The sequence below is a fragment of the Molossus molossus genome, unplaced genomic scaffold (assembly GCF_014108415.1).
Source record: "Molossus molossus isolate mMolMol1 unplaced genomic scaffold, mMolMol1.p scaffold_m16_p_13, whole genome shotgun sequence".
NCBI classification, from domain to species: domain Eukaryota; kingdom Metazoa; phylum Chordata; class Mammalia; order Chiroptera; family Molossidae; genus Molossus; species Molossus molossus.
This window is the reverse complement of record NW_023425348.1, coordinates 8,289,605-8,774,988: the sequence shown is the minus strand read 5'-3', so window position 1 is coordinate 8,774,988 and position 485,384 is coordinate 8,289,605. Positions and strand designations below refer to the sequence as shown.

At 48.4% G+C, this 485,384-nt stretch overlaps 1 protein-coding gene across 6 annotated transcripts; it reads left to right on the top strand.

Annotated features, from left to right (window-relative positions):
* The first annotated feature begins 63,228 nt into the window (after window positions 1-63,228).
* Window positions 63,229-421,238, top strand: CADM1 (cell adhesion molecule 1). Of its 6 annotated transcripts, XM_036259080.1 has the most exons (12): window positions 63,354-63,486; window positions 353,372-353,518; window positions 355,265-355,417; window positions 362,105-362,242; window positions 364,130-364,288; window positions 375,671-375,770; window positions 378,670-378,842; window positions 383,561-383,638; window positions 393,433-393,465; window positions 400,588-400,641; window positions 412,492-412,623; window positions 414,500-417,281. In XM_036259080.1, the coding sequence occupies exons 1-12, from the start codon at window positions 63,354-63,356 to the stop codon at window positions 414,616-414,618; spliced, it is 1,419 nt and encodes a 472-aa protein (XP_036114973.1). In that variant the 3' UTR covers window positions 414,619-417,281. The 6 variants fall into 6 exon arrangements, with proteins under 6 accessions (XP_036114972.1, XP_036114971.1, XP_036114969.1 ...); XM_036259076.1 differs by lacking the exon at window positions 400,588-400,641 and having other exon boundaries at window positions 63,351-63,486; XM_036259081.1 differs by lacking the exon at window positions 383,561-383,638.
* Window positions 421,239-485,384: the final 64,146 nt, after the last annotated feature.

Sequence of the window (485,384 nt, the reverse complement as noted above, 5' to 3'; positions counted from 1 at the left end):
GGAAATTTCACATTTGCAACAAATATCGATTTTCTGCACTAATGCCCCTCGCCAGGTTGTAAGACACACCACACACACACACACACACACACACACACACACTCGGCCACAGGAAACAGAAAGCTTCTGGAAGTGAAGGAGGTGAGAAAAGGAAAGTCACAAAGCAAAAGAAAGAAAAAGGCTTCTGGGCAATGTGGCCGCTGCTGTGCTCTGTCTCTCCCTGGCCCTGGCACCAAGGCTCAGGTGGGCTGGGGCGTGTTCACAGAGAGCTGTTTCTAAATTTACAAAGAGAGAGAGAGAGAGCGAGCAGGACTGGAACCGCCGCATTCTGTGGCCGAGGCTCCAACTCATCTCCGGCCGGCCCCTCCCCCACTGCCTTTTCCCTGGGCTAATGAGTAATCCTGAGAAGGTTTGTGCACTTTGCTTATTGTGTTTGGCTCAGAAATACATTCTCTTTATCACCCCCAACCCCAGGCAATTGCTTTCTGATATCCATTTGTGTGCCTGAACACATACAGCGATCGGGTTTAATGTCATTTTCTGGGTAACTGTAGGAAGAGGAAGGTCACCGGGCACAGCGAGAACTTGGCTCCTCAGAGGGGACTTAGATGCCCAAGGCCTGGTCGGTGTCTGTCTCAGTCTCCTTCTCCCGGCCCCAGCGACAGGCCCGTAAGACACCTGCCTAGTCCCACACCTTCATCCTGCTCCCCCACCAGGATGATTTCTGAACCCACCGAAGACCACGCTGACACTCCACGGAATTTACGTGTAATCCATGGAAACTTTAATGGAGCAGAATAACCCACTCAGAAATTACCTGCGTCTTGTTTTTCTCTGCAGAAGGGACAGCACAGGCATGAAAGGTATTTCCTTCCATCCTCCCCTTCCCCCCCTCCCTCCCTTCCCAGGCTTTTGTGTCCTTGAGGCCTAAGTTTCTTCACTTGGTTAATAACGTTTGCCTCCATCTCACAGCGCGAAGGAGAAGCTGCCAGCTGCCATTATTCTGGCTAAAACTCAGGGACAATCAAGCGGTGCGCTAGGGTCTGTCCTAGAGGGAGGAGCTTGGCGGCTCTGCAGCGCAGGGTCTGGAAAGGCTGGTGGAGGAGGCCTGCCTCTGCCCAGGTAAGGATGGCTGGGTCCCAGGAGGGGGTGGGGGGGAAAAGGCCTGTAACTTCCAGGGAGACAGAGCCCCTCTGAGGAGGGAGGACGCGGGCGGGCAGAGCTGCAGGGGTGCCCGTGAGGACTGAGCACCCTGGCCAGCCTTGGGAAGTCCCGTGAGTGAGCTCACACTGACAACATGCGCTTGCTGAGCAAGGAGCACAGCTAAGTGACCCCCACAGACTGAGGCCCAGCCTGAGCACACCTCACCTCCTCCCTCTGAGAACCAACGAGCCCGCCCAGTTTGTTACTGGCTGGGGGGCGCTCGGAAAGCACACCCCATGGACATCTTCAGGGTCTGTGTGGACATGCTTCCACACGTGTCCACCAGTCCGCTGGTGGGGGCGGCTGTTCGACTCCGGAGGGCTTAGCCACAGTGGCTACCCTCCGGGGACAGGGTGGGCTTTCAAGAGCTCGTTCGGGCTCCCAGGAGCTACTTAAGGATGGCGGCAACAGGCCATCAGGTGTTTAGCTGGGTCCTCATTAGTCTGATGGCCTCGTCCAATTACTGAACTCCCCTGCCTATTTCCTGACTCTGTCCTGTTGCTTTCTCCGCTTTGCTGTTCTGTGATCCTCGGCTCATACTGGTGTCCACGATCCAGTGACTCCCCGCTAAGTCTTGGCGTCCTCCCTCCTGTGCCTGGCTTCAGACTACTTGCCTTTAGGATTGAGCACGTGCTTTCGGTCCTTCCTGTTACGTTTCACCTGCTCTCGTTTTCAGCCTTTTGGGGCCTCGCTTCCTGTTGGAACAAACAGATGTGCTCACCTCTCCTCCTCTTTTGAGGCTTCTGAACACGTCCAACTGGGCACCCTCTTGCCTCGCTCTGCACCCTCGACAGCCCCTGTGCTCTCCCAGACGCACCAGGGCTCTGACCCCTGGCACGTACGCCGTCTCCCCGCCTGAACCTGTCATCCCAAATGGCTTTCGTCTTCAAGTGGATGACTCATGTAATAACCTCGAAGGTTCTTGACTTCCTTTACGTCAACAAATGCAAACTCCGTTCCAATTAAGTGACCCACTTCCATGGCAACACCCTGGGACTTGTCATCACCGAAAGCTGTTCCACTGCCACACTCACGTTTGGAAAGCCTGCTGTCCACACCCAGCTCCTCCCCTCCCGGTGGCTCGCCAGGCCGCTCACGCCGTCCTCATCCCTCCGTCCTCCAGCGTCCCAGCGTCTCTCAGCCCGTCTGCACGACTTTCCCTCCTTCGCCGCCCTGAGCCACGCACTCACGGCTCTCACGAGAGTGGCAAACACGTGGCACTGTTCGTGCTCCGTCCCACAGAAAGCCCTGCCTGTACGTTAGCTTTCTTCTCCGCCATCTGTCTTCATAGGAAGAAAACAAAGTGGAGCAACGTGCCCGGTGCCTCAGCCAGAGCCAGCTCCACACCACGCAGGGCCCGGGACAAAATGAAAACGCAGGTCTTTTGCGCAAAAAGCAGGGGGGAAATGCCCTTGAAGTACTAATAGAGAGAGCTGCTTCCTTTACAAATATTTTATTACTTATGCAACATAACAGGATAAGTCATCATTCTAAGTCAACATTTTAAATCCTTAGTATAAGGTACTGTTCATCTCTATATTGTGCAACCGAGTCTTAAGTGCAAATAAATACAAGAGCATTAGCTTGCACAGGCCTTTGGGTTTTATTTTTACCAGGACAGTGGGAACACTGTGCAAAACCAGTTGTTTTTATTTCACTCTTTGTGATGCACCCCAACACTCCTTGCTGCCAGCAGGCTGGTGAGCAAAGGAAGACTGAAGGAAACAGAACCATGTGTTGCCCTGTTATTTTCCTTTCCCTGTGAGTCATGATTTTCAGCGTCAGCCGTTGGCTAACATAGGAAAGCAACGCCAGTAAGAAAGGATATGATAGGCCCTGGCCGGCTTGGCTCAGCGGTTGGAGCATCGGCCTGTGGATCAGAGAGTCCCGGGTTCGGTTCCCGCTAAGGGCATGTCCAAAAAAAAAAAAAAGAAAGAATATGATAGGGTCCTTGGTTGTTTATGTTTCTTAAACTGCCTTTTTAAAAAATGTATTTTTTGGTTGTTTTTTTTAGAGAGAGAGGAAGGGAGAGAGACATAAAAACATTGAGGAGAGAGAAACATCAAGCACCTGCCTCCTGCACGCCCCCCACTGGGGATCGAGCCTACCACCCAGGCGTGTGCCCTGACGGAATTGAACCGGGACCTCTCAGTGCATGGGACACGCTCAGTCTACTGAGCCTCCCTGGCTGGGTGCCACGGACTTTTTCCTGTGTTCGAAGCAAGTTCTGGTCGAAGGGGTATCGGTGCCCCCGGACGCAGTTAGAGATGTGCCCGGAATTCGGCGGACCCACAGCGCCTGACGGTTCAGCGCGCTTGGTGCACACTGAGTGCATCATGGCAGCTGCACAGCCTCCGGAACACTCCCTGCGCCCGCGGCTGCGAGGACGGGGGGTGAGCATCTCCGCTGCTTGGTCCCACCAGACCGAAAAAACGCACGTGCAAAGATAACACTATGCAGAGCTCCAAGAGCGTGGGTGTCAGCAGGTCTGTTAACCAAGTGCCCGGCCTTCGAAGAGCAGACTGTCCAGGGGGCTGGTCACACACCCAGAGCGCCAACTCTGCCCTTCATTCATAGGGGCGGTGTCAGGATTTGAACCCAAGACCTTGCTTCCAGAGTGGAAGCTCTGAACCACTACAAACACACTCCTCTCTTGAACAGCACTGGTTTTCTTACTATTTTCGTTCTGTCTTCTTCACCACTGCGTCTGTGTCAAAGTTGTTGGCGATGGTCACATGACTGGCGGGTTGGGACCGTCGGGCCAGTGGGCGTTCCCTTGTCGGACAGCGGTCGCTTCCTCGCCTGTTCCCATTCTAGCCATTGTCGGGCCTCTTCCCAGGATGCGGTCTCCGCACTCCCACTAAGTCCTGGTTTTCTAGGTTGATACATTGTTTTCTCAATTATCATGTATTTTCTCCAAATGACATATCAGAATTTACTCAGTCATTTATCTATCACTGCACATTTAAGCTCTTTTTAATTTTTCCCGTAACATTATAACACTGCGATGAAGAGCATGGGTCCCTTATTCTTACAAAATGACTTTGCCTCCAATGTTACAGAAGAAATTAGAATGTGACAGGTATGAAGTCCTTTTTTCCCAAATGTAGATATATTTCCACCTCAGTTCAGACTTTCTGCCACAGGTCAGGATCCCGGGGAAGCAGCCTCTGAGAAGCTCAACCTTCAGGAAATGTGCTGGGGATGCTCTCGGGAGTAACACCCGCGTGGGCGGGACGGGATCAGGATTGGCCACTGGGCCACCCAGCGAGGTCTCGGCCAGCCATGCAGAGAGCTGTGCAGCTGGGAGGACCCTCCGAATTTTCTGGAGTAGAAGATGGAACCGGACCTTCCCATCTGGAGTGAACCGGTCTTTGGGGAACGGACGTCCCAGGAAAGGGTATGGGCTTACTTGAGTAAACCATTTTCAACTGAGGCCGTTCTCAGAAGGTGGAGAATGCGCAGCAAGGAGGGCGAATCGTACACCCTGAAGGGCATCTGTGGGTAGCTCACCCCAGCATCCAGGTCACCCCCAGGGAAAGAGCTGATCTCCTCTCTTCTAGGATAAACCTCGTCATCAGCCCACGGCCAGTCCTTCTACAAATGCTCTTTATTTTTTTCTCTTCGGTGTTCCTCGGATCTTGTCCAATTAATCATACCCACTTTTCCTCATCTCTTCAATTTCTTCTCTAATAAGCCTAAAAACATATTCATTTCCTTCCATTAAAAATATCTCATTATTCAGCTCTGCTCCCACAGCTACTGTCCTCTCATCTTCCTTCCCACCGGGATCCCCCAAACAGCAGTCCCCAAGCACAATCTCTGATTCCTCCCTGCGCATGCGCCACCCAGCCCAGCACCATCTGCTCTGCCTCCCAAGCTCTCCCCTGCGCTCCCCGGCCCCGTGCATTTCATGCCCATCGACTGCTGCTCAGCCTGACTTCTGTCACACACAGCACGGCGGATCACCTCTTTCTTTAAGACGTCTCTCTGCTCTGACCCTTGTCACAGGACACTGCTGCTCTCGTGCCGCCGTCATTTCTCCTCCATTCCTCATCAGACCCCTTCGTTCACTCCCCGCCATCAATTCCACAAAGACTGTTACTGTCCAGGACTCAGTTCCTGGTTCTTGTCTACTGTTCTTCTGGTTGATTTCATCCATCCTCATCTAGGAGCCAATGACCCTCAGTTCTTTCTTTATTGGTGTTAGAGAGAGAGAAGAAAGGAGAGGGAGAGATAGAAACATCGATGAGTGAGAGAAACATTGATTGGCTGCCTCCTGCACGCCCCCTACTGGGGATTGAGCCTTTAACCTGGGCATGTGCTCTGACCGGGAATTGAACCCAGACCTCTCAGTCCACCACACGACCCTCCATCCACTGAGCCACACCAGCTGGGCTTGTAAAAATAATCTTGATCACCCACCCAAAAAGTCAAATTTTAAGTTACTTTTTAAAATTACACAAGTAAAAGATGCTTTCTACAGAAGACTGGAAAACACAGGTAAGCAAGATGAATACAAAATGCAAAAACATAAATTTCAAATTTCCAGAGAGAGTCACTATTGATACTCTGATGTCTACAACACTGCGGTGGATAGTTGGGGTTCCCTACTCTTACAAAATGACGTGGCCTCCGATTTTACAGAAGTTAGAATGTAACAGTTATGAAGTCCTTTTTCCCCAAGTGTATACATATATATCCCCAAATGTATATATCCCTAAATTTATAAATATCCCCAAATGTATATATTTCCAAATTATACATATACACACACACATGCACACACACACACGTATATGCGCGTACACACACACACACACATACCTTTTGGACTTTTCTTTTAGTCTCATACTTTATGAACTTTTCTGTGTTAAGTATTGAATTTTTTTTAACTTTCTAATATCATAATTTATTTTGGCTCAGTAAAATAGTTATTTAATTTTTTTATATAAAATTTCTTGTTTTCAAAAATGTTGATTATGCTTTACATATGACTTGGTAATCCTTTGTATTTTTTCCTTTCAAATCAGTAAATACAATCCTCATTTTAATGGCCGCACAGCATTACAGAGTAGACTGTATCAAAACTCTTTTAAACATTTCTTCCTATTTTCATTAGACTGGTTTCAACATTTCCCACGACAATCAGAAGCATGACGATGAGCATCCTGTGGCAGAATCGCTGGGAGCATGCACACAGCTGCTCTTAAGGTTGTCCGCTGATGTCGTGCGATGGCCCTCACACAGCATTGCACCAGGTACGTGCCCACCAGCAGTGAAGGAGGTTCTGGTTTCCCTAAACCCTTGCCAAAAATATATAGCATTATTTTTTATTGTGCCTATTCAGTTTTCTTACCCTTTTAATAGAGCGTCTTTATTTTTTCCATTTGCTTGTTGTTCATTTGTATATCTTTCTTTGAGAGCTGCATTTTTGTTTTGTTTATTTTATTCTATAAGAGATATTCTTTTAGTTATTGATTTGTAAATACCTCTAAGTACTATTTCTAAGTACCTGTGAGATGACTACAACCAGATTTCCCTACAGAATTTTAAGATCAAAATTTCCAAAGCCAAATTGATTATCTTCCCCTGAGAACACCAGGTACTCCTATACCCCTCTCTCAGTTAATAGTAACACCATCCAAATTAGCTAAGGCAGAAACCTTGGAAATAAGCACATCATACCCACTCTTCTCTTTTAGTCTAGGTGCAAAGTCTTGTCCATTTTCTCTCAAACAGCCCGCAAGTGTGCCCCATCCTCTCTGTTCTCCCGGCCACTGTCTTACTTGGCGGTAGTCATAACCGCATGTCTTCATTGTATCATCTTTTGTTTGAACCCATGCAAAGCCTCCCAGTGATAGCCAGATGCCTCCCTGCTATTTCATCTTCCATACTAACCAGGACTAATTTTCTTATTCTGATACAGAATAGCAAAGGACAAGTCCGGAGTGCCAACCCCTCCTTAAACACGGCTGTGGTTCCCCGTCACTTTCAGTGTGACCTGATCATTCCTTAGCCTACGTGCCGTCCAGCGTGGTTCTAGTTACTGTTCACATTCATCTACATTATTCTCGTTTTCGCACCTGCAGCCAGTCTTACTGAACACTGTTCCCCCCAAAATGTCATGCTCTTATGCAACTTCATGTCTAATCTTTTTTGCCTGAAGCCGCCTGGTTACCACTCAAGACTTACAGCGTATCTTGCCCCTGGAAATCCCTAAGAAATAAGTCAAACATACAAGCTTTGGATCTTTGGCTAGCTGGGAGCTGGGCTAGAAAGCTGACCACTTATAGCTGGAAGCCTGACTCAGAAAATAGCTGAAGGCATTCCCCTCAGTCCAGCGCACAACATAAAAGACAAACTGCCTGGGTCCAAATCCCAGCTCTGGAGTTCCTGGTTCTGTGATCCAGGGGAAGTTACTTAACCCCCCTGTGTTTTAGTTGCTTCGTCTTTGAAATGGTAATCACAATTACGACTCCTTACCGGTTCTCATAAATTCATATATGTAAAGCACTCCGGAGAGTTAGCCATTATTCCACGATACTGAATAGAGGTTCCACGTGGGGCAGCCGGCGCCGGCGCCCTCTGGCTGTACGAGGAGTGGGTCATTGGGGGAAGTGGCATAATGCAGATGTAAGCTCTTCAGAAAATTGAGAGCACTGTGAACCGTCTGGTATTACTACCACTCCAGTTTAAACAAGTTAAGACTCTATACTTTCAAGTATATATCATGATCTAACTCGCAAGATCATTATACAGGACTAAAGAAGATTTTTTTCAAATTATGTATAGCCTATCGCATTCCGAAATGACTTTGAGTGGTTAAATTCAACCCTAAAACTTAAAGAGAAGCAGGATGATGTAGGAGTAAGAACACTTAAAAATTAGACCCACTGGGGTGTAAATCACGGTTGTCCCCCTCGTTAGCACGGTGACTTCTCCAAGGCCCAAAGACATCTGTGAAGCACTGGGCATTGAGAGACCATCATCGTTATCATTGGTTGAAAGAAGACCACATCAAGGCACTCGGGCAGGAGGAGGAAGGCAGACATGCAGAGGAAGGGATTAAAGGGTGATACTTAGTTCAGAAGAGCTAAAGGACAAGAGCCCCCCTTCTCAGACAGCCAGAAGCTCGGCCCAGATCACACAACAGCACATCGAGTCTCCAGGCAGCAATCATTTCAAATGCTTCTATTTAGCCCTTGTTCCGCCAGGCCTTCTATCACAGCTAATTATTTCTGTGTGCATCTCCTGCATTACATTGTATCTTCCTTGAAGTCAGTGACTTCATCTTTGGAAACCCAATAGTGCACAGACAACACGTGGCATTCAGTCAGGTGTAAGTGCACATGGAATGAATGCAGGAAAAATACCATCTGTCCAGTGAACTCTTAGACATGTGTTAAGGCCCGGTTCTCTCTAAATGAACAGAATTGAGAAAAGAACACAGACTTCTTTCAGAGAGAAGTAATGAGGGGCCTGGATGGAGACCCCAACCCTGGAGAAATGTTGCCAGAATCGTGGGGATACAGTAAAGGTCTGCCAAGCTGACCTCCACATGGATACCTTCCTTACCAACCCATGTGCTGTTCTACATACAGATTGTGACATAGTCACCAAAGGTGGCCAGGCCTTGGGAAGCTGTGGTCGGAACTTCCCGGGAGCTGAGCAAGGCCCATGACCTCAGATAAGGGCCTGCACAGGCAAAGCTACAGTTACACCACAGGGCTGACCTGGAGAGCTTGTCCCCTGTCCACACCAGTCCCACAATCCATCACGGCGACAGTCTCAAATCCACCAGATGCGTGTCAGGTTCCTAGAGTTGCCAAGGAATGTTGGGTCTCTGGGCCTGTGTCCTTTCTTCCCGTGTCCCCTTTCCTTTGCTCGCCACCAGCCCTCTTCAGCCTAACACTCGTCCTCAAAAAAACTGGTCAGTGGTCAGAGGCAGAGGTGCCTAAAAACAACAGAGCAGAGTGGCAGAAGGTCCCCACGCTCTGGACCCGCAGGGATGAGAAGGGCCTCCTCTCACCCCACCACCGCCCGGCGTTGCTCCCTGCTTGTGCGGCTCCTGAGCCAAGGCTGAACTGGGCCCGCAAAGGGGTCACCCCAGTCTCTGAGCTGTAGAAGGGAAGGGTCCTCCCGGGTTTCCCAGTGATTTCTCAGAGCCACATCTGCCCAGGAAGCCTGGTGGAGGTGGGCCTGGGTGCAGACATGTGTTCAGAAAGCAGCGAGCTGCGGCAGTTGGCCTGGTCCAAACCCATGCCTCTGTGCCTGTTTTCTTCTCCCTTTTCTTCTTTGTTTCTTTTTCCCCTGTGAATGTTTTCTTTCCTGGACCCCGGGAGTGAGAGAAACCAGCAAATTGTTATTTCCTTCAGTATTGTAGCAACTTGTGCTCAGATAAGCCCTGCTGGTTTTAATCGAGACATTTGCAATTCGTGAAGCAGTCGGGTCCTTGGAATGCCAACCCCAGATAGCATCTCTGTGGTCGGCCTGGAGTGTGTCACAGACAGATGGGGGCAGGGAGTGGCCACAGAGGGGGAGCGGAGGAGGGAGTCACACACAGAGGACTTTGTCCCCGGGACTGCCCTAAAGCAAGTAGTGTGAAATCAAAGAAGAGATAGAAGGGGGAGGCGGGCCTGTGTCCCAGTGTGAAGAAAACACCCTGCTCAGAACTTATCACGTCTCGGAGTACAATGTAATTTCTTCTCGGGCAGCGCTCTGATAGCCTGGCCAGCAGGAAGGGCCGCGCGCCCGCAAACCTGACGGAGGGAGGAAGGCGGGGAGCCTGCTGTCGCGGTTCCGGGCTGTGCGCTCGGGTTTCTGCAGGATCTCATTTGGGGCACAGACAGCGCCGGCGTCTCCACGCTGGGCTGCGACCCAATCTCCCTCCGAGCCTGCTTCAAGCCTGGTCAGACCTTCCTCCCCTCCCCCTGCCCTTGCGTTCCAGCAACCCTCCCCTCTGTGGTCAGGACCGTAGAGGGTCCATAAGGCAACAGAGGTGACATGGGCACCTGAAGGTAGAAGAACATTCCTGCCAAGAATTCCGCCATGCCCGGGACCAGGGCACACAGCACGTACCCCGGCAGCTCTCTGGCCCTGGGCAGCCTCCGCCTGTACCCTCCTGGGGTACGACTGACTCCCCCTTGCTTAAGAAACCTCCCAAGAACGATCCATCACCCCCCTCTGCACTCAGTTCTAGAATCCACCAGCCCCGCCCCCAATTCCTTCCCACCACAACTTGGTGCCTCCCTGGCCTCTGGCCCCAGCAGGTGGGAGCCGCAGCCTGCACCCCAACCCTTTCTGCCGCTCTGGTGGGGCCCAGAAGTCTGGGGAATCGGAACCAAGTCAGACTAGGCTGGCTCGGGAAATCCAGGCACAAGAGAGGGGTCACCCCAGTCATCTAGGTCCTTGTGCCCAAGCGGCCTTGGGCTCGGCGCTTGCCTCTCCTTCTGCCAAGACGTCAGGAGAGAAAACACCCGCTGGCCGTGTCTCCGGGTGTCTCCGGGTGGACACCTCTCCGCCAGAGGCCCGAGACTTGGAGGAGGTGACCAGCTGAGGCTATGACATGCCTGTTTTTCAGTAGGAAGAGACTTGAAACTCCTTCTAGGGATAGAGAGAGGGTCCCCTGCAAGCCGCGGTGGAGTGAGGGCTCCGTTGTGGGGTGAAGGACTGTGGGCTGAGCTAACGAGAAACCACGGGCTGGCTGTGGGCAGTCCACAATTTTTCTTAATTAGCCGTGGCACCTTGCCCATCGCTGAAATAAATAACAGGTGTCCCCTAAGGACACCTCATGAGAGGCCCCATTTATCGCCATTCTGAGAGGAAACTGACAACAGGAGGGAGACCCGGCAGAAATAATGAAGAAAAATGGCAGCGGGCAGGGACAGGGCTCACCGCGGAGCCTTGCAGGCTGTCCCCAAGGGGAGGCCCCCTGCCCGCTGCTCCCCTCGGGACAGCAGCACCTCCCGGGGTGGCCCCTTTCTCCTGGCAAGTTTTGCATCTTCCATCAGTGCCAGGCAGCGCCGTACGGCAGCGTTTCAGGGTCACCGCCAGTCCCTCCTGTCCCATCCGGGGTCACAGAGGATGTAGGTCAGAGCCCCTGAATGTCACTTTGGGAGGTGCATCATTTTAGATAGTTTAAGTTCAAGCAGCTCTGATTTGTCTGTGTGGGTGATCTCTGCCCCATGTAGACGGTAGGCACCGTCTGCCCCGCCAGCCTTCTGCCCATCCCCGCCTCTAGGAGTGGCTGCTACGTCCAGTCTGCGGGCAAAGGCAGGGCCTCGCCTGTCGAAGTGCGTCCCAGAGGCACTGTGCTTGGCACCCGGGCCCGCTGCCTGCCCGGACTCTCCCTGCTATCCCCTCTCTAACCACGACATTAGACTCCCTCTGTCCGTTCCCTCAGGACTTAGAATACCCAAGTCTCTCCCATTACAAAGGAAACAACCACGCTGGGCCTCCCTGGAGTCTTCGTCCCAGCACCCTCCCACCTCCCACCTCCGGGCCGGTTTGCCCAAGCATCCTCACTTCTGCCATTGACTCCAAAGCCCATTCTTGGCTTCTGCCCCAGGGCCACCGAGACAGCGCTTCCCAGAGTCACCGGTGACATTCAGTGACTAAATCCAATACTCACTTTCAGCCTTTATCTGACTTACCATTTCTCTTTCCTGAAATTCTTTTCCCTCTTGGCTTTGGGGAGATCACGCGTCTCAAATCCTATTTGTGTCCTTCGGCTGCTTCTCAGACACCGCTGCGGCTCCGTCTCACGGCCCGTGCCGTCAATGTCGGGAACTTCAGGGCTCGGTTCCCCTTCTTCTTCTGCAGCTGCTCCCGGGCAGACACGCCCATTCAGCGACCTACACGCCTCGATTTCCAAAGCAGTGTCCGTGACCCAGACTTCTCTACCCTCATACACTCAATCACCTACCGGAAACCTCTCTGTGTATGTTTTATAAGCCCCGCACTTTGAACACATTCAAAACTGAATTGAATCCAGCCGGTGTGGCTCAGGGGTTGAGCATCGACCCATGCACCCAGAGGTCGCTGGTTCGATTCCTGGTCAGGACACATGGTGGGCCAGATCCCCAGCGGGGAGCATGCAGGAGGCGGGCCAATCGATGTTCTCTCTCATCAGTGTTTCTCTCTCTCTCCCTCTCACTTCCTCTCTAAAATCAATAAAGGAAAAAAATTTTTTTTAAACTGAATTGACCTTCTCTCTTTTTTTACTCACACACATGCACACACATATACACTCAGCCAAAACTCCTCTTAGGAGCAACACCTTAACCCAGCATGTTAAGGAAACAATAGGAACAGAGAGGTAGCAGCCACCCAGCGTCCCCTGCTTCATGAGCCCTCCGTGCTCTGAGAAGACTGGGCAAACGTTGTTGGCTAGGACCTTGGGATGACCCAAAGAGTCTACTGTGTACGTGTGTGGGCAAAGGCAAACACGAGCCTAAGGGAGCCCAAAGGTTAGAGGTCAGGTAAGGCCGAAGAGAAGGCTACGGCACTGACAATCTATCTACACACAGCAAGACGCAATGGGCAGAGGGCCTAGAGATGTTTTAGCCCCAGAAAGGAAGACAAACGAGAACTCTTAGACATCCCACCATCGATAAGTTCCAGCGCAGTGGTCTCAGCTGCAAGGGGCTTGGTCGTATTCGACCAGGAGCCCAGAAGATTATAGACTGGGAGAATTCCAGAATGGGGCATCAGAACCAAGGCCCTGGCTATGGACTGAGCAATGGTCGAAGCACAGAAAATGCTCGGCCTGTCAGGCCTCTGGGTCCCAAGGGCTCATATAAGCACACCAACGATAACACAGCAGTTCCAGTTCCACCAGATGATCACACAAAAGCCAGTGCCCCATTGGAGACCATCTTGGAAACTAGGGAGGCACAGGCTCACCTGTAGATCCCTGTGGAAGATGGACAGATGGGAGAAAACTAAGGCAGGATGAGTTTGGGGGCCTGATACCCCGTGTTCCATACAACGGGTCACTTGTCTGCATTCATCACGGTGGCGTCTGGAGGTCAGCTCTGTCTGGTGAGCTGGCCCTTTCTCTCCCTGGTGCAGTTTGGTTTGGTGCTGCATGTTTGGAGAATGAGCAGATCGGGGTGGCTGAGGCCGCTTTCTATAGACGGCAACAGTAGTGTGTTGTCCTGTGAGAAGTTTGGATCTCCGATTCATTGAGGAGCCAGAAGAGGTTTTCTAGTGTTTCAATTGAGTCTATTGAAGACAACTGCAGGAAAAAATAGCCTTGGTGATGCAATACATGTAAGAGCCAAATGCCGGCTAAGTATAGATACAGCGTGGCTTATGTGTTGATCGAGGATGTCTTTTGTATGGGGATGAGGCTGCACTCCAGCCCCCAGATCGGGGAGGGCCGAAGAGAAGGATACAACACTGAATATCTATCTCCACACAGCAAGACTCTTGCAGCGGGCAGAGGGATAGAGAAAGATGGTAGTAACTTGAAGCGGAGTCTGTACAGGCTCAGGAGGAAAAATGAGAAATAGGCAAGAGAAGAATAAGTGATACTTTCTTTTCCTTTACACTCACTAGGCTGCCACTGGATGTCAGGCTACTGGGTAGGTGCCGGAGGACGAGCCTCTTCTCCGAGAGGTCCCAGATTTGGGGGAATGAATATGTAAATGACACATTCTAATATTATAATACTGTGTGGCAAATACAGTAGTAGGGGGACGAAGACACCTGACATGGAGTGAGCGCTTACTACATAGCAGGTATTGTGTGAAAGGCTCTGACTGCAGTATAGTGTGCAAGCCCTAGGAGAAGACATCATTAGTGTATCCACGTTACAGATAAGGAAGTCGAAGCTTCCAAAGGTCAAGGTGAGGTAACTCATCTGGACCATTCAGCCTCAAGGTGAAGAGCTGAAATTCAAACCCATGATATGTGTGCCTAGAGCTCCTACAGTTAACCCCTCCACCAGCCTCTGCTTCCCTGGTTGAAGGCGGAGAAAGACAGAAGAGAGAATAATCAGTTCTTCCCGACTGATCTGAAAAGATGAGGAAACGGAGATGTTGGTCCAGGGTCAATGGATTTGTGTCCAGAGACTCAGAGGATCAGTAACCGGCCCGATTCCAGGCCCATGTCCTTCCCACTGGCCACACTAGCTCCCTGCCAGCTTTTACCGTGTTCCTCGGCAATAGTCACCCTGGGTGCTTTTTATTAAGGTGCACGAGCAAGTATGAGGGCTTGAATGGCTGACGTGTACGACTTTGTGTTGTTTCTCTGCTTTGCCCTCATGCTCATGGTGCCGAGTGAGGGCATGAAGAGACCCCACCTGAACAGATGGCCCGGCTGGAGCCCAGAGAGATCAGCTAGAGCAAGAAGCTTAGAATAACATCTTGAAGACCGGATTCCAGACCTCTTCTGTCCCAGATCCGGTCCTGCCAGGTTGGTGCAATCTTTTCTCTTTCATGTTACTGCCTCAAAAGATCATTTTCCTTCGTCCCCCAACTTTCTGGTTCTCACACCTCAGGTCTGTACCCTTTCTGGGCACCTGTCTCCCTGCTTACGGTGTCCCCTCCTGGGTTTTCCCTCTCCGCACTGAGCTGATTCATAGACCAGAGTCCTCCCCGGGCTGGGCAGGAAAATAGCAGGAGACAGATGCATGCCCCCTTCGGCGGTGCCCAGGAAATGCCAGGACAGGAGTGAGGCTGTGGTGGGTGGGAGCCGGAGAACCTGCCTCGGCCCCGCGTGCGGCTGCAGAGCGCGAAGCCACCGCTCATGCCAACGCCAGCATTCAGGGCAGGAGGGAGGGGAGCATACTCTGCCCGTCTACGCCAGCTCTGGCTTCCCCTCACTGCTAAGGTAGAGCAGGGGACCTGGGGGCAGCCGGGTGAGGTGGAAAGAGGGAATGGTACAAAGGGGTTCCCCAGAGGCTCTGTTCTCCCAAACTTGACACGGCTTCAAGTTTCCAGATAAACTCACCTGTTCTCCCTTGCACTCCTCTCTGAAGCACAACACATCATAAATCCATAGCTGTAGTCATGCACATCTTCACATGCCCTCTCTCCCTCTCTCTCTCTCTCTCTCTCTCTCTCACACACACACACACACACACACACACGCATATTTTGCTATACACATATCTACACCAAAGCCTGTGTTCCCGGCCTTGGGCCCTGCCTGTGTGTGTGTGTGTGGGGGGGGGTGCTGTGGTTGGAAAAGAGGACAGACACTAAAACCTTTGCGTCCCTGCATCCCCAGCACACAGTCCCAGCTCCCTGTAGAGCCCTGGTGGGCAAGGGTGGCTCCCCTCCTTCCTCCTTTTCTAATCATGACAGGCCCCAGGGGGCGGGACAAAGAGAAGGAACCGCTGAGTGGGGAGGGCCAGTGGGAAAGAGGGCACGGGAGGGGGGAGGGGGGAGGGAGGGAAGGGCAGGGGCGGGGCAAAGGGAAGGAGGAGAGAGATAAGGGGAGAGAGAGGGCAAGGGAGGGGGGAAGGAGGGAGGAAGGGGGAGGGAGGGAGGGAGGGAAGGAGGGGGAGGGAGGGAGGTAGGGAGGAAGAGGGAGGGAGGGAGGGAGGGAAGGGTAGGGGCAGGGTGAAAGGAAGGAGGAGGGGAAGGAGGAGAGAGATAAGGGGAGAGAGAAGGCAAGGGACAGGGGAGGGAGGGAGGAAAGGGGGAGGGAGGGAGGGGGAGGGAGGGAGAAAAGGGGGAGGGAGGGAGGGAGGGAAGGGGGAGGGAGGGAGGGGATAGGGAGCAGCTGGAGCAGAATTTTGTTCTGGGGGAAACAAGGACATGGCCAGACACAGAATGGCCAGGCCTCCCCGTCCCCGCATCCCCAGGGAGGTGACCCCACAAGAACCCTGAAGGTCACTTTGGGACGAGTGCAGTGGAAAAAGGAAACACTCTGTAGGCTGGTTTGTCTTGGAACCAAAATATAATTGAATGTCATTTATTCTGCTGGGCCCTGGGTGAAGCTGGGAGACCCGAAGGGTTTCTGTCATCACTTGCACGAAGGGCACCTGAGTTGCTAAAACCACTCAGCTCGTTACAAGGTGCAGGGCTCTGCCCCGGCACGGTGCACCTACTGCCCCGGCTCCTTGGAGAGGCCCGGCTTGCTCTTCCCTCCTTGGAGTTCGAGGATATTAATCATGTTAGATGATATTAATAGTAACGAATACTAAGAATATTAATAATGACAAATGAGCGAACAGAGATGTACAGAGTAAGCCCTCACAGGGGCCAGCAGCAACTCGCAGTCTTCTGCTCTCATCGCGCCGCTGGTTCTTGAGGCCCCGCTATTTGCGGGGGGCTTTGCCCAGTAAGCGTGGGGTGAGGTTCTGGATCAGCCAGAGGAGTTTCTGGTCTCGCAGAAGAGGCTAAACGAAGGGGGACACCTGGTTATGTCACGCACCATCCTAAGGACCATGGGAAGGAGGAACCTGCTCGCTCAGCAGCGACAGAGAAAGATGGGCTGGTGAGGAGGGTTCTTCAGGCATCAGCTTCGGTCTTTCTCAGCAGCTTCGGGTTAAGCCGGTTCCCCAGGCCCCCGCGCCCCCCAAGGCTTAGAATTAAGTGACAGTGTCACGTCCTCTCCAGATGACAGAAGTTCCTCTCTTTCCAGATCTGTTTTGTTGTGGTCATGAAGACCGCCCAGCCAAAGATTTGGAAATCGCAACTATTCCAATTATGTAAAATGTGATGAAAAGAAATGTCACGGCCCCTCACACGCGCCTTTCCCCTAATTCATGCCTTGCAACCCTGGCTTGGGCTGACAAGCACAATAGCTCTCCTTGATGCAGCCTGTGCTAAAAAAAGTCTAGTCAAAAGTGCTCAGAATCCCTCAAGGCTGGAGTTGGCTAATGATGTCATTACTGCACAGGGCCTGGCATTATTTGGGGGATGGTCATTTCCTCCCACATCCAGGCTCATTAGGACTTTTTTCTCTGTAGTACTCTACCCACACAATAGAGGTCACACACGGAGATGAGGCCTGGTCTGGGCCTGAGGCAGGTCACTCACTCTTTCTGGACAGCTGAGTTCCAGATAAGGCCGTTTGAACTCGCAGGAACTTTTCTTGAAGGGCGGGAGACCAGCCCAAGGTCAAAGCTGTCTGGTCTGGGCTTATATCAACACAGCCTGCGTGCTGATGCTGACACGGCCAGGTTGTCTCGACTACACTCCACTTACCCCTTGTCCCTCCCACCTCTCAGCTGCCACCAGGGTGCGACACTTGGAGCCCAGCGCAAATCCTACAGCTAAAATAGCCTCGCCAATATTCCATCAGCCACCAGACAACTTCTCCGGACGCCCAGAGTGAAGCAACCTCTCCCACGCAAGGAAAAACATATTTACCAGCGTACCCTTTGCCAGCAGATGGTTCTGGGTTCAAACCCCGGGGTAGCCCTTTACCGGCTGTGTAACTCAGGCAAGTTTCTCATTCTCTCTGCGCCTGTTCCTCCTTATGGCTGAAAGGAAGCCAACAACACCCAACACACAGGTCTTGTTAGAGAACAAGTAAGAGAATGTATGGAAGGCACTTACTGTCCCTGGGCCAAGGAAAACACTTATTAAATGCAACTGTTGTTATTATGTATCATCCTCTTCGGTATTATTCTGAGCCAACAATCTGTGATTTTGAAATCAGAGAGGCTCTGAATACTGACAGATTTCTCGTAGCCTTCTGGGCAGCAAGACCTGGCCTGGCCTGGCCTGGTTTACCCCTCCTGGGGAGAGAACGTGCTGAGAAATCTGAGCGGTTCTCCCACACGAGCTCCAGACTGCTGGGCTGTTGCATGATGTCACACCACTTGGTAAATCTAAAACATCCTGAATTCTGGAGCACATCTGGTCCCAAGGGGGTTTGATGAAGGACTGTGGCCAGTGTTCTTTCTTAAACCAGACAAATCTCGCCGTGCAGGACCCAAACCACTGCTCCTCCCTACCTGACTGGCGGCAAGGCCCGTCACCTCAACAAATCCCACGGAGCCCCAGGCAGGAAAACTGGCCCTTTTCGCCACTCCCTGGCCAAATCTGTCACTCAACCTAGATTGTTGATTCTTGGCAAAGCTAAACAAAAAGAACAACAAAAGTAGCCTAGAGAAATATTTCTCTGAAGGTTTTTTGCTCCCATATAAGTAGCATTTCTGTTTATTGAACATCTACTATGTGCTAAGCTCCCTATAAACGCCCTAAACATCACAGCAAGAACCAAGAAGGTAGGTATTAGGATCCTAATTTGTAGATTTGCAAGGGGGGACATGGGGATGGTGGGAACTCAGACACAGGTCAGTGCGATTCCGAAATCGCTGCCTTTGCCCCACGGCACGGCTGCGGACTCTCATAGAACCATGGGAAGAGAAGAGCGGGAACGCTTATTTTAAATTTATTTCAGTGTCGTTGTTATTATATTCTAAGTGGGTAGCATTACTTCTTCTAAGACCCAGGCCATAGATAGGGGGTCCATTTGCACATTTTGGAAAGAATGACTTTTCCGACTGCCAAACGGTCCGTGAGAACTGGTGTCCTCAGACAATGACAGCCCTGTGCCGCTCAGCTTCCTCTGGTCACCCCGCGGCAGCGGACTTGCAGGGAGTGCTGGGCTGCGGCAGGATGGCGGCGGATGTGGTTTTCTTGGAAGGCGTTGTTCTGTAGCTGCGTTCCTTGTTTGATCTGATGAGATCATCTGAGCACGAAGGCCAAGAAAGGAGATCTGGTACCTTGGCCCCGAACCGCCTGGTGAGCTTTCAGAGCTACTACCCTCCTCCAGCGCAGACTGATAAGCCAGGCACGAGGCTCTATCCATGACAACCGCCTTCCCTGGAGCCAATGTGAAAATCAAAGGCAGCACAAAAGATTAAAAAGCAAGTGTCCAAAACCTGAGAGAGCAGCTCCCCCTCGCTCGTGACCCCGGATGAGACAAAGACCGGGACGGAAAGGTGTCGTGCAGCCGCCGATTAATCTCCACTGTGCCCGAGTGGTCGAGTCGTCCGCCCCCCACAATGGGCCGCCCAGGGAGCCTCCCAGTGAACGCGGCAGCCACCAAGATAGCGAGGACTCAGGCTGGCCGCGCCCTGCTCACGAGCCACCGCGGCTTTGGGTTATGAAAAGATGTCTGGACGAGACCGCGTCACCTCATTGTGCTTCTGAAGTCACCGCTCAGCTCTGCCAGCGGGGCTGCGCCTCTTCCGATCTCTGACCTTCGATTCGAGGACACGATTGTTGCTTATGCTGACAAGAGGCTCCGAACCCGAGGGTGGCCGCAGGGCCCCTGGTCGCCTGCAGATCGAGGTGCCGCCGGGGCTTCGGACAGGCCCTGGTGAATTCCGGGCAGCCCGCCAGGTGGCACGGCTGTCAGTGATCCCTGAGGGCACCAAGGTATGAATCCATGTTGGCAGCATCCATGGTCGCATCCGTAATATAGATGGTTCATGTAGCAGGTCACAGGCCGATGACACAGCAACTTGTCTTTGAGGGCGCTCTCTCTCTCTCTCTCTCTCTTTCTCTCTCTCTCTCTCTCTCTCTGTCTCATAGTCCCAGGGGCAGAGAACGCAGTCATCCAAGAAATGGAGAGTGTGAGACAGAAAGACCTGCCCAGGTGGGACACTCCGCAGCTCTGACATGTGGCCTACATTCCGGCCACTCTGTCCCAAAGTGTAAAGAAACTCTGATCCCCTTTCTTCCCCACCCTACATACCCACGGCCGTCACCCTGCTCTGCTTTCTCAGGAGCTGCTCACAGACCCCGTGAAGATTTAGTCTTATAACCACATTTTAGAGATGGGGAAGCTGAGGACCAGAGGAAAAGTGGCGTTTCCAAGGCCCCAGAGGCCAGGGTGACAAAGCCTTCTCTCCCGATCCAGGCTAGCGTTTGCCGAAGCACCCTCACTCGGAAACAAAGCCCCTCCGCTCTTCTGATCCCGAGAAAGAACGGCGGACGCCCGAGAATGTTGTAACTTAAAGTGAACACCTGCTCCGGAGCGCTGCTGGGGACTGACAGGCGCACAGAGAGCTCGGCGCTCATTAGAGCCAGCGCTGCCGCGTGAGCACGTGTGATGTCAGCAGGCGGGTCTCCACACTACGTTCTCCGGGAGCAATGAGAGGGGATGAAATATATATGATGGAAGCCAGTGCTCGGCAACCCGACATCCTTGGCGTTGTCTTCCTATGCGCCTGGAGATCGCATGATTCTATGAACCTCGAAGTCGGCTCCAAACTTTTCACAAAAGCAACTGAGGGTCCGCCCCCACTCCCACGGTCCCCGCCGCACACACACCCACGGAAGGGTGGCTTCAAAAGAGATGCCAGTGTTTTTGACAAACTGGTGCGCAGTGAGAATTCCCTGCTCCGACGCCCTGGCTGGCTTCGCTCTGCCTTGGCACCCTGCCCAACGCACCGCCCTCCCTCTGCGCCCTCCCTGCGCACCCACCCAGCCTCTCGAGGTTTCCAAAGCCCTGCGAAGAGCTGCCGGGTGCTGACCGCCAGCCAGAACTCCCCAGGGGCTCCACACCCACTCCCACCCACTCCTGAGGCGAAGCCCTGCACGGCCCGGGGGGCGGTGCCAGTGGTGGGCACAGCTCCCTGCCCCGAGGAAGCAGTTAGATGATACTAACACAGAGAATTCTTCCGTCCGATGAGAGTTAATGTCTCTGGTCAGAGGACTCCCAGAGATGTGCAGTGACTAGGTCCTGAGTGGAGACACATTCCAAGGACAGAACACGGCGGCCAGTCCCCCCCTGCAGCTGACCCTTCCCGAGAGCGGGAGGGACACAGGGCGGCGGCTGGGCATGCGTGTACTTAGCTACTTGGCTGCAGTTATTTATTTATTTATCTATTATTTATTTTCCTTTCCCGCGCTCCTTGGCAGGCCTTCTCGGAAACTCCATTCATTTAGAAGGATGACATGAGAGGTGCGCAGGCCTTAGCCACTCGGAGAAGCACGTCTGTCCGCTGGAGAGGGACGGCCCAGGGGACTGCCGTGTTGGTCTGTCCGCCGATCCCCCAGGAATCCGCTTTGGGTCGCGACGGAGGAGGAAGCTGCGGGGAAGAAGGACCGTCCGCCTCTGCCCTGCTGCCTCCAGGCGTGCACGCAGGGACAGGTGAAGGACACCCCGTCCAGAGACAGCGGACATTCTGCATGGTAGTCTCACCGAGCAGGAGTCGCAGGGGAAGCGGGGGCTGGGCGGTAGACCCACTGGGACGTGCATTCTGGCTCCACAGTTTACATCTGGGTGAACCTGGATGAGTCCCGGACTTCTGACAGCTCGGTTCCCTCCCCAGAAAAAGGCCGTCATTCTGTGGCACACGATCTGAAGGAGCCTGGCCACGAGGGCCCCTTCTTCTCCCGCCTTTGGGACCTACTAAGAGAACCGTCCTCCGGCTGCTTCCTGAGAGACATCGAGGCTGAACAGTCTCCTACTGGCAGGCAGGGGGCAGAGGGAAGGGCTGCTTTTCCTCGTCTCTCCGGCTGCCCGGTCCCTGCCCTCCATCCGCCTGTAAACTCACACTGAGTGCTCACCCAGGACCAGCCGCGGAGGAGCTGTCCAAATGTGATGCTCCCTTCAGCCAGATGCCCCTGCTCCCCACGAAGAGTTACCAGTGCCAGGGCATTTGCTGAGAGTCTGTTTTGTGCCTGGTTCCGGGCTCGGCCCCCAGCATGAGGAGACAAGCTCTCTCCCAAGGAGTGCGCAGCGTATTGATGGGACGAGCCGGCTGCGGCCTGGGGGAGCTTGTTCAGAGGTTAGGCTGGGAGGGCCCAACACTGCCCTCCTGAACGGGCCGGTCCAGATGTACAGCTGCAGTCAGCACGCTGCTAATGGGGCTTTGGACGGCTCTGCTTCATTCGGGCCTCCGGGAAAGCCGATTTCAGCGCAAATGCCTTCATTGCCTCCCCAGCAGAAATGGCTAATACCTGCTTTCTGGGACACGCTCATGGAAAGGAGATTCTCAAAGCCCCATCAGCAGTGTGCTGACGCTGGCTGCACAGCCGCAAAGGGCAGAGTCCAGTGCGGTCAAGGAATCCGGCCTGTTTGTCAACACTAGAATGAATCAGAGCGCCCCACGCCATCCCAGCTCCCCCGGCCCCCCTCTTTACTCCCTCCCTCTTACCTGGGGGCCTGAGGGATCACGATTTCTCAGCAGGTGGCTCTGTAGTCCTACACCCCACAGGCTTCCCCCCGCCTTTCTCTAGCTCACCATCCCCCATACCTGCCAGTCTCAATTAATTCCACAGCCCTGCAGAAGCCTAAACACCAGCATAAACCTGTCCACCGAGGACTTCCCCAGTCCATCATCATCTGACCACCTAGACAAGCCCTGGGGCTCTGCTCTCCTGATCACCTTCAGTGCTACCCAGGCTGCTAGAATCTTGAAGCTGACCCAACCAATTCCTCGCTCCAACGTGTGCTCAGATGGTCTCCCAAGGGCGAAGATGACTGTCATCAGAGAGCCTTGGGAGGGGGACAGGCCAGCACAGAAGGTGTGGGACCTTGCTGGCACACATCGGGTTGGAAAGAAGGGCAGGCGCCACTGTCCAAGACACTGCGAGCACCAAGATGACCGGGCCTGGGATTTCCACCATCCAGCGCTTGCCCCTCCCCGGACGTAACATGACCTCATCCCAACTTCCCCAGCAGCCCGAGATCCTGAGGGAAAATGCCCAGTATCAGGAAGTGATGGCCTCGCCTTCTCCTTGGGCTCCCAGAAAATGAAACGTCAGGACAGGAATTGAGATTCTCTCAACTTTATTGTTCCATTATTCCAGAGACAAGCAGGTGATATAGACCAGGAAGAAACAGGAGTCCGTTAGAGAGTCGAACAACAAATACAATGTTTCAACACCACCGAGCAAGCCCCACTATGCTGCAGCCCGTGCAGGCCCCTGGGAATACACGGCTGAATAATAAACTCAGTCCCTTACATTAGGGCTCATGGTTTAGTGGGTGAAGACAGACATAAACAGGAATTATATGTAGCCTGAAACATGCTTTATTAGCCCGAGGAACAAATGGCTTTACTTTATTCCTTATCTTATTTGATGTTGCTATGGCATTTGTCATTGTTGACCACTACCCTTTTCTTGAAATTCTCCACTTCTCTGGCTTCTGATTTCACCTTCTCCTGGGTCATCTTTACTTCTCAGTCTCCTTTATTGTATCCTCTTCCTTTGCTCAGCCCTGGATATTGGTTCTCCTTAAGAATTCATTTCTTCCCTCTTTGCCACCCATTCTGCAACTTACATTCTCCCCGGAAAATATCTGTCCTAGCCTACCTACTGACAGCTCCCAAATCCATCTCTCTTACCCAGAATCTTCCTGAATGACACCTCTATAACATATATTTGTTAAACAAACATTTCTTTAAAATACCATCTCTCAGTGATATTCTGAGTGCTTTGCACATAGTGATGTATTTCCTTCTCCTAACAACCTAACGGCCCTATGAGATGGGTGCTGTTATTATCCCTGTCTTAAACATGAGGACAGCAAGGCATAGAGAGGTTAAGAAACTTTTCCAAGCTCTGGCCAGTTTGGCTCAGCGGTTAGAGCGTCAGCCTGTGGTCCGGAGAGACCCGGGTTCGGTTCCCGCTAAGGGCACGTACTTCGGTTGCAAGTTTGTCCCCGGCCCTGGTTGGTCGTGCGGGTGGCAGCCACTCGATGTGTCTCTTCACGTCGATGTTTCTCTCTCTCTCCCCCTCCCACTCTATCTGTACAAAAAATGGAAAAATATCCTCGGGTGAGGATTAAAAAATAATAATAATAAGAAACTTGTCCAAGATCAGAGAGCTAGGGAGCGTGAGGCTGAGTTCCAAGCACCCGTGGTGTGGCTCTAGGGAGTGATATAGCTTGCTGCCTCATCACTGCATGTTACAAACACCGGGTGCATACTATGGCAAACAGAAACTTGGCTACTGCCCAGCCCACGTGGCTCAGTGGATTGAGCACTGTCCCAGTTCAATTCCTGGTCAGGGCACATGCCCGGGTTGGAGGCTCAATCCCCAGTAGGGGGTGTGCAGGAGGCAGTAGATTGATGTTTCCGTCCCTCTCTCCCTTCCTCTCTCTCTAAACAATCAATAAAACCATATTTTTTTTATAAAAAGAAACTAGGCTTTTGAGAAATTTTATCAAATGAAATAACTTCTTCTCCCAAGTTTACTCTTTCAGTTGTATAACCAAACCTTCCACTTCTGCTAATGGCGTCGGTACCTCTTCAGTCTGAGAACGGCACTGCCTGGCACCTCACAAATGTGCAGTGAAGGCTTCTGAGTTTTATTGAATTGAACTGTTCTCCGCTGAATTGAACCGAAGCACGAAAGGATATCAGAGTGTGAACCTCCACTGGAAAGCTGGGGAAGATTTCGAGAAGACCTGACGTTTGCCGAACCAGGACATAACACATGACGTGGGCATTGCAGATCTGCACTGAAAGGGGCTGAGGGATCAGGCCGTTCCACACACTCCCTTTACGTATGGTGAGTCTCAGGTAGATCAAAGGAACCAGCAACAGAAACAAGTCGGGAACCCAGTGGGAGAGAAGCCTTAGAACTCCAAGTGTGGTCTATGGGGGGGGGGGGGGGACCTGCTCAGCGGGAATCTGCGAGGTAACAAGACCTCCCGGTGATTTGCCTGCCCGTTACAGGCGGAGGAGTACTGGTCTAGGATTGTTTCTACACTGGCCAAGGGGACCAGATTATAGTAGCCAACTCAGAACCCTCATGATTTCATTCTCTCTGGGCCCCTCTAAGTTTTGGTAACCACGTCTGTCCTCTGGCCTGCACCCTGCCCCTGACAAGCTCATGCAGATGAATTCCATGGAGGTGAAGAGGAATATGTTGCACGTACATATATCTCTACTGTAGAGAGAAGGCTTCCCCCTCAGCAACTCAAAGGAGACACCGCTGAGGATGGTGCTGGTGAATGTCCAACAGCTGGTCTTGATGAAGGAGGGACAGGAGGAAAGAGGGTGGTTTTGTCCAGTCGCAAGCACTTTAGTTAATGAGGACACTGGGCCTGCCACACGTTGGTCAGATGTGCTGGGAGGGGAGAGAAAGATACTGTTAGAACACTCTTGCTTGGTTAACGTGATCCAGGGGGGTGTTGGTTAAAGTCCAGGAACATGGAAGTACTGGGTGATCTTGGCCTCAGAGTAATGACAGGGCCTGGATGGGGACTTGAGGCCAAACTATGTGGCTGAGGCTCAGTGAAAAAGAAGCTCAGGTCGTGAGGCCCGGGTTAGCAGGAGAGGTGGATGCCATCAGACAGAAGGGATGATATGCCAGATAAAACCAACGACGGAGGGTGACAAACAAGGTCGGAAGCTGAGAAAAGTATCAAGCACATATAATGGTGAGGAAACAGTCAATTCAAATAAAACAAGCTTCAGCCACGGCTGCCATGGCTGAGGGTCATTTGATGGGTGGACACAGGATGGACCCTAGAGGAGGGAGCTGTCAACGGAAGGGGGTCTTCTAGGCAGCTCTTCGCCCCGAAGTTACTCTGCTCCATGGAAGACAGCGAAGGCCTCCTTCAACAGCTGGCAAGGACGTTCACAGGCATTGTGGAGGCAGTTTGTTGCAGAAGGTATTCATGGAACCGGTTTACACTGGAAGAGAATTGCATCTCCTGAAATTTCTGCATTTGCATGAATATGTGTGGTAGCGAATAGGAGCCGAAATAGCTAAAGTAGAAGAAACACAGACACCTGGAGTGAACAGTTGGAGACCAACTCCAATTCCCCCGTTGGCCTCTCAGCTCCGCAGCAAGGGAGGGGTTGGCCCAGACTCCACTGGTAGGAGGTGAAGACGGGGACTTGTGGCCAGAGGATAAGGGGAGGGCGTTCGGAGGGCCTCAGGACAAAGTGTGTAGGGGCCTCTAGCGCAGGACCGAACCAGCCATCTAATGGTTCACTAGGTAGAGCAGTTGAATGAAAGTAAAACATGTTACTCATTCCACAGAGTGAGTCCGGAACCGATCCCCTTGTTGCTGTCCTGACAGAGTTCAAAGAGACCCTTCAGGGTTATCGGCAGGTGGATGTGGTCTCCGGGAGAGAGCGTCAGGGAGGCTGCACCCCTAGAGACGCTGCCTGTTTAGCTGTCCCTTCCCTCCCTTCTCTCCTGCACAGGTCTCCAGTCTTCTTTCTTTTTCTCCTACCACCATCTTCTCTCCTTTTCTTGGCCTTCTTCTCACTGTTCTGGCTGGAAAATTTATCTTTTATGATATATTACAGAGGATTAAATGTTTCCTGGTCTTGGTTTAGAAAATGCACAAATGAAATAGCTTTCTTTATTATGCATTTAAATAGACTAAACTCACTTGATTTTCGTGTTTTATGTACTTACCTCCCCCACCCTTTGCCCTAAAAGATGGCACTGTCTATGCCAAAATGGCATCTACCCAAGTCTGTTACTATCACAGCCTCTGCAAAGGACGTTTACAGAGAACAGTGCTGTGGGTGCCTCTGAGCTGTCCGGGGACCCCACCCCTTCAGAGGCCAACATGAAACCTCTTCTCTAGCTCAGAGAGCTGAGGACAGGGCCAGGACATACAGACGGACAAGGCAGGTGGCAATTCGACTGTGCCACCGATTCCAGGGATATCTCTGTTTGAAGGTCACAGAATTCCTACTTGCTCACCTCTGAAATCATCTGCTTTGTCTGCAGGTGGTGACAGAGACTCCAAAAAAAACCCAAATAGTCATCTTTTAGGGTTAACAAGGAGCTGCCTAGAAGCCCCAGCCCGACCGTCAATAGCCAATCAAAGGGAGCTGTCGGCAGCTCCCCTAAGGAAGGGCTTCAGTTCATGCGAAGTCAAGCTGGGAGGACACAGATGGAGAAGAACCAGCTGTTTGGCTTTCTACGTGGGAACCCACAACTGAAGGTGAAGAGAAAGAGTTTTGCCGGTCCCCCAAGCAGAACACACCAGAATGGTCCTGGTGAGATGTCTGCATCCAGGGAAAACGTGTCCCCAACTGGGGCTCGTTCAGTGAAATCCATTGTCCTCTCCCCACACAAGGGGTTCTCAATTAAATGTCCCCTGAAGTCCTTTTTCTCCCCTAGTGACCTGTTTCTTGCAAGACTTTTTCTCAGATACTGCAAGGTCGATCCCAAGGAATGCTATCGTTCTAGTATGGGGCCTGCTTCGTGGCATGCCATTTTCTGAACACAAGCCTCCGTTTCCTTATTTGTAAATGAGAGCATATGCAAATACAATATTTAGTAACACAATAACTCAGCCTCATAATAATGCCATCAGATTTTTTTAAAGAGCCTTATTGAGACTAATGACAATTAAGAAGTTTTCCTCCAGACTCCTCCGTAATCTTCCCCTTCAAGTTCAGTGCTTGGGCAGGTGATGCATGGATAGAGAGAGAGAGAGAGCTTCTCAGCTCCTTATACTTCTACCTTCTCTACCGAGGAGACTGATCTGCAGTCTGGGAAGGGACGATAAACTCAAGTAGGAACAGACTGAAGCCTGTGATGGGTGGAGAGATGTCAAAGAGTTGCCTGTGAATGAGTCCAAGTTTGCAAGCCCAGACACACTGCCTCCCAGACAGGTGGAACTGGGGAACTTCAGTCTGTAACCTTGGAGAAATGGTGTAAAGGAAGAGATGCCAAGCGACTGGACAGCAGCACCTTCGTCCCGATTTTCAAAGAGAGGTAAAAACGGCCTCATGGAAACCATTCACTGGCGAGTCCCGCAAGACTCTCGATTGTCCTATTTTAGTAAGGAAAACAGGGACCCGCAGAAGCTGGCCTGGAGCCAGTCACGCAATCATCTTGGGAACAGTTGGTCTGGTACAATGTCAGGTTGCGAGAGGAAAGCAGGATATTTTTTTTTAAGTATCTTTTAATGAAGACTGTGTTTAAAATATTTTTCATTTATTCATTCATTCATTCGTTTGTTTATAAAGCTCTACTAGGCTGTAGGCTTCACACAGGCAGAGAATTTTTTTTTGTGGGGACGGGAAATTGTTCTTTTGTTTAGCGCTGCTAAAACAATGTTTGGCACATCGAAGACACTCAATAAAAGTGCTGAATAAGTCAATATATGTGCATAATAAAAGACTAGAAGAAGACATGGCAAAAGTTAACGGGAATTATTTCTGGGTGGTTAGATATCAGGTGGTTTTAATTATCCTCCTTATATTAGTTTTTTGTTTTCTCTATTTTCCATATTCTCTAGAATGAGCATAGATTACTTTTGTAATTACAAAAATAAAATACTATCCTCTTTGAAAAACTTACTCATGACAAATTAGCCTTATTTTTCCTTTGAAATGTTACCAGACTGGGGAAACAGGAAGACGTGGGTCTCCAGGGAGGGCTTCCCGAACCCTCTCTGGTTATCCTTTGACCCAGAGGAAGAGTTGTGGCTCAGTGAGGGCTGAACAGGTGCATCTGTTGAATGACTAAACCCAGCACTGATGATCCCAAGGGAAGTCTCCAGGGGTCGATGCCAGGATTGGTCTCACTCAGCACGTTCTCCAGAGACTTGGATCAACACGTTCCCTAGGAAGGTCCACTTAAGTGATAGACAGCAGGTGGCTGGGAAACCTAGCTGATACCTTGGACGATTCAGATAAAAAGATCTCAACAGTCATTAACCATGGGCCAAAACCAATAAAGATAAACTCGATAGATCCAGAACTCATTTCCAAGAATGTCTATAGACCAGATTCTGAATGGGAAGACCTGCTCTGGATGGTTCGTGAAAAAAAAAAACCCAGGGGGGTAGCTGCCGCCTGCCTGTGGGAGCCAGCAGGGTCTGCGGCGGCTCGCACAGCTGAGCCCATCGGTAGAGTTCTCACACCCAGATTCAAGGTCCCTTCCAGATGGGCATTCTGTGATCACCGCATTCCCCAGTGTCCTCTGGAATATTCCACGTGAAGTGGGAGTTTGGTGGTTGTATATACTTAGGAATCTCTTTGGAGCTGTTGGGGGTCCCCTTTTAGACGTACACTGTGCCTATTAGCATATTAGACGTGGTGAGAAGACTTGAGAAGGACTCCTCGGAGTTCATCAGGGAGTGTCTTCTGTCCTGGGTTTGGGACGCCTGTCAACAATCAGCACCTTCTTCAGGAGGCTGGTCTACCATGCGCTCGTCTAAGCCTAAATGACACCATGTACACATGGGTGGGCAAAGGTAGGTTTACAGGTGTGAGAACACGAAACACAGGCCGCATTGTTATACTATTGGTTATTAATTATTGTGTTATCTTCCGTATGAACAACGGTACGCCTACTCTGCCCACCCCTGTATGACTGTCCTCCACGGCGAATAATGGGCGGGCGCACCGCAGGGGCTGAGCACATGCTTCTGGCGTGGACAGAAACGACCGTGCCAGACACTGCAGACCTTCTGACTGCATTCTGTGAATGGGGCACGGCCACCGGACACGGGTCCAGAGGACAGATGACCGTACGGTAGACTTGGTACCTTCGTTGTCTAACGGGGGCTTTGCCTGAAACAGACAAGAGCTACTCAGCACTAAGCCCTGACAGGAGGACGATGGGCCAGAGTGACCTGCCTGGGACCTGGCAATGAGACAGTCCTGCCAGGAGAGGGGAAGGCATCATTAGTGACACATTGGCAAAGTCCTCCGGGTACACTTCTGGGCAAGAGACCCCGAGACATCATTTAGTCCAGCAATTATCAGCCCTGGTCACAGGTCTTAACGCCCTGCATAGTTCTGTCAAACCACCAGCATCTGGACCTCTCCCTGGCACAGGAGACCAGATGCCCGGAGTCGGCCTTGGTGCCTGGGCAGGACTCGGGTGAGGCAAGCCAGATGCCTGGGGTGTGAGTGTGAGGGGACTGTGCTCGCGGGGTCCTCCAGGTGCCTGGCTTGCCTTCCCCTTGTCCCTGGCCCGGCTATTGGTACTCTGTCAAGTGTCTCCTGGGTGATTCTAAGATGTGGCCAGTCATAATCACTGATATGCTCGAACTCCTTCAGTGTATAGACTGGAAACCAGGAAACCAGAGTCATGCAGGAAGTTACCGTCAAAGGCAGGGCCAGGAAAGCCCAGCGGAGGCTGGCAGGAGGCTGAGGCAGGAGAGGGATGGCAGATGCCTTGGCATCAAGTCCTGGGGCCTCGTCCACAGGGAGAGGGGGTTGGCTTCACTCCTAAAGGCCTTGTGATAGAAGACAAGGCCCCAATTCGAGGTACTGGGTCCGATCAGAGAGCTGAAGCCAAAATCTAGGCGTTGGAGAATAAACATGGTCCCGGTCACACAACTTGGGCCACAGGGCTCACTGGGTCACCATAAGCAGAGGTGACCTGGTGATGGCGATGGCTGTGAGGGTAGCACAGGGCAGCGGCCTGCGATTCGGGCTCTCCGGGCTCCTTCCTGCGGTCCCAGGGCCTGAGCAGAGCTGGGCTGGCCGGGCGGGGCACTGAGCCACCGTGGGAAACACAGCACTGGAGCGGAAGACAATCGTATGGAAGGAGTCAGACTTCTTCCAAAGGGCTTTGAAACTAGGACTCGGACCAACCAGAGAAATTATACCTTGGCCCAGTGTCAGGCATGTCTACCAACTGGAGATTCACAATAAGGGAGAAAGGCGGTGTGTGATCTGACGGGAAGGATTCAGGAGTGTTTGCAGGGGTGAGCTCCAGGGGGGCGGGCTCCAGGGGGCGGGCTCCAGGGGGATGGGCTCCAGGGGGGGCGGGCTCCAGGGGGGTGGGCTCCAGGGGGGAGGGCTCCAGGGGGGCGGGCTCCAGAGGGGTGGGCTCCAGGGGGGCGGGCTCCAGGGGGGCGGCCCACTCTGTACAAAAGGACTGCTGTTGCCTTCCAACCACAAAATTCTAAGTCCCTTGTCTTTATTTTATTTATTGTTTTCCTACCTCAAGGAGCTCCCCTGGGATTCCCCCAAAAGCTCTATCCATCAGGTATACAAGATAGCCGGGAAGACCACAGGGGCATTTGCATATAATTAGGTTACAAACGACTGAGGCTTGAATAAACTGTGTAGTCCATTCACAGCTAATTTTCAGGTTAAAAATCGCATCACTGCTCCCCTTATAGTCATCATCTTTAGATTTCTCTCTTCTATATCTCCTCCTGTACCTATTTACATTGACCCAGATCAAATCTAATCGAATCAGCCTGCGTTTGTGGAGTGCTTACTGTGAGCCATTGTCTGTGCTAGACAAAAATCCTCACCTCCAAAGTGTGGGACAGAGAAGATGAAGCCACGGCGGCAGGGTTGAGGGAATAAAGACCGCAAGGGCCTTGGATGAAGCTCCTGGGGCCACGGGCCCTCACGTGCATCTCCTGCCCAGTGTGAAGAATAAGGAAGCAAATGCCCCGTGTGCACTGCCTACGACTCTCATTCCACCCCCCAGAGCCAAGGTCAAGACGGGGGTGGACCCTTGAATTCCGGGTTGTATCCTCAGGGTTTTCACGACGTAGTACAAAAGAGAAAGTTCTTGCAACAAAGAAGCCAGGCAGGCAGTTCCTGGTTAGACGGGGTGGGCAATGTCAGCCGGGAGGAAAGACGTCACGTCACAGGCTCCTGCCTGCCCCAGGACCTATGCCCCTGCTGTTCCACGGAGGTTCAGGCCCCCTGTCGGCCTGCACCCGCCTCCCCAGCCTTCCCCTTCTTCCTAAGTCCCTTCCTCTGGAAAGGGCTCCACACGCACCAGATGACGTCGGTCGTCGTTCCGTGACATCTCCAAGTTTCCCTGGGTAACCCTTTGTCACAGCTGTAAAAAGTCCCCTTTGTGTCATTGTCTTCGCTCTAGCCCAGTGATTTCCAGCCGGTGTGCTGCGAGGGTTTTTCAAACAAGCGATACCCACGGAGTCGGGGGCGCTGACCTCTTTTCCTTCAGACTGTCAAATTAAAAGATGACAACAGCCAACACAACAATAGCCGTCCGGTGTGAATGAATCAAAATTATACCTATTTTTTTGTGTGTGTCAGATCAGGAGAAAGTCTATTTCTTTGGTGTGCCGCAGGATTTTGGTAATTAGTTTCTGTGTGCCATGAGGTGAAGACAGTTGAAAATCGCTGCTCTAGACTATACGCTTCTTTGGATCTCAAATGAATAGACCAATGAATGACAGAAGTCGAGGGACAGAAGCCACAGCAGCAGCGAGCTGGAAGCAGCAGAGACAGGCCAGTGGAGGCACCCAAGCCAGAGGCGTGGCTGGAGCAAACAGCAGGGCAAAGCGTGGGCCAGGCCCAGAGCAACGACAGAGGATCAGGGGCTTCGGGCCAGGACCGCTAGCACCAGGCTGGCAGATGCTGTTTCAACAGCATCCCTTGGAGGGAAGGTTTGGTGCCCCCTGCCTAGAAGCTTTAGGAGGACGGCTCCCACTGGACACTCTTGTCCCCAGCACAGCAAGATAACCTTCCCCTGGCAGAACTAACCATCCAGTATAAATTAGGCTGCACACGGGTCTATGGGACATCTGTCCTCAGACCACAGGGATTTGAGATCCCTACTTAGCAAGGCTGCCATGTCTCACTTACAGCTGCCCTGGCCTTCTGTTGGATTTTTTTTTTTCCAACGATAGCTAAAGGGACTCCATCAGCCTCTCTCCCCGTATCATAGCTCTCTGATGCCCCGAGGACCTCCTGATTACCCAGCTGAGACATCTGGGGGGACAGAAAAGACAGCAGGGGTTCTGAGATCTAGAATTAGACTCATCTATTCAGGCAGGGCAAGCAGCGGGGGAGAGATGAACAAGCCATCCCGTGGGAGGGACACAGAATTCCATAGAATAATAGGCCACGTGGGCGTGGCCACTGGCAGTCAGCTCTGGGGGTCACCTGCTGGCGTCGGGCACAGAGATACAGTGTAAGTTAAATATAGGCAGTAAGGAGTCGCAGGAGCAGAAAGCCACCCCGGGAATGTCTTTTTCAGGTAGTGATATCAAAGCGCAAGACATAGACCCCCAAGAACTGGAGGCCAGGGCAGGACACGTAAGCAAGGAATGTCCTCAGCCGCTGAGGGCCTGAGTACCAGAAGAATGACCACGCAGCTGCTTAGGGACAGAGGTATGTGTCAGACTATCCACTTGTCAGAATGAGTCGCAGATTAGGGACAACAAGCCAGTAACCAAGGCGACAAGAGCAAATCGGCGCCGTGGACAGCGGCGGCTTGCACTCCAGCCTGGTGAGAAGTGCCCTCGGCGCGAGCTGAGCCTGCAGACCGGCCAGGTGGGCTCAGCTTCCGGCCCGGTGCGGCGGCCGGTGCGGCCTGGCGGTCGGAACGTGGGCGCCGCGGGCCTGCTCCCGAGCTCCCGAGCGCCCGCCCCCTCGGAGCTGCAGGGCCAGTGCATGCAGCGCCCGCTGCCCGGAGCAGGGACGGGCATGTGTGAGTGGGTGGCGGGCATCTCGAGGCGTGAGGGGTGCGGGGCTGGGTCAACTTCGAGGAGGACTGGGGTTCGGACTCCAAGAGGAACTGAGTCCTCCACCTGCAGCAAGAGTCTGGCTTCTGTCCGGCCGGTGTGGCTCAGTGGTGGAGCGTCGACCCTGCACCGAGAGGTCGCCAGTACGATTCCTGCTCAGGGCATGCGCCCAGGTTGTGGGCCCGATCCCCAGTGGGGGGCTTGCAGGAGGCGGCCAGTCGATGTTCTCTCCCATCGATGTTTCTCTCTCTCTCTCTCTCTCCCTCTCCCTTCCTCTCTCTCTCAAACCAATAAAGGAAAAAAAAATATCTTTTGAAGAAGAGTCTGGCTTCTGTGTAGACGGAGAACGCCCCCCGCACTGCGAGCGACGGTTTTACGTGTGGTTTTCACTGTGTTCCGTGTCTTCCCCGCTGGGAGGCGGCCAGCGTTCTTGGCTGGTCCTCTGTCACCTCAGGCCCGGAGCAGGGGCCCTGGAAGGACTTCCCAGTGAAGGGATGACAGCAGGCAGGAACCCAGCGGGCCGGGCCGCCGTCCTGGTGAGACTGCCTCCCGGGGGGGTGGAAGGGAACTCTGTCCCTCTTTCCCGGAGTGCCCGGGCCCCACCAGCCTGCCCGGCCTGGGAGTGCGGGTTCTGCGTGGCTCCGTCTCCCGCTCGTGGGCATGAGGGCAGCAGGGCCCAGGTCTGCGCAGACCCCTCCCCGCAGGGCTCACCCTGGGCTGTCCAGGTGTGTGTGCAAAGCCAGAGGGAGGAGCCCTGACCCGGCCAGGAATGCCGGCTCTCCACGGCCCCCACGGTCAGTGGGCAAGCATGCGCCAGCTCGGGGATCCCGAGTGAGGGCCCCAGGCACAGATCACCAAGCCGGTAACTGGGCTCGCAGTGGGGGTGGGGGAGGCAGGGAAGGGGATGTTGACCACTTTAAATGAAATATTTTAAGGAAACCAAAAACAAAAAGCAACAATAACGACAAGACAAAATCAGGTTCCGTGATGGAAATTCATTGATTTCCCTGTGGGTACAAGTCTCTGCTGGGGCGAGGAGAACAAGGGGTGATGGAGCTGCTGCTCCCTGGCTCCCCCGTCACTGAGGGCCAGCTGTGGCCCGGGCGCGGTACCGGGTGCTGGTGAGCCCGCTGCCGGGGGCCAGAGACAGCACGCGCAGCACCGACATCTGCAAAGGCACGAGTCCTGTGGAGGCACAGAGGGGCGCACCTACCTCAACCCTGAGGGCGGGGTGAGCTCAGGCAGGCTTCCCAGAAGGAATGATGCCGGGTTGAGATGTAAATGAGAAGAGGACTCACCACGCAGGGAGGAAGGGGCCTCCCAAGAGGCAGGAACTGCGTGATGACGCCCCGGGTGAAGAGCAGGGGGCATCAGGGACCCGCAGGGCGTCAGGCTGGTTGGAGTGTGCGGAGAACTGGGGGAAGCAGAGGCCAGCTCCTGAAGGGTCCTACACATTCGCTTCAGAAATGCCAGGTTATCATTTTGTCATTGGCGGGTGGGAATGTAGGGAGGGAGACAGAGCCGATGGAAGGGCTTTAAGAAGGAGAGTGTGTTCTGGAACAATCTCTTTCCCTATGACTGCTTAGAAAGCACCCCTGGTAATGTTTGGGGAAGAGGTGTTTTCCCATTTCCACCAGGTTGTTCCAAACCCTCCTCTTCAGGGACACTGTTTGCCACGTGGCATCCCCTGGCCTGGCACATAAGAGATACTAAAAAACAAAAAAATGTCAAAGCCAAAGGTTGTCCCAGCCTGGGCACCGAGTCCCATTTCCTTCCCTCCGGGGCAGACTCCCCAGCCTCCCTTAGAGGGAGGTGTGACCACACGGCTGCATTCCAAACACGGACATACCTGGCCCGGGGAGCTTCTTCCCATGCTCCCAACCTTCCTTCCCTTCTTCCAGTTGACTGAAGGGAGTCTGAAGAGCTGCCAAGGGGAGACCACAAGACAGAGGCCTCGGATCACACAGAAAGCCACTTGATTGCGAACAGTCTCACTGGGGACAATGTGAGTAATGGACTTCCCTCGTGTTGCCCTCTGAGATCCAGTGGTTTATCTGGTCTAGCAGCAAGTCTTGTCTATCCTGCTGGCATGTGGTGTTCTTGGCCCCGTCTCCCCCAAACTCATTCCAAGTGCCCCGGAGGAGGCTCTGTGGCAGGCTGAGCTCATTTAGGTGACAACAGGCACGGCAATGCAGAAAATGCTCGTTTCTCTCCGAACCAAGTTCTCCTGCTAGAGGAACGCAGACCTTCCCCCTTGAGCGAGTCTAATACCTCTTCTGGCACATTTGCTTGGCTGGTTCTGCTGACCGTTTGTGGAGGTCAAAAGAAAATCTCTGCTAGAAATAAGCCACCAACTCACTCCTTTAACTCTGTGTTCTTGCTGCACATACATGTTCACATGGACACGAACATGAACTTGTTCAGTAAAGAGCACCTAGAGATGAAGCAACACAAGGCATAATGTGTAGTCAATGAGTTTTACATGGTGAGGAAAACTTTTCCGGTTACTACTAAAAGGAGGAATTATTCTCTCCTTAATCGCCCTCCCTCCCCAAAACTCAGGGACTATAAAACTCCTCCCAGTGCCCCACATTAGCTCAGAGGGCACGCAGCTCAAAGACTGTACCGCTATGTACTATGAAAAGACAGCGTTCTGGGGGCTATGGGTCATCTCATAGGAAATTCAGAGTGAATATACAAATGTTCGGTATGGCATGGCTCTGCACAGTAGCTATTGTAAACAGCGATACCTAGAGCTACAGAAACACAGTTGATGGAGATTCTGTACTTGGAGGGAGAGCTTGAAGAAATTGCTGTCAGAGAAACTGAGAACTGTTTACAGTTGGTATAAAAGGAAACAACCATTCAAAAGTTGGCATCGTCTATAGTTGCAAGGGATATAGTCAAAGATACAGATACAAGAAGATAAAAAAAATAATTCAAACAGAAACGAGACTTGCTTGGCTAAAGATTTTTAAAATTCCCTAGTGAGTCAGAACCTTATTATATATGATATACCGCTTGAGGTATGTGTACAGTTTAATCCATCGAATAGCATTCAAGATGCTACCTGAACCAACAGACCCTGGCTAATCACTGCAATCACGTTTCTCGTGTCCTTGAGTAGGGAGAGCAAACCCACACACTCTAAAATAATGAAAACCCAACCAGGTTTTACTCCGTGAGTGCGTTACACATATTATATGGTTGGTGTCTTAGAAAGCACCTCCAGCTCATCAAAGCTCTTCCCCCACAAATAACCCTTGTGGGGTTCCAGTTATGTGCTTGAGCAACAGGTCTGATTCCGGCAGTGCAGTTGGTAGGTGTTGGTGGAGTCAGGAAAGGCCAGCTCGCAGCGCTCACTTCCTCTGCCCTCTTCCCCTTTGGTCCCCAGCCCATCCCCTTCTCGGATGCCCCCCCATTCTCTTCTCTCGGGGGACTCCTTAGCTCTCCTTGCCTAGAGCCGAATCAATCAACAGTCCGTTGTCCCATTGACTGCGTCCTGTCTGCCTGGCCTGATCCAGCGGGAACACCATCCCCCGAGAAGGACCCGGACCTGCTGCTGCAAGTGACAACCATTCATGATGGCCCCGCCTCCCGTCTTTGGCCTCAGGGCTGCTGGAGAACACCTCTGCGTCAACACCCAGGGATTTGGCAGCCATCCCAGGAGACGGAGGAGCTGAGGGGCAGGAGGAAAGAACGGGGGCAGGTCCAGAGGCAGAGAGATGGGGAAGGCGTCCTGGTGCTGGGGACGTGGAGAAGGAGCTGCCTGAGCCGAGCTGGGCCCTGCCTCTGGGTCAGGAAGGCAGAGGACGCACTGGCCCTTCCTCTAGGAAGAGTGATTCCAGCGCTCGATCCCAACGCATTCCCTCCGCCTGACTGCCATAGACGTGCATTCGCTGGAAGGCTGCCACAGCTTCTTTTATTTACTTATTTAAGAAAATTTTTTTCCTTTATTGATTTTAGACAGAGGAAGGGGGAGAGAGAGAGAGAGAGAAACATTGACGAGAGAGAACATTGTTTGGCCGCCGCCTGCATGCCCCCCACTGGGGATCGGGCCCATCACCTGGGCATGTGCTCTGACGGGAATCAAACCGGCGACCTCTGGGTGCATGTGTTGATCAATGCTCAACCACCGGACGAACTGCAACAGCTTCTTACTACTTACTCTACTACCACTTGGGAAAGCGACTCTGAAGAGGAAATGCAGTTGTGTCCAAGGTGGTGGGGGAGTGGATAGGGAGGCTGGAAGGGCTGATGCTGGCCCTCAGAGCATCGGCAAAACAAAACAAACAAGATCTTGTGAGCAGAAGCACAATTAGCTGCTCACTACACGCTACAAAAAACTACTTGTCCACTTTCACCCCCTCCCCCGCCACCCTCCAGCTCCTCAGAACAGCTCTCCTAAGAATGCGCCAGACATACAACCAAATACATGATTCCATTTATATAAAGTATCTAGAATCGGCAAATTCAGAGACAGCGAGCAGCCTAGAGGTTATCAGGGACCGCGGCGGGTGATTACTCAATGGTTACAGTGTTTGGGAAGATGCAAACATTTTGGAAATGGACAGTGGTGATGGATGTACATTTTGAATGTAAGTAATGCCACTGAATTGTACACATAAATGGTTACAATGACATATTTTGTGTTATCTATGTTTTACCATAATTTTAAAAATTAATAATGTAATATATTAAAACCCACTGAATTATACACCTTAAAGAGATGAACTGTGTGGTGTGTGAATTATGCGTCCACAGAGCTGTTAGACAACAACAACAGGTAGGCCTGTTAATGGCCCTCACCTGCGGGCAGAATGAGACCTGCTGTAGCAACTTCCTGCCTCGTTCATTAAGACTTTTATTTGCCAGCTACTCTGCTAGGCATTGATGGTGGAAGAGACATGGCCGGGTTTGTTTAAGCAGCTTACATCTCCCCCTTGCAGCCATCTGATGCTTTCGTGTTAAGTGTCCGTTTGTGTTATTATTCAGGTCTTTTCCCTGATACTATACTGAGCACAGCATGGTAAGGCTTCATTTCTGTCTCAGCTGACCAGCAGCGCCATAGTGTTCTAGAGGCCTCTGTTCATCTCTGCCCTGAATTCCTACTCCCCCGGCCTGACCAATCTCCAGGTTTGGTTTTAATCCTCACCCAAGGATATTTTTCCATTTATCTTCAGACAGAGAGGGAGGGAGGGAAAGAGAAACATCAGCGTGAGAGGGATCCATCGATTGGTGCCTCCGGCATGACCCTGACTAGAGCCGGGTTGTGCTGGGGACCCACTGCAACTGAGGGACCTGCCCTTGGCCAGAATCGAACCCGCAACTCATTGGTCCGCAGGCCGACTCTCCACCTCTGAGCCAAACTGTCCGGGGAGAGAAGGCTCTGCTTTGTACTAGCAAGTCTCTTTCTAACCATCCAAGGTCAGTGGTTCTGATTTAAGCTCCATCCCATTTATGTCTGGAGCCCAGATCCTTGGTAGAGAGTCCTCACTGGTGCCCACAGCCTCCCTGTCCGAATTTCTAGACACCACACCCCAATTCACTGTCACCATATTTCTTTCCTTCCTGGCAAGTTACTTTCTAACTTTCCCAGGGACCCCCTGTTTTGACATCATATCTGCTCTCCAACTAAAACCATTATTCAGTTAGTTTGCAAATGGGTTGGCTACCCCATCCCGTGGCCTAGAAAGTGGATCCTGGTACCACCTCCTCTCCAGTGCCCCACTATGTGGGCTGAGAGCAGCTCAGAGCCATGGCCAAGAATCTCAAGATACGGCAATGACATCCAGTGCTATAGCTGAAGCCCAAACGTGGGACCCCCTACGCCGGGAGATCACCTACAAACACAAATGCATCTAGAAGGGGAGCGGTCAAGCCTTGCTCACATTCGAATCACACCGGGGACCTTTAAACAATACCGATTCCCACGCTGCAGATTTTGGGTTTGCCAGCCTCCACAATCACCTGAGCCAGTTAAAAATATAGACTGATTCCTAGACCATGTCCCCAGAGATTCTGATAAATAGTCCGGAATAGGTTTCAGGGATGGGAGTATTTTTAAAGTGCCTTAGGTGATTCTAATGTGTAACCAGGGTTAAGAGCTCCGGATCGAAGGAGACTCGATAATATAGGAATATATTCTTTCATTCCCCAAGTATTTATTGAGCGCCTACTGTGCACCAGCCATAGAGTCTAAGATGCCAAGAACTCATCAGTGAAGTGTCCTGTTCTCATGGAGCTTCCGATGGTGGGTGGGGAATGAGGCAGAAAACAAGGATCATGGTATAGCTGGAGCTTAGAGAGTGTCAACCACTCAAAGTGGATTTCTGCACTATGGACGCAGGACTCAGGAACCCTGGATTTAGGTTTCAGAACAAGTGGGCAGAGGACCAGCATGGGGGACTGGAGGCAAACTGGGATCCTCCAGAGTCAGACACGGGGCAGGGAGCCATTCTTCCTGTGCTTCAAACGCGCCTGAAACCAGGGGGGCCCTGGAGACAAGCGGTTGGGTTTCCGTGGGGGAGGGAGCCAATGGCCAATGGCAGGGCTCCCCTTGGCACAGGGTTTGGAAGGGAAACCGGACCGACAGGTTTGATGGCAGCTGTGGGAGGCATAGGCGGAACGAGCCTTCCTCTTCGGCCTTTTCTACAATGGACTCTTTTTCTCTCGTTTCGAGCTGCTGAGAAGGAAACAATATGGGGAGGGCGGGTCCCCTCAACTCGTTCTCTCTGTCCTGAGCCCAGCAAGGCTCTGACTGGGGACCCCAGGAGAGCCAGCCCGACTCACACCTTGCCAGCCCCGTGCGCGCCAGGCCCGGCCCGTCTGCACTGGGATCCGAAATACAATCCGGGCAGCAGTTGGGCGGTGCACCATCCCACGTGCCCAGCACCACCTTGGCCGTTTGGGGGAAACCCGTACCCTGGGGCGCTCACATTCCGCTGGGGGACTTGGACAATACGTGCTGAACATGCAAACAGGCTCTCCGTGCCGGGAGGTGGACAGAGCCACGTAGGGCACTATTTAGGGGTATTTGAAGGAAGTTCTTTTGAAGGAAGTGATATTTAAGAAGAGGCCTGAGTGAAATGGAAGAATAGACTGTGAATTCCTAGCAAATAGGAAGCCCAGGCTCAGCTCCTCCCTTTACTAACTGGAATGTCAAAGTCTGCCCTCCCCAGCAGCCCCAACCCCACTCTTCCCTAGAACTGCTTCCCCGGGTCCAGGGGCGAGCCGTCCGGGCCTGGGCTCTTGCTCTGCTTCTCTTCAGTAGCGGTCTTCGTGTGAACCCGGCTATGGTCCCGAGCGCCTGCAGCTGAGTTCAAGTTTCTCATCAAGTTGTAACCCTTCCCTCCACTCGGGCCCTCCGAGGCCTGAAGGCCAGCTCCTACTCGTCTTCATAGACAGAGCTGAACCCCCTTCCAGGCGCCCAGTTTCCTCACGTTTCATGTGATCTGGGGGAGGCTGGTTTCCCAAAGGTGATCACAGCTACCGAGACATCAACCTTGATGCGCACCGTCAGCCCTGTTAGCTAGAAATGGGAGAACAGGGCGCCCCCCAGAGACAGCCCCCTCCGCCCAGAGTCCAAGGCAGGTAAGGCCATGGTCTTCTCTGTCCCCGGAGAACAATCGCTGGAACATTCTTCCACGTACTTAACTTCAGTCTTTCTCGTTCTAGCATCACCTCTTCTGTCGCTTTTACTTGTGTTTCAGCCACGAGCTAGATGAGAAAGGGACAGGCCTCGCCCAGCCCAAATCCACCCCTAAACTTCTGTGTCTTCTTTGGGTGAGGAATAGACCCGAGCAAGTGCTAGAGGAGAAGAGAGGGTGGATGGAGGCCTCTCCCTGCAGTGATGAAGTTCAGGGCCGGTGGGCATGATGTAGACAAATTGAACAAAACTCAAGAAAGAGCAACACGCCAAAAAAAAAAAAAAAAGATGATGAAGAGGCTGGAGGGATTGAATGATGAGGAGAGATTAAAAGAACTAAATATGGACAGTCGGGCTAAACGCCGATTAAAAGTCGCGATCAGACTGTCTGCGGGTATCTGAACACCAGCCGGGAAGAGGGGCCGCACGAGCAGGTGCAGGGTCAGGCAGGGGGGAAGTGAGGTAGACCGAGAATAAATGAAGGAGAGTGTTCGCGGCACACTGCTGGGTGGTGAACGGGTCTATATTAAGGGAAGAGGTGGGGGGTAGGGAGAATAGAGGGGTACTGGGCAGAGAAGAGGGGGACAGTTAACATATGGATCTCCCTCTGAACCTTCTAAATATATACCCAACCATTCTAATCAAACCCCGGGGGGAGAGAGGGCATGCCCCAGAAGCCTGTAGGTGTGTCAGAGGGGCTGCGTCCTTCTCTAACATCTAAAGCCACAGCCGTGAGTTCCTGCAGGCCTGGATCCAGAATGGTCAGAGGCCAAGAAGGACCATCAGACGCAGCCTTGGTTCAACACAAAGATCAGACCGTGTGATGGCCCAACTGACACTGACCCCCTATGACCCTTTTTGTTTTCAAAGTAAAATCCTGAACCAGAAATATTCCCCCTTCTGCAGAGCGAGAGGCAGCTGGTCAGCTTGACAAGCGGAAACTGCAGCTTTCTCGTTAATGTGCAATCCTGAACGGGTGATGTATGGCTGGTGATAGATCATGTTGGGTTTCCAGAGAGCAGGGAAGGCGAAAGCCGGAGCCTAATTCATGATGCATGAACGCATTGATCTTCCTGGTTCTGAAAATACAGTGTAATGAACCCCCGCTAACACATCATTTTTATTCTGCTGCCCCTCGCTAATATCTAATGATTTCACCTTCTACTGTGATCAAACATAATTGTATGGGAGTTTCAACTTTGTTCTTTGATACGGGAACATCGTTGCCCTGCGCTGTTTAGCTCTGTACTGTTGGTAGAGCAAGTCTGGAACTCACACATGCAATGGCTAATCCTACAGAGGAGTCATCCTATGGTCTTTTGAGGAGCCCTGTGTGTTCACATGTGCATGTGTGTGTGTGTGTGTGTGTGTGTGTAAGTAAGCACAAGAATGTTGTGCTTATGTTGCACCAAAAGCTAATTGAAGGGAGGTTAAGATATTCAGAGACATCTGAATATCCCTGGGGATGGTTATACCCTTCCGACCAATTGGCTCTTGGACAATGGCAATGACTTCGCATGGAGATTACATTGTAGTGTTGTTGTTTGTGGAATCTCATCTGCTGACGGAAATCACTATAATAACTTGGTTAAAGCCCATGAAGCTTCCTGTGGGCCTCTCGCCAGCCCGTCCCTGAGAGCACCATGTCCCCTGGGCACCGCTCTCGGGTTTCTGCGACAGGGCTTCCAATGGATCGCACCCTTCTCCGTTTCCAAAAGAGCTTTTGGGGGGAAATTGACATTCATTTTATAATGTGCCTTTGTGCCGAAGGCAGTTGGTTTTTGATGAAGGACTAGGCACTGACAGCCCTTCTGTGGCTGAGTGGACTGCCCTTGCTTGGAGTCTAGGCACCAGGGTGTGAGGTCACTTCTGACGGGCCCCCGCTGTGTGTGTGACCTTGAGTAAATCACTCAGCCGGTTACCTCACGGGGACCCCGGTTTCCCCCAGATTAAAGATAAGGCTGTTTCCTCTTCTGAAGGCAGTTGACGGAGCCAGACGATGTTTTAATGTCCCCCGCAAGCTTTCTCCCTCGTGTCTGTCTGCGAGTCTGCATGTCCCCGAGCTCCCCGCCCTTCCCACAGCCAGAGTTGGATGGCAGTAAGTGATAACCTCCCAACCTGGGTGAAGAGAGAAGCCTGCACTTTGGGTGGTTTTTTTTTTCCTAGTCTTGTTTTATAAAAAGGAGAATGACAAAACAAGAGTAAATTAAGTAGAATGGTTGCCCAATTATTTAGATTCTTTAAAAAATCTGTAGCAATATTAAGTTAATGCAAAACTCAGTTCTCAAGGCCAAGATCCTGCACAGCTTAATAGGTAAAACTTTGACCCCGCGCGGCCTCCGCACTCGGTTGCACGAGCAGCTGCTGGAAGGTTAATACATAAAGAGCCGGCATTCCAGAGAAATACAGTCCAGAGCTTGTGATGCAGGTCAGGGTACAGTATCTGACTGCAATCAATATGCACTTAAATGTTTAGATCATCTAAACCTCCACTTGGCACAAAGAATCTCTAGAGGGAACTTTCTAAGGAGCAGAGAAATTGCTATTCCGGAGCGAACCGCGGGTCTTCTTGGCCATTTGTGTTTCAAGGGAGATGCTGGTGACAGGGGCAGGGGAAGTCCCTGTGGGATGAATTAGCTTCAAAGTAAATAGGCTCTTGCCCTGGCCGGTTTGGCTCAGCGGTTAGAGCGACGGCCCTCAGACCAAAGAGTCGCGGGTTCCTTTCCGGTCAAGGGCACGTACCTTGGCTGCAGTCCTGTCCGCGACCCTGGTCGGGGTTGTGTGGGAGGCAACCAATTGATATGCCTCTCTCACATCAACGATTCTCTCTCTCTCTCCCCCTCCCACTCTATCTGAAGATAAGTGGAAAAATATCCTCGGGTGAGAATTTTTTAAAAAATTTAAAAACATAGTCTCAGAGGTGGAGAACATTGACTTTACTTCTGACCACCACTGCCCAGGACAACGTGGCCCAGGTCCTGATCATTGTCTCTCAGTGTCTGCCTTTGTAATGGGCGTGATTCACAGAGAGGTGTGAACAAAGTATGTTGAGGCCACTGGAGAGAAGGGAAATATCAGCATCATTGTTTATACTCACAGACTTGACAGAGCGCAAAGAGAAAAAGCTTTGAACTTTCAGCTATCACATTGTTCTGATGCTGCGACTGCAGGGGAATGCAAAATGTCATTTCTTCATTTCCATCTCTGGGCTCCCAAACCTTATAAGCTGCGTAACCCAAACTGGGTTCAAATTCTTTATATTAGTTGGCAGCGAGCACACACCTGAGCTGGGTTAGAACTATAATCTACTTTTTAAAATGACTTTGCCAACTTTTTCAGAGGTGTAAGAAATGGAAAGTGGAAAAGTAGATGGACTTCGAGAAGCTTGGAGTCATGGCCACGAATGGGGACAGCAATGCCGAGCTAGCCTCGGGGTTGAAGGAGGGGTCCATGCTGGTTCTGCTTCGAGGAGAAACAGGACGGACCTGTCATGGGATGGATACAGACTGCACCTGGTACATATGGATGTCCATCCAAACATGTCCTTCAGAGCTGAGTGGTATTATGGGAAAGATCTTCGGTCGGGAGTGAGATTTAATGACAGGCAATGTCCACAGTCAGAGCAATGGGGGTGGGGGGTGTTTTTGAAGGGCTGGGGGTAAATGAGAAGGTTGGAGACAAGGCCTGAAATTGTAAGGCAAGAGTTCAGAAAGACACAAGGCAGAATTCATTGGTCTTGCTCAGAGACGGAAAAACAGAACAAGCAACTGTAAAAGCTGGATAGCCCTGGCCGGTTTGGCTCAGAGGTTAGAGTGTCGGCCCACAGACCGAAGGGCCTCGGGTTCAATTCCCAGTCAAAGGCATGTACCTGGATTGCAGGTTCAATCCTGGGCCCTGGTAGGAGTCATGTGGGAGGCAACCAATCAATGTCTCTCTCCCATCGATATCTCTCTCTCTCTCTCTCTCTCTCCCTCCTTCCCTTCCATTCTATCTAAAAATCAATGGGGAAAAAAATTCTCCAGTGAAGATACACAACAACAAAAAAGCCAGAAAACCTCCTTCCACAAAAAGTTTGAAAATGTGACAGACTTTCCTGAATGGTTTGGGTGTGTTCCCACCTAGAAACTGGTGCCTGACCAGATGGCCTGGCGAGATCCCTTGCTGGTCTGGACGTAAGCGAAGGAAGCCCCGGCTTAGCGCGTGGATCGGTGGATTCCCATCCCTTCATTATTTGGCTTTGTAGGGCTTCACCTCATAGGAGTATTAAATATATTTTTAAAAAGCACTTAAATGTTAATGCCAGACCTGGAGGAGGGTGAAGGATGTCAAATATATGAGCAACGTTCTAAAGGCATGATGTTCTACTGAAAGGTTTGACCCCGGTAATCCACCTTGCTTTACATTTTGAATGACCCTTCATTCCCTTGTGATAAGGCTCCATGTCTTTGGCTCATAAAGATTACAATTCCTTTTCTTTCACTTGCAATAAATCCAGTCAAGCACCCTCTTGACTTGAAGTTCATCACAACAAGGCGCAGAGGGCAACACACCCCATGGGCCCCTCGGGACGGGCACCATCTCCTCCTCGGAGAGAGATGCTGCAAGACTGTGAATTCAGTCTCTCCCTCCCCCATCCCCCCACCTCTCTGTAATCTGTGAAAAGAATACTGTGTCTAAATTATAGCCGATTCCTCATTATCCGGCAGTAAAAAGGTTAGGCGAAGCCAAAGAGCCAGACTGACGGCAGCTTCACATTTTATCTTTTCGCCTGGGAACAGTTCAGTCTCTCAAATCCATTTGAAAACACTTCAGCCCATTCCATCCAATCTAGGGATTTTAACCTTTTTCTTCCTTTTTTTTTTTTTTTTAAAACTGGCAGCTTAGACTTATAACTGACCAGCCTCTAGCCTGCATATCCGTCTATCTGTCTATTGATCAGTCAAGGGTCTAGTGTCTTACAGCAGAACTTGACTTTTGGATAACATTTGGTATTGATTCAGAGCTAAATTGGTTGGATCTTTGAAGGACTTGGTTGTACTATCAAGGGTCTTTTGAGTGATAAATCATCCTAGTAATTATAGCACTTGGTATGAACTTAGTAATTATAGGGTCTCTGTCACCCAAAGATATTGTTTTGCCAACCAGTAGCTATCCTGATCTAGATGGGAAACCTGAGCTCCCAGCTGCCAGGATTTATTACATCAATTAATATAAACTGAAGGAAGCCAGGCTCTGTGGTAGGGCTGAAGACGGGGAGCAAAGACCAGGAAGGAATACTCCAGAGAAAGAGTAGCTCTAAGCCGGACAACACTGTTAAGTCTACAGGCAGAGCCGTTATTAACAAAGGAGATGATTCTCAATGACAGACTTCTCTGTCATCCACATGACATATATGGGCGGCAGGGGGATGTGTACTAAGATACTAGTCAACAACAATTGTGACCAAAACAATGTTTAATGCTAACTAAAATAAAAATATATCTAAAATAACAAAGAATGTGTCAGAAAACATTAACTGTGCTGTGTCCCTCGGGCCAGGGCAAGGAAGGGGGAGAAGCAGAGTTCATGGTGGAGGGATTGAAGGAAGTGGGGAGAAGAGATTTAACTCCAGAGTGGTTCTCAGTGTTGGCTGAGCATCAGAAACATCAGAGGAGCTTTTAATATAACATTGTCCTTCCCAGACACTCCCAGTTGAGCGGTCTGGGGTGGGATCCAAGAAAATCTCCCTCCCCTAGACGTTGTGGTTCGTATCCAGGGATGAGAATGATTGCACCAGACTGTACGTTTCATGAAAGAAGAACAACGTCCTGCTCATCACTGTATCTCCAGTGACCAGCTTAGTGCCTGGCTCATACATAGTAAGTGCACATAATGTCTTTTTTTTTTCAACGGGCTGACCAAATAGCAGACTGATGATTGGGATGAATAAATAAGCATTTAGTAAGTGTCCACCCCATGCAGGCTCTTTATCTACAGTTTCTCTATCATCCAGATCACCCCCAGCGAGGGAGATGTTATTCCTTCTTCAAAATTAGGGTATCTAAGACCCTGGAAGGCTCAGTCATTTGTCCCCGTTCATGTGCGGGACTGGAGGAAGGAGCCTGATCTGTATGAAAGGGAGGAGGGACGAGAGAGGGTCGCAGACCCTCACCATCCCAGAATGTCTGTAAAGAAGGAGCGAAGGGACGGCAAACTGGCTGAGTGGGGTTGGAATGCCCGTCCTAACATCCTGTTTGTATTCAACACATGGATTTTTCCTGCATGTTTACTTGGGGAACTGGGCAGGGGTACGGGTAGCAGAGACTCTGGGGGGCCCCCTCCCACCTCATCCTGTCCCATTCCCCAGAAGTCACTGGCGTGGAGGAAGGAATTGGACAGTTCCCAGTTCATCCTTCTAATGTCTCAGAAAGACAGAGAAGATGTCCCAGGGTTCTCTTAACCTCCCTCATTTTTCTCTGTCTGCCTGCTCATGCCTGAAATGTATGTTAATGAAGAAAAAGTTTTGGTTCCCATAATTAAATAGCAAAGACCTAAAATACAAATGCAATCTGATATTAAAACTCATTCACACTCACATCAATCTGCCAGCAGGGTGGATGGCTGATAGCAGACCCCCACCTATTTGGGAAGAAACGGGAGGAAAGAGGACACCTGGCATTGCCACCGAGGTGGACCCTCTTTACAGATTTGCCCCATGAGCCTTATGTACATTCGACTGGGAGGGGACACACAGGAGCTGTGCTCAGAGGTATTTCTGTCACGGGAGCTGTGAATACGAGCCGCTTTTCTTCAGATGATTTATGAAGGGTTTTTGTTTGCCTTTAAAATGCGGAAGAAAAGTGCTTCCTCCCCAGAGGCATCATCAGGGGAGACACCACCCCCAAAGCTGCCTGTGGGATCTGCGGAGGGCTGGAACCACCCACCCCGGATCTGGCTCAGCTCTGTCCCCTCCAGGGTGGGGTCCTTGAGCAACTCTCTTGTCCTTTTCGTGCCCGGAGAAGGATCAGAACCAGGGCCCCTGTGTCCATGGAATATTGAGCGGTGTCAGCCCCCCTGTGCCACCTCCACTGACCCTCACGACACCGCACAGCACACACCCACACCTTCGCTTTTTGAAGTGAGCCCTAGAGAGCGCCGCGCGGGTGCCTAGGGCAGCACCGCTGGGCACTGCAGTGGAGGGCATGTGCCCCAAGGCCCGTCGGACCTGAGCGCTCCTGCCTTGGACACGCTGGGTCGCGATGCTACTTCAAGGGAAGGTCTGAGGGGAAGACGATCTGGGCGGGATGCTTTGGACAGTCACGTACACACACTCGCACACCTCGTCCACTCCGCACTGCCATGCAGCCAGCTCGGCTGTATTATTTCGTCGGAGTCCGTCTGCAAGCCCAGTGCTCACACAGCGGTTCCGCGCGTGGCTTTCCGAGCAGGAAGGCAGCTCTCGATCCGGCCCCAGGCTCCTCACTCAGAAGGTCCCGGGCGTCCCCGCCGGCTGCGCTGCAGCCAGCCGCGGTGGCCCCAGGCCTGCCGAGGACTGTGAGCCCCCGAGTACTGTGCAGCCACAGGACGGGTAGTTCCCAGCCAGAGACTAGGAAGGCGCCCACTGCACGCACTGGTCCACGGAGCTCCCCGTTGTCCTCCGGAGAAACCTGATTCCGCATCCTGCCTTCGCCTGTATTCTGGTTTTGACTCTTAATGACTGAGAAAAAAATTTGCAAAGAGTAGCAGTGAATTTACTTTGGGGAAAGAGAGAATGAGTATTATGCTGGGTGTTAAAATAAAGGATCAAGGTGTGTTCAAAGATACTGGTGCAGGCCCGGCCAGCGTGGCTCCCGTTGAGGGTTGACCCATGCACCAGGAGCTCGCTGGTTCGATTCCCGGGCAGGGCACATGCCCAGGTTGTGGGCTCCGTCCCCAGCAGGGGGCGTGTAGGAGGCCGCAGATGGATGTTTCTATCTCTCCCTCTCCCATCCTATCTCTGAAATCAATTAAAAAATAAAGACATGGTGCAAGAATGAGAGAATTACAGCTAGGCAGATACTGTTTACATCGTGGAGAGCATGTATGAGAACCATCATTGCAATCCTGGGACAGTTGATCAACATTTCTTGAAAAAGGTAGAAGAAAGAACTGGGTCGAAGGCATGTCCTGACATGAGGGGATTTGAAGAAAACCAAAGAGGTATTGCAGAAAGCAAGCTCCGGAAGGGTGACACTGAAGAAGGTACACGCGTGTGTGCACGTCTGCACGGACAACTGCAGTATTTACCGTGCATCTGGCAATACAACATGGAGCTTAAATCCAGTTTCTTTACCAGATCTACCACTTGCTAATGGTTACCTTGGGCAAAGAACTTACTATTTCCAAACCACGTTTTCCTTATTTGTGAATGAGAAGCTGGATAAGAATAGCATCTCCTTATTACAGAGAGTATAAAATTAGATATATGGCTGTTAGCATTGACCCTGGTTGTGTATATGGTAAGTGTTCAATACATTTTATTTTTTTTGTAAGTTGGAATTTAATTTAATTTTTTAAATTTTTTTATTTTTATTTTTTTATCCCCACCCGAGGGAATTTTTTTCATTTTTTTTTCTTTTTTTGTTCAGATTGAGTGGGAGGGAGAGAGAGGGAGAGAGAGAGAGAGAGAGAGAGAGAGAGAGAGAGAGAGAGAAACATCAATGTGAAAGGGACACATCGAGAGGCTGCCACCTGCACGACCCAACCAGGGCCGGGGACAAACCGCAACCAAGGTACATGCCCTTAGTGGGAACCGAACCTGGGTCTCTCTGGACCCCAGGCCGACGCTGTAACTGCTGAGCCAAACCGGCCAGGGTGACAGTTGGAATTTTAATTAATTAATTAATTTATTTTGGTAATCCATTGATTACCAGGTGGATTTTTTTCCCCCCACTGATTTTTAGAAAGAGAGGAAGGGAGAGAAGAAGAAGAGATGAGAGAGACACATCAGTTGGTCGCCTCCTGAATGACCCAGACCGGGGCCAGGGATTGAACCTGCAACTCAAGTACGTGCCCTTGACCGGGAATCAAACCCGCAACCCTTCAGTGTGTGGGCCAATGCTGTAATCAATGAGCAAAATAGCCAGGGCTTTTTAAAAAAAATTTTAAATTGATGAGATATAGATAGACAGACAGACAGACATCAGTTTGTTGTTCCACTCATTTATGCATTCCTTGGTTGATTCTTGCATGTGTCCTGACCAGGGATCGAACCTGCAAGCTTGGTGTATTGGACGACACTCTAACCAACTGAGCCACCTGGCCAGGGCATATTTTAATTATTATTATTAATAGACATAACAGCACTATTAATATTGTTTTATTAAACTAGGAAGACTTCTTGGAAAAGGTGAGGTTTCAGTTGAGTCCCCAAGGAGAGAAGGGTGGTACCTAATAGAACCCAGTACCAGGCCCCAGAAGTTTCTATCAGAGTTTGTTTATGGCTGATTATTGTTTTTTCTTTGGGAGAGGACATGCTGTCTTTTTTTTAAAAAAAATATTTTTAAAAATTAATTTTTAGAGAGAAAGGAAGAGGGAGGGAGAGAGGAATAGAAACATCAGTGAGAGAGAAACATCAGCATGAATCGGCTGCCTCCTGCACACCCCCTGTTGGGGATCCAGCCTGGAACCAGGGGCATGTGCCCTGACCTAGAATCGAACCGGCAGCCTTTTGGTTGCATGGGTTGATGCTCAACCACTGAGCCACACCAGCTGGGCAGAGGACATGCTTTTTAGTCCTCTTTTTCTCCTCATCTGTGGATTGCTGAGTATGGTCCCTTCTCCCCAGCCTTCAGTCTTTACTTGACTTACTTGAGACTCCATCCCTCTCTCCCTTTCGAAAGTTTCCTCTTTGTTATTTGGTTTGGTTTTGCCTCCGCTCATTGATCTTCAGTTCGGTTGTTTGCGATCATTCAGTCAGCAGAGATGAACTGTCTCCTGCGGCTTCTTTTGTTTCTCTGTTTGTAGTTTGGGGATGCTTGTGGCGGCATCTCGGTGAGTGTGCTTTGGTAGGAAGCTCTCCTCTAGAAGTTTCTTTCCTTTCTCCTGCAGGAAGAGTGAGGTTGAATCCACTCACAGCCCTTTGCTGCTGCCTGGGCCCCCCGTGGAGTGGCTCGCTCCTTTGACGTCATGCTAACCCTTGTTACAGTACAAAGCCTAGCCAGTCGCATCGTATACAGCAGGTGCTTCGTGGATGTTTGCGGCGTGCGGTGCTTCGTGATGCCAACCATGCAGAAATTTATGTTTTCATAGAAAAGAAAGAAGAAGGTGTAGAAAGGTCAGCCGTAAAGCTGCAGAAGGACTCGGGCAGCACGTAGCTCAGTGAAGAATGGTGAAGGCGCAAGAGGAAGGCGACAGAGGACCCTCCCACTCCTTTGCCGATGTCACAGGCGCGGGCCTGAAGAAGGAGTACCGTCCGAGAAGACAATGCTGGAGTCCGAGCATCCTTGTCCAGACCTGGTCCTGCGGAAGGCCTCTAGACCCGAACACAGGCTGGGACTTCTCGGGCAGCTACCGGTGAGCAATGCCCCAGGGAAGACGTGTTGCGACAGAGCACACCCTCCAGTCTGCAGAGGGAAGGCAACAGCTCTTCAGTCTCTGCCAGCGGTGTTTGGGCAGCTGGAATCCCCTCCCACCAGGCTGTGTGTTTACCCAACTTCAAAGGCCAGGGCAGCCATCAAAGGGAAGAAGAGGAAAGAGAGACAAAATTAACTGCTCTTCCCATCTTGGCCCCTCTTCTTTATTAGAAAGGGTCCTTTGCCAAAATGGGAGCTAGCAGCACACAGTGTCATCATCAGACGTGTGTGTCTGCAGCCCTAGCCAGGAGCAACTTTTCAGTCTGGGGCTAAGACATGACTCCCCGGGCCGGCAGGAGCTAGGCCACAGGGCCTGTTCCGTAGGTGACTCCTGGTCCCAAATCCCTGTCATGTTCCCCAGCAAGAAGGCAGTGGTGTTTGGTTTGGTCTTGTGTGTGTGTTGTTGTTGTTGTTTTTTTATTCTCACCTGAGGACATTTTTCCATTTTTTGTTCATATAGAGAGGGAGGGAGAGGAAGAGAGAGAGGGAGAGAGAGAAAGAGAGAGAGAAACATCGACGTGAAAGGGACACATCGAGTGGCTGCCACTCACACGACCAACCAGGGCTGGGGACAAACTGCAACCAAGGTATATGCACTTAGCAGGAACCGAATCCTGGTCTCTCTGGACCGCAGGCTGATGCTCTAACCACTGAGCAAAACCGGCCAGGGCTGGTCTTGTGTGTTTTAAACGAAGTTAGGAGCTGAGTGTGTGTGTTGGATTGGAACCGAACCTGTGGAACAGACAGAAGGAGAGAAATCGACACGAGTACTGTTGAAGCTGGTACATTTCACATCGGGCTGGGTTATACCAACTTGACACAAGAATGACTGCCAGTCAAGGAAAATGAAGGTGCTGAGAAAATATGGCATGGTGTGAGGAGCAGGGGCTTTTGAAGTCAGATAGCTCTGTGCCTGTTTGTTACTTAGCCTTCCTGAGCTGCAATATTCTCACCCGTATAATAACAACAATACTCAGTGTCGCAAGAATTAAATGAGATGTCTTATGTGGAGTGGCTTGTGGTGAACATTCCATAACATTAGTGTCTGTATTGGTTTCTTTCTTTCTTTCTTTCTTTCTTTCTTTCTTTCTTTCTTTCTTTCTTTCTTTCTTTCCCTCCCTCCCTTTCTCTCTCTTTCTTTCTTTCTTTCTTCATTTTTAAATAGACAGAGAGAGGAAGAGAGAGAGATAGAAACATCGATTGGCTGCCTCCTTCATGCCCCTCCCTGGGGATTGAGCCTGCAACCTGGGCATGTGCCCTGACCGGGAATCCAACCAGGACCTTTCAGTCCATGGGATGACACTCAATCCACTGAGCCACACTGGCTGGGCTCTTCTTCTTTTTTTTTTATCCTCACTCGAGGACACCTTTCCATTTTTTTGTTCAGATAGAGCGGGAGGGAGAGAGAGGAAGAGACAGAGAGAGAGAAACATGACATGAAAGGGACACATCGAGTGGTTGCCACCCGCATGACCAACCAGGGCCGGCGACAAACTGCCACCGAGGTACGTGCCCTTAGCAGGAACTGAACCCGGGTCTCTCTGGACCGCAGGTCGACGCTCCAACCGCTGAGCCAAACCGGCCAGGGCTGGGCTCTTCTTCATTTTTATCCTTACCCAAGGACACTTTTTTTTTTTGCATTTATCTTCAGACCGAGCGGGAGGGCTAAGGGGAGAAAGAGAGAGAGAGAAACATCCATGTGAGAGAGACACATTGAGTGGTCACCACCCACAAGACCCCAACCCGGCCGGGGACAAACTGCAACTGAGGTACATGCCCCTAGCGGGAACCGAACTGGGACTCTGGTCCGCAGGCTGACGCTCAACCGCTGAGCCAAACTGGCCAGGGCTGTATTGGTTTCTTGAGGCTGCTGTATCAAATCACCATAGACTTGGAGGCTTAAAACAAGACGCATTTATTCTCTCGCAGTTATGGAGACCAGGAGTCCAAATTCAGTATCGCTGAGCAGGAGTCAAAGTGTTGGTGGGGCTGCACTGTCCCCACGGCTGCAGGGGAGAAGCGATCGCTCCCCGCCCCAGCTCTGGTTGCTGCTGGTGTGTCTTGGCCTGCGGCAGCATCACTGCAGTCTTCAAGTCCAGTATCTTTAAATCTCTCTCTGCTCCGTCTTCACATCCTCCTCTGTGTGTCAAATCTCGCTCTGCCTCGCTCTTCTAATGATAATTTTGATGGTATTCAGGGCCCACTGGGATCATCTCCCCACCTCCAGACCCTTACGTTAATCACATCTGCAAAGACGACATTTCTACATAAGGTCAAGTTTCCTTGTGAAGGAACATGCCCAGTTCCAGGGGTTAAGACCTTGGTATTTTTGGTGGGTCATTAATCCGTCAGCTACTATGTCCTCCGGGTTTTTGAATGGCAACAATGAGGTGGGAAAGAGCAGGAAGGAGAGGACATCTTTCCGTAGGAAGTAAATTGACCTGCATACTGAGCACCCAGTTCTGGTTCGTTTTCAAGCTGGCAACTCAGAATAACAGGGCATCAATATTAGTAAGTCTATCATTTGGATGTATAAGTAGAGTCATGTTTTTTTGAAATTTGGTTGTGTTTATAGTTAATTATGCTACATAAGATTTTTTTTTTGTTTAATTTGCATAAGGGACCCAAATTGGTTCTGTAAGTAACTACATCTGTACAATAAGATATCATTTAGTCCTGTCCGGGAGCCAGTTGGTTGGAGGGTCATCTAGTTCACCAAAGGGTTATGGGTTAGATTCCTGTCAGGATACATACCTAGGGTGTGGGTTCGATCCCCAGTTGGGGCACGTACGGGAGGCAACCCGTTGATGTTTCTCTCTCTTTATCCCCCTTCCTCTCTTTCTAAAAGTTAATAAAAAAAAGAAAAGAAATCATTTAACAGGATTTTAATATATCTGCCTAGTTCTTTCCTTCTGAATACTACATGCTTCTCATATACTGCCTTGAGTTGTTAGTTAACTTTTCACAGATCTTGCCTCTTTAACGCAATTATAAATTCTTTGAGATAAGAAATCATGTCTTGTTCAGCTTTGTATCTTTCTTAGTGCCAAACACAGTATATTGGTCAATAAGTATTTGCTTGACTGAGTAATTTTGAAATACCCAAGAAAGCAATTGTAAAGGAAGTTGAAGACAGATCTATTCAACATTTGAGCTTCATGGAGAGAGATATTAGAAAAAAATATCTTAAACCTTGAGGGAAATATTGATGCCTCTCTCCCTCATTCCATACTTCTCAGCTCTCATTAAAATTTGTATACCTCTGTCAAAATGCATTTCAAACTGACCAAAGAAAACTAGCAATAAAGCATGTGAATACTGATTCCATCTTCATTATTCCTTTTATCCAGTGAAGTAGTTTGACAATCTGGATCCCTTCAGCAAAAATTCAAATAGTGTCCCCTTAACCTTTTTTAGGATAAAAATAAGCTTATTTCTGCCAGAAAGGGCCTTTATATGATATGCTTATCAGAGGAGGAAAAAAAGAGAGAGCTTCTAAAAAAGAATGCATTATGCATGTAAGACAAAGTAGCACACACCCTGGCACATGATGTTCTAAAATATTAATTGCCTCCTGTTCCCCCTTTTGCTTGTTCACCTTAATAAACAAACTTCATAGTCAACAAACTGAGCGACCATTATAAAGAGGCTAATTCCTTCAAGAGCAGAGGGTTCAACTGAAATGCAAAGTGTCTGTGAATGATGTATTTTATGGGGTTTAGAGACCTATAAAGACATACTGTAAGCACTCTGAAATTACAAGGCTGTTTATTTGTTTTTGTTTTTTAAAATATGTTCTTGTTGATTTTTTTAGAGAGAGAAGAAGAGATAGATTTAGTAGTGAGTAGGGGGGCTGTGGTCCTTGTCTTCCTAATGTGACTTCTAGGTCATTCTACTAGTGCCCTTTCCTTGACCCTGAGTTTGTGGCTTTGCAGGAGTGATAGGCAATAAAAAGGTTAAGATATCCTTAAGGCTGAGTCTTCCCAGAAAGAAGGTGGGTTCTTTTTTCTTTTCTTTCGCGCGCGCACGTGTGTGTGTGTGTGTGTGTGTGTGTGTGTGTGTGTGTTTATTTGCAATGCCTTTCAGAGGAGAGGAGCAATCTTTTGAAAATGATGAGAATATGGAATTGGCCATTGTAACCTGATTTAGCAAACCGGTTCCATTTGGGTGGTTTTCAGCCTGCCTCCGAGAAACAGAAGTGGGGAGGCTGGAGGCCCCCAGACCCGATGCTCGCGCATTAGCGGCAGCCCTCTTGCCCTCTGCAAAACAGATTTCTTTTCTCAATTATTCCAAATAAATCAATGATATAGTTTTAAAAAAGAAGAAAAAAAAACACCTCCCCTGGGCTCCCATATGGAAAGTGCACTCTAAACTCCAGTGATTTTAAAGCCAATTGTAGTGAGGAGAGAGAGTCCATCTGTGTGGCTTGGCAAATTAATTTTGAACATTTGAAGATAAAAAGGCTGAGTTCCTAGGAACTGGCTTTAAAAGTCACAAATCCATAGCAATCCGAGGTATTCGCTGACTACGGGCTCCTCTGCTTACTCCAAATACCCCATTTATCACTGGTTTCAGAAGAACGGAAGCACCGCCGATCGGGGGATCAGATAATGGAGTGATGCCACCTTTAGGTCCCCAGCTGTCTGTTCATCAAGAGACTGTTCTACCAGTGCCGTCAGGGGAGGAGGTGGAAAAGAAGGAGGAGACCTTTATGTTTTTTTACTTCCATCTTCAGAACACAACACATAGTTAGTAACACCCCCCCCCCCCCCGATGAGCCATAGTGCAAACCCAGAGGGTAGAAAAGATCATTCTGTAAGTTATAAATCAGAAATTCTATTTGCAGTAGATGCTGAACATATGTAATTGCCCACATCACGTTGGATCTGGAATACAAGAGTGATGGATGCCTTCCTTGTAAGTTTGAAAAGAAGGGACAGAGTCATTTAAATATCAAGTACGAAGTGTCTAGGTTCTCTAGAGTTTTGCCCTCCTTGGGAGATCCCTTAGGGGCAGGACATAGACCCACTGGCATGGCTGGGGACAGGGGGCTGCACAAGGAGCCCCTCTCTCGGGCTCGTTTCATGCTCAGACAGGAGTGAAATCTGACGAAGTAAGTTGGCGGCATTTGATGTTAAGATGATCTTGCTGTACAAAGTGCCTCTTTAGGAAACTAATATGCCAGAGACCTTACCAACTGGGGATTCCTAACCATTCTTAAGTCTGAATCGACTTCATGAGATTTTTCTCCTCCTTGGCATTAACAAGCAAAGTGTGCTCCTCAGGTTGGCGGCAGGAACTGAGAAGCCAGGTAATTGACTGTGGTGGGAGGACATGAGTGGATGTCACAGCAAAATAAGATCAGTCCTAAGTCCCATGGAGTAGCTCTCCAGGAAGAGTCGTGGGCTCTAGAGTCCGGTCCTGGATTTCTCGTCCCGCCCACGCGTGGTGAGCAGCCGCCGCACACCCCACTGGAAATGCTGTCCCTGGGCCAGAGTTGACACAGACAAGAGGAACGCTTCGGATGAAAGATAAATAACAATCACTAGAAATCAGAAGGGCTTCTTTTTTGGTGGCTGAAGTCATGAACTGTACTAATTGCCTCTGAAACTATATGTTATTTACCGCATTTTATTAACTGCAGTGTAAGACGGTACGCCTGGTCTGTGTATTGGCAAATGGTAGATACAGCGCGATTTTTGCATAAATGTGTTATTCATCTCAGACCAAGCCCCATAAATAAAATATATAGAGAGATATTAGTACAGTAACGAAAGTCTTAGAGAAATAGCTTAGCAAGTGACAATGCTGTCAGCGAACATGAAAGACTGAAATTAAGCCTTGCTATTCTTCAAAACGCAATCTTGAAACAAACCGAACTCCGGTTTTCACAGTCTGGGGACCGGTAAAAGAAAATATTCAAAGGAGCACACGGGGTTCCTGCTAGCTGATAGAAGGGTATCCTTGGAGAGCTAAAATAACTTTTAAAACAGAAAAAAAATCTAAATCTGCAGAAGAGTAAGATGATTATTCCTCTTCTGGAGCCCTTCTGAGGAACTCCTGCGCTTTCAAAGAGTGACGTGGCGTTGAGCAGGCATCGACTTTAATGTGAGTGGCATTGCTAAGCTACATGCAGGCCTTTGGACGTTTAGGGCTTGGTGTTTGCTATCACTCAGACAGTGGTTCGATTGAAGTTGACAGAGTTTGAAGAATGAATAAACATGGGCACTTTGGTGTGAGAATACAAAATCTTTAAGTAGTCCACTACTCATGCAGGGATAACCAGAAAGAAGAAACGAAAGTCGAATATCCAATTCAGGGTGCAGTTGAGGGATCTGAGTGTCATCTGAAACCATAGGGCCATCATCAGACCCCAAGGATGGGTTTTTGAGACCACTCTCCTAAAACCTTTTCCTGTTTGGGACTGCAAGATACATTATCAAGACAATTTCTATTCAGAACGTGTCCTGTTTACAACACATATTACAAAAAGTTATATTACCATTGTCATATTTTAGCAGCATGAGTGATATAATCTCATATTCATAATGTGGCTATTTTATATTTGCAGCTTTATGAAAATCTATAGATATCAATGTCTGTTTTTAATGGATCTTGCTGAAATCCTGCTGCCTGGGAAGCTGTGCTGTGTTGCCGTGGAATTATCACAAAGCCGGATCTGACAATTATGATATCATATCAGAGAAATACAACTTTTAAAGTGCGGGAAAAACTTTTGCAGCATCATGACCAATCATATTTGAGTTTGGAAGTAAAAACTAAGGTCTAGATGTGATAATTAGTTGAGTTACCTCAGTTGCAACAATCCCTCTATGCCACCCAAGGCTGTCTGTCAGTGTCAATGGAATTGAATGTCACATTGAAAGACTCTGAAGCTATTTCTTCCGTATTAGAAAATCACTAGCAAATCACATCTTCCTGCCCTACTGGTGAGATAAGTAAAATTAGCACATATCTCTCACCTTGTTTTGTCAAACTTTAATCAAACTGTTTATACCGGAATGGAAGGCTGGTCACATACCGAACCTCAGACATTTTATCTGTAGTGTCAACTCTTCATAACTTTTGTGAAATGTATTTATTTGGCTGTTTTGTAGCAATCGACATGGTTAATCACCTCCTCTTCCTTGCTCCCGACTCCCAGCTTAGGCACTTTTGCTGAGTTCTAAACCAGCATTTCAGATGACTTACTGCCTGGCCGAATATTTCATAGCCACCAGAAAGCCAACATTCCCAAAGTAAAATATAAATTAGTCTTCTTGTGTACCTAGATCTATGCCTGAATATCTGATTGGAAGCAGCTATGGCGCGGTCCCTCTGGCAAACTTCCTTTCCAGGGGCTCTGGGGCTGCTCCTTGACCCAGTTTACATGCAGTTGCTGCCACCTATGCCGCTACTTCTTTCCTTCAAACTGACCTTCAACCCTCCACATTCAAGAGTTTCCTATCAACTCCATGATGCTAGAAGAATACACCTGTGCGCAAAGTGTTCGAGTGCTTATTTAGGAATGTGGATTCAGCTGGCTTTATATTTCATAAAGATGCATGGTTTGTTTCCCCCAAAGATGAATTGCTTCGTCTTAATCTAAGTGCAGATGAGCTGTTTACTAGACACACCAAGGGTCTACCCAGCCCGATGTGCTAACATCCTATTAACTCACTTTACTTTATGGAAGACTTGCTATTAAAAAAAAACACGTGTATTATAATTTTAATACACCTTTGACAACGGAAGCTGAGGCTTAGGGATAATTTTAGTTATCTTGGGTTACGTGACAAAAGACCATGACTGGGTGGCTTAAGGAACAGACGCTTATTTTGTGGCGGTTCTGCAGGCGGGAAGTCTGCGAGCAGGGCGCCAGCAGTGGGTTGTGGCGAGGGCCCTCTTGCTGGCTGGCAGAAAAGCTGTCCTCGAGCTGCGTGCTACATGGCCTTTCGTCAGCGCCCGCACGTGGAGGGACAGAGCTCCGGTGTCTCTTCCCGGGCATTAATCCCACCACAGGGTCCTCGTCGTCACGTCCCCTCCAGATCTAATTACTTCTCAAAGGCCACACCTCCAAACATCATTACATTAAGGTTAAGGCTTCAACACAGGAATTTAGGGGTGGGTGGAGGACAAAAACATTCAGTCTGTAAGCTGATTAAACCACTGTCCTATGGGTACTCAGATAATCCAGTCGCGGGGCAAACCCTGACTCCAAGTAGTGGTTTCTTTTCCCTAATAATTTGTCTTTATTGCTTTTTATACATAGGTACTCCAGTACTTGGCATTTTAAAAAGCAAAATGTGACTAGTTTTCACTGATTATCTTTGATGTATTCCCTAAAACAAGAATCTCCTCTTGGTGCTTATTTCTTATATATGTTTACCCACATTTCTCAGCTGTGTTACTGAAGGCAAACAATCGAAGGGCTCTCTGCCTCCCATTCTTTAAAGTTTTCCCGGGGAAGGAAAACGGAACCGAGCTCTAGGTGCTTCTGGCCGTTTTATTTTAACACAAGTAGCACCCAGATTGCAATTCTGATAAGTATTTCAGTTCTTCCTTGAAAAATTAAATTCACAAAACAATTGATTATCAGTTATAAATGGCAAAAACACCATCTGCTTTTCAAAATTGGATAAATCCATGTAGCAAGGGGAATAATGTTGGAACTTAGAGTTGGCCAGGAGTTCTGGTCCACAAAGCAGAAATGACGCGCTTTACTATGAGAAAGCCAGAGTAGTCATAACTTGCATTTAGCGGCTGTGGGAATTTGATACGCTCTTCACATGTTCCATATGTTAAATCACTTGGCGATATCTTGAGTGTGAAAGAGCTGGGGGTGCGAGAAGAGCGCGGCTAGTGGAGAGGGTAGCGACAGCTTAGTCCTAAATACTCAGCTCGGGTTCTTTCCATGGAGACGCAGTGACAAAGATGTCCCCTGACCTGGGAATTTGGAGGTGCAAGTTCCTTAAACTTAAGGCACAGGGGCCGTGTTTTTGGTGGAAATTTCTAAAGCTATTTGCATTCCTCTGGGGAGGTAAGTCATACAGCATTAGCATTTCCTACGAAAATGTCCCATGTTGTTCTTTGCCAACTGGAAATCTGAGTAGGTGTTCATTTGATGTGCCAAGAGAATGAAGGGATCTGAAACCACTCCGCATTATCCAGTGTCTCCATACCGTGTTCCTAGTGTGGGAGGGCTGGGGCCTGACAGAATCTCTTGGAGATGCAGCTTCATGAGGAATGTTTTTCCTTAGGAGTATAATGCAATCCTGTTATTTAAAAAAAAATGTTTCTGAGCTGCTGGCATATTTTCACCTTATGTTAAAAATGTAGCTATGGTTATTATTCATGTATTAGAATGTGAAATGTATTCAACCACTTAACAAATATTTATTGAGGCACAGTATAGCATAGTGGTTAACTGCATAAGCTCTGTTTGCACTTTAGACACTTTGACCTTGGGCCAATGACTTAATCTTCCTAAATATGTTTAAAAAATATAAAATGAGAGATAATAATAGTATTACTGTGGGGATAACCATAGTATGTACTATATTATCTCCAATAATTAAATGAGATTATACATGCAAAACACTTAATAGGAATTCGATAAATGCAAACATAGTAATAATAATAGTAGCACATAATGTTATCATGTGCTAGGCTCTGTGCTAGGATGCTAGCGTTCCTGACGTATAGGACCTTACCTGATGGTTTACACACTTTTCAGAGTTCATACGGCCTCCGATTGTTTATCCTGATTTTGTTGGGATTCTGCTTTGCATTTGGTTTGATCCAGGCAGCTTTACTTTCAGAGGCAGAAAGAATAGGTAGGATGCTGCCGGCTGGACATTACCTTGGTGACCATGTGGTGATGGTTTCGTCCTCACGTAGAGCTGTTTGCCTGCTGGAGGTTTCCCCACTTTGGGAGGGCTGCCTGCAGTTCACGCGCGTGGCCTGCGATTACACAGCAGAAATTCCAGGGCTGTGAAGGCAGGGCAGTCTCGAAATTAGTTTATGCATAATGGATAATAGAAGGTTGTTTTCAAGTGTAACTCATTTGGTGGGTGTGCAGATCTTGACTTCCTTTTTGATTTTATTTATTTATTTATTCATTCATTCATTCATTCACTTATTTATTTATTAATAACAAGATGAGGACAGAGGGCCAGGCCTGTCATTTGGTGCAGTTCCACTAGACTATAGCTCCGATTTAGCAATTTATATTCAGTAATCTCTTGGTCATTTAGCCACAGATAATTTGTCATGGTTTGTTTTAGCTGTTGTGATATTGATATTTATTATGCAAATTGTATTTCCTACATCTTATTGTTCTGCATTCTATGAATACTTAAATTATTATAAACCGTTACACTTAATATGGCTCGTCCTTCAGTTTGATGCTTGGGCAACAGAGGGTCAGAGCGCACACGATCTTCTGGAGGAGAAGAAAATAAGTAATTAAAAAACAAACAAGAGAGCTCGGCTCAAAAGAAAGCAAAGGCAATTTCGAGGAGGGAGCCGGAGTCGGGAGAAGCGAGTCTCTTAGCCAAGAGCCTCGCCCAGGGACAGGGGAAGCTCAGAGCACCTGTTGTTCCCCGCTTGCCCGAGGGGAGACTGAGGCGTGGAGGAGGGGGAGGGGGTTTGAACCCTTCAGGAGGAAGACGGGCAAACTCGATCTGCACACGGGCGCCGCCCCCCTCCCCGCCTCCGGACTCCACCCGGAAGCCTTGACGGAATAGATTTTTGGGTTAATGGGTGTCATCGTAAATATCTATTACATATGGTCATGTACATTCAACACACACACGAATTAAAGCCAGGAAGGCGACCTTCACCAAGCCGGGGGGCCCGGCCGACCCTCCGCGAGCTACGGTTCCCGAGAATCTATCACAAAGACACGGACTGAAATCCCAGAGCCCGACTCAGGCTCCCTTCTCCCCACTATGCCCGGGTCCGCCGCTAGGCTGCCGGGCGGGCTCTCCCGCGGCGCCGGACGCGCAGAGCACGCATGCACTCTCCCCAGATTGTTTTGTCAATCCGGGGACCTGCATTCGCACTCCACGCCCGCGCAGCCCCCGCTCCCGAAGCCCGCTTCCTCCGGTGCAAGGTGAGTGGCGGACACCGCAACGTCTGGTTTCCAGGCCGCTGCGTCCGGGAACCTCCGAGGGAGATTCTCCAGGCGTGGGTCTCGCAGAGCGGCTGCCATAAACATTCCTAATAAAGGTGTACGCAAAGCTGGAACCGCCCCCTGGAGCCCGAGGCCCCACGCACCAGGCGCCGGGGAGAACACTTTTCCTAGATGCCGAGGAAGCGAAGAAGAATTTTAACATAAACACATTTGCATACGCCCCTCCCCTCGGTCCCGCCCCTAGGTGGCGCGGGCGCGTCGCCGAGCACCAGCGCCAGGGGGCGGGGTGGGGGAGGGGGGAGTCCTCGGAGAGCCGGGGCGGGCTCTCAGCGCTGTGATTGGGCGGTTCGGACTCCGCCTTCAGTGCATGTCATTAGCATCTCATTAGTTGTCCGCTCTGGCTCCGGAGGAAGCCACCGCCGCCAGTCTGAGGCAGGTGCCCGACATGGCGAGTTCCGTGCTGCCGAGCGGATCCCAGTGTGCGGCGGCGGCGGCGGCGGCGGTGGCGGCGGCGCCTCTCGGGCTCCGGCTCCGGCTTCTGCTGTTGCTTCTCTCCGCCGCGGCACTGATCCCCACAGGTAGGTGTGGGCACAGGCTGGTCGGCCCCCTAAATCTCCTAAGGCACCCCAGTAGCCGTAGCCAAGGGGGGTGGTGGATACGTTTCCATGACAACCGTCCCCCACTTCCTAAATCCGAAGCGCGGGGAGTGTGGAGAGGAAACTCCGGGCTAAGATGGAAGGGGCTGAGGGGATCGGTCATCCCTTCTCCCTTGTCCAGCTGGGTGTGAATAGTCCTTAGGGATGGCTGCACCCGCACCTTCTCTCCCCGGCTAGGCGCGGAGTGGAGTGAGAATGGGGACCCCGGGGGGAGCTAGAGAATTTCGGGGAAGGGGATCGACCGTAGGCACCCTGCAAACCGCCCAAACTCGCTGTTGTCCCCGTAACTTGCAGCCCTCGCGTCTCCCTGGGCTACCCATTCACCACCACCTCTCCGGCGGGCCCCCCAATTCTCCATCCCCGAATCCTCCCCATGGCTGACTAGCAGCCCCCTCCAGCGTGATCCCCCACTGGTCCACAGGACATCCTCAGACTTGTCTGATCGCTCTTGCCCTCCCCGCGCTCTGCCTTTCTCCCCGGTTACCCGAACTGTGTGCCCCTAGTTTTCCCTCCAGCCGGACCACTGCCCCTTCGCCCCCTCCGCTCGGCTGCGGGTCTCCTTGGCCAGGCGCCAGGCAGGGAAAGTTACCCGGCCTGGCCCCGCGGGGCGCGTTTGCTATCGCCGCCTCTGCGGGTAGGAGCCGGGAGCCTGCAGTCGGCCTGCCCCGCGGCACCCTCCGCTGCGAGTGGGGACACCGGATTTCCAGGCTGCCCGTCCTTTGAGCAGCCCGGGGGTGGTGGAGGAGCGTCCGCGGCCTTTGCGGCCAGGCTGGCACCCTTCCGGCCTCCGGGCGCCCCCTGTGTGCAGAGCTGTCTTGGGAATTTGCCCAGGGGCGGCTCTGCACGCCCCGCGCTTTCCCCGAGGACGCTGAGCACTCGGCAGGAGCACGCCGTGTGGCTGCCCGAGTGCCGGGCGCGTTGGCGCGGTCGGGAAAGAAGAGGGCAGTGTTTGCTTTTGCTAACAAAAGGGAGCTGGAGCTCTTCCCCAGCGGAGAGGCCGGCCGCGCTGCACCCAGCCTCCCGTTCCCGCCACCGCCGCGCTCAGCGGTCGCGCGGCGTCCCCGCGCCCCTGGCTCCTGCTGCGGGCTTGGCGCGGGAGCCGGGACCGAGGCACGAGGCCGCGGGGGGTTGGAGGGGGTGAGGAGGTGCTGGAAGGAATGCAGCAGGGTTGGCGCCTGCAAAGCCCCTCCTTGCAGCTTTGGAGCTGCAGGACCCACGAGCAACAAGTGGCGGAGGACAGCGAGAGCTCAGACCCCACCTGCAGAGCCCTGGGCTCGTGCGGGCGCAGCGCCGGGGCTACCGCGCGGTTCCCGGGGCTCCTCTCCGCCTGGGCTGTGCCTTTTGTTTACACGCTAGAGGACACACAGTTACGTAAACACCGCAGGAGACACGCTGTTTGAAATGGGGATATGTAGGGGTGCTAGCTTCGGATTTGGGGGATGCCGATTTTGTTGTTTGCTCCCCCAAACAGGCTTGCTCGGGAGCTCGGCTCGGGGAGCATATTGGGGACGTAGAGGGGTGGGAATCTGGCCAGCAGCTTCAGTTCCAGAGCTGAGGATTTTTTCTTCCATGCCACGGTCGGTCTCTCCGGATGTTGTTTATGTGTTTTTCCTCTGTGAATTCTTAATTTATGAGTTACGAGATAATTGGGTTCAGCCGATGCCGGTGTGGTTACAACTTCATTCCGGGTAATGTCTCTGACTGGATGGGTTCAATAAAATGTTCCTGAAAGAGATTCTTCGTGCTGCTGCATTGTAAAAAGCGCCAGTGTCAGTTAAACGTGAGCGTGAGTAAAGGCTCGGTAACTGGCGCATAATAGAGGCAACAATAGACTTGTATTGGCTGCAAAAAAGGGGGAGGGGGAAAGCGCTGGTCGGGGATATTGCCTTTCGACTGAAAAATGGGAGCCGTGCAATGCCGCTTGGCAGCAAAGTAGGATTAGATTATACCTCCTCTGTCAAGCCTGCTCATTGAAGGCACCGAGTAGTAACAGCAGTACTATATTTGTAACTATCTCGCGGTAAGAAAGAAGTTGCCTTCCCAGCCAGGGATATGTGCTGACTTAGAAAGGAGCGGTCTGGAACTCAACCGTGCATGTCAAAGCTACAAGAAAATTCTGTTGCCAGTTACCATGGAAGCAGCTTCTTGCTCTTGTGTACATCCCTGTTTGTACTCTGGTTATCAGATTGTGTACAAATTAGAAAGTAATTGGGTTTGATTTGTAGTGTGTGTTTGGGGGGGGGGGTTTCTTCAAATCCTTTTTTTTAATGCCCCCCCGCCCCCCTTTTTGGTGTGTGTGATCAGTTTGAGGAGGGGTCTTGGTCTAGCCCCAGGTCCTCGACTACCAGGGTAGATTTCATCTGGGCACTGGTGACTTTTCTTCCTTAGTCTTCTTAGTTTCAGCTTTCGCGGAGGCCTCCAGTCTGCACTCCCAGGGTTAGAGAAACCTGTTGGAGCTGTCTTCTAACTTGATGAGGCTTGTTTCCTTTACAGCCTTGTTGGGATAGCGATCTCGGGCCATTGTGCGGTGGGTCCTGGTAATGTCTTCCTCGTAACCGAATCCAGCCATCCCTTGGAGAAAATCTCCTAGCCCTCCTGTGGTGTTTGGATGGAATGGATGTTAATGAAATGCAGCTAAAATGGGGTTTTCTGAGCTCACTCCAGTGTAAATCACGCCTGCTAGGTTTTAGGGCGTGCATGATGCTGTTTCTGACCCCAAGTAGACCAGTGGTTGGTCACCCTCCTCTTACCTTTTTCAGCTTTACAGGGGGTGGCCGAGGCGTGGGGGTTTGTGGTAGAGCTGGCAAGCCCAGAGGCTGAGCTTTGCCTGTTGTGGCCTGTTGGGGCTTGAATACTAGGGATAGGGACTTGACAAAAGTGCCGCCCTGCTATTGTTGCCTTTCCGTGCATCAAATTGAATAGCCACAGGAGGGACTTGCACTCCTCTGCGATAGCTTTGATAAAATATCCCTCATTAATGCCACTTTATATTTACAGTGTGTCACTGGAGATGCACAAGGCTTCATTTAGTGACTTGTGTGACGAGACAAGCTTGCATTATTTGCCTGGGACATTTTGGAGGAACAAGAGACCCATTGAGCAATCTTTTGAAATGAACAAATACGGAAAAAGGGGGGAATAAAAGAGGAGGCAGTTCCCTGGAACAAAGAGCTTTATTCATATGGATGTTGTACATGCTTCATCCAGTTTTCTCCAGCGGCCCTCCTGGTGACGGGAGTGCGGCCTGGAAGCCGCCAGCAGGCAGGACACTCGCACCCTCTCTCACTTCCTGGCTTCGTGTTCTCATCTGAGCTGGTCCTCAGCTTCCCGACTGACTGTTCATCTCCCTCCACATCCTCTAAAACCTCAGAAGGTAACAGGGTCCCGGGGCCAACAGGGGGATTTGGAAAGCACTTCTCCCAGCTCTGAATTTCAATCGAAGAAAATGCTAGCTACCTGTCGAGATTGATGGTCGTTGGGGGGTGTATTGGTTGAAGGGAAAGAGATGTCATCTTTCTATGACATGAATCAGGAAGTAGTTGATAGCGAATGTCAGACTGGAAAGGTGTCTTGTAATTATAGTATTTGCCTGGCTATTTATTTTCAAAGAAATGCTGTGAAAATCCAAATCCAAAATTTTCATTAATGGTGCTCTTGAAGTTTTTGGTGACTTTTGCCCACACTTGCTACATTTTGGCCTCATACATACGTGAATTCTTATTACTCTTTGGCCTATGTTGCTAATGATTTTCAGGCTTTAAAAAATTGATAACATTGCTGTGAATATAAACTGTCTTATTCTCTGGGTTTCTGTATGTGTCTAATCAGCCACTCAGAATTTACATTTTGAAAATGGTTTTGTATGTGTGTATGGTTTTAACAAAGGCCCCTTTTCACGTGAGTGACCTTCTTAAATTGGACCAAACTAATAGATGCTGTGATTTGAATGGGAATTTACCAGCATATAAAGAAAATGTATAAGAAGTAAATCCAAAGTATTCAGATGCTCTCTCTCTTCCTTAGGAAGAATAGTACTGACCATTAAGCTGGGCATTTTTAATGGAAAGTCCGGCACAGAACGGAGAAATCACACAGCGACATCTGTTGCAGAACTGAAAATTTGCTGCTTTGAGTTGGAAGCAATTAGTCCCGTATAAGCACCTAATGGTATCAGTTATTGTGTGTGTGTACTCATATAAATATGTATATATACACACATATATACATATATGCACACAGAGAAACTCACCCAACACAATATTTATATTCACATTGTAAAAGTATTTAATAGAAAATGTATAATTTTAGCACCAAAGCTTTTTTTCTTGATAGCACCTGTTGAGGAATTGGAGATTTTTATAATCATAGAATTTTTGAAAGGGGAAGGACATTATTAGAAACCATCTGGTGAAATCCCATTATTTTGCACTGAGGCAGGCGGAGCCCAGAGAGGGAAGACCTTGCTTACTACTGAACCGAGGCTACGCTAGCTATGCTTCCTGGACAGGAACAGGTCCAGGTCCCTTGATGTCCAGCCAGTGAAACTTCTCTTCCGCCTCCCAGAAGGGATGCCCAGGGAGGGAAATGGATCATGGGTAGACAGTATCCTGGCTAGGAATAGTTTGTATTCTGAAGGCAGCAAGATTTATTGCTGTTTTAAGTAATAAGCCCATGGATCAGAGGAGTGACCTCTGGGAGAAAGGACCAGTTCTTGGTAAGGTTGTCTTTGGTGTTGACAAATGATTCCGAAACCTCTGGACTTTATTTGGCAACCACGACATGAATACCATCCAAAGCACCTTCACAGGGGAGAGCTGCGGATCTGTGTTGCTGTAGTAAGTCAAGTGCATGAAAACTAGCTTTCAGAATCCTCAGCTTTAGGTTTTTAAGCCTTCGACCTGCCTTTTCAAGGGTTGATGTTAACCATAGACCTCTTTCCACATAACAAAGGAAAAAAAGATGGATCCTTAAGTCAAGAAGAAGAACACGTCTTGGTTTTCTTACCGAGTACTCGTCTCTTTTTGTTCAGCAGAGGAAAAGCTGAGTGTGCTTTGTTTTTTTAAAGAAAAAAAATTATAATTTTGCAGAATGACTTTTTTACATTGATCATATTTTCTTTATTTTTCCATTATGAAAAATTTCAAATATGCACAAAAGCAGAAAGACCATGATTAACCCTGTGTGCAAATCACTTAGTTCAGCAATTATCCACCCCATGGTCAGTTCATCTGCATTTCCTCCCCTCCCCAGATTATTTCAGACAAATCCTGGACATCCTATTCTTTCTTCTGTAATTTGCTTTTGAATGAATCTCTGTAAAATACAGTCCCCTTTTCCTCCCACTCTCATAATCACAGTATCATTAGTTGATTATACATCTTCCCAACTGGGCTACAGCATTTTTGCCCTCCCTGCCTTGTGGAGGGGAGGGCGTGAGTGCAGGCTTGGACGGGGCCGAAGCGGAGGCAGGAAGAAGCCAGAGAAGCCGGAGTTTGATTACTGCCTGTACTGAGGAGACCTTTTTGCGTGGTTTGGTTTATTTTGAGCATGATTTTGTTTGGATCGGATAAGATGAGTTTTATTGTTGTGTAAATATGGTTGTGTAAATATGCCATAATTGTAGCTAATCCTTCAACTGTGGTGTGCTATGAAAAGTACCCGTGGTGAGATTGCATTTCTGGTTCTCGTAATGAGTACTTCCATCTGAGGACTTCTGTGAGGATGGCGGGAGAGAGAGACCTCAGTCGTATATTTATCTTTAAATGCTTCCATGGTATATAAATGCCTTTGCGTTGTTTGGTTTTTTTTTTTTGTTTTTTTTTTTAATATAAGGCTTAAAAGAAGAAAGTCCTTTTCTGATTTCTAACTGGCATAGTGCTAATTTCAGCCTGTATGAAGTGATCACAAAATCCTTCTGCACCGTGGGAAACCCACACAACAAGCTGTGAGTATTTGGGCCTTATTTTTGTAGGATAGGGGCACTGGGAAGGGAGAGAAACAGTTACTATTTTTACTTCTCAGTATTTGCCACATTGATTTAAAATATGAATTTTTTATTTTAGCTAGAAATGTTGAAATGCTTCATTCAGTATTAATTTCGGATCGTCTTTGGTTTTTTGGGAAATAGGTTGGTTCCATTTTCCGAGGTTCGTGAAATGGGAAGCCGTGTGTGTGTGTGTTTAAGAGGTTCTTTCTCAAATGTATTTAATGTAGACTATAAATCTGAAGCATTTGGTTCTTTGGTTTCCAGCCAAACAAGCAATTACACATGAGATGGTTTGGAGGGGTCTGAGCAGCCCTGGCCAGGTAAAAGCACAAAGGCATGCCTCCGTTGAAGGTTTGGGGGTACCACCAAACAGCCTTTGTTTGGAAACCATCAATGAAGGAAGGAACCCGCTGGAATGTTTGTAATTACAAGTGGCACCTCCTTGTTTAAATTTCAGAAGCCACAGTTTCTTTTTCAGAGACTGAAATTGCAGGCTCCAGCCAGCAGCTGCTGTGGTGGTTAATGGGCAGTTTCTCTTTGAAGGTCTTCCAGGGCTGGTGCTCCAAGGTTGGTGCAGCTGGCCTTGACCTAGGGTTAGAAGCATAGGCGATGGTATTTCTGTACGCGCACAGCAGAGGTGACGTGTGGCCTTGGCCACCAGGAGGGGAAACCTGGTGGGAAGGGTGATGGAGAGTTGGCCCTGAGATCATCTGTTACGGCTGGCAGGTGTCTTGAATCTCTTAAGAGAGTTGTGGGATGGGGAAAATTTTTTCTTTTAGTGGATGTTTTACTGGAATTTAGTCATTTGACCCAACATTTTGATCTAGATATTTCAGAAATGTTAAATAGGCTCGAAGTGAAAGTGCTGTGATATATATTTAAATGCTACTCAGTGCTTGAAGTTGGTATTCCAGCGACATGGACCTTTAAAAATGCCTAGAATAAGTGTGTTGCTCGTGGCCGTCTTCTTGGTAAGGTGGGCACTCATTCCTCTCCAGCTCCCCAGCGCCGGACTGTCGTGTAGGTTGGAGTGAAGTCAAGGGGGCCCTGGAGGGGCGGAGGAATCTGCCTGGAAACAGAGGGGCCCTCGCCCCATATCTGCCATTGTCTGCCCATCTCCACTTGGCTGGGGTTAACCTCAAAGTTAACATGTCAAAAATGGTGGAACCTTTCATCTTTTTATGTCATTGCATGGGATACCATCGTCACCTTGGTCTCTAAGGCCCCTTCAGTTCAGAGTCTTTTTTTCCCTCCTTAACTTTCGCTCTTGGCTGAAATAAAATGGGCTGATTGTTTCCCCACAACGGTCTCTAGAAGCTCCAGCGTCCTGCCTCTCCGAATCCTGGTTTACTAGCAGAAGCTTCCTAGGCAGTTCCCCTGACCCAGCCTGTGCAGTCAGAATAGGAGGCTACCCCCCCCCCCGCCCCCCGCAGTTCTGATTCTCTTCTGGCCGGGATCCTGCTGCTTCCCCTTTCAGATCCCTGATCTCAAATTCCCGCTTCTTGCATCAGATTCAAATCCAGTCTTGTCTTCAGGTCATTCCTTCCTCGGTGTTGCCTCACTCCCCCTCTAGTTGCCCCCATTTCTTAGCGCGTCTTAGCCCCGTTCTGGTGGTGGTTCTCCAGCGAGCCACAGGAAGAAGTGGGCCCCCTGACCGGGCTTCAGCTGGTTGCCTTTGCGTAAAACTGCTTTCTCCTTGGCTTTCCTCTTAGCTTTTCGGTTTATAGGTATAGGATGGCTGAGTCTCCCTCCCACCCTCATTAACATCTCGCAGTTCAACTGACACATCCTTATCTGAAACATAGACATTCCCTTTTCTGCTTTACAGACACATAGATGTTTCTTTACAGTAAGCCAACATGGGTAGCTATTATGGCCATTATATTACTGACAATTTTAAACTTTAGAATGCTGAAAAGTATCACACCTGTTTGGGGGTACATATTTGAAGAAAGCCAAAGTACAAGCTGGCAAAGCAAGACTTTCAGACCAAAAGGTAAGTCCTTTAGGAGTAGGAGGGCTTCGGGAGGGTCAGAGTGAGAGGGCCTGGTCCGAGCTGCTGACGTGGGTAAGTGAGATCCGCCCCCTGACGGTGCTGCAGAATCGGAAGCGCCTGAGAAGAGGGCTTGGCGCTCAGGTTGGGCGAGTTCGGTTACCAAGAAGCAGCTGCCTGGGGAGCCAGGAGGGAAGTGTGCGGATGGTGCGGACTTGGGGAGCAGTGCTCCCTGATGAAACACCGCCATCTCCAGCGTCACCCAGATCGCCTTTTAGCTGATGACATCGTGTGTGAATTGTCCCTGGCTTAAAAAAACGCAACCTGTATTTCTCGGTCTAATCGCTAAACTTGTTATCATAAGGATCTTTTCAAAGCCTTTCTCTGGTAATAATATCTGCCACAGTTCATCCCTGTTTTCCCCCTTGTCTGGATTCTTCCTCTGCATCGTCCAGTTCTGGCTGGTACACAGAAGGTTCCATAGCACGAGAATTCGGTGATAAGAAATCTTGACGATTAGGCAGTATTCGGGGACAGTCTTGGGGACAAGGTTCGTCACCATGCGGTGTGTTCTGGCCCTTCGCTGTGTGTGCCCGTCGGAAGCCAAGCTGCCCGGACCCCACTGCCGGCAGCAGCTCGTGGTCTGAGGAGGAAAGCAACCTTGCCTCATTTCTCTCCAGGAATCCTCACTTCAGCAGAGAAACTTCAAAGATAGGGAGGGAAAAGTTCATTTAGTGCCAAATTACTGCTCAAATGGCTTTATCTCTTAAAAGGCTCAGATGGAGATTAGCTTAAGTGACACCAACTTCACTTTTCCTTGTGCCCGTGCAGCAGGCACGTGCCATCCCGGGACGGCTGTTTCCTTTCTTTCGGTTTGGTTCCTAATCACACGAGTGTTCCTTGCTGTTCGTTTCCCTTTTCTGAAGCAAATCTCTCCATCTCCGGGCCAAGTTGGCCAGCGGAACACCCAGTTTAGGTTACAGAATGATAGCAGCTAGTGCTGTTCTCACGAGTCAGAAACAGCAGAGACAGCCTGCCTTCCAGGGGCTTAGAAATGACATAAGATCACATGTATGAACATACCTGAAAAGGAAGTAACAGGTATATATGGCTTTTATTAAAACAGCTACCACTTAGCGATGGGGATTGTGTCTCAGGCTACTGCTCATCACACTCACGAGCGCGCACATGTCTGGCAGTGCTGAAACACAAACACGGTCCGGACAGGACTCATTCGGGAGGTGCTGTTTCTGAGGTGGAACTGGAGAATGAAGGCTTGAAATTCATTTGGTAAGAGAATGGAATCATTTAGTACTGACAGTGATTATAATCTCACATTTCTGGGCCTTTTAACACGGAGAGGACTGTATTATTTTACCTAACCTTCTGTATTTTACTACACTATGTTTAAATAAAGACTTTGTATTTCTGTAGCTAATCCATAAGGCACGTGGTAGAAAAGTGAGCATTGAAAAGTGATTTTTAAGTTGACTACCTGCTTTTATATTGGGCACTGTGTGAGGTGCATTCATGGCTGGGTTGGTCAGTCTCTGTCTTCCAGAAGTTCACAGTCTATATTTTTCAACTTTTTTGCCCTCTGTTTATTGATTTTAGAGAGAGAGGAAGTGAGAGGGAGAGAGAGAGGGAAACATCGATGAGAGAGGACATCGACTGGCCCCCTCCTGCATGCCCCCCACTGGGGATCAGCCCCACAACCTGGGCATGTGCCCTGACCGGGAATCGAACCGGTGACCTCTTGGTGCGTGGGTCGACACTCAACCACTGAGCCACACCGGCTGGACTATATTTTTCAACTTTTATTTTGAAAAATTTCAAAACCACAGGAAGACTGGAAGAAAAGTACACTCCTTCCCTAGGTTCATCAACTGTTAGAGTTTGCTCATTTGCTTTTTTTTTTCTATCTAAATAATGTGGACGTACATATGTTCTTCTTCTTCCTGAGCCACATGAAGACAAGTTGCAGAAGGCATAGTGACGTCTCACCCTTGAACAAGGACATTTACCTGCGCAACCTCAGTACCATTCTTGCAATCAAGAAATTTAACATTGACCTAGTATCTAGTCCATATTCAAACTTCCCTAGTTGTCCCAGTAGTATTCTTTATAGGTTTCCCTGTCCTCTCTGATCTAGACTTTGTCAGAGATCACGCATTGAATTTGGCCTTCCTGTCTCTTTCTTAATCTAGAACTGTGCCCCTACTTAGTACCTTGTCTGTGAAGGCTATTTAAAGGGGCTGTGCTTCCTGGCGTCGACGTTTTGCAGTTGCACAGAATGGCCCCCAGTTCTGCAGACCGTCTGATTGTTTCCTCGTCGTTTGTTCAGATGACGGCGCAGCTCATGTTGCCGCCTTCTTATAGAATCACATCAAAAGGGACGGCACATCAGTGTGTCATATTATTGGTGATGGGAATGATCTAAGCTTAGTTACTTAGTTTTGTTGAATTTACAGATTTCTCTATGTGTCTTTATAATTGATAAGTAATTTGTGGGTAGAGACTGAAGGGCCTGTTCTCTAATGATATTTCACCTAGCATTTTTAGCAGCATTGATAAATCTTGTCTGAATCAAATATTATACCTGTAGGCCCTGGCCGGGTTGGTTGGAGTGTTGCCCATACACCAAAAGGTTGTGGGTTCAATTCCCTCCTGGTCAGGGCACAATACCTAGGTTGTGGGTTTGGGGCACATATGGGAGACAACCAATTAATGTTTCTCTCTCACACTGATATTTCTCTCTCTCTCACCTTTCCTTTCTCTCTAGAATCAATAAAAACCCATATCCTCGGTGAGAATTTAAACGATATATTGTACCGGTGGTTACAAAATGGTGGTTTCCTGCCTTGGGTAGAGGCAGCCTTGCACGGGGAGCTTGCCTGTCCTCCTTGTAAAACATCACAATGGCTCAGAGATGAAAAAAATGCAGTGTGATTATATTTCATTACCATCAAACTTGGCCAGTGGGAATCCCTTTAGTCTGGCTCTGTACCCTTTTGATATATCTCTGTTAATTTTTAAGAACTTTCTTATTTTATGTCACAAGAAGATGTCTAAGCTCACATTGTATTTTCTCCGCCCCAGACCTGGAATCCACTATTTCTCCAAGATGTCCTGGTTCCTTTTAGTATTTAAATATCAAAGAGGTGTGCTCATGGCTATGCCGTGGCTTTTCTTCAGTGGCCAGAACTAGGGTGTATATGTATGTACATAGTAATCTATGTTAGTGTAAATAATTTGTTTTTATATAAATTCATCTATATACTTTTCTTTATCTTTATTCATTTAAATCATGAGTTCATACTGATGCCTTCAGTCCCAGTCTAACACCCAAGATTCTCTCTCTCCTGCTATTCCTTATTTGTATCGCTCTTCTCCCATGGTGAGAACCTGGTTTCCCAGCCACACCAGTGTCTCACAGTTCATACAAAATAGTTTTAGAATTACTCACCAAGATCACTGTAGACAATGAATCTGTAAAGTAAAGCTCAAGCTTTTGTGCTTTTTTATTTTTGCCTTAAAATGAAATCCCACTGAGGGTAGACAGAGTACTGTGTTCACAAGTTCACAAATAACAAGCCTCAGAAATCAAAACTTTGTGAGGAAGTCTCACTTCCTTCCCGTACTTTCTGGCCCGTTCCCACCCTTCTTCTACAGCAGCCAACTTCATTCCTTTCTCATGTCCTTTCTGCTCGTCCTTTCGAGAAAATAATAGGTTGTATCGTTCTTTCTTTCATGCATTCCACAGGCTGTGTTAACTTCTGCTTTTATTCTGTCTCCTGATTCGACAAGTCTTCAGTTCTCTTTACTTTGATGAACTTTCCCCATTTGGCTTTGGCTTTCTTTTCCTTTAGAAGTCTTTTTTACCTCTTGTCTTTCTTTTCTCTAGCTTCATGTCTCTTACATTTCCTTCTTCCCAGGGTACTATTTCTCTTTGGGTAGTCAGAAGAATTCTGTATCTATTTTTTTTCATTGAATTCACCAAATACTTATGTGAAAGTAGAGACTGCTCCTTTCCATCTGATGCAGTGTGTGTCTGCTGGTTAGTAGCGGTGCCTCACTTTGTTTCTCGTCGGACATCTCTACCCTCTTCTCGTCCACTAAATGGCACATCTGTTTCACAGGCCTCACTGCCCGACCCCACCCCTCCTTCAAGTTGTGGTGTATTTAGTTGCTGTGAAGTACACACCCTTTTGCATCTAAACCTGACTATGTTCTAAAAGTGTCTATTGGACGGTTAAATCGGATACCTCAAATAACATTACTGACAAAACAAAAATCATTTATTTAGTGTCGTCATTCATGATCTTATTTAATTCCCAGTCACCCTATGAGTAGTTACCCCTCTTGCTTCATTTTCCAGACAAGGAAGCTGAGAGGATGATAGATCCCTCGTCCAAGAGGCACAAAGAATAAGTAGCAAAAACAGGTGTATTTTCAAAACTCATAGTTTTAAACACTTAACTGTATTTTCCTAGAATTCCACATGCCTAGAACGGAATTTAACATCTTTCCCCTCAAACTCAAACTTTCTTCTATCCTGTATTTACTGTTATTTACTGTTGAGTAGAAAGCTAACACCACTGACCGGTGAATGAGGTAGATCTAGGAGACGTTTTAGTCTTCCTCCTTTGCTACCCTTTACCCTCTGGTAGTTACTAGTCCTGCCTGTCTCTTGCACTCACTCCTGTCTGTTTCACCACCACTGTTTTAGTTCAGCCTTATTCCCATCTTACAGATGATGAAAGATTTAAATGGATATAACAGACCCTTAACTGGTCTGTTTACCTCTAGTCTTGTCCCTTGTAATGCATCCTTAATACTGCTTCTAGACGGTTCTTTCCATTGGTTTGTTTTGTTTTGTTTTGTTTTGTTTTAGAAAGAGAGAGAGAAAAAGAGAGAAACATCCATGTGAGAGAGAAACATCGATCAGCTGCCTCCTGCAGGCCCCCTACTGGGGACCAAGCCCTCAAACCTGGCATATACCCTGACCCCTGGCCTGGAATCGAACCAGGACTTCTCAGTCCACTGAGCTACATTGGCAGGGCTAGATGGATCTTTCTAAAATACGCATTAGATTGTCACTTTTTTGCTTAAAATCTTTTCATGTTTTCTCGGCACCTTAAAGGTGAAGCTTGTCCTGTTTCTACATGGCCCGCAGTTCCCTTCCCCACCTGACTCCTGTCTTCCTCTCAGGCTCATCTGCCATCTGTACACACCATGTACTGGCTTTAGGACTTGCTTTGGGTGCTGTGCACTCTTCTTACGTGTTCTACACAAGCCGTGCTGTCACAGGCCTCTGCTTTATGTCGCCGCCGCCTCCTGAAACACCCTTATTTACATGGCTGGTTCTACATGTCTTTGAGATCCAACTCAAGATTTTGCAGAGCAACTTCCATGACCTTTCAGGTTAGTTAGGTGCCTTTTCTTTGTGCCCCTCTTCTGTACGTCCCTAAAGACTTTTCCTGACGTATCTTCTTCCTTCCTTCCTGTCAAGCACCCTTCTCCAAATTGCCCCTAGTTCCTTCTTCTGCACTTGTTTTTACCAACAGAACGTCCCACCCTCTGGTCTTCCATGTCGGCATGTTCAAATCCTGTGCATACATGAAGACTCAAGTCCAGTGTTTCTTTTTGAATCTTATCTGATTGCCAGCCTGAATGTACTGTTTTTTTCTTTCAACTTCCATTACAATTTCTCTAGTCCTTCCATGACATTTAACACCTTAATACATGTTGACGTGTGTCCATGGATGTATGTCCCTTAGCCTTTCTATATAGGAGGGACTATCTTTGTTTTCTTAACAGCAGAGCACTACATAGTGTGTGCTCAATAAACATTTTTTGAAGCATTGAATGAAATGCAAATTAGATATCCATCACCATTAAATGATCTCTAGCCCTTTCAGCATAAATATGAACAGAGAACATAACAAAGACTAGTAGTATAAAAATGAATCACTCACCTGGCCGATGTGGCTCTGTTGGGTGTTGGCCCCTGAACCACCGGAGATCGCCTGTTGGATTCCTGGTCATTGGTTTGATTCCTGGTTGTCAGAGCAGGTGCCTGGATTGCAGACTCCATCCCCAGTAGGGGGCGTGCAGGAGGCAGCTGATCGATGTTTCTGTCTCACATCTATGTTTCTCTCTCTCTCTCTCTCCCTGTCTCTCTAAACACAAAATCAATAAAAATGTTAAAAGCAAAAAGAATCATCCAGTGTCGTGTATTCCCGTTTATTTATCACCGTTTTCCTCTTGTACAATCTGATACTCAGTGTGCATGTAGTCTCTCCTTTCTCCTTTTGTTCTGCATCCTGGTAGTTGGGGCTAGAATTTGCACTGGGTCTTTTTCTATTTATGAATTTAACTTAGTGGTTGTCTCATTATCAGCTTTTAGAACTATAATTGGCAGGCGTTGTTTATTCTCATTACAGATGAAGAGCGATCAACATGCCTGAGTTTTTCATAGCTTGGAGGACTGAGGTTTAGTGTGTTTGTTCATACTTGGCTGTTGGGCAATCGCTGGAGAGATTTTAGACCACGGGCCCAGATAAGAAAACCTGTTTCCATCTATTTAATCACTCCACAGCCCTGGGATGGCTGGTCCTTGACTTACTGCTGAGGCCATATTGACACCTTCGAGCTGAAGCAACAAAGCAAGAGACTGACCTCGGAGGCCATCTGCTCCTCTTGGCCTCAGTTTACATGAGAGTCTGTCCTTAAAGCGGACAGAGCTCCGCGGGAGAGGCGGGCGCACCGGGAATCAAACCTGGGGGAACCGTTTCCCTGTACCTAAGACAATGGAGTCAGGGGCTGCAGCACCCACAGACAGATCACAGTGGTGGGATCAAACACGGGAAATGGCTTGCTGCCATGTTTTGTTTTATTTTACTTTTTGGCAATATGTTTTATTGATTTTTAGAGAGAGAGGGAGAGAGAGATGGAAAGATGGATGTGAGAGAGATACAGCCAGCCCTCGTTTATCCCGGTTAATCAGTTCCAGACTCTACCGCGATCGATAAATTTCCACAAAGTAGGATTCTTTAAAAACCGCAGCCAACTGAAGCCAGGAAAGTCCCAGCAGGGAGCCTGTGCATCGCTCAGCGGCCTCGCACGCCCCCTGCTGGGGACGGAGCCCGGAACCAGGGCACGTGCCGACCCCATCCAACCGGACCTCTCAGTCCACGGCCACGCCCCTCCACTGGGCCACAGCGCAGGGCTTGTTGCGTGTCTTCTTCTAATGGGATGGGTTAGGCAGTCTGTTTCGTGGGCATGCGTCCACTATTTGTGTGACCGTAGTTGGTGCTAAATTAATGGTGGCAAAATTAAGCTTATAAAGTTAATTGCTTGCTGCCAATCTAGTTTTCCACGGGAAGATGGGAGAGATTTCATATTTCGGCCGAGGGAGAGAGTTTGTTAACATTACCTTTTAATTTAGAAGTTTGGAGTTTGTTTTTTCCTGTGACTGTAGAGGTGGGACCCCCTGTAACCAGAGTTTATTGCTGCAACATTTTTTAACTGCTTTGGTAACACCGACGAGCCTGTGACCTGGTGGGAAAGGCGGTTTGCAGGGGAGGCGAGCCAGGCTCCTCGCTGTCCTCAGTGCTGTCTGCTCAGTCACTAACTTCCTGACTGTACGGGGGCGCGAGGGGGACCCATCATACCTTGTTTTCATGCTCATTTCTAAAGTGTGCCCTTCACATCCTCATCCATCCACTTAGAATTCTCTTTTTCCTGCCTAAGGCACGCACGCAGCCTCAACTGGATGCTTTGGGTTACGGGAACCGCAGCCTTCTCCAAGCGGCCCTTGCAGCGGTGTGGCTCAGCATTGTCTTCCACAGTTTGCATGTCTTAGATGTTGTGTGTGAATTACTGCAGTTGGTTGAGGTTTTGAGTGGAATGACATATCTCCCATGTACCATTTCCCCTTTTTTAGGGGGGTTTGCTTTCTTACGAAATCCTGCAAGGTAGAGGCATTAAACCCTTTCCACCAGAAACCTTGGTAAATATATCCTTATCAGCATGACCTACTGTCAAGTACTGTAAATGATTTGATAGTGATATTCAATAAAAATTCTATCTTTTTTTTTATCCTCACCTGAGGACATTTTTTGCATTTATCTTCAGAAAGAAAGGGAGGGAGAGAGGGGGGAAGAGAGAGAGAGGGAAACATCAATGTGAGAGAGACACATCGGCTGGTTGCCACCCACATGACCCCATCTGGGGCTGGGGACAAATGGCAACCGAGATACGTGCCCTTAGCGGGAATCGAACCCAGGACTCTCTGGTCCACGAGCGGATGCTCTAACCGCTGAGCAAAACTGGCCAAGGCAAGAAAAATTATGTCTTTGAAACACAAATTATGTCTTTGAAAATTTTGTCAGTTTGTTAATATATAGTATATGATTGGTATTCCCCAAGAAAAAGAAGAGATTAGTTCATCAATTTCTTCTCGAATTAGGTAGGTAATGTTTCAAGCATCCTGATGAAAAGCAATTGCTTCTTGGTCCTGCTTATTTCATTATTCTGGTCATTTGCATGAAAACAGGTTGATGATTCTTTAAATAGCAACCCCATTCAGTTTTCCTTTCCTCGTGAAGTGTCACTCATCAAGTAGTGTATTCCATTCATGTATACATGTTACTAAGTCACGTCTGTCCCATTCATGCAGTAGCATGAGTCAGGCCTAGGAAGTTATAATTTTAGGCTAAGTAGTAACAGAACTTTTCTTCACCTTTTTAAACCAACTCTATAAAACTCCCTGTTTTATTTAGATTTATTTACCTATAATTACATCTCCTTTTTTTTTTTTTTTTTTGTACAGATAGAGTGGGAGGGAGAGAGAGGAAGAGAGAGAGAAACATCGACGTGAAAGGGACACATCGAGTGGCTGCCACCCGCACAACCAACCAGGGCCGGGGACAAACTGCAACCGAAGTACGTGCCCTTAGCGGGAACCGAACCCGGGTCTCTCCGGACCGCAGGCCGACGCTCTAACCGCTGAGCCAAACCAGCCAGGGCTATAATTACATCTCTTTATTCTTGTTTCATAAGGTGAATGCATACAGAGTTATACTTTAATAGCACACTTTTCAAGGTATTAGGATTTTTTAAGATATCCTTGAAAATTTTGACCTGAACTTTTCATGAACTAAAGGAACAAGAAAAGGACAGACTCATTAAAACAAACAAACAAACAAACAAAAAAACATGTATCTTGTTCTAGTTCCCAAAGCTCTACCATTTCAACAAGAGAAGGTCTCCATTTATGTATTGGATCTCCATAGCGTTCCCTTTGAAACAAGTGTTTAACTCTTTTGAAAAAGGTTTGAAAACCAAGTGCCTAAGCAGAAAGAGTCCTTTTAGGTTTCAGACAAGGCTGGAGAGAATGACAGTTGACTGAGAGCCCATCAGGGCCGAGGCCAAAGCCACCCGTGGTAAAAAGGCGTGAGACCTGAGCCACAGCAGAGAGCTAGCTGGATATGGAGCTGGGATTTCAGGTCACTGTCATTTGTCTTTTCATCAGAGGGATATAAAGGAAAGAGCTAACATGGAGTTGGAGCGTCTAGGAGGCTTTTCATGTAAATGAAGTCTTAAAAAGATGGGCCAGATATGCACCGAGCAACATGGGAATAGGACTTTCCAGGTGAGGGAGAAGGCAAGCTGACGTGGCCAGTGAGAGATGGGATTAGCAAAAGGCAGCTGGGGTCCAGATTGGGAAAAAACTGAATGCCAAGTTTAGATTTAACCCCAGCGGTCATGGGGAACCATTGAAGGGATTTTGAACAGTGAAGTAACATTGGATTGGTGCTTTAGGGATGTGAATCTGGCAATGGTTTGTGATCAGACAGAAATGAGAGATTGGTTAGAGGTGTAATAATTCAAGTCACTAGGGCAGAGGAGGAAGAAGGGAGGTAGAATTGATTGGATTTGGTGGCTGACTGGAGAATGGCGATCGAGAAAAAATAGAGTGTGAATGAAGGTGTGCTTTGAATGTGAACTTGGGTGGCTTAGGAGAATGGCTGTTCTAATGAACAGAAATGCAAGTATGTGGTAGTTTTAATAAGGGGAGACAATGAGCTTGGTTTTGAATACACTAAACTTGAATTACCATCAGAACAGGGTGGAAATGTTTGGAAGGCAGTTTGTGAAATGTGGTGCTAGAGTTTAGGGGAGAAGTTGGGAGAAGAGTAGAGATGACGTTTGAAAGTCATCTGTAAAGAGTTAATAGCGGAAGTTCTACATTATGCATTGATTCAATTATTTATTTGATATAAATGTGTTGAAATGCTCAGTGTGTGACAAGCCTTGTGTTAGGTGCTGGAGAGGAGTGTGTGTGAGACCCTGAAGGGGTGGTGCAAGGAAGCAGAACCTTAAGGAAGGTGTGTTTTTAGGGGACAAGATAAGGAGCTCTGTGGATGACCACCAGGAAGGACTCGCCAGAGGGTGGAGATTCATGTCGCAGAGGAGGAGGGAGGAGGGGATGGAAGACAGCTGCGCAGTGTGGGAAGGAAGTTTGCTAAGTTGCTGGAGTCAGGAAGTGGGGCGGTGAATGAGTTCTCTGGGAAGGGAATGAGTTCTGGGGAGGAGGTTGTGTACGAATGAAATTAGACTTAGGTAATAGCCAGTCCCGCCTCTAGGACGTGGCCACAGTGGAAGCCGAGTCCAGATTTCCGGCCTGGGGTCATGCTGCGGTGACCCCAGTTCGCATTGGAGTGGCCCAGCACACCACACTGTGCCTCTACACGGGACAGGGAGCTGCAGAGAACCTGTTCAGCCGTCCTGTCACGTAAAATGTTCGAAACTTCTTGAGGTTGTGACGTTGACTAAAGAACACATCGACGCTCACCACTGCCCTTGTATTTTCTGGGATGAACTGCAGTGTTGGCAGGCAGAAGCAGGGCGGCAGGGTGGATGGAAGCTGTGTTTTCTGGAAGTGTGCTTCCTTAACAACTCCCACCAGAGAACAAAAACAAACCTTAGTGTAGCACAGGGAACACTTTCAGGATGGCAGGAAGAATCTAGGTCAACTGACTGGCAACTCTTATTCTTTAGGTAGATGAATGTTTGCATCCTGGTTTTCAACATGCTGTGCAAAGGCCAGAAAGACTGGCCGTGGTTCCTTAGTCAGCAGGGGGTCACGGATTAAACTGATGCGTGGGAGCATTTTGATTTACGGTGAAGTGGTGAGAGTGTAGCTCAGGCCTAATACGGTAGCCTGCATTTCCTTAACTCTTCCATGTGAAAGATGCATCCTTGTGGGATTTTTCCATATTGTCTTTAGGAAATGACTGGTCTTCTATAAGTAGTATGATCAGGAAGTAGCTCCGTTGACCAGTGAAGCTCTGACACTTGAGCTGGCTAGTCTAGCATCTTTAGCATCGTTTTTTTCCAACCAGGTCTCTCCAGTGCTGTCCAGTAGAATTTTCTGTGATGGTGGAAATATTCTGTATCTCTACTGTCCACCATAGCAGCCACTAGCCACGTGTGACTACTGAGCACTTGAAACATGACTAGTGCAACTGAGAAGCTGAATTTCTAATTTTGCTTATTGTTAATTTAAATCAAAGTGGCCACAGATGGCTAGTTGCTACCAAATTGGGTGGCATAGCTCTCGACTAAAAAGTAGGATGGCAAATTGTCATGCTCATCAATGGCATTAACTGGTGAGAGGAGGTTAGAAGAGGGGTTGAGTTAGGATATTGACATTCATTCCAAGTTCAATAGATTTGTATTGAATCTTGAACTCAGCTTTTGTGGGTATCCAAATTGTGTATTTTCCTCTACTTTTCTCTTGCTTTTCATGTCTAAAAGCTTCTTGAATATCTCAATTGTCCTTCCTTCATTTGAAGAATTATCCCCTTTGGCCTTAGAGGGGTATAGCTCATCTCATGCACAGATGACTAACTCTAGCTTTGTCTGGAGGAAGTTAAATCTTGAAGGTTACTGTTCCGTAACTGTGCCACCGGATGTCTATTCACACTGTTGTCTGTGTGTGATACTGAAGGTTAAATCTTGAAGGTTACTGTTAGGTAACTGTGCCACCAGATGCCGATTCACACTGTTGTCTGTGTGTGTGATGTTGCAAGTTAAATCTTGAAGGTTACTGTTATGTAACTGTGCCACCGGATGCCGATTCACACTGTTGTCTGTGTGTGTGATGCTGAAAGTTAAATCTTGAAGGTTACTGTTAGGTAACTGTGCAACAGGATGCCGATTCACACTGTTGTCTGTGTGTGTGTGATGCTGAAAGTTAAATCTTGAAGGGTACTGTTACGTAACTGTGCCACCGCATGCCGATTCACACTGTTGTCTGTGTGTGTGTGATGCTGAAAGTTAAATCTTGAAGGTTACTGTTAGGTAACTGTGCCACCGGATGCCGATTCACACTGTTGTCTGTGTGTGTGATGCTGAAGGTTAAATCTTGAAGGTTACTGTTAGGTAACTGTGCCGATTCACACTGTTGTCTGTGTGTGATACTGAAGGTTAAATCTTGAAGGTTACTGTTAGGTAACTGTGCCGATTCACACTGTTGTCTGTGTGTGTGATACTGAAGGTTAAATCTTGAAGGTTACTGTTAGGTAACTGTGCCACCGGATGCCATTCACACTGTTGTCTGTGTGTGTGATGCTGAAAGTTAAATCTTGAAGGTTGCTGTTAGGTAACTGTGCCACCGGATGCCGATTCACACTGTTGTCTGTGTGTGTGATGCTGAAAGTGAGTGCAATGTGCAAAGAGCACTGTTCATTGTAAACAGTTTTGACAGCCAGGTGAACGTGACTCTTGAGTGGAGCTCCTTGACGTCTGGCCACGGTGACTGCTTCTCACTTGATGTGAGTCCTAGACGTTCGGAATTGCTTCACCTGATCTTTTCATAGTGGGTGTACAGTGTTCAGGCTCTTCTTTATTTTCAGATCTCTAACTGACAGCGGCTCAGCACCTCATTGAAATAGTTTTAAGAGTTTTAGAGAAAAGTTGAGACAGACTGGATTTACTGACATCAGTTGGAAGGAGATAGAATGGATTTAACGGCGATCGAGAATGAGAGAGAAAATGATGAGATAATGGTTGCATGTTTACTGCTTGCCCAATAGCAGCGATTCAAAGTTTAATAACTAACAAAACTGAGAGGAAGCAAAAGGACCCTTGAGTTAACTTTCAAAACTCAACATAAGAAATGAATAATTCCTTTGAAATAAAGTTTTTGTGTGTGGTCCCGTTTGTTTAATTGAATTTTATACCGTATTGATGCCCAGAAATGCATATATATGTATGTGTATATACACATACACATACATACACACACATATATACATACCTTACAATAAATCTTTTCTTGAAATAGGTTGTACAGATTCTATGAGACTATAAGCTCCTTGAAGGAGCTAACTTTTTAAATATATTTTTATTGATTTTCTTAGAGAGAGAGATAGAAACATTGATGTGAGAGAGAAACATCGATCAGCAGCCTCCTGCACGCCCCCTATTGGGGATCAAGCCCGCACCCAGCCATGTGCCCTGACCAGGACCTCTCAGTCGTCTGCTGAGCCACATCAGCCAGGCAAAGAAGCGAACTTTTTAAGGGAGTCTGTGATGTCTAGAGAACAGCAAATATTTCAAATGAAACTGACCATTTTATAAGAGAAATAAGGTCATAGTTCTTCTACCTCTACCTCTACTTCCAATGACAAATGAAACTACTCTGTGACTCAACTCAAGATAGAGAACATAGAATTTCTGTAGTGCTATAGAGAAACTTCAGGGTGTAGTGTTTGTCCAGGAGTTAAAATTAATGTGACTGTATATTCTGTCCTCAGCCTCTGAGTAAATGCTGCATGCATCTCCCTCCCTCCCTCTCTCTGTATGTCTGTGGGTATGAGAATCATGTGCTATGTGTTAGACACTGTGTTAAGTACTAGATTTGCAAAGATGAATTATAGGGTCTCTTCCTTTCACGGACTTATATTTTAGATTCTTGTGTGGGAAAAGTAAAAAAAAAATTGCTATGTGCTAGGAACCATAATATCATAGTTTGTGAGTACTGCAGAAGCATAGAAGAGGAGTATCTAACTCAGTATGGAGATTTACAAAAAATATTCTTACTGTTTTTTTGGAGGGGGAGAGAGAGAGAGAAACATGGATGAGAGAGAGAAACTTCGGTGGGCTGTCCTTGCATGCCCCCTACTGGGGATCCATCCTGTGATCTGGGCATGTGCCCTGACCAGCAATCGGACCGGTGACTTTTTGGTTCCTAGGATGACACTCAGCCAACGGAGCCACTTCAGCAGGGCTCAGTGTGGAGACTGAGTCAGGAACGACTTTTGGGGCATCCGTTGAGTTGGATTTTGGAAGATTGTTTGGGGATAGCCATACAAATGTTTTAGGTGTGTTTCCAGCTAAAGATACTATGTGGACAGACATGGACGCATAAAAAGCATGGGGTATCCTGGGAGCTGCAGACAGTTTAGCACAGCTAGGGGGAAAGATTTTGTGAGAACGGCAAAAGGTGGGAGTCAGTGGTGAAGGCAAACATGGTGATGATCAGGACTCCCATGGAGCGTGTCAGTAGCAGGTGGGGACAATCAGATGGGCTGGGAGAATGGAGACCGGACAGCAGGTCAGTTAGAGGCTGCGGAAGCCTGGCCGAGACAGCGCCTTGCAGGTACTTACTATGCAGTTTGGGAGGAGTTGGTTCCATGATGTGTTTGAGGGTGGAGTTTCACGACTGCGCGTGAGAGTGGGAGACGGAGCAGTTAGGGTAGGTCACGTTCTGGCCCAGCCACCTCGGTGGGTGCTGGGTTCACCCACTGGCCAGGGTGGGCGTTCGGAAGACGAGCCTTGGAAGAGGTGGCACACCGCCTGGGGAACATGGCTCCTGCTGGATCTCCGGGGGGACTGGACAGAGCCTCAGGGAACAGCAGCAGTCCCAGGCGGACACTGCAGGGGCAGGAACGAGGAGGGAACTGCCAGAGGTGCGGAGCAGCAGGAGGGAAGGCGCTTAGTTTTGGGATCCAGGCAGGACCCATGGGTTCCGAGACAGGAAGGAGCCCCGCGGTCAGGCGCCGGGGGAGGGCGCGTGAGCTAAAGGAGGCCGGTGGCGGGCAGCCCGCAGCCCCGCAGGGACAGTGTGCCTGCCGCGTCGGTGCCGGCCGTGTGGACCCACGCGGGAGCGGAGAGGAGGGTCGAGCCGGGCGTGTGGACCCACGCGGGAGCGGAGAGGAGGGTCGAGCCGGGCGTGCGGACCCACGCGGGAGCGGAGAGGAGGGTCGAGCCGGCCGTGTGGACCCACGCGGGAGCGGAGAGGAGGGCCGAGCCGGGCGTGTGGACCCACGCGGGAGCGGAGAGGAGGGTCGAGCCGGCCGTGTGGACCCACGCGGGAGCGGAGAGGAGGGCCGAGCCGGGCGTGCGGACCCACGCGGGAGCGGAGAGGAGGGCCGAGCCGGGCGTGCGGACCCACGCGGGAGCGGAGAGGAGGGTCGAGCCGGGCGTGCGGACCCACGCGGGGGCGGAGAGGAGGGTCGAGCCGGGCGTGTGGACCCACGCGGGAGCGGAGAGGAGGGTCCAGCCGGGCGTGCGGACCCACGCGGGAGCGGAGAGGAGGGTCGAGCCGGGCGTGCGGACCCACGCGGGAGCGGAGAGGAGGGTCGAGCCGGGCGTGCGGACCCACGCGGGAGCGGAGAGGAGGGCCGAGCCGGGCGTGCGGACCCACGCGGGAGCGGAGAGGAGGGCCGAGCCGGGCGTGCGGACCCACGCGGGAGCGGAGAGGAGGGCCGAGTGGAGGATTTTAGGAGGCCCGGCCGGGAGCGCGCGGCCAGGGGGAAGGAGTGGACCGAGGAGGTGTAGGACTCGGGGATCTTTGCAGCGTGCTCAGTTTTAAACTCGGAGACTGCAGAAGGTTCGTGCGTGTCAACAGGAGGCAGCTCAGGGAAGGTGGGAAGATCGAAGAGCAGGCGAGGACCACGAGGAGGCATTTGCCTGCTAGAGTTCAGGAGGAAGGCTTTGGGAAGGAGGCTGGATGTCAGTTGACTGTAGCAGGAGGCGGAGGGCTCTGGGAGGGAGGACCTCGGGAAAGCAGGAGTGTGTGGTACCTGCTGACTGTCCCTGGAGCGGCAGGTGGTGGGAACAGGAGGAGAGACCCCCTGCAGGAGCGCAGATTATAGGCATCCAGCTGAGGTTGGAAATGACGTGGTCGTGACCACAGTGTCCTAGGCTGTTGCCGATTGGCCTCCTTGGGCAGTTGACTGAGTGCTCCTCTTTCCCAGGCAGGTACTTTGCTCTTGAGCTGTCGTCCTTGATACCTTTGCCCCTCTTAGAGGGAAGGCAGGTTAGCATATCACAGACATTTAGAGCTGAAGGGACTTTAGGGATGATAGGGACCAACTGACCTCCTCATCTTGTAAAAGAGGAAGCGGAGGCCCAGAAAAGCGAAGTGACTTATTGAAGTAAATCCAGGCCAGGGCCAAGCCCCAGCTCTTTTGTGTGTCTTGCTCCCTCCTTGATGAGGACTATGGACGAATCCCGTCATTGTAAATGCTCTGAATATCCTGCTTTGGAACTTGGAATCCTCTACCGTTTTCTTTCTTGTCCAACTTGTTTTCCTCCTCTGTGTCATGTCCAGGCAGGCCTAGCCGTATTATAGGATCATAAAAATAAGTAGGCTTATCTGTTCCTAAGTGGACATGATTTTTGATTAGATGAGAGTGTTATTTGGGACTTGTAAAAAAGTAGACCTTTAGTGGTGAAATGTTTGGAATTTTTTATATCATAAACTATCTAATTTTAAAGATAGGAGATTTACTCATTTTTGCATCTATGTATTCTAAGTTTTTTTTTTTAATGTTAATCCTTACCCGAGGCTATTTTTCCATTGATTTGTTTTAGACAATGTGGATGGTGGGAGGGGAGAGGGAGAAAGAGAGAAATTTTGATGTGAGAGAGATGTATTGATTGGTTGCCTTCCGCATGACCCTGACGGGGGCTGAGGATTGAACCTGCAACCTAAGTATGTGCCCTTGACCGGAAATCGAACCCAAGACCCTGTGGTCTGAGGGCAAATGATCTAATCACTGAGCCAAACCAGCCAGGGCTTATTCTAAGTTTTTAAATATTTATTTTAATTAAATTTATGGGGGTGACATTGATTAATAAAATTATGTAGGTTTCAAGTGTACAGTTCTCCTCACCTGTATATTACATTGTGGGCCCACCATCCCAAATCCAGTCATCTTCTGTCACCGTATATTCAGCCCTCTTCACCCTTTACTACCCCCCAAGGCCCCTTTCCTCTAGTAACCACCATACTGTTGTCTGTGTCTGTGAGTTTTTGGTTTTTCATTTGTTTCTTTCAGTTTTATATCATACGTATGAGTGAGATCATATGATTCTTGACTTTTCTGTCTGACTTATTTTGCTTAGCATGATAGTCTCAAGATCCATCCATGTTGTCATCAACGGCAATATTTCACCTTTTGTAATGGTGAGTAGTATTCCATTGTGTATATGTACCACATCTTTATCCAGTCATCTATTGAAGGACATTTTTATGATTGTCCCCATGATTTGGCCACCTTGAATAATGCTGCAGTGGACATACGGGTGCATATGTCTTTGCGAATAAATGTTTTCAAGTATTTCACGCAGGGATCCAGAAGAGGGGTTCATGGCTCATGTGGTAACTCTATCCCTAATGTTTTGAGCTGCTTCTGTACTGTTTTCCACAGTGGCTGAACCAGTCTACATAGAAAAAGGGTTCCCTTTTCTCCACAACCTCTCCAATACTTACTATTACTTGTCTTGTTGACAATAGCCATTCTAACAGGGTGAGGTGGTATCACATTGTAGTTTTGATCTGCATTTTCCTAATAGCTAGTGATGTTGAGCATCTTTTCATATATCTGTTGGCCATTTGTGTGTCTTTTGGGGAGAAGTGTCTGTTCAGGGCCTCTGCCCATTTTTCAACTGGGTTGTCTGTCTGTTTGGTGTTGAGTTGTGTGACTTCTCTATATATTTTGGATGTTGACCCCATCAGAGCTGTTGTTTGCAGGCATCTTCTCTAGTTTGGTGGCTGCCTATTCTCAGTTTTATTTATTCCACATTTTGCAAGTAAGTTCCTACTAGACTCCAGGCATTGGGATGATGGAGTAGCACAGAATGCCCTTGTCTGTCCGAGGCCTGTTAGAACTGACTCTCAGACTATACCTCTCCATCTAGAATATCCACTGTAGTATCAGTGATTGTGTATGCCTCGTGGGATCGGCATCTACGTCCTTCACCTAGACAAGGACTAAGGAGCACGTAATAGCATGTCTGTTGGATTGATTAGTGTGGAACAGGGGACTCTTATTAATTATAATTGTTTCTAATACATTTTTCTCTTTTGTTTTTAAGAATGAGACTAATTCAGTAATATAATTGATAAAACATAAAAGATCAGTTATGGTTGCCCTGGTAACTATATTTTTCAGCAAGTATTTTGTTTGCCATGAAGTGTGTCCTGGGCAATTTACTAGAAATCAGACTCTGAATGTTATGACTTTTTGTATGTGTGTTTCTTATGCACTTATTTAGGAGTGACAATTTTATAGGGTTTTGGGGGGTTGGATTTTGAAGCTATAAATGTGATAGGGGATCCTTTGTGTTTTTTTCTTTCTTTGGAAGACAAACAGGAAAGTGATTACGGTGAATCTATTTGAGTTAAAGAAGAATGTCCAAGTCTAATGTGGAGTTTAAGAGTATTTGAATGATTTTGGGGATATATAAAATTTCTTAAAACTGGAATATTTTTATACAGAATGGAGACAAAGCATATTTTCTAATAAGTGATCAGGAATGTGTTGATTTGATTCCTATGAAATTAATTTTGAGTAGAATAAATTATTCTCGAATAAAGTATTAAAGATGAAAATAAAAATAATTAAGCAGTAAAGCAATTGCTACCTTGAAGGATTTTGGTAGTATGAAATAAAGTTAAATGAATGAGCCGTGGCCGGTTTGGTTCAGCGGATGGAACGTCGGCCTGCCGACCAAAGAGTTTTGGGTTCGATTCCAGTCAAGGGCACATACCTCGGTTGCAGTTTGATCCCTGGCCCTGGTCGGGGTCGTGTGGGAGGCAGTCAGTTGATGTGTCTCTCTCACATCAATGTCTCCCCCCACACACACACACTCTGTCTGAGGATGAATGGAAAAATGTCCTTGGGTGAGAATTTGAAAATAAATAAATGGATAATTTAAAAAAATGTTTAGCATATTCTGTGGCCCTAAACAAAAACCTACTTCAAGGAATTCAGCTTACAGAAATAATTTAAATATATAGACATAAGGATGTAACTGCTAGATTGTTTTTAACAGCAAAAAATTGGAAACAACCCAAATGTCCATCAGTCAGACTGGTTAAATAAATGTTGGTCTTTCCTTATAATAGAATACTTGGCAGCCATTAAAATAGTGATGTAGATCTATGTCTAGGTACAGAAGGAGATTCTCAAGATAAATACCAGTAGGCTGAAAAAAAGCACCTTGCAGAAGATTGTATATGTGGAATGGTCCTGTCTTTCTGAGAAACTTGTATTTTATGTATAATTTGTCTATAATTCATACTATAATTAGTATGTTCATTTAAAATTTGAAGAGTGGACATAAAGCTATTAACAATGGTTATCTCTGGAGAGTAGGATTATGAAGTATTTTTACTTTTAAGTTATATTTTATTTGCATATTGTTTGAAATTTCTATAATGAATGTGTTATTTTTGTGATTAGAGAAAAAGAAATGATACAAAGCCTGCTATTTAAATATGTTTTGTTTTTTTTAATTGATTTTTTAGAGAGAGAGGAAGGGAGAGAGAGAGAGAGACATCGATTGGTTCCCTCCTACAACCTGGGCACGTGCCTTGCCTGGGAATTGAACCAGAAGCTCTCAGTCCATGGGATGATACTCAGTACACTGAGCCACCTTGGCTGGGCCCAAGCCTGCTATGAGAGGTCTGAAAAGCCCAGCGGGTGTGGCCCAGTGGTTGAGCATTGACCCCTGCACCAGTAGGTGGCTGGGTTTGATTCCCTGTCAGGGCACGTGCCCAGGTTTCAGGTTTGATTTCCAGTAGGGGGCGTGAAAGAGGCAGCCGGTTGATGGTTCTCTCTCAGATTGATGGTTCTCTCTCACATGGATGTTTTTATCTTTCTCCCTCTCCTTTTCTCTCTAAAAATTAATAGAAAGATATTTAAAAAATAAATAAAAAGTCTAAAAAAGCATTTGAAATAGGTGCTGCATGTAAATTATTAGGCTTTATAGAAACCTTTTATTTACTGTTTGTTTTTGTCTAGATACCTTGCACTTTGAAGAAGTGTTTACACCCTGTATACTGACTGATTTTTGACTCTTTTCTAGGTATCTACCAGCTATTTTTTTTCTCACATTTCAGTTGTTTTCCAACATACCTTTTTCTCTAGCTTATCACTTTGCAAGGTAACCTACTTTGTTTCTTTTATTATTATTATTTTAATATGTTTTTTAAATTGATTTTTTTAGAGAGAAAGGAAGGGAGAGGGAGAGAGAGAAACATCAATGTGAGAGAGAAACATGGATTGGCTGCCTCCTGCATGCCCCCCACTGGGGATCGAGCCTGAAACCCACATGTATTGCCTGACCAAGAACCAAGCCAGCACCCTCTTGATGCGTGGGAAGATGCTCAACCAGCTGAGCCACGCCAGCGAGGGCTATTTCTTTTATTTAATTGCACCAATTATGCTTTGATGGACTTTTACTTTTGTTAAAAGAATTGTTGGTGGCTCCAGTACTGGAGTTCTTTTATGTTAAAGTTTTGTGAACTCTATATACTGGGGAATTGAGGAATGGAGTGGGTGCTCTTCAGGGTTTATCTGGTTTTGGTTTGCTAGATCCTGACTGTTGTTTTGAATGTATAGGTGTGTGTGTGTGTGTGTGTGTGCATGAGCACAAGTGTGTGTGTGTGTGTGTGTGTGTGGTCCCAGTCTCCGCCTGGACCCCATCTGCAACAGCAGTCTGGAGAAGATGCTTCTCTAGACGGGCGTCTTTCGGAGAGGAGTCATCACTGCAGATAGGATTAGGAAGCAAATACACAGGGACCAGCCCTTTGTTGCCATTTTCAGTGCATAAGCTTAGTTTGTTAGCACACAGAGTGGAGTAAAAGAGAGACACTATTTCAGACCCTTGCTGTAATGCGTTTGACTGTTTGTGTATATTGATGCTCTGTATGAGGATGAAGCTGTTGGGGCCAGTGGGAAGGGCACCAGGTGTTAGACCTGTGGGGTCAGACTGGACCTGGGTTCCGCAACCTCAGTACTTGAGTTCTGGCTAGGAAAGAATTCAGGGTCTAGACTCAAACTATAAGAGAGCATTTATTAAGCAAATCACAGCCCTGGCCAGTCTGGCTCAGCGGTTAGAACGTCGGCCTGTGGTCCAGATAGACCCGGGTTTGGGTTCCGCTAAGGGCATGTACCTCGGTTGCAATTTATCCCTGGCTTGATCGTGTGGGTGGTGGCCACTCGGTGTGTCTCTTTTACATCGATGTTTCTCTCTCTCTCTCTCTCTTCCTCCCACTCTGTCTGATCAAAAAAAAAAAAAGAAAGAAAAAGAAAATCACAGAGGTAGAAGAAGTAATTCGTAGAATAAATGGGCTTCGGAAACAAGTTATAGAGGCAAAGGAAGGGCCCTTGGAGCTTAGAAGTGAGGAAGGTAAAGGTGAGGTCCTGGGGGGATGGGGAGGGGGGGAGGGAAGGGAAAGGTAAAAGCTCCGCTGTGCTCCTGGGAGGGAGAGCCCGTGGATCCTGGCTTTGAGGGTGGAGATTTGAGGGGAGGTCCCAGGGGAAGATCTCAGTAGAATATTCTGCAGCTTTCCAGGCTTGTCCTTCCAGGGACTAGGTCTTCCCCGCCAGGGCAGGGTTGTTATCAATGCAGCTGGTCCTGAGGTCAGCCATGGGGTCACTTGTCTGGTTTTGCTGCTTTTCTGGGCCTGGAGCTGAAATACAACTGAAGCCTAGATGTTATCTCTAGGGAGGGAAGGACAGGGGTCCACACCGAATGACGAATGACCAGGGATATGCGAGGGGAGGAAAGGTCAGCCTGGGGACCGGGTCCCACCCTGGTTGTCCTCTGCTAGGCACCTGGGGATCCCCCTCCCCGCGGCCTCTGTGCCTGGCCCATTGTCCTTGCTCTACTCATGTCTGTCTGACGCCCACCACGAGGCTACATCTTATGAGATACACCGTAGGTCACAGTGCTGACACTGTGGGTATATTTTATGGATCTGGCGACAGTACACATTTGGAAAACAGCTCATATTGTATTTTCCCCTCTTCTGCCTTGGTTACATAAAGCTGGATAGGTGATTCCTTTTTCTTGGAAATAACTATTAGATTCTTGTCCTTTGGAAGAGTATGAAAACATGTTTTTAAAGAGGTTTTAGATAAGAGATTACTATGCCTTGGGCTAAGATGTAAAGCAATGTTTTCCAAAAAATTCTTTGACCGTGACTTGTGCGACCATATATGTACAATAAATGACTTCGTGAAGTGTGCCTTGATTTTTTTCTTTCTATATGCTTTCATACTTCCTTCCTTTCCCCTTGTCTGTCATTCCAAACCTGTCCACTCTGTCTTGTTCTTCATCGATCCATTCATGGTGGTGTCCTAGCCTACCTTACTGTACCTCCCCCATTTCTAGTCTTGTCCCTTTAAACAAATGCTGGGTGGGACCCCTTCAATTTATTTTAAGACCCACTATTTGAAAGTCATTGATAAGAAGGATGAAATTGTAGTACATGAACTTACTAAAATGTTGTATTTATTTCTTGAGTGTTGTGTGTCTCCAGAGGTTGTTCAGTACGGTGTGTGTCCTAGGGCGTGCTTCCTGGCGTGGTGGGATGCCAAAGCTAAGCCACCTCCCAATGACATGAATGCAGTTGTTGATTTCGAAGCCATCCTTTTTCCCATGAGAGTTTTAAACCAGGACATCTTTATCATTCTCATTCCCTTATGGTGTAAACGTTGAGTACTCTGAATATTCAAGGATGCTAATAAAGTCTGCGTTTTCTCCGGGTGGATTATGCACGGCGGAGTGTTCAATGCTAGGACTGCTTTCTCAGACCACCCAGCGTGCCCGGTCCCCTCTTCTACCATCTGCTGGTGACGCCTAGAGGGCCCAGACGCGCTGCAGACTGCCCGAGCCTCTGGGCCGGCCGCCACGTGAGGGACACACAAATCACCTGTCGCCCAGTACACGGAAACCACCCGGAAATGCTCTCGGATTAGCTGCCCTTGGCCATCTTTTTATTGATTATTTATGTTGACTTTGCTCCTAAATAATTTTATAACTGAATTTTAACCTTAACTTGTAGATTTATAATCAGAACATAAGCTACCTTCTTGAGACTCTTGAGCATATAGACACTGAATGTCTTATATTTACTATAGAAACCAGCTCTGTGATGATCCTTGGTAAATGTATTGATTTAATTTTAATATCAATTGCATGCTAAAGACTATAATAATATAAAAACTTATCGAGTGCTTTACTACGAGCACATTACATTCATCTCAATGAATTCTCACAACTCTTCTATGAGGTAAGTACTCTATTTCTAGTGATAATTTTGTTCAATTGATACCTTTAGGAATTTGCTTTTAAATTTACATAAGCTAAAATTTACTTTTTTTTATCCTCACCTGAGGACATTTTCCCATTTTTTGTTCAGATACAGTGGGAGGGGGAGAGAGGGGAAGAGAGAGAGAGAGAGAAAGAGAGAGAAAGATCGACGTGAAAGGGACACATCGAGTGGCTGCCACCTGCACTACCCAACCAGGGCCGGGGACAAAATGCAACCGAGGTACATGCCCTTAGTGGGAACCGAGCCCCGGTCTCTGGACCTCAGGCCGATGCTCTAACCGCTGAGCCAATCCGGCCAGGGCTAAAATTTACTTTTTGAGGGTACTGTTCTGTAAATGTTGCCTGATGTATCCCTAGAATCCTGTAACTATTCTGTGATGTTTGACTACAATAACCGGTACCCTGTTCCCTCACTTGTCCAGACCCTACCCTCTTGCCTCCCTTTTTACCCTTTACATTTTTTTAATGGTTTAAGTTGATTTTAAGAGAGATGTATGGTATTTCAATGAAATAACTTGTAAAATAAACCTTTCATTTTGAATGTAAATCCAAAATTTTGCAATGATGCAAAGTGTATATATAAAGGAATTATTAAAAAGTCACATTTAACATCCAGAAGACTTACCTGTTAAAAAAAATCCGTGTGCTGTGCTTTTATTTTGTTCTTTATGCAGAGGGTTTAGTAAATTTGCCAAGACTACAATGCAGAAAGAAATTTCACAAATATTCTTTGCATCTTTTGAATTGACACAGGATCTATTGAGATGTATGTCTGCAGCTCTTCTCAAGAGAATAGAAAATGTACTTCTTTCCCTGGCCGGTGTGGCTTAGTTGGTTGGGCATTGTCCCCTGCCCTGAATGCTCTGGGTTTGATTCCTGGTCAGGGACATGCCTCAGTTGATCCCCAGTAGGGGACGAGGGGACGAGCAGGAGGCAGCCGATCTGTTGCGTGTGCGCTCTCTCCCTCCCTCCCTCTGCATCTCCCTTCTCTCTAAAAAAACAATAAAGATATGTAAAAAAGAAAGTCTGCTTCCTTTAGTGTTAAATTTATTCATCTAAGTTCTTTAGTATAAACTTAAAGAATACAATTGAGTCCACCTAACTTTTAATTCATGAAGCTCTGAAACAAGTAGTCACCAATCTGTTCCTCATTCCTATAGTTTTGTGTCTTTTCCAGAATTTCCTATAAATGGAATCATACTGCTTGCAGTCTTTTGAATCTGGCTTCTTTCACTTAACATATTGCATCTGAAGTTCACTATTGTTGTTACATCGATTATAGTTCATTCCTTTATATTGCTAAGCAATATTCTATTGTATGGATGTACCACAGTTTATCTGCTCATCTACGATAGGACATTGAGGCTGTACCCAGTTTTTGACACTGAGTACTGCGGCTATAAATATTTGTGCAGAGGATTTTTGTGGACATAAATTTTCATGTCTCTTGGGTATATGCCTGCAGGTAGGATTGTCAGGCCATACATTAAAATATATGTTTAACTTTTAAAGACACTGCCAAGTTAATTTCCAGAGTGGCTGTGTTCTTTTTCATTCTGCTGCAGTGTGCGGGCATTCCATGTGCTCTGGGTCCTTGATAGCACTTAATGTTGGCAGCGTGGGTAATTTTGGTCCTTTTGATAGATATATTGTGACATCTTCTATGGTTTTATTTTGTGCTTTCCTCATGACTACTGTTGAACATCTTTTCATATGCTTATTTGCCATCTATATATCTTCTTCGGTAAAGTGTTGTCTTTTTAAGTATTTTGTCATTTTAATTTTTTTTAACTGTCGAATATTGAGAGTACCAGGTATATGCCCTTTGTAGAGGTGTGATTTGCACATATTTTCTCATGGTCTATAGGCTGTCTTTTCATTTTTTTAATACAGTTGACCCTGAACAACACGAGTTTGAACTCCACCGGTCCACTTATAGGTGTATGTATTTTCTGTTTCTTATGATTTTCTTAATATTTTCTTTTCTCTAACATACTTGAGTGTAAGAACACAGTATATAACACATATAATATAAAAATATGTTAATAGACTGTTTATGATTATCCGTGATGCTTCTGGTCAACAGTAGGCTGTTAAGTTTTGGAGGATTCAAAATTGGTAAGTGGATTTTCGACTGCTCCAAGGGTTGGCTCCCCCAACCTTGTGTTGTTAAAGGGTCAGTGATAGTCTTTCACTCTGTCTTTGGTTTTTACGAAGTTCAGGTTAACAGTTTCATCTTTTATACATTGTGTTTTGATGAGGTAGTGAAGAGCTTATTGCTTAACTCAAGGTCATAAAGATTCCGTCCTGTTTCTTTTTAAAACTTTTATAGTTGTACATTTTGCATTTAGGTCTGTGATACACGTTGGGTTAATTTTTGTACAAGGTAGTAGGTATAGATTGAAGTTTATCTTTTTGGCATATGAATGTTCAGTTGTTTCAGAAACATTTTCTGAAAACACTGTCCTTTCTCCTTTGAATTGCCAGTGTATCTTTGTCAGAAATCAATTGGTCATGTTTGTGTGGTTCTCTTTTTGGACTTTCTGTTTAATTGATTATGTCTATCTTTAAGCCAGTTGAGGTACATACTTTTTAAACCTCCGATTTTTGATGAGGAAACTGAGCCTCAGTTGAATTAAGGACCTTGGCTGCGGTAACTCAGCTAGCTGACGGCTGGACCAGGACTCACACCAGGGCGCTGTGCTGAGGTCACGTCGCCACCGATCCTCATCTCAGTCACTTTGCTCCTGGTTGAAATATTCGGCTTTACGTAAAAGTTTAAACAATGTATTTTTGGAAGAGTGGATGTGACAAGTCGATCTCACTGAGTTATCTGAAATGCATATTTAGGGTTGGTTTCTTTCTCTTTTTTTTGCTTACTAAACTATTATGAGATGATAATTGTCAGTATCTTTAACAAGGTAAAACATTTTTCTAAATCCAGAGAGCCGTACGCAATTTTTCTTTATTGTAAAGAGAGCAGTAGAAATGTATGTTCCTTGTATGGCAAGAACTAATGTTTAGGATTTGCGAACGTGGGAACACAGATGGGCTAAGAATGGCTGGCATCCAGATAGCTGTATGCAAGGAGCTGGGGAGAGTGAGAGATGGTGCCAGTGTGCATGATGAATTCACACTGCAATATGGGCAAACTGAGGACTTTTGAAGAACGTCATATTTAGTTAACTTCTGATTTTTAAAAACTAAGCTTGTACATTGATAGCTTAAGAACTAGGCAGGCACACACACACGCACACACACACATATAGTTGCTGTTGTTTTTGAGCGTCATCTCTAATGACTTCAACCTAGGGACTTAAACATTTTATTTGATTTTTTTTGAGGTATAATTGACATACACTATATTCGTTTTCATTTGTGCAACATAATGATTTGATATCTGTATACATTATGAAATGATCACCACAATAAGTCTAGTTAACATCTGTCACCATATACAATCACACAATGTTTTTCTTGTGTTTAGGACTTTTAATATGGGGCTCTGAAGACTATACTTTCAGAGGTCATCTCTGTGTTTTCTGTTTGAGAACCCATTAATTCACTTTTTTTGAAAGACAAATGACCCCCAAATCCAGATCTATATTCCACCGTTAAGCTTCCCTTTGCTCTATGGGTTCTGATGTCTACTTACCTATGGAATACAAGTACTAGGATCACCTTTAAAATTTTATTTATTTACTATTTAGTTACTTTTAAATTATAGTTGACATATAATATTATATTAGTTTCAGGTGTACAACATAGTGACTAGATGTTTATATAGCTTATGAAGTGATCACCGTAAGTCTAGTACCCATCTGGCACCATTCATAGTTATTACAATATTATTGACGATATTCCCTATGCTGTACTTCATATCCCTGTGGCTAATTTTATAACTGGCAATTTGTACTTCTTATTCCCTTCACCATTTTTTCCTCTTTCCCCTTACCCCTTCTTTCCCAATCTGTTTATTCTCTGTATCTGTGAGTTTGTTTCTGTTTTGTTTTGCTTTATTTATCTAATTTTTTTTAGATTCCACGTATAAGTGAAATCATATGGTATTTTTCTTTCTCTGTCTGACATGTTCATTTAGCATAATACCCTTTTCCATTCATGTTGTCGTAAATGGTGAGATTTCATTTTTTAAGGCTGGGTAATATTCCATTGTATATATGTACCGTGTCTTTATCCAGTTGTCTATAGATGGACACCTAGGTTACTTCACATCTTGGCTGTTGTAAATAATGCTGCAATGAACATAGGTGTGCCCATCGTTTTTTTGAATGAGTGTTTTCAGTATTTAAGATAAATACATTGAAGTGGCATTGCTGGATCATATGGTAGTTCTATTTTAATTTTTTGTGGAATCTCCATACTGGTTTCATAATGGCTGCACCACTTTATAATCCCACCAATAGTGCATGAGGGTTCTTTCTCTCCACATCCCGGCCAACACTTGTTATTTGTTGACTTTTTAATAACAGTCATTCTGACAGGTGTGAGGTGATATTTCATTGTGGTTTTAATTTGCATTTCCCTGATGATTAGTGATGTTGAGTGTCTTTTTCATGTGTCTGTTGGCCATCCGTATGGCCTCTTTGGAGAAATGCCTGTTCAGGTCTTCTGCCCATTTTTAATTGGATTTGGTTTTTTTGATGTTGAGTTGTGTGGGTCTTTATATATTTTGGGTATTAACCCCTTATCAAACATATCATTTGAAAATATCTTTTCCCATTCTTTAGGTTAAATTTTTTTTTTTTTTTTAGTCAGTGGTTTCCTTCGAAAGGTTTTTAGCTTGATGTAGTCCCATTTTTTTATTTTTGTTTTTGTTGTCTTGGCCCAAGGAGACATGTGGGGTGGCCTTTTGTTACTGGAAGCTTATATACCAAACACCCGTTTCCTCTTTATCCTCACAAATAATCGACCATTCTCAATTTCCTCTTTATTTTCTATAAGATAGACTTGCTTTTTGGAACCTCAGAATCATTTCTGACCTCTCTTTCTCTGGCCCCTGATGGTATGATCGAGCCCTTAGCTGACTTCTGATTGTTTCTACATGGTTGCTTTGGCCCTGGCGCCTCTCTCCTGATAGTGCCTCCCACGGTCTCTGGCTCTCTTCCTTCTCCCTTGACTTAAATCGTCAGCTTAGCTCGATGCCTTCCCAGCTCCTGTGCACGAACCCCATGCATGCTGAACCCACCTTCCTTGTTTTATTACCACCTTCATGCTCTTTATTCCATCCAGAATGCTTCTCCCCCGGCTCTGCAGATTGAAAGCAAGGGCACAACTCAACTGTAATCTCATCTTTGAAACTCCTTTTCTGTCTCCTGAAACATAGCCTGCAAGGTGCCCAGTCCAGCAGCATCAGCATGGCCTGGGAACCTGTCACAGGTGCATTTCTCAGGCCCAACTCCAGACCTAGCAATTGGAAACGTAATGGGGAAAGAGAAGGACAGCCCCCTGTGCTTAGCAAGCCCGTGAGACCATTCTGATGCTTGCTGTGTGATCGCCACCACCCTGCGTATTCACAAGTGGTGAGGAGGCTTACCCTGCTTCTTGGCCCGCTTCTATTTCTTAGTATCGGTCAGGTTTTTGTTTTGAATCCCCACTGTCTCTTTGGCAGGTACTTCTACTTCCTCATTTACAACATCAAACTCAGAAGGTACTTCCTCAAGAAAAGCTTGGTTTACTCTGAGTAACTGGGTTCAGTTTATACTGTGCTCATTTCTCCTCACTGGGCACGCTACTCTGGACGGCTTGGTTCATTGCTCTACGTACGTTCCGTCTTCTCAACAGGCAGAATGGAACATGTGTTCCTTCCAACTGGCACAGCATATATTTGGTACATATTTTTGGTATGTCAGTTTTACTAGAAGATTTGAGGAAAAAATGCATTTAAATAGTGTCAAAACAATAAGGATATATTACCTTGTGGAATGCGAACTGTGCATGTATTTTCAAGGTTGACGACATCTGTCCTCAGGTAACTGCTGACTATGTCTTAAGCTATCTCGGGTATTGATTAAGTCCCTCTGCTCTGCTATCGGGAGTGGGTGCCGCGGGGGTGCCGCGGGGGCAAGGGGCACGCGCCGCGGGCAGCAGGGCCGGTTTGCTTTCTGCGTCCCCCACGGTTCCAGCGATGATTCGCACGTGCGGCCTCGGTTTTCTCATTGGAGAGTCGGGGCCTCCCACTCCAATCGGTTGTAGTGCGAGGATTCAGTGGGATTTGTTGGGTTATGTTCTTGTTCAGTCCCTGACCTGCATCGGGCTGTAAAAATGGGACTTTTTTTTATTAACTCAACTAAGACAAGGCATTTAAAGAAAAAGTGAGCACCCCACAGCCGCAGGTGTGTTCTCTGCACAGTCGGCGCTTGGCGAGTGTGCGGCCAGTCCGCGGGGTTCCTGGGTCCCTGGGCGCAGGCTTCCTGGCCTGGTCGGCCTTGGAGGTGGCAGCGCTTAGCATCGCCAAGGAACGGGAAGAAATATCACTTGACTTCTTGACAAATCTATTGCATTTCTCCAATTTTTTTTATTCAACTTTAGTTTTAATGGATGATAACTTATTTTCTAATCGAATCTGAAAGGTTTTTATGGTTTTCCCAGCAGAATAAATTAAGCCAGCGAAATGGGCTTCTTGACACAATGCCCTACCAAGAATGTTGTTTCGTTGTCCGTGGCTGGATCAGTCAGTATTATTCGAAGACAGTTTCAAACTACTTTGGTACTTGGATTTCTGTTTAGGTTTTATTCTTTCCTTAGCACTTCCTATTACTTGAACTGTACTGTGGTCTAACATGGAGAAAAGGTGAACAGATGACGTGAAAAGTGGAATCATTACAGTGGCATTTCAGACAAATGTTACAGTTTACAAAGTACTTTGATATGCATTGTAGCCTAGCTCCCAATATCATATGAAGTGGGCATTGTTGTTATCATCATTATTCTATTTGCTGATGATGCTCAGGTTAATGACTTGTCCAAGATCATAGAACCAGAAGGTAAACTGAGGATAGTAGGGTTACGATGAACAGCTCCACTTTCTCATGGGTCAATACATGGCTTATAGTTTCATGCCATCCAAAAGCGCTGTCTCCTTCAGTTTATTGACGTGGCACAGGAGTCGACACTTGGAGTTCAAATCCTGGCTCCTCAACTTCCTTTCTGTGTGACCTTTGGCAAGTCATTTAACCTCTCTCTCAAATAGGGAGAATAATTGTATTCATCTCATAGAATCGTTGTACTAAAATAAGTTAATGAGCCCTGGACCATTTGGCTTAGCAGTTAGAATGTCAACCCGTGAACTGAAGGGTTGCGGGTTCGATTCCCAGTCAAGGGTACGTTTTGATCCCTGGCCTCGATTGAGGTTGTGCAGGAGGCAACCAATCAATGTGTCTCTCTCACATGGATGTTTCTCTCTCTCTCTCTCTTTCCCCGTCCCTCCCTTCCATTCTATCACCCCCCCCCCAAAAAAAAAATCAGTGGAAAATATCATTGGGTGAGGATTAACAACAAAAAAAAGTTAATGAATATAAAACTATTAGAACAGTCCCTGGGACATACTAGTAAACACATGTAAGTGTTAGCTGTTATTATTGTTGTTGTTGTTGTTGTTGTAGTGGAGTGGTTGAAGTGTTTTACATGAAAGGCACTTAAGTATAACTAAAATTTATAGAAATGGAAATTAGGACTTCCGTAAGAGTTTGTTCTGGCAGAACTAGTTCATTCTTTTTTTCTTTTTTTTTTTTGAATTTTAGTTCTCACCCGAGGATATTTTTCAATTTATTTTCAGACAGAGTGGGAGGAAGAGTTAGAGAGAGAGAAACATCGATGTAAGAGACACATTGACTGGTTGCCTCCTGGACGACCCTGACCAGGGCCAGGGACCAAACCCAGCCAAGGTACGTGCCCTTGACCAGAATGGAACCTGTGACTCTTTGGTCCACGGGCCGGTGCTCTACCCATGAAGGGCTCTTTTTTTAAAAAAATCTTTTTTCTTTATTAGTTTTTAGAGAGAGAGAGAGAAACATCAGTGAGAGAGAACATCAATCGGCCGCCTCCTGCATGCTCCCACTGGGAATCAGGCCCACAACCTGGGCATGTGCCTTGACCTGGAATCAAACCTGCGACCTCTTGGTGCACGGGCAGATGCTCAACCATGGAGCCACACTGGTGGAATTATTTCCTTCTTAATCCAGCCTTGTGCACCTCCTTTAGACTTAACTTCACTTACTGCCCTGGGATAAATGAAAACTGTAGCATCTGATTTCTGTTTCTAAAGCCGCCAACGTTTGGCAAAACGACAGTAAGGCGCCGACTCACCGCCACACTGGCTGGCTTTTTGCCTTTCGAAAGCCACGCCTATGCCCCCACGTGGACACACACACACCTTGCTGGCCTCAGGTGCAGTGACTTTTCCAGGATCACGAAGTTGTTCATTTCTTTCTTTAGAAATTGCAGTCTTGCTTTTAGAACTTCACATGTGAACCAGATATCCTGCTCATGAAGTTTTGTCTGCTTTTCTTCCGGACTTGGCAGACCACCTGTTCAGAGAACCTTCCTCGCTGGAGAGAAGGCGCCGCCCGGCTCCTGGGGTGGTCGCCCCCGCCTGCTGTCCCCGTGCACAGTGTGAGCCGGGAACAGACGCAGGGCGCGGGCGGTGCGTCCGGTCTCTGATTTTCCGTGAGACTTGACTATTTTTCTCCAGTGAACATATACCTGTTTTATGAAACATGGAAAACTCTTAAAAATTAAAATTCCGGTAAATGTTGGAAATAGGGAATTAAAATTTGTGAAACTGCAAATTATTCTTAAAATATATACTTGCCTTGCTTACCGATAGCATATGCAGACTATTTCTGTAATTGTCTCTTTGTGTTTGCAATCCAGAAGCTGAGTGGTTGGGAAATGAAGTACTTATAGAAACATATTCACTTTTAATTTATTAATGGCTATAATCAAGATGAAAAGCTTTTCTTAATAATTAATGTCAAGAGAAGTGTAAACTTAAGACAACTTTATGACTTCTCTCCAGAGGATGTATAGATGTGACTGGGGTTGTGAGCAAAAAAATTTTTTTTTAGTTCCTTTGACTTTTTTTCTTTTGTCGAAGGTCTTAGGCTTCAGCCATGGCTTGCTATAGAGTTAGGAACCAAACCCTATGTGTCTGTAAACTCATTCACTCCTAAAATTAGGAGCGTATTTTTTATTTCGTTCCTCCTGTGAAAAAATCGTAAGATGACAGGGTACTTGGGCCCGGTGTCCCCTGCTAGGGCTCCCCTTTTCCATGCTGACTCAGCCTTTGAGGGGCTTAGAGTGTTTATTTCTTTCTGCCTTGATCCACCTAGAAAGACTCGAAGTGGAAATGCCCTAGGGATGGGGCTGCTTCTCAGCCAGGTGCCCACGAGCATTCGGGAAGCACTCTGTGCTGGCTCCGGGACCCGCCACTGTTGGGGGTCACCACTGTTGGGGGTCACCGCTCTTCAAGCAGTTCTCCCTTCGGTCGGTTACTGAGCGCTTCCGTGCCTCGACTGGCCGCCTTGTGTTGGGCGCCCACTCTGCGGTGTCCCACATCTTTGAAAAGGTCAGAGTTGTCCTCAGGGACCGAAGCCTCGTCCGGGTTGGTACACTGAAGTCCTGTTGAAGAAGGCGGGTCTCACGTTGCTCAGCCTCCTAACGGTGTGCCGCAGTTCATTTCCAACCAGCGCATTACAGTGAAAACTACTGAAAGGGTCCGAAGTGGAAGGCGGCTCTTGAAATATTGCCCTACTGAAATGATAGAATTTGGTCAGGCTGGTCTGTGGAAAGGAGCCGTGTTGGCTTCCTGGGAGTTCGGGAGGTGCCCTCCGCAGTGAGTTGTGCAGAATCTGGGTCTAGCGATGGAGCTGGTTGCTCCTTGCGTCCTCACGATCCTATTTATATTTGGTGAGCGTCACGCTCTTTGACATTTCCGATCTTTATGAAGCATGACATGTGTTAGAAATCTGTTGGCCTTCAAGACTTCCGCAGTACAGGCCTGGGATCCTCTCTAAAAGAACTGTCAAGAGTATTTCATTTAACCCCTTTCTTCCCAGTCCAAGTTTGATCTCACAGTAGGAAAGATAAATGGACACTTTGGTGTTGGTGCAACGTCTTGGGATGAAGACACGCAAAGCTTTTGAAATTCTTGATTTATATTTTCATCGCATTTTTTCTTTCCTGAAAAATCTCACCGAAGAAGGAAGTCGTTGTATTAATGGATGTTTCTGTTGTCCTGTGACAGCTGGCTTTGCTAATTTGTTTTTACAGGGCAGTTTGTAGTAAATGAACGGCATGCTGAATATTTTACTGAGATTTCAGATTATCTAAAGAATATTTTCTGGTTTACTAATTGGTAGATAATACTGAGTACATTGATGTTGACATGAGCAAATGGGTTTAAAACGATCTGAAGTGAGCGTCATTAAAAGATGCTCTAATCACAGTCAGCAGGAAATGTCAAACTAGTTCTGCCTTCATTCACTGGTGGACCAGAACCCTTGAAGACTTAGGGTGCTATAAGTCTTTGCGGCTCTGGTTTTAGGGTGGCCCGGGCTAGGGGAAATGATGGAGGCTTTTTCATAGCTTGGTTTTTTTTTTTTTTTTTTGCTCTTAAAGTCTTTACCAGAAAGTAAATAACATATAAATTATTAATTACCTGTATGGTTGAATGAACATCTCTAAAATCACGGTCGTACTGCTGGAGTGTCCCATGCTGCATTATGGATTAGATACATGGGCATCTTGTTTGCTGCCTACTCTGACCCGAAGGCGGTAAATTACCTGGTACCCATTCCAGCAGAAATCTATTTTAGAATTAAGGCTAATGTGCTCATCCAAAATATCAGGAAAAACCTAGCCAAATGCATTTTAAATTCCCAGGTTAAAGCTTACAGCATTCGTTCTGCTTTTCATTCCTGTAAAAAGTTACAGAGACGTGCCCCGGCTGGTAGCTCAGTGGTCAGAGCGTCGACCCGTGAACTGAAGGGTTTGATTCCTGGTCAGGCTCACGTAACTGGATTGTGGGCTCAGTCCCCAGCCCCGGTTGGGGTCCTACAGGAGGCAAACAATCCATGTGTCTGTTTCCCTCCCTCCCTCCCTCCCTTCCACTCAATCTAAAAAAAGTCAATGGAAAAATATTCTTGGGTGAGAACTAAAATAATAATAATCATAAAAAAAGTTATAGAGCCTGTTTGATCAAAATTGACCACTTGGTCCTGGCTGAGTGGCTCAGTTGTTTGGATCACTGTCCGTACACCAAAAGGTTGTGAGTTCCATTCCCAATCAGGGCAAATACTTAGGTTTCGGGTTTGATCCTGGGTCCAGGTGCATATGGGAGGCAACCGATTGATGTTTCTCTCTCCCTCTCTCTCTTTCTCTTTCCTTCTCTCTGAAAAAAAATTTTTTTTTAATAAACATATCCTCTGGTGAGGATTAAAAAAATTGGCCACTTGGGAACAAAAATCTGAGGATCTCAAACACAGTAAGTAAATATAACAGTGAAGACAGATTCTGGAGTAAGACCTTTCAGGATTCAGATCTCACTTTTTGCCATACCAACTGTGTGGTCTGCGCAAGTAACTTGACCTGCCTGAGCCCTAGTTTTCTTATCTGTAAAATGGGGATAAGAATACCTCCTCTGTGAGGTTTTGGGAATGTCTGTCTAGGTCTGTGTTTATATTTATTGCTGTCACAAATTTATCACAGTACATGGCACCGGTGTTAGCTTTGTAACCAAAGGACATTTATTTCCTCTGTTGGATACCTGTGGGCTTCATACGCCAAGGCCTTTAGACATCTTATTTTTACTGATTTTAAATTTTATAAATTTAAAACATAGCTGCCTAGAATCATTAAAAGGTTCCTGGTGAGGATCTGATATTGGGTATGTTGAGCCCACCCTCAAATTCAGGCAGTAGGTTACTGGGGATGTTTGCTGCAGTAATCTTATTTTTCTCCTTGAAGCCCATCAGAATGCCTTTTTCCTTCTAGCCTCGACACAGTATGCTGAGGCAGAGCGCTCCTAGACAGAGATCAAGGGCTCTGTTATTTCTCAGTGAGAATAATAGGATGCAGGACTGTATACTGCTGAGGAAATCTAGCTACATGGCAAGCAACCTGCTCTTTTGTTTCCTCCTAAGCATCAGACTTGCCCTGCTAAGTGGTCTTCCAGTTCGGATCTCTTTTAAGGAGCATTCCTGTGGGTCAGCCTGACATTGCAACATTGTGAGCACCGTGCTTGATGGTCATCACTTAAAGCATCCCATTGGATTAGGAGATTGATCAAGTGTGCTGATAGTGGCGGAGAAGGTTCCGGATCGCACAGACAGCACTCTTACGTGGCCGAGTGTTGGATCTAAGCTTCTGGCTGTATTGCATGTGAGCGGGCCTGCGTGCTGGCGTCGAAAGTGTCCAACTCGCTCCTCCAGGGTGCTGCAGGGCAGCCGCGAGTTGGTCCCCCCTCCTTAGTGCCACAGTGGGTTTTTAGGGGGCGGGCAGGGAAAAACCAACCCCAACCTCTCCTGGAATGACCCTATTAGCTGTTCACTGCTTCCTATAACCGTGTGGAAATGTGATAGCTGTGGTGACTTCGAGAGGACACCGGCTCTGCTGGCAACACCACATGGAGAAAGTGGCACACCGGACGAGCGGTGGCCGAGGGCTGGCTGCACTCCCCTCGCGGGGGGACGGCTGGAGGCAGGCTGAGGAAATGAGAAGAATGCTTAGGGGACGTGACTGATGTCTCCAGTGCGCACTCCGCCACATAAACCCATTATGTGCTTTAATTCAATGTTCTCCAGAAAGATTCAGGACCTGTCAGGAGAAGGAAAGAAATAAGCCATCCATCTTCTGTGAATTGTGAATAGATTTTTATATTTTTTAAAATACACATTCACTAAAACATACTTTTCCCTTCATTCAGTTCTCTCCTGGCTTGCTGCATGCCCGGCTGGCATTGGGACTGCCAGCCTGCTTGGCATTGTTGTGTTCGGTGAAGTCAGACTAATGTGTTCATATTTAACACTGTGAAGTGAGTCCATGTGCAGGAAGGGGCAGGGAACGCGGTGCCCGGAGTCTCTGCCAGCGGCCGTGGGCACACCTCTGCAGTGTGCAGTGGACGGGCTCAGAGCGGCAGGCCTGTGGGTAACAGATTCCTCCCAGCGGTGATGGGGCCCTAGGGGGGGGCGGTTACTGCACCTGAAGCTGGAAATCTGAGCATCTCTTTCGAGAAACGGGACTGGCCTCTTGCTTTCCTCCCCACTGATTGCTCCCAGGCTGCAGGTGTGGACTGGGAGTTGCCCAGGTAGCTGCTGCATTTCAGCGGCGTCTCCTCCTTTGCCTGTTGGGGGCGTTGAAACACTTACCTGTACTTCACTAAAGCAAGCTGAAATTTGCTGATGATTTTAATTGATGAGTGAGGAACTAGAAAACCCAGTGGGTCAGTGAGAATTTTCCATTATCAAAACATAACCTTTCAGGAAATAGTACCCGTGGCAGAGAAATGTCAGGCACTTGGATTTTTGCAAAGGAAAGGAAGGCAGAGCTGTATTAGGTCTCCTGTGATACGATTAGGAAACACACATGTGCGCCTCATTCTCTTCTGAAGCTGTTTTGCTGGCTGCTGGGTGGAGGTGAAAAATGACTGTGGGCTGGGATTAGCGTCCTTATAAAAAGGGAGGCACACTCCGTGCCTTTGCCACATAAGGTACAGAAGAAGACACTTGTCCAGGGACCGGGTTCTCATCACATACCTGCTGCAGAACTAAGGAAACAGACTCAGGAGGCCAAGTGGGTGAAAATTACACAGCCATACTTAAAGCCCCAGTAGTTTGATTCCGCAGCCTGCTCTCTTTTTTTTTCTTTATTGATTTTAGAGAGAGAAAGGGAGAGGGAGAGAGAGACAGAAACATGGATGAGAGAGAACATCGAGTTGCTGCCTCCTGCATGCCCTCCACTGGGAATTTGGCCCACAACCTGGGCAAGTGCCCTGCCCGGGAATCGAACCGGTGACCTCTTGGTGCATGGGTCGATGCTCAGCCACTGAGCCACACCGGCCAGGCCGAGCCTGCTCTTAACCACCGCACAGCACAGAAGTCTCCCGCTGCAGAGCCTGGGCCGCGTGGTCTCCTTGCGAAGCTGTGGGAGGCTCTGAGGAATTCCAGGGGACTGTCTGCAGTAGCACTTGGCAGCCTTGGCCAGTGTCAGGCTCCAGAGGTAACTTCACTGGCCCAACAAAGTGACTTACATACATCACTGGAGGACAGGACAAGTGTCAGTCCTTGCGGACCCCTTCCTCATGAAGCTGCCACCCCACAGACAGGGAAGAGAAGTCCCCGGAGCAAGGCCCTGACCCACTTCAAGGCATAGACAGGTCTCCTCCTTTCCAGTTAGCCTGGGACAGAGAGCCAGAGCCGCAGTAGAGACCTGTTCCTGAGGGCCACAGTGCGTGGGGGAGGGGAGGGGAGGGAGGAGCAAGGGTAGGTGCTAACTCTTTAAAAGGAAAAAGCTATGTTGACGGATAAAGGTACATTCTAATCTTCCTTTCTTCTGTTCTTAGTGGTCCATAAACTCCTAAACAAAATTGACAGTGATATAATTTTTCTTGGAATTGATTTTTTTTAAATCGGAGGCTAATGGCATGTTAAGAAATTACCTAAAACCAGGAAATATATAGTGCAAACGGTGATATTGGGAGTAGTCTCAGCGACTCCCTTTTCCGGAGGAGGGCGTGAGGAGGCTGAGGCAGGACGGCCTGGGCGGGTGGCCTTGCTCCCTGGTAGTGGTCAGCGTGTGGACGCCAGAAACGTAGGTTTGGTGAGATAAGGCGGAAGCCTGCCATGTGGGCTCCATGAGCCCCTCAGGAGAGCCACCCTGAATTCCTGCCACGTTCCGTGTGGTTTCTGGAAGGATCCATGTTTGAAGCCGTCTTGAAGGGTTGAAAAGAGCAGTCTGAACTCAAGCTCCTGCTCGTGATGGAAGCAGCTTCTCTGCAGGTTACCACGAGCTGCTCTGTGTCAGTCTTCCCTCCCCTCCCTGTCACCCTGCCCTTCTGCAGATCACACGAGGTCCCCCGGCCACGGCCGCTCCCTCTCCCTCCCCACTGTCTCTTGTGTGTGGAACCTTCAGGAAGGGATGTTCCAGGTGCCGGCCACGTTGACTGGCACACACCCGAGGGGCCTTCCTTAGCTCGTCCTCGCTGGAAGGTCAAGTTAATAGACTCCCAGACTCTGCTGGGACAGAACAGTTAAATCTTGTCTGATTGAAGCCCTACCTTGTTGATACCCCGATACTTTCCAACACAATGGTGGTGTTCTGACATCCCTTTCTTTCCTCTCCCCTCCCCCACATGAAAAATAGATGACATGGAGAACATGTACTAGGTTCTTGGGGCTCTGCTTGGAGTTATCTGTTCTCATTCTTGTGAGATGAGATGCGCCGCTTGTCAGCAGAGGCCGCTGCTGGGGGCAGCCCCTTGCTGGGCGCAGGTCATGGTGGCCTGCGAGCCTAAATGGGGTGGCTCAGCAGACTGGGAGGGCCCCGGGTGCCCACCGTCAGCCTCGGGATGTTGCGCAGGTGGCAGGCCAGGCTGCTTCCTCCCCGGTCTGTGCCGCCGGAGCAGGCAGCTTCCTGAGCGAGCCCTCCCGTGTCGCTTCTGCCCCTCCGCCGCGCAGAGACCGTACTCCGAGGCCACCGGTGGCCCTCAGTGAGCGCCGCCTTCCTTGCCTGCCCTGCAGCATGGGCTCCATGCTCTCCCGAGGACTTGGAAAAGGTCCGCACTTCTCCCGGAGCATCGCCTCTGCCTTTGGTGGCTGGTTCTTCGGGTCCCACCCCTGTCCCCCGGAATGTTTCCCGAGTCGCGTCCTCGCTGGGGTTCGGATCCCTCTCCCTGCACAGCTTCGAGGTTGCGTCTCTCTCCAGTCTGGCCTTTTCTTTGTAATTCCTGAAATGCATTGTCCCGCCTAGAGACCTCGCCACCCTTGGAGTCCCACTGTCCCCTCAAACTTTTCTCATTTAAAACAGAACTCATCTCTCCCTGGTGCCCGTTTCAGCTACCAGACAAGCCCACGGTGAGAGAGGCGCTGCCTCTGCACCTGCACCCACAGCGCAGCCACTAAAGCAGCTGGTCCCGCCACGTGCTGGGCCTCGCGCCGCTGCGTCCTCCTGGGGCCGGCCTGGGCCTCCGGCCGCGCCTTCCTTGCCTGCGCTGTGCAGGCGCCGGCGGATTTATTGTCCCTCAGGACTGTTCTCGGCCCCGCGGCTCCACAGCCTTCATGCTTTAAAGGCGAAGCCCTTCGGCCTGCTGGGCTCACCCACTGCTCACCTGTGTCGGTCAATTGTTCTAACTTGTCATCATCCATGGTTTGCACTTCCTCACTATTATGGATTAAAAAATATATATCTTCCAACATATTCATATATACCAGCGCTCTTCAGCTGGTGTGGCCGAAGAATCGTTAAACCTGCAGTACCTGGCTATTTAGTCAGGGGCACTAACCTCTTTCCTTAGATTGTCCAATTTAAAAAAATATGACAACAGCCAACACAACAATAGCCGTCTGGTGTGAAGGAATCAGGAGTATACATACCTATTTTTTGTCAAATTGGCAACAAATATAATGTATACTTTATTGGTGTGCCACAGAATTTTAGTAATTAGTGTGTGTGCGCGCCTGAGATGGACAAGGTTGAACATCGCTGTTATGTAGAGATACTGTTCACCCTTTACATTTCTTTGTTTTTTTAAAATATGTTTTTATTGATTTTATGGAGAGAGAGGAAGGGAGAGATAGAAACATTGATTCGAGAGAAACATCGATCAGCTGCCTCCTGCATGCCCTCTACCGGGGATTGAGCCCGCAACCCGGCCATGTGCCCTGATGGGGAATCGAACCGGGACCTCTCAGTCCATGGGAGGATGCTCCATCCACTGAGCCACATCGGCTGGGCTCACCCTGTACATTTCTATATGAAGAGGAAGCCTTTCCTGATCACCTTGGCATATGTGAACTACTGTTATTATTCAGGATCATATATATATAAATAAAATCATATATATTAAATTTTGTATTCTACCCAGCACAGTATCATCTACATGTTAGGGGTCCAGTGAATGTTTATTGAATGAATTAATGAACTTCTACCCTGAAATTCAACTTCAGGTTAGCAGTTGAACCCAAAATTAATAAAGATCTCTTCCTACTAAAGATCTCTTGTCTAATTGTTTTTGGAACCTTTCTACTTAGTCATGCAAATTAGTGTGGGTTCATAGGCTCAGGACCTGACATAAATTAATCTATACTTGAAAGAAATTAGGCTGTGGCTAAGTAAGGATTTTAGTAAAAGAAAAATGGGGAACAGAGAGCCAGTGACCAGTTGTCAATATAAGTGACGTGCTTTTCTGGTCCTGGTTCTGGGACGTGGACAGCGGGGGGGCTTTCACCTCCGGTAACCCAGGCAGAGCCAGGCGGTGCAGGTGAGAGCCGGGATGAGGCCGAGTGAGACGCGGGAGCCAACAGCACAGTGCTGTGCTCAGTAAATACGTGACTTTATTATTATCGCTGTTACCGTTCTGTTTTCACCACATAGCGTCACTTTAAAGAAAAAGTGAGTCCATCGTCCGGGGTGGGGGCGTGGGGGGCGGGATACGAGCACCCAGTAATGAAAGGTGAGCGCATGGTTTTAGGCCTTCACATGTATTTTTCTGGCACTTGAGTGCTTGTGGGGAGAGGATTTTGTCAAGCTTGCAGGTAAAACTGTGTAGCTAAGTTGTATTGTTCCAGGCTGTTTGTAAGTGTTGTGTCCCACGCTTCCAGCCCCTGGGCAGCCTGGCCTTTGGGACCCGCGCCGCAGGGAAGAGGTTTGCCTGGGAGTAAATGGAAGGCAGGCGTGCAGCTGGCCTAACCCTGCGTGGCCTGGCCGCTCCGCAGCCCCCGCTGCCGGGCAGAGGACAGGCCTCAGGACGCCGGAGCCCTGGAGGGGGCTTTGCAGCTGGCCTAACCCCGCGTGGCCTGGCCGCACCGCAGCCCCCGCTGCCAGGCAGAGGACAGGCCTCAGGACGCCGGAGCCCTGGAGGGGGCTTTGCAGCTGGCCTAACCCCGCGTGGCCTGGCCGCTCCGCAGCCCCCGCTGCCGGGCAGAGGACGGGCTTCAGGACGCCGGAGCCCTGGAGGGGGCTTTCTCTAGGGACAGTCTGTGAGCCCCCGTGCCAGCTGGGGAAGAAGGGTGCCCGGGGTTCAGGTGCTGCTTTGCAGGTGCCAGAGCACCGAACTGAGCTCATGTGTGTGTTCAAAATTTCAATCCTGTTTGTCGGAAACCAGTGGAGGGTTTAATAGAAGGTTAAACAAATTACTCATATGCACCCCGAGATAGTATGGCCGGAGTATGGGGATGCCAGGAAGTCTACTGTTATGGTGGAGTACTAGGAGGTAATTTCTTTTTAAAATTTATTGAACCCACTAAAGCATAAAAGTGAGGATAAGAGAAACCGTGTGCATATATGGTCCAGAATTAAATTCTTCCGATTTCTGAGATGGTTGCAACCAGTGACTAAGCCATTTTGAATTAATTTTGTGTGTGAAAGTCTTTTCAGTTTAATCTCTTTAGGTTCCCTAGTGGTGGGAAGACAACTGGTCAGTGCTCCCGTTAGATGCTGCTTCCAGGAGGAGATAGGCCCTGTCCGCCCTTGCTCGGAGCTGGCTTTCCAGCCGGGGAGAAAAGTGGAGCAGGGAGGAGGACCTCTCTGCATTGCTTTTCTGGAGAGAGGCAGGTTTGAATGAAATTTTACTCATGGCTTTGGGTTTCTCCCGGGAAAATGTAACTGTGACCTTGCAGTCATAAATTTTATGGTTAAGAAGTATAAAACTATAAAAAGGAACATACATTATTGTGGTGTTAAAGTTGTGCCCTTTGTTGGGTGGGAGAGTCCATGGGGTACGCACACTTGTTGGAGAGGGTGATCTGCAGCGAGATCTAATCAGAGGCAGAACCGAAAGACACCCGACCGGAGACAATCTCTGCCTGGGACACAGGCGCGCATTGTGTGGAGTAACACTCCTTTCCATTCATGGTTGCAGTTATAATTATGGAACCCAACATGTTTAATTGGCACGGTGTACTCTTCCCTCCTGAATAGATTGCATTGTTCTTGTTTAAAATAACCCTTATGCATCGGGAATCCATGCACATGTTGCTTTTTGGCTCTCGAGAGGTTTCTTTGTTTCCATGATGAGTGATTAACTGAATTGTGGAGCCTGCCTCCGCTTCATTGGCAGAGAGGAAGTACAATCGGGTATCTGCTCTGCTCCAACTTTGAAGAACTTCGATTAATTTAAATAGTCTATGAGGTCTTTGTGAGCATGTCTTAACTTAGAAATATGGAAATGGAAATATCAATTGAGTTTGATATCTGGGCTAATCTTTGTATGTGATTGCAGAGGACTTGTTAAAGGAAATGCTGTCTGATAGGAAGCTATTGGTGTGTGTGTAAGAGTCGAGTTTCAGAACGTGTTGCTGCAGAGGTGTGTGAACGGGACCTGCTGAGCGGGTGGGGAAAGGGACCTTCAGCGCCTGTCGGTGAGTACCAGAGACTCTTCCACCTTGCAAGATGAAGTGCATGTGTGGACAGGGCAGGGGAATAACATGATAATACTGATAATAATAGTAATAATAATTATTATTACAGCTAACGTTCATGAGCACATATTGCCTGCCAAGCACTGTGCTAAGCATTTTACTTCCTTTGTGTCATTGAATTCTCACAGCTATTCTAGTGTCTCCCGTTATGTCCGTTTTACTGATGAGGAGACCTAGCCTTGGCCGGATGAGTTCACTCGCTCGTCTGCAGACCGCACAGCTCACTCGGCTGGGACGGGATCCCAGTGCTGCTCACTGTTTGTGTTTGCTCTTTGCTGTCACACACGCTAGAAAGTGTGGCTTACTGTTTTAAAGCCTTTACAGTTTTGGTCATATTGCTCCTTATTACATATATAAGCATTGATTTTTTTAAAACAAATCCTCAGCCGAGGACATTTTTCTATTTATCTTCACATAGAGTGGGAGGGAGCGAGAAACGTCAGTGTGAGAGGCACATTGATTGGTTGCCTCCTGCATGACGGACTGCAACAGGAACAGTGCCCTTGACCGGAATCCAACTCGAGACTCTTTGGTCTGGGGGCCGACCCTCCAAAGGCTAAGCCAAACCGGCCAGGGCTGTATTTTTGAAAATGAATCAGAGCTCGACAGGTTGGAGATCTCCCCGGAGACGTGGAGGGCACTTCAGTGCTGGGCCACTGGCGTCCAGCTGCCCCGGCTGTGACGGGAGTCGCCTCCCTGGCTGTGAGCGCCACAGGTTGTCCTGCTGCTCTTGTCTTGGATGCAAAAGGTTCTGGTTCAATTTCTTGCTGGAATGGGCTCTTCACACATCAGGGCAACCTTCATTGGATGCTCACTCCCATGGATTCCTTCTGTGTTCTGTCCTGTCCACAGTAGGCTTTGCAGCTTTATATATTCCTACCAGCATACGCTTATTCATTAACTGTTTGTATTAATGTTACGGTCGAGATGATGTTTTTCCATTCTAAATTCCATTTTTCGGCGGCTGTTGATTTTACAAAACAATGAGCTATCAGGCTGAGACTGACAGGCTGGCTCTCCTCCGAGAGAGAAGGTTCGGGGGGTGGGGGGCGTTCAAGTCTCCCCTTTTCTTGGCAGCCTAGACATGTAGGTTCATGTAAGTGCTCTTTAAATAAAGTTGCAATTTCTTAATTATTTAAATAAACTGGAGCTGAATTATTTAAGGATTTCCTGGCAAGACAGAATGTTCCAGATTTTCTCTCCTACCCCTCACTCACACTTTTCTGTCCTGTTTTGGGCCGGCCAACTGAACATGGCTGTCTCAGCTGTGTTTTGATGTCTGCAGGTTCGGGCATCGCTTTGGAGATCTTACCCAGGCTGAGCCCATGGGTCTTAAAAGCCAAGTTTGAGAGTTTATACTCGAACGTGTCCTTTATGTTTCTCTGTAACGCGATGGGCAGAGTGAAGACTCGCCTGAGACTCGGCTTACGGCACCTGCGACGTGAAAGGGAGAGGGGCAGAAGGGCAGGAACAGCTCTGGAGCCCGAAAGACCTGGGTTCGGACCCTGCCTCTGGCTTCCATGGGGCTCTGTCCGTCACAGTTATTTAGCGTTCTGAGCACCCTTTTCTCTTCTGTGACCCGCCTCGGAGGGGTGAGCGGATGCCGAAGCCACACAGGACCTAGTGTCTCAGTGAACGCTCAGCAGGTGACTGCATCTGTGCCATGCACCGTGCCCGCTTTTTGGAGTTCTGAGGTGGGTAACACAGCGGAGCCTGTGTTTGCGGAACTGGTGGTCTGGCAGTGGCAGAGCTTTTTTTTTCTAATCCGTACCCCTGAGGATATTTTTCCATTGATTGTTATTTTTATTAATTAATTAATTAATTTTTGTTACAGATGTTTCTCCTTTTCCCCCCAGATTCCCTCCTCCCTCTCCCTCCCTGCCCTGTCCCCAGGTTTGTTGTCCATGTCCATTGTTCATGCATACATGCAGATAAGTTCTGTGGTTTATCTCTCCCCCACCCCTTCTTCTGGGGATTGTCAGTCTGTACCCCACTTCCACATCTCTGGGACTATCCCATTCCTCAGACTGTTATGTTCATTATATTCCACAAATAAGTGGGATCATATGATACTTGTTTTTTTCTGTTTGGCTTATTTCGCTTATGATAATACTCTCCAGGTCCCTCCATGTCGTCTCAAAGGATAAGAGATCTTTCTTTCTTACAGCTGCATAGTACTCCATTGTGTATATGTACCACAGCTTTTTTATCCATTCGTCTACTGATGGACACTTGGGCTGTTTCCAGATCTTAGCTATTGTAATTAGTACTGCTACGAACATGGGGGTACATATATTCTTTCTGATTGCTGTTTCAGGCTTCTTAAGGTATATTCCTAGAAGTGGGATCACTGGGTCAAATGGCAGTTCAATTTTTAATTTTTTGAGGTAACACCATATTGTTTTCCATAGTGGCTGCACCAGTCTGCATTCCCACCAGCAGTGTACTAGAGTCCCCCTTTTCTCCACACCCTCAGCAACACTTGTTGTTTGATGATTTGTTGATGGCGGCCATTCTGACAGGTGTGAGGTGATACCTCATTGTTGTTTTAATTTGCGTCTCTCTGATGATTAGTGATGTTGAACATTTCTTCATATGTCTCTTGGCCATTTGTATGTCCTGTTTGGAGAGGTGTCTATTTAGTTCCTCTGCCCATTTTTTAATTGTGTTCTTTGTTTTCCTTTTGTTGAGTTGTGTGAGCACTCTATATATATTGAAAATTAACCCCTTATCTGATATATCATTGGCAATGATGCTCTCCCATACAGTGGGTTCCCTTTCCATTTTGATGACTGTATCTTTCACTGTGCAGAAGCTTTTGAGTTTGATGTAGTCCCATGTGTTCATTTTCTCCTTTGTTTCTGTTGCCTTAGGTGATCGGTGAAAATTCTGCTGCGTATGATGTCTGAAATTTTGTTGCCTACAGTTTCTTCTAGGATTTTTATGGATTCATGAGTCACATTTAAGTCTTTTATCCATTTTGAGTTTATTCTTGTGTATGGTATAAGTTGAGGGTCTGGTTTCATTTTTCTGCATGTAGCTGTCCAATTTTCTCAGCACTGTTTATTAAAGAGGCTATCTTTACTCCACTGTATGCTCTTGCCACATTTGTCAAATATTAATTGAGCATATTGCCTTGGGTCCATTTCTGGGTTCTCTGTTCTGTTCCACTGGTCTATATGCCTGTTCTTGTGCCAGTACCAGGCTGTTTTGATTACAGTGGCTTTGTAGTATAACCTGAAATCTGGTAATGTGATCCTTCCAACTTTGTTCTTCTTTTTCAAGATTGCTGTGTCTATTCGAGGTGGTTTTTGGTTCCATATGAACTTTTGAAGCATTTGTTCTAGTTCTGTGAAGTATGTCCTTGGTATTTTGATGGGGATTGCATTGAATCTGTAGATTGCTTTGGGTAGTATGGACATTTTAATGATGTTAATTCTTCCAATCCATGAACAAGGTATGTACTTCCACTTTTTTATATCTTCCTCTATTTCTTTTTTCAATGACCTGTAGTTTTCTGCGAATAGGTTCTTTATTTCTTTGGTTAAGTTTATTCCCAGGTATCTTAATTTTTTTGCCATGATGGTAAATGGGATTGTTTTTTTAGTTTCTCTTTCTGTGATTTCATCATTGGTGTATAAGAATGCCATCAATTTCTTGACGTTAATTTTGTATCCTGCTACTTTGCCAAATTCATTTATTAAGTCTAGTAAATTTTTGATGGAGTCTTTGGGGTTTTCTATGTATAATATCATGTCATTGGCGAATAATGACAGTTTTACTTCCTCCTTTCCCATTTGGATCCCGTTTATTTTTTCTTCCTGTCTGATTGCTATGGCTAAGACTTCAGTACTGTGTTAAATAAGAGTGGCGAAAGTGGGCATCCCTGTCTTGTTCCTGTTCTTAAAAGAAATGCTTTTAGTTTCTGCCCATTGAGTATGATGTTGGCTGTAGGTCTTTCATATATGGCCTTTATTATGTCGAGATATAATCCCTCTATTCCCAGATTGCTGAGTGTTCTTATCAGAAATGGATGCTGGATTTTGTTGAATGCTTTTTCAGCGTCTGTTGATATGATCATGTGGTTTTTATCTTTCATTTTGTTTCTGTGGTGTATCACATGTATTAATTTGCGAATATTGTACCAGCCTTGCATCCCTGGGATGAATCCCACTTGGTCATGGTGAATAATTTTTTGGATGTATTGCTGGATTCGATTTGTTAGTATTTTGTTCAGGATTTTGGCATCTATGTTTATCAGGGATATTGGTCTGTAGTTTTCTTTCTTTGTAGTGTCATTTTCTGGTTTTGGAGTTAGAATTATGCTGGTCTCATAAAACGGGTTTGGAAGTCTTCCCTCTTCTTGATTTTTTTGAAATCGTTGAGGAGAATGGGTATTAGTTCTTCTTTGAATGTTTGGTAAAATTCCCCCGTGAAGCCATCCAGGCCTGGGCTTTCCATTGATTTTTGAGAGAGAGAGAGAGAGAGAGAGAGAGAGAGAGAGAGAAATATCAGTGTGAGGGAGACACATTGGTTGGTTTCCTCCTGCATGACCCTGACTGTGCCGGGAATCGAATTTGTAACCCAGGTATGTGCCCTTGACCTAGAATCAAACTTGAGACCCTTCGGTCTGTGGGCTGATGCTATAATAGCTGAGCTAAACCGGCCAGGGCAGCCTTCGCTTTTTTTTTTTTTTTAATGTTTTTATTGATTTTATGTATAAAGGGAGATAGAGATAGAAACATCGATGACAGATACTCACCGATTGGCTGCCTCCTGCAGGCCCCCCACCCCTGGGGATCGAGCCCGAAACCCTAGCATGTGCCCCTGACCAGGAATCAAACCTGCAATGTCCTGGTGCATGAGACCATGCTCAGTCCACGGAACCACACTGGCTGGGCCGGCAAAGCCTTTTAAATGGAGGGAACACACAGAGCATGAGCAGAGAGGGATTTTGGGAACCATGCAAGTCCTTCAGTTATTTGGCAAATGGTTAATGTTGTAGCATGCCTAATTTTAGTAGTAATATAACTGGAAATATGAAATTGATACGGTGTTTTTGCAGTTTATAAGATACACATGATGTGTTATTTCATTCGATCCTTGCAAAACCCTATTTGACAAACAGGTCTTACCATCTCTGTCACACAGGATTTGAGTGACTTACCCAGAATTATACAGGTAGTGGGAGATCTAGGATTAAAATTCAGGTTTTTGCATTTTTGTTCAGTGCTCCTTCTACTGTAGCATTCAACTCGTTGTTGATCTAATCTATATACGCAGGTGCTGAGCCTTTAATGATAATGAAACTTGAAGAATGTTCTTTCTGCTGAAACATTTTTACTCACACTCATTTGACTTAAAATTATACAAAATCAAATTGAGGTTGTACTTTAGCCTCTATGTATGTCACTTGTGACCTTGTAATTAAAAGAAATAGTATGGCCAGTGTAGCTCAGTGGTTGAGCGTCGACCCTGCACCAAGAGGTCGCTGGTTCAATTTCTGGTCAGGGCACATGCCCAGGTTGTGGGCCAAATCTCCAGTGTGTGTGTGGGGGGTGTTCAGGAGGCGGCCAGTCAATGCTTTCTCTCATCGATGTTTCTATCTCTCCCTCTCCCTTCCTCTCTCTCTAAAATAAAGGAAAAAAATATATATGTATATATATATACATATATATAAATATATATAAATATATATGTGTATATGTATACATGTATATGTATATGTGTGTGTGTGTGTGTGTGTATATATATATATAAAAAAATATATATGTATATAGTTGTTTTCTCCGTACTGTTAGTGGCATTCATTGTAGGGTTCAAATTTCACCTCTGACTTTTACTTTAAGTGCAAGGTGCTTTTTGTTTGATATGTTGTGTAAATGTCTTACAGAAGGACAAGTCACCACTTATACACATTCAGATTTGCTGAGTACACAATCAACAGCCGCATCTACCCACTTCTTACTGTTCATCTGCATTAAAGACAACAATAGATCTTTGGGGCCAGATACGGTCGTTAAGGGCCCACATTTGGTTCACTAGACTTGATTCAAACATATTGGCTTTTTGCTGAAACTGTTAAGATTATAGTTCTTTTGTCGTCATTGATTTTTTTTCTTATTATTTTTTTAATCCTCACCTGAGGACACTTTTTGCATTCATAGAATGAGAGGGAGAGAGGGAGGAAGAGAGAGAGAGAGAGAGAAACACCAATGTGAGAGAGACACATCAACTGGTAGCCACCCACACAACCCCAGCTGGGGCCAGGGGCAAACTGCAACCGAGGTACTTGCCCTTAGCGGGAACCGAACCTGGGTCCCTCTAGACCGCGGACTGACGCTCTAACCGCTGAGCCAAACCGGCCAGGACCCGACATTGATTTTTACAAACAAGGCATGAACCAGACACTATGCCAAAACGACTCTCACTTTCTTTGCTCTGGAGGAGCTGCACCCCTGCACAGATTGTTCAACATGGAAGGCAGAGCATGGCTCCACCTCTCAGAGAGCGCCCCCTGGAGCCCTGGAGCTGCTCCTGGACCCTGCCGGCCACTGGCACTTCCAAATAAGTGTGCCACGCAGGTGCTGTCACCTTGATCTTTGAATGTGAAGTTGCTGTGAATGGATAGGGACAGAATGTGCCAGCCATGTGTGAACTGTTTCATCACGTTGGGCACAACAAATGAACAGGTTCTTCCTCTCTTAACGGAGAGCATTTGGACGGATGGTTCGGTTTTGCAGGGAAGGTATTTTAAGGTCCCTTTAGTTGGGGAGGAGGCCGCTCAGGTACGGGTGCTGGCCACACTGGCTGCAGAACCTGCATGGCTTTCCTGGAATGCCGAAGTCTTGTCCTCAGGGACCGGCCTCCACTGGCACCTGTCCCACAGTTGAGAGTCATTGAACATCCCGAGGGTTGGTTCACATTTGAGTTGTTAGTGCATTATTATTTAGACTACACATGGGGATTCCCCCCCACACACTGTCTTTATATCCACTCCCCATTTTTTTCTTTTAAAATACTTACATTCTTAGAGATACCCCTACTACCTCCCCCACACACCATTTCTTTCCTTTTCAAATGAATTAAAAATTTGGAAAGAAATGATTAAATTATTGAACCTTTCAGTGACGGGGGCTCAGAAGTTTTGGAGCTTCACATATGAGGCCTTTTGCATTCCGATTTTGATTTTGCAGTTATGAAAACCAGGGCTTGGGGTGATCCAAGAAGGCTTTGCTATATTCACGGAAAGAAAGCCCCGAAAGCTGACTCTCCCCGTCCATGGGCCCTTTCTACCACCATGGGCTAGAAGGACGGTCTGAGACTCTCTCTTCAGTATTTCCAAGAAGTTGGAAGTTTTTATTTTATGAACTGGCAGGAACCCTGGGAGGGTCAGGAAAATGGTTTCCTACTAAAATATCAGAAGTTAGGGCAAGACTTGTCCCCTAAGATAGACAGGTGGACAGACACACAATATTAAGCACCACTAAGAGGCCCACTTTTAGGATGAATGCGCCTAAAGGGATGGTCTCGGACCCTCTCTTGTGATGCCAGACCTGAAACGAACTCTTAGAAAGACACCAGGTCGCTTGGAAGAGAGAAGGTGGGGCCTCGGCAGCGGCAGGTGGATCCCGGCCGCTACCTGCTGGCCGATCTCCTGTTGGAACTTAATGTGCTTTTTGGTTTGTCATTTTGCCAAGAGTTTTGAAGGCATTTGAAAGGTGATATGATGTAGTGTCTTTCCATTTTATGAGGTTATACTGAAACTCTTTTCCTTGACCCTATGGCACAACCATAGGGTTTGCAAATCTTTTAAAAATGCAGCGCAGATGCGAGCATGAAACTGCGGGAGGATGTGTGCCTGGCAAACCGAGACTCTGCTCCAGGGGGCGCCGTTTCCTCCCACCTTCGCTGAGGGCAGGAAAGTCTCCTTTGCACACACTGCTGCAGATTCTCTTAACTTCCTCTGCTTTCAATGGTGTCTCCAGGAGCCATTCATCTCTGTCACCTGCTTTGCTTCTGCTATTTTTAGCCAGGTGCCAAAGACCTCACAGCATCCTCAAGTGAGGGGTGGAGAATTAAGATCTGGTGTAAACAAAGGCTCATCACAGCGTTGTTTTTCTCCTTTCTGTGAGAGAATCCTTCGAGTTTTCCTTCTGGTCAGCTTTAATTGCTTAGAATCTGGAGACTTGGACTCTAGGAGACAGACCTTTGTCAGTTTGCTTCCAAATCCTAAATCCACCCTGACTGGTTTGGCTCAGCTGGTAGAGTGTCAGCTCACGGACCAGAGAGTCCCGGGTTCGGTTCCCGCGAAGGGCACACACCTCGGTTGCGGTTTGTCCCCGTCCCTGGTTGGGGTCCTGTGGGTGGCAGCCAGTCGATGTGTCTCTCTCACGTGGATGTTTTTCTTCTTTCCTCTCTCCCTGCTGCTCTATCTGAAGATAAATGCAAAAATGTCCTCGAGTGAGGATTAAAAAAAACCCAAAACACAAAATCCTAAATCCTTGGAGAAGCAAGGCCCCTGGCCCCCTCTTTCTGTTTGTAGAGAACATTCTAGAAGTCTCCAACAAAGGACGATTTCTCTTCCATCTCCATTCTCATGTCAAAATGATAAGCTGTAGGTTAGTCATTTAAAAAAAATAAAAGTGGGTAGAGTGCCTTCCACATCTAGAAGGCTCTGTCTTATCAGATGACCCATTTTGGAATGTGCCAGTATTTGTTTAGCTCAATCGGTTAATCTTGGGATTAAGGAATTACAGTGTTTCATTTTTCGTGTCACTTTTAGGCTGCTTTGTGGAGGGGATACTTACTCTAATGGTCATGAGGGCTTGACTGTTTGACTTGAATTTGTGATCAGAAGGTGAGCTTTTGGTGTAACTCAAACCACCTCTGCACAGAAACAGGGAGGCACCTGCCCGCGGAGAGGCCTTCCTGCGTGCAGCCAGAGCATCTGATCACAGCTGGGCTGACAGGAAACAATGTGATTTTATCCAAGTAATTAATCCAACTAATTCATGTAATTTTCATGCAAATGTAAGATGCTTATAGGCTTGACTTTTCCCTTTAAGAAAGTGAGACTAAAATAATTTCTTTTATCTCTATGTTGATCACTCCCATCTTCCCCCTAAAAATGATTTTGGAGCCCTGGCCAGTTTGGCTCAGCGGTTGGAGCATTGGCCTGCGGACCAGAGAGTCCTGGGTTCGGTTCCCACTAGGGGCACGTACCCCCCCAAATAAATTATTTTGGAGATTGAAATATTGTATAATAGATATTTCCCGGTGGTGACATTTCTTTTCCATATAAACTTTGTATTTGTTTTTTAAAAAAAAGAGATGGAAAAACGAATAGTGAAATATTGCATATGCACAGCGCCCAGGAATTGTATTTTATTCTGTTCCTCCAAGTTGAGTTTTGTGCTGGTCTTATGTATATCTCTCTGTGTTTGCCGGACTGTCTGTTTCCCCCAAGTGTTAATGTAAACAGATTTTATTTTGAGACAGATTAGTTCACTTCCCTCTGGAAATCCATTCCTATAATGTAGTAAACCTCAATATAACTCTCTGGTCCGAATGACATTTCATAACTGTGTACCAATCAAACATACTGTTGATATTAAATGACAACATTTGATGCCTATGTCAACAATTCACTTAAGTCTCATTTCATTAAAATACTCTTGATGTGTAGAGAAGCCGCTTGTCGGAGAGACGGAGCACTTGACTCCCCCCCTGCTCTCCAGGTCAAAGTGCGGTAGGTGAGCTGTAGCTCAGATGGGTTTCACAGCTTATGGCCGAGAGGATTGGGACCGAAACCTAGTTCACGTAATCAGCGGAAACCTTGGGTTGAGAGAGCATCAAAACGCGCGATTTTCACTTGATTACCAATGTAAGTCGACTTGTCTTTGGGGGTGGTTTCCCTCCAGAATCCTAAAAATATCTTATTCCTTAAAGTGAATATCTCTTTTGTAAGGTTAAATAAGAAACGAACATGGCTAAGAAAGCGCAGTTCACCCCCCCCCGATGACCTATTCTCCCCCCATCTCTCATCCTTGACAGCGGTCTTCAGACCCTGCGTTCTTGCTGCGAGGCTATTTGGAAGACTTTCTGTTCCTTCTAGCTCGGGATGCGCTCCTGTTGTCTCCTCCCAGGACCCTCTTGGCTCTTAATGTTTTCTGGAGCACAGCCCTAATTTATGTGCCCGTCTTCTGTGCACAGGTACTCCTCTGCTTGTTTCCCTGCAGGTAGGAACCCCCTTTTCTGCCTAAATTAGCCAAGAGGGGGGTCTCCTGCAGTCCCATGGTCATGATGTGGACACTTCGAGAATAGCCTCTTTGTTGGGATTGCTTGATCTTAAGCTAAAGCTAGTAAATGTAACCATACCTGGTCTGTGACGGCCCTGTGAATAAATAATAACAGTTGTTGCTGCTATATAAATAACCCCATCACGTTTTCCTTCCATGTGACTCACTAAAGTGGAGGGCTTGGCTGCAAGTCACCGTCTAAATCCATTCTGCGTCGAGCGTCCTGTGAGCCCTCAGAGAGTGCTGGAGAAGAGAGAGGGGACATGAGCCCTGTGGCTGTCACTGACGTCTCCCAGCGGCTGCACGTGGTAAACTCTGGGTTTGTGCTGAATTTGACATACTGTGTACATGCAGGGACCGGAGATAGGTCACAGGCTTTCTACAGTGGAACAGTGAGGCGCGGTGGCTGGGAGGCCTCCCCAGCCCTGGGAACTCGGGGAGGCAGATAATTAATACAGCCGCGGTGACGGGCCGTAATTGCCTGTGTGTTATGAAGTTGAGACGTTTCCCTTCCTTATGTCTCTGGGAGAAAGAAATTGCTCGAGCATATGTGTAGAAGACAGTACTGCTGTAAAAACACAGCAGTATTTTTATTTCCAAATTATTCTTCAAGCTACTTAAAAGTCGCCATGGAACGTGCTTTCCGGTAGCAATTTCGTGGCTCCTTTAGGTTTGTGTGTGAATCCAGATAACTGAAGTGTGAGCCGGAATCATTATGGAAAAGGAAGGAGGTACGCCGGAGCCGAGGGTGAAGCCTGGGTACAGTATAGGAATCGGGGTGGGGTAAGGGTTTCACCAGACTCTCTTCACACCTTTCCAAAATTTCCTATTGTGATTGGTAATGTAAGGGGCGTTGGAAAGATGATCATTATTTGAGAAATGTTTCTGAACTCGAAACTTGCTAGCTTTGAGTCCCACTAATACTGGCAATGATAGCCATTTTCCATTCCATGAGATCGATTTGGAACTTGAGCATAATTTTATATCTGCTTTACAGTTCTTAAAATCCTGTTTGGAAATGTCATTAGGAGGATAAGGGATGCAATGAAAAATACGTTTTCTCATGTACCAAATCAGAGTGTATAGTTATGGAACTGGCTATCTATACTGAACAACAGTTAACAAAATGAATTGTCTGCTTTCTGCATTTGAAGGTGTATAGTGTGAAATGCAATGAAACATTCAGTAACGGGAAAGCTCACAGCAGCACCAAGGAGGCATTCAGCGGGTTTCCGCCTCCCACGTTACCAGACCGGAAGCAGAGTTAGGAATCAAGAATGCAAGCTGTGAAGGAAGTTACGAGTCATGGGAGGCCTGGAGGTAGAAAAATAAGCGACTGTGGCTGGAAACCCAAACTTGGACACAGGGGAAAGAAACTGACAGGAAGATGGCCCTTTGGGGACCAGCATTTTATATGAATGGTGATCTTGTCAGCATCTTCCATTGAAACCTGAAAGTTATCTCTTGCAACTGGCTTCTGTCAGACCCCTCCTCAGGGCAAAGGCCCTTCTGCTTAGAGGTTGAACTTGCTGGGTCAGATGGACTGCCTGACTCCCGTGCAGTGTGGAAAACGGTGGGATGAAAGGAGCTGTCTTTCAATCCAAAGTTATTAACAGCTTTTTATTTTTGCAAACAAAATGCTTTATTTGGTCACTTTTATGCAAAGCATAATTATGTTATGTAATGAAGTAATATTATTATTATTATTTTTTTGTCCTCACTCGAGGACATTTTTCCATTTTTTTGTTCAGATAGAGCGGGAGGGAGAGAGAGGAGGAGACAGAGAGAGAGAAACATCGACGTGAAAGGGACACATCGAGTGGCTGCCACCCGCACGACCAACCAGGGCCGGGGACAAACTGCATCCGAGGTACGTGCCCTTAGCGGGAACCGAACCCGGGTCTCTCTGGTCCGCAGGCCGACACTCTAACCGCTGAACCAAACCAGCCACGGCTGAAGTAATATTAAATACTGCCTGTTACTACCTTTCCACCATGAATCAAGTGTCCAACATGTATTATACAGTATCTCATTACCCCTCAAACCTATGTGATTTTATTTTTATTTCATTTTGAAAATGGAGAAACCAAAGTCCTACAAAGAAAACTTACTTGTTAAAAGTCATTTTATTAGTAAATGGCAAAGCCAGAAATAAGGCCATGTTTTTTGCTAGTCTATGGAGACTCTCACATAGTTTTGCTAAATTTTTTTTAAAAATATTTTTTCTTTATTGATTTTAGAGAGAGAGAGAGAAACATCAATGAGAGAGAACATCAATTGGCCGCCTCCTGCATGTTCTCCACTGGGGATCGGGCCCACAACCTAGGCATGTGCCCTGACTGGGAATCGAACTGGCGACCTCTTGGTGCAGGGTCGACGCTCAACCAGTGAGCTATACACCAGCTGGGCTAGTTTTGCAAATTTTCATTGTAAAGTTTTTCACAGCTTTTTAGAGTGGGAAATTATTCCATAAATAAATGAATTGAATGAATAAATGGAAAAATCAATAACAAAGCTTGTTTTTCCTGGACAGGTATTTTTTGCTGTAAAGAGATCTGCCATGATCTTGTTGTTCCTGGTGTAAAATGAAAACTAAAATCTAAAATGAACGCACACTTATGGGTGTGTGTGTGTGTGTGTGTCACTAGAACATGCAGTGAGATTGCTGATCTCACTGGAGTGCTTGGAATGATAAAGATCAGCCTTTCTGAAACCCTGCTCTGTTACACACCGGCTTAGGGAGATGCGTGTTTGCATATAGAACGCCCGGAGCAGGTAGGGACGACGCTGCTGGGAAGACACCTGGCCATCTCACGCAGCCGCTGCAGCTTTTTTAGAAAGCAGATGTACAATCTGACAATGACAATTCGAAGCAGCTCACATATTCCTGGATTTTCTCCATCTGAGTTTTAAGTGTAGGTTGCTTCTGATTATGGCTCTTCCGGGGGGGAAAATAGGTTTACAGGACTGACCTTAAGTGCAAAATGGCTAGTAATTTAAGGCCCTGAGGGGACTTCAGAAGCGAAGGGACCTCATTGGTTTTGGCAGGGAAGGGGTGGCTGGTACAACCGTTGAGCCCTTAGTCGAAAGTGCTGACGAGCTGAGCAGCAAGCGTGTGCGCTATACCAGCACAATCATTATTTTCATCGGCAGAGTGTGTTGCTAACAGTTTTGAGTAGCCTGTCCATTTTGTCAGTAATTTAATCTAGGTCAGAAAAGGCACGGGGTAGAGCTGCCATTGTTGAGCATCCCTGCGGGCAACCCTAGCGTGTCCATTTTAATGAGGAGCCTTTCTTTTTGTTGGGGTCCTGCAGTGGCCCGCAATATCTATTTTGGGGTGTTTTCAGATGGGGGTTAGCTCTCGAAATTGGACAAGATGCCTGCCTAAAAGATGATGAGATTTCTCCATCCCCCTTTGGTCTCTGCTCCTTGTTAACTTGATAATCAGGTGAGACGTTTCGGCAGAAGCGGAAATACAGATGGCATGGGACCGCGGTGAAGGCGGCGGGTCTCCTCTGAGGAGGGACAGTTCTGAGAACGGGAAGTAAAGGCCTGGAAGACAGAAACTTACACATTTGAAGATCTTCTCTACTTCCTATTAATTCCTTTTGCAGTATGTGACAACAATACATGACACTTGAATGCTGTATTTTTATACTCCTTTGCCCAAGATCTAAGCTGGTGCGTTTACAGGACGAGGAGATGCAAGTTGACTTTGTAGCGCTGCTTCCAAACCCTTCCTGCTTCTCTCTCCCGGGAGTGATGCTCTCTCAGTCCCCGACACAAACTCATCAGTTATTCTAGGACAGACAGTGTTTTGTGTTTCTGTGATTTTTCAGAATAGTGTAGTTTATTAACTTGAGTTGAGAAATGAGGAAATAAAATGATTGCTATTTAAATTTTTAGAAGTTTCATACACTCACGGGTGTAGTTCTTCAGATCCTTGCCGAGAAGAATGCATTGCCACATCCTGTCTCACTGTCCTTAGGTTGACCAGGGAGTCACAGAAAGAAAGTCCTAAGCTGCATGCGGAATGAGGGGACCGTTCATTATGAGGCAGCCTTCATTTCTTTCTCATTAGATATGTGGCAGAAACTGTCGGGACATTCTTTGCCTGATTTATTCTTTACTCCTCTTGCGATATAGAGGGAGGGATTTTTGTAGCAGAACTAGTTCGTGTTCCGGTCAGAGCAGAACGAAGGAGGGAATGGGTTGCCTGTTAAGAACAGGGATGAGAAGGACTCAGTCGTTCACGGTCACTGTCGTGGTGCGTACTGTTCATCGAACACTAACAATCGATCAGGCCCTAGTGGAGGAAGCTATCAGTTTGGGTCCAATGAAGAGACAGAATCCACGCAGTCATTGGAACGGGGAATTCAATATAGACGCATTCACTGAGGCGGGATCAGGGTGCCGAGGGGTTGCTAGTAAGGAGGGAAGAGGACTCCGAAGAGTGAGGAGCAGCAGGTGCGAGCAGCAGGTGCGAGCAGCAGGCGCTCGCTGGCAGAGACAGAGCTCCAGGAGCCCCCGCTCCAGGCTCGGCCGACTGCCGGAGTGGACACCGCCGTAGTGTCGCTGTGGAACGTGCCCTCGGCTGTTTCCCCTCTGGGAAAACTGTTCACGAGAAGCTTTCTGTTTGGATGCGCTCTGACTCAGAATTGCCTGAGGGGGGTGCTGGGAAGCCAACGTCTCTGGGGACTCCCGGCCTGCCCTGGAGGACCTGGGCACCTGTGGAGCCAGGTGCGGGAGGAGCCGGGTTCCCTCTGCGTCGTCCCTCGAGCACCCGCTGCTGACCACGTTTACCCAGTGGGTAAAGGAAAAGCATTCCAGGGCCCATGCCCATTTGGCAGGGCAGGCAAAAAGGGTGAATTTGAAGCTGAGAGGAAGTAAATCAACAGCCAGCAAGGAAATCTGCTTTCACCCTGAAGAGACTAGAAGTAGGTGTTGTTTATCCCATTTATAGGTGGAGTAATCATTTACGCCTGGAGAGGTTACATGACTTGTTCAGAGCCACCGAGCTAATATGTGCTAGATCGACATTTTCAACTCAGTTCTGTATTTCCTAAGGCATGTGCTTTCCACTGGCCTCTGAAATACTGGTGTTGGCGGACCGTTGTACCACGTTCCCTTGTCTAGACATTGTCACCGATCACTATTTAGTTCGTGTAGCTCACTCCCTTCTGGTCCTGCACACGCGGGCAGCTGTGATGGATGATCAGACGGAGTCTTCCAGGAATAGGCCGAACCAACTGCAGTGGGGACCCTGATGCCTCTTGTACCCACAGTTGTGCTTTTACCAGTTCAGCTTCAGGCTCCATACCTGTTGGCTGCCAGGGTCTCAGCCTGGGATCTCTGGTGGGTAGGGGCAGAAAATGATTGCCTTGGCTTCTTAGAAACTGTTAACCTTTTCTCCCCCAGCCTGCCTTGCCAGGGCACCGGCGGGCACCGGCTCTGGCCGCCTCCTGCTGGCACTGAGCGCAGCAGGCTCTGTTGGCGCCTTCCGGCTTTCTGAGGGCTTATGTTGACTCATTTTGGATAATGGATTTATTCCTCCGATTTTTTGTAAAAGAAGTGTCATTTTTGTACTGATTTACACTGTAATTTTTAGCACTACTTTATCTTTTGACTTTGGGCGAGTTACTTAACCTCTCTGGGGCTTAGTTCTCTCATCCATTCTTTAATCTATAAAGGGGGTGGCCTTTCTAAAGCTCTTCTCATTTTAGAAACACTCAGTGGCTCTTTCTAGCTTAACATCTTTTGGCAGCAGTTCCAAACACACGGGCTTCCAGTCGCCGGGTCCGTCCCTGGCAGGTAGTGATGGATTGCAAAGAAATGGAAGACATTGTGATATACCAGTGAGAACGCGGCTTTGGAGTCCGATTCACAGGGGTAGAAGCTGTAGCACCAAAACGTAGTTGTTACGAGGCCGTGGCCAGGATTTCACCTTTCTGTGTTCTAGCCTTTTACTCTGTGTCATGGGAACAATGACGCGCGGCCGGTTGCGCATGAGCAGTGAGAACACACGTGAAGCCCCTGCACACGCACTGCGCACGCAGGTGCTCTGTACATGGGAGGTGTCCTGGCCCGTGACATGGTGAGCTCCTTGAGGGCAGGAGCCCCGGGCCAGGCATCCCCAGTTGCTTGCAGTGTTCGGCATCTTTCAGGCATTCGATAATATCACTGTTTTGAATTGAAATGCTTATATCCACTCGGGGAGTCCCTGCCAAGCTGAGTTTCTTTATGAAGTAAATACTTTTCATGTGAATAATCATCCTTGAATGTATCTATTTTATATGCTTGATTGCACATATTCTCCTGTCTTAAAGGAGTACATCTTTATAATTTTATTAAATTTCTTGTTAGTAATTTTCTTTCTGACTACATGATTCCTCAATTTTTTAAACCATTATTACATAGTATAGTAGGAATAGTAGTAACATTATCTGGGTTCACTGTGTGGTAGTCATCAGTCCAGGCGGTGTCCACTTATGAGTTCCTTTGTTCTGGCAGCTGGCCGTCCACTCTCTGCCGTCGAGGGGCGGCGAGGCGCCGGCAGCGGCGGGTGCTCCCGCTCCCGGGCTGCAGCCCTTGGTCCGCCCGAGTTCTGAAACACTTCACCCGCGGTCACTGATGAAAACGCAGCCCCACTCGAACCAGCGGAGTTCAGAACGAAAGAGAAGGCATAGACGTTAGGGCAGCTGCCCATAAGTCCAAGTTTACGCCTTCAACTGCATTTTGGGGGGATTGCCTCCCCCTCTCTAAATAGCTTCTGCGATCAGGGTGAGCAGAAGCTAAACATGTGTATGTTATGTTTTAAGATGAAGACTGTCATTGACACCATGGCCTCTCCTGGTCTTTGTGCCTCACACTTGCTGTGCCTGCCCTCTCCCCTCCGCCCCCTGCCCTCAGAACATAACAGCGAGGAGGACCTTTAGCTCCAAGGATTCCCATCATCCGAACATAGGATCTAGGGTTGCTTCCTTTCTCCAGTGTCCCTGATCTGCTCTCTGACATTATCTTTGCTATTTTTTCAAACATGAGAATGAAACGATTTTCTCCTGACAATGTAAATGTCAGTAATTTAACTTTACAATGCTGATGAACAGGGAAATGGGACCCTTGGCGTACCCCTTGCGTACATTTTGAGCCCCCTTCCCTTGTGTTTGGAAGTGGAGACCCGAGAATCGGGGAGCCTGAGTGAGCGTATGTTCAGATGTCAGCGGCTCTTCCGTCTCCCCTTGTCGCAGTACGAGCACTATTTGCGCTGTCAGGGAATCGCCTGGCTCGGCCGACTTCAGGAGCCTCCTCAGTCAGTGTGGCTAGATGAGAAAGCACAAGTGATCAGCTTTCCTCATGACAAATGGAAACTGTCATTTAATTTTTATCCCCAATTATACAGCTCCGGGACCAATTTTTCAGGTGGAATGTTGGAGCCATTAAAAAGAAATAAGTAAACTATACCCTATTCCATCATTTTTCTGGCAGCTAACCAATGATCTGTGGCCTTATTACATGTTCGTTTTTATAGAGATGTTTTCCTCAAGTTTGTAGAAGACTTTATTAACCCTTTACTGATTCCTCTGGAATGCAGTTTTCCTGACGCATTTTCTCTTGGTCACGGAATGTTGGTGGACTTCACCTTTAATTTGGCTGGCAGTCATACTCATTTTCATTTTTTTATGTTCTTCAGTGACTAGAATCGCATGGAGTGATACGATATTTCTTTAATTTCTGATCTTGGCTACAGACTGTGTGCATCTGGAGTTCAGAATGTGGGTTATTAGAAATAAAATGTACATACGTAGAACCCCACAGCCGCCTCTCATCTCCTGCCTGACATGATACGGAAGACTTCGGGACTCCCTTCTCTGCACCCTCGTGTTGCCCGCCTTTCTGTCGTAGCACTTAATATGTCATGTTTTAATTTGCCTGATACCATGTCCATGGTCCCCAGTGATCTGGAATTTAGGGACTACGGGCGTCTTACGATTTGGTTGTTTTTTCTTTGCATCCACAAACTTAGCAAAATGCTTGATACTTACGAGGTATGCAAAAAATAATTTTTTGAAAGATCAATTAAACGCTTTCTTTTTCCTTTTGGGGATATTTATAATGAAAAATTCTTCAATGATCTTGAGATCCAGTATCTCCTCAGGACACCCAAATTCTGTATCACCACATGTTTTATCACTGTTATTCTATCTAGAACAATTTCGCATGTGGCAGATAGCCTTCGAATTTTCCAGGTGAGAGAATTTGAGATCAAAGGTTACTAATGATTTGCCGGATATTAAGAACTCCTGAGAGAGGTGTCACTGGTCTTGGAAACGTTGACTTCTGCTCTCGAAACCAAAAGAGGTTTGGAAGACACCCCAGTGCCCCTGCGCGGCGCTTTGTGCTCAGATTGTACAATCTGCCATTACTTGCATTATCAAAAACAGCAGTGGTTTATTTTTGTTGCATAATTAATATACAAAGTGGTGGTGGGAGTGATTGACAAAAGACCATGTTGTTGGCTTTTGGAGGAGCTGATTATTAGCTGCGTCTGTCTACATATGGATTTTGTGTGTGTTTGTTTTGGTGTTCAAATCTCTTCTCCTTCATTCACCTAATTAGTAAATCATGGGAGCCTTTGGCCTAGAGCCAGAGAATGTTTGCGTCTGCTTGACTTTAGCATCAGAATAGCTCAACTTAGTTTTCAATGAAAGAGGTACTGGAGTATATTAAGAACAATAAGGCAACAATTTCTTCAGATGTATGCCTTAGCATAGTGCTGGGAGGATAAATGACACCCTCTTGTATCTACTTATAAAACTCACCTGGCTCCCTGGTCTGTTTGGCTCAGCGGTTAGAGCGTCGGCCTGCGGTCCAGAGAGACCCGGGTTCGGTTCCCGCTAAGGGCACGTACCTCTTTGCAGTTTGTCCCCGGCCCTGGTGCGGATGGCAGCCACTCGATGTGCACCTTTCACTTCGATGTCCTCTCTCTCTCTCTCTCTCTCTCTCTCCCCCCACCCCCATCTGAACAAAAAATGGAAAAATGTCCTCAGGTGAGGATAGAAAAGAACAAATAATTAAAACTCATCTGGTAGGGTGACCGTTAGAATATGCAAGTTAGCTTATAAACATGCTGATGAAGGACTCTCTTGGCTTGGAAACTTGTTAAGTAAAAGGTGCTGTTAGATCTTGGGTCTTGCCCTCAGCGGTGCTGGACCGAACAGCTGCACTTACCCTTATTAATGCCCGTACACTCCTGCTTCAGAAGGAGCAAATGGCTTTTTATAAGAATCACTATAATATAAAGTTACTTTCAGACGCAGTGTTTGTTGGGAATATGAACATCTTAGTCTAGTTGGCAAACAGCAACGAACATAGCAGTTTGAGGGCGTGTTTCCCAGGTTCTTTTCCTTGCTAGTTATGGGAGGAGTCAAGTCAGTGACTTAAATATGTGCGCTTGTCCATCTGCCATACATCACGGCTTGTGTTGGTATCTTTCTAGGGCTACATTAGGTCTTCCAGTGGGAAGAACTCTTGGATCTGGCTAATGTACCTGCACTGATGGAGAGATGGTCATATTTGTTCTGTTCTCTTGTATTATGAATGAGAACTTTCTCTGTGGCTTTTCTGGGGGGTGTGGGATGTTGGGATTTGGAAGGGGTGAGTCCCAGCATTGCAGTGTGGGAAGAGAGCTTAGAGATTGTGCTCAGCAAAAGGTCTTTGAAGTGGGCCCTTTCATTTTCAGATAGCTGTAATAGAATGATTTTTCACCTATCGTGGTGTTATTCTCTGTAACGTCTACTCGTTGGTCCCTTACTTTGCTCCCCGGAGTCTAATCCGTGCTCATCACTGTCCATTCAGTGTGACATCTTTGTGCACTGTCTTGTTTTAAATTCCCTTATATGTCAGATGTTTTAACCTTTCTGTATCTTTGCCTTATGCTGTGCCCTCTGCCTCCCCATCAACCTGATCATCGGATCATTCAGTTCAGAAGTCGTTGCGTCTGTGGGATTCCTCACAGGGGTTCCCACCCCTCACCCCCCCGGGGCATAGGTCATTCCACTTGTGCACCACGCCCCTCCCCCCTTCGGCCTGCCTCCCACCCCTCTTCTTCGCAAGCACATGCCTCTTATGTGCCTGTGCTTTACCTGTGAAGTCCAGGCACATTATAATTTCCTGTTGGTTCACCAGGCTCCACGCGGGACTGAATTCTGTGAAGTTAGGGGTCAGATCTTAATGCTTCCTAGAATTTTCGCCTCCTAGTACAGTGCTCAGTTCTTAGGAATATATGTTACTGAATATGTATCGTTCCTACCAGCTTAGAGTACAGGTAAATATCACTTTTCCTGTTTGTTCCTATAGGCATAGCTTTTAAGATGTTGGATTACATTTTGCTCTTTGAACTCAGGGTCAGTTGAAACTCTCAAGACTGTCAGAGCTGCCTGACAAAGGTTTTACATGATATTGGGGTTTGTAAAATAACAAATGGGTGCTGAAGGTGTCCCTGAACAACTTTTCATTGATTTCAGAGTCCATTTTCCCCCTGAAAATAGTAATTTGCAGCATCCAGGTGGTTGGTGTGATGAGAGAGAGGCAGTGTCTTGCTTATTTTCTCTGAAGTTTGATCGTGCACAGTGAGCAATTTTCTCGTGCCGGAATCCCTCCGCTGATCTGCAAGCCACGATGAAGTCACCCACCAGCCCCCCGTGGTGGGCCCATCTTTCCTCCAGAGAGTCTGCAGCTGTAGGAGTTAAAGCGATCGGGATGCATCTTGGTAGAAATGAAACCACATTCTAGGTTTTATTTTTAATCTCGATTTTGTCTTATGGCATAGTCGCTATCTCTGTTAGCCTTATCCGTTTTATATTTGAATGGTCAAACCTTCAAGGGATTGAGATACAAATTATTATTATTATTATTATTTTAATCCTCACCCGAGGACACCTCTTTATTTATCTTCAGATAGAGAGGGAGAGAGAGAGAGAGAACATGGACGTGAGAGAGACACATCGACTGGTTGCCTCCTGCATGACCCCGACCAGGGCTGGGGATGAACCACAACTGAGGTACGTGCCCTTGACCGGAATCAAACCCTCGACTCTTTGTTCTGCGGTCCAACACTCTGACCGCTGAGCTAAACCAGCCCGGGCCAAATTATCATTTACATTGGTGTGTCCCATCCATCCTCGGAGGTGCAAACATCTCACCTCTTTCCTGTAACAGGAGAACCCCTCAGCCGGCACGTACATGATTTCTAAGCCTACAGGGACAGGCCTGGGAAGGCAGGACCTACAGTCTCTTGGGACCTAGTCATTTTTTTTGTTTTTTTCCAAAAGAAAGAAAAGACATATCCTATTCCATAGTTCTGTGAGCAGTGATTGCTAAATGACTTGGGTTATTGTACTTGAGGAAAGAAAGGCAGAGGATCCAGTGTTCTCAGAAGCTCTGAAGGAAAACTTCAAAGCCAGTCAGTGGCTTGTTCCTCCGATGGTGGCCTCCTGCTCCCGGTGAACCTGGTTCCGTGGAGTGGGTGGTGTTTCCTCCGTGTTCACCTTTGCTGGTCAGCCCAGTTCCATTCTGCCGTAGTAAAACATCAAGATTTTCCTAGGTGGGGCGTATAAGTTCATTCCTTGTATTTGATTCATTTGTAGGCACCAGGCTAGATATTGGGGAAGAATGGTTAACAATAGAGACAGGCTCCCTGCCCCGCAAGAGCTTCGGGTCTAGTGAGATGGGACAGCCAGACAAGTGTGTTACGTGGAATTAGAGGACCTGTCAGGGGAGGAAGTGTTTGCTGCTCAGCACATTGGTTCTGTGGCTGTATATTCGGAACCGATGTTAGAGCACAAAGGATTATGGGGGGAAATTATGCCAAATAATTTGTATGTATGTGAAGATCAAGTATAGATAGACATTTTAAAAATGTAGCTTGGGCAGTAAAGTGTGCGTTTCTGGGAGCTGTCAGCGAGGTGTGGGTACGGGGCTCAGCTCTAGCCTTCCGCCACCCTGGCAAATCCAGGGCAAGTGCCCAGGCTGTGCTTTCTGGGAGCTGTCAGCGAGGTGTGGGTACGGGGCTCAGCTCTAGCCTTCCGCCGCCCTGGCAAATCCGGGGCAAGTGCCCAGGCTGTGCCTTCTGGGTTCTGCCGCTCATACAGCTGGATTCGTGGGGCTATTAGTATAGGAAAGAGGTTTTAAAACAAATCTACTAGCATATAATAAAGGCATAACAGAATTTATTAAAATCTGATTTACTTTGGAAATTCTGAACCCTTCTCTAGTGTGTTGATGGGAAAAAATAAACCAGAAAAAAACGAGCCATTGTCCCTGCTCTGGATGCAGACGTTACCGAAGGCCTTCTGCACGGGTGGAGTGTTACGGATTCCCGCTCTCAAAACGCCACTTGGCTGTGCTTTGTCACCAAAGTTGATCTGACCGTTTCCCACAGATAACTCTGAAATGAGTGTACATTCGTGACTTTGCATAGTAATCGTATGCCTTTAATATTACTGAGGTCAACATGTAGGCATTTCTGCAAAACGTTAGTTAAAGAATTGGGCCTTTTAAGCTATAATCTATCAGCAGACTGCATCCCTCGAGCCACAGATGGAAATATGGAGTGCATGCTACACACACCAGTGGCCACAGGCGAGGGTGTGGGGCACCAGAAGGCAAAGGTAGTCTAAACAGTGACTGCCTTCTAGGAGAGAGCAGCTGTCTGGTCACCTCTTTCCTGTAGATGGACACCTGTCTAGGTAGGTTCTTTTTAAAAAATTATTTTAGAGATAGGAAAGGAGTGGGGGTGGGGAGAAGAGAGAAACATTGCTCCGCTGCCTCCTGCATGCACCCTGACCGGGAACCTGCAGCCTGGGTATATGCCCTGACCAGGAATTGAACCTGCCATCTCTTGGTCTGTGGACTGTGCTCCAACCAACTGAGCCACAGGCCAGGGCATAAGCTCTTTTTAAAATTTGGTGGCACTGCCTGGCCAGTGTGGCTCGGTGGACTGAGCATTGTCCAATGGACTAAGAGGTCCCGGTTCGATTACCGGTCAGGGCCATGCCCAGGTTTTAGGCTCGATCCCCAGTGGGGGGTGTGCAGGAGGCAGCCGATCCATGCTTCTCTCTCACATCGATGTTTCTGTCTCTCTCTCCCTTCCTCTCTCTCTAAAAAAATCAATAAAAACATTGAAAAATTAATAAATAAAATGCGATGGCACCAAACCTTTGGGAATGTGGCTTTCCTCATGTCCATAATGCTCTTTCCTTCCACCTAGTCCTTTCCTCTTGGCCAGTTTTCTCTTTGGTGCTAGGGGGTACTTGGTTGGCCTTTTATTATAAAATCATTTTAGAGTCCCTTGCTGGAGGTGGTGCCGGCGGCTCATGGATCGCATGTTTGAAAAGTCCTTTTGGTCGGGGAAAGGCTTGTAACAGCTTTGCGTGGCAGGTGGACGACCCACTGATGACTCACTGCACCCCTCTCCGAGTGGGTGCTCTGATGATCATGCTTCACCTTTAATACTGCTTGACAGGATTTAACCACACATGCAACAAATCAATGCGGTCTAGAGCACAGGGGCACTTGATCTATGCTGTCTGTCTGCTTTTGACTGATGCAGGCAGAAGAGACCATCAGGTAGCTTCTTGGCTAATACAGCTTCGTTCTGAGAAGGGGGCAGTGAGGGATGTATATAGGAGCACATATGGCCAAGGCCTGAAATGAGGAGGGTATTTACCAGTATGGACAACAGATAGTCAATATTCAGCTAAACTATGCTACAAAAGGGGCTTGTTCTTTGGAACAAACCATTTTATATTCAAGTTCTCTTATAGTTTATTGGTATCATAGAAAAATATAGCCCAATAAAAATCCTAAACGATCATTTTAATGAAAGCAGTGTCATTTGTGAGTGGCACTTAACCTATATATTTTTAGAGCTTTAAAAATAAATAAGACATAAGGCTGATGGTTTGTTTATCTTTCTTCTTCTCCTCCTCCTCCTCCTCCTCCTCCTCCTTGTTGTTATTGTACCCTTCCCAAACCTCCATGAACAGTTCTGACTGTCTGAGTTGTTTCGTCATTTCCTTCCACCACCTGTAGAACATCATTGGAAAATCATGCTTGTCCCATCAGTCCCCAGAATCAGCAGCAAGCCCAAGTGTGTGCTCATGTGTGCTCAGGGTAGATGTCAGGGTCCCACTGCTGATGCCACCAGGCCACCGAGACAGGATTAATCCTGAACTGGTGAAATGCACTTTGCAAAAAGGGTCTGGACACCTCCATTCAGGAATAGGAAGCCCATCCCCAAATGGACCAAACAGAACACCAGCCACAATATGATTTTGTACCAAAGGCACACATGCAGGGTGGTTATCGCCTGTTATTTAGTGGATGATTCTTTGTTCTCAGACTAGGTTATACTGCTTTGCTGGAAGCTCACAACAGATCAATAGTCATTTTGTTGTGGGCCAGATATCAAAACAGAAATGTGCTCTGAAATCCCACTGACTTGCTAGTATGACAACTAGTATGTTAAAATACGTTTGCTCAGCAATTGGGCATTTCATGATAGTCTCATAGTTCTGTTTTCTCTCCTGTGGAGCCTTGAAGCTATGTGTTGTTAGCTGAGAGTCTCCCATTTCTCTTTTCCTTTCTCTATTATTACTTCTTCCGATCAAGAGCAGAAAAACCTCACCAAACTCCCCCTTTTCTCCATCTTGACAATGAGCTGGGTGTAATGTCTACTTGGTAACCTCTGGTTCCAGATGTCATGTTTATGGTAATAAATAACATCTGTGGTGGAAATGGTTCCAAAGGAAAGCAAGCCAGCAGAAAGTACGTTCTTTTTTGTTGGTTCCTCTGCAGTCTAACTTTGAAATTTTCATTTTGGGTTGATTAGGGTTTGGGAGTTAAACATTTTCTGATGAAAAGGAATTGCAAGGATGTTGACGTGGGCTTGCATTGGTGTGTCCCTGTTTCTCTCTTCAGCTCCTCTTGGGCGGAACTGCTGGTTACCCACCAGCTTCGGGATGGAACTAGGATAGGGGGCCAAGTGCAGGAAACTCGTTGCTGTGCTGACTTGGTTTTGCAGAACTATTCCGAATAAATCAACTAAGCAGCAACTGGCAGCGTACTTTCTAGGTCCAGAGAGAATTTGGCCTTGGCCTTACGTCCTGTCTGGTGGGGTCTAGCCTTCTTCCTCCCTCCCCTGAACAAAGGAGAAGGCTTCCTTCTCAGACCCTGTGCGCAGTCATCTGGGAGAGCCTTTCGCCCCTGGGGCAGGCTTGGTCTTTGTTACACTACCTTCCGTTTGGGTAGGGATATCTCCAAGTGGGAAGAAACATTCCGTCCAAGATGTAAGTTCCCCTACAACTTATCGCTCTGCCACATTTTGTTGTTCATTAGCAGATATACTTGGTGCTGCGCAGCGGATTTCTCCAACAGACATTGTACTCATAAGAATAACCTGGATTCTCTTGTCCTTTCACATCTTGATTGACAATGCTGTTCAGAGCACTGAAGCCGATAGGGAGGAAGTGCAAGGGCAAAGTTCAAACCAGACTCTGGTTCCTTCTGTGGCAGCTCTTCAGGTAGTGACTGGCCACTGCAACAGGTCTGTTTTCAGCACAAGTCAGGGACACCACCACTGTACTCGAGGCTCTACCCGGGAGCAGGAGGGGCGGCAGGACGCGTGAGGTCGCCACCCGCAGCGCACTGCTCTCCTCCTGTTGGGGTGCAGGGGGGATGGACTGCACGCATCTGCCCTCATCCTCTTAGTTGGTTCTGGTATCTGTGGGCATATTGCTAAGTCATGGGACAGAGAAGTTAAATGGTCGATTGACTTGGACTCGTGGGACAGAGCCAACCAATCACATTTGTTGCTGTGGTTATTACCTCTGTTGTACTGGACCAAGGAATCCGAGATACAGAGCAGAGCAGAGAGTGCCGCGGGCTGGGGTGGGGTGAATATGAGAAGGGCAATCACAGTGCCCCTGAGAACAACGCAGCAAGGAAACTCAGAAGGTACATCTTGTTTCTAGGAACACTTTTGGGAAAAGGTCTAATTTACCCAAATTCAAAGTTATAAAGGATTCCAGAACGGAGGGCCGGGGCAGTGTGGGACCATCTTGCCCCCTTGTGTTGCACATAAAGTGAGCATTCCTTTATGTGAGGAACATGTAAATTTTTTCAAATTTATCTATTTTACTTTATGTTTTAAATTCTCACCTGAGGGTATGTTTATTGATTTTAGAGTGAGTGGGAGAAACATTGATCAGTTGCTTTCCACACAAGCCCTGACCAGGAGTTGAACCCGTGACCTTTTGGAGCCTGCCAGGGCGCTCATTCATTTGAACGGTGGAGTGGTCAGTATACGGACCGTATGGGGCAGAGCCCCTGTCCCGTGGTGCGAGTCAGCCTTTGAACTGCTACGAGCATCGAGCAGCCGTAGAGACACCCAGCTGCGCCCCCTGGGATGCTCAGAGGCTTCTAGGTTGTTGAGTGTTCGCCATCAGGGACTAAGCTTTTTGAAAACCAGGAAACATCAGTATGCAGAGCAGGATCGGCGCACCTCTCTGAAGACTCGGGGGGTCGATGGGAGGCCCTGGGCCACCCGGTTTCCGACACCACTTACCCTTCAGCCCCTGTGATGTGAACACAGGCAGGGACCGGCGCTGGGGTGTGGCCGTGCAGCAGCGCACTTCTTCATGGACGCTGGCATCTGTCTGGTATGATGTCCGTGTGTCGTGAGATGTCCTTTTGGTCTGTGTCAGCCGTTTGCAGCGTGCTCACTCCTCCGGGCCCTGTGGCGGCGGACCCCTCGCAGCGGTCCTTCCCCGCCCTTCCCGGCCCTGCCCACGCCGCAGCACCCAGGGCACAGAGCTCCTGCCTGGGGGGGGGGGGGGGGGGTGCGGGAGCTCGGCCGCGGGCCTCCTGCTCTGACTGCACCGCCTCGGGGAGCCTGGGCCCCCTCCCGCCGGTCTGCACGCTCCGAGCCGAGCCCGGGCCTCGCGCATCAGGTGGGGCGAGGGCAGGCTCCCCGAACACACGGAGGGAGACGCGGTGAGGTCGCTGTCCAGAGCTGGGAAGGCGCCCAGGAGGCCGCAGCGGCCCTTGAGCCTGCCTCACCTGTGTCTGGTGCAGCAGACCCTGCTTCTGGGGGGACCAGGGCGACAGAAACGCGTTCTCCCGGCGGCCCTGGGAGGGCGCTGAGCCGGGGCCGTGGCCTCCAGCCCGCGGGAACCCGCCGTAGGCGTTGGATCACCACCCAGGGCCGACCCAAGTCACCGCCAGGGCCGACCCAAGGCACCGCCGGGGCCGACCCAAGGCACCGCCCAGGGCCGACCCAAGGCACCGCCGGGGCGGTGGTAAGGAGAGGCCGCTGCGGAGGAGGCCGAGAATGGGAGAGCCGCCCAGCGGGCGGGAAGGCTGGAGGAAGGTGGGCAGGGGCGGGTGGCCAGGGGTGGGGGGGTGGCCAGGAGTGTGGGGGGGGTGGCCAGGAGTGGGGGGGTGGCCAGGGGTGGGGGGGTGGCCAGGAGGGGGGGTGGCCAGGAGGGGGGGTGGCCAGGAGTGGGGGGTAGCCAGGAGTGGGGGGCGGAGGAGGAAGGTGGTGAGGAAGAGGGCGGAGCCGAAGAGCGGGGCTGCCACAGCAGAGCGCAGCTGAAGGCGGGATGGTGACATGGACACCTAGAAGCAGAAGACCGGTGGGGATGACTACACAGCAGAAAAGGAAAAGGCCTGGGTGACCTGTTCACCCTCCCCTTCCTGTCCCGGAATCCGAAGGCGGTCACCTTGGCACAGGGCGCTGCCCGCAGGGGACGCACTCCACCCGCCAGGACCACAACGTGAATTTGCTACAGGGGAGGAAAAAGAACGCAAACTTCCAAGGCCCCGTTTTTTTCTGCCTTCAAATTACTTTAAAAAGGAAAATTTGTTTGCACTTTAAATTTACATTTCATATTTTTGGACATGTTGTTAGGGGTCGGCCATTTTCAGTGACCGCAGGGTGACCAGCCAGCCTTGGCTGCGCTCTCTGCCCTGACTCCACTTGCGGAGTGACAAAGTCCATTGCAGTCTCGAGTGCAAGGAACACAAAATAGAAGCCTTGTAAGAAAAAGCAAAAACAGCAACAAAAAACAATCTTATCCCGAGCATTCCTGTAACTTTTGTGTATGTACTTAGCTGTGCTATAAGTAGTTGGTTTGTCTGAGATGGTTAAAAAGGCCAAAGATAAAAGCTTTCTTTTTTTGGTTTATGAAGTTGCTGTTTATTTTGGGGGCCTGTTTGATGTAAGTGTGAAACAGTGCTGTCCAACAGTAAACTGGAATTTTAGTTCGAAAATAAAAAAAGTTCAGAGAAACCCGTGTCTTTAAAAATGTGGCAAATCATCGACGTGGAGAACCCAGAGTGACGGTCTCGACTCCTGAGTTCACGAACTTCCATTTGATGCCAGAGCCCATGTTTTAGAAAACTGGAGGAAGTTTTTTGACTCTTTGCCAGCCATTTACTTAAACTTAAAAGATCTTAGCATTAAAATTACTTATTTGAAGTGCTGGCAGGCTAATAAATTCAGGGGGCTATTTTAAACATTGTCAATCTAAAATGTAATCCTATTAAAGTAATTGGGTATTTTCAGAGGGGAGAATTCCCTTGTCGTCCTGTCCACAGATAGCAGAAGAACAACATAAAAGGCCTTCCAGAGTGTCCTCTGGTCGCCATTGAACTGGCCAACACGTTTACACAGTGCAGTTCTTGTCGGCAAAGAATTTCTGTGGCCATTTCCCTTTAAAAGGCAAAATCCCCAACATAATGAGAGTTTATTTTAAAAATGGGAAGTGGGGATTTCATTTGGAAAGACACCTTTATAGGTCCTGAGGACCTTCTTGGTTTGTTCATTTGTGCTCGTTTCTCTGTGTGATCGAAGGTCCTGTGTAACTTGAAACGTTTGCATTTTCTTCCTCTATTCGTTTCTTTGGCTCCTTTTCATCCAGCAGCTTGGGTTACGTTGAATTAAATTGGCTTATCGCGGGGTGTTTTCGGTAGAACTCTGCGAGAGAAATGGTCGCACAGCTCAGAAAGGTTTGCCCTTGGAGTGGTCCAGCCAGATGATAGCCGAGGAGGCTGTTGACCTGGAGCTCCCGCTGGAAGCAGCTTCAGAACGCCGGGCACGTCTGTGGCACCTGGGAGACACTCCGCTGAATAGAGCTACTGAGAAAAGCATTTCAGTTATTGGCATTTTTCCTAATGCATTTTGTATGTGTCTGTACCACAGGGGGAAATGTGTGGTTATTGTTGAAATATGATCTACGAGGCTTTGCGAAGGAGAAGAGTGCGCTATACAAGACTCATCGAGAGACGAGCCTCGTGGCATTGCCGTGGTTTGGGGTCTGTGTGTCTGACCTCCCCAAACACCAGGACAGACATGGCTGCCTTATTTGGATACTCCTACTGGCCTTAACAAAACCTTTAAAGGGATGTTGAACTTGACAGTTGGAGGTGGTAAACATGATTTGGAATGTTATTTATTTACTCTTTTTGATTCTCCCGGTTTTGACCAGGAAGCTAGGCCTCGGCCATTGCAGGGAGTGTGCCGTGCGATCTAAGCTAAGAAATCAAACTCCGAGTGCGCAGGAGCTAATTCCTTTTTTCCTTCGGAACAGATAGACTCCCGTTTAAGTAAAAATTTGTGTGGACAGATTTTCATTTGTCATGTGTGAGCTGGGCAGGTTGCATTTGTCTAAAGAGAGCAGTTTTAGTAGGTGGATGTGTGAACCTCAGGCTGGCAGAGGCCTGCTTCACATCAACAAATCCCTTCTCATACCCCAACCTTGCGGGGAGGTCGGGTAATTGATTCTGCGAGCAATACAAATATTGGAATTCTTAATCATCCCAAGAGGTGGGCAGAGCTACTGGTTTTATATTTTATTTGTAATTTTTATATGTTTTTATTGATTTTTTTTAGAGAGAGAGGAATGGAGAGAGAGAAACATCCATCGGCTGCCTCCTGCACACCCCCCACTGGGGATCGAGCCTACAACCCAGGCATGTGTCCTGACTGGGAATCAAACCGGGACCTCTCAGTCCCTGGGATGAAGCTCAATCCAGTGAGCCACACCGGCCGGTCTGGTTTTATATTTTAAAAACATCTGTTTAATTCTCAGGCATTCATTAAGCAATTATTGATCGACAATCAATCGTGTGCCAGACTCTAGGGTAGGTACTGAGGATACCAAGAGGGCAAAAGGCAGAATCTCTGACCTCATAGTTCACTAAGGAAGACAGATCCCAAACGAATAATGGTAATGCATGCGTCCATTAACTTAAGATATTTTTATTGCCCGGCTGGTGTGGCTCAGTGGTTGAGCATCGACCCTGCACCAAGAGGTCTCCAGTTCGATTCCCAGTCAGGGCACATGCCCAGGTTGTGGGCCAAATCCCCAGTGGGGGGCGTGCAGGAGGCGGCCAATCAATGTTCTTCCTCACTGATATTTCTCTCCCTCTCTCTAAAATCAATAAAGAAAAATAAAATAAAATAAGTATGGGAGGGGAAAGGGACAACGGTGAGCAAAAGCAGATGTGACCTCGGCCCTCGTGCTCCTTACAGTCAAGGAACAGTTACGGAATGTGCTTAGTAACGCTATTCACTAACGAGCATCACATACACGAGAAGTTAGAGTGGGACGGGTGTCACGGAGCGGAATCCGGGGCGCGATGGAATCCCGTAGTGGGAGAAGCTGATCTGAGTGGACGGCAGGGAGGGCTTCCCCGGAGAAGGGCGCTGAAGGGCTGGGGGAGGTTAACCAGGCCCCGCAGTAGGACAGCTCTCCAGCGGAGCCAGCGCAGTGAAGTGGCTGAAAGAGGGCTCTTGCCTAGAGTCAGAGAGCTGGGGCCCAGAGGAGGGGCAGAGGTGGTAGTGGCCACACTGCGCAGGGACCTGCAGGGGGTGGAAAGACCAGGGGCTTTGTTCCAAGAGGTGTGGGAAGGCGTTTGGGGTTTTACCTGAGGAATAACGTCGTTTTCTGGCTACAGTGTGGAAGGGTCTGATGCAGGTGGCACAGATAGTTCGGGGGGCTGCTGCCTGCACAGGAGGTGCCAGTGGTTTGTATGGGGCAGGAAGGTGGCGAGCGTGGGCAGAGGTGGGTGGGGTCGGGGGTGTTTCCGCAGTATTCGGAAGTCAGATCTGCCAGTTTGATGATGGATTGGGAATGGGCTGTGAGGAAGGACGGCAGTCCGAGGATAACTTAGAGGGCATTTAATGACTTCTTTACTGACTGGCATGTTAAATAATATGAAACAATTCCTTATCTTACTTCAAGATTAAACTCTGTGTATTTCTTGTAGTAGTTGCCGATCTATTTTCCAATTTTCTGGCACTTTTTCTGTTGTTGAGAAAGGAAATTGCCATTTTCACCCCACCTTTTCATAAAATTAAGGTAGTGGAAGTACTCAGTTATGACTCCAAAGAGAAAGAAGCAGACCCAAGCCAGAGGATAACATCAAAGTAAAGTATTTCCAGCAGCGTCAGCAAAGGGGAAAGATACCCTCGAAACACCCATCCGCTGCTCCCCCTTCCCTGCCGATTCCAGTGCAGCAGATGTAAATGACTTTTCTAATATCAAAAATGAGTTAAAATACTAGGAAGTCTTTTATTCTTCATCAACTGAAGTTGGAGTAATTTATTTTATCTGGAGGAGAGTATTAAATTAGCTGTCAACTTGGCTACACAGGTGGATGGCGACTTTTGAATGGAAAGACCAAATCCCAGTCCTGAGGCATCCGTTTTAATCTCTGCTTTCCACTGAAATAGGCAAAACATGAAACGTTGAGATAATAGTACTGAAATTCCAAGTAATTGCTTTTGTTAGCGCAACTCATGTTTACTCATATTAACTACTGAAACGTGATGACCTCTTTGCTTTCTGCGTAGCGGGACCCCGAATGCTGGGACAGAGCTGTAAATCAGGGGCGCTCCCGGAGGCAGGCTCTCGCTTTGAGGTTGGGGTGTAGGGCTAATCCCCTGGGCTTGATAGGTTTATCCTTCAAGAAGGTGCGATTTAATGTCGATGGAATTAGTTTTTGAAACACATAGGGAGAAAGCCCTTTCGAAGTAAAAGGTGGAGTTTCGAGGTAAAGCTTCAGTAAGCAAAGACTGCCGGGTCTGTGGGCGAACCCCCTCTGTGGGAGACCTCTGCGGGATGCGTGTGCGCCGCGACGCTGGCAAGGGCAGTGACACGGCGAGGGGACGCGGTGGCTCTGCAGGCCGGGAGGAGCTGCGCAGTTCCAGACATCGCTTTATTGTTTCCTCTTCTACTTTTCTTTCACGTTACCTTGTTTTCAGAGTAGCTTTTCATTCATGATATTCCTTACAGTCATTTTCCCAAAGGTGACCCTGATAGGCTTTTTTTGTTGTTGTTGTTAATATTTAATTTAAACTATAGGTATGTGGAGCTAGGAGAAACGCTGAATTTACTTTTTTCCAACTGCTGATTCATAAATTTCTTCAGCCTCTCATCCATCTTATCCACACGTCACCCCCTGAGGAAGTGCGGAGGGCCCGTCACTGCTTGGGCTTTGGGGAGGAAGCGGGAACAAGCCACACTGGTCCCTGTCTCATGGGCGTCCCTGCTGTGGACATTACTACTGTTAGTACCAGCAAATGCCACGTCATTCTACTTTTATATTTTGGTAACCTCATGACACTGGTAATTCAGCAGAGCTCAGTAGACAAGCTTGATGCATGTCGTGTAATGAAAATTGTTCCAAAATATAATACATGATTCTCTGCCTTTTTAAAAGCAGTGTATACGCACAACCAATAGACACAGGCAGTAGGTTGGGAAAGCAGGAGAGGGGTGGGAGTGGGGAGGAGGGGGTCAAAGACGGAAAAAAGGGGGGACATCTGTAAGACTTCAAATAATAAAAAGTAAAAACATAGCATGTTGAATTGTTTTATGTAAATGACTTCGGCTCGTTTAGAATACGAATTAACATGTTTTGCTTAGAGGTTGTTCATATGGATGGGTTGTCTGTCCATTGTACACTCAGAGAGATTGCCTTGCTTTTGAGTTCTCAGTAATTTTTAAAAATGGCTTTTTTTTGTCTATTCTTTTGCGCCCAGCCCTTCTTTCCCTCTCGTAAACATTTGTTTTGATTCTGTTGTAAGCAAGAGAACTGAGATCATTAGAAGTATATGAAAAGTGTGTGAGCAGAGTACATGCTGAGGCAGCCTGTTGTCTTCCACTTACTAGAGGAAATGTCCTCCACGGCTTCAGCACGTCTCTGCCATTTGAGTGCCTCAGATGTCCCCCTTCGGAGTGCGACACCCCGGCACTCGGAGAATTGCACTTCCTGGGTACCCGGCTCCAGAGATGGGAAATGGCATAAACTGTTCTGCCCAAGACATACTCTTCTGAAATCCTTTGAGGCAATAAACCCTTAGTTGTAACTGGTATGATGTTTGATCATTTTATCCTTTTTGGGTTTCTGCACACACTTCTGCCCATGTGCACATGCACACACTTCTGCCCATGTGCACACACACGCACACACTTCTGCCCATGTGCACACGCACATGCACACACTTCTGCCCATGTGCACACGCACATGCACACACTTCTGCCCATGTGCACACACACGCACACACTTCTGCCCATGTGCACATGCACATGCACACACTTCTGCCCATGTGCACACGCACATGCACACACTTCTGCCCATGTGCACACACACGCACACACTTCTGCCCATGTGCACACGCACATGCACACACCTTTTATTTTATTTTTCTCCACAGCTAAGCTTTGATGAGTCAAGTTTTTAACCTGACATCTCTACATTCTGTCAGTTGTATATGAAGAATTATAACAAAGCAAGGAATAGTGAAAGTAAAAACTGAGGAGCTTATAGACAATTGCAAAGCTTCTAGACTGGATACGAGGTTACACGAACATATTGATTTGGGGAATAAGAGCTAAGCATAGTTCAGATTCAAGCCAGGACAGACGGGGGTTCGCTAGCAACACATTTGATGACTTCTAGGCACAATTCCAAACTCAAAAACATTTACCAGATGCAAGGACTCTTGTCATTCTTAATGGATTCACTTTTATATAAATGAGTCCCATTTATATATTTCCTCCCATGGCCAATTATCCTGAAGGCGTTATAAGAATTATTATTTTATTATTATTTTTCCATTTAACTGATGTATTGCCATGTGGTAGTAGGGTCATTATATTGTTAAAGTTAGCTCTTTTCTAAGGGGACCCATAAATATCTAGATATTTTAAATAAATGTCTAGATGTTTTAAACTTAAATAAATTTATGACCCATTGAGAACTATTTTTTCTAAATACTTGTACCCTTGTCTTGGAATACTTTTCAAAATTAACTCTTTCCAAGGAGGTAGAATTTGTAAGGCTTAGGACATATTTTCTTTAGTTCTTGACATTATTCCCTTTAATTACTTTTCAGTTCATTGTAAATATATTTTCTTTTACTTTAATTTTTTAGTCAAGTAATATATGGAATCTGTTTCCTTTTAAAGGATATTTCTGATAAGGCTGAAGTCCCTACTGATGATTCCCAAGTTGTCTTAGCTTAGCTAACTTCTGTACTTTTCTATCTATCTATCTATCTATCTATCTATCTATCTATCTATCTATCCATCCATCCATCCATCCATCCATCTTTCTATCATCTATCTATTATCTATTGTCCATCAATCTATGTATCATCTATCTATCATCTGTCATCTATTACCTATCATCTTTCTATCTATCATCTATTATCTATCCATCTATCACCCACCCACCCACCTACCCACCCGCAGATGTAAGCATAGTTTGCACAGGCTCCATGCCGGCAGCCGCAGTGCCACTGAACTTGCCACTCTGCAGCTTGCTGTCTTTAGCAGCAGTGTCCTCGAAGCCTGGCTGTGTCGTCACCTGCAGTTTGCTACCTTCGTCCCATAGCACACACATACTATAAACTGTGCTTCACTGAGGAGTCTGGTACGGGTCTCCATGTGCACACGTGTGCAAGCTCACGTAGGATGCACACCGAGAAACAACACTGCTGACCCCAGCGTGTGCACACGCTACATTTTCATTGATAGCTTTTATGTCTGGCTCCTGGTCCTCTGAAAGCTCTTGTCAGTAACGAGGTGACTTTGCGTGTTCATAGAGTGGACCGTGCTCTCCGAAGCAGAGTAAGGTGGTTTATTCGGCCCCCGGTCCGTGCCTCCCAGCCCGCAGCTCCCCGAGCTCAGAGCCGGCCACGTTCTCAACATCCCGGCCCTGGGAGCCCCAGCGGTGTTTCCTCGGCCCCTGCCTCACTGTCCCCTCCTCTTCTCGCTCCAGCATAGCCTGTCCCTGGGAATGGAAAGGATCCAGTCCTGCCATTGCAATAATTACTCCAACTGTAGCAACTAAAGTAGGCCACAGCGTGTCAGCTGGGGGAGACCCAGAGGGCGCAGGGGAAGGAAAGGGGGAGGGAAGGGAAGAATTTCGTGGATGGAACCAAATCCGGTGCGGCAGAGCCCTCGGACCCTGTCCTCTCTGACGGCACGGGGTGGTCCTGCGGCCCAAGGCCCCGGGCAGAACATCAGGGAGGCGGAGGAAAGCCCTTGAAATCCTGCTTCTCAGAGCATGGGGTGGGGACACGGGCTTGGGGAGGGTCGCCCGGCAAGCTAAGGCTTTCGGTGGGGAGTGCCCTGGCCTCCCACCACCCCTGCCCGACTGTGGGTCACGCTGAGGCTGTGAAATCCAGTCACGGTCAAGAAGAGGCCGGGGGCAGACTCTGGGCCCGTGTTTTGGTAGTACCCCTGATGTGATCGTGGTCCTCCAATTTTATATCCTACGTGAGAGCCACCATTCGACCATTGGCAAGTTGAGGTGACAGAATGTTCCCTCGCACCGCTGATCCTGTGGGATACAGTGTTCCTGAAGCTCAGAGGAAAAGCATGTTTGGGAGATGCCTTGGCTGCTCGCTCAGATGGGGTTCCTTTGCAAAGGTCAGTGTCTGTTGCCTTGCCTGCAGGTGGCCCTCCTGCCTCCTGGCCGCCGAGTCCTTGGCATGGGGCCGGGCTGTCCCGCAGAGTTCTCCTCTCTCCAGCAGAAAGCTGGTTTGTTTGGCTGACAGATGGGGTTCCCGCTCCGGCCTGGCTGCGCCTAGTTAAAGGGCTTCTGTTTGAAGCCTGCAGGTGAAGCCCGACGCCATGCAGTCCCTGCTTCCCAAGTCCCCCTCACGGCCGCGGAAAGCAGTAAGGAAGTTTTTAATTGACATTGTCTGCTGTAAGAGGGCATCATGTGGACATCTTTCCAGAGGGTTCACTTTTCCTGTGAAGTGTCTGGCTCTCCCTTCCCTGGCCAATGCAGTGTGCTTGCTGTGGGAGAGGACAGGAACCTGTTGTGTATCAGAATCTCTGCATTTCAAAATGCCCTCGGAAGCAACGATCCCCCAAACCTATGTCGCAATTTAAACCAAAGCTTAAACTGTTTGAGCGATAGGTGTGGTTAGAATAACAGTATTCAATGCCCAAAGCACATCGAATTTGGGTGAAGAGGATGCATTCTGCATACTGCCTAGAGATGTCTCGTTATGGTGTGGTTACCTAGCAACACGTGGAAACTGTATGAAAATTAGGCGCTTATCTGTTGTTGAAGTGGGCGCAATGAAACATTACGCTCGCCTGTTTTGCTTGGCATGCTATTAAAATCACAGCGAACGTGGAGAGAACTGCAGCCTGTTCCCGCTTGATACAGAAGCGGTCTTAAATGCAGCACTGGAATACGCCAGTACTTCGGTCAGGAAAAGAGAAACTTGCAGCCTCCTTAGACACCGAGCACTGAGATGTTGGGATCTGATTTATATTATCAAAGGTTTCTGAATAAGAAAAGAGCAGACAGAATCTATGGGGTAATTTAAAAAGCAGCTGATTGTTTAGATTTCCAAAAAAAATTCCGAGAGCCATTTATAGTTTTGTCTATAATAATAGCTTGGTTAGGCCTTGCTTCTCTGAGCCGAATTGTATTTAACTGTCTGCTGAGTATCGATGGGTTCTGACCACAGCCATCTTGAATTTGTTTAATTTACAGAAGTGTCCCCACCCTTAAAGATTCTGTTTTTATTTAATCACCTTAAAACAAGCTGCAAATTACTTAAAAATAATTTTTCTTTATTGATTTTTAGAGAGAGAGGAAGGGAGAGGGAGAGAGAGAGAGACATCAATGAGCGAGAACGTGGATTGGCCGCCTCCTGCATGCCCCCCACTGGGGATTGGGCCCACGACCTGGGCATGTGCCCTGACCAGGAATTGAACTTACAGTTTTTTTGGTGCGTGGGTCGATGCTCAACCAGTGAGCCATACCAGCCCGGCGAGCTGCAAATTTTTTACAATATTTACTGTTATATATTTTGATAGTTTTCTGTAGTGTATCATGAATTTTGTTGGTCTGCATTTTGGAAAGTATGTTTTACTACAGGCCTGTCCTATCATGTTTTTGTATTTGCTTCAAGTAGCTTCATATTGAAGCTTTATTTCACATATATTTAAAGAATCAAACTGAGGCCTGGTGGTGTAACGTTGACCCATGCACCAAGAGGTCGCCGGTTTGATTCCCAGTCAGGGCACATGCCCAGGTTGTGGGCCCTATCCCCAATGGGGGGCATGCAGGAGGCAGCCAGTCTGTGTTTTCTCTCATCGATGTTTCTATCTCTCCCTCTCCCATCCTCTCTCTCTAAAATCAACAAAGAAAAAAAATTAAAAAAAAAAAAAAGAATCAAACTGAGAATGCCTACCGAAATATCCTCTTCTGCGTAGCCTGTGATCTGAACATATCTAGCACCAGTCATCCCAGGGATGCAGAGAAGTTCAGTACTTTCTGTCCTCAGCACACACCTGTGATGACACAGGGATCTGGCACACGGGTCCCAGCCCGGCGAGTGCTATTCTGACATCACTTCGGGGCGTTGGAATGTGTTTATGTGTAGCAGATGGAGCTATTAGTTAGCGGTGCTATCTTGAAGAATTGCTTTCCCAGGTAATCAGCTCTGCTCATTTAGGATGTCGTTTCCCCATCTCGATATGTCAGCTCGAGAAGCAGGAATGATTAATCGCTGCGACTGGACAGTGCTCTAGAATAACTCGGTGAGGGGCACCGTCCCCTGGTGCTCCCCTACAGCCGGGAGTTTGGGGTGCTCTGCTGCACAGCGAACAAGATGGGAATGATGACCAGGATGCTTTCTGAAGCTTACCAGTCAGTGTATAGTTGCTGTGGCGACTGAAGATTTGCAGTGCAGAGGAAGAGTAGAGCGAGACAAAGCCTTAAGTCATGGCTGTCATTACAGGGGAACGGGTGCCTCCAACACCTGGCAACCTCTGTTACTTCAACTTGTTTCTTTTCACGCTTGGAGGAATGAAATGCATAAAAGATTAATATGCATAGTAAACCTTTGGTAAAATATGTATGCGTTTTGCATTTCAGATGAGTAAAAACTTCGAGTTCCCCTTCACTTAAATAAATGTTAGTTTGTAATGTTCAAAGTGAGCTTGCCGTCATATTCTTGATAGAACAAGAACTATGATACGAGGATGAAGAACATACCACATTCTCTTTCTAATCAAAAAGAGAGAATCGATTGCTGTATATTTTAAAAGGCTGGCAATGTGTTCGTCTGAGTTCTGTGCCCTCCTGCTCCTTTCTGCCCAGCAACAAGAAAGTCAAGTTCAAGGTTTTGTTAGGTCTAAAGGGACGTGCTTTTCTCTTCCTCCTGGTTAAGTGATGGGTGTTTTAAGTTTACCCAGGTGCAAGTATAGTCCATCGAGGTGAGTGTAAAAGCATATTACTGAGGATTTTCTGTATGGGAAAAGGTCACGGAGTGTCTAAATATGGTGACGTTATTTATGCATATTCTGTAATTTTATCATTTAATGGAAATGTAAGATTCCCAGCATCAAACTAACATTGCAGTTGTCTTCCTTAGGGATTCCCCTGAACTTTGGAAGTGGGTGGCTACATAAATGAAAACATATTTAAGTTTTAGCTGTCACTGAGGCTTAGCTTTTGTCTTTGCTCTATTAAAAATGCACAAGTATCTTTTTTAAAAACCACCAGCAGCATTTTCTACATTTATATTTTAGTGTGTTTAGTAACTTTTCCTTTTTGGATGTAGAAGAACATATTTTTTTCAAGTATGTGTTTTAAAACCAGTTAAGCTGAACTTTGCTTGGAATTTCCTGGGGTACAATATCTTTTGAAAAGCTGTTTCTGACTGTCAGAAAAACGTACAGTTGCAATAAAACTCTAGTAGTCAGCTTTCTGACAGGCACAGTAAGCCTGGAATTAAATCTAAAGGGCTGATATGTTAAAGACACATTAAATATTTAATCATAAAGATCCACCTATAGGTTTTCTCTCATCTTCTCGAAGGGTAAAGCGAACTATCAGTGCTGTTCTAAGCAGTTGCATTTGTAAAAGGGTCTATTCAGTCTCAGCCAGGATCCAGGAATCTAGGTTATGGCCAGAGGAAGAGAAAACAAATAGATGTGTTCAGCTTCCACAAGGGATTCGGGAGCGGAGCTGCTGTGCTGTCCCTGACGCCGGCAGCACCGTTGATAGGTGTGTTGCAGCAGGCTACTGCGCTGGGCATTTCTTAAAGCAGCAGAGTGTTGTAATCGGAGATCATCTTGAAGATGGAGCCTTTATTTTTGTGGCTTTCTGGGGCGCTGTAATGGAAAATGTCTGCTTTTCCTTTTATAATCAGATGTCTGAGGGTCACACTTGCATGTATTCTCACCTGATTTTTACAGTATGTTCAGTAAACGTGAGCATTATGCTGAAATAAAAAACTATGCTGAACTGGTTCCTTTTAGAAACTAGTCTGCCCATGTGCCGTGCTTCCCAGGATTTGCTGAGTTTGAGAGAAGATACTGACACCCGCAATTTGTAAATCCAGTTAAATGGTTCACCTTGCCCAGGGCACACCTTTGGACAAAGGGCACGCTGCTTATGTTACGCTTAGCTGTGTGATTTTTCTTGTATGCCCAGATGGTCTTTATTTTCTGAGGAACTAAGCAGTAGCAGGATTTTAAAGTTAATTGCCAGATTCCAGAAGGATTACCATGGATGGGCTGGGAGAACAAACACCCCCAGGGCATAAGCCTGTGTGTGGATTCGTGACTGAGTGCTAATTTGGAGCTCGAGTAATTGTACAGAAATATTTAAGATGCGAATCTATGGAGTCTTAGCTGTCGAGACGTGATCCCTTTTGTGTCTGGCAGGCCTCCTGCAACAAGTTTTCTTTTCAAGTGATCTCTGAAGCCGTCGAGTGCCTCCAAGGGAGCCGCGCTGGGGGGACACGTCCAATTCCTCTGGCAGTGGCAGGCTGCTGATGACATATTTTTAGAATTAGCTTTTCCTCTCCCCCACCCTTCTAGAAACTGAACTTTTATTTAAGCTCCCTGCTGGTAGCATTGGAAAGAGTTTCCTGTGCCAATGTTTGCCCAAATGGAAGAAAATGTTTGCATTTTGCACGCAGTGTTCATCAACTTGATGAGTGGAACAGTTTGGCACCGCTGGTGAGCACGTCTGCTGTGTTTGAAGGGCAGGCGGAAAGAGCTGCGGAAGCTCCGCAGCTGCTGGGAAAGGTGCGGCGCAGGCGCGCCTCCTAGAGGTCGGAGGACGGGAATTCAGGTTCCTTTTTCCTAGCGCTTTGAAGGTCAGTACTTCGGACAGATCTTTAGTTTTGTCATAGCTGAGAGCAAAAGAATCCTTTCTTTCCGCCTTCGCTTGGTTAAGATGAAGGGAAACCCTGCGTTGATTGGACGTCTCCAGGCAGCACTGTTTTAGTGGAGCTGTTTCATCCGCTCTTTCCAGGCGCTTGCTTTTGGCCCTGAAGGTTTGGTGGGACTTGGGCAGGGCGCACCAGGGTCTTTCAGCCCTTTGCTCTGCTTCCAGGCCACCGTTCTCGGTGTCTGGGACATGTTAGAGGCACAGTGTAAAGACATCACTGCAGTTTGATTTAATATCAAGTCAAAAGCATGTTTTTGTGTGCAATGCAGAGTTCAAGGAACAAGAACATTTTTTGTTTGTTTGTTTTGTTTTTTATCCTCACCCCAGGGCATTTCTGCGTTTATCTTTAGATAGTGCAGGAGGGAGAGGGGGGAAGAGAGAAAGAGAGTGAGAGAGAGAGAGAGAGAGAGAGACAGACATCGATGTGAGAGAGACACATCGACTGGTTGCCACTTGCACGACCCTGACTGGGGCCGGGGACAAACTGCAACTGAGGTACGTGCCCTTAGCGGGAACCGAACCCAGGACTCTCTGGTTCGCGGGCCGACGCTCTCACTGCTGAGCCAAACTGGCCAGGGTAAGGAATAAGAAAATTAAAATAAATAAATAAATAAATAAAAATCCCTACATAGGCCCTGGCTGATTTGGCTCAGCGGTTAGGGCATCGGCCCCAGGACCAAAGAGTTGAGGGTTCGATTCTGGTCAAGGGCACATACCTCGATTGGTTCGTCCCTGGCCCTGGTCGGGGTTGTGCGGGAGGCAACCAATTGATGTGAGAGAGACACGTTCATGTTTCTCCCTCCCTCCCTCTCACTATCTGAAGATAAATGGAAAAATATCCTGGGTGAGGTTTTAAAAAAAAATCCCTACATACGTGATTTATTGTCATTAAAAAAGTGCCAATGGTAAGCAATATGAAGGAGTATGGTAAGGAATGAATGAACACGTCTATGGCAAACGACCCAGACAAGGGGCCAGGCAGGAATGACTTGTTCCAGGAGCAGCGTCAGGCAGTGTAGGGAGACACACTTCGGCCCCCCTTCCACAGCAGCCCTGCCCCAGGTCAGCGGAACTGCTTTGGCTTGCTCCCCGTCAGTAAGCCAAGAAGAGCATGGCATGGTCATTAAGATTCACAGCTCACATGTAAATAATTCAGGGCCCACAGCACTCATTAAAAAACCAACTGTGGCACTGCTTGGAGTCAGGTCGTCTGGGCCTCCTTTGGGGGTGGGGTGGCCTCTCCACCTTTTGGCTGTAGACACCTGTCCATCTGGGTAAGAGCGTTTTCATGACCTTTTCTAATGCCGGTGAGTGTGTCTTTGGACACCATCACAACGGATGGACGAGGAGGGTGGAAACAGCAGGATGGTGGCAGCTGAGGAATTAAATGCCCTGAATTTGTTCGACATCTGCAGAAACATGCAATTTGTGGGCAGGAGCTTGTAAACAAACCAGACTGAGTCAATTATCAATACACCTGCGACACCCCGGGATGCCAGCTCTAGTAGCATAATGGCAACTTTCAGATCCATACCCGGAGCACCTGTTGAATATTCCAGAGGTGTGCTAGGGCTGCTGGGTGCTTCCTTTGCCCGTGGGGACAGTGGCTGGCTGGCTGCTTTCAACCAGAGGAGGAGCAGGGGATGGTCATGACCCTCAGGAGGAATCAGGTCCTCTGCTGCTGCTTGTCCCCTTGCTTATGTGCTGTCCTGTGTGTCTGGGACTTTCTTTGTCCTAAATTCTCAGTCAGTGGTGCTTAACCAGTGGTGTGTTTCAGCGTAGCTTAAAAAATTAGCTTCTCTCTGGAGAGGCTCATTCAGTAGTCGTGGTATGGGACGCTGGGCGTGTGCATTTTAAAAAAAAAGTTTCTCCAGGTCATTCTGACGAACCCACACTTGGCTGAGAAATGAGTGTCTCAAGGTGACACTGGAGAATGTGAGAGGTTCTGGACCAGGCCGTGGGAAGTTTCTAACTGAATTCATGGATCAAGAAATTCATCCACTATGCAGATAAATATCATTAAGGGTTTGGGCACATTTGAGATCAAAGTGGCTAAGGACAAAAATGTGTTCCCTCGGCTAATCTGTGTAGAAGAGCCAAGTGGCCGACTTTGGGTTTGGATGGAAGCCACTTCCTGACTCTAGCATCTGTTCCCAGCTCTGGCTCTTCCCATTTAAGGTCCATTCTGTCGTCGTGTGCACCCAGTTTAACTAATCAGATTACTGACTCTCAGGGGCTCATTTTCAGGTTCATGGTCAAAGATTTCTTAATTCTCTAGAGGATTCAGTTAATTTCCTATGTTAAAAGACCAGATGGGGTATTTGCTTTATGAACCTGAAAACATAGCTTTTATTAACTGGGTGCTTTTTGCGAACTGGAAATCTCTGATGATTGTGATTTGTAAGATTTATTACAAGTAGTTTGCGTTCTCAATCCGAAGGCCATGTGCCTGCATGTGGAGGTGGGGGGGGGCACATGGAGGGAGTCCCCAGCGTTCCCTCACTTGTACCGGGCCTGGGGAAGGAGGGCAAAGGTAGAAATGGTGTTGACAATTACTGGAATGCCCGGCTGGTGTGGCTCAGTGGTTGAGCGTCACCCACGCACCAAGGGGTCGCCGGTTCGATTCCTGCTCAGGGCACATGCCCAGGTTGTGGGCCCGATTTCCAGTGGGGGGCATGCAGGAGGTGACCATTTGATGTTCTCTCTCATCAGTGTTTCCATCTCTCTCTCCTCCTCTCTCTAAAAAATCAATAAAGGAAAAATAAATAAATAAAATTACTGGAAAGTGCTCTGACTGGTTTCTCAGTGGTTAGAGCCTAGGCCCTTGGACCACGGGGTCGTGGGTTTGATTCCGGTCAAGGGCACATGCCTCGATTTCGGTTCAATCCCCGACCCCGACCCCGGCCCTGGTTGGGGTCCTGCAGGAGGCAACCGGTCAGTGTGTTTTTCTCTTAGTGGTGTTTCTCTCTTCCATCTCACTCTATCTGAAAATCAGTGGAAAGTGTCCTTGGGCGAGGATTTTTAAAAATTATAATAATACAAAATAAAATTACTGGAATGCTTCAGAGTGTTTATGGGGCATTAAACACTGCTGTGAGAAAGGAGAGTGGGGAGGGAAAACGAAGGGCCAGTCTAACAGGCAGCAGTGGTTGGAAATTATTTGGGAGAAAGCAGAAGGGTGGGACTGTGGCAGTCTAAGGAAGGGGAGAGAATTCCAGATCATAAAATCTTCCGAGGGCTCTGTGTGGGAAGTATAATATAATAGAGCATTAGAGACTCATTTTTCTTTTTGTTAATACATTTACATTTTCATCCCTTATTGATCTTGTCTCTTGCCTTCAAAAAAAAAAGTCTTCATTGTGCGTTGAATTACGGGAGCCAGTAAACTGTGCGGTCTTTTCTCCCCCGCCCGCGATATTTGCATTCTACACTATGATTTAATGGTTCCTGAGTCCTTTATCTTTAGATTATGAGGTTGTATGGTTTATGTAAATATTTGTCTTTAGGTGCTTTAAGTACTGTAAACGCACACTGAATTGTTTTATTGCAGTCACTCTGTTTAGATTAAGCCTAATCTCGTCAGGCCTGTGCTCGGCCCCACTCCTGGCTTGGGTTTAATGGAGATGGAATTTGGTTGGTTGCTTAATGTGGTATGTTTGATTTGATTTTTCAGGTAGTGATAAACACTGGGGTTTGGGCTGTAGGTTCTCTGACATTTGTATGCATAAATCCTGATCTCACGTACGAAACAATTCTAAGCGGTGCCCCGATGCGATTGGCCGCAGAGCTCTGGAAGGAGAACACGGCCGACACTTCGGGTTCGCATTCTGCTGTGGCTCGTAGCCGAGGCGAACCCCAACGGCTCATGCTTTCCTGAGGCTAATAGAATTGTCTGGAAGTCTAGAAGGGGCAGAGTTTGATATTTATCTCTCAGTTCTCGTGTACTGTAGATTTTTCTAAATATAACTATCTTGACTGTAAATAGACCACACGAGGCAGCGGACCTGGGCTGTCCGTTCCTGTTAAGACTGCTCACAGAAACCACTTGAGTGTTTCTCTCCCCCGTGCCCTTGGGCAGTGCTATTAAAGACGCCTCATTTTCTTCTGTGCGTTATCAAAATATCCAGAGCATGACCATGAGCCACAGGTGACCTTCGCGTCGCAGGATGGGCAGGGCGAAAGTTTTTCTCCTGGTGTCTTCTGTGTATGTGAAGGGCAGAAGAAGAGGGCAGATTTCTTTGTCATGTCGAGTGGAGCCTTACGGGTCGTCAGGAGTGCTTCTGACCCCTTCTGAGTCAGGTTGAGGAGGCAGCCGTCCTGCCATCCGAGGTGCACAATGCAGCCTCTTCCCGCGGCTGCAGGCAAACTTGCTAAAACTGAGTCGTGTCTGTCAGAGCTGAAGTGTTTACTTTAGCACAGTGATGAGTTACTTCACCACGATGTTCCTATAACAGTGAGCTCCCTTACTCATGTATTGCATGATTCAATTAAAAGTGTTTTGATTTCCATTTAACTTTGCAGGAATTGACTGTCAAGGTGATATAACAGTTTAATGAGCTACTGGGGGAAATTGTGTAGTCTCTAGCCAGCCAGTTTTCAAGTGAGTTGAAATCTGTTTTCCCCTGGATGGTTCAAGAAAGACATGTAGAGGAACACACCTTCCCTAAACGTTCATTTCCTCCTCTCCTGTGTTTCTTTAAACATACCTACACCTGACATATTGGCTGCTTTTTAAATCTGTTTCTGTTTAACGTGTCCATCTCAAAAGCCACGCAGTTCACGCAAACTGCCTCTGCGATGTTGTGTTAGAAATGCTTCCTCCTGCTCATCTCTACTGTCATGTGAAATTGACTGCCTCATGGCTGAGGAGGCTCAGTCTAAACTATTAGTTGAATAGTTTGCAAAAGCCAGAATACTATGTAGAATCTTTTCTAATTGTTTTCTTTACTAGCTGATCCCACCCTGCGGCTCGCTTGAACATTTAGACTGAGTGCAACACCTACAGTTCGGTTCTTTGTGTGTCTACACTCCTTGTAATGAACGGCATGGAAGGGGCCGATGGCTTCGTCTCTGACAGTAGACCCAACAAGTTAGTACTGTGGCTCTACGAAAATAAACCATCTAGGTTTGTCTAGGACAGCATACTGGGGCACCGAACAGCAGATGAATTTAAATAGTGCAGTGTGCGTTATCTGTGGTTGTTGTTCTAACTGTCTCTGCTGCTTAAATACTGATAAGGAGAGTCTACAAGAATACTAGATGTGATATGTGCTACTTGAGTTTACTGTTCCCGAGCAGATTTATTCCTTCCATGTTTACAATCTGAGCAGTCTGCTTCATATCAGGGCTTAGTGGTTCTGATGGGCAAAAATAGAAATATATTGTTTCATATTTTTTCACTCTGGAGATTTAATACAGGAAAGCGGCAGGCATTGGCCAGAGATGTGCAGCTTTGAACACGATTCCTGCTTTTTACAAAAATGTGTCTTTGGTTATCTCTTCATAAACGCATGACCTGAAGCTAAATTTTTCTGTCAGTGTCTTCGGTGGGTTGTGTATTAATGGTCTGACTTGGCATTATCAGCAGAAGAGCTGTGCCACCACAGTATTTAAACTGCGTGCCAGACATGGCAGGTGGCACGGGAGATAGTAATGAACCAAGGTCTTCACCGCTTGTGTTCTGGAGGCTCCTTTACCGGAGGCGCAAAGGAGTAGGATGAACCAAACACAGTGGAGTGGATGTAAGGTCTGGCAGCCCCAAGAGCACCTTGCGTGTCTTTCGTTCATGCAGCTTCTTCCGGGAAGCCTACCCTGATGATCGTATTTGGAATCAAACTGTTTCTTTGGATTTCCATTGTTTCTTGTTTTTCCAACTCTGTCAAACTACTTGCTTACCTTGTATGTTAATTTTATTCAATTATGTCTTCTCTTATAACCTCTGAAAAGTCACAAAACAAGCAGACTTTTAAAAACAGATACCTTGTTTTAGTTTGTAGCTGCTCTCCACAGCATCTAGCATATGCAACCACAGTCGATCAGCACGTAATATGTGAATGCTGAGTGCCTGGTGAAATGAACTCCCGGTTCATGGAAACGGAGGCTGAGTGTAAGAATAACCAACATTTAATTAGCCATTCACTGTTAAAGGTCGCGCCACGTGTGCTATCTCATTTTCTGTTTTTTTTTTTAAATCCTCCCCTGAGGATATTTTTCCGTTGATTTTAGATAGAGTGGGAGGAGGGAAGTGGGAGGGAGAGAGAGAGAGAAACATTGACCTGAGAGAGACACATCAATTGGTTGCCTCCTGCATGACCCCGGCAGGGGCCAGGAATCGAACCTGCAACCCAGGTGCATGCCCTTGACTGGGAATTGAACTCTTTGGTCCGTGGGCCGACTCTAACGGCTGAGCCAAAATGGCCAGGGCTCATTTTCTCTTCGTCGCAGCACCAGGAGGTAGGGAATATTCCACTGCCCAGGTGTGCCAGCGGTCTGGGACGGGTTAAGAGATGGTCCGCACGCACTGCAGCCTCTGTGCGGTTCAGCTGGGTGGAAGCCAGCTTCTCTGGCTCAGAACTCGTCCCTCATTAGACCACTCTGCTGGAAGAGATGCAAGTTCTGCCTCGTCCAGCCCTCGAGTTCGGGTTCCCTTTAAAATGCAGACGATGCACAGGAGAGCCCCTCATTAGAAGGTAATTGATGACTGGGAAAGGTCACCGAAGCAAATTCACTTAATGCAGGTACCACAATTTCATAGTGAATGGAAAGAGATTCGATTGAACTTTATCGTGGAGAGTGAAACTAAAACTTTGGAATATTGCTTGATCCTACGTTGAACAACATTTGGAGTATAATTACAGCTCTGCAACTCTTAGAATGAGCAAAGAATCAAGTGTTGTCTTCGCACTGCAGATTTCCCGACAAAGGCGGGCGACAATGTCCTTCCCTCCACTCACTGCTGCCTGTTGTCATTCGTGCAGTGTCTCTCCTGGCAGTGAGTTGGTCTCAGTTTGCCAGATGCTCATTGCTCAGTGGCTTTGCTTGTGACCCGAGCAGTCTCTGTCATCATCATCATTGATTTCATGAACCTGTGCGTCTTTGATAAGCGTTGCAATTTTATGCTGTAGTCTGTTTCCTTTGTATAGTCAATGTAGAGTCTTCCAGAGACTTATAAAGAATATAATTCTATGGATAGAGACAGACTATTGTGTTAATTAGGTAGGGATTAATTTTATAAGTGGTTGGTGTGGTTTCTAGTTTTGTTTTTTTTTGGTACTTGCCCCCAGTGGGAACCGAACCTGGGACTTTCTGGTCCACAGGCTGACACTCCAGCCGCTGAGCCAAACCAGCCAGGGCTGGTGTGGTTTTAATGTTATGACTTTTGCCTTCTTACTAACCATGGGGGTGCAAATGGTGAATATTAAGATAACAAGGACTCCCTGAACTAATAAAAATAGTGTAAGATTATATATCCTAAAGTTGTTCTTTACACACAAGTGTCGGGCTTCTTTTCTATTCCCTAATCACATACTTTCATGAAAGTAAAAGTCCATCAGGTTGATGACTTTTATTTTCAGGAAATAAAATTTCATGATTAGGTTATATAATTGAGGTCACAAAAAATAAGCAAATGGTTGTAAAGAGCACTTTATTTTAATGCAGCACTACTTAGTGGATTAGCAGTTGTGCTGTGTGTGAGCGTGGCAGCTACGTACAGGTTTACTCCTGAGTGTGGTATCGCGAGGCTGATGTTCAGATATCAGCTTGAGATTAATCTTCAGCCTCGTGGTGAAGAGTGAATTCTGGAGCCAGACTTGCTGGAATCCTCGCTGTTGTAATCACGCTCAAGTCATGTGATCTCACGTGCCCCAGTTCCTTGGCTGGGTGATGGAGACATGCAGTGTCTTCCTCATAGAGCTGTGTGGAGAACTGAATGGGTCAACACTTGCGCAGTGTCTCGCACGATGCCTGGCACGTAGTGAGCGCACAGTAAATGCCAGTAGCTGTGATTTTACCCTTAGCTTAGATTATTATTAATACAGAGTTTTTGCAGAGGGAGGAAAACTGAAGACAGGTGGGTTAATGGGGCTGAGAATGTTAGATCTAGCTTTTGTCTCTTTGTCTGCAAAGTAATAATCTTATAAATGTTTGTTGAAAAAAGAAAGTCAGTTTACTGTTGAATGATATATGAGAGCTCATAATACTTTTGAACATTTTTAGATCTTCTAAACATTTAAGTGGATACATTTTGCTGATGCACATCCTGTCTTCCAGCTCATGTCTCTGTATTCTCCCCTCTCCCCCCACATGGGTACATAAACCGGGCACTTCCTTAAGTTGTTGTTTTTTTTTGGTATGTGTCCCTAACCGGAACCGAACTCAGGACTCTCAGGCCGATGCTCCAACTGCTGAGCCAAACCAGCCAGAGCACTTCTTTAAGTTTTTACCAAGACACTTTCAAGTGATCAATTTAATGGCTGAGTGAAATGATAGTTTTTCATTTTTTTTAAATGTGTAAACACAGTGGAAGTTCAGTGAGAATTTGCCATTTAGTTGATTACTTGCTTTGGGTTTTAGGACTGAAGGTGACAGATGAACAGTAATTGAGGTGTGAATAAAATTTTGGAAACGATAAATGATATAATTTCTTACGGAAAATAATTGCATTCTTCCATTATGGTGCATGGCTATTTATTAGTTATTTTCGATGTGCAAGGGCTCTTGCTGCTCGTAAAATACCTGTGGTTTTGGGTGGGCTCGGGGTATGTTCATGTCAGGATGTGGAAGTAGGGACCTCGCTAACCGACAGTCAGGTGGCCCTAACTGACCCGTGCAAGGCACGTCTCAGCAGGAAGCCTTGGCATCTTCTTTCCCTGAGAGATCATGCCCCCCAGGAGGGCTGTGCCACGGGCGGGACTCCCTCTCGGGTCCTCCACTTTCGAATCAGCTGCAGGACTGTGTTGCCCTTCCTCGTCCTGACACGCGATCGCGAGTCCCTTCCGAAAGGCAGATTCGCTCTAATTTCACAACACGTCGTTCGCTTCGTGTGGCTGTTCAGAAAGGCAGCTTCGGTCGTGTTTTAGATTGCTAAGTCCTCCTCACACAGGACCGTTTGTATGCTTTCTCTCATCAACTTGATTTATTTGTGAGCAGAAAACCAATATATATAATACTAAAATTGAAACTAGAGTATTTCCAAGCTTTACATGGAACAAATCTTGATGTCTGTCACTTAGGGTTTTGTGATGATTTTTAGTTTTTGTCTGGTAAGGATGCTTCCTAGAAATCAGTTCGAATGGAGACTTCATTACTGTCTTAAGTTATTAATTGAGTTTAAAGTATGTTCTGTGTCTTAGTTGATGAGTGGTTGTTTTTTTTTTAAATCAAACTCTGGTTTTATTTGGAGAAACGAAACCAGCAAATAAGGAAGTTGCAGTTTGCCAATGAGCATATATAAAAACTTTGATTTTGTGAAATTCTCCTAAAAGAGGATGCCCTTTCTGTTCCATTTTCTTTCTACAGGAATTACACTTTTCTTAATCGTTTGAAGGGTGAGATTAAGTCAGAGACTGTGTGAGGTGGACGATGGTGGGCTGGTGCTGTTTAAACACCACGTGGCAGGTCAGAGCCGGGCTCTCCTAACTCTTACCATATTCCAGCCTTTATGAAGTTTAACAGTGTGAGCACTTCCTATCCTGCCATAGCCAAATAGAGTCATGGAATTTCATCTGAAGTCAGGAACACCACGCAGATCTGATTTGATGTGTGTAGGACACTGTACACTCATTGAGTGGTACAGATTGTGTTAAATGGGCCTGAAATAATGTTCAGGAAAGAGAATCACTTTCTGTTCTTCTTGACACAAACAGTTTGTCACAGATATGCATTCCCCTCCCTATCTTGTTAGTGTAGTCGTTATATTTTTCATTACAAGTTTTATGCAAATACTCTAGTTTTCCTTGATTAGGTTTACATAAATACATCGCAATTATAGACTAGGTGTTATTAATATGTGCAATTAAACATGTAATTAATATGTGTAATGACGGTACGCGGAGCTGGGCTCTGTGCTGTTCTGTGTAGGTGCTACATGCACGAAGACAGGTTTATGCTGCCATTTCTTCCCCCTGTAAGTCCGCAGTGGTTGGTCGGCAGGGCACATGCTTTTCTGTGAGTTCAGGGGAAGTCTTTTTATGTCGTGGGAACAACTGCATTATGATTGTCTTTTACTGTGGCTGTATCAAATAGTCCACCCAGGAACCCACAGAAGAAAGGTCATACGTGATGTCACAGTCCCGAGTGTGTGCACATGGTGCTCGCCCCGCTCACAAATGTACACATTTTATAGTGTTGTTGTGTTCGACTTAATTAATTCAATAATTAAGTATTTTAAGCTCCATGTGAAACTCATCTTTTAAATAATGTCTTTCCTCTTTCATCTCTTACATGTTTGGTTAGTTTCCCTCTTAGCGAAATTACCCTTTGAAACATCTGAGAGCACTTTTCTGCTTGAATTATTCCCGCCCGCCTCGTAGCCTCGCCCACGTCACTACCCTGTCACAGTGCCACTGGGCCTCCTTGGCCTTTCTTCTGTTGTCCCCCCGCCCCCGGACAGGTGTTTCTTGTTCTGGAGAGGAATTCTGAATTCCACTGAGGCAGAAAAGAAGCGAGGCAGGGAGACAGCCTGAGAGAGGACTGAGGGGAGCCGATGGACTGCCCTGCGGATGAGGAGGCAGCCAGGGCAGCGGTCCAGGCCGGTGCAAGGTGCACTGATGCAGGCCTCGCGGATGAGCCCGGAGCCCGGTCCTGGTGGCCCGGAGCGCGCTCGGCACCGTGCGGGGATGTTTCCAGTGCTCGTTAGAGCCTGGCCACGGCCCCAGGCCCAGTGACCACCGGCGTATCATTTGATACGCGCTTGCGTAGCTGAGCTTTCCAGCAAAAACATGAGCGTTCAAGGTGGACTTGGATTGGGCTTTGGTATGTTTCCAAGAGGGACCTGGGGACGGATGTGTTGTCTGCTCTGATGCATCGGGATCCATCCCTGCTCTGCTTACAGACCCCTTCTCCTGGTGCACTCTGCCCTCCGAAAGCTTCCCGAATTGCTTTGTAAACAAGGCCGCTGCCACCGCGCAACTGTTGGGTTTGGACTGGTGCCAGCTGGAAATTGCTCTCTGCCTTCATGCTATATATCTGGGAGCAGAGCAGGCAAAGTGGAGTTTCTGGGAACATATGGAAGCATCCCCCGAGGAAGAGTGTTGAGGCTGAGGGAGCTCAGCTTCCTAAAACCGCCTGCGTTCTCCATGGCTTCTGTGACTTCTCCTCTTGGCAACCAGGGCAGGTCTCAGCGCCTCTCCTTCCCATTTCCTCGCTCGGGCTACCGCTTCATTGGGAACCCACCGCCCAGAGCCATAGATCTCAGTGCCCCGTGGGCTCAGTAGCACCTGAGTGAATGAAGATGGTTTTTCAAGATTCCTTTCTTTGGGTGCTAATATTTAACAATGAAAGAAGAGAAAGATGAAACAAAACAAAAGGAGAAACCAGAAAACAAAGAAAAAGGAGACAGCGGACAGCTTGTTCAGGCACTGGCCTCACCTGGCCGCTGCTTCAGTGACCGGGCACCACGTGGGTTTCAGGGTTCCCCGTTTCCTCTGTGTACAGAGAGGTGTTGCAAAGTCTTCACTGAGTGCCGAGTGCCAGTATTCTTGGAAAAATGGAAGTTTAGTTTTGCTTTATTATATTCCTGACTTGTTGATGGATTTTCCATGTAAGCTTCCTTTGCCCTCCCTTACCTGGCTGGTGAAGTCTTTGGACAGGTGGGCTCCTCTGGGCCAGCTCTCCAGACCACGGGGTGAAGACGTCCGTGTTCACCTCCTCGTGTACTTTGTAACTGCCTGGGCTTCCTTCCGACCCCTTTGAGCTGACGCTGGGTGACACTGCGTCCAGGGTTCAGGTGTGCCAGGCTGTCTGCTTTGGGTTTGTTTCCTGTGACAGGATTAGAACGAAAATCGATTTCATTTTAGTAGCAGCAGAAAGAACAAAATCTTGAGGTTTCTGCCAGTATTCTCTGGCAAAAAAAAAAATGTAACTTTTTTTTGGAATAAGTGTTTTCTGGCCCGTTTCCCCCCTGCCCCCAGCTTCTGTGTGGTGAAGTAATGTTGACTTCTTTTGGTCAGGATTTTGAGTCTTTAGGAACCTTTCCACGCGAGTGATGTCTTCCTTAACTACCTTTCTTAACTAATTTTCTTAACTAACAGCTGGTGCTGAGTACGCGCTAGCAGAAGAGCTGTGTGAAGCTGTGTGACGCAGCATCACAGGAAAAGGACTAGCAGACTTCCCAGGATTAGATGGGGAACGGTCCTTCCCGCATGTCCTTCAGGTCACCGGCCAGCAGCTCGCTGACCTCACAGCTGTGCGCCTCCCCTGCCCCGGCCCGCCTCCCTCAGAGGAGGCCCGGCTTGCAGAGCGGGGCAGGCGGCCAGGCCCTGGCTGATTTCTTCCTTTGGTTTCAGTCCCAGATCCTGAGATGTGGAGGGATTTCAGGTCATCAGGGACAGCCAGCTAGCTCCAGCATAAAGGAACGAGCTGTTGTGCTGGGTACATTGGTTGTTTGAGCAACTAAAATTGACATTTTTTTCCTTTTGTATTTTCGGGCAGAGGAAAGTTAATGCATTGGAGTGGTTTTGGTTTGTTTGTTTGTAAGGGGGGGGGGGGTCATTGCTTCATTCTTCCTCCCAGTGTGCACATGTAAAAATAACAGTGTGGCTTTTGCTTGTGATGTTGCCAATACCAACCTTGACCACTTCTTTTGAAACATTTTTTCAAAGGACTCTGTTTGCCTGAAAATTTACTTAGGGCTGAAACTTGTCATTCAGTTTTTGAGCCCACAGGTAAGTTAACCCCCGCACCCCTTTTAGAGCAAAACCACTTGTTAGAAATTTGATAGCGAAGGGACTTATTTGCCATTTAAAATGTTTATCCTTATTCGATATACAAAAACAAAAACTCTGACTTAGATGACACCGCATCATTTTTCAAAGTTGATCACGAAATGGAAGTTATCCTCTCGGGATGGGCTTTTAAACAGCCCTGATGTCGACCGCTGGTTGCTGGGTGCAGGCGGTCATTTCAGTGGCATTGGAGGAGGACAGGCCCCGCCCTCTTGGCCCAGTGCCCCTGCTCTCGCTCCGCCCTGTGCTCTGGTTCTTCTTCCCTTCAGAGGGGCATTTGCGCTGAACTCTAGTGGTTCAACGGGAAAGTCAGTAAGACAAGGTTAGGGAATTAGAATAATTCCTTTTTTTTCTTTGTGAAATTAGTATGTGAGAGAAATGGATTTAGGTCCCTGGCCACATTGTTAACATTCTCAGCCAATAGCTCTCACTGTCTTGGAAAAGTGCAGCGAATAGGTGAACGGGGAGTTTTTAGCCTTCACGCAAACCTTTGTAGCACTTTTAATGCTAGAGTGTGTCGACCTTCCTGGTGGTGGATTATTACAGCTACTCCCGGTGCATTCAGTAGCAGCAGCACAGCACACTGCTGTGGTGTGGACACGGCCCCTCTTGTATGTGTGCCTGATGCTAGGCTATTACGTTGTTATCAACCGTGGGGTATTTCACAGGTCCATCTTCCTTTTCAACATACTAAATGCACAGTAATGTATAACCTGACATTATGGAAAGTGCAATTTATTTAGTTATTTAAACTTCATTAAAGGTATCATAGATGATCTGGTTTCTTTTTCAAATTAAACCTGTTGAAAACATCTTAGCATCTAAATATGTTCTAGGGTCTACGTACTTCAGAGGGATTGCTTAGATTTCTTCTGAATGGAAATCCTTAAGCAACTGAATATATGAATAATGAGGGAGGAAATATTTGGGAATTTTTAAGGAAACAAAAGGCAGCCTTAATTTTAGAATATGGCATCTCAGATACCTGGTGTGTTTTTATACCAATATAAACATCAAGAAAAAAGAAATATGCTCGGCCAGTGTGGCTCAGTGGTTGAACGTCGACCCTGCACCAAGAGGTCACCAGTTTGATTCCCGGTCAGGGCACATGCCCAGGTTGTGGGCCTGATCCCCAGTGGGGGGCGTGCAGGAGGCGGCCAGTCAATGTTCTCTCTCATCGATGTTTCTGTCTCTGTCTCCCTCTCCCTTTCTCTCTCTCTAAAATCAGTAAAGAAAAGAAAAAATTAAAAAGAAAAAAGAAATACATTAATGAAAAGCTACAGAAACCCATCAAAGTTAAGCAAAGTCCAACTGGAATTTGTTTAGTGAAGGCTCATTCATATGTTATGCTTATATTTTTTTAATTATTTATTTTGCAATTGTAGAAGAACGTATAGAAAATAATACTCATAGGAAACACATAACCATACCGAGCTTTGTTATATCTGAATACTTTGCTCTGCGTGTAAACCTTCTTTTACATTTGTCTTCCTCGCCCACTCCTCATCTTCCTCCTTTGGGTTCAACTGTAATTCCGGATTTAGTGTTTATAATTCCCGTATCTTTTTTAGTCATTTTCCTATAACCATGTGTCCGTATATAGTATGGGATATTTTTTCATGTTTTTAATAAAATATTAAACATAATGCTATAAATATTTTCAAGCATGCCATATCCTGAAATTTGCTTTTTACCTTCACCCTTTATTTGTGACATTTAGTCATTTTGACACATGTAGCTCTAGTTTATTCTCACTGCTGTATATTATTTCAGTTTTAATATACCACTATTTATTTATTTATTTATGTACTCATTTATTATTATTCTTTAATCCTCACCCGGGGATATTTTTTCCATTAATTTTTTTAGATAGGGTGGAAGGAAGTGGGGGAGGGAGAGAGAAACATTGATGTGAGAGAGACGCATCAATCGGTTGCCTCCCTCACGACCCTGACTGCGCCTGGAGATGGAACCTGCCATCCAGGTACGTGCCCTTGACCTGGATTTGAACCCAAGACCCTTTGGTGTATGTGCCGATGCTCTAAACACTGAGCAAAACTGGCTAGGGCTCCACTATTTTTTAAAGATATATTTTTACTGATGTTTAAAGAGAGAGGGAGGGAGAGAGCGAGCAAGAGAGCAAGAGAAACATCCATGTGAGAGTGAAACATTGGCTGCCTCCTGCACGCCCCCCACTGGGGATGGAGCCTGCAACCGGGGCAGGTGCCCGGACTGTGGGAATCTTTGTTGCAGGGGTTGATGCCCAGCCCACTGAGCCACTGTGGCCAGGGCAATGCCACTATCTGTTTACAGTCACCTTTTAATGAGCTGCTGGGTCACTTCCAGTTTTTTACTTTGATCCCCAGTGCAATAATGAACATTCTTGTACATGTCTCCCTTTGTATGTCTTCTACTTACAGGGCAATTATCCAGAAGTGGGGAGTGGGGTTACTTTGGACACATCCTACTTTCCTTGATCAGTCTCTCCCTCTTTCACATGACTGTGCTCAGGATGGTACTGTGGGGGGCTCCCATCGCTTTCTGTCTTCTCCAACACGGGTGTTGCCACGTAACAACATTCTTGTCAATTTCCCAGCAGTGAAAAGATATCTCCTTGGTTTTAATTTGCATTTTCCTGACTTGGGAGGTTGAATATCACTTCATATTTATTGACCATTTGGGTTTTTCCTCTTCTGTTAGATGCCAGATCTTCATCTGTTTTTCTATTAGATTGTTTTCTCTTTCTGTTTGGTATGGAGAAATTCTTTATGTTCTGAATACTAACCCTTTGTTGGTTACATGTATTGCAAGTGTATGGCTTGCCCTTTTACTAGGTTTCTGCTATGTTTTGTTTTCATTGGAGTGTAGGCAAACTCAATGTCAGAAATCTCTCTCTTCTCTTCTCTCTCTCTCTCTCTCTCTCTCCCACTCACTCTTTTTTCCCCTAAAAGTTTCAGCTTTGTTTTAACCCTCAGCTAACCGAACAGACATTTTGGTGCGTATTATGAAGTAAGGATGTAATTTTAGCTCTTGCATGTGGGTATCTGTCCCAGTGCCCCCTTTTTTTTTCTTCAAAGCATATATTTTTAACAAAAGCTTTTTATTTAAAAAATTTTGAAGATAATTTTAACTTAAAAAAATGTCAGGCTTTCCAAAATTTTGCAAAAACAACACAAAAACTTCCATAGCCTTCCATGCAGGCTCTCTAGATGCCAACATAGACCGCAGTAGGCTGAGGTGGTCCCCGCCACACTTCTCCACGGCACAGTGACTTTTTCCCTTTGGGATTTTAGCACCCATTCTTGTGGTGTTTGCCAAATGACTTTCTATTTCTATCACTTTCTACATTTTAACTTTTTTGGAATTCTATCAGCACCGTTCATTGAAGAGTCCCTTTTTCTTCACTCATTTGTTCCCTCCACGGTGGCGTATGAATCTACCTCCCTGCGGAACCTGCCCAGCCCCTTTCCTTGGGGCTTCGACCCTTCTGCCTTCTCTCCAGGAACATACAGAGGTGTGTTTCCCGTCAGCTCACAAGGCGTGTGTCGAACTTTTGGATTTTTGCCAGCATGATCAGTGAAACATACATGCATGTGTTTTATTGAGTAACATTGAGCTGCTTTGACTTCTTTTCCTGTATACTCTGTTTGTATATTTGCCACGTTTTTCTTTGGGGATGTTGGTATTTTGCTTTTAGATATTTGAGTAGCTCTTTGTATGTGATGGATATTATCCTTTTGTGATAAGTTGCAAATATTTTTTCAAGTATGTATTTGTCTTTCAGCTGATGGCTTTATTTGCTATGCAAAATATTTCTATTTTTAAATAAATTTTTATGTAGACCAATTTGTTAATCTTTTATTATTTCTGCATCTGCCTTTTCTCCCTCTCAGTTTATAATGGAATTCACCCAAGTTTTCTTTCTCTGAATAATTGTGTAGCTGTATTTTTGAATTTAGATTGGTGACTATTTGGAGTGGATTCTGGTCTATGATGTGAGATAAGGATGCAATTTAATTTGTTTCTAGCGGCTACCCAGTTGTTCAGACTGGGTATTAGTAAGTTCATCTCTCCTTCGCTGACTTGAGATGCTACCTTATGCTAAGATGTGTACACTGAGTCAGTTTCTGCGCTTTTTGTTTTGTTACATTGCACTGTTGATTTCTGCACCAGAACCACAGGACTTGACTTAGAGAAGCTTTGTGCTGTGTGTACTATTAGGGCTGGTGCATGTCCCATCCAACCAATTTACAGCTTGGACACACACACACACACACACACACACACACACACATTCTTTTTCAGGGTTCCTTTTCAATTCTTTGTTTGTTTTTCATTTTTAAAATTTACAATTTTACAACTGACAGATCTCGTTGGCATCCAAACACATAGTTGTCAGTACCTTGCTGTTTCCAGTTACTTTGCCACCTAGTCTTGACCAATTGTTTTGTATGTCATGTGTGCTTAAAAGAGAACGTGCCTGGCCCTGGCCAGGTGGCGTGGTTGGAGCATTGCCCTGTGTACCAAAAGGTTGCGGGTTCGATTCCCAGTCAGGGCATATACCTAGGTTGCAGGTTTGATTCCTAGTTGGGGCTCGTACAAGAGGCAACCAATTGATGATTCTGTCTCACATTGATGTTTCTCTCATCCTTCCTCTCTTTGTTAAATCAATAAACATATCCTCGCGTGAGAATAAAAAAAGTAAAAAGTGTGCTTCTTCTATTTGCTGGGTGCAAAGTTTTGTACATAGATCACACACAATTTTAGGAATTTAAATGTTATGTGAGATTCCTGAAGCAATTTGAAGCACGTTCGGGATTCAGGGGTATCCTACAGTGCAGCCTTATATCAGATATTGATCACACAGGGGCCACTAGCGGATCGCAGGAGGACTTTGAACCCGCTGAAGCCGAATGAAAGGTGTCTATATATACTTTCCTGGAGAGGGTTAATCAGTCTTCTAAAGATGTTCTATCATCTCAAAAAGGCAAAGACTGTTCTAGGTCAGAGCCAGAGAAAGACTAGAATTTAAGTAGTAACCAAGAGGTGAGGCGGCTTGGGAGATCCGAGCTGGGGAGGGAGAGCCCTTACCGCTGTGCGCGACGCTGATCAGAACTTCCTCAGAGGTGAGTGTCTGCACGTGCAATAACATGGTGCTTTCTCTCGTCTTTCTTTTAGGTAAGTGACAGTCTTATGCTTGGATGTGCCAACTTTGGAATAGATGGATGTGTAAGGCTCCATCCCTCACCCCCGATGCTGTGGTAGTAAGTTCACGCGTGCTCTGGTGTGGTGTGGGCAAGGGGCTGGCCGGGACAAATGGAACTAGGTGGTTCTCTTCGCCTCTTCCTGTTTGTAGGCGGGTTGCTAAGAACCCTTAGTGTGTGTCGTCTCAGTCACCAGAAGAAAACAAAGGCAGGGTCCGTGCTTTCGAGAAGACTGGATTTCAAGACAGCAGAAAGAACCTGGGGTCTCAAGTTGTGTTGGGTTTGAATTCCACTCTGCCATTACTAATTGTTGGATATCTTTGTCTTCATTGTCATTCATCTCCCTGATGCCTTCATTTTTTAAGTGGGAATAATAATATCTACTTCATCAGATTGCTGGAAAGATTGAGTCTGGGAGGACTGGAATTCTGTGTTTACCAAACCGTTCCAATATATAGGTGTTTTGTGTTTTTGTCATTTCTTCTTTTCAACTCAAGTTCTATCCAGAAAGATAGATCAAGGTCTAGAAAGCAAGAAAATAGAGATCAGCTCTCCTCCTCTTATCTGAAGTGTCTTTGGCTGCGATCCAGGAAATCGTGGAGACCAGGGGCCAAAGGGTTTTGTGAAGGAATCCGGAGTGGGTCTCAGAAGGTGCTTTCCAAAGCCACGCATCCCCTTGAACTTCAGTCGCGTTAGAAAAGCCCGACGGTTAGGTGTTGGTTCCCGAGTGGCCTTCCTTCATTGAATCCCTGTGAATATGTTAGAGCGTTATGTTGGGAAAAGACTCCTTTGTTTAGTTTAAAATGGAATTCAAACAAATGACTAAGGAATGTAAGCTGAGGTCTTTGATCTCGTTCGATTCCTTAAATAATCGCCACAATGTTGTGTTCAACATTATCTGGCCGTCTTGCCTGTGAACATGAGCGGTGTTCCCCGAGGGCGGGAAGTAGACACATCATTTGGGAAGTGGAAGAGAAACTGCCCAAGTGGGAAGCTATGAATCAGAGAGGGTGGAGGGAGAAGTGGGCATGGGCAGCTTGGCGCCTGGGCCTCCACCCCTCCCCCATGGCAGAGGCCTACCCAGAAATGCCCAGCGCTAAGGGAGACCACAGTTCATTGCACATTCGGAGATTAAAATATCTCAAATTAGTTCCAGTGAATCATTTTAAATTATTTTAAAAGTACTTTCTATTTTAATCAGAGCCTATTCGTGACCGGTTCATCTGGAGGGCCCGCTCCCAAACCACTGCCCTCCGGGGAGGCGCTGCGCGCTGCCCCGCGCAGACAGCCGGTGGGGAGGGCAGCGGGCACCGGGCACCGGGAGCTGCCATCCGGGTGTTGACTGGCTTAAGAGTTAAGATTTCGTTCTTGCAGCCCGATTGAGGGGGGCTGTGTTCAAGCTGCCTCCCGGAGAGAAGGGGGTTCCAAGGACCCGGGAGAGGACCAGTGTGCTCCTTTCCCCGGTGTCCAGGGAAGATGATGCTACGGCACTGTGCCGGGCCGTGCTCTTAGGGTTGGATGTGGCCTTCGGTCTAGAGAAACTGCTTCAGCTCCGTTAACGGTCTCCGACCTTACCACCCACGTTGTTCGTCTTTCCTGCAGTTGGTGAGGTTGTAGCCCTCGTTACCCTTTCTAGCGGCGTGCAATGCTTTCTTAGGCATTAGGGTAAACGGCGCAGAGCACGACGTCCTTTATTGTCACTTTAGAGGAACGAACAGAGGCTGGATATGGATCACACGTTGGTCCCAGTCAGACTGTCACGCCTCGTGCCCAGTGGTCCCATCCCACCTCTTGGTGACAGCCGACTTCGTGGGAGAGGGCGGCGTCTTCCTGGCCGCTGCTCCTTTTGCGTGAACCAAGGTAGTAATTCCATGCTCCTCTCTTAAAAACTTGGGTCAAGGTACCAGAATCCACTGTGGGATATTGTGTCATCCATTAGGTATTAACCTTCTGCAGGAAACAATTAAAATAGGAGAAGCAAGAAATGGCCAGGATGGGTGTTTAAATTATAGCACTGAGTAGCAACTGCTAGTCAAGAATTTTTGGCAGTTTGTTAGAATCCCATTTTAAAGCAATAACACACTCAGAGTTGTATTCAAACACTGAGATAAATGCATCAACCTAAATTCATGGTTTTGTTTTTTACCATGTAGCTGCTAATTATTGAACATAACGAGGCTTATTCAAAATTTCTCTTCTCCTGCTTGATAGCCATAATCCTGTATTTGTGCTGTTGCCATTCCCATGGTAACAGACTAATGTCTGAAGCATAAGATTATTAAATACAGAACAGCACATTAAAATAATGCTGAGGTTCTGACTTACAGAGAGATTTTCACACTGGGACAAACTTCAAAAAAGAGAACACGTATACGAAAAGCAATTTACTTGGCCAGTAATGTTTAGTATTCCCATAGCTGTTGTGGAAGAGATTTGTTTGAATTATAGCCGCTTCCTTCCCAGCCCATCATCTCCTCTGGCTTTGCAGCCAAGTCTTCGTCTGGTGGTGATGATGTCAGTCTGTTGCCATGGGAGTTATTCTGTCACAGATGTATTGTGACTTCACTGTAGACAGAAGAAAATTTAGGATGAGAGAGAACAACTCTAAAGTTAATCTCTAGCATATCTGTTCTGCAAAGAAGTATTCCCTTCACCTTTATGTGCTATTTTTTTTTCTTTTTAAGTTAGCTAAGTGATGTTTTGTCGGACGTTGGCCCGTTATAAATGTTGTTGAAATCACCAAAATGCCAAAAGCAAGTACTAAGGAAAAAATGTTATGTAGCTTGACCTTGAGTCTGTGAGAGTGGTCAAGATTTATGTTTTTAATCCTATGCTCCAGTAATGAAGCACAGCCTGTTTGTAGCACAGAAACTGATACACCAATTTTTCTGGGTCTCTTCGAAGAGAATGTCGTGTATCTGCGATCGAATGTGGTCGCATGCAGAGGACACGCTTCTTGTCTGGTGCCCTTTGTCTTCACTGTTCATGGTGGTCCATGGAAGCAATGCCAAGCTTACAGGTGTCTTTGAAGCCAAATTTTGAGGTGCTTTTAAGCATGTTATGGTCCCTATGAGGGCCCTTCATCATCTGGTCTCTGAGACATTCTCCCATTTGGGTGGCATAGAATAATCGATCCTCTTTCCTAGGGATGAAAGATTCCTGCAGATTTAAGCCAAGTACACATGTGGTGTTCTGTACATGATGAACCCTGAATGTCACGAACCAATACTACAAGCAGACCACATGTACCTTCAACCATGTTTTGGTTAAAGGTATAGGTGATAGAAGAAGGGAGGGAAAGAAAATATCCTGTAATGAGTAAAATCGTTTGGATCATGGCTAAATAATATGTACAATCAGAAAATTAACTTCAATGAGTTTTTTTTTTATTGGAATTACAAGGGTTAGGATTTTTTTCTTTTCCTCCTCCAATTTGAATTTAATAGAGGGTTTTGATGTCCATTCCCTTATTAGAAGAAGCACGAAGGTCCGTGAGGCCAACACATGTACTCCCTCAATCGTCTGTCTTTCCGGTTGCTGCCACTTGTCACTAGAAAGTTGTGCTGGTCAGCTCGGAGTCTCCTAGCTTTGATTTGAGTTTGCAGAAGGGCTCTCTCCCTTCTGCCCTCTGGCCCACATCAGTGTGCTTGAAGGGATGGTGCCGTGAGGTATGAACTCCTGGTGGTGTACATGCCGTGTACCTCTGTCATGATCTTCAGCACGTTGTTGAGCTAGCTTCAGTAACAGCAGTGAGTATATGTGTACATGCTTTTCTTTAAAAAAGAAACGCAGATATGGATGAATGCATTGATTTAGTCCCCTCCCTCCCTTCTTCCCTTCCTCCCTCCTTCCTTTGTTTTTCTCTGGGATGACCTCTATGGTAAATCTTAAGGGAGATGGAAGAATTTATTTGGTTTCTATACCAAACCTGGGGAGCTTCAGAAACTCTGATGCCCTATTTCATTTCCCAAAGATTGTGGTATAATTGTTTGGGGTGTGGCATGGGCTTTGGGATTTTTGTTTCTTTATTGATTTTAGAGAGAGAGGAAGGGAGAGGGAGAGATAAAATATCGATGAGAGAGAACATGGACTGGCCGCCTCCTGCATGCCCCACACTGGGGATCAGGCCCACAACCTGGGCATGTGCCCTGACCGGGAATCGAATTGGCGACCTCCTGGTGCAGGGTCGACGCTTAGCCACTGAGTCACACCAGCCGGGCGGCTCTGGGATTTTTAAAAGACTCCGGATGACTATAGTATGCAGACAGGTCTGCAGCTCTCTGCTTTCTCTGCAGTGAAGGCTGGGAATGGAAAGAGCGAGGACAGGCCTCAGTATCACGGATGTATTTGATTTTATAAATCTGCGTTGCCACTCCCTACTTAAGGTTGATACCCTGGCACTCTCTCACTTCCTGTTTCATACACACCATGAAAATAATCCAAAAGTTCTGACCCATTTTTAAAAAATCTTTCTTCTGGACTGAGAACAACCAATGAGCACTAATTACCCCTGATGTTTTCTTTGACATGCTACTTTTGTCTTTTTAAAAAAGTGTTTTAAAATTTTAGGAGCTTTGGAATTAAGATGGAAACAAAACAATCATTGGAATTAAGATGGAAACAAAAACAATCATGCAGGTAGTAGGGGAGAGAACAGAGTTCTCGCTTTGATTAGCACTGGAAATTGAACCTTAGTTTTTGACATTCCGTACTGTGCATGGTGCTCAGCCTGCATGTAAATTGTTTTCCTGAAGCTCTTTATAAATGATGAGATGACATTAAAAGAATAGTTTAATCATGTTTTTGTTTTTTCAATATGTAACGCTAGAGGAGAGGAGGAAAAGTAGATTTCTTCATCTCATAAAACAAAGTACCTCTGCAATAAAGTTCTGACTAAAACCTCACCCAGCATTTTTTCATTTATCTTGGTTATTGCTTTTCACATGTCTTGTGATTCTTGTAAACATGATTTTCCCTCTGGATCTAGATTCAAAGCAAAGGTTATAAAAGAAAGTGTTAGTACCCAAGCACCTTGCTTCTGATGTTTAGCCTTAAGAAATATATTTGAGCTTAAAGAAAAGTAATAGGTTTGCTTGAATTTCCTTTACTTTCTTTGACACTGCGCCTATGGCAGCCCTAAAACTTGGTTTACATACGGCTCTGAAGTAATTTCAGGAAGCACCGCTGTCAGATGACTGCAAAGGAGGCTCATATTTCTCTTGATAGTCTTGTAGGTTTCCTAAGCGCGAGTGCAGATGTTGCGTCTGTAGGTCTGCATCTGTAAGCACAGCCTTCGTCTTTGAAGCAGACGTTTGAACTTGTTTTAAAATAGTCGAAATGATCTCTCTGCTGCCCAGATTAAGGAAAAGGGGTTCCATAAGAGACTGCGTAGTTTTTTCTTCTAAACCATCCATATAGATAAAGCTGTTTTTATAAATTCAGCCTTTTCCTAGTAGATGATTTATGACTGTGATCGGTGACTCCATATTGGGCTGATTTATTGGGAAGTCCATTTATTTTCAATAATTTTGGTTTATATTCTTAGCCAAGGACAGTGCTAATGCCATACATGCTTTGTATTTTCTTTTTTCCAAGTCTGGTCCTGTCACAGCTTTGGAAATGAAACGTGCAAGTGTTTCTGTTTTAAGATTTTCCATTGTATTTGATATTTAATTTTCAAGAAAGGTTTTAACAATATAATTTTACAATGAAAGGACCCTATACAGGTTATTCAGGGCTATGATTTATTATTTTCTGTACTTTATTTAAAGGGGATTAGGATGTTTTGCTTTTTAAAATGCTACTAATATGTTTTTCAGATACTGCTGACGTTTGATCCTTTTTTCCAAAAACTTGACTTGTCTTTTTAATAATAACTCAAAAGCATATTTTACCCTAAGTTTTCTGTGAAGTCTTTCTTTCACTGAACATGTTTTTGCTGTAAAGGTACAACATGGTGATTTTAATAAATAAAATAAAATAAAGTCCAGAGAATAAAATTCACCTATAATCCTATCACTCAGAGATAAATAGTGTTGATAATAATATCTGCTACCTGCCTTTCATATTGCCCTACATGGTTCAGAACAGACTTGGCTAGCTTTTATTCATTTAACATTTTATTATTCACAGTTTTTTGTTTTCCTTTTTTTAAAGAGTTTTTATTGATTTTTTTTTTTCGTGGGTAGGGGCGGGAGAAACATCAGTGCATCAGTGTGAGAGAAAAACGTCCATCAGTTGCCTCCTATACTCACCCCAACTGGGAATCGAACCTGAAACCTGGGTGTGTGTCCTGTCTGGGACTCGCATCTGCACCTTTGGTGTGCTGTGCACTACATGACCAGCTGAGCCACACCAGCGGGGGCCACAGCACAGTCTTTTGTCTTTAAAACTTTTCTCGTATACATTTAAAAGACTGTAAAAATGATTGATTCAGTGCTTGTACCATAACTGAACCATTTCTCCATTGTTAATCCTCTAGATTGTTTCTAGAATTATGCTATTATAAATAATGCTTTGATGAACATCTTTGTATTTTATTTTTGTCTATATTTTATAGTATTTTCTTGGAATAAAATTTCATAGCTAATATGCCTAGGTCACACATACAGACTTTTTTTTAGCTCTAAATTTTTATTTCTAAATTACTCTCTAGAATAGTGGTTTTAATTTCACTCCGACTGGTCGGGAATGGCCGTCTTACTGCATTCTCCCTGTGCCAGGGGATCTTAGTTTTAAAATTTTTTGCTGTCAACTATACTTTAATAAACAATAAATTAAAAACATCTTTGCAATTCAGGAAAAATATCATTTTAGTGTTTACTTCATATTGATGAGTTAATTTGTCTCTAAATGTGTATTAAGCTCTTGCTGTTCCTTTAGTAGTAGTAGTTTAGGTTCTTTACTGACTTCTGAATCAGTGTTTAAGAATGTGTATGTGTGATCTTTAATCATCTGTAAATAGGCTTTTTATAGTAACAATAATAACCATTTATCTGTCCTATTATAACTCTTTAAAAATTCCCTGCCTGATATTTTTTTTCTGTTAGAATAAAAAGAGCTTCATGAAATCATTTAGCTTGCCTGGCCAGTGTGGCTCAGTGGTTGAGTTATCAGTCCATGCACTAAGGTCACCAGTTCAATTCCCGGTCAGGGCACAGGCCCAGGTTGTGATCCAAGTCCCCAGTGCAGGGGTGGGGGGTGGGGGGGCAGCCAGTTGATGTTCTCTCTCATCTATGTTTCTCTCTCTCTCTCCCTTCCTCTCTCTCTAAAATCAATACAGAAAAAAATTTTAAAGGCTCACTTTAAAAAAAGAAAAGAGAAATCATTTAGCTTAATGAAGGCTTCATTAATTGAATAGACATGTATTGAGCATCTCCTGTGTGCCAGGCACTGGGTGTATTAGTGAGCTGAGCAGACAGATACCCCGCTCCCAGCAGAGCTTATGCTCAAGAAGCCTAGGGGAGCAGGGAGGAGGGAGAACTAAACAGTTAACGTACTAAAAGCACAAATTCTCCAGGGTTTTGAGGGTGAGAACAACTGTGGACAAAACAGAGCGGGCTGAGAGCCACTGGGGTGTGCCAGGGAGCAGTACAGCTGTAAAAGGGGCAGTCCACATTGGGCATCATGAGAACAGGACCCTTGGACAAGGTTTGGATTGATGGTTTATACTTTAGTAGAAAGAATTGTTTTATGTTTTTAAATTCTCACCGGAGGACATTTTTGCATTTATCTTCAGATAGAGCAGGAGGGAGGAAGAGAGAGAGAGAGAGAGAAACATCAATGTGAGAGAGACACATCGACTGGTTGCCACCCACACGACCCCAACTGGGGACAAACTGCAACCGAGGTACGTGCCCTTAGCGGGAAGGAACCTGGGACTCTGTGGTCCACAGGCCAGTGCTCTACCCACTGAGCAACCAGGCTAGGGCGAAATATTTGTTCTTAACGGTGATATTGTCACTGTTGTCCTACTATTTTTTTTAATAAATCAGGTTTAATTCTGATTTATTAAAATGAATACAATTAGACATGTAATTTATGCAGGGCCCCTTCCCCTGCCCCTTTAAGGACAGCCAGCAGGAATCAGCTTGGTCCGGACCTTCCACTTGCATCGCCGGAGGGTCTGGGAGGGCCTTCCCCCTGCACCATCGGTGCGAACCCTGCTGAGGTCGACCCCAGCTTAGCTTCAGAGCCTGGCTTCGTGGCCTGTGTCAGAGGCACTGTCTGAAGTTTTGTCCCTGTTGAGTGGAGGCTGGGGAGGTCAGAGGTAAAACTGGTGTGGTATCTACTCACTGGCCGGTGGAAGTCATTTAATCTATCCCACGCCAAGTCCTCCCATGAGTTTCCTTTCATGGGAAACAGGAAGAACGGGGACAGGAACGGGTTTTCACTTTTCATTATTTATGTTGAAACTTCAGGGGCTTCCCACCATCTTCCTCTTTCTCTTTTTTGCCGTCTCTTATTTTTATTTCTACTCCTTCATTCTCTTGCTTAATTCAGAATGTGATAGTGTTGCGGGGTGTTATTTATTCCCTGGCACAACCGGTTGCTTTTTGGAGCTGTGTTCCAGGGACATTCATTTTCAGAATGGAACTGTGATGTTGTGTCATTTACCACTCAAGTCTGAAAGACACCGTGACCGTCTTGCTGGTGAAGAGCATGGATGCGAAGGAGCCGTGGTTAGCTGGAGAGCCTGCCGTCGCTGCCTTGGGCAGGAGCATGGGTCTCGGGGAAGTCCTTTATCTGTGCTCATTCACGTTGACGAATCCTTTCAATTGTGTGTCTAATTGTACTCATTTTTTATAGTTTAGTGGAGATAAATTATAAGATTCTAGAAGCTAATGCACATTGATTTCTTTCACAAGTTTGGAGACAATTGTTGATTCATAAAACATGACAGGAACTTTGGGTAATTGGCAATTGTATGACTATATTTCTTCTGTGCGTTCCCATTGCTTTGCTATCGGCAGTCATTAAATGGATTCAGTTTGAAATTTGAATGACAAATTAGTGTGTTCTTATGAATATTCTTCACATAAGTTGTAAATGAAATGTTTGACTTTTTTATCCAAATCAAGTTGGCAAAAGAATTTTAATTATTTTACTGGCTGAATTATGAGATTTAGTTGAAGTTCAGGATTACTCAAACCAGGCTATAGTAAGAAATAAATATACTTAAATGCTTTCAACTGTGTATATCTTAAGCAAGAACTGAGCTATAATAGTCGCGTAATTAAGAAAGGACCTCTTTCCCTGCGTTATGCACAGTTCTCTTAGCCCCTGGAGAAGTAGCCAGCTCGGCCTTTGGCAGTGACCATGAGAACGCAGTGCTGTTGTAAGTGAACGGTGGCGCTGTTTCACGTTGACTTGCAGCCTTTCAGTTAACCAAACATTCATAGCTCATCCTTTCCACCTTTTAAAACTCCGGTGTTTTCTCCCCCTCCGCCTCCCTCCCTTCGTGTTCCTCCCATTTTTCCTTCTTCTGTGCCTCTTTTCCCCCTCTCTTCCTGCCACCCCCTTCTCTCTCTCGGTGAGGCCCACAGTGACCCTAACCAGAGACAAGTGCCCTGGACAGGAGAATGGGGCTAGCCCCGTTGCACCTGTAGAATACCAAAGGCACTGACTAGGGCTGCAGCGGAGGAGTTCGGCGTGCGCCCCCGAGCCCTCGCGGGCGTGGGAAGAAGCGTGAGGCTTGAGCGCAGCCAGGCCCAGTGCCCCAGGAGGCCACACTGTGCTGCGTCCTCGGTGCCTTGCTTGTGTTCCCTCCTCTGAGGCGAGGGGCACTGCAATGTGGCGGGTGATCTCATCCAACCATCGCTGGCGGCTCAGAACAAACAGAAAGGAGGCAGCGATGGCCGATGGATGGATGTGTGGACTCACAACCCGAAGTTCCACTGAAGACTCTTCCAGCACCACCTCCCCTTTCTTTATCTTCGTTCCCATCTTTGCGACCAGAAGTAGCTCAAATTAGATTTGTGTAGCTGAACATCAACAGTAAGTATCATTTGTATTTATACAGCAGGTGCCCCTGAAGAACTCAAGTAAATTACACTTATATCTATTTACTTCTGTGTTCTTGTTCTAAGAATAAAGCTTATTTTCATGGTAACATTATTACATGAGCATTATATATTTGAAATGTGCAGAAGGCAGAATGGAGAGAAATCATCCATAAGCTATCTCTAGGAGACAGATCACGAGTGTTGGCATTTTCTTGAATTTCTTTCTACTTTTTTTCTATATTTTTCCCTCTCTATCTCTCTACTTTATCTATATGTGGTAACACTGTGTATGTCATTTTTTTCCTGTTGTTTTCCCTTCGTGTGGTATCCTGCGTCTGCAGTTGTTAAGGTGGACTTCTGCTCACTTTCAAGGCTGGTCAGCATCTGTGGGAATGACTCAGCATAATCTAATTCACCATTACCCCGGTTCTTAAAAATACATGTGGTATTTTCAGAATTTTTGCTTTTACAAACAGTGCTGTGGCAAACATCTCTGTACATAGCACGTTCTCCATATTTTCCTGCACATGTAAGTGGTATTGATGGAAATAAGATTGTGAAATTGAAAATGCTGCCACGTGTCATTTTTAACCTACTGGGTTGTGTGGTGGGGAGGGGGGATCGATCTATTTTTTTTTTCTTTTTTGGGAAATAGTTTCAAACTTATTGAAAAGTTGTAGGAATAGTACAAAGAATACCCATATTCCCATTATACAGATTCACTTTTACTAACCTTTTGTTCCTTATGCTTTATGACTTGTGTGTGTGAACACTCCTTCCCTCGTCTTCACGCATTCTTTTCCTGGCCCACTGGAGAGTAAGTTGCAAGCATCATGTCTCTTTGCCTCCAAATATTTCAAAGTGCATTTCCAAAGAATAACAACATTTATCATGGAACTATGATGCAATGATTAAATTCGGGAAATTTAACAATGACGTAGTGCTTTACTCTTTTGTCCATACTTCAGTTTGGTCAGTTGATCTCGTGGTATATTTTATTGCATTTCCTCCTTCACTACGTCATTCATTGCAGGATCACACACTGCCTTTAGCTGGTATGTCTTCTTCGGGGGGGCACAGGCTTTTGGGCTGTATTTGTCTTTTATGACATTGACAGTTAGAAAAATATAGCCCTTCTCCTCTATTTAAAAAAATAAATAAAAAGGCCCTCATTTGGGTTCATCTGATCTTTCCTCATGATTAGATTAAGGCTCTTTATTCCCAGCGGAAAAAGACCTAAGTGACATGCCCTTGCGTGTATTACATCCAGAGGTACCCAGTGTCTCTCTATTCTCTTTACTGGTGATATTAATTTTGATTATCTGGTTGAGGTGTTGCCTGATTTTTCCACTATACAGTGACTAACTTTTCCTTACAACTAATAAGCAATTTGTGGGGACACACTTTAAAATCAGGCAACTACCTGTTCTTCAAAAATTTCTCCTTTGATTTAATTTCTATTGATAATTATTGCTTGAAATGGTCTTTCCTTTGATGAATTTCCAACTACGGCATCAACATTTACCAGTCTCAGTAGTCAGTATTCTCCTGTAAAGAACCCTTTTCTCTATCTATCTATCTATCTATCCATCCATCCATCCATCCATCCATCATCTATCTATCCTATCTATCACCTGTCATCTATCTGTCTGTCTAGCTCTCTCTCTCTCTCTCTATCCTATCATCTGTCTATCCATCTGTCTGTCTATCTATCTATCTATCCATTCATCTATCCTATCATCTATCTATCTGTCTATCTATCTGTCTGTCTGTCCGTCCGTCCGTCCGTCCGTCCGTCCGTCCATCCATCCATCGTATTGACTCATAGACTCCCCTTTTTAGTGGTTTATTGCATAATACTTTCCTTAAGTACTTTATGCTCAAATTCTCTCAGATATAACCATTGGAGCCCTTTAAGGTTGTCTCCAGTGTCCTTGGCATGACCTCACCAATTTTTTGCATGTTAACTTTCTTTCTGACATAAGATGTTGTAGGCTCGTTGTGTGTCTTCTCTGCTATAGCCCTGTAAGCAATCATTTCTGGGAGGATTTCTGGTTTCCTTTGGAGAAGGATGGTCTTAGAAACCAATATTGAGTGTTAGCTGTGCTACTTACCGATGTGGTTGATTCACTTCTAGGCCTTTTTGGGAGTGAGAGGTAGGACAAATACTACACACCTGCTTGCTCATGCACGTGTCCATATTTTAGAAATTATGTGTTCACACTAGTCCTTCCAAGTTCACACCACTTCCACGGGGGATGCTGTCTCCATTCTGTAAGTGATTGGAAACCCTGGCTCCTAGCACATTTACTCATTTACTCAGTTCTGTCGTATATCTAAAAATAGTGTCAGAGTTGCTTCGCCCATATTACAAGAGAAAACAAGGCTAAAAAAAGAGTTCCGGACGTGTTTGCTGGTTCCCCTCGCTTCCTTGCGTGGAGTATAAGATACCTGTATTATTCCTTTTCTCCTCGGCCCTCACGGTACTTACATTACCAATCTGAAGTATATGGCGATTATTTGCTTCAGCTGTCTTTCAATTTTAGGTTTTTATTGTTCCCACTCCTGCGTATTTAGTAATAATCTGTGAATATTATATGTTGAATATTACTGTTTTGAATAGTGAAACACTAGCATGCTTCTCCAACTCCAGACTCTATAGTGAGACATACCACTGCAGGAAGGTGGTCGTTTATTTAAAAGAACTGTGGTTCATTGTCTTAGAACTTACAGTCATTTCCTTACTTTATTCTATTTTTTTCTAATTAAGTAAACTTCTCAGAAACCCAAAGGGAGCAAAGCTGCTCTTTATTCTTGCAGCCTAGGATGTTGTATAGTAGACACCGAGGACTTCCGGTGCAGACGTTGGTGGAGATAAACACGGTGTCGCCTCCTCCCACAACCACACCAAAACTACAGCTGAGCTACAGAACAGCACCATGCAGAAGCGCCTGAAATCTGGCTGAATGGAAGTCCTCCAACTAGGGAATTAAAGAAGCCACATCAAGACTGGTAGGAAGGGTGGAGACACAAAAGGGCCTGGGCCCACACCTCGTTTGCTGGTTACAGATAGGGAAGGATTTCTCAGCTGTGGAGGTGCCCCTGAGGAGCGAGGGGTCCCAGTCTCACAGCAGGCCCCCCAGCCCAAGGTTCCAGTGCCAGGAAGAAAAGTCCCATAACTTCTGGCTGTAAAACCAGTGGGGACTGTGGCTGAGTGAAACCGAAAGCGAATGGAGTCCCAGACAGTTCCTCTTAAAGGGCCCGCACGTGGATTTACCTGCTGAGGGACTCACTCTCTCTGAGCTTCAGTGCTGGGGCAGGAACTTGAAAGGCACCAGAGACATATGGGGGCCTAAATTATCTGGCATCAGGGTGAGAGCTGGGGGCGTGAGGCAGCTTCCTGCCAGACAAAAATGTGGGCAGAGGCCATTGTTCTTTTTCTGAGATCCTCCATTACCCCATCCAGCCATACCTGAGACTCCATCACCCTGGCACCTGTGTGCCCTGCCCTGCTGACTCCCTGAGGGAGCCCAGCCCACCAGCTTTCGGGCCCACCCAGGCTGTTTGCAGCAGCTTTTCCATGTGAACAGCCTGTCTTGCCTCATACATTCCTAAAATCTCTCAAACAAGCAGCATCTGGCATTGGCATGCCCTGTATCTCTTGCTAAGTGGCCCCAGGCCCAGCACTAGCAGCAGGTGGCCTTGGTTCACAGCTTGGCCTCACCTGGGCACCTCCAAGCTCAGTACTAGTAGCAGCCATCTGCAGATCACTCTGTAGCTCATGACAGGTGGCTCCAGGCAGAACACAGGCAGTGGCCGACCTTGGCCTGCACCTCCTAGGAGGCCCCAGAACCAGCATATCCAGAATGCTTCAGACCACTGAAGCGCCACCCAACCACCTCAACAAGTGACACACTCCAGGGGCCGACTTAGTGGCTCCAGAGCCCTGCTGAAGTAAGTCCTGTTCTTTGGGTGGGTCCTGGCACAGCTGATCCTCCATGGTGGTCATTGGTTGAAGCCAGTTCTTACAGCTGATCAGCCTGGGGGTAAATCCCTCCTGTTGATGTGCCAGTAGTCAGGGTTCAACTACAACAGGAGAGTGTACACAGCCCACACAGATGGGGTGTACCTGGAATGCCCAGCTTGGGTAATTGGGGAGGCTGTGCCCTGGGCCCTACAGGACACCTACTACATTAGGCCACTCTACCAAGCCCAGAAGATGGAGCAGCTCTACCTAATATATAGAAAGAAACATAGGGAGGGTGCCACAATGAGACCAAAAAAAAAGTCCCAAATGAAAGAATGAAACAAAACTCCAGAAAAAGAACTGAACAAAATGGAGACAATCTACTACATGCAGAGCTTAAAAAGACTAGTTATAAGGATGCTCAGTGAACTTAGTGAGAACCTCAACAGCGTAGAAAAGGACCAGTCAGAAATAGAGGATAGACTATATGAAATGAAGACTAATTTATAAAGAATCAGCAGTAGGGTAGATGAAGCCAAGAATGAAATCAGCAATATGGACTATAAGGAAGCAAAAAACACCCAATCAGAACAGCAAAAAGAAAAAAAAAGAATCCAAAAAAATGAGGATAGTGTAAGGAGCCTCTTGGACAACTTCAAGCGTGCCAACCTTTGCATCTTGGGGGTGCCAGAAGGAGAAGAGAGAGAGAGAGAGAGAAAGAAAATGAAAATCTATTTGCAAAAATAATGACAGAAAAATTCCCTAACCTGGTGAAGGAAATAGACATACAAGTCCAGGAAGTACAGAGAGACCCAAACAAAATGAACCCAAAGAGGCCCACACCAAGACACACACACACATCATAATTAAAATGCCAAAGGTTTAAGATAAAGAGAGAATCTTAACAGCAAAAGAAAAGCAGTTAGTTACCTACAAAGGCGCTCCCATAAGAATGTGAGCTGGTTTCTCAACAGAAACTTGACAGACCAGAAGGGAGTAGCTAGAAATATTCAGTATGATGAAAAGCAAGAACCTACAACCAAGATTACTCTACTCAGCAAAGCTATCATTTAGAATTGAAGACCAGATTGTTTTCCAGACAAGAGAAAGCTAAAGGAGTTCATCACCACCAAACCAGTATTACATGAAATGTTAAAGGGTCTTCTTTAAAAAGAAGAAGAAAGAAAAAAGATTTAAAAATATGAACAATAAAATGGCAACAAATACATATCTATCAACAATTGAATCTAAAAGTCAAAATAAATGGGAACAAGCAGAAGAGAAACAGACTCATAGATACAGAAAACATTTGTTGATTGCCAGATGGGAGGGGTGTTGGGGGGGTGGATGGGTTTAAAAAAGTGAAGGGATGAAGAACAAATTGCCATGGCTGGTTTGGCTCTGCAGTTAGAGTGTCAGCCTGCAGACCAAGGAGTCACAGGTTCGATTCCTGTCAAAGGCACGTACCTTGGTTGCGGTTCATCCCTGCCCTGTTCGGGGTCTTGCGGGAGGCAGCCAATCCATGTCTCTGTCTCTCTCTCTCTCCCCCCCCTCCCCCCCACTCTATTTGAAGAGAAATAGAAAAAAATATCCTTGGGTGAGGATTTAAAAAAACGAAGTGCAAATTGGTTGTTACAGAACAGTTACGGGGATGGATGTAAAGTACAGCACAGGGAGTACCTAGAGTCAATAATATCCTAATAACTGTGGGGTCAGATGTGTGTGATATTATTGGGATGATCAGTTACTTATATAACATCTAGTCATTGGGGTGTACAGCTGAAACTAATATAATGTTGCATATAAACTAAGTGCAAAATTTTTAAAAGATTTAAATTTAGAGAAAAAAAAAAATAAGAGAAAAGGAACTTGGTTCACAGATGGGATCAGGCCGGGTGCTTCATGTCATGCCCTTTTAGCCCCTTTGTCCACGTATCTTAGTGAGTTTCCTGATTCCACACACTGTTTGTCTACCTGTTTGGCTTTTTTCTTCCTCTGACTTCTTTACAAGCTTACCAGAGGTAAATTTCACTAATTTCTACTCTTCTAGTTGAGCTTTGAAACATCTTCGAGTGGTGGGCATATCAAGTGTGTGCACTTTTCAAGAGTTAAGCTCCTGATTAAATGTCCTTTTTTTTAATACCAGAATGCTTAAAATATATTTAATATGAAAGGCTGACATATATTCCACTTCCAAGTGGGATATAAATGTGTCGCTCCCACTTTGTGTAATTGTGACCCAATTTATAGGCTTTCTTAGTTAAATATCTGGAATTTGGGGACTTGGCCCATGAGATATTCTTATTTCCTCCTCTTATTCAGAGTTGCATTATGGGTTTGTGGAATGATGGACTCACAACAGTCGATCCTGAATGACCTCATGAACTGCCACGTAGCTTCAGGGGTCGTGGTGTCCAGGACAGACCTTGATGTGTAAAATGAAGGGCACAGCCAGCTTCGCGATTGCTCCTTCACCCCCAGGTGACTTTGGCAGCACTGAGCCATGCAGTCTTAGTGTCTAGATGTGTTCAGTTTTATCCTCTTCTTAAATGGGAAAGGTTCCACCACACAGAAAGAATTAAAGTAGCTTGCACACCAAAGACACTTTCGAATGCGTGTCTGGAGGGCTGGCAGGAAGCTTTATTTGCATTTTTGATACTGTGCAGTTGTGATTCTTGTTACGTAAACGGTATCAGGAGTGAATCTGAGTGGAATCCGCCTGTGCGCACCTGTTAGCTGTTCTGAGAGGCCCATTTGAATGTGACGTCAGGGCTTTATCAACGTGTGTTTGGGAAGGATTTTCTGATTAACGGGTTGTGAAATCTTCTTGATTAAGTTAGCTACTAGTTTGATATGTACCTCACTGAATGGGTACATATCAGATTTTTCGAGCTACAAGCAGTTACTTTGACTGCATATTAGATAGACCCTCCCCCATATAGGTGCGTTTTAAGGCAAACTTAAAGTAAAAGCCATTATTTTGAATATACATAGAATAATTGTGATGTTTGTCAGAAGTATTTCTCCTACTAGAGTTAGATTAATGGCACTGAGTGGCTGGGTGGAGGCATTTCCTTGTGGCCCGTCCTAGCCCTAAGAGAAATGAGTAGGTGGAGACCTGTATTAAAAGTACTCCTGGGTAGGAAACCGTGGGGGGTCTTTAGCATCTACTCAGGAGCAGCAAATCTCTTTAACAGTTTGATGTCTTTTAACATGTCATGTTGTTGGGCCTTTTTCCCACATCTAATTTATGCATTGTTTTTATCTTGTTCTTTTGACTTTTTAAAATCAAAGCTTATCTATTCTTTAAAAAACATTTAAAAAAATGAATATATGCTGTTGGGCGAGGTGGTAGAAACTAAAATGAGTATGAATGTAGGTTTTCTGTAAGGGTTCGGGAAGCAATAATAGGATCTCTTTCAGCTCCACTGTATAGGAAGGGCAGCGATTCATCAAAAGCACAGTCTTGGATTCGGGTCTTCTGTTTAGATTAGGAATGTTAAGAAAGATGGATGGTGGATGTCTTCTAGCTGCATTGTCCCCAAAACATGAAATGAAATCTAAAGACTCGCAAAGAAGGTTTCAATTACACTAGCAAATGACTTGAACAAGGATTGGGGAAGGGGAGGTCACGGGCCAATGGAATGCCAGTTGTGGATTTATATTGTTTAAAATGAAAACATTATTTCCATTAACCCCTTTCCACTCACGCCTCCAGCGGAGTTATTTTCAGATTGTGCGTTTGTGGGTGTTAGTCATACTCGATAGAAATACCTTATCGCTCGTGTGAATTGCGCAGCCTGCCCGTGGATGTATTTTTTCCCTGTCCAGTACACAGTGCAAGGTTTTATTTGACTAATCCTCGAGACCAGCGATTTCCAACCTTGTACATCTCCTGTCACACATAAACTAATTACTAAAATTCTGAGGCACACCACAATATATATTTTTTGCTGATCTGACAAAATAATAGGTATAATTTTGATTCATTCACACCGGACGGCTGTTGTGTCGGCTGTTGTCATATTTTCATTGGCCAGTCTAAGGGAAAGAGGTCAGTGCCCCCGACTGAATAGGCAGGTGTCGCATGTTTGAGACATTCTCGCAGCACACTGGGAGATCCTGGCCTGCTGTGTCCCCCAGACTTGATTTCAGACGTGGCAGTGAGCTCCTGGGGCCAAGAAGCATTATGGATGTTCCCGTTGAACGCGGAGGAATGGGTCCTGCTGTGGTCTTCCACGGGGTAGCTGTCAAATCGCACCCCGCGCCTGAGTTCAGGCAGGTCAAGGTCTAGGTCTCAGGTGCCTCCGTGGATTCGCCCGTAAGTGTTGGTGTGGGTTTGAGTGGTTTTGCCCTCTCGTTGCAAATGGAGAAAAAGTGTTGGTAAGCAGAGACCAAGCGGCCTTTTAATGAGCCGGCGGCCGCGCCGGAACAGGCCCTCGAAAAGAGCACCATTAATTTGAATAAAACAGGAGAAGGTAGGTACTTTGTACATCCATAAAGCACTGAAGGGGATAAATCCAATTATCTGTTCAATATTTAATGGCCATAAAGTTAAAATTTTTAAAGGCAGTACCTTGGAGACTGCTTAGTCAATCCTGCCCGTATTATTTTTGACATTCAGAAGTCAAGGTAGAATAGCCGCTGACGCTGCCCTCAGCGCCGGTCCGCGGGGGTGGGGCGACCGGGATTAGTGTCTCTGCACGGATGAAGAGCAGTTCCCGGTGGTTTGTTTTTTAAGGCACTCTTATGGAATCCTTGGGGTATTCTGAGCTTCTGACTTGTTTTTTTTTTTTAAGTTCCTTACTGTTGGTTCTCGGTATGAAAGGTAATTAAGGATGATTGCCTAAAACAGAAAGCAAAAGGACTGGACTGTTTGGACTCAAGTATTACTTTTAAAGAAAACTGAGGATTTTATTTGCTATAGTTGAAAACATTCCTATCAAAGAAACCCTATACATTCCCAAATCTATCCTTACAGATATTTTTGCCCTGCATATTTCTTAAAAGCAGGTTGTGAAGAAAGATGATACTGTATTACTGCTGCTGTGGCTGTGCTGGCTGGTGGCGCAGTGGGCACCGCTCCGATGGGCCCAGAGGCGGCCGAATCATAAAGCCTCTGAGAACATCGACACACTCGCGACGGTTGGAACGAACGTCAACATGACAATGATTTTGTGATACCCTGAAGCTGTAGTCTTCTTGCCTGGTAGCCGATACAGGGTCCTAATGAGCCATTAACATGCTCTCACCGGCAGGGTCCAAACTGGAGAAGCACATCTTGTATTTCAGAGCCACGCTGCTTGTTACTTTGTTGCTTTCCTGCTTTGCCTAGTTCTTCCCCTTTTTGTCCCCCTTTCGTTGTCTGCTCTGAACTGGGGCTCCCTGGGCACTGCACCCCTTAGTGTGGCTTCAGTTGCCTGCAGCTTTTTGTTTCTTTATTTAAAAAATTTATTTTTAAACAAACACTATGGATAGATACATTTTGACATGGGGGCCATTTACTATTAAAATGTTGTTGAAGTATCACGCAGTAAGGCAACTTCAAGAGAGGTGAGAGAGGCACAGGTTAATACAGTGTGTGAATTAGGAGCCGATAACAGGACCTTTGTTGTGTTTTAAGCAGGGCCTGTCTGTTCTGAGTGCTTTTAAGGAGTCTGTGGTTTTCCCTGGGTGTACATATAAAGCCTTTTTCTTTTTCTACCTTATTTTGCTACCCGTTTCCCTTGAAATGGACACTTAGTGTGGTTTACTCTATTTTATTTATTTATTTATTTATTTGCAATTAGTTATCAATTAATTTTTCTACAGATGTCCCTCCTTTCCCGCCATTGACACCCTCCTCCCCACTTCTGTCCCACCTCCACCTTCAGAACTGTTGTCTGTGTCCATGGGTTGTGCACACATGCATATAAGGTCTTTGTTTTCTCTCTTCCTGCCCTCCCACCCCCTTCCCTCTGATTTGTCAGTCTGTTCTCTCCTTCCATGTCTTTGCGTCTGTTTTGCTCATCAGTTTATTTGTTAATTATACTACTCTATTTTCAAATGCAAATTTAGCTTATTCCTAATCTTTGTATGGTTTCTAAGGATGACACTTGGTGAAGTCTAACACCATTTCCTGTTCTTGGACTTGATAGTTTTAAGTCGATTGTTCCTTGTTTTGCTCCAAGTGTCTGGAGTGATTTGGCTGTGAAGCCAGCAGAAACGTTTGTTTTCTTAGTTTCCTGTGGAGGAAATAAAAGTGAGGAAATAATGATTCCTGGATAATTCAAAGAGAAGCCTCCACAGACGAGTCCGACCATGCCACCGCTCTCCAGATCAGCGCTGTTGCAGCACAGCGTGGCGGTTGTTAAACTCATTTATTTTTAAAGAGTTTTTATATGTGATACATGTTAAAAGAGCCAAGAAGAGAGGAACTTTTAACTCCATTTTTAAAAAAATTGACTCAGCTTGAAATCTGTGGAGCATTTCATTTGTTCACTTAGGGTCCACTCAGCCCTTAGATTGTAACTTTTTGAGAACACAAAACCCTTTCTTGTGTATTTATATTCCTACAACATAGTGTGTCTTTCTGGTATGATTTTTTTTTTTTCTATATCTTTATGTTTCCCACATGGTTATTTATATTTTCCTTTTAAGTTGATTTACTTCTACCCAGCCTCATCCAAATCAGTATTTGCCATGAAGTTACATATTTGTTAGGCTCTGTTTTATGTTAATATGTGTTTAAATTAAATCTTAAATATTGAGACTTTAAATGTTTTATTTCTATACCACTTACAGTTATTTCGTGTGTCACACCTGAGAAACAGTGTCTTAGCAGTACCTTCCTTGCATGTCTCATTGTGTAGTAGAGAGAATCGATCTGTCTACTTAGTTTGTCAAATACTGTTTTCAAGAGTTGACATCTGTATGTTTGCTCATTTAATTCTTTTAACAACCCAAGAAGATGTCCCCATTTTGCAAATAAGAAAACCGAGGCTCAGAAAGATGAAGTGACATTCCCAAGGTCAAACAACTTAGTAAAAATTGGAACTGGGATATGAACCCAGGTCCACGAGATTGCAAAGTTTGTGCTGTTTTTGCTACATGTTGCCGACTTCCAATAATCAGTGAATTAACCTTGTGCGTTCATGTCATGGTCTGCTTTTCCATTGTTAACTCTGTGGTGGAAAGAGAATTTCCTTTGAATGGTATGCACATTTTGTGATTTTCCTCTGGAATTGCATTATGCACAGTCTTGGAAGTTGTTATCACCTTCCATTGAGGTTTGTGTCAAAGGGAGCCATTCAGCATTTCTGAGAGGTATATGCTTATTATTTTTTTAAGTATCGCTAATTAAAATAAATATTAAGCTCCTTGTTTAAGTGAAAGTTACTCTCTGTTGTTTTTCTTTTATGGGGTCTAAATTGTATTATACTATGAGATCTTTATTTTAAGTTGGGTGATGATCTGATCCAATTCACTACCATTGTCCAAAACGAGTGCTTGAACCCCCTTTTCAGCATGGACATGTGATCATCTAACATTTGCTTGATTACTTCCAGTTACGGAGTCTCACTATTTACTCTGTGACTGTTACTGAAAAATGAAAGCAAGCTTAGACCACCACACTCCTTCAAGACCAACTTCCTGGTACTTAAAAGTTGCAAGGTAGCCGAATGCTTGCTTATTCAATTGATTTATTTTGCTGGTAGAAAATAGGAAAAAAGTTTTAAAATTACTGTTTGCCTTTTGATAAATTCAGAAAACATTTAAAACTTTCCCTTAAATCATTTGGCTCCTACTTTAGATGATCATTAGGTTTTCATTTTCTTTCAGCTGGATGTCAAACCCAGAGACTGTTTAATGGAGATCACTTACATTGATGGATGGTTTAATATTTTGAAGATAGCACACAGTAGTGCATTCTTTTGATTTATCCTTGCCCAGGGAAAATTTTCCCATTGATTTTTAGAGAGAGTGGAAGGGAGAGGGGGAAAGAGAGCGAGAGAGAAACATTGATGTGAGACAGACACATGGATTGGTTGCTTTCCGCAGGAGCCCTGACTGGGGCCAGGAATCGAACCTGCAACCCAGGTATGTGCTTTTGACCAGGAGAACCCGCCAACACTGACCACTGAGAAACACGAGCCAGGGCCACAGTAACACTTCAAAAAAAATTTTTTTTTCTTTATTGATTTTAGAGAGAGAGGAAGGGGGAGAGAGAGAGAGTCATAGATGAGAGAGAACATCGATCGGCCGCCTCCTGCATGCCCCCCACTGGGGATCGGGCCCACAACCTGGACATGTGCTCTGACCAGGAATCGAACCAGTGACCTCTTGGTGCCTGTGTCAACACTCAGCCACTGAGCCACACCAGCCGGGCCACAGTACCACTTTTAAGAGACTAATCAGGACTGGCGTGTGAGGGGTGCGATTAGCTCGAGTCCGCATCGGAGCCATCCCACATTTTATACCCTTTTTTCTTTCCTCCCAGAGGCTGCTTTTCCTGGTTCACTGTCTGACTTATTTACCGCATTCACTTTGTCTTCTAAGTCATGGGAATGGGGAAGCAGAGGAACTGCGTATCTGCCTTTCTGAGTGCTGCCTGGCTGCGCTGGGTTTGAATGGCGTGGGGCTACTGAGGAATCCGTGTCTTCCGAGGGTTGAAACTAGTGCATCTTCATAACCGACGGCAAATGGGTTGTTTTCACCCTGCCAACTCAGCCTCCATCTACAGATTGAATTATATAGTCCATACTGCATGAGGGTGAAGAGGCTGCTGTTTTATCATTCCCTCGTAAAATTAATTGGTGCCTAAAACAAATATTATTAAAGATACTGTATTTTCTAATATCCCAAGATGATTGATTACAGTTTCAGTGTGGGGCTTATCCTCTGTGTGTTTACGTCAATAAACTCATAAAATCTGAACACTGAAATGAGCTGGAATTTTTTTTTTCATCTCACATGGTAAAGTTGAGCAGAGGTAGTGACCACATAGTTCCTCTACTGACTCAGACAAGCAGATCATTCCACCTGCCCACGTAGGGTTTTTGCTCATTTCAAGAAACTTGATTCCTGCTCCTTCCCTATTCAATGGAGAGAATTTTAGCTTTTTTGAAGCTAAAATCTGAGCACAGCGTTTTGTCAGAGAATATTTTGAGCTCCTGTGTTTTGCATGTTTCTTCCCCCACAAATGTGTAAAATGTTGGTGTCAAGCAAACCAGGCTATTTCTGGTCTCAGAAAATGCAACTCTGCGGTCCCCACGCCGAACTGGATTTCTTCTTCATGTGCTGGTTTCTTCCACCGAACCTTTCTGTAGGCAGGAGTAATATGCTTATTGTCAGTAGGTGGATATTTTAATGGAAGAAAAATGAGTTTTCTTTTTAAATGTCTTCAGTATTACATATCTTCAGTTTTATTAGCCTAATTTCAGCAGATTGGCAAAGGCGGAGAAGCTTAACAACCCTAACCTGATTCAGCGTTCATTCCCGCTGCCAAATCGAATGAGACCTGGCGAACAGAACGTGGCCTGTGCAGCGACGCCGGATTTAATTAGAATATTGCACACTGGATTGCACTTATGTGTACACAGACGCAGAACTTGGTCATCAAGGTGGAAACTCGTGCTGTACCGTCTAGCTAGAGATGTTGATCATTTATGGTAAAATCTCCTCTTTGGGGGAAGTCTTGAACTTACCAAATACCAGGATCCTTGGAGGGGCGGAGATGGGCCGACTCGCTGGATGTGCCATCAAGGTTGGGTCCCGCTCCGTCCTCGCAGCAGTTGGCAGACGTCTCCCGTGACTGCGAGATGGTCAATATGCTCGGCTTCCGGGCCATACGGCGTCTTTCACAGCCTCCCCACTCTGCGCGTGGTGTGGAAGTGCCACAGACAGTGTGTAAACGAACGAGCATGGCTGTGTTCCAATAAAACTTTATTTATGGACGCTGAAATTTGAATTTTGTATAATTTTCATGAATTGTGATGCATTATTCTTTAAAAAAATTATTACCAACCATTTGAAAATGTGAACATTGTTCCTAGTTTATGGCCGGCCAAAAGCAGACGGCAGATTTCGTGTGAGCCTCTGTGTGCTTGACCCCGGGGCCATAAGGGTCCATCCCTGACTGCACTGTAATTTTGCATTTAGATAGTCATGTATTTATTTACTTAACTTTCTTAGGTGGTTTGCTCTGTGATGCTTGCTCAGTTGCCCATAACGTGAAAACTAAATGACTTTTTCATGCCATTTCTTTATCTGCCAGTCTCTGCTTGAGACACAGGGCAGAGAGTCCGGTGTTCAGCCTCCAATGGGAGTGAGTTCTGTTATCGGCTGGGAGCTGCTGTTTAATTCTCCAGGTGCAGACCGTGAGCAGAATTGACTTGTGTTATTTTCACACTCTGGGAGGTGATCTGCTGGTCCCGAGGATGCTGTCAGTTTTCTGGTGTGACTGTCCCCGCACGGTCGTTAACAACAGCGGAGTCCATAAATCGATCCCAGGTCTGAGCTGTGGGCCCTGCCAGCTTGGTGGGCAGACTTGCTGTCAGTGGTCGTGTTGTTGTGAATTGTCGGCGCTCGGCTGCGTTGCTGCACCCAAGCCCTCGTGCTCACTGCGGTCGGTTTCTCGGTTGTGTTGGAAGAGGTTCTTGTTCCAGAAGTCTGCTTCCGGTCATATTCGCCTCCGACTTCAATGAGAACGAATCATTCATACTTAAGGTTGGTGTTCTCTCTTTTATATGGTTTTCAAGAAGGAATGGATTAATTTATAAGATCCAGATTTTGAGAAATTCTTTTCTCTTATAGTGAAAGTTCAGTTTGCTAATAAATCAGTGAGAACTCTGTCATCTGACATTGGGGATGCTTGTCTCTTTATAAATACAGAATTAGTTATTGAAGCTTGCTATTGGTATCTTTGCTGGAGCAGACATAATCTTGTCTTTCTATAAGATAGCTTCCAGGTTCATTCCGGAAATAAAAGATGAGCATGCTAGTTTCTCTCTTCAGTAGTGGAACTTAAGGATAGTTTTAGGCATATGAGTTATTGTGGTTGCCCATTGTGAATGAGGATTTGGTGATTATAACCAGCTTATTTAATGATTTATTAAATAAGAAACGTAATTAGCCATACCCTTTATAAGTTTAGCTAAGTCCTAATGAGATTGCTCTGTGATTTCCTGCAAAAATTTTTAGTCTTTGTTTTGCATCATCATGGAAGAAAACTTAACATAAAGGTAAGTGCCTGCTCTAACTCCTAGCATTTTTATTTATTCATTTCTTTTTTGTTTTGTGGTCCCTCTCTCTCTATAAGGTGATGAGAACACATCACACCTCTCCAGAAATGTTCTTTCTCCTGTTTCCTTGCCCTCAGTAAGCAGGTCATTTGCAAATGACTTGAAAATAATTCCAAGAATTGGGGAGTCTTTGCACACTGCCCGCAGTGTTTAAGGTGGGGCACCCAAAGTCCTGTAGGTCAGCTTGGAATCGTAATGCTTGTAAGGGAAAAAATTAAAATTGACTTCAAAGGACAACTCTGACACGGTCAATTAATAATTAAAACAGTTTTTTAATGAGCTATGCAATTACCTGTGTGTCCCTGGAGACGATGGTTTATGGTATTATTGCAGTGCCCTTTCTTCAGTCATGGCGCATGACATTTGTAATTTAAAGCCAGCTAGACAGTAAAGTGACAGAACTTTCATTAACCTTGTCTGAAGTTTGCTGATGACAAATGACTTATAAAACATGCTATTGTCAAAATATACCACATATTGAAGTACCTTCCAATTTCTATGGTCTCTGAGAGGCTGTGGAGCCTCAGAGAGACGCCAGGGCCACCAGTGTCACCTGACGGGGTCCCCAGTGACTGGCACTCTTTCTCCATATTCAGGTAAATGGTTCCTGCTGCAGAGAAGAGCTAATGGGCCTTCCGTGGCTCCCGGGTTCGGGGGCATTCCCGTGGGGTTTTTGTACTGCGTGACTTGATTCTCTCAGCCTGTGCTTTATGACTGTTGAATAATTTCTTCTATCTGCCTTGGCCTGTAAACTTTGAAGTCTAAGAGCAGTTTTATTTTTTCAGCTTGAAACCGATACAGCAGTTATGTTTGGATTGTAGCTTTTCTGATATTTTGCTTTTACATTCTTACCATCCTCTTGTGCCATGCTCTCGAGACCCTCTTTAGTTTGACTGTTTTCTCCCTCTTACTTGAAATAAAACATTCTCTCTCTCTTTCGAGAACCTATGTAAGAGCATTCTCTATTTTGTAACTCTGAATTTCTTTTAGAGGAATATTCTGAAAGTACCGAAGGAGAGATTAAAGAGGGATATGCTTTTATAATTACAATAGTAACAAATATATAGTAATGAAGATTTACTGAGCCAGGTGCCAGGCCCTGAGTGGAGAGTTCTATCTCATTTACTCTTCATAGCAGTCAGAAGTGACAGTACTACTGCTCCACTTACAAATGTGGAAACTGAGGCACAAAAAGATTAAGTACTTGCTCACTGCCACACAACCTGTAGGCGAGTGAAGATGTCTACTGATACTGTTACCAGATGGGGAGCCTCGGGCCAGCCTGCAGGGTGTGGGTTGCTGACTTCATGCAGGACGGATTTCACAGCTCCAGTCCTGAGAGTTTGAGAAGGTGTTTATGAAAGCTGGGGACAGTGGAACAAAGGGACGGCTTAGGGTAGAAGAAGCAACAGGGGAGAGCCCAGACTATGCTCTGCATTGGCTTTCTAGAAACGCTGTAGGAAAGAAATGAGCCACACGGGGCTGCGTGAACTCACTGAGAAGTGAGCCACAGTGACAGAAGTGAGCCAAGGTGTGGCTGCATTTAGCTCACTGGGAAATCAGAGAAAAAGGGGGTCTTGGAGATAGGATCGGGGGAGGGGTGAGCCAGGACAAGCTGCCACTGCTCACTGTTCCCCTGGTTGCAAGTCTAGTGGGGACCCTTAGAGTTTAGGAGAAAGAAAGTAAAAAGTTCCTGCCTGAGAAAAGACATGGGCGTGATCCAGTTAGAGTCTGTCTGGGTCCTTTGTCTTGAGGCTTTTCTCCCTCTTTCATGAGAGAATCCTAGGAGCAGTCTCGGGAGGTTCTTAACAGAATACTCCTTAGTTTTCTAGATGTGTCCTTCAATATGTTGATTAACCAAAATAATGTATAGAGGGGTCAGGGTCATTCTCTGGTCAGTTTCACTTTAAAGAATGTCATTGAAGGGGACCAGGACTGAGGCGGGTCAGCCCCTGCACTGTCTGAATGTGTCAACCATTTGCTCCTAAGTGTCCTTGGTTAGGGAAGGTAAGATGGCTTGCAGCCATTTATAGATATGGCCTCTCAGCTCACTTTGGCTTTCTCAAAATAAATTACATGTTTATTTGCTATGCTTTTATCTTTGTACAGTACACTAATTGCATTGTTATACTATAAAATACACCAAATAAATAAATGTGTACTGGCTAGTATATTGGCAAAAATGAACTTAACATTGTAAAAGAAAGTTGAGTATTTATATCATTTGAAAGAATAGTTAAAGGAATTTATAACCACCTTTTAACTCAATTAACAATACAATATGAAGTAACAATACTTTATAAGTATTTGCTATGATTATTATTTAAAATTGTTTTTTCTTTATTGATTTTAGAGAGAGAGAAAAGGAGAGGGAGAGAGAGAGAAATATCAATGAAAGAGAACATCAATTGGCTGCCTCCTGCATGCCCCCCACTGGGGATTGGGCCCGAAACCTGGGCATGTGCCTTGACCAGGAATCGAACTGGTGACCTCTTGGTGCATGGTCGACGCTCAGCCACTGAGCCACACCTGCCAGGCTGCTATTATTATTATTAGCATCTTCCTTGCATTTAATATGTCCTGATTCTGTTGTGGGCCTGTATCTTATGATTAGTTCCCGTAAGACTAAAGGCTACAACTCAACATTCACAACACTTTGTCTTTTTTCTTCTGATTAAGGTCCATATATTTCTTTTTTTTTTTTTTATCCTCACCTGAGGATATTTTTCCATTTTTTTGTACAGATAGAGTGGGAGGGAGAGAGAGAGAAACATCGACGTGAAGGGACACATCGAGTGGCTGCCACCTGCACGACCAACCAGGGCCGGGGACAAACTGCAACCGAAGTACGTGCCCTTAGCGGGAACCGAACCCGGGTCTCTCCGGACCGCAGGCCGGCACTCTAACTGCTGAGCCAGACCGGCCAGGGCTGCTATTTCTTTTTTTTTTTTTTATCCTCACCTGAGGACATTTTTCCATTTTTTGTTCAGGTAGAGTGGGAGGGAGAGAGAGGAACAGAGAGAGAGAGAGAGAAACATCGATGTGAAAGGGACACATCGAGTGGCTGCCACCCGCACAACCGACCATGGCCGGGGACAAACTGCAACCGAGGTATGCGCCCTTAGCGGGAACTGAACCCCGGTCTCTCAGGACCGCAGGCCGACGCTCTAACCGCTGAGCCAAACCGGCCAGGGCCATATATTTCTTAATCACTGTGTGAGCATTATACAGGGTGGAGCAAAAAGCAGGTGGACAGTTGTGAGTATGCAAAACAGTTTAATTTATTAATTGTGTTATTTTCCATACAAACAACTATACACCTGTGGCCCCACCCTGTATATTATAAAATATTAAATACTTCATACTTCCATCCTATCGAATACTATGTTCCTATCACTGAATACTAGGCTAGATTTCTGCATACTAATCTTAACTATTTTTTGGCTGACGTATAACACCAGAAAGCTGGCACAAAATATAAATGTAGAGTTAAGTAATTATCACAGAATAAACACCTGTGTAACCATAACTCATGTCACGAAATAGAATTTTGCCAGTACCACAGAATTTCTCCTCATGTCTTCTCAAAATTGCTACTCTTCTTTCCTTCTCAAAGATAAGACAGATTTGAACTTTAATGCCATAGTTTTGTATTTTTTATTTGCTTTTGACATTTTTAAACTTCTTATTGTAGAAAATGTCAAATATACAAAAGCAGAGGGAATAGTGTATTGGACCCTCATGTTCCCATCACTCCAGTTCAACAACTGTTAACTGATGGCCAGTGTTAGTTTATCTATAATCTCATCCATCTCTGCCTCTGAGCCCAGCCGACCATTCTAAGCAAACTGTCGGCGTTAGATCATCTCATCTGCAAAGAGTCCAGTATGTTATCTCGAAAATACTGGACTCTTTAAAAGATAACCACTGTGCTACTTTCATACCTACATAAATTAATTTCTTTATACCAACAATATCCAGTTAGTATTCAAATTCTATAATTATCTCATATTATTATTACTTTTACAAAACTTTATTTTGTACTCAAAAGCCAAACAAAGTCCATTTATTACAACCGGATGATAAAAATGTCATCTTTTGTAACCTATAGCTTCTCCCTCTGTCCTCCTTTTCTCTCCTTGAAGTTTATTTGTTGAAGAAATGGAACTGTTTGTTTTACGGTCTCCCACCATCTGACTTTGCTACTGATGGTCTCCTGATGTTGTTGAACATGTGTGTGTGGTTTTCTTTGCGGGGCATGAAGGCAAGAACACTGCAGCGGGGGGCACACCATGCCTGTGCTGTTTTCATGTGTGTGGTACCAGGAACCTTTTGAAGATCGCTGCTTACATTCATTTTCAGCAGGGGTGGCAAGGTGGGGCTAATCCTATTCTGTCACAGGTTCTTCGTAAAGAGGAACGTCCATCGTTTACCTTCCAGTGCAGTACATATGGGACGGGCAAGAGAGATGATTGGTTCTTTACCTCTATTTACTAATTTTCCAAATAATGAGTAGGTTCTTTAGCATCCTTCCAAGGTGATCATGGGGTTTTTTTGTTTGTGTGTTTTAGTACTGTTTTGAACTCATAGCTTTAAACATACTTATGCTTCTGTCAATTACTACTATTCTAATAATGCTCACATGATCCTGTTTTGCCAGGAGGAGCCTCTTTATGTTGATTCCTGAGACCTTTTAACATGACCCAGAATCTTCATTAACATCCGCTTTCCTGTTAATGAAAAGGTTTATTTTATAATGGTTTTTTTCCCCCCTCACACCTGGTACCAGGTATTCCTTTTAGTGGGAAATATTACTTAGAAACCATAATCTGGTCAGTAAGGATGCTTATTGCTTTTGGGTAGATCATTGTTTTTAGTAGATCTTTATTAGATCATTGTTTTTAGTATATAGAGCTTTGTTTTCTTAAGGGTAAAATGCATAATGACTTCATCTTGACTCTTCCAATTCAAATTTAAAACTATACAGTTTTTTTTTTTTAAATCACTAAATAGTACATGCTGTCCCCTCCTTTAAAAAAATTGATCTTTACTGTTGAAAGTATTACAGATGTCCCTCCTTTGCCCTGACTGACACCCCCGCCGCCTCCCCATCCACCTCACCACACTGTTGTCTGTGCCCACACCGCTTCACCTCACACCTTACTTCAACCACGCATTTGTGTTTTCACTCACTGTGCTCAAATCCCAGCTCCTAATGATACCAACATTGGAGATTCTCAAGATGGGATACAGCAGACACACACAGGTACAGTTTCTGGTAGGTCCCAGTTTCTTCTAAGAATTCCCCTTTTCTTTCTTGATTGACCATATTCTGTTGAGCCACCTGTGTACCACCTGAATTCTTTTTTCTGGTTTAACTCGCTACTCTACCCAGGTCATAGAAAGTACGACAGGCTCGGCTGGCCAGTGTGGCTCAGTGGATTGAGCGTCGTCCCATGGACTGAGAGGCCCCGGTTGGATTCCAGGTCAGGGCACATGCCTGGGTTTCCGCTTGATCCCCAGTAGGGGACGTGCAGGAGGCAGCCGATCATCTCTCTCTCCCTCTCTCTCTAAAAAATCAATTTAAAAAAATTAAAAAAAAGAGAAGACTACAGGTGCTTCCCTCCTGTGAAGGCAAGGCTGCAGTTGTCCTTGGCCCCTTGGGATGCTAAAATACAGGTGAACCTCAGAGCGAACTGACGGCCAGAGGAGTAGCAAGCCAATAGCCTGAACGCACAAGCCTTTGGCGGCCCACCTTTACTCCTGCCGCGCTTCGGCCCGGTTTGGGTCCTGCCTTTCACCCAGGCTCTCCGGCGAGTGCCACTGTTTGCCTCGGACCTGTTTCCCTGTGGAGTTCTGAAATCTGACTGGCTGGCCGTCTTATTGCCTCTGTGAGAACACACATTAGGTCTGTGTGAGTTCATTTAGCTTTTAATTGATTTAGTATTGATAACTGGAAGGAACATTTCATTATTCAGGAAATGAAGGAATCTTAAGATCAGATTTTGGTTTTGAAAATCTAACCACGTCAATTTGGATAATCCTTTTATTCCATTCAGTATTAACTTAGCTTTGTTTTGTGTTTTGAAATTTGCAGACTTTTACATTTTATGAGTGTTCTCGAGAGGGGACGTGACCACTGGTCCTCTCACTCGTACTCAGTGGAACTTCACAGCAACTGCTCCTTTAACGCACACGCACTGGAAGTGGTGGGAGATAGGCACGTCTGATTCTTAATTTTCTTTTTGTTATAAAATACAAGTCTTAGAAAAAAAGAATTTAAAGTAGCTTCCAGTATTACAATACAAGTAAAATAATTTTAAGAGAGGTCAAAAACCAATTAGAAGGACAGAGTGAGAATCTTGCTAAGTGCCTGGGATGGAATTATTTTTAGGTTTTGGCACTAAACTGAACTTTCTGATAGTTAGCCAAGACATAAAGGAAAAACGTTGGCTCATAGTATACTTATCTGATTAAAGAAAGCTCATGAATTCACATGGAATGCCAACATTTTCCTGGCACTGAATTCTGTGAAGAGTATATTGCCTGATCCCGCTAAAGGATGTTACTGACAATGAATTATACTGTCACTGATGATCTTGTTGTACAAGATATAAAAATAAATTCAAATAAACAGTTTTCATACTATTCCTAACTAGTGTCGTGTGGATTCATTGGCAGAGTTTGACACTTGAGATATAGAACCCACTGGAGGTACAATGCTTGTGGGAAGCTTTGACACTGGGTTTTGGTGTTGCATGATGTATTTTTTTCCATCTCTTTCGTTTTTTGATTTTTAATCCTCGTCTGAGGATATGTTTATTGATTTGAGAGCGAGAGAGAGAGAGGGAGAGAGAAACAGAGAAACAGAAACATTGACTGGCTGCCCCTCGTAAGTGCCCCACCTGGGAATCGAACCTGCAACCTTTCGGTGCAAGGGATAACTCTTGAACCAACTGAGTCACTCGGGCTAGGGCTCCATCTCTTTACTTTTAACCTTTTTGTGTCTTTATATTTAAAGTGCTTTTCTTGTAGTAAGTACACAGTTGAGGATTGTTGTTTTTTTGTCTTTGTTTTTGTTTTTAAATCCAATCTGACAATCTTGCCTTTTAATTTGGGTATTAAGACCATTTGTTTCTAATGTGATTGTTGACATGAGTAGGTTAATTCATCTTACTCTTTGTTTTTTTTAATTTGTCCCATCTGTTCTTTGTTCTCCTTTTCTTCTTTTTCTGCCTTTGTTTTGGTGTTGATGGAGTACTTTTTGTGATTTCAATTTAGCTCCTCCATTGGCTTACCTAGGTATAATTCTTTTAAATATATTTTTATGGTTGTTTTAGGGTTTAGTATACATCTTTATTTATTTATTTATTTATTTTTAATCCTCACCCAAGGATATTTTTCTATTTATCATCCTATTGGGATTGAGGGGAAGATAGGGAGAGAGAGAAACATCAACGTGAGAGAGACACATCGATTGGTTGCCTCCTGTAAGACCCAACTAGGACCGGGGACAAACCGCAACAGAGGTATGTGTCCTTCACCAGAATCAAACCCAAGACTCATTGGTCTGCAGGCCAACACTGTAACCGCCGAGCCAAACTGGCCAGCGCTATATCTTTAAATGGTCAGTCCATCTGCATGTGATATTATGCCACTTATGTGCAGTGTAATAACCTTATATCCTTTACTTCTGTTTTCCTCTTCCAACCTATATGCTACATTTTGCTTTTGCATATACTCATAACCTTCACAATACATTATTACTATTATTATTATTTTTTGTTTGAAGAGTCGTTTAATTAGATTTTCAAATAAATAATTTAAATAAATAATAAAAGATGTCTTTTAAATAATATTAGAGCATTCATATACATTTACCCATGCAGCTATGGTTTTTGGTGTCTTTATTCCTCTGTGTAGATTCATATTTCCATCCGATATTTTCCTTATGCCTGAAAATCTTTCTTAACATTTCTTGTAGTGCAAATCTATTGATGATAAATTCTTTCAACTTTTGTATTTCTAAAAATGTCTCTATTTTGATTTTGTTTTTAGAAGAGGATTTCAGTGGACATTTAATTCTAAGTTGACAGATTCTTTATATGCTTTGAAGATGTTTCATTGCCTTTTTGCTTGAGTTATTTCTAATGAGAAATCCGATGTCACCCTGTTCTTTTTTCCTATGTATATAACATCGTTTTTCTCTGACTCCTTTTAAGATCTTCACTGGTTTTGAACAATTTTATGACATGATTGGATATGTTTTTCTTCATGTGTTTTTGTTTGTAGTTTATTATACTTCTTAAATCTGTGTTTGTCTCACAGCTTAATGATTATTTTTGTTTACTTTTCTGTTTCATTTTGGGTAGTTTCCATTGATTATTCTTTAACAAATCTTTTCTTCTGAATGTCCAATCGGATGTTAATCTTATCAATGTCTTTTTCATTTTACTCATTAAAGTCTACCTCTGCCAGTTCATTTGGACTATTAAAAAATTCTTCCATATCTCTATTTTGAACACATGAAGTACAGTTTTATCTTTTAATGTCTTCGTTAATTCTATCATATGTGTCATTCTGGGTTGGTTTTGATTAAGGTTTCTTCTCAGTGTGGGTCTTACTTTCCTGCTTCTTTGCATGCCTGCTGATCTTTGATTAGATGCTAGACATCGAAGTCTTCCTTGTTTGGAGTGAGATTTGTGCATGTACTTGTGAGTTTTGTTCTGGTATGAGGTTATGTTACTTGGAAATAGTTTGATCCTTTTGGTTCTTGTAGGCTTTATGAGGTGGAAGTGGAGCAGTGTGTAGTCCAGGCTAATTTTTCTCACTACTGAAGCAGTTCCTTTCTGAGTTATCTGTCTGACGGCTGGGAATACGAGGGTTTCATTCTCTCCGGGTCCTGCTTCAGCCCAGTGTATGTTGCACACTGTTCCCTGGAACATTTCAGATAGGTTTCCCCCTGGCCCCAGGCAGTTGATCGCACTCATGCAGTGACTAGGTGCTCCACCGAGTACCCGTGAGGGACCGTCTGCCACCCCCTCGGTTCCCTCTCTGCACAGCTGTTCTCCACTTGCACTTGGTCCTGAAAATCTGCCTGCCTTAGACTCGGGCCCCACTGCAGTGTCCCCGCCCCAGTCTGGGCCCGGGAACTCTCCAGGAAGTAGGCTAGAGGCGGTGAGGGGGCTCCTCTCTTACGCTTTCTGTCTCTCAGGCATCATGTGGCCTCATGTTCAGCGTTTTGAAAGCCAGTGTTTTCTTTCACTTTGTCTTTGTTGCTTGTTGTTTTGGGTGGGAGGATAAATCTGGTCCCTGCTGCTCCATATTGGCTGGAAGCTTAAGTGTTCATTAGTTTTAAATGTAAGTTAAATAGTTGCATTCTTTAATAGCTGGGTTGTGGTGACATTAGGTGTTCGCCGTGGATGCTTTGACTCTTCCTTCAGAGGTAATCATGAGAAGGTCAGAGTGGCCAGCTGTAACACTGAGGTCGAGGTGTCTGTATTCGGCAGCTGGGGCTGCTGTAACAAAATACCAGACTGATTCCTCACAGTTCTCCAAGGTCAGGGTGCCCACAAAGTAGATTTCATTCTAAGACCTTTTCTCTTGCCTTGAGGGGTGCCATCTGTGTTCTCGCACGATCTCTGTGTGTGGAGAGAGAACAAGCACTTTGGTGGCTCTTTTCGTAAGAGTACTAAGTATCACGAGAGTCCCATCTTCGTGACCATGTCTAACCCTACTTTCCTCCCAAAGGCCCCATCTCCAAATATAGTCACATTGGGGGCTTAGGGTTTCAACATATGGATTTTGTGGGGGTACAGTCATTCAGTTCATAACAATAGCCATGAAGAGAGCCCGAGTTTTTTTCTGCCTAACTTGTGTAGTTTGTAAGTCTCCTGAGCTATACATCTGCATGGATTCTTTTTCTTCTATTTTATTTTTTCTTTATTGATTTTAGAGAGCGAGGAAAGGAGAGGGAGAGATAGAAACATCGATGAGAGAGAACATCGATTGGCTGCCTCCTGCGTGCCCCCCACTTGGGATTTGGCTCACAACCTGGGGATGTGCCCTGACCGGGAATTGAACTGGCGACCACTTGGTGCAGGGGTCGATGCTCCACCACTGAGCCACACCGGCCAGGCTGCACGGATCTCTTTCACTGTTCTAGCAGGCTCTGTGGCAATATATGGAACACTTTACCCAGAATAGACTAGAACCTTACCTGTCCTTTTCTGGTGAGACAATTTTTATTCCCTTAATTCTTTTGAAGTTCCAAGAACACATGCAGTCCTACTGGATAAAGGAGCAAAATTATCTGCTTGAATCAGGAGCAACTTGCAGGGAGAGATCAGGGCTGTGATGCCTGTCGGGAGGTCTGCATTTATAAGGAGATGGCTTCAGCAAGGATAAGTTGTAGCTTAACATCTTCATCTTAAATGACAGATTTGTTGCAAAGAAAATGGAAGTGGATGGAATCAGTGCCCCGTCTTCTTCCTGTGGCAGCTGCTCAGAATCATATGTTGTAGCTCGATTTTTGCTTGTGCTTCTCCCTTCAGTTAATATTAGAGTCAGACGCCTGCTCAGCACAGAGCTGGTTCTTATTCCTAATCAGTGCTACGGACAGGAAAATCTGTGAGGATCTGAATGAGATCAGAAATCTTCTGTGCGCGAGGTGCTTGGATTTCATACCAGTCATTAATGTTGTGTGAACGTAGATACACTTCTTTAGTTACACATATCCCAGGATGTCGTTAGATGTGTCCAGAACTTTCTGTTGGCATCAGAATTTTGTGTCTTAATTTACTCGAAAACTTGTTAGCTTTCTTTTCTCTGAACATCTGAGAGAGATTTTTCTTCCCAGCTTAATCACTGAAAAGTGAAATTATGACCATTGTTTGTTAACTAATGCATCTCGTGCAGGCTTCCAGGAGCAATGGGAGTAAAACACCGTAGCGTCCTGTTCACATGTCACCGACCTGTAAGCACTCGTGGATTCCGAGGACAGTTTCAAAATAAAAGCACGGCCCCTCTCCTGTTTCGCAGGGTGGAGGGGTCCACAGCGTGACGGGAAATGTCTGCACGGACTGTGGGCGTCATCTTGCGTCCAGTGGCTTCGTTGCAGCGCCTCTGGGCTGTTCGTGGCACTTGGATCCCTTTACATAGGACAGTGTGCTGCTCACAGTGTTTCCGTGGCACCCTGTTAGGGAAGAGAGGCCTTTCTTTTTAAGATTTATCTAACAGATTATTATTGTTTACAAAAAACCCGCAACGTGAAACAGAACAGAACCCAGGTCTTCTTCTCTCCCTGCTCTGCACTGGGGGGCCCAGGACTGACCCCTCCCGTCCTGCGCTGCACTGAGATCAGTGGAGCAGCCACTCGCCGCCTGTGGCCACTGAAATGTAAGGTTCCCTGAAACTGAAAACACGGGGCTCCTGGTCACCGTGCTGAAGGTGCAGGCGAGCACAGTGCATCGCCGCGGAAAGTGCCACAGGGCAGTGCTGCGCGGGGTGGTCGCTCCGGCTGTGCCCCTGCATGTGGCCTGCTGGCCTTTCAGCCTTCGGGTACAGTCGCCAGGGGACAGACAGCGAGACACACGCCAAAATGTGCTACCGGGAGGGTTACGGTGGGCTGTGGACGTGTTCTGGTCACTCCGTGTGCTGCTGGTGTTAGGGCTATTTAGTCCACAGCAATTTCTCTTTTTTTGTTTTTAATCCTCGCCCAAGGATATATTGTTGTTGTTTTCCCACTGATTCTAGAAAGAGAGGAAGGGACAGGGGGAGAGAGAGAAACATTGATGTGTGAGAGAAACATTGATTGGTTGCCACCTGTTATTTCTCAAAAAAGATACACACACACACACACACACACACACACAAACACTTCTTTTATATATAAAAGAAGGTCTTACAAGGGATCTCATATTACAGATTAATCTCTCACATTTTGAACATCAAAATGGCCCTCATGAATGTTGGCTTAAAGAAGCCACTTGGCAGAGTCAGATTTTAAATGGAGGGATAGAAATTTAACCAAAATTTGGTAATTTAGGTATGACCTCAATTACAAGTGTTGGATATTATTGTAAACAAGCCTTTTAAAAACAGATAAAATAATATCATGTTTGCTGGAGGTCACAATTATGTACCTGCAAGATGTATGAGAAACTGCCCTATTTAGTGAGTTGGTGCTTGTAGCAACTGTGTCATACAGGAATTTTAAAAAGTGCTGTGTCTTCTCCTGGCCAGTTTTGCTCAGTGGTTAGAGTGTTGGCCTTGGGACCAAAGAGTCTCAGGTTCGATTCCAGTCAAGGGCATGTACCTTGGTTGTGGTTCGGTCCCCAGCTCTGGTTGGTGTCGTGGGAGGCAACCAACTGATGTATCTTTCTCTCACATCTCTCTCTCTCTCTCTCTCTCTCTCCCCCTCCCTCACACATACACTCTGTCTGAAGATAAATGGAAAAATATCCTCAGGTGCGGATTTACAAAAAGAAGTGCTGTGTTTCAAACAACCTCCCAGATAAGAAAATTTGCCTGAGAAAGTGTCCCTAAAACAGTGGCTCCAGGGATAATGACAACATTTTGTGCCTGGGGAGTTCTTAGTGACATGTAAGAGCAGAGAGGGAAAACAAAGCACTTTTCTAAATGAAACAGGCTCCGAACATTCATAGGGATTTGCACATGTACCTTATAACCAAACAGAGGAGATGCACTTAGGCATTTAGCCTTCTCAGTCTTAGTCCTAAAAGTTAATATAGTCAAGTTGTAAAACACAAACACAAACACAAACAGTTGTTTGTGGAGGAGATCATTTCACATAAAATGGGAAATTTTCTTATATTTAGGATTCACTTAAATTTGGATATGTAAAATGTCTACTGGTTGTTTCCAAGAAACTTAGTTTGCAGAAGAGGATTGACAAATTTAGTAGAGCAATGAAAGTAAAATTAGAAGATATCCTTAAAATCATGTTAAAATATATAAATTTATGCTTATATTAACGTGCTAAAATGCACAGAATAATAAAAACCTGGAATGAAACAAAATGTTAGCAGTGGTTGACTCTGGGCAGTGGGATTCCTATTTTGTTTCTTTATTCTTTTCTGTTTGATTTTCTATGATGAATATGCATTAGTTTTATAATTAGAATAGAAAGAAAACATATTATCATTTAAAAAAGAACACATTAAAGAGAACCGGGGATGATTGGAAGGATAGATTCATACTTTGTACCTTACTCACCTCAAGTGGAAGGAAAGAGTTTTGCACAGGGGACTCTGTCCATGTGGGCACTGGGGGCTTTTCTAGGAGGAAATGACCAGAACCACTTGTTTTCACCGTTAGCAGTATTCAGAACGTCATGTGAAAATTAAGTCTTGGCTGTTCTTACATAAATTCTGAAGATCTTGTTTTGTTTGGCATATACGAGTAACATTTCATGGGCCATCCAAGGTCTGAAATATCTCCAGTTCCAGCTGCCAGGATGCTAGGGTACTTGGAGGAAGGACAGTACGCATGCAAGAGTTTCAAAGTGCTCAGCTCTTTTCAGACCATTTCACATCAATTCCTGCTGAAATAATTTAGAAGGATTACTTTGTAGGTGAAGGTAATTTAGACCTACTTTTTTTTTTTTTTGTCATTGATTTACTATGACCTTGAATAAGTCAAATTATGTATTTCTAGTTACCTCTGTATTACTCCTCCTGTGATACTTTAAGGAAGGTTTTTCTTAGGGGAAAAAAAAAATATTTTGACCTATTTGGAAGAAATGCATGTTCTACGAAATCTGAACACAAATCTATTCTTGGAATCCCATTTCTCCTCTTTCTCTCCCCCAGTTCCACTTTTTACATCAACCAGACCCAGTAACAAAAAGGCTTCTTTCTTTGCTAGTTGTGATAAGTAGAAAAATAGATGAGAAACTCTATATTTAGAAAGGGACTTTCCCCCAAATGTCCCGTGGGTGTGAATTCATGGGAAATAGCAACTAACTTTCTTTACGTTTTGCAAAGTGCAGTGCAGGGTCCGAATGGCACGCATGTAAAATGCACCGCCTGTTGCTTTGGACATCACTTGACACTAAAAAGCTATGCATTTTGTATTTATGCATGTTGGAATCTTAGCCAGCGGAATTAAAAATAAATATTTAAGTAGGCTCCTGACTTTCTTTTTCAGGGAGGCCGGAGACAGGCAGTTTGCGTAGCAGGTGGTTTTGTTCGCCTGTTTTTGCGCTGCAGACAAATGTGAGGTTGGCTTCTGCTGATCGCCAGTGCGCATGCGTTATGCGAGCAGCGCAGAGCACAGGCCAGGCCGGCGCTGTCCGGGTCCGGGGACACGTGACCCGAGTGACAGAAGTAAGTGTGTCTTGGCATAAAGGAGCCATTAATCTGGATGAAAATGTTCCCACGCAGCGTGTGGATTCATCCTGCCCCTCCTGGCGGGTGCCCGGGCGTGTGCGCCTGCTGTGGCCGGTGTAGACGCTGCGCCCACCCTGGGGGACCGCGGGGACACTCGGCTCGAACCTCCCCACGTTGTCGAGGCGGAATTTCGGAATCTCTGGGCCTCAAAGTGGGGTTTTGGTTTAAGTTAGATTAATAATGTCGGCATTTTAGCCGTTTTGGTTTGATATTTTGAAAATAAAAATTGGTGGTTATTTTGCTGTACACCTGAGCTAGTACTGGACGAGGTGATTAAAAAGTTCCTGGACGTCTGCTTGGTCGGTGTGGTTGATGCTGGGAGCTGGCTAATCAAAACACTTCTAACAAATTATAAATGCAGAGTTCAGCTTTTTATTTGATATTTATATCTATATTTATTTTCTACATATATGTATTTTTTAATTGGCAAGTATTTGATATTAGGTCATAACGTTTTCTTTTCGAGTTGGAATACCGTGTCGTGTTTCTCGTGTAAACCGCACCCGCAACCCTGCCTCTAGGATTTCCAGCCCGTCCGTGTAAGTGGAGGAAATTTAAAGAGAGTGGGAAGTGATCTCAGTGCGGGACCCTGCCAGACTTTTATTAAATTTCACCTGAAACTTTCGTTATCTAACTTACATGCAATTCAATGATAATCAGTATTTTCTGAAGACTTAAAAATTGATGTTAGAGTGGGGAAAGAGAGAGAGAGAGAAGCAGAAACATCAGTGTGAGAGAGAAACATTGATCGGTTGCCTCCCGCACACACTTTGACTCGAACTTGAACCCACAACCTGGGAATGTGCCTCGACCCGGATGGTGTAAGGGACGATGCTCCAACCAACTGAGCCACCCTGGCCAGGACTGACTTATTGATCATTTTTAAATGACTCATGTTTATGAAGTCTTTTCAGACACTAGGCTTAATTTTGATAGAAATGATGGACCACATTCTTCTTACACATATTTTATTGTTTTACATGCTATCATCTATTTAGTTACATTTTGAAATTACATTAACACACATAACTGGAATAAGCAACTCGTCTGCTGGGACTCGTCATGCATGGCCATGCAAGAGAAGCGCACAGGTATGACTATTCAGAACACCTGCGCATCGGTTAGCATGTTCTACAGAGAGGATGGAGGTCACTGTTTAATCAAGTCTGTCCAGTTCTGTAAACATCTACAAATAGCTACAGCTAAAACTGTTAAAGAATTTACTTTTTACCATTCTTTTTCTTTCTCTTTTTCAAATTAAAATCCAGGTGTAGGTAAGTAAATACTAATGAAACTGTTGTTAAATGAGGCACAGATCAGCACTGATAGAAGGGCTGAACTGGGTATTTTACTACTTGGGGTATTTATTTATGTAGTATTTTAATTGATTAGTATGTGACACCATTCAAACTTTTCAAGAATAGAGAGTGAAGTGCTGTCAAAGGTAGAAGAGAATTGGAGAGGTGAAACTGTCGGTGACTTAGGAATAGTGCTGATGGAGACAGGATGCTGGCAGCATCGGAGATAGCCATGTACTGTGTCAGAAGTGGGTTACCGAGTGGCTCTGACCTCTTCCAAACAAGGTCAAGAAAGGGCTTTTCTTTCCTCCTCCTGGTCCTGCACTTTGTCCTCCTTTTCCTCCTCTGCTTCCATTCTCCCCTCTCCCTTCCTTCCTTTTGCTTTGTATTTCCGTCCACTACAGAAAATGCTTGGGAGACATACTAAACGGTGACATTTATGGTTTTGATCGATGTGTGCTTCTACCAGAGCAAGTCCAGGTGTTTCCACTGGGAATACCAGGAAGGGGTTGAGCTAAGCAAATGTTTACTTAGAAAGAAAGAAAAGGAGTGAAAGAAAGATACAAGAGCATGTTAATCGGGAAGGTTTCAAGTCTAAAAGAACTGGAATGATGGATGTAAACGTAAATGTTAGGATCCTTTTGAAAGGAGAACTTGGCCTGAGAAGAGTTTATAGAAGCAAATATTTTAGGAACTGTTGATTTTGAGACTGACATACTCATTGCCAGAATAAGAATGAACATATCTTAAATTTCACCGAGAAAAATTACAGATAGAGGCAAAATTATTAGAAGAAGCCATTTTGCGGACATCTGACCCCAGCCCCAGCAAAAACACTAGACTCTCCAAGAATTTCAGCCTTTCCCATCGGGGAACGAGGTCCATTCTTCCATTCTTTAGCCTCCTAGTTGAACTGATGCAATGATCAGTGGACCTTAAATAGAAGGAAACACATTTCTGTTTCTCTTAAACCTCCTGAGCTGTGCTTTTGCATGCATCCATCTTATTCTTTCCATTTTTCTCAACTTAGTCATCCAGATTGCTGCTTAAAAAGGACAATTACCCTAAAACAGACATGGCAACTAAACAAATCTATCACTGTCCAGGGCTTCTGAATCTTTCTTAACACGTTTCTTGTAAGAAGAGAACTGTTTTCTCTCCTGTTGTGAAGGCACTACCTGGAACACCCCTGATCAACCTCGGGCCACAGGTTGAATGGTTCTGTAGAATTGAGAGGGCCCTGCCATTCAGAGAACAGCCGCCAGCTGTCCGAAGCTGCGGGAGATGGTGGTGATGACCTCCACTTAAGGTCGCTGGTGCTCCAGTGCGTGCCGCACGTTGGCTCCAGCTCTGCCACATCCTGCTGCTTGCGGAACTGGTGCCAGGTCTCCTCCGTGGGGCCAGAAGAACTGAGTGTTGTGACGACAGGCACGAGAGCCTGCGCTCTGGCCTTGCACCATTTGTCCGTAAGGGAAGAGTTCTCTGCACTGGGCACGTGTGTCTCACTCCTCTGTTGGTAGAGACTTGAGATCGTGGATGAGGTCAGCACTAAACTCTGACCCTTTAACAGATGACAGCTTTCCTCTGTGTTCCTGTCACCCAGTGCCTACTAGGTGCTTGACTGTTGAACGAAAGATCAGCTGAGCTACATTTTCTGGCTAAGAAACCCCATGTAGCTGTCTAATAGAATTAATATTTGCTTTGGATTTGCAGAAGTGGCGATGCTATTGGTAAACATTTGAACAATGAGCAGTATTTCCTTTGGGGTCATAAGCATGAAAATACTCAGTGACCTCATAGCTTTATTGATTTTATTTGTGACGAAGGATTATAGTATCTTTGCCTGTTTTACTTTGCTTTGGTCTTTCATTGTTAAATAGAGGCTCAGGCCGTTTGTCTCCGCCGAGATCTGTAGATGTGGCGGCTGTGTTAGAGATACTTACAAAACACTTATTACACTTACTCTCTAGGCTCTTTCCTAAAACAGTGTTAGGTAAATTTCCTACCAACTAAACTACACATTGATCTGTTAATTAAAACCATTTTTGTTGACTAGGTCTCAATCCTCTTGGGGCTTAGAGATCGTTTCTCTCGAAGATGAGATAGAAAAGAGGAAAGCTAGCCCGGTTTAAAAGGTAAAATACAAAGCTGTCCATTTTCTGATATCCAGGTGTATTCTTCTGAGAACCAGCACTCCACAGCTAATCTAGTTACTTCTCAGTGGTACAAGACAGGGCACAGGGGACTGACCTTGTTTGGGCACTGGATTTGATTTTATTGTGTACCAAGTGCTTCTTAGGCAGTTCTGCCTCATCAGTATTCCACAGGGGTAGGCATCATTAACCTCAGTGAAGAGTTTATTACAAGCCATTGTTAGAACTTGTTTTTGAATAATATTACTCCATTATTTAAATGAGACATGCTCCCTATACCAAACGGAGTCAACAGTTAAAATGGTTTGGAATATGGAAGGAGAAGGTTGGGGGGGTGTGAGTCGGGGCTGGTTGCTGGGGGTGCGTGCATGTGTGCGCATGCGCTTACCTGAGGTACAGAGTGAATGCTCCTCCAAGCGAGTTTGGTTTTTACAGTTGCCTCCTTCTCAGTCAGAGGCAAAATATGGTGAGGAACCATAACCGATCATAAATAATGGCTGTCTACACCATTCAGGGTCAACTTCAACAAGACACGGGGCACTCACCGTGTTCAGAGGCCACAGTGTGGGTCTCAGGTGGCCCAGGTGAGAGCCGGGTGGTCATGGTGCGACCCAAGCTGCGCATTCTGGTCTCTGTATGGGCTGTGGACCCGGAGCAGCTGGCTGCTGCCCCCTTCTGGTCCTGCTGCCTTCCCTCCGGCGGGCGGGCGAGAGGATGACCAGGAGCCCAGCTTTGCCTGTCTGGGAACCTGTCAGTAGCTCCAGTTTGAAAAGGATTATTTGTTAATGAGGCTGCAGAGACTAGCACTTAGATATTGATGGTGATTTAATGTCGTGCGCTGTGTGAATGGTATTTCACATCAAGGTGCCTTTTTGTTTCCCATTCTTCAGCAAGCCCCCCCGCCCCTTTTAGTGGAATTTGAGATCCAAGAACTAGGGTATTCTCAATTACATGTAGACTTTATATAGACTGTTTTAGCGAGTCTTAGTCAAAGTATAAATTACAGATTAAAACATAGTTTGTGTACTTAATGCCAGGTGCATTTGTACCTAGTGAGTATTAGTGATCGCACGAGGACCACAAACTATCAGGGCAGTTGCATCTTACTGTCGAATGAAAATCTTAAAATAATAAATGCTGGTTGGATCTTGTGTGTGGGCTCCAGGAGCCCAGGAAGACTTTCAAGTCAGAGCACCTTTAGAAGGGGCTCAAGGTCACATCATCACTGTCTTTGAAAAGGGGTGAATTGCCTCCTAGACACTTATTTTGCCTTAAGACTGAACCGTGTCCGCCTGGGGTTCTGCCGACAGCAGGCTCGCGCGCGGGCCCTTTCTGGGCGTCAGCACAGCCGGAGATGGCAGTGCTGCTGTGGCCGCTAGGGTGTGTCATGGAATGTGAGGAATTTTCAGCAGGAACTGTATCTGGCTCTGAAGTGCTCTCATCTGCCGCAGTCGCGTAACCTGCCTGCCTTCTGGGTGTCAGCATTTCATTCTGGGGTTGCATCTGGCGGGAGTGTGGTTTTCTCTCCCCAGCTACTCGCCGCTGCTGTTCGCGCACAGGCCCCGTTACCGTTAATAATCACGGGAGCGGAGTTAGCAGGTTTGGGCAAATGCTCCGTTTCGTCTGTGCCGGAGAACATAAAACTTTTATCGGCAATATAATTTAATTTCACTGTACGTCTTGGTGAGGAGGCAGCCACGAAGTCAGCAGAAGTACACGTTGTTTGCAGGAGGCTCATTTGTATTGTCGTACTTACTGATGTATCTGCTTTTTGAGTCTTCAGTAACAAGTACAACATCAACGTCAGCTTTCAGATAAGTAAGTGGTTTAAGAAAAGTCAAAATAGCAGGTATATTATTTTCCTGCCAACGAAAGGCTTGTCTTTGCCCTGGTCGGTGTGATGAAGGTCCCAGCCGCGCTGTAGATTCGGCAGCTCGGAGCGGAGTGGGTGCCCACGCTGGACACGGGCATGATGGCGCTCCCCGGGGACTCGGTGTTCGCAGTGAAGAACCGGGGGCTGAAATACCAAGGCCATTGTGAGGACAGTTGGGAACATTGGCTGAAGCTTGTGTAATGTCGTGGTCCGTGTATATCTTACTGTCTTCAAGGCTGTCACGCTGAGCCCTACCAGCAGAGAATGGCATCCACAGGGGTACGAAGTTAGTGTGAGTGTGTTTGCGTGTGTCGTTCTCCTACATTTAAACTGAAGACATTTAGAACAGTCAGCACAGATTGAGACTGGACCATCTTATCTTACCCTTAAAAATGTCTTGTTCGGCCCGGCCGGTGTGGCTCAGTGGTTGAACGTCGACCCTGCACCAAGAGGTCGCCAGTTCGATTCCCGCTCAGGACACATGCCCAGGTTGTGGGCCAGATATCCAGTGGGGGGCATGCAGGAGGCGGCCAGTCGATGTTCTCGCTCATCGATGTTTCTATCTCTCCTTCTCCCTTCCTCTCTAAAAAGTCTTGTTCAGTGCTGGGCACAGAGTAGGCACCCAGTATATATTTGTGGTCCACCTAGCTCAGGGCTCACTATGTAGGAGCTGTGCCGTTTTGTGGGTGACTGACTGAAGATGTAGGGTTCACTGTGATCAGGGAAGGGGGACCCATTCCCTAAGGAAGCGTGCCTGTGACTGGCATGTCTCCGCCCTGGGCTGTCATCTCCCATGGACGTTACCCCTGCACTTGGTGTCTGAGATAGAGCATCTTATCATGATACAGCTAACGAGTTAGAAATAGAAGGATTTGGTATTGAAACAAAAGAGAATTTAATCCCATTTTATATCCTGAAGTCACCTAATAATCTGGTGAAGAGAGTTGCCTGCCACCTGCAGGAGTTCTCTACCAAAGCTCACCCCGGAACCGTGTGTGCCTGTCCACCCGGCTGGAACGTCACTCTGCACAGGCACACGCTTGTGCGCCCTACAGCACCCACGAACAGTTTCTCAGAGAGTCACCATTTCTGCCAAGCCCCACCGATGTGCCGCTCGGCTTGTATTTTTAAAAAACGGTAATGGGTATGTATATTCACACACACACACACAGACCCTGAGAGTCGTCTTTGATGATTGATTCAAGGTGACTCCTCTTGATTTTGTTTGCTTGATGTGAGGAGCACAAAACATTTATCTTTCTGTTTTGACAATAAAAACAGTGGTCAGTACGAAATACTAAATGGGCACGTGAAGCATTGAATAACAGGGAAATAGTATTTGGTTGTGACAAACTTAGAAAATTGGTTAATTCTAGATATATCTGTACTCAGTGTTTCTAGGGATGCCTTTAGTGGGAGAGGTGACTTTTGAAAGAAAAGGTACAGGTTTGTGTATGGTAGACGAGCTGTTGTCCAGGGTGGTTTAAAAGCATTGCTGTAACACAGACAATCTCAAACTAATTACTCTGAGTGAAATAAGCCAAAGAAGTACATACATACTCCATGATTCCTTTTATATAAAGTCAGAGAAAAGTGCAAACCAAGCAGTAGTGAGAAAACATGGACCAGTGCCTGAGAGGTGGTGGGTGGTGGAGCAGGAAGGAAGGGTACAGGTGGTACAGGACATCTGTGGGGTGGTGGGTACTTTCGAATCTTGGTTGTGGTGTACTTTCCCAGCGTCAGATTTTACCAAACTGTACACTTTATATATGTGGGGCTTATTGTGTTAATTATACCTCAATAAAGCTGTTAAAAATACAATTTTTATGGCATTTACCACGATATAATCAACTAATTAATTGCTTAGCATATGTCTCTTCTACTGCACTGTGAGTGCCAAGAAGACAGGCTGTTTCTGTTTTGATGTTATCTGTGTTCTCAGTGCCTGACCCGTGCGCGGTACCTACTGAGGACTCATCTCAGTATGGCGAACGCATGCATAGCCTGTCATTCCGCTAAACCACAGACGCGTCATTTACATGAGCACTTGCTATGTGCCAGGTCTGGAGATGCTAAAGATACATTATTTTTTGTTTTTGTTTTTGTTTTTGTGGTACTTGCCCTAGCAGGAGCCGAACCCAGGACTCTCTGGTCCGCAGGCCAATGCTCAGCCGCTGAGCCAAACTGGTCAGGGCTAAAGATACATTATTTTATTACTCTTCACAACACGTTTTTTAGGAGAGACAGTCTCATTATCCCCATTCTCTAGAAAAGGAAACCAAGCTCAGAACAGTGCATAGCGTGCTCCAGACCCTGGCTAATTAGCGAGAACAAGGCTGTGGTGACCCCCGCGCGTGGCCCTGTGCCGTTCCCTGTGGTCTGCGTGGATTTTAGGAGGCGGTGACAGGGACATTTGCAAGAGTACAAGACTCGGTTCCCAGCACCTCATATTCCTCACAATTGGAATTCAGTCAACATCAAAAACAGTGAATGAACCTGGTAGAGGAAACTCCTTTCCTTCTGTCTGCCTTCCCAGTAGCAGGGGAGCTGGGGTCATCTTGGGTCCACTCAGCTCCGCCCGCGCGTGGGCGAGCAGAGGCAAACAGCTTGGGGGAGGGGCAGCCTGCCTTTCTGCTGGCAGATGGGGCCCTCGGAACACTTCATGTCACACCTGAGGTTTTGTTCCAGGAGCAGGAGGGATATATTTGAATTTCCTTTACAGTTGTGTTTGATAGGTTTATCTAACACCTAGTTGATCTTTTGTAGGGCAACATGAAAATTACAAAAAAGGACCATAAAAATGTTTGCATAGTAATATAACTTGGTTAGAATACACATTTCCCCCCTTTTGGTTATAATACCAACTTTTAAGAATTGTAGAATACCAAGAATGGTTCCATTTCTGAAAATACATACTTTTTTTTAGGTAATTACATTTTTTTAAAGCTGTTACAACATCAGTTATCTCTAGTTGTGTGTGTGTGTGTGTGTGTGTGTAATGGCAGTGCATTCAACTGCCCCAATTTTTTGAGTTTAGTAGTAGTTCCCAAACAGTGGTGTTCTAGCAGGTAGAGGTCACGTTAGGATTTGTGTGGACGGCTCCTCTCTTGTAAAGATTAAAAAAAAATACTAGGGGTGCTGTATAGCCCCATTTAAAAAAATCCCTTGTAGGGAAGTGGAACATACCACCGACTTCCTTAGACTGGTTGTTCATTGGCAGTCTCGAACTGCTTTATTCATTCATTCGAAACTACTCACCGTGTGCCCAGGTTGGTGTTACACTGTGGTTTATTAATTGTACATGAGGATTCACTATAAAAAACAATGTACCTACCTTAATTTAAAATGCACTGTTGCTAAAAACTGCTAACCATCCATCACCCCAGTCTTCAGTGAGTCAATCCTTTTGCTGGTGGAGTGTCTTACCTTAAATTTGTAAAAAAAATAAAAATAAAAAATGCAGTATCTGTGAAGCGCAACAAAGTGAGGGGAGGTTACACTGCGTATGCTGTGCTTACTTGCCAGCCCCGCCAACGTGGCAGACTGTTTAGGTGAAGCTGCTTGACCTACTGACCTTGTTTCTCATTTTATAACATGAGCATGGTAACTGCTTCTCCGGTGTGAATTTTATAACCGGTCGTGCACTTCAGGAAGAGAGTTATAAAAATGCATAAGGTACAAGAAGTATTCCGTGTTCAACCCGCCTCTGAGTTTGTGCATGGTGTGGGGGGGCAGGGGGGGATGGATGGAGATCTGAAGTTGGAGTAAATCTATTTAGTTTTGGATTTCTGGGTGGTTTGCCTATAACATGAGTTCTCTTGAGATGATTCTGGAATTAATCATTTTCCTGTCTTTGTGTTTTGGATCGGAGAAACTGAAAGTTTGGGGTTTTGGAGTTTTATCATTTTGATGAGTGTAATTCTAGCGAATTAAACTTCATGATGTACAGGAGTGTTTTTGATCCAGTAGTGGGGAAACAGGCAGGGACAGGATTAATTTTAACTGGCATAGGTGAATACGTTAGAGATGTTTGGGGAAATCCTCTCTACAGTGTTGGGTGAATGCATTAAATGAATGCATAATATCTTATAATTAAGCTAATGATCAGTAATTTGTGGAGAGTCCTTCTTTTTAATGATATTGAGGAACGCTCTGGAGACTCTGGTGGTTATCCTTAATTTCAGTGTTATCTGAAAACTTCTGGCTATCACAGTCCTAGTTTCCAGGGAAATTTCTTATGCACATAAACTTGCTTTTTCTCATGACCTCCCTATTACTATTTAGGGCGGAATTTATCTTATACTGTAATTATCTGGCCACTTGCAAATCCCTTCAAGGCAAAGACTATGTCACATTGAAGTTTGTGTCTCCAGTACTTTGATCAGGGCCCATGACACAGCCAGCTTTAGGAATCGTTGGCTGGCTTAAAGGAAGGGTTCATCACCAAGGCTCAGAAACGCCCTAGTATTCCTGCCCCGCCCCCTCGCGCTGCTTCATCCAGTTCATTTCCAAGTCTTGAGAATCAGGGTTGTGTGGATAGAGTTTGCTTGGTCCTTGGCTGCAGGCAGATCTAAGCTTGCATGTCTCTTGACAGCTGTGTGACCTTGGGAAAGTTACAAGGTCACATAGCTAAGATCTGTGCCTTAGTTTCCTAATTTAAAAGCGTGAATGGTCTTGTTTAATTTATAGAATTGTGAAGACCAATTAAAATAATTACTACTGCCCGGATAGTATGGCTCAGTGGTTTAGTGTCGACTCATGCACCAAGAGGTCGCTAGTTCAATTCCCGGTCAGGGCACATGCCCAGGTTGTGGGCCTGATTCCCAGTGGGAGGCATGTAGGAGGCGGCCAGTCGATGTTCTCTCTCATCGATGTTTCTCTCCCTCCCTCCCTCTCTGTCTCTAAAATCAATAAAGAAAAAATAAAAATAATGACTACCAAACAGATTGGCACATAGTGGATCCTCAGTAAATGGTAGTTTCCCTTTGTCTTTTTATCAGCTAACCCTTTTTAATAATTTTAAAAATCTTTCTTTACACTACATTATTGTAATAACCTGTTAACTGTTTTCCCAGATGTTTTTAGTCTCTTCTGTTTCCAGGTCAGCTTAGATATTGCCGCCAGATGAACTATTCATTCATTGTTTACTATATGCTAAATACTAGACTTTTTCTGTCCTGTCCATGACTTAAAACAAAGCAACAGAGACCTTGTCACTGTTTTGGACCTTGACATAGACTGTACTTAGGTTGGTAGTCAGTCTGATCATAACCTCGTTTTCTGGCCTCCCCACTTCTCTTCACAGACTTGTAGTCTGTATGAATAATGCCCTGTTCTTCCGAGCCAGTAGGAATTGGAATAAAGTATCCAAGGACCCAGGAAGGCTCAGATCCTGTCCTGCCAATCACCTCTCCCCATTTATTGCCTCTCTTCCCAGGGCAGGAAATGAGAATAGGAACCCAAGCCCCAGCCCCCGAGACTGCTGCAGAGCTCCAGTCGAAGCTGGATTGGGTAATGGGTGTAGGCTTGAACCTAAATGAGGCCGCCTCTGTTGCTTCAAAATTTTTTTTATTTTAAATTGAGATAAAATTGATATGTAACATTATGTAAGTTTTAGGTGTGCCACATTATAATTTAGCATCTGTGTGTACACTACAAAAGTCTGCTCACCATCCATCTCCAGACTGTTCATTCCCTTCTCCTGTGTTGCCCCGCCCAACCCTCTTTCCCTCTGGTAGCCATCAATCTGTTCTCCGTATCTATGAATTTGTTTTGTTTTGTTTGTTTTCTTTTCTTCTCTTTAAATTTCACATGTGAATGAAATTATGTCATTTGTCTTTCTCCGTCTAAATTATTTCCCTTACCATAATACACTTTAGGTTCATCCATGTTGTTGTATATAGTACGGTTGTATTTTTTATGGCTGAGTAGTATTTCATTGTGTGTGTTACATCTGTTTCATCCATTTATCCATTGATGGAAACCCAAATTGTTTCCTTATGAATATAGAGGTGCATATATCTTTTCAAATTATTGTTCTTGTATTGTTTGGACAAGTAGCTGGATCATATGGTAGTTCTATTCTTGATTTTTTTAGGAATCTCCATACTATTTTCCATAGTGGCTGCACCAATTTACAATCCCAGTAACAATGTATGAGGGTTAGAGTTTCTCCACATCTTCTCCAACACAATAAGACTAGTTATGTCTTGTCGTTTTGATGATAGCCATTCTAACAGGTGTGAGGTTATGATTTACATTTCTCTAATAATTAATGGTGTTGAACATCTTTTCATGTGCCTGTTGGTCATCTGTATGTCTTTTTTAAAAGTTATTATTTTAAAAATTGATTTTGAGAGAGAGAAAGAGAGAGAGAGAGAGAGAGAGAGAGAGAGAGAGAGAGAGATTGCTTTTGTTGTTCCACTATCTTGTATGTGCCCTGAGCAGGGATTGAACCTGCAACCTTGGTGTATCAGGATGATGCTCCAACCAACAGCTACCCACAAGGTGATGTAGCTCTTCTTTGAAAACCTGTCTCTTCAGATACTCTGCCTACTCTGAAATCAGGTTATTTGGTTTTGTTGTTAAGTTGTATGAGTTCTTTATATATTTAGATATTGATCCCTTAACAGATAAATGATTTGCAAATGTCGTCTTCCATTCTGTAGGTTGTCTTTTTGTTTAGATGATGGTTTCCTCTGCTTTGCAGAAACTTTTTAGTTCGATGTAGTCCCATTTGTTTATGTTTGCTTTTGTTTCCCTTGCCTTCTGAGTCAGATCCACAAACACATTGTTAAGGCCCATGTCAAGGAGCTTACCACCTATGTTTTCTTCTGGGAACTTATCGTTCCAGGTTTTATACTTAAGTCTTCATTCATTTTGAGTTAAGTTTTGTGTATGATGTAAGATAGGTGGTCTAGTTTTACTTGTTTGTGCAGATGGCTGCCCAGTTTTCCCAGCACCATTTATTGTATATTCTTGCCTCCTTTGTCATAAATTAGTTGCCCATCTATGTGTGGGCTTATTTCTGGGCTCTCAATTCTGTTGTATTGGTCTATATATCCATTTCTAGGCCAAAACCATACTCTTTGATTACTATAACTTTATATACAGTTTTAAATCAGGGAGTGTGATGTCACCCGCTTTGTTCTTCTTTCTCAAGATTGCTTTAGCTATTTGGGATCTTTTGTGGTTCCATACAGATTTTAGAAAATTCTTGTTGCAGTTCTGTGAAATATGCGACTGGAATTTTGATAGGGATTGCACTGAACATGTGGATTGCTTTGGGTAGTAGGAACAATTTAATTCTTCCAGTCTGTGAGCACAGAATACTTTCCCATTTGTGTCTTCTCGTTTCTTTCACAGTGTCCCAGTAGTTTTCGGGGTGCAGGTCTTTCACCTCCTCGGTGAGATATATTCCTATGTATTTTATTCTTTTTGATGCAATTGTATATGGGGTTGTCTTCTTAATTTTTCTGTCTGGTAGTTTATTATTAGTGTGTAGAAGCACTATATATTTCTGTATATTGATTTTGTGTCCTGAAACTTTACTGAATTCGTCTGTTAGTTCTAACAGGTTTTTTGGTAGCGTCTTTAGGGTCTTCTGTATATAGTACCATGTCATCTGCAAATAGTAACAGTTTCACTTCTTCCACTCCTATTTGGATGCTTTCCTGTCTCCTCCCCGCCCTCCCTTCCCCTTCCCTTTTCTTTCTGCTGCCTGATTTCGGAGGCTGAGATTTCCAGTGCTGTGTTGATTGCAAGTGGCAAGAGTGGACCTGTTTGCCTTCCTGACCTTAGAGGGGCCGCTGTCAGCTTCCCCCTCTGACTGTGATGCCGGTTGCGGGCACGTCAGATGTGCTCTTTTTTACGTTGAGGTATGTTCCCTCTCTGCCCACTTTGTTGAGAACTTTTATCATAAATGGATATTGAATTTTGTCAAGTATTTTTTCTGCATCTGTTGAGATGATCATGATTTTTATCCTTCATTTTGTTAATGTGTTATATCACGTTGATTGATTTGTGGATGTTGCACCTGTTGCAGATCCTGATCTTGGAATCTTACTGCCTTTTGGCCAAACACACTAAAGACGAACTGAGATGAGAGGAGGGAGAGAGCCCATGAGACCAAGGCCGATTCTAGTTCCCTAGCCACGAGGAAGTGAGCCTTGCCTACCTGCGCCTACTACAGCAAACCAGGAAGCCAGGCTCAAGAGAGTGATGAAAATAGGTGCTGCATCTTAGCACTCAGTGATCCTACCCACTTTTAACCCTCAGTGGCAGAGACTGCTAGAATGATAGGTTTCAAAATCCTTCTTTCTTGAAGATGAGTTGGATGGTAACTAGGAGGCAGTGGACAAAGATGATGGCAAAGAGAAAACAAGATAAAAGTTCCATTCTTCCTATGCTCTTATGTGACCTGAGCTGATAATTGATCATGTTTGTGAGTTTCCCTTTACTTGAAATTTACTGTAGCTAATTTGTACCTTAGATTGCCTTCCCATTGTATGCTTTATTCCTTTTCCTGTTGGCCCAAAGCAGTTTCTAAGTTATTTGTATAAATTATGGCAAATATAAGTTCAATCTCTGGTTACAGTTGTTTTCTATTTTAGCTGGTTCAGTGAGCATCTCTTTGGTGCCTACTGTCTGTGAAGTGCTGTGCTCAACACTGACGGTGTACAGAGTAAGGCTTGATGGTCAGTCCTTAAAAAATTAAGGTCTCCAAACATATAAACACCACCACAGGAAATCTGTTATTTCTCAAAACAGTCAAGTGAGTGCAGATTATCACTGGCCAACTCACTGTGGCCATGGTATTCCCTACTAACGAGCTTGGATGTGATCTGAGAAGGGAGAGATCCCACTCAAGGGTTTTAACCCGCAGTGTGCCAGGTCAGACTTGCATTTTAAGAAGGTAGCTCTGGGAGTTTTGTGGAAGATGGATTTAAAGAAGGCAGTATTGGAGGAAGGAAGACAAAGGCAGGTCAAGATCTAAATGAAATGGGGCCAAGCTGGGGCAGTGACCGGCATATACAGTGGTTTGAGGAACAGAAAGGAGACGCAGTCAGTATCATTCAAGATGACTTTCAGTTGGGGGCTTGTTTGAATGAATGCTGCTGATAAAGGAAACATGAAACAGGTCTGTGAGGGGAAAATGACAAATTTTATGGTGTCTTCTTTCCTGGATTGTAAGTTTCTTGAGAATAAAGTCCCAGCATTTGTTCACTGGTCTGTCCATCCATCCATTCATCAGTCTGTCCAACATTTATTGGGTATATATACTAGGTGTCAAAAGGTGGACCAAAAGTGTTGTGTAGTTAGTGTGTGAGCATGTGTTTTTTTACGATATCTGTTTATCCTCACCATAGCCTCTAGTATATGCCCAGTAATATTTGTTGAATGAATTGTGAAATATTCTCTGAAGATTGTGTGTTCCTTAAGAAAAAAGCCTTAGATGGAGTATACTTGCTATTACCTTTATCTTCCCCAACCCCCCCCCCCCACACACACACACACGTATTTATAGGGACATACGGACAAGATGAGGTTTACTCTGTGTATGTCAGAAGTTCTTTAGTACTCATCTGGCACTTTGACTGGTTATTGAACTTTGGTGAACTCATAGACGGAACATCGTGAGGAGTTGACTCACTAAGGGTGGCATATATAACCCCTCTTGCAGTTCATTAGCTGAGCAAATTGTCTATGTTATAGAATTAAACGTCAGTATAAATAACATGTGGCTATTTACATTTAAGCTCAAGTAAAATGAAAACTTCAGTTCTACATTTGTACCAGTCACATGACAGAAGCTCAGTGGCTGCATGTTCCCGGTGACTTCTGTGTGGGACGTGCTGCTGCAGACACGCCGTCACCACAGAGCTCTCGGGACAGCGCTGGTACCGAGAGTGGAGTGGAGGCTCAGCGCACGGCGTGGGGCCAGACTGCTCGGCCTTGGGATCTGGCTGTGTGGGCAGTGCCTGAGTGAGCTCACCTCTGTCTTAGCTGCAAGCTGGAGATAATAATAATAATGCCTATTTCATATGGTAGTTATAAGAACTAAACTAGTTAATTTGTGTAAGATACTTAGAAGAGTGTCCAGCACTGCACAAATGCTACGTGTCTGCCGCTGCGACTGCCATCATCATCATCACCACCACCATCATCTTCATCACCACCACCATTACCACCTTCACCACCACCACCATCATCATCACCACCATCATTACCACCACCACCACCATCATCATCACCACCACCATCATCACCTTCATCACCACCACCATCATCATCATCACCATCACCACCATCATCATCACCTTCATCATCTTTTGTCTTCTTATCGAGAAACACATGTTCCTTAATGTGGACGAGAAAGGAATTCTTTGCTTACTCTCTAATATTTTTTCCCTGGAGATGAGCTCTTAGGTGGCTTCGAAGGAGAAAAAGAAAAGCTTTCTCTGTTTTAGCCAAATGTCAGTTTAGATGTGTTAGAGGTTGCTTTGGAAGACTGTTCCATATAAATCCATTCATTCATTCATTCATTCATTCATTCATTCATTCATACAACAAGTGTGGAGGGATTGCTTCCTAAGTGCAGGGCACTGTGCATGAGCTGGGGACTAAGGAGCATCATTCAGTGCTCAAAAGCTCTGCCCAAAGGGATGCTGCCCTGCCTTCGATCACAGCAGGACAGGCTCCCCTCACAGACCTTTGTAAGGCTGTTGGGGAGATGCTGCTGTGACAATTTGGGGGCCTTTAATTTATATGATATTTTTTACACTCAAGGCAGTGGCCTCTTGTCACTGCGTATGTGCAGTTTGTTACGGGTGTTACTGGGAATTGCTGATGTAAAGCATTCCATGACTTTGGGAAATACTAACAAGCCTCTGAAAGCATTTCTTCAGTTGGAGTCCCTGACCTGCCGTCCAGAGGTTGAGCTATCGTATCTGAAGAAGCTTTCCATGGTGTAAGTGGTGCTGGGGAGAACCGCCGTCCTTTTTGTCATCTTTGTCTTGCCTCCTTCATTGGCTGCTTCCCTGGGAGCTGTGGCCGAACGAACCCCTATTCCAAAGGTCAGAGGAGCGTCCATGCCCTAGGTTTTCTATTACGACTGTGTCTACTTTTCATTTAAACAGTGTTGGCTGTATCCAGATGTTTGGAAGGTTAATCGTTTGTCTTACTTCTCAAGCACCAGGGTCAGAGGGCAGGACTTTGTTTGCATAAAGTGTGAAGTGTTTTCTTTTAGGTCTTACTGGAGCGAGTTCCAAGACTTCGATCATTCCCTGGTTTCAGTCCGACTGATACTGGGGTTTTAGATCAGCTTGCCCAGGACAGAAAAGCCACTGGTTTTTAATGACACTGAGTATGTCCTTTGGGACGCCAAGTGAATGTGGATCACGTGGGTCTGGTCCCTGCTGCCAGCCTGACCTGCCATGAAATTCTTCTGTTATCAGATTTGTAGTGTTCTTTTCAGATAATAGATCATGTGACTTAGAGCATGAAGGCGCATCCTCCGGACGTTTCTGTGACAAATATCTTGAAGAAGAAGAAGGAGAACAGCCAAATGCCAGAGACTGGCCACGCTGGCAGGGAATTGCAGACATGATGGACTTTCCAGCGCTTTCCATTTTTTGGAGTCATGGATAATTTTAAAAGCGCTCGTTTTTACTTTTGTTTGTTTCGTTGCTTACAACCACGTCTATCTGCCAACCTTTCTAAAATGTCATGATGTAATTATTTTAACAGGCACTGTATGCTCCTTTATTTGGGGGATATTAACCTTTCTAAACAAAAGGAATGTTAATATACACTGGAGACACAACTAATGGGATTTCATTTTTCTTGTTAGGCAAGAAGCTTGATTTTTTTTAACTTCTCGTAAAAGAATGCGGCCGGTGAAATAATTGCCTTAAGCTAATCCATGATAGCAATTTTAAATGTGACTTTCCAGATCACTTTTATATGGCTTAGAAAGAATAATGTGATTTTCCTGTTTTTGTTTGCTTTAGCTAAACAGTGTTGAAGAATGATATAAATTCAATGAATCCAAAACAAAGCAAATGCTAATTGCTAATGCGCCGAGTCCTTTTAGGGCATGAAATACAGTGTTTAGTTCATAGGCATTGTTTAATTTTATATAGATTTAGTTAATTTTTTGAAAGTTTTTATAGGATAAACTCAGAATAAATGAGCTAGGTAGCCGTTTCCTCAATCACTACGTATTCCTGTTTGATGTTTACGTATATATGGCCCTACTGTGTTGTCCTTATCAAAAGGTATGGGTCCAGGCTCTCCACAGTGAGCCAGCGCTGCGGGCCCTATCAGGTCCTTCCTCTCCCTCCCTTCTTCCCTTGCTTTCCCGACGACCACCCACGAACACTGTCAGGCCCTTCACGAGCCACCCTTTGACCAATAGCACGCATTTCCACGGGGTGGCTACTGGCAGGGATGGTCAAGGCAGCGAAACAGATGAAAACTGGTTGGGCTGGACGGGCGTCTGGCCCATGGCTTTGGCCTTGTCATTAAGGACTCTCAGTCACTGAACTGCCCAACCTCAGAGTGCTATAGACATGTACAGCCCGAGTGAAATACGCGTCGGTCATCTCTTTGCTGAGGGCGAGACCTAGAATAGTGGGGTGGGGAGGACGGGGGAGAACCCTGTGGAACTGAGCTGTGGTCTCTCTGCCGAGCCCTTGAACAGCTTTCCTGTGAAGCCACAAAGATGACAAGTGTTTGCTAATTTGGATGGCGAGGCAGTGGGAAATGGTTCCCTTCTCCCAGGCAAAAATACCACAGAATCTGCCTCTGGAACGCAAGTGCTCATTTCACTCGGTGGCTTTCAAACTTGAAGTTTGTGCTCGAACAAGAATTGTGCATTAGTCAGCTGGCGGTGGAGGCTATTTTTATAGTGCTAATTATTATTTCATGTTGTCTGCCATTTATACCCCCAAACTAGCCATTGTTTGGGGACTAGAATTGGTTGGGTTGTCATGCTGCTGTTCAAAGACAAATCTTACTATTTTATGGGTATAAATACTTCCCTGCCATAAAGAAGAGAGCTTTATTGAAGAGAGTCTTGCATATGAAATGTAATCTGAATAAATATTCAAAACTAATAGGTTTATACTTTAGTCTTGATTTTTAAAGTATATATTTTTTGACACCCTAATCACTGTGCTTGATCTGCAGTAACTTGATCTGCCGTACTAGGATACAGCTCGATTTTTGTTACTCACATTGAACTTAGAGAGGAGTAATACAGACGGTTAACAAATAAATGCAAAGGGAGATGTAATGTAGCCCTTGATGCGTAAAGGAAGACGCGTGGAAGACAGCGTTGATTGCATATCTGCTTGGCTTATGCTCTGATTTTAGTACCGACTTTCTTTTGTAATAGTAAAATGTCACATTAGCATGTCCCTTTCAATAATCTAACCTGCTGCCAGTGACCATAAATACACGTACTGAGTTTAGCACAGGATGTCTGGAATCTCATAGGCCCGTGACGCTTCCCGATGTGGTTAAATTGCCCAGACGACCCTCCTGTCATATATTTTTAATTGTAAAGCACTTGAAATTAATCATGTTTTATTTCTTTTTAAATAAGCACCTCAAGAGCAGTGCTGAGCAGTTTTGCTCACGGCACTTATCCACTCTTAAAGAAAATTAAAGATTGGAAGGGCCTTGGGTCGCAGTAACAGGAAGCCGGCTACGAGGCGGGGGCGGGGCTGTGCTCGCTGGAAATCGTGGGTGAACAGAACATAGTGCATTTTCAGTTATTACCACAAATCTTCAAGTGGTCATAACCCAAGATTTCAGGCACCTCAGTGAAGGCTGAGGTTTTCCGCAATTTGCATGGTAACTGAGTGCCTTTCATTTAAATGACACCGAGCTAATCTTTAGGAGAATTGGGACCGGCCTCTGAACTAATTATGATTTACAGAAATTGATCATTTGTCTTCTGCATGTGTCTCCGTGAAGAAATTACTATTAAATTTGATTAATAAATGACAGATTTTGGCCCAGTAATTTACCGTCTTCATTAGCAAACTTAGAAAACTTCTAATAGTAATTTTTTCGCTCATCTCAACTCTATCCTGGTACAGTTGATCTAGAAATCCCAGATACATGTGGTGTCAGTGTGACCTACCTTACCTTTACCAACAAATCCTGTCTTGGTTTGTCTTTTCAGTCCTTCAGCACAACTTAAGTGCCCACACTGATTTCCCATGCTACTTGCAGTAGGAGAGTACAGTATGTGATTAACTTCCAAAAATGAATGCTACTTTTTAATACATTCCTGAAGAATTTTCTCAAAATATATTAAATTTTATGCAAGAAAGCAGAGCATTATGTTTTTGTTTTAATTCTCACCCGAGGATGTTTTTCCATTTATCTTCAGATAGAGTGGGACAGAGGGAGAGAGAGAGACATCAACATGAGAGGGACACATCCACCAGGGCCAGGGATGAACTGCAAGTGAGGGGCGGCCCTTGGCTGGAATGAACCTGCGAGTTTTGGTCCTCAGGCCAACTCTCCAACCGCTGGGCCAAACTGGCCAGGGCTAGAGCATCATGTTAACCTCAGTTTCCACGTACCCCGTTGCCAATCAGTGTTTTCCTTTCTGCTTAAACAGATCGCAGCCGTGTGGGCTGGTTACCGTTGGTTCAAGCTGAGTCGTGTGTGGTCGACACGAATGGTTCTGAACCCACTTGGGGGGGGCAGAACTGGGGTGAAAACTGCCGAGCAGGTCAGGAAAGCTCGGCGTTGAACTTCCGGTACGCGCAGACCGTGGTGTGGTGTTAAAGTGTCCAAGTGTCCGTGTTTTTTACCGTTGACAAAAAGACTGCGTGGCACTAAGCAGCCCGTAGACTCGTCCGCGCAGTGGTTGAAAATGCCCTTTCAGAGTCTCCTGCCAGGAGAATCTCACCTTGCGTGTCAAGCAGGGAAGTCGAACTATTAGCCTTTTAAAGGCCCAGAGGTAAAGATTAATTTTATAATGACATGAAATAAATGTTCTGTTATCTAAGTAATAGTTCACCAGGAAAGTCTGAGATGGCTTCCTTTCTCAGGATGCAGCTCCTGTGTGATGCTGATATTAAAATGGACCTGCCAGACTGAGTGATGGGCGGAGCTGGGCGGAGCTGCCGGACTGAGTGATGGGCGGAGCTGGGCGGAGCTGCCTGTCTGTGTGGTGGGCGGAGCTGCCGAACTGAGTGGTGGGCGGAGCTGCCGGACTGAGTAGTGGGCGGAGCTGCCGGACTGAGTGATGGGCGGAGCTGCCGGACTGTGTGGTGGGCGGAGCTGAAGGACTGAGTGATGGGCGGAGCTGCCAGGCTGAGTGATGGGCGGAGCTGCCGGACTGAGTGGTGGGCGGAGCTGAAGGACTGAGTGATGGGCGGAGCTGCCAGACTGAGTGATGGGCTGAGCTGGGCGGAGCTGCCGGACTGAGTGGTGGGCGGAGCTGCCGGACTGAGTGATGGGCGGAGCTGCCGGACTGTGTGGTGGGCGGAGCTGAAGGACTGAGTGATGGGCGGAGCTGGGCGGAGCTGCCAGACTGAGTGGTGGGCGGAGCTGAAGGACTGAGTAGTGGGCGGGGCTGCCGGACTGAGTGATGGGCGGAGCTGCCAGACTGAGTGGTGGGCGGAGCTGCCGGACTGAGTGAAGGGAGAGAGGTTGGGGGGGCGGAGGAGATAAATCACAGAATTTATATGCATGAACGTATAACCAGTGGACACGGACAACAAAGCTGGGGATGGGGCAGGGGGGATGGGAAGGAGGAGGGTGTCAATGGGGAAAAAAGGAGAAACATCTGTAACAAAAACAAGTTAATAAAAATAATTTAAAAAATAAAATAAAATGGACCTGCCGAACTGAGTGATGGGCGGAGCTGGCTACTCAGAGTGGGAGAGGAGGACAACTATTGCACACTCCTGTGCTCAGTTCTCTGTCTCTCTCGGTAAGTGACTGAATGGGGGTATGTGATGGTGGAGGAGGTGAGTGAGTGAATGCCAGCAGGAAGCTGTGTGCAGGCGAGCCTGCTGCCCTACAGCAGTGTGTCAGTGGGTGGCCTTGGCTAGCAAGTCTGACTGATCCACGTGTGACCCTTGCCCTCTACTTTGAGAAAGCAGAAGTGTGGATTGTTAATAGCAGTTGTGGTGGTGAGGATTGCTTCATTCCCCTGTACTCTACCTTACTCTATTGGTGTTGCATTGGACATGTATATTTACAGACTCATTTTGTTAGACGCCCTCACTTTAGTTCTAGCTCTTTGACTTTTTTTTTATCCTCAGCCGAGGACATTTTTGCATTTATGTTTAGACAGAGCGGGAGGGAGAGAGGCGGGGAAGAGAGAATGAGAAACATTGATGTGACAGAAACACATTGACTGGTTACCACCTACACGACCCCAACCAGGGCCAGGGACCAACTGCAACCAACGTGCCCTTAGCGGGAACCGAACCCGGGACTCTCTGGTCTGTTGGCTGACGCTCTAACCGCTGAGCCAAACTGGCCAGGGCTGATCTGACTTTTAAATATACCAATAGGTATTTTTTCCCGACATAGCATGGTATTACTATTCTTTTTAAAGCAGGGCTTTACAAAACCTGATTTGGTAGAAGGGATTACTTTAGGGTTTGCTAGCAGTTACTAGTAATGGTCACTATTACAAACTGGAATAATTTAACAACAAACAAAATAAAAACCTGAAAGCTGAATTGTAGGGCAAGCCTTCATGAGGTGTCATGGATGCTGGGGGTCTCCAGTGGTAGCCCTTCTCCCTTTGGCCCAGTCTAGGCCTCTCCCTGACAGGTCCTATTCACCCCAGAGAAACCAGGCAAAAATTGAGTTCCAACAAGAATACTGGTCAGCTCTCCATTGTTCATCGCAATAGGAAAGAAGCTTCATGAAGTCTTCCAACAGTGGGTTCCTGAAATTATTTCGAGTTGATTTTGCAGTATTTTTGAATCCCTGTAAGTTAATCTGATTCTTTTGTTTGTTTGTGTATTCTCATGTTGACATTCATTCACAGTCCCGAAGCACAGAACTTTGGAATACAAATCAAACCATGTTGTAGGTGGCAAGGCAAGTCACTGTGGTTTGATTAAAAGGCTGTCGAGGATAATGCTCTGCCACATGTGGGTATCTGAGAGGGGGCTGTGTCCGCTGTCCCCTGTCCAGCCTGCAAACGGAGGATCGCTGGGAAGAGGAATTGTTTAAGATGATAGGATTTGCAGGAGCAGAAGGGTCCATCAGAGGTTGTCTGGTTTCAGTGGTGATGATCAACCAATAACACTGAATGGTCGGGCATAATGAGGGGTAAAAGAAAGGGCATCTGGAAAACCTACTGAAGAAGATGATTTCAGCTCACAGTTTCTGAGAAACAAGTAAATGCATCTACACTTGTCTTTTTAATTTAGATTTTGAAAATCATATGGAACTATAAACAAATACAATTGAGTGAAGAAATGCTTGAACATCTGGGATGTGAAGCGTGAACAGGAGGGTCCTTGGTTCCTGGTGGGGTAGAGTGCCCTGGTCAAGCTCTGACAAATGGCACTCCTGCCGCTGGACTGGCCTCCGTCAGCACAAAGTGCTTCTTGGAAATGAGCAGTAAAACAAGCAGGATGTAAACACCGGCCACTTAAAGACTTGCCAGCTCAGTTGTTGGCCATGGAGGTGAAGCTAAGATTAAAGGCAGCTTGACGACAGCCCTCCAGTCATCCCGCGGGGCTTTCCGCAGTGGCAGATGCAGGGGACCGGTGAGGGTGTCTAAGGCACTGCTGCTCTGCATGCAGGGCGTGGGCTGAGCTGGGCGAGCCCGGAGGACCAGTGCTGCTCGTATAGGTGGCCTGGCAGGACAGCAGCCTTCAGGGCCACCCAGCCCCTCCTGTCACACTCTCTTACCCTTGCCCTGCCCTTCGCTCGCACTGACGTGTTCAGAGCAGAAGACACTCAGGTTAAGTGTGTGTGTGAGGAGGGGGTCCTGTCCGTTGCTGCGCTCTGGGGTTAAGGGTTTGGGCTCTTTGGGTTTGTAGTTTCAGAAGCTTATCAACCAGTGCTGTTAGGGGTCTGATTCAGATGCTCCTGTTCTCTGGGCAGGATGGTGGCAGCCAGTTCTTCGGGGTGATTCCAGAAGTGTCTTAGCTCCTGCTGAGGAGCTGAAGGGGGAGCCCAGGTAGCTTGCTGCTGCTGGGCTGGCTAGGCCTGTTTGAGCCCAGACAGTGCTGTTCTTGTCAGTTTAGCTCATTGGCATTTTGCCTGAGATTTCATTTGATGAAAGAGTTTCAAAACTGAGAAATATTTGGAAAGCTCCGATGTTGGAGGATTGTGCACAACAGACCTGGTAAGGAAGATTGGGGCCAAATTGTAGAGGATCTTGAACATCTGACAAAGGAGAATGTGTGATTATTTTACCTGTATATAAAGCTGGAGTCCTGCAAGTTTATTGACAGGTGATGGGGAACCCATCAGGGAAGGCTGAGCTGGAGAGACTTGCATCGGTCTGGGTAGAGGGCCGCTGCAGTCGTCCAGCTGTGCATGATGATGAACGGGTTGTATCAGCGTAGCAGGAGCAGTCATGGTTAGCCATTTGGAACCCCAGTCAGCGGCCGTGACTCCCCGGCGTGCTGTGATGAGGATTGTACAGTTATGCCTGGGCTGACGGGGAGAAGGCTGCGATCAGTTAGTGATGTCTGTCATTCGTGAAAGAACAGGGGACAGTGGTACCTCTTCTGTGCATAAGTTGCCCCTGGCAGACATCGTCCACAGTGCAGTAGGGGTCAGGAATCAGCGACACACTGAATGTGGAGAATCGGGATGCTGGAGGAATAAACGCTGACTAATATTTCAGCCTGGCTGACCCGACTTAGAAAAGTGCCAGCTAAAGGAGGGACACCCAGTCAACAGAGGTGGTAGTGAAGTTTGGGACTGAGATCAGAGCCAGTGACGGACTGGAGAGGATCTGCCTAGATGCGATCGCTGATTTTGCCCTTGCAGTTGGGTTGGTGGCGGGGAGGAGAGGACCGGGAGGAAAATGAGCAGGGATCAGCTTGAGTCGATAGGGTATAGTGACTGGTGCTGCACTCTGAGTATGAACATTTTTCCATCTTGAGTCACGTTGCAAGAAGCAGACCGAGAAGGGAATTCGGCAATAATGAGCATTTGGAAGCAGAGGAGTGTTTGGGGTGCTCTCTCTAGGCATTTACATTTTATCTAACCTCCATTGAACCTTTCTGTTTATTTTAAACACTATCTTGTTTATTAAGTGGAAAATTTTAGTGTTGACTCGAGCAAAACATCCTTCTCCGCTATCTTGAAATATATAGAATATTGATGCTAAGAAGAAAGTCAATCAAAACTTGTTACAGAAGAAAAAACAAAGACTCAGAGTGGTTAAGGCTTTGCCTGACACCACCAGAGAGAGTTGGTGGTGTGGTTGGGTCTGACAGCCAGCCTGTGACTCTCTGTCTGAGCGCTTTGTCTGTTCTTCTGCGTTATCCTTCCTAGAATCTGTGTGTTACGGATTTGAACGTTATGTATAAAGTGAAGGATAAATCATGTACATAATCTGATGGAATACTTTGGAGAAATGGAGATACTGGCAGCCCCCAGCTTTTTCCCTTTTGCATTTGGCTGCTTCATTCATATATTCATAGACAGAGTTAAACCAGTCTTTGAATATTTAGGTCACTTCTAGTAATTTGTTCTTACAGATAGGAAAAGGCAGTATAAGTTAGCCTTGCTGCCTGAGTTTAAATCCAAGGTTCATCACTTCTTACCTGTGAGATTTTTTATCACTTTCTTATCCTCTGTACCCCAGTTTCCTTACCTGTGAAATGGGGATGCTAGTGATACTTATCTCATGGGGTTGCTGTGAGGGGTGAGCCAGGATGGATATGTAAGCACTTAGAACAGTCTTTGGTACATGGTCAGCTCTGTATAGTAAGAGCATAGATTTTGGAGTCAGACCCTTTGGGTTCAACTTCTAGCTCCATCTTTTACTAGTTGTTTGACCTAGAACAATGACCTTAACTCCTCTGAGCTTCGATAATATCTACCTTTTGAGAACTAAGTGAGGTAATATAGATAAAGTGGTGTGAGAGAGAAATGGATCAGTGGCCTCCTGCATGCCCCCCACTGGAAATTGAGCCCACAACCCGGGCATGTGTCCTGCCTGGGAATCAGACTGGGACCTCTCTGTCCATGGGACAATGCTCACTCCACTGAGCCACATTGGCCAGGTGTGTTGTATATTTACAAAACGAACTTTTATTGAGTACATACTAGGCACAAATTTTACCGATCTAGGCGTTGTAAATTGCAGAAGAGTGGTCAGCTCCTTATCTGTGATAGCTTACTTCATAATCTAGTGTGAGGATTAAGAGGTTAAGCTAAATAACTGATCAATTATGCAACAGGACACGTCTTTGAAAAAGGATTGGGTCCCTTTTCCATCGATTGGAAAGATGAGTTCTGGCTGAGGGAAATCAGGAAAGGCTTCCTGGAAGAAGTGGCAGGATCGGACCGTGATGGTGCACGCGGTGTTCTGGATGGAGACAGACAGGGACAGCGCTTCTCGGCCTGCAGACCTGCTGCAGTCATGTCTGTCGTGGGGGCCTCGGGGTTGGGGCACATACACTGTACTGCTCATGGGCTTGGGAGCTTCAGACGGGTGAGGAGCTTATCTGCACCTCTCTGCTCATTGCCCCTCCCAGACTCTTCCCTCCGCCTGCCCGTGGACAGGCCGCGTTTGGATTTCCCAGTTTCTCTTACTCAACGGCCGCGGGCCGCGGAGGACACACGGAGCCCGTCAGTTCTGCAGATAGGAGCCCGTTTCTGGGTTCTGTCTGGTTCCTTTAATCTGATTTCTCTGAAGAAAAGGTAATCTCCTGTTTCAGTGTGATCACAAGGCTTTGCAAGTATAGGTATTTTAATGTAGTCAGTTCTTAAGGGAAGGTAAAGTCTTTTCAGCTGTTCCTTATTTTTCAGTGACAGTTATGACAAATGGCTGGCATAATTTATTTTTGCTTTGTAGATGGGTGTAACGAGACCTTATATATTAGGTATGCATTTTTTTCATGAATTCATAAAATTTAAGCCTAGAACATTGGATTAGATGTTAAAGCATTTAGGTTGACAAGCAAGAAGTAAATTGTGTTCTGATCCAGTTTGTATAGTAATGTGCAGCCCGATTTACGAAGTTTAAATTGGTAATTTTGTGTCGCTATGAGAGTTAAGTTACACATATAAGAGTTGACAGTCATTTCAGCATGTGTTAGACTTGAACTCGAGAAGGTAGAGAAGCTCTGCTATTAATTTCTCTTAAAAAAGAAAAGAGTCAAAACCAGTTGAGAAAGGATTCTTATAGAGTGCTCTGCCGCACACTCACACGCGGTCCGCCCGAGTCTGGTGTGAATTGATGCTGTGAGCCAGTGAGGCTGCTGGTTTCTTTAAAGCTTTCATGTGACAAATTTATCATTTCATGTTATTTCTAGGTCAACAGTTAGATTAATGTTTTATCTCCTCAGCAAAAGCACAGTGCTTCTTTGTAAACTTTGTTATCTCAAACCGAAAATTGCAAAACAAAGAATTCCCTCGTTGTCAGATTCCTTGGTGGAGAGCTTTGTGTGTTAGAGGCTCTCTTCTGTTCTGTTTCATGGTAAAGTTTCTGTAGGTGGAGTAACTATCCTATTTAAGACGTTCAGATCTGTTAATTAAAGCTAGTTGTCATTCTTGACTGTTTACTATTATTTATTTTTACTGTGCTATAGCCCAGCAGGAGGCCCCTTAAATTGATCAGGGTATAAGCCTCTTCTGCTCACTAAAAATTCCTACAGCCTGGCCACAGAAAATACTCAAGAAATATATGTTGAATGAGTAAACTGATATGTCTCTGACCTTGGAGGTTATAAATCTAATAGAAAGACATTTAGAATATGCAGATCTCTCGATCCATCTAAGAGCTGGTAACTTTGGACATTTTATTCTTCTATTTGAGCCTGTAAGAATTTAATTTTTTTGCAGTATGATATGTCATCAGTTCTTAAGTATGCATGGGACCTCATTAAAGTTGTTTTTGAAATATATTACATTTTAGAGACTTTATACCAATATTTTCTTTCATTTGCATGGATCGAACATTTATTTTGTTCTGTGCCTCTCAGGCTGGGAAATTTGATTTTAAATAGATACTGTTATACCGCATGTATTATGAGCTGACTGTTTCCTTTCACAACCCACCCTAAAATTTAATACATTTCAGCAATGGCAGAAGCCTCGTCACTAAAAACTCGTGTTAGTGCCTCCAGTCTAGTTGTTTCTCAGAGTTCCCCACAGGAAAACATCATCCACGGGATCGTCATAAAGGATTTGCCTCTCCTCACGGGGACAGGGCAGCTTGCATTTGTGACCAAGCACGATCAAACACTGACCCAGTGACCTGAAAGCAATAATGCAGCCCCACGTCCACACAGCATTTCATCTGTACTTAATCAGCATGTATGCATGTCAGATAGGAATCGTAGGTAGCTGCTCTGCTGAGGGCATTTCCAGTGGTTGAGGGAGAAAGGCACCACCGCAGCCGACTGGAAAAGGGCCGTGGGCGAAGTCGGCCGGTGTCGGCCAGCCCTCTGTGACCCTCGTCTGTAGAACACTTGGGAAAGTTGGAATCCCACCTTTGAACTCGGATGCCTTGGTGGGATGGCCGAGCACACCTGATCAATGACTGATTTTTACATTTGATCCTAGGTAGTTTGGTGATCTTATTGGGAATACTGTATAGTTAAAATTTAGAACACCTGGGGGATCAATACTCTTTCCTCTACTTCTTTTGAACTAAAATGTTATGAATCTCAGTTGGGCCTGAGAGGTAGTAAAGGGTTTGGTGCCTGAGCTCTCGGGGTGGCGGGGAAGCTTTGGTGTGTGATACACTGAAGGGAACTCGTCCTCATGTGTGGGTAAGAGACTCGTCCAAATGCAAGTTGCCCAACTGGTAATGAACTTGGGATGTGATGCCCTTTTCTCCATGTCCTGTGTGCAGTGTTAGGCCGCTGCTGTGTGACCATACGTCATCCAAGGTAAACTGTGAAAACGGACTGAATTCAGAGTGCCTTTTATGAAGCTAGTATGACAAAAGCGCCATGAAATTAGGATTAGATTTGTTTGCTTTTTTTTTTAACCCTCACCTGAGGATATTTTTCTATTTATCATCAGATAGAGTGGGAGGGAGGAGAGAGAGGCACATCGACTGGCCACCTCCCGCATGACCCGACCAGGGCCAGGATGAACCGCAGCCGAGGTACGTGCCCTCGACCGGACTCGATCCCGAGACTCATCCGTCTGTGGGCCGAAGCTCTGCCCCTGAGCCAGACCGGCCAAGATGTTTAGATGGTAAAACAGATGAAACAAACCTGTTCAGGTACAGGATCTTCTACCGTGTACAGCACTTGCTGTCTCTGCCCTCTCTTTCTGGGTCTTCATGCAGGGACGGCGGAGGAACCTGGAAATGGAGGGGACGCAGAGGGAGCGTGGACAGGCCGGTAGGTGCTGGGACCCCTTATGGTCGCGGCGACACCTGCCAGTGTCGTTCCTTGTGTAAGCCGAGGCCGTGCCACTGGGAACCTTCAAAAGCCTTCAGTGATTATGATACTTAAGAGCACATTGGGTTCAAAGAATTTTAATATTCTTTTACAAGACAATAAATTCAAGGTTAAATAGAGAGCACACTAGGGTGTGCCTAGATATTAGTAGTTATTTAAATCTTTCTCCAAATGGTAGTTTTTCCCAAATTTGAGATATAAGCACTATGTAATTTTGTTAGGCAAATATTTATAGAATTTAAACGAATTTATTGCATCCCAGCGCGACTACTTACTAGCTGTGCAACCTTAGGCGATTGTTTGAATTTCTTTGCGACTTCATTTTCTCATATAAAGTGCTGTCGACAATGGTTTCTACCTCTTAGGATTGTTGTATTAAATGAGTTAAAATATGTCAAGAACAGTGTCTAGCTGATAGTAACACTGTACATGTACTAGCGGTGATGATGGCGGTGGTGACAGTGTCCCCCCCCTCCCATCCCCCTCCAGCATTTGTAGAAGTGTGAGCTTTCTCTCAGTTCAGTCATTCACTGCTTTGGAAGGACTGATCTTCTAGATCAGTATTTTGTCACCCGAGGCATCCCACCCACGGCCATTCGGGATGCTTAGGTTATTCCCAACCAGTCTCTTAGAAGCAGGATTTACAAATTCGACCTCAGGTCAGTGGTGGCCATTGTTTTTCTCTGGTCTCTGGTTATCTCTACAGTAATTTATCACTAGGAGCTCTGGGTGTGATTCTCTTATCTTATAACATGTTTATCTGTTATCAGTTCCTTAAGAAATGGATTTTTGATAGATCATGATCTCAGCACCATGACTATTACTTCAACATTCGTGGGCCTCTAATTTACATACAGTATCTTGGTAGAGTTATGGGTAATACAAAGAGGGCAAAAAAGTCACAACTTACTTGCAAAGCTACAACAAATGCACGTGAAGGTTTAAGTAGCGTTAAGAAAGAACATTAGTACGGAGCCGGGGGAAGCCCAAGTACCGAGAGGGAGCGCCTGCCTGCAGCCTTGGGGGAATGCTGGGGGGCCAGGGGGGCCCCTCACTGTAGATGCCCGCCAATACGTTGTCAGTAGAACTTGGTTGTGAGCCAGCAAGGACCACACGGGACGGCTCCCAGAGCAGCGCATCCCTGAACAAAGGGCTGGCTTCATCTCTATTCAGAGAAACCATGCATAGACATGGAGGTGAGCTGCAGCATCATACATAGAGCGGGGGCATTCCTGCACACGTACAGTTAGAAAACATGCCTATACATGTATCGTGTGTTCAACAGTGACAGAAAACCTCCGCCCGGGAGGAGGTTGGAGTATTGTAATGAGGGCATAACGAGAAAAGGTCCCGAGGAGGTCAGTGTGGAGTCCTGCAGGCCGCTTTGGCCAGCCATGGGGGGTTTGAGCTGGATTAGCCCCCCCGTTCTGCAAATCATCCTTGGCTTCTCCCTGAAAATACAGGTCTGGCATCTGTCAGTGTCAGGGAGGGATTGGCAGGGAAGCACGTTTAACCAGCTTAGTCTCAGCCCTTCTGGGAAACTCTGCAAATTGCAGGATGTGTAAGCACACCTTGTAATAGGGTAATCTAAGTGCATTTACAGGTTAATCTAAGCAAACTTTTGAATTCTATAGGCTGCCTGCAAGATTGTGCGTGTGTGTATGTGTGTGTGTGTACATATATAACACATATAGGCTAGTTACAGAAAGACTTCCCAGAAGTATAAAAGGCAGGATCTCAGTAGGCAGAAATGTAGGGGTAAAGGTCGGACAGTAGAGGAAGGCTGTGTCTGGTGTCTTCAAAACAATCATGAGCCACTTCATTTTCCTGAAGAGTTTATGTTGAGGACAACTGAACGCAAGTTGGTAAGCTAGGAAGATACACAGTTATGTGGAAAGAATGGCAGTCGTGTTAACTGTGAAACGCAAGGTCTGCAGCACATCAAGTCAACACATGCATTAAGCTTTGATCCTACCAGCTAAGTCTCACCAGGAAACGAACTAACTGGAGAACGTCGAGGATCTAGTTGCTGGTGCCATCAGAGTTATTGGCCCTGGAAAGCCCTGAAAAGAGGAAGTGAATCAACCTCAGATTTGTTTTCTTGTTTTTGTTCTTTAAATAATATTTATAGATTTTTAGAGAGAGAGGAAGGGAGAGGAAGAGGGAAAGAAAGAAATATCAATGAGAGAGAAACATGGATCACAGCCTCCTGCACACCCCCTGTTGGGGATCGAACTTGCAACCCAGGCCTGTGCCCTGACCAGGAATTGAACCAGCGACCTCTTGGTGCACAGGACAACCCTCAGCCAGCTGAGTCACACCGTCCAGACAGACAGACTTAGTTTTAAACTCAGCTCATCTACTTACTGGTGTAAGTGGACAGATTAATTAGTTCTCTGAACCTCAAATGCCTTATCTGTAAAACGGTGACACTATGAAGACGAAGGTGGCGCCTTTGAAATGTGAGGATTAGATGAGATGGATACTGTATGTGAAGCTTTCACAAACTCAGACATAGAGCAAGAACTTAATTAATGGTAACCACAAGTAACAGCAACACAGGCTGTTTTAACCAGCTAGAATGACTTTGATTTTATTTTTCCCGTATTGAGAGGCTATGAAAAGTGTTAACTGTTTAGTGCTCGACTTCTTTAAGAAAAAGTTGGAAAAACACTCCTATACTTAATTTTTACCTCACTACCGGGAGATGACTGTGCTTCTAATTATGGCTGCGAGATCTAGTAATCCTTTGAAAAGAAATAAATTGTGAATATACACATTAGGAAAGGGATTAAATTTGGTGCTTTAAAAAGTAATTAGTTTTGGTCCCACTAAATTCGTTTAAAAATTTGGAGAACAGAAACCAAAAGAGGAGAAGGGATCATTGAAGCGTTAATAAAATGAAGTGGGGTTTCCCCTTGGCCAGTTGTTACAGTAATAGAAAGGTTTTTCTGTTGTGTGAGTCCTGGCCTCTTTCTCCCCAGCCCTGTCCCTCAGTGCTATTTTTGCATGGGGACATGAGTCCGCTTTCATTTTCTATGCAGTGTGGTCCAGGGGAAAGAATACAGACCGAACAGAACCCCAGTTCGGTGTCCTCTGTGCCGTTCTCTGGCTTGTGTGATCTCGGGGAAGTCTTTCATATTCTTGTGCCTCAGTCTCTATAAAATGGGGATAGGCGGGGTAGCAAAGCTATGTATTTCACAAGAAAGCACTGAGGATTGCAGCAGGAAGCAGTGTCGGTGGGGGGAAGGGAAGCACGTCCCTTGGAATGCCATTTGCGCTGGACAGACCAGACCTACGCAGACGGGGGTATCCGGCAGACGTTTTCTCAAAAATAAAGTGTGCCTGGAACTGTCATAAGGGGAACAAGGGACAGTGTTTGTTGTCATGATAAAATTACTTCAAATGAAAATAAGAATTTTAGAAAGCTTATGTTTTCTACGGTGAACCTGACCACTTCCTAATACTCAATGACTTTTCTCATGAGGTTGGTGGTGATAATAATGGATGTAATTTAAAAAAAATTAATGAAATGTGTCAACATCTGAAAGATCTGCATAACTCAGTGAATTGTTTTCAAATGACCAATGCATGGTATTAAAAGAATCAGGCAAGTGTAACAGCTTCATGCAAAGTTTGGGACAGACCAGTGGCTTCTAATGTAGCCAAGTATGGGAGTTTCTGATGCGCTGTGTTCCATTTCACTTCTAATTTAGCATTAAGGAAGCACCACTTGCTGAGTTTTGGTGTAGTATCAAAGATGAATATTCGTAATTATATGAAGAAACTATCAAAATACTTTCCCCTTTCAACTACATATCTCTGGGAGGCTAGAATTTTTTCATATACTTCAATCAGAACAACGTATCACAACAGACTGAATGAAGAAGCAGCTGGAAGAATCTAGGTGTCTTCTATGAAGTTGGACATTAAAGAGATTTGCAAAAATCTCTCACTAATATTTCGCTTTGCAAATGTAGTTACTTTTACAAACATATGCTATTTATATTAACATGTAATGGATTTTGTTAAGTGGATTAATAAAAATCTTTAAATTTTATTAAATTTTTACTTCTAATATGGTAAAAATTTATACTTATAACATACACAAACAGAAACTCTTTGAGGTCTATAACAATTCTTAAGAGTTGTAAACGGTCCTGGCGTTATGAAGTTTGAGAACTCTTCTAAATTGATAAATTAAGACAGGATTGTTAGGGTTTACCAGTGCTTGATATTGCCATCTCGTGACAAAATAGGGAAATGCAGGCATTTTTGAAAAGCTCAGCTTTAAAGCCCTTGGAATGATTTAGAATGACTGCTTCTTGGAAATTTATCAAGAGACAAGAGAGACGTAACTTCATATTGCCAAGGGATATGTCGTAAGATACATGTGCCCCAAATATTAATTTTTAGAAGGCAAGCACAGAACAATTAATTCAGTGACCATTTTTGAAGGCTGACATTGGTTTTAGGCCAGTCTTATGGTAAGAACATAGTTTTTGTGTCCATATGATTACTTCATAATACACAGAGCCCCCTAGTACGTGGTGGTGCAGGCTGCGGAATGCGCAGTTGCCGTTTGGAATAGCGGTGAATGTTTAGGACGGTATTTTCCTTCTCCGGCATATCCTCGGCGCCTGTGTCGACTTGGGGTTCAGTCACTGATGAGTGCTCAGGCTGGGATCCTGTTCTGTGCGGTGGCTGCTGGGCCCATGCAGTGGTGAAGAACTGGGGTTCGCTGCCCTTAGATCCTCCGTCCCGCAGTTCTGTGCTGGCTCCTGTACAGACACGCGGAGAAAGCATGTTCCTCGCCTTCTTGTTTCCTGAAGACTGAAATACGCAGTGTGAATATGCATAGACATGTAGAAGGACATGCAGACACATCGAGCCTACGCCAGGTTGACACGATGCAGCTGTGAGGAGCAGGCCCATGAATAACGAACATGCGTGCCATGGGACAGCTTCCGTGTGCCGTGTGTGCGTCTCCGAGGTGTGTGGAAGGGAAGGGCCCTCGCTTCTCCATCAGTTAGAGGCGGGCCCGCTGGCCAGCTTTTTGACTCAATTCAGCTGATTGTTTTCAAAATAACCTGTTCTTTTCAAGCAGTCTTGTGTGCAGGGACAGCTGTGCCCAGATGAAGTGACTGAGCCCTGCACCCTAACTGCTGCACTAATTTTCTGCTTGTGTCGCTATGACCCGGTGACCCTGCCGATGAATATTTTAGACACGTGCACGTGTGTTCGGCCTGCCCACGGGAGCCGCTGCTTGTTTGGGAGCCGAGAACGCTGCTGCGGGGCGCTGCCTAGTCCGTGGGCCAGCGAGCACATGATAAATACCTGGGCAAGTTCCTGATCGGATCGTCCTGGAGCACCCAGGCTGCGCTGAAATGGGGTGCCGATTTCTCTTGAGGAAACGTGTGTGTTTGTGTTTTTAAAACAACTCCAGAGCTTTTATCAGACTCTGCAGATGGACTGTGCCCCCAGAAAGGCTAAGACCACTGGAACCTGGTTTTTGTTTTCCAAAGTGCGTCTATGTATGTTTTTGTTTGATCCTCCCCACGTTTCTGAGGGAGAAATGGCAGGTTCTCGCTCTTTCTCTCCCCCCTCCCCATCCCCCCCCAAGCACAACTGGGAGCTTAAATGGTTTAGAGTTTCATCTGGAGGCAAGGAGCCAGTAAAGGTTTAAGTGAGGAAGTGATCTGATGAGCTTGTCGTTGGAGATTCCAGTCCAGCTTTAATTTTTTTTTCTTTATTGATTTTAGAGAAACAGGGAAAGAGGTAGAGGGAGATAGAATCAGCGATGAGAGAGAACATCAATTGGCTGGCCCCACACTGGGGATCAGGCCCACAACCTGGGCATGTGCCCTGACCGGGAATTGAACTGGCGACCTCTTGGGTCAATGCTCAACCACTGAGCCACACCGTCTGGGCGCACCAGTCCAGCCTGAGATCCCCTCCCCTCCCCTCCCCTCCCCTCCCACCCCAGGAAGGGGCTGTAAGGCAGGTGACACAGCCTCCTAGATCTGGCCCTGGCCAGTTTGGCTCAGCGGTTAGAGCGTCAGCCTGCGGTCCAGAGAGACCCGGGTTCGGTTCCGCTGGGGGCATGTCAATGTGTCTCTCTTACGTCGATGTTTCTCTCTTCCTCTCTCTCTCCCTCCTGCTCTATCTGCAGATAAATGCAAAAATGTCCTCGGGTGAGGATAAAAAAGAAAAGAAGGAAAGCAGATTTGAATTTCATTTTAGTTTCATTTTATTGTTTCAACTGGTTTTGCCTGTGAGTGTTTGTAAGGGTGTCTGAATATCTGTATATGGGTCAACTGATAGCTCAGAAAATTGGGGTCTTCACTATTTTTTATATAGAAAACCAGCCTTTGTACTCCATTTTCTTCTACTGGTGTGGACTGGACGAAGATCTTGATAAACTTGACCCCCAATGTTTACCCTTCACGCATTAGGACCTGGACTGTGCCCAGGCTTGGTCTTCCTGCTAAGCTGAGAGTGGTTTTTATTTATTTCATTTTTGCCAGTGGGTTCCATGGCTCATGAATTCTTTATCACAGCAGGAGTCATCAACGGGATGGAGAATCATTGGAATCGTAAGTGGAGGACATTAGTTGGAATAACCTGAACACTGTGCTTACCTTTTGGGCCCTTAATTTAATGTGAAATGAAATGAGTCTTGGATGCAAGCTCCCAGAGGTGGCTGCAGGCTTTCGGGGGGAAGCGGGCCTTTCTGTTGAGTCGAATAGGCGGGGAAAGCTTGGCCTGCAAACGCTCATTGTTTCGAGTGCACACATAACTGAACACCACGTTAGCGAGAAGTTTCGTTTGAAGTTGAGCCCCACTGACTTCCAGGAACATGAGTGAGTGGAAGTGCAGCGGACACGGTTTTCCTGGTTGCCTCTGAAATACCCATGAAATTGTCTGAAGAAGAAGTAAATCCCCAGAACTAACCACAGTGAGTATCAGGCAAGGAGCCCGTTCTAGTTTCTGGAAGGAATTTTTCTTATTCCCTGTGGCTGAACCTAGATTAAGAGCTGCCCCTTCTTCAGCACCCCATCCTGACCTGGTCTCCTTCCAGCATTGTCTGCCTCCACGTGGACTCCTGCTCCCCTTCTACTGCCTTTGTTCATGTCTCGCTGTCCATTGCTTTAGTGATTTGGTAAATCACTGCTACCTGCTCCTTCTCTGACTTAGGAGTGTGTGTGTGTGTGTGTGTGTGTGTGTGTGTGTAGGGTTGCAGGGCACACGGTAGGCCTGTCACTGAACAGACTCGTGACTTCCACCCAGGTTCTGGCTTGGTCTATGACCTTCAGTGTTAGGAAGTCAAGCTAGTGTAGGTTTTGTTTGTTTCTTCCTGCAGTAAGCTCCTCAGGGCGGGGAAGGAAGCCTGGGTGGTGGTGGATTGATGCCCTGCGCCATGCCCAGCTCCGAGCACATGTAGGCGGGGAGAGACTTGTCAGTTCACTCACGAGACTCCATCGCTGGTGAGCTTGCAAGCAGTCCTCAAGTAGGGTAAGCGTCGAAGACCAAGGTCAACAAAGCTCAAGGATGTAAACCAAGGAACCAACCCACATGTCGTAGACGAATAAACAGAGATCAGCAGCTTCAAAGCCAAGTTGTGGGGATCGGCAGCCAACCTTCCTGAAACAGATTTGCTTATGAAACAAGGAGCCGTCAGAAAAGCCATGCTCTGTGAGCTCAGTGAGAGGCATACAGCGGTTTCATCGAAGAAACGAAAACTTTAAAGGAGCAAAATGAAATGAAAACTGTAATAGGTAAAATAAATCTTCCTTGTAAATAATAAAAAGCAGATTTTACTTGGAAAACCCAGTCAGTGATAGAGGCTACACTTCAGGAAAATGCCAGGATGCAGCAGAGATGGCTGGCAAGACGGGTCTGACCTCGACAGCAGAGATCACCGCGGGCGACAGGGAAACACTGGGGTCAACCGTGATACTTACCAGGGGGACATTTTTCACATCTGAGGCCTGATCTCATGTATCATGCCTACACATCCAGGCGGAGTTCTAGTTCCAAGTCAATACTGAAAACCGCCGATGGCTTTCTCTTTTTAACTGGAACGTGGTGCGTAGAGAAAGGAAATCATCTTTAAAAGAAAACTAACATCATCTTTTGGGATTACATTGAGAGTGGATAGGTGGCGTTTTAAGGTGGATTAAACGTTTTTATAATTAGTAGGAGAGACAGGATGCCTATGAAAATCGATACAGAAACCAGTCAGACATCACAATCCCATCTAGCTACAGAAAAGCAGAATAGTTTCACATTCCTTTCTTTTTCCTTATTGCAGTCCCACATTCATGTCTCTCTCAATTGTCGACACTGTCACACATGTCCCTTTTCCTCCTCCCCCTCCCCCTCTCCGCACAGCCCCTGCCCCGGCCGGGCCATGCACCTGTGCTCTTTGGTTGATCTCCTCCAGTCCGCCTGAGATCTCGGCCTGTTCCATGTACTGCCTTTGCTCCTGTTTTGTTTGTCAGTTTATTTTGTTCATTAGATTCCACAGATAAGTGAGATCATGTGATATTTATCTTTCTCTGACTGGCTTATTCTCTTGGCATAACAATCTCCAGGTCCCTCGGAGCTGCCGCAAAGGGTCTGAGGTCTTTCTTTTTTACAACTGTGCAGTATTCTGCTATGTAAATGTACCACATCTTTTTTCAAAGAGGGATTGCATTTGGAAATACAAATATACCATATATTCTTTCAAATAATGTATAATTAATTTAACTCTTAAAAATCTTAAATTTTTCATTACTATTTTTGTAATACTCGCCAGAAGATTCTCTCTGTTGAGTTGAGAGAGAGGGGAAAGGAGAGGGAGAGAGAGAAACTTCAATCGGCTGCTGCTTGTGTGTGCCCAACTAGGGTTCGAACCCCAAACCTGGATATGTGCCCTGACAGGGAATAGACCCTTTGGTTCATGGGAGGGTGCTCCAACCAACTGAGCCACACTGGCCAGGGCAAAATTTTGTTTATCTTTAGATTACAGTTTATATTCAATATTGTATTGTATTTGTATTGTATTGTATTGTATTATATTGTATTGTATCGTATCATATTGTATTGTATCGTATCGTATTGTATTAATTATGTTATATTAATTAGTTTCAGGAGTACAGCAGTCATTAGACAGTCACACGCTTCACAAAGTGGTCTCCCAGATATTCTCAGTACCCACCTGGCACCACACAGTCATTGCAACATTATTGACGGTATTCCCGATGCTGTGCTCCACATCCCATCACTGTTCTGTAACTGCCAGTTTGTATTTCTTATCCCTTCACCTTTTTCACCCCGTCCCCCAGCCCCACACCCTTCAGGCACCATCAACCTGATCTCTGTATCTTAAGTCCGTTTTTATTTTGTTCGATCGTTTATTTTGCTCTTTATATTCCACGCATAAGTGAAATCATATGGTATTTATCTTTCTCTGATTCATTTTATTTAGCGTAATACTCTGTAGGTCCATCCATGCTGTCTCAAATGGTAAGATTTCATTCTTTTTATGGCTGAGTAATATCCCATTGTGTATATGTACCATAACTTTTTTACCCAGTCATTTACCGAGTCATCTACGGACGGCACTTGGGCTGCTTCCACATCTTGGCTATTATAAATAATGCTGCAGTGAACATAGGGGTGCACATATATTTTTAAATTCGTGCTTTGGGTTTCTTTGTATATACACCTAGGAGTAGAATTGCTGGGTCATGAAGGAGTTCAATTTTTTTTTTTATCCTCACCCGAGGACATTTTTGCATTTATCTTCAGATAGAGCAGGAGGTGGGGGGAACATCGATGTGAGAGAGACATCGAGTGGTTGTCACCCTCATGACCCCAACTGGGGCAGGGACAAACTGCAACTGAGGTACGTGCCCTTAGTGGGAACCGAACCCAGGACTCTGGTCCACAGGCTGATGCTCTGACTGCTGAGCCAAACCAGCCAGGGCAAGGAGTTCAGCTTTTAATTCTTTGAGGACCTTCACAGTTTTCCATGTGGCTGTACCAGCCAGCATCCTAGCCAGCAGTGCGCAAGGGTTCCCTGCCCTCCTCATCCTCCGACACTGTTGTTTGATGATTTACTGATGATGACTGTTCTGACAGGTGTGAGGGGATACCCCATTGTGGTTTGAATTTGCATCTCTCTGATGATTAGAGACCTTGAGCACCTTTTCATATGTATATTGGCCATCTGTATATTCCCTTTGGAGAAGTGTCTATTCAGGGCCTCTGCCCATTTTTTAATTGGATTGTTTGTGGGTTTTTTGGTGTTGAGTTGTATGAGTTCTCTATAAAATTTGTATATTAAACCCTTATCAGATATCAGGTGTACTATTGGCGAATATGTTCTCCTATAATGGGTTGCCTTTTCATTTTGTTGATGGTTTCCTTTGCTGTGCAAAACTTTTTCGTTTGATGTAGTCCCATCTTTTGTTTTGTTTTCCTTGCTCAGGAGATATATCAGAAAAAATATTGCTGAGAGAAATGTCAGAGATTCTACTGCCTACGTTTTCTTTTAGGAGTTTTATGGTTTTGTGTTTTACATTTAAGTTTTTATTATATTTTTATTTCATTCTTGTATACAGTGTAAGAAGGTGGTCTTGTTTCCAGGGGTTTTCCTTTTTTTGCAGGTATCTGTCCGGTTTTCCCAACACCATTTATTAAAATACACTGTCTTTACCCCCATTGTATGTTTTTATCTCTTTTATTATATACTGATTGACCATAAAGGCATGAGTTTATTTCTGGGCTCTCTGTTTTGTTCCATTGATCTGTGTGTCTGTTTTTATGACAGTACCATGCTGTTTGGATTACCATAGCCCTGTAGCATAGTTTTATATCAGGTAGCGTGATTCCTCCAACTTTGTTCTTCTTTTTCTAGATTGCTGTGGCTATTTGGGGTCTTTTGTGGTTTCACATAAATCTTTGGATTATTCTAGTTCTTATGTGATTGCTGTGGCTAGGACTTGCAGTACTATTTGAATAAGAATGGTGGAGCGGACATCCCACCATTGTTCTTGATCTTGAGGGAAACGCTTTTGGTTTTTGCCCATTGAGTATGATGTTGGCTGTAGGTTTGTCACATGTGGCCTTTATCATAGTGAGTTACGTTCTCTCTATTTCCACTTTGCTGAGAGTTTTTATCATAAATAGGTGCTGGATTTTATGAAATGCTTTTTCTGCATCTATTGATATGATCATATGGTTTTTATTCTTCATTTTGTTTATGTGGTGTTTCATTTTGATTTGTAGATATTGTACCGACTTTTCAGCCCTGGAATAAATCCCACTTGATCATGGTGTATGATCTTCTTAATGTATTGCTGAATTTGGGTTGTTGGTATTTTTGTTGAGGATTTTAGCATCTACATTCAACAGGGAAATTGTCCTATTATTTCCTTTCTTTGTAGTATCTTTATCTGGTTTTGGAATTAGTATAATGCTGCCCTCGTAAAATGAGCTTAGGAGTCTTCCAGGCTCTTGAATTTTTTGGAGTAGTTTGAGAGGATAGGTGTTAGTTCTTTGAATGTTTAAAATTCACCTGTAAAGCCATCTGGCCCAGGACTTTTGTTTGTTGATAGTTTTCGATTTTGTTGGTTACAATTGGTCTGTTCAGATTTTCTGTTTCTTTTTCATTTAGTCTTAAAAGATTGTGTGTTTCTAGGAATTTTTCTTTCTTTTAGATTGTCCAGTTTGTTAGCATATAATTGTTTGTACTATTTTCTTATAATCCTTTGTATTTCTGTGGTGTCACTACATCTCTTTTTTCATGTCTGATTTTATTTATTTGATGTGACTCTTAAAAATCTTAAATACTGCTTTTAAGCAATTTGAGTGATCTAGGCAGATGACAGACTTAGCACCTAAGATACCGTCTTGTTGCAGAAGTATATGATCCGTCTGTTACGGCACATAGTAGGTGCTAACGAAATGTGTGTTAAAAGAACGAATGAAGACATATATAAATTAACTCTATACTTAGAAAATGTAATTTCATCTACAAACAGCTGTTTTATAAGTGGCTTCATGATTTGTCCCTTGTTATAAGAGAGAAGGATAAAAAAGTTTATTCTGATATCTGGACAGAACATCTGTCATGAGACACTGAGGAAATATTGAGATGAGCATGCAGTAATGAATATGTTGGCAAGTGCTGGGAAGGCGGAAATCAGAAAGTAAATCAGTGCTAATTTCTAGGCTCTCAGAAGGTTAATTCAGATTGTTGTGGATGTTGTCATGTCAGAAAGATTTGTCCGATCCAGTAGAAAATCGGAGGTCAACAGAAGTGATTAAGCGGCTATAAAAATTAACTCGAAAAGAATATCCTAGTATGTAATTTGAGAAAAAACTTGAATCTTTCTAAGCCCAGAGCAACAGAAAGATAATTTAGAATGATTTGGAGAGTGGTGGAGCTGATGGCATAAAATTGAGTTGGAAAAATACTTACTGAGTGTAAGACAGGTCTTAATGGACAAATGAAAGAACTCCATAGCATCCAAGGACAGCAGGGAAGGAGAAACAGTCCGACACCCCAAGGAAAGACAACAGCTGACACTGACGAGTCACACTGTGTCTGCACTGTGTGCATCACCTCATTTTATCTCAGTAATCTGGGCTCGTGCTTATGTCTTCATTTACAGGTGGGGATGTTGAGGCCTGGTCACATGGCTGGTAGGAGGTCACACTGTATTTTGAACTCAGGCTGTAGAGTGCAATCCCAATGACTGTCTGCTCTTACCTGCTCTATCAGTCCAGGCTAGGCAGTGGGTAGGAGCAGGTGTGATGTGCAGAGATTTGACAGAGTGAACCAGCTGATCTTCCATATGCTAAATAGGTGATCCCAACAAGCCATTTTAATTAAATAATAAAAAAATAATAACAATAATGTCTTACGTATTCTAATCAAAGGTGCACTTTTGTTCAGTCTTCTGGTTGGATCTTTGCAGAAACAAGATTTGTATTTGAGAAGGTCTCCTTAATGCAAATATAAAATAAATAAGTATTAAACTCGGGGACCCAACAGAGTGAGCAGTATCAGCCCTTTAGGAGGTTTATATGCCGTAAAGCTGGCGCATAGCAGTGTATGGGGGTTAGAGAGATAAACTGAGTTGGAATTCCTGTTCTAGCTTTCATTTGCTTATTATCTCAAATAAGTCATCTAACCTCTCTGGGGATAAAAATACCGCTTACCTCATGGAGTAGAAAATTAGACATGATACTGTGTATGTAAAGATAGCATGCAGGTATGCAGATAAGATGGTATATATGTAAAGATGGCATGTAGATAAAATAGCATGTATATAAAAATAGCATACATGTATGTACTATGTGAAATGCTTAACTCAGTGCTCTGCACATAATGACTATTTAGTTAAAGTAGCTAGTGCCCTGGTTGATGTTCTCAGTGGTAAGAGCATTGGCCTGCACACCACAGGGCCATAGGTTTGATTCCTGGTCAAGGGATGTACCTGGGTGGCAGGTTTGATCCTCCGCTCCAGTCGGGGTGTGTGCAGGAGGCAACCAGTGGTGTGTGTGTCTCTCTCGCATTGATGTGTTTCTCTCTCTCTCTCTCTCTTTTCCCTCCCTCCCTCCGTCCTCCCTTCCACTCTCTCTAAAAATCAATGAAAAAAAAAATATCGTCTGGTGAGGATTAACAAAAATGAACAAAACAAAAATAGTAGATAGCTTTGTTATTCATTGTTCAGATGCTGTTCTTAAGTCAATACTTAGAAGGTACAGCCAAGTAGTACTGTAAGGTGGTACGTTTTTGAAAAGATTGTAATTTTGTGCAGTCCTCTCAGCTGATGTAGTTAACAGTGAGATTTCACCCCGTGACCCTTTTCCCAATCGGGAGCTCACTGAAGGCTTTGGTGTTTCAAAGGCTCTGGTTTGTTCACTGAAAACGTAGCTTAGGACAAATTCTGACTGCTGAGCTCTAATATGTTAGCAGACAGAAGCATGCTTTTAATATTCATCATCTTTAAGTGCTACCGACTGACATTCAGTAGTAAATGTGCAGATATGGGTGCTGAGCAAAACAGCGAGGAAGGGAACTCGCTAATTTGTATTCTAGATGGAAATCTTCAATTAGTTTCCAAGATTTTTAAATGGATTTTTAAATGCTGGGCACATAGGAGACTGAGTTTATATTAATATTTATAAGGTTTGAGAAGATATTTAGTGAAATATTTGTATAATTTAATTTTGGTCATAATTAAGTAGGAAACGTAGCAAGAAGGACACTGTATTTTAGTTTGGTGACTATTCTGTGCCTCATAGGAAAACCCTCTGGAAACCCCTGGACAACATGCATTTTTAAGAAGCTTTTCTTTATTAGAACCTAGAAGTCAGAGGTCATTTGTGTATACATTCCTTGAGTTGAATTGTTTTATGTTCATTTACATCAATCAATTTAGGAATCAGTATCGATAATGATTTTTTAAAGCGCTTATTGAGTTGGTCAGAACTCTGTAATCTACCTGCTTTTATATTCCGTATTATACAGAACAGCTCTGGTTCCCAGAAACCTCCTGCTTCCTGTCGTTTTGCTGAGGGCTAATTGAGTTTAATGCAGTTTTGTGTGCAGAAGGTATTGACTTGTGCATAGTATTTAATTTGTGTAAATATGTGTGTATGTAATGTTTTGCCCCTCTGAGTTTTATTTTAAATGTAACCCTTGAAACTGGGATAATAGAAATTCTTAGCTTAGGCCTTCTAGCAATTCAGGTGCCAATGGTTAAACTGCTGTAGAAATACAATTATGAGCAGCCAAGAGCAAATCTTGTTTTAAGGTCCATGTGTAATGAATGCCTGTTAGTATCATAGAATACAATTAAAAAGAGGGTTACCTCTCCTGAGCTGTGATTGGCTCTTTCTGATGGAACTGTGGAGTCCCATGAGTGGAATGTGTATTCAGCTCTCCGTGATGTAGACACCAGTGAGCCTGGCGTGCTGCAGGCTTGGATAAATTCAGGGCAGTTAGAGTCAGGCAGAGATGGGAAAGACTGAAAGATTAATGAGGGAGCTTAAAACAAAGCTCCAAGAACGAGAGCAATACACTGCTCGGTCTTATGTAATTGTGCCGAATGGAAGTCGGTTTTGGCTGCTGCTGTTTAAAAATGTTAGGAGCTTGGCAGGAAATGTTGTTTGTTATAAAAACCGGATCTAGAGAATGATAGTGAAAACCTGGGACAAAACATCTATTTCTCACTTGCCTGTCTGTGCCCCCAGAGACACACACTTTTCTCTTCATGCCCCTTCCTTCCGTCTCGACGGCCCGTCTCCCCGCTGCCGCCGCGACAGGATCACCGAGATCCAGCCACAGCTGCTGCCCAGAGCAGGCCGCCAGGACATGCGTGTCCGATGGATTTCTGGAAGTTGAGGCCGGAAAGGCCTGGAGCGTGTAGGGAGGTGAGAGCCCTGTGAGAAGGTGATCCAGGTCACTGGGTCAGCTTGTAGCCGTGCGGGTTCCAGAAACAGGTTTACTTCCCGCTGATGGCTGCAAATAGCAGCTTTGTGTCATTTCTTCTTACAGTTCTCGACGTAAGGGATTCTAAATCGCTTAAAAATGCGATTTCACCTTAGCAGATCTTTTTAATAGATGCTGTAATGACCCTTCCATTTATTTATTTTTTTTTAATCCTCACCCGAGGACATTTTTTTTAATTTTTTGTTCAGATAGAGTGGGAGGGAGAGAGAGGAAGAGAGAGAGAAACATCGTTGTGAAAGGGACACATCGAGTGGCTGCCACCCACACGACCCAACCAGGGCCGGGGACAAACTGCAACCGAGGTACATGCCCTTAGCGGGAACCGAACCCGGGTCTCTCTGGACCACAGGCCAGCGCTCTAACCGCTGAGCCAAACCGGCCAGGGCTGATCCTTCCGTTTATATGAAGGACACAGTTGATCTGTGCAGGGAAGCTGGTCATATAGTTAATGTGAGGCCAGGCACTTGGGAAAAAACGAAGCTTCTAAATAATGGTATGTAGATGAATAACTTGTGAAATGTAAAGCTGGCCGGTACCAGTGAAGAAAAGCTGCCTTGAAAGAGAAATTGCCAACTCACAAGAAAATTATTTAGCGCTTCAATCTAGACACATACCAGCCTTTTAACTTGGCTTTGTTTCCTCTTCAAGGAGTTTGGCGCCACCTTCAGGAAGCAGGAAGCACAGGCACTAGTTCAGCCTCTCGGTAGCACCTGGGTTCTCCCATTGGTCATTCCTCATCTTTAGTTTTTATAAATTTGATCACTTTCTCATCATATAGTATTTATCAAGCTTCCTCTTGGCCATGGAATGAAGCTAAGCTCCGTGGAAAAAAGATTACATCTGTAGTAGTTGTTTGGCAGGAGATTCTTCACCCTTAATTGCTTTTTAAGGTCTCTGTCTGTTTCTGCTGTCATGAACCTTTCCCACGGACACACCAACAAGAAAAAACAGTTATCGATTGAGAGCCCCAAGTATACCGCATGTAAAGGTACTGCTGACTCCATAGTTCGCCTTCTTTTGTTTCCAGTACAGAATGCAGCGTCCAGAGCACCATGTTCATTGTAGAGGTTGTTTGTTTTGTTTCTATTTGTCTTATTTGGAGAGAAATGTTACAAATTTAAAAAACCTGCACAGTAAAGAAAGTGTAAGGTGCACGATTCAGTTCTGAGAAGTCTGAAGGGAGACACGTGATGACTTTTACAGGAGCTGTAAGTAGGATCAGCTATTTTCATTCATCATTATCTCAACTCCATCGCTGAATTACGTTCCCCAGTTTCAAACTAGAATGATTTGGCTTGAAAGGCATTAAAGGCAGTGTAGGGCCTTTCTCTTTGCTGTGTGGACAGACTGCAGCTGTTTCTTTTCCTGTGCGTGTCTCTAATCCAGACCCTCTTCTGAGCTCCCTCTCTTGGGGTCCTGGGCTTGGCTCTCCCTGCTTCTGCCCTGGGACACCACTCCCCTTTCCTAGACCACTGCACCGAGGCCCAGATCGGATGGACCCCATTCTTGTTTTCTTTTGCAAATCTTTTCTCTTGAAGAGCAACAAAACCCGCCACCCCAGAGCTATTTCTATTTCAGTGGGTCTGCATTTTGTTTTGTTCTCTCCCCTGCCTATCCTTCCTCTTCTTCTGGGCTACCACCATGCTGCATTCACCTGCCCAGGCAGTAGCTCTGAGTTATCTCCAGAACCTCTCCTGCATCTCTCCAGCATCTCTCCAGCACTGAAGCCCAAAGCAGCCATGTTTCGTTGCTGGTTCCATAAAGTCCTGAATTTCCTTGTTCTGAAGCCGAATTTGTGCTTCGCTCTTTTCACCATTTCATCCTCTCAAACTTTCCGTAAATTATTCACTTCCAAGTCACTTAATCTTTTTTCGTAATTTTATTAGTTGATTTCCGGTACATCAGTAGATTTGGGAAATGGGCTGTTGGCTCAAAACAACTAATTAGTCAAGTGAAATTTCACCCACCCACCCACCCACGATCACCCCTCCATTAAATTATGTTCTAGAATTTCAAGACTTCTTTGTATTTGAACATTTGTGTTAATAAGTTTAAACATCAAAAGGAACATTAGGGTAAGAAATGTATTAGTAGTTTGATGGAAAATATCACACATACAAATATAATACTTCATATATTTCTACCAAATGGTTGATTAAAAGTTGCTTAAAATATATAATGCATCTCTTCAAAGAACATATTATAAATGCCCAATATGCACATGAAAAAATACTCAACATTAGTAGTCACTAGAGAAATGCAAAGCCAAGCCAAAATGAGATATTACCTCATATCTACTAGGATGACTAACATTTTTAAAAAGACACACGATATTGTGTCTGCTGAGGATAAAGGGATGTGGAGAACTTGGGATCTTCATACATTGCTGGTGGTGATGGAAAATCCTAGAGCCAGTTTGGAAAACACCTCGGCAGTTCCTCAAAATGTAAACATAGAGTTACCACATGACCCAGCAATTATCCTCTTAGAGATATGCCCAAGGAATTAAAGCATATGTCCACACAAACATGAACATGAATGTTTATAGCAGCATTATTTGTCATAACCAAACAGTGGAAACAACCCATATGCCCATCAGCTGACGGATAAACAAAATGTAGTGTATCCATGCAAGGGAATAGTACCCAGCAACAAAAAAGAATAGGGTACCAATACATGCTATAATGTGGGTGAGCCTTGAAAACACCATGCTAAGTGAAAGAAGCCCAAAGGTCCCACATCGTTTGAGTCCATGTATATGAAATGCCCAGAACAGTCAAAGCTCTGGAGACAGAATGCAGATCAGTGGTTTGCTAGGGACTGGGGAGCAGCGGAGGACCAGTGGCTGCTGATGGTGTAAAGTTATGTTTGGAATGAAGACGATATTCTGAAATTTCACAGTGGTGATAGTTGCACAACTCTGAATATATAGGAAAAAAACAACCCCCAAACCATTGAGTTGTACACTCTCAGTGAGTGAAGTGTATGATACATTAATTAAATCTCAATAAAGCTATATACACACATATATTGGGGCCATTAGCAGATGTCCATACTTAGAGTCTGAGTCCGATTCATCTTTATGTCTTCCAAAGTGCTAAACACAATGCCTGACATAAGTAAGTTCTTGAAAAGTGGTTGAAGGAAGGAAGGAAGGATATAGATGGATTTAACAAACAAATTCAGGAGTGGTCTTAAATGTGTGGAAGACTTTTCTTGCCAGGTGCTGTAGGAGCGAGGGAAAGAACTGAAGGCTGGTCACTCGGTTCAGCTGTCCTATCACTGCACTTTGACATCAGCTAGATGTTGTATTTCTTTTTTACGTTGAGTGATAGGTTGGCAAAACAGACTTTAGCAACTGTATGTTATGTGGATGATTCATGATGCTAATACTCTGTTGTGACCTTTATTTTTATGAGCTGTGAGAATTAAGAACCTACCAGTTTTAGTTTAATTAAGCAGTAAGACACAGCAGATGGTGTGTTTGTGGGTGAGGATTGCATTCCTCTGGTTCGCTCAAGCCGGGCTCTCACCCTGTGGAAGGCTTTGCCTGGAGTCGCACCACTGTTGCAAAATTACTAGGAAGACAAGCATGTGATGTTAACGGAGTCAGAAAATCTGGGAGGACAGTTTACAGCCGGCTTGAATACCACAGGAAATTCTAGTATTAGTGGCTTTGGAGCTAGCGTGTTAGGGGAGGAATCCGTGACATTCCACGGTTGTAGTAGTTTATTGCCAATCTCGACTCCCCAGTATCTGCAGGTAAAGCCTGTGAAGATTTTCATACCCTGGTATTCCTTTGTGTGATCTGGTCCAACATTAAGAATGCACCGGAATAGGATTTGCATGTTTTAACGTGCTCAGAGAAGAGGGTAAATGGAGAAGCACGAATTTGCGGCAGGTTGTTTCGTTGTGTTTGGTTTTAGTCACGACGGAGAGAGAGCCCAGAGAGTGTCCTCCAGCATGCGTTCCCCAAGCACTGTCGCATGTTCCCTCCAGAGGAAGTGAGAACACAGAAGCAGAGAGAACGTGCCGTCTGGTGCTCCCCCGATCGGGCAGCTCTTCGGGGGAGAAGCCAGAGTGTTCTGTTGAAGTGCTTCTCCGCTGCTGAGGGAGGCTCTTCGTCTAGCTCGGGCCCTCTTCCCTTTGCCATCTTTGAAAAACCGAATTACTTCAAAACTGGCAGGAAACGTGTAATTACACAATATTTTAGATTTTAAGATAATAGGCCTCAGCTTTTCTCATTAATGCAATATATGAAATCATCAAAATGAAATACATTCACTTACTGGCTGTAATGTTGTTAAAAGTATTAACTATGAGGATATTTTAAAATATAGCTATCGTTGCTTTGGATGGAAGAATCCATTTGTCTCCTCTCGTTGCTACAAAGACTAGATTTGGAATTGTAGTTAAATTATGACTTCAAAAATAATATTTTAACAAAGAGAGTATGATTTCTCTTTGGGAAAACCCACAATTTATATTGATTTTTTTTCTAAATTATATAAAGAAACTATTTCCTTTGATTTTTAAGGGTGTTGTCACCACAAAACCCATAACTACATTATCTTACCAGATATTCTTTTTGGAGACCTTTCATAATTAATTAAATGAAGCAGTTCATTTCTGATTTCCTACCAACTCCAATACACTAAAGCACTGAAGATGGAAAACTGAAGGTATAAACACTATCTGCAATTCTCCTTGTAGGAATAGAAGATTATTAATCTTTTACTTAACACTCGCCAATGTGTTATAGGGAAAGATCTATAAACATCTAACTGCACAGGAAATCTATCTAATATATAACTAATTTTAGCCTATAAATTCTTAATGATTTTGACAGAAATTGCAAATTATTTTTATGTGGGGAATAATTTGCAATTCTTTTTTTTTTTTTTTTTTTTATCCTCACCCAAGGACATTTTTCCATTTTTTGTTCAGGTAGAGTGGGGTGGGGAGAGAGAGGAACAGAGAGAGAGAGAGAAACATCGATGTGAAAGGGACACATCGAGTGGCTGCCACCCGCACAACCGACCAGGGCGGGGGACAAACTGCAACCGAGGTACACGCCCTTAGCGGGAACCGAACCCGGGTCTCTCCGGACCGCAGACCGACGCTCTAACCGCTGAGCCAAACCGGCCAGGGGTAATTTGCAATTCTTTATTGCAAACTTATTGGTATTTCATTTCTTTCAGACTCGGTTTTTATCTAATTAAAATTTAGGAAGGAAGGAACTCTAGGTCGTTGTCCATTTGCTCAGTATACAGGCACCGTTACAATTCTGGTGCAGCCGTGTGCAGTGAGAAACACCCTACTGGGCCCCACAGTGAGGCCTCAGCAGGAGAACTTAATTATGCCTTAAAATTTTAGGAGTGTTAGAATTATTTATTTTAGATCTCTGAAACTGGTAATGTGTTCATTATCACCCAGCTTGCTTACTTAATGAGAATACTTCCCTTTTACAGTGACGCCGAATATTTTGCATTATTTTCATGTTGGAGGAAGTAAGACAGTCTGTCAAGGTGCACACCAGTGATTCCCAGCAGCTGTGGGGTTTAAAATACCGAGTACCTGACTATTTAGTCAGGGGCACTGACCTATTTTCCCTTAAATTGTCAAATAAAAAAGTGACAACAGCCAACACAACAATAGCTGTTCAGTGTGAATGAATAGAAATTATACCCTTTTTTTTTGTCGGCAGAAAACATGTTTTGGGGTGCCCCCGGATTTTGGTGGTCAGTTTGTGTGTGCCCGGAGATGAACAAGGTTGAGCATCGCTGGCGACACCGATGACTGACACTGCACCTGTGGCCTCCATCTCTCCTGAGTAGTTTGGCCCTTTTGTCAAGAGCATAGGATTTAGAATCAGAAAGACTCACCTTCAAATCCTCACTGTGCTCTTTACTGGCGGCGTAGCTGGATCATCTAGGAATTAACTTTCGGCTCTAAAAGAAACCCCAAACGGGTGTAAATGCTAGTTTATTTCGTCAGTTAAAGTAAGTCTGGAGATAGGTACTTAGGGCCTCCGTCCCGTCTTCAGGAACTCGGCCCCTCCTTCCTTTCTGCTTCATCGTGCCCAGTTGGTGACCTTGGGCCTAGAGGTGATCTGGTCTCCAAGGTGACGGCCGGAGCCTGAGCTAGGGCAGCGGGAAGGACAGAGACCTCCTCCGGCATCCCCAGTTTCTTTTCCGGACCACACGGCCCTCCTCCTGCTAGCCCGTGACCTAGACGTGAGGGAGGGAGGCAGTGTCTTTATTGTCGAGAGCTAAAAACGAAGGGTCCTGTAGCAAAGGAGGAGAGGAAGAATGGATATTTGCTAAGCAACCTGCCTTCTTGGCCATAGTGACCTCATACTTCTTTGTCTTTAAAAATTGTTGTAAAAATAGTACCAATTCATAGATCCTATTGTTTTGAGTATCAAGTGTGCTAATACATCTAATGCATTTAGCACGGTGCCTGGCATATAGCATGTAAGCAATAAATGTGATTTATCCTTTCTAGCTACTTCCTTAATATCTCTGAGTTAATGTTCTATAGATACTTAAAACTAAAAATGTTCAGCCCTGGTTGGTTTGGCTCAGCGGTTAGAGTGTCGGCCTGTGGACCAAAGAGTCATGGGTTTGATTCCATTCAAGGGCACGTGCTTCGGTTGCAGTTCATCCCTGGCCCTGGTTGGGGTTGTGTGGGAGGCAACCAGGCAATGTGTCTCTCTCACATCGATGTCTCTCTCTCAGCTTCCCTCTCCTCCCTCTTCCCCTCACCCACCCCCCCGCCATCTGAAAATCAATGGAAAATTCTCAGGTGAGGATTAAAAAAACAAACAAAAAATGTTCAAATGTATTACATTCTTTTTGCATTTACTAGTTCACCACTTATCTATTCTTACAAGCTAGAAACCAGAGCTCTCTCTCTTTAAAAAAAAATTTTTTATTGAATTTGTTGGGGTGGCCTTGATTAATAAAATTATATAGGTTTTAGTGTACAAGTCTATAATACATCATCTGTATATTGTATTATGTGTTCACCACCCCAAATCAAGTCTTCTTTCATCACAATTTATTTACCCTTTACCCTCTTCTACATCCCCCCCACCCCCTTTCCCTCTGGTAATCACCATACTGTTGTCTGTGTCTATGAGTTGTTGTTTTAAAAAGAGAGAGGAAGGGGGAGAGAGATAGAAACATCGATGTGAGAGAGAAGCATCAATCGGCTGCCTCTTGCATCCCCACACCAGGGATCTAGCCCACAACCCGGGCATGCGTCCTGACCAAGAATCCAACCTGCAACCTTTTGGTGCATGGGATGATGCCCAGCCAACTGAGCCACACCAGCCAGAGCTGTGTCTATACGTTTTGTAATTTTTCTTTGCTTAATCCATTCACATTTTCACCCAGTCCCCAAACCTCCATCTCATCTAACGACTGTCTATCTGATCTCTGTATCTATGAGTCTGTTTCTATTTTGTTAGTTTATTTAGATTCCACATATAAGTGAAATCATATATGGTACTTATCTTTCTCTGACTGGCTTATTTCACTTAGCATATAATGCTCCCCAGGTCCATCCATACTGTCAAAAAAGGTAAGATTTTCTTTTTTTTTTTTTACGGCTGAGTAGTATTCCATTGTATAAATGCACCAAGGCTTTTTATCCACTTATCTATTGATGGGTACTTGGGCTGCTTCCAAATCTTGGATATTGTATACTGCAGTGAATGTAGGGGTGCATATATTCTTTTGAATTAGTGTTTCCGGTTTCTTTGGAAATATTCCCAGAGGTGGAATTGCTGAGTCATAAGACAGTTCCATGCTTAATTATTTGAGGAAACTCCATCCTCTTTCCCACAAGACTGCACCACCAACAGTGCACCAGGGTTCCCTTTTCTCCACATCCTCATCAGCACTTGTAGTTTTTTTTTTATCCTCACCCGAGGACATTTTTCCATTTTTTGTTCAGATAGAGTGGGAGGGAGAGAGAGAGAAACATTGACGTGAAAGGGACACATCAAGTGGCTGCCACCCACATGACCCAACCAGGGCCGGGGACAAACTGCAACTGAGGTACGTGCCCTTAGCGGGAACCGAACCCAGGTCTCTGAACCGCAGGCCAATGCTCTAACCACTAAGCCAAACTGGCCAGGGCTACACTTGTAGTTTGTTGACTTATTGATGGTAGCCTTCTGTGAGGTCATATCTCATTGTGGTTTTACTTTGCATTTCTCTGATGATTAGTAATGTTGAGCATCTTTTTCATGTTTATTGACAATCTGTATGTCCTCTTTGGCGAAGTGTCTGTTCAGGTCCTCTGCCCATTTTTAAGTTGAATTGTTAGTGTTTTTGGTGTTAAGTTCTTTATGTTTTGTATATTAACCCATTACCAGATGTATCATTAGTGAATATGTTCTTCCATTTAGTGGTTGTCTTTTCATCTTATTGATAGTTTCCTTTGCTGTGTAAAACTTTTTAGTTTGATGTAGTCCCATTTGTTTATTTTTTATTTTGTCTTTCTTACCCAAATAGATATATCAGAAAAAATATTGCTGAGAGAAATGTCATAGATATTACTGCCTATGCTTTCTTCTAGGATTTTTATGGTTTCAAGTCTAAAATTTAAGTCTTTATTCCACTTTGAGTTTATTCTTGTGTATGGTATAAGAAAGTGGTCTAGTTTCATTGTTTTTGCACATATCTGTCCAGTTTTCCCAACAACATACAACATTTATTAAATAGACTATAATCTACAGTCTGTCTACACAGGCAAGAAGTTCAACCAAGTCCAACTAGGATGGTATAAAGAAATCTTCATCTAGACACTTCATAGTGAAATTATTGAAAGCCAAAGATAAAGTGAAGATAGGAAAACCAGAAAGAGAAAATTGACTAGTCATGCACAAGTTAACCACAGTAAGACTAACAGCTGATTTCTCATCAGAAACAATAAAGCAGTAAGGCAGTAGAATGATATTCAAAGTGCTGAGGAAAACAACAAAACTCATAGACCAGAATCTTGAACCCAGCTAAAAGACATTCCCAGTACAATGAAAATGAAGAGAACCCATTGCTGACAAACTTGCCTTATAAGAAATAGTAAGAGGCCGGTTTGGTTTAGCAGTTAGAGCATCGGCCCATGGACCAGAGAGTCCCGGGTTCGGTTCCTGCTAAGGGAATATACCTTGGTTGCAGTTTGTCCCTGGCCCCGGTTGGGGTCATGTGGGTGACAACCACTCAATGTGTCTCTCACATGTAGATGTTTCTCTCTCTCTTCCCCCCTCTCTCCCTCCTACTCTATCTGAAGATAAATGCAAGAATGTCCTTAGGTGAGGATAAAAAAAAGAAATAGCAAGAGGAATTCTTCAGACTGATAGTAAGTGGCCCAGACAGTAATTTGAAAGAGCACACACACACACACACACACACACACACACACCCCTATCATGAATAATGAGAATCTACTATATATGTGCATTGCTAGAACAGCCCTTAAAAATTAAAAAAATAGTGAAAATATCATTAAAGGAATTGAGAGTTACACTAGAAAATATTCATTTAGTACAAAAGAAAGCAGTAAAGACGGAAGAAAGGAACAAAAAGACATGGAAAATATTGAAAACAAAAACATAAAGCAACTTTCAATAATAACATTAAATGTGAATGGATTCATTAACTAATCTAAAAAGCAAAGCTTGCCAGATTGGTTAATAAGACAAGATCCAACTATATACTGTCAACAGGAGACACACAGTATTTCATGATGCAAATAGATTAAAAGTAAAACATGGCAAAAGATAGATCATTCATTCAACAATCATTGGAGTTTCTATATGAATATCAGACAAAAAAGACTTTAAAACAAATAATATTACTAGAGATAAGAGAAACATTTTCTAATTTCTAATGATTAAAGTGTCAATGCATCAGGAATATATAACAATCGATTAGAAAAATACATACATCTAACAAGAGAGCTCATTCTATGACGTCTGTGTTACTCTGATAACAAAACCAGGCAAAGACATGGCAAGAAAACTATATATTAATGTCTCATAAATATAAACCCAAAAATGTTCAATAAAATATTAGCACACCAAATCTGTTAATTTACAAAAAGGATTATACACTCTGACCAAGTTGAATTCTTCCTAGTAATGCAAGATGAGCTTAATGTGTGAAAATGAATGTTCTAACTACTTACCAATAGAATAAAGGACAAAACTCACATGAGAATCTCAGTAGACACCAAAAAGAAAAAAAGGCATTTGACAAAATTTAATATCCTTCATGAATGAAACACTCAGTATACTAGTAATAGGAAGGAACTTCTTCAGTCTGATAAAAAGGGCATTTATGAAAACCCACAACTAACATCATACTTAGTGGTAAAAGACTGAAAGCTTCTCCTAAAATCAGGAAAAAAGCAAGAATGTTTGCTTTCACTATTGCTCTTTGACACTGTCATGAAGATTCTAGGCAGAACAATTAGGGAAGAATGGAAATGAGGCATTCATATAGGAAAGGAAGAACTAAAACTATGTCTATTTGCAGGTGACATAATGTCCTATATAGAAAATCCTAAGCAATTCACTAAAAAACTATTTAGAACAAATAAATGAGTTCAGCAGGGTTACAGGATATAAGATCACTATACAAAAATTAACAGTATTTCTATAAATATCAATAAACAATCTGAAAATAAAATTAGGGAAATAACTCAATTTATAGTAGCATCAAAAATAATTAATACTGCCATGGCTGGTGTGGCTCAGTTGGTTGAGCTTCACCCCATGCACTGAAAGGTCGTCGTTGGTTCAATTCCTGGTCAGGGCACACCCCCCAATTTCAGGCTTGATCCCCAGTAGGGGATATGCAGGAGGCAGCTGGTTGTTTCTCTCCTTCTCTGTCTCTCTGTCTATATCTCAAAAATCAATAAAAACACATTTAAGAAAATAATTAATACTAAGTCTTAAATAAGTTAAAAATCTTGTAATCTGAAAATTACAAAATATTGTTGTAAATAATTAAGACCTAAAAAACTGGAAAGATATCCAATGTTCATGGATCAGAATGACAATTCTCTCTAAATTGATTTTCAGATTAACACAATATCTATAAAATTCCCAGCTGGCTGGTGTGTGTGTGTGTGTGTGTGTGTGGTGTGTGTTTTGTTTGTTTGTTTTCAGGAATTAACAAGGTGGTCCTAAAATTCACGTGAAAATTCAAGGGATCCAGAATAGCCAAAGCAATCTTGAAAAAGCGCAAGATCAGAAAATTTACACTGCCCAATTTTAAACCTTCTACGGATTAACAGTAATCAAGCCTGTGTGCTATGGAGAGACCTATAGATGAATGAAATGGAATTCAGAGTCAGAAATAAACCCTTACATCTGTAATCAATTGATTTTTTTGATGAGGGTGCAAAGGCTAGAAGTAGGAATGGGGAGGGACTGCACATGGACATGAGGGATCTTTTTGGGATGATGAAAATGTTCTAAATTGAATTTCAGTGTTTGGTTTCATAACTGATAAATTTTTCGAGTCACTAAACTATACACTTAAAATGGGTGGATTTAATGGTATGTATATCATAGCTCAACTAAGCTATCAAAACAAAAAAATAGAGTTGTGTGGTATATATTCTCTAATAATAGAAAGTATCACATGCTGAGAAAAACTGAAGGAAAATCAGTCTGTTCTGGGGCTGGAGGCACTAAATATGGATGGGGAATATGAAATGGAACCCATTCTTGGCTTCGTCCGCAGCACCCTCTTTGGGGGTTCCTCCTATTTCTGAGGATCGTTTTCTCTGCGCACACCCGCCACCCTCCCTTCTTTGCTGTTCACCTCCCCTTACATTGTAAGGGTTCAGTACCGAGTTCACGGCCTTTGTCCCCACCCCAATCCCGTTTTCCTTCTGTTCTTAATAACCACGCGAATGACACGTCTGACATCTGAATCCTCATAGTTCTCTTTCCACCACTTTAGATAATTAGACCATGGGCACCTATTACAACTTGTCGTTAGCTGTCATTCTCTGCAACGTCACAGCTCCACCAGTGAGTACAACCTCCTTTCTTCTTGCCCTCCATTCAGATTTTTAGTGAGGGCCAGATACAGCAGTAACTATTTCAGGCCTGTGGATCATCTGATCTCTGTCATAAGTACTCAATCTGCAGGTAGGGAAGAAACAGTCATTGGCAGCATGTAAGCAGTTGGGCATGGTTGTCTTCCGGGAAAACTTTATGAAAACAGGCCTCAGACCAGATTTGGTCCAGGGGGTCATAGTTTGAACTCCTCTCTCCTTGGCTTGGACAGAGGCTTATTTAAATGAAAGCAAATTATTTTACTTCCCTGAGTCTCTCTTTCTCTATCTGTATAATGGGGGTGATGCTTTTGAATCCTCCAAGTTTGTAAGAGTCAAATGAGAAGATGAACGAAAGCTCAAGTGCAAGTGATGGCACGTGGTGCCGAGGACGTTCACAGTTTTTCTAAAGGGCTTCTAAGAAACAGCTTCTCTCTCCCGCACTGAGTTCTGAATGAGCGGAGGAAGTAGGAAAGAGGGAGCCAATGGAGAACCCCGCACCCGAATTCCCGTGCTTCTAATTACCCTGACGTTGGAGGATGGGGCTTACACTCGTAGGGGAGTGGTCTCCCTGCTCCTGCACGCCAGGACCGGAGAAGCTATGGACCCGGTCCAGACAGCAGTAGACCAAGCCAGGTCCTCTTGAACAGGAAGAAGAGACGGGCACTTCCTTATGAACAGTCATGAATGTCCTTTCAGATGGATGGAAATGCCAGGAGTGGGCTCTTCAAGTACCACCTAGAACAAGTGGCCGTTCCCTTCCCCACCGTGTCCGCACTGGATGCTCATGTTCACGAGGTCAGGGCAGCCTCTCCCACAGGGGTGCTGCGCACACTCCCACGCTCTCAGCTTCTCTGAGTGTGTGCCAGGGCAGTTTCTCCGAGTTCAGCTCGACTTCTCTATGACTGTATCCCCAAAGCCGAGCATGATGAAGTTTACCTTCGGGGCTATGGATATTGCTGGAAGAAGTCCTTGCTAAGGAATTAAAATTCTTCGGCAATCCCCCCCCCACCTTTTTATTGAATTTATTGGGGTGATACTGATTAACAAAATAATACAGGTTGCAGGTGCACAATTCTACAACACATTGTCAGTACACTATATTGTGTGTTCACCAACCCAAGTCAAGTCTCCTTCCATGACCATTTATCCCCCACATACCCTCCTCCATCTCCCCCCACAATCACCACACTGTTATCATGTCCATGAGTCTTTTCTGTTTTGCTCAACCCCCTGCCCAGCCCCCCAAATCCACCTTCCCCCAACAGCTGCCAGCCTGCTCTCTGTCTATGGTTCTGTCTTGATTTTGCTCGGTAGTTCATGTTGTTCATTTGATTCCTCATAAGAGTGAAATCTTATAGTACTTGTCTTTCTCTGACTGTCTTATTTCACTTAGCATAATGCTCTCCAGGTCCATCCATACTGTCACAAAGGGTAACATTTCATTATTTTTTATGGCCAAGTACTATTCCATTGTGTAAATGTACCACAGCTTTTTTATCTACTCACCTACTGATGGACACTTGGGCTGCTTCCAGATCTTGGCTATTATAAATAACACTGTATGAACATAGGGCATGCATATGCATTTTTCTGATGATTAGTGATATTGAGCATCTTTTCATCTGTCTATTGGTCATCTGTATGTCCTCTTTGGAGAAGTGTTTATTCATGTCCTTTGCCCATTTTTTAATTGGATTGTTTGTTTTTTTGGTGTTGAGTTAAGTAAGTTTTTTATAAATATTGGGTATTAACCTCTTATCTCATGTATCATTGACAAATATGTTCTCCCATTCAATGGGCTGTCTTTTCATTTTGTTGACAGTATCCTTTGCTGTGCAAAAATATTTTAGTTTGATATAGTCCCATTTGTTTATTTTTTCTTTTGTTTCCCTTGCTGGAGGAAATATATAAAAAATACTGCTCTGAGAAATGTCAGAGAAGTTACCGCCTATTTTTTCTTCTAGGATTTTTATAGGTTTGAGTCTAACATTTAAGTTTTTTAATCCATTTTTTAAATCCCCACCTGAGGATATCTTTCTATTTATCTTCAGATAGAGTGGGAGGAAGGGACCAGGGCCAGGGAGGAACAACCACCGAGGTATGTGTGGTTGACCAGAAGCAAACCCACAACTCTCTGGTCTGCGGACCGACGCTCTATCTCCCGAGCCAAGTCGGCCAAGGCTGTCTTTAATCCATTTTAAGTTTATTTTTATGTATGGTGTAAGGAGGTGGTCTGATTTCTTTCTCTCTCTCTGTTTTTTTTTTTTTTTTTTTGCATGTATCTATTTAGTTTTCCCAATACCATTTATTGAATAGATTATCTTTATTCCATTGTATGCTTTTGCTATTGTTGTCAAATATTAATTGACCATAAAGGTGTATGTTTATTTCTGGGCTTTCTCTTTTGATCCATTAATCTATATGTCTGTTTTTATTACTATGACTTGTAGTATAGTTTGATATCAGGTAGTGTGATTCCTCCAACTTTGTTCTTCTTTCTCAAGATTGCTGTGGCTATTCGGGATCTTTTGTGGTTCCATATAAATTTTTGGAATATTTGTTCTAGTTCTTTGAAGTACACCATTGGTATCTTAACTGGAATTGTGTTGAATCTGTAGATTGCGTTGGGTAGTGTGGACATGAGCATGGCGTATGTATCCACTTACTTGTACCTTCTTCAGTGTCTTTCTTTAGTGTCTTATAATTCTCCTAGTGTGGGTCTTTTATGTTCTTGGTCACATTTATTCCTAGGTATTATATTGTTTGTTTATTTATTTTTAAAATATGGGTTCCCCTTCTTTGGGGGGTCTAACCCACATAGCTAGCAACCTGCCAGGGCAGGAAGGGTCAGGGGAGGGTCCAGACCGAACGGCCAGCAATATCCTGGGGGAGGAAAGGTCGCCCTGGGGGTGAGGCCCTTGTTCTCCCAGTCTTGCCCGTTGCTAGGCACCCAGGGTGTTCAGCTCCGGTGACCTTCTGTACCTGGCTGTCATCCTTGCTCTGCTCATGTCTGTCTAACTGATTACCAATTAAAAAAATGAAAGAAAAAAATATTTATGTTTTTATTGATTTGAGAGAGAGAGAGGAAGGATGAGGGAGAGGGAGAGAAACATTGATATGAGAGAGAAACATTGATCAGTTGCCTCCTACACACACCCTGACTGGGGCTCGAACCCAAAACCTTGGTATGTGCCCTGATTGGGAATGAAGCCAGTGACCTTTCTGTGCACAAGGTGACACTCAACCAACTGTGCCACACTGGCTAGAGCAGTATTACATTTTTTTAAATGTAATTGTGATTGTTTTCTTAGTTTCTCTTTTAGATAGTTCATTATTAGTGCGTGAAAACGCAATTGATTTCTGGATATTTATTTTGTATCCTGCTACTCTACTAAATTCATTTATCAGTTCTAATAGTTTTTGTGGAATCTTTAGGGTTCTCTACATAGAGTATTATGTCACCTGCAAATAATGACAGTTTTACTTCTTCCTTTGAGAGCAGCCTCTGACTAGCTCTTTATTGCTGTCTGTACCCAGCAGTCATCAAGTATAATTCTACCCGCACAATGTGCTCATACATTTCTCAGCCTGGTCCCTCATGTCCATTGGCAGTATCACAGTTCAGGCTGTCTCCATCCCTTGCTTTCCACAGGGCTCCCATCTACCAGATAACATCATGCTCTTTAGAACAGTATTCAAGTCTATATACTCTGACTGCTGTCTCATCAGCTTTACCTCACTCCAGGCACCCTCCCTCGTCTCTCCGACTCACACGTTTCTCTTTCCTTAATTCCATTGAAAATTCACATTTTCCAAATAGGTCATTGTGACTCTAGTTTTATCTTCGGGATAAATGTTGAATAATTCTCATGTTGAAACAAGAGGAAACTAAACAGATGTATTTTAGTTTATAATTTTGAATACCAAGGTGTGCTTTCTAGAAATCCCTTTATGATTTTGTTTATGAGGCCAACAGATAGGCATACCAGCCCTCCTTAACATTGCTGCGTGTCCAAGTGTATAAATATGCAGGGACAAAGGCTCTTGAGTGACAGGCGTGGGTGGGGAAAGTTGAGGTCTCTCTAATGGATGACTTGGTGTGTTCAGCAATTCTCAAGGTATAGGTTTAGATCAAGAAACTCATTATTTTTACTTTGCTAGACAATAGCATTAGTTTAGCTACTTAATGTGAATGTTATGCATTTTGCTTCCAAATTAAAATAAAGAAGTAGAGAAGGTTAGCTTTATTAGTGTGTGTGTGTGGAATGTGTAATGGGATGTATAATTTCAAAGTCCTCTGATGCAATATTTTGAAACTAAGTTTGTAGTACAATTAAAACAGATCTTTGGTTATAGATTACTTGGCCTTTTGCCATTTTCATAGGCAGTGTCCTACTTAAATAGCCTGGATTGGCTGAGAAAAATAATTGCTGCTATGAAATAATTTTGCAATTACCGCTGTAATTAAGGGCAGTTTGTTAATGAAAGTGCTTGGTGAATAATGACTGCAGGGCACTCCATCCTGCAGCTTCATGCCAGATGATTGGCTCACGTGGCGGAGCAGTTAGGGAATTAGTGACACAGCTGTCATGGTTACAGGATGGATGTAAATATCCTTTGCAGTTGATGATGAAGAACAGTCATTAGCCTCCTGCCCCTGGGGAACTGGTCAGAAGAACAAAAATAAACTTAACACATGACGGTGAAAGGCATTCCTTCTGTCTCCTTTGCTGCAGCTCGAGCAGTCAGCATTCCAGGAGAGAGTGCGCAGCCTGTGGGCGCCCTCTGCACTCTCCAGGCATGTCAGTGTGACGGGGTCCTCCTGGGAGGGCACTGGTTCTTCACACTTTACAACAGCGCTTATTAGCTCCTGGGCCAGGTAAAAGCTGCTCTTTGGAGACCCGTGGGCCCCGTTTACATTTTTCTTGTTCACCTCCAGGTGTTGTGTGTTCAGTCCGTCCCTTTGAAGAGTGCCCAAGGGCGGACCTTTGCGTGCTGTCTGCCGGGCTGGAGGGCAGAAGATCCTTTTCCTGTGGTTGGGCGTGTTCCCCTGTGTCGAGTGTACGTTGTTAGGATGATGACCTGGATGCTGATCGGATCTTGCTTTGTCGGTTACAAAAGTCATTGTTGAAGATTGAAGATCCATTTTTCTTCTTCTTAAACACATCCTGGGTGCTGCCTCATATTTACATTCATCCCATTTCCTTGGTGATTGGACGTTGTTTGTTACTGTGAGTTTGCTGAAGCCATCCTTTGTAGAGTAATTCCATAACACACGACACCGGTTCTCATTACGATGCTGTCGTCCGCAGCTCACTTTTCTGGCGGGAAGGCAGGAGCGCGGGTGGCGGTGCCCTCGCTTCCTCTCGTCACGTCCGTTGCCTGTCGAAGGTGTTAGCAGAACACTCCCAGGGACTCTCTTAAGCATGGCTCTCTCACTGTCCAGCACACTGAACGTTCTCGTGGGGGCTGTAAAGACAGATCCTTGGACTTTGTGTCGTTACATCAGAGTCAAACAGGTATCCTCACTAAAGGCAAATAACAGCTTTCTGGGTTTTCACTCCAAATACTGCTCCTGGCAACACTGCATTCAGGATGCACCGAGTGCCGCACCTGTCCGTTCGCCTGCTGCCTGTGTCCCCGCTTCGGCCAGAGAAGGGGCGCGGGGAGGGGTCGGCGTGCGCCTCAGCGCTCCCACGCACTGTGGCCAGACCTCTCCTCTCCCTCTCCCGTGGCTGCCACGGAGACAATGAAAATGTCAACAAGCTCAGGTGTGAAACAGAGCCCTGTGCTGCTGCTGAAACGCTCCCTTGGCAACCGAGTCATTCACTCCTCCAAGCTGGACTCCTTTTCTCTTGTCTGCAGATAAGTCACTGCTCTTTCTAGCGAACTTCAGTGTGACCAGGATCCTAGGGCACACGTTCGCGTGCTCGGCTGGAAGTGGGGGGGTAGGTCTCCAACAGCCAAACAACCTAAAAACCTTGGGAAGGTGAAGGATATTCCCAGGCCTGGCCAAGGCTGGCGAACTGATTTAGGTTTTGGTCGTATGTGACTTTCTAGGTGTCCTCGTCACAGAATGTGTGCGTGGGGTGTGGCTTTGCATTAAATCAACATCAGGGCACAGGGAGGGAGACGTGTGCTAGGAAACACCCTCCCGGCCTAACAGAAATCGTGCTGTATTATTACCTTTTATGTTTTTCACTAGAATATGGGCTTTTGTGGTAGGTCAAGACACTCGTGTCTTTCATTGGGCTGCTCCAGGAGGGGGACTGGGATCCTCCCCCAGGAGAGATGTACCGCGTAAGGCACTATTTAGGTATTCAGTGCGTGTTCTCTTTCTGTTCTGTTTGGTGGCATCTTGATTTTTTTTTTTTTTATTGGCTAAACATATGAGACTTGAGTTTAATTGAATTTCCAAGCCGACTCTAGGTACCCTTCATAAAAAATATTTAAAGATACACTGCAGACTCGGGTGAGGCGGCCACGTGGATTTAACAGTCTGCAAAGGGGTGGAGGACCATTTGCGGAGCTTGATGAGTGGCAGAGTTCCTAGGTGAACCGGGACCTGTCCAAGCACTTTTCTGAGCTAGTTTGGACGGGAGTTGGAGTCCCATGTTTCTGTGTAACAGATGTGTTGGGTTTCCCTCAACTCACTCCCCAGGACGAGTCACAGACTTAGTTCTCCATGGAGAAAACGGGCAGTGTCCATCCTTTCTAGCCAAGCAACACTAATTAAAAAATGGAGAATATCTGCCCGGCTGGTGTGGCTCAGTGGATGGGCGTCGACCCATGCATCAAGATCCCTGGTTTGATTCCCGGTCAGGACACATGCCCAGGTTGTGGGCCCAATCCCCATTGGGGGGCGTGCAGGAGGTGGCCAATCGATATTCTCTCTCATTGATGTTCCCATTTCTCTCTCTCCCTTCCTCTCTCTAAAGTCAATAAAGAAAAAAAGTTTTTTTAAAAAAGGAAAATAAATGTGCTCTGTTTAATAGGTTTGTTTTCATTGTACCTCACTGGGAAGACATTCGATGACCACAATCCCTTTTTTCTCCTGTTCTTTGGTCGAACAGTTAGTAAAGGCATAGGGAATGGATTTGAGTGTCCTTCCTGACACTCTGGCAGGACTGGACTTTCGAGGGTTCAAGGCATTGGTTTCTCCTGCATGTGCCCAACACTGCTGGGAGCTGCGCCTAAATTAAACGGGGTGACCCATGGGCCCCGAGTCCGATCGCAGTGGACATCCCAGGAGCTTGGTGGGAATTTTTAACATGTCCTCAACTTCCTCCCCTAATTTACTGCACAAGTTCTCACTCACAGTGACTGTTTGTTATAGGTGCCAACATGTCATGGTCAAAATTGGTTTGCCTTTAGTGCTACTGTATTTGTGTGGCCACTTTGCCTGTGAAACCATCTCTGCAGTCTGGCCTCCCGGAGGGCTTTGCGAGGCACTGTGCGTGGGTGTCTCCGCCACTGTGCGTCTTTCTCTGCTGTGTGTCTGTCACACAGGCTGGCTCTGGGGATCCCACTGGTCATGGTTCCCAAGCACAGGAATGAGTGCGCTCTGTTTGCTACCAGAGCCACCCGCCCCACGTGGTACCTGGGAGCCACTCGCGGTGATTCTTTCCTGACGAACGGGGAGTGAATACTTCCCATGGGCGCATGCATCTCAGGCGCTTGTTCTCCGGGGCTCCCTTGTCTACCCTGCTCATGTTTCTTAGAAATTAGTAAGACTCACTTACATCAGTTACAGTGAGGCATATCCTTTGATGTTGAAGGGCAGGGGCAATTATTTTGTGTGCGTGCACTTTTTGCATTCATAGAAGAAATAACTTACCCAGCACGAGAAGGTAAGGGGGCTGCGTTGCTGTCTAACAGGGAGCTGAGCTCATTAACTGAATGACTTAGTGGTTCCTACAACTCTTTTCTCCCCCAGTGTCCACCACTTACCCTTACACAGTGTGTGCCAGTGAGCTTCCATTAGAAAAGTTGGGGGAACGCCTGTCCTCCGGCCCTTCCCTGGGCTTGCGCGAGACAACCGGGCGGTGCTGGTGTCCGTGCAGTGTTCGGGGCACTGGTGCTCTGTGGGCTCGACTGCTTGGCCTTGAAGATTGGTCACTCCTGATGAGCCTGCTGAGGACATTGTCATGATATTGTTATCAATACTCTTGCATCTATCTCCATTAGCAGTTCTCTGGGACTGTGTTAGGGCAGATAGAAAGCTTCAAATTTGTAGTGACTTGAATATTTAGAAGGTGTTTTTAATTCAGTAGTCAAGGGTATGTTCCTAGTCTGTGGACAGTTTAGCTCCAAGGCTGGTGGTGGCTGTGCCACTGTCTACATGTCACTTCTTGACTCATTCTGGCCACATGGGCTCTGCCACCTGGGGGGGGGGGAGCGGTGGAGGAGCACCCTGCCTTTTAGGCCATGTCATTTCTGCTCACATGGGAAAGAACTTTGTCTTCTGGCCAACCTAGCTGCAAGGGAAGCTGGGAAATGCAAAGTAGCAGGCCAGCCTCATGCCAGGTGCTTGGAAGAAGGGGATTAGGGGTTAATGGACAGTTAGCAGTCTCTTGGACCTTAGGCCTTTTCTAACCAATTACCTGTCCATCAGCATTGTTTTGCAAAGACCCACAGTTGATCTTGGACTGAGACATAGCTAATGTGATCTACGATGATCATTCCCCCCATTAGTTTCTTGGGGCCAAGTTATTTATAAAGATGATTGTAATGACTGGTTAGACATGTAGCTCCCCTCTTCCGAGTTAATTTCGAAGGGCTCAGTCCTTTGTACACACATACTGTCTGTAATATTTTGAAATCCCAACATAAATCTGTCTGACGAATAACTGCTATTTTATAACCTTTGAGCGTTTCTTTATTTCTTTCCACTTTTTGGTTTTGGGAAGCATGGTAGCGTAGGGATTTTTTGACAGATTTGCAATTCCTTTTTCTTCTTTTGGGAAGACGTACTTGCTGCTGGTGTGCTGATCATTATTCAGGAAAACCCAGCAGGCGTAATCACTGTTGTCGGTGAATATTGTCATACAGCATATACAGATGGTCACTGCCTAATATAAAATTAGGTTTCCACTCAGGATCTGTGTTGAAGAATAGTTCTTGAGTTGACATGAGAAACTGTCATCAGTGTCATTGTTTTTGGCTTTTCTAGTTTATTTCCTGCAAGGATCTACAACAGTGTTTCCCTACCTCGATTAGATTTTAGAGACAATGTCTGGTTTTCTGCTCCCATTGTTTAGAGAAATTATTCTCCCAACCATCTCCGGATGCTTCAGGGTGAAATATGTCAAGACCTTTGCGACACTGAGCCTGTGTAGAGATAGGCTTTAGTCCCCTCTGCCACTTCGCCAGAGGTTGTCAGAGTTCTCGCTGTGCCATCCATGTCATATTTCAGATGGGATTTAGATGGCAGTCGCCTGGCTTTTTAAGCATTAGCACGACCAGTTTGGGTTTGTGCTGACACAAATCACCTTGAGTTTTATTTTATTTTTGGCGAGAGAGGGGCAAGAAATGTCAGGTGTATTCTAAGCCAGGGTCAATATATGTTCTTTATGTAGGAAGGTAGTTCCATTTTAAATATACTGTTCTTTGATAGCTCTTGTTGCTCTGGTATTGACACTGCATACAGTAGGAGTAGATTTTTCTTTAGTTGTTTTCTGAGGATGATTTAGTGTAAGTTCATAGCCCCGTGATTTCAGCTATCTGGAGGCTACTATTAATGGTTTAGTATGTTTCGGCAGCATATTTATAGAGCATCCTACCTTCCAGTAATCAAAACATGAGATTTGGTGTGGAACTGCTTGCTAAAGGTGATGGGGAGAAAAACACGCCTGTCCAGTCGTGGTATTAATCTGCATTCAGTGTCTTGGAGATGCGCTTCATGTCTAAGGCATGTTCAATTGAGGTCTTCCAAAAATAGAGCCCCTGGAATTTAAGTGAAGTAGCATCAGAGCAAGAAACAATATTTCTTTCCTGATCATTAACTAGTTGCCACCTTTCCTTGCTCACTTTTAAAAAAAAAATTTTTCTTTCTTTATTGATTTGAGAGAGAGAGAGAAACATCAATGAATGAGAACATCGATTGGCTGCCTCCTGCATGCCCCCCACTGGGGATTTGGCCCACAACCTGGGCATGTGCCCTGACTGGGAATTGAACCGGCAACTTCTTGGTGCATGGGTCGACGCTCAACCACTGAGCCACACCAGCCGGGCACCTTGCTGACTTCTAACAGCTCATCTCACAGTCACATCACATCGCTCTGTAATTCTGTTTACATTCTGTCCCCTGGATTGGACTGCGGGCTTCTTGCAGGAAGGCAGGTGTTCTGTTACGTTTCCAAGGTACCTACTCATGAATGGTGATGAGTGGATTCGAGCAGGCATAAGCATCTCAAAGTAAGAAATCTTACTTTTTGTCAGTGAGTAGACACTAATTTACAGACACCCCTCCAAGTCTCAAGTCTGCTTTCATATGTGGGGAATTTTGTGTTGCCCTTCTCTGCCCATCCGATTACTTCATCTTTTCTTAAAAATCAAGAGAAAACACACTGGAATGTTGGTAAAAAAAAATAATACAATTGTTGCTTCATTCAGCACCGTGTAAAAACAGGTTTTCATGAGAAGGGGGGGTCCTCCCATGATGTCTCTGACCTCTCTAGCAAGCTTCTTGCCTCCCTGACTAAGCCTATTTACTCACCTGTGAGACAGGTGACCACTGGACCACCTCATCAGGCCGCTGTGAAGACTGACCAAGCCTCAGCCCGGTGGCCCGAAGGTAGTGAGCTCCCAGCAAGTATTAGCCCTGAAGATGATGAGTATTACGGTTTGTTTTTCTCCGCAGTCTTCCTTGATTAAGATCTCTGTTAAGCATTTATTGTTGTGTTTTACTGCGTTATGATCTTCAATGGAACTGTTTTCGCAGAACTCACTAGTGGCACCGTCCATCACTGTGAGCCGTGCACGGCAAGGCCTCGGGGAGTCCGGTGTAGTGAGCTGTGCAGGCCATGGAGAGCAGCTTGTACTAGATCGCCTGGTCCTGCCCCAGGCGATGTCCTGTCCCGAGGGAGGCGCGCTGTGGGAGGGGCCCGGGGTCTGCCGGCACGGGGTCTCCGGGTCTCCCGGGGCACGGGGTCTCCCTGCGCACGGGGTCTCCGGGTCTCCTGGGGCACGGGGTCTCCTGTCACACGGGGTCTCCCGGCGCACGGGGTCTCCTGGTCTCCTGGCGCACGGGGTCTCCCGGGGCATGGGGTCTCCTGGTCTCCCGGCGCACGGGGTCTCCTGGTCTCCTGGCGCACGGGGTCTCCCGGCGCACGGGGTCTCCCGGGGCATGGGGTCTCTTGGTCTCCTGGCGCACGGGGTCTCCCGGGGCAGCGCACGGGGTCTCCCGGGGCATGGGGTCTCTTGGTCTCCTGGCGCACGGGGTCTCCCAGCGCACGGGGTCTCCCGGGGCATGGGGTCTCCTGGTCTCCTGGCGCACGGGGTCTCCCGGGGCACGGGGTCTCCGGGTCTCCTGGCGCACGGGGTCTCCCGGGGCACGGGGTCTCCAGGTCTCCCTGCGCACGGGGTCTCCCGGCGCTCGGGGTCTCCCGGGGCACGGGGTCTCCCGGGGCACGGGGTCTCCCAGGGCACGGGGTCTCCTGGCGCACGGGGTCTCCCGGGGCACGGGGTCTCCTGGCACACGGGCGACCACATCACCATCGGCCGGGCTCTCGCGGGCTGAGCGCCTGCTGGCAGCGGGGCCAAGTGACGCGATGCCACAGACGGTTCCCGCACAGGGCTCCTCTTTTTCAGTGTGACGTGAACCCGCAGTGGAGGTGACGTTTCCTACGTTTACTCTGTCTCAGAGGGCAGGCCCTGTGAACTTTTAGAACATTGCCCTCGGTGTCACTTAAGTAAGAGGGAAGCCGAGTGTATGGAAAGGGTCACGACGATTCCGATAAGTCGGGAACCCCCTGTTCTCCGGCGTTCTCTGCCACGGAGTTCCTAGGGCGCCCAACTTGGCCTCTAGTTTTGGTTACGTTTCTTCTTTGCCTTTCATGAGTGTGCATATGTGATTCTCCCCTCCTCCGTTTTCCCCAAAAGAATGTAAAGTAAACATTTAGGGATCGTAGAGAAACTGAAGGTGTCTTGAATATTGAATTTACCCAAGTTTGTCTCATTCGTTTTGAGCACCCCACCCTGCATGAACTGTGTCACCCGAATACTAAGCAGCAGCCGCCACCGGGAACAGCGGTCTCCGCATGTGCTCCCCAGGGCTGCACCGGTGAGCTCGAGCCGGTTCTCTGGGCAGAGCTGTAACTAGCACCGTGCCACACACAGTGCCCGTGATCCTGCAAGCCGCAGCGGTTCGAGATGGACACTGTCTCCATCCCCGTCACAGGTGCAGATGGGAAGGTCACACGTGCTCAGTGGCTTGCACCAGTCACACTGCCGACATGAGCTGGGGGCGGGGCGCAGTGCCTGTTGCCAACTCTGAGTTAGCTGCAGGGCTCACAGCTCAGCTTCAGGAGAAACTTGGTATTCCTGGACTTGCCATTTTAATTCTCCACAACTTAGGAGAACTAAGCTCCTAATTGACAAAAAACTAAGAGAGAGAAAGGACTGATTGAAATCTGTTATTAAACTTCTCTGGTTGATTGAATTGACATAACTGCCTGGCTCAAAGAAGACGAAATGAACTATTTTAAAAGCACTGATATTGCATGCCCCCCCTCCCCCCCAATTCACCTATTCTTTTATTTTCTTTTTTACTTTGACAGAATTCCTCGGTTGTGTACTGAAAAGCCCATGGGTTAAAGCTAATCTATGTTTAAAATTATTCATTGACAGTCTTTCTTTTGGTTTTCCTTTTTCACATTTTTAGAGGGTTGACAACTTAAAAGAAATGGCATGTTCCTTTAACCCCGAGAACATTTTATTTAAAGCTAGTTACTGATTTGGAGAAAGAATAAACAGAACTTTCAATTAAATGTTCCCATGTCTTAAGAAGAATGAATGGGTAGTGATATGATTTATAGCTGGTATGAGAATAAAGAAGATAAAAGAAAATTGAAACCCAAAATTATTGGTTTCAGCAGAGCATTTCTGATTTAATTCTAAATTGTGAATAAGGTTTACGCCTTGCTTAAATGTTTCTTGCCAGGTTGTAGAAGCAAATCTCTACCTTTTGTGTAACATGTAGCTTAATTCAATGCTCATTGTCTATGTAGATACTTTAAAGTGAAGAGAAGTAAATTATCATCCATATTTATCCCTAGAACAGTGCTCCAATAAATATTTGTTGATTAAATAAATAGATGAATGAATGAATTTCATTCAAAAGTAAAAGATGGATGTACTAGCATTTATGCTGTGTGTAACAGTTATGATTTATGAAAGTTAAGGGTAAAAGGAATAATACAGACAGCGAAAAAGTGTTTAGTGCCGTTGGCAGTTGTACCTTGCCACAGGAAGCTGGAGGAGGAGCAGTGGAATGGGTTACTTGTTACGAATTTACTGCTCAGACTCTAATTTCCCCGGCGCCCCAAAGGTCAGCTTTGTACTAAATGGAAATGATCTTTTGTGGTCTTCATTCAAATGCTTCCTAATAATTTAGTGAATGAAAACAGTTTTAGAATTAGTAGTGGTGACCATTTCTGTATGTATGACTGCATCTACTGCTGTCTGTGACTTCTTTTTTCTCAGGTCTGACCTTCAACCATGGGCTTCCCAAAAATTACTTCTGGAAAAGTGTTAGATTTCTTGAACTGATAGGAAAATGCTTTGCTCCAGAGTATTGAAATCTTCTGATCTTCTGTAGTGATGTTTTAAACTTTCACCTGTTAAGGACAAAAACCTTTTTGTAGGTAAAAACAAATGTGTGTGTGTGTGTGTGTGTGTGTGCGTGTGCGTGTATTATGTATATGCGTGTGGATATATGTATGGACATGTGTGTGTGTGTGCATGTGTGTATATATGTCTATGTGTGTGTATATTATGTTTGTGTGTATGGATATATGTGTGTGTGTATGTATATGTCTATGTGTGTGTATATATACATATATATGTACTTGGTCCAAGACTTTTATAGTAATTATTTTAGGAACACAGACTTATTTCATTGAGGCCATCTTTGAGCAAAATCCTTCCTTTATTTCTCTGTATGAGTTTTATTTGAATTATATGAACAGTCTCAGCAGTAGTTTATCTTCATTTATTGGTTAATTTGATTTCTTTGGGACCATCCCACTGTCATTTGGAATCACCTCATGACGGTGGACATTGGGCTTCCGGGCAAGATGGCAGCATAAGTAAATGTGATACACCTTCCCACATCACATCAAAATTACAACTAAAGTACAGAAAAACTGTTATTCAAAACTGCCTGAAATCTAGCTGAAAGAAGTCCTATAACTCAGACTATAAAGAAGAAGCCACAAGACTGGTAGGAGGGGCAGAGACCAAATGGGCTGGTCTAACACCGACATGTGGTGGCTGAGAATCAGGAGGGGTGTCTGGGCTGTGGGATTTCTCCCTGAGGAGCAAGGGGTCCCCGCCCTGGTTCCAGTGCCAGGAAGAGACGTCCTGACGACTTCCGGCTGCACACACCAGGGGGCATCATGACAGAGCGAGCTGGAGGTCCTGGGTCGCTGGCAGCTGCTCCTGCAGGGCCCGAGCAGGGACTCGCTCGCTCGCTGTGAGCTCCAGTATTGGAGCAGCAGGGCAGAAGGCTCCAGGGGTACCTGGGGAGAAGCTGAACTGTCTGGCATTTGGGAAGGCTAGATGGGCAACTTAATCCCAGACAGAAGTGCTGGCAGAGGCCATTGTTCCTTTGCCGAGCCCTCCCCCCAGAGAGCCAGCAGGTGGGCACCATATCTGGTTTTCCATCAACCTGGCTATCACTGTATTTTCTACCCTGGTGATTCCCCGAGGCCCCACCCTAACCAACCTGCAGCCCACTCAAACTGTTTCCGGTGGCTTTTCCATACTGGTGACCTGTCTTGGCTCATGCTTCAGACTTTCCTAAAATCTCTCAAACGAGCAGCATCTGGACTTGGCGTGCCCCATGCCTGTTTCTGTATGGCCCCAGGCCCAGCACTAGTGGCAGCCGGCCTTGGTATGAAGCTTGGCATCTCCAGGACCCCTCCCAGCACAAGTAGCAGCCATCTGAAGATTGTTTTGTATCTCATGCTGGGTAGCCCTGGGCGGGGCACAGGCAGAAGCCGAGCTGGGCCTGCACCTCCTGAGAGGCTCCGGACCACGTCAGAACACCTCCACCCAGCCACCTCCACAAGTGACTCACTCGGGGCGACAGCAGGCACCAGAGCCCCACTGATGAGAATCTTGCTTCCTGGGAACGGCCCCTGCACAGCTAATCCTCCATGGTGGTTACAGCCAGTCCTCCCAGCTGATTGGCCTGGGAGTGAGTCCTCCCCACCACTGGTGTGCCTGTAGCAATCAAGGCTCAGCTACAACAGGAGGGTGTACACAGCCCACATGGCGGCACACTGTGGTGCTCAGCTCAGGTGACCAGAGAGGCCGTGCCCCTGGACCCTACAGGACACCTACTATGTTAGGCCACTCTACCAAGACTGAGAGACATAGCAGCTCTACGTAACACATAGAAACAAACACAGGGAGGCTGCCAAAATGAGGAGACAAAGGAACATGTCCCAAATGAAAGAAGAAAACAATACTCTAGAAAAAGAACTAAACAATATAGAGACAACCAATATATCAGATGCAGAGTTCAAAGCACTGGTTATAAGGATGCTCAGTGAACTTAGAGGAAGAGTAGATGAACTTAGAACTTCAACAAAGAAACAGGAAATGTAAAAATGGAGGTAGAGTCCTGGCCGGTTTTGTTCAGTGGTTAGAGCATCGGCCCGTGGACCAAAGGGTTGGGGGTTCGATTCTGGTCAAGGGAATGTACCTGGGTTGCAGATTCGATCCCCAGCCTCAGTCGGGGTTGTGTGGGAGGCAACGAATCTATATGCCTCTCTCAAATTGATGTTTCTCTCTCTCTCCCCACCTTCTCCCTCCCTCCCTCCCTCCTTCCCTCCCTCCCTCCCTCCCTCCCACTCTAAGAAATAATGGAAAAATATCCTCAGGTGAGGGAAAATAATTTCTTTCATGGAGATAGAAAACATAAAAAAGAACCAGTTAGAAATGAAGACTACGTTAAATGAAATGAAGAGTACGTTACAACAGCTCAACAATGGAGTAGATGAATGAAGTAGAGTACTGAATCAGAGATTTGGAAGAGAAAGAAGCAGAAAATACCCAGTCAGAACAGCAAGAAGAAAAAAGAATCCAAAAAATGAGGATAGATTAAGGAGCCTCTGGGACAACATCAGGTGTACAAACATTCATGTCACTGGGGTGCAGGAAGGAGAAGAGAGCAAGGAGTTGAAAACCTATTTTAAAAAATAATGACAGAACACTTTCCTAACCTGGAGAAGGAAACAGACATACAAGTCCAGGAAATGCAGAGAGTCCCAAACAAGATGAACCCAAAGAGACTCACACCAAGATATCAAAATTAAAATGCCAAAGGTTAAAGACAAAGAGAGCATCTTAAAAGCCGTAAAAGAAACGCAGTTAGTTATCAACAAGGGAGCTCCCATAAGAATGTCAGCTAATTTCTCAACAAAAACTTTGCAGGCCAGAAGGGAATGGCATGAAATATTCAGTGATGAACAGGAAGGACCTACAAAAGAGATTATTTTACCCAACAAAGCTATCATTTAGTGTCAAAGGCCACGTAAAGAGCTTCCCAGACAAGAATCCAAAGTTCATCACCACCAAACCAGTATTACATTAAATGTTAAAGAATCTTCTTTAAGAAGAAGAAAAAAGTAGATTAAAAATATGAATAATAAGCCCTGGCCAGTGTATTAAGTGGTTAGAGCATCAACCTTTGCATCATAGGTCAAGGGTTTAGTTCCTGGTCAAGGACACGTACCTGGGTTGAAGGTTCGATCCCCAGCCTCAGTCAGGGTGTGTGCAAGAGGCAACCAATGGATGTGTCTCACATCAATGTTTTTCTCTATTTCTCCCCTCTCTCTCTCTCTCCCCCTCCCTTCCACTTTCTCTTAAAAAAAAAAAAAATCAATGGAAAAAGTATCCTTGGGTGAGGATTAACAAACAACAAAAAAGGAGTAATAAAATGGCCATAAATACATATCTATCACAATTACTTTATTTTTTAAAAAATATGTTTTCTTTATTGATTTTAGAGAGAGAGGAAGGGAGAGGAAAGAGAGATAGAAACATCGATAAGAGAGAACATGGACTGACCGCCTCCCGCATGCTTCTCACTGGGGTTTGGGCCCACAACTTGGGCATGTGCCGTGACCGAGAATCGAACCCGTGACCTCTTGGTGCATGGGTCGACGCTCAACCAGTGAGCCACACTGGCTGGGCTATCACAATTACTTTAAGTGCAAAGGGATTAAATGCTCCAATCAAAAGACATATGGTGGCTGAATGGGTAAGAAAATAAGACCCTTATATATGCTGTTTACAAGAGACTCGTTTTAGATCAAAAGACACACACAGACTGAAAGTAAAGGGATGGAAAAAGACATTTCATGCAAATAGAAACAACAACAACAACAAAAACCTGGAGGAGCAATGCTTATACCAGACAAAATAAACTTTAAAACAAAGGCTCTAACGAGTGGCAGAGAAGGACCAGTACCCCTGGATATTTATCCAAAGAAACCCACACACTACATTGAAAAGACACATACGTCCGTACGTTCATTGCAGCATTATTTACAGTAGCCAAAGTATGAAAGCAACCTAAGTGTCCATCAGTAAATGACTGGATAAAGAAGTGGTGCTTATATCCGATGCAATGTGACTCAGCCATAAAAAAAGAATGAAATCTTGCCATCTGCAGCAACATGGAAGGATTTAGAGGGTATAGTGCTGATTAAAATCTGAGAAAGACAAATGCCATATGATTTTCCTTATATGAGGGATCTAAAAACAAAATAAATGAACAAGCTGGACAGAAAAAGACTCAGATATAGAGAACATTCTGGTGATTGCCAGCAGGGAGGGGGTTGGAGGCTGGGTGAAAAAGGTGAAGAGACTGAGAAGTACAAATTGGTAGTTACAGACTAGTACGGCACAGGGAATATAGTCAATTATATTCTAATAACTTTGGTGTCAGATAGGTTCTAGATTTATCGGGGTGATTGCTTCGTTATATGAATGTCTAATAATGGTTGTACACCTAAAACTAATATTATATGTCAGCTGTAGTGAAAAAATAACACTTATTTTTAACACAAAGGGAGACATTGCAGTTGTGGTGTAAAGAGAGAGAACACCTCGGTATGACTGTCACACGCTGGGGTGTGGTAGTGACAGTGTCAGGAAGGGAGGGAAATGGAGTAATTCAAGTGATGGTGAGGCCTTTTGTGGCAACTGCTTTGAAAGATAATACGCATTTAAAAATGTAAATATAGAAAGTCCACTGATTTTTCTTGAAAGTTTTAACCTCATAAATTAAAGCCTCCCCAGTAGCAGAGTAAAAGCCTCCCGATTAGGGGACAGAGAACCAGGGTTCTTAGGACCTCATTGGTCCAAAGAACTGAACCAGAACATGAGGATCACCGTCAACCTCAGCATTAGGCCATGGGAGTAATCAGGCCTCGTCGTGCGTGTGTGTGTGTGTGTGTGTGTGTGTGTGCACGCGCGCACTTTTCTCCTTGTTTCACTGGAAACAGTAACTGTGTTTTTGGCCTTCCTATTTTCTGCTTTGCGGAATCTGGCCACCTGGGGCATTTTACCTTTCTTTTCAGGTTGATTTTTTGTAAATTAAAATTACGTTGTCAGAAAATTACTTAGACTCTAGTTATCACCCATGCTTACTTCTGCTTGAAGTTTTTACCAGGCAGGCAGCACCAACACATACTTTTAATGGGTTAGAGGCATATCTATAACAAATATCTGTGCAACGTGGGAAATTAAATTTTCCTTCAAGTACGGGAATCCAGATCAACAGACATGAAAGCATTGAAAATAGATGCTATAAATATCTTGCAATGAGCGTTTGATTGGCCTGAAATACTTTCTTTACCTGTGTCACTGCAACTGCACACTGCCTGCTCTGAGCTTCTGAGTCTGCGTCGCTCACACCCTGGTCACCCACTCACTCGGATCGATCCTGGCTGCTGCTCCTCGTGGGGTGCTGATGGACACTGACATTCTGCTCATTTTGAAAAGTGAAGCATGAGCAATTAAGTGATGCATCTCCAAGTTGGACACCAGGTTCTTACTGAGGCCAATAATGAATAAAAAGTGCATTAACCGAATTAAAACTCTTGCACGTCTATATATTGGCTATTGATGTGTCTTTGTGAATTTCATTATAGTATAATGGAGTCTTGTTTATCAGGGAGGTTCCCGAAATTTTCCTGGTATTAAAGCTTTTTGTTTCCTTCTAAATTGGTCAGGGGCGATAATCCTGTGGCAGTTCATCCTTCCCACTAATTTATGTCAGTTAATCCTAATTTTCAGTGACTCAGAAATGTAGAAAACATGAACAGGCCTTTTCTCTCAAATTCTGCTCAGGTTACAAATAAATGTTTTCTGTTCTGTTTAATGACTGGGAATCTTTAAAATGGTGTACTGCTAACGTGAGTGGGTGGCTATTAATGCCTGTTGATCTAAGCAGGTTGTGTGTGTGTTTTTCCCCACAAAAATACCTGGCTTAAATAAAGTTTTGAGGTCAAATGCTGCTTATTGCCGCAAGTGCATCATTTGATGCATAGGAAAATATATTGGAATTGTATGTGATCGAAGTCAGATAGTAAGTACACTGCCTGCAATTTTACATTAGATATTCTTTTATTGCTCTTGTAACAGAATTTGCTCAGAACCAAATATCCTTAAATGAATGACCAGTCTGTTTCCAGCTCTAACGTGAGTCACTAATAAACCACTGAGGGCACCCTTGGTGCTTCACCTCTCTGAATGTTTTAGGATTGGGTGGTTGCTTATCCCTCAAAAATCTGAAGTCAATATGCCAGCTCCCTATTAGCTGCAGAAAACACAAAGGGAGGGAGCCAAGTGGTGGTGGAGGGAACTAGGTTTTCATAGAACTTGAAAGAATCCCTCTTCCATTGTGGCCAGCCGAGGCTCTATTTATTCTTTATCTCATTTTGCTGTGACTCTCCAAGCTAGAGAGGAGAGAAAAGATTGTGAATCAAAGTGTGGATAAGAAGCAGAGGCCAAGAGAACAAAAAAGCAAAAACTGACTAGAGGAGACAGAAGACTGCAAACAGAAAATGAGATGAATTTCAAAGACAGAATTGGATGGATGCATGTTGAAACCAGCGAGAGAAAAGCTCTTTCTGATGATGTCTACTGGATTGGGGTCTGTGTACGTGACCAGAGGCCTGTCTGAGCTGGAAGGAACCCGTAAGTAGGAGTCTAGATAATCTCTGGCCCTTCTGGGGGTTGGATGGCAGGTGAGGCTAGAATCTAATTTTTTTCTGTCTCAACATCATCACCATTACGCACTTGTCAAGCAGTGACTTGAGGGCTCCAGGTGATTTGGATCCCAGTGTATCTCAGAAGTCAGTTTCTCACTCAGCCGAATGAGTTCCTGTTTCACCAGTTGAGCTTCTGTGTCTCTCTCAGTTCCTCTTTCTTGCACGGTGAGACGGTCTGTGCAGTCTGGGACTGTGGTGCCAACTACCAGGACCAATCATTTCTGTTCTGTCGATCTCTGAGCACAGGTGGTAGGTTGATAGGTTTCCCCCACTGTTCACATAATTATGGTGCACAGCTATAAACACAAAGGCAGTAACCTCGTACTGCCAGCTAACGTGAGTATCCCCAAAACAAGGACTAAACTGACTTACAAAAAACACTGACAGAAACTTAATAAAGTGGAGCTTGTCATTTGTTTTGTTTTCTTTCTTTGAGTTGTGAATTTAAATATACTTGTCATCTATCTTATTCATATTTATATGTGTATGTAACAAGATTTTATCTTGAGCAGTTCTAAGTCTTTGTATGCGTGTATACCTGTTTGAAGTGTAATGCCCAATCAGATGATTTATTTGCTAATTCTAGGATGAAATGCACAGGGAGTGGAGGTGTCATTTTGAGCACAGTGTCTCTAAGTGTTCTTTGAAGCCAGGAAGTTTGAACATAAGCTGTTTATTATGCCATAGTTATATGTCTTCCTAAAGAAAGCCACATTGTATTAACTTTTGCATAGTGTATTTCTATCAAAGCATTTGATCCTTGTTTCTGCAAGATAATCCTAAGAACTTTTTATTTTGAGAATAGAAAACCATGATGGATTTAATTCATAAAGGAAGTTGCTACAAGGAATGTAAATGTAAGCACTTGATAAGGTAGGATTTCCTAGTTGCTATGGCAACCTGTGGGTCATGAGCCTGAGAACATAGAAAATAAGTCCTGAAGCTGTGAAGATGATTATAACATTTAACTGTCATTCTTCATTTAGAGTTGATGGCAAACATTATTTACTTAAGTTTATCTCAAGGCAAGCGAGGATCTGTTTTTTAAAAATCGGAGACTCAGATCACCAGTGAATCCATGCTGTACATGCCTGACATTATGAAGCACACGCAGCACTTATTACTCTAACCACACTGTTTGTACATAATATCCCTGTAGATTTGGTCACCTTCCTATGGAAGGCAACAGTTTCGCCCTGGAATTCTTAATGAAGACGGGAGAACGCAGCTGTATACGTTGAGCAGTTTCGCAAGAACGTGTGCTTTCCATGCCACGAGGAAGGCCTCGGGGAGGGTGTGGGAAGGGGGCCTTTGTGCCTTCTTCGCAGGTTCAAACATAAATAAACTGTTGAGGCTGGACAAGTGCCAGGAGGCGATGTTAGTTAATACAGTAGTGTATTTTCAAAATATACTGAAGATTAAAGAGCTGGGTTAAAATCTCTTTCATTGGTGCCCTCCCCGCCTTGCCAGGGGTAGGTGGTGAAATCCCCTACTTCTATGGAGAAGGAATTCAATACAAGGTGTCAGATTTCTGCATTAAAATATGATGCTTAACTGTGCACTGTGACAGTATCAGTTTTTCTTGCTATCTTTTATAGAATGCTGTTAATTTGCACTAATAACCTATGAGACCCATTGCAAATTACCCAATCTTGCAAATTTGTGAGTATGTAGACAAACACTATAAAACTATCAGATGCCGCATCAAACAAATGTAGTTTATTGCAGGAAGAAAAATAGACTGGCATATTGAGAGGGAACACATTTTTACAACCAGATAAGTGCTTCCCTGTCGTCTGCTTGCCCATCGGGGAGCGTCAACATATTATATGGTCTGTGGCAGCCAATGGCTTACTAGCTCTTCAGCAAAAACATCATTTTTAAAAATGCAGGCATAGAAAACCTCAGTGATTACATGCATACTGATATCCGGTATTGAATTTTTTCCCATATCCTTTGCCTTCTTAAAAAAAATTCCTCTTTCCAGCTTTGTATGCTGAGCCTTTACATTAAAAAGGAGAACAGAATTTGAGGTTATTAAGAAGAAAATGTAGACTTGGCTCGCCGTTCTGTACTGCGCCCATTTGAGCCTGAACCTGTGGGAATACTCACCCCTCCCGTCTGGAAGGTGAGGTGGATTCCAGCCCACACACCCAGCAGCATACACTGCTCATCAAAGCACTTTTCTCAGTTGGTTTGTTTTCATGTCTAGCAGCAGAAATAGCTGCTCTTTTTCTTTTCTATTTTCTTCTGGCGTCTTGTAATTGAACTGGGAATGTGTCTTCCTTCTAACCTGGAGCAGCACGGAGACCAGCATTTTCCTGCTCACACACAGCCTGGCTCCCAGCTGGGGCCCCGTGATGAGTGGCTGCAGCTCATTTCCCTTCCCATCACTCCATCCCCTCATCAACCTTGCCTGGGTCGACCAGTTGCCCCCTTTATTGTCCACCTTGGTCCCAGGTATTCTACTTGGCTTGCTAATAACCACAGCAGCAGCCTCCGCGGCGTAAACCACATCAGTAATGAGCATTTTTAAATGCTTATTATGTGCTAGGTACTGTGATAAGCTGTGTTGGGTATTGGTGTTTACTGAGTGCATTACTCAATATAAATTATAACCACACATACATATATATTTTATTTTAAAATTATCGTATACTAAAATGTCCTTGTTCTCTTTTTGTGCATTTCTGTAAATGTTAACAAATGTATATATATTATTAAGATACAGAACACTTTCATCACCCCCCCCCAAATTCCCTCATGTTATGTGATAAGCATTTTTGCGCGTGTGTGTTTTGTTGTTGTTGTTGTTTTATAATAAGATGCAACATCCATTCATGTTTTATTTATGTATTTATTTTTGTTAATCCTCACCTAAGGATGTTTTTTCCGCTGATTTTTAGAGAGAGTGGAAAGGAGGGAGGGAGGAGCAGAGAGAAACATCCATGCGAGAGAAACACATCGATTGGTTGCCTCCCACACATGTCCCGACCAGGGCCTCATCCTGATGGAACCTGCAACCCACGTACTTGCCCTTGACCAGGAATCAAACCCCATGACCCTTCGGTCCGAGAGCTGATGCTCTAACCACTGAGCAACACCAGCCAGGGCCGTGGTAAGCATTTTGAATGCATTTGCTAGTCCATCCTATAATATTATGGGGTATGTACTATTATCTCATTCTTTTACTTCTTTCATTTTTTTGATAAGGAAAGGGAGACTCAGAGAAATGAAGTCACTTAGTCAAGGCTGTACACCTGGTCGACAGGGAAGCCAGGATGGGATGAGGGCCAGAACTTGAGTGTTTACGCACTCTTCAGGGTTACACGCACACAAGTGGCTTGGGGCTGGTGTAACACGAAGGTCTGCGTGTGAGTTTTAAACGACATAACGTGATGTTGCATCGTGTAAAGGATCACAAATATTTTTACGTGATGCCCTCTCAAAAGACCTTAGTAGACTAAGGTTTTTTGTTGTTGTTTATTCGCTTGTTCTACTTTGCTCTGATTTCAGGTAGGACTGGTAAGAGGACTGAATTGAACGTCTTGTTGGTTCAGCCAGGAACCACTGATCATTAGTGCTCTTTGGACCACACTTTCCACACCGCTTCTCATGCTGTCATGCGTGTTTCCCAGCCGTTTCGTACCGCGGCGCCCGGAAACCAAAGCCAGGCTTTCTCATCAGCCTCGGGCAGCTAAACACTCTGCCATCTCTCTTTGCAAAGTGAGACCATCTCAGTGGCTGAGGGCTCTCCTGTGAGGGGGAGTCAGCGGTAGGAATAATAACCGGAATCTTTCATCCACGCTTTCACTCTAATGTGCTGATGCTCAGATCGTCCTAAAATATCAATAAGGAATTTTGCTTTAGACGAGGGATTCTTCTGCCATCACTCAGGACAAATCTCCTGAAGTGCAAACGAAACCAGGAGCAATAAAGGAAATGCTGAAGTTCTGTCTGGAGAGGAAAAAATGGAGGGGATGAGCAAGATGCTTTGTTCAAGAAAAACCGAGGCGCGCCAGTCTCAAAACTTTGCCGGTCTAGAGTGCCACCTGCAACTGAGCTTGACAAGGATAGATGCGATTTTACGACCAGAGCCTAGGTGCATGTTAAATAGCTTTCACGGTGGCCGTCATCAATGGTGATCATGAAAAAACTATGAGGAGACGGCCCTGCATATCCTATTTCTTTTTCCCGTTTCCTATTTTCTTAATGTGGTTTTGCTTCTAATATGATCAGATCTAGGTTGTTAACATACATGCGAATAAAAGATGCACCCCTTTTGCACAAGTTCAGCAATATTACTCCTGGAAATTATATTTCAAGAGTTCTCCTTCAGGACAGATTTGGGATCGTACTTGCTCTGTGCAGTGTACTTATATGTGCTTAAGAAAGAAGATCCACCTTGTATGGGAATGAAAAAAAGGGAGGAAGTCAGACATCAGTGTGAAATTGTATTTTGGATTTTTTGATCCCTGAATTTGATTCTTCTCAAAGCATCATAGACCTTCCCTCTGTTACAAAAGACACTGCTGTCTAAAGACATGTGGCGGTCTGTTTTTAAGGTGAAGATGTGGGTATTAAAAGCCAGGAGAGGCGTTTCTTCTGTTTGTAGCACCGTTTATGATGAAGAGGGCAGGAATTATTGCCATGATTTAGCTGAGGGAGCCCCCTGAAAATTCTTAGCGTGCAGCAACTTGTCTCTAGGAATGTTATGATTATCACCGAGCAGCTAAGGTTCCGCAAGTTTTACGTTTCTTTGTGTGTGTGTGTGTGTGTGTGTGTTTAAGTTTTGCTATTTTACTTCCCTATTTGTAGCCTAATTTAGGCCGGATCAACTGAAAAATCTTTTGCACTTGCCTTTAATAATACAAGTAGAGTAGCTCATGTGAAGTCGGTCTTCAGCCAGAAAGGAGTATGGACTGTCCTCAGGGAAAGACTCTGCCGCAAAGCTCGCTTTCCTTTTCTCTAATTTAGATGCACCGAGTGCCCTTGGTTAATGTCTGAACGTTGAATCAAACTGCATTCCTTCATTTTAAAACACTGCAAATTCAAGTCAGGGGCCCCTGCTCTGTGTCCAAATGAATGAGACTAGCTCTCGGGAAGATGGCGGCCCCGGTGTCAGCGTTCTGCGTCACCTCTATCAGGGACTCTGATTACAGTGGGGCGACGCCGGAGGCTGGCCCCGTCCCGCTGCCGCTGCTCCTCGAGAACGGATAATGCAGTCCAGCCTTAAGACAAATAGGTCAAACTACAAAACTCTGCAGAGGTATGGGAATGGATTTCAGAATAAGCAAGGGGCCCAACTTGGAGCTTCTGTACTGTCTAAATGTGTCCTTACTTAGAGGAGATGCCTTTTAAATGGCTTGTGCATGATGCGATACGTATCGGTGTCAGGCAAGCCGTTCTCACTCATTTTCAGCTGTTGTTTCTAGAATTTATTAAGTTACTGATGTTTCATCTTTAAGGATGATTGAAGGAGGGGAGAAGTCCATACACATTGTTCACCAATTTTTGCTGCTAATGAACTCTGGAAAACATCTGTTCTCCTGTGGAGCAGGGAGAGATATTTCGGGGAACGTCCGCTCTGCAGATGAGCTAACTGGCCAGCTCTGGACCTGTGAGGGGTAAAAATAGATGCGGTGTTCAGCTGAGTTAAATACCACAGCTGAGCATGAGGGACAGCACGTGTGTCACTTCGTCCGTCTCCCGGCCTGTGCCCATTGAGCACTGTCGTCGCGCTGAACCGCACGGCCGTCCAGCCTCCTCGTTCATGTTTCCCTCCAGGTCTAAATTGGACATTTTTTTTTTTGAAAAGAACTATGACAAAAGCAATTTGAGTTAGTGATACCTTGAAAGAGAACCCAATCTAAGATTACTGTTATGGTTGCTCATTATCACCTACACTACGCAGATGTCACGGTGATTTCTTAATATTAGTATTCTGAGAGAGTCTGACCTGACAGTGTTCAGGCAACATCCTAGTTTGGGCCATAATACTGAGATTTCGCCGGTGGCACAAAGGGCTGCCCAGGGAAACCGCGCGCAGAGGGAACCTGGCACCGCGAGCGCAGCCTGCCTCATGGCGCCCGCGCTCTGGGACACTTCCACTTGCCGCCGGAGCCACGTGGCTTTGCGTGGCTAATTAAAGTGTGCTGAAATGGGTGGGAAAACACTGGTGTTTTAGCTGATTTTCTGACTCCTAAGTTAAAACGTCGTATCTTCCATTTCCTCATCAAAGACCCACCATGCTGCCGGAGTGCGCAGGGATCTTTCCAAGCTGTGCCTTTAACATGGCAACATGATCAATGATTCATGAGCATATGGAGCTGAAGCCTTAAAGATGGAGTGATGACTGCAGAGGGGAAATTGTTAAAGAGGACCATCTGTCTTTGCAAGTGTGACTTACTGGGGCCCTCACCTCTGCCCAAGCCACAGAAATAGGTCTAGTGACTGGATCTCTTCCTCTTTCTACCCTTTTTCCTTTTTCCTCATCTTCCTCCTCCTGGCCACCACCCTAGAGCAGGAAACAGTCAACATTCACTGTAAGAAATGATATCATGAGCCACACAGCTGCTTCTAACCAGAGCAGTGCGATATACTGGCATCTTATTGGTGCTCTGAAAACCCTCCCAGCCACACAGCCAGTGTCGTGATGGTCTCCGTGCACCAGAGGAGGAGCCCAGGACAAAGCAGTGAGTGGGTCTGCCCGACAGAAGGGGGCAGTGTTCGTGCTGACACTGTGCTCCCTCTCGACAGTGTGGTACCTCACAGCCATTCCTCTTCCCCGAAGAATCCCTGATGCCCACCCTCGTTCCTGTCAGTCGGTGTGAGATCAGGAAACCTGCCCTCATCTTACACTACTGTGTAGAAGGGAAATGAGAAGCCAGCGCACTTGTAGGGGACCCCGCGGTACATTCCAGAGGCAAATGTGAATGACATTTAGCTCCGCTGTTCGGGCTGATCCAATGATACAGCTGTCCACTCCTCTAAGTAACCAAGAGTTAGTTATTCTTTTTCTCTTCCTTTATTGATTTTAAAGAGAGAGGGAGAGAGAGATAGAAACATCGATGAGAGAGAACATCGACTAGCCGCCTCCTGCATGCCCCCCCACTGGGGATCAGGCCCACAGCCTGGCACGTGTCCTGACAGGGAATCAAACTGGCAACCTCTTGGTGCCTGGATCGACGTTCAACCACTGAGCCACACCAGCTGGACGAGTTAGTTATTCTTGAGCCGCAGTGTCCTCCCTACTAGATCACAATTTGCCTTCACTTTCCAAATTTATCATCCCATGGTTTGTTTGGCTTTTAAATCCATTTTGGTGCTTACAGTTTGTGAAGTGTTCTTGGCCCTTGGGGATGTTTTGGGTCCCATAGGATACTCTACTGAACATATGTATTAGCGTCTTGATCTCGGCAGAGTGATGGATGCCAAAATATTTCAGAAGGATGTATTCGGCGAAGATGCGTGAACTGCACACTCTGCTTGTGTCAGAAGCACAACATGTATGATTTTATTTGTGGCTTAATCAACAGGAAGAAACGCCAGGCAGCTCTGACTCGCTGGCGGTGGGTCTGTTTACGTTCGCCTCATCCTCTCCGTAAGACACCTGCTGGAGATGAGAGCGGCAGAAACACCACGGAGGCATCCGGGGCTTCGTTACAGCAGTGTCTCTAATGATCAAAGAAGCCTTTTTACACAGTCTTGTTCCTGATCATGCAGCTGAACATCTGTCTACCTGTCTGTCCACCTTTTAATTGCATCATCCAGGTCTCTCTGATCCCAGACGGTTCTGTCAGTGCGGTCTGCTTTCCACCATTTCTGATCGTCGTTAACACGACATCCTCTGCAAAGAGAGCCGGTAAAACCGAGCACGTTCTAATAAACTTGAACTAAGCCACTTTGTGAGAAGTTAATTTTCTGTTGCATACCCAGCGAAGCCCTGTGTGCTCTTCATTCTTCAGAGCCGAGAACTGTGGGGCGCGGAGGGCGTGTGCATGCAGACTTCTTGAAGCATTATGTGTACTGGGGACAAAAGGGGCTCGTCCTGCCTAGACGCTGCAGTCTGCTAAACACTGATTTCTTAAAAAAAAAAAAAAAATCGGCAATAGGAAGTCAGGAATTTAATTCACTGATTTATTCATTAATTCATTTATCAAATACTTATTAAGACAAAGCCATTATGTGTAGGACTGTGTGATTCAAAAATGAGATACTGTTTCCCACCCTAAAGAGTGATGAATCGTGTATAGGTTATTTAGAGGAGAAACATTCCAGTTGGTTTCGACTGGGAAAGACGCTACCCTGGCGAGGAAGAGCTCGCTTCTGGTGGGCCGATCAGAAATGACTTGACAGGAGGAGCCCTGGATCTGGGCGTTGACAGATGGGCAGATCCGTGGCAGAGAATGTGATAGTGGACAGTAGTCTCAACAGAGGGGTCAGCATGAGAGGAAACAAGTCAGGAAACCCCAAGTCGTGCTAGTTGAGTGTTGTGTTGGCGGCTAGTTGACTAAAACCTGGGGAGAGAAATCATGGGAAGTAATGCCGGAACAGTGGGGTGTAGGAGGGCCTTCAGAGACTTTAACATCATGTTAGGAGCGGGATTTCCTTTAGTAGAAAGCAAGAAGTCATTGAAGACGTGTAAGAAGAGGAAATAGCAGCCCTGGCCGGTTCGGCTCAGCCGTTGGAGCATCGGCCGGAGGACCAAACAAGTGTGGGTTCGATTCTGGTCGAGGGCACATACCTTGGTTGTGATTCGGTCCCTGGCCCTGGTTAGGGTGCGTGGGAGGCAACCAACTGATGTGTCTCTTTCACATCAGTGTTTCTCTCTCTCTCTCTCCCTCTCACTCTGTCTGAAGGTGGATGGAAAAATATCCTCAGGTGAGGATTTAAAAAACAAAAAAACAGGAGGCAACAACAGAAGTATATGTGAATTACAGAAGGGAGCATGGGTTTCAGAGAGGAGAGACTAAAGACTGGGGATCACAGTAGTCCAGCCAAAGGTTAGTGAGAACTCTCACCAGGGAAGACAGTGGGGAATAGATACAAAGAACTCCGGGATGCAGAATGCACAAAGTCAGGGCAATTGATTGATGGCAAATTAGAGATGGCACGATGACGAGAGGATGCCCTTGACAGCGACGGAGTGGCCAGGAGAAGGGGCAGCTAGACGGAGCAGTGCGGTCGATTTCGTGGTGGACTTGCCACACACTGATCTGGGGGAGATGTCCAGGTCTCCGCTGTCGGTGTGAACCCTGGAGTGGGTGGAGTGTTGGGATATTGGAGAGAGATTCCAGAGTCTTCTATATGCAATCAATAATTGAATTGATAACAAATTTGTGATAAAAACGAGTCTAAGTAAATGTATTAAGTAATAAGTATTGTGTCTCACTGAGCTGATAAAATTCTGTGCAAGAGTTGGGAGCTTTATCAGAAGTACTTTCTGAAAGTGTACAATCGCCTGAGACTCCTCTGTCCACTTTATTACTTACCAGGACCCTCAGAGGAGTAACCATGGGGGTGGGCACAAAGAGCAGGAGGAGTGGGGAGGGATCCAAAAGCTAGAAACGTGGCCAGGGTCGTGGTGACGCCCAAAGTTGCAGGGGGAGTTTTGAGGTGGGAGTGGGTGAGCACAGTGGAACATACTGGAAGAGACGGAGGCAGTTGAGAACAGACCGTCAGATGTAGTACCTCGGAGGAAGGTTTTTCCTGAGTCTAGCCTCCATAGTTTGGTTGCAATAAAATTGTAAGAACTGAGGGAAGGAGTTTTGGTGAAGAGGAAGTGTGGGCAGTGTTAATGGGGGAGGGCTGGGTTTCCCCGGGGTAGAAACTGAGGCCTCCTCTTGCAAATGTTTGACTTGAGAGAGACCAGCTCAGGGTCCCTGGAGGAGTCTCTAGTGGGGTGTGGTCGGAGCCACCTGGAGACTGCGTCTGAAGAGGCAGGGGGCTCTGGATATGTGCCTAGCCCATTGGTCGTGTGGACACTGTCCTGGTCATTACCTGTGCTGCCGAGGTGCTCAGCGTCTCTCCACCTGGCACTCTCAACGGGCATTAGGGCAGACGTAAGCCATGGTCATTTCTCAGTACCTGGCCCTCTCATCTGTGCCTGTGAAATGCCCTCAGCAGTATGTCCTGGTTTTCTTATTTACCTCTCAAGTATAGAGTCTGATCCAAAAGATTATTTACGAAGAGTAACTGGCCTGATGCTTTCAAAGAAATGTTTGCTTTTTGTTCTGTTCTTATGCCTGGAAGCAGGACGTAAATTAGAATATGTTGGTTACTAATTGAAACCTGTAAAATTCTGGGCTGTTTCTTAGCTTAAGCAGCATAACAGAATGAATCATAGCCAATTATAATAAATATTATTAAGCAGTGATGAGACAGAAACTACTCTGGTGTCTCGCTCAGCAATACAGACTTCAGAGTAGTACAGGAGAATATTTGTTTGTTTGCATAAAATTAAGGTTGGGATTAGATGAGGTAGAGACCTTCATATGTGGTGTAGAATAAGGAATAAGAACCCCTGAGATTTAAAAAAAAATTTTTTTTTATTGATTTTTAGAGAGAGAGAGGAAGGGAGATGGAGAGAGAGAGAAACATCAATCGGCTGCCTCCTGCTCGCCCCCTGCTGGGGATCAAGCCCACCACCCTGGCATGTGCCCTGACTGGGAATTGAACAGGTGCTCTGGATGATGCCCAAGCAAATGCCCCCCCGAGATCTTTTTTTTTTTTTTTTAATTTATTTTAGAGAGGAAAGGAGAGGGAGAGAGAGAGAGAAACATCCATGAGAGAGAACATCGCTTGGCCGCCTCCTGCAGGCCCCCCACTGAGGATTTGGCTCTCAACCTGGGCGTGTGCCCTGACCGGGAATGGAACCGGCCACTTCCTGGTGCATGGGTCCACGCTCAACCACGGAGCCACACCAGCTGGGCCCCTGAGATCTTTAAAGGATTTTGTGGGATCTCTGTAGGACAGAATAATTATATTTAATCTTTTAGCTATAAAGAAGTCATAGAAAATTTTGGTTTTCTGCATATTTCCTTTTTTTACTGTTATTTCTTCACAGTAGTTTAAGTGACAGCTAATTGTGCTGCAGCGTTTGGTAAATGTCATGTGCCCGCTTTCCTGAAAGCAGCCAAGTAGCGGAAGCTCGGGGCTTCTTTCTTTCGAAGATCTATGAATAATTATCCCGAAGGCTCTTACAACATGCAGACAGCAAGGGGTCCTTGTCTCCTAAGTCAGAATCTCAATACTGATTCAGCATGTGTAAAAAGAAAGCAGTATTTCTGACCAACGGTCAGCATTGTTGCGGGACACTGGAAGTGACACTGGGTGTGGAGACCTGAGCGGGTTTGCGTCCCGGCTCCCCGCTGAGTGACCTCCCGCACGCCATGGGCTGAGCTGCCGGCCCGCCTTTCCTGTCCTCATCGACAGGCGACACGCAATGTCCGTCCCGCCTACCAGTGTCCTCCAGGATCACGTGTGACCATGGACTCGGTCCCCGTAATGTGCTGTACACACGTAGACTATTACTATTTCAGAAGAAACTTTGTTGTCTCTGAATTATTAATTACTGCTAATTTAAAATGTATTAAGCATCGGATTTGTTCTGGCTTCCACGGAGAATTTAAATTGGCCTCGGACCGGACAAGAGGTACTTCCAGTCCTGTTAGGGAAATCGAGGCACGTCGAAATAAAATTGCCTTATTCCCCCCACTTAAATCATTTGCTCTTGCATCTTATTAATGAACTTAATACACTCAGTATAAATTAAATCCAGATTTCCTGAAATTATTTCATGAAGCTACAGAAAAGGATTTCTTCTGAAAACGAAAGGGTGCAGCCTAACAGTTGCTTGTATTCTGGAGGCGGGGCTGCCTGCCAAGGCTGCGCTCTCCGACGGGGCCTGCGCGAGGCCTCCGGCCGCACACTGAGCCAGGTTGTCAGGGACTGGTCAGAAATAAGTGTTCTTGCTGCCACACCAGGTCACTGACCCCTCCGGCTGTTGTTTCAGTGGTGATAAGAAATGAAGACAAGCCCCAGTTATCATTGCTCTTAGACGTGAAGTCTTCCTCCGCATGTTTTCCGCAGGCTCCCAGTAGACAGATTACTTCCTAACGTCACTCAGAGGCCTGTGTTCTCAGAAGGCCGGAGGACGGCTGCTGTGTCCCAGAATCTTTTACCCAGCTGAGTTTCTCAGGCCAGGACTGGAAGAGCGACGTGCAATGAAATACTCATTTCTAAAAATTTATCTTTATTGTTGAAAGTAGCGCTTCAGATGACAGGTTTGATAAGATCTAACTCTGTAGTACTATCTTCCAAACTGGGTTTTATTATTATTAATAAATATTTCTTTCCAGGCCAAAGTGATTGTAAGAGATTGGGCTGGACATGTGGGGAGAGGAATGCAAGTTTCCAGGTCCTTTTAGTGCGTATGATAGAAGCATGTAATGATCATATCAAAGGTGCATTTAATTCCTGAAGAGGGAGGAAGGCCAGCGCCGGAGAGACAGAACCCGCCGCTGGCTTGTCAGAGAAAGGTCAAGCCACTGAGCGCTGCAGGGTGGGTGGTGAGAAATGAGCTCCCGTTTGCTAGGAATTAGAATGAGTCTATCTGATTTTCCTTCACTTGTGACCTTTAAAGATGCAGCTCTTAGATTGATAAGCAGGTGGATGCGTTTAGTAACCCAACGCAGAATCTGTTTCATATAAAAAGACTATCTTTCAGACACTGAAGATACTGCTTCCACAAAGGGTTTTTTCCCACAAAGCGTCTGGAGAAAGAAATTCAGTGATTATATCTTATCTGTCACACAAAAAGAAAATTCAGAATTACTGTGTGTCCAATTAGAACATTTTTTTTCTCTCCAAGCATTAATCATTTTCTGGGACACACATCCTTCAGTTGAGAGTCCCGGGGAAGGCCTGGCGGTGGCCACTCCCGTGGCTCCCCTGGATCTGGGCTGCACTCCGCAGAGCCTCCTCCACAGATCAAAGAGCTGCTGTGGTTGCTATAGCAATCCTTTCATGTGGGGCTGCCGTCTCCAAGGCGAGATGGTCAGAGAACAGGAGCGGGGAGCAGTGGAGTTAACGCCAGGCAGCCGAAGGTGATCTGCACGCTTGTGTTTGCAGATGTGTTGGTGTGCTGGAGACAGGGTGCCCGTCCATGTAAACCTCCACCCTCTGTGGCCCCAGTTATAAATATAGAATTTTTTATGACGTGTGTAAACTCTGAACAGCCCTTTGTATTTTAAAAGGTTGAAGTAGCTTACTTTCCATGGCCAACACACTCAAATTTCTCCTCCCCTCTGCTTGTTTTCAGTTCGTAATTACACCATCCATCTGATTTGTTCTAATTTCCCCCTTTTATTTTCCTTATCCCTTCAGCCATCAGCAGTTCAAGTCCATTGGCGTCTGTTTTATTCTGTCAAACGCTGGTGTTTTATTGGGCTTCTGTGCTGTTCTGGTTTCTCTCTTGATATTCCTACCTGATAATCAGTTCTTCATAAAGCACCCCTGATCAAATACATCAGGCCTTCCTTCTCTTCCCATGTACAGGTTTTAATTTCCTACTGAAAATCGCAAATGAGGTTGAAAAACTCATTCCTCCCACACAGAGTGCGCCTGACTTTTGAGATGTTTGGGGGAAGCAGAGGAATTAGCTGACCGCTCCCCGCCCCGCCAGGCTCCCTGCAGCGTCTGGGGCCAGGAGGAGCTTGGAGGAGCCAGGAGGAGCCAGCTTCCACGTACCAGGGATTCTTCTCATCTAAAATACTCTGTTCGCCCTGGCCGGTCTGCTCAGCGGTTAGAGCGTCGGCCCACAGACCAAAGAGTCTGGGTTTGATTCTGGTAAAGGGCACGCACCTCAGTTGCAGTTCGATCCCCAGGTCTGGTCATGGTCATGTGGGAGGCAACCAATCCATGTTCACATCGATGTTTCTCTCTCTCCCCCTCCCATTCTGTCTGAAAATAAATGGAAAAATACCCTTGGGTGAGAATTTAAAACACACACACACGCACGCATACACACACACACATACACACACACACACACACATATTGTGTTTGAAAAACACAGTGGTGTGTTCAAGAGTCCACATAGAGAAATATTCCCGTCAGGAGTGTCCCAGGACCTCAGAGCACCCAGGTATAGAAAATGCCAGGATGCGCACGGTGAGCAGGGCCCCGCCCCGACACCGTCTGCGCCCATCTGTCACGCACAAACGTGCAATTCCACAGACACTTGCTGAGCACCTCCCTCAGCCCTCATGGAGCTTGTGTTCGAGTCACCGTCGACCTGTCTGAGGGTGAGGACACCGCAGGAGGCTCCCGTCCTGCACGGGGCCTCACGGAAGCCACCAAGCCCCACATGGCTACCGAATTCAAGCCACGCAAAATTAAATGCAATTGAAAATTCAGCTCCACCCTGGCCGGTTTGGCTCAGGTGTCAGAGCATGGGCCTGTGGACCAAAGAGTCGCGGGTTCGATTCCGGTCAAGGGCACGTACCTCGGTTGTGGTTTGGTCTCCGGCCCTGGTGGGGATGTGTGGGAGGCCACCAGTCGATGTGTGTCTCTCTCTCCCTCCCTTCCTCTCACTCTGTCTGACGAGAAATGGAAAAATATCCTCAGGTGAGGATTGAAAAAAAAATTCAGTTCCTCTGTAGCCGCATAAGTGCAGTGGGCTCCCTACTGGACAGTGCAGATGCGAACATCCCCAGCGTCACCAAGCTTTACTAGACAGCCAGCTCTGGGACACCCCAAGTAGTCCTTACAGAGGCAGACATGTAGATAAGTGACACTTATCTGTCATCTCCAGAAATGTTTAAGCTTCTTTGGAGTTCAGACTTCTTCCTGACAACAGTCTGCCTGAAAAGCCATTTTTAAGCAAAATCAACATGCTGATCATTCTAAGCCGATAGGGGCGGGGAGATGGGACGCTTCGAGGGAAACGGATGGACGGGGCAGGCAGGGCTGGGAGACCCGCTGCATCCTCTGCCTTCCGGCGGAGCTAGTGGGGAAGGTCGAGGTGCAGAAGGTGGGTGCCTGTCCTACTTCTCACCCTCCGTTCCACAAGGTCTCTTGGGTATGGAGAGGCCGCTGTAGTGAAGTAAATAAAACCCTTTTCATCTCTAGTGGAAGGAGACGCGCGTCAAACGGTGGCAGGCAGCATGATGGGGGCCATGACACAAGGGTGCTTGGCAGTGTGACTTCCAGGGGTGGGGAGGAGGGAGAGTGAGGGTCACACGTGGGCCCGAGGGGAGCTTTTGTTTGTTTGTTTTGTCTTTAATGCATTCTTTTTTGGAATAAACTAGTTAAAAAATCTAGGTTAATAGAAACAGGTTGGTAATTGTCAATTATATAAACTAGAATCAATTATAAAATTCTTCACGTAGCAGAACCGGGCAGTTGGTTGGAAATGGTTGGTGTGAAGTGTAGTTTTTCTCCTGGTATTCTGGAGGGGGTGTTGTTGGGTCTGGTTCGAAGAGCGAGTTCCTAGAACACGAATGATTCTGTCTTCTACTCCTGGCTCTGCTCGCTCCTTACTGTTTCTGGGGTACACCTGCCCACTGTCCCTGGGGGGCCCTTGCTTCCTCCCAGATAGCTGCTAGAGTCTCCCACCTGTCCTCCAGACTCGGCTCAAACGCCACGTCACCGCACAGCCTCCCACACAGTACTTCTGAGTGAGCACAGGCTGTACTGAGTGAGCAGCTCCCTCCGCTAACGCGCTGGCCGTCACTGACCGCCAGCTGGGGCACACGTAGGTCTGCAGGCGTGAACCAGAGTTTGGCCGTGTGTCACGTTCCATAGGCACAACCGCGAACCTCCTTTTGCCCCGCCCTGTAGGCGAGGTCACTCCCTCTGTGGTCTGACAGGGACCTGGACCGATGGCTGTCGTGGGCCCAGCACCGACAGGGGTGCTGGCACACCGTAGGTCTCCATGGATATACTGAGTGAGCAGTTCTCTTGATACGTGTTACAGATCCCAAAGGATGGTTCGGTGGACCACTCCTCCGAGCTTTTTCTTTGTTTCCTCTGTAAAGATCACCGGGGCGTGTGTTTTAGAGCAGTTCGTGATTCAGTAATTCTCTGTCGCCGGTCCTAGAGGCCACTGTGACTGCCCCCGATGAACTCGGGCCCATCAGACCCGGGACTGGTGCACACGGTTCACACACGCACGAGCTGCTCTCCGTCCAGTGTGGGGCCAGAGTGCCCGTGCCACGCGGCACCCCTGGCCTCCGCCTGGGAGTGGCGTACCGGGCCCGCCTCTCTCCCTCACCCTCCTGGCCTCCCTCCTGCATTTCCACGGAGTAGCGCCTAACAGTAGAGCAGCGCCCGCGGAGGCTGTGTTCGTCACACCGGGAACCTCATCGTGCTGTGGCTGTCCTCGTAGGACTGCAGAGGAAGAGCGCCGGTGCGGGTGTCCCAGCCCTGTCCTCGCACAGCATGTCTCAGCTGGGGACGCCGCGTGTTCCAGCCTCCCTGGACGCTCGGCCCCAAGGCCTCCACAGGAGAGAGCGCGAGGGCCGTGTGTCCAACAGGCGGTGTTAGGACGGGTCGGGAGGGAACTACTCGTTCATTGATTTTGCGAAATTGTTTGCAGAGGGATTCAGCCGTTTGGGCTGTAAAACGTAACAGCTCCACGTCGCTTTCAATCAGTGGACGTACTTGCCCTGAAAGGCTCAGTCCTTGAGGCGCCTGCCTTCCGTCCTCCGAGCTCTGTCGTCTGCAGCGACGTGGCAGGAGGTGCTCCACCTTCGGGACACCTGCTCCCGCCGTCCCTCTGCTCAGCTGACTGGCCCTTCACCGGGGAGGAAGGCGGTGCTGTGACGACAGGCGCCACCCAGAACGTAGCCCATTGAACTGGCAGAACACGTTTTCCCCCGCGAGGTTCGCTTCAGCAAGAAATCCCAAGCAGCACGGGTTGAGTTCGAAATAGGCATTTATCTTAGCACGACATATTATTCAGGTTAATTGTTACGTTGTTACGTACAGCATGATAAAGAGAATGTTGTTTCATTATTGTGCGCAGTGTCGGGTCGCTGCTTCAAAGTTCCATTTAAAATGCATATAAAAATGGGTTTTGTATGTGCGCTGAGGCCTGGGGTTTACCAAAATGGCTTATAGTGTACAGGGCCTAGGGAAAACAAAGCCCCCTGGCGTTCTTTTTTGTTTGTTTGTTTTAGGTGTGTGTGTGTGAATATGGGGGGAAGAGGATAATGTAGCATTACGTTACCCCTTGCTGAAGATTTATGACAATGGGTGACACATGTTTTTCCTACATGCAAAATAAACTTCAGTGAGCATAGGCTCGTAATAATTTTAAGTTTGCTAATCTTTAAAAGACACTAGTTAGCGCACATCTAAATACCGTTTCCCGTAAGCAGCAGCAGAACTAAGACCTGACCGCGTGTTGTTGCTGTGCTTTTGCAGGGACGTGTGTGGAGGACACACGATGCTGCCTTGGAAGTCGCTGTAGTAACCATGTGAGGTGCTGGATGTGGTATTAACTTGATTGTGGCAACAGTCTCACAACATATAAAGTAAGCATGTTGTACACCTTTAAGAAAACACGTGTACAACCTAAACACAATCGTTCCCCTTTATCCTCGGTTTTGCTTTCCACAGTTTTCATTACCTACCGTCAACGGTAGTCTGAAAATACTAACTGGAACAGTCCAGTGATAAACAGTCCCTAAGTGGTAAGCCGTGTGCTATCCTGAGTAGCGTGATGAGATGTCGCACCGTCCTGCTCCACGGTGCACAGGACGTGAGTGAGGCTCTGTCCAGTGTCCTCGCTGCCCCTCGGCGTCCTCAGACCCACGGTCGAGGCATCCCGGGGCTTGTGTTTGGGTCTCCCTCATTGTACTGGACCAGGGCCCCCCGCCCTGGAGTGGGGGTGCTGGGGTCCACACATGCCCACCGGGAGCTGGGAAGTGCTTCCTTCGGGTAAGAGGGCGAGTTCTCAGCCGAGTAAGAAGAGAGGCCGCACTGTGCCGCGTGCACTTGCTAAGACCTGTGGGAAGAACCGATCTTCTGTCCGTGAAATCGTGAAGAAGGAAACAGCCATCCGTGCCAGTGTTGCTGTCGCATCTCCAACGGCTAAAGTTCCGGCCGCAGTGAGTGATAAGTGCCTAATTAAGATGGAAAAAGCATTACATTTGTGCTTGGAAGATGGACAGAAAAGTGTTCCCGTTGACAGCAATGCAGTGCCCCAGGGGCACGAGCCTGTGAGGACTGGGAGGGACCCCGAGACGATGCCCCAGCCGATCACTGCCCAGAGGCCTGGGCACACAGTCAGGGCTGTGTTCACACTGAAAAATGTAGTCGTCCCCGGAGAGACTGCCAGTGAGGAGGCTGCCACGTCTGGGTGCAGTGGAGCTGACAAGCGTCCTGTGCCACCCGCGGTTTCAAGTATCCACTGCAGGTGCGGCCCGTGGACGAGGGGCACTGCTGTACGTACAGTTGGCATCCATCAGTCATACCCCAATAAAGCTGGAAAGAAAGCACTCGTTTGATTTTCTCCTCATGAGCACCCTGTGTGTGGTGATTCTGTAGATGAAGATGCTGAGGCTCAGAGAAGAGCGTGTTGCTAAGAGGAAGCGGACACTGAGGCCAAGGTATCAAGCTCTAGGCTGGGCTCCGGGGTCCTGGCAAGGAGGAGGCCCTGTGCTGCAGGAAGGCGGGGACTGGATGCCCGAGAGGCGGGTGCGCCGAGCCATCACGAGCTTTGAGCTCAGTCCCTGCCACCTGTGTGCTCTTGGACCGATTACTTAATTTCTCTGCTTCCTCATCTATCAAAATGAGGCTGCTAATGCCCTCTTGGTGTTCGGATGAAATGATGGATGTGAAAGCACTTACCAGTTATTCAGCGAACGTTAATTTTTCTCCATATTCCTAGCTAAAGTCTAATGCTTTCCCTTATTTACACCTGTGAGCCTCTATCAAAGCGCCCCTGCGCCCACACTTCTAGCTGGGTGACCTTGAGCAAGTTAGGGAACTCCGTGCCTCAGTGTCTGCCTGCATGAAAGGGGGTAAGAGGGCAGCTTCTTGGGGTTTGCTGAGGGTGTGTGAGTTCATGCGTCTGAAGTATGCCAGTCCCGTCGCAGGGACAGTGATCAGCAAACGGTAGCTGGTATGAGCTGCAAGGGGTTAGCCTTCTCCTTTAAATTATAAACTGCAATCACAGGTTGTTTTTGCTGTGAATGCATCCATTAAAACAGTGTAGTAAATTTTCAAGTGTTTGATCTGATTTTAAACTTGAGTCTTTGGACTGTATAAATCAGGGGGTTGGCAGTTTGGTTTCTGATTCCTTGGCATTGACTGATCAACATTTGGTTCATTGGTGAGCATTTAAGAACCACCAGTGAGAGCGTAAGAAATTAGCAATCCTTCATACTGTCAGAAGCGTTGAGATTGAGCTGTCAGGGGCCAAGGCGGGATGCCTCGTTGGATGGAGCCGCGGACCCGGTTGGGTCCCTTGTCTTCCACAGCTTTCTTGGATGGAGTCCATTGAACTAGAAAGTAGAGGCTCTGGTCAGTTCATTTAACAGCAGCGAACTTAGAAAGTCCTGTGTTAACCACGTAGACATATTAGAAATAGGAGAACATTAATTATTGAGCTAAATGCCTTTCGAAAGAAATCGGGGAAAATACTAAGGCACAAAGTAATACATAGCTTTTGACTGATATGCAGCCCAAACATGCCTTTAAAGCATTAGGAAAATGTTCTTTCTTTAAAAAAGAAAGTCACCCAAGTGACCATGTTGATTGGATGCTGGGGTGTTGGGAACGGGGACCAGGAAGGAGAAAACAGCGTTTGGAACTGTGGTTGGTGACAGTGCCTAACCCTACATGGATGTGCTTTATTCTCTTTCAAAAACTATCTTCCTTTGTTTTCCTTTTAAAAAACTTACCTGACTGACTCTAACCTTTAAATAATTGGTAAACTGGAGCAAGGAAAGTGACATTAAAACCTAGAGAAGAGAGACGGAGGGAGGGAGCATTGCTCCGGAAGGGGCTGGCCGGCCGGTTGTGCTGTCTTGCGATGGGAATGGGGATGCTCTCTGCTGGCCAGGGGCAGCCTGGGCCTGGTCGTATTTAACTCGCATCGTGTTTCTGTTCGTCCTCATGGAACATCAGTCACCTCGAGGCCTGGAAACAACTGCCCCCTAGTAGAAGGTTTAAAGCACGGTGGTCGGTGCAGCCACGGCCTCCTGCGTTCCTTCCCTGTTCTGTGCTGCACGGTCTGCTCGTAAGCCCCACGCTGGCTCCCGCGGGCCTGCCTGGAACACCTAGTTCAGCCTCAGCAATTCTGTCACCTCTCAGGAGCCAGTCCAAGAGCCAGCCGCCTCACGAGCGTTCCTTCTCTCTTCCCCCTGGATGCTATTCAGCTGAGTGAGGCGAGTGAGGCGGCGAGACCCCGCCCCGACAAGGTGGGCACGGCCTTGCTGTCGGAGAGCGGGCAGAGCGGGAGGCTGCCCGAGGGCCCACAGGGCTACCTTCCCCAGGCCTCGCCGCCCTTCCCGGACCTCCCCGCACCCTGGACGTCTGGAGCCACGGCAGCACCTCCAGGAAAGCCGGCCTCTGATGTTCCGCTGCCCGGCTGGTTCTCCTTCCTGTCGTCATCTCGCGAGCTAAACGCTAACCACCTCGAGGGTGATGGCCTTTACTTTATTTTTTCTGCTGCCTTTGAAAACTCTGTAGGATCTTGCATAACTCTCAGTGGATGGAAAGACAGTAAACACTTAGGACTGACTTAGAACCTCTGCCTCCCTCTCCTCTCTGGACTTTGCATAGGGTTGGTTTCCGCCTGCTGCGTTCTCCAGGTGTCGCCCCTGATGTGAAGGTGCCTGGCTTCCCAACCTCGTTGCTTATGAGTAGTGGCCTCCAGCTTGGAGCCCGGTGTCCTGGCCCCTCTCCCTGGGCACCGCCGTCTTCCGCCGCGGCGCCCTCGGTGCCCCTCGGTTTAATCTGGTGTCAGCTCCCCAGGCACAGATCACGGCGCCCCCTTTGCGGAGCCTCAAACACTTTCCTCTTTCTGGGGCTGTTTTCCTAATGAGGGCGGAGCATAATTTAGAGGCTTAATTTTAGGAAACTAGATGAAGCAGCAGACCCATAAAATGTTATGATTCATGACCACTTGTTTTGTCCTCATAATGCAACCTGAACTAAAAAGCCATTCGTCAAAGCCATAAATGCTGTTCATGGCTGTCTTTAGTACATCGTGTGGGGAATAATTCAGCCGCAGAGAGGGAAGAGATGGATTCATGGGGCCATTTGCCTCGGTGTATGTTAAAGGCCAGCCATTCCTTAGCTCTGTGGAAGACCCTGTTCTACTTTAACCCTGGATTATTAGTTCTCCTTTCCATTTGATAGTCAATGTATCCTCACTTATAGGCCCTGCAAATAATTGCCGAGACCCCGACTGTCCCCTCGTCCATAGCCGCTTTGCCACCCTCCTCACCTATGGAGGAAATCGGCATCTAGTGACTCATTGGCTGGAGACCCAGTGCACAGCCCCTGGAGCGTCACCTTGGTCACTGGTCACTGTAACAATCCCTGGGAGGACCCTTGGTCCCCTCCTGCATGGTGCCCCAGAGCGCAGATAGCCAGCGTTTTCCTAGAAGCGAATGAGAACAAAGCCCAGGCACTCTGGGCTGTTTTTCTAGGGCTACAATCGAAACAGTGGTGACTAGTGACCCAGATTGCTGACTGTAGCATCCTCAATAAAACTCGAGGTACCGCTTGTATTGTGATTCATATTTGAATACTGAGATCAGGTGCCTTGTCTGGCCTTGTATGTTTGTTTATGATCATGTATCTAGGTCATCACACTTTAAAAATTACTTACGTGGTAACATCCTGCAGGTTAGATGGAGCTGGGTTTGAATCCCACCTGAGGCACAGGTTTGGCCCCTCTCCTACGCCGGACCCTCATCTGCAAAATGAGCTTAATCACGGAACCCATCCCATAGCATCACTGAGAACAGCATGAGCTAGTCCTTCCAAAGACCGCATGGCACCTGGCACGCAGTGAGCAGCAGTACTGACTTCCCACCTCTTTTATTTACAAGCCCACCAAAAAGGTGAACTAGAAAGAACTTGCTGAATCCAGATAAAGTAAACAGTTTCAACATCACTCTCGAGAGGGTGGCTTGTGTATCTTTGATACATGTTGTACGTCATGAAGCCAGTTCAGAATGTGTTGTCAATATATGGACGCCTAAGGAACGAACCAATTCTTTAACTCCGTGATTAAACGTCAGCGACGTGGTGTTTTGTCTTTTTTCAGTCTGCTACTGAATACGGTATCGTGGCTCTTAACTTACCTTGTGCACGACAGTTGTTTAGCTGAAAAGTAAATTCGTTTTTATATTAGGAACTACGCTTTTTTCCTTTGAAAACCACCGTAGTTACAGACACCTCGTGTATTTCCACTTACGGTGTATTTTGTGCTGCGTATCTGCCCTAGATCTGGAGATCCATCCCTTCCGGCAGGCCCGTCGTGAACGTCCATGGAACTAAGCGATGTCCTTGGGAACGAGTTGCGTCATTCGGCAGGTGGGACTGCGAGGGCCATTCAGAATGTTAAGTTGGGCAACAATGATTTTCAAAAGCCCAGCAACTTTGAAATAAGTTTAAACATAATATATAAAGGAAACGGTTAAAAAATTGAGAATTGTTTTGAAAATATTTTTATTACCCCTTTTTAAAATCCATTTTCCTCTCCTGGCTGGCGTGGCTCAGTGGTTGGGCGTCTACCCTGCACCAAGAGGTCACCAGTTCGATTCCCGGGCAGGACACATGCCCAGGTTGTGGGCCCATCCCCAGTGCATGCCGGAGGCGGCCAGTCAGTGTTCTCTCTCATCGATGTTTCTATCTCTCTCCTCTCTCTAAAATCAATAAAGAAAAATAAAAAATAAAAATTCATTTCTAAGAAGAAAGTCGCATTTATCTCATTCTCTCTCTCTCTCTTCTTTTAAAAATATTTTTAAAATTGATTTCAGAGGGAGGGAGAGAAGTGGAACCATCCTCCTGGCTGGTTTGGCTCAGCGGTTAGAGCGTCGGCCTGTGGTCCAGAGAGACCCGGGTTCAGTTCCCGCTAAGGGCACGTACCTCAGGTGCAGTTTGTCCCCAGCCCTGGTTGGTCATGTGGGTGGCAGCCACTCACTGTGTCCCTTTCACGTTGATGTTTCTCTCTCTCTCTCTTTCCCACTCTATCTGAACAAAAAATGGAAAAATGTCCTCGGGTGAGGATTTAAAAAAAAAAGGCGAGTAGAACCATCAGTCAGCTGCTTCCTGCAGGCCTGGTGATCGAGCCGGAAACTGGGCATGTGCCCTGATGGGGAATCCGACCAGCGACCTGGTGCGTGGAGCGATGCTCAGCCCCCTGACCACACTGGCCGGGCTGTCCTGGTGTTCTCTTTAAGCTGAAGTCTGGAATGGAGCCGAACTTTTGATGTTGCTGAATTAACTCTCCCATTTATTATGATTTATTTTTATTGGGCGTTCTTGGGCCTTCCCCATAGTTCCAGAGTCTGCCTCCTCTGCCCTAGAGCAGGTTTTTAGGTGTCTTCAGAAGGGTTAGCAGACTACGTCTTCTATGACCCTGGCCTTAGCAATACAGAGCCTGGTTTTTCTTCGCCCGTTTTCATAATGAGGGAAGCAGGTTCGGTCTTGTCTTGGGTGGGTCTCCCACTCTACTGGGAGTCCGGTCCGTTTGTAGCTAACGTTAGGTCAAGGCCGGGGGGCCATGGCCCTCACTGTTGTATTTATTGAGCTCTCATTTCTATTCCATTGAGAAGCTGAAATTGACAAACTGTCCAGGGAGATGTGCGGCCTGGCCGCCTGCAGGGTGCGGTAAGGGCGAGTGACTTGTCATGCTAGAATTCCGCGCCATTAATCTCCGAGAGGCCACATTCACAGGTGCATCCGTAACCTTGGTGCCACGCCAGGTCTCGAGAGCAGTGTGCCTCTCCGATGTCCTCTGTCTGCCGGCCTGGCCAGCGGTGCCACCGCACGGCCAGAGCGGGCCGCCGTCATCTCACCGACAACGCACGGAGGGTCTGCGGACGTCCGGGCCGTCGCTGCGGCTTCGATTTGTACACAATATGAACAACTGTCTGCACATTAGGCTGTGATTTTTTTCATCTTTTGTGCCTGTGGGGACTATATTACCTTATCAGGGTTAAGTTCATTCTGTAGTACTGATAATTAATCCCCTGTTCCTTTTCTTTTTCTGCTTGCTTATCTGGTGGCTTACATTGTATATAAATTCCAGCATTTTTCATCACTGTGCCAAATAAAGCCATTTGGAGATGCAAGCAATAAAAAGCTTATTTTTAAAACCCCTCTAGAAAGAAAACTGCTCAGATTCCGTGTGAGTGCAAAAAAGCATTCCGTTCTGTGGCCACGTTTATGCCTGCTCCCCGAGCTAAGTGCTGAGACAGGGACGGCTGCCGGGCGCTGAGTCCTGGTCCCCTGCAGTGCCCAGGAGTGGTCCCTGTGTGAGCTGTGCCCACTGCTGAGGTGTGCCCTGCCCTCCACACTGCTCCTTCCCTCGCTGGGTGGCTTTAAACACAGGTGTAAGATATTAGGCCAAGCTCACATCCTTAACTGCATAGCAAGCAGCTAACTAATTGAGGCTGGCTTGTAACCTGTAACTTCGGTGGCTTGATGTTAACGTGCAGTGTGGCCAAGTGTGTTGTCCTTTTATGAGGAGGAGCTGGGCTTTGTGGGGCCACACAGTGTGCAAGTCATATGCTGGTCCTGGGGTCCCGGCTTGCTAGATCTCATTGGGTACAGGGGACCATTGCAGCACGGTTAGGAGCCGAATATTTCAGACGCAGGGAGGAACAGTGTGCTAATTAAACTGAATTTGGTGCCCATGGGAAAGTACGCGCTTACTATGTTGGGGTATGTGTGAACAATTACATGTATTTTCATAAATTGGCTTTTCCTCTCTCGCATCCCTGCTGAAGGGCTTTTGTCTTGGGTGTTGTTTACCGGAGAGGAGTTGTTTCTTTACGGAGGCCGAGGGCACCATGAAGCCTGGGGGCCACGACGGTGCCTGGCCCTGGAACACGTCTCTTCGCAGAACGGGGAAGACTCCTGTCTTCTCCTATGAGCCGGGGAGCAGAGGAGCAACACGTTCCTGCGTCATCTGACACGGAATAGCTGGTGCAGACCCCTCGGCTCTTAACTGCTTTTAGCTTAGAAGAGAAAAACAGTTTTCGCATAAAGTAGATCTTGGGTGTGCAGGAGAGAGTCGAGCCTGAGAGCAGGGTTTTCCCTTTCCCATCCTGACACTCTTCTGCTGGGTGGTCTTAGCAAACCATGACTCAAGGGGTCAGAAACGGTAAACGTGCCCCGGCTGGTTTGGCTCAGTGGATGGAGCATCGGCCCAGGGAGCAAAGAGTTGCAAGTTCGATTCTGGTCAAGGGCATGTACCTTGGTTGCAGTTCGATCCCTGGCCCTGGTCGGGGTTGAACAGGAGGCAACCAATGTTTCTCTCTCTCTCCCTCCCACTCTATCTGGAAATCAGTGGAAAAATATCCTCAGCTGAGGATAAAAACAAAACAAGAATGTTAAATGTGTCTGATTTCACCTGCTAATCCACTGGTAGGCATTGACGACACCCGAACTTCATTCTTGAAATGTCGATTTAATGATGCTGTAATTAGAAATAAGTGCTAAAGTGTCTGGTTTTCTGATCTGTGGGTTGTTAAAGTGTCTGCCCACAAAGAGCCTAGTGGGAGGTGGGTTCGGAAGGGATGACATTCTTAGAAACTGTCTTGGCCGATCCTTTCCTGTGAGCTCTGAGGATCTGGTCCGTCTGTCACTTTGATTTAATGGTTCCCAAATCTGCATCTTTCTTCCCTCTCGAGCTCACTTCACCACGTAGAGGTACAGACCACCCACCATGTGAATGCGTCGTGTACTCTTCCAGGCCCACATCCTCCGGGCTGCCCTCTCCACTCGAGTCCTGCCCTCCAGACCCTGGGCACTTACCTCCTTCCCTCTGCCCACACCACCACTTGGAGAGGGACCAGGTGTGGAAACTGCTCCTTCATGATTCTAGAATCTGATCCTCCTGTTCACGGTGGTTGCGCCTCCCACCCTGGCGCAGGGCAGCATCCGCTTACCTGGCAACACTCCAGCAGCCTCTCCGCTGGTCTCTTCTCTCGTGGTCACCGCTCCCCACCCTCATCACAGATGCAGCATTCAGTCCGGCTCATGAGCCTCCGGAATGCTTCCTGCCGTGAGCGTGCTACCTGACACCTCTTGACGACATTCTCGTCACACCCAGACTTTTTAGCCACCTTCAGTCCCTGCCCAGCATCCATACGTTCAAGTCTGTTTCTTCCTCTTTCAAAGCCCTCCACAGGAATTGCGCAGGAAGTCCCCATTCTTCCATCCTAACTTCTACATCTGTCCAAAGCGTTCATCGGGTCTTCATCAGATCCTCTCCTCCTCCTGTTATAAAAGCACCTGACTTCTCTGTCCCCTTAAATCCCGAGTTGCTAGAGGACAAGTCCTTTTCCTTAAGCCTGCTTATATTTACCACATGTAATTGTGATACGTGGTGACCACCCATAATTATAGATAACAGTTACTGAACATTTACTAGGTGCTAATTGCTCTTCTAAGTGCTTTATGTATTTTTTTTTCATTTTAGTTCATGAAGCAGGTATCATTATTTTTCTGTTTATAACATGCAATTCAAAGAGGCAAAAAAGGCCCCTTGTGTGCAGCATAATCAGGCAAGGCTTCTTGGCAGTCCACAGGCACAGTAGGGAGAGAATTATCGTGCCAATGGGCAGCCAGAGAAAGGGGTCGAGAACGCGACTGGGGAAGGGCAGGAACTGCAGGTAGGTAGAGAGATACACGCACCCGGCGTGTGATGCCCGCGTTTGAATGGAGCTGACGATGGGCACGGGTGCTGTGCGTGGCGAGCGGTGGGGAGGGGAGGCCATGGAGCGCGTGCCCACGCCGCTGCCCCCGGGCCTGCACCGTGGCTGTGTCCAGTTTCACGGCATGTCTTTGCCTGGCCTGTCCTTGCAGCCAAGCCCTGAGGTCCCCGAGGAGCAGATGTAGCTTACTTGTGTTTGTGGTTTCAACACTGAGTGTGAAGTACACACACAGTCACTGTCATCTGATGACGACCAGGGAGCAAAGGATTAAACCGTCACAACAGGCTATCTCCCTCCATGAACAGGAGCCTTCGTTCTGTGAACCCAGCAAGCGCGAGGACAGTGTGTGAGGCCTGCTTGGAGCCTTCGTGAAGCATGGAAGGGCTCTCAGTCCCTCTCTTCACCCGTTTGACCCCCGCAATTGTGTTGCTTTAACCTGTCATCGGAAGGGAGCCGTGGGGTGGTTATGACTAGCGTTCCTTCTGGTGACGTTCTGCTTCCATCCTGACATCCTGTGGACCAGTCACCGTATCTCAGGGGACCGTGGCACTCTCGTTGTTGTGGCTGATGCTGGTGTTCACATTCTGTGTCACTGAACTAACCCTTACCATTCAGCACGTGTTTCCGGGGGCTGTCATGCATCGGAGCATGGTGGCCCCGGGAGCTTGCAGGGTGCCCGTGCGGCGCAGTGACACAGCAGACCTTGTCACAGCCTGAGATGTTTCCCCGGCTGGCTGCGGCGGGCCGGGTGCTGCTGGTCAGCAGTCTATTCCTGTCTACTCAGGCTGGCTCTCGGCTGCCAGCTGTGCGGCTCCCTGGCTGACAAGCCTCCCCGTTCTGTGCTCTGCCCTCAGGCTCACACTTTGCTGGATGCAGTCTTGTTGAGAAAATGTGGTCTTTATTAGTGTTCAACACAGATCGACGTTTCTTTGTCCGCTCTGCAGAGCTAGGAGGCTGCTGGGTGCAGGGAAGAAACAGGGCAGGTGACAGTGTGAGGACGGGGGAATGGCAGTTTTCAGGCGTTCAGAACCGGAATGTTAGCTTCATCTAGAGAAGAAGCGAGCGTGCAGGGTGGGCATCTCTCATCTGTACCCAGGGAGCTTTTGTAGCATTCCAATCAATGACTGATTATCAAAGAAATACGCTTGTCAATAAAAACAGCTAGTTTCCGAATACGTGAAGAAAACACATAAAGACATTTATATGTAACAGGTGTTTTCCAGATGTTTATGGTGGAATGAGAACACGAGACTGTGTGTTGACAGCTTCCAAATCACCGTGGATTTGTGTGGCTAACGCACGGTGTTTCCTTTGTCGCGTGAGGCTGTGGGTGCCAGTCGTGCGCGCGGTTCTGCTGGCCCGCGCTCAGCTGAGCCTGCCGACTCGGCTGTTTCATCGACCTGATGTATCTCAGACCGTGAGTGGCAGGCTGCAGAGACGCCCTCTCCCGTGCGCCGGCTCCTTCACGAAGGCCCACACGCGTGACTGCTTCCGTCCTGACCCGAGGTGCCTGTTGCTTTAAACAGTTCCTCGATTTATAGGTGCTACGGAGCAGCTTTTTAAGCACACACACAAATGCTTTGTGAGTAGAAATGAAATGCCAGGGAATCTGTAAAAAATATCAATCAGTTATTTAAAATAGTCGTTCTACAAAGAACTATAGAAATGTGAAATTAATAAATACTAGCATAAGCATTAAATATTCACCGCCTGCTGCCTCTGAAACGGTAGAGCAGCATCACTTTTTAATGATGGGTAATGATAAAACACATCAATTTTAAATAACCTGTTTTCTCCTTCCCTCCCTCTGAAGCTATGGGGTAGCAAGCTTGAAATTAAATACAAGTAATGGTAATAACTAAGCTTCTGTTAACCTTAGTCATCGAAGAGATACTTTGCTCTGTTTCCTGGATGTGGCTAATTGAAAACACTGGTAAATTGAAATTTGGTGCTGATGGGATCAGATTAAATTTAAAGAAAAAATACATTTGTTGGTGGGAAACAAGAAATGCACAGCCTTAAAGAGCAAATGCACCATTATCTTCTAGTGCACCTTATTAGGGCTCACTGAGTCCCCTCAAATAGTTCAGGTGAACCTTTAACTAAAATACATTCTTACTCCTTCCCCTCCAACTCCCTATAAAATCTCTTTTAAAACACCTTTATTTTTAGTTACGGGTCACTTTTTATTTAATAAGTTACTTGCAAAATACAAGAGTGGAGTCAGGAGCAAACAGTTGCAGTATCTCCAAGGCGTATGTTTCTTTGCTGTCAGAACTCTACGGGGAGGGAAGCACTAAGACCCGTGTTCTGAGGTCCCGGCGTGAGGCCCCGGGAGGTGCCGAGATGGGCAGGACGGCCTGGGTGGGATCCCGAGGGGCCCTGAGCCTGTCCAGGGAGGGCGGAGCCAGACCAGGCCCAGGAAGGAAATGGTATCTGAGCTGAGATCTGGAAAAGGCCTTGTAATTAACCAGGCAGCAAAGGGCTGGGAGGGCTGTGGGGGACACAGGAGGTGCGTCCGAGGCACACAGCAAACTAGCTGTAACCCCACCACGGTGGCGAAGCCGAGGGGCAGCGTGCGGTGCCCCTGGCCCTGAGTCTGAACGACGGTGCAGAGTGGGAGAGGATCTTTGTGGGATTACAGGAAGCGGGCCTTCCCGAGTGTATTCTGAAAGCTCTCTGTCCCTTGGGCTGGGTAAGAGAATGATGGACCACCGTTGGAGCGGATGCAGTCTTGGTGGAAGGGAAAAGTCCGGCTCCTCAGCTGATAAGGACCGTGCCAGGGTGGGAGTCTGAGTCAAATACAAGGAAAGGGGTTCGGAGAGGAGCGAGGCCCGTGGGAAGGTCCAGCCGGGGGCAAAGGGGAGAGCTGCGGTAGGGCAGGCCAGCCCAGGGAGAGGACCCGGGCTCCTGCTGCTGGGTCTCGGGAAGCTTTTCCACCCCAGAAACGCTGGTATTTATAGCCCCCCGAAGCGTCCGCCTACAAAGGAGAGGCCTAATGAAGCGACTCACAGCATGAGGACTGTGTAAATCAAGATCTCTCCTCTGGCTCAACTTTCTTGATGACGTGTTTACGGCCAGTGGCCATTCCTCCCGCCCGTGGTCGCTGTGGCGGCCGTCCACGCCCCGCGTTTCAGCACCAGCGTCCAGGGACAGGAGGGTCTGCGACAGGGATGCCGCCAGCACCATTGTCACCCTGGACCGTGGGCAAGGTTTGGGGTTAACCAGTTGTGTGAGACTGGAATGGGGACAGGGAGAGAAGTCGATTTTTTAAAGCCCAGCCATTTTGTGTTTCAAGGGACAGATCTCCCAGGTTGCTGGGGTCAGGGCGATGGCGCTCGGAGAGGGGCCGCGACGGGCGCAGTGGCTGGCAGGGCCCTCGTGCCCACGCGCCCTTGCGCTGGGGACTCGCGCGGACGGGCAGCAGACCCCGCGTCTCGGGCTGAGCGGGCGCCCCGCCTTTCCGCGTGAACAGAGCACGATGAAGGGATTGCTCACTAAGAAGCACTAAGGTTTGTGGCTGGATAAGCAACTGAAGTCAAAGCCCGAAGCTCATCTAGATGGATTCACACGTTCCTCCCCCGCGGAAGTTGCCTGGAGTCACACACACCTGACGTCGGTGTTTAGAGGCTAGGGGTGTGGGTATGGTGTTCGGGGAGGAAAACCGACCGGAAATCCCACCGAAATGTGTTGTGGTTGGGCGACGTTTCTGGAGAGAACAGAGTGTCTGTTAAACGGTATGAAGACCACCGCCTCAGCACGTGCGTGTGACACTTCTTCGTCATGTGTTCTCAGAGAAGGCATTGAATTTGTCACTAGCTGTAGCCGTCTCCTTCTTTCTCCGGGCAATGTTTTGATAAATGTTGATGAGTTTGTAACTGTAAAACCAAATGACATTTATAGTGTGATACACGCTTTGCCCGTTGCGTAATTATATCTAATGGCTGTGCAAGTGGAAAGGCATTTACCATTTACTTTTGTGTAAAATGACAATCTAAACCCCCAGGCCTAATTTTTTTTTTTTACACAAAGATAAAGACTTAATTAAAAGCCAAGCACAGTTTGTTTTTGTGTCTGCACTTAAGGTGTCTGGTTCTTTGGTTAAATGCGTGTAAGAGATCGTGGTGCCCCCAGTAACAGAGATCAGGGTCCGTTCTTCCTCTGTCTTTGAAACAGCGGTGAACTCATTTAATTACCAAGCTGACTTCTTGTTTCTCGTTTCTAGTTGAAAGAGCTATTTTGAAATTTAGCACAGAATTGAATAATGTGTTCAGTTAATGAGGAACATTTAAGAGACAGTTCTAGGTTTAATGTGATAGCAAAGTGGTAAACCACCACAATAGTATAGACACATTTATTTATTTATTTATTTTTTCTTTATTGATTTTAGAGAGATAGGAAGGGAAAGAGAGATAGAAACATCGATGAGAAAGAACATCGATTGGCCGCCTCCTACACGCCCCCCACTGGGGATTGGGCCCACAACCTGGGCATGTGCCCTGACTGGGAATCAAAATGGCAACCTCTCAGTGCCTGGGTCGATGCTCAACCACTGAGCCATACCGGCCGGGCTAGACACAATTTTTTAGACAGCTATGATGGCTTCAAGCTTGCTGGTTGAGATCAAGCCATTTCTTTTTCTTTTTTTTCTTTTTTTTTTATGAGCTCTAGCATAAAAGTAGCCATTTAAACCTTTTAGAGTGATTATGGCCATAAAGTAGGTGACTTCGTAGAGCGTGAGTTTTGTTCTTTAGCCTTCATCTCCGAAATATAGCTTTCAGGATCTTTTCAGGGTGTCTGCTATGAGTCCATGAGCAGACAACTGAGCAGCTTTGCAGGAACGAGGCTCCGGCCCCGCGGCTCGTGCCTCCGGCCCGCAGCCACCCTACTTGCCCTGACTCGCAGCCTCGACCTGCTGCCGGTGAGCAGAAGTTCAAGTTGCTCCCGCTGTCGGCCTTTCTAGCACATCATTCGGGGTGTTGCTTTCTTTCTGCAGGAAATAAAACAGGATCAAAATAAGTCTCTTCTCAAGTGCTGGGTCGTAAGACGGTGTTTGTTTTGAGTGCCCGTGCTTGTGAAATCAGTCGCTAAGTTATTTGTGAATGTCATGACGTTTGTCCTCTTCTTCATATTTAATGTTGGATCCTGTTGAAAAACGAAGCTTCGTGCAATGCTGGGGAGTTACAAGACTTTTGTAATGTTAACCTCATAACGATCGAGTTGTTCATCCCAAGGGATTTTAAAGTTGTGTTCTGTTTTTCTATTGCATATTAAAACATGAGCACCCGTTAGTTATATCCATCTGGATAATCTGAAACCCAGGTAAGCTATTTGATAACAAGCAAAAAGAAATTCTGTTTATAATGAGTGTGCTAAACACACACACACACACACACAAACACCCTGATTTCCGGGCTGGGATGCAGCAGCTGAAGGAGTGTTGCCGCTGAATTGCGTCCTGAGGCTGGGAGGCTTCGCGGCAATGAGAAACGCTCTGCCTACAGTTAAAATGCAGGGCTGGGCCTCCTGCTTGCGTCTCAGGTCAGGGCTTTAATAACATCTTTGAACTGCTCTCTTTTGCCTTTAACAAAACCATAGAGCAATAGTCTTTGCAAGTTCCTTGAAAAATCTGTAAGAGAAGTGATGTTAAACCAACACTTAAGATCTTCCAGAAAGCCTTCAGAATTTATTGGAAGAAGGAACAGAGCAATTTTCTGTGGAAGAGTGGTTAGGGAGAACCATTTTCATGCTGTTAGTCTGGGACAGGTGGTATAGATTAATGTTGAACACATACAGAATTTATTGAGACTAATTAAAGATACATAGCACATGGAACGCCACATCTCGGTGGGTCTTTGGCAGCCAGTCCAACCAGCACATACAGTGTTTATACCAAGCGTTTTTCACACTTAGCCAAGAATGGTATTAGTGAAAGTTCTGAAAGCTGCCTTGGAAATCTTTAGTCTCTTTGTATTGCAGAGTCTCTCTTAAGAATCTCCATCTCTAAGAAGTACTTCTTAAAATAGAAAAGTCTACAACAGGTGTTCACCTATGATGGGTACAAATATACAGCTTTATAGAGAGTAAATAGTTGACTCTACCTATCCCAAAATCTTACACCTAGAAGAACGTCTGTTCAATTATTTGGCAGTGGCCGTAGTAGTACACCTTGGCCCTCTGAGTCCTGGGCGGGCATCCATTTCTAACTGGATGCTAAGCCCAGCGAAGATGAAGCTGTTTAATCCAGGAGAGGGAATCAGCACACCAGCCCCTGCGCCTCTGTCCCTCACCCAGGTTGGCTTAATATCCTTTGGTGACTTAGTCGTTTCTCACACATGCTAATGAGCAGTGCACTTGACACTGTAGACAAACACAAGCTGCTGGCTGTGTTCAGATGTTTTTCATACTTGCTGACGAATGTGCTCCCAGTGCTTCGTGGGAGCTCCTAAGTAAGCAGTGACTTGAGGGGGGGCCCCCAAACGATATGTTCACCGCGTCTTAAATCAAGCAAACAGCATTTTAGAGAAAGTGGGAGTGTGCTGTTGTGTTTTAAATCAACGGTTAAAGGAAGGAGGATTCTAATTTAAATAAAGGAATTTAATAATCTTAGTATTTTATGCTGAAGTTTTTATTGGGAGTCACAAATATGCAGAGAAGAGTACCTCTTTATCAGTTGGCAAAAGAGGTAGCAACATTTGTTAAGCTTTCTTTTAAATAAACATTGAATTTGGGCTTTGCTGGGCCATCAGCTACCCCGTCGGTAATGGGTTTCAAAGGAGCTACCCTTTCTAGTCCTTTTCAGCTTTAAACCAATAAAGCAAATCCTGTAGATGCAGCAAGAATAAGGGGGGAATGTTCTGGAAGAAAAGGGGAGGGGGGCACAGAACGTATGGCAAATAGATTAATATTTGTAGACATCAGCATTGGTCTCTTACCAACATTTATAACTTCAGCAGTGGCAGATTGAGGGCTGAATCAACATTTTTTCCCCTCAGTAAAATAATAAATATGGTAAAGTAGCTCTCAGAACTGCCTTTATCTTAGGGATAAATCAGGACAGTTTGTGTTGCAGGAGAGACTTAAAACTTATAAATATGTTGCCCTTTAGGCTACTATTCATCAAAGTGCCTGATATGAAATCTAGGCTAAAGGCATTTGTTACTGTGTGTCTGCTTCTTCTCTTTGGAATGATACACTGGAAGAGCGCTGTCATTTTGGTCATGCTGGCCTGCTGTGCTGCTTAAATGCATGTCCCTTTTGGGATGCATTTGAGAAGGAAAGAGCGGGAGTTGGCTGCGGCACATTTTACACAAACCTGCTTCGTCGCCTAACCCTTCCTTGCAGAAGGCGCGATTCCAGCAGGAAAAATACAGCCCATAACTGCTTGACAAATGACCTATTTCAGGGCAGTCAAATTTCCTTCTAAGATACTGGAACAGAGAAGTTGTTTCTTAAAAGCCTCATGAAATCCAGAGAGACCTAACTTTCCTTCTTGGGGCTCCCACCCAAATGCGTACGAACAGGCACGGCGAAAGGGACTCCCACGTGCAGAGAGGAAGCATGCTGGACTGGCGACAGATGCTTCAGACCCCGTGACTTGCAGGTGATACTGCAGGAGAAACCTCACACCACTTGCAGTTCGGCATGTGGATCGCTTGGCTGCTGTGGCTGGGAGTCGGAGCGGAGGCTCCGGCCCTGCCCGCGGTCCCCCGCTGCCGTGAGCTGTTGGCTCACATATGGCGTGAGGAATCGCCTGCCGTCGGGAGGCCCCACCGAGCATGTACTAAGCAGTTTTCCGTTTTGAATGTGTTGTGCAGCTCCTAGCTTTCAAGAATAACTAATTGGGAGCATAAACCTCACTTTGCCCTTGAACAGTCCGCTGTGGAGGAGACCCGAACAGAGGGCGCAGCCGTGGTCACGGGCCCACTTGGCCTGGGTCCGCTGCGGGCCAGGCCCTGCCCTGGGAGGGGCACAGGCCCTCTGAGGCCTGTGTGTTGTTTCTGATGGGATTTGGGGGCCTGTGGAGCTGGGGAGCTCTCACGCCCACCTGGGATCTTCATCCTGACACATCACATTCCCCCGGATGAAGTGTGGCCACTGGGCCTGCCCGGACGCCGGCATGTCACGGCTTCTCCACGCCGCCGTCCCGAGTGGGGTAGTTACTCCTGGGGTTCCGGTCCAGAAGCCGCATTAAGGTAGAGAAGAACTTTGGGTCCAGGTCTTTGTCTGAGGCCCAGGCTCCTCACCTACTGCTGGTCAGAGCCACCAGCCAGACCGTGGAGGACTGAGGAGGTGGCAGCTGGACCTCAAGTCGAATGTCTCGAGGTCTGTATGAGTCTCACGCCCGCCCTCGTCACCCGGGACTGACTGAAGAGGGCTCAGGACGGAAGAGCTCGGGTTTCTCTGCATCAGAGCTTTAAAACTGTCCACAGCACATCCCTGGGTTTCTAACGGCATTATGAAGATTGACATTTCACCAGGAAAGCGGAGGACAGCGCGGCAGTCCACTGAGGCGGTGCCTGCTCCACGCCCCCCAGCAGCCTTCAGGGCCCTGTCCCTACTCTGAGGGACTGCGGGGCTCCCCGAGGAGAGGCCCCGAGGCCCAGGGAGAGGGCTGGTCGTTGTGCTGGTGAGGATTTGTTTCTTTGCGTGAAGAGGATGGTTAGAGAACGAGTATTCGGCGTTTTTCACCCTCCATACCCCGAGCTGAAATGCTCATCCCTCAGCCTGTGGGTGTTCTAGTACAGTGGCCGGGTCAGAGAAGCTCAGGGTGAAGCTCAGCAATGTCTTCCAGCACACGGACTCTGAATCATTAGCTGTATGTACGGCGAATGTGCCAGGCACCAGCCTGTACCCCAAGCCAGCTGCCTCACGAATGGGCTGTCGCCGCGGGGCCAGTGGTGCGAATGACTCAGTGCAAAGCCATCAGCACCACTGGAAAAACAATTCTTAGTAAAGACTGACTGGGGATGACTCAGTGAACCATCCGCCGGAGGAAGCAGCTGTGTGAAGCCACTGCTTCTCTGAGTTTGACACGTGGTAACGATACTTTCTCAGGAGCAAATAATCCCTTTGCTAACAAGACAGCCTTACTCAGTTTTGTTCCCTTGGGGTTTGAATTAAGCCCAAGGACTGTGTCATACTGTGATCTGGCCTCCAAGGGGGCTATACCTAACCCTGACTTCCTGTGTGTGTCCTTCTCACGATTAAAATTTCCACCCAGCTCTGTTGCCTTGTAATCGTTCTACTCTTTACAGGAACCAGAGGGCTCATTGGTTTTCTTCGGTAAGGAGACTTTTGCCGGAGAAAGCAGTTTTGGGGAGCTGTGTCGTAGGCAGGGAAAGGCACCGAAGGGCGGAGCCTGCTCTGCTGTGCAGATAACCTACATACTGCTTGGGAATGTGTGGTTCCGGCGTGTGCTAAAATAAGTGCTTGTTTGATTTCTCCCCCACAATGGGGCGGCATTCTCTTCTTAAGTGGCATTTCATTCACAAGCCAGGCGCTGTCAACTTGAACTGAATGTGTGAGTGAATATCCCTCACGAGATAGCACACGGCTGGCCGGAGCCTGCACAGCTCAGAGACGGAGCTGTCGGCTTTTGGAAAAGGCTCAGCACCTGAACTGCTTCAGCTTCCGAAAGCGGACACGTGGAGCCAGCCAGACACGTGGCAGTGACTGGGAGCTGCAGTGATGGACAGTCACGCTCAAACACGGGGGTGATGGGGCGGCGGCTCCTCCTTCACCCTCACGCTCTCAGGCTCACAGCCCGTGGGCTGGAGCCTCGCTCTGAACCCATGTGTTGGGCACGTGGCCTCGGTGCGTGGCAGCCTGGCACACCGCAGCCCCCGCGTGGCAGGGGCCGAGAAGGTGTGTTCATCACGTCCCTACAAGACTGCCTCCGTGCACAGCTGTTCCACTACAGGCTGTCGCCCACTGACGTGGAAGAGGCAGGGAGTTTCCAGAGGGGGAAAACCCATGATCACAGGATAACATGTGTTCTATTTATTATTTATTATTTGTCACTTCACAGTTAAAACAGTCTTCTCCAGTGTTGTGTACTTCTAATATTATTTTGACATTGAGTTTTCACCTAATGAAAAGGCAGGTTTCAGAAACTTTTTAAACATTTATGTATTTGTGTAGTGACGGGGAAAATCTCTTTTTTATTAAGAGACAGAATGCAGGTTTATCAACATTCATCTCAGGTTCCACTTAGGAATATAGATACCTGTGTTTGAAAGCACTTGCTGAACTACAAAGAAGGACAGGTGTCACCGACAGAGCAGAGTGAGGCCCGCTGCGGACCCGGGGAGCGCGTCTCCTCCTGGGCGTTAATTACCGCGTGGCGGAGGGACGGGTGCGATCTGTCGGTTCGCACAGAGCAGGCGTGAAGTTGGTAACATGGCAGGTACCACACAGTGCGAGTCCTGGTTCACTTCTAGCCTCCACTGCGGCCCAGCCTGCTGCTGCTGGCGTGAGCCCGTCGCCCAGCTGGGTTTCCCTGGCTGAAGGCTGCAGACATCAAGGTGACTCATCCCGCAGAGATCATTAACAGGGGGCCGTAGGCAGCGCGGTGAGCCCTGTGCAGAGGTCCCAGCTCAGGACCAGAAAAGCTGGGAGTTGCCAGGATAAGTCATGGTTCAGTGTTTCATTGTCTGCTGTGAGCAGCATCCATCAGCCACTGAGGAATAGTTGCATAACACACGGCGTAGCTCACTAGTGTCGTGTTTGTCTTAAGGACAGTAACTGCCTCACTGGAACCACCGGTGCACTCCGGGCCCTCTGCAGACCCTGCTGGCTGATGCTCAGGCACGCGGAAGGCGGTGGGCAGAGGCCTCCCCGCTGGCCACCCCGCGGGTCTCCTCTGTGGCAGCGCTCCTCAAGCTTCAGGACCAGCGGGGTCACCTGGCAGTTTGTTAAAACAGAAGGGCCCCACTCCTAGGGCTGTTGATTCCGTGGGTCTGTCCTCGTGATGTGGGGCGTGGTCCAGGAACTAAAATTCAAGCACTATTGCCCTGCTAGTTGACTCATATTCTTACTTCATTGGTTCCTGAACCGCCGCGAAGAAAAGCTTGGACCCGTGAATATACAGCTCTATGTTTTTTCTGTCTGCTTGTTTGTTTAGTTGTTTGGTCAGTTGGGTTTTGTTGTTGTTGTTAATCCTCACTTAAGGATATTTTTTTCATTGAGTTTTAGACCTAGAGTGGAAGAGAGAGACAGAGAGGGAGAGAGAGAGAGAGACACATGGATTGGTTGCTTCCTGCACAACCCCAACTGGGGCTGGGGGTCAAACCTGCAACCCAGGTACGTGCCCATGACCACAAATCGAACCTGAGACCCTTCAGTCCGAGGGCTGCCGCTCTAACCCCTGAGCCAAACCAGCCAGGACTACCGCTGTATGTTTTAAATTATATAAAATAGCCCTGGCCAGGTGGCTCAGTTGCTTGGATTGTTGTCCCGTACACTGAAGGATTTCAGGTTCGATTCCTGATTGGGGTACATATGGAAGGCAGCTAATCAATTTTTCTTCCTCACCTCCCTCTCTCTCTCCCCCTCCCCCCCTTCCCTCTCTCTAAAAAAATAAGCATACCCTAGGTTGAAGATTAAAAAATAAAATAAAATGTTTACAACATGTACTTTTTCATGGTTCCTCACCATAAATCATTTTTTGATTTGCCCAGTGAACTGATCCCAAGTACATCTGCCAGGACAGCCTGTGCTGGAGGAAGCATTTATGCTGATGGCGAGGTAGCTCTCTGTGTCCAGTGGTGGGACAAGGAAGGCTTCTCCATGCTTTGGTGAAGGGATGAGTATCGAGGGATGTAAGAGTATGAGAATACGTACAGAAAAGCATCTTCCTATGGATAGAAACCGTGCTCAGTGTCTCCTGTGAGGAGCCATGAAAAGGTAGGAGATAAAAATACAGCAGCAGGAAGGCATCGGCCCAGGCGCTCAGGTTCGGCCGGCCCGTCTTGGGCGGAGGACGCCCAGGCCCCGGCAGGTAGCAGCGGGACACCGCGCCAGCGCTGGCGAGGAGCAGAACCGACTTCCCGGAGGCTACACTCGCTTTAGTTTTTCTAATGAGAAAAGTGTTGGTATTGGAGTCCTAAGAAAGGGGATGTTGGGATTCCTTTCTTTTAAAAATTTGCAGAACTTGTTCTCCAAAGATAAGCATGACGGGGAAGGGGAGTATGGAAGGTTGGAGTATACTTTGTTTCAAGCGCAAACAGTCTAATGAATACATTGAGTTGTTCCTAATACTGACTGCCTTTTCGTCACCAATAGAATGGTTTTCATGTATTCGTTCCCTTACAAAGAGATGGAGAAACACAACTCTCCACTTACCTCTGTGGCATTCCTGTTTGGAAACCCAGGTCTCCCCACCTCCGCCCCTCCTGCTGGCTGTGGAAATGAGGACTGTAAGAAAATTATCATCATCATTATCCTATACTAGCTGGTATTTGTCGAACTCATAATGTCAAGCCTAGGCACATGCATCATCTCATTCCATCTTCACGCCCGTCTTCTGCATCACCTCTCAAACGCATTTCCATTTTGTAAGTGGCAACGTGGGGCTCAGGTTAAAGAACTTACTGTAGGTCACACAGCTCATATAAGCAGAAACAGGATGGACCCTGGATCCATCTGATTTCACCATCATGACTGCACATACCTTTGTACAGGCGCTTCCATTGTGTTCCTGGGAAAACCAGATCTTTTAAACCTGGATTTTGCGCATGATGTTTTCCTGTGGTTTTGAGATAGGGTGTGCTTGTCCTTGGTCACTGCAATAGGTGGCAGAGAGGGAGGTGACTGCTTTAGAACCGAAGGGGCTGTCTATATTAGTCCATAGCAGGGAGCCGGTTTCGAATGTTTGTTTTTTCTAATTGTGTGTTAAGTGAAGTGATTGGACAAACAGTCCTCTCCCGCCTGCTAATCTGCTGTAAATCAACCTTCAGATGTTAATAAAACAAGTCAAGACTGACAAAGGAAGTTCCATTTGTATTTTAAACTCCCAATTCATCAGGGTCTCCTCCTTTAGATCTTCTGCAAGAGTGTCCTTGGTCTTATGTAGCTGGAAGATAAAACGCAGATAAAAGCCATTGTCTCAGAAGAGCATTAATAAAAAATGAATGTTGATCCTAATTCAGGCGTATTTAAACACTCGGTGGAGGCAGTAGTCTGCGGGGAGCCTCGGAGTCTGTTGGAATGTGACTGTCTCCTCGTCCTCCTCCCGTCCCGCCCTCATCACCGGACGAAGCTGTCACAGCGGAGCAGAAGAGACAAGTAGGGGGAGACCTCCGCTTCCCAGCTCTCCCCGTCCTCTTCCTCCCTTTATCTCCTTCTGAAATCTGTTTCTCAGATGCTCCTCTTTTTCTACCCATTGCCTTGTTCGCCTGTTTCTGCTGGTCCCTGATAACTTAGTTTTAAGTTCTCTGTGAGTCTGTTATGCTGGATGTAACCGTCAGCCCTCCCGATGGCCAAAGGTGGAGCAGTCAGATCAGACTAATAATGAGAGTACTGGCTCATAAACCGAAGAGTAAACATCTGAGTCCATTCAAGTATAAGTGACTGACGGACTGACTGAATGAATTTAATGAATAGGAGGAAAGGGAGAGTGAATGAAGGATGAACGAGCGAGCAAACGAACGAACGAACGAATGAATAGGAGGAGAGGGAAAACTCTCCCATACCACAGCATTTCAGTGAAAGCTGAGAGGGAACAGAAACAGTTGCTTGAACACCACAGTGGCCATCGCTGCAGGCAGGGTCCAGCCATGACTGAACATCGGCGCGAGTTTGAGGAGAAAGCAGGGCAGCTGCGTAGCCTCAAACGCCACTCCCCAGATGTTTACTAATTGCCTTGGTGGTTCTAACACATACATGGACCCACACGTTCTTGGATACTTCCCCCTCCAGGAGGTGGGGCTGAGCGTAAGCTGGACTGGAGAGGCCCCGACTCTGGGGAGCGGAGGGGAGAGTAATCACTTCCTGTGGGGACACTCGGCACTCATCACCCGAAGCCAGTGGCCGAGGGCTGCGGCACGGAAGGCACTGCTGTCCTGCACCCCTCTGATGGGACTGGGAGAAGGCACACCAGCTCTGTAGTCTTCTTCCCCCTAATCTGTCATCCCAGTCTAGTTATGAGAAAACATCTAACTTAAATTGAGGGACATCATGCAAATTAGCCAACCGGCGCTCCTCAGACTCTCGAGGTGACGTCGTATGGTACAGTGTCAATTTCTTAGTTTTGATACTCATACCTTGATTTGATAATCATACCGTGGTAAGATGTTTACGTTAGGGGAAGCAGGGTGGGGAGTTTATGAGAACTGCTGTTTTTGCAACTTTTCTGTAAGTCTTAAAGCATTTCCAGATAAAAGGTATAGGAAAGCTTACGTTTCAGTAAAGAAAGTATAGAATTAATTCTTTTATTTTGCTCATTCATTTGTTCATTAACAAACATGTCTCCGACGGTGGGGATGCGGAAGAGGTCGTGGAGAAGATAAGCAGGTGCCCTTCCTTTGCAGAGCGTGGCACACGGGCCTGGTTCCGAAGAAATACAGGTCGTTCCCACTTCTGTGAGAATCATAGCCCGATGGGCGCGTGGAGTGTGAACAAGTGGGGTGCTGATGGAAACACGTAGGCACTTACCCCAGTTCTGAGAGACCATAGGGCTGCCTGATCGCCTTTGTAATGTGAATAAACTCATTGTTTAATTTAAAGTATGTTCATTGTTTTCAGTAGGAATGCATACTTTTTTTTAAATCCTCATCCGAGGATATGTTTCCAGAGAGAGAGGAAGTGGGGGGAGAGAGAGAGAGAAAAAAACATCAATGTGAGAGAAACATCCATCTGTTGCCTCCTTTGTGCACCCCAACCAGGGATTGAACCCACAACCTAGGTATGTGCCCTGACTAGGGATGGAACCCACAACCTTTGGTGCATGGGACAGCACTTCTACCGAGTCACCTGGCCAGGGTAGGAATGTCATACTTTTGACTTAAATTTTGAACTCTAAATCCTCTTGGATTCTAAATGCTTTAAAAGTAAGAACAGTGTTGTAAGTTATTTTGTGTGTACTTTAGGTCATAGGGAAGTCTACAGAGTTTTGTATGGGGTAAGAGTACGCAAATCATTTTGGGTTGGAATCTTTATTAGTTTGAATTTTATTTAGCAATAAAAAAATAGGTAACAAAATATATAGAAGCTGATGTGATTTTTTAATTGAATAACAAAAATATATTGGGATACATGACATTTTTGACGTTAAAAAGATGTTCTCAAAATATGGTGAAATCAAAATAAATATTTATGCAAAAGGATTTTCATTGCAGCATTTTTTAGAATAATAAGACTTGAAAACACATCTAAATATATAATGAGTGGATGGCTAAGTAACTTTTCTGGTTTACTTATGTGATGTACTCTAAATCTTAATTAATAAATGTATGTACACACACCGTACACTATATATGGAAAGGAAAAGGAATATACTAAAATACTAGTAATAATTATCTCAGAGGTGATACTTGTTTATACTTTTTTGTTTTATTTTTTTCTCCATGTATAACTTTTACAGTGAGAATAAAAATTAAAATGTGGAGCCCTGACCAGTTTTGCTCAGCAATTGGAGCGTCGGCCCACGGACCAAAGAGTCGCGGGTTTGATTCCGGTCAAGGGCGTGTACCTCGGTTGCGGTTTGTCCCCGGCCCTGGTCGGGGTTTTGTGGGAGGCAGCCAGTCACTGTATCTCTCACATGGATGTTTCTCTCGCCCTCCCTCTCCCTCCCACTCTATCTGAAGATAAATAGAAAAATATCCTTGGATGAGGATTTAACAAACAAAGCCAGTGGTGCAGCGGTCCCAGGACCCCCGGTGCGGTGGCTGACAGATACTTTCCGGGAAGTGGGGGTCCTTCCAGGGCTCGGGGGCTAGCCCGAGTCTCCCTGTGCAGCATAAACACCACTTTCATGTTCACTGCGTTTTCCTGCACCGTCTCTCAGTGTGCTTCTAAATAACGTCTTCGATGGCTCGCGTAGGGGAAGGACGTGTTCACGGTGGGTGGCACAGGGCTTTCTCACAGCTTACCAGTCTCGTGTGTTTAAAAAACGGACTTGGCTCGTGTAGCAAGAGGGTGAATTGTACGTTGCAGATTCCGAAGTCCCTGATAGCCGCGTCAAAAGCATTTGGAAATCTTTGTCTCAGAGTTGATGACGACACGGTAGACAAGCACAGTGTCGGTCACCCTCACGTGGCCACGTGGCCTGTTGTCGGCCACCGTGGCCGCCGTCATTGTGAACCCTTAGGTGTGACCTAGGCCACTCAGGCCATCGGGCACAGAGATCGGGCTCGCTGACCACACTGGGGGCTTCCTGACACAGTGTCTTAGGTTGCAGACCAGGGAAGGGACTGTCCTTAGAACGCGGACCCCGCCTGCCTGGGTTTACTCCACGCGCACAGGTCATCGGAGTCGGTCCTGAGACCCAGCCGGAGAGGTCGGTCCACACACATTCAAACAAGGGGAGACGAGCCATCATCTTGAAGGTGGATTAGACGGTGGAGAGCAAGTTAATTGACGAAGGCACCAGAGCTTGAGATGGGACCGAGCAAACGCAGGGTGGAACCACCGTGCGGTTTGGTGGAAGGCTCAGAGCCAGGAGGAGGAGACGCAGCCACTGAAGCAGAGGGTTTGGGACACCTGCAGGTGACGGCTGTTCTGCTGGGCGTGTCTGAGGGACCATCCTCAGCGCCAGCTGGGCTGTACTGGGCGGGAAGGGGCAGCTTTCTAACAGGTAGCAGGTGGGCCCCCAGCCTGCCTTTTCCTGCTACCATTTGGTTCTCAATGTGTTGGGCTACAAGCATCTGAAACATTCGAAAGAGTCTGCTTTTCATCTTTATTTCCGCCCGAACTCAGCCTCTTCCAGCTGAAAGATGAATGGAACAGAACGAAGTGTTTTAAGTGAACCTCCATACCTCCTTAGACTTATTTAGCCTTTGCCTCTAAAGAACTCAAGGGTGTAAGTGATCTTGCTAATATATTATAATAAAAGTAGTTTTAGCCTCTTGGCCTCAGCTTCCAGGGTCCGTGACAAGGGTCCGCAGCGGTGGTTTGGACCCGGGCCTCGTTCTGAGCAGCACTGCATCGCAGGGCCCGAATCTGAAGCAGGTGGTTGGGTCCGAAGCCCGGCGCTGGAGCCACTTGGGAAACGAAACTGGTGATAGCGAGTCACGGCCTCTCCCTGACCCGTCCACGGGCCTTCCACTGGGCCTGTTACCACGCTTTTCTGTGGTTTGTGACAGATAAGAACTGTATTGATTCCTGGCATCTGCTGGCAGTAACCTTTGAAAGGGCAGGCGATACATCACCACAGAATTTTATCTATCAATATCGGAGTAATAGAAAGACAGGGATGACATCTAATCACAACATTGCGGGCAGATCATAAATCTGAGCTGATACGGTACAGTAATGGGCAGGAGAAAGGGACCTGGATTAACATTCAGATAAAGTCAGGGGGACGTTCAGATGGGAAGGACCCGATCTGGCCATGAGGGAAGCCCTAATGGGGAGGGTCACCCTCACGGAGACCCAGGGGGATACAGCTAATAAGTGGGAGGCCTGTCTGAGCCATGGTGTCCTCATGGGTGAAGGACTCAGGAAGGTCGCGTGTGCCAGTCTCCAAGTGTGGTCCGTGGATCAGCAGCTGCAGCATCGTTGGGAATTTACTAGAAACGCACATTTTTGGGCTCCACCCCAGACCTGCCAAATTAGAAAACCAGCCAGGGCCCAGCACAGGGCCTCCGGGTGATTCTGACACGTGACAGAAGCTGAGAACCACGGACGTCTGCAAAATGATGGCACAGAGCCCGGCACAGAGCTAGGGTTCAAAGAAATGGCATTTAATTCATGTTTTTATCATTCATATCATTTAGTCCTACCATTTATACTGACAGTTTGTTCTGTGGCAAGCTCTGTAGTCCTCATCCTTTTTTGAGCCTTAGGTGAGTTCATGGTAAACAAGACGTTTCTGGAAGATGAGCGCCTGTGACCTGTCCAGTGTCGCAGGGCTGGGCGCAGAGTTGGCACCCCTGTGGTGCAGCAGACCAGCACGCCAAAGGTTAAGGTTCTGTGAGCTTGGGACACATGAGTGCTTCTGACGCGTCGGGAAGCTTCCAGCCCGCCGGTGAATAGCGCTACAATTTAATAAGGTAAATGGGGTCCGCCTGACTGCAAAGAAACGGCCCTCCTTAGGGCCCAGATATATAGTCCCTTCGGCACTTACACTCACAGTATTTTTAATCATTTCATGTTTTTATTATATCCCAAGTACAAGGTGCTACAAAGAGTCCCTGGTGCTGACAGTCACTCAAAAATTGACAAATCCAAAAAGTGAATAGAGCAGCAAGCAGCCCATTAGGGTTTTCTTTTTACTTTATTTAAAAAAAAAAAATTCTTCTGTAAAAAAAAGACCTTCTAATGCTGAGAGGGTTGGCTTTGGCATCTTATACATGAAAAGTAGTAGTAATAAAGCCCCCCAATTGTTGGTCCTTGGCTGCAGAAATGACGGCTGTGCACCACAGTGGGGTTCACTGTTTCCACGGAGTACGTAATTCACACTCTGAATGTGACAAGCATGACTGCCCATAAACCTAACGACTTTTTTAAGAGACCGAAATTCAGAACATTATTCTCTCTGCAACTGCACTTTAGTAACCTAGCAGAGAGCCGTTCCGAGGTCTGCCCCTGCAGCTGCAGCAGCATCTGGGCGCACCTGCGCTGGGGGCGCCCGGAGCACGCCCATCAGAGAGATGAGGGCGAACCGTGGCCGTGGCCATGTGACACGGAACAGGAAGAACAGGGACCAGACCCTGCAGTGACCATTCTGTGCCCCACCCCTTCTCCCCCTCCCAAAAAAAGTAATCTGAACGTGTATTAGGAGACGGTAGAGGGGTTGAAGTTCTAGGTATATAAAGCTTCAGACAGATAGGAAGAAGCTGCCCCCGCTAAGTTCCTAGGTGAGCCCTTTGCTCCTTTGATTTTCAGGGAGGTGCCTGCCTCCTGTGAGCAGCTGCTAAGGCCGCTGTTTGTCCACATCTGGAGAGCAGGGCACAGGCACTCCAGCTGCCGAAAGCAAGGGCTGCGGTCCGGGCGGGCGAGCCACACTGCTCGTGGGGAGGTGTGTAAGAGGGAGGCTGTGGCCTGCCTCCCTGCCCCGAGCCTTGTACGAGACTCCTTCCGTGCCTACTTCCTCTGCCTCCAGTTTAAGACATATTCTTTCTCTTTAACTGCTGCTTATGTCCTCAGCTACCTCTTTGCAGCAAATTGTATCTACTTGACACAGAGCGAAAGGACCTGCTGTCATGGGTAGCGCGGCTTTTAGCTTCTTTCTCCTGCAGATCATAGGGCTGAATTTCCTCTCTCGTAACACAGCCCAGCGGCCTCTTTTCGGCTCTTGCTTTGGACCGCTGTCTGATTCTATTCGTTGTGTGTCTGCATTAGCTCAACGTGCGTGAGCACGGAACACACAGGCACAATGAGACGGAGGGGCAGGCGGGCCGGGCGCCCGTGCGCACCGCGGCCCCTCCGAGGTGCGCCGTCTGGAACCGTCGCGTCTGCCACTGAGGCAGAGACACGTCTGCGCTGGTCACAGCCAGCCAGCTGCTTTCGGGGTGTTTCATCTACGTGGCAGTTGTTCTGTGACTCGAGGAAGAAGGTTAGATCCTGATTCCGGTCGACTCTGTCAATGACTCACATCGACTTATCTTCGTGCAAACTTGAATTTTTAAAGATGCGGTTTTAAGTAAGGAGATGGGCACGCCATGTGTCTCCCCGGGGACTGGCCTCGTTTCGTGGTGGGATGCGTGTCTCTCTCCCATGTCCCGCTGCTTCTCCAGGTCTCAGAAACCAGCTGGGAACAAACCTCTTTCTAGGACCTTCCTTGGTTTAAGCCTTTGGTCTGAGGTTTATGTTCAAGATCTCGGGGAGCCATTAGACTGACTGTACCCCAGGCCAGAGCTGCTCAGACTCCTGTGCACAGGAAGTGATCTGAGTCTCCTGTGAAAACGCAGATTCCGACTCAGGTCTGGTGTGACTGAGATTCTGCATTTTTAATACTTTTCCAGGGATTTCCGCAGCTGCTGTCCACCACGCTAAACAGTGAGGCTCTGGTGAGGAAGGGTAGCTAAGACACTCGGGTTTCCTAATTATATCTGTGGTGAAAGTGGCTGCTACAAAAACCCGTTTCAGTAGTGAACAGCAGAGGGATGAGAAGGTTCCTGCAATTTGCCTTCTAACTCTTTTTGAAAGGAGCTCGCTGCTGGTCTTCGAAGGCCACTGCACATGGACTGCAGTTGGTAGAGGTGGCTCAGGGACACCGAGGGCCTCCTTCATGGGTGGGGAACTGGCTGCCACCAGAGCCATCTGCCTCACCTGTGAGTGTTCTCGACTCCCAGCCTGAGCTCGGCCTTCTGTCCGGGTGCCCTCACCTGGCTCCTGTCAGCTGTGAGAAGTCCAGGGAGGGCGCTCCGGCCCGGTCTCCCTGCCTGCAGCCTGTTCCCCACCCCCGTCTCCCCCAGTCCACCTTGACCTTATCATCTCCCAAAACATGGGTGTGATCATATCCCTCCAGCCTGTTCCCCACCCCCGTCTCCCCCAGTCCACCTTGACCTTATCATCTCCCGAAACATGGGTGTGATCATATCCCTCCAGCCTGTTCCCCACCCCCGTCTCCCCCAGTCCACCTTGACCTTATCATCTCCCGAAACATGGGTGTGATCATATCCCTCCAGCCTGTTCCCCACCCCCGTCTCCCCCAGTCCACATTGACCTTACCATCTCCCGAAACATGGGTGTGATCATATCGTTCCAGCCTGTTCCCCACCCCCGTCTCCCCCAGTCCACATTGACCTTATCATCTCCCGAAACATGGGTGTGATCATATCGCTCCAGCCTGTTCCTCACCCCCGTCTCCCCCAGTCCACGTTGACGTTATCATCTCCCGAAACATGGGTGTGATCATATCCCTCCAGCCTGTTCCCCACCCCCGTCTCCCCCAGTCCACATTGACCTTACCATCTCCCGAAACATGGGTGTGATCATATCGTTCCAGCCTGTTCCCCACCCCCGTCTCCCCGAGTCCACATTGACGTTATCATCTCCCGAAACATGGGTGTGATCATATCCCTCCAGCCTGTTCCCCACCCCCGTCTCCCCGAGTCCACATTGACGTTATCATCTCCCGAACATGGGTGTGATCATATCCCTCCAGCCTGTTCCCCACCCCCGTCTCCCCCAGTCCACATTGACCTTACCATCTCCCGAAACATGGGTGTGATCATATCGTTCCAGCCTGTTCCCCACCCCCGTCTCCCCCAGTCCACATTGACGTTATCATCTCCCGAAACATGGGTGTGATCATATCCCTCCAGCCTGTTCCCCACCCCCGTCTCCCCCAGTCCACCTTGACCTTATCATCTCCCGAAACATGGGTGTGATCATATCGCTCCAGCCTGTTCCCCACCCCCGTCTCCCCGAGTCCACATTGATGTTATCATCTCCCGAAACATGGGTGTGATCATATCGCTCCAGCCTGTTCCCCACCCCCGTCTCCCCGAGTCCACATTGACGTTATCATCTCCCGAAACATGGGTGTGATCATATCGCTCCAGCCTGTTCCCCACCCCCGTCTCCCCAAGTCCACGTTGACGTTATCATCTCCCGAAACATGGGTGTGATCATATCCCTCCCTGGATTAAAATCACTTAACGGCTCCCTATTAATTACAAGATGAAGTGCAAATTCCCTAGCCTGGCGTGCAGTGTCCTTCAGTCTAGACTCATGACCTTCCCAGAGAGGGTCCCTTCCGGTTCCTCTTCAGAGCTCACTGTTCTCTGTCTCCTGTTGTCAATGTGCCATGTCCTCCTCTCAGGGTCTCCTGTCCCCCTGCAGACTCAGCACCCCTTTCCTAGCTGTGCCCTGTCCTCCAGCACTTCCCACGTAGTGTGGCCACTGTGTGTGTGTCCCAGCATCAGGGCTGCTTTCTCCGCTGGGCACCGCAGACACAGGACTGGGGCCTGTTTCTCTTCGCCAGCTCGCAGACCTGGGCCCCGCGAAAGGGAACATCCGGCTTCAGAATGCAAAATTACAAAAATGCGTTGACATTTTACATTCAAAATTATATTCAATGTAGGATACGGGTACAACGTAATGTTTTGATGTTCACAGACTTGTTATCTCAGAAATGAGAGTGCCTAGGGCCTGAGAGGGTCTTAAAACAGCCCTTCATCCCGTAACCGGTCAACAGGCGTTTATGGAGCCCTTGCTTTGTGAACTGGTGCATTGTGCTTCGGGAACAGGAGATGAAGGCGATAGGAGAGTGTTCTCAAGGAGCAGCCATAATTACAGTGACAGTAATACGTACTGGGGGGCACTTCCTTGCACACCCGCTCTCCCGCAGGGCAGATGCACTGGTTATCACAACGTACCCCACCGAGACGCTTTTATACCCATTTGACATGTGACAAACCCAAGGCCATACAGAGCTTCAGTAACTTCCAAGGTGTGGCTAGTTATGGCAGCGCCACCACTTGAACCCAGATCAAAGTCCAGAGAAGGAAACAGCCCTATAAACGAACTGTCATCGAAGTACCCGTGTTGTGATGCCAAGACCAAGACAAAACGACACACCGAGAGTCAGAGTGTGAGCCTGGGGCGGGTCGGAGCTTCACCGACGGAGCGGTGACCCGCCTGTATCCTGTGGGTGCATGGGCTCCTCCTGGTCGGTTTCCGTGCTCTGATACATTGTAACAGATGGCCTTGATGCAGAAAAAGGGCAGAAGATGTCAATGTCAGTCACCAATTTTATTGATCTGCTTCCTATGTTCAGAGGTGTGTTTTTACCTAAGAGTATATCTATTGGTGTCCAAGTATATAATTATCCAACTAAACCAAGTATTATTCGTTAAATGTTTTCTGTGCACTTTCTGTCCTCCAGCGTCACATGAAGGGGACAATTACGTTGTCCCCACCCCCATGCCACTTAGTGAAAGTTGGGTTTCCAGAGACCTCAGACATCCTGACACACCCAGGAACTCATCAGTGAGCTGGATGAGTCTCAGCACCTTTCTGGGAGCTCCTGCCCTTGGTAACGAAGGGAGGGATTGTCCGTGAGGAGGGACGCAGCCTGAAGGGGAGCCGCGGAGGACACACGGCCGTTCGGAGAGGGGCCTAGTAGTCCCACATTCTCATTAACTCACGGGTCCCACCTGCACCGGGGGCACGAAGTCTGTCAGTGTTGTGGAGGTTGTGTCTGCTTCATTTACTTCATGTTCATGCCGGCCTTTCGGGGGAGCGTCAGTCCCAGGGAAAGCTCCCCTCCACGGAGCAGGTTCCCTCCCAAGGGCTGGCGGGGGGAGGACCGTGCGCTCCGTGACCTACCTGATGCCGGTGCCTCTTCCCTCCGGGACAGGGAGTCTTCTCTGAGCTCGTTGCGGCCTTGTATTAAGGGAGGGACACCAGAAAGTAACTCATGTTTTCAGTGCCGGAGATTGAGCGCAATTTCAGATGTCCGGTCCTCTGCCTACATGTGTTCACCTTACACTTTTCAAGGTTATGATGGTTTAATTTACAGTTTAGCATAGTGATGATGTTTTAATTTACTCGGTGCTTCTCAGTTAGCCTTAGAATGAAAGAATAACAACTCAAGCTCTGAACTTGAAAACTCCAGCAGATTTTGGAAGACCAAAGGAAGGTTCTAGTAACATAGACCCAGGCTGCATGTAGATAGCGGTGATGCTGATGGAGAATTTGGAGGAAGAGAAGGTTATATCCTTTACTTAGCCTTGTTGGAGCTTAAAAAACTCTGTTACACACTTTCCTCACTTGATTCTCATAATAAACCCCGGAGAAGAGGTACCAGTTACCCTTTTCAAAATATAAAAACAGGTCCCACCACCCGTAAGGTCAGAACTGCAGCCCCAGCTCCGTTCCCCGAGTCCGCTGGGCCACGAGTGGAAACGGGCACAGCCACGCCCCGGCGCGGATCTCCCGTCTCGGGTGATTCTCCGTCGTCTCATAGTGGCACCAGTTTGGGTGGTTAGGGCACGGCTGAGGGACCGGCTCTAGCCCCGGACTCTGCGATCATGAAACAAAGCCGGGGTCTCCCGGGCCGCTGTTCACGCGTGTCCCTTCTGCCTCTGGCGTGAGAGGGCTTCTCGGCCTCGTGCTCCTTCCCAGACCCCGCTGCGAGCCCGGGGTGACAGCCCTGCGCTTGCTCTGTGACTGACGGATGGTGGAGGGAGTAACTCCCCAAAGTAGGGCCTTAGTCACGGGCCCCAATTTTCTAGCTAAGAAACTGTCATTTCGGGTAATCGCCCCAAGCTGCCGGGCTTCCTGGCAGGAGATGGGAGCCGGCGCGGTGCGGTGTGCGGCGTGGTGACCATCGTCGGCTCGCAGCTGTTTCACACACTCGGAGTCCTCCCCAGACCGAGATCGCGAAACCTCCCCCCGCCGGCCGCTTTCTGTCTCTGCTGTGGCCGTGGCAGTGAAGCTGACATTCACTCTGAGTCCATATCTGATGTGCTCCAAATGATATGCTCACTTGCTTGTCCTGTCGGCTCTGAGCTTTGAATCTGGAAGGTTTTCAATGGCTCTTGTTGGCAGGAAAAATGAACAAGGAGATGTGGAGAGAGACGGCTATCACAGCCAAACTCAGTCACAGAGAGTCCGCGCTAATGAATGCCCTTGAAGTAGATGCTGTAAATGCTTGAAGTTGGACTTGAGTGGCCTTTTGAGTCCGGTTCATTCGGCAGAATAGACATCTTTTCTCTAAATACCAAGGCCCAGTATTTGACTCTGGTCACAGAGCTAATTGTATCAGTGTTGCATGGGGACATCCTGATGCTCATAGGCTTCAAATTCCTTTCAACTCGGAGAGTCGCCCTGGCCTGTTTGGCTCAGTGGTTCGAGTGCTGGCCTGCAGACCAAAGAGTCTCAGGTTCGATTCCCGGTCAAGGGCATGGACAAGCGTTGCAGGTTCAATCCCCAGCCCCTGTCAGGGTTGTGTGGGAAGCAACCAATCGATGTGTCTCTCTTATGTCAATGTCTCTCTCTGTGTGTTTTCCTCTCTGCCTCACTACCTTCCACTCTATCTGAAAAATTCAATGGAAAAATATCCTTGGGTGAGGATTAACCAAAATAAAATGCTGAGAGTATTACCTTAGTTTTAGTCCTGAATCACAGAACGAGCTGTGTAGACTCTTCCGCTCGCTCCTCTCTGTCCTTTGTTAATAGACGTGGTTCAGATATTGGTTCCAACCACACACTTAACCTTTTCAGATCTGTTTTCTCAACTGTAAAATGGGGATGACGGTAACGTTGGACCACCTGGGATTGTTGTGAGAATTAAATGACATGACATAGAAGATGAAGCATAGCACCTGGCACATTTAAAATGTGTTAGCTCTGGTTGTCATGCCGGTGATTAAACCATTGCCCCTCCAGAAAGAGTGGGGGGCGGGTCTGTGATACTAAAAAAAATGACAATAATGAACACTTTGGAAAAGAAGTAATTTGTTTCTCTTGCCTCCGGACGAGGGAAAAGCAGTCCCTTCCCTTCCCTTCCTTGTGCATAGTAATTATTGTTCCGTGTTATGTGATTTAAAATATCTTACACTGATTGTCAGTCTTCTGACCCCCTGGAGGCAAATGCAAGGGGGAAAAAAGTCAGCTTTTAGTCAATTGGAAAAAAAAAAAGTGACCTGAGTTTAATCATGGTTCTTCTTGGCAAAGGGAAAAGGATATTAACTAGAGTACTTGAAAGCAGGGTATAAAAATCAAAAATACACGCTCCATCTCCACGGAGACTTGAGGTTGGAGTTGTAGGGAAATTCAATTAAAAAAAAACAACAAAACAACTGTAGTGGAGCAGTTTGTAGCGGCAGGTACCGTGAACAGTCTGCATCTCTAGCACGCTTGTGACCTAGGGGGGTGAGTGGCGCATGGTGCAGCCCCCCGCCGTCTCCCCAGCCTTGAAACCTAGCGTTCTGTTTTCTCAGAGCCTGGGAGCTCAGCCGAGGGCCCGGAGACCTCTTGTGGGTTAGAGACGTCCACATTCCCTTAAGTCTTTATAGGAATGATGGCACGTAATGTTTCATCTTCCTTTGTTTTTGTTTTCAATAGCTTATGGTTTGGGAAATATGGGTATGTTGATATGCGAATTAAATGAAAGCTGTCGACTGCCACCATCTCAGGCTTCAGCTAACGGGACCTGTGCCCACCGCACTGGATGGTGCGAGATCTGCTCTGTTAGCTACCGGCTTCCAGCCACACGGGCACCCCGTTTAGAATACAGATGTCTTCCCCTGTGGTCCACGCTCCCGGGCAGCAAAATCTGTACAACTGGTTCCGCTTTGTGGAGTTAGTCACTCACTGCATCCCAGAGAACGCAGGCTCGCATTATCAGCTCATTAGCCAAGTGGCTGATGCAGAAGATCAACAGTTGGCTTTCAGCACATTCTGTCTGAAAGAAACAATATACTTGGAAATGCTGAACGTCGCCCTGCTTTGAGTTGGTTCTGAAACGGCTCAGTCTAGAGCCATCCGTTCCTTCGCCCTGTGCACGAGCACACAGACCCCAGCCGCTGAGGACACACCGCTCGCTCGCCAGCACAGCTAGTTCTATAAGAAGCCTCTGTCTTCGGATTGTTCTCCAAAGTCCAAGGTGGTGACGGTGGTTCTTTTTCAATTAATATGTATTTTTTCATCTTATTGATTTTATAAAGAGAGGAAGGGAGAGGGAGAGAGAGAGAGAAACATCGATGAGAGAGAACATTGATTGGCTGCCTCCTGCGTGCCCCCCACTGGGGCCTGTGCCCACAACCTGGGCATGAGCCCTGACCAGGAATCGAACCAGCGACCTCTTGGTGCATGGGTCGGTGCTCAACCACTGAGCCACACTGGCCGGGCTCAGTTAATATTTTTTAAGGGCCCCCTTTCTCCCAGGAGCCTCTGAGCAGGGTTAATAGGCTTAAAATGACTTCCACAAGGTGACCTCAGTGCCATCTCATAGGCAAATAAAACAGTGACTTTTCTCCTTTTGAAGGGACTCTATTTTTTCTCTCTTTTAATTCTTATTTAAAACCTGTCCACTGGAGGGAGTTTTCTTCAGGGTTAGGCTATCTTCTCCCCCCCACCCCCCAAAAAGATGCTATCTTTTTGATGAACAAAAAGGCCATGAAACCCGTCCAGCTGTGGAAATGAGTGAGAGGAGAAAAAGTCTGTGGTTTCTACCTTTCACTGTGAAGAACACAAGGATTTACTGATTATTGTTATGTTTTATGCTTAATTTTTATATTCCTGTTTCGATTGCCCTTCGCTTCTCTGATAAGTGAACGTTAATGAAAAAACGAAGTGGGATTTGGTTAGTGGCTGGGTACCCCTCCCCACAGACGTTCTGCTGCTGGGACTGCACCTCTGCGTACCGGATGGTGCAGCTCAGACCGTAAGTGTTTGGCCCGTTGTCGCAATGGGCAATGATTTAAAAGTTCTGTTGAGCTCAGAGTCTTTTGTAAGGAGGGAGGCTAATGGGACGGTTAAAACTGGAATAGCTCAGGCACAGATGCTACCTACAACTTTCTGTTGTCATAGTCTTCCCTAAACAGAGTTTCCTTCCCAAGAAATACTCATCCTGTATGTAAATACCAGTCAGACTGTACTCGACCTCAGTCCTCCAGCATTAACGATGAAAACCAGCAGATGCACAGGTAGAAACGGCTCAATGCTTCTTCATCTTTAGAGTTAAGACGCGGGGCACCTTGGTTGGGAATGGAATGAGGAATCATCTCCTGAAAGAGAAAAGAAATAGGTGCTCTTGCAAATAAAATAGTATAAAATTAAAGGATTTTGTGGAGACAAGAGAAACTAAATGTAATTCTTAACGGTAACTTTTGTCCTGTTTTCAAACCTGACTGCTTTTCCAGTTGTTTGACGGTGGAATTAACGAAAATCTATCCACTAGGGCAGTTTGGTTGGCCTTAGATCCATGCAAGACTAGGTTTGGGCACTGTGAAAGTGAAATCCGGCTGTACCATTTCATAGCTGTCTCTTCCAAAGGAGCTGCAGAATATAAGGGGCATCGCAAGGCGAGCGCTTTGTAGCCCTGGGCCTCTGTGTGGCTGGGTGTGCTTGTGCCCAGCCGGACCCACGCGGGACGCAGTGGCCACCGCTGCTGCATCAGTATTCCTGGCTGCTCTCCCTCCCGTGCATTTCAGAGCTAAAGGTGAAATTCCATCTTTAACCCCCTTGTGGCTGTCTGAACAGTGATTAATGAACCAGATGTGAGTCTCTGCAGACCTTTCAAAGGGTGGATGAGGGATGGAATTTCAGCTGTTTTTCTTAAACCAGGCCTGTTGCTTAATACAGCTTTTAAAATTAATGTCCTTTTTTTCAATGCTAAGAAAACAAAGGAAAATTCTCAAAAGTGTATGCAGTTTGACACAATAGGCCTTAATTGGTGTCAAGAAGATGTTAGGATGGATGGGAAAATGCCCACTTAGCTGATAGGACTGAAAAGTGGGACCTTGTCATGAGCTGTCATCTCGACGTGTATTTAAACTGCAGCAGCACTGAAGCATATTTGCCATATAGATCATAATGACTCCAAAGGAGCCATTATACTCTATTATGTAATTACATAATCAAAGCATGCATAGTAATCAGCTTTTGGAATTCAATGCTAATCAAACATACCTATAGTATGTGTTTAAGCTAAAATAGAGAACGTTAATTTGCCATTAGTCAACTAAACAAGGATGTGTATACAGAATATTCATGACTAGCTTAACGTTGTGTCAGAGGATATTTTTTGTTTCGCAGTCAGAGTACATCAACAAGTTTAATTGAAGGAAAAACCGGCATCGAGGCATTCCTGTCTAACTTGCCGCTCAAAACTGTGCCCCACCTTTTACTGATTATGAAAGGAGATTCGATTAAAGTCAGTATCGTTTCCCTTCCCCAGACTCAAGTGACACACAGTCATTAGATTACAGAGAGACCTCCCGACCCCTCCACGCCACAGTGTTACCAGTTGCCCCTCGGTTACTTGTTGAATTGGTTGAGTTGAAGCTTGTGAGCTGCATGATTTGCATTCACTGTTTTGGATGCAGACAGTCAACATATTGAACTTGACTGTTGGGATAGGAAGACATGCAGGAGGGTCACAGAGGTGAAGAGGAGCCTTGTAAACAGCAGGCACACTGAATGCTTTTGATTTTCAAGAAATACTCAAGTATTCACAAAGACTGAAGTATTGCCTCTCTTTGAAACAAAGAGTTGTGTTCACGTTGAAGAGGCCTCACCCCTCACCTGATCCGTGGTTAATGGACCCTTCTCATTGGACACCGGTTGTCGCGGTCTCTCGTCTGCATATTAGATGACGAAAAATGTTACTGTAATATTTAAATGGGACTAAATTCCATCATCAAAAGCTTTCGTGGCTTGAACTTCAAATAATTTATTTTCAAATTACTTTTACTCTAATTCTTATTAATTCAAATAGGTTTCTGATTTGATATAAAACTCTGTAAATGCAAGGAACAGTTTAATGAATTGAAAGATACGATTGAGTCTTTTAAAGGAAATGTACAAAATATGCTGACAATAATTGCTTAGATAGAAATCAAATCTTAATGGGTTTGTTAATGATTTGTCGTGAACACTGTCTTTACGTTGACTTGAGGGAACAGGCAGTTAGAAAGATTTTTCCCTCTGGGTTTCCACAGAATCTTAATTTTTTCCTTGAAATGTATTCGATTCCGGCGCCAGCTCTCAGAAATGTTAGCAGGCGCTACAGTGCCGCTGTTGGTGACGCTGGACTTGGGCGCGGCTCTTTCGGGGGGCTGCAGTGGGTTGTGAAATGGATCCAACAGAAATGAGAAGGGGTGAGCATACAATAGAAAAGGTTTTCTAAATTATGCACATTTTTTAACTCTTAGCTACCTCTTGGAGGGAACGAATAAATAATCCTGAGCCTTTAATTAGTGTAAAATTTCAAGAACTCTTGTGGCTTTTAAAAATGAATGCCTTGCTTTGATCACCGGGACGAGGACTTTTTTTTGGAGAATCTGTATTTTCGGTTTGACTTTTGCCTATTTAGACAACTGACTGCTGATTTAACATTAGGTTCAGACTTTCTACAACAGACAAGAAGAAAGCTTTCCCTGATATGATTTTTCTACAGAAGGAGTAGGTTGGGGACCTTATTTGCTCTTTCTTTGGGCAAACTGACTTCCCAGTAAAAGTGCTCAGTGTCCCTAAGGGTTGACATGGAGGCCACAGTGTGACCTAGCCCTGTTCTGACTCTGACTTGCCCTTTCGCTGTGGACTGGAGAGATGCCCCGCTGTGAATGAAGTGCTGTGTTTACCCAGGGGCCTGGCGCGGGGGCGCGCTCTCCGGGGCAGTGGGGGCGCGCTCCGGGGTGGGGAGGGGGGCGCGCTCCGGGGAGGGGCAGGTGGGGGCGCGCTCCGGGGGCGGGGAGGGGAGCGCGTTCCGGGGCGGGGCAGGTGGGGGCGCGCTCCGGGGCAGGGAGGGGGTCGCGCTCCGGGCAGGTGGGGGCGCGCTCCGGGGCGGGGCAGGTGGGGGCGCGCTCCGGGGGTGGAGGGGGTCGCGCTCCGGGGGCGCTGGTGCCAAAGGCATTCTCTGGGGCCAGCGTGTGCTGAGCGCGCCCAGAGGGAAGCGGTAGTAAACAAGCTGTTTTACATTCAGGACAGTCCCTCTCATCTCCAAGTGTGTAATTGTGTTCTGGATAAATTATGGAAATAAAAAAACAGCAGTTGCTAGAGGGAAATAACCCTCTTTAAAAACAAGTAAATTTTCCAAGGCAGAGCGGACAGAACCCTGACCACAGACCCAGTGTCGGCCGGTGGGAAAGTACACGCTGTGTGGGCTGGAGAAGGGGGCAGAACCGAGTTCAGACGCGCGCTTGGCCGCTCGGCCGAATCATGTTAGGCCACTTCGGAAAACAGCTGTCTCGGGTGGTTGGTCTTTAAAGTGGGGACGCCGAGAACTGCAGGAGTTGGAGAGGGAAGACTGCAAAGCGGCAGGCCCGGCCTCCCCTGGACAGAGCTGGCTCCCTCCCCGCCTCCCAGGGCAGGAGAATGCCCTTTGTCATTTGGCCCCCACCCCCTGCAGGTGGTCATTTTGTTGATGGAATAGGTCCCCATCAATGCCAGAGTTCCGTGTAGTATCATTAAAATAGAGTTTGTAACAAAATGGTGTTTCAGGAAAAAACCCACGAGTTAAACCAGTTGAAGACTGAATGAATAGGAGGAGATGTACACCCCTAACCTGTCTCCAACCCTAACCAGCTCCGCGTGAACTAACTGGTCCTTCCTCATTGGTGAAGTAAATATTGCCTTTTTAAGATAATAAGCGTTCTCTTCCTTGCGATGAACGCCCAGCAACTTCAGGTTTACCGCGGCAGGCTTGCTGTGAGCCAGTGGGCTCTCCAGGGCCAGAGTCTTATTTTTAGAAATTGTGGGGCAAATAGGGAAGTTACAGGAAGGCTGATATAAATTAAAACCGTTGGACTCTGCATCCTCACCGTACCGTATACACCAGTCAGCAGTCAGAAATGTCTCTACGTGTCAGGTACTGCTCCGCCCCGAAAATAAATTACCTTGCTGTTAACAGTGTCATTTAATGGCTGCAGTAGATTGTCCCTACTTGCTTTCCTTTGCCCAGAACATGTGCTATTTCTGACTTGGCAGTGTATCTGCTAATTAAGTTTTAGAAAATCGGGAAGGGTTTTTAAACGGATTATTTAAGAAAAGCACCCAAGTTGCCTGTTTGTATCCTTCTGCTACACATCAACTTGTGTTTCGTAACAACCTAATTGTCATGATATCTATTTCAAGGGGAAGTTTATCAAGTACAGAGCGCCCTTCTATTTGGGAGAAATATTTGAGGATGTGAGCAGAAAGTATTTTTACATAAAGGCTTCAGGCAGTTAAGAGTACTGACACACATACATTTTCATCACTGCCATTCACTTCTTTCGCCTCAAATAAATAGGTCATCATTGCGTTTCAGCCAGCGTACGGCGCCTCGAAGCGTGGCGCTGTTTAATGCCACTGCTGTCCATCTGACCCGTGTCCTTTATTGGTGATTTTTATAGAATGACATCCTTGGGCCCACTGTCATCAGCCAGGGCCGTTGGATATCTTTCAGCAGAATACTTCGTTATCACTTACAATATTTTAGCATTAGTATTATAACCATGTTAACATAGCTAGGAATTGTCATTCGCTGAGACATGGGATTTCAGGTCAGCCTTCGAGATTCCAAAAAATAAAACAGTGATCGTGATGATGCCAACATTGATGGGCGGAGCACAGCGGGGTGAGCATTCGCAAGTGGCCAAAGCTTACACAGGTCTTTTATTACTTAATTATAAGTAATAATTAAGACTATTTAGACTTTTAAAGAAACAAACAGCAACCCCATGGATTTTATTTTATCAGCTTCAATGCTTAAAACACAAACTCATAGTCCATTCCTCTCTTACCTCCTGTGCAAATGTTGTATAGCCTGAATGTGGATAGAACGTGCTACTCAGAACATGTTCGGATTCCAAGTACAGACTAAACATACATGGTTATTTCCATAGGAAGTATTCTGCTGAGAACGTAATTGCAACTGGCTTCAAGTCACAGTAGGTGCAAGATCATGGTGTCTGTAAGGCCTTGGTTAGAGCAGAGATCAAGGCCTGTCACCCATGTTCTCTTACAAATGGAAGATTCGCATCTATGTTGCTAATAAGCTTCCTTCAGATCCAAGGAATCTCCCTCCCAGCCGGGTAGACCCAGTTTGGTATTCTGATCTCCGCCACGCAAGCCCCATGACTTATGACAGGTACAGCATTTGAATCGTGCAGTTTAATTTTTCCTTCATTTTCTTACTAGATCGGGTTGCCCCCAGGAAATAAGGGTATTGTTATTTCTGCACATACTTTTACCAGGGCCAGTCAAACACCTCGAAAAGCTTGCTTGATTGGCAGGAATTTCCTTTTCCTTGTTCTTTTCTCAAATCTGGGAATAAACCGCCCCGCTCCCCATCTGGTTCTGAATTGTGTTTGTCACGGGACTTGGCTGAGGAAGGAGAAGCATGCCCTCCTTTCTTCCGGATCTGCTTTTCGCCCGTGGTCAGGCTGTGATCCTGTTCAGCCCACTCGGCTTCCCCTGCAGATCAAGCTAGGACAGACTGGCCCTCTCACTGGTGCCAGCCCTGGGGCCCGCGCTCTCCCCCCAGGCTAATTCCCAGGATCAGAAACCTCCGGGCGGGTTTCATTCTGGTTTCTTCTCAAGCACCGAGAATTATTGTTAATCTGTGGCTCTAATAATTTTTTCCTTATCCTTCCAGTTTCTTCTTTTCTAATCCTCTATCAGAGACTGGTTTCTTTCGAGGTGGATTTGGCCGAAGGCCAGCTCAGGCACCCCTCCTCACACCCTCCCCCTGTGTCTTGCCAAAAAGGGTCCTTCAGCACAGCTCTGACAGCAGGTGGAAATCCTTCACTTACTCTAATTGCATCGTAACTGTGCTGTGTCGTTTTTTTTTAGAATAGTATTTATCTTTGACCTTTGTGTCTTAATGTGACCATTTTTTAAGGGAGTGAATAAGCTGTACTGAATTGATGTATAATTACATAGAGAGCTCCTGGAGAGCTGAGACAGCGAGCCTCATTCTTGTATCCACCCTGCTCCTAGCACATAGTAGTTGCTTAGTAAGTGTTTGGATTTCACATCCAGGGAAATGATGATGATGGTGATGATAGCAGCTACCATTTATCCAGTTTTGTGAGAAGCTAGACCCAGTGCTAAATGCTTTGTATTTATTTATATTAATCCTTCAACAGGTCTATGAGGTAGCTTTTAATTACCATCCCCACTGTGCTGAGAAACTGGCCAAGGTCTTTAAAAGATTTACCTGCGAGCACATAGGTCGAAAGCAATCTCTCTCCCCCTCTTCCTGACCATCCCTTACCCTGCACTGCATGGCTTGTTCTGTATGCAGGGATTCGGTAGCTGTTTTCATCCACCTTGCAGCTTTTCAGAGGCTAGAACAATGTCACATTCTTCGCTGTCCCCTGCTACGCCAGGTGCAGACTGGGACATTTGACAACTGCTTCATCTTTTGCTTTTGACTCGAACTCTTCTCTCCTCCTGCGTGTGCTGCGGAGCATTTAGGACACTTACGAGGGGCCCTGGCCACTATCACCAAGGTCAGAAGCAACAAACCAAAGCAGATCTGGAGATAAGCCTGACATCAGTGGGTCGGAAAGCCCGACTTTGTGCTGAAAGAGTTTTTCTAAAGGACGTGGTTCAGCACTGCCTGGGACTCTGGGTGAATCAAGGTGTGAGTTTCTGAGAGCTGATCTGTAAGGAGCTGACTGTAATCCTTCCCAGGATTTTATTGAGATTCCAAAGAGTTAGAGTTGGGTCAGTCCTCATTCCCACACTATAAATAACTGAAGTGCCTGTATAGTAGACACCCCTTATCCGTGGTTTCACTTTCCATGAGTGGCACAGGCCACTGACTGCCGTGAGGGATGGGCACACAGATTTGGGATGAGGTTTGGACTGAAAATGTAAAATTGATCAGAGAGACAGAGAGACAGTGAGAGAGAGCGACCTCATTCCCATAACTTTCATTACAGTATAATGACCCTTAAACAATGTGGGTGTGAACTGTGGAGACCCACTTAGATGTGAATGTTTTTCAACAAATATGCGCAATACTGTAAATGTATTTTCTCTTCCTTATGATTTTCCGAATAGCATTTTCTTTTCTCTAGTTTACTTTATTGTAAGAACACAGTACATAGCATACATATTGGTATATAACTACATAGAACATACACAGTACGTGTTACCAAAATGTTCACGGGACTGTTCTGGTCAGCAGTAGGCTTGAGTGGTTAAGTTTGGGGGAGTCAAGTGGTACACACAGATTTTCGACTATATGGGTGGTTGGTGCCCCTGGCTCCCATGTTCAAGAGCCAACTGTATATTGTTATCATTGTTTCATTGTGTTTTTGTTAATCTCATATTGTTTAATTTCTGAATTAAACTTTATCATAGGTAGATAGGAAAAAACGGTGTATCCTTAAGATTTAGTATTATATGCTATTTCCGACGTCCAGTGTGGGTCTTGGAACACATCCCCTGTGAATGAGGGGACCACTGTGCACTGGGAGTGGCGACATCCACTAAGTAGACAAGATGTTTACGGGTCTGTCCTACCTGCTGCTGTTAGCTATTGCCTTGAGTTTGCTGTGCGCTCGGCTCGAGGGCATGTGAGCTGAGACCGAGTCCGCGTGGCGCCCCACGCCGTCCATGGCGGCTGCAGCTCCATACACCTCCCCACACACTGCTCAGCGCGGGCAGAATACTGGGCTCAGCAGTGTCGGCATCTCAGCTTCTGAGAGCTTGTCACCTCCAGGCTGGGCTGCACCTCGTCCCTGGACTTACCCTGGACTAACAGACTCATGGTGCGGCCTTACAGAACATTGCTGCTGGTTTCCAGTTTCTAATCTGCTTCCTGTTTCTCCTTTGCATTGATCTCGTGAACAAACTTTAATTGATGGACATTTTTTTCTGACCTTCTGTCTCCTTTTTTAAAGGTGATGGACAGAATCTGTTTACAAAAGACGTGACGGTCATCGAGGGAGAAGTCGCTACCATCAGCTGCCAAGTCAATAAGAGTGACGACTCTGTGATCCAGCTGCTGAACCCCAACAGGCAGACCATTTATTTCAGGGACTTCAGGCGTAAGTTCCACCTTTACAGTATCAGATGGCAGCTCTCTTTCTCCCTGTCGTCTCGATAAAGAGATTGCCAAGCCCCCTTTTTTACACTTAATGTTAGATGCTTAAGGTTTAGTCAGTTCTTCGGAGGGGAGAAGAGACAGGCAATCATAATCTTTCCACTTAATGAAACCTTGAATGGTCCCTTTTAAAAAGTGAGGCAGTGAGGCAGTCTTACTTTGCAATGGGAATTGTTGTAATTCAAGGGGAATTGTAATCAAGTCCCAGACACTCCGCAGACACGAACAACTCCCATCGGGGAGGGCCAGGGAGAGGGATTTCTGGGGGGCGATCTTTTTGGTTTGGAGATGGACTTTGCAGGGCAGTCTGTACCTATAAGGACAACCCAGACCTGTCAGCACTGCGCCTCCAGCACCTGGAGCTGTCCAGGTGCCAGTCTTTCCCTGTGTGACGTCAGCAAGCTGACCACCTGAGACTTAATTGTGTATCACAGTGGTGGTTCAGATGGGTGTCAGGGTCAAGAACAAGAGTCGGGTGTTTTGAAATCTCTGAGAGTGTTGGTGCCTAGCCAGGTGCTGAGCATGTCCGCTCCGCCTTCCGGTTCCAGTCCCAGCTCAGGATCCCCATGCCCTGCGGAAAGTTGATGCATCTAAAGAATGTTCAAGAGGAAAAGGGGGAGTAAAAGGAGAGAAGCCAGTTTCTCGTTCTTAGAGAAAATTTTTGTCATTCTGTACTAATCGAGCTTTTGCCAAAATTAATTTAAGGACTTTAAAGGCGAATCTCTGATATAACTGAGTCACATACGCTGTCCTTACGGGGACTGTGGTTCCTGCCTCCTGGGCCAGCGGCACTGTCGGGGAGCCGCGGGCGGGGGAGGCCTCCGGGGCCCTCGCTCCGTCCTTTCTGCAGTTCCCCCTCAGAGCATATTAAATAAAACCAGCCCCAAAGATACATTCACCTTCAACTGGAGTATTTTTTATTAAGTGTTTTACGATTTTCATTTTGACTTGAAATTATTAATGAATTTTCAGTTTTCTCTCATACTTTGGAACCACTGTGTGTGTGTGTTTTGTGTTTTTTTTATCCTCACCTGAGGACATTTTTGCATTTGTCTTCATATAGAGCGGGAGGGAGAGAAGGGGGAAGAGAGAGAGAGAAACATCGATGTGAAAGGGACACATCGAGTGGCTGCCACCCACACGACCCCAACCGGGGCCGGGGACAAACTGCAACCGAGGTACATGCCCTTAGTGGGAATAGAACCCGGGTCTCTCTCTTTGGTCCGCGGGCTGACACTCTAACCGCTGAGCCAAACCGGCCAGGGCCCACTGTGTTTTTAAGGCCTCAGACTTTTAGACAATTAGGAACTCTGTCAGTCCCGTTCCCTGAATTTCCCATGTCCAAGGGCCCGTCTCTCCTTCTCTCTTCATTTTCCTCGTTTCTGAGAACATCCCACACCATTTGGGAGTAAGGGCTGAACACTGACAGCGTGGGAATGGGGGCCGAGGGATGGAGAGTGTGTGTGTGTGTGCACTCACACGTGCACCCGTGTGGATGTCTCCTTTGGACAGGGGTATTTGTCTACATGTGGTTAGTACAGAGCCCAAAATAGTAACTCAGGAAGTACAAAGGGTACTTAGCCAGCAGGTGCCAGGAGGCACTGTTCTAGTCACCTGGCACCTCCCTCACCTGGGCAAGGGAAGTGGCTGTCCCTCGTCTTAGTCACAGACCCTGTGCTCTGTTTCACAGCTTTGAAGGACAGCAGGTTTCAGCTGCTGAATTTTTCCAGCAGTGAACTCAAGGTGTCGTTGACAAATGTCTCAATTTCTGATGAAGGAAGATACTTTTGCCAGCTCTACACCGACCCCCCACAGGAGAGCTACACCACAATCACAGTCCTGGGTAAGAGACGCGCGGCTTGTCCTGGGGAGCGGGGTGGCTCTTAACCAGGTGGCTTCCGGCGGCAGGGAAGCGGTTACTGGTGACTTGAGCTGTTCAGACTTGCTGTAGGAAAACTTGCTGCCCATCTTGCTGAATTTCCTAAATAGCCTGTATTACCAAACACTCGAAGGACCGGCGTCAGCAGCCTTTAGATCCCACCTGCTCTTGGGTTTCAACCCTCGAGCTCCAGAAGCAAAGATCAGGAGAATTCGGAACCTCAAATGAATCACTCACCATGTGAAATGCAATTGCTTGTAACTCCTGGAAGTTTTTCTCCCGTGCAGGAGAGGAGACAGGCTACCGCACTGTCCGCCATGAGCAAGTCTGCCTAAGAGTTTTCCCTCCTGAGTTTCACTTCCTGTCGTATTGTCGTTCCCCTTTTCTTTAGCTTTACTTGTTGCTTTGTTTATTGCTTAGACTCTAGATTTTGCTGTGGAAATCACATCTCATGAACACATATTTTGCCACAAAATTGCAACCATTGGACATAAAAGAATAATTAAGAGCTTCTAGGGCTGATGCTAAGCAAAGGCTGTTGACAGGCTGCTGGGACACCTCTAGAGAGTTGAGCGTCTTCATTTACGATCACCAGATTGTGACTCTCAGCAAAATCCCAGCAGCCAGGTTTCCATGTGTGTGTCTTGAGGTAGTCAGCAAATATCACTGTGTTGAGGTGTTCTGAGTCCGCCCTTTCGGACGAACTTGTACCCTAGTGCATAACGCCAGCTGATCGGCCTTTGAAACGGAGTTTTCAAGGACACGCGCCGTAGCGTGAGGCAAGATCTCTGATTTGCACCTTCGGGAAGATGATGAATCAAAGTCTGTTTGAGGCGGCAGACTGGAGCTTTTCGGAGTAATGATATGAAGATTAAAGAGGAAAGATAAATATGAAGGACGGTTTTGCTTGGGGTGTGCGGCCGTATATGTATTTATGGATGTACATATTGAGCTACTGCCTCATTGCTTTATTTAAACACAGCTGTAAAAGGGAGAATGTATGTTCTATTCATTAAACTAAAACATGTCCCTAACGCGAACATACGTGTTCTTGATAGGAAGAATATGGATTTGAGAAAGTCACGTTCCGAGTACAGTGTGTCCGTACTGTTCTGCTGCGGTCTGTGTTCAGTGAGGAACACCTTTCAGGTGTTCCTGTTCATCTAACTATGGCTTTGACCCAGCTAGACCTGCATGGAGAGGAAGCATGGAAGGTTTTGCTGGGATGACTGTTGCGGTATTTTGAAAACGTACCAAAATCATAAGCATGCATTTGAGTTTTTCTGCCCATCGACTTGTACAGGAGTGTTGGAAAACACTGCTTATTGGGGTAAATCATTAGCTGCATAGACGTCAGCTTCACCACCCACCTGTTGACCTACCATCGTTGATGGCTTTTCCACACAAGTGACAGCCATGAAGTTGAATATACTTAAGGGATTTTGAACTTCCAGAATGTTTTGTTACATATACCTTTAAGTATGGATATCTTTATTTCAGAGAAAGAAATGGTGATGACAGATCAGTCATCTGCCTAGTTCCAAAGCGCAGTGAGAATCAACCGTCATAGACTTTGAAACAGACCTTAGTCTCTGTCTCATAACCTTTTCGTCTTCTCATCGAGGTTACTTTCAATGAAATCCTGAAACCTGCTGTTTCAATTTTTTTCCCCTGAAGGCACATGCCTTTTGTTTTCAGGAATGTATCTGGCTATTGGCCAGCGGTTACTGCCCGCGGTTCCCAGTGTCGGCTCCTCGTGTCCTCAGACCCACTGTGCTTGGGCGTCAGCGTGCCAGCCCAGACTCTGAGGGGCATCACACCTGCCGTGCTTTGGGAGGTCTGATTGTTCTAGAAGTGATCAGTTCTTGCCTATATTGTATAGAAGCATTAATTTAAATGTACTTGAAAGTAATACTAGATACTTACTCTTTGTGCAGGTGTTATGCATTTATTTAATATTCTTTCTTTTGCATCTAATGTAGGATTTCTTGATGGAGTAAAATTATTGTCATCAGTGTTTGAGTCTTGCATATTCCAAAATCGGACAATTTCTATGGATATGCATCTATTCAAGCCTTTCTCCTAAGGTTTAGAATTTTCAGATACTGTAATGAAAGAAGAATGATACATTGCATCTTCGTGTCTATCCACAGTTCTCTGGGAAGGACTCTGTATGTACCTACACAGCTGTCCTGCTTCTCGATAGGCTGAAGATGCTCATTGTAGCATGTGTCGTTTCGTTGTTTGAAGCATCAGCTAAAAATGCAGCACGACTGTAAGACGTAGAGATGGGTATGTGTTAGTTGCTATGATGTTTGTGTTCTTACCGACGTGAAACTGAAACTCTGCTGTGGTCCTGTGCACGCGTTTCTCCCGTCCGCGGTGCGGGACTCGGCACGGCTGCCCGTCGGAGATGCGGGAGAAAACACACACTCTGAGATTGCTCCAGTTACTGAGAATAGTAGCTGATGTTATTGCACCCCTGTCCTTCCAAGATGAGTGTTCACTCTTCAGATTCAGGAATAGGAGAAACTGATCATTTTAAAGGGTCTTAGAGTGAGATTCCACTTACTAATCAGCTTTAATGCTGCCGGTGTTTTTAACATTGTGGGCAGAATGTTGCTATCTGGCTCTCTTCTCGATTGGAGGTGAGCTAAGGAGAACCTTGACATTTCGTTGCTGTTTTCTAGTATTTCCTTCCACGGGGTTTGTACCCCGGTTTCCATCAAACGCACTTCCTTGGATAAGTCTTTGCTTATTCTCAGTAACGGCCACAGGCGGTTTACGCTAAACGTGGCTGTAGTGGGCCATGTATAAGTGTATTCTCTGGTTCGTGGCAGTTTTCATTTATTTTCTACAAATAGATTTTTATTCCTTACTAACCTCTTCTGTATTAGGCTAAGTGTCGTGTAGTTATAGGGAAAATAAGGTAGAATTAATTAGACCAAAGTAAACTTCAAGATTTTCTTGTTCATCCCCCTTTTTTTTTAGAAAGATATACCTAAATCACTTCATTCATTTGCATTTTCCAAAGCTTTTATGCTCTTAAAAAATAAAAATAAAAAACTGAGCCCTGGCCAGCAAGCTGGAGCATTGTCCTAGACACCAAAGGTTACAGATTGAGTCCTGGTCAGGGCACTTTGGAAGGTGCCCGGTCCATGTTCCTTTCTCTCGTCAATAAGCATATCCTCGGGTGAGGAGTAACAACAACAAAAATGAGAGAAATCAACTTTTTATACCTGATATCAATTTAAGTCATTGGGACTCATACTGTCAAATTTTATTTTATATTTGGAAACCAAACAACTCCTACTGGACTTGACTGTTTCTTCTTATCATCTTAGTAAACATCAGAAATACTGGTCACAGTTTTGAGAAAACTATTTATGGACTTGGAAAAAAAATGTTTAACTACTTCCCAGGATGCTCTTCTGCACAAGAAATAAGTCCTTTCTTTTTCTACGTTGGTCGTAATTGCCCGCACTTTTGAAGTTTCCCACATGCTCACCTATGCCACAAATTCTAAGATGACCTCGGCTGTTCAGGAAGATAATTCCAGGAATTAGCACTGTTACGGGAATCACCATGAAGGGTTAAGAAACTGTAGAGTATGATGGACCCTTGAAAGACACGGGCTTAGGGGCACCAACCCCCGCACGGTCAAAAAAACATATACAGTATAACGTTTGATTACCCCAGACTTAACTGCTAATAGCCTACTGTTGACCGATAACACAAACAGTTCATTAACACATATTTTATGTTATATGTATTATATATACTGTGTTCTTACAATAAAGTGAGCTAGAGAAAATATATTTGCAGTATCTATTGAAAAAAAACTGCAGTAAGTGGACCCACACAATTCAAACTTGTGATGTTCAAGAGTCAACTGAACTCTGCTGCCAAAAAGGAGGGTTAACCCGGAAAATACTAAATAGCAGGTGATCCAGGTAGGGACCTGTTTGCTGCCGGTCTCTCGGTCACCCCCCGAGTCTGAGACGGTCAGCTTTCCTCCGGCCCGACTTCTGTCCACGCCTTTCCAGTTCCGTACTCTGGGCCAGCAGAGTAGCGATAGTGGGGAGAGAGCACGCACCATCTTTATGACCATTGTCATCTCGTGTAGAGAATAAACACTTCCGTCACGACGACATCCACTGCAGGTGAATAGCTCGTGGGGTGATGAGAAATGCTAGTGTCTTCACGCTCAGCATGAAAAAAGGAGAGAATGAAGGAAAAATACCCAGCAGCACACAGAAAACAGTATCTGACAAAGACTGTGTTCGAGACTCCGTGCCGTGGAGACACGCCGGAGCTCCACGCTGGAACTGCCCCCAGGATCTGTTCCCATCGAGAAGATCCCGAGGTCACAGCGCAGTGACAGCCGCAGTGCATTCCCCCAGAGCTGCGCCTGCGGGCCGGACCCTGCCTGCTCCGTTCTGGAGTGTTTTCCAGGGGCGCGAGCTTCATGCGTTAGAGGCGCTTCGGCTGTTTGCCCTTTGTCATGTCCTGAGGGACCCCGCCGCCTCCACTGTCCTGGACCCGGCTTGAGGTTCCCTCACCTGGCCGGTGTCCCACCAGTTACACTTCTCAACGACGTCTTCCACCGGGAATCGTTGCTTATGTCCACGTCAGAAATTATTTTTATTGCTTTGTTTTTATTTTTGCCTAGATATTGTTTGACTTTCATTTCTGCATTTGTAGGGAAGACATTCTGTTGTGTATTTTTACCTCTTTAGTTGTTTCATTTTTATCATCTTTTTTTTTTTTAAGATTTTTAAAATTGATTTGAGAGTGAGCGAGCGAGAGAAACATCAGTGAGAGAGCGCAGCCTGGATTGCTGCCCCACCCACCCCAGGAACCAAACCAGCAGCCTCGGGGTGCACCGCGATGCCCAGACAACTGAACAGTGTGGCAGAGCCTTTCCATCTTTTATTCTGTTCCCCCTAGTCCACCAAGATCTCATTATCATTAGACTTAGACGACCTTTTCAATATCCCTATTATACTGCACTCAGAGTCCAGTAGTAGTTGTTGGTCCTACACTGGTAGTCTCTCCGTACCCTACCACCCGGCGACGTGCGGTGACAGTCTGCAGCCTCGCCGACTGTCGTCCAGCAAGGATGCACCGCGTTGAGAAGCAGCCGCCACAGCTGTCCCGTCCGCCTGCACCTGCCTCCCGATGGCCCCTCCCAGCTGGACAGCAGACTCTTCCGCTTACTGGCCCTTCAGGTGTAGGGGAGGGAGGCTCTTTCTCAGGTCCGACTACCCGTTTCCAGCCGCGTCCCTCTAGCAGCGCCCCCGATTAAGCCGCTGTGCTCTCTCTCACGGGTCCCAGAGGCCTGCTTCTCCAGGGGGCCCTCAGCACACCCTCGTGATGCCACCGAACTTCCCTCTCGGGCGTCTCGGCGGCTACTCTCACCGCTCTGACTCGGCGTGAACGTCTTCCTGGGGCAGGATTTTCACAGTGGGCTGGAGCAGTTAGACACCCCAAGTACGTGCTTTCATCCCTGATTTTTTGAAGCAGTATCAGATGTCTTATTCAACTGGATCATCAGGGTGGCATGTTTATACATGTTCCATTTCTTGTTTCTCTTCCGAGTTGAGAAACGTATTAATCGCAAGTCCCGGAACCGTCTTTGCTTAGTCCTGGTGCTCAGGGCGCGTCTCTTGGACTCCCTCTGTTGAGTTCCGTGTTCTGACTGACTTTTATGTCAAGAAGTTCGCACCTTATATGAAGTTCCACTTGTAACTCAGTTGCATCACAGATAACATGCTTTCTTCACTGTCATTATCATCCGACATACTCTTGGTTTGATATACAGAAGTTTAGCCCCAAAATATTTTATTTTATTATTTTATTACATATATGTTTAACCTACTTAGAGAAGGGTGGTTTTCATTCTGACACACAAAACTACTTGCAGCCAGTTAACTGTCCTTTTAACCTTTGATTTCCTCAATCTGGAGCATTTGCTTTCAGAATATTGAGAGTTACTGCAAATTCACTGGCATTCCCTATTTTCTTCATAGCGGGAGGATTTGATTACGGTGTGTCCCTGGGAGGTCATGGTTATATTCTGGGCCCCTGTGAGAGATTTTAATTAGTGGAGCTGGTTCTGAGGCACGTTGCTCTGTGTATGTTTGTGGTGAGTGATTCTTTAAGGGGCTCCATGTTTCTGATCTTTGCTGGTGGACTGTAGAAACTTTCATATGAAGATTAAAATCCAAAGGTTGAGTTCAAGGAGAAATATTTCTTTCAGAGACTTCAGGTAAGGATGATAACTTGAATTGTGTGTACTCCTCTGACCTTCATATCTACTTCTGCTCAATTTTGTAATGACTGATACTTAACTAATCTAATGCTTATATTGTTATAACTTGGTCACTGGTAACTTATGAGTGGGAGACTGGTCATTTGTAAGACACTTTCGGACAGAAATTCTGAACTGAGTGATTGTGCATAATTCTTGATTTCACGATGACTTTGAATTTCTCTTCTCCCTCTCTGGTGGCTGTTGCTTTTAAATTGCCATCAGGAATGTCCAGAATTTGCCTCTTATTTTGATACCAATGGTGCTAGTTTCTAAAGAAGAAAAAAATACGTGTAGAAGTCGGTCTGTGTTTCAAACCACGCGTGTTTAATTTGCAGTCCCCCCTCGCAACCTGATGATCGATATCCAGAAAGACACGGCCGTGGAGGGCGAGGAGATCGAAGTGAACTGCACCGCCATGGCCAGCAAGCCAGCCACGACCATCCGGTGGTTCAAAGGCAGCAAGGAGCTCAAAGGTGGGGCCGGCTGCCTGTGCTGGGGGGTCCGCACCGGTCCCCGCAGGCGTGCCTTGGTGGGAATGAAAGACACATGCGACCCGGGCCCCGAAACAGAAACTTTCCTGTAGATGTGGGTGTCATCACTTACTAAACACGTCGGAGGCCAAAGCAGAACCTCGTGGTACAGTTCACGGCCTCGTGCTGTGGTTGGAGGGTGTTGGTGGCACGAGTCACCTGAACTGGACCTCCTGTTAGAGTTTCCCCTGAGCTCTGGCTGTCCGTATTGTTCCCGCGGTTCTCATTGTTTTTACCCTACGACTCAGCATGGGTCAGAACCCCAAATTCTCCTGTTCCATTTAAAAAATGCATCACAGTCTTCACCAAGGTGACTCCATCGTCCTGAGGTCCCCCGCACTGGCGGCGTGCTGCCCTGCCACCGTGCATGCGGCGCGGACTGCCGGTCTCATCCTCACTGTGAATGTGCAGACACCACCTGTCCCGTGAGACCTGCGATTCGACGGCCCCCTTGCCCAGCTTGTGCTTTTGCGCCGTTTCTGAGGTGGCGGCCCCACGGGCAGCCCCTGAGACGTGCTCCCGCTGCGTCCCCAGGGCAAGGCCGCTCCAGGCTCGATTCCTGGATCCCCGGGCATCTGCCCCTCACCCGCTGCATTGCCTGAGCTACAGCCCTGCCCCATCAGCCTTTCTCCAGGTGATCTAAGTCCTCACGGTCAGCATTCGGTTCCCTCCTTCTCCGGAGGTCGCCTTGCAGATAGCAGCCAACACGAAGGACTCAGGCGACTGCTCTGCCCCTCTGACACATGCTCGCTGTGTGCCTCGGTCTCCCTGGTGTGGGGGCACTGACGCAGCACGTGGCTCTCACAACGACGGAGCCAGTGAATGTTTGTAACACCTGTAGCTCCTCTCGGCCCGAGTAAATGCCCTGTGTGTATGTGCTGCTTAAATAAATGAAGGCTATCAGGAAGCAAAGTCAGGCCTAGCAAGAGGATATAATATTCTGTATCTAGAAACAGATAACAGCTTAAATTTCAAAAAGCTTGCTCTGGTTTAATCTCCTGTTTCCTGGGTGTAGCTTTGAAGGAGAAAGTTTCTCATTTCCTCTCGTCTTCTCTGTCTGAGTGAATAGAGCCATTAAGTGCACTGATAAGCACAAAACATTAAAAGAAACTTAATGGTGCGTCTTGTCCCAGGGAGGGCCTATCCGTGGGTCCGGGAGCCGCCCCCTCCTTTTCTGGGTGCGCTTGGACGTGTCTCCCTCCGACCAGAAGCCCGCAGCTCACTTTGCTGCACCCACCGCATTCTTTGTGGTCTTCCGAAAGTTTCAGAGTAAACATTCCAATTACAATTTCAAGTAGGCAAATCCACTTTGTTACTTTCTTGCTTAATTGATGCTAGTGCAGGTGGAGTAGGGGGTGGTTATCTCTCTTCTGATTAAGTTACTGAGGGGCTTTGGCTGAGGTCCTGGAATTTCTAAACCAAATGACAGCCTCGGAGACAGTTCAGTTCAGCTGATCACGATCATGATCGCGGGTGGAAAGCTCCGGTCTCCTTTCCCTGAACGCCTTGAGCAGTCGGCTGTCAGAAAGGTTCAACTTTCAGCTGCCTTTTGTGGGAGGTTTGAAGATAGCAGAACATATGGACTATAATTAGATAAAAGTGGTATATATTACGTACGGTTGAAATATATCTTAAATTCCACCCTGCAAGGTGGACATGTAGGAAATTGTCATTTTCTCAGTCATCTACCCACATAGTATCCTTCCCCCAGGTGACATCCATCATCGTAGTCAGCGTCACGATGTTGGGGCAGGGGGCGGGGGAGGGCATAAAACTGGGTGATGGAAGGGCACTGACCTCCCGCTTGTGTGGTATACTTTGTCTCCCCAGGCAAATCGGAGGTGGAAGAGTGGTCAGACATGTACACAGTGACGAGTCAGCTGATGCTGAAGGTGCACAAGGAGGACGATGGGGTCCCAGTGATCTGTCAGGTGGAGCACCCCGCCGTCACCGGAAACTTGCAGACCCAGCGGTACCTGGAAGTACAGTGTGAGTAGCTGTCTTAGGCCATTCTGGCTGCTGTAACAAAAGCACAGGCTGGGCAGCTGGGAGCTGATCAACAGCAGGAATGTGTCCCTCACGTCCCGGAGGCTGGGAAGTCCCCGGTCAGCGCGCCAGCCCGGTGGCGGAGTGAGAGCCCTCTCCCCGGTGCGCAGCCGCTCCTCCTCGTGTCCCCACGTGGCCAAGGGGCTGATGCTCTCCACGGAACCTCTTCTCTCCGGCACACATACCCTCATGGGGCTCCACCCTCATGACCTAGGCGCCTCCCCAAAGCTCCACCTTCTCATACTAGTACACAGGGCATTGGGGTTTCAACATGTGGATTTTGGGGGACACAAACATTCAAACCATAGCAGTACCCACGTATTCTACTCTGAGGGCACAGCGTAACAGTTGCTTAAAACATTCAGAAGCCATTTATTGAATACATATGTTTTTAGATAGTATATATAGAATTTTTATCTTGTTGTCTTGGTAGAAAAATAAGCAAAGGATTACTTTACTGAAACGCTGCCATATTACTGAGTGCCAATGAGGATTTTGAAAATACTAGATTTAACCTAGATTTAAAGCTTTAAAATGATTCCAATCTGCTCTAGCACATGAGCTAGTTAAATTTTGTGAATATTGACGATAATCATTTCTGTGTCAACTTCAAAATCGAGTGCAATCCCCAACCCCCCTTTATTAACTCCATCATGAGTACTGAGTTTCTCTAGAAGAGATTTTGTTTGCATCCTATATCAGCAGCTTGTTTTAAGTCACATGCTGTTTTCCACTTTCAGCTCGCATACCGGTGGTTTAAAGGGGGACTCGGGGCCAGCGCAGAGTCCCACGGGCTTCACCCGTAAAAGCCATATTGTGGTGAGTGAGGGCACCTCCTCACTGCGCCCTTCATCCCCCCTTCTGGGCGCTCCTGCTTGTGGAAAAGATCTCTCTTTTCGGCACAAAACCGTCCTTGCACCAAGCTTGTGTCTGAGCAGCTCCTTCTCACTTTCCATCAAGAGGTGCCTGTAACTTGGCCTCTGATGAGTCCCGGGGACACTTGAGTGTGCACAGAGAAAAGGCACACACGTCTGGTCGGATAGCAGGGGCGGGTGTCTAACAAAGGAAAGCATTGCCCTCTGAATTCTTGTGTTTTAGGGCTGCTGAAATATTACCACAAACCTGTGGCTTAAAGTAGCAGAAATGGCCTGGCTGGTGTGGCTCAGTGGTTGAGCGTCGACCCTGCACCCAGAGGTCACTGGTTCGATTCCTGCTCAGGGCACATGCCCAGGTTATGGGCCAAATCCCCAGTGGGGGCATGCAGGAGGTGGCCAATCGATGTCCTCTCTCATCGATATTTCTGTCTCTCTCTCTACCTCTCCTTTCCTCTCTCTCTAAAATCAATACAGAAAAAGTAAATTAGCAGAAATGCATTGTCTCACAGTCTGGGCAACACAAGGTGTCCAGGTGTCTGCAGGGCCGACTCCCTCTGAAGGCTCGGCGGGAGGAGCCTTCCTCGCCTGCTCTGGTTTCTAGTGGCCCCGGCATCCTCGGACTGTGGCCTCATCGCTCTAATCTGTCTCCATCTGGACACGGCCTTCTCCTTCCTGTTTGTCTCCTATATAGACACTTGTCATTGGATTTAGGGCCCACCCAGATAAATCCAAAACGTTCTTATTTTAAGATCCTTAACGCAGTTACAACTACAAAGACCCCTTTTCCAAATAAGGCCACAGTCACGGGTTCCAGGGTTAGGAGGTGGGCACATCTTTTGGGGGCCACCATTCATCCTGCTACAGTATTCATCGTGTTTAAGTTGAGCAAAGCAAGGGATCGGCAGCGTTGCAAAAGTTCCTTCTAAGAGACCATCATCCCGTTCCAAGCTTTTCCTACTCTGTGAGCTTGGCTCAATTTAACATTACATAATGCAGGTTTTTCTTGTTAATTCATTTCATCTCCTTCATTATGTAGCTTCATTATGGGCATCATGCTTATAATTTTCATATCACTGAAACTATTGTGGTGTAATGTCCCTATAATGGGAAAACATAAATGATCAGATATTATCTAAATTGGCAGATAGTAGATTTCTTTTGACTTTGTTAATATGTAATTCATTTAAGCAAACTTAATATCCATTAAGTTCCCTTGTAGGGGCCCATTAGTTTTAATAATACATTAGCTCCTTTGTGAGACCTGAGTAGATACTCACCCAGTTCCCACCCCCAAACTCTTGACTAGCTTCCCAGAGTGTCTTCTGAATAGAACATAACCCACCTACAAAATTACACTCACTCCCAAATGCAGAATATTCCAAGCACGCCACCTCCGACCCCTTGGAAGACTTGGTATTGCTCTCGGTGAGCGTGTCTTCCTGCCTCTGTAGATTCGAGTGCCACCTGTCCCCTAGGGAAAGGAGTACAGCCCCACCTGCAAGTCCGTTCTGCTTCGGCCCCACGTGCCGCCGGCCCCTCTCCGCAGGACGCGCCTCTGAAAGGGAAGGTGCACCTGCTACTTCCAACTCTAACCCGGCGTCTTTCTGTGGGAGGCTGTTCTTTTATACCCCCCCCCCCCGAAGCACGCAGCCATTTTGTCCTTGATACTTCATATTTTGGAATGTTTGTAAAGAAAAAAGTCTTTTTGCAAAAAAGAAGGTTAGGAATCACTAAGCATTCTATTAGTCTGAATGGAACGTAGCGCATCTGGTAGCGCATCCTAAGTAAGACTCTCTGCTGAGCAAGTCACCTGTCAGCCACTCCTGGAGCACAGCCGAGCCTTTGCTGAGTCCGCCAGGGCTTCCTGAAGTTGCTCCTGCCAACACAGGGGGGATTCTCTGTGTCGGTTCCCGCCGGCTCTCTGCTGACACACGTGCACCCCCAGAAGCCGCCTGCCTCCAAAGCCGGTGGCGCTCCGTCGCGCACCAAAGCTTTGTCGGCCTCGGGCGGCAGGGGTGGTCGACTCCACCCCCACAGGCACCCTGGTCCTCTCCGCGACAACCATGCGTGTCTTCACGGCCGTGGGAGAAGAAGAGGTACTTTCACGCAGGAGGTTCAGTAGCCAGTCTGCAGGGACGTTGAATTATTTTGGCTACCCTGTGAGGAGTAACATTAGACCTTTTTTTTTTTATTATTAATTAGCTCAAACTTTTGGAGTCAGCAGTTCTTAACCTTTTGGGGATCATAGCCTCTTCAAAAACCCTTTGATAGCTGTGGATCCGGAAAAGGTGAACAGAATCACATATTCACGACATTTTACTCATAATTTAAGAAGTCTGCTGACCTTGAAGTTGAAGATGTTTCCCAACTTCAGTTATTTGAGAGCCACTTTGACGTTTTTACCATAGCAACAGGTTATCTGTATTCTTATCCCTTTTAGAACTTACCCCTAAAGTCACTTTACTGCTTTAGCCTACTCAAGACCTATGTAAAACATCTAAATTATGAGTTTTACTTGCTGTGTACATCTATTAAATATTAGTTAAAAATTGATACATAGACGATTTAAAATAAATATAGAACTGTTAGGTTTTAAATATTTTTTCCTTTGCCACCTAAAAAGATTTCTAATATTTTCAGTGATAAATATCACCTAAGCACCAGGAAGCACTGAGTTCATCCTTGAACCTCAGATTAAGAATTGCTCCGCCCCGGGTTCCCGGGTAGGATTAGGGTTAAGTTACGGGGCTCAGCCTGGCCCCTTTGTTTTCTAAGAGGGTATGAACAGGGTTAAATGACACGTAATGGATTTGAATTCTATATAAATTATATCCCCTAAACATGTTTTTAAAGGAAATGAAATCATGAAAATCCACATTGTATGCCATCAGATGTCTTACTTTAAAAGTGACAGGCAGAGGCGGAGAGGTAAAATGAGTCGGGCTGCCGTACCCTGTAGAAGACAAGGCTCCAGTTACCGCTCACAACTGCTTTTGTCTTGTAGATTTAAGTCCTAATTAATTGAACACAGAATTTCGCAGTGTTTTTCGTCAGGACCCTTTATTTGTGGTACCAGGAGAAATTGTTGTGCCCAATTATGTGAAAAATCAGCCAGATGTGTATGCTGTCATACTCCTAATACTCCTTAAATTTTGGCGAGTACAGATATTAATTGCGTAGTAGGCATTGAAGTGATTAACATCAGTGTAATTTATCATCTTGAGATTTCTGAACATAAATAAATGAGTTGTTTTGTTCAGCAAGGTGTTGACCCCTTCAGAATTAGTGAATTAAAGCCCCCCTCCCCCCTTTTTATTATAACTATGAAAGCACCACAGCTAGCCAAGTGTTCAGTTATTTGATTTTCTGGGGCATTAGCTGCTCTTGTTTGTGACATTTCCCTGTTGGGTGCTCGTTTGCAAGCTCATTAATAAGGTTTTCTCACAGGAACGTTGCTGGGAACGAGCACCATCCAGTAGGGCCCTTAGTCTTAAAGCTTTGGTTCTGAGACTCGGCGAGGATAGGCCGCAGCACGCAGCTAAATGTTTCAAACAAAATAGTTACGCTTGCAAGCTGCAACGCAAGCTCTCTGTTAGGCAGGAAACAGTTTGGCTTTTGAGTGCTCGGAGCTATATGACCCTGAATTCTTTCGGTGCGTTTTTTTCCTTCCAAATGTCTAGGTGCGTAGCGTTGCTTGAATTTACAACACGGTTAATTATAGCGGAGTGTGAGACAACTGTAACCAGTTAGTAGAGCGTCAGATCCGAGGGAGCTTACTCGTGTCAAATGAAACCCTGTTTAAGGGAGAGCAGTTCACTGTCTGTGCGTTAAAAGAAAACTGTCTAAACAGCTTCAAGGTGGCAACGTGGAGCCCGTAAGCTGGGAACAGAAAGGACAGCGGTGACCCTCAGCGTGGAGGTCAGATCGCCGTGCAAGGGCGGGAAGCTGGCTGTGGACGGAGGGGAGCCCGAGGCCCTCGAACTGCTGCTTGTCGGTTGCTCCCTCCCATCCCAGCCTTTGAAGTGTGCTGGAGAGCTCATTCTGCGAGGGTTTGTGTGTGTGCATATTTATTAAAAAAAAAATTAGAGGAGCTTTGAAAGGGAGCATGAAAACAAAGACTGTGGAGACGGTGTTTGGATGCCTTCCCCGCTCTGATTACCATCTGACAGTTAATCATGTACGTGGGCATCATTTTCAGAATGCGTTTTATTGACTCACGGAGTCGGGTATTGTGTAAATCCATATTCTTGTTCATCCAAGGTCCACAGAAGGCTCGAGGTTTCTTCCATTCCCTCCACTGGGGGGAAACTGGGCAATGAGGGGATGATCAAAACCTACTCTCTGTCTGTGCCAAAATAATGTTTCTCAGCGTCGATAGTGCCCTGCAGTGAGGGAGGGAGGAAAACCTGGACACGGGAACCCTTCCTGTTTGGAGCGGAGGGTGGGATGGGTTTCCCGGGCCAGCTCCTGCGTCTCGCCCGCTCGTGTTCTTCGAGCACAGTGGCTGGCGTTTCCAGCATGGGCCTGTTTCTCTTCCACTTCGTCCCCTCTCTGTCTTTAAACAGAATACACACTTCCTCCCCTTCTTCCTTCAGTTTTTTTCCTAAAGCAATGCATTGACATTGAGTTTCAGGGAAGCTATTTCAGTATTTATTATTCCTTGTGAGAAATAAGGCGTGGAGACCCCCTGATTCAAACTAATATTTTAACCGATACTTTATTGTATTAACGGGTGTCCGATCTTACTGCCTAGATTGTTAGCGATGCCTCCTGCACTGCAGAAGGCTGAGTGACCAATATTCAAAGTACAGAGTAAATGTTCAGCCAAATACATTGTGAGTAACACTTGAATGACCCTTGAAGAAGAGAACCTTTGCCTCGTCCCTGCCTTCAGAAGACCCCTCTCTAGAAAGAGGCGTCCCATCTCGTTGTCTGACCTGGTATATCTGTGAAAGATGTCTCTCTCTGTGCACACTGAACCACTTACCTGGTGCAGCTGGTCTTCTCATGTGTGCTCCTCACTTAATGGTTTTTAACGCAAGGTCAGATTTTGATTCTGTAGAAGGTTAAATGATTGTGAAGCTGACATCTAAACATCTAAAGAGAAGGGTGAAACAACATCCTTGATGACTTCCCTTAAGATGCCAACATGAGATGCACAGAAATGCTCAGTAAATGTGCATGGCAGCGGAAGACGGGAAACCGAACACCTGAGCTGAACTTCACGTTTTGGGAGCTGGACTGACCTTCCATAAGACAAATACAAATATATTTTGTGATAAGGGCTGTTAAAGCAATTAAACGAGGAGGCCTTGTGCACCAGTGCCGTGATAGCGTACCAAACCGAAGCCAAAGTCCTACCTTCCCAAGAAAGGGAAGCTGCAGCACAGCCAATCACAGCCCACCAGGCGTCCGACTCGGCTGGAGGTGACGCTTCCACCACAGCCAATCAAATCACAGCCTTGTTTTGCTTCTGTATCTTCTCTTTTTTTAAAATTTATCTTTATTGTTGAAAGTATTACAGATGTCCCTCCTTCATAACACCCTTTCCCCAGCTCCTGGGAGCTCCATGCTGCCCGTTCAGATTGTGTGTTATCAACTCCAAAAAGGTGATGTTGATCTAGTCGATCTCAGAACAGGACTAAGATGGACCTGTGGTTGGTTGGTTGGTTGGTTTGAATCAGCAGAGCTATGCCCATGCCCTGACATTTCTCCACTCCCTCATTCATTCAGCAAACATGTATTGAATGCCTACTGCGCACCACCAGGGATACAAAAAAAACAAGAACTTTTATTTCTGCAGAGCTAAAGTTCTTGTGCAGAAAATTTTGCTGTAAGGAATTTCTTGCCCGGTGTTCACTCCAAATCCTGAAGATTTTTCAGGGTAGGGAGTGTGCACCCCCTTTAAAAAGCACTGGAAACATAACTTTCTACCACAACAGTACAGAATACACTTTGATTCTGTTGAGCAGTCACTGCAGTATCTGCAAAACAACTTGCAAGGTGCAAGGAGAGGCCGTTGCATTGGGCTGTGGAGAAGCGGCACCTGCTGGGGTTCCGTCATTCCCACCAGGTGTGACCCACCCACTCACACTAGCCCGTCCTCCTGAAGGGCTCCCAGCAGACTTGCAGAGGTAACAGCAGGAGGTCTGTCACCTTGCAAACAAACAAAGGGCAGTGAGAATTGCTGAGGAAGGTATTATATGACAACAGAAAGCAAACCTTGCAGGGTGTTTTCTTTGACTCCCCCAGAGAGCTTAGTGGCACTGTTCTCTAACCAGTCCCAGTCACCTGTGCCTAGACATTGCCTCCTGCAGGGCAGGCTCCTCTCCCATGTCCCCAGCCATCTGCAGGGGCCCGTTCTTGCTCTGAGCACAAATAGCCCCTAATACTCACCTAATATCAGGTTAATCTTTGCGTTGTCACCTACGCCAAGCTGTAGTAATCTGCCGTGATTTACAGAAACTCATCAGTGAGCGCCTCCCTACCTGCGGCACAAGTGCGGACCTGACCCTCCCCCTACACTGCACCGGAGCGTGAGCCCCCCCCCCCCCCCCCCCGCACCATAGCCACACTCTATAGTAGTGTGACCCTTAAGCTCTTGACACACTGCCCTTCTCTCCCCGGCGGGCCCTGAAACCCCACTTTCCCTGGTGCTCCTGAACACTGGGTGGAACCTCAGCAAGGGACATGCAGAGCCCGAGTCCCAAATGCCGTGGAGAAGCAGGTCTGCGCTCCCGCCCCACGGCCTACTTTAGTCAGCAGGACGAGGAACGTTCGATGGCCACGTCGGGGAGGGAGCCGGCTCAGGAGTCCCAGGGGTGACAGGTCTGCTGGGCTGAGGGAGGCCTTCCCACTGGCCTCAGCTCTGCTCCTCGGGTAGGACGTGAGAAAGATGACATCCCAGGCAAAGGAAACTGCAGAGGACCTTTTAAATAAAAATTGTCAAGACCTGAGACGTTAGTGTTGTGATCCGGAGAGGAGACTGAGTTGTCATTTGCATAGGAGAGTGAAATGCAGGACCAGAGTTTCATCTTCTGAAAAGATCACAGAATGTGCTGCAAGGTCGGACTGGCATGAAATCAATTGTAATCGGCCAGCAAGCCATTCTAACCTCTTTAAGGGTTTCTTTTATACATATACATATTCCCTTTATAGAGCGAGCAGAGTACATTTGAAGAAAGTCTCATCAAATCAGAACATCTTTCCAATGTTATTTTTTAATTGGCAGCTACTGTAGCGTGACCTAAAGCCTCCGGTATTTAACCCTCTGTGCAGCTTTGACTAATGAACGGATCTTGACGGCTCTGTCTGTCTTGCTAAATATCTTTTATGGGGTTTTAAAAAAATGACAGTGTATTATGAAAACCTCAGATCCCTCGACCTAATTGATTGGGTGTTGGTGATGCCATCTCTATAACTGTACCAGAAGTGCATGGGCCTAACTATTTTTCTTATTTTTATGTAGCACTTCCATTATATAATGACATTAAGCCATTCTGAGGATTACATTTCTGGACAGTTACTGCACGGGGATGGAAAGTGACATCTGGCTTAGCCGAGGCGTAAAATGATCACCAGAAAATGGACTGGGTCTTACCTCATTACTTAAAAATAAATCTTGGAGCCTGGTTCTGTTTCAGAAAAGATGTGGTAGGTTATAACATTTGATTTATGAACATAATTAAAATATAAATGATGAGCTCTGGGCTATTCCATCAGCCATCTGGATTGCTCAGTGTTTTGACACACTCGTAGTGTGGTCAGGGTCTTTCTGGGAAATGTGAGCATCCCTGAGCTCAGAGGTGCCAGTGGGATCCTGGGGCTTCTAGTCCACCTGTTGAGAATGCTGGAGTTCCTCTCGCAGTGACGAGGACGGGGGACGCGATCTGTCTGCGAGTTTCCTTCACGCGTGGAGGGGTCTCGCCCGTCGACCTTCTGTTTGGCTCCTTGGCGGGCACGAAGACACTCCGCTGCCCACGGTCAGACGACATGCCCGTAAATCCTGCGTGTGCCAAGAGGAAGGCATTTGTTCCACGGAATGCAAACAAGAGGAATGCCTCCCTTTTCACTTAGCTATTAAGTGGCAGCTGTATCCATAAGAAGATGGTAGATGTCTCTCCAGAAACCTGAAGTGTAAATTAGGAAAATCACATATCAAAAATGAAGGGACATTTTCTGTGGCTTAGTATATGATTTCTTAAACATAAGTCTCAGGTATAGCAAATTCGTAGCTTGTTCTTCCTGATTTGTGCAATTGACGACTGGTAAACAGCCATAAGTAACATAAATTTTTTTTTTTTTTTTTTACTAAAGCAATCTCAGGTGTACTGAAAAGGCAGAGTAGGTTCGATTTCGGACGCTCCCTTTATTATTAGTGGAAGCGAGTGTGTGGAACCCTTAGTGGCCATGCTGGAAAATATACCCTCTCTGTTTGCTGGTGAATTACACAGGGAAAAAGACAGGGAGCCTTCCTCATAGGCCTGCAAGCTCTGCTTCCCCTAATTCACAGGCTCAAGTCAGCAGTGCATGGGAAATGTAGCCCTTCTCTGAATCAGAGACGAACCTCCAAGCAAATGTTACATTTCAGCCCAAAGTTTGGGCCATCAAGTTAGCCTCACCCCGAATGGTTCATGGGTAAGGATGACCGAGGTCTCCAACCTGGAGTTCTGTAACTGCTGTTTCTGCGGGTGGACCATCAGCAAGCAGGTCTCTCGTCGCCTCTGTTATTTTTGTTTTTGTAGATTGTGTTTGTTTTTAATAAACTTCACCAACCAGCTCTTCGTGTGTGTGTATGTTGTTCCAGCAAAAATAATAGACCCACATGGTCACCCGTGGGTGCGTGTAGCTTGAGGTCCAGGCCGCGGCTCTCAGAGGAGAGTGCCCAGAAGCTCTGGCTCCGCCCAGCAGTCTGTCCTCGTTCAGGGTCACCTGTGTCTGTCTGTCTCTAAAGACTGCCTCCCAGTCCAGTCGTCGGGACCTGGAAACCTTCGCCACTCTGCTGCTACGTTGCTTCTGCCAGCACGTCTGAGGGCAGAGCCGCGTGGGGGGCGGTCCGGCTGTGTTCTCTGACACGTGACTGGCTCGGAAGGCGGTGCCAGCGCGCCGGCAGTGCACACGGGTGTGCAAGAGGCTGGAACAGGGTGCGCTTGCCACACGGCTTCAGTCGTAAGAGGAGGAGCTCTGATAGGGACGGAGGCGAAATGCGTGTGGAAAGCAGCCGTCCCCGGAGAAGACGTCCTGCAGCCTCTCCGGCCGGCCCTGCGGCGGCTGCCACGGTCCCCTTCCCCCTGCCGGGTGGATGTTGATGAGCTGGCCGCCGCTTGTAAAGGCCAGGCCCGCCGTGGAGGTGGGCTGGCTGGCTGGCCGAGGGACGTTACGGAAATTGTTTCGACCTTTGGGCCAGCTGGTGTTTTGCCCTCTCACATTTATTACTCTTGGGTACATTTTCAAAAATATACATTTACAGAGTCACAGAATTAAATGAGAAACTGATTTAGGGGTTAATAGCTTGTTAGTTAGAATAGGAAAAGGAACCCGGTTTCATCGCCCCTTTCTTTATTTGTCAACGCATTTGTCCGTGTGTTCCATTCCCGCTTCCCTCGCTGCGCCCCCCCTCCAACTCTCGTACCCAGACCCCCAAACTCTCAGCCGCGCTTCAGTAGCTGTGGGAGTGAGAACGCCTGGTCACTCCCTGGCCACCGCCCTGCACTGGGTTTGAAATGGATTGCTGGGTGTTGAATCAGAAACCTCCCAACATACATTTCATGGGTCTGTCTCTCGGATTCATTTCTACTTCATTCTTGGTACCCGTGTTCTCATCCCTAAAATGGGTTATTTCACCACCAGCTACGTCCCCGCGACAGTGGGCTCTCGGGAGGCTGTGGGTGTCCTTCCTTCTTATTCCTAGGTTTACATTTGAGAAGTTGGAGTTTCATCAGGGGCTCCCAGCCCCCATCTCTTTGTTTTTAAAGTAGAGTGCAGAAGTTTTGCCGTTCCCATTTGAAAACAAGGGCACAGAAGAGGCAAGCTTCTTAATATGCAGTGTCACAACATATTGTCACATAGTAACATATGATATATAGTAAAATGGATCAATTCCGAGTACCAGGAATATCTGTGGCTTCACCTCAGCATGAAAGCAAATGAGATTCCTTTAGCTATAGAGTGAGTCTGGAGATAAACTTCAGTAACAGAATGTGTTTCACAGGAAGTGTTTGATGTGGCGCAGTTGGCTTACGAATCTCTTATCTATTCGCAGTTCACTCCTTCGAGTTATTAGTCAATTTAATTTGAGCAAATGCCAGGATTACTAACTAATTAGAAGGGTGTTACTGAAGGCAGAGTACGGGGAGAGCGCGTGCGGGAGCTCTGGGGTTTGCGCAGCATGCAAGTCTGACTTCGCCTGATGCTATCGTGCGCTAAACATCACACTGTCCTTGTCACACAGATAAGCCCCAAGTGCGCATCCAGATGACGTACCCTCTGCAAGGCCTGACCCGGGAAGGGGACGCGCTCGAGCTAACGTGTGACGCCGTCGGGAAGCCCCAGTAAGTTGTGAAGGCCGCGGCTGGCAGGGGGCCACCGGCGGTCAGTGTCACGGCATGTCGCCTGTCTCCTGCTGCAAAGGATGGGATATTTTTCAGGGAGTAAAAGAATACAGTGCATATCTGTATGGCTCTTAATGGTGACATCCGGGAGAAACCTGAAATGCCAGCTAGGATTGAAATCTCAGCTAATTCTATTTTATTATCATCAACATGATTGTCAGAACTATTTCCTCGCACACGCAAAACATCATCCTAATACATTTCTGGTGTGCCACCACCTAATGATGTAGCTGCTACCTTTGTGTGAGTGGCTGAGCTGCTGGAAAGATCGTTTTTAGACCTAAATTAAGTAGCTGCGTCTCGGGCCAGCAGCAGGCAAGTGAATTCGCCCTGCCTTTGATTTTGCTTCTCTTTCCCTCAAAGAAAAGTGTCTACTAGAAAGATTGTTGTTAGTAAGGAGTGATTCAGGAACTTTTCTCAAGGGGGTGGGTGTGTGTGTGTACATACACACACACACACACATAAAAAGAACCAAAGGACACTTTTTCTTTGAAAGTATAAAAATGCTACTTTTCGTGCCCCTGCTACATGAACGAAGGCAAATCAGAGAAACTGTGTCATCACTAACACAGTGAACAACTCATGCGGTGGGACCACGTCAGACAGCCTGCAGGTTCTTTCGGGGAGGAGGAGGGAACCTTCTGTCTTTCTAGCAGAGAGAAGACTGGTGTTCACTGTTTCTTGGGGGAAAAGTAATCCACGGAGTCCCCAGGATGAGACCCCAGGTCAGTGTTGGGATTGGCACTCCCACTTCTAGTGACCCCAGCGGGACCCGCAGTGAGCTCCCTCTGCTGTCCTGCAGTGTCGTCTCTTCCTCCCAGAGTCGCTGACCAGCGTCGTCATCACATTTTCATGTGGGGAGCTTGGAGCCTCTCAGCAAAGCTTCCCCCAGAGCTTGGGGAGGGATTTCCCCGTGACTGCTAAGGAGTGACCTCTGACGGGAGACCGGAGGGCCCGAGGGCCCACTGCCTTCGCTGCTGTCCACTCCACCCTCCCGGCTGTGTGTTCGCCTCACCAAGGAGAGAAGTGGCCTCTCTCCGTACTGGCCACTTACGGTGCGAGATGACTTTAGGAAGCGGGAGGTCATCCTGGTCTGTCTCGTGTTTCTCCTGGAGTTCCCAAGTGACGGGCTGAAACACTTCTGCTTTGCAGGGTGGGCTTCCTCTTTGAACACTGCAAAAGATTCAGATGTTTCTTTTCAAAAAGTGTTTGAATTATGCCTGGTTAGCAGCTTACCTTACCTCCAGAACAATCCAGAGAGGAAAAATTATTCTCACGGGCCCCGCCTCTTGCAATACCTGTCCTGGGCCACATTGACCACACTCAGTCTATGGCTCGCGAACCTGTACTTTGTTTCTCTTATTTTTTCTCCTGAAGAAGGCACTGTGTTCAATTGAATTGTGCCACGGGGACAGTCAATGACATGTTTCCCCGGGACATTTATGCCAGAGAGGGTATTTGTTTGTTCCTCCCAAACAGGAATGGGGGTGTGTATGAGCAAGTGTGCGTCCGGCCGCTGTCCCTTCTAGCATCTTACCTATTTATTTTCTCCAGGAATTGCATGCAAGTAAAAGCGGTCATTTAACTTGCTGTGCAACGTTGGGACTGTTGTCAGCACTCACGTCCCCATCCCCTGCTGTTCGCTGTCGGACAGCAGGACCTGAGGTCCGAATGCATTGCCTGCATGGAGCACGTACGCAGTGCTAATCCCAGACAGTGGGCTGGGTTGTGATGACACACCGTGGTAATCAGAGAGAAACTGAACTTCACCCCCTTCGAGAGCCGGATGGGCTAACCTGTGTTCGTCAGGAGCATGGCTCTTCTGCCTCACCGCTGCTCCTAGAGGCGGCGCCGGGAACTGAAGGAGTCAGTCCCCTGGGCCCTGAGCCTAGGTCCCTTCCTTTGCAGTGCCCGGCTCAGGCACAGTCCTGTGCGAGGCCTCGGCTTCATGGCAGGTGGAAGAGCCGCCTTCAGGGACGGGAGCTGCAGAGTCAGTGCCTGTGAGGCCGATTCGTGTGTGCAGCTCTGGCTCTGGAGCATCTTGGGAAATCCGCTTTGTCCTGATGGACACGAACGTGGTCCTTAAATCCCTGAAACAGGCTTGGCTCTGAGTAAGCGCAGTGGGACCAGGGAGGCCCTGCGCGACCATGGCTGGGCAGTGGGTCCGCGGGGGCTTGGGGAGCCCGTGGCCAAGGTGCCTGGGCAGAGAGGGTGTGGAGGCGTCGGGGGTGGGGGAGGGCAGGTGATGGGTAGGCCTGAGGGCAGAAGTGATTGTATCTTTCCATGATGAGAAGAGGGGATGTTTCAAACATCAGAGCCCAAAAGAAAGTGCTGTTCAGATGGAAAAGTAAGTCCATTTCTTTTTGTGAAACTTGAAATCCACTTCAACACCACAGCTGTCTTCTAAGCAAGCGTCTCAGTGTGGCAGAGCCGCAGATGAATGCATGTATCACTAGCCAAGAATTTGGTTCCCCTAATTAATGAGACGATTAACAATGGGTGAGCTCTGTCCTCTGAATTGGTGTGAAACCACACAGCGGGCAGAAAAATAGGGTGACTGGTTATTTGCTGATTTGTTGAAGGTAAATTGCAAATAATGAGACCCCTGCTTGTGGTGTGTTGAAAGTTCTTCAACACCTGGTAACGTTTAAAGAAAATTATATTCCAAACAAATTTTTGGAGACGTCACAGTTGTAATTGTGTGAACTGAAACCGTCTCCAGCAAGTCCTCTTTAATTGTGTCGCGTGTGTGTGATTCATTCCACGCGTGGGTGAGAAGTCGGGTGCAGACAGCGGTGTGGGAAGTAGTGATGCAGCCTGCCTTCCCCTCTCCCTGCAGGCCTGTCATGGTGACTTGGGTGCGAGTCGACGATGAGATGCCTCAACATGCCGTACTGTCCGGGCCCAACCTGTTCATCAATAACCTGAACAAGACGGACAACGGGACGTACCGCTGTGAGGCCTCAAACGTAGTGGGGAAAGCCCACTCGGATTACATGCTGTATGTATACGGTACGTGAGCGGTGAACACGCCTGTTGACTCCTTTACGTGTCGCTGCCGCTTGTGGCTCACCCCCAAGCTTTGAGTCAAGCTGAAACCAAAAACCTGGTTTTTCCTTCGAGAGCTTAAAGATGCCTGAGGCGGCCCCCAGTGTCTCCACTGGGGGCAGGGGCTGTTCTTCTCCCCGCTAATCAGGGACCCCCCGTCACAGCGCCTGGCGCGGTGGGAAAGCCGGTGCCTCGGCCCGGGATGCAGGTGACGTGAGAAATGACGACTGCAGGTTGCAGCCTCCCAGTGAGTGGCTTTCCAGCTTAGACGGTGTGTTCCCGGTGGTGTTCCCTGAGATACCTGGGCTGGCCTTTCCCCTGCTCTGATGAGCAGGACGATCCTGTTTCCAGCACGAAGCTATGACATGACAAGAAGATGTGTCAAGGCAGTAAATAAATACATGGACAGTATATAAGGTGCTTGGCAGCCACACTAACGACCTAGAGATACTGCTTTAGACACAATTTTTTTTTTTAATTTGTCTGCTTTCTCAATATGCTTTTACAGGGTTGTTAACGTATATTATAATGAGTTCCCTTCTTTGATCAACAGAGACTCACTGAGCATGTGCTGAGTGCCAGGCACTTTCTGTGCAGGGCGAACGTTGTCTCAGTCGAGGTGTGTGTCGCCTCAGTGTCGGGGCGGCAAATCGGGTCGCTGCGCTATTCGATTGAAGTCTCTCGGTTTTAAACAGGAGAGATGGTCGCACATGGAGATGACACAGAATGAGTAACCATGGGCGTGAACATCTGTGTCCTGTACATGCATGAGCATGTGAGTGCATTGCTTCATGTTAGCTGTGGACATGACCCCCCCGGAAGTGTGTGTGCATGCACACACACACACATGCACACACACGCACAAACACATGTGCAATATTTATTTACACCATGCTGTCTTAGAACCTGCCCTGGCCGGTTTGGCTCAGCGGTTAGAGCGTCCGCCTGCGGTCCGGAGAGACCCGGGTTCGGTTCCCGCTAAGGGCACGTACTTCGGTTGCAGTTTGTCCCGGCCCTGGTTGGTCATGTGGGTGGCAGCCACTCGATGTGTCCCTTTCACGTTGATGTTTCTCTCTCTCTCCCTCCCTCCCACTCTATCTGAACAAAAAATGGAAAAATGTCCTCAGGTGAGGATAAAAAAAAAAAGAACCTGGCCACTTTTCTTAGGAAGAAAATAGGAACCACATTCTTTTTTTTTTTTTTTTTTTAATTTTCTTTATTAATTTTAGAAAGAGAGGAAGGGAGAGGGAGAGAGATAGAAACATCAATGAGAGAGAACACTGATCGGCTGCCTCCTCCCCGCCCCTCACCGGGGATCAGGCCCACAACCTGGGCACGTGCCCTGACTGGGAATCGAACTGGCGACGTCTTGGTGCCTGGGTTGATGCTCAACCACTGGGCCACACCAGCTGGGTGGAACCGCATTCTTTTTGATGAAATACAAGCATACTTACATCGTCTCTATGTGGGTAATAAAATATAGAGCTTCCACCTGGGTTTTTTTCCTTAGCATAATGCAAAATTAAGGGTCCCCTCTAATCACCCTAAGAGTGGACTGGAGGTGTGTTTCCTCGCACACTGCCGTGTTGTCGGCCTGCAGACAGCAGTGCTGCTGTGTCCCAGTGGTCAAGGAGGTCAGGGTGGAGGGGACGAGTTTTCCGTAGGTGCAGGGCTTCCCTGTATGTAGTTGACAATCCACAGGGCCACTCTGGTCCCCACACTGTTCCCAGTGGGGCGAAAGGAACCCCTCTTGTTCCTGCACTCGCCCCCTGCTCCTGTACCCCAGGGTGTGAGCCTTCTGGGCCCCTGCAGTGCTGTTACCCAGACTTCCATCCGCCTCTTTATAACCTACGGATTTTGAAAAGCAGTGACACGTTTCCACCAGGCCAGGGCATGCTGCCTCGATTCCGAGACTAAAATATCTGGAAAAGCCATGTTGATTTATTGCGCCTACTGTCCCTACATCTCAAGATGAAAAATGCTGTATGGATTGGTGGACAGCTAAGTTTGAATAAAGCTCGTGGCTAGTATTTACTGAGGGCTCACTTCGCCCCATGCCCTGGGATGACTCTTTTACATGCATGATCACCTCTGAGCTCCACAGTAGCATCACGAGGTAAGCACAGTCGTCATCCCATTTCACAGATGGAACAATGAGGCTTAGCAACATCACATACCTGTCCAAGTCCACAAGGTTCCTAAGTCGGAGCCACGATACATGAACTCCAGTCCATGGTGAAATGTGTATCTTTCTTCGTGGAACCTTTTATTCTTACTGCTTCCGATGGAGCAGTTCCCTCCAAAGAGGCTGCCCTGTTGGAACTAACCCACTGGGCCAGAGCGCACTATTGGACAGTCAAGGTAAAGAGACCTGCACGTTAGGTAAAGTTCTCCTATACAGATCTCCCCACCCCAGGACAGGGCCCCTCCTTGCGAGGGGCCTGCTGGATCTGCACACCCCTGCCTCCTGGGACCGCGCCTTGCGGGCCGTGGAAAGCCGGCTGGGCCACTCACCTGAGGTGTTGCCCGTCTGTCGATCAAATATTCCAGCAATCTGAGAGGATGGTGAACGGAGCTCTTTCCAGAGCTGATGCACGGTCCTGCCACACTAACCTCAGGCACTTCATGCACTAGGAGTGAGCTGGGCAACGCTTGGCTCCTGGGAAGTCACTCCTCTGCCTCGGACTCGAGCTGCTTCATGCCCGAGCCCGTCTGTTTTGTTCTGTTGGCTTCCCTGTCCCAGCCCAGCTCTTAGCTCCACTCTGCGCTTTGACATAGTGACCCGAACTGCCTTGTTGCCGGAAGCGAGCTGCACACGAGGCCTTACCTGGAGCAGACTCTCATTCACTCGGTCTCCTGAGCCGGATGTGAAGGACAGCATTTTCCCCAGGGGGATGGGCGTCACCGAAAAGGCATGATTTTCCACAAAATGAAACAACTGGTGACCTGGCATCTCTGCCTCATTAGTCCGGTCCAGTCCTTGTTTATAACCATATTTTCAAATCACCTCCAGGTCCTCCTGGACTGCACTGGGACGTCACGTGCTGCGCCAGTGCATTTACGATAGGTACACACACGGAGTAGAGTTCCCAGTGTCCCCACTCATGATAAGTATTGTGATCCTCACGCCAGGCAGCTCAGTTGAGTTGGCCCTGGAGCGAGCAGGAGGTCTCAGAGCGGGGCTCGGCCCGTGCACCTCGCTGGTCCGCGTCCACCCCTGCACCCGCAGCGGGCCAGGTCGGCCAGGTCGCACGCTTCCCCACCTGGGCCTCCGCGCGGAAGCATGTGAGCAGTACGGCTGGACACACCGCCTCTTCTCCAAGGCTCGTCTGAAATGGCCGGTGTGATGGTTTCTCCCTGAAGGAGAAGGGGCTCTGTGTGTTCTGAATGGCTTCCTCCTGGTCTCGTGGGAGGCAGCTTTAAACAGTAGCTCCAACTCCTGTGTCCCCACTTCACTGAATAACTCCTGTGAAATGGGACAGTTTGCTGTTGATTCTTCACTATCAAATGTGTCCACGTGTGTACGCATGAGAGCAGTCTGTGAGAGACATTAAAACCTCGAATTGTTGGTCAGTAGCTGAGTCATTTTAAACAGACCTCACCTCTAAGGCCATAATGTTTTCATAAACTTTCAGGAAGTTATAAGAAACCCAATAGAGGTGCAATATATAATTAAAGTTTTGATGTATTAATTAGACAATCTGAGAGCTCACTTGGAGATAAAAGGACACCAGATGTGTCAGGGAGAAAAAAACTTGACATGCTTTAGATAAAACTTAAAATCAGAAGCCTTCAAGTCATCTTATTACAGCTGAATGATCGCTTAGTTCAAAGTCTTGCTGACAGTTTAACACATTCGGTTTGATCACTGGGCTCAGAATTTTTTCTCTTTCATATTTGCCCTTCCCTCCCCCCCCCCCCCAAATAATTTTTGAGATGATAGAATAATGTACAGTTATCAAGCATCTGACAGAGGATCCCTTTGGGGTTGCTGGCTTTGAGGGTCACGCCTCATTTATACTTAGTTCTCTTGTTTACGAGAAGGAACACGTTCTTCCAGCTTATTGTCTCCCGCTTAGGTCAGGCTTGTAACGTGAGCAGAGGCAACCAACTTACTAATATCGGTAAGTTGTAAATTTTATAGACTTCAAGAATAAAATCCCAGTCAACTGTCCCGCGCCTGGAACCTGATGCTTAGCGGGGACATTCTCTCTTTGTTGTGTAGACGGACAGGAGTAGGGTGGTCTTCCTTCCTGCCGGGGTGCACCGGCGCCGCATAACGTGCTCCAGGCGAGGAATCCGGGCGAGCACCCCTGCAGACAGCGGCACCTTCTCCCCCTTCCTCCCTCCAGGAGTGTAAGGTGCAGGGCCATCATGCCCTTGGGTGCTGAATTGGTTTAATGTCACCTTTGCAGTCTGGTCGGGGTGGGGGTGTCATGTTTTCCTCCTCTGCTTCCTTTTTTCTCATCCCTCCCTCATTCACTTCATTAGTGCAAAGCTCTTCTTTCTTCCTTCTTCCAAGGAAGGCTTTGGGACCTAATTAGACACATCTTTGGAAGGAGACTTCTGTCTGAAAGGCGAAGTCCTCCAACAAACACTCGGTGTCCTCGTGCCTTGTTTGTCGTTACTGCTCATTGTGTTCAGCATTGTGGGTTTGATTTTCCTTTTTTTTTTTTATCCAGATCCCCCCACAACTATCCCTCCTCCCACAACAACCACCACCACCACCACCACCACCACCATCCTTACCATCATCACAGGTATGGTACCTTCATTACCACTGAAAATGTCCTGAATGTGTATTGTCTCTGGTGTGTATGAAAACAGGCTACAAGTTCCCTTTCGGTCCTCGGGATGTAATGGCTCCTTTGCTTTGGAACTTCAAAGACCGCGTTCTTAGGTTGAATCTTAAGGATCTCAGAAAATCTTTACCATTCAAGCATTTAACAGATCAAATATTCTGCGGCTTACCCTTAAGAGAATTCTCTTTTTTAAGCATCACTTTTCAAAGCGAAAAGCTAGGGAAGTGGCACTGTGGTCTTCCAGGGCACGCTGACCACTCAGGCGTAGCCGTGGTTGATGAAATGGTAAGTATGCGGCTCCGGATCTTCTCCTTGTCTTCATCTCAATCCACACGGAGGGAAACACACACCCTGCGACGTGCCCTGTGGGCCGCGTTCCTCCCTGCCCGCGGAGTGCCCGCGGAGTGCCCGCTGCCCGTCTGTGTTGCTGGGCCGTCGGGGACCAGAGGGAGCCTCTCCTTGTCAGGTGGGCCCCGTGGACCTGCGTGGCCCTTGGTGGCACGTCGGCGGGTGGGGGAGGCCACCACGGCTTCTGGGACGGCACCTTCGCCTCTCTCGGGGCGGTCTGAGACTCCCAAAGCGGGGTTCTCGCGCCTGTTTCTGACTGTCACCGAGGGGTGTGCACGCCACCCGTGCCCTTCCTGGCTCCAGGTGCTCCCGCTGCTTGGTGCCCACCTGGGAGCCGAGGTGTCCTCGCCAGGTGGGGAGGGGAGGGGCACGGCGTCAACCTGGCTGTTTCCTAGCAAGGCCTTGGCGCCCCCTGCCGCAGGGGAATGTGAACGTAGCTATTCGATGAGACAGAAACTCTTTCAACAGTCACTGCTGCTCCATTCTGCTGTCCGACGAGACCGCAGGTCTCTGAGCATGTGCACAGCCTAACGCCGGGCTTCGCTGGAGACCCCGACTCTCCGCTCACTGCTCTTAGGGGTCCTCTTCCCACCTTCGCTGTGGCACCATCGTCTGTGCGGCTTCCCGGGGGCGTCTTCGGAAGTGTTCAGTGGGGGCCCCGGGGAAACCGGTTCTCTGGCTGAAGCCGCTGACGAGGGCGTCTGAGTTGCTGTTCGTGAAACCGCAGCACCCTCATCAGACCTTCCGCAAACCCGCGGTGGGTTCTGAGCCACTGGGAGCTCGGCCCGTCGAGGTGGAGCCCCCGCCTTCAGGGTCGCCCACAGTGCAGTGAGGGTGCCCCTCCTGACTCCGACCCACAGGCTGTGGGCTCTCCATCCTCCAGACGAGGCCGTTCACCTGTGCGACCTCTCGGCTCTTGCCCACAGGAGTCGGGCGTGTGTTCTTGTGCCCGGTCTCAGTGTCCTGTGAACCGCCCTTGGGACCTGGGGCCAGGGTCTTCGGCCCCCTTACTGGCCTGCACACGGAGCCCTCCCCTTCCGGAGCACCTGCAGTCTGCCAGGTGTTTGCAGAAGTCGCCCAGGTGTGCAGAGCCCAGGTGGGGCGGGCCAGGTTTCCGGTTCACGCAGTCGGGCCGTGCTCCCTCGGCACAAACACCACTGTTCTCTTTCACGCGGGACCACACTTTCGTCTGTGGCTGGCCTCTAACTTGGCTTTTTCTTTTTGGAAGACCTGTCTTAATGCTCCCTGAGCCCCTGCCCCACGGTCGCTCTCGGCAGCCGGGCAGAGGCGCTCGGCTCCCAGCCCCTCGCTGCGCCCCAGCGGCCTCACAGGCAGCCCCGGCTCACACGCAGGTGCTCGTGGACGAGGGCGCTTTCGAAGTAGGCAGTGCTGGTTTCTGCCCACACCCACGTCTTCTCACTGGGCCTCCCTGGCTTCGCTCCCTCTGCTCCTGGCCTCTCAGTTCAAGGTCATGCAAGGTGATCTCACAGGTGCACGTTGGCTCCTGACGTCAGCAGGTTGAACCCTCTGCACACACAGAAGGTGTCCGTGGTGATGAATGCCAGGTCCTCATGGCACGCCCAAGAGCAGTCACACTGAGACTGCCACTAAAACAGCATCGGAGCCTCGGCTGCCTTGACGGGTGTGATCTGAGAGGCTTACCGTGTCTGAGCAAGCAGGCTTATATCTGTTTGTCTGCCCAGGAAGTACACCTGTGGAATTTTAACGTTGCTCCTTTCTCCGGCCAGATGGAAGGTTACAGAGCTGAGTGATTCTGTGTCCCATTTTAGAGGTCCAGGTATCCCCCAGACTTAAGATTGATTCCTAAAAAATTTCCAAACTGAAGCTTGACAAATGGATAGCAAATTAATTTCCACTCTTCTCTCTTGCACTGTTTGGTCTATCAGAGCCACCATTAGCCTTAAAAGCTTCCACAGCTACATCCAATGACAGTGACATAAAGCCTGAGCTTAGAAGTAAGAGAAAGAAGCAGCCAGTCATCTGGCTCTTGTCTTCCCGTCAAGTGCAGTCGCTGAGACCACGCCCCAGGTCACAGCCCCGTCACGAGACGGTGCACAGATGCAGGAGAAAAATATTTTTAAATTCGGAAGGTCATAGTTGATGTCTGGTTTCTCTAAAAGGAAGTGTTCCATTGTTACCTTTCGTCTTCTGTAACCAGCATGATGGGATTGTTCCCCTGCGAGGGGGCAGACGGGCATTGAACGCCTGCCACCCAGCTCCTTCCAAACAGGTTAGATAGAGCTTCCCCCTGGGGACCCTTGAAGAGCAGCTGCGCACCTGGTCTGAGTCCAGGCTGCCCCCTCGGCTGCGTGGCAGGGTGTCTGCCCTGCCTTGTCCGGGCGGCGCGGGCCCCTGTGTGTGGAGGGCGGCTTCCTCTGGGGCCGTTGTGCCATTCGGCCACGTCAGCGTGGGTGAGGCGTTACACCCACATGAGGCCAGTGACAGCGTGAGTCTCTCCAGATTAGAAAACACCACCACCCGAGGGAGAGAAGCGGCTAGGTGCTTTGCTGTTAGATCCTTGGGCGCCCCGTTCTCTCTCGTGTACGTCGGTGTCCGGACCATATCCTCCTGTCGTGCCGGTGCCGTCGGCAGGCGCCCCTCCTGTTTGAATCCTGTCAAGTTGTCTGTGTGGTTTTATTCACGAGGATCTGTGCAGAGACACAGGAGAGCAAGCTGCTTGATTGGCATGGTCCCCGGAGTCCTCTGGAAACAGACCGCCAGCCGCGGCTGGGGAGACTTCACGCTGACCCCTCCCAGCAGCCGGGGTCCACGGGTCCGGCCAGTGTGGGTGTGGTTTTGAACTTTGGGGAAGTTCGTTGTCTTTGGGTGTTAGAGACACGTAGTCTGGCTGGTGATGGCTTTTGCCCGCAGGTCTGACGGAGCTTTTCCTCCCAACATCTTAGGGAGGGATTTGTGTCCCCTCCCGAGTGACCACGCTCCCTGTGCTGTGTCTGTGGGCTGCGTCCTGAGTCACGCTGGCTGAGGAGTCGCTCGGGACCCTGAGCGCTCAGTCTGAACACCCTCTGCAGCTCACAGACCACACCAGGCAGGAGGGGCCCGCTAGCGGGTCACCTGGTGTGGTCACCTGTGTGTGACGGCCATCAGCTAAAAATTCAAACCCCCCGAACATAGGAAATGAGCCGCTATCGGGCCAAATTCAGAAACACACTCAAAAATCCTTTCAGAAGAATGAAGTAGGTCATTTCTACATGAGTTCTTCTCTATTTTAAAGTACATATTCAATTAAATATTTTTGTTTCTTGGAAAAGAAAATGGCAGGGTTTTTCTTATTGGCATCTAAGAACTCAAAGCCCAGTTTACCGTGGCGAAACGAGCCCACCCTCAGGCTCAGGATTATTCTGGCTTCCTTAGTGTCACAGCATCAGCCTGTGCGTGTGCGGTGTGGATCGAATGGACGTGCGCCGGCCCTTGCTTCGGGGACAGCTGCAGAACCCGCCAGATTCGGGAAGTGCTGCCCCAGCACCTGCTTCCTCTGAACTGGGCAGGGAGGGGCACGGCTGAGGTTAGGACTCTAACGGGGCGTACGGTGCAGACCTCCCCCACCGAGAGCGCTTTGCTCTCCAGGGTCTCGGTCTGTGTCTTGGTATTTGCAGGGTGCGAGGGGTATGTGTGCGTCTGCGTTTAGGATGCGTTCTGCACAGATCAAGCACCCGCAGTGTGTACAGCACTGTGCTCGTGCCTGCGCAGCAGGACACTCCTCAACCCCTTAGGACATGGCCGAGGGAGGACTCGGCTCTGTACCCCGGGACTGGACACCCGGCGGTGCAGTGTAGTCAGGGCCGGTCGGTGGCACAGGCAGAAGACTGAGCGTCAGAAGTAGAAATTGGTCTGTGCCATCAAAGAATGGATGCATGTGAATAAGAAAGTATGGTACCCCCCCCACACACACACACACACACCCCGCCTTCCAGGACCTCATGGGTGAGCCTCTTCTCTCTAGAATCATCCTGTAGGACCCGGGGTCTGCTTCCCCTAAAGCAGTGGTTCTCAGCCAAGACCACTTTAGCACACTGGTCCCTGCGGTCTCCCAGTCCCACCCCAGGGACCTCTGCCAGTGCCTGGAGACCTGTGGTTGTCACAACTGGGGGTACTAATGGACAGAGGCCAGGGACACTGCTAAACATCCTATAATACACAGGACAACGGACCCCCAAGAAAGAATTATCTGGCCCAAAATGCTGAGATTGAGGAACCCTGCCCTAACGGGAACTGGACCTGACTTTTCCAGGGACCTTGGTGCAGTCTCATTCTGGCAAAGCAGAAACCTTTCTTATAGCGACTTTGGGAAGTGAGACGTCAGACAGAAAGAGCCAGATCGACAAGGGAGAAGGTAGGAAAGAAAGAATGGCATTTGGAAATGAAGCCTGAACCACCCACCTTTGCCTCAAGCGTCTGTCTCCGGTGTGTTTCTGCCCTGGTTCTGTGTGTCCATGTTCCAGGCACACAGCGGTCACGTTGCTGGAACGTGCTCGATGTCCATCCCAGAAGGTTCGCTGAGCTGCCTTTTCTCTGGAGTTGGCCTCTGCTCCAGGAGGGTGGTTCCCACTCACTGTTCCCTGAGCGCTTGTTGGGTGCCCCTGATGCGCCAGTGTGCCCGGCGGCCGGGACACGTGAACACCCGTGGGGCCTGTTTCCTAGTGACCCACCGCTTCAAGTTCTGCCCATTTGTTCACACTGTCTTAAGTGTGAGCGATTGTATCCACCGGTGATTATCCGCCTGTTACAGACAGCGTCCTACTCAGCCAGGGTGACCTGCGTGGTTTAGGGGGATGGAGGGTGCGGAACACCTCGGTGAGGAAGCTCGTCTGACTGGTGACTGAAAACAAAGGGCGTGAGAGACGGAAAGTGAGTGAGGTTGTTTCTAATGCTGTGTCACAATTCCCATACTTTCCTGCTCCTTATTCAAAAGTAACTCAAGAGGTGAAGACGGGACCTGCTTCCGCCCTGAAGATTTACCAGCAGAGCGAAAAGCAGGACCACAGGCCCAGCGTCCCAGGACCGGGAGAGGCAGGCGGCGCTGTCGGGAGAGGGAAGCAAGGACTTGGAGAGAAGGACCCAGCCTCCAGGTCTAACGGGACGAACAGTAGCGACTTCTGCGCCTCGTCTCCCCATCACCCTCCTTCCAGCACCCTCTCTGCCTCCTGCGCCTGCCCCGTCCCACCAGCACGCACAGTGTGGAACAGGGATTGTTCTCCATGTTCAACGAAACCACTGTGCAGATTCCTGTCATTTTCAGAACATCCGGTTTTCAAACGTAAAGATCTGGGGGGCACAGCAGAGCTAGTGAGCAGTTCTGAAGACGCTTTGAACAAAACTTGAAATTCTTAGCCCCCATCATGTCTCCTCCAGTGGTTTCGGACGCATCTCGTCGCTCACAGCAGGGGCGTTAGGGAGTCGGAGGGCTTCCTTCTCGCTCTGGGTTCTCCGGCGGCCTTCAGCGTTGGCTCTTCCCCCACCCCGAGAAGGGGAGTTTAATCAAAGCACCACAGAGAGGGAGGGAGAATTAACCGGGAAACTGGTAGAAAATAAATTACAAAGTTTAATTTTCCAGCACGTATTTCTGCTTTCAATAGATTTCAAATAGGTCAAAATAAATAAACAGACAGAAGGGGAAAAAACTCTATTTAATACGTATTGGCCACAACTATGAAAATAAAAGTGTCAGGGGAATTCCTTCCCTGCCCTGGTGTCTGGATTTAAAGCCGCCCCCTCACGTGAACCGAAGGGGAATTCAATTAGGAAAACCCACCGGCTCCTATTGACTTCAGTTAAGAAAATAAACTGGGAGAAAGTGTATTAAAATATGTCCGGACTGCTCAGCATGCTTTCATTTAAGAGTATGACAATCGCAATGAGAGCATGTAAATCCCTCCCAATTAAGCTCTGCTTTCGCTAGGATGCGTTTCTCGAGGTGCACCCTGCCCGCCCACCAGCCTGGCGGTGGGGGCTCCGCACCGCAGAGCGATCGGAGAAGAAAAAGTATTTAAGGTCGTGAATTTAATTTTGTTCCAGGATGTTCATTTCTGGCCCCGTTGTGTCTGCGGCCGTGGACTCATTCATGGATTAGTCTTGGCGCTCCGGCCGGCCGCGCTCGGTGCACAGTTCCGAGCTGGGGAGGGTCCGCGGGAAGGATTAGCCTGGGGCGTGACAGGGCTTACGCCGCTGTTTCAGCTCAGTGTGGCCCAGCTGCCTCTCAGGCAGGACTTTTTCCTTTCTACCTGGTTAAATGGCCAGTGTCTCTGATCTCACACATTGTCGGGGCCTTTGCATTTTGTGAGTATCCTATACTGCAACATGAAATGTAGAGGATGTTTAATTCCTCCGGGATAGGTTCCCATAAACCGCGCGTCTGGGAGACCAAGGAGGGGAGTCTGCGTTCAGGAGGTGTCAGCTCTTCCCTAGCAGTGCGGGGTCCGCCTTGGGCACCTTGTTTGGCTATCCTCATACAACTGCTAGAGGGGACTAGTAAGAATGTGCACACTCACTGGGTTTCCAAGAACGTGGGATTGTTTCGTGCCGACCATATAAAATAAGTATAATAAATTTGCTCTCACTGTCATTAAAATAAAGAGATAATAGCTTAGTGAAACCTTTTTACTGTCGAACCCTACACCACCGAAAGTCCAGCTCAACGCTGTGCCCTGTTTTTCCCGTAGACCTAGCTCAAAGATGCCCCTTCCGAGGCGGCCATAATACGAGGTTTGTAAAAGCCTCTGTTGGAGCAGTTAGGACTCTCATTTCTCAGGGTCCTCACCACATCTGTACCCTGTGTTGGAGACGTACTGTCGCATGTTGCCTGTTGCGCTGAGGATGTTACCAGACAGCGCAGTGACCCCAGCAGCTGACTCACGGGGTGGGCTTGCCCGTCTCCCCAGCCTTCTGACTGAGACACCCTTGTAACCCCCACTTCACAGAGCGGCCCTCGCTCCAGAGCCAGGCTCCTGCGTGAAGTCAGCGCAGTTATGAAGGAGAATTAGATTCTGTACAGTGCTCTCCTGCGGGGAGCACAGAGCCACTTCGAAAGGCTTCTTTAAAAAATTCTTGCCTTGAAATAGCCCCTGTTCAGATCGCATCCCCGATGCTCTCAGAGAAATGGACCCGCAGCTCCCGGGGTCCGCCCTCAGTCTCGTCCACCCAGTGGTCTCCGTGCGGTCTCTGCGTCCTTGCTGACCGTGGTTCTGCCGCTGCCAGCTGCACAGCTGGGTTGTCTGACTCGAATCTGTTTGCCTCTACCTTGTGGAGCGTGTCTTCCTTCCCAGGGCTCCTTCCTCCTGCCCTTCGTGTGCTCGACGGATTTCCCGTCCCGGAGCGAGGGAGCAAGGTGCACTTTCCCTCACTGGTTTTCTAGTGCGCACCGGAGCCCGTGTCCAGCTCGACTTAGCGCCACTTGGCCGTAAAACCGGCAATGTGATGTAGGAGTTGAGTGCACCGAGGGGTCACTGGTTAATGCTAAGCTATTCTTCTCGAGGACTCTAACCTTCAGACTTTACTCCGCCCCCTTTCCTTCGCTTTATACTGAAGATTTACCTGGTGAGAATAAAGCGTGTTAGAAATGCTACTACGAAAATAACAGGCCGAGTGCTCATTGCTTTTCCCGTTTCGAAGGAGCCAGTACCACAGAACGTTCGCACATGCGTGTAAGTGTGTCCCTACAAATGCACATTGGATTTGCCCTTCAAATTGCAGCATCGCAGACTAATACTCGACTGGGACGTCTCGAATAGAGACGTGTCGACTGTGTTACGGGGTCTGGTGTAGATGTTTCAACTGCACAACTCGGGGTGTTTTCTTGCAGTTTTATGCACAGTTTTGACTTGTAAGTATCATGTTCTTAAGTGGTGATTTTTATGCTTTTCCTTCCTTCATCTGTTGTTTAAAACCCAGCAAAAAGTTACACGAAGCTGCAGTGGTCTCAGACTTCTGGGTAATTCTCACTCCTGAGGAAGGTCTAACTTTTTAATGGTCTAGGGTCCTATGAAAATGCCAACTGAGGGGAACACCGGTGCGGACTCACGTGTCCTGTTCGTAAATGGGAAGCACCAGGCTCATTTGACCCCCAAAATGCATTCCAGTGCATTTAAACATTGCCTATGTTGGGTTCGAAAGAGTCTTTTGAAATCTCCGAAACTCTTGAAAATAATTACCAGCTAAGTAGCTGCGTTATGGAAAAGGACAGGTACTAGTGCACTTTTAACCCAGAACCCACTTCCGCTGCTTCTGGCCAGAGAGGAGAGAGGAAAGGAACTGAACATTGCAGCCCGGCCAGGTGGCTGACGTTGGCGCCAAGTCGGCTAGGAAGGTGGTGTTGGAACGACTCTGGAAAAAGAATGTCATCGCGCATTCTGTTCGGTGTTTATCCCACTTCCCCTCTGTCCACAAACAGAGAACATTCACTGAGCCTCTGGAGGGCCTGGTTTTGACGCCTGGTGGGAGAAGGAGAAACTGTGCAGCATCAGAACCAGAAGAGAGACAGACCCTTTCATTCCACAGCAAGTGCCCCTGGCGGCGGAACGAGCCCGGCGCTGTGTCCGGCGGCCACGCAGCAGCGAGTGTGGTTCTGAACCGGGAGCTGCACACTTTAATTTTCGGAGTGTCGTGTGATTTAGAGGAGGCATTGGGCAAGTGGTGTTGACTTGGGTGTTTCCACGGCAGACTCCTGCTCTTTGAGTGTAACATAGTAACGTTCGCAGAGTGAAGCATGGACGTGTGTGTGCGTGTGCGTGTGTGTGCAAGAACCAAAGTGAGAAGCTGGAGCATGTCATTCCCATGGCCTCCCAGTGACCTTTCTAGCTCAACTCTGCGGAAACACCACACTGGATGGAAAACGACCTCGTATATTCGTCTACCGGCATCTGGGCATAAGCCATAAAAGGATCCAAAAAGTGCAACTGATTCACTGAACCTAATGGACAGTCCTGACCCCGAGTGCCCAGGTGGGTGGGCTCAAACACAGGCAATGTTTGAATGTATGAATGCATCGTCCAGCCAGCTTCCAGCTCAGCTTCTGTCCCAGTCCTGGGCCTTGGCAGGCTGGCGGGCCCGCACCAGCCCGAGTTTGCACTGGTTTCTCGTCACGTTGCATGTTCCCTGACTAGTGACTAGCAAGTGTGTCCTGGCAAGGCCCCCAGAACTGAAGGGTTTACTGTTCCCCACTGGCTCGCAGCTTTGAGCTGAAGGCATGTGTTAAAACAGTGCAACTCACTTCAAATGCTTTTTGCTTTTCATTTATTATTGCTTGTCACGCAATGTTCTTTGAAAGCTTGCTCATTTATTATCTGTTCCATTTTTTTCCATTTTCCCTTTTTTTGCATGCCGTTCCTCCTGTTTCTTCCCTTCCTCCAATCCTCTGTTCCCGTCTGTAGACACAACGGCGACGACAGAACCAGCAGTTCACGGTTGGTACCACATTCCTGTTTCTCTACTTCCTCAGCACTGCTGGGAGGCAAGGCAAGCTGGGAAAAAGAAATGTAGTCTTCAAGGGCAGCCGTGGCTCAGGTGGCCCGCGCTCATGAAATACGATCATTGTCGAAGGCTGAGGATGCCGAGTCTTGTCATTTCTGTTGTGAGTTCTGCAGCCAGCGTTGGGATGGAGGGAGGCCTCCTCCGCGCTGCCTGGGTGGCAGGAGTCTCGTGGGCACGGGGTCCCTAGTGCTGTAGCCCAGCAGACCTGAGCACACAGGACTGCAGACACCAGAGCCCCCTGCAAAGGGCAGCATGCGCCTCACGGGTGCTGTTGGCCTTTGCCTCTCACAGGCCAGCGTCCCTGGTGCCTCTGGGAGGCGTCATTTGTGTCCTAGCAGCTGAGAAGGGCAGTCAGGGTGAAGATTCCTGTTAGATTCACGAGGTGGTGATGAGGAGGTCACTGCCCTTCTGTTCCTGTGCCCTGGCCGCGCTCACCTCCCCCGCCCCTCCTGGCTCCCTCGTCTCTGAGCACCGAGGTCTGTGCCCCACGAGACAGGGAGCGTCTCAGGCCCGAGAAGGACGCCAGGTGTCTATGTTAACAGCAAAACTGGGACTTGAAAAGAAGTCATTTGGGTGTAAGCACCTTGTAGAAAACTATTAAAAAGTTAAGATTTAAACTTCCTCCAAAGACAGGAACACAGCCTTTAACACTCAGGGTGGGCACCCGAGAGCCTCTTCCCCATCCACCCCGACTTACGACGTCGGAGTAAGCTGTTAGCTCTTCATGTCGCTCCAACCAGAAAATGCGAATCATTGTCATCTGTAGATCCCTTCACTGGCACACACGTAACCGTGCTGATATGGTGCTTGGAGACAGACTCGTTGGTTAAAATGGGCTGAATTTTAATCAGTGCACCCAAGGGGATTACTTGGTGAAGGGCCTACTAGGTCACCTTGCATGTTGTGCAGGGTCGAAATCTCTCATTTAATGAGGAGAGTGATCAGCCAGCCCTGTACTGTCCCTTCAGCGTTTAGAGGGACATCTCTTCCTAGCATAGACCGCGTCCTTAAGTTCGAGTGAGGACTTAGCAGTTGGAAGTCTGAGTGAAGCCTGTGCCCGGTGAGCAGGCCCTGGAGGCCAGGCCTTGGTGCCGGGACTCGCCGAGGGGTTCTGAGGAGGCCCACACATAGGAGTGGAGCGGTGTGGCCTCCCGCCCCAGCCCGCTCACCCTGCCCTTTGCACACAGGGAAGAGTCCGTCAAGTGCGTGAAAGGGCCAGACACACGGGCAATCATGAGGAATCAATTAGGTATAAAACTTCCCTTTCTAAGGTTAATGCCCCTTAGTGTTTGCTGCACGCCGGCCTTGCACTCCATTAAGCTTAGTTATTTGTAGGTTTCATCATTAATTGAGCACTTCCTGACTTTTATCGATTATTCTCAGAGCTTTAAGGCTATTTTAATGTAGTTTAAAAGATTTTGTTCTCCTCTTTTTAAGATGCTTTAAGTTCTGAGCTTCCTATAATTAACTCCAGGGTCAAACGTAACCCTAAGATTCCTGAATTCGGTGAGGTCTTTGAAGAAATATTGATCATTTATCTCCTAAGACTCCAGAGTTCTGTTTCCTAGGTCCCTTCACTAAAATCCATGTTTGTGGGTGACTCTAATGGACGGAGGCCTTGGAGTCACGTGGGGTGTTCACAGTAGGAAATACCGTGTTCCCCTGACCCGAAAACGAGAGGTTTTCCTAGGGGCCAGACGAGTCCAGGACACCCCGTTGACCAGGCCTTGCTGTCTGGAGGAGGAAGTGAAGGCGACCCCCTCGTGGGGCATTGTGAAGGGGCACGAACGGGCTCACCGCATTCCTCGGGCGGGGCGCAGGTGTTTGTGTGCTGGGCAACAGCTGTTGGAACCGGCCAGGGACAGGGTTTCAGCCAGCGGCCTCTCGGGCGTGTTACCGACCGGCAGTGTCTGCAGGCAAGACGTTCAGGGAGGAAGAGGGGAGTGAGTATCTCTGATTCCTCAGCAGGAGGAGAGAGGTGATGACCCAGCGTGACCCCCATATAATACGTGGGGTACATTCTCGAACGAGTCTGAAATCCTCGCAGTGCCCCCCAGAGGGGTCCAGCCACTCTCTTGAACAGAAAGCCCTCCAGCAAAGAGCTTTAATGAAACCAAACTAAGAGTTAGAATTTCACTTGACAGGAGAAGAGTCTTCCAGATCAGTGGTCAGGACAGAGACGGGGGTGGGAATATGGTAGGAATGGCAAAGCAGGAACCAGCTTTCCAAAGAAAGGGGCACAGAGACCTGATGTCATTTGAGTGGATGATGGCTAACCCCCCCCCCCCCCCAGGTGTAGCTGCCACTGACTTAGATGCGTTTGAGAGCCGTCTTGTAGTGTCCCCATGGAGACCGGGGCCCAGAGCAAGGCGGTGGCGCAATAACTCCACAACTTAAATGACAAGACGTAACAGGTGGCCAGTCGTGACCATTCTACTGGTCTTAAAGCCTTTATACTGGATTTCCTTCCATATTTCTCTTTTACTGAAAGAAAAAAAATAATTTTACAAAAAGCTTTCCCTTTGAAGACTCATTGAAATGTTTTATTCAAGCTTGTGTTGCTAGAGTATGTATGAAGTATACCAGTTGTTTATGTCTGTTGACCATTTGTTCTTACTGATATCTGATTGAAATAATGAGCATGTTTTGGAAGGTTAAAAGTGCATGGGCATGACTCAAAATCAAATGGATTTTCTCCAAAAAAGAACCCAAACGTAATCAGCCACAATGTGTTTCTAAGGATCTAATTGACAGTAGAGATCAATACGAGTGTAAGAACGGAGTTTGCAGACTAGGGCAAACCGAAGGGATTTCCTTTGAACAAGGACCCGGAGCATCTGTGGTTTTGGAGCTCATCCTGAAGGCCGGGACAGGAGAGCCCTGTTCTGTGTGCATGTTGGGCAATGCAAAGACACTCTGCCAGTCCCGGTGCCACCGTTCCGGACTCGACGCAGAGGTGCATGCGTGCCGCGAGGCACGGATGTTCTCCTTGTCGTTACGGTTTTCGATGTATGGGTACGTGTGATGGTTCTTGTTTGTTTGTTCAAATGTGGGCGCTTCTCTGTCAGTGTCTTGTGCCTTGTTCTTTTTCTGCCCTGTGTGTCCCCTCTCCCAACCCCCACCCACCTCCCCTGTGTGAGGTTCTGGGTGACAGCATGTCCATGGTCTGGAATAGTGCTTGTGCTTCTGCTGCACTGCGGTCAGCTGGCTTCCCCGGGTTTGAGGGGCCCCTCCCTCCCTCCCCACTCCCTCCCTCCCTCCTCTCGCTGTCCCTCCCTCCCTCTCCCCCTCCCTCCCTCCTCTCGCTGTCCCTCCCTCCCTCTCCCCCTCCCTCCCTCCTCTCTCTGTCCCTCCCTCCTTCTCCCCCTCCCTCCCTCTCCCCCTCCTATTTTATTATATTCAAATCTAACTGTTCTTTTGCTTTCTACCCCTTGATACATTAGACACTCACGAATTTAGATCTCCCAGATGAGTTTTTAAATATTTTTGAATTCGGTATGTATTTGTGGTAAAGACCCAAACTTGGAACCCTCTGAAGTAATTTTTCACTTTCACTTTCGGTTTCAAATGTTTGTACCCTAGTCCACCGCCCTTCCCGAACTACCCCCATGAATCTCCCTCTCTCTGACTTATTTTACGAGCAGCACAAGCCATGGTGCGCTTCTGAAGCACGTGAAATTCTTATCTTACTTTCCATTCAATTGTGAAGCCCGTTCTCAAGGAAAACAGCCAGCAGTGCGCATGATTACAACCTCTATGTCCACCCTGTGTGTCCTCCCCGCACACCGCGTTGCACAGGCAGGGCATTGCAAGGCTGGCGCTCAGTCGGGCCCGCAGACCTGCGCCTGCACGAGCACAGCCGAGCTCTCGGACGGCTGCAGGACCGGAGGCTGCGTCTCAGCCTTGACGTGCGCTCTGGATGCAGTGTGCTGCTGTTTAACGGCGCGAACCAAATTTCTGCTAATGGGAAGAAGGGAAAACTCTCCAAAAGCTGACAAAGCAGGAAGAACAGGATGACTGAGCTTTGAGATTAAAACTGCCGGGGGCGCCCGAATCCTCTTATGGCTGGTGATGGAAGTGAGTTTCCATGACATCGCCAAGGGAGCAGGTGTGAGCCGCTTAGGTAAGAGCGACCTCTCCCTCTTTTCCATCACGGGCTGGTGCCAGGGCCAGTGGGCTCAGGCTTTGTGCCCAGAGGTTCGATTGGATCATTCTCTTTCGAATGAGAAAAAGAAAAAGAAAAAAGAAACCCCGATGGAACTGAACCCGCAAACGTTCACATTTTACTTGACGTTGACCCTGAATTCATTGAAGTATCTCTAGGATTTCGTACTGTCTCTAATGGTTGAGGTTTTCCTTAGCCTGGTTTAAAACTGGGGCACCTTCGGGGCCGGGCCTCCCCGCAGGCAGGCGGGCGGCAGAGGGGCCGAGCTCCTGCCCCCCCTGCCCCCCCCCAGAGACCCGCAGGGCAGGTGGTCAGACACCACACCTGCACCTTGGACTTCATTAATTGCTCCAAAAGTAGCCCATGTGGACCAAAAGTAAACTTTCATTTGTTTAGCAATATTTACCGAAATGTGTTGAATGGATTCTATCATTATTTTGTTGTTGTTAATCTTTACTGGAGGATGTTTTCCATTGATTTTTAGAGAGAGTGGAAGGCAGGGAGAGAGAGAGAAACATCGACATGAGAGACACATCGATCGGTTGCCTCCACACGTGCCCCAGCGAGCATCGGGGATCAAACCTGCGACCCAGGTACATGCCCCTGACCAGGAATCAAACCCACCACCCTCCTGTGTGCAGGCCGACGCTCCAACCACTGAGCCACGCTGCCCAGGGCTGTTGAATCGATTTTAACGAGAAGTGACGAAGTCCTTTGTCAAATTGTGAAGCTTCCTTTTGCAGAATATCCTCTGCTTTATAAAATGCATAGTTGCCCTCTTCGAGACAAGGAGAAGTGGAGGCGTTGTAACATGGAAGAAGGCTACTGAGTCAGAGCAGTTTGGGGAGGTGAATCTTGCATGCCGTCACTGGCACGTTCAGTAAACGTCCTATTTATTTTTATTCAGGAATGATCCGACCATTGGAACACGATAGGTCCCTGAAATACAGCCGTGCGGCGGGCACTACCAGTGGCACATGCCACATACACGGCTTCCTGCTGTCGGTCTGAGCAGTGGGTTCCAGGCGCCTTGGTCTGTCGTAAATTGATGCCATGAAAAATGACAGTTTTGTCTTTAATGAGCTGTGTATCAACTGTCTGTTGCTTCTGAATGGGAAACTGCATATCAGTGATATTTCATAAACATATTTGTCTCTATTTTTTAAAATTAGCGTTCTAATGCCCTCTCCAAGGAGGAAGCCTGGCACGGTGATGCTGCCTGCTTGACACAGCCTTGTCTCCTGCGGCTCAGTGGGCTCCAGGCTCGCGTACAGAAGGCTGTGATACTCACTGGGCCACGCAGAAGCGAGGGGTCAGCCTTCTGAGAGCTGCAAATTCATAATTAACTACAGAGACGTGCTTTATGTTGCCCATTTATAACAATTATTCAAATAATTGTATTCATCAGTCTTTATACAATGGATAAAGCCAGTTAGAAAGAGGAACACTTTCATCCAATCAGATTCCGGAACGAGGGGATAGCACCCCTACTCAGTGACCTCGATAGATTACTGCATTCCCCACTGCTTCCCTCTTGGTCCCCTAAACCCATCGTTTGGGAACACCCATGGATCCAGAATCCTCCCGTGTTTAATTGGCATCTGCCCCTGAGTATTGGCCTCCCGGGGCCTTGATAGAAATTGTCTTTGAGACCTGATGGTGTGCCCACTTCTTTTTATAGCACAGACGGGCTGTATAGTCAGGTGGCTTGTTTCCAAAACCACTTACAAAATCCAGACGTACTGACCGCTCCTACCCGAGTGTTTCTGTCCATTTGGGTTTTTAAAAACTGGTGCGCTCCACTGGCCATTGCTTGTCTCTGAGCACTCGTTTGGTTGTTCCTCGTGCTCTGTGGTGGCTGCTCCCACACCTTAGTTCAGCAGATACGGCCTGAGCATACGCTGGGCTTGGCTGCGAAGGAAGGGTGCGATGAAGCGGTAAACAGACGTCCCCTTGTCTTCAAGACCTTACCAGGTCCACGAACATCTTCCAAGGCGACAAGTCGCATCAGGGAGATATTGGTGCACCGTGTGAGCTAGAGGACCTGGACAGGCCAGGACGTGGAGCTCGGGTCCTCGAGTCCGCGTCCCCGAAGAACAAGTCCGGGCCTCCCCGCTGGCCCAGCACCGTGTGGTGTTTAACAGACGTGAAGCCCGGGCCACGGAGCCGTGTCCGGCTCGGCCCGTTCTTCCTCCCCTCCCACCTCCTGTCCTCGAAGGCAGCGCTTCGCCGAGGGCCCCCCAGCCGCCCGCACTGGCATGTCCCCGCCACTTGCTTGTCTCCTGACTACCTGCTTTATCAGCTTTGAGAGTTTTATTTTTCAGGACTACCTCTGATTTTTGAAATTTTCTATTTCAAAACATCTTTTTGCCAATCCGATTCTCCGAGGAAGGCACAGCCTGCCGCTGCGGTCAGCGGGCGCCGTGCCCGTTGGAAACCAGCGACGCAGGAGCCCGCAAGCGCGCAGGGCCTGCCCAGGTCGGCATTGGCAGAGGGTTTCCACGCACGCACGGCGCCCCGCGAACGCAGACGCACCGGCAGGGGCCTCCAGCTGTGCACTGGAGCGCGCGGCCAGCGCACCGGGACAGTCGGCCTGCGTTTACTCTCCTTTTGCATGCTGTCCTGAATGAGCGGTTGTAAGCATTCACCCTCGTGTTTCGTGTGCTCTGAAAGTGGAGACTGAGGAATCTTTCTGCCTGATTGTGTATCAATAACAAAATCAAATGATTGGAGAAACGTACTTACGTATTAATACATTCAAGCTCTCCAAAAAGAGAGAGAAAGCAAGAGATTCGGCTCATGTTTTTAAGAAATTCATCCTCAGTTCTTAAGTGTTTTGTTTATGTCCCTTGAGGAACGAAAAGAAAAACGATTTGTTTTTACTTGTAAGGCCTCACTCAGTTGCCCAATTCCGCAGAAGAGCTGGACAGTGAGGACCTCTCAGGTAAGGGCTAGTCATTAGGTAAGACACTGCGGTGTCCAACCTGTGGGGGCCCAGTCCACTGCTGCAGCACGGCCCTCGGGGTGCTGAGCCACCGATGAGCAATGTGGATACTGAAACCGAAGAGAAACACATTTTTATTAACACTTTTCCCCTCCCCTCCCACCTCTCTTCCCTGTGGCAGTGGCGTGTATATTTCAGATTGGGGCTGGCGCTGTGTGGTGCAGGTGGAGGTCAAGCTGTCTTCGGGATTGTCCAAAAGCCACTCTGGCCAGTGGCGGAACGGAGTTTCATGTTCTAGATAGATACTGGTTCGGGAGAAACTCTGTTGCATTGTAAAGCGATTCGAGGATGTTGGATTATGAGACGAGATCTTTATTTAAAAGCTCGTGGACCATGACTGCGGTGAGGGGACTGGCAGAGTCTGGCCGTGGTAGTCTTAGAAGTGGGGGTGGTAGGAAGGAAGGGCAGTTGTTCTGTCACACACCACGATGTAAACTAATTATCCACCTCAGACCTTTTCACAGCACACTGAGCTCTTCGTAAAAGTCGGTTTCATGCTTGATTCCAGGATTTCGGTGTTACTAATTCAAAATAAGAAGCATATCCTAAAGGGGGACATTTAAAATGGTCAGAGCCAAACAATTATATGAGCTTCTGTGATGTTGTGGGACTTCACTGCCAAGCACCCCAGCTTCTCCCACGTTCTGATCAGTCACTTCTTCACAAATCAATAAGGAAGGCCCCTCCTCATCACCGTGGTGGAGACACCCAGGCGGGGGGCTGTAGGTGCCCATCGCAACTGTTGGACAGAGGGCTCCGGGGCCTCATTGCAGCTGCCTTGAATGACGGTTGGTTGTCGAGGTGATGTGTTAGGTGGGGCTCCCACCCAGTGAGAGAGCAGGACAGGACTTCCCGCCCAGTCTCCACAATGAGTAGATGCATCGTCTACTGTGTGCTTCTGTCGAAGCCCAGGGCTGCGTGTATTTTTCTGTCATGTGGTACATCCCAGTTTGAGCTTGGCTGGTGGACTTCCCTAGAGTGGAACCTGCAGGACACGCTGGTTTTGTTCACTGCTGTCCGCCTGTCTCCTGGTAAGCACACCACCGCACCCGGGCGAACAGAGGAATTCCAAACCCCGTGACTTCACGTAGACACAGAAACAGAAGATGGGAAGGTAACCAGCCCATCACAGAAGTGTTTCCTTTTCCCCTCCTATTTGTGGTATATTGGGAGAAGCTGCAAAAACATTAGCCTGATTGTCTTTTTTTTTAATCCTCACCCGAGGACATTTTTCCATTTTTTGTTCAGATAGAGCGGGAGGGAGAGAGAGAGAGAAACATCGATGTGAAGGGACACATCGAGTGGCTGCCATCCCACACGACCAACCAGGGCCGGGGACAAACTGCAACCGAGGTACGTGCCCTTAGCGGGAACCGAACCCGGGTCTCTCTGGACCGCAGGCCGACGCTCCAACCGCTGAGCCAAACCGGCCAGGGCACAGCCTGACTGTCTTTTAGCATGAGAGTAGATGAGTCCTCCCCCTGCGTGGGGCGTGATGCCACGCGTAAGCAGCGCCTGCTCTCTGCTGTGGTCCTGACCCTGCCGAAAACCCCTCTGACAGTGGCCGTGGCGGGTGGATCTCTCGAGGGTCCTAGGGAAGGACTGAGTTCTCATTGGCCCTGGTCCCTCTGCGAATATGAGCCCCACAGAACCACGCAGAAATGCAGACCTCATTTTTCTCCTCTTTAGGAAAATGGGGTGAAACCAGCCCGCCACCCCTCCCCCGGCACCATCTACTAGGATTACGCTGGGTCTCTGAGCTCAGTACCTGGTCGGATGAGCCTTGCTGCAGTCCTATCAATCACCCCAAGTCAGGAGCAATCCACCAACTACTGTTTGTGTTCATTACAATTCAGTTAAATTAATAATGACGCCGTTGCCCTCCCCCACGCCCTGCAGGCTCCCTGCAGCCGTGCTGCTCGGGAACCATAAGTCTTTCTGAACACTGGTGATCTGTCAGGCTGGGCCAGGCTGCCTTTGCATCTGGTTTGATGAACTAATCAAAAACTGATTAGCACCTTTGTTCAAAGGGGATGCTGATTAATCAATTAGTATTGATTGTGAGCTTGACTTCACTCAGCAGCAAAGAGACATCTGAAGGGAAAAAAAAAAAACAACCAATAAAAATTGAGCAGCTGTCATAGTGTTTAAATTTATTAAAACAAAATACATTATTTTTTATGAAGCTGTCTTGAAATGGGTCACTGAAGGGGAGCGTATTGATTGAGGAAGGATGAACTTCTCAAATTTCTGTAGCCTAGAGACGGAATTCAATTATAATACAAGACAAACAGGTTAACACCCGGCTTAAACAGTCCATCAATAAATTAGAGTAGGTGTTGCCCGTTTAATGCTAAACTGTGGTAATGAATAATATTACCATTCCCACTCTAGGTGGAATATCCATTCTTTTCTTAGAATGGATAAATGCTATTTTCAGCACTTCCTTCAAACTAATGATAGTCTGTCTTCTACTCACCCTCATTCCCCCACTGGGGAACCCCATTCACCACCACCACCCCAGCCGGTGAGTCCCATAAGCAGCCCAGGGCGCTCCACCCCACACAGCAGGTGTCCAGCCGAGCCTGCCCTGCACCGCACATGAAAGCCACGCTTGCGTGTAGTTCCGTGGCTGGACTATGGGCAGGACTGGGGAGCCTGAGCAGTGTGACTTGGAGCCCTTTCGCTTACTTTTGGGGTGTTGATTTTATTGATGATAGATCCACACAAGGTCTGAATGGTCTCATCAGTTACATCTGCCGTGCCCGTGGACAGCTGGTGGTGGTTGCCACCCACGTGAAATAGGACAGCTTTCAGCATAGTTCGCCTTCTGTTTTATTTTAAAACTTAAAATGTCCCCCGCTGCCTCCGCGGTGGAAGGGCCGAGGGGGCTGTCAGTGGAGGGCGGTGGTAGAGAGACCACGTTCCAGAGCCGACGTCTCCTGCTTGGGGAGCAGAGGCGCGGACAGAGGCGCGGCCAGCCTGCTGCCCAGGCAGCTCACAACTCTCGCCCCGCGAACGAGAAAGCGCCCTGGGAAACCCTACACGATCTCCCTCGCACCCCCTAGGAAAGTGTGCGTGGAAGGCAAATTTTAGTCTTTTACTTTATTTTCTAATCCTCCACCTGAGGGTATTTTTCTATTTATCATCAGACAGAGAGGGAGAGACAAACATTGACCTGAGAGAGACACACCAACTGGTTGCCTCCCGCACGACCTGACCAGGGCCGGGGACAAACCGCAACCGAGGTCCGTGCCCTTGACCTTAAACGAACCCAAATCTCATTGGTCCGGCAGGTTGACACTCTAACCTCTGAGCCAACCGGCCAGGGCTGGAAGGGCAATTTTATTTATTTATTTATTTATTTATTTATTTTTAATCCTCATCCGAGGACATTTTTCCATTTTTTTACTCAGATAGAGTGGGAAGGAGAGAGAGGAAGAGAGAGAAACATCGACGTGAAAGGGACACATCGAGTGGCCGCCACCCACATGACCCAACCAGGGCCGGGGACAAACTGCAGCCAAGGTACATGCCCTTAACGGGAACCGAACCCGGGTCTCTGTGGACCACAGGCTGGCACTCTAACCGCTGAGCCAAACCGGCCAGGGCATGGAAGGGCAATTTTAAATGGCTTGGATAATCCATGCCCGATGACCCAGCCAGGTGAGCAGGCTCCGGCCCCCTGAGTGGATTCCAGAGGAAATGTGTAAGCATGCAGCCTGAATTTAGACACTGGAAGCATTTAAAGGTCTTTGGATCCAGATGGTCAGTTCCAGGGTAGGATATAGGGCCATCTGCTTACGTAAATGTCCTCAATGTCTGTGAGAAATTCGGCAGACACTGTGCTTTGAGGGACTCTCCTTAATCAGCCCCTGCCTACGTGTGGCTCAGATTTGGCAAATAGGCTACTCTTCTTGTTTGGCAGGCAGGCAGATAACAATGACGATGATAAAACAACAAAACTGGCTGAGCTCGGGCTGCTCAGGGTATGGCCCGTACGTGTGAAGTGTCACTGTTCGCCCATTCGGTGGTGACGGGTTGAAAGCGCTCGCACACAAGTCAGTGCCTCATGTCATCTGCACTCAGCACGATGGTGTGAGCTCCCCATGCCGCCGGCCTCCAGGCTGGGCACCAGCGACCCGCAGTGAACAAAACCAGCCGGACGCTGGAGCTGCCGCCGATGCCCAGGGCCAGCCCCTGCTCCGGCGGCCCCGCGTTCCGGCAGGGACAGACTCAGCAGCACAAATGTTGGGCAGCGACAAATGCTTTGAGGAAGGCCAGTCTGGGCGGAGTGAGGGCTGCCTGGTTCAGAAAGCTCCCGGGAAGCCGGGGGACAGCAAGGCCGCTGCAGGACGCCGAGCCAGCGTGGGGAGAGCATCGGTCAAGGAAGGGCTGTCAGCTGTCAGTCTCAGCGTACGAATGAGGGGCGGGGGCTCCAGAGGGTACTGATTCACTCAAGAGACAGTCAGCCTGTGAACACATGGGTCTTCCTGCCTCCGCAGGAAATGAGAGGCTGTTTGAAAGCGGTCTTCTTCCCCAGAAATCCATACTTCCTTTGCTTTGGGGACTTAGGAATTGTTTCCTCTCGGACCCTTTTCAGCTCAGCCTGTGCATCCAGGGAGTGAGGAGGGTCCAGCTCCCCAGAGCCCCAGGTGTAGCCACCTGCCCCTGGCCTGGAGGGAGCCCCCAGCATGCAGTCAGGCCTTGCCTTCTGCTCAGAAGCTCTGGGTGGGGCCAGTGTCCCTGCCTGGACCCGCGGGACTGTTGCCCACGGAGACGGTTCTGGAGGCCACAGGAGAGTAGTGGTTGCAGAGGGTCGGCGTGAATGTTCCCTCGCTTTAAATGTCCTTCAGCACCAGGCACAGCGGCCAGACCCTACCGGGTCCCCGCCAGCTGATCCGTGGCTCTTCCCAGGGGGACAGTGAGCTGCGTCACCTGCTGACCCTCCCACAATCCAACTTGCTGCCGCGTCCCCCTCGGGAGGAAGGGGGCTATCAGCTGGAGCTTCTCCTCCAAATTGGAAAGTGTCTTCCAGTTCCACAGGTTGGACACTGCTTCGGGGTGACTTCACCATATTCATTAATCCATCATCACACCCCCAAATGCCCGAGGTCCACGGAAGCACCTTCCTCCAGAGGGATTCTGGCGGGAAGTGTGTGCTGGCACCCCATCCGCTCTATGGGATGCGCCCCCCTCAGCGCTTTGGGTGGAGAGGGCGTCCCCCCCTAGCGCTTGTGAGACACGGGGGGCTCACGGGCCCTTTCGGCCCCTCTGGCACTGCCAAGTCCGGGGAGGGCTGCACCAAGTCAGCTCCACTGTTGCTTAAACTGACTAAGTCAATTTACTTGCAAAGGGAGAAAATCAACTTAAAAAAAAACAAACACTGGTCCTTCTATGTAGCTGACAAACAAGTATCGAATACCATGGCAGTCTTGATTAGAGCTGGGACTGGGTACCTGCAGCCTGGCCACACGCGGGCCAGTGGGCACAGGTCCCCCTGCCACTCTGCAGAAGAAAGGGCTCAGCGACTTCAACTCGACAGGTGTGTCTCACCTCGGAACAGTGCCGAGTGTGCAGCCCAGCCCTGAACCCCAAAGAGCTGATGAGCATTTGCCTCGGACCAGTGATAGGAACTGAACGCAGCCCTCCTTGGGCTTGGACAGGCGCTGGCAGACGCTTGTGGTGTGCCCAGCCCTGGGCCAGGGAGGCCCTTGTGTTCAGCAACAGGTGCACCTCAGAACAACACTGTGGGACATGTGACGGTGCTCGTGGCTCAGAGTCGCTGCCTGGTCTGTCTGGAGTCCCAGAGAACAGTGACAGGCCAGCTTCTCCCCCAGACCTTATGGCACGTCCAGTGGACTTTCCTGGGACCCCGCAGAGGGGAGGTCCCAGCGGCCCTGCAGCTCCCGTCCGCACCTGTTTCAGGAGGAAGTTGCCCTGCAGGGATGGGATGCAGCCGGAGGGAGCGAGCGCCTGGGCTGCCGCAGTGGCGTCCTCCGGACTCCCCGGCCTTTCCCTTCCCGGGAAGACAAGGGGAGGCGGCACAGAGGCCACTGGGCTCCGGGCCGTAGTGACGTCTTCCTGGGGGAGCGGCACCGGGCACGGGCACTGCTCCCTGGCGGGAGGGAATTAAATGTCAGAAGGATTTGTAGCATCTGTAATTGAATTGGTGCTGAGAAAAGCAAATCTGAAAGAAGAATAACAGATGAGGAAGAGCAAACACCGCAGCGTTTGTGAGCGCACGCGGCCCAGCTGCTCCCGCCAGCCAGCAAGGGGTGTGTTAAACGCACCCCGGTGTCTGTGGCCGCGCGGGGGCCAGAGGAGCAGCTCCCTTATCCGGACAGCCCGGGCTGGGGTTGCTTTTGTTTTGTCTTCGAGGTCAGGCTTTGTTTTGCTTGGGATTTGGAAAATCCAGGGTCGGGCTATTGCTTTCTTCCGGGCACGTGAGCCCCGCGCGGTAGCGGCTTCGAGATGGACGAACCTCCCCACAGCCTGGGGAGCTAGAGGCAGCATTTCCATCACGAACTCCGATTCCGAGAGTTTGTAATGGCACTGACCTGTCCGGCAGGACCCGGTGCGGGGGGGAGACCAGCACTGCCGGCGACCGCCACCCGGGAAGCCGTCCTGACTCCTCCCCAGGTGCCCGAGGCCAGGAAGCTGCGCAGGTGGAGCGTCCGAACGTTCCGCACGTGAAGTGGGAGGACGTGTTCCTGGTTTAAGACGAGGCCGAAGGCAGTCCGCAGTCCGTGAAAGTATATAGGGAGCCCGTGCCCCCCACCCCGAGCGTAAGGGTGCCTCGCAGCTCACACGGGGTGTCCCGAGAGGAGGGGAGCAGCAGGGGTGCCGACTGCAGCCCTGTCCCTTAGTCACTGTCCCTTAGTCACTGTGCCTTCATGGGCCCGCTTCCTGGCCCTTTGGCGAAAGACCGCGGCCTGGCCCGAGGTGTCGGCGTAGTCGGGCCTCCACTCAGTCCCGTTCCCCGGGAGCTAGTCCCTGCCTCTGGCCGTCCGCCCCGGGGGGCCTTCGGGAGCAGAGCCTTGGGGGTTGTCACAGATGCACGGCGGGGACACTGCCTGGCGGTCCGCACCGGGGTCAGGCAGAGGCCTGCTTTCATGCAGGCAGCGCGCCCAGAGCCCTGTGTGGAGGACGACTCTGCCCACAGAGAAAGGGGGTCCCCTGGAGGGGAAGGAGGCTGACTTCCCACCAGAGCTGGTCCTGGGGAGCTGCTGCCCTCAGAGCCCCCTCGGGTGCCCAGGAGGCCTGCATGGAGCAGACCTGAGCTGCCTGGGCCTCCCTCCTGGGAGTGTCCTTGAAATGACCTTGTGGCTTCTGGGAGGCTGACGCACACCAGGGGGTGCAGCTGTGCCCGGAACGCCCCGTGAGGGCCTGTCCGCGCTCAGCTGGAGCCACGTGGCTCTGGCTTTCCTGCCAGAAGGAACACTAACTCCCAAATACTGAACAGTCCCGGTTGGTCCGTCCTAAAGAGACAGGTGTCGCAGAGCGGGACCAGGCAGGCAGGGCTGCCTCGCGGCGTTGTCCTGAGCCCTGCCAGCGTTGACTGTGCAGACACGCAGGCTCGGGGGCTAGGCCCACTGCTGAGGTCACACAGGAAGTGACGGGGTGGATTCTTCCTGCTGCAAACGGGGTCCCCGCGCACACGGGGCTCCTGGAGGCGGGGACAGCCTTTGTGCCATAAGCACACACCAAGCACCAGCACGATGTGGCTTCAGGAGGACAGGCGAAGCTTAGTCCCAGCAACAGGAGCGCCCTCCCTGTGACCACGCGAGAGTGCGGTCTGCTGGAGAGGGGAGGGCCTTTCCTCCACGGCGAGAGGCCCACGCGCCTGGGGAGCAGGCCCTGGATAGAGCGTGTCTGTTCCTGTGGGGCAGCTGGGCAGCTGGGCAGTCTGCCTCTTTGGGTTTCTTATCTGCCTTGTTGAGAAAAGGAGCCATTAATCGGGAGGACATCCCCAGGAGGGCAGGGAGTTCCTGGGGCCTGAGTGCAGGGTCTGACCCCCAGAGCAGCAGGAGCTTTGCGTGGTGGTGGGAGTCATAGACGGGCCCACGTTTCTCACTCAGACATGATTTCTTGAAGACTGGCCAGAGCTCTTGCTTTGTGGGTGGCCCAGGAAGGACAAGCAGCCAATGGGCTCGGTCAGAGCCATCTCTTTGGGGGTCAACATCTCCTCAGGCTCCAGCCTTCATCCTGCTCCACTAGCCCAGAGCCTCTGAGTGAAGCTTGTGCTACTGTTCATACATGATTGAGGTTCCAGCCCAGAGACAGGTGCACCAGCCTACACACAGGTACACTAGCCACAGGTGCACCAGCCCACACACAGGTGCACCAGCCCACAGGTGCACCAGCCCACACACAGGTACACCAGCCCACAGGTGCACCAGCCCACACACAGGTACACCAGCTCACAGGTGGCACCAGCCCACACACAGGTACACCAGCTCACAGGTGCACCAACCCACACACAGGTGCACCAGCCCACACACAGGTGCACTAGCCACGGGTGCACCAGCCCACACGCAGGTGCACTAGTCCACAGGTGCACCAGCCCACACACAGGTACACCAGTCCACATGCAGGTGCACCAGCCCACACACAGGTACACTAGCCATGGGTGCACCAGCCCACACACAGGTACACCAGTCCACAGACAAGTGCACCAGCCCACACACAGATACACCAGCCCACATACAGGTGCACCAGCCCACATACAGGTGCATCAGCCCAAACACAGGTACACCAGTTCACATACAGGTGCACCAGCCCACACACAGGAACACTAGCCACGGGTGCACCAACCCACATACAGGTGCACCAGCCCACACACAGGTACACTAGCCACGGGTGCACCAGCCCACACACAGGAGCACTAGCCACGGGTGCACCAACCCACATACAGGTGCACCAGCCCACACACAGGAGCACTAGCCACGGGTGCACCAGCCCACACACAGGTATACCAGCCCACAGGTACAGGCACTTCTTTCTTACCTAGTAATAGGTGACCAGCCTTTGCCCTGTTCTCCACCACCTTGGGTGAATCGATAGCACCATGAAAAATTCTCCCAGTTGCACACCTGGAAACAAGAGTAGATGAGTCTGGAAACAGCACTGCTCTTCCTGGGGGCGCCCAGCCGTGATGGGTGCTCCTGCAGGAGACCCCAGGGTGGAGTGGGAGTGGGACGAGGCTGCGGAGCCCACAGCCTGATGCCCCCTGTACATGACACACCCCTCCTCTGTGTCCGTCTGCAGTGACGGATGTCTGAGTGGTCCGATGATGGTAGTTCTGGTCGACGTGGGTACCAGAAGGTAGCAGGAGAGCTCCCCTTATAAATAAGTGTCTGGAATGTCCGTACCTGGGGTGGAAAGTGGAGCCCAGGTGGTCAGTGTGGGCACAGCGCAGGGGGAGGAGCAGCCCTGCCCACCTGGAGCTCTGAAGCTCATGGGGAGCAAGTCAGATGATTTAAACCCCCAGGCACCACCTCTGGGGGTGGTGTTCTTCCTTATCACAGCCGCCCCCGCCCCGGGCTTCTAGACTGCCCCTGGGCCTGGAGGGGGCGCCTTTCTCCAAATGGGTCAGGCCCGCGTGGCACAGTCTCAGCTCTGTCTTCCCGGGACAGACCGGCCTCCTCCTCGCCCCTCTGGCCTCCGACCCTGGCATCCCCCCTCCGTGGCCGCCATCTCTCCGCTGTCCCACCCAGTTCTAAGCCACAGGTGACTGGAAGGCCCTTATGCTCCCACGGGCCGAGGTTCATGGAATCGGGGTGAGTTCCTTCTCCTTCCCACGTGATCCCTGATTTTCACAGCTCCCAAGGGGGGGTCACACTGGCTGGCTTTTCTGTTGCTTTTGTCTCCTTGTGAGCGAGTTTGAATGTGTGCAGTTGGGGTAGGAGCCTCTAGTGTGTAACACACTGTCCCCTGCAGAGACCCTGCATCCAGACCCCAAGGGGAGTGCTCCCCCTCAGAGCTCTCTTGTCTCCCGGAGAACAAGTTCCCGTGGCTGAGTCCCCCTGTTGAAATGATGTCCCAGGCGCTGGGCGTGGAGAGGGGATTGCTCGCCCCATGGTGCAGGCCAGCTCCTCAGACTGGGTGCTGAGGGCTCGCTCCTCCCGGAGCGCTGATTGGCCGCAGGGCCTGCCACTCCATCCCCATTCTCCAGCTAAACTCCGCCCTCCCTCGGCCTGGGCGACCCGCTGCCTCCGACCTGGCATTTCTGCTTGCGTTTGGATTTGGGGGCTTTGTCGTCCTTCTGAAGGCAACTTAATGAAACACTTTAAATACTTCACTTTTTAATTTAAACTCTTTTAATTAAAGCGCTTTCCATGGACCCCGAGTCACGAGTTATGTCCCCGCCTTCGTCAGTACTCCATCTCAGCGCAGAATTGGAAATATCGATGGAAAGTGTAAATCATGCCTCCTGCTGAAAGCGCCGTGTAGGCCTCGGCTCAGAGGAGCACCATTACCTTTAGCTGTCACGGATCTGTACCCTTGATCGATAAACTTCAAATATTATTAGAGGTGGAGGCTTCAGAGATTTGCTCTGTTCTTTGCAGAGAGACAGAGATAAATCTTTCTTAAAAATTGACTTGAATCTGCACCCTCGGTCTTCCTGCCGAAACGCATGGCTCTGAGGCGTCCAGCCACTGCGGGGGGACAGATTTATAGGCCATGTGCTCCTTGTACTGAAAGATTTAAATGGTAAATCCTTCACATATGACTTCACAAATCATGTAAAGTTAAAAGATTTTTACCGTTTCTGTTGCTGCTGTGCTTAAATTGTAAGGTGCAGCCAGTAAATCATTGTAATGGTGGTGTCGTACTTGACTCGGAGAAAAAGAGACAATGGTTTAGCTTCCACTCCAAAATGTTAATGTATTAATCAACGGGAGAATAATTGTTTTTTACTACATTATAAATCCTGGGTGCCATTAGGATTTCAGCACGGGGTGATGTAGCCACAGTCCTAAATTAAAATTGTTTACCCCGCCACGCGCCCATTCTGCATCGCCATAGCTCATTCGGGTCCGAGTCGCTCCCCAGCCACACATGTCGCTCCTCGTCTGGAAGAAGACATCTTGAGGGAGGGGTGCTTATAACGGAAAATTAATTGCACTGTGAAGTGCTAAATAAATAAAATAAAAGCCGTCTGTGGCAGTGGACAATTATTCCTTGCTGTCGTTTTTGAGATAGGTTTTTCGGTGTTAGACTGAAGCTTACTCCCTCATACATCCTACACGTAGCAAGCATGCCACTTGTCTCGAGTCTCATAATCCTCGTTTTATCTCTAAGCAGCTGTGGCCGTGGAAATCCTCACTTTCCCTATGCCCACGCCTAGCAGAGAAAAAGCCACTGGCGTCTATAGAACATCAGTCACTGGGCGCCTGGCCTCCCTCCACAGCTCCCGTCACTGCGGAAGGTGCCATCCCCATCCGAGCGCAGCCTTCAGCTAGGTCGGCCCCTGCTCCGGGACGCAGGCAGGGAGAGCGCTAAGACCAGTCAGGACGGGACGGGCTCTTCCTTCCCCCCGCTCCCTGCATCTTCCCACATGCATCGGCTGCTACACTGCTGATCATGGGATTGCCTGGGGGGGGACTTGTCGATGCAGCACTGGACAGTCAGTCTGTGGCCTCAGTGTAACTCGGTCCATCTCTAGATGGTTCTCTGGCTCCTCCATTAACAAGAAAGCGCCCTCTGGCCCTGGAGGCCTGTCCCCAGGGCTTCTGGTGTCTCGTGATGAGCTGTACATCCCTCTTCCTCTTCTGATTCCCACAGATTCCCGAGCAGGGGAAGAGGGCTCCATCCGGGCCGTGGACCATGCCGTGATCGGCGGCGTCGTGGCCGTGGTGGTGTTCGCCATGCTGTGCTTGCTCATCATTCTGGGGCGCTACTTTGCCAGACATAAAGGTAAGCAAGGTGCTTTGGCAGGCTGGGGACCGCGTGTGCCACGGCCCCGCTCTCCGGGCCTTTGCAAGGTTCTTGGCCGGCAGTGGGGGTTGTGTGGCCGCCTAGCCTCGCTGATTCCTGAGACAGGGAGAGGAAGAAGACAACGGAATTTCAGCAGCTGCTGATGAGGACTGAGAGTGGATGAGTGGCGAGCACGCCTTGAGTTGGGTTTTCTCGGAATGTAAAGCTCCGTAGATCGTTACTCTATGACCCACCGCTGGTGACGGAGTGAAGAGCACGGTGGGGCCGGTGTGTGAGGTGGCACACGCCCTCCGCAAGCAGGGAACGAGAACCCCGTAGCCTGCTGCTTTCTGGGAGCAGGTGGACAGCCCTGCCCTGGGCCCAGACCCCAGGCGGGCTGGTCACAGTGGCTGGAACCCTTCCTCGGTTGGATGTGCCTACAAAGCCACATAAAGACGTATTTTAAAAATGATCAGTGCAAGTGATTTAAATGGCCGTTAATCACATACTTACCGGCTGCGCAGTCTGGACGGGCGATCATCTTTGCCAACGCTTCCCTCCTGCCCCTTGCTGCTCTGGTCCTCTTCCCTCTGGGTAATTTATTCTTCCTCTTCTCTGTCGGCCCGTCTCTCTTGGTGGTTTTTCTTAAGTGCTGTGTAATGAGCTTGCAGGACTTCCGACAGTACGAACTCCATTGCTTGCTTGTAGAACGTGGGTTTGGGGACGACCCCTTCAGTTCAGCAGCGGGAGTCTAGGTTCCTGACAACCGTTCAGGACCGAAGTGCTAGTCTCACGCGTAAAGCCAGCTGGGACCTCCGTGCATACTTCACCCTCTGCCGCCACCCAGGGGGCAGACGGGCCGAGAACTCGCGCCTCTCTGGGTGCAGCCTGGCCAGGAGGTCCGGCCAGGGAGAGGACGGAGCCTCACTCTCCCGAGGAAGGAGGGGCACGGGGGCCGCTGGCTGCTCTGACCTGTCCCTCTGGAAACACGTGGATCGGCCTTTTCTTACTTAAGAGTCTTCACGGGTGCGCTGCCCAGTGGGCGGAGGGTTACTTGGTGACACCCCGATACAGCGGTGTAAGCTCTACCTAGATACCCTCCTTTCTTCATGCCAACTGTGGGGACTTGGTGACGAGCGTGTCACCAGCTTCGTACTGTTCTGTCTGTTGTCATTACAAAGTGGTTGTGCCAATTAGCAAATCCATGAATCTGGGTCCGGCTAGAGGTGCACTGTGAGAGATTGGCTTGCTGCTGAAGGCAGACCCAAGCCTTGGCTACAGCTGTCATAGTACAGACGAGCTCCCCAGCTGGAGCCCCATCCTGAAACGGAAGGAGAAGAAAACCAAACATACCTGTGCAAGTTTGAGCACAGTCTTGCCGATGGGAGTCATGCTATGGAGACAGGAGACAAGGGTCTCGGTAGACGATTGGAGATGACAGTAGAACCAACCTATCAGGGCCCTAATTCATTCATTGGCTAATTGCTCTCTCTTGCTTTGGTCTCTCTCATGTCCGTGCTCACATCTGCTCATGGGGCCTGGGTGTTGACTGTGCGTGTCAGTCAGCAGCTCCCCAGCTTTCTGCATTTTTAGCTCCCACTCACGTCTCCCTCTGCTGACATCCCCTGGTCATAATCACCGCGCTAATGTCTCATTTGCTGAATTATATCGCAGCGGTTCAGTTGGAGTGGTGCCTTTGGAGCCCCGGATCCCCATTTGTCTCACCCACCTCGCTCTCTTCTTCCGATCGTTTTTTCCCCTCTGCTGCCTGCACACCACTTCGGCTGATGATGGCCACAAAGCAAGTCGCCATCTCTGTACACCTCACGCACAGGCCATCAGACAGTCACGCTGCTTTTACCCCTTCGTCTTCCAGGTACATACTTCACTCATGAAGCCAAAGGAGCCGACGACGCGGCAGACGCAGACACCGCTATAATCAATGCAGAAGGCGGACAGAGCAACTCCGAAGAAAAGAAAGAGTACTTCATCTAGATCAGCCTTTTGTTCCCATGAGGTGTCCAGCTGGCCCTTTTAGATGATAAAGAGACAGTGATGTTGGAACTCGCGAGAAGCTCGTGTGTTTTTTACGAGTGGGTGGAAAGTGCGAGATGGCTTGGGGTTTGCTGTGTAAACACAAAATGTTCTTTGAAAAGTACACTGCTGTTTGACACCTCTGCTTTCGTTTGTTTGTTTGTTTGTTTGGGGGTTTTTATTTCTTCCCACCAAGTCAAACTTGGATGCTTGGCTTTAGTTTGGGTAGATTGCAGAAAATTCTGTGCCTTGTTTTTCGTTTGTCCGTTGCGTTCCTTTTGTTGTTTTTTTTTCTTTTTTGTGCGCATTTACTTTTTCCCCCCGATTTTTAAAGTTAATTTTATTTTTCCAAAATCTCCCATTTTGGAATTTGCCTGCTGGGATTCCTTAGCCTCGTTTTCCCCTTATTTCGCTCTTGTTTTGACTTTTTTGTTTGTTGTTGAAGTAACTGCTTTCTGTTCAAAATTCAGTTGCATACAAGGAGAACCAGCACAGCTTAGACTTCATAGTTCAGAATTTAGTGTGTCCATAGCGCATTCTTCTCTGTTGTTGTAAAGATTTGGGTGAACAAACAATGAGAACTCTTTGCTGCTGCCCATGTTCCCAGTACGTAGAGCAGTGAAGACTAGAACGTAGACTGTGATTCAGAAATGTTCTGTTTGCTGTGGAACTACATTACTGTACAGGGTGATCTGCAGGTGAGGTGTGTCACGCGAGGCTGGGTCTGTCTGTCCTTCTGTGTCTGTAGACGGCTCAGTAGAGGGACCCCACACTGTCCAGCAAGGTCTGGGGCTCCTCCTTTTCCTGTGCCCTGAACAGACCTGACAGTGAGAGCTGTTCCTTCTCCATAAGTGGACAAATTGAGTTGCCACCGGAGGGGATGTAGGGAGGGGAGATCGTTCTGCTCTGGTTATTTCTGTTCCAAACGAGTCCACCCACCTTTCCCAATTGGCCTTACTGCTCTCTGATCTGTAGGAAAAAGCAAGTCCGTGCAGTGGGGGGAGGACTGAGCGGGACAGGGAGCCCCTCTGTGCTCAGTTAGGGAGACAGGAGGATGTGGCCGGCACGTACTGTATATTACAGATATTCGTCACTCTGGGTTTCCAACTCGGGTCCGCGCGGAAGTCCCTTCCTTCAGACTTGGCAAAGGCAGGAGGTGCAAGAGAAGGGCCCGCATTGTCCTCACACTGGCCTGCTGGGGATCAAGTTCCCCAAGGTCAGAGCAGAGGAGGAGAAGCAGCATGTAAGGGTTTTCAGTCCCTTAGTCAGAACTCAGATGTGAGTGTTTTCATCTTCTTACCTTCATGCACTAGCCTTGGCCTCCTTCCTCAGCCTTAAGAACCATCTGCCAAAAAATTACTGATCCTCGCATGACGGCCGCCACCGCGCGTGGCTGCTGAAATCAGTTACCTTGAACGTCTCTTGGACGGGAGCCTTGGGAAAAGGTGCCGAAGTCCAGTCGCTATTGACATTTTTCTTTAAAGAAACGTACGTCGAAGGACAAACACGAAACTCTTACCGGGAGTTTCGGCGAGGCCCCAGATCCCGGAAGACAGTCCCTGTGGAAAGACGGCATCAGAAAAGATAGATCTATATATATATATAAATATATATTATATCACATTTTCAGTGAGTGACTTCGGATTTTGCAAGGTGCATTTTTACTATTGTTACATTCTGTGGAAAACTTACGCTGATTTATTTAAGGGGGAAAAAAAAGTGTCAACTCTTTGTTATTTGAAAGCGTGTTTATTTTTCTTGTCTTGATTTTAACCTTTGATAGAACCACTTGCAATATGGGGCCTTTTGGGAACGGACTGGTCCGTAAGAGAATCCGTACGAGCAGCGTTGATTTCCCCTCTCCCCTCCCGAGGCACTTAACCAAGACAAAAAGCCACAACGAACATCCCTTTTTCACTGAATTTTATAATGTGCAGCTCTGTCCCGAGCCCTTAGCACCCATTCTGACCATAGTGTGACCATATCACAAGGTGAGAGTCATCCAGCATGTTGTCGACAGGTTTTCTTTGGTGGTTCTTTTCAGGAGACGAAACAAGCGAAACCTGCCATCACCCCCCAAATTGCCATCTCATCGCTGGGCCCTCCACCCTCCCATCTTGAAACGTGTACAGTAGTGCGGTGTCCCTGATGTAACTCTATGGCTTACGATGTTGACATGTCTCAGGTCCATGTGTTTCGACTGGTGTTTTCCGTCTCAGGTAGATTGCTAAGTGTAGGCCCCACGCATTGGAGAAAAAACAATAAAATAAAACGGCGAAAACAGGAAATTATGGGTTTTAGTTGTATATTGGTTTATGTATTTTTTCTTAAGTATACAGTGCACTGTTTGAAATGTATTGTTGAGTATTACTTTGTACAGGTCGATCACTTTTTTTAGAGTGAAGAAAGAACAAACTTGTTTTTTTTGTGTTTTTAAAGGAGTATAAAATAATGAAGGATGTACAATTGATGCCAAATAAGCTTGTTCTTTGGTCACGCCGACGTCCCGTCCCCTCTAGGCCAGTTGCGTTCTTAGGTGTACATGAACAATGTTACGGTGTGAGAATCCATGTCCATGTTCCCATTCGCATTTTGTATTGGTTCATGTATACCATTTTTACAAAAGAAAAAAAAAAAAAGAAAAAAAGAAGTACTATAAAATATCTGTCTTCTTAATAAAAAAATTAATGTTACAAAGTGATCCTTTAATCTCATTATGGATTTTTTGCGGACGCCTCCGTGTGGGAGACGAGACGGGCCCTGGTCCAGCTTCCTCCCCAGGACCTGCCGGCCCCGAGCTCGGCGCAGACGCTGGGCAGTGCTGCCGCCGGGGTCCTCCGCTCTGCTTTCTCTCCTCCTCCGCTCACCCTTCCTGCCCCGTTCTCTCCCCCAGCGGCCAGGCGGGCCAGGTGCTTGGGCGCGCGGACTCAGCGGTTTGTGCAGGCGCGGGATGCCAGGGGGCGCGTGGACCACCCCTTCACCCTCCACCCCACCGACCCCTGTGTTGGCTGCTCCACCTGTCTCTTACTCGGGGATTCTGTGTCTTAACAACCCATCCGCCGTCTTCATCCCAAGTTCTCTCCCCCCCGGAGGACCTGCTGCGCCAGGACGCTCGGCCACCACGGAAGACCTTCTCACTCCCGTTTAGGCCGCGGACTCAGGCCAGGGCCCACGCGGACGGCCTGTCCTCCCCCTTGCCTTGCAGGCCCCAGCGACAGCGGCTAGACCTCTGCTGGCTGCGCCGACACCGCAGAGCCCGGGAGCAGCCCAGCGCCCCTCCAGCTGGGCTCCAGGTCCCCTTTCTCTTGGGCAGGGAGAGGGGAGCCCAGAGGTGGAAGCGAAGGTAAGCTCTAGAAAAGCCAAGCGCCATCTCACGCCAGCCTCGTCCGTCCGGGCCTGTCTCTTGCCTGTCTCGGTAGCATCAGTCCCTCCGTCCTGCAGTCACTGCGCCTGCTGTGTACCCCGAGTGTGACACAGTCCCTGGAGGCTGCGGTCCCCGTTCCACCCGCGTGGGGAACAGGAAATGGTCCTCGGCCTGGGGCCCAGCCAGCCTCATGCAGGAGAAGGGGCGTCAGGAAAGGCTGGGGAGTCCAGACAGCCTCGCAGGAGCCGGGAGCCCTGCGGATCTCAGGGTGGTTTGGTGGACGGGGCGCATGAGTCCCAGGTACCGAGGGCAGGCAGCCCCGCCTTCTGGCCTGCGTGGGAAAAATAAAGGGAGGGCAAGGAGGTGTGGGGGTTGGGGGCTCACGGGTGTTCACAAAGCCCAGGCGAGGAGTCTGGTGCCAAGAGCCTGTCCCAGCCTCTACCAGAGGGCAGAGCCTGGTGCAGCGCGGACGCGTCATGGTTGTGAGGAGTCTGCTGGGAGGAGGGGGGTGTGACCTCAGAGACGCAGCCCTGCCCACCCGGACTGGCTGCGAGAACTCAGGCCGGTGGACACTTAGACCGTTGAACGACCCCTTCCTCCTCCCCATTCGTTAGTGTGCTTGTCGCTGGCCGCGTGTCCGCCCCTCCCCTGCTCTGTGACATGAGGCCGCTTCCAGCTAAGCACAGAGCCGAGCCCCAGGGAGCTCCTGGACGGAGGCAGCCGCGAGGTGAGGCCGCTGCGCCTCTGCCGGGGAGTAGGTCCACCGGCTGTGGGACCGAGAGGGCGCCAGGGGCAGCCCTGCTGGCGGGAGCTTGATAAGTGGCCCGGAACTCGGTTCGGTCTGGGGGGAACGGTCCGTGTTCCCCCGGGAGCTCTCCAGTGTTGGGGCTGCTGGTGCTCCCCACACACGTCACCTGGAACCCGAGGGGCCACGCGGTGTTCCTTGGCGCAATCTCTCACTGTCCCCCGTCCACTTGGAATGTCGTTCTCACCCCGCTACGGCCTGACTCCGTGCGGAACGGCCCCTTTGACTCTTCCACCCGGAGCCTTGGAGCCTGCAGTCGCCGGGCGCGGGGGGACGGCCCTGGGCAGGGGAGGCGCTTTGTTAGTACCAAGTTCTGCAGGACGGACACGCACACCGTTTGCCGGGACTCACCCAGCCCCTGGCCCTGAATAACGCAGCCAGCTTCCTTCCGAGTGACGTCCGTACCCACAGCCACACGTGTGCAGTGTGGGAGTATTTCCGAAGGAAGCACTTGGCTGTCCTGACCCCTGCCCGGGAGGAGGACAGGGGGCTCTTGGCCACCGTCCCAGGGGCCTGTGGCCCAGCATGTTAAGTCAGTGGTGGGACGTAAGAGACACTAAGCAAGCAGTGCCGATGAAAGCACCTGGCTGCTGAGCCTCCGGCCTCAGCCACCAACTGTGTCTCGAACCTTGACGTTTGTGTGAGTCCGTCCTCAACCTCGGTAGCTTTCAGGGTGGCCTTGAAGAAATCAGCCACAGGTCCTGAGGGCAGTGGGTCAGTGCCGTCCTTCTCAGGGGCCTGCGGGGACAGAGCGTGCTCTCCCCGCTGGGGAGTGACATCGGCAGTGGGTCAGTGCCGCCCTTCTCAGGGGCCTGCGGGGACAGAGCGTGCTCTCCCCGCTGGGGAGTGACATCGGCAGTGGCCAGAGCCTCAGCAGGGCTGGCACAGGTTGTGAGGGACCTTCCCACGAGGCCTGGCGTGCTGGGGAGAAGCCCGCCGCTCTTCTTGCCGCATCCGTCTTATCTCAGCGTTGTGAGATACAGCCAGGGCGTCAGACACAGATGCCAATAGGAGCCAGGGTGTTTGCCGCACCCACACCCCCCACAGTATACATGCTCACAGTGGGGTGCTGGCACATGGATGACGTGGGCACCCCAAAACTGAGGCTTGAAAGCTGGACTCTTCTGATTTCAAGCCATCTGGCCCCCAGCTTCCAGGTTCTTTCTCTACACAAGAAATTCTATTTGTTCTGATTTTTATATTTTTCCATTTCATTCCAAAGTAAACATAACAATGTCTCCTGCCCCTGGTGGTCAGTGCTGGGAAATACAGCTCGGGCCTCACCTACGCACTTAACCAGGGAAATAATTCCAGCGAGGACCCCAGCCGGCCGCTCTCTCCGCCTCCGCTCGCACCCACCCCCAAGTACCATTTAACTCCCTGCCAGTCCTCGAGGGGTCGAGCTGTGGGCGCGATTCTGGGGAGAGTGAAGACCACCCCTGAGAGGCAGACCGGCGCAGGCCCTGGGCGGGGACTTCTCCAGGGGCTCCCCAAAGGGCGCTGCTCACGGCGGTGTTTCAGACACGACTGCCTTCAGCCCTCCTTCAGGTTAATTAATCACCAGGCCGAGACTTGCTGTTACCAGCAGGAAGTCCGTCCTGAAGTCAGCAATGTTACTATTGCATCTTCTAATGCTGTTTATCCTGCATTAGTGTTTACTTAGGGGGAAAATTGATCCGTAATTGATATTTCCGTCCTCCAGAGCTGGTGTTGGAAGAGCCTAATGCAAGCCTTTAATAGCGAGCAAATATTTAAATCCCTCAATGGTTGCCGAATATTGAAATGTGTGACTTGATTACTCTTTTTGGTTTGTTTTCTCTGTAGTCGTGTATTTCATCGTTTAAACGTGCATCGGATGCTGGCAGGCTGAGTCTAGCTAATCCACAAAAGCTGTGTGCCCAGACGCCGCAGACCTGATTAAAAAGTATTGCTGTGGAAGGCAGCCCTCGCGCTAATCAGTCTTTGTTAGCCAGTGACGAAATTACCATCCGTCTCTCTCTCTCTTTCTCTCCCTCTCTCTAGGCCTGTTTTCTCTAACCTCCTCTCCCAGAATAAAGTGATGGGGCAGCTATAGTGTTGCAATTAGGAGCATGAATCTTTTATCGTTTGGACAAGGAAGGGAAAATGCCATTACTGTCAACCGAAATGTCCTACTTGGGTTTTTCGCTCCCACTTCCCTGCCAAAGCTCATTGCTGCTGCTGAAAGTGTATAGCTTTCACAGCTGTTCTTGATGGCTTGATTCTTAACACAGCCAGAAATGTAGCCCAGGAGATGCTTAAGACAGTTTATGGAAAATAATAGATTTCCTTGCAGAGACACGATGCATCGAGAAGGGCGTTGAGTCCCGTCAGACCCAGCCGAGATCACCAATTTTCTCCCTTTCTGGCTTCAGTTACAAAGGCTATTGCTTAGGGGGGAAAAAAAGAAAAAGAAAAACAAACAGAACAAAAAGGCCCTCTTGAATCCGCTGTGCTCTCCCGGCTGGTTTCTGTCAGCACCCACGAGTCTGGCTGTGACCGCAGTCTCGCCACACACCCCGGGCAGCCGGGGGGTCGGAAGAAGCCACGCCTGCCGGAGTAGGAAGAAAAGGATGCTGCGGAGTGGAGGAGAGCTCCCGAGAGCCAGCCGATGAGACCTGAGCCAGGCCCACCAGCCCCGGGCTCCGGACACACAGGTGGCTGTGCTGAGCCCCCCCCCCACGAGGGCGGGGTCCTCCCTGGGTGGCATCCCCGTGGCCACCAGGAGAGCCAAGAAGTGGTGTAGTTAATTCAGCCATGCAGTCCATCGCCGCTCTGCCTCGGACCCAGCCCTTAGGAACGTCCGAGGATGACTCTCCCCGGCAGGTCAAGAGGGAGTAGCCGCTCGGCGCAATGTTTGGGAGGAGGCGAGGATGAGCCACCACGAGGTTGTGGCGTCCAGACTGCGTCTGCAAGTGTCCGTCCAAAGCCATGTGTTTCTTCACCCAGAGTGCCTCCCAGCATGCCCGGGAGGAAGAGGAGAGCCGGGAGGCACCGCCGCCCCTCACGCCCTCCCGCTTCTCCAGCCAAACGCCCCCCGCTGAGGAGCCCATTCTCCCTCACTGTTTTCATTCTCGGCTCCTCCTAAATGGAAACCATTAATCATACTAAATTGTGCAATGATTCCGTGATAGGGAGAATGCTGATGGCAAAAATCATTCTGCGCCGTGCCAAGCAGGCAAAAGGCAGAAGTGTGAGCTCGCTGCCCTGCCGGGCTCCTCGCAGAGGCGGACCGCGCTTTGCCCACGCAGCTGCCGCCGTGCCCACGGCTCCTCCCCGCGCCGCGCCGAGGCATGCCAACTGTTGACGGTACCCCGAACCCTGCCGCCCCTTCCTCTCTCGGAGGCCTGTCGAAGACCTGCAGCCCTGGCCACTCCCTAAAGCCTTTCCAGATCAAAGGCCCCAGGTCAGGGGGAGGGGTGCTGTGGGACTCCTAGGTGGTCTCCAGTGGGCGAGCTGGGGGGGAGCGGTGCCCCCCACTTCTGCCCGCCGACTCTCAGAAGCAGCCAGGTGTGGGCACCGAGGGGCTTTCTGCCTTGCAGAGCGCGATGTCTGCCTTGCTCCCGACAAGCCTCTTTGTAAGCCGCCCTTCTGAATTAGAACCGTTTCCGCAAAGCTCTTAAGCTCTGATTAATGCCAGGGCTGCTTTTAACCGTCATCCCGCCAGTCTTACGCTGCAGTCGTTTCCAATAATTCGGAGCGCTCAAAGGCAAGCCAGGAGTTTGTTGACAACAACACCCATCAGCACAGCCGGGCGGCCACAAAAGACGGGAAAGCAGGTGCCCGTTCGGGCCCAGCGGGCTCCCTGCGCCCGGGGCTTCGCCGCTGAAGTTTGGCCGCTCACAGCGCAGTAAGGACCCGACTGCGAACGCGGTTGGGCAACAGGCTGCCTGCCTGGCTCTGTGTGGACATACGAGCTGCGTGGTTGGAGGGCTCCCAGCTTAGTGATGGACGCGTGAGGTTGGTTCATGCCGCCCCCGCCAGGGAGCCCTCGCTCGCCTTCCGTCGCCCACGTCAAAGACGGGACAGAGACGCAGCTGGTTTGCCCTGGGGCTGTTGACTTCCCCTGAATGCTGAGCAGCTCCAGGGCCGGGCAGGGGCCCGGCTCCAGGGATAGCTTGGCCCTTTCCCCAGCGTGTGTCTTTCTCCCTTTCCCCGGGCAGTGATTGCTAGTGTCCGTCTGGTGGAAAGCCCAGTCTGGAGCTTTGCCTTGGAACGTCCATGGCTCCAGACTACTTAGACCCAACTTCAGGGGGCTTACGTCCAGCTCACTACCTCCAGCGGAAGACAGGTCAGCTGCGGTGCCGGGAGTTTCACCCAGTGAGTCTGGTGTGGTTGGCAGGTGGCTGTGTCTCAGTCCAGCCCTGCCACCAAACGCCCGTTACGTGCCGTCCCTAGCCAGGGAGAGCCCAGACCTCTGGGTACAGCTTGGGGTTTCATTAGCCGGTAAACTCCTCCGGCCCTGCGTCAGAGCCGGAGCCCGTCAGTCCTGTGTTCTGCGTGGCCTTAGAGGTATGTCACGTCACCTTTCGGTCCCTGTTGACTTCCAGCCCCTTCCTTCTGAGGCTGGTGTGGGGTCTCGGGGTCATGTTTCCGCCTTGGGGAGTGCCCCAAAGGGACCTCATAATCTGCCAATTACCCTCCGCGTCCCTACTCTACTCAACTCTTACTGATGCAGCTGGTTTTCAGGGGCCTCCGTGGGACCCCCTCCCTCCAGCACAGCGCCTGCCTTTGGGTCCCAGGGCTTTGGGGAAATGAAGTGTCCTCAAAATCCTCAAGGCTGCGCCCGCCCTTCCTGCCCGTTCTCAACCGACAGCAGGGTCAGCCACTCCCACGAGGAACAGTGACTCCAGACCCCACCGTGTTCCTCAGCTCCCACTGCAGGGGCTCCTGGCTCCTGCCCACGGGCCGACATGCTTCTCCAACCCCGCCCGACCTCACGCGGTCCAGGCCCTTTGCCTGTGGCCACTGCAGTACCAGGCTTCTCCCCTGCTTGGAGACTACTCTTGGTTGACCTTTGACTGCAGAGAGAGTCCAAAGCCTCACAATCTGCCATCGATCCCGTCTCACCAGGTGACCCTCCACCGCGAAGAGCCCCTCCCCTGCCCCATTCAAGCTCCGTTTCCTGTCCCTTTGCACCTCTGTGCCTTTGCACGTCCCAGGAGGGTCCTCCCCCTCGCGTGGCTGCTCCGAGCTCTCCCAGCCGCAGCCCCACTCTCCTGGGTTTGTCCTCGTGACGTGTCTGAGCCGAGTGTCGGCCTTGTGTCTCCCTCCATAGAGCAGCCAGTTCACCAACAGCGGAGGCCGACTCTGGATCCCAGGGCCAAGCAGGGCATCTGGGCCTGAGCTCAATGAATTACTGAAAAATAAGAGAGACTTTTGTTTCATCTGGTTGGATTGGCCTTGGCTCTGCCAGCTCTCCCCTGGACAGGTCCTGGTAAGCAGGCTTGCTTTCTCCTTTCGGACCAGCAGCTCTGGGCTCCAGGGCTCGCGGTGTCTGTTGGTTTCTGTTTCGGTCCTGAGTGTGCTGCTCACTGTCCCAGTCGGCATCGCTCCCCCGTCCCTCCGGGCCGTTGCGTCCATCCAGGTCAGTGTGGACAGTGCCTGTGTCCTGTCAACCTTTCAAGAGCTCCAAAGTACAGAGAAGAAAACTATGAGACAAAATTATTAAATGTTTACTTAAATAGCTACAGAACCATACTGTTCTTCAACCAGCCAACTGCAACCAAAGTAGACTGGTAGAGACGTGTAAATTGAACTCGGTGTGGGTTTGAAGTATACTGGATGGGTTCAGAGCAGAGCCTCTGCCAAGAGAGGCCCCAGGGCCTGCAGATGCCCTGGCACCTCCTCTCTGGCTTTCACCCCCTTGCCCTCTCCCCGCTTCCTGAGTCCCGCACCCCAGCCCTGAGCACAGAGACCCGGCTCAGCGTGAGCCGTGACGCCTCCTGAAGGCTGACCCTTGGCAAGAAGCTGACAACTGTGCCCCAGGAGGGGCTGAGGACGAAAGCAAGGCGCCCCGAATCCACAGAGAATTCCGTGCTTCCGAGAGCCACTCCCACGGCTGCAGAGAAAGCCACGCCTCAGCGCGCACCCTGGGCTCGGGGCCGTGACTGCCCCCCCCCTCTCCCCCGGGCTGGGGCTCTTGGCTGGTGCCTGTGGCGGGGGGCGGGGAGGGGCCGGGTGAGGAGCAGAATCCTCTAGTGTGGCTTCTCGCTGGGCCTCCGATGCAGCCCAGAGCTGGGCAAAGCTCCTCCTCCCCGGGCCCTGCTCCCCGTCTGCGAGGAGCGGGGATCCCAGACTGCTCAGGACCGTCCGTGAAGCACGGCCGCAGGCAGACCCAGGCAGGGCCGGAGCAAACACTGCTGCCGTTACAGGGCGTTGTTGCCAGCTCTCGAGTTGGAAATTAAAAAGCTGTAATCACGCATGATGAATTCCACGCGTGCTGGTGGGACCTGGTCGTGCTGAGATCATCCCACCTTTGCCCCTTTTCTTGAAAAATAAATAAAGGTTCCTTTGTGGTGAATGACTTTCATTTGGTAAATAATTTCGGCTTGTGTAATTACTTCTGGGACTTTTCCCCGAACACCTCGGCTTCGCTGAGAAAGCCCCCTCCACCCCCCGCCCCGCGAGCCCCCATCCCGCCGCTCGGCACAGTCACTGTGCAATTAGGCAGAGCGGCCGGACGCGGCGGCTCCGTGTTTTAAGGCAGGCGTCGGACCCGGGCTCCCTGGTGCTGGAGTGGGGGAGCCAGCCTGTTATTAAAAAAACAATTATGCTGTTAAAAAATCAGGAGCTCCGCCAGTGGAGATCATCGATTGGGAGAGCCAGTCAGTTATCACCAGAAGGTCCTGACAGCACACTAATAGGTTTCTCTGAAGATCCAATCACATTTTCGAGGCAGAGGGTGAGGTGTTCCACGCGGGATAATGCTTGTCCTGGCTGGTATCGATCCCGGCGAGCTCCCCTCCCCTCGCCCGCTCCCTGCCCCCCTCGGCTGCGCCGCTTGGCTTTTCGGAGGGTTGGTAATCAAGACTCGAGCTTTGTGGTCCACGCTCAGCTTTGATGAAGGAGGGGCTGCCCTTGCCGGCGCCTCTCGCCCTGCCTCCTTCCTCGCTCCACCCTAGAGTCAGGTCCAGCGTCGCTGCTCCCTGACCTTGCGGGTGTTGCGCCCATAGCGGCTCAGCCCAGCCAGCAGCCCCTCCTAGAAGAGGTTTAGTGAGAAAGCCCGCTGGAAGGAGCCAGGAAGCAGCCTGAAGTCAGAGGTTCCCATCCCCCAGGAAGGGAATTCCCCAGGCAGAGAGAGGTGTTGGTCTGCAGGTGTGCGTGCGTGTATGTGCATGTGTGCGTGTGTTCGTGTGCGTGTGCATGCGTGCATGTGCGTGCATGCATGTGTGTGTGTTGGGAGGAAGGCAGGGTTACCAGACACCGCTGTAGATTGTTCACTTGACAGGAGTGTCAGATCCGGGTGCCTGGGGCCCGGGACCCTCTGCTGGCCAGCTTGGTGCCCGGAGGCCCCGTTGCATCTTCTTGGAGGGAGGCCTGCATCTTTCCAGGTCACACAAAGATGCTTTGGCCCATCAGTGGCCTGGAGACGGGGTGGAAGCGCAGAGCCTGCAGGGTACAGCGTAGCCCTGCTCCAGCGACTGCGCTCTCTGGGCCTGGCCACTGCCCTCGGACAGCCGAGACGCGTGTCAGCAGTCACACTTCTCACCCCGCCCACCATCATCGGGACCCCGGCTGCAGGGGCGTCCTCGGGGAGGCTTGCTGGGTCTAAGGAGCTGGCGTACCCCGCTCCCCCCAGCCTCCTCTACCAGCTCAGCTCGCCCAGACCCTCCCTGTGGCCGAGGCAGGGCCACTGGGCAGTCTTGCCTCCACCTTCTCTCTGGCTCCTCCTGCCCAGCCTTTGGAAGAACACAGGCTTCACTGTCAGCGGACTCGGGTTCCAATCCCAACCTCCTCCCTTAATAAAAGTCGACATTGGGCAAGTCTCTGAGTGTGTTTCTTCATCCTTAAAATACCCACCTCACAGCCGATTGTGGGGCTCCCCCGGGCGAAAATGCTGCCTCGATGTCAGGTACGGGCTATCGTCAAACATGGAGGCTCCAGGAACCGCCCTCACCCCGGCTCTGCCGCAGCCTCGCCCGCCGCACCGGCTGCCACCGCACGGTTTCCTCTCGCCGGCGCAGTGTGTCCGCCGCGCCGGCTGCTGGTGCCTGGTCACGGCTCACTCCTGTGCTGGTCCCGGGCCCGGCGCTGCGCGGACACACAGTGGCCACACGTCCCGTCCAGGAAGAGACTGCAGGGCCCAGTCCCGCCCTCACTTCACACCCCTGCCGGCAGCCACACAGAGAAGCCAAGACCAGCCACGGAGGGAGGTGTCACTCCTGGCCCCACCTTCCTGCCACGACCCCTCAGCCATTAAAAGGGGGACATGTTCCTCACCGCCCTTACCCGCTGCAGACGGCGGGGCGGTGGGACCTAAACGGTGGCCCTGCACCCCTGTGCACCTGAGCTCATTAAAAATGCCAACTTCAGCCCTGGCCCATTTGGCTCAGTGGTTGGAGCATTGGCCCATGCCCTGAAGGTCACCGGTTCGATTCCTGGTCAAGGGCACATGTGTGGGTTGCACATTCCATCCCTGGTCCCAGTCCGGGGTGCGCGGGAGGCAACCGATCGATATCTCTCACATTGATGTCTCTCTCTCACTCTCCCTCCCTCCCTTTCTTCCTTCCGCTCTATCTGGAAAATAAAAAAATTTTAAAAAATCAGTGGAAGAATATCCTCGGTGAGAATTAACCATAAAATCAAACACACAAAAAACTGCCAATTTCAGGTCCCACCCATATTGGGGCCTCTGAGCTCTGGGGGGGGGCCTCGCCGCAGGCAGGCAGGGACCCCCGGGGTGAGCCCGCTGGCTGCTCTCCAGGGAGGGGCGCTGAGCTGAAGCCAGCACACCTGCCCGGGCCTGGCTTTCCTCCTGAGCACTGGTGTCCCTGTGAGCAGGAAGCTGCTCTCCTTGCTGGCTGTGTGCACCCCAGCCGAGATCACACTCGGCACACAGTAGGCACTTAAGAGTTCGCTGAATCTGAATGGCCACTCGTCTTGGCGAGTGACCGAATGCCCGATGGCAGGTCTGACCGCAGGACATGCCGCTCCATCACCTTCGTCAGGAAACGAAGTCTAAGTGCCCACGCGCATGGCTCTGTTCTCCGCACACTGCGGAGAGCATCCCGCAAACCTGTGCCGACGACAAGGCAGACTGCCAACGGGCGAGGCTGGGAAACTGGGAGGGTTGTGGTCCCCAGCCCAGCACCACCCCTGGGTGCTCACTGGGTGACCCTCACCGAATTGACTGACTCGCTCACTTACCCACAGCCACGGGGGCCCCCTCCTGCCTGCCCAGCAAGGTGCCAGGCGTGGAGAAGATGCAGGGAACAAGTTGGAGGAGGTCTCTGTGACACATCAAGCATTCCACCTGCTCCCCACAAGCCCGCCCCCTAGGGGCTGGGCAGAGTGTGTGGAACTGAGCAGGAGGGACGGTCAGGCATGGTCCTCCCTCTCCCTTGCCCGCTGCAGACACGGAGAAGCCGGTGTTCCAGAGGGGCGGCCCCGGGTGCAGGTCCCGCCGCCCTGGCTCCTGCAGGACTAGGTGGAGCGGAGGCCTCTGCCGATTCACATGGGACCAGCCTCCGATGAGATTGGGGTTCATGTTTCCACTGCAGAGCCCAGCCTTTCCTGACGAATATGAACCCTGCCCATGCATTTTGCGCTCAGTCCGGCAAATGCTCCCACACAGCCATGAAGGAGACTTAGGGGTGCTGTCAAAGCATATACGAGTGGGGCCTCATCACATCTGGGGGATCCCAGGAGGGCGTCCCTGGAGAAGTGCAAAGCGAGACCTGTGGAGCGAATAGGAGATTTTTCAGCAGAAAGAGAAGGGGAGGTCAAGCTCAGGCGTGTGCAAAGGCCCTGGAGTGGGAGGGTGTGTGGTGTGGACACGAACAGGCCCGGAGGTAGGCAGCGCAGAGGGAGCGTGGCGGGGGCACGGAGGGGGGCAGAACCAGACCGAGGGGGGTTCTCACAGGCCACATCAAGGGTTCGGAATTTCATCCTCAAACAAGTAAAAAACTCAGAGTTTTAAACAAGGTAGCGACAGGACATCTGCTTCCTAAAAGGCTTTGAGCCTCACCTTCCTCATCTGTGCAATGGGCATCATCATATCTATGCTGCGAGACCTGTGGGAACGGAATGGCATGGCCGTTCTAATGGTGCCAGCACACGGTTCCCGCTGAGGAGGACCCAGCCCGTCTGTGTGTCTGGGTCACCCCTGCTTGGAGTGGACATGCTCTCCGGGGGCGGCCAAGGGCTGCAGGGAGGGACCCGAATGACCTTTGCAGTGAAATAATAGCCAATAATCACGGAGCAGGTGCTGCCCTAAGTATTAGCTCACCCCCGCCGGGGGCATGTTCTGTTATTTGCACAGAAGGGACACCCTGGGCACAGAGTGGCTCAGGGACATGTTCAGGGTCACATGCCTGGTCCATGCCGAGGCAGGGCTTGACCCCAACGCTCTGACTCCAGGGTCCTCACACGTAGTCACCACCCTTCACTGGGGTTTGTAGGGAAGCAAGGTGGTCAGAGACTCAGAAGGGTGAATGGAGATGACCCACTCTCTGCGGCTGAGCAGACCACCTGTGAGGACTGCAGGTTTATCACCCCAGGTGGCGGCCGTCTGCCCTGCAGGCAGAGGCAGACCCGCACGGCTGACCCTGGCGTCACCAGGACCCCCGTGCCACCCTGAGCCAGGGAGCCAGGCGTGTTCTCTGTCACCTCCCCCGCCTCCTCATACCCCTGCTAGAGATGATCCCAGCCGGAGCAGCCCCACAACCCAGGTCCCTGCACTGGGGGCCCCTCAGGGCCACACCTAGGCATCAGCGGGGCATCTCCCCTGCACGAGGACACCACGGGGCCTGGCTGGGGTCCCCACGTGGCGCCAGCCTGCAGAAGGGGGGCCCTGCTCCAGCCGCCCTCGGCATCGACCAGAACGCCGGAGAATGTGCTCGGCCACCAGTGCCGCAGATGGGAATGTCACGCGTGTGCGGTGCTTATGACACGGGAGCACGCGGAGCTGCGCTGAGACGCCCGTCCCAGGCAGGGCACCCCAGCCCTGGGCGATGAGCAAGACTGCAGTTGGGGTAGTTCCAAGTTACTAGCCATTTGCAAAAGATTACGTACCTCTCACATGTTACCCTCTCCTAATCTCACTTTAATGAACACCACTCTATCTGGATGTATAATTTCAGGGCGAGAGAGGGGGCAATTTCTAGCCTAGAAGGTGAAGCTGTAGCTAACACATTCACGTCCTAATTGGGGAGAGGGGGCCTAGTTGTGAGATCTACAGCTGACGTCATTGAAAGCCCCCCTCCCCTACCACAGGGTAAAAGGCAGATGCACAGGCTGCTACAACCAGCCCCTTGGATGTGAGGGTGGAGGACTGTCCCTCCGAGAAGGCAGCCTCACCTGGACCGTGAGCATCACCTGAAGAGGGGACCCCATAGGAATGTGTTTCTCAGCTGATCTTTCCTGCTGGAAACGGGCCATTCTGGTATCAGGAGGGAAGCAAGTCAGACTACTGGAAGAACTTCCAGGGAGTAAGGGTTGTTGGTAAGCACACCTTCCCTAAGAGTCTACGGGTAGTGAGTCAGTGAGCCCATCTCTCCCTCAGTTTTGTCGTCTATAAAGTGGGAATGGGTGGGGTAGTCACGCTGCCTGGTTCATGCCTTTATCTTTATTGAGACCTACAGTGTGCCTGGCACTCTCTTCTAGGTGCTGGGGAGACGGAAGTTGGAAACAAATGGACATTCCCGCTCTCCCGGAGCTCCCTTTTTCATGGGAAAGGAAACACACACTGGGGTGTCAGGTGATCGCACAGGCACAGGCCCGGCATCTGGGGCCGTGATGAGCTCGCGCTCTTTCAGGGTTAGCACCTGGGGCCCAGACCTCGCCCTGGGGACCTGGGAGTCGCAGCCCTGACCGGGGTGGCCCGGCCCGAGGCACCCTCCGTCTTCCACGGGTTCCCTTCGTGAGGGGTGTTTGCCTTTGACATTTGAGTCAAAGACCTGTGGGGGGGCAGAGCTGCTGGGCTCCCCCCCAGAACGGGAGCGCCCCCTGCCGCCTGCCCATTCCCATGGCAGCTTGTGGAAGTTTCAGAGAACAGCCAGTGGGGACATCTGCCATCGGACATACCCCTCTGGAGCCCCTTCCCTGGTTGCAGTCCCGCAGAGCCGGCCTGTGTGCAGACGCTCAGCTGTCCTACGACGCAGCGAGTCCCCCGAGGGTGCGGCTGAGGAGAGGGCCGTGAGGACGGCCCAGGCCAGGCTACCAGGCGGACCTCTGCCGCGCACCTGCCGTGCGCCGGGGCAGCCGTCCCAGGACCGCTCGGCTGACCGCAGCTCTGCCCTCGGCCAGCAAGGCCCAGGCACAGGGCTCCGGCCTCAGGCAAGGCGGGACGGTGCGGCCCAAGCCCTGGGGCCCCTCTGCTTGGAGCTGCTGCCCGCACCCTCCCGCCTCCCTCTCCGTCCTCCCTCCCACGCTCTCATTGCTCCCTGAACTGGTCCGGGCCCTGCTCACAGGTCGTGTCTGTCAGACCTGACCGTTGCACACACACCGGTCCTCTCTCCGCACTCCGACCCTTCGCTTGCTCGTCTTTCTCAAACACACACCTGGACACCAACGTGGTCCGTCCCGCGGGCCGGGAAAGGTGTTGAAACCCATGGTGGGAGGAGGGGGCAGGGGGGGCGGGGCTCTAGTTCCTCTCCATCCACGACCTTCGCAGCCGCCCTAGGGGCCCAGGGCTCCCAGTGTCTTCAGGGCCACCCATGGGAGTATGGACTTAGTGAAAAAAAAAAGTCCTCCCTTCTCTCAGTAGGAGCCTTTTGGATTCATCAAAACATTTGAGCTGGGCCCCTTTCCAGACCCCAGGCCCTGGCCGATGATCTGACAGGTTCTCCCCAATCTCTTCATAGTTGGCTCTGGCTGGTCTTTACACGTGTGCGCATGCGCAGACACCTGCCAGGTGAGCACAGCAGCAGGAAGGAGAGGAGCTTCCAGGCTAATTAAGGAAAACAACAGAAGGAAGGAAGGAGGAAGGAAAAGGAGAAGGAGGAGAGGAGGGAAGGAAGGAGACAGGGCAGGAGGGAGGGTACTCAGGTCCCAGCACCATGTGTACTAAGCCCTGTATAGGTGACTGAGTGTGTACCCTACTGCTGTCTCATCGGAGGTACCTGTGGACACAGCATGACCAACCCCCTGTTGGCTCGGAAATAAGGAAGGTCCTGGGACTTTTTCAGTGCCCAAACTTGGGACACTCGGTGGCCTTGCTCCACCCAGCCCTTGTCCACCCAGCCCTTGTCCACCCAGCCCTGGTCCACCCAGCCCTGTCCACCCAGCCCTGTCCACTCAGCCCTGGTCCACCCAGCCCTGTCCACCCAGCCCTTGTCCACCCAGCCCTGGTCCACACAGCCCTGTCCACCCAGCCCTTGTCCACCCAGCCCTGGTCCACCCAGCCCTGTCCACCCAGCCCTGGTCGACCGAGCCCCAATATACCCAGCCCTGGTCCACGTCCTGTCAACCCAGCCCTGGTACACCCAGTCCTGTCCACCTAGCCCTGGCCACCCAGCCCTGGCCACACAACCCCAATCCACCCAGCCCCAATCCACCCAGCCCTGTCCACCCAGCCCCAGTCCACCCAGCCCCAATATACCCAGCCTTGGTCCACGTCCTGTCAACCCAGCCCTGTCCACCCAGCCCTGGTTCACACCCTGTCCACCCAGCCCTGTCCACCCAGCCCTGTCCACCCAGCCCTTGTCCACCCAGCCCTGTCCACTCAGCCCTGTCCACCCAGCCCTGGTCCACCCAGCCCTGTCCACCCAGCCCTGTCCACCCAGCCCTGTCCACCCAGCCCTTGTCCACCCAGCCCTGTCCACCCAGCCCTGTCCACCCAGCCCTGTCCACCCAGCCCTGTCCACCCAGCCTTGCCTCCCGCGGCCTGTGCTTTGGAGCGAGGCCTACGCAGGCCGGGCTCTGGCAGCCAGGTGGAGCCTGGTTCTTGGGGGGCTAGAAGGGATCACATTAGGAAGAAAAGACCCCTTCGCGGTTGCAGTTTCTCCTGCTCCGGTCTGTGGGCTCCCGCACTGTCTCCATAGGCGTGGCTCTCCAAACAGCCGCAGGGGTGGCAGCCACCGAGTTAACACCACTGGTGCTGAAACAGGCAAACACCGCTCCAGACGGCAGCTCTACCAACTCAGGTAACCGTCCCCAAGGCCCTGCAGCTAACCAGTTGCGGATAAAAGAGGTCACATGCCCAGGAACAAAGCCAGCCCGCCACTGGGTGGGGGTCCCCCTGCCCCCGCAGTCTGTCTCTAGTGGCCCCTGCCCACCTGCAGCCATGCCTCCGAGCCCTTGGCCTGGGGTCCCATCAGACCCGGGGCATTTCAGTTGGTATTCTTACGGACCCAGTGGGCTGAGGGAAGCAGGGACAGTGGCTTTCTCTGGCAGTCACGTGATCCGGGAGTGCTTCCCCTGTGGCAGAGTGCGGACGCGGACTAGGGCCAGCAGCCAGGAGGCACCGAAGGCTCCAGGGCAATTAGCGGGCTGCCCAGGGCCCCAGCCACCCCTCCCAGCTCTCCCAGGGCTGCTGGTCCCTCTTCTCTCCCAGGACCTCATGGCCTGCCCCCCCATGCCGTCAGGCATCACCCGGCCTCGCGGCAGCCATTCTCCAGGCCCGAAAAACGAGCAAAAGGAATATTTGATCACAGGTGGCGGCTGTCAGCCTGCAGTCTCTGAAGTCCTGGGCCGGGTACTTCCTGCCTGCTGGGAGGCCCCCCTTCATGCCCACAGCCCAGCCGAGGGCTCTGCAGCTACTTCTGCAAAGTGAGTACAGGGGCCTGCCGATGTCACCCTCCCCCCATGAATGTGGAGCGGTGTGCAGTAGGCTCCCGTGGGGCTCTGTGGGCATGCCCCCGAGCCCCGGCTGCCCCCCCTGCCCTCCGCCTAGCTAGAGAGGCAGTGTGCCTTGGAAGGAGCATGGCTTTGAAACCAACCTTGGGTTCAGATTCAACTGCCATTGGCAGGTAGTGGCGACTTCCCTCAAGTCGCAAATTTCTGTGCACTTGTTTTAGGGATAGACAGCCACCTGCTGGGTCTGGAGAGAGGGTTAGATGAAGCACCCAGAGGCCGGGTTGTGTGTCCAGTCTGTAGGAGAACTTGCTCTTAAGTTGGGTCAGGAAGCTCAGGGCAGTGGGGTCCAGCCACCGCCACCTCAGAGGAGGCACAGCCTGTCCCAGATGGGTGCGTTGGGGGGATTCTTTCCAGTTCTAGAGAAAAGGAAGTTTTGAAACTTCCTGTCGTATCCAAGATCATGTTTTAACAACGCCCCTTGATTCTTCTTCTTGAGGTCTAACCTGGGTCCCTCAAGCTGCAACTCAAGCTCATGTTCCTTTGTCTCCTTTCCAGAGGAGACTGAGAAGCACCAGTCTCCTGTCCCCTCCGGGCTGGGCAGCTGCAGAGAGAGGTGCTCACTTGTTCCTCCTACTCTGGAGCAGCAGGGTCCAGGGGCTGTGCTTTACCCAGACTCCCCCAGGGTCTGTGGCAGGGGCCGGGACCAGGACCCAGCTCCTCCCGGTCCCCGAATCTGACTCCCATAATCCCCCTGCGCTGCCTTCTCTGAATTCTCTGCATTCCGGAACTGTTTGGTTCATTCTTGGATTAACGGAAGAGTGGGGCTGCAATAAGGGGAAAGGGGACTTAACATGTTCCCATTCGGCACAGAGCTGCGACGCCAGCTGCAGTTCCCGGGTTGGTGGAGGGGCACAGGAACGGGAGACTGGAGGGAGCCAAGGGCAGAGGCGGCTCTCAGGCATCAGAGACGCATCCCTGGGCCCCTCGGGCTCCTGGTCTGTGGCGCTTCCCAACCACTTGCCCTCCCACCATCAGCCCCATTATCTCTGCATAATTTTCCCGCCTCTTGGCCCGGCCTGTGAAAGCCCAGGGAGGAGGTGTTTGTGGGACTGCGAGATGGGTGTCCCGGCCTGATTGCACAGGAAAAATTAAGCCACCTGTCCTGCTTCCCGCCTGATTGCGGAGGCCCGTGGTGTCCCGCACTCCTGGCCCCTGGACCTTAGCGACGATCTGTCTGCCTTTCCTTGGGCTCACCTCGCGTTCAGCAAATCTAGAATGCGTTTAATCTCCGAAAGCACCGCGCTTGGCTTTAAATGCCTAATTTGCTGTAGAAGCCCCTGCAATTCTGTCTCTGCTGCCCTTGAACTCCAGGCTTTTTTGTCCAATCAGCGGGGCTCCCCTCGGGGAGGGGCGGACGGAATTGCGCCTTTGATCCTTCTCTGGAGGGCGGCTGGGAGCTGACTCCCTCTGCACACCCCGCAGGCAGGCCGCCCCAGGGGTCGGGAGCACCCCCTCACTGCCCCTCTCCACCCCGAAAGCCTGCCTGGAACCCCCAATTCCAGGATCAGATCTAGTTCTGTGACAATGGAGAAAAAAATAAAGTTTTCATGCAAGAATATAATACATAGATAGAATCCCAGATACAGAGATAATATATACATATATACATATATACACACGTGTACATACATGTGCATCATGTATACACATATATTTTAAAGGATATTTTTATATTTATATAATGTAATTTATATACAGTAAACCTTCAATTTTGCGGACCTGAATTTAACAGACTTCTGATTTAAGGGACAAAATTTCTCGTTCGTGTATCATATGTGAAAATGAATACCCTGTTATTTTTGAAATGCTTTTAACCAAGATTTGCTTATCATTCAATTAACAGGTTAATATTTTTTGGTATTAATTCACTGTGAGTTTTAACAAATTTTAGCAAATAGGCCATATGTTGGAAAAAACACTGTAGTAATTTCACTGACATAAGTACCACATGTTTACGAGTACAGTCTATATTTTAAATCCAGGTTTCGCCACTTGCAAACGTGTTCTGTGAATGATTCGTATGTGATCACACCTCATCTCGAGAGTCGGGTCTGCTGTCCATGGCGTGAGTGACCGCAGTTTTCACGAGCTTGGGCAGTTCCCGCGCGGGCTGACCGCGCCCCAGCCGTGTGCATTTGTTCACTCTCGGCGGCTGGGGAGTGCACGCATTTATCAGACCGATTCAGTATAGATTTAAAATTACAGTAATGCGTATAGAAAACTTTTCTGTAAAATCAAACTTTTCATACAGACTTCATTTTCATTACACACACGTCTACATAAGTAAAAACAGGTAAGCTAACTAATTTGTCTATCTTTTAAGATAGGCATTTGGAAAACCTACTTTATTACACAGTGGACTTTGGGCCGGAAGGGACACCCCCGGCCCGCAGTACTGGTTCTTGCGAGGTTTGACGGCACTGCCTCTTTGCTCGGGCGGCGCACAGCGTCACAGACCCGGCAGAGCCTGCAGCACTGTCAGCACCGAGATGTGTTTCCTCACATTCTGGAGGCTAGAAATCCAGGATCACGGCTTCTGCAGAGTTGCTTTTTTCGGAAACCGCGCTCCTATTCATAGGTGACCGCACGGTCTCCTTTCCTGTGTGTGGGTGACCGCGGGGTCTCCCCTTCTATGTGTAGGTCACCATGGGGTCTCCCCTCCTGTGTGTAGGTGACCGTGGGGTCCCCCCTCCTGTGCGTAGGTGACCGCGGGGTCCCCCCTCCTGTGCGTAGGTGACCGCGGGGTCTCCCCTCCTGTGCGTAGGTGACCGCGGGGTCCCCCCTCCTGTGCGTAGGTGACCGCGGGGTCCCCCCTCCTGTGCGTAGGTGACCGCGGGGTCCCCCCTCCTGTGCGTAGGTGACCGCGGGGTCTCCCCTCCTGTGCGTAGGTGACCGCGGGGTCTCCCCTCCTGTGCGTAGGTGACCGCGGGGTCTCCCCTCCTGTGCGTAGGTGACCGTGGGGTCCCCCCTCCTGTGCGTAGGTGACCGTGGGGTCTCCCCTCCTGTGTGTAGGTGACCGGGGGTCTCCCCTCCATGTGAGTCTGGGTCCCAGTCCTTTCTTCTCCTGAGGACATCAGTCACACTGGACTTGAACCCACCCACATGACCTCATTTTACTAATAACCAATTTAAAGGGCCTGTCGCCAAATGGCAGTCACATTTTGAGGTGCTGGGGGTTAAGATTTCAATATATGGTTTTGGGGGCGGGGAGACTCAGTTCAGCCCAGAACATGTATGAAGGAACATTTATAAATTTAGTGACATCACCTCCCAGCAGGGTCCCCAGCCCGGTCCTCGGAGCAGCGGCTCTGGTTCCGCGGGAAGTGGAGGTCACTACTGTGGACGCAGTGGCCTGCCCAGGGCAGCCACATGCTCTCAGCCTCGAGGGCAGGGACGGGTTTCTCCCCACAACTCCTGGGCGTTTACACTGTCCAGCCTGCTTGTTCCAGGGGCCCCAGAAGTGGCCCTGTTGTCAGTGCAGACTGGGCGCCCCTAAGTGCAGAGGGGCAGGGGCCCTGGAGATGCCCGGCGGCCCGTGGTCCTTCCAGAACGGAAGTGCTCACCTCCCACGGGGCAGGGGCTGAAGCCAGGTGAGTGGGCTTCCTGACCCCTCTAACTCTGCCTTTCCTTGTATCAGTTAGGACGCTTACTGGATGCAAATGACAGACCACAAGACTCAGATATTCTTAAAATGAAGAGAGACTTGCGCGGGCCCGTGGCACAGCAAATGGCAGGAATGTCTGGATTCGGGGTGAGCGGCTTCCCATCCACCGGCTCCTGGGTGTCCGCTCTTTCCCAGGCAGGACCCAGGCGACGGCAAGTGACCGGCCTCAGCTCTAAGCCCAGCTCCTACCAGGGCCAAGGCCAATGTCACACAGAGAGAAAAGAGTTCTCAACGGGCTCACTACAAACATTGTTTTAAATGTCTCTTGTCTCCTGGGATCCGTCCAGATCACAGGAGCAGCTCTGGACCATCTCCGCAGCCAGGGGAGCGACGGCCCTTTCCGGGGTTCCATGACACCCCGCCCTCTCCACGGAGCAGCTCTGTCCAAAGAAGAGGCAGAAGTGATTCCCAGAGAGGAACTGGAGCCCTTGCCTGAGCAGGCTGCACGGCTGCTGGTCAGGAAGCCAGGGGGCACGAAGCACAGCCCTGTGGGTGCAGCCTGCCCGCCGCCTCCCAGCAGAGCTGCTGGGGTGGGAGCCGTGGATTAATTACCTCACACGTTCCCTGCCTCTTACCCAAACTGACTGTACTTCTGTGGACTATTGTCTCCAAGAGAAAGAAGTAAATTCAAGCACAGAGAGGTGGTTAAGTGAGACCCGGTGCCCCGTGTCCCCGCTGCACCCTGGACGACCGTGCGACGTGCAGGGACGGACTTAACCTCCGAACTGGCTTCCTGGCCCTTCACCAGGCTGATCACAGCCTCTTCCCATTGGGAGTGTTAGGTGAGATGCTGCACACAAAGCGCTCAGTGTGCTGGCTCAGGAAACTGTAGCTGCTATTGTTTTAAATCCTCACCCGAGGACGTTGGGGGGGTTGAGAAAGAGAGAGGGAGGGAGAGAGAAACATCCACTGGCTGCCTTCTGTAGGCTCCCCGACTGGGAGTCAAACCCACAACCCAAGTATGTGCCGGGAATCGAACCAGCAACCTTACAGTGCTGAGGATGATACTCGACCAACTGAGCCACCCTGATGGGCAGTAGCTTTATTTATTTTTTAAAATATGTTTTTTATTGCCCTGGCTCAGATGAGTCTCTGTGCCATGTCCTCACGTAGCAGAAGGCACGAGGGAGCTTTCTGGGGCCTCTTTCCTAAGACGCTGATCCCACTCACGAGCACCCACTCATGAAGGAAGCCCCCCCCCAAAGTCCCTACCTCCTGATACCATCACCATGGGGTTCGCATTTCACAAACCTCAGTCCGTGGCAGACGCCATGGGGTGAAATAGCGCGGGTGAAAGCTGTTTGTGACCCACGAAGCGCTGTGTGACGCTGTGCTAGGGTTAGACAGTACCCGCCACACCAGGGGAGGACCAGCAGGGGGACACCGCCACAGACAGGTCACTGCGGCTCACAAAGTGACAGTGAAGCATGTCATGCAGGCAGGGTGCCCCAGAGGGACAGGAGACTAGCATGTGTCCCTGTCCTGCCGTGTCCCTTGTGGTCAGTCCCCTCCACCACACCACACACACATACACGCCCCTTCCCGCAGCAACACCACCTTCAGTGAGATGCCACGGTGGACAGGGTCTGGAAGGCTCATCAGGGTGTCCGGTACCTCCACTTTCACCAAGCGGTACCCAGAGACGGAGGCACGGGGGCAACTGAGGCAGCCGTGGGGAGCTCCTCAGCAGAGAGCCACCCCACCCTGCCCTACGGCTGCCTTCTCCACCCCACCTGCATGTCACAGTCTGTGGGGAGTTTGGAAAAAGAGACCACACAGGCATGGGTGCTACCCAGGCTCCTCCGAGTCAACACCTCTGAAGGTAGCCCCAGGAATCTAGATTCACGATAGCGTCCCGGGGGGGTTCTGACACGCAGCGGGGCCGGGCGTTTCTAAAGGAGCGACTGCGACCTCGAGAAGCCGGCAGCCCCTGCTCCTCTAGGTCCCAGCCCGGGGTGCACACCGTCTCCCCCAGGCCCCGTGTCTTGCTTCGGAAACAGTAATCAGCCTTCTTCAGAGATTTATGTGGCTCCTGGCGGGTGGGGCTGCCAAGTCCCTGGAAAACCTGGCGTGGGTGGTGGCAACCCCACTGGCAGCTGGAGTGGGCAGGGGTCCCGGCGCAGGCATGCCCGCGGAGGCTGGGGCTCCTGCCCGCAGATGCCCATGTTTGCCCAGGGGGCTGAGGGACCTGGACGCTGAGCCTGGTTCTCCGGAATTTGGACAGCTGTCCCTGGACAGCCACCAAGCCTCTGCCTTCCAGACCGAGATGGAGCCCCGAGAACGCGGCGGCAGCGCAGGGCTACAGGTAAGTGACTCGGCCCCCTGGTGTTTTCTGCCAAACTGGCATCTGTCACCTTGCATTATTGTCGCCTTCCATTTAGGTCCCTGCCTCGTGGTTCTTTTTTAAATAATAAAAAGAGAAGGCAAGGGAAGCCATCTGTGGCAAGTCTCCAAGCTCCTCTTAATTGCAAATTCCCTGAAGTATCACTTCTCTGGGGCTGCGGCCCGGCTGATTTTTAACAGGCGCGGCAATTTTCAGCCTCTTCGAACTCTCCCTTTTGTTCCTCCGCAAATCCTGGCGTGTCCTCATCCCGCGCGAGGGATCTCAAATTATCGGAACGAACCCGTCGCTCTTCTTCATCTTTATTTTAAAAGGAGAGAGAAAGGCGGAGGGAAAAGGGAGAATGAGCGAGAAAAGGCAGAGGGAGGGGAAGTGTCTGGAAGTGGACGCTGGAGGATTCGCATCCTCAGACCCGGCGGCCGTTGCAGCCGTCGGACCAAGTCGGTCAAATATTAAACTACGTGTGGACTCGCTGCCCTAGGTCCCGAGTGCTCACCCACCCCCGATGCTCCGGCCCCGCCCCCGAGGCCCCACCGAGCTCCGTGTGAACAGTACACACCAAGTGGGTTAACCTGGCCCGGGGAGGGAGCCTTCAGGACCACGTTGGGCCCTAAGGTCTTTGTTCTGCTGGGTTGGAGAAAAACGGGGTATGCTTTGCTTTTTCTCTTGGGAGAGAAGGAAAGAAGAGAGGAAGAGACCTGGACGCGGGAGTCAGTGGGCAGCGTCACAGGGCCGGGTGAGGTCTGGACGGCTGTTTCTGCCCTTGCGCGATGGGCCTCGTCACACCTGCAGGCCCCCGGAGACAGTCGGCCGCAGCGGTCAGCCTCCCAGCTGAGCAGCCGTGGCTCCGGGTGCCCCCCCCCCACTGTCTCCTGCAGCCGGAGAGATGGTGTCCGAGGAGGGAGCCCCAGAAAGGCCAGGTGGAGCAACGTCCGAGACGGCTGCACAGAGCACACGCACTAGGAGGCCCTGGAGTGCAGGGGACAGCGCTCGGCGTGTGGAGGGAGTGACGGCCGGGGGATGGAATCCTTCCGGACACTTGATTCTTCCCTGACTCAACAGACCTCCTCTGCGGTATTTGCCAGGTCAGTGGCTTGGCCTGTAGGAGCCCTGCAGGGTCACCAGGGACCAAGCGCAGGCTCTTGGCTCTCTGTGGAGTTGCCAAGCCCCCGGCAGCCTGAGGCAGAGGCGTGGCCTGTCCCCGGCCGCTGCCACCAACTGCTAGATGGCTTCGGGCAGGTCCCACGGCCACGTTCGGCTCCGGATTTCCTGACCCGAAGTGGAATAACAACACCCACTCTTCGTGGAAATGGAATGCAAAATGGCCAGGCCAGCGCTTGGGGAAGAACATAGATTTGCAGGGACGATGAGCTGATTCTTGCCGCAGACCATGCTGACCACGCGTCTCCCTCGGCAGACTGTCAGTGGGCTCCTGGGGTGCCCGGCACAGACCGAGGCACCGAGCAGGTCCTGTCAGTGTGCGGGTCTCAACAGAGGGGTTTACTAGGGTGAGGGGAGTGTCCTGCCCTCAGGCCTCCTCCCTGCCCGCCCACCTCGGGCTCACGCTGCATCCCACAGGCCACACGCACTTGACGCTGCCCTCTGCGCCCTTGCGCTGGGCTTGCGGAAAGAACAGCGCCCGGACGGAGATGGAGCCGAGACCGTGCTGTCTGGGCAGCCACGGTGGTCACTGCAGGTTATGTTCCACGTGAACAGCGCCCCCTGGAGTTGTGCACCCCGGATGTTCTGCAGCTACTTTCTGGTGCCAACCATGGTGGGAGCCCCTCACACAGGCTCTGCCGCCTGTCGACGACAGGGACCCGCGAGCGGGGGCCCTGGGGGCCGCCCCTCCTGCCCCCACCGCAAACCCACGAAACGCTCAGCTTCTCAGGCTCAAAGCAAGTTGGAAGCTCCACCTGACACTCAGTGACACTTCATCTATCTCGCCGTCCCCCTAAGGCGGTCTGCAAAGCGTCCCTGTTAGGAGAGAATACAGTGGGGAGCAGACATAATTGGGGCTCCAGCTTTGAAACCGCACACTCTCAACCTCGCCGAGTCCCAGCCGCCTAATCTGTGAGAACGGGGTCACCGGTCCCCACCGCCCGGTTCTGAGGAATCAAAGCACCAGAAGAGGAACCCGCGCGGCGCCGGACTGTGCCCCCCCCTTCCCTCGGCACCGCTCCTCAGCTCGTTAGCCCCTGCGCCCAGCCTCCCACCTGTGACAGCGATGCCCCTCTCACAGGCCACCAGGAGGGCAGGTGAGTCGGGGTGTCAAGGGCCAGACCCCCACAGGCAGGAGGCAGATTGACAGCCCCTGTCTCCCTGTTCTCATCCCCCCCTTTCCCTGTCAGCTCGAGCACCTTCGAGTCTGGAGAGGAAATTCTGGTTATGGGGTTTCTGCATATGCGCTCAATCTGCCGAGTCTCTCAAACCACGTTCTGCCGCAGGGTTGAGAACAGGGGCTCCGGCTACCGGTGCGGCGGCGCCTGACCTTGCTCTCCCCCAGGACCTCACTCCTTTGGGGCCGAGAGCCGCACCCTGCGGGGGAGCCTGGCTCCGGCTGCCCATGCCAAGGCAGATGGTGTTGAGTAATGGGGCTTCTCCCTCGGCTGGATGGGCCAACGTCAGCAGAGCTGACTGCAGCATCACCTTGGCAGCCGCTTTGGAGCCGAGCACTTGCTCATCTTCCCTGTCTGGGGGGGAGGTGGCCCTTTTGGAATCTTTCCTGAAGCTGGGGTACTTGTGGGCAGATTGCCCGGAGCCTCCAACTTCCCCAAGACTGAACTTCTCCAAAGACATCCTCTGTGTTTGCCCGCATCTCACTCTGCCGGTGTCTGAGAGGCTTCTTCCGTTTGCGTCTATATATTCATTTGAAATGACTCCTCCAATATTTCATCTTTATCAGAACCTGGAAGCCTGGTGTTTATTTGCAGGTCAGCTGCTCATCCATTTCCCGGAGGCCCCTGGCCGGAGGCTGGGGAGCCCGAGGCCGGGGGGGCACTGCCATCCACCTCCGTCCTGAAGGGAGGGGAGCGAAGTGCCCGGGTCCCGGGAGACGACATGTCTGGCAGGGAGCGGGCACCGGACCTGCCTCCTGGTCTCTGGAGGCAGTGTCTGCAAGCAACCTGGGGTGTCCGGAGACCCTGCACGGCCACAGTGTCTGTCTCCAAGTTCATTGTTTTCATTGGAAGTGGCTGCCTAGAGGCTCGTCTTAAGAAAAATTGGTCCGGTCGGTGTGGCTCAGTGGTTGAGCGTCAACCCTGCACCAAGAGGTCGCAGGTTCGATTCCCGGTCAGGGCACATGCCCAGGTTGTGGGCCTGATCCCCAGCAGGAGGCGGCCAATCGATGCTCTCTCTTTTCGATATTTCTATCTCTCTCTCCTGCTCACTTCCTCTCTCTCTAAAATCAATAAAGACAAAAAAATTTTTTAAAAGAAAAAGAAAATCTGGAAAGCTTTGTCTGGGTTCAGGAAGACAGGAATGCAGGAATCATTCAGTGATGTCGGCACAGGAGGAGCATCTGCAGCTCAGCCCGCCAAGGGTGGGGGCATTGACCGCAGAGATGTTTCCACGCCAGCACGTGCCCCGTCCCGTGCTTGTGCAAGGAGCCAGGGAGGGACCGGGCACGGACCTTTAAGCAGAATTCCATCTAGTTGGCGAAATACAGGGAGCGACGATGAAACCCTGACAGTCGTCACTTCTCTAAACCCTCAGAGGGGAGCTGGAGTTCGCAGGGAGGAGCGGGAGGGTGTGTTGAGTTCTCAGGGATGCTTTTTGGAGCTGCAGGGGAGAAGGGACCCGCCCAGGACCAGCAACGTCTGCCTGGGACATGCATAGTCCACTATCAGAAGCTGTTTGTGAAGAGCAGGTGAGAAAGGAGGGACCGGGGAGGACAGCAAAGCCCCAGCGAGCTACTTTGTTCTTCTGTTTCTACCTCTCGGCCCTTCTCCAGCAGCCTCTCCTGCAGGGCCCTGGGCCGAGGCTCCTGGCCCGCCCCGGCGGGTGCATTTCAAAGCCGGCTGGGCTGAGAAGCTGTTCCTGGGGAACATGGTGACCCTGTTGTTGCAGGCATGTGATGAATATTTCATGGCCCAGATGTAATCCTGTCTGCGGTTTCTCTCCTCCTCTGCGCGAGCACCCCTCTCCTGGCAGCCCCCCCCCCCGGCCCCGGTCCCCAGCCGTTCCCCAGTCAGAAAAATCAGTCAAAACATTTATCAGGAATCGGTATGAGCCAGCCAAGCGCTGTGAAGAGCTAATCTGTGCAGAGCTAATAAGAATGAACAAAGTCGCCACAGACTTCGCCGTGGGCATCGCTGATAAGGATTTGTCAGAGAATTGCGGGGAAACCCGCCGGCCCGGGGAAGTGGCATGCAGGTCCCTGCCTCCCAGCCTCGGGGGGCTGCGGGAGCAGACTGGAGCCCGCAGCTGGGCAGGCGAGGACGCAGGACAGGATCGTGCTGAACCGGAGCAGACTCAGCGAGCCCTGGAGGGGGCGCGGCCACTGCCAGGGCGGGGGCAGAGGCTGGAAGAGGAGCAAGTGGGCTGGGCAGAGCTTCCTCTCTCCACCCCTGGCGGCGCCAGTGAGGTGCTGGAGTCAGACGTAGGAAGTAGGGTCCCAACCCCTGGAAGCACCCACATGGGGAAGGAGCCTGGGAGCTGCCGACCTGGACCCCTGTGCTGTGGGGGTCAGAGTGAGCCACGGACTCAGCCAGACAAGGTCCCCAGTCCCAGTTCCAACGGCTTCTCGTGTCGAGCCCCCGAGGAAGTTGCTTACTCCCCTGGGCCACAGTTTTCTCACTGACACCACTAGCATCACCTACTTCACAGGGTTGTGGATGGAAATCCGGGCGTTCCCTTGTTCCTAGCGTTAGGGGTAGTTTTGCCTGAAAGTGAACCTGTAAGTTAATGGTGTAGTTCAGAGATCGGTAAACGCTTTCTGCAAAGCACATGAGAGTAAATGTCTCAGACGGTCAGACCATCCCAGCTCAGTCCCAGCTAGTGGCTCTCCTGTGGCAGCATCAAAGCAGCCACGGTGGAAGAAGCGTGGCCATGGCCCAATAAAGCTTTATTCATAACAAGAGGCCTGAAACTGGCCCGTGGGCTGTGGTTTTCCAACCCTGGTGTAATTGACCTTGGAGTTGTTTCAGCCCACGTATCTTATAGGGACTTAAAGGGAGGCTAAGGGTCAGGGCTTGGAGCAGCAGGCTTCCTGCAGAGCTGGGGGGCGAGATCCCGCAGTCAGAGGCCGTACCACGGCCAAGGGCGGGGCGCAGGTTCCCACGGAGCTCTGAGGGCACATCCCTATGAATGAGATGTCACTGCCCTGACAGTGTCGCCCATTCCTGTGTGTCTTCACTGCAAAGTTTACTGCGGGGCTAATGCCTTTTTACTGTATCTCCTAAAAGTAGACACATTTTCATCTTTTTCTTGAAATACATATCGTTAAATCTCTCTACCAATTCCTTCTGGCTTATTGGACTTGGAAGCACGCTGTGAAGAATGATTTGTTTCAGGCCACAGAGACACCCCAAGACAGGCCTCTGTCACACCGCTGTAGCCACAGGGGAGAGCGGAGAGAGGAGGGCGGGAGGCCTCGGTGGGTGTGAATGAGGTTTTGAGTAACACTTTCTGTCCCTCGCGCCGTCTAGAGTCTGCGGCGTCCTCAAGAGCTGCGCTTGCTGTCTCCCGGGCAACGTGGCGGGTTGCGTGTGCACAGGGCTTCTCAGCCCAGCACTGTCCGTGCCCCGCGGCCTCTGCATCTTCGCCGGCATCCGCGAGGGGCGGCAGATGCAGAAAGGTCACCCCTGGACCACAGAAGTGATCACAGAGACTCGGGGACGCTGCTCTAGGACACGGATGCTTGTTGAGGATCAGGCGAGGTCATGAGGGGCGCAGCCAGCGGAAGGTGCCCCCAAAGATACCAGGTCCTAACCTTGAAAGTCTTTGCAAACAGGATTAAGTCCAGGACTTTGAGATAGGGAGATTCTCCTTAATTTTCCCAGGTGGGCCCCAAATGCAGTCATGAGTCCTTGTAAGAGAGAATCCAGAGCGTTCACACGCGCGCACACACACACACACACACACACACACACGCACGAGGGGCACTGTGCAGACAGAGCAGAGAGGCTTGAAGATTCCGACCTTGACCTGGAGTGATGTGGCCACGAGCCGAGCCCAGGAGACTCGGCCACCGCCAGGGGTAGCGGGGACTTCCGGAGGCAGTGCGCCCTGCTGGCACCTTGCGTTCAGCCTAGCGCCCCCATTTTCGAAGGTCAGGACTTCAGAGCAGGGAGAGAAGGCGGCTTCGTTGTTTCCAGCCACCCGGTGGGTAGCGCTTTGTTACAAACAGCAACCCCAGGAACCTAATCCAGGCAGGGAAGCAGGAACTGAGAAGCCAGCCCTGTTGGTGGGGAGGCGGGCTCAGGTGACCCCACCCCAGCCCAGGCAGCCTCTGTCAGCCTGGGGAAGAGCCCCTGGTCAGAGGGAGGGTCAGGTCGGTGGGGCCCATGCTGAGTTCAGCCAGCCAGCGATGTCGGACAGAGACCTCACCGTGACGCTTGGAACTGTTGGCTATGGAGTTAGAACCTGAGGTCCCTGCCCGAGAGATGCTCCCTGGCTGGCTCGGGAGGTGGTGTGCACAGGTCTGGGGCAGTTAGCGACGGGACAGACAGTGCCCGGTGCGGTGCCTTCCTGGAAAATACGCACCTGCATTCCTGAGTTTGCTGAGCTCCTAGCACAGGCTGGAAAATGCCATGAAAAGTCAGCAGGTGGTCCAGGAAGGGGCCTGCCGGCCCCTTTGTTCCAAGCTTGGAATTGGGGTGAAAGCCCTTTGCCCCGCAGGCACCTCCCTCCTGTGGCCCCAGAAGGGAGGGGCCGTGTCCAGACAGGACCAGCGGTCCAGGATCCCTGGCCTGGCTGTGGCCAGAGAGGGGTGGGAGAGTGACAGAGGGTGGGCCCCCCAGGATAGGAGGCGAGGTCCAGAGAAGTGTGAAAGTAAATTAAAACAGAATTGATTTCTTGTGTCTAATAGAGATTTCCATTTTCTGTCTTTTTTCCTTCGGAAACAGCACGGGGCGTGTGTAATAAGACACTGTCTGAGGCTATTCCAAGGAGCGGGAACCTAACCGAAGGAGTGGGGTGGTGTGTGTCAGGGGTTCTCGGGGGGCTCAGCTTCCTTTGAGTTGTCCCCAGAGCCAGCAGCCTTCCCAGTGTCCCAGGCTGAGTCCCCCTCACACCCGTGCAGTCGACAGAGCCCAGCCCTCCGCCCACGGCCAGGACAGTGGGCCTACACTTAGGTTGAGTCTGAAATGTAAATATGCTAACTGGCGTCTTATTAGCACGAGCAGAAAAGCCCATTGTTATGGCGGAGAAACCTCCCAGTCCCCCACCAATTAATCTTTGGTTGCAGCAGGCTCGTGCTCACCATGTCAATGGGCGGCTCTGGAGGGAGCCCAGAGGAGGAACTGTGAGCCAGGGGAGACCTCAGACCCACTGAGCTGGAGAGCCTGCCCTCGCCATCCATGGGGGGGGGGCCGCAGACCCTCTGAGCTGGAGAGCCTGCCCTCGCCGTCCACGAGGGGAGGCCGCAGACCCTCTGAGCTGGAGCCTGTCCTCGCGATCCATGCTTGGGACACCTGGCGGGTCCCCACGGAGAGCGCAGGGCGAAGGCCCGGGGAGGAAGGAGTGCCTGCGTGGGGACAGAGCTGTGGCCCTGAGGACACGGGGGTGGGCCGTGGTGAGCCTCTGTGGCCTTCTTTTCCTTTGGGGGGTGAGCCACCCTGCTGGCAGGACGGGCCTTCCCCACCTTTTAAGTCTTGGTGGGAGGCAGAGCTCCACGGACGGGGAGGCTTCAGCTACTTGCTCAGGAAGTGGGGCTGGCACATGCCCAGGCCTCTGCCCTGCGCTGACCCCCAGGGAGCAGGAAAGGAGCCTAGGACAATGGAGACTCGTTTCCACCACCCTGGCGGGGGCTGCGGATCCCACATTAGATGCTGCTGCAGCTGGTGGAGCCGTCCACGGAGGGCAGGGAGCCGTCCACGGAGGGCAGGGAGCCGTCCACGGAGGGCAGGCAGCCGTCCACGGAGGGCAGGCGAGGCATCCATGGAGGGCAGGCGAGGTATCCACGGAGGGCAGGCGAGGCTCCACGGAGGGCAGGGAGCCATCCACGGAGGGCAGGGAGCCGTCCACGGAGGGCAGGCAGCCGTCCACGGAGGGCAGGGAGCCGTCCACGGAGGGCAGGCGTGCCTCAGGCTCTAGCTCTGTGACCTGACACTGCCCAGTCTCTTGACCACAAAGTCTGTCTCCTCTTCATCCATTTTCCAAGCCTGGTTTTCTGATGACCTTCCTGATAACTGGGAACTACGGGACATCTTTTAAATAAATTTATTTTCTGCTTAAATCTGCTAGCGTCAGCTCTATTGCTTGGAATGAATGCACCTGACTTAACACATTTCACTGTCTGGAACAGGCGCCAAGGAGGAAAATTCAGATTTCTGGAGACCGGCGTGGACCAGGTTCAGGAATTGCTCCGCTTGATTTTCACAGAGCTGTGAAATGCCTAATGGATTATTTCCTCCACTTAACAGCTAGGAGGCGGAGGGCTCCTCGACAGGGGTGGAGCTGGGTTCACGTCCGGGAACCTCGCTGCACCGCTGGGGGCCCGGCCACGCAGGGCAGGTTCCGCCCTTTTGGAACCTCCTCCTCTGGCTGGATGACCCCCACTCACCTGCAAGGTGTGACATTCAGTCTTTCCTGGGAAGTTCTCCACGATGCCACGCCCAGGCCGACTGATGCCCCTGCCGTCTGCGCCCACAGTGCGCCGCGCAGACGTCTTTGACGAGCATGAGCCCCGCACCGCAGCCCTGCTGGGGCTCCTCTTCTTTTCTGGAGGCTCTAAGAGGCCAGGAATGCGGCCTTCGTGCCACTGGGCCTTCCAACCGCAGCGTCGAATGCCACGCCTCGTACTTTCTCTGCTGCTCAGTACATGCTGGTCCCATAAAAGAAATAATGACTCCGGTCTGGGCAGGGTAGATAAAACTGAGTATATGCATTTTCCAGCGCCGAAGGTGCCATCTGACCAGTAGTGGGAATCCCTTTGTGTGCCAGTGACAGAACCCAGAGGCAGAAATCGCCAGGCTCTGTACAGAACTCTGTCCTAACGAGACTAAGAGTCACGGACCGACTCCAAGCTCCAGGACTCACACATGCCTCCTCCGGCCTCAGGCCTGTTGTTAGCAAAGGCCTGTCGGAGGGCCAAGGCGGCGCTCAGAGGCTTGGCTCTACTCGATGGTCCAGGACTGGGCGGTACTCCACGCCTCCAGTTTCCCACTTAGAATGTCCCGTTCTAGAATGGCCCAGGTCGATGAACTTCCTGGAAAAGATGCCAGGAAAAGGACAAGCAGCCTGAGGGCTGGCGAAGGGTGGTAGGTGCTTCCCGCTCTCTCCAGCTGGCTCCCAACCGCAGGTTAACAACGTGCTGACAGCAAGAGGCACCTTGCCTGTAGGTGGCGCTGCTGCAGCCACTTGCCGCGGGAGACCACGTTTGCATTCGGGTGAGCGCTCCGTGAACATGACCCAGAAGGCCATCCTGGGCCACCTGTTCTGCTGCAAGAGGTGGCCTTGGAGGCAGCTCTTGTCTGAGGGAACTTCCCTCCATATCATTATAAAACTCCACTTCCTGTGGCCCAAGGTCCCACCAGCCTGGAGCTCGGCCCACGAAGGGGAAGAAGCCTGCCCTTGGACTGTTCTCGTCATCAATGATTTCCAGCTACGAGCGCGCCTCAGAACCACGCCAAGTGTTGTCTGGAGAAATCTTGCCCAGATATAACATTGAGACAACATTTAAAACCTCATTTAAGTGAACACAAAGAGAGGGCTCCTGGGTAAAAGAGGCTTAATTAATCTCGTTTCTATGTAGATACTTTTAATTAAGTGTAGCTGCGCATTCCCTCCAAGTAGATTGGAGGGGCCAGGCAGTCTTGCTACGTGGAGGGGCTGAGGTGAGGCAGCCAGCAGGTGGACTCAGGCAGACACGGGGAGCTGCCCTGCAGCCCAGGGCCGGACACCTGGGCCATGCCCTGCCTCCCCCCTCTCTCCACCTCCAGGCCAGATGTGCCCCCACACGGGGCTGCCTTCCCCATCATCTCTTGGATGCCTGGTCTCTCTTGACCCCACAACCTCAGCTCTGGTTCAGGCCCCTGACACCCCTCTCCTAGATTATGACAGTAGTCCCCTACCTGTGCTCCCTGCCGCGAGTCTCAGTCCCTTTCAGTCCTTTTTAATCCACTTCAGATTTAGACTCTTCTTAAAACCCTTTTCGATGTAATGTTACTCCTCTGGTCAGCAACTCAAACAGGTCCCACTTTGCTGATTCGATGAAAACGTTTTCCTCCTCTTGGAAGGCACAGAGCAGGGTGTCTCACAGGACTGGCCAAGCTTCGGCGTGGGTGTGTGTCTGGGGAAGGAAATGAAACGGGCGGACCCGAGGAGAAGCCTCCTGGGGAGACACCACCCGAGTCAGGCAGGCACAGAGGGGATGCTGGGGTCCGAGGCGGTGGAAACTGGACTGGAGAGGCAGAGTTCTACCTGCAGAAACCTGGAAAAACCCCACGAGCCCCTGAGAGGTTAGCCACAGGGGATTCGACAGGCTAACTGGCCTTGGGCAGAGGAGGGGTCAATGTGGTGGTGACATTAACAGAATTTCATGACAGCTGTGGCCAAGGCCGGTCCCTCACCAATGCCGATGCTTCCCTTCTCGGTCCTGGCACACAGTTAAGCTACTTTTCTACCCTCCCTGACTCTTTTGCAGATAAACGGGGCCGTTTAACGGGGTTTGAGTGGTGAGGTGTGGGTAGGAAAGATGCCTGCCGCCTTCAGACTCCGTCCCTGAAATCTCCTGAGGTCTTCTACACCACGGTGTCTCTTGCTCAAACCTGGCTGGAGGAAGTGCATCCAGGGGAGGACGCGAAGGCTTTAGAAAACAGCAGACGAATCCTGAGTTTCTGAATGACTGCGTGGAGCCGAGCTCTCCTTCCAACCCTACTGCCACTTCAGACTTGACATGACAAAGAAATAAACAAGTACTATTCAAGCCCCTGAGATATGGGGATTGTTTGAGCTAGCAGTTACCCTCTCCTGACTGATGCATTAGGTTCCCTGCCATGGGGGACACCTAGGAGAAGAAGGAGGTAGACCTAGACCACATTCAGCCCCTACAGTAGGGCCACCGCTCAGCCTAACCAGTGTCTCCTGGCCCTTCTTCCTTGTAACCCTGAGCACGTCCCAGTGGCCAGGAGAAGAGCCCTGGCACAGGCCCTGCCTTGTTGGGGGAAGGTTGGAGTGTGTATCAGTCAGATTTTGGCTGGGACACCCCTCCCAAACCACAGGTTTACAACAACAGGCAGCTACAGTTGTCATCACGGGTCTATTTGTTGACAGGGTGGCAGCTGTGCGTCAGGCGGAGGACGGTGTTCAAATCGGCTCCGCCTGTCTCTGATTCTGGGATTGGCAGCTACATGGCGAATTTCAGAAGCACGAGCCACCAAACCAAACCACGCAAGCACACGGACGCCTCCGCTCGTGGCACATCCACTCACGTTCCATTAATCAGAGCAAGTCACATGCCCGGAGTCAACAGGGTCGAGGTGTTTACGCTGCAGCCCATGAGCCGTGGCAGAGCAGGAGAAAAGAATTGTGGGCAAATTATATCATGTACCACACGGCCCGTCTTAAATAAGGCGGTGGCCTGGCTACAGCCCAGTGTCGCTGGGCCTGTAGGACTGCCTGTCTGAGTGAATGATGCAGGGGTTTCAGAGAACTGTGAGGACCGACCAGAATGCTGGGGTAATGGGAGGCGAAATTGGAGTCAAAAGCCTTGGTTTCTTGTCCTGCCGCTAAGTGACCGTGGACCTCTGGCAAGTCATTTCTCCGTGGACCTCAATTTAATTTTCTGGGACGTGAGAGAGGTTGGCAGAGTGATTTCTAACGTCTTTCAAGCTCATACTTCTGAAGAGGCTAAGAAACCTAACTGCATGACCTGAGCCGAGATCTGTGAGGTCCTGTTGTCTGCAAGCCCGGCAAAGCAGTTGCGTGTCTCTTCTGCCCCAGCGGAGCATCGGGAGAAGGTGGTCTCTGCAGAGCCCGTCCCAGGGGGCGGTGGGAAAGAGAGGCGCTGGAGAGGGTCCGAGTATGTTTCTCTGTGCGCATTCAAAAAGCCCTTAGATCAGGCTGCTTGGGGCCTGATAATTTTTCCATTAAGAGGAAATAATTTTCTGGGTCTGTTTTGGTTGTATTTATCTGAGGTTGACAGCGTCATCTGCACAGCCGTGACATGCCGCCTTGCCTCGCACCGGGCGTGCGTTTGTGGGAGAGGAAGGGGACGAGGTCTCAGCGTCTTCCGGCGTGACTGAGGGGCCAGGCAGATACAACGGGACCTGGCATCTATCTCAGATGACCCGGTTCTGACCCCAGGTACCTCCCACTCCATTTTCTTCGCTAAGAAAGAAATGTAAACAATAACCAACCAAGAAACCCACCGCTGTGCCATCTCCGCCCCAGCCCCCACCTTCTGCCTATCGCTTCTTCTAAAGCCAGCTTGACAATAACCATTCATCACGAAAAAGAAAACAAAGTACAGAGAAACAAAAACCAATCTAAGGCCGCAAATTGACGTCAAACTTTGAAAAATGGACTGCGAGATGGGTGTGCGGTTAGCTTTCTGCTCTGCAGAGCGGATGGGGCTGGGCCCCTCCTGTCACCAGCCCTCATGGCCCACTCTCAGCTGGGAGGTGACTACAGTCCAGGGAGCAGACCTGACTTTCAGGGGTGACATTGGGGTGCGGAGGGGGAAGAGTCCTGCAGGAACCGTGGCAAAGAAGAACCACCTCTTGTGAGGGGGATGTGCCCACCCTGGGTGAGGGTCTCGGGTGGGCCCAGGAGAGGGTGATGCTGACCCCCTGCCATCCTCTGGATTCGGGTCCCTGTGCAGCTGAGGCGTGAGATCCTGGCAGATCGGCTGCAGGCGAGATGGAAGAAGAAAGGAATCACAGGTTTGGACACCAGCACTGTGTGCATAAAGGGCTTTACTAAGTTTGAAGCATTTGCGTAGGCGTGAGCTCACGCCTAGGAGCCTGGGGTGGGCCCGGAGCAGCTTCTCCTGTTGCGCGGCCGAGGAAAGTGAGGTGCAAAGATACTTTGTGACTCATCCCAAGTCACACAACTTGTGAGTGACCAGGTTGGACTTGAACCTCGGTCCTTCTGGTCCCAGAGCCGATGATCTTTCTATTTGGGGCACTTTGAACTGGTGGGAGTCTTAGGCAGATTCGACAGCATCACTAAATGCCTACGTTTTTCGGAAGGGGCATCTCAAGACCGGGGCGGAGAGCTGATTTAGCCGGGGTCCCTCAGCCCGTTGCTGGGGCTCAGGGCCCAGGGTCTCAGCAGGCGGAAGTGCCTGTAGTCCCAGGGGAGGCCAGGAATCCAGCAGTGGGCTCCTGGGACGCGGCTGAGCCTGCTGTTGGTGAGGGCCGGATGAGACGTTTGCCTCCGGGCTTTGTCTGGAGACTGGCTCGAGGCAGCCATAGGATGCTGGAAACCTGGGAGGGACGGTAAGTGACTCCAGCAATGCATGAAGAAGGGTCCCCTGTCCCCTCCAGAAAGCACCGTCTCCCCTCCCCTCTCCTCTCGCAACCACGAATGTCCTCCCCAAGCTGGTGGCCTGGAGGCCTGGCCCCGTCTCCATGTGCTCCCCGAGGCCCAGTCTTATCTGCCAAGGAGCACCATTACCGGGGTGCCCCCCACCCTCCCTGCCCACCAGCAGACTTCCCCGTCTCATGATCCGTTTCCTCGGGACCTGCCCTCCGCAAGGAGACCGGCTTATCTGCCAGGCTCGGTGAAGGCAGACGGCAAGGGTTCGAATCCAGGTTCTGCCACACGGCAGCCCTGCATCCCTGGGCCAGTTCATTAACTTCTCTTAGCTTCAGTTTTCTTATCTGAGAAATAAGGGTGATAATACTTCATAGGATTATTGGGCGTTCTCAGTGACTTTATGTGAAGAACTTAGTGCAATGCCTGAAGCATGATAAACGTTCAATAAATGGGTTATTTTTAGTTTTTAAACCTATTGATGGTCCTGTCTGGACGGAGGCTAGCGACCGACCGCGAAGTTGACATAGACGAGATTTTACAGAGCTCGAACTGAGGAAAGGCCTTATCGGAAGGGCATGGAGTTTCATTTCTTTGGGGGAGAGCCCCTTTGAATGGTGGGATCTTTCAACTAACCCCCAGAGCACCTGGCAGCCCCCGACCTGGACCACGAGCTGGACATTTGGGTCTGTCTGCAGGGACCCCTGTTTGGACTAGAGCTCATCCCCTCAGCTGAAGCACAAAGCAAGAGGCTCCAGAAGCACATCCAGGCGACGAGGGGACCCCGGTGGGGAGCGAACTGGGGAAGGGTGGCAGGACCTGGCACCACCTCGGCACGTGGGCAGGACATCTGGACTTGGCAGCACGTGCACACGCACACACACACACACACACACACACCCCTATCAATGGTGCCCTCTTGGAGAGCCATGTGCTTTCTCTGGACCTCTGTCTCCTCATGGAGACCAGACTGAAGTAGGCGACGTAGACAGAAGGCGTTTTGCACATGATGCACTAAGGTGGTGTTGTTTCCTTTGCTTAGCTTTCACTGGAAGCTCTATGACGTCCGAATTGGTAAATCCCAGCTCTGATGCTCAGGAACGGAGTGGCCTTGATCTCACCAGGGCGGTGGATGCAGAGATCCCCAGGCACTCACGTGCGGGGGGAGGGGAGAGGTCAGTGGGGAAACAGGCATCTGCTAGGTGCCCGGGAGCAGGCCCCTGCCCACCCCTTCGCCAGTCATCTGAGGCAGCGCTGTTCAGAGTGAGGCGTGTTCCCTTAGAACGGGCTGTAGATGGGCTAGGAAGTGACCCGCAATCCTAGGACATGTAGGCAAGTCACAGTGTCTCAGCAACAAAGGCTCCAGGTTCCTCATCTGGAAAGCAGACTCTTATGTAGATTAAATGAGTCAGCTGGTGAAAGTGATCTGACCCCCAAGGCCACTGTCTTAATCCAGGCTCAACTAACTCAAAAGTCCACTGGCTGGACTCTTTGCCTCCAATTTTGCCCCTCCCCGCATTGGATCAAATATGTTTTTCCCAGAATCACTGTAGTAAACTTCAGAAAACACACCTTTGAAGAGCTACAAGATCAAGTGCTGGTGAGGATGCGATGAAACAGGCATCTTATATTTTACTGATGGGACTGTAATATTGCTACAATTGTGGTGACTAGTAACCTAGCAATACTATGAACGTTAAAAATACCATAGACTTTGATTTTGCATTCCCACTTTGGGCGATTTATTCTGTGGAAGTAAAAACATCCATAAGTAATACCTGTATGGGCAAGACAATTTATTATAGCATTATTTTAGGTGTCAACATAATTAAATAACTGCATTTACTTAAATAACCTGAATATCTAGCAGTAAATGGTTGAATAAATTTCACTACATTCCTGCACTGGAAAATTATACACATTTTAAAAACTGAGTTGGGTCCATATCTATTGAGTGGGAGGTATATTACTATATGATATAAGCAGCTAGCTTAGTAAAAGATATAATGTATTTTTTTGGGAAAAAACAATTAGTGTGAACAGTGGCATATTTATGTGTGTGTTCATATTTGCTCAATGAACATGGAAACGTGGAAAATTACTGGGTGCAGAGCAGTGTTTCTCAGCCTTAGTAAGATAGAATCACCTGAAGGGTTTGTAGCAGGTTGCATTTTTTTTTTTCCAATTTTTTTTTTTTTTTTGAGATGCAACTGACAGATAACATGATGTTCGTGTCAGGTGTACAACATAATGATTTGATACTTGTGTATATTGCAAAATGATCACTGCATAAGTCTAGGTAACTGTCATTACCAAATATAGTTGCATTTTTTCCCTTGTGATGAAGACTTCTGTGATCTCCTCTCCTAGCAACTTTCAAATATGCAATACAGAATCGTTAACTGTCATCAGATGGCATTTCTAATAGGCTCCCCGATGATGCTCGTGCCTGTTTCAGAAGCACACGCAGAGGACTGGTGAGGGGCGTACCAGAGATGGGATGCGAGATATGAGTGTTTTCTTTCTGTACCTTTACATGTTCTCACCGGGTTAGGTACACGTCTGCGACTAACCGATTTTGACGAGGAACACAGTAAAAGAGAGGGGGAGGTCCTGAAAAAGGAAAGCAAATCTGCTGATTGCACATCACACCCTTTGCTAACCTCTGTGCGGCCCACGTGGCACACTGGATAAAGCCCAAACGCATCAGCATGGAGCCCAGGCCTTTGGGATTGGGCCCCCGCCTTTGACCCTCTGTCCCCACTCTGCCCGGCAGTGCTGGGCCAGTCTCCGCCGTAGCTGTTCACAGCTGCCTGCCACTCCCCACGTGCCCGCTGTCCCCACAACCGGGCCTTGCTCACGTACTTCCTGTGTGAGCTCCCCAAAGGCAGGGACTGACTTGCTTGTTTTTGGATTCCTAGCTGCCAGTGCAGTTCTGTACAGATATAGTAGGTGCTCAATAAATTCTGTCGAATGGGAGGATGAAGGAATGAACATTGGAACTCAAGAGAGCTGCTGGATCGGAACCTCCTATCCAAGCACTTTCTCAGAGGGGTGGGCTGACCTTGGTGTTCCCAGGTGCCTGGGTGTCAAGGACATGCGAACACCTCCAACACCTGGTAGACCGGGCAGGTGGTTGAGGAGTGTGTGCTCCAGAGCCACCTGCTTCTCCTCAGGGCTCTTCAGCCCCCCTCAACCTTCCTGAACCCACTCAGTCTAAGTGGGTAATGGCAGAGGGAGGCTGGAGGGCGCAGGGAGGTCCCAGCGTGTGGCCTCACAGGGGCTGTCTGCTATGCTGATTTCTCACCGGAACAAGAGCATTTCTGTGAACGAAGGGGCACCTATGGATGTGGACCTGTGGCCTGTGTGCTGAACTGTGATTACTGATAAAGCCCCATCTGTGTGGACTTTACAGTTTACAAAGCGTTCCACATCCATTATCCCATTAAGTCCCCATGAAATCCCATAATTTATGCACAGCGAGTATTGTCATTTCCATTTTTCTGATGAAGAAAATAAAGCGTTGAGAGTTTAAGTGACTTGCTCAGGATTACACTTTGAGGACACCCGCCGAGACACAGAACATCACCTGATTCTGTTTCCGGTGCTGAGGTGGAGAGCAGCGTCCAGGCCTCGATTTAGGAGGTCCTCCTTCCTGGGACCCGTCATCCCTCGGGAGGATCAAACCCTCCAACAGCCTCATGCCCTGTTAGTCAGTGCGGCCACTCATCACACAGCGATTGAAGTCTTTGATGAGAAATATATATTTGCTCTTTGATCTTGGTCCCTGATAGAGAACTCTTAAGTCCTCTGGAATTTCCTGGGTGATAAGAGTGTATTTTTGTTTGCTAATGAGATGGCCGGGGCAGGGACCCTACTTAGCTCCAGGATGAGGGCTGGTCACCAGAAAAACCCAGCCATGACTAGGAGCTTGGAATTTCCAGCACAAACAGCAGCAGCGATGATAATTATTCTAGATCATGCAGTGTGGGGGCGCCTCACAGAAAAGGGGCCTCTTTCACTGGGTCCCACTGGGTCCGACTGAGCCTCAGGGGACCCAAGAGCTCCTTCCGGTGTTTGGAGGTGTGCATGCAAGTGACTGGGCTGACTGCTTTTCCTTCGAGGGCAGCCCTGACGTGTGGGCCCGTCCCGCACGGGACCTGGAGCACTCAGGAGCAGGAGGAGCTCCGGGGAGAGGGCCAGCCTCCTGGGGGCACCGGGCAGCCTGTGGAGAGGGCGGGGCTGAGCTCGGAGGACAGGACGAGGGTCAGAGCGGCAGGTGGGAAGTGCCGGCCGCAGCCCAGCAGCCGCTGCTCGAGAGGAGAGGGGTGGGCTGTCGCGGGGAGATGCGGCCCCTCGAGGCTGGAGGGTAGGGGTCCACCGTAACTACCACCTCGTGTCTGCTCTTCAGTCTCTTTTGGTGTCTGTGTCAGGATCTGCTAGGATCTGAATGTGTCCCACAGAATTCATGTATTCAAGCCTAACCCCAAGGCGATGATGGTATTAAAAGGTGGAGCCTTCGGGACAAACCCTCATGACTGGCATCAGTGCCCTCATACAAGGAAGCTCCGGTGCCCCGCTCACCGCGTCGGGTGCAGCGCCAAGGACCGTGTGTGAGCCCGGAAAGGACCCCCGGAGTCACCAAACCCCTGGCGCCCGGTCTTGACTTCCTGCCTCCAGAACGAGAAAGACATCCCCGTGTTCATAAGCCGCTCCGTCTAAGGTCCTTAGTTACAGGAGCCCCAACGAACGAAGAAGACACTCTTGTTTCCTCTGTCCTTGGACCCCTGGCTCTTCAGCAGGGTAGGCAGAGAAAGCCCGGCTTCGGACGCCGGGTGGCCGGGGGGACCCTGCTTAGGAGCTGTCTGAGCTCAGACTAGTCAGCTTCTCTCCCCGTGGAGTGAGGACGGGGGGGACAGGACCAGACTCACGGTTCACGGAGGACTGAGGGGCGCACGGAGGCGACTCCCCTCCCTCCTGAGCCTGACTCTTCTTTCTCTCCCCTCTCCGGACAAGCCCACGGGCTGGGAAGGGCCGCACGCAGGGGAATCTACGTGTTTTCCGTTTAAAAATACGTAGAGAGCGAAATCTAGCGGGGGGGAGTCTGGTTGTGGTGGCAGCCATGGGGCCACCTCCAGGACGGGGTGGGGTGGGGGGAGTAGGAGTAGGCTCCCGAGGCAGCCTGTCGTCAATGGCCATCCGAGAGATTGTTCTAGAACCTTCAAATAGTCTTTGACTCCTTCCCCCCTCTTCTCCTAGACTCCATGTGTTACTCCTCCTGCAACATTTTGAGCGCCTACTATGTGCTGGGCACTTCCCACTTGGCACACAGCCTCGTGTGCTTTTGCCTGAATGTCTGGGTGAGCCGGGACCATGTGCTGGGTGGCTGATGACATTCTCTCAGCGAATCCTCACCCACAAGGAAGCATTATCTAGTAACCCCATTTTATAAGCGGGGCTCCTGGGCTCACTGGGGCTCCAGGGCCTGCCCCACACCCCGCGGTGTCGGAATTCAAACCCAGACCATCTGGCTGCAAAGGTTTCGCTCTGCTACTCCACACTGGTTTTGTCTCCCGCCGTGGTCTCCCCATGCTTCCCCGCCCAAGCTGCCCTCCAGGCCACCATCAAAATGACCTTCGTAAAGTTCCACCAGCCGAGGGGCTCTCCAAGCCCTTCTCTGCTTTCCTCAGGCACCTTTCGAACCCCGTCTTCTGGTGCTCCCCTCCCGGCCCGCCCCGCGCACGGTGCCCCAGGCAGGCCAGGCTGTGCTGGCGGGGGAAGGGTACCCTGGGGAGAGGTCCTCTTCTCCCTGTTGCTAGGTTCCCGGGGCTTCCCATCCTGGTGACCTGTACCTGACCTGGCCGTGTTCTTGTTCGCTCCTGCCTGTCTGACCCCCACCCCGCTCCCACCTCCAGCCCCAGCTCCTGTCCAGTGGTTGCCGACAGACTCTCCTGACCACACTGAGTCGGGCCTCGGAGCCCTCGTCTCTGCTAGGTCGTGCCCGGGGCTGCCGAGTCTGCCCTTGCAGAGTCCAGGTTTTGCAAGGACCCTGCTAAGCCAGGTTAGAGCCCCGTCCTGGAAGGGCCGGTCCAGCCTGCCTTCAGCAGCAGCCACTCTGTGCTGTCTCCCGCCGGGGGTCTTCCACCCCCTCTCCCCCGGGGCTACTGTCCACCTGTCCCGGCCGAATTTGGAGTCGAGCTCCGTCTCTCCCCATCGCTGTCGTCCTGAACCAAGTCTTCCTGCCGTTTTAACAAGGGTCAGGACGATTTCTTCTCTGCACCCAGCTTCCGCACCCTGAGCTGGGGCAGAGCATGAGGGCACAGCGACTCCCCTCGCACCTCACGCCCTCCCACGCCGGTGCGTCTTCGGGCCTCACCGGCACAGTGAGTGGGCGTCACTGCGGGAACCCGGTGGGGCCTCAGGACCCCAGAATCAGGGGCCAGGGCGAGAACAAGCTGCCCCCGAGGAACAGACTGCTGGGTGGGTGTCTCCCTGGTAACTGCAGCTGCCAGTCCCTGTGGCCAGTCTGGACTCTCGCCATGTCCTCTGGTGTACAGGGGATGTCACCCGACTCTATTACTTTATAAACTAAATGAGATTGGAGGCTGGGCTCCCATCCCACCAGTTTGTCAAAGGTCTACCCCATCCTCCCCTTGGGCCAGGTGCGCCCACAAGCCCTGGTCCCCACTGACATGGCGTCAGGCCTGCGGGGGCCTGGGGACGGCTGGTCTGCTGCTTCCTACCCGGTTTGGGAATAAGAAGGGACTCCTGCTAAGGCTCCCTGAGTACCCCAACAAGACAGTCCCTCAAAGACCCCTCCCTGACTTCCTGCTAGAGGAGGGAGAAAATCACCTTCCGGATGAAGCTGTGAGGATCTCGGTGCCCGTCCTGCCGGGCCTGGTTCACCAGGAGGCAGGAGCTGGGTTTTCTGGGCGGGGTTGGGAGGACGGAGGGGAATTGCTGAAAGTGGGCCTGGGAGCAGGTGGAGTCTCCACTGAAGGAGGAGCCCTACCTACAAGCCCCGCCCACCCCAGTGTCCGGACCCCCAACTGTGAAGGCCTTTGGGAGGGGACAGGGTGCAGTATCCTCCCCTGAGAGCTTGGCCCGGGGCCAACGAGACAATGTGTTTGTTTACAGGACATGAGGCAGGGAAAGGGTCCGAGGGGACAGTGAAATAGCACCGTTCCTGCTGGAAAGATCTGCGGGGGCTGAGCAAAGGCTTCTGACCCTCTGCTTGCCTTGGGTGTGCATGGGCCTTCCTGCAGGGGATGGAGTCCTGCGAGGACCTCTTGGCCAAGTCCATTTCTCCGTGTGTGAGTGAGTGAGTGTGCGTGTGTGTGTGCACATGTGTGTGTGTGTGCATGTGTGTGTGTGTGTGCGCTCCTGGGCTGTGGGTGCTAAGGGACCAGAGGCAGGGGCTGCATGCCACCCACCTAGGGTGCACTGTGCTGAATGAATGAGGCCCCACAATGCCATCCCCCGGGCCCAAGCCCCGATCACACCCCCTTTAATACACTCCTGGAGAGCACTGTGACTGGCACCGCTACAATAAACAGTAAATGAGTGAATAATAATCGGCCAGCTATTTGAGAGTGTTGTGAGGTTGCCATGGCAATCCCACCTTGCATTAAGCTTCATTAAGCTGCAGCTGTGAGGAGGGAGGTGGTGGGGCCCGGCCCCCCTGGGCACCCACAGCGGGTCTGACCTCTCCGTGACCTTTCCCAGGGGCTCCTGAGGTGCGGAGGCCCCATGAGGGGGCTGCTTTTCCTTCCGAAGCATTTGCCTTCTCTGGGCATTTGGGAGGAGTCCTTCAAACCCGAACTAGAAAAGGAGGGTTCCCCTCTGTCTCCCTTCCTCAAATACGCGAGGAATGGGCATGGGGCAACGCTGTTTTATGTTCCCTTGACCAACAGTAAAAATGAGAAAAATTCTGAACAGTAAAATTCATTTCAGGAGCAAAAACTTTATTCATTTCAATTTAGAATGATGACTAAAATCTTTCAGAGAAGGTGCCATTATCCTGTCGTTATTATTCCTCTCCTTCCCCACCCTTCGCCGGTGAATCCTAAATCCTCCGGCACGGGAAAGGTTTGAACGTGAAACTGCCTAGAAGATCATCAGATCATCGTAATCCTGTGCACCAGGGACAGGCCGAGCGGTCGGTCCTCTCCTGCAGAGGATCACACCTCCCCGCCCCCGTCCCTCACACACACACACACGCACACACACACACGCACGCACACGTGCGCACAGGCACAGGGAAGCGGTCTGGAACTTCTCTCCCTGTGTGTGGTCTGCTCTGGTGGAGCCTGACCTCAGTGTCCACGGCTGTGTTCCTGGGCAGGAAGGATTGTCAGTGAAGGACCGTGGAGAGAACCAGGAACGTCCCTTCCTTCCTGTGGGTTTTGAAACAAGCAGCCTCTTGTTACACCTGCTCGGACCTGTCTGCCTTCACTGCATGAAGAGAGGCAGGCTTGAAATGGTCACCGTCAGATCAGGGAAACATGAATGTGAAATATTTTTTCCTACAAAAGCTATATGTCATACAGCCTGTAGTTTATTTCAGAATACCTCAGTACAGGGTGGAGGAGAATTGCCAACTTTAGCAAATTAAAATACAGAACACATTTAAGTGTGAATTTCAGATACCTGCCAAATAATTTCTTACTATAAGTCTGTCCCAAATATATATATATTTTACCTGGCAACCCTGACTGTGACCCAGATTCTAAGGCGTGATTAGTTAATATGTGAGGATCTTAACTGGGAATAGAGTGGTCCCTCAGTATCTGGGTGATGGGTACCGCTGTGCATCCCTAATTCCTCAGATGCTAAATCCCTTATATAAAATAGTGCAGTATTTGCATATAATCCATACAATCCTCCCGTATACTTTATTTATTTAAAAAAAAATTTTAAATTTATTGATTGATTTTAGAGAGACGGAGAGAGACATCACTTTGCTGTTCCCCCTGTCCATACATTCTTTGGTTGACTCTTGCCCTGACCAGGGGTCAAATCTGAAACCTTGGCAAGTCGGGAGTACACTCTAACCACCTGGCTAGGCTTCTCCCATATACTTTATATCATCTCTAGATTACTTATCAATCCTGATACAACGTAAATTGTATGTATTAGTTATGCTGTATTGTTTAGGGAATAATAAATACAAGAGAAAGAAATTCCGTTCAGACACACCCGTCGTAAGCCTAACTACATAGTGCACGTCCGCAACAGTGCGGCAGTTTTTTTCCCAAATGTTTTTGATTCACGGTTGGTTGTGAGACCCATGGAGATGGGGGACGGTCGTTAGTGAACATTTCAAAGACTCCGAGCAGAAGCCACACCCTCGGGGCAGCTACTGCAAGACTTCCAGCTTCTATTATCTCCCAAGGACACTAGAGGCTTTGCTAATTAGCATGATGGATGTCGGAAATGGGTTTCTTCGGTGAAACACGTAGAGCTAAGATATGTATGTTGGCCAGAGGTGTTATTACAGGAGCTCTCCCTGCCCCGTACGGGAAAGATGGGTGTATTTCTGGGTCCTTTGGTAACGTGTGTTCTTTGGGATGACACCCTAAATAGTTCTCTTTATAGCCACTAATCAGACAATGTCAAAGCCCGACTCTAACCCAGCACTAGAACATGGTAGGTGTTCATGCCACGTGCTGTCACATGACCTCTAAGGTCAGGGGCTGGGGCTCTGTTGAGGTTATTGCTTAGGCTGTTGTTCGAGTCCAGCTTGCTAATGCCTCATTGTATGCATGGGGAGTGCAGCCTGCACCTGTCTTATTGCCACCTACCACCCAGGAACGAGAGTGTGCCCTCAACTCTCTGCAGAAAGAACCAATGGTTTGGCTGCTTTGTAACAGAAGAGAATCCACAGTAACCCAGGCAAAGCGTCAGTTCTCAGGAGTGTGCGAATACGAAAAAAGGGAGAATCTGGAAGAAGAAAAAGCGCTCAAGGCCTAGTTGAACAAATTAAATGAATTTCTTAGGGCAATAATGATATTCAAGGGATCTTTTCTTTCCCTACGAAATTACATTTTAATTGGTTTTTAAATATACAACTCGGTGGTACTAGCACATTCACAAGGTTGTGCCACCGTCACCAATATTATTTCCAGAAACTGTCCATCATCCCGGACTGAAACCCTGCCCCCGCTAACCGGACACTCTCGTCACCTCTCCCCAGCGCCGAGCAACCACCACGCTCTTCATTCCAGTGAATGCGCCTGTTCTGGGCCCGTGATCCAAATGGAATCATACAGTATTTGCCCTTCTCGGTGTGGCTCATTTCACTCAGCATGTCTGCAAGCCTTGTGCATGTTACAGGCAGCATGTGCAGGAATTTTATTTCTTTTTAAGGCCGAATGATACTCCACTGCAAGCGTATCCACACTTTGTCCATCCGCCCCTAGACATGCGGTCAGAGAACCTTTCCCGACGGCGAGTGACCACGGGGTTTGGGGTCAGCAGACAAGCCTGAGCTTTGTCCTTCCTGTGAGACCTTGAGCAAGTCACTCAGCTTCTCTGAGTTGCATTTTCTTTCTTTCTTTTTTAATCCTCACCCAAGGAAACTTTTCCATCTATTTTCAGACAGAGTTGCGGGGGGTGGGGTGGGGGGACGGAGAAACATCGATGTGAAAGAGACACATTGATTGTTTGCCTCCTGCACAACCCCCACCAGGGAACCCCGACCAGGGCTGGGGATGAACCGAAACCGAGGTACGTGCCCCTGACCAGAATCAAACCCACGACTCTTTGGTCTTTGGGCTGATGCTCTAACTGCTGAGCCAAACCAACAGGGCTATTTTCTTTATTTTAAATTTTTTTCTTTATTGATTTTAGAGATAGAGGAAGGGAAAGGGAGAGAGAGAAACATCAATTTAAAAGAATATTGATTGGCTGCCTCCTCCATGCCCCCCACTGGGGATCGAGTCCACAAACTGGGCATGTGCCCTGACCGAGAATCAAACCAGCGACCTCTCGGTCCATGTGTCGACGCTCAACCACTGAGCCACACCGGCCGGGCTATTTTCTTTATTTTTAAATGCACACACCTTTCTCAGTGTATTTAGACTATTGTGAAAATCAAACGAGGTAATTATGTAAAGAAGCCTCACAAAGGACCATAGCATGTGTTTTTTGTTTCTGTCCCTGGTGTGGGCACCAGAAAACACCAGCAGGCAGGACTTCCATTCCATTCTGACATTGCTGATTTCTTCTGCTTTGAAGGTTTTGCCTATTTCTCAAACACCATGGAATACAAATACCTTGAGGCTTAGTATCTCGTAGCTCAATTTATTACAAAAACTTTGAAATATTTAAAGGTAAATTCAATTAGTAAAAGTGTAATTACTGCCTGAATAAACTATACTTTAAATTTTAATATGCCAAAGAGGATCTTTTTATGAGCAGAACAAGATCTACGTTATACATTTTTAATGCTCCTAAACTTACCAAGTGACGTGCAATCCATAAAAGACACAACAAATGATCCCATCCATTTTCACATTCCTCAGCCCGAGCAAACCCTATTACTCAGCAGCTTCAATGGGTCCAGGCATTCTGCATGCTTAATTGCTCCCCGTTTTTTCTAGGTTGACTAATCTAGCTTAGCTAACCAGAGAGAGGAGCTACGAGGGGTTAGGCCCCAGAGTCCAAAGGAGAAGGGAAAAGATTTTTGCAAAAAAAGTTGCCCTTGGACGGACCTTGCCAGCCTGCAGCAACGCAGCCGGAGGTCCTCTGAGTCAGGTGGGGCCCAGCTGGGCCGGTCTAAGTCTGGCCCTGGATTTGGATCCATCAGAGCTCAGGGGCTGGCCCTGCCGGTGGAGCAGGTGGGTGTGGCCCTGCGGTCACGCTGCCTCAGCCTCTGTGTCCCTGCCTGTGCCCAGGCCTCGGGCACTCGCTGGCAGCCTTGAACCTGCGCCAGAGGAGACAGGAGGGCAAACAGGAAAAAAGGATGGAGTGCGTGTCACAAACAGCCCCCCGCCCGTCCACGCTGAGCGGTCCCTGCCGGGCTCCCCGCTCACGAAAGATGGAGGCGTGAGCTGGCCAAGTTCTCACCCGCAGTCTCCCAGACACGTGGAAGGCCAGTAATTACCCAGTAATTGCCCTGTTTATTGCCTCATTATGGGTGACCACCCTTTGGCAGGCATTTCCCTGGGAAGGTCTCTTCCCAGCACAGGTTTCTAAGCACCGGGCAGGGAGCGGCTGGCCTGCTGGGCCGGGCTGCAGCCACCGTGCTGAACTGGGCTCCCCGTGTGCCCCTCACCCCAGCACCGCTTGCCCCTCTCGGCCCTGTGCCAAGCCCTCCTCCCCTGCAGGCACTAATGATTAGCTGGGTCGGTGGGTCACGCCAGAGCAACTCTCTCCCATTTACCGTCGGTCCGACAAGGCCCCACCAGGAGTCCAGCCATCGGAGTGGTCCCTGGACCTTCCTGGCTCCCCACCGTGTGGCTGCAGGTGCAAAGGGCCCATCTGGGGCCCTTTAGATTCCAGACACCTTGACCCTCCTCACCCCACAGCTTCCCACGCTCAGCCTGGGATCCAGGGGGCGGCTCTGAATGCGGCTGGCACTGCGCTGAGCTGCCGGGGGGGGGAGGGGGGGCTTGCAGTGGAGGGGGGCGCGGACAGGGGGGGCCACGCCGGTCACAGGTAACACTGAGCTGGTCAGGGGAGAAGGGGCCTGGAAGAAAGAACCTGGGCTTTGTGTATTGTTTTGTTTTCAGATTACAGATGAGTAAATCCTTTTTATGGGCTGGGCTGGGAATTCGGCAAGGACTCGTGGCCAGAGCGCGGGTGGGTCGTTGGGGATCCTCTGGTCTGTCCCCTTGTTTTACCGAGGAGAGACCAATGCGGCTGGCAGCAGAGTGGCAGCATCGCGCCCAGACCGTCGCCCGCCCGCCCCTCGGCTCCCCGTCCGGAGCAGCTCTGGGGCCGGCACCTATTGTCTGAGCACTCGTCCCTGCCCTCCTGCCTTAGCGCGCTCTGGCCATGCCATTCTGAGGCCCCTGGTCTGTTTAACGGTGGCTTGGGGAGGGTCCTTGGACTACCAGCCTGGGAGCTCACCCAGCGGCTGAAACACGGGTTTTCGTGGATGCCTGGGTGCTCCCCTCCCGTCAGCTTTCCCTCACTGTTGAGCCCGGGTTCCAAAGCCTCCCATTCTCTTCCATCCCTGGCCTGGCAGGACATCCCGCGGGGCCCTGTGCCGTCCACCTCTCCGGGCACACACAGCAGACCGCTCTTGCCAACGAAAGCTACTCCTTGCTCTCAGCCCAGACTCTGCGGGCCAGGCCTGCTCCTCACGGCGGTGTCGGGGCCTGGAGGGCCCGGGCACGGAGGGGCAGGCTCCGGCTGGCACGCATTCTGCTCTCGAGCGCAGGGTGGACCAGGCGCCTGATCACGCCTCAGCTTCATCTCTCCAGAAGTCCGCGTTGCTAAGTTACCGGAGCCCCTTGCACGCGGCCTTGGCTGCGGAGGAAAGGGAGATGCACAGATGGCATCAGACTTCTGTGTAAGTGGTGCTCGAGGCCTGCGGCCAGCAGCCTTTGTTCGGGAGGAGGACTTGCTCCCACCCGTCCACCCCCAGCACATATTTGTTAAACACGGCCTGCGTGTGGGGCTCCGTGCCAGGGGGCGCGGTTGGGGGGGCAGCGGCCGCTCCCGTCTTGTCTGCAGCCAGTCCAGCTCCCTGAGATAACAGCACCACGGCACACCGCACGGTGGTCGCCGCGAGGCACCGCCGTTCCAGGACCCACACGTACCTCCTCCTCTCTCATGGCGTGGAGGCTCCGTCAGCGTCCTCGTTTTACTGAAGAAACTGAGGCACAGAGGACGCACCAGCAGTGTACTAGCCAAAAGCTGCTCGGTGGCAGAGCCGGGAATAGACCCAGCTTATCTGGTTCCTAAGTCTGTTCTTTGAACCATCAACTCTGCTGCTGGGATGACTCTTCGCCCAGAGCAGCAGGAACGCGTGGAGGGCGGGAATCAGGAGGTGCACATGACCAGAAGTTTAAAAACAATCAGACTGACTGTCCCGGGAGAGTGCGTTGCATCAGCACACGGGTAGGTGGAGACAGGCCAATGAGGATGCGTTCCCGGGGATCCAGGAAACCGCAGGGTGGGGAGCAGGGTTGAGAAGAATTGGATCAACCAAACAAATCCTGTAAATGTCTGTGGACCTGGTTTAAATGCTGGTTCTCCAGTGTCCTTGCCCCCTTGGCATCTTGGGCACAGTCTCTACTTTGGCGGCCACCTTCGGTATTAGAAAAACACAGTTCAGTCAAGTTTAAAATTCAAATCCCAAATCAGACTCAAACATCATCTGATTCATTTTTTCCAACCCTAACCAGCCTTTGGATTTGGAGCGGAAATGATGGATGGTCTTGTCTTTCATGTTCTTCCCACTTCAGTACCTCTTTTAAAGTGGAGGTGGTGAGCTTGGTCTGGTTAGGGGTACATCTCCTCCCCTCCTCCCCTTCTGGGTCTCTCCATCCGTGTTAAGGCTGGGGGGGAGGGGGTAGAGCCCCTGGGAGGCGGGAAGACGCCCACAGAGAGCACTGGCACATGTGTGTAGAATAAGTGAGTGAACAAGTGAATTTAAGATGAATAAATGAATTTATGAACCTGTAGGTAATGTGGTCATGTTTGCTGTGAAATAGAAGTTGTGTGTGTGTGTATAGATAGATAGATGATGATAGATAGATAGATGATGATAGATAGATAGATAGATAGATAGATAGATAGATAGATAGATGATAGATAGATGACAGATAGATGACAGACACGTACTTTTCGCTGTGTTTTGCTCCATTCCGTATTCAGTACACCAGTGGACTCGGAAGCGATTTTTGATAGTTTTGATTCTGGTGTTCTGTGCTTCATCGTCCAACCCACCGCTCCAATTTCCAACTCCCCTGCACAATTTTTCTGCCTCAGTAAAACTTATTGCTTTCTAGTATGTTTGCTATCTTTTTTGATGTTGCCTGTATTTGGGGGGCTGAAGTGATGCGTCTCCCAAGAATCGGTAGCCAAGGGAACTAGGATTGTCTGCCGAGAATTAAACTTTAAGATCCGTACAGAGCAGAGATTTGCAAAGTCACCTTCAGGAGACAGAACGGCTCCCTGAGCAGCCTGATTGAGCACATTAACACACCCACAGAGAGCAGGTGCTAGTCAGAGTGCCCCTGCTCTGTCCTGACGCATAAAGAAAAGAGTCACCAAGCAATGATCACACCACAGAGAGAGTTTGGGCCAACACGCTTGCAATGTTATGGCCAGCCCTGTTATGGTGACGGAAGAGGGCATGGTGACCACTGTATTTCCGGCATTTCCATCTCGCTGGCCAGACCACCCTGTTGGGGAGATGGACACATCAGCTCGTTTCGGCGTGACACCATTACGCACTAAATGATGTAGACGATGCTTCACCTGTGCGCGGCAGAGCAGGGCTCGGTGGACAGCTAGTCTTACTATCATTGTGATGTCGAGTTGGCTTCCTGCACACGGGGAGGATGTGTTAGTCAAACAAGCAAAACAAATCTGTCTGGGACACTAGAGTTCTTGGTACGAAATGAATACAATGGCATTCCAAGTTCATTATGCTAAACGTTAACATCAGGCAGCCTCTAAAACATGACTCTTGCCTCGGTGAGCTAAGAATCAAGAGCTCCGGCCTGCAAGGTGGACTGTCAGCCCTGGCATGGGTGAATTCTTGGAGGGCATGGGTGCCCGCCCAAGGAGCTTCCGGGAGACTGCGGCTTGGAATGAAGCCAGGCCGTGACCCCACCCCACCGGCCGCCTCAGCATCTTTCTCCATCGAATGCCTCCTCTCTAGAGGGCTCGGCTTTGCCACTGCCCACGATGAAGCTGACAGTGTGTGCTCCCCATCTCTTAGCACCTGCTCTCTGCACCCCGTGGAGCATGGCGCAGGGGGAAGGAAACCATGCGAGCCAAACTTTTGGGCTCTCCGAGTTAGGGGCTCTGCAGTTAAATGAACTGTGTGTTTTGGGGCATGCAGCTTATTTCTCTGTGCTTCAGTTTCCTTCTCTGTGGCATGGGTATAGAGATTGCGCCAGCCTCATAGAAGTGTCACCGGGCTACGTGAACTAATGCAGGTGAAGTCCTTGGCACGGTGCCTGTTATGTAGTAAGTGCTCAGTCGATGTCAGTCCTGGTTGTGAGTTGTTGCTTATCTTTCGAAGCACATGTCCGGTCTCTGCTACTCATTGGTGTGAGTTCCTGAAGATGGGGACGGTGTCTGTGAGCCTCAACCCCTCCATTTCTGAAATGGAAGCAGTAATAGCCGGCTGCTGTAGGTGTGCTGGGAGAGTGTTAGGTAAGGGCATGGGGAGCTCAGCTGGTGCCTACACAGTGTGTGCTCAACGCTTTCTTTCTGTTGCTATGGTTATTTAGTATCACGACACTTGCTGGTAGGCGCTCTCCTTGGCCTAGGCCTTGAGCAGTTGGCGTGGACGTACGTGCCATTGTGGGTGATGACAGAGGTCCTTGCAATGGTGGTAGAATGAGTGGCCCCCTCCCGAGGTGGTCGGAGGGACTGCACACGGGCTGATTACTTCACCCCCATGAACTTTCAAAGTGGCTGTAGGGGAAGTGGTACATGCGCCGCGACATGGGCCACGTACCGTACACAACGGTGCCTCTGCACACGCCGCTCTGCCGTCTGAGATGCCACCCTCCTCATCCTCAAGTTCAAGCAAATGGTAGTCTCTTTGCTCTTTCTGACCTGCCCCTTCGTTGCACATTCCTTCACCTCTAAGCGTCCCTTCTTTCTAGCTTTTCATGCGTGTATCATGAGGCGTGACTCAGATCTTATCATTCATTCATCCATCCATCGATCCATCTATTCATTCAAACAGAAACATACACAGACCATACAGGTGCGGGGAAAGGTAGGTATGAATGGTTCATGTGGAAAACGACATGCAGGCTCGGATTGTGACAATAGCCTGTTCGCTCACAAGAATGCCACACTCGCACCGTGCCTTTGGACACCTGCTTTTGTATATGATCAATTTACGTCCGTACATCTGTACTCGTGAGCAGTGGCTACACTGTTCATTGTCTGGCACGAAGCAGCTGCGGAATCAAAGCCACACACGAGGCCCACGTGGCGGAAGTGCTTGGTGGCACCCGGTGTCGGGTCTGTCCACCTGCACTCCTGCGCTGGGTCCCTGCTGGGACCAGTAGACCACCTTGGAATAAGAACGTGACTTTGGGGCAAATAAAGACCATAGCACCCAGACCCTTCATGCAGACCCCGGTGCGCAGGGGCAAGGACCTATGAGCCGGGACAGCAGGGACAGAGGCGTGCCTGGCCCACTGCCCCGTGGCCTCTGGGAGAGGAGACTCCCTCCTTCCTGGTGACCCCGGAGAAGACCTGGGGACCTGACTTCCCTTCGGTCCTGGCCGGGAGGGAGTTGCACGGGGCGTTGGTCTCTGGACCCTCGGGATTGCGGAGACTGTGTGATGGCGGCAGACAGAGGTTTGGGGACTGCCGGGCACCATGCTTTCAAGAACCGTAAGGAGGGATCGTTACAGGTAAACAGACAAAAGCACTCTTCTAAAGCGGAGTTTGTGTTTTTCTCTCCAGGGCCCCAGGAAACCAGCAAGCAGCCCACTTGCTCGGAGCCGCCGGGCAGCGCTGCTGACCTTGGGTTACCGCTAAGTGAGAGCCGGACCGGCTTCCCCGAGCGAGCGAGGAGGCGACCCCTGAGGTTGGAGGTGTGCTTCCTCTTGGGGGATTTTCCAGCAGGTTTATTTTTAGCAAGAAAAGATGCAAAGTCCCAGCCACTCGTTACAACTGTGTGCTTAAAGCAAGGTGCTTCTCAGGAGAGAATGAGGGAGGACGTTCGGAAAGTGTCCTCTCTGGGCCGAGGAGGTGATGCCCCCCGTGCAGAAGTGGCCGAGAGTCCTGATCCCAACAGCACGGCTCTGCGGACCCCTCTGACAGGTGGGCAGTGGTGTGCTCTAAGGAGTCCCCAGGCACTCAGAAGAGGGGGCCAGGGCCTTGCTCCCCAGCGTCCTGAGCCACAGTGCCCACCACAGTGCCCACCACAGTAAGCCCTCAGAACATCTCGAAATTAAGTACCAATGAATTCTCCGTGAGCGAGCGACCAGCTCCTTGGATCAGGGCTGCGTGGATGCCTCACGCGGACTGTTCTCCAGGCTCATCTCCCTGGTAACAGATGGCAGCTTCGATCCCCAGTGCCAAGTCTGCCCTCACTTTCCGGGCTGACTGGGCACCGGCAGCCCTCTGGGCCCGGCTGGGACGCCTGGAAGGACGGTTTCTTCTCATCAAAGGCCTCTTGGTCTCCTCCTTGACCATCCTTACGCACAGGGCGGTCAGATGCTGTTCACTCCCCAGAGAGCTATGAGTTCAAATCCGTTTTATTACCGACTCGCTGTGCAACGGCAGGTGAGGGGCCTCTCGGAACCCGAGTTTCTCTTCTGTAAACAGAGTTAACACCACCCTTTTTCCAGAGTCGGTGTAAGGATTAGCGAGAACGGTTATTACCCGGGTCTGGCAATGTAGGCATTCAACAAGTCAGTAATTTCTTACCGTTGTTATTATCCTACAGACGTTTTAAAGGACTTGACACGCCCGTGCTTGTAACTTCCTCCTCGGAGTTGAGACATCGCTCAGAACTGAAATGTTCCAGGGACCGTACAGGTCTGGAGTCGTTATCAGCACGTTTAGCATCTTTTATTATTTGAGACTAAGAGTTTTGTCCTTCACAGGGACCCACTCGGACTGCAGGAGGCTGGCGGGGGGCCACCCCCCTGAGCCGCTGAATGTGTGCCCCGTGAGCCGGGTCAGTGGCGTCATTTCCAGAGGTGAGCGCAGGAGGGAGCGTGGGCCTGGGTGTTCAGGAAGGAAGCGAGGGCTTCTCTGCTGTCCTCCGGACCTGTCCCGGTGCCTTTTACTCGCCACTGAGTGTGTGCTCACTGAGGCTCGATGCCTGTGGGCAGGGACAGGCCTCCCAGGCCCCGGGGCAGCCAGTGGGGCTTGCTGGCTGCACCCCTGCGCCCCCGGGGAGCCAGCTGCGGAGAACCCGTCGAGGAGACAGGAGGTGGGAGTCAGGACCACCTGTGAGCTGAAGCTCCGAGCCCAAGACCTGCTCCGTGGTCTCATCAGACTTACAAATCCCAAGGTCAAAGATAAAATGATTATTTATTTATTTTTCTTTACTGATTTTTTTAGAGAGAGAGGAAGGGAGAGAGAGAAACAGTGATAAGAGAGAACATCCACTGGCTGCCCCCTGTACGGCCCCCACTGGGGATGGAGTCCACAAGCTGGGCGTGTGCCCTGACCGGGACTGGAACCGGTGACCTCCGGTGCAGGGTCAACACCCCACCACTGAGCCACACCAGCCAGGCCAAAGATAAAATTACGAATTTCAGGATAACAACAACAGGGCATTAAAGCCCGGGCCCGGGGCTCCTTCGGCGCACGGGACCCTGTGTGACTGCAGGGTCACTGGGCTGTCCCCGAGGCCAGGCTGCTTGGAGCTCCCACAAATGCTGCTGCCAGGCTGTCCCTGCTGCTGGCTCGTTGTCCTCTGTCCTCCCGCAGCCCTGCTGTCCCTCCCGGACCCCTGGGCCTGGGCAGAGCCCCGGGGCGGACACGCCTGCTGCCCGCCCCGCCCGGCTCGCCCCCAGGGATGCTGTGGGGACAGTTGTTCTCCTCGCTGTGGTGCAGCTGGGACCCAGGCCAGAGGAGGGGAGTGTTCTCCCTCCCCGCGTGTCTGCAGCTTCTGCTCCCAGTTCTTGTCAAGAGGTCTCCCAGAGTGAAAAACGACTATTTGTGCACATTATTGATCACCTTGCCCTTTCGCAGGAGCGTGACGGTAACCTTCCCATCCTGGCGGTGCAGAGCCCTCCCTCGGACTTGGCTGGAAGCGACCTGGAGGCTTGGCACGGGCCGGCCGGGGACTGTTGTCGGGGGCCGGGCTGCGCTCCTGGCTCTCCGTGCCTCAGGAAGGAACAGCTGGGGGGGGGGGGGGCGCAGGCTGAGCAGCAGCCTGCTGTGGGGGCAGCAGGACCGAAGACACAGGAAAGGCTGGAGGCTCGGGACAGGAATTCCCCAACCTGGGTTCGAGTCCCGGCTCGTGCGCCAGCTGGGACGCTGAGACTCTCTTCTGTGCAGAAAGCCTGTGCAAATCACCCCGCTTCCTGCTCCACGTGAGGCACCAACAAGCTAACCTGCAAAGAAAGTGCTTCTTAAGAAGCTATAAAAATATTTGCCGGCCTCGTGGGAGGTAGTCCAGACGGAGAGCATAATTCACCGGCAGTGCGCTTGGAGTATCAGGCGCTATACGACTTATAAGTACAAAAGTGATTAGTACTTTTCCTGGTGCAAAGTACTGTTATTTTTATAATAGTAAAATAATCGGATTTAACTTTTATAATTTATATAATCCAGTACAATTACATAGTAGGATAATGTTTATGTCATATAAATAAATTTAAAGTAGGTCATTAGTATATTCTACTAAATACTAAATACTATTATTTCAAAGGTTTACGTGGAAACTGAGCCACCCTGGGGAAGGTTGCTGCATTCAAACTACTGAGCAAAGAAGTCTTGTTTGGAAAGTACTTCGACTCTATCCTCCAAATAAAACCTTCCAAAGCATGTTTTATTTTTATTCCCAGTTCCCGGTTCGACTAGTAGAGTTGGGAGTTACGGCTCATGCTTACTAATGATTTCTGTTTGCTCCAGGACCAGCTTGGGTCTCCGTCGGCTGCCACAGGTTCCGGAGGGTCTGCAGAATCGGGGTGTGGCGGGGGGCACCAGGGGAGCAGGAGGTGTGTAGGGACCGAGAAGGAAGGGGAGAAGGTCCTCTCAGCTCTTCCTGAACCTGACCGTGGCCCTGTGCTCCACATCGGGTTCCTCCGCTTTCCTGCCCTTGGACCCACCGGGTCCGAAAGAACCCTCTGAGGGACGAGGCCGGAGGACCCTCCGCCCTGGAAATGGCTTCTTTCTGCTGGGACGGCGTCTGAGAAGACACTCTGGGGGAACTGCAGCCCAGTCTCGCGCTGTCACAGCTCAGCGCTCGCTATCGGCAGAGGTAAAGGTGCATTTTGCTTCGCTGTTGCCATCACTGTGGACGAAGGGTGGACACTGGCGTCCGGCAGCTCTGCAGCTTTTGGGACTTGAGCAAACCACGTCAACTTTCTGAGCCTCCGTGTTCTCATCATTAAAGTGGGAGATCAATCAACCTGACATGTTCCAGAGTGAATGAGATCAGCCCAGAAGGGCTTTGTGTTTAATTTTTTAAAATGTACTGATGAGAGAGAGGTTCGTTGTTCCACCCATGCATGCACTCACTGGTTGACTCCTCTACGTGCCCTGACCGGGGATTGAACCCACGACCTTGGTGCATCGGGATGATGCTCTACCACCTGAGCCACCTGGCCTGGGCCTCCCGGAGTGCTTTGCATGGCCCCTGGCATGTGGTAGGAGCCCAGTGAAGATGGACTCTCCTTAAACATTACTACACTTCACCATTCCACCTTAGCCCCGAGAACCTTCTAATTAGATGATCCCACTACCCCCGCCCCTTTCACCCCCAAACAATGTTTAATCACTTGGTCTAACATCTCAGTTGCACACTGTTTGTGGCAACACAGTGGCGGCGGGTTGAATTCTCTGGTTACCTGTTACTGAGACGACCCCTTTGTGTCACCTGTGCGTCCCGTCGTGGGAAAGGGGAGTGCGATCTCTTCCTGCCTCAGCAGGCAGGGCTCAGATCAGACAGGCTGCCTGTCCCTGTGCTGACTGCCAGTCCCTGTCCAAAGCGCAGTCCCGGGCAGGGCGGGGCTGAGCGGAACAGGCGGCGGAGGCCACAGTGCGGGAGACCTGTGCCCTCCGGCCGCTCGCCACGGCCCTCCGTCTGAGGAACTGAGAATGGAAAGGTGTACTGTGTGGTGGGTGGACTGGGGAGAGGGGTGTGCCAGCGGTACCCCTGAACGAATTAAGGATTTCTGGCTCACAGTGGATGGTTTTGGTTATTTGAGAATTTCTTTTAATTCAGGCGTCGAACGGGTGGCAGAGTTGTCCGGGCTCCTCCGGCCAGGTGGCTTGGGAGGGGCTGTGACCACGCGCAGCCCAGTTGGCTGGGCGTCTGGGGTCCGTTGGGAGCACAGGGCCAGCACCAGAGGCCCTCTGCGGACGAGCTGCCATCTGCTGGGCTGCTGTCTCACAGGACAGCCCAGCGAACAGGGGAAGCCTGGGCGGTCCGGAGAGCCAGACGGCTGCCCGAGGAGACCGCGGGGCCGCGCAGTGCCCCGCCCTGCGCACCCCAAGGCTCTTGGCTCTTCAAGGCTGTGCGCCTTCTGCACATCGCCAATGTACGGGGGGCGGGGGGGGCGGCAAGAGTAGGCTCGCAGCTGTGAGTATGCCAACAGTTTATTCTTGTATTATTATTGATCGATTATGACATGATCTTCCATTAGCACAGCTGTAAACCCACTTTTGCCCCATCTTGTATAATGTTTAAATGTGTTTGGGTCATTCGCGGCTCAGTAAGAATATCTTTTCTTTTTTTCAATTTTTATTAATTAATTTATTTTTGTTACAGATGTTTCTCCTTTTTCCTCCATTGACACCCTCCTCCTGATCTCGCCCCCTCCCCGCACGGCATTGTGTCTACGTCCATGGTTACGCACACACGCATCTAAGTTCTGTGGTTTCTCTCTTCCCTCCCTTCTGTCCCCCTCTTCTGAGGTTTGTCAGTATGCACCCTACTTCTATGTCTCTGGGTCTATTTTGTTTCGCCTAGCATAATACTCTCCAGGTCCCTCCATGTCATCTCAAAGGGTAAGAGATTTTTCTTTCTTATAGGTGCATAGTACTCCATTGTGTACATGTACCACAGCTTTTGTGTGTGTGTGTGTGTGTGTGTGTGTGTGTGTGTGTGTGTTATGTGCTCCTAGCGGGAACTGAACCCGGGACTGTCTGGTCCACAGGCCGACACCTAGCTGCTGAGCCAAACTGGCCAGGGCTACCACAGCTTTTTTATCCATTCATCTATTGATGCACACTTGGGCTGTTTTTAGATCTTAGCAATTGTAAATAATGCTGCTATGAACATGGGGGTACATCTACTCTTCCTGATTGGTGGTTCAGGCTTTTTAGAGTATATTCCTAGAAGTGGGATCATTGGGTCAAATGGCAGATCAAATTTTAATTTTTTGAGGAAACACTATATTGTTTTCCATAGTGGCTGCACCAGTCTGCATTTCCATCAACAGTGTACTAGAGTAAGAATATCTTTTCAAATGAGTTTTGTCTTAACATTTAAGCGATATCAACATGTGTGTGTGTGTGCATGTGTGTGTGTTGGGGGAGCTTGAGGAAGGAATAGGGGAGATAGGTCCAGGGCCAGCACATGCCAGGCCATCCCGTTTGAGCCCCGCAACCTGAGAACTCAGAGAGCACCACCCCATTTACAGATGACTAAACTGAGGCTCAGAGAGATTAACTTTCCGAAGGTTGTGGAGCTGGGAAACAGCGAGGCCAGGCTAAGCTTCTTCTCTCTCAAACCTATTCTTGACCCTGCACTTGGCTGCTTTCCGGGACATGGGGTCCTTGGGGACGTGTTAAAGGGATTGCTTAGAATCCCAAAGTGATGTGGGGTGGAGTGGGGGGAGGCAAATTCAAGTTTTCACTTTAGTTTCCAGGGCCCTGGTGGCCATGGAAAAGCCCTGGTTCCCACGGATGTTACAAACACACGGATGAGGAGGCGCACTGTTGACATTCCTGTGTGACAGAAGCAACAGGAGCAGCAGCAGCGGAGCGAGACGGGCACACCCACACGGCAGCCCGGAGGCGAGCAGCCCCGGCGGCTCGGGGTGTCGGGCCCGTGGGCATTCTGCAGCATTTCCCGAGCCGGGGGCAGGGCTGGAGCCCGGACTGTGCTGAGGCCCCAGCAGTGACGCAGGGGCCTGGGAGTGGGCTCCCAGCCCTGCCCTTCCCCGTGTGCTCTGCAGACAGTGGTTCTGGGTCAGGGGGGGACAGCCCCCAACACGCTCCATCTCAGAGCCTTTCAACAGTGAACCTGTGGGACAGCCACAGAGCCAGAGACAGACGTCCCATGGGGGCCACTCAGCTCCACAGACTTGTGTGCAGTGCCTTCAAGGGGCTGGGCTCTGGCTCTTCCTTACATGTCATTTCACTCTCACAACAACCCCGGGGGTGCCAAGAGGTCCATTTTATAGATGGGAAAACTGAGGCTTCGGGAAGATAACTTCCTGAAGGGCAGATAGCTCATGAGTGGTCGGTGCAGCATTTGAACCCAGGTCTTTGAGATTCCTCAACCCGTCCTCTTACCAAAAATGTCACCTGTGGTCCACTTTCTGATTTCACGACAGTATCAATAGTATCGGTTGGTTACATCAGAATCACGTGGGAGCTTTAAAGTTTTAATTGTGTAGCCCACCTTGGACATTCCGTTTAAGTGGTTCTGGTGTGGGGTCCCTGAATCTTCTCCTAGACCCCACCCCACATGGCAGAACAGCTACCCCATAAATACCCGTGTCCCCTCTGCTGTCTCTAATTGCCTACCATGCCTTCTGGCTGGTAGCCCCACCCCCACTCAGATTACTGGGAAAACCCTGAAGGTGAAGGTCTGTGTCTAACATTGGTGCCTGTTCCTCTCCTCTGTGCCTCATTTTACCGGGGTCATCTCTCGGAACAGCATCTGTGACAGTCTTTGTCAACTGGCGAGGCTGCAGTGCCCAGTTATTTGATCAAACACCCACCTCCGTGTTGCTGTGCAGGTGTTTCGGGATGTGGTTAACATCTTCTGTCAGTGGCTTTAGGTATGACATTGCTCTGGATGATGTGGGTGGACCTCATCCAATCAGTGAAAGGCATTCAGAGCAACATCTGAGGTTTCCCTCCAAAGAAGGAACTCTGCCTCAAGACTATAGCATTGACCTGGCCGGGTAGCTCAGTTGGAGCACCTTCCTGATATGCCAAGGTTGTGGGTTTGATCCCCCACCAGGGCACATGCAAGAGTCAGCCAATGAGTGCATAAATAAGTGGAGCGACAAATCTATATTTCTCCCAAATCAACTTAAAAAATTTTATTTAAAAGAAAAAACAAACACTACAGCATTAACTGTTCCCCGAGTTTTCTGCCTGCTGACCTGACGTATGACCTGACCTACCAAACCCCTCAATTGCATGAACCAATAACTTAAAGTAAATCACACACACACACACACACACACACACACTTTTTGAGGTTTTGTTCTCTGGAGAGATCTGACTGATGCAGTGTCGTTTCTGACCTTTTAATTAATTATGCTCCTCTTTCCCTCCCTCTCTCTCCTCCTCCTCCCTTCTCCCCAATTTCTTCCTGCCTGCCTTCTTTCTTTCTCTTCCCCTCCCTCCCTTCTTTTTATATCCAACAATGTCTGTTGCATGTCAGACATTATGCTGAACAAAGATGATACAATCACTGAGTAAAATGTTTTCTCTGCCCTCAGAAAGCTCACAGTCCACCGATTACATATAAAATCAACAGGGGACTTCCAATTCGCAAATAACTTTCTCTCCTTTAAATACTGACATGACCATTTGAGTTTGAAAGTACAGCCGTTATTCTCCGACTAGACAGGAGAAGGTGCAGAGAGGCCCCCTTCTCCTGCCTCCACCCACGGCGTCCCCCTGGCTGTGCGCCCGCCCCAGCCTCAGGGTTGGAATCCTCTACTCCCTCCTCTGCATTTCCTCGGGCACTTGTCTGTATTTCTCTTTCGACACATTATATCATATCTTGCATTTCAGTTGTTTGTTTACATAAATGTTTCCTCTCTGTATCGTATGTTTCTCGGGGGCAACATAACAATGCTTTATTCAGCAAACATTATTCAGCAGTTACAATGATATGGGCACATTTTTCCTTGGGAGTGAGTCAGTAGGATTCAGCGCGCCGCTCAGGCTGCTGATGGTGTGACCTTGGGCAAGCTACTTAACCTTGCTGTGCCTTACCTCCTCATCTGGGAGGTGGAGAGCATGGCAGTGTCTACCCCTTAGGGCTGTTGTGATGGATAAATGACTTCATTTACATTGAGTGCTTAGAATGGTAGCAGGCACTCAAGACTATTAGCTATTGATAATAATAATTATTCTCAGCATCTCAGCAAAGAGTAAATATTTGCTAAGGAAATGTTTGAATGAATAAATGTAGGATTCATATAACCTTGAAATCATCCCACGTAATATCTGCTAAAAAGCCGGAGTACTCAAGTCGGCAATGAAGCAAAAGTATGCATTTAGCAGTCTTGGGTTCTAATCCCAGCCCTGCTGATAACTGGACAGAGGCATGCTGGCAAGCCATTGAACCTGTGTCTGCCTCTAGTTTCTAAGTGCATTGCACTAGCTGCTCTGGAAACCCGACCTCAGTCCTCAAGTCTGCCTACCTTCGGCGTCAGGAGACGCGAGGGACCCTGTGTGCAGGTGTGGTCCAGAAGCCTGCAGGACAGAGCTGAACTGGGTGGGCTGTGCACAGCTCTGGACTTGCTGGCTTTGGTCAGCAGCAGCGAGAATCCCGATACCAGGTGTATAAAGTCAGCATGTGCTGACTATTCTGTTGCAATGGGCTTGAAAGAGCCTCTCGCCTCCGTGCGGGGTATCGGGCCTTCTCCTCATGCCCAGTAACTTCACACCCCAAACAGCGGCCTGCTCCGGTGTGACTCCAATGACAGCAGGTTCTTGCTGCAATCCGAGCGCTGTCTCCTGGTACCCTTAACGCATTCATAACATTGGTATTTATGTATTTATCTCTGAAAACCATAACCTTGGAAAAGCGTTTATGGAAAGAAGGCTGTAGTGATTAAAGAAAGCTCTGTGCATTTGAACAGCATTAAACACAACTGGCATAATGACAACCGTGAGATCTGATAGAATATAGAGAAGGCTGCAAATAAAGGGCTTGTATTTTTCCCTGATGTAACATAATGGTCACATTTTTCTTTCACAATGGTTTTGCCGAGATAAAGAACAAATTATACTGATTTGATTGCTACTTAGAAATACTTAAAATTGAAAAAGACAGCAGGTGGGCCTGGTTAGAAAGGGTGGTTATTTTAGCATAACAGATGCATGCATAAAACATCGCCCAGCCATTTTTTAATCATAAGACCCCCCAAACTTCTTCTCTCCTACTTTTCCTTGGGATGTGAGCAAGTGGGAGAAATGAGGAGGGCATCCTGAGGGCACCGCTGGGCACAAGGAGCCAGCCAGCCCCAGACAAGCCTCTGGGAGGAGGATGTGTGGGGTGGAGGTACCACCAAGGCCGGGCCGATTCTGCGCGGGGAGGCAGGGCGGGACCCACAGGAAAACAAGCTGTGCCCTTTGAAATTCCACTTTCTGATTGCTCACAGAGCCTTGTTTGGCTTCTCAGCCTTTTGCTCACAACTGTCCCCTTTTTCTGGGACCTCTCGGGCCTCCGTGTCCTGAGTTCCAGGATTGGGAAGATAGGGGTTCCCCTAAAAAAGCCACCATCCTCTTTGGCTTCCAGTTTTTCTGCTTCCAAGAAACATGAGCCGGAGATCGCAAGACACGTGTGTTCGTGAGCCTCCCAGCTTCCCGCCTGTACCCCATCGTCTCTGTTGGAAGGCACATGAGCCGTCAGCCCGCTCAGCTACTGGTAAAGGAGAAAGGACGCCTTTGCTCCAGGTGAGCAAGTCCCAGCGTGGGGACGATGGGAATCACACAGGTTTCCCAACGGCAGGTGCGAGCAGCTTCCGGGCCGAGCTGCGTGTGCGACCCCAGAGCCTCTGAGCTTGGCCCCAGCTCGCCCGGCTCTCGGCCCGGCAGACGGTCTTCTGGCTCTGGTGGCTGGGTCTGCAGCGCCTCTGGGCAGACGCCTCCTCCGGCTCTGGTGGCTGGGGTCTGGAGCGCCTCTGGGCAGACGCGTCTGCCGGCTCTGGTGGCTGGGGTCTGGAGCGGCTCTGGTGGCTGGGGTCTGCAGCGCCTCTGGTGGCTGGGGTCTGGAGCAGCTCTGGTGGCTGGGGTCTGAAGCGCCTCTGGGCAGACACATCTGCCGGCTCTGGTGGCTGGGGTCTGGAGCGCCTCTGGGCAGACGCGTCTGCCGGCTCTGGTGGCTGGGGTCTGCAGCGCCTCTGGGCAGACGCATCTGCCGGCTCTGGTGGCTGGGGTCTGGAGCACCTCTGGGCACACGCCAGGCAGAAGCGCAGGTTCAGGGGGAACGCAGCCTTCCCCCAGCGCGGATCCTCCGGCCTGCTGCTTTGCTCTGGTTCCGGTGCTGGAAACCATCGCCGTGCTCCCTTCTCTGAGAGCGGGGCCTGTCTCCTCCACACAGTTCTCACCGAGTCACATCCTATCTAGTTTCCTCTTTAGACTTTTTAAAAATCCTCCCCTGAGGATATTTTCCCATTTTTGTTCAAATAGAGTGGGAGGGAGAGAGAGGAAGAGAGAGAGAGAGAAACATCGATGTGAAAGGGACACATCGACTGGTTGCCTCCCGCACAACACCAGCAAGGGCCGGGGACGAATCACCACTGAGGGACATGCCCTTGACTGGAATCGAACCCGTGACTCATTGGTCTGTGAGCCGATGCTCTAACCCCTTAGCAACCGGCCAGGGCTAGACTTTTTTAAAAAGATTTTTTTTTTATTGTAGAATAGTTTCAGATTGACAGAAGAATTGGAAGATAGTACAGAGAGTTCCCAGATACCCCACCCCAATTCTTTTTATTGTTACTATCATCTCACATTAATAGGACCCATTTTTCATAATTAACAAACCTAGATTGATACCTTTTTAAGTAAATTTTCCTTTTATTCAAATTTCCAATCTCCTTATTTGTCACCACCGCCCCTTCTCTGCACCGGAGGCCGACTCAGATACCGCGTTGCATTTCGTCCAAATGTCTCTTTACCCGGGTCCATAACCCGTAACAGCTCCCAGGCTGTCAGGTAGGACCGGACAGTTTCGAGGACTCCTTGCCAGGTGTTTGCAGAATGTCCCTGAGTTAGGATTAGTCTGATGCTGTCTCGTGGTCAGACTGGGTTACGTGTCCTGGGCGGAAGACCACAGAGGGACGTGCCTTCTCCTTCCCATCACGTCAAGGGACGTGCCGTCACACGACTTGCTTCTGTTGATGGCGACCTCGATCACCTGGCGGCGGGAACGTCTGCCCCGTCCTTCACTGTGAAGCTGTCTCCCCAGATGTACTCTTTGGAAGAAAGTGCACGGGCAGCTCACTCTGGGGGGAGGAGTTCTCTCACCCCTTCGCCGAGGGCAGAGCGTCCTCACAAACTGTTCAGGAGCCTCGATTTCCTGGGCTGAAGACAGGTGTTAAAAGCCGAGCTACAGGTGCCAGGTGTTTCTCAGACCTTTTCCAAGCTCAACTCGTCAGGTTCCTTCGTGTCTTACACAGATCTCCCCTCTCGAGACACTTCCCAGGTAACGTCTTCACCCTTTCCCCGTGGCCAGCATCGACTTGAAGTTGCCTGCAACCCGGTGTTTTCCACTGTCTGCATGTAAACGAGACACGTGTGAAGCAGCCCCGCCCTGCAGCGAGCGAGCGGAGGGATGGGGGGCACCGTGGGAACCTGGGCTTGAGGACGGCAGTAGTGTCGAGAGTGTTACATCGCAGACATTCCCTGCCCCCACTCTGTGTTTAAAGTCTCATCAGTGAGGACCGTGACCGTACACGCTGAAAGGTGACTGCAGACTCCACAGGGACAAGAAGCACTGTCTGGATGTGACGACTGTCCCATGCAAAACGGGCCACTAAAGAAGAGAAACGAATCTCTTCATCTGGAAGGGCCAGAGACTGACCCATGATGTCTGCGTGAGGGGCAACTCTACTTTAAAAAAGTGTGGACCCGGGCAGTCTCCGAGTTGGACCCATCTGCGGTCATCTGAGTACCTGTGTGCGGGCAGGGTCTCTCCTTGCCCTGGCCATGCCTTCATCCTCATGCCCTCCCCTTCCGTCTTCTCCAGCACCGACCAGGGGCAGATGCACGGTGAGGATGCAAGAGTCACCAGTGTGTTAACATCAGGGGCAGAGGACGCCTGAGGCTCATCTGAGTCCATCGCACAGTGCCCGAGCCTCGTCCACAGTGCTCCCGTCCAGGGCTTGCCCAGCCTCCGTCTGAATTCCTCCCAGATCAGGGACATCATTGCCCACCCAGAATATCTTTTACAACCACAACCATTCGAAAAATTATAATTGCCTCCAAATACGTTTCTAGGGAGCTTTCTCTTATTGGCGCTACTTTTACGTCTCCCTAAAGAGCCACTCAGGACAAGTTAACTTTCTCTCCCACTTAGCAGCCTTTCATATATTTGAAAGTGGTTTTCTTTTAGTAAAAAAAAATAATAATAATAATCTGCCCTGGCTGGTTTGGCTCAGCGGTTAGAGCGTAGGCCTGCGGTCCAGAGAGACGTGGGTTCGGTGTCCGCTAAGGGCACGTACCTCGGTTACAGTTTATCCCCGGCCCTGGTTGGGGTCGTGTGGGTGGCAACCAGTCAATGTGTCTCTCTCACATCGATGTTTCTCTCTCTTCCTCCCTTTCTTCCTCCTGCTCTATCTGAAGATAAATGCAAAAATGTCCTTGGGTGAGGATAAAAAAATAAAAAAAATTTATATCATAGGCGTTTTCCCATACCTTTAAATATTCTTTGAAAACATGATCTTTAAAGACCTCACAATACCCGATTGTAGTTTTCACTATACTTTATTTACCTATTCTCTTATTGCGGTTATTGAGGTGGTTCCCCATTTTGGGTTATTATATATAACATAAGTCTTCGTACTTCAGTGATTTCTTGAGAGTCGACTATTAGATGTGATTTACGAGTCAGGTGAAGGGCGGCAGTTTGGACAGGGGGCAGCCTCAGTGCTGCGCGGAGGGACCTGGGGCCGCTCTGTGGTGTGGATCTGGAACCTGGGATGACATTTCTGGACTGTTTCTGGAAGATGAGGCTCCTGGATAGTAGCTGACAGGAGGTACACGGTGCATCACCCTGTCTTTGAAGCAGCAGCGTCAAACACAGTCCTCAAACCAGAGTGTGTGTTGTCCTGCGTCGATATGCAAGCGAACGGCTGATGTGTGGAGCGAGATTTTAAAGCCGCGCTTGGAAGAGGGCGGACACGCCTGCAGATGAGCCTGCTGTCAAGTCCGAGCGACGCGGGAGCAGGGCCGCAGACGCGCCCTCGGTTTGGAGACCAGGGTCAGGCTGTCGGAAGAGCGATGCCGGGAGAGGCCGTGCAGTGGCCCCGTCAGGTGCTGGAAAGGTCAGAGACTTCACACATTCAGGTGGAAGGACAGCTGAAGAGGTAGAATTAGATAAAGGGACCGACTCACTCTGGAATGAAATCTGAACAGGAGCAAAGTACTCACACAACTGCGGCGCCTTCCGAGTGATGAAAGGGAACAATGCAGCCTTGCTATTTATCCTGATGTCTTCAAAAGAAGACAGATGAAACAATACATTTGAAATAAGACGTAACTCGGGATGATGTGTGTGATTGAGAAGAGCACAGGCATTAGCTGCAGAGGGGGCCAGGATTAGCTTCAGTCTCTTCCCCAACTAGGCAGGACACCTTGAATGTGTTAATTAACCTCTCGAGCCTTGGTTTCCTCCCCTAGAAAATGGGGATTATGCTTCTCACCGCATAGGCTGCTGTGAGGGTGATGGAAGGTTAGATGCAAATAATAGAATGGGAGCCGCCGTGTAGTAGGTGTCTAGTTAATGCTCGCTGTTGTTGCCATTGCTGTGAGCTGGAAGCTAAGAGCCCAAGCGTGCCAGGAGCCATTTCAGGCTCTTCGACCACAGGAAGTATGAGCCCAGGCCAGAAGCAAA

What these genes read in the sequence shown, in the direction of transcription:
- CADM1 (XM_036259080.1), top strand. Translation starts at nt 63,354, where the DNA reads ATGGCGAGTTCCGTGCTGCCGAGCGGATCCCAGTGTGCGGCGGCGGCG. An exon ending in AGGCAGCAAGGAGCTCAAAG is followed by an intron (nt 362,243 to 364,129) that starts GTGGGGCCGGCT and finishes TTGTCTCCCCAG; the next exon opens with GCAAATCGGAGGTGGAAGAG. An exon ending in CTACTTTGCCAGACATAAAG is followed by an intron (nt 412,624 to 414,499) that starts GTAAGCAAGGTG and finishes TTCGTCTTCCAG; the next exon opens with GTACATACTTCACTCATGAA.